Source organism: Sinohyriopsis cumingii, chromosome 12 (genome assembly GCF_028554795.1).
Source record: "Sinohyriopsis cumingii isolate HCF-2022 chromosome 12, ASM2855479v2, whole genome shotgun sequence".
Classification (NCBI taxonomy): domain Eukaryota; kingdom Metazoa; phylum Mollusca; class Bivalvia; order Unionida; family Unionidae; genus Sinohyriopsis; species Sinohyriopsis cumingii.
Window position 1 is genome coordinate 18807319 of NC_142972.1, and position 511081 is coordinate 19318399.

At 35.5% G+C, this 511081-nt stretch overlaps 2 protein-coding genes across 7 annotated transcripts in view; both read right to left on the minus strand.

The window, feature by feature from the left end:
- The window catches only part of LOC149786048 (uncharacterized), a 370709-nt gene extending 347271 nt beyond the window's left edge, over positions 1 to 23438 (minus strand). The window contains exon 1 of the mRNA XM_089978110.1: positions 23325 to 23438. The gene's annotated coding sequence lies outside the window, so the exon portion shown is untranslated. The remainder of the gene's footprint in view (positions 1 to 23324) is intronic.
- A 58014-nt stretch (positions 23439 to 81452) lies between these two features.
- Positions 81453 to 487078, minus strand: LOC149786049 (protein still life, isoform SIF type 1-like). Of its 6 annotated transcripts, none has more exons than XM_089976333.1 (29): positions 487055 to 487078; positions 407834 to 407920; positions 367912 to 368033; positions 329939 to 330120; positions 276470 to 276591; positions 264478 to 264543; positions 253884 to 255201; positions 187684 to 187820; positions 180231 to 180334; positions 174495 to 174664; positions 172997 to 173094; positions 172171 to 172314; positions 171174 to 171356; positions 167689 to 167909; positions 154723 to 154867; positions 153154 to 153315; positions 151118 to 151298; positions 150152 to 150412; positions 130923 to 131014; positions 130249 to 130407; positions 127899 to 128099; positions 114029 to 114137; positions 110669 to 110848; positions 109948 to 110072; positions 102455 to 102631; positions 96195 to 96391; positions 95138 to 95432; positions 92312 to 92373; positions 81453 to 83685 (listed from the first exon to the last, which is right to left on the minus strand). In XM_089976333.1, the coding sequence occupies exons 3-28, from the start codon at positions 368001 to 368003 to the stop codon at positions 92338 to 92340; spliced, it is 5157 nt and encodes a 1718-aa protein (XP_089832459.1). In that variant the 5' UTR covers positions 368004 to 368033; positions 407834 to 407920; positions 487055 to 487078; the 3' UTR covers positions 81453 to 83685; positions 92312 to 92337. The 6 variants fall into 6 exon arrangements, with proteins under 6 accessions (XP_089832459.1, XP_089832458.1, XP_089832460.1 ...); XM_089976332.1 differs by lacking the exon at positions 487055 to 487078 and adding an exon at positions 484235 to 484403; XM_089976334.1 differs by lacking the exons at positions 407834 to 407920; positions 487055 to 487078 and adding an exon at positions 484235 to 484403.
- Positions 487079 to 511081: the final 24003 nt, after the last annotated feature.

The following is a 511081-nucleotide window of genomic DNA, read 5'->3' on the forward strand; positions in this document are numbered from 1 at the left end:
GTTTGAAAACCGATCCCCAGTTTAAACACATCGTGGAAAGTTACAAGCTGGTGCACCCACTGAACCCGAGGGACAGTTTGTACTGAGGACGGACGAATGCCACCTGTTTGCTGTACCAAGCCGAGGAGGAGAAAGAGGAAGAAATCGAATACTTGAACACGTGTTTGCTGTATCCTTACATGTGCAAATATTGTCACTTTCCGCAGGCCACCCTCAGTTGCTGACGGAACACATGACCTGGACAACATTCGACAAAACGAAGGATTATTCAAGTGCAAAGTCTTGCCTCCTACCGACTTGTACCATCCCGTTATATCTCACCATTGCCAAGGAAAACTGATATTTCCCTTGTGCCGTACTTGTACCTAAATGTGCACCCAAACCGACCTTGTCAGCACACCCAGGAAGAACGCGCCTTGACGGGAACGTGGGTCAGCGTGGAAAGGTTCAAAGCTCTGGACCTAGGATACCAACTGTTAGAAGTGTACGAAATTTACCACTTTCCCAAGACAAAACAGTACCACAAGGGCGCCGCTACGCAGAAAGGCATTTTCGCAGACTATGTGGATGCCTTTCTGAAACTGAAACAAGAAACCAGCGGCTATCCTTCCTGGTGCTACACTCCCGAAGACCAAACGAAATTCAAAGAGAAATACTGGGAGCAGGAAGGCATCACTTTAAGCCTAGTGGAGAAAAACGAATGAAGGCGATCTTTTGCCAAAGTAATGTTAAATTGCTTGTGGGACAAAATGGCACAACGACCGTGTTTACCCAAGACGGAGTATTTGACAGAATCTTCCCGTTACTTCCAGATGATTCACGACAAAACCATATTCATGAAACACATGGACGTTGTTCGTGAGGCTTTGATCTTGGTCAATTACAAGGTGGAACAGGACTTTGTAGGAGCCGACGAATTTTGGAAATGTCATCATTGCGGCTTACGTGACAGCCCATACACGCTTAAAATTGTAGGAAGTTTTAGAACTGTTAGGAGATCGCGTCCTGTATATTGAAACGGATAGTTGCATTTACATCGATCGTCTGGGTTAATGTTACCCTAAAATCGAAGGAGACCGTTTAGGAGCTTGGACGGAAGAGCACCCCGACGACAAGATTCTAAGTTTTGCTAGTAGCGATCCCAAAAACTAATTCGTGCTTTGTACGGCTTCAGTCGCAAATACGTGCTCGTGTCTTAGAATCCAGTCTCAAAAAATTCTAACGATGACAGCACGTCAATTACTGCAAGGCATCATTAATAGTCCACATCAAACCAAACGCTTTTTTTGACAAAAGCAAAATAGCTCTGACCCACCCACCCCCTCGACACTCAAACAAAAAAGCATTTTGAAACCTGGAGGTAGTGGTTTTCTAGGAGGTGTCATCATTCGATTTTGGAGTTTTACAAGGCTTTTGGATCTCCTGTAGAACTAACCGAGGGACTCAATTTGATCTTTGTGTATTCTGATGTGGTGGAGTGCAATGTAATGGGACACATCTCCGTACCGCTACTACGTGTCCTTCCTTTCAAAGTGGATTCTACCACGACCGATCGCCAGGAAGGTGAAAACACCTATCAAGTTCACCGCAAATTTTGACATTGTCATTATTTACCCGTCAGTAAGTCGTATTTTGACATTGTCAACATTGCTATAAAAGGAGATCTGGGATAAAATATTCCATTCTCCAAAGGGAAAGTCACGGTGAATCTCCATTTTCGAAACCATTCTCTAATGAGTTGTAAGTCATTTATAAGTCATTTGTCCAGTGTACCGATGCGTCGCTCGAAAGCGAGGACATGGCTTAGGAGATATTCTGAAATTGGTCTTTCATTTGGTGGCCCCGGTTTTGAAACAGATGGTGACGTGAGGATTGCACGGTTTGAAAGATGCCGCACTGACGTAAAGCAAAGAATTTCTTCAAAATGAAATCATTGACAAACAAAACCCCAAAGAAGCTTTCTTGAGAGCAGGCAAAAATGTATTGTTCAAACGGGTAAAGATATTTTGGGCCGACGAGAAACTCATATAAATGCCCTGGACGCTACCGAATCAGGCACTCCACATCAAGGACAAGGCAGAAAGAGACGACGAAGAACTGCTGGAGACTTAGATGTTTTTGATTATTAAAAACCACACAAAGAAAAAAATGATGCACCGAGAATCTTGCGCCTGTTCCAAGTCGGAACTGGATCTGTTTGCCTTGCCACCTACCATGAAGACGATGCAAGAATCCCAATGGGTCGAATATAATCCCGTCTCCTCTGTCAAGGACTCAGGATCAGCTCCCATCGAGTTTGAAATCGGAGTTACTTGTACTTGAAAGTGAAAGTGACTGACACAGAGACGGATGTCCCGATACGAAGGACAAAGATAAAATAGCCCCCGTCAACAATTTCATGCATACCTTGTTCAGTGGAGTCGATTTGTACTTGAATAACAAACTGGTCAGAAGCAGCATAGACACTTACCCTTACTAAGAGTACCTGGAAAATCTCTTGACGTACAGAAAAGAAGGCAAGAACACCCATCTGTATGGTTGCGTGGTATGGAAACATGACACGGCAGGCAAATTTCAACGATACCGATTTGATTACAGATAAAGAACCAAACCACAATATGGGATTCGAAATCGACGAAACAAAGTCTAAGAACCCAACCAAACATTTAGAACTAATGGGTCGTTTGCATTTAGACATGTGTTTGGAAGAGAAGTATTTGCTGAACGGAGTGGATGTCTGCCTGAGACTGAATCGTAAAAGTACCGCTTTCCATTTGATAGCTGAGTCTGCCTATTACAATACAGTCATTCAAGAAATCAGACTCTACGTACGAAGTGTGGAAGTGTTACCTACAGTGGGAAACGACATCAGTCACATTTTGAGCAGAAGGACCGCCAAGTATCCGAAACAACGAGTGGAAGTGAAAACTTTTACCATTTTCGCTGAACATCAATCGATGGTCGAAGATCATTTGTTCAAAGGACAGTTACCCAACCGTTTGATCATTGGTATCGTCAAAAATACAGCATTGAATGGAGCCTACGAGGAAACTCCTTTTCAGTTCGAGCACCGCAACACGTCCAAGATCGAAAACTGCGTGTGTCAGGCATTTCGAACCTGACTTTAGTGACGAGAAGAAGAATTACTTGAGATCTTACTTGTCCCTACACGAAGCCACGGGACAATTAGGAACCAACACCAGTCACGGCATTACGTACGAGTATTATGCAGAAAGTTACACTTTGTGGGTCTTTGATTTCACTCCAAACCAATGAAGCGACGAGGGACATTTCCATCCTATAAAATCCGGCCAAATTCGTGTGAAACCTCAGTTTGCAAAGCCAATATCCCTAAACAACACGGTGAACGTCATCTTGTATGCCCAAGTCTTGTATGCCGAATTCGACACAACCATAGAAATCAAGAGTTTGAGAGAAGTCATTCTAGACTATTAGAAGCTATGGAAGACTCATCCTTCTTTGAATAGTGGAGAATCTTTGGAAATGGAATTGAGGATAACGTGGAGACAGAGCCCAAAGATAAAGATGAAGAGATCATAGTCATGAAGTCTAGATGGCCAGTACAAGAACAACATTTAGTCTCCTGTTTTGCAAATTATCCGGCAGAACAAAATACGGAATGGATCAAGAAAGATTGCTATGGGTGTGAAAACGATCATCCCAGTCAAATGCAACACGATAAATGTATGAAGTTGATTGAAGAAGAAAAATTGTACGAGTATCTGGACGACGCTTTGTGTCTCAGCTCGGAAAAAGCCGTGTTGCATCAGTGGTATAAAGACTTGCGTGATCATTCCTCCCCTTCATTGATGTCTCTAGAAATCCATCACATCAAATCTCTCTTGGCCCAGAGTACAGAGACGAAGCGAAGAAACGGTTAGTTGTCAGAGATTTTCAGGCAGAAAGTCAGGATTGAATTGATTACTTATCATTACCTACGAATCAACACGATTTAAAAAAAAAACCCACAAAAAATGGATACATGGGAACTTTGTTACCTTTTGAACCACAGTTCGTACATTGCTTCTTGGAATCCAGTGGTTTGTGCTAAAGATGAACTGCCTCATCGCAAACATCAAGACCAACAATCTTACGTCATCAACACATACGACAGTCATCTCCCAGGAATTCACTGGGTAGCCGTTTGCTTTCCTCTAAAGGGGGTTGTGTGGAGTATTTCGATTCGTATGGATTACTACCTTTGGAAGACGACATCATCGACTTTATGAGAAGAAATGCCCAGACGACACGATTCAATAATGTGAAATTACAAGGCACATATTCCATGGTGTGTAAACAATAGTGTGTGTTTTCTTCATCAACATCAGTCTTGGATATTCTTTAGAACATTTAGTGACTTATTTTGATCGTCACTCTTCTAAAAACAATGACAAAGTAGATCGATGGTTTTTTATGACCATTATGGCTATCTTTTTGTCTTTAGTAAGTAAAAGTATTGTACATCAATGGCCCAATGACTTCCATCAGCGGAAATCTCACTTCACTTCAAAACATTGTCAGCCTTGTCCAAAATAGTTTATTGTTTTAATAATTGTTAGGTTTTTGTTAATTGTCGGTTTTTAGTTGTCTGAATAAAAATGTTTCGAAAAAAAACTGTGTCGTTTGTTTTCAATTTTTATCATTATACATGCTCTTTGACTTCTCTCTATCCCTCACCCTAAAATCAACTCTATTATTATTCCGACGTAACAAAAATCGTAGGAATGTTTTCTATTGCGTCCGCGCTTGAACCATATAAAGCGAAACAGTCTCCAGTCTGACCATCCATTGTTGACTCATCCTCCTATGAAGATGTAGTCAAGACTAGCCAAGCTGAACTAAGCTTACGTGAATTTGCAAAGCCTGAATCCGAAGCCTGAATAGATAGATAATGTCAGAATGTTGAAAGTGACCTAATACCTGATAGAAGAGCTCTTCAGAGAGGAAATCAAGAAGGAGAAAGAAGAATGGACTGATAAGTACAGACTTCAGAAGCAAAGAGAGCAGAGATAGCAGAAGCAGTAGTAATAGCAGGAACCAGACAGGGGATTTATTGACTGTCGTGAATAAACGAAAGAGTTCTCCTTCTCTTTCCGAAGAAGCAGTCCATATCCTGTGGGAAAGCCTGCTGCCAGACGGGGACGCAATCTTAGACGATAAAAGATTGCTTTAATCCCCGTCCACAAAAACAGCCCTTTTCAGGGCTACCCCAATACTCTAGAAAAGCCATACTAGTTCAATTGCCAAATGTAGGTTAATAAGTTAAAAAATAGAAGTGTGTATATAAGCACTTCATTTCTTTGTTTTATGTAAAAAAAAAATAGAATTGTATCTATAAGCACGTCGTTTGTATAGCTTGTCAAATAGTCTGTATGTGTTTATAATTAGTGATTGTAAGTACAAATATAAGCGTGTGTTTCTTTTAAGTCCGCGTGCGTTCCATGTTTTGGAGGTAATGATATGGGCAATGTAAAGTGAGTACGTGCTGGGTCCAATCCCACTCACCTCGGCCATACATCCAGATCGCTAGGAACTAAATAGTACCTCGATCTGACGGCCTAATTAATAAGTGTTCCATGAACACATAAAAGCCTGGGGGATATGGCTCTCATTCCTTCCCCCAGGAGTAATTAAATAGCACGCTGTGCGTGCATTAAACAGTGATACATGCTCCATTGGAGCGAAAATCACTTTAATCCAAGTAAGTAAATGGGCAATGTAAGTGTGTCAGGGTTTGTTTTCTTTGCGTCCGCGCTTCACACATAAAACCGAAAGCGTTCGTTAGTCTAGCTAGTCACGTTGAAACCAGCCAGAATAGCTCAACAGTGATGGAAAGCAGTACTGCACCACGAGGCGCGGCACCAAGATGGCTGCCAGCCATTGCAGTCCTACCGGCACCAGACCTAAGAGCCATTAAGGCACTTGGGAAAAAACAAGCTACTAATTGGAGTCTACGAGCTGGAGCCAAAAGAACAACGCTTCTATTAACCTGGGACACTAACACTGAGGGTGAGGACCTAAACGTCGAGGAATTAGGAGACTACGGTATCGCCAAAAAGAATAGCAATAAGAATCGTATCAGGAGAAGAAAACCTGCTAAAGACAATGTGGCTATCCACTACCATACACCGGCTAGGGAATTTGGTAATATACATAGACACCGACACCGGACACAGGATCCCCACATGCTTAGTACAACAACATCTACACAGACAATTACTCGGCAGAACACACAGAAGGAAGCAGAAACTCCGACATACTATACCACTTTGGAAGCTTCTGCAGAAACTGAGACGCATATACAGCTGGACTCGGAAGAAGAGCAAACCTCAGAAATAGAAGCGGAAAACAAGGAAGATAAGGAGGTAGTTGATGAAAACCATAATATTGTGGAACGCTTTGAATCGCTAGGAATGACGGAAACCTTAACCAGCCATAAAAAGCTAAACATTTTATCAGCTCAGTGCAATATATGGCCTGTAGGTCATTAAGGACAAAAAGGAAACCTAGCACGCAACAATGGATCGTCGTACAAAATATCCTATCTCGGCACTATAGTACAGCCTGTAAAGAACATCCTATTACAACCCTCATCGAGTATGCCAATGACTTATCTGAAATGTTCGGGTTTGAGGCACTACCCAAGGAATCATACAAGGAAACACACACGGCGGCAGAGATATAGGACAAGGAAAAACGCCGGAATACTTCCAGGCTGCCGACCTAAAAGCCCTTCTTAGGGCTCCAAAATTGCCTCTTATTAATGGAACTATTTTGGCTTGGTATCCAATTTGATCCACCGTTTCACCGTTTCAAAATTAAAACATTTTTAAACCTAATAGTGATCCAACTTTTTTTATGTCGCCTAGACACATTAGTAATTAGAAATTTGTAGGGTACTTATAATGCACACGATGTACTAGAATTATTAGGTTAGCCAGGACGTAGGAAAATTTCAAGACTCGTTTGTTTGAACAAATTGCGCAGGTGGCTCACACATTATTATTATTTTTATTGTCCATTTAAACAACTGGACTAAATTTGGTTGAGTATGGGATAGCGTTTCAGGGCTCAGAGCGTTGGCATCTGCTGCTTTGTACCTTTCCTTTCTTGCCTCACCCGGACCTCCTATACCATGACGGAGATGTGGAACCATTTCCTTCTGTCAAACCCAGGTGTCCTGATGTGACGTCATAGTAGTGACCACTCGCAACGGGTGTTACATACCGCTTTGGTTGACACCTGGACCAGTCGATAGCAGACTGAAATTCATCTAACTTTAACATCAGTATGTATTTGTTCCATTCCCACTCATGAAAGCTCTTCATTCAGGTCGCTAGGGACATGAAGGCTGAATTAAATAGTGCTGTATAAGCACATAAATGCCATGGGGATGTGGTACCAATTTCTTCCCCCAGGATTAACTAAATAGCCTGCCGTGCAGGCATAAACAAGTGGTACATATACAGATGTACGCACACCGCTATAATTCAATGAATCGAAATTCAGTCAGTCAGTCAGTCAGTCTGGCTATCGATCGTTGACTCGTCAACTAAAAGAAGATGAGCAGGATTTCAAATTTCGTAAAGCTCCAAATGCACCTGGAGTGTACCCGGCGCCTGTTGGATGACTGGCCACGGATGTCATATAGGAAAGTGCAAAAATAGACGAGGAAGAGGATAAAGGAAGAAGAGGAGGAAAAGAAAAGACCTATCTTACCTAACCTCATCCTGAGACAGACCAGCGAATTCAAGCCTATGGTAAGGACACTGTACCAGCGACAAGCACCACAGCCACTACCACCACCAGCAAGACCCGTGGTTCCCCAGATACTAAATTATGACACGGAATTTGAGAGGCAAAGACAAGAGTGGGACGACACAACATCCACGGGTGCTGAATAGACGAATGAGACAAGAACAAGTCTTCGCTATCCCTCAAACGGAAGAATGGGATAGTGAAGCCAATGTAACCCACTCTAGGCTTCCAACCACAACAATAAACTGGGACAACGATTGGAGTCGGCGTTGTGTCTGCGGTGCCCGGCTTGGGAAATGTAACCATTAGCCAGGTTATTTGGAGTTAAAAATAAACACCCCTTCTCAGGGCTAATCAAATCTCTAGAAGAGAGACTATTCAAGTTGCCAATTTGTGTGAGTGTAGAGTAGTGTGATTAGAAACATTCCTTTACTGATGTGATAGTGTGTGTGTGTGTTTGCATGCGTTTGCGCACGTTGTGTGGATAGTAGATATCGCGTTGCATGCGTGCGCGTACGTTTATGTGGACAGCATATATGGGTCTGTTTTTTCTCCTTCCCGTGTGTGGATAGGAGATTTAAGGTTTGTTTTTTATTCTTCCCGTGTGTGGATAGTAGAGTGTGTGTTTGTATGGATTTGCGTACGTTTGTGTGGATAGTATATTTGGTGTTTGTATGCGTGCACGCACGTTGTGTGGATAGTAGATTGTGGTGTTTTTTATTTCTCCTTCCCGTGTGTGGATAGTAGATTTTGGATTTGTTTTTTACTCTTCCCGTGTGTGGATAGTAGAGTGTGTGGTTGTGTTCGTTCGCGTACTTTCGTGTGGATAGTATATATTGTGTTTTTTACCATCCCTTCTGTGTGGATAGTAGATAATATGTGAAGTTATTGTAAGGGATGTTTTCCTTCACATATATAAAGTCAAGTCTCGTCATTCACGCAATTTAAAATAGCAAAAATGGGAGGGTGGCAAATATTCATGTGCACGCCGCTCGCGGACACCTGGCGACTTACCTCGTCGGGTCTTCACAGACAAAAAAGCGGGACTTCGTGTGGTGGACGGCGTTATTAGCGCAGTATTAACGCTGCGTCTGGAAAATTATCATGCCTGGGAAAAGATGGCAGACTTCGTTTGAAGAGGCCACCTTGTGATACCAACAAGCGATCGACGTGCCTGCCGTTTACCAGTGTAGACCATATCCGGACAAGCTACGACAATCCTCAACTCGAGATGTATTGCCGAATTACTTTGAAGCTGGGGGCCCCGAGTGGCCGAGTGGTCTAAAGCGCTCTCCGTTATCACTGCCATCTCACCTCTGTCTGAGTGGGTTCGAGTCTCGGATTCGGCTAATATGGGTATGTGAGAAAGCTTGCCAGTAGCTTCTCGTGGGTCGGTGGTTCTTTCCGGGGTTTTCCCGGGTTGTTCCTCCACCATTAATACTGGCCGCCATGTATAGCCTATCGTGTGCTGAAAAATGGCGTTAAACCCTACAACAACAACAACTTTCAAGTTGCCTGGTCGAATAATCTTGGTTCTCATTTTGGCTAAAGAACCTATTTGATAATATCCATTTTAACAACAAACCTAATTTGATTTGTTTCGTCACCACCATCAAACTTTTATTCTCTTTTCTTTACTTATGCGTGATAGAAGCTATGTACAAGTCATTTCGACTTTACTGATTGGTATTAAATTGGTATATAGAATGTAGACTTTGTACGCTAAATTCCAACTTTAGAATGAATCATTTTTCAATTTTTTTAGACTTGTTGGATTTGATCTAATTGCACAGGTGGCTAACACATTATTGGTATTTTTACTGTCCATTAGAAAAACTGGACTAGATTTGAAATAAGTAGGGGCTGGCGTTTTGGGGAGTGCACAACATCTTTGGCTGGCTTTCCGAGTCCCTTGCCTCCTGACCTCTCTCGGACATAGTACCATGATGGAATGTGGAACCATTTCCACCCGTCATAAAACCAGGTGTCCTAATGTGACGTCATCGCTGCCGACCAATCGTAGCGGACGTTACATACTGCTTGGGTTGACACCTGGTGCGTTCAATCGCAACTGAATTTCAATCCTTTTTTTCATGAGTGAATGTTGGGTTCATTCCCACTCATGACGGCCTTACATTCAGGTCGTTAGGGTCTAATTAGTCCCACGATCTGATGGCCAAAAAACACAAAAATGCCTGGGGGATGAGGCTCTAATTCCTATCCCCAGGAGTAATTAAACATCCAGCGTCGTACGTGCCCAAGAAAACGACGAAAATTCAACAAACCAACCATTCGCGCCATTCATCATTCAATAAACAAAAATTGTAACTAACCACATCGCCAGAATGAAGACGTTTCAAGAAGCAGTAGACGATCTGGGTATGGTGGAGGAGATGCTCGTCAAACTAAATGATGATAACTATTCTTAAAGCCTACGTAGAATGAAAATGGAAATCAACAATTTGAGAAAGACGAAGGAAAGACTAAGGGAGCTGACGAAACAAGAAAAGGAGGAGAAGGAGGATGAAGAGGACAAAAGGAGGATGAGAAATTGGGAAAAAATATAAAAAGAATAGGAGAATGAGAAGAGGAAAAAAGAGGAGGAGAAGGAGAAAGATGAGAATAAAAAGAAGAATATAGGACAGAAAATAAGAAGTTGGTGGAGTAAAAGAAGAAATATTAGAAGAAGAAGACCAAAGGCCCTTTTTAGGGACACTCATATGCCTCGAAAAGACTTGCTTTCTTGCCTAACAAATTCTTTAGTCGATTTTATAGTTTAGGTATGATAGATTCATGTCCATCAATCTATGTATGTTATATGTGCCATATGTCTATGTCCCGGCAGTCCCGTTCCGCCAGGCGTTCTAATCTTTTTTAACCGCTGGTCCGATTTAGGTCAGCCCCTTGCAACATTGTTGCCAGAGGCAAGTAAAATGACTTCACCTCACCTGGTCCATTCTTATTGTCCCTATTCAACAACCCCACTTTCTCTTGACGCTACAGAGTCCCAGTATTCCCCATGTTCAATTCCCCCTTTGAAGCTAAACGTTCCGGGGAGGGTGGCTGAAAAGTCTTGAGGCTAAACGTTCCCACGACCTTTTCGACTGTAATTTCCATTGAGGCTAAGGTATCCCACTATACTACTAATGAAAGATGTGCATTGCTCAGAACAATTTAAGTATAGAGGGAATAGTTATACAATTTAGGTAATTACAAAAATTTAGATACTTGCAAAATTATCTTTTATGGATAGGTTTAAACCTGGATATTGCATAAAATTTGAAATAAGCTTTCGAAACTGTTCTGCCGTCCGCAGCCAAATTTATCTGCCTTTTAAATGATGCAAAACATGACCTAGCTGCGTTGAAAGCAAATGCACACAGTAGAGTAATTGATTTATATTCAACAGTCGCGACAGAAGGTAAATTAACATATTTGCTCATGTTTAGATCCCCAAATACTGACCATAAATTTAAGAAAGAGATTTTTAAATGCAATGTAGTGTATTGAATAACGATTTACTTTTTTTAAAATGAAAACACATTTTGCTTTACCATCTAGACTATGAAGAAATTCATACTGGCTTGTGCATGACGGTTAAACTGGAATGCGATTTTTATTGATATTCTCGGGATAAATTTTGTGCTCATGTCTAAACTCTTGATAGTGCCCTAAAATTTTCTTTTACACGTTCACAAATTGTATGCAGTCTATTGAAAAAGTATTTGTCTTTTAATACCAAATATGAGTTGATTCTGAAGAACACGAAAAAAAATCAACAGTTGGTATGTATTTGACAGTTGAGATAAAAAGTGGGTCAGGTTATTTCATAGATTCAATTGAATGCTTTTTTAGACCATGCATACGGACCTTTTTTTAACGTTTGTGCAGTCTACAGAAAATCTATTTACATTTTGAATTATGCAAAGTATGACTTGATTTAATGGCAGGCGACACTAATGTTTCAAATACAACAATTGACATATATTTGACAGTAGCAACGTAAAAACAGTTAACGTTATTTCAAAGATAGTTATAGGTTACTGCATTTGTATGGGAAAATATGAATGAGTTGTTCGGATGGAATACTGCACGACCTGGGGAGTGAAGTATATCCTTCAGACAAAACGAGTTCATATTTTCGCATACAAATGCAGTACCTTGTTTATTATATGCTCATTTTTCTTATTCTACCTAAGGCTTAATTATATAACAAAATACACTACAAGAAACAAGGTAACTGAATGTATGCCGTATTCTAAACTAAATACATAAGTGCAGATTCATCATTTCACAACAGCAACGTTATTAATGCGCACATAACTCCACCCAGATGAATATGAACTTAGTCGCGCGCTAGACATAACTTTTGAAAGAAAATGGCGTTTTGGTGTACTTAAAATTGAAATTTAGATTCATATTGTGAATGAATGAGCATTGCAACAACTTTTCCATTTGATCTGGAATGAATAGATTTGGGTATTTTTGTCGATTCTACAAAACTTTGTGATAATGGACTGGATTCATCTTTGCAAATTCTACATGAAATACATCGGACAGAAGTAGCGAGGGAGAAGCGTGTTGACATCTGCAAATGGGTTTCTGTTCTGTCATTGAATATTTGAAATCATAATGAGGGAAAATATGAAGTCTTTCAACTGCAAGTATCAAAACTATGCTATGGAATTTAATGTTTAATTCATTTTGAGTGCAGTAAGGAGGATGTAATTGCACTTGGAATATAGTCGAAATTACAGTACAATGACATGGCTCATAACGAAGAAAGCAAATTCATGACGTAAACTGTAAGTATATTTTTTGCCATTCTTATTACCAGCTAACGAAGACGGTTTATGCCTTGTCACTTTTATGCTGTTTGTAGGTACCCAGCAATTGTATGAAATCTGGCATCTCCTGCCTAAATCCGAAACATTGCATTAAGAAAGTTAACGCGGAATATAGCAAAGCAGCTGGTATGTGGCAGTCCACGAAACATCTGCTTTAGTTCATTCAGAAACAAATGTAATCAACCAAGACGTAAACCGCCTACTGTGTGAGTGTACACGATTTGTTTACAAAAAGTGCTGGCCTTTTTTTGTTTGTTTACAATTAAAAGTAGTTCCTGTATGAGTGCAATATGAAGTTGCGCACGAGTTCAGTATCGTAAAATACTGAACGATTCTGACATTGAAAAGTTAACGGAGAAAAAAATGAGCTTATAATAATAGGTTATACTGACGTTTTGACCCTGGATATGACCCCAAAAATTATAGTTAACTTTATAAAAGATTGTGCAGTCTATATCAATCATGTCTCGATTTGATGGAATATGAAGAAAAGCAACAAATAAAAAATAAAAATATAATAGAGAAAAAGGAGATGTTACCCTTGGAGACATTACCCCCGCGGCTCCATTTGACTGCCCATGTCTTCCCCGCCCCTTGGACATGTTACTCGCACAGTGATTCTTTTCCGACAAATTGTCGAAGAAACTATGCCTTTTTTAAATAATTATCACATTGGTTAGTTTTACGTAGTAGGCCATCTGTATTCCCAGAACAGTTTTCTTGTTCTGTCAGACTTGATAAATTACTGTGCTATTTTTTCACTCACTTTATGTTGTACTTCATTTTAAGTTGTGTGTGACTCAGCCCACTACGATGATTTTTGTTTTGTTGTTGTTTGTTTCAACGGCATTTGTAAACATATTATTGGCTATATCATACTATGGAAGTGGGTGATAAGTATCTTTCACAAGGACATACCGAAACAGCCAACCCGGGATGTCCTGGGCGACTATCGATCCCGCGATCCTTGGATTACGAATCCAACACTCGACCAAAAGAGCTACCGCGACTATGTCACTACGATGATATCTTTGAGCATGTTTATGGATATAATGTGATGCTTCTACAGTATCCTCAACACAAGGATGTTCACTGTATCAATCCGCAGAAGAGATGTGTGAGCAAAAATATAAAATTATTGCTATAAAACAGTCATTACGTTTACCAAAATGCACATTTGAAAGCGTTGTATTTATGATCTGAATTTGTCAAAAGTTGCTCTCCTAAAATTTATTGCAATATTTAGGATCTTCTTTTTATCTATGTAGTCATGCAGCAGTCATGCAGCCGTTAATCGCATTGACACGGAATAGATAAAAAAAAAATCCATATAAATCGATGGTTTTTACCTGAAAAATATACATGTATAATGAAAATAAAGTCTACGTTTTCCTTAAAGTAATCTAAGAAAATGTGTCACAGACGAAGTGAGAACATTTTGTATTGTCGATCGTGGCTTCACCATTCGTGACAATGCGATATTTCCCACTTCAGTCGTGAAATATTTTCTTGTATCTACTGAAAATGACGTCGATATCCTCTATATATTTTCAAACATGTAAATATTCAGAATAATAATGTAAAAATATAAATGTAATATACGAAAGAAGGCTGGGCATCTGTCAGTATAGAGTCACTTTCAGTAATTTTCTTCACGTTGAATATGCGCGGTTACAATGTTTAACAAGTGATTCACAAAATATATCCTGGCTCAGTGAGGGATGGAACACACACACACACACACACACACACACCACCACCACCACCACCAATCCACCCACACACCCAATAAATATGCACATTTAGGTACAGCAAAGCAAATCTATGCAGAATAATGAAGTGGTATAAAGTAAAGGAAAAGTGCATAATAACAGAAGAAATAAGTACATGGATAGAAATCGACCCATTACAAACATATCTAAACATTTGTTCTACGCGCGCGCGCGTTTGTGTGCGTTTGTTCTTTTTTTTTGTCCTTTGAAAAATACCTTGCGTTGGGTCGCTATGGAAGGAAACTTTGTTTTATTTTCCCCGGCACTGAGTATCTACATGACGTTGACATAAAAATCGCTGTTATACATACATGTATAATAAAATCCTGATTGTACGGTGCAATTAATGATATATTTTAAAGAGTGCTAATGCCTGGATAGTGTCAAAATGTCGTACCTGTATAATGCGATATCAAATTACAATAGGAGTATCAAATATCAACAAGGAATGTTTGACGACAAAAACAGGCTTTAAAAGCAAAATTTGTACTGTCCGAAACGGATATGATCAGTGTTACCTACACTCACCAACACCTGAAAGCTTTTAAACATTTCTCATTTTTATCAAACAAAAGACTGAAATTGAGATGATATGATAATAAATTATAGTAATATACTCTATATCGCTAATCCGAATTAATCTTTCGATAGGGACTTACGCCTAAGTAACATCTGAAGATGAAGAGAGATAAACAATAATTGAAATTATAATATACCTTTGCACAAAAGAACATCTGGAACTAGTCACATGTTGTTTTCATCAAGACAGGATTGATAATTGTAATGACAATTTGTGAAGTGGCAAATTTTATGTCTATCTAACAAGAATATATTAGTTGAGACCAGAGAACCATTAATTAGATTTATGGAGACAAACGCGTATCATATCGCCATACCACCATGTACGGTAATGTCCTTTAGAGGGAGAATTTCGTTCCTAGTTAATCATTTGTCTATACAGCAGCCAGGCGGACTATTAAGGACAAGGAAAACTTCATTTTCATGGTAAAGTTGTCACAATTGAGAGAACGCAGAAACTCTGTTATTCAAACTACCAGGTCAAGCTGACCCTGACTTTGGCGCCTCTGAAAAAAGGCGGCAGAGATATTTGATTCTGATTGGTTACATTAAATAAGGGGCGTGTTTCCACACAAAATTTTCTAGCTTTTAAAATAGTCACATCGAAATTCTAATCAGTCTAAGCTTTTCTACGTGAAAAACCAAAGTAGGACTCCGAGGATTTGCAAGAAATTCTCGTAAAAAGGAACTGTCCAAAAGGGGACTATTGTCGAAAGGAACCGACGAACTAATTTGCCGATTAGAGGGAGGAACGTTGAAAGCAAAGGTAGTGTGACAATTCCATGTAATTTGTTGATGCCATATATAATGCTTTGCTGAAGTTATTTACTTGTATCTGCATGAATCTTTTTTCTACATTCGTGTAATAATTTGCTTTATGAAGTATAAATGTGTTGAGTTTATACAAAGGAAGTCGTACATTAGTCTTCTTTAGATAAGTTTGACGAATTGTTTGAATTTTTCGTCTTGTTTGCATAAGAATTATGTTCTAAGAATTTAATACATTACATTAGTTAATATGATTACGAGAATCCATGTGAATTCGCCGAATTTAGAAGATTTCACGTATGATTAAGAATAAGTGTGTATTGACTGAAATGATCTAGTAATTGATTGATGTGATGTATCCTATTTATTCGCTGTGTAAATTGAGGCTGGCTTAGAACCCCAGGCCTTGCGTATGTGTTAATGTGTAAGGTCAAGGCATAACGAATTAGCCATTTGACTAACTAGGGTCATTATAGGACATGTGGAGTCGATTGATAGCCTTAGCATCTGCTTAGCACTGATAGTGAAATCTGATAACGAGGGAGAATAATGAAGAATTAACTGTTTCATAAATAACGGGAAATTTAGGTTGTCTCTATTTATATTTATTTAAAAGGGAGAAAATAGCTCCTGAGACGTATGAGACGTATTATCCTGAGACGCAATATGCTGGGACTTATGATGTGATGTTATTCTGAGACGTATACTGAGAAGTATAGAGAGAAGTGCAGTGAGACGTATAATCCTGTGACGCAATCCTGTGACGTATTAATTTCTGAAACGTATTGTGAGAGTATCCTGAGACGGATGGTGGAAAGTATCATCCTGAGACGGATGGTGGAAAGTATCATCCTGAGACGGATGGTGGAAAGTATCATCCTGAGACGGATGGTGGAAAGTATCATCCTGAGACGGATGGTGGAAAGTATCATCCTGAGACGGATGGTGGAAAGTATCATCCTGAGACGGATGGTGGAAAGTATCATCCTGAGACGGATGGTGGAAAGTATCATCCTGAGACGGATGGTGGAAAGTATCATCCTGAGACGGATGGTGGAAAGTATCATCCTGAGACGGATGGTGGAAAGTATCATCCTGAGACGGATGGTGGAAAGTATCATCCTGAGACGGATGGTGGAAAGTATCATCCTGAGACGGATGGTGGAAAGTATCATCCTGAGACGGATGGTGGAAAGTATCATCCTGAGACGGATGGTGGAAAGTATCATCCTGAGACGGATGGTGGAAAGTATCATCCTCAGACGGATGGTGGAAAGTATCATCCTGAGAACCAAGGGTCTGAACAGCTACCGAAGAAGCAAAACAGACTGGGGACGAGCAGGTTATGAAATCGTACAAGACGTTGACTTCGATTGTTCACTCGATCCTATGATGAACTAAATCTATCAGTAAACAGATCGGCTATTGTATTTAAATCTATTTGCGTTTTCTTTGTATTTTGGTGAAAATTAAATTTCTAAAAGCAGAGTACATTCCTGATGTAATGAATTTTCACAGTGTTTGTATGTGATTGATTAAATTGTTTGTTTACATGTACGGGGGGTCGTGTTAGTTTGTTCTATATACCTGCTCAGATCTCTATCTATTTCACCTATAAGTTTCACCACTTATATTTATATTTACTCGAACCGGGCAATAACATCGAGGGCGGTCAACCCCTAGATAACGAAAACCAAATTTTGGAGGGACAATTCTCCCCCCGTTTACACAATTATATGGCCAATCATGACCTTTATGTCTTGATTAGATATATAGTAATGTCAAAGTTCTGAGTGACTGATATGGAGAAACTGGAGTTTGCCCAGATTTATATCTTTTTTAATAAGTTAATTTTTTTAACAGGGGGTTCAATTTAGTCCTTGTTGTATATTTTATGGGACATTTATCGAATCTTTACGAAAATCTGAATATAGGTTAGCCTTGTGACCATTTTCTTTGCAATGATCACCCCACCCCCCACGGGGCCACGAGTGGCCCAGTGGTCTAAAGCGCTCACCGTTACGGATCACTGCCATATCACCTCTGTCTTCGTGGTTTTTAGTCTCGGATTCGGCCAATGTGGGTCTGTGAGAAAGATTGCCAGTAGCTGCTCGTGGGTCGGTGGTTCTTTCCGGGGATTTCCCGGGTTCTTCCTCTATCATTTATACTGGCTGCCATGTATAGCCTATCTTGTGCTGAAAATGGCTTTAAACCCTACAACAACAACAACAACCAAATAAGACTTCATCCCACTCCTATTGTGTCAGATATAAATTTGTTTTAAAACAACTTTGATGATTTTGAGTGCTGCTTCACTGTACTAATGGAGTTAAACATAAGTGTAATGTACCCTAATATCAACGACATGTTATGATATCTACGTATTGGTGTTAATGAAAAGATCAGCTCTCAGACCTCGAGTCACTCAGAGCGTTGATTCATTGTACCAAGGGATTTGCACATGAGGGCTTATAAAAAGTTTCTGTTTATACCCTGACAAGTTATGGTATCTACATGTGGTAGATGCAAAGATCAGCTTTCAAACTTTGAATCACTCAATGTGTTGGTTCATTGTACCAAGAGACTTAAGCATAAGCGTATGAGAAGTCCATGCTTGTACCGCAATGTTGATGATCTGCTATAATATCAATATGTTGATACAAAGATTAACTTTCAAACCTTGAATCACCAAGGGTCTTACACATAGGGACTTACGCCTAAGTTTTAAAGAAGTCCTTGTTTATACCCTAATATTAATGACATGATATAGCATCTGCATAATGTTGGTACAAAGATCAACTCTCAGACATTAGATCAATCCACGTGTTGATATATTTTACCCAGGGGCTTCTACATTAAAGCGTATGAATCCTTGATTTTACTCTATCAACAATGATACAATATAATATTTAAACCATGCTTACACAAAGATCAACTCTCAAATCATGAAATAATCCACGTGTTGATTCATTGTACCCAGGGGCTTTTACATAAAAGCAAATAAGAATCCATTGGTTGTACACTAATATTAAGGACATGTTATAATATCTACATGACACTGACACAATGATCAACTCTCAACCTAGGATCTCTCATAATGTTGATTCATTGCACATCGGGTATTATACATTCAGGTATACGAAGTCCATGCTTGTACCCTAATATCAAGTACATTTTATGTTATAATATCTACGTAACGTTGACCCAAAGATCAACACTCAACCTTGGATCATCGAGAGTCTTTATAGTACCCCATTTTTATGATACGATATAATTCAACATAATGTTGACACAAAGATCAACTCTCAAACCTTGGATCACTCCGTATGTATTCACTGTACCCAGGGACGTATACAAAAGTGTATCAAAAGTTCCTGTTTGCACCCTAATATTCAATTTATTTATTGAATGAAGCGTGTGCAAAGGTGCTCACTTGTTAATATGGTAAATGTTATTCTGGTGTAATTACAAGAGAAACATGAAACATCAACGTATAATGTTTGGCGACATAAATAAATCAAGAGAAGAACATACCATCTAAAATGAATATGGACAAGTGTTCACCCACACTCACTGCCATCCCCGATATTCTGAACATTACTTCTCTTTATCAAGTAACCGTCTGAGGTGGAGAAGATTACCCCCCCCCCCAAAAAAAAGACCCCCAAACTATCGTATTAGTAAAGCTAACTAATGTTTCCTTTCATCCGTTTTAAAGAATATGTTGCTACATGATTCTTACCTATAAGTACATCCCACAATGCCTATGTATGTATGGCACATCACTACCATCCTGGCTATATGGTGCTAAGTAAAAGTACGGGAGTAAAAATTGCTACATTGTTTAGAAATATAAACCCTTCATTATAAAATCAAACATGCAGTCCTTCAAGATAAATTTCACAAAGTTTAGATGATCTAACAACTCTTAAAATGATATTAAAAGAAAGAATATAGTAAAAAGATAAAGTGCTTAGAAAAGGTAAAAACGTTGAATATAACCCGCATTCTTTAAGAAAATCCATGGATTTCTATGGTAGCACATCTTAATGTTTTTTTAAAAAAATAAATCATCAAGAGAGATTTGTGGCAAAATAAAATAGGGGTCATACACGTTTTGCTGTGTGCAAATGTTTACGTTGGAAAAAGGAAGAGTTTGAGCTCGCGTCGAAGCTCTGGGATTCAAACACTTCAGCGAAAGTTTGCACACAGATAATCGCGAGTAACTGTTACTCTTACTTTATCATTTGCTACATACATAAGTTATATACCAAACATTAACAAAATTGCAAAGGAATTTGTTAACAGAAACAGAAATGCATTTACAGGCCACCTGCAGTTTCAATGTTTAAGTACAATTGATGTAAGCAAGTCGCATTCGTCAAGCCGGCTAAAATCGGCCTTATGCTTATCGTACGAATTGAACTACCTAGCTCAACCGCTCTCATCTTATACACCCACCATCCATAATCCATCCACCGCATGTTTTGGTACACACTCCGCTTCAAAGCTTAAACTGAAGTAGCAGACTTAAATTCGAGGTGGAAAATTGACTAGATTGAACACGGATGTACAATGAGTATATAATAATATAATCCAGACTAGGATAGCTGTTTTTTTTTGTAAAGCATACCTAGAGCTTTTTCAATATTTTATCCAATTTGTATTCAATTTTTATGTTATGTGTGCAACTTGTTCTAAATTAACTTTAATAGTTTTAATTAGATTTTAAATTTAAATAAATTATTTTCTAAATATTGTTTTCCGTTATGAAATCGACACGAGACACCAGCTTATTAACGGATATTCCGTACAAGTCTTACCATATTTTTATTCACACGGGTGTGAGCAAATTATGTCAGGCATTTATTCGGCTTTCATATGTGAGTATTAAAGATATTGGAGGAAAGCGAAACCGTAGGCACGTACTACTGTCCTTATTTTTTTTACGTTTCCTTGAAATGTGTGTTATTAAAGACAAAGATTAATTGAGAGCTGCAGTTTATCAGTGCACTAAGAATGTCTAGAATCAGTCACCTGTTGTTTTCATTAAGATAGGATATATAATTATAATTGATAATTCTATTGCCAATCATGACCGTTGTGTGTATATTGGACATATTGTAATGTGAAGGTTATGAACAAAAGACTAGTTTTAGGTCAGAATCAGCTCTTGTTAAACCACATTTATTTTATACGATGTCCAATTTTAGTTTTTGGCATACATAAATTGGAGCATTTCTTATTGGTGTGCCAAAATACGCATATAGATTAATACTTTGTGGTCATTATCTTTGACCCTCCCCCCACTTTGCATTCCAGGCGGACAAAATTTAAAGTTAAAAACACTCTGAGGTTATCTTATTTACATAATACTAAAGAACAATTTGCAAACTTCTAGATTGTTTTATGTACTATTTCAAATTCAATTGGCATAAAAGAAGTATTATATCTTAAGAACAAGCGAAACTGTTGTAAAACGTTAAACAATCAAAACTGATGTCAGAAAGAGTGAAAAAAAAGGAAGAAAAAGGTAGAAGGAAAGATTGAAATAAAGGCAGAGTTAAGAAAGATAGAAAGACAAAATGGATAAATAAACGAGTGTATGAATGAAGGGCTGGTACGTTTGCTCCAGTAGCATATATCCATACAAACTGATTAATTATATTTAAAAATAAGCGAATTAGCTAATAAATAATCATGCTTGTGGAAGTAAAGATAAACAGTGAGTGTTGCAAAAGATGACATGCCAACAGGAACCCAGATATTACGGAGCGGAGGGCTGGCGTTTCGTGAATTATCATTGGCAACCGAGACCTGAACTGAATGGTTGCTTATTGTCCATTGAGGGTCAATAATAGCTGACATCTTTGAATTTCTTCCGTTTATTTTTATCACACCAATAACATGATGATACTGTCGTGTTGCATTACGCCGTTGCCTGTTTTTTTTTTTTTCTTCATCTTTCTGGAGAGATAATCTTATTCGATGCAATGAAGGACTCTTTCTTTCCCAATGTGCTCATCTCAGTTTCAAACTCAGGATAACTGATATACTATTTCATACAGATTTATGGATACTGAAATTTGTCAATATTTACTTGAAATGTAGCTATTTCAGAGAGCAAAGAAATCAATTACTACCCAAGCACTTCTATACGAGAAATGTACCAAAGTTTAAAGAATTATTGTGTTCTGAGATACTTGGTATTTTAAGAAATCTGTCTAAAATGATTGATATTAATTTATCAAATTTTCGTTAGTTTCAAACCAACTTTATTCGATGTGTTATTGCTCTACCGTTTTTCTTTGTGTTTTTTTTTTTAATTTATTCATTTTTTTAAAAAATGATGGAGGAAGAGAAAAATAATGTAGATTCACCATTGTAAGGTATTTGCTAGAGATTAGTTTAGTGGTTTACAGCCTGTCTTCCCAAATATACCTATATCCATGTAATAAATTTTCAACGTGATCTTATTCCATTGATGTAATGACTGTAATAATGTAATAATGTAATAATGTAATAATGCTGATAATCTGAGTTGTATTACATTTACTGTGAGAACAAAAAATCGCCCATGTCTGATGTACACGCATGAAAAATGAGATAGTATTGTCCTCATATGTTGCGTATTTTAACCTGAGTGTAATAAAGAATTTGTCTTGTCTTGTAAAATTAAGGGCCTTTAATAGTATGATTAGAGCGCTGTGTAAGTACCGTATATACGCGCTTCTAAGTCGAGTCAAACAGCAAACAACAAAGATGCTGACCTGCCGTAATAATGTCCTGCGGGTCGGGGTCATCTTGATTGTTTTACAGATTACACTTTACAAACTGCACAGACCCAGATCTGCCGGCGCATTATCTCGGTCGAATGAGTAATAGATTTTACAATAATACCTAGATGTAAATTATCTTATTATAACTTATTGCAAGTGCTCGCATAATGTTAGAAAGACCCGTCCTTGGTCGGAACGGCTAGAGAAATTGGCCAAGGCGACATTTAACCACTAACCATACAACACTGGTCATTAGGATGTAATCGAGGACCGCGGGGACAACTTGAGTCTGTTACCGCTGCGCTCTATAGTATTAGCTACTGTTCTGTATATTTAAACAATCTAAACATAACTTTATGCAGGTAATTTTTAAAAATAATTTATTTATTTTTTACTGCTGTGATAATGGATGTCAGCATCAGAATATTACGGAATCCCCCCCCCCCCCATTAAAAAAAGATGATGAAATTAAAGTTGAAAAGTTTTAAGTCTGTGAAAACGGGACATAAAAATCGCAGTCACACATAATGCACTTTCTTTCTAACCTCTGCTGTCCTGGGTTAATTCCTGCCAGCAGACACTTGCAATGGTTATTTGCTTTTTGGTTGTCGAAATTGTAATTAAAATTGGCATACATGAACCTATTGCACAATTACTATCCAGTAAAAAAAAACAATTTCTATTGCAAGAAAATACATCACACAGCTAGTTTCAGCAATGTTCCCGATTTCTCTATGCACGCAGTGTTCTCTACTTGACAAACTACTGCAAGCGTATGTAAAATAGATCACACAACCTACCTTCAGTAATGTTCCCGATTACTGTATCCACGCAGGAGAAAGGAGTTCCTTCCTGGGCAAACTATTCAGACTGCTAAAATATCTGGATGCGCACACAACTATCATTCTCTCAACTAACTTCGTAAACATACGCAGATATATTTAACACGAACAACTGATTACGTCTATCAATACACTAGCCTACCTCTTCTGTGTGTGTTTATCACTACTACAATAACTTGGTTAGGTTTTGTTAAACGTTACGCCGATACGATCTCACAAGTCATAAAATGGTTAATTGAATCTATATTAAGTACGGTTCACGCTTTTCTCACCTGGGCAAATATTTTGGAAAGAAGGCATCATATGTCATTAAGCATATATAATACACTGAGGACTACGCGGCAGATAGGTCTTTCATCATTTTACAATAATAATAATAATAATAATAATAATAATAATAATAATAATAATTATTATTATTATTATTATTATTTTAAGCTTCAGTAGCAGCAGCAATAGCAGTAGTAATAGTAGTAGTAGTAATAGATGAAAAAAAGGATTTTGAGCTCAAATACAAGTTTCGTTGCAAGACAAATCTGTACGACTTTGTTAAAACGGCTTTGATGGCACGCTAATATGAAATGCTAATAATTTTTTTTTTAGTGTAAACGGAAAATGCATTTACATTCTACCAGACCTTAAATGTTATGACCTAGAAAAGCCGATGACTGTTAAATACGCATTTGGGACGCTATTAACATCACCTAATTTGGGACGCTATTAACATCACCTAGACTTTAGAAGAAAAATAGTATGAGCACTATGCCAAAATAGCTATGGTGCCATCATATATTTGGAATGCTTGGTGGCGAGGTGCTGTTTTTACAATCAGGCTTTAAATATTGATAGAATGCCACGTCGACACCAATGTCTTCTCTTTTCGCAATGATATATTTTTGCATCCACTCTTTCGTTTATGACAGTCATTACTGAACTGAGATCTGCTATATTATCTACGACACGAAGTTCTTTGAATAAGCCATCAATGCATTAAGTGGTTCAGCGCATACAAGCCTTGATCTGACTGACAACTTTCACAAATGTGATATAAAGGTATCTTCATTTCTGTTTTTGAATGTTTGGTTCCAGTTTTGTGTTTCTATTCCAACGCCAGAAATAATCAGCGTAAACGGGTTTAGCATACTTCCAACAGAAACAGTGCCAGTGGCTGCGAACGTGAATGGAGGCGTTGTCAGAAAGAACAAGATGCGACTATGTTGTCTGCAGGAGCGTTTGAAGCAGTTGCCGCACTTGTGAGAGTACTCATATAATGCAGTAAGTTTTTCGCCGTCTTTTTATGGCAAGTCATCACTTATATGGTTAAAATCGATGATATCGCGCATCATATACAATGAGATTAGCTGGTTTATTTTTATATCATATTGCTATCGCTTTAAGAATATTAAAGTGCAGTGTAGGCACATTTCTTGCAGCAAATCCTGCTTCGGCTGTTTGTTGTGTTGTATTGTTCGAAGATTGTAGACATTTCGTTTGTTGTTTCTGATTTAGCCATCTCCTGCTGTGACAAATGCTGCTAGCATTTTTATTATTGAGTCTTTACGATCATCAATAACTGTATTGCAGCAAACACATTTTTATCACATATATGTATTGTCTGGTAGCGTGATAGTAAGCATCAACTTCTTTGTAAGCAACTCTTCTTAGTCCCCTATAGCTGTCATGCATTAGATCAAAGATTTCTCGCACTTTGTCTTATATGGTCTATATGCGACGTCATGTCAAACAGGCAGTTTTCAATTTGCTTTTATATATCATTATCTTTGACTGGCCCCTTAGTATTTTATCAAGCAGTTCTCCAAACATGGACAAGGCCATATTGTCTTCAAGCGCCGTCTTTCCAAGGTGCTCAAAAGATACAGCAAGAAACATCTCATCCTGCTGCATCATCTCAACGGGTAGCATCATTTCAACCTGCTGCAAAGCCAACTACATCTTCTTCTACTAAGAAGACTACCCGAAAAGAAAAACAAGGAAAAAAAGCAAAGAAAAATCAAAGGAATAAAATAAGGCAAAAAGTCTGCCGAGCCTGTTGCTCGTCTAAAGCTACCAGCAGGCAGTAAACATGCCGGCGCTGAAATACATAATGAGATCACAGAAATATTAGTTCATCTGTTACATTATGCTTAATAAGCCATAGTATAGGGTCTTATACAAAGACCTGATATAGACAATATGTCAAACACTTCTCTTTGATTTCAAGTCCGCACTTGGGATCAGCAGCCTTTTTACTGTCTGACATAATATGCCCACAGAATTGTCACATTACACTCGCTATGAGATCGGTTGAAATACGAAACTCGTGTTTGGCAAGACGTTGGAAAATAGCGGAAAGTGGATGAACTTCGAAATAGTCAACAAGCAAGAGAGGCAAGGCAAAGTAGTGACTGATCCCGTCTATCTGGCAAAGAAGATATTTGATGATAACCTATTGCGGTTTTGCTATTCTGAACTTTCAAATCTGCTGATTTTCATTATGGCTACATCAAATCGACGTATACTGACACGTCCAAGCTGCTTTAAATCGACACGGGTTCCTTTTGCTACCAGACTGATGATGTCTACGAAGGCACGTATGCTAAACATTGCTTTTACTTTTTTACTTGGTGATGCCAAATACTATTTTTCTAGCAGGAAGAAGATTATTTTCAAGTTAAACGATGAAACGTCCATTATTTCAATATCAGAGTTCTTTGGTCTTTAGTCAAAGATGTATAGTTTCAAACTTGCTGGTAACAGCATAAAAAACGTTTGAAGAACATCAATAAAAGAGCCATAAAAATTATATCATGCATGTGACTATCTACGAGCACCTGCTGGAGAAAAAACGTTATGTGACAAGGAAATGGTCCGGTCAAATAATCATGTGCGGCATATCGTAACACTCAAAAAGATGGACTTTCTGTGTACGATGACAAACAATGTGTTTTTGATGATATTGTCAATACCTTAGCCAATAACCACTTCATAAGCAAACAAAACGCAACTCGGATCTTTTTACAGAGTTGAATCTGATCTAAGCAGCAAACCAAAAGGACAGGTGATTAAAATGTTTCACGCCGACCATTGTAGCAATAACATAGAGTCATTATTTTTATACGTACATTTTTCTAGGATTGTAAATCAATGGTAAAAAAATTTTTTGCTGCCCTGTTGCCATGTTTGTTGTTAAAACATGACGAACTTTTCAACATTACTAATATCAACACCATTACCACTCTTGCAATTTTAATTCTGAGTAATCACTTCAAGGTAAGATTCTATTATCGATTTTGTCGCCATTAAGATGGTCTATAAGGATCCTATCTGGAAGGATATCATTCAAGCTACAGAATACAAAATGATGAGCGCTTACAGTCATTCTAGCGGCATTGGTGTCTGAAATTGTCTTTCAGCAAAAGCACCTATTGTGCGGCTGCTCTTTAAAGGGATTTTCCGTCTTAAAACTTACCTAATGTTAACGTCTTCATTCGCATGATATAAAGTTTAAACTGGATGCGTTCTACAAGTCATCATTATATAGTATGCCATTGCTCTAACTGTATGCCACTGGCTGTGATCTGAACACAAACAGCAGTGAGTAGACAACATTTTTTGTAAAGTGAAATATACAAACATGGATCTAACAACATTTTGGTGTAAACTGGAATATAGACAGCAACAATTATCAATCCACGACTTTTCCTCTAAACAGTAGTAGATGGAAGTTTGGTCTTTGTGGGCACATTTCTAGCACTGTATTTCATATCTATATTATTTTTTAAAATCCTGATACATACATTCATTTAATGTCTGTAATTTATGTTCATGGCTGTAAATTATACAGAATTACTCTACTTTGATTTTGCTTACATGAACTGAATCTGTACAGAGCGAAAATTACTTAGGATCTATATTTAGTAGGATCTATACATAGATGTTCACGTATGTGTTGACAATTACTAATAACAATCTTAATAATAAGACAATGGCTTTTTTGGATTAATGTCTCATTGTCTGACATGATTGCCTCGTCACTAGAAGAATTCAGTAACTTCCCACTGGCTGGGCTGGGTCAAACGAATAGGACAATTCGAGGCAAAATGAGTTGTAAGACCAGTCACTTCGGGTACATTGTGAAATTTACTCGCACTAGAAGGTGTATATAAGGAAAGAATCGAGTATTCATATTTGTTACAGTACAAACAGGAACAGAAACAGTACAAAGGAGCGACTGAGCACTTGACTGTTATTACAAGTCAGTTACAGTGATAGATCTCAGAATAGTGGTGGGAGTGGTTCAAAAATGATAGAAAGAACTATTTTTCCCTCGCAAAAGGAGCCCTCACAATGTATATGTCTTGCATTTTCCGTGGAAACAAATTATATACTCATCAGAATCAGTACTTATATGATGTCCCATATATATATATATATATATATATATATATATATATATATATATATATATATATATATATATATATATATATATATATATATATATATATATATATATATATATATATATATATATATATATATATGTATGTATGTATGTATGTATGTATGTATGTATATGTATATATATATATATATATATATATATATATATATATATATTACTCATCAGAATCAGTACTTATATGATGTCCCATATGTATATATATATATATATATATATATATATATATATATATATATATATATATATATATATATATATATATATATATACACACACACACGATGGTTTAAAGATCTATCAAACAAACGAAGCAAAGTTTTGGTAAATGCCGGAAAAAGCGAATATGTTTTTTTGAATTGCCTCAAAATGTACGTCGACCTTTTCTGATCCGGTTGTCAGGATACCTTGGTCTACCGTCTTTGTGGTATGTACATTTTGTATTAGCTGCCCTGATAGAATTGCCAAATTTGAAGTTTTATTCGGTTGTTTTATACACGTCTAGTAGTCAAACCGTCTATCACTAGTCTAATATTCTTCGAGCAACTCATAAATGTTTTGATCATTCCTTAACGCAACTGAGTTCTATCCTTCAATGTTATCGTGTTAAGTTAGCGTATTTTATCTCATGTGTTTATTGTTAGAGAGAAACATCACTCAACAACACATAAGGAAACGAACATATATCTTTCAGGTGTGAGAAATCCATTTAAAGGAAATACTGCAAGGCTGAGGTTCTTGAATAGTGGCATGCTGCAAGTGAAAAACACAATGTCTATAGAACCATTCTTTCTGGAGGAAAAGGATTTTTAACATGGTTTCCATGGCTGATTTGGTTGATGTTAAATCGGCTGTATGTTCAGATAGGATCATATGCATTAACGTAAGAGCAATTGTAGGAAATATCCACGTCCTTATCACCAACTGTTATGGAAATCTATCAGTTTCAGGATTTTCACGATGGTCGCCATATGTATTCATCTTTGGTTTGACTCCCCAGTGGTTTGTATTCGCGACCTCCCGCATCCAAGGCGGATGCTCAAACCACTTAGGCCATCAGAGCGGTCTCAGTCTTTAAGTAAAAACCCCATGTCGAAGCAACCATTCATGTAGTAGAAAAGGACAAACAACTTTCTTCGATGGTCCTATGACAGTAATGTTGAATGTCACGAATTTAATATATGACCATATTCATACCATAACAAGTCTTTTATAGAAACATCCATAACAATATTATCATCTATTCAGGAGGAGTAGCGACAAAGATTTTGATGATGTCCGTCTCGGTGACAATGTTGAAATTAATGACATAAAATTGGCATCAAAGTGAAAAACGAAGCCAAGTTTGAGGAACAACGAATTCATTAAGGTCAATTAGATGTCTGGATGAAACTACATGCTAAGTTTAATGCATGACTTTTCTCCAAACAGTTTAGGGGTAGTGACCATAACAAGCGACTGATCACGGAAATATATGTTGGGCGATTGAGAACGGATAGCGTACACAGAACCAGAACATAATCGAAACCGGTGTGCGATCAGTACAGCTGAAATACTTGAATGAAGGCAGGAAAACGGATAAAATTTAGCAGAAAGCAGTTTATCATAAAGACCGTTAAGACTGCTACAAAAGATGCCGATCGGCATTAAAAATAGCCTTGGTTACAAAACGTGTGAACATTTTTCAAGGATATCTGTATAAGCAAGGAAATGAATTTTATCAAACTGAACTTAAAGTATCATGATAACTATACCTTTCAAAATGTACAATAAGTGTATATTAAGCATATCAAGATTGTACAATTGGTGTCGATTGTAGACGATTGTATAATTGGCGTCGATTTTCCTAAATTTATGACCGTCACTACAAAATAGTAAACTTTTTGAAACAACATCTCAAACATCATGCAAAATATTGTCTAAATGTGACAGAAATCATTTTTGCTCATGAAGACGTTTTAAGCTGACACAAATGATTTGAATCTGCTATCAGTTATCTCTGTTGTTACAAAATTAGGAAAACCTTAATAACTTCTTCAAAACAAACGCTTAACAAAATTTAACCAAATTTGACACAAGGTGTCCTAGTTTCAACGCTTTTTAGATTGATACAATTAATACTGTTCAGATAAAATATGTCTGCCGTTACAGGTGTTAGCATTTATCTGTACTCCCAATCCCCCTCCCAACAAAAAGCAGCAATAACAACAATCCATCCCACCCCCACAAAAAATGAACAAACGCTTAACAGAATTTGACGAATTTAGACACAAATCGTACTGGCAGAGGGGTCTTTTGTTATTGAACACAATGTGATTCAAAAGCTTTAGCAATCTGAAGCAATTGCTTTCATAACATTGGCAATCAACAGCATAAGTACATTTCAAACTAAAGCATCCCCCTAACCCATATTTTTTGTCAAACTACTCTTACATTTGGCTATTAAACATATATTATTTGAATGTTGTCCTTAACTTTGTCCAAAACTAAAGTCATGTTGTGCCTGAACAGTAACATATATTATGAAAAACGACATTATATATATATATATATATATATATATATATATATATATATATATATATATATATATATATATATATATATATATATATATATATATATATATATATATAGTTAATATTTCTCTGAGTGTGGATTACAGTTTCAGATTAATGTCAGTGCAGGTAAACATGTGTATGTGGGCGTGTGTCTAGGACATCAGATCTGCACTTTTAAATTATTAAACTTGTCGACAACTTTGGATGTTTTTATAAAGTAGACTGACATACATCCGGGATCGAGTCTTAGCTTTTAATATAATGTTCTTTATTACTTTAAGAATTACTCATTCTTGCCTTAACATCTGGAACTAAATCAGTCTTATTGTTGTGTTCAGTTGGGGTGGATTTATTTATTCAAATTCGTAATAACTCGAATTACAAAGTTCTCGATAATATTCTTGGACACAAACATTATTTGGTAATTATAGCGAATTCAGACGAGGACATTCTCGATTATATTACTGAGATACGTCTAAAGACTGTTAGCATATCATCACACTCACATTAGCAATTATAATACTACAGTGACGTCAACTCATTCAATACCGGAACTTATTCGGAATACCACTGGAATTCAATTGGAACATCATACATTTGGAATAGTGATAGAACGTTTGGACTATGATATATTTAATTCACAATACGTTCTTTTCAAATTTTCAGTTTTTATTCTTGACAAGTATATTATTTATTGAATTTTACAAAACTTGTTGGCTTTCGCACTCTTCTGTTATTTTAATTGACCACACACCCCACAAAACAGGTTTTCTGTCAGTATCAATACTTTTGATTTTGTACAGATTTTGCATCATTATAACTTGCTGAATATGGCAATAATTGGTTGCCTTATAAAGAAGAAAACTGTCGGATAATCCATTAGGCAATAGTTTGACAGTAAATTTATTTGAAAGGGTATATTTGTCATGTTTTAAAATAGCGGTATTTGAAGAAAAAAAATACTTGCAATACGAGCTTCGAATCAGTAGGGTTCGAAACTGGTCTTTTCCCTGAATGTTTTGGTTCATTTTTTCATCGTTGATCCAAACCATTCTACAGTATACAAAAAACCTAAAATGCACAAATGATAGCATGTCAATGGAGTGACATCATTAAATACATATATAATAATTATGTCTTCAGAACGTGTATAATCGTCCCATTTCTTGCAAAGTATTTAATAACTATTAATTTTAGATGTCAAACCTCCATGGGCAGAAAGAAGTCCCATGTATCCTAGTGTCGCTGTAAGTCACCCTTCCCCAATTCCAAGTGCGTATATATAATCTATTTCCGGCTTTTCGCGAACAAATGAAAACAACAAAAACCAAACTAAAACTAAACAAAGAAACAAACAACAAACAACCAATTTATCAATACACACCAATTACCAAAAACATTCCAATTAAGAATCCACTAACCTTTATGAACAACTATATTATTTTTTATTCATAATGTAAAGGAGAAAACTAACTTGATTCATTTCCAAATTTGAGGCTGTCAAACACTTTTAATAGTATTGAACTTTATGCAGTATTCAAGATTTATGGGGATGCATGTCGCTTAGAAATATTGCAATTTGCATAAAAAGAATATGTATTTATAGAATTAAAAAAGAGGTTGTTCTTTTTTTTTTTTTGAATCATTGAATTATCGTTGGGTTCTGGGATTTGTGTGTTCTCCATCAGTTTAATTGTCTTTTGTGTCATTGAGACAACTCGACGCGTCAGGAATTTCAAGTGTTTTTTTCTTTCTTTCTTTCTTTCTTCTAGTCGCAATTATTACATTAGGCAGATTTCATTTCGTTCATTGAGGCGACATGGCCAATAAAATACGAAAAATAACAATATAGTATTATCGTGGAGAAGGACCACTCATGTAATTGGACTTTGTATGAAATTAATGAATCGTTGTTTGACTTAGCCTTCGATTAGTTTCCACTCAATATTTTTTGAAGAATTTCATGACTCGAAATAAAATTTGGAATTAAGCTTTACATCCAAAATAATTAAGTAAAATTTAATGTTAACTGTTTTCCGCTGAAACTTAACAGAATTATTGCCCCTGCTTGAGCTAGACCTTAACCTTTCAATTTGGTCCCGGTTTATAACTTTCGAAGCATTTGGTGGGTTGAAATCAAATTTAGTAAACGCGTTTACACGAGGAAGACTTAGGTAAATTTGGATTTTTTTATTCAAATTTTACGGACATACAGATGTGTTTCATATAGAACTCTGACCTTCGATTACCACTCATTAACATTTTATGGACTAAATAGATTCAAAATCAGTTAAGCATATATAGGTCTAGTAGCTGTTGGACTTTTAATGTTTTGACCAAATTTTATGGAGGTATCACCACTGGTTGATTTTTAATAGATTTGACCCAATTTTATGGCTTTACCACCACTGTTTAATTTGTAATCTTTTCTTACCAAATTGTATGGTGTTATCACCACTGTTTGACTTGGACATTGTGTCATTTCATTGCATCATAATGGCGGTAGCAAATATACCGTTTATTAAAATTCCTTTATTTACAATTTTATTTTAAACTCCTGCAACAATAACTGCAGAAAAGGGGCGTGGTGAGGTGTTGATGCTGACGGATATTACAAGGGTCAAACAGCCTCTGGTTTGAGATGAAATTAATGTAAATAAATGTTGAATATGCTGGCAGGGAATATATATATATATATATATATATATATATATATATATATATATATATATATATATATATATATATATATATATATATAAAAGCTTCCTTCTCACACCTATATTGATGTTATTAAGATCCTAATATATACGATTAATACATCGTCAGTAGGTCTATCATGAAGTGAATATTATTTATAGATCTGTATAACTGCCAGTGTTTCCTTGATTTTTCTCTTCTCGGAATTTAAACGGAGAAACAGAAGTCGTTATATCATCTATAAGACCTTCTATTACAATCTATCAGTAATGTTAAATCTGTAACTGTTCTTGCAAATTTGCCAAGTGGATTGCATCTGCACCTGTTGAAAAGCTTTTAGAATTAGCCACTAATTTAACCACCTTGATTGTAATTCATTTACATTTTTGAACTCATCAAGTTTATATCTTTAGATAATCCTAATTTCGTGTGTGGCTTGCCTTAATTGCGAACTTTTGTACAGATAAAAAGGCGATAAATGCAAAAGTTGGTATGTTGCGTGTGGCCTGCCTTAACGAAAAACTTTTGTACAGACAAAACTGCAATAAATGAAAAAGTTGGTAGGTTGCATGGGCCTGCCTTAACGACCAACTTTTGTACAGACAAAACTGCAATAAATGAAAAAGTTGGTAGGTTGCATATGGCCTGCCTTAACGACCAACTTTTGTACAGACAAAACTGCAGTAAATGCATAAGTTGGTAGGTTGCTACTATTAAATCGATCATATTGTTTCTTAGTTTCTGGCTTGTTTATTAGAGTAGTAAATATATGCCAGTAATAATGAAGTGGAATAATTTGACATCAGTCGCATGGAAAAGGAGATGACAACTCTAACATAAAAAGGCAAACATGTATGTCGCACAAGGATAATACACCTAGCCATAGGCGTAAGGATGTGACAACACTAAAATAAAAATTCTAAATCGCAATGAAAGATGAGGCTAATATTTTTTTAAAAAACCAAAATCGATATTCACTTGCGCATTGCTGACATTTGTTAACAGCAAATAACACAGCGAAAGAACAGCAGCGAACACTAAAGTAAAATTGGCTACCTATCTTAAATAATGGCACAAAACAACTTTGCATTGCATTTTAGAAAAGTGATAATGATATTTCACTAGAAAACGAAAACGTCAGCTTCAAGAGATAATTAATATTTGTTTACAATACAATAAATTCAAAGTTAGTTAATTTGGATACGAACATTCAAGAGCATAAGCATATCAGTTTATTGATTTGAAACTTCATGAAGTATATAACCCAATGTTTAAAATAGATGCATATTTATAGATTAAATTCATTGAATTTAACAACGAGAAAAGTTGCAGCAAGCCTGATACCAAGGTGGTTAAACGGTGCCGTATGAAGAAAAACTAAATCACGTGCTTATGTTGGAAAAGAGTCAAAATGGCGTTGAAAAATTTCAAGGTACATTTTGAAGATCTTGTTAATTTTACAAGGTCTGACAACAATGGTTCAGTTAAGAAAGGCTGGAATTTATGGGAAACAAAATTCGATTTAAAAATAGCACATGACAACTCAGTGTGAAACAAGCAGAGTCAACCATAGAAATTACAACATTTTACATAAATCTCACATCATTTATATGTTTTAAAAGGATTGAAGAAACATTGCAGATTCCTGAAAAATACACCTACTTGCTTGCTGATAATACCTAAAAGACAATTATTTGGCATAAAATGAATTCTGGATGTTTTTATGTGCCGATCTGAATTACCATAAAAAAAGTTACTAAGAACACTAAAGATTGTGAGCATTTAAAAGATAAGGAATTTCTGGAATATTATAGACGTCACACACGCACAGAGACAGACAATAAAACAATAGCAACAACAATGCCAGAAAGAAAAAAAAAAAACTGCAGCAAAAAACAAAAGAACAACAGAAAAACTCCAACTCTCAGCGCGTTAGAGCATGAAATAGTTAAAATATGCATGACGTGCGAATTTGTGTTGATCATAAAACCAGAGGGAAAAATGTAGAGTTGTTCGGTTTTACCGGTATGCCAGTTTACCGCGGTATTCTTTTTCTGGTGGTACATACCACGGAACTTTATCACTGTCCCGGTATGTCGGTAGTTTGCGTTAGCAAAGAATGCAAGAGATTCCCGATGAATCATGTTGCGACTTTAATAATATTAACAGTGTGTTCTGATTATTCTTGACAAAATTGGTTTTAAAAAAATCTTTTTTTAACAAAACGGTAGTATTTGTCGCAAATTAATGGCGACAAATGTAATCTATGTATGACCATTTAATCACATCTTTGACACCTTTCACGTATGCACGCGCGATGTTCAAACGAATTGTTGCTCTTGCGTCTTTTGCAAAATATTAACGGTTTAACAGATTAGGAAATATCCAGATTAAACCTAAGCATAATTAAATATATAACCAAATTATAAACGGAACATCCAAGTCAGGGCCTGTTAAAAATAAAACAAAAAAGATAAATTATATTTCATGAGAACATGATTACGGTAGAGCTGAAAAGATGCAACGGATTAATAAATGAAATTTTACTACGCGTTTGGTGGCGAAAACGTAGTTATATTCCAAATGTCATGGTTAGGGAAATGTTTAATATCGATGGATAATAAGGCAATTTACAGAAATCCAAATACGCATTTAAACTTGTATTGATTTGTATGGATCTGCTAATAGGATCAGATACTTTTACGTTCAGATGATACATGGCAATTCAGAAACGACGAAATAATATACTGAGGACTGTTACTATTGGTGACAGGAGCTGTTATAGTTTTATTTGTTTCTTCGCTTCGACCTCCAAAGAAAAATGTAAATCGAGAATATGCCAATGTCAAAAAACAAGTAAAAGAACATGTTCAACTAGAACAGAAACAACTTGGCCAGCACACCTAACCAATTCTACTCCTTTATATCTTGTACAAAGAAGCGATAAGCAATATTTTTGAGCTATAATCATCTTCCTCCTGAAGGATCACTACTCCACAATTTCCTAGTGCACTCTGTCTTATATCCAGACCAACAGTTGATATTGTCCTCCAAACAGCTGTGGCTACTGCAGTTATTCTTGTATTCTTTTCTGTAACCTGTTATTTTCAATACTCACCAAATGGCATCTTTTCTCCAACGCGTGAATTGATTTTTGTCATTATTTTTTTCTTTAATTGTATCTCCAACTGCATTAGATATTCTATTTTTGCTTTTGCGTTTTCAGCCACCTTCAGTTCTCCTTGCAATTCGGCTGTTTTGTTCGGGTTTATTTAACTACTATAATCACGTTGCTTAAACTCTTTGCATATAAACGTCTATGAAATGTTCTCTCTGTCTTACCTGTTGATCAAACGGCTGTTTTTGGTTAATTGTTTGTATTTCTTATTCTTCAGATACTACCTTTGTTATAATATGGTTGGATGGTTGGACCTTGGAATAGATACATCTGAAATATTGTGATATCCGACAAACAAATTTTTCGCAATGAAAGGGATAACGTACCCTTTTCTGTGAATTAGACTGGTAAATTTTACCTCATACTTAGAGAGACACCGTAATTAGGGTCATCCTTCGAAAGAGCGATTGTAATGCAATCATCTAACCAAGCTTCTGGGGAACCAGAAAATAGATAGGGAACGTAAAATATAAATAAAAATGTTTCTTTAGGGTCTTTATGGCATCCACGCTGGAAAATCATTTTAAAAAGAAGTACACGTTTCGTAAAATTAGTTCTAAATCTGTAATTTAACAGAATTTTATAACAGTAAATACTGTATTAATATATTTACTATCACGAAAACCCCATATCTAAGACTTCTCGTGCAAACAATATACACTGATAAGTGATAAAAAAATAGAATCAAATGTGTAGGTATTTCTCATCCCTTTAAAAAGAAAATGTTGTCTCATGTACTGTCTCTCACTGTAATATTAATTCGAACTCTAAAAGGAGAACAAATTCCTACAGCCAAGGGTTTGTAACCGTGCCGTAGGAAGCGAGAAACGTGTACCTTAGGCGTAATCTTGGTTAAAACGTCTTAAAAATAAAAACGTTACTCCAAAGCTTCACTAATCTTTATCCTTTAACTTTAATCTCCTCTTGTTGTTTGTTTTTATATTTTATTTGTTATTGCATTTTAACTCAACTTGCATTTGTTTTTTTGTAGTTGGTATTAAACTAAACTCATCATTTATTTAAATGACACTTATTGCTGCGTTTATCCAAACATCAACAGTATCCAGCTGATTAATGACATGTTACGACTTCATCAAAATCTTTCACTTTATTGTAGATGAACTTCTGTTTGAAACGCTTTACCACAAGTTCGATCAATGTTACACCGAACTCATTGCAAAGTCAAATGAACCACTACACTAGATTCCAGCAACACCTAATAAAGAAGTTGTTACACCTATACAGCCTGAAACCATCGATATACTAAGTTCTAAACAGGTTCCACCTCTGTATGCCACTTTGCATTACTTCCTAACACCTCCTCAATGTTAGATATCCTTAACTAAATCATGTCTCGTTGCTTTTTTCAACCTACAGCTAACACTATTGTCGGATAAAGTCGTTTCTTCACTATATAATGGCAATGAAGAACAGAAAAGTCGTGCACTTGATGTCTGTTGTTTCACTTATATATAGAAAAGGTGATCATATACTGTGTTGTAGCAACCGGTTTTATTGACATGTTGTTTTTGTTACATATATCTGATTAATTTAATTGTCTGTTGTAAGTTTTAAATGTTTTAATTTTAATTTCATTACACGTCAATGTAATGTATTCTGTTTACTAGGAATTTTATATTTTCCGGAAAATTCAGTTTGACCTGACTCTTTTCATAAATACCTAATAATAGAAACACTATTTCTATTTATGACTTAGTTCCCGACCTTGATTCAGAAATCACTGAGACAAGTAAACAACTTTTTATTTTTTTTTTATTCTTGGAGTAAAATGATTGGTTTTTATCGAGGTCATACTAGGAGTACATGAGTATATATATCAGGTTTTACACCGATGTCTATAGAGATATTTCTCAGTTGGGTTATTTTCTTTCTACTGGAAAGTGTCTGTTGTGGTAGTTTGGAGTTCTGTGTTAATTTTTATTCAAATTTTTTAGATTCTAAAAAATTAGTTCTTTCTTCTGGAAATATTTGAGTGCTCATACAAAATTCTTGGACAAAGACATTTATTTAAATTTTATTCTGAAATTCAAACACCGGAATATTATTGACTGTAGACGATACAACACCATACTGACTACAGTGTACGTCATCGCCTTCCATTTGGAAATCTTCGTCGGGACTTGAACTTGAATTCATTAGAACATTTCATTATTATGACTTCTAAAATTTAATTCGTGGATTATTCTTGGATTATTCTTGGATTTGATTCTTAAAACAGTTAATTCTTATTTTTTTAATTTTTCCAGCATTTTTTCCAGGGAAATAAATTATTAATTTTTTCAAGCTTGTTGTTTTTACTCTTTCTTTTGTTATTGTTTATTCCAGCCTAAACAAGTAACATAAGATTTTAGATTGCACTGCTATGCTTTTCAGTTTTTTTAAAACTTGGCCTGGTGTATAAAATAAATGCGATCATGCATAACGTGTTTCTGGAGAAATCGGTACAGTCATTTGGTCCATGAATTCTCTTTTATTGCGTTTAAAGTTGGCAAGGAAAAGTTAAAACTAGATTAATTATCTTTACAGTTTCTCCAGTTTTAGTCTTTGTCAGTGGAACAGTCAAATACCTTAATATATTTTTAAAAGCATATCGTGTGCTGCCATAAGAGCCGAAATATTATTGCATGATGCATTGTGTTGGGAATTTTATTTCTTTTTTGTTTGTTTGTTTCAGTCAACAACTGTCTGCCAAAGAAGTTTAGCCAAAGAAGTCAAAGCATTTAGCAATGTAAGTTTGGCTTTATATACGTCTTGTAAAATCAATGGGCCATATGATAATTAGCTGTCAGTTATGTGAAATATGTATTGCTACTTCCCCAGTATGCACGCTTGAATGCGTTTCTAGTATCATCTTTAACACCTACAATAAAAACAGTTTGTAGGAAACAGAGCAAATTTAAGGTCTTCACGGCAAAAAAGAGTTCACTATAGATCTATTTCACTCGACATTTTATCCTAGGTAAAATTATGTCAATAATGTTCTGAAGAAAATAAAGCATTTTGGAATTTGGGTTGGTAGATTGTACCTCTGACATTCATTGTGTTAGGCATAATGCAGAAATACTTTTGATTTTCTCAAGTCGTTGATCTGTTAATTTTTCGTTGTGATGATTTGTTTGATGGTTCTATGTTAATGTTGAAGAGTGAATAAAGTCGAATTCAATTTTTTTGTAAAGCTGAATGCTAAAGACTATTACGAATTACTTTACCTTTTGACCAAATGAGCAAGATATCCATGACAGCTATGTCACAACCCATCAAATAAGATTTATTTTGGAGTTTGTGAACTTCAATATTTTCTTACCTGTTGTGATTTTCAGACTCTATTTGCTTCTTTACTCACGCGTTCATATTTGGCTTTACAAGTTGTTGTGAACGCTTTCCAAATTGTCTACCAGTTTCACCTGTACCTGGATATGTAGATTCTTTTGAAGTAACCTTACGAGGTTCTTTGCGTTCCTCAGATTGTTCTTTCATATTGTCTTTTTTATCTTCCGATTATTTTACAGCGAAATTTGGCAAGTTGACTAAACATGATTATGTCTCTAGCATACATTGTTTCTGATACGTTTTCAGTATGTTTAAAACATTTGTTGGAAGTCTTCCTGAAGAATTCGTGTGAACTAAAACACCATACTTCAAAGTAGTGAAATTTAACTTTAATTTTAACTGAGTAAATATAAACAATTGGCACAGAGAAATGTTCGGAACGCCAGGAAGTTTAATATGTTTCGCACAATAAAGCAAGCAACTGTAAGTTGTCAATTGAATATGCTATCAAAAGGAAAACTGGAAACAGAACATGTATATGAATAGTAGAATCAAACAGATCAATCATATTGATGAAATTAGATTAATTCGCGTGGCTTGAAAAAGTCATTTTAAACCATGAACTTATTTCTACCAAAGGTGCGAGTGAACATGACTTAGGCATTGCTGGTGACGTTCGATGTGCCTCTTTAAACTGTCTAACCCTGAGAAACTTAGAAAATACTTCCATTGGTCGCATACTTTGTCAATGACGTTCTTTATTATGAACTTGATTGCTAGAGAAGCCGGTTCCTATTAACTTAGAGCTGTCAAAACCTTGCACATTCGAGGTACAAATGCATCGTAAACAAAAACCAGTAAATATTTATTATCCATCTGTTCAGTATTTTCTATTTCCTCCATAGTTTTTGTTTAGTTTTGTTAAAAAAATAACATGAAAAATTAGTAAACTAGCACTCAGTGTATATGGAGATAATCCCACAGTAAATAAAAAATGTAATTATTTTTAAAATCATGTAATCAAACTTCAGTTTATTCAGCAAACTGTGTAACTCTTTAATTCAAAGAAACGGTATTCATCTTTGGTATCACTGTGTAAATAATAACATATGACACTGATCTTGGGAGCTCTAGTATTTTGCAAAGATTTAACTGATTTTCTTGATTTCATTATCATCTATTACTTCCAGCTCTTTCCAGTTACGCCTTTTGTCGTCATTTCCTTATGTGTTCAACAGCTACGTTCAGTTTCTGTCGGTACTCTTCCATTTCTGTACAATGCACTTTTTATCTCATATGAGTGAGTGAGTGAGTTAGTGAGTGAGTGTGTGTATGTGTGTGTGTGTGTGTGTGTGAGAGAGAGAGAGAGAGAGAGAGAGAGAGAGAGAGAGAGAGACTCTTTACCAGTAATTAAGGTGTTGCTCCAGGTCCAGTTCTAACACTAACCTCTTAATGCTGGGCGCCTAGCGAGGCAGCTGTTAGTACAGTTTTTATACGTATTTTGGTAGGACTCGATCGTGCTTCGAACCCGCGTACATACACTCTTAATTATATCTTAAACATCCTAGGTGAAGGCTGGACAGCGACCGCTTAGAGCTCATGTTTTGGCGACCTTAGAATTAGCCAACGGAAATGCATCCTTCAAAAATCTGAAAGTGAATCAGATCGTTCGACACATATTGATGCTCTTCAGCCATAGTGCTCAGTCTCCTAAACGCGACTTCATCTTAACGGCTGATACAATTAGCCATTATGATAATCACATAGGTCATCTGGACACGACCTTTAATCGGTCGCTGTCAGATCTTCTGATTTTAATCAGTTTGATTTCATGTTTGTTGAGCAAGTGTGAAAGAATCCCTTGTTGTAAAAAACAATTCCAGGAAATACAAATTTGTTAACAATCTCTAGCGCTAAGTCTTTTCAGAAGAATCAAGAATCATCTAATATTCTTCCTCCCTTGCGGAAAATTATAATATTTGTTTTATTTGTATTAACCTTCAGACTCCACTTATTACAATATGTACTCAGAGCACTCAGACCTTTTTCCAGATCTTGTTTAGATTCAGTAAATAATACTAGATCATCTGCGTATAAAATTAAAAACAACTGTTAGTAGTGAAGGGGGACACTTTACGGACAATGGGAATTAGCATTAAAAACACCCTTGGGACACTTTACGGACAATGGAAATTTAACATGGAGAAAAATCGTGGGACACTTTACGGACAAGGGGAATTAACATGGGAATAAATCGTGGGACACTTTACGGACAAGGGAATTGAACATGGGAATAAATTGTGGGATACTATACGGACAAGGGGAATTTAACATGGGATTTTTTTTTTTTTAAAAAAGTTTTTTTAAAATTTAAATTTAAATTTAAATTTAAAAAAGGGGTAGGCAATTCAAAAGACTATCTCTTTTCGAGAAATATGGCTGGCCCTGAAAAGGGCCTTTGGGTTTTATGTTAATGTATTCATTAACATAAATGGCACCGCATTGGTCTTCTTCTTGTCCTTAGGCTGCGTCTTACTGTTGGTCCGTACATCAGCACTCTTTTCAGGCATCCTTGTCTTTCGACGTAGATCCTACGTATCCACAGGCTGGTGTTGGTCCTGTGGACAACGGTCCACTTCGATCGGACATACATGAGCAAGTCTGTCCGAAACATCATGGAAGACACAAGGGTGGATGACTCAACTGTAGTCCACATCTTGAAGCGACGAGAACAGGTGAATCAATGCATTGAACGGCACTTATTTATAGGCGGAGGAAGGATTGAAACGGATTGAGTTCATTTACCAATCCTAACACGCGTTACAGAATTCAGTCAGCTCGCATCCAATCCGAAGAGAGCAGTCTGTGACGTCACGTAGTCAATATAGATTCGCTAGCGCTTGTGTGCAGTCAATCTATGCGACAGTGATTCAACATGACGGAAACTCAGAAAACGATCCAGTGGGGTGCACCAGCAGGGGAGACTGCCCAAGGGAACCCGGACTTACTTTCAGAAGAGGTGAATTGGGATTTTGTGGATTTTCTCTCCTCGCAAGAATTTGTTCCGGAACCTTCGTTACCTTCTTCATTACCGCAAGTGGAGAATTTTAGACAGAGACAGAAAGAAGAATTGGAGAAATTTATACAACGACAAAAGGAAGCGGAACAGGCTTTTCTCCTACAGCAACAGCAACAAGAAGAAGAGGTAAGAAAAAAACAACAGCAAGAAGAAGTAGCAGCAAAGAAACAAGAGGGTGAAAATCAAACGGTCACGGTACTGTTGGACATTTTAGCGGAGTTAAGAAGTCTGAAACAAATGTATCAGACTTCTTTATCACGACCGAAGAGAATACGACCTTCCCGAGCCAAACATGTCAACCCTGTGACTAAGCCTACCGTACCACCCTTAGTGATTTCAACCCAATCATCATCATCATCAACATTACGCAGTCCAGAAGTAGGCCTTGGCCGTGGCAAAGGCTTAAGGCAGTTAAAATTGATTGCTTAAACTCACCCCTACACCATGAAGAAAAAAGGCCCTTTTCAGGGCCACCCACATTTCTCGAAAAGAAATACAATTTCAATTTGCCAATAACTCAAAAAAACTCACCCATTTTACCCTTATAGTACGTGTCTGTGTATGAGTGCGTGAGTGTAGCTTCTTATTTTAAAATCACAACTCAAAGACACTTACCTTATATCATTCATTTATTCTTTTCTCCATTTTTTTACAATCCAATTCACAATTTATAACACAACACTTTAATAATAAGTTCATTAATTTCTTCTTTTCTCCTTGTTTAGTCTCTCTGTTTTTTGAATTTCTTCACCGTCACACTCTTTTCCTCTTCTTCCTCCTCGCTTTCTTCCCTTCTTCTTTTTTTCTCCTGTTTCTTTTTCTTCACCTGTCTTCTTTCTTCCTCAGAAGAATCCCTCTCTTCCTCTGAAGAATCCCTCTCTTCTTCTGAAGAATTCCTCTTTTCTTCTGACTCCTCTTGTTTCTTTTTGGGGCAATCTGGAGACCAATGTCCTTTTTCTTGACAATAATAACAGGTATCTTCACTTTTGTCTCTTTTAGTCCCTGTTTTTTTTCTTTTTTGACGGTCTGGACACTCTGAAGACCAATGCCCTTTCTTCTGACAGATATAGCAAGTATCTTGACTTTTATCTCTAAAGGAAGGAGAGTAGTCCGTAGGCTGGTCTGAAGAGAATTTTCTAATGACCCCTCGCAAAGCTCTGACGAAACGTTCCATCTGGTCAGTCTCTTCCATCGTTGTGCTCGGCTTGAGAGTGAAATGAATAGTGAAAGGACAAGACACACACCCTTTTATATACGCTGGTCTGCCAGGACTATAAAGTAGTTTATGGTGTTTGAACTTGAGTCATTTGACTTTTTGCTTTCAAGATGAAACGATCCCATTCATTCGAGAAGAAAGAAGAAGAAAGTAAGAGGCAGAAACGTGATCTATCGCCTCGTACCAGGGCTGAAATCTTGGCACAAATTCATGCCAGTGATTTTGAAGAGGACATGAGTGAACCAGAATCCAAACCCTCTAAACCAAGTTCACCACCCTTTGTCAACCCTGAAAAGTACTATTCCATTCGAGAGACGGAAAAGCGCTCCTCTAGAAAATTTAGAACCACGGCTTACAAATACACGGTGAAGTTTAAAGATTTCAAGGCTGAAGTACCGTTAGAGAAAGCAGAAGTGTTCATCACTGAGGTGTGGGATTCTTTGCTCACTGCACTCAAGCGACAATGTCAACCCAAAGAAGACGATCGTTTGAGACTTTCCATACAACACGACGGTTTGAAATCCCCTGTTTGGATCGAGTTTAGCACCCCTGCAGAATTAACTGCTTCCAAAGTCATGGACAAGATTCAACACGTACAACAATCTAATGATCAGTTTGACATCACCGATGGTAAAGCCACACTGGACATGACCCACGTCTCTCCTCCTCAAGGGACAGGACGCAAAAAGATGTTATTGGTGGACGACCTTCGCAACACCAAAAAGAGTCTCGTCCGAATTAACAACTCTCATGACCAGATGTGTTTAGCCCGTGCCATCGTGGTGGGACGAACCTATGCCGACAAGAACGACACGGTAGAATGGAAAAGAACCTGGGACACTATTCAACGTTCCCATCGAGCCAAACAAGGAAACGAAGCAGAACTCCTGTTGCAACAAGCTGGCCTGTCCAAAGACACACCCTGTGGCATTCCTGAGATGCAAAAATTGCAAGATGCCCTAGCTCCACGCTACACCTTGAAAGTGCACCCTCAAGAAGTGCGCGGGCCTCTGTTGTTTCGAGGTCAAGATTTTAAGGACGGAAAATACATTCACCTTTATCATCACGATGAACATTTCGATACCATTACCAGTATCACCGGATTCCTGAAATACGGTTATTACTGTGAGAAATGTGACCATGGTTATAACAATCGAGAGCAACACAAGCATTGTGGATCGAAATGCACAGGATGTTTGGCCTCTTCACCCTGTCTGAGCGAAGAACCAGTGCCTTGTTCCACTTGTCTGCGCACGTTTGTCAGCCCTACCTGTTACCAACAACATCTGAAAACGCAAGGTTCACAGAAGAAATGCGCTTGTCAACTGCTGAGATTGTGCTCTACGTGTGAACAAGTCATACGTACCAATAATACCAAGGCACACGTATGTCGAGGAAAGAAAAAATGTCACATTTGTCACCACATCGTGGACTTGGAACACCAATGTTACGTGCAAAAATACCAACCCCCACCAGAGAAAGAGGACGGTCACAAGAAGAAAGGCAATTTCATCTTTTTCGATTTCGAATGCATGCAAGAAACTGGCATTCACATTCCTAATTTCTGCGTGGCTCATCGAGCGTGCGAGAAGTGCATTCAAGAACCTATCTTCAGTCATTGCCCTCACTGCAGCAAGATACCCGGAGGGCGTGAAAAAATCTTTCGGGGACCGAACACGTTAGCCGATTTTGCCCAATGGGCCTTAGACCCCGTCGACAAGACGTGGAGCCAAGAGGACATCGAACGTTACGGAGATTGTCATCGTCATGCCACGGTGATGGCTCACAATTTCTCCGGATACGATGGACAGTTTCTTCTCAGATATTATACGGAACAAGGCACCGAACGTCCTAAAGTGACTTTGAACGGAGCCAAAATCATTTTCATGCAAGTGGGACAAGTGCAGTTTAAAGATTCGATGAGTTACTTGGCCATGCCTTTGAGTCGAATGCCTAAAACGTTTGGAATGACAGAAATGGCTAAAGGGTACTTTCCACACTTTTTCAATACGGAAGCCAATCAACACGCCGTTCTACCCCATTTGCCCGAGGCTCACTATTACGACCCCGACAACATGCGTACCGAACAACGAGAAGCTTTCTACGCTTGGTACCAGGCTCACGCCTCGGACCCTTTCGACTTTCAGGAAGAAATGCTAAAGTATTGTCGTTCCGACGTGGACATTTTACGGCGTTGCTGTGGAAAATTTCGAGAACTGTTCATGGAACACGGAGGGGTCGATCCTTTGAAAGAAGCTTGCACCATTGCCAAAGCGTGTTCCTTAGTGTATCGACAACGATTCATGCCTGAAAAGACCGTGGCTGTCATCAGTCCTCAAACGACCCACTTTGTCAAACGTCAATACTCGGTCAAAGCCCTACGTTGGTTACATTACTTGTGCGACAAGGAAGACAAGTGGATTCAGCATGCCCGCAACGGAGGGGGCGAAAAGACCATCGGAACGTATTCGGTCGATGGCTGGGACTTAGAAAACCCCAAGATCGTGTACGAGTTTAACGGTTGCTTATTTCACGGATGTCCCGTCTGTTACCCTGACCGTGGCACTAAAAATCAGTTTTTGCAACGAACCATGGAAGACTTGTACCAGGACACTTGTCAGCGGCGCCTAAAGTTGGAACAGCAAGGATACCAAGTGGTGGAAATGTGGGAACACGAGTACGATCACCGTATAAAAACCGATCCCGAGTTTAAACGCCTCGTGGAAAGTTACCAGTTCGTGGACCCGCTGAACCCGAGGGATAGTTTGTACGGAGGAAGGACCAATGCCACCTGTTTGCTGTACCAAGCCGACGAAGAGAAAGGAGAAGAAATCAAATACTTGGACGTGTGTTCGCTGTATCCCTACGTGTGCAAATATTGTCGTTTTCCCGTAGGGCACCCACAATTGCTGACGGAACACATCGACCTGAAAAACATTCGACAATACGAAGGCTTGATCAAGTGCAAAGTTTTGCCTCCCACGAACCTCTACCATCCCGTCTTACCTCACCATTGTCAAGGCAAATTGATGTTTCCCTTGTGCCGTACTTGTGCCGAAACGTGCAACCAAGACCAACCTTGTCAGCACAGCCAGGAAGAACGGGCCTTGACGGGAACCTGGGTCAGCGTAGAATTGTTCAAAGCTCTGGACATGGGATACCAACTGTTAGAAGTGTACGAAATTTGCCACTTTCCCAAGACACAACAATACCACAAGGGTGACCCTACTCAGAAAGGCATTTTCGCCGACTACGTGGATGCCTTTTTGAAACTGAAGCAAGAAGCCAGCGGCTATCCTTCCTGGTGTCACACTCCCGAAGACCAAATACAATTCAAAGAGAAATACTACGAACAAGAAGGCATCTCTTTAGACCACATCGAGAAAAACGAAGGCAGGAGATCGTTTGCCAAAGTGATGTTAAATTGCTTGTGGGGTAAAATGGCACAACGACCGTGTTTACCCAAGACGGAATATTTGACAGAACCTTCCCGCTACTTCCAGATGATTCACGACAAAACCAAATACATGAAACACGTGGACGTCGTTCGAGAGAATTTGATCTTGGTCAATTACGAAGAAGATCTGGACTTTGTACAAGACGACCCTTTTGGAAATGTCATCATTGCGGCTTACGTGACAGCCCATGCTCGCTTAAAATTGTACGAAGCTTTAGAACTGTTAGAAGAACGCGTCCTGTACTTTGACACGGACAGTTGCATTTACATCCATCACCCGATTCAACATCACCCTAACATCGAAGGAGACCGTTTAGGAGCCTGGACAGACGAGCATCCCGACGACAAGATTCTAAGTTTCGTCAGTGGCGGTCCCAAAAATTACGGCTACGAATACCGGGACAAACAAGGAGAAGTGCACACGACGTGCAAAGTGAAAGGACTGACTCTGAATTATCGTACCAGTCGAGTGGTCAACTTTGGGGTATTGAAAGAAGCCTTGCAATCGGGAGAGGATGGAAACTTTAAAGTGACCACCTATCAACCGAACAAGATTGCACGTTTACCTACTCACCACATCGTCAGTCGACCCTTGGAAAAAGTCTATCAAATTGTATACCAGAAGCGAGTGCGACTTCCCAATCATTTCACCTTACCGTATGGACACGTTGGTATAAAACATTGGTTGTAAGAGGATAGTTACGAGAAAGATGACTTCGCCACAGCAAGAATCGAGTGAGAAACCCGATGAGAACTCCAAGTTCAAACCCTACCATTTTCCAGTCTTCTTACCTGACTATTGTGATTGTGCCCGTCGATTGGACACGTTTCAGAAATGGCCTACGGATAGGGAACGATTACCTTCTTCGCATGTTTTAGCTAGAACAGGATTTGTCTACTTGGGACCTGAGTCAGGATTGGGATACGAGGTACAGTGTTTCGCTTGCGGACTGAAGTTACGAATGGATCTATGTATCTATAAAGATTCAGCTATTCTGGAACATACTCGATGGTCTCCGCACTGCCCTTACCTTTCTATGGCCTTTCCACCCATTACACTACGGTACAATGTTGACGGTACCTTAGAGACGGTACCTTCCGAAACAAGACATAAAAAACGTAAAAAAGGAAAGATGTACAAGCTGGAGACTGCATTGCGACTAGTATAAAAAGGGGGCTATGGTCAAGATCGATAGTTCATTGTGACTACCAAGACCGAGCGAACAAGATGAATACTTTGAAAAAGACATCGTTCCAGTTTGGGGATTGTAAAAAAGTTGTATCTTCCTCTAGTGTGACTAATATTGGATGGATAAGACCCATGCATTGCGACGGAAAATGTCCGGAAGGAAACTGCGATTGTCCATGTGGTTACCATTGTAATTGCGTAACGGAGTTTGCAGACGAGTGCGATTGTGAGCCTTGCGATGGGACCGATGCTGTACCTTGTGACCTGAGCGATGCCGTAAAGCATCATGGGAACTTCAGTACCCCTACCCCTGTCATGGAAAGTGATGCTGTGCGTGTCAAACCTGTGGGATGCGAAAGCGATGCTGCTCGTCCTCTTGGACATTTTACTGGGTTTCGTTTTAAAGGGGAATGTCGACCTTCACGTTTACCTCCCTACGGATGTCATCCAGCCCTGAGCAAACTCCTACCCATTTCACTCAACCCTCATCGAAACGAACCTGTGAAAGACGAATATTCGTTTCCTGTGCGTTTGTCGGAATACTGCGACTTTGAAAATCGTCTTCAATCGTTCAAAGGAAAATGGCCAAAGTATCTGGGAGGACCGACCCCCGAAGAATTAGCCAGAGCCGGATTTTTCTACTTGGGCGAAGGAGATAAAGTCAAGTGCTTCAGTTGCGGTGTGTCACTTCACCACTGGGAACCGCAAGATTCGGCCTTCGTTGAACATGCTCGATGGTCACCGAATTGTCATTACTTACCCTTAGTGGGACCGAGACATTGAAGTAACTTTTTTACCATAATCATCTGTTCATGGATACTTTACAAGAGAACATTCGTGCTTTGCCTGTGGAGTTGAGAGAACGCATTTACCGAGAGCTGGTCAAAATACAAGTGAAACGTAAAGAACAATTGCATCCGATACGTCACCGGTGTTTGAACCACTGGTACCTGAAGGCTATACAAGGACTGATTCAATTGAAAGTGTTCCATTGGACAGACATTGATCAACGATCCTCTAGTTTTAAAAAGGATTGGTTTGGTATGGACGATTGTAGTTACTACATTGTAAACGTACTGCATCGAATTCCAGAGGAAGAGTTAACGAATTACCAACATCTTGAACACAATGTCAACTTGGTGAAAGAGGAAACTTCTGAACGAATTGTCATGTGTAGATTAGTGACTCAACGATTTAAATTCGACACTGAAGTGAAACCATGTTTGTGCAAAGAGTACATTTCTTGTGTCAGACCAAAGAGGAATTAGTATGACCTATTCATGGATACTTTGCTAGAGAACATTCGTGCTTTGCCTGTGGAGTTGAGAGAACGCATTTACCGAGAGCTGGTGAAAATACAAGTGAAACGTAAAGAACAATTGCATCCGTTACGTCACCAGATCTTTAACCACTGGTACCTGAATGGTATAAGAGAACTGATTCGTCAGAAATTGTTTCAGTGGTCAGACCTTGTTCAACACTTTGAGTTAGTGAATGATCGAAACGTTCATTATTTTGGTTACTTCGAGATTCACCTACAGCAATACATTGAGGAAGACAAGTTAAAGGATTATCAACATATTTTACGTGGAATCTACTTAGAGGAAGAGGAAACTTCTAAACGAACTCTGAAGTTTCGGTTACAGTATGCAAGATTTAGATTCCCTACTGGAGAACGAAGATCTCTGGCTAGAAAGTACGTGTATTGTTTCCGAAACAAAGAGACTATAAAAACAGGCTGCCATGCCACGACTTATGTCACATGTCATCCAACAGATTCCGTGGAAGGAACTCAATGACCATATTCAAACCGTGGATCATTACCATCAATTATTACAAGAACTGTATCCATTCAATTTTGGACGACAAGTGGTGTGTGTCTTAGTGACTTGTTTTCTGGGATTTCGTTTACCAGCCGATTCTTTGTGGACTCTTTACGATCAGTACTTACCACCTCCATGGCCTTAAATGGTCACGAAAAACTCCTTTTGTTCAAAGCCTTGCGTTTTCATCTGGATACTTCTCGACCTCAACAGGAAAAAAAGATTCGTCAACTTTTAGCGACCCAAGACGTGTATGACGATGTGTGTGTAGCTTGTGACTTACACCCTCATTGGACAGATGTTCGTGATTGGAAAAAGGGGGGTTTTGAGGCTTGGACCCAAGAAGTGGTCCAGTATGCACAAGAGTTGTTCAAGGAAAAAAGTTACTTTTCAACCCGTGTTAGTGACGGTGCCAGAAGAACCCGTCACCGAGAACAACCACTCGCTTCAGGACAGGACTGTCATGGACATGCCTGAAAGGTCATTCCGGGAGGACACTTGTGTGACAATACCTCATGTAGAAACTGTAAGAACATTACACACTGTCCCTAGGACATCTTGGTTAACCAAAACATGTTGTACAGACACTTGTTTATATTTCACTTTGATCGCTTTGCTGTGTTTTATATTCCTGTACATCACTATTTGGGTTGTATGTATTTTTGTCTTTCGTGTTCATATTTGAAACATTCAATAAACGTGTTCTGAAAAAAGTATATAAACTCTTGTCTTGTTTGTTTTTTCGTGTCACAAGTGACATTTCTCATACCATGGCTACCTCTGCTGTCTCTGCTCCCTCTTCCTCTACTGTCAAAGTCATCGACGAACACTTAGATCGTGCCAGTTGGGAGGCTTTGTATCTTCGCCATCCCTTTAACATGCTCATTGCTGTACCTAGCGGTTCAGGCAAAACCGAATTCGTCAAACGTTTGATCGAACATAAACATCATTTGATCGATCGGCCACCTCAACGGATCGTGTGGTGTTACAAAGAGTGGCAATCGGCGTACAGCCTCTTGCGTGAAAGTCAAGGCGATTCCATCGTGTTTGTGGAAGGCATTCCTAAAGAAGACGACGGCATCGTCTCTGACTCCCGTCTAACCCATTTGGTCATTTTCGACGACATGTTAGGAGAAGACGAAGAAGAAATTAAATTGTGGTTCACGCGCAAAGGGCATCACCGTAATGCCAGTGTCGTTTACATCACCCAAAATTTGTTTCAACAAAGTAAAGCCCATCGCACCATCAGTCTCAATGCGCATTACGTGGTCTTGTTTAAAAGCCCTCGAGATAAATCGCAAGTGCAAGTCTTAGCCAAACAGTTAGGAACGCCTTGGCTGACTCAGGCGTACGACGATGCCACTCAAACGCCACACGCCTATTTACTCGTCGATTTGAAACCTACGACCCCCGAGGATTTGCGATTTCGTACCCACTTGTTTCACCACTGGTGCCAAGACGGAGGACCTGTCCTGTACACGTCTCCGTCCTCGACTTCATTTCACTCCTCCCATGAAAAAAATCTATAAAAACCTCGGACCCTTTTTCGTCTGTCTCACACAGTGTGAACATGACGTCCCTTCAGTCACATCTTCCCGTCAAATTGATTCGTGCCTTGTATGGCATCAGCCGAGAAAAAGATCCACAAACACGAGCCCGTGTCTTAGAAGCTAGTCTCAAAGAAGTCTTACGATGGTTCACGGTGACGGCACGTCAATTACTCCAAGGAATCATTCAGATTCCTCATCAAACCCAACGCTTTTTCGATCGAAACAAAGTCGCTTTGGTCCAACTGGCCGATCCCCGCATCGACACTCAAACCAAAAAACAAATCATTTTGAAACCTGGAGGGAGCGGTACTCTAGGAGGGGTCATCATTCGCTCACTCTTAAGATGGGATCCTAATGCCCCCAAAGTTATCCCCAAGACAAAAGTCCAACGAAGCCCCAAGAAGAAAAAGAAAAAGACCAAGTCCCCAAGAAGAATAACTTCTCCAGTGGCAGGACCCTCCTCTTACCAGACACCACCACCATCACCCCGGAAAAAGAAAAGAAGCCCCAAGAAAAAGAAACAGAGAAAAAGTCCTCAAAAAAAGAAAAGTCCACAGAAGAAAACTAGTCGCAAGAGAGGCACTTCAGCCAGGACGCAACCTTACACTCGCAAGCCACGACCTGCCACAACGTCTCCGGCAGCCTCACGTTTGTCCACTTCTCCGTTGATGTCACCAGGAACTGAAGAGTACTTGGAGACGTTGATCACACCAAGAACTTCTCCGTTGATGACCCCCAAAAGAGCTTCCCCAGTGGCAGGACCTTCCAATTTAGCAGCAGTGGCTGCTGCTCACAAAGTACCTTCTCCCAAAATCAAAGTTCAAGAAAGATCGGGCATGTTACAAAGTTTACTGGATTTGTCCAAGGAAGAACTGGCTCGATTTAGTCCGTTACGTACCCCTGCACGACGTGTCATGCCTGTCCTCAAACTGATAAAACGTAAAGACAATCAGTGGCGACGCGTTCCAGTATAAAAAAGGCCTGTGACCGAGTAGGGTATCAGTGTTTTTAGGTGCTCCTAAAGACTCAAAGATGTCACCCTCCAGAAAACCCCAAGGAAAGAAAAGGAAAGGACTACCACCACGTTTAGCCAAACATGGGGACCTGTTATCTGTCCTGTCCAAAGCTTCTCCACCCCTACGAAAAAAACTCATTCAAACGGCCTCCAAAGAGGTCATCGATACCGTGTGCGAATGTTGTTTGAACGTTTTGAAAGGCACTATCCCTTTGTCCAAACACCAGAAACAATGCTTAGGCAAACATCGTCACGTTCTTCGGAAAATGGTTCAAAAGAAAATTCCCATTCGTCAAAAAAAGAAGATGTTGGTCCAACGTGGAGGCATTTTACCTCTCTTGTTAGGCCCCATACTGAAAGGAGTCTTGGGAACCATGTTGGGAGGACTGATGGGAGCAAGATAAAAAGGCCTTCGGAAGTCCCAAGATCTCAGAATTCACCCCTGACAACCCCATGGAAGGACGAAAACTAGCTTTAGTGCCTTACAAACGATGGATGGAATACCATCGGTGGCAAGAACAACGCACCCCGCATTTACCTCCCAATCCCAATTTGAGCGAGATGTCCCAGTTACAACACGAATTGCAGTCCTTGATGGATCGCCAAGATTTGTCCGAAACAGAAAAATCGCAAAAGTACGGTCAACTCTTGCAACGACTGCAACTCTTTCACCAGAAAGCTTTAGACGAAACAGCTCTACCCACTTTGAAAGATTTTAAGACCTTGATGAAAAGTCCAGCACCATCACCAGTACCAGTACCAGTACCAGTACCAGTGGTCAAGACAGAAAAAGGAAAAGAAGAAGAAGAAGAAGGATTTCAAACTCCACCCGAAAAAGTACGCAAGTTAACAACACCACCTACCTCCAGAATTGGATGGATTAAAAAGATGATGGCCACCCCTTCTTCCTCACAAGAGAAAAAGAAAGTGAAGACAGAAGTGAAAACAGAAGTGAAACAAGAACCGATATCCCCCGCTCAGACATCCTCCTCCTCTTCGACACCTATTGCAGGCTGCACACGCAAAGCCTTGCAATCCAAGAAAATACCCCAAGAGAAAAAGAGTAGCCTCTTCCAAGAGTGGGTGCCTTATTAAGACACCAATCCACACAAAAAAATGGAAAAAGTCTTAGCTAGCATTTACTACGATCCCTCCCATCCTGCAGGTTACGCAGGAGTTCAAAAATTGTATCGTGCTGCCAAAACCCGACTGAAAAGTCTCCGTTTACCTCAAGTGCAACGATGGTTACAAGAACAAGCTACCTACACTTTACACAAACCCATTCGACGCAAGTTTGCCAGAAGTCGCACCCGAGTGGAAGGTATCGATCATCAATGGCAAGCCGATTTAGCCGATGTCTCTCATTTGGCCAGCTACAATCGTGGTTACAAATATTTGTTTTGTGTCATCGACGTCTTTTCCAAATTTGCCTGGGTCGTGCCTTTGACTTCCAAATCGAGCAGCGAGTTAGTGCGAGCCCTGCAACGGGTGTTGAAACAAAGCGGTCGTCACCCTCTTCGATGGCAAACGGACAAAGGCACCGAATTTCTGAACCAAGCTTTCCAAAAAGAATTAAAGAAACGTGACATTCATTTTTTTACCACCGAGAATCCCGAAACCAAAGCCAGCATCGTGGAGCGTTTTCAACGCACTTTGAAAGAACGCATGTGGAAATATTTTACGCATCACCACACTCTGAAGTACATCGACATCTTACCGCACCTGGTGCAAGCGTACAACCAATCTTACCATCGAAGCATCGGACGTGCCCCGCAAGACGTGACTCCCGACAACGAAGTGCTGGTGTTTGAGCGCCTGTTTGGTACGTCCCCGACGAGGGCTGTCCCCAAGAAAAGTGGAGAGTTGGCCGTAGGAGATTGGGTGCGCATTGGCAAAACCAAACGCACTTTCGACAAAGGTTACTTACCTAACTGGACGACCGAACTGTTTCGCGTCACTGGACGAGTGCATGGCCGTCATCCTGCCGTCTATAAATTGGAAGACATGAACGGAGAAGTACTCAAAGGAACGTTTTATTTGCCCGAGTTACAACGTGTCACCAAAAAAGAAGACGACGTGTACGACATCGAAAGCATTCTCGAACGCAGAACCCGTAAAGTGGGCAAACGACGTGTCAAAGAAGTCAAAGTACGTTGGAAAGGATATCCACCCAGTTTCGATTCTTGGATCGACGCTTCGCAAGTCATCGACTATAAAAAGAAGAAGTGACCATCATGCCCTTTCACACATCAGACGCAGCTACGTCGACCAGTCCTTCTTCCCCTAGTTCTTCTGTGCAAGATTTACAAAAACAACCCTTGTGGGTGTGGTGTGGAGAACGTGTACCTAAAACGCAAATCGTCTTTTTCTGCCAAATCTTCGTGGTGTATTGTGTCATCGGGGCAGCCATCGCCAATTTGAGTTTGCAACAAGGAGACAAACAATTGTGGACCATTTTATTGAGCAGCTGCATCGGTTACCTACTTCCCAATCCCTCCCTGAAATTCTCCTCGAACGGGAACGTTGTGTCCAGTGCCAGTGCCAGTCACCAGTCCAACCACAATCAGAACCCCATTTTGGGCGGAGACACGCCTCTGACATCCACTAATATTCCCTCGGACAGCCACAGAACTCTGGAATTATGAGTCACCAAAACCAATTTTACTTAACCTTACCCAGTGACAGTTCCATGGAGGTGTTTCCCAACAACACGTTGTGCTGTTACACAGCCAAATTACCTCAAGCCATCCCCTTAGATCACGAAGCCCATTGGGAAGTGGCTTTAGTAGAAATGATTCACCCGACCCAAGTCCTCAATGTCATTGCCCAGCAAAATACTTTTACGGTGGAAGTTCATGACGAGCCATTGCAAGAGTACTTGGATAAGAATGTCAAATATGACAATAAAACCTATGATGAGAAACTTAAAACGTGGACCTACAACTTTGTGATTCCCCCAGGCTATTATTTCAGTGGTCATCATTTGGTCAGCGCCATAGCCTCCAAGTTTAATGGTGTGTTTGGGGAAGTTTTTAAGAAGGACAATTTCAGGAACAAAAGTGTCACCCTGGAGTACCACAAAGTAGCTCGTCGCTTCTTGATGAAATTTGAGCGAAGTAAAATCGTGTCCATTATATTTTGTTCCGAATTGTATGACATGTTGGGCGGGGACACGGAGCTGAGGAAGAACTTAGAACGAAAAACATCACCCGAATTACCAGTCATTTTCGACAACGTGACTTTTGGCCAGTATTTTCGTACCCCGGTAGAACTGAACCAAGGACTGAATTTGATGTTCGTGTACTCCGATGTGGTGGAATACAACGTGGTGGGACACACCTCCGTACCGTTACTGCGTGTCATTCCTTTCAAAGTGGATTCTGCCACAAACGCTGACGAGGAAGGTGGAAACACTTATCACGTCCACCGCGAATTTGTCCATCCTCACTATTTGCCGGTCACTAAGTCGTATTTGGACACGGTCAACATTACTATAAAAGGAGATTTGGGACAAAATATTCCATTCACTAACAAAGGAAAAGTCACGGTGAAACTCCATTTTCGAAAACGGTTCTCTCACGACTCGTAAGTAAGTCATGTATCCAGTGTACCAAGGGGTGGCTCGACAGCGAGGACACGGTTTAGGAGACATGTTAAAATCGGCCTTTCGTTCGGTGGCCCCAGTGTTGAAACCGATGGTGACACGAGGATTGCACGCCTTGAAAGATGCGGCACTGACACAAGGCAAAGAATTTCTCCAAAATGTCATCATCGACAAACAGAACCCTAAAGAAGCCTTCATGAGGGCAGGCAAAAATGTCTTGCTGCAAACGGGCAAAGACATTTTAGGCCGACGAGACACACCTATAAATGCCCTGCAGGCTACCGAGTCAAGCATTCAGCAAGGACAAGGCAGAAAGAGACGACGAAGAAGAAAACACCCTTTCACCAGACTTCAAGCGAGAAAGGCCAAGAAAAGAAGAACCGTTCGAGACTTAGACGTTTTCGATTATTGAAACACAGCAACAACAAAAAATGATGCACCGAGAGTCTTGCGCTTGTTCCAAGACGGAACTGGATCTGTTTGCCATGCCCCCCACCATGATGACCATGCAAGAATCCCAATGGGTGGAATTTCATCCCGTCTCCTCATTGACAGCCTCAGCTCCCATCGAGTTTGAAATCAAAGGACAGCCCGAAGATTACATCGATCTGAATAGCAGTTACTTGTACCTGAAAGTCCAAGTTCTAGATAAGGAGGATGGTGCAGTAGAAGACACTGAGAATATAGCTCCCGTCAACAATTTCATGCATTCCTTGTTCAGCTCAGTGGACTTGTACTTGAATAACAAACTAGTCAGCAGTAGCATGGATACTTACCCTTACCGTGCCTACCTGGAAAATCTCTTTACGTACGGAATAGATGCCAAGGATACTCATCTCAATGCTTGTGTGCTGTGGGAACCTGACGAAGCGAACGAGTTCAACACATTAAAAAAAGACAATGACGGCTTTGAGGAAAGACAAAAGAAAATCCTAGGTGGAAAGAGTTTAGAACTGATGGATCGTTTGCATTTGGACATGTGGTTGCAAGAGAAATATTTGCTGAACGGTGTCAATGTGCGCCTGAGACTGAATCGCAGCAGTGCCGCTTTCCATTTGTTGGCTGATTGTGATGCTACTAAAGGTGGCAATCCTAAAAGCACAATCCTACAAGCCAGACTCTACGTACGGCGCGTGGAAGTGTTACCCAAAGTGGCAAACGACATCAGTCAGACGTTGAGCAGAACGACAGCCAAGTATCCCATCCGACGTGTGGAAGTGAAAACGTTCACCATTTCTGCTGGACTACAATCCATAACCGAAGATCATCTGTTCCAAGGACAGTTACCCAAACGTTTGATCCTTGGTATGGTCTCGAATGCAGCCTTCAACGGAGCCTTCAATCAAAATCCTTTTAACTTTCAACACTTCGACGTAAAGAAAATCGAAGTCAGTCGTGATGGCAAGACCTTGTGTACCCGACCTTTCGAACCTGACTTTGCCAAGAACAATTACTTGAGATCGTACTTGTCCCTGTACGAAGCCACCGGACAGTTAGGAACCAACACCACTCACGGCATTACGTACAACGATTATGACGGAGGCTATGCTTTGTGGGCTTTCGATTTCACTCCAGACCAAGGCAGCGACGAGGGACATTTCCACCCTATAAAATCTGGCCAGATTCGTGTGGAACTTCAGTTTGCAAATCCTCTGACAGAGACAGTGAACGTCATCCTGTATGCAGAATTCGATAATACCATAGAAATCAACAGTTTGAGAGAAGTCATTCTAGATTATTAGAAAGCCATGGAAGACTGTTATCCCTCTTTACAAAGTGGAGAAACTTTGGAGACGGAATGTGAGGAGATCGTGGAAGAAGGATCCCAAGACAAAGACGAAGAAGTTGTCATGATGAAGTCAAGATGGCCAGAACAAGAAGCCCATTTAGTCTCCTGTTTTGCCAAACACTTGGTCGACAAAATGACGGAATTGATCAAGAAAAATTGCTATGGATGTCAAAACGATCATCCCAGTCAAATTCAACACGATAAATACCTGATGTTGAGTCAAGAAGAAAAATTGGACGAGTATCTGGACGAAGCTTGGAGTCTCATCTCGAACAAAGACGTGTTGCACCAGTGGTATAAAGACTTGCGTGAACATTCTTGTCCAGCATTAACCACTCAAGAGATCCATCGTATCGAAGCTCTCCTGAATCAGAGTGAGGAAACAGAACGAATAACCGTTTATTCCTCAGACATTTTCAAGCAAAAAGTCAGGATCGAATTGACGACGTATTATTACCTGTGAAGAAGAAAACAAACACAAAACAATGGATACCTGGGAACTTTATTACCTTTTGAACCACAGTTCGTATACGGCTTCTTGGAATCCCGTCGTCTGTGCTAAAGATGAACTCCCTCATCGCAAACCTAAAGACCATCAAGCTTACGTGATCAACACGGACGAAAGTCATCTCCCAGGAACCCACTGGGTAGCCGTCTACTTTCCTCAAGAAGGCTGTGTGGAATATTTCGATTCGTACGGATTGCCCCCTTTGGAAGACGATATCATCGACTTTATGAGAAGAAATGCTCAAACCACCCGATTCAATAACGTGAAATTACAAGGCACAGATTCCTTGGTGTGTGGACAATATTGCGTGTATTTTCTGCATCATCGCAGCCTGGGCTATTCCTTAGAACATTTAGTGACTCATTTCGATCCTCGTTCTTCTGCTAGAAACGATGTGAAAGTAGATCGATGGTTTTGTGACCATTATGCTTATCTTTTGTCTCAAGCTAGGAAACGTAGTGTCCATCAATGGCCTAATGATTTCCAACAGTGGAAATCACAATTTCATTCACAACGTTGTCAGCCTTGTTTAAAGTAGATTGTATTTGAAGAAAAAAATGTTTGTAATTTGAAAAAAATTGTTTGATGTTATAATGTTGGATTATTGTTAGAGTTGTTGTTAGTTAGTGTTAAGTGATTTTTGAATAAAAAATGTTGTGTTTTGAAAAAAATGCCTTTGTGGTTTGTTTAGCTAGAAGAATGTTGGATTGATGCTCTTTCATTTCTTACTATCCCTCTCATGAACGTTGCGGCTCGAAAACCGTGTGGGGATGTTTTCCTTCACGTCCGCGCTTTCACTTTAAGAACCGGGTTGTTCCCAGTCTAGCCATCCATTGTCGACTCATCCTCCTAAGAAGATGTGCTCCAAACTAGCTAAGCTCAACGAAGCCTACGTGAATCTGCATAGGGTCAGACACAGTCTGATACCGAAGCCAGAAGAAATAGAGAATGTGAGAATGTTAAAAATCACTGAAGACCTGATAGAAGAGCTCTTCAGAGAAGAAATGAACAGGGAAAAAGAAGAATGGACAGAGAAGTACAGACTTCAGAGACAGCAGCAACAACAACAGCAGCAGCAACAGCCTGAAGCTGACAGAGGCTTTGTGGATTGTCGTATCGACACCAAAGAATTCTTCTTCTCTTTCCGAAGAAGCAGACCTATCGCCAGAAAGTCTATCCTCAGAGGACATCGCATTCTTAGAAACTAAAAAAGAATGCCATAGCAAAACAAAAAACAGCCCTTTTCAGGGCTACCCAATACTCTAGAAAAGAAATAACGATCGATTTGCCAATGTATGTAGGTAGAGTAGTGTGAAAATAAAAACTAACTCTAGCTTTTAAAAATGTGAGCGTATGAGTTTGTGTGATTGTGTTTGTAAGTGATAAAGTAGGTTGGTGTGGATAGTAGATTAAAATGATGTTTGTTTTTGGGGTTGTTTGAGGTGTATATTAGGGGTTAGATTGGATTGCTTTGCGTATGTGGATAGTCAATTGAAGTGATGGGTAGCATAAAAAAGTGAGCGAGTGTTTCTTTTAGGTCCGCGCGTTGTTGTTTTAGGTCATGATCTAGGTAAGATGAATTTTATGTTTTTAGGGGGATGTTTTCCATCACGTCCGCGCTTTCACTATAAATTGAAACTCGTTCGGCAGTCGAGCTACCCTTGTTGATTGATCAACACCAAAAATGAACACGAGACTTGAGAAACTGTTGGAGCTTCATGTGCATCTGGAATATGCCAGGCGCATATTAAATGAACTGGCCGCGGAAGCCATTGTCGAGGAGGGAAGGATAAGAGAGGAGGAAAGAAGAAACAAAGAAGAAGAAGAAAGAAGATATAAAGAGGAAAGAAGAAACAAAGAAGAGGAGGAGGAAAAGGAGAGAAGAAATTTCAAAATCCCAGAGAGTGAAAATTGGGATTCTGAAGCAACATATCCTGCCTCTGCTCTCTCCCCTCAAAAGGTAAAAAGTAACTGGGGGATAAGATGTGTATGTGGCGCCAGGCCTGGAAGGTGCCACCATTAACCAGGTGCCCATGAAGTTCCAAACAAAACAGCCCTTTTCAGGGCTACCCAATACTCTAGAAAAGAAATAACTATTAATTTGCCAATGTATGTAGGTAGAGTAGTGTGAAAATAAACACTAACTCTTTATTAATAGTGGAAGTGTATGTGTTTGTGTGTTTGTAAGAGCTCAGGTATGTTGGTGTGAATAGTAGATTATGGGTTTCTTAGCAAATGTGGAGAGTATAGTTAGGGTTATATTATATGAAATGAGAAAAGTGGGATGTTTTCCTTCACGTACGCGCGATGTTCGGTCATCATCTAGGTAAGATCCATTTTATGTCTCGTTCCTGACGTCACAGCGAACAAACGTATATTTGAGCTCTGATATTGTTGAAAATTTTATTGAAATTACTTCGCAAATGGATACAGTTTTGTTATCGAATATTACACCATTTTGCTGAGAATGAATTATGTAAGGTTTCTGTGACTATTGTTTCAATATCGTTTAAATATATTCAGAATTACATAGATTGACAAACTAACGTTGTTTATTTTAGTGACGTCATTCCCATAACGTCAAGTTTGAAAACTATCTCTGAATTTGCTTGACTTGTTTACTGTTTAAAACCGGCTTGGTGTATAATTTTAAAATTTCTACTGAGTGCGGCCACCACCAACACCAATTAATATAGAAAAAAGGAACAGGACAACTTGTGCAAAGAAATAATGCTAAGAAGAGGAAACGATTAGCAACCCGGCAAGCCGTGAACAAAGGAAGTGCACAGATCTAAGGAACTCTCACAAAGGAACGATAGGAACACGCAGTAAGATAGTAATATATCAGACAAAGGAAATCCAGCCAAGCAGCCCGCCACGCAGCCATTTTGGATCATACCACCTCGTATAAAAGCTAAGTACTTTAGTACAAGGTAGGAAAATTACTAAGCCTGCGGGCAATTAAAACTCTATGCTGTTTACATCTCACTATAATATATTTTACCTTACTTGTACTAAATTCCGTATCTACTCAATTTGCCGCCTATTCTCTTAAACAGTCTCTAAGAAACATACTAGAACCGACTGGATTGAACCCACACATGATACAAGCACCAAATATCATTGTGTGATTTTCAATCATAGAGAATAAATTCGACAAATTACACAACTAACCACTACCTTTTTCTTATAATAACAACTCTAGCTGTTAGCACTGTTCCCGAAAACAGGCACTAGGAAACACACTGATACCACGCCTGGTCAGAATCTCACAAATTACAAGCACAAGCTAACCACTGTGAGATTTTCCGATTCACGGAACGTAACAGAATCTCATCTCTCATTGTTTCTTCATAACCACAACCACTATTAACAACAATAAGTAACCTAAACCTTATTCAAAACCAAAGTAGGAATGTCTCAATCAATCACAAACAAACTTAACTTTAACACTAGAAAACAAATTCTGAGAAACAATAGGCTTGAAAAGGAAATGAAATCACATAAACCTCCCACCCCTATGACACCAAACCCGCAAATAATCACGGGGAAATTGGATCTCAGTGAAAACTCCAAGCACCTTGAACTTTGCGAGAAGAATCTCAACTTCTCATCCACTCCTGAAAGGAAAGATTTAACAACACCGCATCTAACCACCCCTGAGAGAAATGAACTAATTCAAATATCAGCAGCCGACTTAAGTATCAACTCAACTGTAAGTTTCAAAAACTTACTAGATCCATCGGCAAACAAGGACCTGGATGATACAATACCTATAGAAACACCAATATCGCCACTCCAAAAACAAGACCAGCCACCCACCCCCAAATACATGGTCATTGCACAATCCCCGGAAAAAAAACATATAGCCATGATAATAAGAAACCCACCGAAAATAGGGCCCAACTCATGTAACAAAGGAAAAACTACACCCAAAATGGGGCCCATGGTAACGATAACTCCACCCATTCATATCAGTAACAACAAACCGAAATATCATAACAGTCAGACCCCTGGACCATCAAAACCCTTAACTGAAGAACAATTACTCAGCAGCCGAAACAAAACACAAGCTAACCCAACCACTAAATCAAAACCTAACAGTCAGACCCCTGGACCATCAAAACCCTTAACTGAAGAACAATTACTCAGCAGCCGAAACAAAACACAAGCTAACCCAACCACTAAATCAAAACCTAACGTGTGGGATGGCAAGGGTAAAGGGAAGGGACCCATGTTTACCAAGAACAAACCTGCCCCCCAAAATAATTCAAACTCACACCCCCACAAAGAACCAAAGAAACAGGCCAAATTTTCATACCACCCCATAGAACACACACTTTATATCAGTAGCAACTCCAATAAACTGATAAACTTAACTGTTAACAGTCTCACACAGGCCCTCCTTAGGGTTCATCAAGGACAATTCAAAATATTTAGGCCAAACACAAGATACATAATAGTACACTGCAGCACTCGCAGTCAAATGGCCAAATTCCTAGAAATTGAAATTATTAACAACATTAGGGTTAACGTCGAAAGACACAAACAAATAGGGACAAAGAACATAATAACCAAAACACACAATAGCAACCAGACCCTCATGGCAATAAACAATAACACACGAACAAATGACTTAGCCACATACTCCCGCACGAACACCCCCACATTTAAAGCAGTTCTAAAACTCACAGGACAAAATAAAGGGATAAACAATGAAACCCTCACTGCCAAACTCAAAGACAGTGGTACCCCCATAAATAGGGCGTATAAACTCAAAAATCATTTAGGACAGGAAACCAATACAGCGATACTAGAATCAAATTCTCCACTCTCAACCATGATAAGACTAGATCACTCTGGGGCACGCCACCGCCTTGAGACATACATAAACAAACCCAGGTTCTGCAGCAACTGCCAACACTGGGGACATTTCTCTAACAGATGTAGATATACCCAACTATGCTACAAATGTGGGGGAAACCACAAAGATGTATGTTGTAGAACCACACCCAAATGTACCAACTGCAGGGGCCCGCACCTACCTAAATCCCACGAATGCCCCAACACTATCAAGGAATATCAAACCATAGATATCATGAACAACAAGCAAATCCCGTATCATGCGGCGAAAAAACTAACCCCCAGTAATAAAAATTACCACATCATGACCCCAAACAAACCAGCAACTGAAGCAACCACAGCCCAAACACCCAACCTACCAAGGTCAAACAAGGTCAAACAAGATCAAACAAGATTAAATAAACAAGATACATTCTTAATCAAATCCCACAAAGACTCACAACTCCACCCCGAAGAATCAGATAACACTAACACCAAAAACAAATCACTGTCAAACCCGACAATAGAAAAGTTACTCACAGAGATCAAAGCCGAACTTATCAACAACCACCACTACATCGTGGATAAAATAACACAGATAATAAGCATAATAAGCAAAATCGAATCAAATTTGAAGTTAACATAATAACCCTCAACACAAAACAATCAATAAATGACCACCCCAATAATGGATTATACAACAAACCGGAACATTATAATATGGCAATGGAATGCTAGAGGCTTAATAAGTAATATCAGTGAACTCAAAGCCAAATTACAAAGCTTAGAACACAAACCAGATATTATATGCATTCAAGAAACAAAAATAACAAGTAGAACCAAACAAATACCCAAACTCCCAGGATATGCCCCAGGTCACTTCAAAAATCGAACCACGGGACAAGGAGGTGGGGGTTTAGCCATCTATATAGCAGATAACATCCCGAATGTAACAACAATAACCATAACACCAACCCCAGGTAGCAACGAAGCATTCGAAATTCAGTCCCTCATAATTCATACAGGCAAGGGTCAAATACAAATATTCAATATTTATGACCCAGGGGGAACATCAGGCACAGCTAACTTAATTACTTACAAACAAATAAATGATCACAAACGAGTAAATCAGATCGTCATCTGTGGAGATTTCAATGCCCATAACGAGCTATGGGGGGGCGGTGTGACGGACAAAAGAGGCAAATTGATTGAAGAATGGACCGCAGAATCTAACTTAGCCATTTTAAATGACGGTACAAAAACACGCCTTAACCCAGAAAACGGTCTCATGTCCGCCATCGACCTCACCATTTGCTCGCCATCAATAACCCAGGTGGCGGACTGGAGAGTGGATCAAACTGATCCCTTGGGCAGTGATCACTTTCCAGTAATAGTCACCCTGCAGATGACGGTCCAATACAACTCGCTAAAAAGAACCCCTAGATGGATATATTCAAAAGCAGATTGGACCTCATTTAATGAAACACTAAGCAAAATAGACACCAAAAACATAGAAAATGATAATATTAATAAATATTACGAAGACCTGATTGATACCATACTAAAGGCAGCCACCACTAACATACCCAAAACCAGTGGTAACCCACATAAACAAGGAGTCCCATGGTGGAATGATGAATGCAAACAAGCCATCACTGATAAGAAAAAAGCCCTCAATAAATTCAAACGCACTAAAAACTCTATTGATTTCACTATATATAAACAAAAGGAGAAAAACCTTAAAAACATAATTAAACAGGCAAAGGAATCAACTTGGCATAATTACTGCACGAATATCAATATCACAACTAGTACCAAACAAGTCTGGGATAAGATTAGATCAATTAGAGGAAAGACAACTAACACCACTCCAAAAATAGCTGGAGCCATTACTAATAAAGAAAAGGCTGACCGACTAGCTCAGCATTTCTCAGATATGAGTAGCAACACCAACCACACCCCAGCATTTCAATTACATAGGGACAAAGTAGAAAGAACCCATAGTAATCTCTTTAAAGACCTCGGTCCCAAAGTCTCGAACCTAAATAAAGACATTACAACTTACGAATGGGACCTAGCATTGAAAACCAAAAACGAAACTAGCCCAGGGGAAGATCAAATAGGATACACAATATACAAAAATATCCCAAATAACATTAAACAAACAATTATTAAATTACTAAACCAAATATGGACCTCAGGCAAACTACCCGATAAATGGAAACACGCAATAGTAATTCCAATACCCAAGCAAGGAAAAGACCCTAACGATATTAGCTCCTACAGACCCATTTCCCTAACAAACAACATTTGTAAGATCATGGAAACCATAGTCACCAACCGACTCAAACACCACCTAGAGAGCAATAATTTAATCTCCGATAATCAATGCGGATTTAGAAACAAAAGATCCACCACGGATCAACTAATACGATTAGAAACCGCAATTAAATTGGCGTTCAACTCCAAACGCAAAGCTGATAGGAATTTAATTGCAGTATTTATTGACCTCGAAAAGGCATTCGACCTTGTATGGACCAAAGGCTTATTAGCCAAACTCAACCACTACGCCATCACAGGTCGAATGTTTAAATTCATTGAAAACTTCCTCGCTGACCGTAAAATATCAACCAGAGTCGGCGACACCTACTCTGAACCACACACACTTGAAAACGGTACACCACAAGGGAGCGTACTCAGCCCAACCCTTTTCAACATCATGATTAATGACTTGGACACCAACTTAACATCAAAACTAATTGAACTCTCACAATTTGCTGATGATAGTGGATTATGGAGAGCAGGAAACCCTTCCAACCACAAAGTAATCAGCGATATTCAAACAAGTTTAAACAAAATAGGGAATTGGGCTGATAAATGGGGTTTCAAAATATCCCATGAAAAAACCATAGCAGTATTATTCACCACCAAACGTAAATTACAAAATCAGTTTCCCAAACTCACCATCCAAAATCAAGAAATTAAATTCGTAAATGTAGCACGATTTTTAGGAATGCATTATGACTCCAAGCTAAACTGGGGACACCACATAAACGAACTAGTCAAAAGGTGTAATAAAGACCTTAACCTCCTTACAACCCTTAAAGGAACCACCTGGGGATCCAATCAAGAAACCTTACTAGCTTTATATAAATCGTTAATTAGATCTAAACTAGATTACGGATGCCAAATTTACAACTCGGCACCGCAAAATAACCTCAAAAAACTAGATAGCATACAAAGAAAGGCCTTAATTATTTGCACTGGAGCACTACCATCCACATCACTAGTGGAACTTCAAATCTTAACTGGAGAACTGCCGCTCCACCTTAGAAGACAAGAACTCACCCTCAGATATGCAGCCAGGCTAACAACACACCCCGACACACACCCCACCCGGCTAGCTATAAATAAATGCAACATACCTTTTAGAACTAAATTATCACAAAACATACCAGCAGGGAAATTAGTCCATCAATTAGTTGAACAACTTCCTATAGACAAACTCCAAGCAGAAATTGCAAATCACTATGACAAAGAACCATGGATAAATATCAACCCCACAGTTAACACCCTCATTACGAAATATGGCAATAAAAACGAACAGGAACTCAAACTAAACACAATCTGTACAGAAGAAATCAACTCAAAATATTGCAACTACATTAAGATTTACACTGATGGATCAAAAATTACAGAACCACCCAGAACAGCAGCAGCTTACGTAATCCCCGAACTTAACATAAAGTAGGAAGAAGACTACCTAACCTCTGCTCTATATATACAGCTGAATTCTGGGCCATACTTGAAGCACTCAAATGGATCAAAGAGAACAAAATACCCCAAGCGGTAATAATAAGTGACTCGCTAAGCGTCATAAACTCAATACTTAATAACAACACCAAATCAAGAGAAAACTATCTTAGGCAAACCAATTTATTGTTAAAAATACTGAACAATAATAACTTACAAGTAGAATTTATGTGGATACCATCCCATATTAACATACCAGGTAACGATATGGCAGATATAACAGCTAAACAAAAACTAAACGAAACCACTCACATCAACCTAGATTATAGCATATGCGAACTCAATAGCATATCTAAAACCCTCATTGATAATAAATGGCAGGAATTATGGAACACAAGCACTCAAGGCAGGAAACTAAAAACCATCATTAAAGAAGTATGTAGAAATAGGAAACCACCCAAAACAAAAGGCAGTGAACAAAAATTCATAAATAGAATACTCACGGGCAAAACCAAGCTGGCTAACAGCTTCGGACAGTACATAGGACCACAACCACATAACCCTAACTGCTACCACTGCAGGGTCCCAGAAGACATAGAGCATATTTTTAACAACTGCCATACACTTGAAAAAGAAAGGGCTAAGTTTAAAGTTAAACAGCATAAAATTGGATCCCCTACAACATACCCAGAATTCTTGATGAACACAAACCCCAATATTAATCTAACATTCAAAAATATCATAAGTTTTATACACGAATCCAATCTACTCAAAAAAATCTAAGAAAGTAAATCAAAGACCAGTTAAAAATATAACAAATCACTGTTTGGGAATTATGACGGCCGGCTCGGTCTCGTGGGTTCACAGACTGACACAGCCGTTCATAGCCCGAATAATAAAAACCAGTTAAGGACGAATATTACAAAATCACTGTTTGGAAATTATGACGGCCTGCTAGGTCTCGTAGGTTCACAAACTGACACAGCCGTTCATACCCCGAATAATAAAAACCAATTAAGGCCACAAAAAATTAAAATAGGAAAATAGGAATTAATTAAAACAGGACTCCATAATAACATACAAACAACCATAAAAACAAGTTTTCATTCCAAACCAATAAGATAGGGAATCAAAATAAATAAGGAATTGATGAATAAAAAAAAAAAAAAGAAAAAAAAAAAAAAAAAAAAAAAAAAATACTCCTAACCGTCTCCTTGTCTCTTAAACAACATCTGGCTGAACTTTTAAATCAAGCTTCCACAGCTATTTCTACTAACATACTCAGCCAAATCCAGGCAATGTTGGCAGACGACACTGAAGAATTTGAAACTTCCACGCTGGCAGCGGCCCTGGAAGTATCATCATCCAGCGGCGATGAAGCTGATGAACCTGCACCACCTAAACAGAGTGGAAAAAAGGAAGGCTCTGTCTACCGGAATATCGGACTGGGAAAGGCAATTGATGATATCAAAAAAGCGGGCCACTTCGTCAATGCCACAAGACCGGGTGTCCTAATGTGACCTCATCGCTGCCGACCAATCGTGGCGGGAGTCACATACTGCTTGGTTTGACACCTGGGGCATTTCAATCCAACTAAGAAACACGAGTGTGTGGTGTGACTATTCCCACTCATGTCTATTAGCCTTTCAGTCAGGTTGTTAAGGACTAGCTAGTCCTACACCTGAGTGGCTAAATTAAAAAGTACTCTTTGAGTACATAAAAGCCTGGGGGATGAGGCTCCTTTTCCTTCCCCCATGAGTAATTAAAAATCACGCAGTGCGTGAATAAAAAAGTGGTACATGTTCAAAAGAACGAAAACCACTATAATCCAACTAACTAACTAACTAACCATTTTATGTTTTAGGGGATGTTTTCCTTCACGTTCGCGCTTTTCGTATAAGAACCCACAGTATTCGTCGTTCAAACCATTCTGCAAAGAATACAAAGAAGATGGCGTCAAACCAAATGGACAAATTACAAACCTTGCAAGACGTTTTAGACAACTTAGGAATAATGGAACAGATGCTATTAAGACTGGTTGAAGACCATTATTCCTATAGTCCCCATCGTGTAAAGATGGAAATTAACAATTTAAGGAAAGCAAAGGACAAGATTAGTGGTGTAATGAAAGAGATCAAGGAGGAGAAGGAGGATGAAGAGGAAAAGATAAGAACAAGAACATGGAACGAAAAAATTGAAAAAGAAGAGGAAAATGAGAAGAGGAAGAAAGAAGAAGAAGAGGAGGAAGAGAAGAAAGAAGAGAAGGAGAAAAAAAAGAAGAGAAAGAGTGTTGGAGATAAAATAAGAAGTTGGTGGAGGAAAAGAAGAAATTAGAAGCAGAAGAAGAAGAAGAAAACCCAAAGGCCCTTTTCAGGGCCAGCCATATTTCTCGAAAAGAGATAGTCTTTTGAATTGCCTACCCCTTTTTTAAATTTAAATTTAAATTTAAATTTTAAAAAAACTTTTTAAAAAAAAAAAAAATCCCATGTTAAATTCCCCTTGTCCGTATAGTATCCCACAATTTATTCCCATGTTCAATTCCCTTGTCCGTAAAGTGTCCCACGATTTATTCCCATGTTAATTCCCCTTGTCCGTAAAGTGTCCCACGATTTTTCTCCATGTTAAATTTCCATTGTCCGTAAAGTGTCCCAAGGGTGTTTTTAATGCTAATTCCCATTGTCCGTAAAGTGTCCCCCTTCACTACTACTGTTGCATAGCCAAGTCATCGTATGGAACATCACTGTTAATACACTATTCTTCAATGTCATTAATAAACATGTCAAATTAGAGGGGCGACAAGCATTCTTCTCGACTCACGCCTGTTACACATTCAAATTCAAACATATTGAATTTCACTTTACTTTTGACATTTTCATGCATTGAATATACGTTATTTTATATTTTACCTTTTATTCCTAATTTAAGTAATTTATTCCATAAAATATCCCTTATAACAGAATCAAATGCTTTAGCAAAATCAAGAAAAGCACGAAACAATTTTGTACCCAAGTTAGCATAATGATATATCAATGTAATGTGAAAATTTTATCAATTGCGGACATATTTTTCCTAAATCCATCCTGGGCGTCAATAAATACCTGGTGATCCTCGGCTCAGCTAACAAGTCTGTTATTCAAGATCCTAGTAAACAATACACCCATGACGCTCAAAAGTGTGATGCCTCTGTAATTTTCTACTTATTTACAGAGCCTTTTTTATAAATAGGTATATCTATACCCTCAGACCACATGTCTGGAAAGCAACCAGTATTGAGAATAAGATTCAAATATAAAGTAAATATGGATGGAGAACATCCTTGCAGTATATCAAAAACTCATTAAATAGGTCATCCAGTGCTGTTCCCATTCTTTAAATCTTTATTGCTCTCTGCAAATTGTTTATCGAAACAGGAATATTTAATAAATCCAGTCAAATGTGTGAGTGTGTGTATTTTGGTTTTTAACGAAGCTTTAACAATTTTAGTCATATCGCTGCGATGTCTGCAGTGTGGCAGTTTGTAGTGATGTCTAGAACTGGATCATAATGCCACAGACATGTAGCATGATGTCCCACCCAGTCACATTATCGTGACACCAGGCCGACCAATCCTAACAATAACATCTTATGCTGAACGCCAAGCGAGGTAGATGTTAGTACCATTTTTATGTATCTAGCATGATTGGTCCAGGATTCGAACCCGTGACCTCTCGCATCCGAGGAGGACGCACTAACCATTTAGGCCACCGAAGCGGTCCAACAAAATTTGTAAGTCACTCAATAAACCATCATTATCGAAATCTATTTTTTATCATCTGCAATAAAAGGTGGGTCATCAGTCATACAGCACGTTTGTGAAAAGCTGCAAATTCAATTATTGAGGATTATTGCAGGTATTTGTTATAGTAACACCGTCCTTCAAAAGTTTCCAGTACTCCCTTGCATTCCGCTTACGCGCTTCTTGCAGTTTATTCTTCGGCCATTTATTGATTTCCCCGACATTTTTGTAAGAAGTATGTTATAGGAAGATGTCATCTTGACCAAACATGTTCTATTTTCATCAGACTCATTTATTCTGTTGTTGATGCTGCTGCTGTTGTAGGGTTTAACGCCATTTTTCAGCACACGATAGGCTATGCATGGCGGCCAGTATTAATGGTGGAGGAAGAACCATTGACCCACGAGAAGCTACTAGCAAGCTTTCTCACATACCCACATTGGCCGAATCCTAGACTCGAACCCACGCAGACAGAGGTGAGATGGCAGTGATCCGTAACGGAGAGCGCTTTAGACCACTCGGCCACTCGGGGCCCCCATTTATTCTGTGGTTGTTGTTGTTGTTGTAGGGCCCCCATTTATTCTGTAAAACCTTCATTTATAAAATTCTCTTTTACATTCACCATCAAACCAAGATGGACTCAAAATTCGAATTTTTACAATAACGAATATGTTTAGGCATTTTTTTTTTTTAGTTTTCGACGTAGACAATTTGCTACTGAATTAATTACCGCTGAGAATTCCGTAAACGATTAATTAATTATTTTATGATTTACTTTAATATTATACTTTTTTTCTTCAGTATTTCATCGAAATTTTCTTCGACTGGTGGGGTCTTAATTTATCAATATATTCATTAATTACACCAGGCTTCCAACCAGAATTCGAATTAAAAGTACTGGTGCACATTTTCGGATTCACATTGTTTAAAGAAGAATTAATAATTTTCAAACTAAAATTTATAGCACAATTATCAGTATAAGAATTCGGTGGGTAAAAAAAAATATAAAAGTTAAATTAACTGCACTTCTACCTTTCATGTTTACAAAAGTACATTCACCAATAGTTAAATTCTTGCATACTCGCCTGTTGGCTATTATAAGGGATGTTTTCTTAGAGAGCTATAAAAGTGCATCACCCCGTGCATTTACTTAACAATAGTCACGTGACGCTAGATGCATGCAATGATCGGACATCTTCGTCCGGTAACGGTATACTTGTAATACAACGATTGTCTGCTACACCGTCAGACAATGTGTTAGTCCTAGCATTCAAATCCCCCGATAATAAATGCCAGCAATAGCTTCACGTTCAACTATCAATATGCGTTATGTGATCATTCAGTCTTTCAAAGACTAATATCAATCGTGTGTGTGTGTGTGTGTGTGTGTGTGATTTGGATTTTTAACGTAGCTTTAACAATTTTTCGGTCATATCGCTACGATGTCTGCAGTATGGCAGTTTAAAGTTATGTCTAGCACTGAGGCATCATGCAACATGTCTGCGGCATGATGTCCCACCCAGTCACATTATCCTGACACCGGGCCGACCAGTCCTACCATTAACCTCTTAGTGAGCGCCAACCGAGGCAGCTGTTGTTGTTGTTGTTGTTGTTGTTTAACGCCATTTTTCAGCATACGATAGGCTATACATGGCGGCCAGTATTAATGGTGGAGGAAGAACCTGGGAAATCCCCAGAAAGAACCACCGACCCTCGAGAAGCTACTGGCAAGCTTTCTCACATACCCACATTGGCCGAATCCGCGAAGCAGCTGTTAGTACCATTTTTGTAAGTCTTTGGTATGACTCGGCCGGGGATCAAACCCACGACCTCCCGAATATCAAACATGTCGTGACGACTTGAGCATTCGTGCACAGCGTAGCTTAAATAAATATAAATATTTTTATCAAGTTCTACAAAAATTATAACTTTACACAAAATAAATCGTCAACAAAATAAATCATCAGAATCTGAATGAATTAAGTTTATACCTGTTGCAATTAAATTTCTTACAAAATATAGCAGTCCTCCAGAATCCCTCTTTGCAAACCTTTTCTTTGAACTCGAATTTCAGCAACGACGCACTTTCGTCTCGTCTGTCAACGGATTAAAGACATGACGAATGATATGATGACGATTTCTGAGAAAATAAATCATATTCCTATCAATTTCATGCAGGTGTATCATGATGAACGGTCGTTCAAGTTTGCTGGACCGGTTAGTAAGCGGCTACCCCATGCCGACACCAAATGGTGTCGGCTAATTTCAACTTTTCGATAGGGAATGGACTCTGACCCTACACCCAAACATAAATGTCCAAATATCGAAAATAGGGTGACAAGGGTCAGAGGAAACTAGGTCTAGGTTGTTTGGCGCATTCCGACTAGGTAACATATGTGACGACATTCGCGTATTTTGAAACATGCGCTTTTGATTTTCCAAAACGTGGGCTAAATGTTTGGGTTCTTATTATAAAATCGTTCCTTTTCATTATTCGGTACATGTTATGTATATTTAATTTGCATTGTTTATTATTTTCTTTTATATTTTCAATATATTCTGTGGATAATTATATTTTGGACTTGACCTTGCCCAAAATGAAACTCATTTTATACCTGATCTGAATCATTGATTTTGTTTTGTAGTAAACGTGTTTATCGCATTCTGAATCTAGAACTTTGAAAATTACCCATGAAACGCCGGGTCTACCTGTTGTGCACTACATTTTATATCATAGTTTGAGTAATAAATTTGTAACTATAGTAAAGATTTTATTTTGTAAATAATAGGGTCCTTCTGGAATATTATTTTCTATTATTTATTTTTTATTTTTAGAAAATGCTAATTGTGACCCGAGATCAGGTATAAGACTATATAATCCCGTTTTTCTAGAAATTATCCATTAGTTTTGTAAGATCTTACCATAATCATTTGTATTATTGTTGTGTCCAGTAATACATTTTGGATGGAATTTATTTATTCAGGTTACTTAATTCAAGTGGTTTATCTCTGGAAATACAAATTGACCAAAATAATATTCTTGGAGATAGAGACAAAAATTTACATTGATATTTCAAGTGAGGACACAAACTTGGAATTGTATTATTGTGATCCAAAAAAAAAAGATTGTTAGCAAATCACCACTACACGAGCCACCACAAGCACATGGACGCTTCCTGTGTTGGATTTAATTTGGATTTCCACTAAATTAATTCAGAACATTAATCGTAGGGAATTGTGCCTGTAATTCTACGATTATTTGGGATTTAACTCGCAATACCTTAAGTTCCATTTTTAAAAATACATTTTCATTTAGTATTAGAGAGAAATACATTAATTGTTGAATTTTACAAAGCGTGCTGCTTCTCACTCTTTTCTATTACGTATTTTAAAAGCCGAGTTGTAATAACATGCTGGTCGTTTTCGTCCATAATCCATCCTCTCGGAGTCGCCGAGTTATTATTGCACACTTTGGGCTCCTCGTTGGCGTTCACCGCTCTGGTAACATTCGTGAGATGACTCCGTATCAAATATAAATGCTATGCACACAACTCTGATTTCGATACAACACTAGTAATGCTATCAAAGTGGCTGTCTGCTATTTGTGTCAAGAATGAATTTGGCAGTCAGTAACTGATACAGACTGACACCATAGATCAATACGGCAGTTCGTAAGTAACTTGTACATAGACGAGTACGACAGTTTGTGGTTAACTTGTACATAGACGAATGGGGCAGTTTGATACCCTCCTGCTGCTGACACACAGACAATACAAGGGTAATTGACAACCTTGCCAAAATCAAGGGAAGCAAAGCTACAGGGTTTACAGTCCCAGAGTTAATACTGTCCTATACGTGCACAAGTCCGCGCTTGGAATATCAACCGGGATTGTTGAACAGTTCAAGTTAGCAACGCAGAAAGCTTACGTTGATCAATAGATAGAGATCTGGTCTTGATTTCTCGTTGCTCCAAATATGGCTTAATATCATGAACGTCGAGTCCTGCGCCAGATATACACAATCGTACAATCACTAGTCACTTGAAATTTGACCATCGTTTTATTCTTGCGTATTTTTATTGTATATTATACACACTTTAAGTAAATAAACACACAGACCTTTGCTTTGGTATCCTTTCGAGGAAAGTAGAACCTGTTAAAATTTTGCCTCCCCCCCTCCACACCAACACTTCACTTGTAAACACACACAAACGTTTGCTTTGGTGTCCCTTCGATGAAAGTCTGGGACCTTACGAAATTGTGCTCCAACAACAACAACAACAACAACAAAATCAATTTAAGAAAACGTCTTAATCCGGTGGAATCTCTTGAAACTCGTTGTTCCACACAATGGTTATAGTCCAGTTGATCAAACGTAAAGAAAGGCATGGCTTCCGTTAATGGCAGACTACATCGTCCGCTGTTCACCAAAGATTTATGTCTACTGGAAACTTAGGACAGGCTTCCCGCACCAGCAAGACAGACTCGTGAGCTTTTGCGTGGCGCACGTGCTTACACTAAGGCAGTGAAAACAAACAAAAAAAGTTGTAAAAAGAAGAAAAGAACAGGGGTCCCTGTTTCTAGTGACACTGATATAGCTACTAGATGAATGGCGCAGAGACAGGTTGACACTCCAAATAAAAATGAATCTGGGCGACAACTGGAAGCATATTAAGGCACGAAGCGATCGTTCCGACACACATTAATATCCACTGAACAAAAGTAGTGATGAATGAGGCCACACAATCTCGTAACTACATAAATACATAGAATAGAACAACAAAAGAATGTAGACACATACATTTTGTTTCAAAGGATATTCAGAACCATATCCAGTGTTGTGTAGATATTGCAGACGATAGTAGAAAGAGAAGAGAGATGACATTCTGTACATAATCCCGTCTTGTACAGACATTGCATGCGATAGGAGAAAGAGCGGAGGGAAGTCACTCGGTATCATAATCCAATGCTGTACAGGCCTTACAGGCTGTGGGAGAAAGAGCAGAGAGATGGGGTCAGACCAAGATAAAATGTTTCCGGTTCTGTGTTGAGCCAAGTTTTTTACATCTAAATTTAGAAATGTTTGGATGTGAAATATTCATAACAGGGACTGAATTTCTACCATCAAATGATTGGGAAGGAGTCATTCTTTATTTCAAGATGCCTTTTATTGTGGTTGTGAAAGCAACGTGGTGGAAGCACAAATGTATAGTAAGTATGAAATATGGTCAGGAGTTATGTTTTCATTGACTGAGATATTTAAGCATGACCCAGTAGGCTTTGATCAACTGTCATTGAAAACATTATTGGGTGACACCTGACAAATTTGAGTGTGTGTGTTTATGTACTATAATTACACCGTCACCCCTAGAAATCCTAGTGTCATTGGAAACGTTGGTCTAAGTTCAGCTTGGAAAAATGCATCTAGGTCATATATAGTAAAATAATTGGTGGTCTGATCCCAGATGACACTCAGTACATAATCCGGTGCTGTACAAAACATTGCAGGCAGTAGCAAAATGAGCGGAGATACGACGTTCTGTACATAACAGTTGGTGGGATCATATCATATATTACTCACCCATTACACAAACACATACACACATATATATATTAGCTGTTAGTACAATTTGTATAAGTCTTTGGTTTGACTCGGCCCTTGATCGAACCCTCGACCTCTCGCATCCGAGATGGACGCTCTAATCACTAGGCCACTGGAGCGGTTTCAATCATTGGAGTCGATAAAATGCCACATATACAGAAATATGGAAAAAGAAGAACATTTAAAAAAAAATCACTAATACTAATAAGGGACACTTTAAGAGGAACTTAGTATTGTGAATTAAATCTCAAATAATCCCCAAAAACTGTTTTCTCTCTCTCTCTCTCTCTCTCTCTCTCTCTCTCTCTCTCTCTCTCTCTCTATATATATATATATATATATATATATATATATATATATATATATATATATATATATATACACACACCTTATATATATATATATATATATATATATATATATATACACACACACACATATACATATATATATAGGTATGTGTGTATACATGTGTATATATATAGATATGTATATATATATATATATATATATATATATATATATATATATATATATATATATATATATATATGTGTGTGTGTGTGTGTGTGTGTATATGTATATATATATATATATATATATATATATATATATATATATATAAGCTGTGTGTATATGTATATATATATGAATGTATATATGTATGTATGTATATATGTATGTATGTATATATATATATATATATATATATATATATATATATATATAGAGAGAGAGAGAGAGAGAGAGAGAGAGAGAGAGAGAGAAATTTTGGGGGGATTATTTGAGATTTAATTCACAATACTAAGTTCCTCTTAAAGTTTCCCTTATTAGTATTAGTGATTTTTAAAAGATGTTCTTCTTTTTTCATATTTCCGTATATGTGGCATTTTATCGACTCCAATGACTTAAACCGCTCCAGTGGCCTAGTGGTTAGAGCGTCCACCTCGGATGCGAGAGGTCGAGGGTTCGGTCAAGGGCCGAGTCAAACCAAAGACTTGTACAAATTGTACTAATAGCTGCCTCGCTAGGCGCTCAGCTTTAAGAGCTTAGTGTTAGGACTGGTCAGCCTGGTATCATGCTATTTGTCTACAGTATGAATGCCCCAGTGCTAGACATCACTCGAAACTGCCACACTGCATATATCATAGCTATATGACCGAAAAATCGTTAAAGCTACGTTAAAAATATGTCACCCACCCCAGTGATTGTAGTATGATTTAAAATAACTCAATAGTAGGGTTGCGTAAATAAATTGTCATTTTTCTTTATTTTCATTAGTGTTCTCATAGTTCTTATGTGAGAGGCATGGTGCTTGTAAATTATTCACTTTTAATTTAATTTTGTCTTATTGATACACTCTAGGTTGATACGTCTTTGCGATATGCTAAGTTGGAAATATCTGTACTGCTTATTGGACAGCGTATCCTCTTCTTGTAGTGAAAGGATAGCTGCCTTTCATTTTTGAACATTGTATTAATACTTTGAAGTAATACCTATATTTGTTTGATGCCCCTTGCCTGCATATAAAACCAGTGGCGTCAGTGGGGGGGGGGGTGGTGGTGTGCGGACTGCACCTGGCGACACCATCAGAGAGGGTGACACCAAAATGAATGTCAATAAAAATTTTGAATTTTTGTGTAGGAAGGAAGTCCATGGGAGTGACACAATGAGTTACCGCACATGACTATATATTTTTGAATTTTTGTGCAGGAAGGTGGTCCATGGGGGTGACATTATGAGTTACCGCACATGACTGTGTATAAAATGTTTGAATTTTTATGCATGAAGGAGGTCCATGGGTGGTGGTGACACCAACCCTAGTGATGCCACTGCATAAAACCGAAAACACGTGATTGTACTTGACGAATTTAACTGGGTATATTTCAGCTTGCAGGGTCGAAATACATATATACGAATTCGGCCACGTGCATTTCACAATTTTATATATCTTCGTTTTGTTATGCATCAAAACTCAAATGGCTGTCCTTGTTGAAAGAACTTCCAATAACATGGAGTATCCAGTCTTGTAACAATAACCACATGATCTCTGTGAGTATCAGCACGTGAAGTACATGCACGCCATGACCGGCCAGCTACACGTTATAGCCGATCAGGTCATGTTCGTGCACTGTTAAATCCAGCAAGTAACGCCTGTGTGTTACGTGCTTCCATGTACTTGTTGGTCCGTTAATTAAAAAAGGAACATTTTAGCAACGCATTTAAAAATTGTTGAGAAAAATTATACAGCATTATTTTCAAGAATAAATGAAAAGACGAGTTGGGTTATACTTGCCTAAAAATTCAAAAATTTTAGAAAATTTTTGGGACAGTCATGGGAAAGCAAACGGATATGTGCCTTTTCCGGTAGATACTGTAGTTAAAAGTTAGTAGTCTTCTCTCTTTGCTATACAGATAGGTAAAACACATTGAAGGAAGGTAAGGGTAGGGTTGTTCATACTGATTTACTGCCACAACATTATGACTTGGCGGTCTATTCCTTGTCACGAAAACTTTGTTTACTGTAATTTTGTTCAGGAATGAAATGTGACAATTTGATCATTACCGTACACAGTAGAATACCCCTGCAATTCAGAAACTTCACTTTAGCGTCAGTTAGTTTCCTGAATGTTTCTTTTGAAGATTATGCATGACAAGGGATGGTTTCCATTTTAAAAGCAGTACCGTCAGTACTCGTTTATAAGTCATCTCCAACTGCGGACGGCACAGACCCATATCTGAAGACGCATAATCTGTGCAGTTTGTTAAGAGTAAACAGTAGAACAAACAAGATATACCCCGATCTGCAGGCACGTTATACTAAGGTAGACCAAGGCTGTTTGTTGTTGGCCGTTTGAATCGACTTGCAAGCGAGTATACACGCTACCAAAGTAATTTGTTGCATTCATTGTTAATATTAACTGTGTGCTTGTGGTTGAAATGATGATTCGACGTTTGTCCCACCTTACCGCGTCCGCGGAAACATTTTTTAAAAGTGAACGAAGGCTATCTTCAGAGGCGTAAGTATTTGTGCTCTATCGGGATCTGAACAATCACAAAGACCTTATTAAACGTACTGAAATAAATTCTAACGAGGAATTTCCTACAGTACAAGTTTAAAACATATTATAGGTTAAGTTTATAATAAAGACCCTGGGTATATGCAAGTTGTATTTACGTTTCATTTAAAGTTTTGTTAGGTTTAAGTTATTATTGGTTGATTATGCGGAGCCTGTGTTTTGAAGATATTTCTCATCCCGAGTAATTAGCTAATTTCTAGGAGGATACGTCATGATGTACAGCATTCACATTACTGTGACAGCATGTATTAGTTTCGTAAAATGGACCCTCCCTAATTTCATTACAGGTGGAATTCTCCGTACGTTGTAAGGAAAGCCTGTTAGTAATTTGAGATAGGAACAGTTATTTGTATTAGTGTTTTGGGTCGTGTTGTGTATTGCATGACCCGAAGTAATAATATTCGGCTCAGAAACGCTTACTTTGGAATCTTACAAATGTGAAACAAGAAGAATCACGCAAGTGTGACATTGTAAGTTTCTTGATGTGTGGTCATTGGTTGATAAGAGAAAATTATTTGTAGTGTTGGTGCGTTTAATAACCGTTCAGTTAACAAAGTCTGTTGCCCAGAGGTGCTAGGAAATAGGAGAAAAATGGACTGTAAAGTCAGACTCATGCATAAATTATTATATATGAGAGAGAGAGAGAGAGAGAGAGAGAGAGAGAGAGAGCAATCGGCAATAAACCTACATATTACTGTTGAAAACTTGCACGTCTAAAAGAAAATAAACACAGACCAAAAAGGGTTACCTCAATAACTAAAGTATGACAATGAGAGAAATCTCAAACATTTCACTCATAAATGTATATCTTAATTACAATTATATGTAATTAATATTGTATGAAAAAATTAATACCGTCACATTACAATATTAACAATTGACAATATGGGCCTACCATACACACGTGACACGTGACGGCGAGAATAAGGGAGATAATATTTTGTGTCCATATGTTAATTGTTATCTCAAAAGGAACGTGTTGCAAAGTATATAATTAATCGGATATGTTGGATTTTACCGTCGACTTATTATACAGTTATAGAAATGTTATTCGCTTGCTTGTCTTAGATTCAAAATGTTGTTGGTGTTGTTGTTATAGGATTTAACGCCATTTTTCAGCACAAGATAGGCTATACATGGCGGCCAGTATAAATGGTGGAGTAAGAACCCCGGAAAGCACCACCGACCCACGAGCTACCGGCAAGCTTTCTCACATACCCACATAGGCGATGCAAAATGTAATGAAATTAATGAAAACTGCGTGTATTTGAAAAACCGAATGTTCTCACATCGTGCTAGGTGAACAATGTTCGTTTAACACAATAAAAAAGAAGCTTTCGATATTGTTGCACTTTTTGAGTATCCATAAGGTACGAGTGATATGACAATCTGTTAAAGTACGAGTGATGTGTGATATTCGCGAACGTTTAAGCTTCAGACGGTAGACTTGTCATGAAATCAAATGGATAAAATGCCTGTTTGCAAAAGCAATGAATTACAAACGTCAGAAATATTAGGATTCTTTGAATGTATGGGCCAAAGGTCATATTGCGGCCTTCTGTAAGTCTGCATCGATTTAAGTGACGCTGAAGAAATATCCAATGGAAACACGATTGATGAAATATTTCATTTATTTCTTTTTTCCAGTTACATTTAATGATAACAAAAAGAAAACAAGAATATTTACCGATAATTACAGAACACATTAACACAATGTACATGTATGATATGTCGTATTATGCGAGATGAAAATGTATTAATACAGTCCTGAAAGAACAGTCAGCTATATTCCTTGACTTCCCATCGTAGTACTAATATCTACCCCGCCCACGCTTCTTCGATTTTAATGTGTACAGTCTGAAAATCGCGGAAGAGTTCAAACAATACTTCATTTACTGGAAGAAATGCGTTAATTTTCTTATCCATTTATCTGTTGCATTTTTTCGAGCCTCTTCAGTTGTGTGGAACAAGTGATGACTTTTATATGCTTGACACATCATCTTGGATCAAGAGTACCAGCTCTCCTCTGTGATAGTGAAAACGCATGGTCCACCTGCATTAGAAATGGTCAAGCTGCGTTCCATTGTATGCAGCATCAACAAATATATGGCGTCAGATAGTATTGTACACCTGATTGTTCTTTGGTAGATGTGTCGTGGAATAATATGGAGAAAATGCCTGTTTACAAAATCAAAGAAGATGAAGTTGCCACAATAAAGATAATTTGGACAACATATACATTCCACGAACGATAGAAACACAATTCTTTTGTGACTGAAAAAAATAGAATGTTGCACTGTGAAAGACTTAATTGTTCAGTGAATTATTTACTTCGTGTCATCACGTGTAGACAAAGTAACGTGTATTTCTTGTTCTCGTGTGCAAAGTACTATATACTTCATGTTCTCACATGGAGATAAATAAATTCTCGGCATCTTGTTCTCACAAAGCCATCTTTACTTCTTGTACTCAAATGTACACAAAAGAATCCGACTCCAGATGAAAAAATGTTAACCATTGATCAGTTCACACCATCATTTACATACAACATTCAGTTGGCAGTAAGGAACATGTACAGAAAGCAAACGGTAAAAGGTGTTCTTCTTGCAGCTTTGTAGCACAAAATGTCTTCACTCTGTGAAACTTTTAATGTTATAGCACGGAAATATCAAAGATTTGTAAACTTTAAATTCGAAAATTGTATAAAGCTAAAACAATCCAACATTGTAAAGAATAACTGAATAGGCAGACCTTAAGACTGTTCTTTAAAAAAATGTGATGAAGAAACAGGAATAAAGAAAACAAACATCAGGAGCACTCTGCTTCACTGGAATGACACAGCCTTCGTCAAGCCAATGTCTGCAAACATCTGGGGACGATGCTTTTAGCAGTAGCGTATGCACCATTTTACGAAAACTGTGCAAAAACCAATTCCAACACAGAAAAAAAAGCAGCTTTCAAATAAAAGCTTCCTGAAGTAGTTGGCAACGTCTTGGCAAGAACATCCTTTCTGAGATAACTATGTTATTGTACTATTTCGTCAACAGCACTTAATCATTGCTGTTCAAGAAATGGAAGCTGCTGAGTAATGCATAACTGTCTTGAAGGGACATGTCAAATACTTCAAGGGTAACCTCCATCGATATTCCAGACAATATCGACGAGTTGACATAAAATAATATGGAAGGTTCAGTTTAGAGTGTCTGATTATGGCATTGCAATACATAATTACAGTGTACCAAGGCAAGTAAAGGTCTTGTCCAATGATGCGGTGGTGGGAATACTGCCTTCGTCGTGTTCTCAAATTCAGCATCTCAACTACGAAGCCACCATTACTACATGAAATCTTGTTCAGAATGCATGAATCCTCTATAATCATTTCCCCATTGTGTTAGAATGTGTAACTGTATCTTGCACCTGTGCATACGTCAACAATAGCGCACGCTGCAATATGAAAATTACTTTTACTGAAGCGATTTTTTTTCACAGTATGTGCGGGATAGCTAATGTAGACACAGGAGTCTCCATGTGAATACAGGAGATATTTTGCTGAACTTCTTCCGAGTCGTATAGAATTTCTATTCAACACTAATCAGGTGACCGCGTATGATAACGCAAAATCCACTGCATAATATATTCGTGTAATGTATTCCTCACATTATATGGGTTATTGATACTAAGTCAGAGAAATATCGTCATAATAAAGTAATCTTTCAGTTTTCTTTGCAAGAGATGAGTGCATGACTTTGACTAGTGATTCCCTGTCAAGGTCCACATAAGGTTTAAATGGAATACTTCTGTATGGTGAGACAGTTGCCCAGGAATCAACTGATGATGGTTGGTCATCTGTAAAAGAGAGTCTCCAAATTAAAATACGCATAAAAGCTTACATCGATTGACAATAAGAAATTACGTGGTAGAAGCGTTAACTGTATCAGTTTGATACATATCCTATTGGTTCTTTGTATCATCTTACGGGTTTGCATACATTATTGTACATTTAACACCTGGAGATATGTTTTCCTTTACGTACTTGGATGGCCATGAATGCACACTGTCGGTTCAAAGGCCAGACTAAACTTTATTCGTATAGAACCTAGAACATGGATCAGATTGCAAAGATTTCTCGAAATATCTGAGGCTTTCTGCAAAAGTCTCATGTGACGGAAACGTACCACTACACCAAGTTGTGTAAGGAGTGAATACTGAAAGTCTTGGTCAGCTGTCAGATATGTAGCCACTGTGCAGTCATTTAAAATAGCCCCGTCACAACATCTTGTTTAAGTTTAGCTCCTGATAAGAATTTTGGCCCAAGTTGTTGTAAACAACGCCCACTCCAAAACAGAATTGAAACTTATTACTATGCGTTGCAAGAGGAAACGAAAAGCAAGCAAGTGGTCATGTGGAGAGAACGGAATCGATTGGCTGTAAACCCAGTTTACAATCCAGCTTATGTGCAAAGGTTGCCACAGTTCTCGTTTGATCAGAAAAGTAAATTAGAGCAATTTCGAAGAAGAAGAAGAAAAAAAAAAGCATGAAATACCATTACTATACCTCATTCTTATTTTGAAAGACAATTCAAAACCTCTCTGCAAATCATATCCCAAACATAGGGCCAACTTTGATGGTTTGGAATTACGACACCATTCTGCATTTAATAAAATAGTACATACCAGCGTATACAACGGTGTACAGACTGGCAGGGAAAATGAGTTACAATCTATTGTTTATGTACAGGGCCGTAGAGAGATCGATCACGGGCCCTGAGGTAAGAAAAATCCGGGCCTCTCCTAGTTCTTGTTCAAACAAAATGTTTTCTTTTATAAAATTAAAACGTGTTGTTCGGCCCGGGCCCTCTTACTGGCTCCTGCCCCGGGGATATATCCCCGGTTGCCCCCCACCCCCCGTCGGCCCTGTTTATGTACTCCAAAAATAAAAATAAAAAATATTTTTTTAATTATATAATCCAAAGATATTTTGATTCCCATAACTCCTGGATAATTTCAAATCATTATCTCAAGATTTTCCATGCTGTAGTCAGTATACATCAATTTTAACTGACCAATAAATTGAACAAAATTAAAATCAAATGTTAAAACAATTTATTTGGGATTGAACCACATCGAATACACTGAAATAATCGAAATCATAGACTTTTAGTATGGGATTACTAATAAATGCTTTACTTGCATGAGAAAACAAATTGTTACCAAACATGAAAAAGATGACGGGTATATATAACATGCAAATATTCATGTAATACTGGTGGATACATTTGCCAGTTAGCACAAGAACAAACTAAAAATGATCCATTCAGCAATAAAATATCGTGCATATACAAAATTAGCGTTGTAAACAAGCGTCCCTCGAAGGGATTGACGCCTCAACTAACCTAAAAGAATCTTGCGGAATTAACAAGTCAGTTCACTTCTTCCCTTCTTTAATATTTAACAACTCCTAACTATTGAATCATCTCGGTATCCTTGAGAAACTCCAACAAATATTTTGTAATAAAATACTTTCTTGTATGCTCGAGTTAACAGGGTGACAAGTATAATATACATGTATGCATCATTTAATTCGACTTCAATCTGACACCATGCATAGGATAGTACAGAACTCTCTTCAGATTCTGTCAAGATATTCACACATGACAGGTTTTATTGAATCTATATTTTTATAGAAAAGAAAAAAAACGACAAAAGTGGCCGGCCACTTGCACTGAATGATTTTCAGTTTTATTGGATTCATTTTAGCATTAAGTTGACATTTGGGACAAAAATAAATAAATTCACTTTTCAGAGTAGAGGGTTTTCGGTTTACTGAGTTAAACAATAACTAATTCAGAGCCAGAACCATGATTCCCTTTCATGATTTAGTTTACTGAAGTTTCAGCCTTGAGAGGTTAAAAGTATGTACAGGCCCTCCGTGATTTACGTAAACACACACGCACGCACGCACGCACACACATACAGAGACATACATACACACACACACACACACACACACACACACACACACACACTGGTAATAGCACAGATAGAAATCGGTTTTCCAATGTTTTTATGCAAATTTCGCTATTTCGGGGGTGGGGGTGGGAGAAACAACCTACAAGAACAAAACACATAATGCAAAAGCCTAGAGAAAACAAGACAAGCAAGATTTTATCAAATATTTACAACTGCTCCAAAGTCTGTGAAACTTATAACTGCACTATCAACAATTTTATATATCCAATTTTTAAAATTGGGGATATAACTGTAATGCAGTGTTACACCTTAATTCACACAACAAGTAATTTGTTCATAAATGCAGTTTGGATCAAGATCTTCCTAATGGAATACTCTAGCATGAATATGAGTAAAAATATTTTCAGCAGATCAAATTCTGAGAGATTCAAAACCTGATGAATGTACAAATGAACAGCACACAGACAAGTTAATCTCATAAATAATGGACAAGTCTTTGAATGCAGTTTTAATCCCAAATTTGTATTGAGATTCCGATGAAACAGAACAGAACATGAATGCAAACAGATCACATAATTGGGGAAATCTTTATGCAATGAGTGGTTCACCTTTCTGCAGAGTCAGAAAAACTAAACTAAAATTCTGATTCTAGACTCAGTGGAAGGTATGGCTATACACATCATTCCCTCGTTATAATGCTGTCCATACAGTAAGTTTGAGTATACTGCCATATGATGACGTACATTATGCATCTAATTTTATTGTTTAAATCTTTTTCATGATCCGGCTCATCCATCATCTTGCTGATATAAGACTATTTAATAAGTCTGATATAAACCAAGGCTGAAATATTGTTGCTATAGTGTTGAGAATCTCTGCCAATCAGATGCAAAATCACATCATAAACATTCATAGGGTTTGGTCATATTAATAAAGCTGGTGCAATGTCATGATATTGGCCTATTCAACAATTCAGATAAAAACTGTAGGAAATAATGTCTTCAAGGTGGTAAGAAGTTCAGCCAATCATAGGCAAGATCACTTCATTAACATGTGCAGATCTCATAAAAAATATTGTATAATATTTTGATGATAAAAGCTCATTTACCAAAATGTGAAGAAAAAAAATAAACTGTTCTGAAAAAGTCGCTACAATGATGCCACAACTAGCCAATCAGATACAAGCTCAACCCATTACTGTATTTATCAAGATATGAGCTCAACCCATTGCTGTATTTACCAAGTTTGATTAAACAAATCTGATCAGAAATTCAGTCTTTACAAAAAGCTCTGACAATCAGATGCAGGATTACATACATACCATGGATGGTTCTCACTCTGTTGAACTACTCCAATATCTTCATGATGTAAGCCAAAATTAAAAGTTTGATCTCAGTCAGATCGGACATTGAGTCTCCAAAGTGGTAACAAGCTCAGCCAATCAGATGCAAACTCACATCATTAATACGAACGGATCTTGATCATTACTGAGCCAGAGTGAGAATGTGATGATAAAAGTCCACATTCCAAGTTTGATCAAAACCTGGTAACAAGCCATTGTTGATAGATGGCTGACACATGATGCACTATGGCCACAGGGTTATACCATTATATAGCTAGAATCTATAGCAAGGTGAGCATTAGTCTTCTCTGTTGATTGAAATTAAAAGTTATTTTTTGTTTAAGAAAGAATACTGTTAAGCCATATCATTATCTATATTTGGTATGTGATAGATTGGTGCATTATGTTCATTTATTGTAGGAAAACAATTTTGGTGTCACTTTTCATAAGGAATATTTTTTTAACTAATATATCAGTTTATAACTTCTGGCATTCGTGCATCTACATTTTGTTTTCTCTTCAGGAAATTAGCTGCCTAGCAGATTATAATACTTCATATGCCATATATACTCACATACAACTCGAGTCCAACTGCACCAACACAGATCCTGATCTGTTTTCACACAATATGCTTGCAGATAAGGGTTTGTTGTTTATTCTACTGACTACAGCTAACAAACTTCACAGACCCAGATCTGCCAGCACATTATATGATGACAGATCTGGGTCTGTGTAGTTTGAAGATGGAGCTGACTTACAGGCAAGTATATATGGTACTTCTGTCCTTAATACATATTGGTAAATTTGCAAAAGTGAGAGAGACAGAGACGAGAGAGCAATGAAAATGATCGATACAACAGCTAAATGGCTCAAATATTAAGCACATCACTTGACAAATTGTATTGATTTGTAAACATCAGACAATATAATGTTACATCTAAAAACAGTTTGAGAAAATAAGTTATACAATATGCATATAAAAATGAAGTTTTTACTTATTTCAACTTTCAGGTGTACATTAAGACAATATGCAATACAAAACATCGAAACTACCAAACTTGCATGCAATGCAAATAGAGTGAATACATATTCAATGCTTAAAAACTTTGTTAAAAAGTCCTCACTATATGTCTACTTCTAAACAAAATATTTAAATAAGTTTGAAAATTTTTATACTATAAACAGGTAACAGGAGATTAATGGGTGCAAACAGAAACAAAAATAGCACTGAATGCAAATAGGTTAAGAATTGATTAGCTAAAGGGTTTACAATAAATAATTATTAAATAATATAATTTTGTGTCAAATTTATCAAAGTGAATGTGTTTTGTTGATCTATTAGAACTATCCATGCTTTCAAAATCCTTTTGTTCTACTATTGTGAAATTAGAGGATAGGAATTCCTCCCTTGTAAGGCAGAGATCAAGATCTGGCCACTGAATTTCAAGACATTTGACAGGCAAGCAAAAAGAAAACACAAAACTTGAATGAAATCAATAATTACATAGTTCATCTCAATATGAAACTTTTAGTAGTCTCCAACAGCCATTGTATATTATTTCTTCTGAAATAATTCTGACTAAAGTGAAACGAAGCTGTAAATAACAACTGTGAACAGGCAATGCAAAACAGACAAAGATCATGCAAAGACTTACTTTGCATTACAACAAGGTGAACTAAAAGTACGGCATGGAGGTCATGGAGGGCAGCCAAATGTATGGAAATATAGGAACATCAAAGTAATCATAAGGTCTACTTCTGCCAAATCATGCTAATGACAAAAATATTTAAAGTGATGAATTGTGAATAGCAGACAACAGATCTGGAACACTAAAATTCCTGTTAAATTGATGTTGTTGTTATTGTAGGGTTTAATGCCATTTTTCACCACACGTTAGGCTATACATGGCGGCCAGTATTAATGGTGGAGGAAGAACCCGGAAAATCCCCAGAAAGAACCACTGACCCTCGAGAAGCTACTAGCAAGCTTTCTCACATACCCACATTGGCCGATTCCAAGACTCGAACCCACGCAGACAGAGGTGAGAGATGACAGTGATCCGTAACGGAGAGCGCTTTAGACCACTCGGCCACGCGGGGCCCCCTTGTTAAATTGAATGAATAACCCTGTAAAAATGAGCAAGTGTGTGTTAATCACACACATTTGTTTTGCCTTGAACATAAAATATATAGGATTCTTTACTTTTAATACAGCTCAAGGATCTGGTGCTTATTGTGTGACCTTCACAATCAAGCAATTAGACACTTTCTTTAATTATCAAGTTATCAAAAGCATCCTTGTCATGGCCGTACAATACCCAACAAGCAGTTTTTGGTATGTCTCTTCCGCTACCTGAGTTTTAATACATAATATGTGGTTCCATTGCCATAATGCATGGTTTCTTTTGCTCTGCCAGAAACAACTTAAGTTGGGTCTTTATTCGTTAGAAGTTATGTACTTGTTGAAGCATACTACAAGTGGTATTCATAGAGACTGTTCTCATAAAGTCGACCCCATCCTGTAAAATTTTAAAATCCCTTTTATGAAAATGCCATAGGGCTGTGCTGTGTGAAAATCTTTAAAAAAATGACTGCTAGACTAATGCTGTATATACTCCCTTATAAGCCAAACTGCAAATAACATAGACCCTGATCTGTGTTAGCATAATGCACCTCATTACCATGGTATATGTTGTTTATTCTATCGATTACTCTGCACAGACCCAGATCTGCCAGTGCATTATACAATGACAGATCTGGGTCTGTACAGTTTGCAGTTTGATTCAACTTATAAGTGAGCATATATGGTACATCTACCAAGTTTCATATGGCACTCGAGTGGTATTCGAATTATGCTCCAGAAATGAAGGTGTGACTCGGGGATGGAGTCTATTTCTATATCATCTAAAAAATTTATGAGGTAGTGATATCAAAGTTCTCAACAAAAAAATCTGATAGTGATTTAAAAGACAGCCATACAAGGGAGGCAACTTGTGTACAATTTTGTATCTTGTACTTTTCCCCCTTGTAAACTGGTTAAATCTTTGTCTGAAATATCATTTAACTTTTCTATAACAGTAAATAAATGTAATAGAACTCTGTGACACATAATTGACCAGATATTCCACAAAATTCAATTTCTAATTATTCTGCTAACAAAATGATACATCATTGCAAAATAAACTACAAAAGTAATGGAAAAATATGTTTATGATTGTTACTAAATTTATCTTTAGTACCTGTAAAACATCAGAACTGTATTTTTTTTATTTTATTAAAGTGTAATATAATTTATTCTGCATCAAAGTTTAAGCATATAACATCTGAAATTAAAAATAACAATAACTATAATACCAGGGAAAGGGATTAAATTTAAGACAATAAATTATTTATCAGGAAAATGCTGAGGAAAACATTTCAAAAAGAAAAATGTGTCAAAAAGCTAAAAAGAAATTCTTGAAATACCTTTAACAGATAGGTATGTAAACAACAAATACAAAATAAAATATCCCCTCTTTGACTAAGCACTAGTTTTTGTACAATTTGGGTACAGAAAGAGACTTTTTAAAAATATAAATCAATTTGAGTTATTCATTCAAACCTCATATTGCTGTCTGTTAGCAAGGTTTGTATGACCCTGAAATGTCATTGATTTAAGGCATAGCCTTGAAAAGTACCGACCCTGAAAAGTCTTTGAATCGAGGGGATAGCCTTGATAAGTAATGACCTTGAAAAATCTTTGAATTGAGGGGATAGTCTTGAAAAGTCACTGAATTGAGGGGATAGCCTTGATAAGTAATGACTTTGAAAAATCTTTGAATTGAGGGGATAGCCTTGAAAAGTCAATGAATGGAGGGGATAGCCTTGATAAGTAATGACCTTGAAAAATCTTTGAATTGAGGGGATAGTCTTGAATAGTCACTGAATTGAGGGGATAGCCTTGAAAATTAATGACCTTGAAAAATCTTTGAATTGAGGGGATAGTCCTGAATAGCCACTGAATTGAGGGGATAGTCTTGAAAAGTCACTGAACTGAGGGGATAGCCTTGAAAAGTAATGATCTCAAAAAATCTCTAAATTGAGGGGATAACCCTGAAAAGTAACAACCTTGAAAAGTCATTAAATTTCAATAAAGTTGGTTATATCACTGAATTCACCTGAGGGAATACAAATGTTTAAACTTAATAAAATTTGTCAATTCATTATCTTCTCAAATTAAAATGTTTTCCAAATATAATGAATATAAAGTCAGATAAAATGGGGTAGGTCAAATGACATTTAACATTGGTTGTTCCCAGATGGAACAGTCTCCCTCTGTAGTAGTGGTACATTAATCACACCTGGAAATGGTCTAATTCAATAAGAAATGTGACCCAACTAGGAATATGCCGTGTTTAGAAATCTAAACAGAAGCACAACCCTCTTTCTGTAATAAAAAATATTCCTTGAAAATACTGTAAAGTCCTGAAAACTCCTTGAAAAAACATCTCCAGGGATGTACTAAGCATCGCAGGCATTATGAAATTAAAAGAAAGCCAATAGAATGACAATAGAAGATCGAGTCAATAATGATTTTTATTTTAAAGTCTATTCTTCAACAAAAACTTAGTGTTACTCTATTATAATTAGCCAGTTTTTGAAAATTATGGACTAACATTTACATTTGTTTATCTTTTTATTCAGATTAAAAAGAGTTTATTTTCCTGTTGCATAATTGTTGCATATTTTATGATATTCATTCTGTTAAGCATGACTTTGTTTCTGCCCCTAAAAGGTGATAATTATAAAGTTGTCAAAAGAACTTTATTTTTTGAATCATGCAAATAACTAATTAAATCAAGTGTTATGGATAATGTTGCACATACAAATGAGACCAAAGACTTTACAAAAAAAAAAGACGAAATTGACTCGTTTAAAAAAAAAAATAAAGTCGGCAGGTCATACAGTTTTCTCATGCCCAGCTTAGAAAGCTGCATTACAGTAGAGAAATGAACTTACATGCATTCGTGCCATCACCATAAAGACATGAAATGATATCAGTTCTTCATTAGCTGTGACAAAATGCAGTGTCACTGAAGCAATGCCAAGATCAAAATAAAATGCAGGAAAAATTTTAAGCTTGGGAATGAAGCTGTCGCAAGTCCCAATAACAAGAAATTACCTCATAACTGATATACAATTGTATCACTATACAACTTCCTCACCATTACGTCTTTTCTCATCCTGAAAGAATGAGAAATTTTGTCAGACAAGTCCTCAAGTGAGAAATTTTCAATTAAAAAAATCCATGTCCTACCTAACCTTTATTTAATAACTAGAAATGTGTCTATACATTGCGGATGCTAAAACTCACATTAATCCTATGAGTGTAAGCATCCATGATGTATTAAAGGGCAAATGTCAAGGTTAAATAGGGTCAATAACTCCAGAAAATATTTTTCTAGGAAACAGGAAACATCAAACTTGACCTAGATCTTCTTAATGTAAATCCTTATAATACATTTAGTTTCAATACCTGAAGTCCTTCAAAAGTGATGAAGTGGATATTGTAGGAAATTCAAAATCAAACAGGCCTCATACTACATAATTGTTCTCCATAAAGTGGTGAAGTGGATATTGTAGGAAATTCGAAATCAAACAGGCCTCATACTACATAATTGTTCACCATAAAGTGGTGAAGTGGATATTGTAGGAAATTCGAAATCAAACAGGCCTCATACTACATAATTGTTCTCCATAAAGTGGTGAAGTGGATATTGAAGGAAATTCGAAATCAAACAGGCCCCATACTACATAACTGTTCACCATAAAATGGTGAAGTGGATATTGTAGGAAATTCGAAATCAAACAGGCCCCATACTACATAACTGTTCACCATAAAGTGGTGAAGTGGATATTGTAGGAAATTCGAAATCAAACAGGCCCCATACTACATAACTGTTCACCATAAAGTGGTGAAGTGGATATTGTAGGAAATTCTAAATCAAACAGGCCCCATACTACATAACTGTTCTCCATAAAATGGTGAAAATCAAACATGACATTGATCTTATCAATGTAAAGGCTCAAACAAATCTAATTTCAATCCATCAAAAGCAACTCGGTGAAAACGAAATTGAAGGACGAAGTGCCAAGTCAAACAGGGGCCATAACTCACCCAAAAATGTGACAGCAAATGGTGAAATTCAAACCTAGCCAGGATCTTTGCAATTTATAGCCTCACATTAAATTCAATTTGAAATCTCTTAAGTCCTTCAATAGTTACTGAATAGAAACAAAACTGAACGGCAAAGCTCCAATTCAAAAAGGTGAAATTACTCCGTATATTCTAACTTGACTTTGGCCTGACTTCAATCCATTACATTCGTCAAACGTTACTGAGCAAAAATTTACATTTTAAAGTCAAAAAGGGACCACAACTTCATAAAATTTCACAGGTATATGGTGAAATTAAAACTGACCCAAATTTTCTTCAAACCAAATTTTATTTCTTTGTCAAGTCCTTAAAATGTTACTTAGCAGAAACAAAATTGAAAGGGCAAGGTTAAAATACTGGCCCCAACTCTGTAAAAGTTTGATGAAAAACAGCAAAAATCAAACCTGTTTTCCTAATATTTAGACTTCTATGAAATTTGGTTTCAATCCATGAAGTCCTTCAAAGGTTATTTAGTGGAAACTAAAATTTCTGATGTGATGGAGTCAAGATGTAATGTGACAGATGGACATGGGTGACTCTATATTCTCACTCCATGGCAATAGTGAGGGCCTAACAAAAGGATTACTTTTTTTCAGTGGATGTTAGTGAATTAAAAATTGTGAAATTAAATGCTATTAATGTACATATTAAATATATTGTACATGAAGAAATTCTTTACTGAGCATTAAGTAGACATTATAAAAGCAGCATGTATACATTTTTAAAAACCACACATCCCTGTCTATAATATATACGAGTATATGAATGAATAAGAAGATTTGAGCTTGTAAAATACATATGCCCCCACCCCTCCCCTGATCAACAAAAGTCCCCAAATAGCCAAAACTTTAGAAAATTTGAAAAATTACTATAAAGGCATCAAAATCTATTCAGGTCAGCAGTCATGTTTTTTAAATGCCAAATTTTGTTTGTCTATCTTGTAAGGTTTTTGCTGAATTGTGCTTACTTGATTTTAGTGAAAATCAAATAAGTTCCAAAAATGTGTAGAACAATGACAAATTGTTGAAATAACCTATGAATATTATATTTATCTGCATATGGTTACATGTAAGCCTAGTAAATTTCATTTGTCTAATTTAAGTGGATTTTACCTAATTATGCTAACAAGGTTTTTCTTAAAATGGTCTAAGTCAAAATGCTTTAAAATGTGTAAAAACAAAATTTAATTTGCTGCAACAGTATGAAAATTCGATCAGGTGATATAGTATGCAAAAGTTCATGGCTCCTTTTCCAATGGATTATTTATAATACTGTGTTAAAATGGCTTTAGAATAGATGTACGGAGTTATACATGTATGGACAGAAAGCAACAAAGCAATATGCCCTATTCAGCCATCACAGAAAAATGCTATTATTTTTGACAATATCAACATCTGGATAACAAAAACCCAGCATATGTCAGCATTCTGTATCCTTAAGCTGTAATTCAAAACTATCTTGATTAAAGACAATTGTTTTTGATTCTTTCTGTGATTTTGTATTAGACACCAAAACCAATTGTGCATTGCCGTTTTCTCCTCCATGCAGGAGTATTTTCCCCTGATTTGCCTCATTTCTTGGTTTCCAAATAGGAGAGCTCTCTGACAACCGTATAGCTCTGGTATGATGATTTACAGGATTGGCACTTGCAAATGTCAATTTTGCAGAAGACCCACTTTGACTAGAGCCACTCAAATTTGAATTGGATGAACTAGGACTTGCACTACTTAGACAAATTTGTGGTTCAGAAGCCGCAATGAATGCATCTGACTCTAACTCATCCTGACTTACATCATTCAAATCTCCCACGGTTCTACTTCTAGTCCTTATCGCAGATTCACATTCCAACACTCTGAATTTCTCCTCAAATTCCATAGAATGCCTTTCAGTATCTTGGTTTTTATGACTTTTCCGTTTGTTACTTATAGTCCTTGCATTTTGTGACAAGGCTTCTAGACGCTTGCCTCCATAGGGAATGTATTTTGACCTTGTATTATGAGTGGCTCCTGGAATCGTCATCTTCCGCACACAATCTCGAATGATCTGTCGGATGATGCGCATGAAATCTGTTTTGGCCTCTGAGGTACTGAAAATATACGGCAAAGTCAAACCAGCTAACAAGAAACATACAAAATCAATGTTATTTCAAGAGGATGTGTTAATACAAGTTTGATTTTATCATCATCATCATCATTATTATTATTATTATTATTATTATTATTATTATTATTATTTCTGAGGACATGTTATGTCTGGTAATATTAAATTGAAGATAGCCTAATATTGGTGACATTTGAACAGTTGTTTTTTTAAATGTGATTCAGCACAAAACTTGAATATAAATATTAACTCCTTATAATGTTCCTAAATTTTTTAAAAATCAATTAAACTTCAATTACGCATTAAACTTTAAGAGAAGAGTATATACCATCTGTCCTCACTTTTAAATTGGGTTCAACTGCAAACTGTATAGACTCCAATCTGCTGTCACATGATACAAATCTGGATATATGGAGTTTGTTAGTAATAAGCAGAATAACCAACATCATTCCTGATCTACTGGCACATTAACCAACAGCAGATCTGGGTCTATGTTGCCTGCAGTTGGATCTGATCTGTAAGTATGTATGGTATCAACCCCTTCTGACATCATTTTGTCCCATGAATTCACTTATCATAGTTCTGTTTTTATGTTTTTCTTTTCAGGTACTCCAAATGCATGGTAATGAAAATGCTTGGCCCTGCAGTTAGCATACCCTCACCCCCCAAAAACAACAAGTTTTGAACTAATCCTTGTCAGAGTGTTAATGCTTGTCTTTTGAATGTAAATGGACCAGAACACACCAACCTGTTGCAGAACTGGTAGACTCTCTCTGGTTTGGCATCTGCCTCACTCTTGAGGTGAACAAGTTCCCACCAGTAATGTCCATCAATATCACTAACCTTCCCGGTGCGCACCTGCACTTCCTGTACAGGAATTAGTGTACGGAAGCGCTCAACAGTGTCATTACAATCATAAAATATCCCCTTTGAGGAGCCAGCTCCCTGAAAAAGATTATTTAAATGTGAAACATTCAGAAAATGACGATTCATTTTTGTCAAAGTATAATAGGGGAGACAATCAATGGTTTTGTGCAAGAAGAATAGTAAGAAATGGGAGTTGTCTCCCTTGAGATTTCTTTCTTTGGGCGCCTGCAGCAGTATAGGAAACCCAAATGGGCCGCTGACATCTGGATAATAGCTTAATGCAAATCTGGGTCAGCAGTACACTTTCTGCTGAAATTTCTCCACTGTTGTTCACTGCATAAGTTTGAAAACAATTGTTTCATGGTTTCTCTACTGTTTGTATTTTTATCCATATTTTATTGCACATCAGCATCTTTTGTCCAATATTCAAAGTTCAATAAACCAGGATATTTTGTCTTAAAGATGGACAAATTCTGGTCAGCATATGGTTTTAAATTAATTTGTCTAAATTTTTTCTACTTTTAGTAATTGAAACTTTAATTTGACTTCAGAATGGCATCATTTTGATACATCTGAGAAGTACTCAAAGTAGGATACATTATGTCATATTTTTTGAAATATTGTTTGCAGCCATATTTGTTTCCAAATTGGCATCGTTTGTAAAAAGCATTTGCAATTCATTCCAGAATGCTTGCTGCAACATTTGATTAAATTCTGCAAAGTGTTTTTTGAGAACATGTCATTTTAAGGATTTTCCAGTTTTAGTAATGGTGGCTATATTTATTGTCATATTCACATCATTTTTGCATAAGTCAAAATACTTTCAACTTCTACTGTGCAGTTTCTAAGTAGTCATTTTAAGTTGTTTCTAGCTTTAGTTAATGGTGGCCATGTTTGATAGTAGAATGGCATCATTTACTGACTCAAAAGCCATTTGACCCAGGATGCTTTCAGCAAGCTTGGTTGAATTCCATTAAGCCATTTTTCAGAAGCTGTTTTTGAAATATCTATTCAATTTTTTGTAATGGAGGTTATATTCAATGTTGGACTTCTGAAATTCATTTAAGACAGAATGCATTAATTACGGCTAAATCAAATTCTTTTGAGAGGTTTTTGTAAAGAAGTAATTTAAAGTTTTTTTATATTTTTAGTAATGGTGGCCATATTTGGGAACAGAGCATAATTAATTGTATTGATTTGACAAGCTTTTAAGACAGGAAGCTTTTTGTCGAATTTGATTAAATTCAGTTCAATAGGTTTTGAGTAGAAATTGTTTAAAAGGTTATATTATTTTTAGTAAAGGTGGCAATATTTAATGGCTGATAGGCATCATATGTAAAAACTTGGCAAGCCTTCACGCTAAGATGCTTTGTGCCAAGTTTTGGTTGAAATTGGTCTAGGGTTTTTTAAGAAGTTGAAAAAAGTGATTGTTGATGGACACTGGACCAATGACTGGTGACAGATGAAAGGCAATACCATAAGTTCTCTTGGCTTCATTGTCAGGTGATCTAACAACATTAAAATTTTCACATTTTTCTGCATGAAAATACTTGATGTACTTTTGTGTCAATTAGAACTGTTTCATAAATATGGATGAGGAAGGTAGTGGTCTCACTCTTAAATGTGTCTACCTCTTAATAAGGGTCAACCGTGACATAGAAACAAATATTTCCATTTTGTGTCCAAAGAGAGGTCACCTTTTTGGTACAGAAGGATTGGCTTCACATCTACGGCTGTTGTACAGTTTCATCAAATTTTACTAGAGTAAATAAATATCAAACAGAACAGACTTGTGTTTCTTATGCCCCCAACACACACCCAAATGTCAAAGTTCCAATAAGTTAAAAAATTCTGAAAAGTTTGGAAACTGCTAAGATGGCAATAAAATGTAATTAGGTCATTTATATATACTCATTTATATATACTTACAAGCATGCCCAACGAAACTGATTTATCTACCTCTTGTTGTTGTTCCTTTATTGTGTTAACAAGGTAATGTCAGAAGCTCGTTTAAAAGTAACAAAATTGATACACACCTGCAGTGGTATGAAGCTCTTCATAATAATAATAATAATAATAATAAAATAATAATAATAATGGCCTTATTTAAAGAGGGTAACACAATTAGCTAAGAACTAATCTACCTTGAGGCCCTCATACAAAGGAATTTATTTATTTTAGCTGCATCTCTGATGCCACTGGATATATTGGGTTTGGAAGAAGGAAATTGAGTGGGCATTTCTAATCTCAACTGGAATACTATTTCAGAGCAGAGTTCAGAGTACCGGTTTTGGTTTGGGAATTTTATACTGTTTGGTAGACATGGATCGCAGGTAGCCTATACTGGAATAGTGATTGTAAATATTCAGGAGCACTATTATGGGATATCCTGTACATTAATTTGGCTTTTCTCAAACAGATTCGGTCTTTAATAGGTAATATTTGTAACCTACCAGCTAAATTTTCATTGCTTTCTTTCTGGATTGATATTAGTCCAAATGCTCTTTTTTGAAAATGTTCCAGCTTGCTATGTTTTTATCATTTGAATTACCCCATACTGTATTACAGTAGTCTAAATAGGGTTGTATGTAACTGTTATAAAATAGTTTTGTGTGCCTTTCAGGGAGAAAATGTCTTATCCAACTGAGAAGCCATAAACTTGAATTGACTTTTTTTACTGATATGTTTGATATGTTCAGTCCATGATAGGTTATCTACCAGAACACCAAGTAGTCTATCATGACCATTTGCAAATTTTATATCCTTCCATTTCAGACATAGTTCATCACTATCAAGATTTGTCCTTCTTTGCCATGTTGAGATAAGTAATATTTTAGTTTTACCAGTATTTACCACCATGCCATTGCATGTGCACCAGTTTTCCAGTTTGTTTAGGGCATTCTGTAATGAAATTTCGAGTTCATTCTTTGTGTTTTGGATGTCTGACAACACTGTGTCATCTGCATAGAGATCTGTAGATGATATTGAGTCTCTTAGTAAAAGCGGTAGGTCATTATTAAATAAAATAAATAGTAATGGACTTAGAATTGAGCCATGTGGTACTCCATATCGAACTGTTCCAGGTTAAGACAGAACATCATTTATATAAACATGTTGTGTTCTCTCACTTAAGTATGAAGTAAACCATCTAACTGTTCTTTCATCACATTGGTAGATTTTCAGTTTCTTCAAAAGGATTTCATGATCCGCAATGTCAAAAGCTTTCCTGAAATCTACAAATACAGATCCTATTTTTCTACCTTGGTCAAGTGCTTGAAGCCTGTTATCAGTTAGGAAGATCAAGGCAGTCTCACAGGAATGTTTCTGTCTAAAGCCTGATTGATTAGGGTATAACAGCAAGTGTTTGGTTAAATATGACATGAATGAGTCATGGACATGTTTTTCAATCAATTTTGACAAGTTTGGTAGTATTGAGATTGGTCGGTAGTTATCAGCGTCATCCTTAGAACCAGATTTGTGAATAGGAGTTACTTTTGCAGTTTTTCATAATTTGGAGACAGATGAGGTTGCAATAATTAAATTTAATTATGAATGTTATGCTGTCTACAATAGCAGAGGCAGAAGATTATGAGTCTTGGACCAATCTGATCAAGTCCTGTAGCTTTCTTGGTATCAAGTTTACTGAGACATTTTTTGACAAAGTTTTTTATACTGGTGGGATAGAGAAACATAACTCCCTAGAGATTTTGCTGCTGCAGAACTTTTTCAGTTCATTAAAGTTGTTTTCCATCACTGGTTCTTTTAAGTTTGTGGTAATGTTGGTGAAAAAATCATTGAAAACATTTGCAATGTCAGTGTCATCAGTGACTATGGTGTCATTTACCAGAAGTGAGTGAATTCTATGTGTCTGATTTTTTTGTGTTCCTCCGGTGAGTTCATTGAAGACTTTCCAAATGGAGTTTGTGTTGCTCTTTTTGTTTTCAAGCAATGATTCATAATAAGTTTCTTTAGCTTTTTTAATCATACTTGTTAATTTATTTCTCCATACTTTATATTGTGCATGGTTTCCCATAGCCTTGAATTGGTCTTATATTTTCATAGCATCTAGGATTTCAGTAGTAAGCCAGTTAGGTTGAATTTCAATCTTTACTCGATGTACTTTCAGTGGTGTATGCTTAGAGACTACATCCATGAATAAGTCAGTCCACACCCTTAGAGCTTCATCTATGTCATCCAAATTTTGGATCATATTCCATGGAACTTTATATAGGTCATTGAGAAATTGTTCTTCAATACAATTTTTTAACTATCTGTAAGTGATCATTTTGTGTGTATTTTTCTTATTTTTCTTGCATTTAACCTTTCTTGTCAAAAAAGTAGGATAGTGGTCACTAAGACCAACATTCAGTACATTAACACAAGCCACATTGTCTGGCAGGTTGGTATAAATGTGATCAATAAGAGTGCTTGATTTTTCTGTTACCCTTGTGGGCTCATTTACCAGCTGGTCTAGGCCTAATGATTCAATAAATTCCATCCAGTTGTTCATTATTTGAGTATTGAGAAGGTCCTTATTTATATCTCCAAGTATATATGTTTCTTTCTCCTGTGCAAGAACATTTTCCAATTGTTTTAAAAAGTTATCATTCCAAATTGCTTTGGAGGAAGGTGGTCTATAAATGAAACCAACTAGGAATGATTCTCCATTATTTTGAAAAATTTCCACCCAGATACTCTCAATTTCATGTGACTCCAAGTCAAGTTGTCTTTCTGCATTTACATCTTCCCTAATGTATACAACAAGACCTCCCCCTGCTGTCTCTCTGTCCCTGCGTAATGGTTTGTTGTAGCCTTAACAGTGAAATATGTAAAACATTTATATTATCTTCCTTGGAAGACAACATTATCTTAATCTGGTCAGTTTTTTCCCACTATACCTTGTACATTTAAGTGACCTATGTTAAAACCTTTTGTATTTAGTTTCATATCGATTATATGTATGTCATCATGCAATGGGGTACTCACTGAGATTGTTTCCATACTACTTTTATCATTCTGACAGCCTATTTCTATATTTAAATGTTCATACATATATTAGCGTCTTCAAAGTCAAATACAGACCCTGAAAATCCATTAATTTTTGCATTTACATCTTAATAAATTCCTATATGTAGGAATACAAATTAGCCTTCAAATATCACTGGCCTACCAAATATCACTAACTCTACCAAATAACACTGGCCTACCAAATATCAATGTCCCAACAAAATATCACTGGCCTACTTAAGTGGTATATGTCTATTCATTTGCCAAAAAAAGTCAAAGTCCGTGTTAAAAAAAACTTCTAAAATGAAATAGAAGTTTTTGTGATGACCAGAAAATTAAATCTGATTAGCTACAAATACCATATATAATTACTTATATAAAAAAGTCAAACTACAAACAACAACAATCCTGATCTGCCATTGCATAATGCATTTGCAGATTCTGGTCAATATTGTTTGTTTTACTGATTACTTCTAACAAACTGCACAGACCAAGGTCTGCAGGTGCATTATGGGACAGCAGATCTGGGACTGTGCAGTTTGTAGTTGGACTCACCTTATAAATGAGTTTGTATGGTAGACAAAAATAAGTGTACCAAATTTTATTTGTCTATGTTGAGCAGTCTTGCTAAGAAGATTCTTGGAACTGACAGATGGTTGGCTGGTCAAACAGGCAAGACCAATTCAAGATGCCGTCACTGCAAGCAGGGCATAACATTTCTAACTTAAAATTTCCTTTGATATTCAGATGACTAAAAGATGGGCAAAAGCTACAAGCTACTTTATAGGGGCCCCGAGTGGCCGAGTGGTCTAAATCGCTCTCCGTTACGGATCACTGCCATCTCACCTCTGTCTGCGCTGGTTCAAGTCTCGGATTCAGCCAATGTGGGTATGTGAGAAAGCTTGCCAGTAGCTTCTCGTGGGTCGGTGGTTCTTTCCGGGGTTTTGCCGGGTTCTTCCTCCACCATTAATACTGGCCGCCATGTATAGCCTATCGTGTGCTGAAAAATGGCGTTAAACCCCACAACAACAACAACAAACAAGCTACTTTATAATACAGTACTTACACTCCTATGCAATGTTTCAACCCTGATGATGGGTATATCTTTGTAGTATCATATTTAGTAACACTCACCACTCTAGATTTTCTTCGTTTTAACCTTTCCCTACAGAGGAAAACCACTCCACTCTTGAAGACGAACACCATACTCTCCAGATCTGTGCCTTTTTTCACCTTCCCCAAGCTGTCGCTGACATTACACCATTCAACTGTGCCATACATCTGTAGTTCACCGACACTCAGGTCTACAGGCTGTAAATAATGCACCAAAAAAATACTGACTTAAATTCCAAAGAATTATATGTCTTGCTTGTTCCACTATGGCATAATCCCAAAACATTTAAAATATTTTGAGCATTAAAGAAGGTCACTGCGACCTACTATAGCCCACTGAATAGTACCCTCCAAGAAAAATGCAACTATACAGTTTAATGACTGTAGATACAAAAAAATGTCAAAGAAACCAAGCTAAATGCAAAAACTAATATTGGTACCTATACCAATGATGACAATGTCATAAAAGTCATTCCATTGTCTCACCTATACTACACAGGTAAGAAAAATAAAGACACTGTGCACACTATAATAAACAAAAATGTGTAACATACTGTACAATGTTACACTGAGCATACCAATTTTTTTAAGGAAAAAAAATTGTACCAATTTGAAGGGAAAAAAATCATACCAATTTGAAAGAAAAATGTGTACCAATTTGAAAGAAAAATGGTTTTTGCAGAAAATATTGGTTATTGATTTGCATTTTAAAGAAACATGAATGGTTGACAGGAATTGGGAGTTCTGAAAATTAACTGTACATGTATATCCTTCCTACATATCCAGCCATCAATAGGACATGAATGAGTCCCTCAAAGGGACTATTTCTTTATTGACAGAGCTCATATCTTCTGCATTTGTATTGTTTTAGCTATGGAGTGCTGAAACCATCTCTGATATTCATGAGATACATCAATTTACCAAATATATTTTCAATTTTTTTTGTATCAACATGTATGGCCGATAAATGCAGAACACAATTCTTTGCCATGGCTTTTGACCTTGAACCTGATATGATTGGTGGACCAATGAACTCATCACAGAAAATGTCATGATAGATGCATAAGCTAAGCTACTTTTTGTTGAAGAAAGAAATCCCAAGTTTTAGAACTGGGATCCTTCAAGGCATTCTTCAGGTATTATCACAAACTGATTTGATTAAATTCCATACATACTTGTTTGTACTATAATATTAAAAAACCGTTATAGCAAAAAGTTTGCATTGAGACTTTGACCTTAAAATCAAGGTCATAGGGCTGACTATCAGCTTGTTTACTGGAATGCAACTGAATACAATGCCTTTAATATGAACAAGTCAATGTGTACAGAAGGTAAATGAAGTACTAAATTCAAGCAATGACCTTCGATTTTATCCCAGGGTCAACTCGGCCTGGTCTTCAAATTTCTTCACAAATGTGTGGATATAATAGTAGACAGATCTGCAATAGTTTCATTCAGAACCAATTACATATTGCACATGTTTTATTGAAAACCCTATTTTAATGTCACCGTTCATTTAAAAGGAGTAGTGATTGCAAGAGTTTCTTACAACGTTACTGTTGTGCCTTGTTGGAAGTCATCATCATCATCATCATCAGTCTCATGACCTAGTGTGGTCGTTGAGGCACTGTGCTGCTGAACATCTGACCAGTTCCCTCCACTTGTCTCAATTATGTGCCAATGCCTGTGTCTCCGCAAAACTTTTCATGGTCCATTCTGTGATGTTGTCAGTCCACTTTTTTCTCTGTCTACCTCTCCTTCTGCCACCCTGGACGCTGCCCTGCAGGACTGTTGTGGATAGACTGTTGGCTCTAGTGACATGGCCATACCATTTGAGCTTTCTCTTTTTGACAGTGGTGAGGAGGTCTTCATATTGGCCTACTTTGTGCCTAATGGTGTTACGCACTTCTTCATTTGTGATGTGGTCCATGTAAGAGATGCCAAGGATGGTTCTGCAGCATCTCATTTCAAGTGACTGGATTCTTTGTTGTAATTCTGCTGTCAGGGTCCATGCCTCACATGAGTACAAAAAGACTGAGATGACTAGAGCTCGCAATAGTCTGATTTTAGTTTTCAGACAGATATTCTTGTCTCTCCAGATGGGTCTTAGCTTTGACAAAGCTGCCATTGTTTGTGCTGCTCTTGACAAAAGTTCTGCTCTTGATCCCTCTTCAGTGATTATGGAACCAAGATATTTTAACTGGCTCACTGTTTCCAGTTCATGTCCTCTGACTTTAACCTTGGCTGAGAATTGTTTGCCACTATTTGTCATCAGTTTTGTCTTCTCAGCGCTTATCTCCATGTCAAATCTGGAAGATGTTTCATCCAGGTTCTTCACTAAGGTGGCTAGCTCGTCTTCACTGCCTGCCAGCCCATCAATATCGTCTGCAAAGCGGAGGTTGGTGATGTTACGCCCTCCAACGCTGACTGTCCCACAATGGTTTTCCAGGGCTTTGCTCATGATGCACTCTAAGTAGATGTTGAAAAGCGTGGGTGACAGGAGACAGCCTTGACACACTCCCACTGTTGTCTGGAACCAGTCCCCAACAGCACCTTGGGCAATTACTGCACTGGTAGCCTTGGCGTACAGCTGCTTGATGGTGTTGGTTAGCTTTTGACCCATGTTATACTTCTTCATTGTGGCCCACAATGCTTCATGCCACACTCTGTCAAAGGCCTTTTTGAAATCTATGAACACATGATAGATGTCTTGTTGGTGTTGCGAGTACTTTTCGCACAGAACCCTGAGATTGAATATTTGTTCTGTTGTGCTTCTTCCACTCCGGAACCTGGCCTGTTCTTCAGCGATTATTTCTTCTGCTTGTGGTTTCAGTCTGTTCAAGATGATCTTCAGCATTACCTTATTAGCATGGCTGATCAAACTGATAGTTCTGTAATTTTGGCACAGCTGGAGATTGCCTTTTTTGGGAAGTGTTATAATCAGTGACTGGGTCCAATGTGTTGGCCATTCACCTGTCTGCCAGATCTTATTGCAGATTTTTGTTAGTAGCTCTTTCACTGATTCTCCCCCATTCTTGATAAGTTCAGCTGGGATGTTGTCTACTCCAGCTGCCTTCCCATTCTTCAGTGCTGTTATTGCTGACTCCACCTCTTCTTTGAGAATGGGGAAGTCATCATCATTTGAGGAGTTTGGAACTTCAAGCACCTCTGGGTCTCCTGTGGACTGATGGTTGTAGAGTTCTTTGCAATACTCAGTCCATCTTTCTGCAATGTCACTCGCTTCTGTGAGGCATTTTCCATTTTTGTCTTGAATGGTACTGACTCTTGGTTGTTTCTGTCTGGTGAGGTCTTTCACAATTTGGAATGCCTTTTTGCTGTTATTCTTTATCAGACTGTTCTCCATTTCTGTGCACTTTTATCCAATCCAATTTTCTTTTGCTTTGCTCAAGTTTTTTCTGATATTCTTGTTTATTTCTCGGTACTTCAATGCCCCTGTTGTGTGTCTGGTGTTTTTTAGTTCTCTTCGGGCATCACACAACTTGAGAATCTCTTCTGTAACCCAGGGTTTTTTCTTTGGGCGATGGAGGCCAATGATGTCCTTGGCAGTTGCTGTCATGACTGTGTTGAAGGTGTCTGTCATCTCATTGACATCACCATCCATCACAAGGAGTGGAGCAAATTTTCCTCCAATTGTGGCTTGGAATGACTTGCAGATGTTAGGGTCCTTCAGTTGTTCAAGGTTGAATTTGAGCCTGATGTTCTTTGGCTTGTTAATTTTCTTCAGCCTCACTCGGAAGTTCATAATCACGAGGTCATGATCACTCCCAACATCAGCACCTGGGAATGTCCTTGTTTTTGCTCTATTGATGCCAGATCGATAACGGTTTTGAACCAGTATGTAGTCGATCTGGTTGTGATGGATTCCATTTGGTGAGTGCCATGTCCAGCATTGTGAAGCTTTATGTTGTCCCAGGGTGTTGGCTAGTACCAAGTTGTTGTTGCTTGCGAACTCGAGCAGCCGTCTCCCTCTTTCATTGGTAAGCTCATTGCAAGAAGGTCCACAATTTACCTTTTGCCCAAGACACACTGATAATGCTGGACAAATCTGAGCTTACAATATTGGATCGGTCGTCGCCCGGGTCAACAAGGACCGCGCCTGCCATTGTCCATCAGGACGGAGGTGACAAGTGTGCTACTGGTACTATGCATACAATAAGAGCGAGAGACAACATTGCCATTGCCACCTGGAACATTAGAACTCTGGCGCAAACAGGAAGACTCCAAGAGTTGACACATGAGCTGGAACACTACACATGGCACATTCTGGGACTCTGTGAAGTTAGATGGAAATCCCTAGGACACCAAACCGAAGATGGACATATATTATACTATAGTGGAGAGTGTGACAAGTCCATAAATGGAGTAGGCTTCCTTGTAAACAAAGCCATCAAGGGATCTGTGCTGGAATGCTGCCCCATATCTAGCAGAATCATTTCCATTCGTCTGAAAGCATCTCCCTTTAACATCACAATTATCCAAGTCTATGCTCCAACTACCGATCATGATGATGAAGAAATAGAGGAGTTTTACAACAAACTACAGGGTATTCTAAACACGGTCAGTAAGAAAGATATCCTCATTGTCCAAGGAGACTGGAATGCCAAAGTTGGCAAAGATGCTCTAAAAGACTGGGAGGTAAACTGTGGACCTTCTTGCAATGAGCTTACCAATGAAAGAGGTGTTGGAAGTCATCTGAGCACATTTTCATTCAGATCCAAATACATGTAGTGTTTTTAAGAAAACACAAATATGATCATAGATTCAGATCCAAATACATGTAGTGTACTTATAAAAACACCAATATGATCATATATTCAGATCCAAATACATGTAGTGTTTTTATGAAAACACAATTACAATCATATATTCAGATCCAAATACATTTAGTGTATTTATAAAAACACAAATATGATCATATATTCAGATCCAAATACATGTAGTGTTTTAATGAAAACACCAATATGATCATATATTCAGATCCAAATACATGTAGTGTTTTCATGAAAACACCAATATGATCATATATTCAGATCCAAATACATGTAGTGTTTTTACGAAAACACAATTATGATCATATATTCAGATCCAAATACATGTAGTGTATTTATAAAAACACAAATATGATCATATATTCAGATCCAAATACAAGTAGTGTTTTAATGAAAACACCAATATGATCATATATTCAGATCCAAATACATGTAGTGTTTTCATGAAAACACCAATATGATCATATATTCAGATCCAAATACATGTAGTGTTTTCATGAAAACACCAATATGATCATATATTCAAATCCAAATACATGTAGTGTTTTCATGAAAACACCAATATGATCATATATTCAGAAGCAGCCAATTAAAGGGTTTCAAGATAGCCATCAAGACAATCATTGCAGAGGTTGGATCTGAACCAGTTTGATTAGGACAGCTACATACTGAAAGAAAAAGTTCCTTTTAAAATTAAAAACATGCTGTACAATCAGTTCTGGCAAAGTAACTGTAATGAGATTTTCACAATGGCCATTGTGGGGGGTAGGGTTATAGTGGCATCATTTTGATTTCAGACTTGCTAATGTTCCATGATGTGTCTTAATGAAAAGCAGACATCATTATCATGATCCCTTCAAAAGAAGCAACTATAACAATGGTTCTAGGCTGCCTACATGCAAGCAATGTTGGAAGTCTGATCTTCAATGCAGCACACTTTAATTTAGGATCAACTACACATCATAACCATTTGTGCAGGAGAAGCAGTTATAACAAATATTTCATGATGGGTTTCATGGCAGCTATGTTGAATGTCAGATTGGCACCATTATCATTTAAAACTATCTACATATAATAAAAAAACATTGAGTGAAAACCCCATGTTAATATGATGACCCATTCAAGAGAAGTGATGATCAGAAGATTATCAAGATGGCCACCATATGGATCAAGTCAAGAGATCTGATCTTCACCATTTTCATTTTGGACTTGGTACACATCATTAAAAGACTTTCAGTGAAAATCCTATCTTGATATTACTATATGCTCAGGAGAAATAGTGATAAAAAGTTTTTAAAGATGACCATAAGACCAGCCATGCTGGATATCAGATCTGTGCTATGACATACTTTTGGATCAAAAGAAGTCTTTCAGTGAAAATCTCATGCTAATATGACCAGCTGTTATTATAAGATTTGCATGGTGGCTGCTGTGTTTGCCATGTTAGATGTCAGAAGGACAAAGCTTTGATTTAAAACCAACAAAACATGATAAGCAGCCTTCTGGTGAAAAGCCCGCACTGATAGACAATATATTTAAAAGGAGCAGTAGTAATATTTTCAAAATGGCTACCACTGTATGCCGAGTTTTTTTACATTTATCTAAGTAGTTTAGGAGGAGAAGCAATAACAAACAAATGCTGATGGGTGACAGACAGATGGATGATGGGCCATCATTGTTAAGGTCTTGTGGTCTTCAATCATTAGGGATAACACTTGAACATTGACACACCTTGCAACATACAATAGTATATCATATAAATACTGGTTAAGTTCAGATAAATCCAACTGCTTCTATATAAAACATCTGACACCGAGTTTCCTCTGTAGAATACAGGCTATTGTGACTAGACGGACCTGATGTTGCCTTTTCATAACAGTAAGGTTGTGAGTTTGACCAAACTTACAGAAATGTCTCAGTGATCTATCTCAGTCTTCTAAGTATTCTAATGCTGATTCCTGAGAGAGCTAATTGATTGGATTGATTGACTGATTGATGGATTGACATATAACAGCACATCAACACATAGAAGATTATATTGTGATAAGATAACTGTGGTCCCAAGTTTGACATGCTGACCACTCAGCTAGTGAAGCTCCTTCTAAACAACAGAATAAGCACATAGGACACAACAGAATGGGCACAAAAATGACACAATGGAATGGGCACAAAAATGACACAATGGAATGGGCACAAAAATGACACAACAGAATGGGCACCTGAAGCTCCTTCTAAATGATACAATGGAATGGGCACAAAAAGGACACAATGGAATAGGCACAAAAAGGACACAATGGAATGGGCACAAAAAGGACACAACAGAATGGGCACAAAAGTGACACAGTGGAATGGGCACAAAAGTGACACAATGGAATGGGCACAAAAGGGACACAATAGAATGGGCACAAAAAGGACACAATAGAATGGGCACAAAAGTGACACAATGGAATGGGCACAAAAAGGACACAATAGAATGGGCACAAAAGTGACACAATGGAATGGGCACAAAAAAGACAATGGAATGGGCACAAAAGTGATACAATGGAATGGGCACAAAAGTGACACAATGGAATGTGCACAAAAAGGACACAATAGAATGGGCACTAAAGTGACACAATAGAATGGACACAAAAAAGACACAAATGGACACAAGGGAATGGGCAAAAATGAATTAAATTTATATTACTCTACCATTTGTGGAAGTTATAGCTAAGGAAGTCTTACCTGTTTTTGTTGGTACAGTTCTCTGAACATTTTGGACAATTCATCGAATATACTTCCATATTCTTCAAAGATTTTCTGCATCTCATTGATATGTTCTGCCACAGCTTCCATTTGCTTCAGGGCCTCTGCAAACAAGATGAAAGAGTTACTAATGACTGAAATTGGCTTTTTTTAAAAAGATCAGATGATCATGACTCATCATAAATCTCCTCAATTGTATATAAACTGCAGTCAAGACCTAAGGAAAATCAGTCCCTTAGGTCACTTGGCCACTGTTCAGGAAGGAGCAGTTTTCTGGGTTAGGCTTAACAAGATGTTGAAACTACCTACGATAGTCTAGGTAGTGGGTTCTTCTTTTAATGAATTCAGATAACAATGAATTTTCATTTAGTACAAAGTAATTTACACTCAGTATTGTTCTGTAAATATTTATAAAGAACCCCTTCAAACCTGTTTATTAATGCTAGTGGCTTTATTACAAACATGTCTTACTGTACAGGGATTTAAATTTATACCACAAAAATGCAAAGTGCATTCATCCAGGCATACAAAAATTATATAATTATCAGGTGAGCTGATCCGCTAAATTTAGCTAGGTATTTAGTCACTCACCTGATAAATGATGATGCTCATCTGATTCTGGGTCAGTGAGGTTGCAAAGCTAGGTATTTAGTCACTCACCTGATAAATGATAATGCTAGCTAAGTATTTAGTCACTCACCTGATAAATGATGATGCTCATCTGATTCTGGGTCAGTGAGGTTGCAAAGTTGCTGTAGAAGGAGTGGGTACTTGAGTATTCTTTGGATGGGCTTGATGAGGTATGACTGTAACGTGGAGGAATGCTGCTGCTTTGGATTTCTAGCATTGAGGAATTCTTTAAAGCGATCACTGATTATGTCTGAAAAAGAAAGAGGACAGGCACTTTTATGAAATATACAAGTATATTTGTGGTACCAACAAGTGTGGACAGAATATAAAAAAACACCAGCTCTGTTTGAATGTGAAAAGAATGACACAAATATCATGAATTTGAAGGGTAAACTTAAGTAAAACATGGACATTGTTCCATTAAATTTTGTCAGTATATGGTGAAAATCAAACTTAAGGTTTTACTGTAAAGCCTCTTACCAAATTTAAGAACAAAATATGTGACAGTTATAATTTGATATGATTGACAGACATTGGCAATATTGTCTGTTGTAACAGATATTGTGCAAAGATAAAAAAACAAACAAATAAAAGCTTTTGAGATGTGTTCATGGAACACAGATACCCCATCACATGGCCTAATTATGGTAAAAAAAAAGGTACATATTATTTCTTATCAAGGACAGAAAGGTACCACTATATGCATTAACACTGTCATGGTGAGACATTCAATTGCTAACACTGTCAAGGTGAGACATTCAAATTGCTAACACTGATTAGGTGAGGCATACAAAATTCTAATACTGTCAGGATAAGACATACAAACTGCTAACACTGTCAGGGTGAGGCATAATTGCTAACACTGATGGGGTGTGGCAAACAAAATTCTAACACTGTCAAGGTGAGGCATACAAATTATTAACACAGTCAGAGTGAGGCATACAGTTTGTAAAATGCTAAGAAAGAAAAGTAAATAGGGTTAGAGTTTGAAACTTTAAAAATGTGCACATTAATTAACATGAATTAAATTAAAAAGGTTATGTATATGTGGATGTTTAAAACAGTGCTTGTGTCCATTTTAATCAGAAAATAATTCAAAGCTGTGTCCCTTTTTAATTTGTCTAATTAGTGACCAAGTTGATTCTCTTGTCTTCCTAAAAAGTTATAAAGATGACTAACAATATTATATCTTCTAATACTAGTACAGAATGCAACAAAATAACATTGTCCAATACTAGTATTGAATGCAACAAAATAAACATTGTCCAATACTAGTACTGAATACAACAAAATAATCATTGTCCAATACTAGTATTGAATACAACAAAATAGACATTGTCAAATACTAGTACAGAATGCAACAAAATAAACATTGTCCAATACTAGTATTGAATACAACAAAAACAACATTGTCCAATACTAGTATTGAATACAACAAAAACAACATTGTCCAATACTAGTATTGAATACAACAAAATAGACATTGTCCAATACTAGTATCGAATGCAACAAAATAAACATTGTCCAATACTAGTATCGAATACAACAAAATAAACATTGTCCAATACTAGTATTGAATGCAACAAAATAAACATTGTCCAAAACTAGTAATGAATACAACAAAATAGACATTGTCCAAAACTAGTAATGAATACAACAAAATAGGTATTGTCCAATACTAGTATTGAATACAACAAAATAGACATTGTCCAATACTAGTATTGAATACAACAAAATAGACATTGTCCATTACTAGTATTGAATGCAACAAAATAAACATTGTCCAATACTAGTATTGGGTAAAACATGATAGACACTATCCAATAGTAGTATTGGATATCCTCCCCCCAAGACATTGTACAATACTAGTTTTGGGTAAAACATGATGGACATTATCCAGTACTAGTATTGGGTTAAAAAATGGACATTGTCCATTACTAGTATTGGGTAAAACAATATGGACATTGTCCATTACTAATATAGGGTAAAACAACATGTACATTATCCATTACTAGTATTGGGTAAAACATGAAGGACATTGTCCATTACTAGTATTGGGTAAAACAAGACGGGCATTGTCCATTACTAGTTGTGTAGCTTAATGTATTGTAATACATATTGTATCAGAATATATTATAATTTCATATCATAATGTATTGTAATACATATATCAGAATGCATTGTAAAAAATATCATAATGTATTGTAATATATATATCATAATGTATTGTAATACATATCATATCAGAATGTATTGTAATGCATATCATATCAGAATGTATTGTAGTACATATATCAGAATGTACTGTAATACAAATCATATCAGAATGTATTGTATATATATATATATATATATATATATATATATATATATATATATATATATATATATATATATATATATCAGAATGTATTGTAATGCATATCATATCAGAATGTATTGTACTACATACATCAGAATGTATTGTAATACATATCATATCAGAATGTATTGCAATACATATATTATATCAGAATGTATTCTAATATATATCGTATCAGAATGTATTGTAATACATACATTAGAATGTATTGTAATACATATCATATCAGAATGTATTGTAATACATACATTAGAATGTATTGTAATACATATATCAGAATGTATTGTAATGCATATCATATCAGAATGTATTGTAATACATACATTAGAATGTATTGTAATACATATCATATCAGAATGTATTGCAATACATATATCAGAATGTACTGTAATACATATCAGAATGTATTCTAATACATATCATATCAAAATGCATTGTAGCACATCATATCAGAATATACTGTAATATATATCAGAATGTACTGTAATACATATCAGAACATATTGTAATTACATATCATATCAGAATGTATTGTAATACATACATTAGAATGTATTGTAATACATATCATATCAGAATGTATTGTAATGCATATCATATCAGAATGTATTGTAATACATACATTAGAATGTATTGTAATACATACAATAGAATGTATTGTAATACATATCATATCAGAATGTATTGCAATACATATATCAGAATGTATTGTAATACATATCAGAATGTATTCTAATACATATCATATCAAAATGCATTGTAGCACATCACATCAGAATATATTGTAATATATATCAGAATGTATTGTAATACATATCAGAACATATTGTAATTACATATCATATCAGAAAATATTGTAATACACATCATATCAATGTATTGTAACATATTTCATTTCAGAATATATTGTAATACATATCATATCAGAATGTATTTGTACTACATATCGAATCAGAAGTGAGAAGTTGAAAAACAACCCTGCTAAGTTCTGTGCTTGAAATTTTGGGGTACTTTTGGATATTCATTATCACATACTTTATTACTTAAAACTATTTATAGCCTTCTTACCTGGATTGAGTATTTTCTGGGAACGAGAGTGACTAGCACAGAAGGAACTGTACACCTTGAAGTGATTAGCATAGTACAGGAAGGAACCACCAAGTGAGAACAGCACTCTCTGGAAAAATGTACAAGAGTGAACACTTAATCAAGTCCAAAATTTTACATATGAATAAAATGTTGGTCAATCACCCTCACTCCCCTACCCCAAATGCCACCAGTATAAAAAAAACAAAGCATTATATAATTCCAAAATATTATTAAGTCAAAGTTTCTTTTATACAATAAATTAATGAAGATATTCTCAAACACACAAGATACTGTACTATACTTGAATCTGTAAATGCTCTTATCTTATAGACACCATACACCAAAGAATAAAATATTAACTCCATTCTTACCATCAAGAACCAGTTAGAAATTATAAATAATGGATTGCTGCCTATTTGTGGTTGATACTGAAAAGGGTCACATGAAATAATGAATTTGACTTGTGAACCATACCTGATGCAGCCTTCTGGTATTTGAAGACTTTTGAAAGCTTAACTACAAAAGTTTAATGATGTAGTCAATGACCCCTGGCAGACAAATGATTAATTATCTGGTGGGGTTAGCACTGCACCAAGGAAATTCCTGTCAAAGGGTTATGTAATCTGTGATTTACAAGGCTCTACTGAGCAAAGGACAAATAACATAACCTGAAGACAGTGATTTTCTTATCTCTGTACCAACCCCAAAAATTTCTTATTTTTCCTGACCCATTTCATTTCCATTTTATTTTATGAATTAGTTGTTTAAATTCTTTTCATAGTGTTCTTAACTGTTTGTGAAAATTACATTAACCTGATGACTTAAAATTGTCATTATCCACTACTCAAGATGATACTGAGGCAAGCAGTCTGAGAAATCTGAACCAACACAAAGAAAAAGATAGCAGTCTCTCAACATTCTTCTGTCACATGAGTGAGATACCAGTATCTTGCAGATATTTTGCAGGTGAGACAAATATGACTCTTCCTGATGTGTTGGTATTATTATACAAAGTCTAATGCCAGTCTTCAATGCTCACTTATCAGTCATTCTGATACAAATATGCATGCCAATCAATTAGAACTGTCACAATTAACTAAAATACTTGGGGTTGGTCTCAAAAGCCTAATGACCAAGTATTCTATTATGATTGTCAACAATTAATTACAAACTAAGACATTTTTTATTCACTGAAGTATTTGGTTTATACATATTTTATTGGAAATTTTTTATTTGACATGTTTATTAATGATAAACCATTTGAAACCTGTACACTCACTGGTTGTCAAACACCACCATCAGACAAACTATCTGAAACCTGTACACTCACTGGTTGTCAAACACCACCATCAGACAAACTATTTGAAACCTGTACACTCACTGGTTGTCAAACACCACCATCAGACAAACTATCTGAAACCTGATTGTACTTAACTAGTTGTCAGTCACTAACGTTAAGCATAACTAGTTAAAACATGATTGTACTTTAACTAGTTGTCAGTCATTAACATCAGGCATAACTTTTTAAAACATGATTGTACTTTAACTAGTCAATCATTAACATTAGACATAACATTTTGGAACATGATTGTACTTTATTTAATTGTCAGTCACTAACATCAGCATAACTAGTTCAACCATGATTGTACTCTAACTAGTTGTCAGTCACTTACATCGGGCATAACTAGTTGAAACATGATTGTACTTTATTTAGTTTCAGTCACTAACATCAGCATAACTAGTTGAAACATGACTGTACTCTAACTAGTTGTCAGTCACTTACATCAGGCATAATTAGTTGAAACATGATTGTACTTTATTTAGTTTCAATCACTAACATCAGCATAACTAGTTGAAACATGACTGTACTCATAACTATTTGTCAGTTACTAACATCAGGCATAACTAGGTGAAACAAGATTGTACTCTAACTACTTGTCAGTCACTAACATCAGGCATAACTAATTGAAACAATATTGTACTCTAACTACTTGTTAGTCACTAACATCTGACATAACTAGTTGAAACATGATTGTACTCTAACTAGTTGTCAATCAATAACATCAGGCATAACTAGTTGAAACATGTCTCATTAGTTGTCAATCACCACCTTCACATATCTAGAGTTGTTCTCAGATAACTTAGTGACAATAATAATTCCATGAATTCAGAGACACAGAGAAACATTTAAAGTGTGTGAAAATGACATTTACTATGAAAACAGATGCTTCATCAGTTCTGATCATCAATCTATAAATTTAAACTGGTTCTCAAAACTAATATCAATTCTAAATATGCAGAACTGACTGCTGTAATAATGCACACTGACACTCAGATGATGCTAACACCTTTCATAACATTTAAACATCAATGTATAATTTAGAAAAGAACAAAACCAAGAGGCCCAATGGGCTTGAAATTGCTCATTTGGCTACCAGTTATCTAAAAAGCCAAGTGCACTGAGGTTGGCCCAGAAATCTGAGTATGATGCTTTTTGACATTTAAAGGTACAATAAAGTCTAGAATTTTCAGTATGAAGAAAAGAGGACATTTTATCATAAACAGTGGTAATGGGGACACTTTAACATAAACAATGGTGATGGGGACACTGACATAAACAATGGTGATGGGGTCACTAACATAAACAATGGTGATGGGGACACTTTAACATACACATTGGTGATGGGGACACTAACATAAACAATGGTGATGGGGACACTTTAACATAAACAATAGTGATGGGGACACTTTAACATAAACAATGGTAATGGGGACACTAACAAACAATGGTGATGGGGACACTTTAACATAAACAATGGTGATGGGGTCACTAACATAAACAATGGTGATGGGGACACTTTAACATAAACAATAGTGATGGGGACACTTTAACATAAACAATGGTAATGGGGACACTAACAAACAATGGTGATGGGGACACTTTAACATAAACAATGGTGATGGGGACAATTTAACATAAACAATGGTGATGGGGACATTTAAACAAAAACAATGGTAATGGGGACACCTTAACATAAACAATGGTGATGGGAACATTTTAATATAAACAATGGTGATAGGGACACTAACATAAACTATGGTGATGGGGGCACTTTAACATAAACAGTGGTGATGGGGACACTTTAACATAAACAATGGTGATGGGGACACTAACATAAACAATGATGATGGGGACACTTTAACATACACATTGGTGATGGGGACACTAACATAAACAATGGTGATGGGGACACTTTAACATAAACAACGGTGATGGGGACACTTTAACATAAACAATGGTGATGGGGTCACTAACATAAACAATGGTGATGGGGACACTTTAACATAAACAATAGTGATGGGGACACTTTAACATAAACAATGGTAATGGGGACACTAACAAACAATGGTGATGGGGACAATTTAACATAAACAGTGGTGATGGGGACATTTAAACAAAAACAATGGAAATGGGGACACTTTAACATAAACAATGGTGATGGGAACATTTTAACATAAACAATGGTGATAGGGAAACTAACATAAACTATGGTGATGGGGACACTTTAACATAAACAGTGGTGATGGGGACACTTTAACATAAACAATGGTGATGGGGACACTAACATAAACAATGGTGATGGGGACACTTTAACATATACATTGGTGATGGGGACACTAACATAAACAATGGTGATGGGGACACTTTAACATAAACAACGGTGATGGGGACACTAACATAAACAATGGTGATGGGGTCACTAACATAAACAATGGTGATGGGGACACTTTGATATAAACAATGGTGATGGGGACACTTTAACATAAACAATGGTGATGGGGACACTAACATAAACAATGGTGATGGGGACACTTTAACATAAACAATGGTGATGGGGACATTTTAACATAAACAATGGTAATGGGTACACTAACAAACAATGGTGATGGGGACACTTTAACATAAACAATGGTGATGGGGTCACTAACATAAACAATGGTGATGGGGACACTTTAACATAAACAATAGTGATGGGGAAACTTTAACATAAACAATGGTAATGGGGACACTAACAAACAATGGTGATGGGGACAATTTAACAAACAATGGTGATGGGGACATTTAAACAAAAACAATGGTGATAGGGACACTAACATAAACTATGGTGATGGGAACACTTTAACATAAACAATAGTGATGGGAACACTTTAACATAAACAATGGTGATGGGGACACTTTAACATAAACAATGGTGATGGGGACACTTTAACATAAACAATGGTGATGGGGACACTTTAACATAAACAATGGTGATGGGGACACTTTAATATAAACAATGGTGATGGGGACACTTTAACATAAACAATGGTGATGGGGACATTTTAACATAAACAATGGTAATGGGGACACTTTAACATAAACAATGGTGATGGGGACACTTTAACATAAACAATGGTGATAGGGACACTAACATAAACTATGGTGATGGGAACACTTTAACATAAACAATAGTGATGGGAACACTTTAACATAAACAATGGTGATGGGGACACTTTAACATAAACAATGGTGATGGGGTCACTAACATAAACAATGGTGATGGGGACACTTTAACATAAACAATAGTAATGGGGAAACTTTAACATAAACAATGGTAATGGGGACACTAACAAACAATGGTGATGGGGACAATTTAACAAAAACAATGGTAATGGGGACACTAACATAAACAATGGTGATGGGAACACTTTAACATAAACAATGGTGATGGGGACACTTTAACATAAATAATGGTGATGGGAACATTTTAACATAAACAATGGTGATAGGGACACTAACATAAACTATGGTGATGGGAACACTTTAACATAAACAATGGTGATGGGGACACTAACATAAACAATGGTGATGGGGACACTTTAACATACACATTGGTGATGGGGACACTAACATAAACAATGGTGATGGGGACACTTTAACATAAACAACGGTGATGGGGACACTTTAACATAAACAATGGTGATGGGGTCACTAACATAAACAATGGTGATGGGGACACTTTAACATAAACAATAGTGATGGGGACACTTTAACATAAACAATGGTAATGGGGACACTAACAAACAATGGTGATGGGGACAATTTAACATAAACAGTGGTGATGGGGACATTTAAACAAAAACAATGGAAATGGGGACACTTTAACATAAACAATGGTGATGGGAACATTTTAACATAAACAATGGTGATAGGGAAACTAACATAAACTATGGTGATGGGGACACTTTAACATAAACAGTGGTGATGGGGACACTTTAACATAAACAATGGTGATGGGGACACTAACATAAACAATGGTGATGGGGACACTTTAACATATACACTGGTGATGGGGACACTAACATAAACAATGGTGATGGGGACACTTTAACATAAACAACGGTGATGGGGACACTAACATAAACAATGGTGATGGGGTCACTAACATAAACAATGGTGATGGGGACACTTTGATATAAACAATGGTGATGGGGACACTTTAACATAAACAATGGTGATGGGGACACTAACATAAACAATGGTGATGGGGACACTTTAATATAAACAATGGTGATGGGGACACTTTAACATAAACAATGGTGATGGGGACATTTTAACATAAACAATGGTAATGGGTACACTAACAAACAATGGTGATGGGGACACTTTAACATAAACAATGGTGATGGGGTCACTAACATAAACAATGGTGATGGGGACACTTTAACATAAACAATAGTGATGGGGAAACTTTAACATAAACAATGGTAATGGGGACACTAACAAACAATGGTGATGGGGACAATTTAACAAACAATGGTGATGGGGACATTTAAACAAAAACAATGGTAATGGGGACACTAAGATAAACAATGGTGATGGGAACACTTTAACATAAGCAATGGTGATGGGGACACTTTAACATAAACAATGGTGATGGGAACATTTTAACATAAACAATGGTGATAGGGACACTAACATAAACTATGGTGATGGGAACACTTTAACATAAACAATAGTGATGGGAACACTTTAACATAAACAATGGTGATGGGGACACTTTAACATAAACAATGGTGATGGGGACACTTTAACATAAACAATGGTGATGGGGACACTTTAACATAAACAATGGTGATGGGGACACTTTAATATAAACAATGGTGATGGGGACACTTTAACATAAACAATGGTGATGGGGACATTTTAACATAAACAATGGTAATGGGGACACTTTAACATAAACAATGGTGATGGGGACACTTTAACATAAACAATGGTGATAGGGACACTAACATAAACTATGGTGATGGGAACACTTTAACATAAACAATAGTGATGGGAACACTTTAACATAAACAATGGTGATGGGGACACTTTAACATAAACAATGGTGATGGGGTCACTAACATAAACAATGGTGATGGGGACACTTTAACATAAACAACAGTAATGGGGAAACTTTAACATAAACAATGGTAATGGGGACACTAACAAACAATGGTGATGGGGACAATTTAACAAAAACAATGGTAATGGGGACACTAACATAAACAATGGTGATGGGAACACTTTAACATAAACAATGGTGATGGGGACACTTTAACATAAATAATGGTGATGGGAACATTTTAACATAAACAATGGTGATAGGGACACTAACATAAACTATGGTGATGGGAACACTTTAACATAAACAATGGTGATGGGAACACTTTAACATAAACAATGGTGATGGGGACACTTTAACATAAACAATGGTGATGGGGACACTTTAACATAAACAATGGTGATGGGGACACTAACATAAACAATGGTGATGGGGACACTTTAGCATAAACAACAGTGATGTGGACACTAACATAAACAACGGTGATGGGGACTCTAACATAAACAACGGTGATGGGGACATTTTAACATAAACAATGGTGGTGGAGACACTTTAATAAAAACAATGGTGAAAATATGAGCAAAATCTACTTGATAGTAAATTTATGAGCAATTAAATATTTTGCATCAGCAATGCAAACATAGTCTTTGTTTTCAATGATATATATTTAATTCAGCATCAGATAAACTTAATGATAAACAAGAATTTTAAATTTAGTTACAAATATTAATTTGTGGTTTCTGGACAGCTGAAAGAGAAATATCCGAAATTCTTAATATATTCTTTGCATGCACAACATTTCAAATGTGTCCTATAATAATGTACACTCTACAGTAATCCCTTATTATAACAATCCACAGTAGCCAAAGTATAATGCTTCATAATGAGACTGTCTTATAATGATGTACACTCTACAGTAATCCCTCATTATAACACTCCATGGTAGCCAGAGTATAATGCTTTATAATGAGACTGTCCTGTAATAATGTACACTCTACATTAATCCCTCATTATAACAATCCATGACAGCCAGAGTATAATGCTTTATAATGAGACTGTCATATACTGATGTACACTCTACAGTAATCCCTTATTATAACACTCCATGCATGGTAGCCTGAGATATAATCCTTTATAATTACACTCTAAAGTAATCGCTCATTAAAAGACTCTATGGCAGCCATAGTATAATGCTTTATAATGAGACTCTCCTATAATGAAGTAAACAACACAGTAAGTTTCATTATAACACTGTGCATGGAAGCCAGAGTATACTGCCTATATCGTGACACTCCTATATTTAACTACATTATATAGAACTCCCTCATTATAACAATGCATATGGGAGACAAAGATTATAGTCTTGAAGTGATACAACCTACATGATACATTAGTCCCTCAAAGTCTGTGGTAACTATACAGTATACTCAGTTGTAGCAATACCTTATAACTTATAATGAAGTACACAACACAGTACTCCCTCATTATAATGCTGTCCATGGGAGCCATAGATTATACTACTTATAGTGACACATGATGTCACTACAACATAATAAAAATTGATTAATGGTCATATCCACCTTATGACAAGAAAGGTGTTATAATGAAGGGTCTTACAGTAAGAGCACTGGAATCATATGCAATCAACATAAACAAAGCTATTGTTATTAATAACAACCTCTAACAATATAGCTTGGTTAAACTACTATGATATATGAAAGATACAAAAGTTAGCTTGAGAAATTAATCTGTACATATTAATGTTTAAAGGCAGATCAGCACAGTGCTTGCTTTATTGTGCCAATTAAAACTCAAGTTTTATACATAAACTGCATTGCCTCAGAAAGTCCAAGATTTTCTATGGTGATACATTATCATAAAATTTCTTAACTGAACTGACATAAAACATCTTCTGCCATGTGTGTCCTGTATGCAGTCTTCACAATACCGCATCATCTCTGTAATAAAGCTCTATCTGAACTATAGCATGCTCCATTTATGACTTTGATATTTCAAAATTTGCTTGAAGAGTTTCATTCCCATTTTGCCAAGTACAAAGAACATGCTGATTTATAGAATACTCAAAGTCAGAATTTAACTCTTCCATTCAGAAATGTATGGGAGATATTACTGGGTAACAATAACATCCATCTTCTTTGACAGATATTTATGCTGTATAACTTTATTCTTTCATTGAAAAGAAGTTCCCTTTTGTGCTGTTTTTGATTTGTGACACATCTATTTTATATACATGTATAATGAAAAGATTAATATACCATAAATATGTGCATGGACGGTGAGTCCAACTGCAAATTGTACAAACCCAGATCTGCTATTGTATAATGCACTAGCAGATCAAGGTCTATGTCAGTTGTTATTAGGATTAGTAGATGAATAGGTATTGATCTGCCAACACATGATGTTACAAAATATCAGGGTCTATATTGTTTGCACTTGGACTTAACTTATAAATGAGGATCCTATTTAAAATTACATCCATACAAATTTAGTTTTCCAGAATTTCGTTAACATATGTCATAAAGAAAAACTAGTAACAATTCCACAACATCTAAATTGGCTGGCATCTCTTTAATGGAGAAAGTTATTGTGCATAAATGAAAGCAGGAAGGGCTGACAATCAGGGGACATAACTCCATAAAACAATGAGACTGAACCATGAAAATCAAACCAATCAAAAGTCTCATCTTTATAAAAGAGCACATCAAATTTAACTGAATATAAAATACTGACTAAAGCAGTTAATGTGTGGAAATGAAAGTGGGTGGATCCAACAATAAGGGGATATAACTCTACTAAACATTCAAACTGAACATTGACAAATTCAACCAAGATCTCCTCAAGGTCAAGCTGCATGCCAAATTTGGTTGAAATTTAAAATTAATGGAGTTTTTATGCAGAAATGAAGGTGTGTGGGTTTGACAATCAGGGGCTATAATTCCTGCAAACAATGAGCATGATGAAAATTGAACTTGGCCAAGGATTTACTAAGATAAAACAGTATACCAAATTTGGATGATGTACAATAATAATTATGGGAGTTAAGGGAAGTATATGTATATGTAGGATAGATACACAGATGGATGGAAGGACTTAAATATAAAAAGATGGACAGGAGACAATAAAGTTTATATCAGACACTAATATGTAATATCTTTACAAGACTGGAGGTGAAGAACAATGTAACAAGTGACAATTTATCCATTAAAAACAATAATTGAAAATGAAGCAAAAATTGTAAAGGCAATTGGCAGTTTTCTAACAGAAGAACATTATTTTATAGCACTTAACAATGCATGCAAAACTCATTTAAACTTTATCCCAAGAAGTAAACCAGGCAATTAAATATAATTAATACACCAAGCTTGGGGACAAGTAAAAACATTCAAGTTACTGTTCAACATTCAAGAACAATGGTAGCACATGCAGCCCTTGTGGTACGTTTAAGTCACTGTCTAACATTAAAGAGCACATGAAATTGTAAGCATAACTGGTACATTTAAGTCATTGTCTAACATTAAAGAGCACATGAAACGCTAAGCATAACTGGTACATTTAAGTCATTGTCTAACATTAAAGAGTACATGAAACACTAAGCATAACTGGTACATTTAAGTCATTGTCTAACATTAAAGAGCACATGAAATGCCAAGCATAACTGGTACATTTAAGTCATTGTCTAACATTAAAGAGGACATGAAATGCTAAGCATAACTGGTACATTTAAGTCATTGTCTAACATTAAAGAGGACATGAAATGCTAAGCATAACTGGTACACTTAAGTCATTTCTAACATTACGGAGTTGAGTTAGCACCTGAAACCCTATGCATGTTTGCAACATCGATTGTATGCACAACTTTGTTAACTGAACTCAGCAAATATCATAAAAGAAAACTTGTCACTCTTCCTAAAGTAAATAAAAGAAAGATTAATTGACAATGACAGTTATAGTGAAATCTATCTAGAGGACACCTCCATATAAAAGGAAAAAATTAAGAAACATTTCTTGCTTTTTGACCTTCTTAATCTCTTTATTATCAAGATGTGTTCAGAAAGAACACAATTTCATGGTCCCTTGAGTGTATTTTAGACAGTAAAACTGGACGGTGTAAGGCCCTAATGTTTTGGATGTTTTATAGGGTTGATCAGTATATAAAGGTTTTGGTCATTTTATAGGGTTGATCAGTGTATATAGGTTCTGGTCATTTTATAGGGTTGATCAGTATATATAATGTTTGATTAGTACTACAAATATTTTATTAGTTCCCAAAAATTTGGTGATATGCAGGGTCTATTCATGGACATTTAATTTAGGAATTCATGTTAATTTATAAAATTAAATCCCATTAAAAAAAATGAACAGAATGTGCCAAAATTATGCACAATTTTGTCAAGCCTGACAAATATGTCTAAATAAAATCACTCATGTATTTACAAAATTTCAAATGGAGGTGGGTATTTCTTCCCAACTTTTCAGTTCTAGAACAGACCCTGCATGACTCTAGAGAGGAGGCAGGGTTACAGATTTGCTATTTAGGAATTTTCCACTGCAGATTTCAGGTGTGTATTGCTATGGATGTTGTGATACAATATGTATCATGATACACATATCCCAATATGATATGTGTCCCAATACAAGCCCTGAGCCTTATTTTCAACATCAAGCAATAATCCCCACTTTAGATATTGATACTTCTGACACATACCGCCGTACCATTACATCCCTACTGTAAATATAAAAATTCCTGACACATAATGCCGTATCATTACATCCCTACTGTAAATATAAAAATTCTTGACACATACTGCCGTATCATTACATCCCTACTGTAAATATAAAAATTCTTGATACATACTGCTGTTTCATTACATCCTTACAGTAAATATCACTATTACTTATACTGTACATAATGCTGTACCATTACATCCCTACAGTAAATATAGAAATTCCTGATACATAATGATGTATCATTACATCCCTACAGTAAATTCCTGATACATGGTGTATCATTACATCCTTACAGTAAATATAAAAATTTCTGGTACAAAATGGCTTATCATTTACAGCCCAACTGCAGATAGGTTTCATTATACTAATTCTTTGTCTTGTCTTGTCAGACTTTTCCAGTAAAGAAAATTGCATAAAAAAATTGAATAATCACAACAGTACAATAGGATAAAGAAGCATTTAGTATGAATGACACACAGACAGACAGACAACTGTTACAACTGTTGATACATGCAACATACCAAGACATCATCCTCCTGGAGGCCATGCAATTGAATAAAAGTTTCAAAATACAAAAGTAATGGCTAAGTGAATTAGTTAATTAGATAATCAATTGAAATTGACTAGAAATGTGTTCATATAATGAAGATGCACTTCAGGTAAAACTGAACAGAGCTTGATTCAGAAGGATATGAAAGGGTAGAGCTGTAAGTCAAGCAAGGGCCATAACTCTATAATTTCATAGAAAAATACTTTATCTTAATAATCTTAGAACCAAAAGATACCAATCAGGAATTAAATTTGTAATAGTTGGATGTAATGGACATATGGACATGATAATGACACTATACGACCCTCCATAGATATATAGGGCTATAGAAAAGATGAAACTGGAACTCCATGTTTTACTGATTTAAAGCCTAATAACAAAGTCAGTTTTAATTCATTAACCCTTTACCTCATATTAATGCGTTTTGATGCCAATATCATGTTTTAATGCCTTAAATGCATTCTCATTCACAAGTATGTTTGGGTGCATGTGCACCATCTTCATGGAGGTGTGGTTTTATACCTACAGTAAACACCAGCCTTTTTGAGCTGGTATTTGTCGTGCCACCATCATGGAAACACTGTATTAGAATCTACAGGCACTGAGGTAAATAAATATTATGTTGCATCATGTGGCTGCTATTTGAGATATAGTGGTAATCTGCTATTTAAAGTAACTGGGTTGGATTCTCCACTCTCCAGAATGGAGGCCCACGGAATTGGTGCAACACTTTCTTGAGTCTGAATGATTAGAATTATGGCTATGCCAGCTTCAATATGTCAGACACAGGCTCTGATATTGATCCAGACAACACTGACTGATGATTTATCAAATTCAGCAAACTTTGTCATACAGATATAGACCACGAACTGGCAGATTTAGAGGCTGAGAAAGGTCAGCTATGGTTGGTCACCCAGCTTCACCGAGTTTATGATGAATTAATTCTCTCAAGAATTTAAACCATATAAAAAATTCTTCCATAAAATATAATTATAGAACTATAAAGCATGGATTTTACTCTTAAATCTATATATAGATTTTTCCAAAAATGGTAAAATTGTCAAAATTTATGCTGAACTTGACATACTGTACTGCTATTGATTTTACAGGCAATCATATTCACAGTCATTTGGATAACAGATATTCTATTAATAGCACACTGCAATGTGTGGCTTAAGCACATGTATAAAGGCAGCCTACAGTAACAGACGCTATGAGGTAAAGGGTTGAACACCTCAAATGTTCTTGTAGGACAAAGAAATTCATGACAGATGTATGGACGTGATGGGTTGGGATGAGATTTTTAGACAAAAGCAATGCTTTATGCTCTGTCCATACACATGACAAAAGGATAGAGATAGAATGAGAGAGAAAAAGTTTATTATAATATTAACAACATTTTTGGCATGTTGAATGACTAAAATATCACATTAATCACTGAATACAATACACTATTACATTCATGCCTTCAATCATTTTGGTGTTAATGTGTGGGTGCAGACAGTCCCATTAATCAAAACAGAGAAGAGTTGTACATTGTTGATAACTTTAATAGTTCATTACATTATTTAAATATACCACTCATTTTAATATTTTTAAAAAATAACTGGTAAAAACCTTTTTTCATAACTTAAATTTTTGGTGGCAAATTTAAAATAATACCTTATTGTTTTTAATACAGGATAGGTTCTATATTTCTATACATTTAGGTGGGTTGCAAACACCTTCAAGTTACTACATGGTGTGAAACTGGTACAAGCAAAGTACGGTCCATCTGATTTGTCAAAAGCAAGTTATGTTTAAAGTGAACAAAATCAAATTGGGCAATATAATTATTCCTACAATTCAATACCATCATATCCATGTGTTAAATGTATAAATTACTGAATTCATCACATTATTATAACAATTTCCTGGCTTGATTGGTAAAGTGTCCCCAATTCTTGTTGCCATTAGATGAATATGCGGGGCTTGATGGGGCAAGTGTTCCTAATTCTTATTGCCATTTGTAGGAGAATTTACCTAGCCAGATGGAGCAAGTATGTACTTGTGTTTGCATAGCATAAGCACCAATTCTGCATGCTTTTGATTCACTGAATATCAGTAAACATTATCTCACCCTGTAGTTTTTTGCCTCAGAGTTATTTGCCATCAAGAAGGAGTTGTCAAGCTGGATGGCTTCCTCCAGGCTCAAGAGAAACTGCCGTTGGAATTGCACAATTTCTTGAATGTTGCCAAAGACCTGGTCCATCTCATCTGAGGTTAGGAAGGTCTCCTCCTTTAATGGTTCCAGGTACCTCTCTATCAAGCAGTTCAGGTCCTGATGGGAAATAATCGTGAAAGTATTTTTTTTAATTCTAATTACAAAAAATGTAAAATATTGTTAAAAAATTGTGAACCATTCCAAATCCAAATGAAAATGTACAAAATTTACAAAGTGGAATGGGCATGGAAATGTACAAATCTTGAGCTTCCATGTAAAACAGACAAATCATGCAATGTAAAGAAAAACGTTATTCATAATTTTGTTATTATAAAATAACATTTTCTGTCATAACTACAAGGTGTGGACATGTCATTTCTAATAAAAATGTTCGCAAAAGGTGTAATATGTAGAGTGCTACACATAAACTCAGGTGTAAACATTTAGAAAATTATCTGAACTTTTCTATTTCGTGAGCTTCTTTTTATAGTTATATCGGCCTATTGGTCTAATTTTCTATTTGATACAACAAAAACAATAAACATATTTTTTATTTTTCTACATTTCATTGTATGTTGATTCTAAATTGTTTTGCCATCACTGTCAGACTCATAACCCAAGGGTTACGGATTGACATCCATCAGGGCCTGCCTAGGTCAGCTGCCTTAGTGTTCTTGGGAGAGGCAGTTATCTCCACTTTTCATGATGTAACCAATACTATGTTAAAAATTAGCATTAAAACCAACAACAACAATGAAAATACTACCCCACCCACCAATCATCATTATTTCTAGTCTTTAAGTTACAAAATATTACAAATTTAAGCAGGGCCCCGTGTGGCTGAGTGGTCTAAAGCTTTTAACTTTACTGATTACTGCCCTCTCACCATCCATCCATGTGAGTTTGAGTCTCAGGCTTGGCCAGTGTGGTTATGCAAGAAAGCTGCCCATGGGTTAGTGGTTCTTATTGGGGTTTTCCTTTTTTCTTCCTCCACTAGTTTTAGTGGCTGCCATGTATAGCCTATCTTGTGCTGAGAAATGGTGTTAAACCCCAAAACAATAACAGTAAAATCAAATTCAAGCAAATGCAATTTGCTTGGCATCACAAACATCCATAAATTGTTTTTATTCCAATCCATCCCAGTACTCATCTCAGAAAGTAGCTCAAGGGTCATAATGCAAATCTGTCACATCAATGTAGTCATTCACACATTCACACAGTATTGCAAGGGTCATACTGCAAGGTCTGTCACATATCTGTACTTGCCCTTAGAGATTATGCATGGATCATGATGCAAAATCTGTCACATTCATGTACTGTTCTCAGATAGGGTCACACAAGGGTCATGATGCAAACCTGTCATGCCAATGTACTCACTCACTCAGAGTAATACAAGGATGTCCCTGTACAGAACATTACAATGCACTAATGTAAAGGTCAAAATGCAAAATCTGTCATATCACTGTATTCACCATCAGACAGAAATGCATGGGTGATGTTGCAAAGTATGCCACATATATGATGAGTCAAAGTGTTATGACTGCATATATGAAGTTTATTCAGGAAATATTTAAAACTGTCATTGTAATGCTAATTTTGCACATCTGACCACTAACCCTTCCCATGGACTCTAAGGGCAGGAACAAAGTATGATGTCCTTTCACAGATGGTTACCACAGGTGCAAAATAACTTGTTTCATGAAATTCACTTGGTGGCTTATGAGTTTCATTTGAGTATGGTGGTAAATATTTAGTCAGAAATAATTTTTCTTTGAGAAAAATACCTTTCATGACAATCACATCAAAAGAAGTCAGACTTTCTATACTGAAGAGGGCAATCATGTCAATCATTGTCACAGCATGATAATAATGATATGTACTGAAGAAGGCAATCATGTCAATCACCGTCACAGCACGATAATGTTATGTAATGAAAAGGGCAATTGTGTCAATCACTGTCACATCATGATAATAATGTGATGTACTGAAGAGGGAAGTCATGCCAATCACTGTAAAAGCATGATAATGTTATGTACTGACAAAGGCAATCATGTCAATCAGTGTCACAGCATGATAATAATGTTATGTACTGAAGAGGGAAGTCATGTCAATCACTGCCACAGCATAATAATGTTATCACAGCATGAAAATAATGTGGTTTACTGAAGAAAGCAGTACAATTCATGATAATAATACAACCGTGTCAATTATGATACAGTACAAAGCATGATAATAATGTGATGTAGATTTAGTATAGTGTACAAACCTTGACATAAGCCCTCTCTGTTTCTATCAACTCCATGATAACTTTCTTCAGTTTTTCTGTCTCTGATAGGTGCTTGCTAACTGCTACATTACCCTCATTTGTGGCTGGACCAGAGTTCTGGTCAGGTTCACGGCATATTGCCGTCACTTGATCTGCACCCTACAGGAAAAAGAGTATTACATGGTTACTTATTTTTGTGTCTGGCTTGTGAAGGCGTAGCGAGACTATATTAAATCTTCCACGAAATGTTTACTAATATGAAGATCATACCTCTTTTAAATTAGATTTTACGACCATGAATTTAAAGATAAGAAGAAGAATAAGATCAATGTTCATAACTATAAATGTCTGACAGGATTCTCTTGCAGTTTGTCAAAATAGCATTACCACCTGGTGTCTACAGGTCATTATGTTATGATTCTGTCATCTATAGGTCATTATGTTATGATTCAAGTGTCAAATTAAGATTCTATGTTAAAGAAACAGTGGGTGTACAAATATAACTTGGCACACAGGTGAGACAACATGTACAGTACAATATGACCTGATTCACATGTGAGACACGGAACACAGGTGAGACCGCATGTACTGTAGATCCCCCATTTTCAAGTTTATAAATGCTACCACAAAATTATTATTATTCATCTTTAGATGGTATGTTTGATGTCACTCACCTTTAGAAGTGCATCAATCTGATTTGAAGACAAATTGGGTAGGGGATCCAGACTCTGTGGGGAAGTTGAAGTGCTTTCCTCTGAAATGACTCCTGAAAAATAAAACCCAAAACAGAGCGTGTTGGTTTTAAACTTGATACAACTTGCACTTTTGTGTCCGATAACTTTATGGTCATGTTACAACCTTAAGATCACAGTGCTAGAGATGCATTTGAATTATTCTAACAGAAAGGGCAAAATGCTAAGGAATTATCCAGCATCAAATAATTTTTCCCAAATACACCCGAACTTTGAAAACCAATGCTTCAATCAAATGAATGCCTGGTATCGGTCAAGATACATGCTTAGTCCCTGCATAAAGACTCCAATACATTCATCACCTTTAAAAACTCAGAGATATATCACTTTCATCATATGAATCACTCCAAGTCAAGGGTTTGACTTAACATCTTCAAACAGCACAATAGGTCATTGTCTCAGAGACATTGTTTTCCTTACACAAAATTTTTCTTTTTAATCTAAAAAACTGAGACTAAAGGAAAAGTTTAAGTAAAAGTTTAGTCCCCAGGCACTTCACATTTTGAAGTTTTACTGTGAGTCATAAATTATACAAATGTAACCATGTAGAAATGACTGAAAATGGACAGTTCTGTGTTTAGTTTAACTGAAAAAGGTTTGTTATAAATTATTGTGGTTTCATAAATTTTTTGTGCAGTATCAATTTCTGTACATTTTGTTGTAACAAGAAGCCAAGAAATTATAAATCCACTATACAGTAATTACAGCACAGTACTGAAGCTAATAGACAAAGCCAACATAGTGTCAATCAAGTCTCTTAGTACACACAAGAGTCTGCCAGGTAAATAATCCTGAAATCATTGAATTAAACAAGTCCAGCTTTTTCAAAGCCACAGGTACTTAGGTCAGAGCTTTCACACTTTTTTTTTCACAAGCTGCAATTATCCATTCAGCATGAACCGGACTAGTCGACCATGGTTTATCGTCCACTAAAACACTACACTAATGTTAACCAGTGATATCTTCTATTTCCCTCATTATCTCCATGACAAGTTTAGCATACCAGTAGTGGAAGTGTGATTTTAATTCTTCTTTGTAGTCTTTATTTATGGGTGCTTTAAGAAAAGATGTAGTGACTTCATCGTACTACATCTGCGCATCCTCCAGAGGTACAAGTCAAAATCAATATAGTATTGTGAAAGCATTGAAAGATGAGTTGACAGAATAAACAACATAACATAATTACAATTTGATTTTCCATCTTATTATGTTGAAATTTTTAGTTATCTTGAGATAAAGGAAAAACAAAATATCTACATCTGATAATTGAACAGTCGGCCCCTAACACTCGGTACTTAGTCCAAAATCAGTGTACACGTATTCCTGTATGAGGTTCATAATATATGGAAGTTAAATTTAAACAATATAATGACATTCTTTTCAACTTACCAGTTTGACTGGTAATTTAGAAAGGGTTGTATTAAGATTTATCAGTTTCGTTTGTAAACTATCTGGCAATTCTAACTCTTTTTGGCTGGGTTCATTGGCTAAAGGGTTGAAGCCAGAATTTGAGGAGATTCATTTAGCAGCAGAGGGGGCGAACAGACCAAAAGCTTTTTGCACAATAAGCCCTCCCCACGGAAACTATTCGATAGAAGCGTTATTTCGACGAAATAACACTTTTATTCAGAAAACGAGACAAAAAAAAATGTCCCCGATCCCTCGAAGAGTTTTCGCGGGGAAATTAAATCGTGGACAAATAAATAATGGCAAATATTGGAGAAGCATTCACAACTAGATTGGCACGACAACGACTAGCCGCGATTAAAAAATTTATTCCTGTCCGTGATTCCGTCAGAGAAAAATTAAAAGCAAGACAAGAAGCGCAAGTTGAGTTTGCAACATCCGCGGAGGAATTATTTAAGCCTATTACAGCAGCTACTGGTGAAGTTAAAACTGCAATTGTAGGAAAACCTGATCCTGCTGACCCTACCAAATCAAAACGAGGGTTACTTCAAGCAATAGAAGAACTTAAACAGCAACAGGCAGATGAAGGTGCTGTAGTTGATCCAGGTGCCGCCGGAGTAGTGACAGTTGCCAAGGAAACATTTATTAATAAATTTACCGAAGATGGTATTACTGATATAAAAAATATTCCACTTACTAGCGTGGATGAGCTTAGGGAGTTTTCTACTTGGATTGTTTTAAATTATCCTAACCGGCAAAATTTTCTAAAACCAGGAGCTGCCTCAGGTATAACCCTGGCTGAGTGGGGGGATTATGTTTACAAAATAAACCGAAACCTTCCTCGAATATCTAACAAAGATGATACTTATAATTTTATAAAAACTGGCATAATTGGGATTAATAAGGAACTAAGAGACAAACAAATGAAGACAAAGGAAATGGAAAGGCAGGCAAAAATACAGGAAATGGAAATGAAAAAGCAGGAAAGGGAGGAAGAAAAGAAGAAAAAAATACAGGAAAAGGAAATGAAAAAACAGTTGAAACTACAGGAGAAGAAACCACCAGCTCTAAAAATAGACCCTGCAATGACACCGCCTGATCCAGTGCCTGAAATTTTATCGCGTGAACAAATGGGGGATCCCGATGATGATGATTTTACCACTTCTGTTTCGTCGCCCACCCCCCCCGATATATCAGAAGAGGAGGAAAAACTGAAAAAGCAAATAAAAGGATTAAAAAATGAATTAAGAGATTTAAGGGAGGAAAGAGAAAAATTACAAAAAGGAATACCGAAAAAGAGTACCCACTCTAAGATAGAAAAGATAGAAAAAAGGGAAAGATCTGTATTTGATGAAATTGTTAAAATATCAGCAAAACTAAAGAAAACAGGAAAAGGTTACACTGGTCGCGGATATAACAACCACATCTGTCCTGACAATATCGTCAATGATGTGTCCCGGTTAGAAGTTCTCATCGGAGGAAGACGTGCCGGAAACAACTCTCCGGAAATTATAAATGAAGCCGCAAATATCTGTCAGAGACTATTTCAGCGTGGCATTATGGATATCGGCGTTTACCGGGGACTCATTGATGAACTCGCAGACGGTTACCACAGCGACTAGTAAATTTAGTTAGAGAAACAATAATTAAATAAAATGATACTACACGATTCTTTTCGCAGACCAAGAAGTGTCAGAGTAGTAAACTCACGATTACCAGTATACGAGGTTGTTTACGGAGATGGAGTCGGTGATGTTGTTAGGGATTTAGTCACAAGAATCGCTCCGAAAGCTGGACCGTTAGTAAAACAATTCGCGATGAAAGCCGCTGATGTTGTCAAGGATAAAGCCATTGGCACTGTTGGTAGTCTTGCCGGAAAAGCATTTCAATCAATTAAGGATCGACTAGCACAGCTGATACAAAAAAAAACCCCAATTAAGAGGCCCGCGCCAGTAAAACTACCATCCACTGAAGTTATGCCGGCAAATGTTAGTAGCGTAGTAAATAAGGCCGTAAATCAGAAATTAGCTGAGATCGCAACAGCGGGAATTACCTCCAAAGCGTTGCAAGATAGTGTAACTGCTAATTTGATAGCTGGTAGTGGTTTCCGGTGACGATAACATTTTAATTAGATCATCACGAATAATAATAATGTTTGTGCGAAAATCCAATGATGCATTTGATATGTCTAAACCAATACTTAAAGATGATTCTGTACGTGATTTTCAATATTATTCTTATGAAGCACGTAATCCTAACCAACGGGGAAGAATTGAACTACAGGTCCAGGATACAAGCAGATACTTCTTGCCCGCTGAGGCCTTCATCGAAGTTGAAGGTAGGTTTTTAAAGAATGATAACACTAACTACGGAATCGGCGACCGAGTTGGATTTGTTAACAACGGGATTATGGCGTTATTTAAATCCGCTATTTATATGATAGATGGAAAAGAAATTGAAACAATTCATGATAACGTCGACGTTGCCACAACAATTCTCGGGTTGGCGAGATACTCGGATGATTACACCAGATCAGCCGGACCATCAATGATGTTTGCAAAGGATGTAACCGACAGCCCCGAGAACAGGAATGTTATCACGGGTGATGTAAGAGCTGCAGGAGGAGCAGCAGATGCACCCGCAGTGTTATCAATGAACGAAAATTTTAATTTGGGTTTTGCAACACGTAGATCGATGTTAAGTGGAGATGAAGAGTTCTCAGGTGTGATTCCATTGTCTCACATCTTTGGATTCTGCAGAGATGTTCAAAAGGTTATATTCGGTGCCAAACACACAGTTATACTTGTGCGAAAACCTGATGATAATGACGCTATCTGGCGAGATGCTGCTGTTGCCGCTGGTCAGGTAATACTAACTAAACTGTGGTTGTGGATGCCAGTGTTGTCTCCGTCAATCACCGAAGAACAACGACTGTTGTCTTTTATGGACACGGGTGGTAAATCACTGCTATCCTGGAAAACAACAACCACAGACGTTATTCAGGGTGATCACGGCGGGTTGTTTACATGGCATATATCATCGCAACAAGGAGTATCAGCACCACGACATATTTTCATTGCATTTCAATACCGTGCTAGAATAAGTGACCAGACAAGAACTCCAATGGTATTTGATACACTTGGAGTTTCTGAAGTTTCGTTGAGAATAAATGGGCATCAGGAGCCATCTGAGGATATATTAATAGATTTCGAACATCATCGTGTCGCACGCGCGTATCATCGTCTGATGTCATTTATGGGGCGCGACCTTAATGTAGACACTGGCCTGCAAATATCACAGCGAGACTTTATGAGTTTATATCCGATTTATTACTTTTCGCTGGAACATCTTGATCTGGTTAAACAATCTGTTGTCGACCTGCATTTCCGAGCTCGTGTAGGTGCTCCTGCTGGTGGTTATAGAGCGATTGCTGTCATACTCTCCGATAAAGCAATGCTGCTTGAAGGTGTTGGCGGACGAATGAGAGTTATTGACGCTCCAGTAGAAAATATGTAACAATTAGATTAGTTTCTGAAATATAATGTCATACAGTCATGTTAATGTCACCTTGACTTCCGGTCAAACGAAGAAATTGCAATCGAAGAACGCAAGCACATGCGGGACATCAATAACACTAAAACGAGATCAACTTGTTGGTGGTCCAAACAAGCTGTCGTTGACTAATACTCAGATTAAACATTTTAATAAGGCACTAACAGCAAAAACCGGTGTCCGACTTAATTTCTCTGCTGCAGCTATCAAGGACATGACCAAAACCGGTGGAATATTTCCTCTTCTCGCAGCAATACCAGCGTTGATTGCCGCGGCAGCACCAGCAGTAGCAAAAGCTGCAGCGTTAGGTGCAGTTGGAACCGCAGCTGGAATGGCACTAAAGAAAGCAACCGGACACGGGTATAAGAAAAAAAAGGGGAGATCCACTCGCGGATCAGGGCTAAGACTACCAGGAACTCCACCATCATGGTATCCAAAAAAATTCTAACGCCGTTGACGCTTCCAGCTTCTAATTTTGATTTACTCGATGCTGTTAAAAAATTGCGTATAAAACATTTCAGAGGAGTATTTATGCGAGATCAATTACCGACGCGGCCGAATAATCCAGAAACTGGCATTATCAATCTCGACAACAAAGATGGTCCGGGAACTCACTGGGTTGCTTACGCGATCGATCCACGTGGAATTATCTATTTCGATTCGTACGGTTTAGCACCGCCAACTGAGTTTCTCAGGTATGTCCGCGGAGTGCCTCGCACTCTCAACAGCAGATTTTCTAATGTTCCAGTGTGGCAGTCGACGCTACCAACACAAACATTAGTTGATCCGCCCATTTGTGGAAACGAGGTTTTAAATGTTCTTGATGCAATCTCAAGAAATCCAGCAACGTCTCCGCATCGAGTAGTGTATGAATATACCGCATCGAGAAATGCTAGGCATTTTCATGCTAGCATTTGAAAAACAGCAATAAGAATAATGGTGGATATTTACGGAAGACCTTTCACACGAGGAGGTAAACCAAGCACAGATGTTGATCTCTCAAAATATGCGACCCGAGATGAAGTCGATAATCTTTTGAATATAGCTGGAGTTGACCCAGATGAAGTTGCTATTTTCCAAGACAAGCAAGGAAAACTAAGAACGAGCAACATTAAGTGGAATGATATAATTCGCAGAGTTCTTGGAGCTACCAAGGATAACTTCGTTGCATTTAGTGATGGCGGCCGGATCAAGGACTCGAATATATCAATCGCAAGCATCAAAGACAGTATTGATAAAGGTGTTGATAAATGTGTGAAAAAAGCCGGTGACACGATGACAGGCGAACTCAGCATGAATGGAAACAAAATAACCGTACTCAGAGATCCAGCCTCGAACGACGATGCAGCAAACAAACAATACGTCGACGCGCAGTACAAACTCGTTGTTGACCTAGTCAGCGACAAAGTAACAAAATCCGGCGACGTAATGACCGGCGGACTTGACATGAGCGGCAACAAAATAACCGCGTTAGCAAATCCCGAATCCGACCAGGATGCGTCAAACAAACAATACGTGGACATCGTCAACGGTAAACTAAATACGCTGCGTGCAGAGTATGATGTTCACGTGGGCGCGTTTACAAGACTTCGAAGAAACTTCTCAAAAACTGATGAGGCCGTGGATAAGTTCTTTGGGGATCCTCCAGTCGTCGACACGAAACTTTCTGAAATCATACCAAATCTTACTAATAACGCCAACGATATCAATAAGATTAATACCCGGTTAGGTGTAGTCAGAACGGAAAAAAGTTTTTCAGATCAAGTTCAGATAATAGAAAATAACATTAACACGATCAAACAAACACAGCAGAATATAGTATCGGGTATTCCTGAGATCGTTAACAAAACCAGTTTGTTTAAAGTTCCCACTGGAGTTACTCCCGGGCATATCACCAACATCGTATTCACGGTATCATCGGGATTCGCAACATGGTCACGACAAAATAACAACACTATCAAATATACAGCAACAGCCACCGGTGTTTACAGGTTGTCTGTGTTTTCAGCCGCTAAATTTGAAATCTTCACAACATATCCTTGGAGACATTCCACCGATAAGTATTCCGGGGTTTGCACTGTAATACTAAACAGCGGAACCGAGGAAACATTTATGCTTGAAGCCGCCGACGATACTTTAACAGCAACATCTTACTGGTTTTGTTTGGAATTCGTCGCTGCAACGCCTCAATTGGTTACCGCGTAATTGAAAATCGCCAGCGATTTTAAATAATAATGTCAACGTTGAAATCCGAAGGATTTCCAGATGCTCAACAATATCGATATAATCAAGTCCGTGAGTGGCAATCTGAGTTAAAAACTGTCATCGAAGTAACCAGTCAAAAAGTAAAAAAATACCGCAGACGCATAACAGTGTTAGACGTTATGGTTTATTCAGTATCCGCCGTTGTTGCATCCGCGGGAGTAATACTATCAGCGGTCACTCCAGTGACTGCAGTAGTCGCTGCCACGATCTCTGTTTCCGCTGCTACAGCAACAGCAGGAGTTTTCGGCATCATAGCAAAAAAAATATCCTCGTGTGCTAACACAAAATTACACGATTACACGACAAAATTAAATACAGCCACGACCGCATACCAGAAATTATCATCGCTGATATCATCATCGTTAGACGTGCAATCCAGCGACGCTACGTCGATATCAGATTCTGAATTCAAACTAATGTCAGATGTGTACAATGACTATTTGAAAACTAAACAAATAAATAATGTCACTGATGGCAACGCCACAGGAACTGCTTCAGCAAATAGTTACAAACACAACCCCGGTAAAAACAACAATGATTTCAGTGTCGTCGACGAAACCAGAATTCAGTATTAATTTTCGAACTCCTATTACCGTAAATGAAATCGCGTTGGCGAAGCTCAGTGTGTATCACAGCTGGCCCAATATTAGGTCGGAATCATTTTCTGGTCAACAGCCGAATAATTCGTTTGTGTTCTCGTGGAAAAGCAAAGTCGACTCTGACGAATTCGACTGGGATACAATTGCGCTACCCACTGGAAGTTATCAGATCGAAGAAATCAACAATGAGATACAACGCCAAATAAAACGAATCACCGGCAAGGAAGCCAAAATATCTGTGACCGCGCACGAACCAACGCTGTCTGCGGTCATTGAAATCTCAACACCGGGATACGCCGTGGATATTTATAGCAGCTCTCTTCGAACAGTATTAGGATGGCCACAAGAACGACCCGAGGTCGGACCGGGTCCACCGCCACCATCGAAGTCGGATTTCGAGACCACGAAGGAAGAACTACACGACCTCGTGCGCGGCGAGTATTTATTATTTTCAGATCAATTACGATCAGGCCAAGCCCGGTTTTCAACATCAGATCAAGTTCCCTTGGATATAATAGGGGCAGCTTTTTTTGAGGGGTATGGAGGCCGGGATTACCGGCCAGAAGATATAGAAGCTCATTTTTTTAATCCGATCAAACAAGCACATAAACAACAGCTAGACCTGTTGCGGGGACATTTCCAAGATTATATCTCTGATATAACAAAACCTGGAACTGGAAACGCTAGCGTTTCTGCAAGCAGTTCTCGGAATGCTTTGCATTCTCGCACGAACATTATCACCACCATAGAAAAACTAAACAAACTCGTATCTACGATGGAATTTATGAATCAAAAAGTAATTCAACATCTACTGGATCTCAAGGGCGATTATGGAAACCGAAAAAGATCGAATTTTGCAACCCTATTTGGTATTCCCGTGAAGGATATTTCAGATTTTAAACTTCCTGGATATAACGTACACACACTGAGAAAATCAGTCTCTGATCTTATCGCGGAATCTTTCGAAGATATTCTTACCGCGTACACGAAAATAAAACCACAACCTGTTATTTTAAGACACGATAACAGTACAGCATCCGATGGCAGACACATCTCACCCGGGATCGTAAATATCACAGATGTTATTGCGGTCAATCTTGTATGTGACGTCATCGACGGTAGCTACAGCGCATCAGATAATACTACGGCGACGCAGGGGTTTATCCTGTATACGTTCACACCAAAAGACCCCCCTGGTTTTCTGATTGTGCAAGAACCAATCAATGTGGTCTATCTGCGGTGTAATAATCCGTGGTTGTCAACGATAAATTTTAAACTCACCGACCAACGGGGGGGGGGTTGTTGGACCTGCGTGGCGAGACTGTCTCCGTGAACTTACTGGTGAAGTCCTGAAACTCTTCGAGTTTCCACGCATAGCGTTTCACAATTAAAAAAAAACAGTTGTGTATAATGGAACACGAATACATCCACGCACGAGTTCATATTCATGATAAGCAAATTCTTCACACGGCAATAAAAACCGCATTTGGAAACTCAAAGAGTCAGCCCCCAGAACAGTATTTCCCCGTTAAAATAATTGTTGACGTGTATGGCAACGAAGACTTCTTGTTAACGTCGTCACAATTGACGCAGTTACAGCAAAATCATATGATCACAGCTTGGTGTCAACGAGAACAGATTATGAACTATTCTCATTGTTGTATTGATGTTGAAACGCTTAAGCAAATCCTGAAAATCTGAAAACGCCCTTGAGAAGTCCTTTGGACTTCCAGAGAAATGCTTTGAGTTTCTGGCGATGCTAGCATCGCTCGGGCAAAAAAAATAATACACTTTTTTTTTACCGTGGAAATGTGCTTTACACTCCAAGCGGGGGGGGGCTAGCGTTTCTCAGGTTCTACTTTCACTTTGTGCTGTGAGTCACACGCGGCGGTTTATACTTCCTTGTCGGCCTCGTAGTCACAAATACTAGTATTTTCGTCAGAAATGCAAGGCATTTCCACGTCGACGTGGTTCACCACGCTTAGATTCTTTATATAACCTTTTAACCGTCTCACCCTGGTGCTAATTAATTTTCGAGTCTCATACTCGCTTGACAATACAAGACGAATCTTCTCAACTGCACGGCACAGTGGAATAAATTCAGATACCTGATTTTCAGTTATCCCGGCAAGTGATCTGTAAATGCGATCTTGCAAACCCTTAATGAACCTATAACACGCGGGGAGATTGTTCTTCCCCGATTGTGATAGCTCATTCAAGGATTCAAAATCTGACATAATTGTTTCAGTGTCTAGTAAAATATTAAAACCTCGCTGTTGTAATTCTTTAATTTCAACAAGTATGGTATTTATATTTTCGTGATTCATATTATTATATATTTTTATATTTTTAAATGCATGAGCGTGGAAACTCGAAGAGTTTCTCTGGAAGTCCAAGGGACTTCTCATGCTAGCATCACCAAAAACAAAAATAAACAGATAGATGATGAGCGGTTATCACTTACTGGGTACTCTTCACCGGCCTACGGTTCTTTCATGAGTCCTTTGTTAGGATTTTTTTTTCTTGGTCTTATATTAGACCTTCGTGTTGTGATTTTTCCCTTAGGCACCTCATGTTACCGTTTATTTTTGGCCAACACTCTTTCTGAATGTTTCTATTGGTGGGCACCCAGGTGACGTAGAGCTTTATGCATCCATCTATCTGTTTATTTTTGGGGGTCACTCACCCCATGAGGAACTTCTAGATCGTCAAATAACGGTCTAGAAGCTCGGGAGGGACGATACAACACAGAACAACCTTTACCTCTGATTCGAGTATGACAGCAAGTAAAGGCACAATGAACATGTAATCTTATCCTAACTTATCCTAAGACCTTATCCTATGACGACACAAACATGCAGGTGGGTCATTTTCTACGGTCAGCAGCAGAGCAAAACCATCCATTGAATCGACCATTGGATGGTGCACAAAAGACACCCGCCATTGGCGGATTAAATTTATGGTTTTGCTTGCGCGTGCTGACTTTCGATCGACCCAAAGGTCTTAGGGAGCGATTTCGTATATAACCCAACTGTTACTTGCGAGTTGGAAATTCGCTCTAGCAGTGGGCGGGACTTGTTTAAAATATTTTAATTGTATGTTTTCTCGAGCGCGGTCATATAACAAGCACAGAAGAGCAAAACAGTCGGATATATTCAGTAAAACGAGGATATTGTTTGTAAAAAAATATATATTCTACGGTAAATAAATGATTACATGTTATGAACTCGATAAAATATTTTATCAAGGTGGCTTTCTCAGGGGAGCAAATCCTCTGACGACGACAACTCTGCAAAGCGTTACACACTCGTGGAGGAGTTATCGTCGTTTGTGTCAGCGATAAGAGTTATATAACAGAATGAAATCTTCTGTTTGAGCTTCTTTGAAAATGCTGTTTTGTGGATCCCATCTGCGACATGCTGTACAACAGGTGAACAAATACCGAAATACCTACCGGCGGCGTTTATTGACTGGAATACAATTTCTTCACCTGCGTTTATAGATTTAATAGCTCTTCTTGCAACTGTTTTACAACGCCCTGTGTTACCCAGTAGGCAGTTCTTGCTCTGAGTGACCACGCGAAGATTGTTTATAGAGTTATCAAGTATGTTACCGTTAATGTGATCAATGACAAAACCCTTAGGGATCACTCCGTTAAAAACCTCATAGACGAAACGATGACATAAATACCTCTTTGAGCACGTGGCAGTAAATCTTAAATAACCAGCATTATCAACTGTACCAACTGGTCGTCTTCGCGTGCAGTGTCGCACCGTGCCATCTCGGTTTGCCTCATAATTTGGAATAGTTGGATGTGCAACAAATTCTTGTTCGGGAACAAATTCTTGTTCGGGAACAAATTCTTGTTCGGGGACGAATTCTTGATTCATTATACTATAAGCAAATCATTTGTCTAATTCATAATTTGTCTGAAAACTTATTTATGTAATCACGCTCCGAGAACGTGTTCGAGTCTGGATTTTTTTTATCATAATACCGTTTTAGTTCTCGATAGCGTTTCCCCCCACACGCTGAACATAATTGCGTTTTTCCTCGTACTCCAATGCCGCATCTGATACACGGTATCGGTCCTAGACTCCCACCGCGGACCTGTTGAGCATGTTGTCCACAGTATTCGTGTCTGCATGGTTTGCTACACGGCGCTGATGAATTTAGTTTAATCCACTTGCATTGGTGCATATAATATATTTGTCTATTTAAATACTTGTCTTAATTATAATAATGAGTTTTGAAAGACTATCCAGAATAAAACCTGGAAATCTCCAATTTCCCCGAGGTCGATTCGATCTTGACCGGTTAACTTTTGATCGACGACGACGAGAACTCACACTCGTAATTGGTGTTATCAAGAACGCCAAAGAAGAGTTTCGTCGTGATGGTGCCGCACATGTGTGGTCTTCGTATAAAATCATTTCTGAAAATGCCATCATTGATGGTACCATCAACGATACAATCGCGTCGAACATAATTGGGTATCTCGATGATAAAAAATATTTCATTCAGATAAAATTTATCGTTGGCGTCGACGACACGGAAACAGGTGAAACAACGTGGATTATCAGAGACAAACTAGACCCTATTCTTGATGCCCGGCGGGGGAAAACCGTCGTCGTAACCAAAGACTCAAACCCGGGAGTACTTGTTGGGATTGATATACCATATTATGCCAGAGCGTATCCTGTGACCGCAGTCATTTATGGAATTTATCCGATGAAGAAACCACGCGTTGATAAACTCAAACCGATGAAGATGTCAGAGTCATTGATAAAATCCCCAGGGTTGAATTGTGTAGCCGAGCGAGTAATGGAACATTTTAAAAATGCCGCGCGAGGAAACGGCCTAACACCGCTAAGACAGACTAAAATAGCAGCGTGGGCGGCAAAAGTAGTGGATGAAGGAGCGTCAGTAAATGATGTTGCCGAGCTCGAACGATTACTAAAATTTCCTATAACGGTTTCATCGTTGACCGGTGAGGTATTGTACAAGAGTAAATATGATTCCCGTGGAGCACCAATAACTATTATCGATCATAACAGTCACGCCTGGACTGACTCGGTTAGGATATTTCCTCGAGATCGTGTTGTAAAGTATTATCCGGAATTGGAAAATGCTAGTGGTTCCACGAGCGGAAATGCCAGCATTTCTATGTTTGATTTTATTTATCAGATAAGTAAAACCGATCCAGTGTCGGTGTGGTTATTCCGAAGTGACCTCGAGGGAGAGTTTGATCAGTTTGTGAAACCCAACGGGGAGGTATACAGAACGGCGGCATTACATCACGAAATGAAAAAACTCGCAGAAAAATATCATGCGACGAACACTGATACGTTACTGACGCAGTGTTTTACTGTCCCGGGTGTTGTCACGCATATAGCCCGAGAACGAAATTCATGGAGACCAACCCCGAAGAGCTTTCTCGAGGATATTCAACAGAGCTGTATCGAATACGGGCACGGTGGTTTGTGGAATACCCAGTATGATCACCGCGATATGATATCCGTGGATATGACGGCGTGTTATCCAGGAAGTTTTCTTGGGCGGGGAGAATGTAGTGAGTATTTTAAACGGTTTGGTCATATTACAAGCTCGATGACAAGAGTTGCCATAAACGGACCATTGCCTGATTTTGACCTGACCGGGGTTGCTTGTGTGTCGTCGTTTAAACTCGCTACGGGTTTACATCCTGTGTGTTATGCTTGGTTTGGTAAACATTTCGTTGAGAAGCGATGGGCACCAATAGTGTTATTGCGATACATGCTTGACAGTCGAATACTGCTGTCGCTGACGGTCAGTGAAGCGATTATATGCTACTGTCGTCAAACCGAAGTTTGGTTGCCAACTCCGCAAGTCACCGTAGAAATTGAAAATTTCCGAGAATATCCAGAATCGTTTATCGACACTATCATCGAAAGAGCTCCCCGAACTGATGAAAGCACAGCAAAAGATCTAGGACGAAGAATAATAGGAAAATTTACTCAAGGTGGAGCGTATGATCATAAACTACATCATAGTCGATTAATCATGGACGAGGCCGAATTGGATCTTATTGTCGCTAATGCCGCCACGAATAATACGTTTTGTACCCGCGAAGATGTGTTTCTGTCAAACGGGGAAAAATTAGGAACTGTTTTTAGTTATATCGACGGAGAATCATCTCAGTACACACATTTGAGATCTTCGATGCTAGCTTATGTATCAATAAACCTATTGTCGATGATTAATAGGTTTCCCGTTGACGCAGTGAGAGTTGCAACGGATTCATTCTATATCGATAAAAAACACTTAGCGGCGTTGAATAAGGTTATACCGAATGATCCATCGTGGGGTTCATGGAGAATAAAAAATGAAATGTTGCATGGATATTGTGAATCGGCTGATGTTGAAATCGAGGATGAATATCGCGGCGCAGAAATATCTGGGAAATTTTCAATTTCTACGACAACTTCGCTGCCGCCGGTGCACGATCCTGTTGTGAGACATAGAACAGTTTATCTCAACGGGGCTGGTGGTTCCGGTAAGACAACTCGCGCGATAGAATTATTTAGAAACTCTGACATGATTGTGCTAACACCCACACATAGACTTGCCAGGGAGATGCGACAACGGGATGTTAACGCGTGCACGTATCACAGTTTTTTCAAATACAGCGGCGGCACATGGACTCCTACGCGAATGGGAACGAAATATATCCCTGGAATAATCATCTGGGATGAGATAGACACTGTGCCGTTGGATACATTAAAACAGTTTCTGGATTGGTTGCTAAAGAAAAATACCGCAGTTGTTATGTGCGGCGATCATGGTCAACCACCGCCATTTACAGGTGAATCTCCACACACGTGGCTGAAAACTTTTGTAGATTATTATGAGGAAATAACTAACGATGTTAGAGCACTCGATGAAACGCTGAAAGAGTTTAAGGCGTTGATCAGGCTACAAACCAATAAAGTCCAGTGTGAGATAATGCGTGAAATAATTCCAGAGACTTCGCTGAGCGACTTTTGGGAAACGTGGAAACCAGGTGATTTAATTGTGGCAAGTAGAAAGATAGTCAGGGACACACTTCAGCAGCGGTTATTTCAGTTACATCAGAAGAAATTTCCCATGTTGCCAGTGCCGTTGTGTTATAGACCAGCTGATACGCGATTGCAGAATACCGACGTTGATATACCTGGGAGATCGGAAAAACAGAATTTAGTATTAAATGATATTGTGTTAGTTGACATCGATGCTGTTGAACAGGCACTGAAAATGAGCAAATCCCCGTGGACGCTAGGATACGCTATGACCATCCACAGTTCGCAGGGACTAACTATTTCAGATACAACAGTTTGGATTGTTGATGATCGCATCGAGTGGTCAAATTTAGTTTATTTAGCCGTGTCAAGAGTAAGAAGGATAGGTCAGTTACGAAGAATTGTATTAGATGATGTTATCAACGACAGCATCAACAGATCAATCGCTGATGATACAATAAGAAAGAAATTAGCCGGTTACAAACAGAGCGACAAAAAAAATGGCAACGAGTTTGATCTCGACGAAACATTTATTATACAATTACAACAACAGCAGAATAATCACTGCGCGAGTTGTAATTGTTTATTGCTGTGGCAGTATTCGAAAAATAATCCAAGGCAATTTACCGTAGATAGAATAGATAGTAATCGCGGTCATACGCGTGAAAATGTGATGTTGACCTGTCTTGAGTGTAATCGACGCAGAGGTGCTGCTGCAGTTATTTAAGTGATCGAGGTGGTAATTGTGTATCCGTGGGGATCACCTGAAGTTGCTCGCATGTGAACCCACGCTGAGGAGCAGTTGAATCTAATCTGTAGATTGCGTTTCTCCCAGTTGATCTGGTTATGCTAGATATCTTGTGCGTGGTAACACTCCATGTGGGATCGGTTGCTCTTTTTTTTCCTCCTTCGAGTTCGCCGGGTTCGTATAAATACCTAACGGTGATATTACCCAGCAACGGGGACGCTAGCGTCGTTGGCTGCGTTGAAACACGTTCACTGACGCGGGGTATATATTTTTTTGTGATTGCATTTACAGGTCTCATGTTTGTTGTTCTGGTAATTTCATTATTCAGTGCGGCTATCACGTTTGGCAGTCTTGCAACCCATTCACGAGATCTCGTATCGTAAATGAATTCCCTCGCGTACTGGTATCCGAATAATCTCTCAGCGAGTGTTCTATTAAATCGCTCAACAATTGCCTGATCCCGATGAATTTCAGTATGTCCTCGTCGTATGGTAACGTTATGCTGCTTTGTCAGTGATGACACCGCGCCCTGAAATTCCTTGCCAGGATCAACTTGTAATAATCGTGGCCAGTTTAGAGGTCCTCGTTGATAAATTCGCGAAAACGCAGAGGCGACTTCGGACGCTGTTTTAGTCGCTAACGGTTCTGCTTCTTTGTATCTACTGGCAACATCAACTACTGTTAGCGCGTATTTGTATATTTTTCTGCGGACAGTATCATGAGGCAGGAATAGTATGTCAGCCTGATGAACTTCATTGGGGGTACTAACATCAAAATGTGCAAAGTTGATTTGTCGAGGTGGTGGTAAGTAGATTTGCCATATTGCTTGTTTTGACAGCCATTTTTTGGCAACCTCGCGTGTTACTGATGCCGCGTTGGCGAGTTTATTAATTGCTGCATTACCTCTCCAGTATCCGGCCGGGGAATAATAAATCGCTTCCATTGTTATTAATTATCCAGCGCCTAATGCTAATTTAGATTTCATCGCTGATCTTATTAACCAATTAGCGAGTGACTCCTTAAATGATTTATTTTTTATGGCGCTTAGTGCATGAATTAATTTCACATCCGCGATATGCCTGTCTTGCAGATCTTTACTTCGATAAGCAACATCATGCATGTGACACGCTGCGTCGATAGCGTTTATCGGATACTCTCCCGGTTTTGGTTTAGACTGTTCATCAAGTCTGATATCTAGTCGTGTCCCTGGACCGCAGTAATTGTATCCTGGGAGATGTTTTTCTCCGGGATATTTAGCCCAAGGGGTACCTGGAAGTCGTCCGAGGGTTGCTGCGATGTCACCTCCGCTGACTTTGTCAGGCTTTTTTTTTGAAATCTAAATTTTTTTGTGCCACATCGCGCACACTTACCAGAAAGTGCTTGTCTGTTATTTTTTGTTGTAATGGTTGTTAGATCATTCGTAGGGGTTTGTGCCTTACACTTCACACAATATAGATCCATAATTATTATTCCTTATATACAAATGGAGATCACTGATTTTTCTGCGACAAAAAAGAAAGAGCCAGTTAAGCATAATTCAGTGCTACCAAACTCTATCCGCGCGATTATAATTGGGCCATCCGGTTCAGGTAAAACACAGCTGTTGCTGAACATGATAATGAAGTGGATGAAATGGGACAAACTATACTTGATAGCTCCGTCTGTGGATGATCAACGTTGTTATGATGTTATAAAAGATTTTAATGAGAGTGCAAAAGCGCTGAGTGAAGACGGCGACGAAGTAGTTGAATTTATAACTGATATTGAAGAAGCTCCGTCCGTGGAAGACCTTAACGGGGAAATAAATAACCTAGTAGTGTATGATGATGTGATGCTGGACAAGCAAAAAAATCCTGCAAGAATATTTTCACGAGGTCGTCATAAAAACACTGATGTGATTTATGTTACTCAGCGTTATACACAAATTCCAAAAGTAATCAGGGATAACTGTAATCTTCTTGCGGTGTTTAATGGAGTTGATGTTCACACGCTGAGAAATATTCATCAAACCTGGTGTAGCGGCGATATGGATATTAATAAGTTTAAGAATTTCTTTAGTCGCGCTCAAAGAACCCCGCATGGATTTGTGACAATAAATTTACACGACCCGCGGACACGATACCGCGTCGGCCTTGATACACTATTTGCGACATAAAAATGTTTTCTTGGAAATCTTCGTCTTCGTAGAGCAGCAGAGGGGGCGCAAACTACACCTGATTTTTCGATGATACCTCACCGTGGAAATTATGTCGGATACGAGTCGGATTTATTGAAGTAACTCGCGTTATATCAGCGGAAATACAAAGCATTTCTGGAAATGCGAAGCATTTCTCAAGGACATTTTTTTTTGTCTCGTTTTCTGAATAAAAGTGTTATTTCGTCGAAATAACGCTTCTATCGAATAGTTTCCGTGGGGAGGGCTTATTGTGCAAAAAGCTTTTGGTCTGTTCGCCCCCTCTGCTGCTCATTTTCATGCCTAAAATAAAGCTGCCATTGGACAATAAATCTGATTTGGCCACATGATTTCATTGCCAATTTCTGAATAATCATTGGCAAATTTATTTAATCCTTATTTTCACAATCGTCTGCTGAAGATGACAACATCGTGCAAATCATCCACTGACATGACATCTATGTGCATAGATAAGATCTTACCTTTTCCAAGCATTTTTTTACTCTTCATCAGAGATATACTTAATATTAGAAACTGAACACCCTCCATCTGTACTTTCATTATGGACAGGCTCCTATTGCATAAGATTGATGCACCATAGTGTATGTTGTAATGGATACATGCATCTCTTCTAGAAAGACTGACCAAACTGTATCACTGGCGGAGACCCGTATGCAAGCTTTGGACATCATAGCTATCTTTTGTTAAAGTGCCCATTGTGAACTTCAGTGAATAATTCTGGTCCATGCATGAGACCAACACAAACAAAGGAGTATTACGATTGTTTTTCAATTTATTTGTATCTGAACACATTAAATACTGCCACTGAGTGTTAACTGCATTAAATAAAAGTAAGGGTCAATTGGACACGTGTTTGGTTCAAAAACAAGGCAGAATCTATGTTGAATTTTACCTCTCTTCAGCCACTGTGTTAATGCAATGATTGCCTTACAGTACTGACAGTGCAGTAGTTTAAAGAAGAGACATGCCATAATAACTACCTGGATTAATGTTATTAGATGCACTGGCTCTCTTTGATGTTGAGCACTGAGACAAAAATACAGTGGAAGTGATTGATTTTGACAGGTGTTGAATTGTATTATTTTAACCACTCAAGCAATTGCCATTTGTTGTAGGCACATTTTTTTTTCTTTTGTATTCTTTCTTTGGGGTGTTTTTAGAGGTTAATACCCACAACTAAACACCTACAAATATACAAACTCTGACAAGCAGATTCACAAATTTAATTAGCCATGAAAATGTCTTCTTTTTTATTTTGTTTTTTTGTAATAAACAAAAGTACAAAAATGAACACCCACAAAAATGAATGATACCACAATATTCAAATGATGAATTAGCATAAAACTTACCTGAGGGTGATGGCACAACTAGGGTTCCCAGGTCCTTGTCACTAATCCTGGGCTGACTAGGAGGGGGTGGGCAGGTCATCTTCTCAATTAGTTTGTTGGTGTCATGCACTGTGATTGCTGTAGATGGGGGACTAGAACGAAGGGACCTTACTGTTACACACAGGGACTGGGACTCCAGAAGTAGAGTCTCAACATACACCATGTCAAGTTCTGACACCACCTTTCCATTTAGGACTAGAATCTCATCTCCAATTATCAGGCCTGGAAAGAGGGAAGAAAAACAAATACATTGTTAATTTCAGTGACAACACTATCTGGGTCATCTACATGGAGAATGTTACTGTCAGTCAAAGCATATGATACAGGAAGGCTGCATAATATCAATACAGACTAAATACTGGTCCATCTGCCACCTGCATATAGCAACCACCTGCATACAGCAACCACCTGTACATAGCAAGAAATTACCCATATCGTGATTATTGTGGGTTAATGTCTACATTATCTTCCATCTTAGTAGTCACAAAAGACATCAACTCATCTGGTTTAGAGATCTGAACAACTGCACCTGATTTATATTTTTCTACTGATCTTCTTCAGATCCACTTCCATGACTCACCTGTATATAGAGACCACCTGTCAATAAAGACAACATTTGTTTTGTTCCCTTAGTGGTCACTACACACAGGGTTGACTGTACACAAGATTAATTTTATATGAGTGATGTGGCACATGACGTCTGCATGTTTGAATTAATTAGATATTATGTTTTCCCTTAATAAACTGTTGCATATACAATCCAAACTTCACTGACAGTCATTCCCAAAGTTTAAAAAAAGAAGACAAGAAATTTAAATTTAGAACTGTTCTTACATAGGTCACATATCTGTTGACTTCAAGGTCATCATGTTTCCACCCAAGTATTTGCCATAGTTGCAATAACATTAAAAGATAAAAGAAATTTACCTCTACTCTGAGCCAGACTTCCAGGTATAACCTCTCTTATGTAAATCCTGAGGTCATCATCTCTCTCACAATCTTCGGCCAGCTCGGCCTCTATTTTGATGCCATAAGTGACATGCGTCTCTGATTTAGTCAGCTGTATTTGAAATATGCATTTCTGACATATGTCAACTACTTCACACTTCTGAAAGAAAATGGGAAAGAGATTGATTTACAAAGCTAACATGACAAGACCAGGTGTGGATTACCAGATATGCAGTACAGAACCTGGAATGAATGAGCTGGCTTAAAAAAAAGAAAAAATGTCAAGTACAATGTAATCTCCACCTGAACCAAAACACCAGGTTAAGGTACTTGAAAAATTTCCAAATGAATATTTTACTTCTAATTATGATAAAATTCTCATGGATATTTGTTTCTTATTTTCTTCCTTAAATTGTTTTTTTTTGTTCTAGTACAGTCTACTTGCAAACAATAAAGGATATACATTAAACCTCTCAACAGAAATAGTGTTGCCTACCTTACCTCATAATCCTTTTCATATCAAGGTCTCCTACCATATATACCTGCTTATGATTACTGTATACATTCACATACAATTTAGATCCAACCTCAAAAATTGCACAGACCCAGATCTGCCATCACATAATGCACTGGCAGACCTGGGTCTGTGTAGTTTGTTAGGAGTAATGAGTAGAACAAACAATTAAGACCCTGACCTGCTGGTGCATTATGTGATAGCAGATAAGCATTGATGTTGTCTACAGTTGGTCTCAGGTTATAAGCAAGTACATACGGAAAAGCAGTTGTAGCGTTCTGTACTGGACGTACTACCTGCCCCTGATTGGCAAGTGCAAACTGCAGACCCAGATCTTTTGCTTCATAATGCTCTGGTAGATTAGGGTCTATGTTGTTTTGCAGTTGGACCTGATATATAAACAAGTATATATGGATATCTGTTTATGACACTGTGGATATCATGATGGGCTTTAGTCTTGCAAAAAATGTCCAGACATAAATTTGTACAAGTAAAACAGTATGGGTGTTGTGTAAGATACAGTGTACAAGTAAAACAATATGAGTGTTGTGTAATATACAGTGTACAAGTAAAACAATATGAGTGTTGTGTAATATACAGTGTACAAGTAAAACAATATGGGTGTTGTGTAATATACAGTGTACAAGTAAAACAATATGAGTGTTGTGTAATATACAGTGTACAAGTAAAACAATATGAGTGTTGTGTAATATACAGTGTACAAGTAAAACAATATGGGTGTTGTGTAGTATAGTGTACAAGTAAAACAGTATGGGTGTTGTGTAATATACAGTGTACAAGTAAAACAGTATGGGTGTTGTGTAATATACAGTGTACAAGTAAAACAATATGAGTGTTGTGTAATATACAGTGTACAAGTAAAACAATATGAGTGTTGTGTAATATACAATGTACAAGTAAACAGTAAGACTGCTGTGCAATATACAGTGTACAAGTAAAACAGTATGGGTGTTGTGTACAGTGTACAAGTAAAACAGTATGTGTGTTGTGTAATATACAGTGTACAAATAAACAGTATGACTGTTGTGCAATATACAGTGTACAAGTAAAGCAGTATGGGTGTTGTGTAATATACAGTGTACAAGTAAACAGTATGACATTTGTGCAATATACAGTGTGCAAGTAAAAGAGTATGTGTGTTGTGTAATATACAGTGTACAAGTAAAACAGTATGGGTGTTGTGTAATATACAGTGTACAAGTAAAACAGTATGGGTGTTGTATAATATACAGTGCACAAATCTAAGTTCATTTCTTTAATTCATTAAAAAGATAGAACAAAGTGAAAAACATTAATAACTTCATGTGAAGAATTCAGTTGTTGATTGTGATCTGACTTTATCACGTGCTATAAATTCTGATATAAAATATATGATGGAATCCAAACTTGAACTCAAAGTATTGAAATATAAAGACAAAGGTTTTTAAAAGTTACATATTGGATTATAAATAATTTAATGCTTTGAAATGCATTGTTTTACCATTTTCCTGACATTTTCATTTCTGTCTGGGTAAACAAAATCTGTAACTCCTGGTAGTTTGACTCTGACATAGTGATCTCTGGGATTTAACTGTCGCCGATTGCATACATACTCCAAGATATCTTGTATGGTTGTAATCTTGTTGATTCTAACTGTAACAGTCTGAAATAATACAATGTGACATATATCTACATGACTACTGGGGAACCCAGCTATAACTCACACAGTTACAACATCAATTTTAAACAACATAGTTGTGTCATGACTCCAATGATATTGTCTTTTATGTCCCTTATTGTATGATACTATTCAAAACATCCGACAAGCTGAGGAATAAATAACAATAATTACAATAAGTGTCAAGGTCTATAGCTTACAGGTCATAATGTTCTTACACAGTAATAATTAAATTTCATTAGGCATGGGTCTGTCCTAGTCCTGATTGCTATACAAAAAATTGACAGGTAGCCTTGATTGTTATATAAACTGGCAATCATGAAATTATTACAACAAATTTCACTAGCACCTTATTTATCCCATCCCAAAACCCCAAAATGCATTCATTAAATTTTTAGTCTTTCGTGCTAGTCTACCATGATTTCTTACATCACATGATCATCACATTATTAATCATTCTTGCTATAATGCTGTCAATTATATACTGCAGTTAGTAATTATGGACAATAACTACCACATTATAGCAGGGTTCCCCTGAACCATGTGACAGAGCAGATAGTGGCACGTGTAACTTGGATTTAACTACTGATACTAACAGTGGTGCAAAATAGATTACTCACAGTGAACTGTTTAAGATGTGGTGCATACTTAAGGATACCAATGTATATTATCTGTACTGTCATTTGTAATGTGTGTGTGTGTGTGTGTGATTTAGAATTTTAACGTAGCTTTAAAAATTTTTCAGTCATATCGCTACAATGTCTGCAGTGTGACAGTTTATAGTGATGTCTAGCACTGGGTCATCATGCTGCAGACATGTAGTATGATGTCCCACCTAGTCACATTATCCTGACACCAGGCTGACCAGTCCTAACACTAACCTCTTAATACTGAGCGCCAAGCAAGGCAGCTGTTAGTACCATTTTTTGTAAGTCTTTTGGTATGACTTGGCCAGGGTTCGAACCCACAACCTCCCACATCCGAGGCAAACGCTCTAACCACTAGGCCACTGGTGCGGTCTCTGTCATTTGTAATGGGAGGGGCAGCTGTTCAACAGAAACAAATCTGAACACAAATGGCCAAGGTTAAAAGTAAAAACAGTAATTCAAATAATTACATAATAACTATGCTGGGATTATAAATTATGAAGTACTGGTACATTGGGAAAAGAATATAACAATAGTAGGTACTTTAATTACTTGTAGATCAAATACTGTTAAATCTGAGGACTTTCAGAGTGGCAAACTTTTCTGGTTTATAGACTTTCTTTTTATAAGTACAGCATGAATCAATGTATTTATATTGAAAACACAACACTTGACTTTCTTTTATTTTGATAACATTAAAAGTGTTAATTTTAAAAACTGTATTTTCTTTGTTTGTAGTACAAACCTGGTTGTTAGGTATGTTGACCTTGGAGAGGATTTCCTGTGATCCAATGGATCCTGTGGGAGATTTATCAGAGGCACCATCTATGTTGTCCTGTGTTATCATCTCTCCCACCACTTCGTCTATCTCTGCAGCCTTGTACACTGATCTGGAAGAGTCAAAATACAAATAAATTACCTTATTAACTTAAATAACTGAATTGAAAAGTAGAGAACGATTTTGAAAACTTCCAAAGTATCCAGATATACAAAGCTATCAATAGTGAATAAAATTGTGAAACTGGGACTTGCATGAGAAAAATGACACTACTTCCTAAAGTTGATGACAATGGCCAAATAAATTTGCATGTGACTTTTGGTGAACCCAAAGTATCAAGTGCAGTGACAAATCAATATTGCAAACAGTGATACTGCACTGCAATGTATGGGGCCCCGAGTGGCCGAGTGGTCTAAAGAGCTTTCCATCATGGATCACTGCCATCTCACCTCTGTCTGCATAGGTTCAAGCCTCGGGCTTGGCCAATGTGGTATGTGAGAAAGCTTGCCAGTAGCTTCTCATGGGTCGGTGATTCTTTCTGAGGTTTTCCCAGGTTTTTCCTCCACCATTAATACTGGCCGCCATATATAGCCTATCTTGTGCTGAAAAATGGCATTAAACCCTACAACAACAACAACTGCAATATACACATTGTTAAGCCTTTTGGTGATCATAAAATATATAGTCTATTGACAATATTGTAAAATGGGATATTGCAATCTATACAAGCATTCTCGTGAACCTAGAGAAGCAAGTGTATTGTCAATTCAAACAGTGCAATCTAAACACTAAATACTGCAAACAGAGATAGCACAATCTACACACTCAAGTATCAAGTGTAGTGTCAATTCAAGATAGTAAACAGATAGTGCGATCTGCACACTGAATACTGCAAACAGAGATAGTGCAATTTACACTCAAGTATCAAGCGTAGTGTCAATTCAAGACAGTAAATGGATAGTGCGATCTGCACACTGAATACTGCAAACAGGGATGATGCAATCTACACACTCAAATATCAGGTGTAGTGACAATTCGATACTGTAAACCGAGAAAAGTGCAATCTACACTCAAGTATCAGATGTAGCGACAATTCAATACTGTAAAACAGAGATAGTGAAATGTACACACTCAAGTATCAAGTGTAGTGACAATTCAATACTGTAAGCTGAGAAAAGTGCAATCTACACTCAAGAATCAAGTGTAGTGACAATTCGATACTGTAAACCGAGATAATGCAATCTACACTCAAGTATCAGGTGTAGTGACAATTCAATACTGTAAACTGAGATTGTGCAATATACACACTCAAGTATCAAATGTATTGACAATCTGATACTGTAAACCGAGATAGTGCAATATACATACTCAAGCATTAACCTCTGAATGCAGAGCATCAAGCAAGGCAGCTGTTAGTACCATTTTTAAGTCTTTGTTATGACTTAGCCAGGGTTTGAACCCATGACCTCCTGCATCCAAGGCAGATGCTCTAACCACTAGGCCATCAGAGCAGTCCATGTGCCAGACTGATGCCATAGAGACACTGGTGGACCAAATGTTTCTGCCATCTGTCTAGTTTATATCAAGTTTTTTCTGGCTGTGTCAATGACATAAATCATATCCACTCAGGTCAGATTTGTTCCTTACAAATCCTCCTACATACATTATCAGCTAATTTGTTATTATTCATGCATACAAGACTAACCAAATCCATCATGTGCACTGGTGTTGGATGGGGAAATGCTACCCAATGGTCCATATCTTTGAGGGAAGGAACAAAGCCCATTAAACCCAATGTTATGATTTTCCCATCCCATACAGATACACATGGTTATAACAAGAGTGCACATTATTAACCTGCCCTGTGTTTAACAGTTCTGTCTCAATGACCTGGACTAGGTCAAGCTTTGTGACTCTGAACTTCATGTGTATAAAGCATTATTTTCTTAATGAATGTAACATGACCAAGACCTCTGACCTTAACATACCGAAATCAAAAAAGGTTTTAGCCCTTGCAAACCATTCAGCAAGTTGGTGACTGTAAATAGTGGACAACTCAACCTATTGTTTGGAAAACATGCTTCTTCTTCCAGTCAAAATGACCTTGACTTTTGATCTTTTAAACCCCTCTCCAAAAAAAGAGGGTTTATTCTTATCCAACTGACAAGCCATCCACAATGTTTGGTAACTTTAATTGTGGGCAATTTGAGTTACTGTGTGGAAATGAAATTAGTAACAGAGAGATGGACAGACAGATAAACATCAAAACAAAATATGTTCTGCCTTTTGACTGTGTATATAAATTGAGTTTTAAAAATGTGCCAGTACAGTTAAATGAATACAAGGACAAGGACAAAATATCCACTTCCATTTTTGGATCATTAGAAAAAGATCACAGGGTTCTGTTTACACTAAGAAATCCAGTATAGATTCTGAAATTTAATGAAAACATACATAAATACATGATTTAAATTCTGAAATTCAGTTTATAGAACAACAGAAATATGTGATGATGTCATAAAACAAGTCATAGTAGAAATTCACCAATCAAAACACTCTGATGCTGTCATGTGAGGATGGATAGCAGTCAAAGAGACAGGATTGTATGGTGTTTTACAGAACACCAACATGAGTAGGTTATTTAGTTCTGAGTAAATTGAAATAAAATGCCTTGCCCAAGGACACACATTGGAAGTTGACACAGGCTTATCCTTGGTGTGATTCAAACTGGAACCCATTAGGTCCAGCAAGCTTCCATTCATCACCTCTTAATGACTGTGGGCCTGTTCTACATCCTCAAACTCTGAAAAATCCCTTGCTATAATGATAGGCAATATGAAAAAGGACCTTCTTGAATATTTTGCTTAGCTAGATAAATCTGTATTACCCAAGGGGTATACAAGTTCACAGGCTACCTATGTATATTATCCAATGGGTATATAAGTTCACGGGCTACCTATGTGTATTTCCCAAGGGGTATACAAGTTCACAGGCTACCTATGTGCATTTCCCAAGAGGTACACATGCTACCTATGTGTAATTCCCAATGGGTATACAAGTTAACAGGCTACAGATGTGTATTACCGAAGAGGTATACAAGTTAACAGACTACCAATGTGTATTACCCAATGGGTATATAAGTTCACAGGCTTCCTACATGTATTACCCAAGGGGTACAAAAGTTCACAAGCTACCTATATATATTACCCAAGGGGTACACAGGCTACCTATGTGTATTACCCAACTAGTATATAAGTTCACAGGCAACATATGTGTATTACCCAACTGGTATATAAGTTCTCAGGCTACCCATGTGCATTACCCAAGGGGTACACAGGCTACCTATGTGTATTAGCCAATTGGTATATAAATTCACAGGCTACCTATGTGTATTACCCAATTGGTATACAAATTCACAGGCTACCTATGTGTATTACCCAATTGGTATATAAATTCACAGGCTACCTATTTGTATTACCCAATTGGTATATAAATTCACAGCTACCCATGTGCATTACCCAAAGGGTACACAAGTTCACAGCCTACCTATGTGTATTACCCATGGAGTACTCAGGCTACCTATGTGTATTACCCAAGAGGTGCATGAGTTCACAGGCTACCTATGTGTATTACCCATGGAGTACACAAGTTCACAGGTTACCTATGTGTATTACCCAAGGGCTATTGCCACATCATTTGAGACCACTGAAATATGTCTATTGATAAAGCCTCCAACATTTACAAGCACTCTTGAGGTAGACATTAGGGACAGATCATTTAATGGGGGGTGGGGGATATTTTGAAGAAAAAAAATCAAGTCTAGCCCTTAAATAGCTTGAAAACAATATTCTATCCCTAAGCTGAAGAAAAATATCTTAACTAATTATATAAATAATATTAAATAAAACAAATTATCTTGTACTAAAAGAAAACAAATATCCTAGTTCCAAAAACATCATGTCCCACACCCACACACCTCCAAAAATTAAATGGTTGTTTCCTTAGTGAAGATGACAAGTTTTATGATTAGCATTTTTTTGGATATAATACAAATACCTCATATTGATCAAGAAGGTGGCTTTTAAAAAAAATATTACTAATGTAGTTTCTGATCAATGCACGAAGCAAGGTTAAAAAATGTAAACCAAGATAATGAATGTACATGAAAGTGCATTATCAATACACAAAGAACGAATTTTGGTTGAGAGCTTTTAGTATATGCCAACAATGATATTAAATCATACAATCCAAGACAAACACTATATTGACAACTTTCACTCACAATCCATTTAAAAAAAAACAAATATTTACCCACTAGGTACTTTCAAAACATTGAGGGTATATTAAAGAAAAAAGTTGCATTCACTTAAATTAAATTTAATTAAATACATTCCTTACTAACAAGAATAAAATAATTTTGCTGATGATCTTATCTCTTCTTTGTCTTGTCCCTGATTATTCATAACTTCTTATACTTATGGGAATTTTTCATCTTCTTGCAAATAAAGTCCCCCCTCCTCACCACTCCTACCACCTCGAGAGTTCTGCAAAACCTTCTGGCTCAGCTGCATCCCTGAATGATTAATATATCTCCTCCTTGTAAAATTTTAGCACAAAACTGAATAGCTATGCTGTAGATCTGCTGCTGATAGAAGTGATACACAAGTCAAGCATTTCCTGGATCTGTTGCTTACCTAAATCTATCAGCGCTCCTCAACAAGAGACAAAAATCTCAAGCATTTAATAATTTTCAGCATTTAATACAGTTATATGTAACAATATTTCCATTACTTACTGACGATTTATTTAAATGTGGATGTGCTTGATATCAGAAATATCTTTACACATATCCTTTTCTAATTAATATTTAATTTCCATATATGGCCAAATGTTCACAAATTTGCATTTATTCCAAGAGAAGACCAGTGGTAGTGAGATTTGTATTTATAATTCTCAGCATTTTTTTTAAATGTCCACCATTTCCAAGTAAGACATCCCCAACTTTTTAGTTAAGATTTATAACAGGTAAGGTATGCTTAATTACAGTTTCCTCAGGTGCATATGGAGTTTTCTGTTTCTTGAAACTGCTCTTTGTTAATTGGTTATTCCTGTCTGTTTACTGACAACGATCCGTGCTTAAAATTAATGAGCATGGGAGTATGAAATTTGCATGTACTTTATGACAGAAATATTCAAAGTCTTCATTATTTACAAAGTTAAATATTTTGTTTACATACATAGTTAACCTGAACATTCATCTTTATTTCCAGATTGCTTTTGTTCTAATCCATTGTGAATATTTCTCAAATTTGTCTTTTTTTTAAAGTTGGTTCCCCAAGCCATCGTCTGAGTTTCCATAGACATTTTATATCTTACAGCTAATATTAATGGCTGTGAACTTCAATCCACATCATGGTTTATATGGTTCATGACATTTCATACAAAAGTTTTCTTTACTATTTAGATTTTATTGAATAAAAACCTAAATATTACTTTAAGAAAGTATTTAAAATTTGTATTACAGAACATGGATAATACAAAGCAATTTTCCGCAGCCTATGAAATTCAAGTGATCCAGGTTTTGCTGCATCACCAAAATAATAGCTGGAAATTTACCCATGTGAACTTATCTGTTGCTGATGACTGAAAACATGTCTGAATGCAGACATTATTGAAAACATGTCTAAATGCAGACCTTATTGACAGCTTTCTGTAAATGATAAATGTGAAATCAACAACAACTATTGAGTGGATGGATATATGATACACCTCAAAATACAACTGAACTGACTCAAAATCAATTTTTGAACCTACATCGGATCAAGTCTACACCATAAATCTGGATGAAAAAGCTGTTTCCATGCCTACTTCAAATATCTCATTGAACACCAGGTGGGAAGTTAATATACTTACTCTTGCAGAACTGAATAACTTTTACCAAGGCATTGTGTAGGGGGGAATAAAATCCAAAAGAAAACTGATGAACACCTATAATGTACAAATGGCAATGACAAACTGTAAGTTATAGTGATAGGAACAATGCTGGTACATTTTGCAATGATAGGTCTTCCATGAAACTATCTATACTTCCTAGTATGGTAATTGTTGCTGCTGGTGGTTACTATGGCTGATGCACGTATATTTATGAAGCAAAATTTGTTGGGGGGAGGGGGGAATTACATATTAGAGTAATCAGAACAAGACATACTATTCCTGTGTGCCTAATTATTAACGATTCTTTTGGGCTTGCAGTAAGTTCTTGACTGAATTGCCATCTGTTATAAAATTGGAAATGATATAAATTATAGCTATTAGAGATTAATGCATTGCTAAAGGTCAGGGACAATGACAAAAATTAGGGCTATTAAAGATGAATGCATCACTAAGGGCTAGACTTAATGACAAAAATTTGAGCTATTAGATATGAATGCATCACTAAGAGTCAGGCTCACTGCCATTTGCTTTTGGCAAGACCTTAAACTGGGAAACTTAAGCTAGAAACACAACATTAGAGAAGATGGCCATTCAGGGGACATTACTCTTATAAATAAAGACATAAAATACAGGGAATTAAACTAATTTAAGATAAAATCAATATAAAGTTGCATGCCAACACTGGATGAAATCCATCAATCCTTGGTAAAGAAAAGCAGAAAAAAAATCATAGGCAGGCAATTGGACCATCAAGGGCAATAACTTGTGTGAATATTATGGAATGCTAACAATAAAACTCATTTATGGTTTTCTCAGTGTAAAGCTACAATCTAAATTTGGTTGAAATCTAATAATCTGTAGGATCCAAATTTAGCAGGACTTGCAATCAGGGGGTCATAACTCTTTTAAATGAAAATGTTGATTGCTGGAAATGGAACTCCTCATGTTTCATCAACATGTAATCATTTGAATAATTTGGATGAAATTCAGTACTTGGTACAAAAACTGTGCCACCAAGACCAAAGTAAGGATAGACCATCAAGGGGCATAACTCCTTAAATATCACCAAGGGGCACTACTCTTGTATATGAACATGTGGAATGCTAGAAATTAAATTCATTCTAGGTGTTACCAGTCTAGGCTCTTATAAAAAGTAAAAGAAAAGAGTGAAGACAACAAGCTTTATAAAATTTTACAAATAATTTATTTCCCTAGAATATCAATGAAAATGAGAGAGAAAAAAAGAACTTACAGTTTTATTAATCAAATCCAAAAATAATCCAAGAATTAAAAAATAAAAGTTCTTGTAATAAAAAGTCTTTACTGAAACTGAGTTCAAATCCCGATGAAATCCAAAATGAAAGACAATGACGTCTGTTGTAACATATGAAGTGCTGTTGTGTCAACAGTTTCTTGTTAAATCATAGAAAATATTATTCCAGTTTTGAATTCAGTATAATTTCCAATAAATGTTTTTATCCAAGAATTTTGTAAGAGCACCTATGTATTTCCTGGGAAAAGAATCACTTGAAATTCAATAAAATAAAATTTAAAATCAAACTGGTCACAACATATGTTTGGAGCCCGACTGACAATTCTTTATCATTATATGAGTTATAAAACTAACTAAAATGCAAAATAGATGTCTGTATGGGGGTCAAGAGTTCATCTTTTGAGAAGGAATGGAAGTTTGTTTCATGATAATTATCACATTGTCCAGGTATGGCCTTGACTTAACTTAATAAATCTTACTCTGAGAAAGAATTTTTTTAAAAAGTTATTTACCAAAAATATCACTGGTTCTGAATCAAGGTCAGAAGCTAGATACAGTGTTTCTATTATTAGGTGTTTATCAATAAATGTCAGGTCAAACAGAACTGAACTCAATTTCTGAACAATGTCAAATCCAGTAAATAAAGTTACATTACAATAGCATGTAATGGAATATAATATTTTTTAAAAACTAACAAACAAACAATTAAATGAAATCAAATATACATAACACTAGGTTTCATCGATAAAAAATGTTTGCCAAATTAAGCAGAAATGCACAAATCCTTAGTGAAGTTATGTCAAAGTCATGAGGATAAGCAATTATTGGGCATAACTCATGAAAAAGAAATTATGCAATGAATTATATCAAATTCATTCAAGGTCTCATCAGAATTAAGCTTCATGACAAATTTGTTGGAACAGAACAATCATTGATAAAAAATATGCTGCTCAAACCAAGTCACAAGGACTGTCAGTCAGGGGGCATAACTCCTGAAAATCAAGCTGTGGAAAACTGGAAACAAATTCACTAGATGTATTGTCAGTAAAAAGCTTCATCCCCTATATGCTTTAAATCAAACAATTGTTGGCAAGGTTACACTGCTGAAACAAAAGTCAGAAGGACATGGAATTAGGGGCCATAGCTCATTCCAAATGATGAAATAAAGGTTGAAAATCCATCTTTTTCAAAGTCGCAGTGTAAAGTTATCTTGCAAAAACTCAACTGTCGACAAACAGACATCTGGACATGAATACTATAGAGCTCTATTGACTTCGTCAAGCACTAATTAAAACTAGCTAGTAAAAAGATTAGCAGGATGAATAAACATAGCAGTGGCAAAGCGGCATAACAAAACTAGCTTTAGATTCAGATCATTTTACCTTGTTCAAGAGAAATAATTAGAAATCCCAACTAGTAGACCCATCAGGTTGCCACTTCATCTATATAAACTGTTGATGCAACTCAAAAAATGAATCTAAGTTTATCTGGGTCATACTACGTAATGTCAGTACAAACTTTGGAGAAGAAAGGACAGTAGGCTTTGAGGTAGTGGAAAAGAAAAGAGACTCTAATTCAAAAGACAAAAACTGCTAAATGAAAATCAATACCTCAACTGCTGTCCTATCCAGATTGCTGCTACAACTGCATGTAATGAAAAGCGCTGATGCTAATTTTACTGCTGTGACTCTATAATAAACTATCGCCACTATTGTCACTATAAGTCAGAAACTTTCACAAAAGGGGTTGTCATTTTGCTTATAATGGCTAACTATCCCTTGTTAAACAAAATTATTTACCGTGCTGAATGGCATGGAAGAGCTTTGAACCACCCCATGCATTATCACTAATATTAATGTGAGACACACAAGTATTATAATTACATGATTCTCTAGGAAATGTATTATTTACATCAATGAAGATAATTACATCTGCATGCATGGTAAACCATTAGAGGTATTACTTTTTACCCGCGGGGAGTGTGCATTGAGGTGTAATGTTCTATTTTCATAAAGTAATTATTGAATAGAATGACTGCACATTCTTAGTCGGGATCAATATTCATTACCATTGTAATGAAATTCTCCCAGGGTACGATACAAAAGAGCTATTCCACTGCAATCCAATAAACAAGGTCTTATTTCTACAGCACTTTGACCCAATGACACGAAACATTTTAATGTGCAGAATTTCACATCTGCATCACAATTTTAGCAGAACCTGAAATGTGTAACAATTTTTTAAATGTTGAATGGTTGATCTGTAAACTGAGCAAGAATGCAATAATGTCTTAGGTTTGGTAAGAAGACTGTGACCCTTGCAGTTTTATTAGTAAAATTTTGTTTTGCATTATTAACATCCGAGAAAAGTAACTGTATCAGTCTGAGATAATAAGTGTAACTGATATTTTTGAAAAATATAAAGTAACACATTAACTACACAGTATGTTGACTGGGAATGGTGTAATTATCTCAAATGTGTATGTAAAATCAGTGGATCTCAAGAGATGCAAAACATCCAGTATGACCCACTGATTTCATATACTTGTAAGTGATAATACACTTTTCCTGATCAACATATTATACTAATTTACCCTTCATTTTGGAGAGTTTTGTTGATAAATGATATTGTTAGTGATGTTGTAATATATCAGTTTAGTACAATCTTGTAATTCATCAGTTTTGTACAATGAAGTTTGTCACCATTAGAAACTGAATACAATGTAAAATTGATTTGCTATCCATTTGACAAATGGTGGCTAGTTCAGTAAGCTTTTAAATGTTGCTAATGTGACTATTGTACTTTTGTTACTGTGTGGATTTTGAAACTATGCATAAATTATTTGAATATTACTCTTGTTTTGATTCTATAACCGGAGTTAACTTCTTGAAAGTACTGGGATGAGATGGGGGGTGAATTCATCTGATGTCATAAAATAGTTCCATGTTCCTGACTGGGGATACAGAATTAGAAAGCTTAAGTAGGTGTCAGAGATGTCCATTTTAGATTCGTGGAAAATGCTAAGATAGAGCTATATATCATTTATAAGTACAGAAAAACCTTTCAATAGAGGTCACCCATGGGAAAAGTAAAAGCTGTTCTTTGTATACATGTGGCCTCTTTACACAGGTTTTACCTTTCAAAATCGTTTTTTGAACAAATACCGTCCACCAAATATCATTATTATCATCACTATTATTAATTATTATTATTATTATTATTATTATTATCATCATCATCATCATTAGTATTATTATCATCATCATCATTAATATGATTATTATTACATTATCAAGATTGTTTCATGTGCACTATTCAACAAATCATAAAATATGCATACATGTCGCTCTCCCCAAATTTACATTCCACACAAGATTACAGTATCTTGCTTCCTTAAATCGATCCTATAGAGTAAATCATCATGGACTTAAAAATAATCACTGATCTCTCTGTTTTGTGCACCACAACAAAACATTAATTGTGTTATTTATTGACAGCTTAAAGACACTTGTAAAATTCAAAACTCTTTGGTTGACTAACTTGTACAAATTAAGCTTGGAAACAGCATTTCCTGCTTAAAAACAATAGGTGGATTAGGCAGTTGCTCAACTAGCCAAGGTCATAAGACAGTCACCTTACTTGTTGTGTGAGACCTGTGAAGAAGAGGAAATGAAAAGAAGCTGTCTAAGGCTATTGTTTGTGACCGATAAACTGAAATTTCACCGACCTTATAGACAAGTATTAAATACTGAATGATCCTTGACCTTAATGAAAAGAGATTAATTTGTATCTCTTCTCAAATACGAACTCATAGCTTTATATCACAGTGAAATAGATGATGATATCAAACTATATCTGTCATAATGGTATAAAAGGTGATGTCTGTCTCTGCTGTGATAACAGAACTACCTTACCCACCATCCAGCAATGAATTATTTTGACCCTCATACCTGATGATAAAACTGCCTCAATTTCAAAACAGACATACTGACTCCTCTTTGTTAAATTGACAACATGACAGGAGAACAGTGAGTACAAGTGAGATAAGACATGTCTACACACTGATACATGTGATATTCCTTGATCTAAACAATGCCTTGAAGCAAATGTTTACTCTAAATATTAAGAACTATCACTGTAGGTAACTATGTCAACTGCTTAAGACATTGAGAAACCACTGTTTGGTTAGGAAATACCTGGCCACTGATTGCAGACAGCATGTGACCATTACACAAGACATTTATGTGGAAAATTTGCGGGGGGGGGGGGGGGGGGGAAATGGCTGTTATGACCAGGTGACTGCTAGGCAAAGTTGACAAGTCAGTTTTAACTGTATATGATAAAATACTGTATTTACCCAACAGCAAATGTCGTAATTACTCTCATCTTCTGGCCTTTTATCTGTCTGATAATCTAAGTCTATGATGTTTGTTTATAAAATCAAACACATAATACAGTGTAGACCCCATCTGATGGCACATTATTTAAGAACAGATCTGTATCTATGTGACCATTATACATAGATAAATACAGTATGACGGTCCCCCAATATGAAGTACTGCAGTATAGCATAAGCCCTGGTATTACACTATTCAAGATGTGATTATACTGGTTGAATTAAATTTTGCAATGTAATGTACCCCAGTATAAGACGACTTCACCTGTAACATCATACATTTTTATGGCTTCTTTGAACAGTGTTATACTGTATTGAGGAAGTGAATGTACTGTAATCCCTCACTATAAATCAATTTGGTATAACACACACACATCACACACCCGCACAAACAATGAGGCTGAATTGACAAAATATGATAGTGTTATAGTGCTAGATTTCTATATATGTATAAGTAGATGAATCGATAAAAGCTGACCATGTTATAGTGAGGGATTGCTATATAAAAGTAGATGAACTGACAGAAGCTGATAGCTTTATAGTGAGGGATTGCTATATATGTATAAGTAGCACAATATGGACAAAGGGTGATAGCTTTATAGTGAGGGCTTGCTATATATGTATAAGTAGACATGTATAAGTAGATGAACTGACAAAAGCTGATAGTGTTACAATGAGGGATTGTTATTCATGTATAGGTAGATGAACTGACAAAAGCTGATAGTGTTACAATGAGGGATTGTTATACATGTATAAGTAGATATGTATAAGTAGATGAACTGACAAAAGCTGATAGTGTTACAATGAGGGATTGTTATACATGTTTAAGTAGATATGTATAAGTAGATGAACTTACAAAAGCTGATAGTGTTACAATGAGGGATTGTTATACATGCATAAGTAACACAATATGGACAAAAGCTGATACTGGCACAAACTTTAAAATTCCAGTGCCTTATGTGTTATTTGCTGTCAGACAACGTTTTATCCATCTGACAGATTATTTAACATTAGCATGATGCCATGTATTTTGTTACCCATGAGATGCATCATTAACATGCAATTTAATGCAGTCCTTCATCAAATGTAATGAAACAATACAGTATCATGCAAGAGATCCATAATGTGGCCTTATATGTTAATTTAACACAAGGTATTTTTATAAGTTTTGCTTACATGTTAATGAAACAGTAGGCAAGAAATATAAGTAATCATCAAGACTGACATAGGTAGAGAAATGAAATCCACATGATAAAACTGCTTCTGGCATTGTTCTGATGTAGATTTCCCTATCTACATCACCAGTTAACAGCCTCTGGAATTTACTTACTCTGTATGAGTCCCAGAGCCTGGTCCTTTTGATCTGGTGTAACGGAAGTTTCCATCCCCACTAGGTGATAGCAGACTCCCTTTCTGATTTCCTTTCCCATACAAATTTGGCATCACCAGTGGTTTGCGGGCACATACCAGTGCATGAAAAGATGACACTGTGAAAATTCCAAGACGACTTAAAATGGACTTGGATTGTTTGGATACGCTGGATAGCAGAACCTGAAATTAGTGAACATTTTGAATGCTGAATGGCTGATCTGAAGATTAAGCAAGAATACTATTAAGTTTTAGGTTTGCTTCAATATGAAATTTGTAGTGCAGAAGACTGTGACCCTTTAAATTTTACTAGTAAAAAGACAACTTGCAGTTCTATTTGTGAAAAGACTGTGACCCTTTCAGTTTTATTGGTAAAAAGACTGAGACCTTGCAGTTTTATTGGTGAAAAGACTGTGACCCTTTCAGTTTTATTGGTAAAAAGACTGTGACCCTTTCAGTTTTATTGGTGAAATGACTGTGACCCTTGCAGTTTTATTCGTGAAAAGACTGTGACCCTTGCAGTTTTATTTGTGAAATGACTGTGATTCTTGAAAATTTACTGGTGAAAAGACTGTGACACATGCAGTTTTATTGGTGAAATGACTGTGACCATTGCAGTTTTATTGGTGAAATGACTGTGACCCTTGCAATTTTATTGGTGAAATGACTGTGACCCTTGCAGTTTTACTGGTGAAATGGCTGACCCATGCAGTTTTATTGGTAAAATTACTGGGACTTTGTAGTTTTATTGGTTAAATGAACTTTGCAGTTTTATTGGTAAAAAGACTGTTACCATTCTAGTGTTACTGGTAAAAGGACTGTGACTCTTGCAGATTTATTTCGTGAAAAAAAACGGCTGTCACCCTTGCAGTTTTATTGCAAAAATGACTGTGACTCTTGCAGTTTTATTGGTGAAAAGACTGTGACCCTTGAAGTTTTACTGGTAGAAAGACTGTGACCCTTGAAGTTTTATTGGTGAAAAGACTGTGACCTTTGAAGTTTTACTGGTAAAAAGACTGTGACCCTTGAGGTTTTATTGGTAAAAAGACTGTGACCCTTTCAGTTTTAATGGTAAAAAGACTGCAACCCATGAAGTTTTATTGGTGAAAAGACTGTGACCTTTGAAGTTTTATTGGTGAAAAAACTGTGACCCTTGAAGTTTTATTGGTAAAAATGACTGTGACCCTTTCAGTTTTATTGGTATAATTACTGTGACCTTGTAGTTTTATTGGTGAAATGACTGTGTCCCTTGCAGTTTTATTGGTAGAAAGACTGACTCTTGCAGTTTTATTGATAAAAAGACTGTGACACTTGCAGTTTTACTGGCAAAAGACTGTGACCATTGAAGTTTTATTGGTGAAATGACTGTGACCCTTTCAGTTTTACAGGTAAAAAGACTGTAACCCATTAAGTTTTATTGGTGAAAAGACTGTGAACCTTTCAGTTTTACTGGTAAAAAGACTGTGATCCATGAAGTTTTACTGGTAAAAAAACGGATCCTAAAATCTTTAAAGAAGGAAAATATAGCACACAGAGATCTACTTTAACAATAAGCTTCATAACCATTTAGGAATAGATGAAAAGGAAAATATTGATTAGAGTGACCTTTTTTCTAGCATGATGGCAATGCGTTATTAAATATGCATGGATTTTCTAGTTTAATTACTTACAGTGAACAGTCCAAAAAGGAATCTATTGTCACTCATTAAAAGAGCACAAGAAATATGTCAAGATACATTAACTGATAATGCCTTACTTAAAGGATGATATATAAAAGTCAATATTTAAAAAGAAAATATTAAAAAGGTATTGTCTGTAAGTTTCTTTAGCTGTTTATGTTCTTAAGTATGGAACTACTTACATATTAAAAATAACAACTCAGGTGGCCTAGAGGTTATAGCGTCTGCCTCGGATGTGGGAGGTCGTTGGTTCAATCCCCAACTGAGTCATACCAATGACTTACAAAAATGGTACTCACAGCTGCCTAACTTGGTGCTCAGCATTAAGAGGTTAGTGTTAGGACTGTTAGTCCTGGTGTCAGGATAATGTGACTGGGTGGGACGTCATGCTACATGTCTGCAGCATGATGCCGCAGTGCTAGACATCACTATAAACTGCCACACTGCAGACATCGTAGCAATATGACTAAACATTTGTTAAAGCTATGTTGAACATCCAAATTACACACACACACATTAAAAAAATAATTATCATTTCCTTAGGTATCTGGTTTTCTTATAGACCTGGTACTTTTGTTTGGCACCTGCTCTCTTGGATACATGGTACCTTTCTTAGATGCCCAGTTTTCTTGGATACATGGTCTTTTTCTTGTGTGTCTGGTGTTTTTAGATACCTGGACCTTTTCTTAGGTGCCTGGTTTTCTTAGATATGTTTTTCTTAGGTACCTGGTACTTTTCTTGGTATATATTTTCTTAGACACCTGGTTTTCTTAGGTGCCTGATCCATACCTTAGATGACTGATCCTAGATAATTTTCCTTTTCTTAAGTTCATGATATTCTTGGATACCTGGTCCTTTTCTTAAGTGCCTGATTTTCTTAGACACCTGGTTTTCTTAGGTGCCTGGTTTTCTTAGACACCTAATTTTCTTAGGTGCCTGGTTTGCTTAGGTGCCTGGTTTTCTTAGACACCTGGTTTTCTTAGGTGCCTGATCCATACCTTAGATGACTGGTCCTAGATACATGTTCCTTTTCTTAAGTTCATGATATTCTTGGATACCTGGTCCTTTTCTTAAGTGCCTGATTTTCTTAGATATCTTTTTCTTAGGTACTGCTTTTTTTTTTAAAGATAATTGTTGTTCTTAGGTACCTGCTACTTCTCTTCGATTTCTGGTTTTCCTCGATATATGGCTTTCTTAGATTTCTGGTTTTCCTCGATATATGGCTTTCTTAGATTCCTGGTTTTCCTCGATATATGGCTTTCTTAGATGCCTGGTTTTCCTCGATAGATGGCTTTCTTAGATGCCTGGTTTTCCTCAATATATGGCTTATCTAGATTCCTGGTTTTCCTCGATATATGGCTTTCTTAGATGCCTGGTACATTTCTTAGGTACATGGTTTTCCTTACCAAATATCAGAGAACAAAAAGAAACAAAACAAAAAATAGTCAATAGAGAAACATATATACTCACTGATAAGTCAAGTCTAACTACAAAGAACACTGACTCTGAACTGGAGTTGCATAATTTGCCTGCAGATTATGGTCTATTTATTTTGTTCTGATGATTTCTCCAAGCAAACTTAAGAAATCCGGATCTGCCAGCACATTATATGACTGCAAATCTGGGTTTCTGCAATTTGCAATTTGACTCAACTTATAAGTGAGTACAGACGGTAGGTACCGACTTATTGCACAGAAGGTGCCAAAATGACCACTGACTCAGAAATTCAAAGGTGTATTTCCATTACAACAGTCTCTTGATCTTTTACCTTTGGGTTTGGAAGCTCTGATCCCTGAAGGGAGGAGGAGTAGCATCGAAATCTGTACTGTTCTATAAATAGCTTCTCCAGATTCTCCTCCCATTGGTGGATCTGTTTAATAATGGCATGCCGACTTCGTGGGTCTGTCACAACCTTAAGCTGCAGTTCTGCCATCTTCCTCATCTTAATATCCTGTAAACAATGGAGATAAAAACCATTTTATGTAACAGGTTTTTTTGCATCAATCGATTTTGTAAGACACATCTATAATTACCTCAAATCAAATGAAGCTTTATTTATGGCATTCAATGGCCTGGATCTTTTAATACAAATCCTACAGTTTCACTGAAATTAGAAATCTGGTGTTTCATTTTGACTAAAAAAAACTGCATCGAATATATGTAACTCAGACACTGGATACTACATGTAAGCTACCATTATACAGTGTGTGTGTGTGTGTGTGTGTGTGTGTGTGTGTGTGTGTGTGTGTGTGTGTTGCTTGTAACATTGCTGTTAAAATCAAAATTATCTTTGAAGTTTTACAAATTTTAAGATGTATAGGCTAAATACATCAGTACGCATGGAATTTAATTGTTGCTTGAAAGACATTAACATAACAACTGCCATTCCTGGCACATTTGATCTAAATTGACTTTTGCAATTTGAGAAGCTCAGAGTTATTATGCAGTTTGCCTCTAATTAAAATGCTAGGTTGAAACAGGGTCATACTAAAATGTGCACATTACTACACTGAACAAAATTGTCACTGGTGCAATTTGCCTTTAATTGAAGTGCTAGGTCAAAACAGGGTCATACTAAAATGTGCACTGTATTACAATGAACAAAATGTGTCATTGGTGCAGTTTGCCTTTAACTAAAATGCTGGGTCAGAAGAGGGTCATACTAAAGTGTGCACTCTACTACACTGGACAAAATGTGTCATTGGTGCAATTTACTCATACTCCAACATTTATTGAATTCTGAAAGAAATTTTATTTGTACTCACAATATCAATGTTGGTTTCCAGTTTCTGCAGTTCAGTCTTGAGAAGTTTTAGAGTATTATCTTTACCGTGCTGTCGGGCAAATGAAGCAGCACAGGCTGAATGTATTGCACAAACCCACGAGTCCAGTTCTGTCTGTGAAGGGGTCTGGAATATAAAACTATTCAATGTAGAATATACTGTATATAACAATATGACTTGCAGTAAAATTACTAATGACCTCCTCTCATGAAACCCAAATCAACAAAGGTCATTCCATGAAGAAAAGATGCTTTTTCATGCATGAAAATAGTTAGGGCTGACCATTTAATTTCCTAATATAATGAAAACAATTGCTCTGATCTAAACCAAACTTATTTATAGCCATTATATAAACTCAACAAAATGAAATGAGGCTAAAATAAAAATAAAATAAAGAAAAATCCTGTCCAAATTATATGGTTGGTCTATTATGTTTGTAAAATGTTGTCCCCTAACAAGGATGTTGAGGCCAAACTTCATTACAAATGGGGTGGTTTCCTAAGAAAGGTTCAGTGCATGAAGTAAAATACCACCACTTGGAACAACATCGCAATGTCGCCTCAGCTAGACTTTCTGGTACTCAAAGAATTTTGATGACCCTCCCCCCCAAATATAGCTGTCCATGACAGCCTGACATGTGGAAGCCATGCTGTCATAGTGGCATCAAAGGTTTATGCGTATATTTTGTTGATGATTAATTATTCCACTGTCAATTTTCCTATTCAATCAGAAAGCATGTTACAAAATTCAACCAATTAGATGGCATGTTATATTCATTAAAGTACTAATATAATCCAGCATTTATTACCTGCAGAAGGTAGGCATCTCCGAAAGCCGTGCTGAGTGAGAATATGTTTTCTCTCTTGGGATGTTCCGGTACTGCCTGTGCAATGCCTCCCTCAATCACTGTAAGGAGTAAAATGTTGGCATTGAAATCTACATGCTGACAGTGAACTTCAGGCTTGGATTTGTTTAGAAACTCTTAAATGTATCTGTGGATAAATTCTTTATGTGGTGGTCATTTTTTATTTAATGGACAAATACTTTAAAGGCGTTTATGTTCTGTCGCTGTGATGCTGTGCATGGAAACCAGAGTATACTGCCTTATAGTGAGATTGCCTTATAATGAAGTACATGATACAGTACTCCCTCATTATGTTGTCTATTTCAACCATAGAATACACTACCTTACAGTGAGATTGCCTCATAATGCTGTCCATAACAGCCATGGAGTGCAACACATTACTGTGTGACTGTCTTATAATGAAGTACATAATACAGCACTCATTATAAAGCTGCCCATGGAAGCCATTGAATATATCACTTTATAATGACACCACCTTATAATGAGGTACATTATACATATAACTTTACTTTGGACTTTGTGGTCTGAAATAAAGAATCCTTATTCTTATTCTTATACTACCACTTAATGAAGTGGGGTCCATGATCACATGTACATTATAACAGGAATTGTGTTATAATGAAGGGTTTTACAAGAGGGTGTGCTTTATTGTGCATATGAATATTTGCATTTTTCAAAGAAAATAAATTGTTATCTCCATAAAACTTGTCAATGTTTGGTATAATCTGCCTGAGGGTACAGAGCATACAAGACACCTCAATGTGTTAATTTTATCTGCATTCTTGTGGAAATATCTGTACTCAATTATCAGTCAGGCAGAAAATATGGTTTTAACTTTGGGAAATCTCTTTCCTCTGAGGACAGAATAAAAATGAGCAGGGAAGAGTTGATAATGGGTTCAAAATTTTCAGAATGATAAGAAATACATTAGTTCTTCCAGAGATCTATAAGTCCCTCACAAGAGATACATTAATCCCTCACAAGAGATACATTAGTCCCTTACAAGAGATATATCAGTTCCTCACAAGAGACACATTAGTCCCTCAAGAGATATATCAGTTCTTCATAAAAAATGTATTAGTCCCTCACAAGATATACATTAGTCCCTTAAAAGAGATATGTTAGTCTCCAACAAGAATAAGAAAAAAGTACCTCACAAGAAATACATTGGTACTTCACAAGAAATACATTAGTCCCTTTTAGTAAACTAGCACTGCATAGTCTGGTGTCTAATAAGGCACAGGGATTGCAACAGATTCCATTATATTTTGCTGACTTGATTTTTTAACCGGCTCTCAAAATAAATTCAGTTCTTGGCTGAATATGACCCAACAACATATGCTTTACATCAAATATACCCTATCTTATTGTACATTTCCTGAAAGCACTTCCATGTATTATTAAGAAACATAATTGCAAAATAAATTTCTGCAGAAAATACCTAAAATATGTTTGGGTACTCTGTCCTCACAGTGCTCACTCTCCACATTACAGTCAAAAAAGAGAAGGACCGTCCCCTTTAGACAGACCCAGTATTTTTTCCAGCTTCTCCGTGGGGCCAGCTCCAACTTCCTCTTCTTCTGGATCAGCCAATTCTTCACCACCATCCATCTAAACAGAATGAAAGGGAAGAAGTCTGAGGAATGCTGTGTTTGTCCATTAAAGCCACATTAAAGATCCAGTAATGCAAGAGCCTTAAGAATATGAAAACCAGGTCACAGTGACCTTTTATTGGTAGCAGTGAAAATTAGAGTTGAAAGAATCATGCTTCATGAATATATATATATATATATATATATATATATATATATATATATATATATATATATATATATATATATATATATATATAAGAAATGGAGTCAAATGTAAAAGAACTGAGGATCAATAAACAAATTCCAGGAGCTGATGTCTTTCTCTTTTCACTGGAAGTAGAGGATGGGGATATGTAATGATGGCAATACAGTAAAGGAATTTATTGGTATATTTTGTAAGGCTGGACAGTGGCTGATGAAGTAGAGGATGGGGATGTTTAATGCTGGCAATACAGTAAAGGAATTTATTGGTATATTTTGTAAGGCTGGACAGTGGCTAATGAAGTAGAGGATAGGGATGTGTAATGATGGCAATACAGTAAAGAAATTTATTTGTGTATTTTGTAAGGCTGGACAGTGGCTGATGAAGTAGAACACTGACAAAAACTGAACCATATTGTAAAGTTTCATCAATAGAATGCTGCATACAAAACCTGATTGAAATTAGTATGTTTAGGAGAGTTTTTGAGCTGAAACAAATATAAGTGGATCTGACATTCAGCTGCCAAATTTAACTAAATGGCAATCAAAATGCTAATGATCCAATTCTGCTCAAGTTGTATCAATACAGAAATGCATGAAAATATTTTAATGAAGTAAAATAATAAAAACAGGATTAAAGTATGGAAACAAAAGTGAATGGGTTCATAAATCTGGAGCCACAACTCCACTAAATGATAGAGCAATTTATTTTGGCAAAAATGGCAATCATATTCATCCATGATCTCAATAATACCAAGGTGCCTACTATTTGTATTCTGTGATCCAATAAGTATGTGAGTTACTCTGCAGAAATTAAAGTGAGTGGTTTGAAGACATGGGCCATAACTCTGCCAGATGATGACGTAATGCCCATAATTAAACTTAAATGGGATTTTATTAAGATTGGAGTAAATACCAAAAAAAATCTGATTTAAATCAAATGGTATTTAAGAGAGTGACTGTGCAAAAAATTATAAGTGAATGGGTCCAACAATGAGGGGCTATAACTTCATTAAACAATGAAGGTATATAACTCTGTTACATAATGAAAAAAAATGGTGATAATCAAATTCAGCAAAGGTCCTAATAATATCGAGTTGTCTACCAAATTTGACTGAAGTCCAATGACAATAAAAGGGAGATAATTTGTGGAAATGAAAAGGAATGGGTCGGACAATCAGGGTCAATTATTTCCACTAAATGATTATGCAGAATATAGACAATCAAACTCATCTGAGGCCTTATATATATTGAGCTGCCTAAAAAAATATCTGAAATCCAATAATAATGTGACAGCCTTCTATATCCCCCTGCCATGCCAAATTGTCTGTTTGGAGACAACGGGGCTTGTTGAACAAAAAGTATACAAAGAAGTGATTCACATTATGCACGTGTGCGTGTTTAATTTGGGTTGATACATTATACGATGGCAGATCTGGGTTTGTGCCGTTTGCAACTGAACTTGACTTATAAGTGAGTACATACAGTAACCAAATTTATGTACTGGTCTAATATATCTACCACATCTACACCACTAGTCCAATATATCTACCACATCTACACCACTAGTCCAATATATCTACCACATCTACACCACTAGTTCAATATATCTACCACATCTACACCATGTCTATTATATCTACCACATCTACACCACTAGTCCAATATATCTACCACATCTACACCACTAGTTCAATATATCTACCACATCTACACCATGTCTATTATATCTACCACATCTACACCACTAGTTCAATATATCTACCACATCAACACCATGTCTATTATATCTACCACATCTACACCACTAGTCCAATATATCTACCACATCTACACCACTAGTCCAATATATCTACCACATCTACACCACTAGTCCAATATATCTACCACATCTACACCACTAGTCCAATATATCTACCACATCTACACCACTAGTTCAATATATCTACCACATCTACACCACTAGTCCAATATATCTACCACATCTACACCATGTCTATTATATCTACCACATCTACACCACTAGTCCAATATATCTACCACATCTACACCACTAGTTCAATATATCTACCACATCAACACCATGTCTATTATATCTACCACATCTACACCACTAGTCCAATATATCTACCACATCTACACCACTAGTCCAATATATCTACCACATCTACACCACTAGTCCAATATATCTACCACATCTACACCACTAGTCCAATATATCTACCACATCTACACCACTAGTCCAATATATCTACCACATCTACACCACTAGTCCAATATATCTACCACATCTACACCACTAGTCCAATATATCTACCACATCTACACCATGTCTATTATATCTACCACATCTACACCACTAGTCCAATATATCTACATCTACACCACTAGTTCAATATATCTACCACATCTACACCACTAGTCCAATATATCTACCACATCTACACCACTAGTTCAATATATCTACCACATCTACACCATGTCTATTATATCTACCACATCTACACCACTAGTTCAATATATCTACCACATCTACACCATGTCTATTATATCTACCACATCTACACCACTAGTCCAATATATCTACCACATCTACACCACTAGTTCAATATATCTACCACATCTACACCACTAGTCCAATATATCTACCACATCTACACCACTAGTTCAATATATCTACCACATCTACACCATGTCTATTACATCTACCACATCTACACCACTAGTCCAATATATCTACCACATCTACACCACTAGTTCAATATATCTACCACATCTACACCATGTCTATTATATCTACCACATCTACACCACTAGTCCAATATATCTACCACATCTACACCACTAGTCCAATATATCTACCACATCTACACCACTAGTTCAATATATCTACATCTACACCACTAGTCCAATATATCTACCACATCTACACCACTAGTTCAATATATCTACCACATCTACACCATGTCTATTATATCTACCACATCTACACCACTAGTCCAATATATCTACCACATCTACACCACTAGTCCAATATATCTACCACATCTACACCACTAGTCCAATATATCTACCACATCTACACCACTAGTCTAATATATCTACCACATCTACACCACTAGTTCAATATATCTACCACATCTACACCATGTCTATTATATCTACCACATCTACACCACTAGTCCAATATATCTACCACATCTACACCAGTCCAATATATCTACCACATCTACACCACTAGTCCAATATATCTACAACATCTACACCACTAGTCCAATATATCTACCACATCTATACCACTAGTCCAATATATCTACCACATCTACACCACTAGTCCAATATATCTACCACATCTACACCACTAGTCCAATATATCTACCACATCTACACCACTAGTCCAATATATCTACCACATCTACACCACTAGTCCAATATATCTACCACATCTACACCACTAGTTCAATATATCTACCACATCTACACCACTAGTCCAATATATCTACCACATCTACACCACTAGTTCAATATATCTACCACATCTACACCACTAGTCCAATATATCTACCACATCTACACCACTAGTCCAATATATCTACCACATCTACACCACTAGTTCAATATATCTACCACATCTACACCACTAGTCCAATATATCTACCACATCTACACCACTAGTCTAATGTATCTACCACATCTACACCACTAGTCCAATATATCTACCACATCTACACCACTAGTCCAATATATCTACCACATCTACACCACTAGTCCAATATATCTACCACATCTACACCACTAGTTCAATATATCTACCACATCTACACCACTAGTCCAATATATCTACCACATCTACACCACTAGTTCAATATATCTACCACATCTACACCATGTCTATTATATCTACCACATCTACACCACTAGTCCAATATATCTACCACATCTACACCACTAGTCCAATATATCTACCACATCTACACCACTAGTCCAATATATCTACCACATCTACACCACTAGTCCAATATATCTACCACATCTACACCACTAGTCCAATATATCTACCACATCTACACCACTAGTCCAATATATCTACCACATCTACACCACTAGTCCAATATATCTACCACATCTACACCACTAATCCAATATATCTACCACATCTACACCACTAGTTCAATATATCTACCACATCTACACCACTAGTCCAATATATCTACAACATCTACACCACTAGTCCAATATATCTACCGCATCTACACCACTAGTCCAATATATCTACCACATCTACACCACTAGTTCAATATATCTACCACATCAACACCATGTCTATTATATCTACCACATCTACACCACTAGTTCAATATATCTACCACATCTACACCACTAGTCCAATATATCTACCACATCTACCTCACTACTCTAATATATCTACCACAAATACACCATTAGTCCAATATATCTATGGTGTTACATCAACGCCACTAGTCTAATATATATACCACACTGACACCACTAGTCTAAAATATCACATCTACACCACTAGTCCAATATATCTATGGTATCACATCTAGACCACTAGTCTAATATATCTACCACATTTACACCAATAGTCTAATGCATCTACCACATCTACACCACTAGTTTATTATATCTACCATATCTACACCATTAGTCCAATATATCTATTGTATCACAGTGACACCACTAGTCTAATATGTCTACCATATCCATACCACTAGTCTAATATATCTACCACATCTACACTACTAGTAAAATAGATCTACTACATCTATACCACTTAGTCAAAATACACAATGCACTGAATTTTCTTTCTTCTCTGAAAATATATCTAGCTAAAAATACATGTTAAGCACTTCAAGTTTTTACCTGTGTTTTGGCAAATTGGCCTTAAAGAAAAGGCTAGGTAATATTGTTCATTGTGATGCTGCACAGTTTGCAACCACTCATGCAATATATCTTTCACTCTAAAATATTTTTAATACAAAGCAACATTAACTTTAGGAATATGAAGAATTTACAAGTTTCACCTAACCCATGCATTTAGGTCTTGTACACAGAGGTGCGTAAATCAACTAATGTAAAAACCGCATGAATATCCATTCTATACACATGCATAAAGAATATGCCATATACATTTGCTTGCAAGTTACATTCAACTCCAAACAACACAGACCTAGATCTGCCATCACATAATGTGCTGGCCGATCAGGGTCTAGGTTGTTTGTTCCATCAGTTAATCCAAACAAACTGCACAGCCTCAAATCTGCCATTGTCATATAACCTGTGAGTATATACAGTTCCTGGTCAGTTAAGGCAGGTAACTTGCTGCCAAGCTTGGAAATTGATTTGGTAACTTTGCTTACCCAGCTTTTCTGATTGCACCCTGCTGTTTTGCATATGAGAATTGTGACTCGGCCTCAGTCACTGTATGAATACTGTCATCACTCCCTGCTTCATCATCAGACAGCTGTGAAGAAATTCAATCATTTAAATTCCATGTTATTATCTGTTTATTTATGTTATCTTGAGGAAAATGGAAATTAGAACCTATCAAAATCCATGCCGTTTACCTGTGTGAAAACATGAAGATACTTTATTTTCATGGATGCTTCACATGTTATAAATACATATTTATTCAGAGGGGATAATCTTTGTGGTTTGTGAAGATGCTACAGCCATGAATTTCAAGGCCCAATGATCTCTGTGGTTTGTGAAGTTGCAACAGTCATGAATTTCAAGGCCCAATGATCTTTGTGGTGTGTGAAGTTGCAACAGCCATGAATTTCAAGGCCCAATGATCTTTGTGGCTTGTGAAGTAGCTCCAGCCATGAATTTCAAGGCCCAATGATGTGTGGTTTGTGAAAATGCTACAGCCATGCATTTCAAGGCCCAAAGATCTTTGTGGTATGTGAAGTTGCTACAGCCATGAATTTCAAGGCCCAATGATCTTTGTGGTATGTGAAGTTGCTACAGCTATGAATTTCAAGGCCCAATCTTCGTGGTTTGTGAAGTTTCAATAGCCATGAATTGCAAGGCCCAATGATCTGTGTGGTTTGTGAAGTAGCTACAGCCATGAATTTCAAGACCCAATGATGTGTGTGGTTTGTGAAGTTGCTAGAGCCATGAATTTCAAGACCCAGTGATGTGTGGTTTGTGAAGTTGCTAGAGCCATGAATTTCAAGACCCAATGATCTGTGTGGTTTGTGAAGTTACTACAGACATGAATTTCAAGGCCCAATGATCTGTGTGGTTTGTGAAGTTACTACAGCCATGAATTTCAAGGCCCAATGATCTGTGTGGTTTGTGAAGTTGCTACAGCCATGAATTTCAAGGCCCAATGATCTTTGTGGTTTGTGAAGTTGCTTCAGTCATGAATTTGAAAGACAAATGATCATTTGTGTGGTTTGTGAAGTAACTTGAGTATCAACGCCCATTGAACAATGATCCCCTTAACCAATGCACCATCTATAAATAGGGCTGATGAAAGCGTCATTTTTGGCAAAATCATGAAAATAGATGAAAACAAAAAGAAATGACTTCCTGATATTTTTAACAATAATAATAATAATAATAATAATAAGAAGAAGAAGAAGAAGAAAGCCTTTCATCTTACTAGTAATAGTGCAATTCATACTAACTACTGCATTATAGTTTCTACCATATATACTTGTTATAAGTCAAGTCAAACTGCAATAACAAAGTTCCTGATCTGCTGTAGCATATTGTGCCTGCATAGCAGGGTCAATGTTGTTTGTTCTTCTGATTACTCCTAACAAACTGCACAGACCCACCCGGCTGTACTTTTTTGATAGTATACTCTGGAAAAGGATGGAATACCATGCAAAAACATGGAAAACCCTGGAAAACTGTGGAAAAATTAAATATTTTGCAGAATTTAGCATGGAAACCCTGGACATTGTGCATGTAAAATGCTGGACATGCCTGGAAAAAATGGACAGTTTGGACTTGAAATTTTGTCAGCATGAAAAACCTTGGAAAAGAATTCACAATTTGGACATAGAATATTTTCAGTATGGAAAACCCTCGAAAAGTGTGGATAGTTTGGACTTAGAACTTTTTAAAATATATTTCTGCATAGAAAACCTGAATAGAACTTAGTCAATTTTCAAGATTGGCATTTAGTATTATATTTCATTTCTTCTGTTCAATTAATTTGAGTTAGCCATGCAGAAAAATCTCAATAATTCTCATGAGCTTATCATAAACTGCACATCTGAACCTTGTTGAGAATGTATGCAATTAGGGTAGATTTTGCAAGCTCATGTGTGCAATCTGTTAAATCTTGTGAGCCAAGGAATAACTAACCAAATTTTCACATGTGCAGATTTTGGATTTCAATTTGACACATGATAAATTTGTTCTAAGTTGGATTATCTCACATGTGTTTTCAACAAGAGCAATTTGGATTTAAATATTCTGTTTAAATGTTGGATATCTGGCATGACTTCCAGAATAATGTCAAATTGACATTTAACTGGAATAAAATATTACTCTGGACTTAGAAAATTGGTGCAAGGTGGATTTTGGACGATTAGATGTTTACTTTGAAAAATAAAGTTTGTTTTGCTTCCTATTAAAATATGGTCTACAAAAATCATACCCTAGTGAAAATGTGATGGAATTTCAGTGAAATCGCAGTGAAATTTCAGTGACATTCACTCAAATGTCCTTTTCTCACCAAAATTAAGGTATTTCACCATATTTCAGTGAAATTTCACAGATTTGGCCAAAATTTCTGAAAATATCAGAGATTTTGTGATTGAAATTTCACTGAGATTTGCCAAAATTTCTGAAAATATAGTGAGATTTTGTGATTGTAATATCAATGACATTTCAATAAAAAATATCAATAAGAAATATTACTTTACTGATAAAAAAAAACCCAAACCTTTTTTCTATTTTAATAAAACTTATTTTTTGTTTCTTGTACAATTTGAATAATTTTCAGCAATGTTTATATTTCCTGTTTCTGATAGCTGTAATTTTATCGTTCCTTTTGGGACCAATAATTTCTTTCCACATAGTCCAAATAATCTAGTGTTTTCCATGCTAGGGTTTTCCATGGTTTTTCATTGTGATAAAAAAACAACACAAACGCCAAAAATTCTGTGCAACTAGTTTCGCATTCAATGTATGCTTCTTCAGGCACAAAATGTTTTGAAGTCTCACTAAACATAGTTGAGAGATTAGCAGAAGAACAACAAAAAATATCACAAAACATCGGAAAACTGATGGAAAATGTTAGGGATGAACTGAGGAAGAAAATAGATGGGCAAAGACTTCTCAGTTTCGACCAAGAAATATATCAAAAAACAGAATCAACGAAAAATGATATACTTCTGGGGCAAAATGAAAAACTGAATAATTTACGAAAGAGTAAAGAAGAGAAAAATAAACAAGTAAAAAAAAATGGACAACAGCATACAATCCATCAACAACCAAAAAAACAGCAGCAGAAAAACAACAAATTATCACAACAGAAGAATAAACAGCAGCATAAAAGCAACAAATTAACACAAGAACAGAGTAATAAACAGCAAGAAAAGAAGTATTCTAAACCCGTAGAAACTACTGCAAGGAAGAGTAATACTCCTATAGCACCTCCCAAAACTTCAGTAACCAAAAGAGTCAACATAAGTAGGAATTTTGAAAATTCAAATAAGAACCAACAGGATGAACAACAGCAAAAAAACTTGACTCCCCAGGGCACAACAAAGAAGACATACACAGAAGCCATAAAACGGGGGAATCAGAAATAGTGACCATGAGAAAGACACTGACAAACCTGGTAAAGATTTTACAAGGTCTAATAGAGACGACATCACAAGACAAAATAATAGGAGGTTCCACAGATTCAAAAGTAGAAGAGAGTGGAAAAAAGAAACAAAGCAAAGAAAACAAATTAAGAGAGGTAAAGAAACAGTCTTAAACCTCTCACGTAGAATATTAACTGATAATGACTATATATTGTTAGGCAAAGGGCTAAAATTTTGTCCTAAACCAAAATGTCACAATAAAATTAAATTAGCTGAAGAAATTTGTAATTTCTCTAGATGCTTAAAATTAAAAGAAATTTTTTATGATAAAGCATACAAGAATTCAGACAGTAAATCGTTTTCTTTTCATTCTAAAAAAATGGGTTATTTTAACACAACTAAATCATCTTTTACACCAGCTAGTGGACGTGATTCATATTTAGATTTTTATATTGACGCGATCACAAAAGAGATATTAACTGATAATCATAAAAAGCAATATCATAGTAACATTTCTAAGGACAAAATTAAGTCTTTATATAATCTATTGAATGACGACAGTATAGTTATTAAAAAGGCTGATAAATCAAACACTATTATTATTATGAATCAAGATGATTATGTTAAAGAAGTTGAACGTCAATTAAATGATGAAAAATACTACAAACATATTGACAAAAACCCGTCAATAGAAATTAAATCAAATATTTCAACATGCATTAATGAGATCGCTAAAAATAATAATTCTGTAATTGAGGAATTTGATACTTTCCCTCTTAACATACATACACCTCAATTCTACATATTACCCAAAACTCATAAAAATCCTGACCATAATTTACCTTTAAATTATCCAGGACGACCAATTATATCAGGTTATAATTCATATACTGAAAACCTATCCAAATTTATTGATAGTGTTTTACAACCTTTAATGAAATCACTTCCTTCATACATTAAAGATACCACTGATTTCATTAAAAAGTTGAAGTCTATTCCACAGCTATCTGATAACTCAATCCTTGTATCATTAGACGTAAGATCACTATATACCAACATTCCGCATGCAGATGGTATTGAAGGATGTAAATATTTTATTGATAACAATCTTAATAATAGCATACTATCTAGTGAAGATATATGTAAAATAATAAAACTTATCTTGGAAAACAATTATTTTCAATTCAATAATATGGATTACATACAAATAATGGGTACAGCAATGGGTAGTCCCATGGCTCCTTTATACGCTTCCATTTTCATGGGTAAATTAGAAAAAGATTTTCTTCAAAACGAAAAGTTTAATCCATCTGTTTGGTTTAGATTTTTAGATGACATATTTATGATCTGGAACCATTCAACTGAAGAACTGAAAAAATTTATTGATCACCTGAATTATTTTCATACGACAATTAAATTTACTTATACTGCATCAAGTACGCATGTTTCATTTTTAGATGTAAGTGTAATAAAAAATATTGATAACACTATCTCTACAAATATTCATATCAAAGAAACTAATATCCACCAATATGTATAATATTCTTCATGTCATCCCATGTCATGTAAAAACGGTATACCATATAGCCAGGCCAAAAGATACCGACGCATTATTTCAGATGATTGTCAATTACAAAATTCTTTGAAAAAATTATGAACTTATTTCCAAAATAGAAATTATCCTATATACATAATTGATTCTGCACTGAACAAAGCCTTTAATCTTACTCAACATGAGGCTTTAAACACAGCAGAATGTAAAATAGAGAGAGATGTAATTCCTTTCACAATACAATATAATCCTTCATTACCTAATATAGGTCGTATAATTAATAAATATTATAGTCTCCTAAATTTATCCAATAAAACTAGCGTCAAATCACTTTTCAAAATTAAACCAGTTCTCGCTTATAGAAAACCCAAGAATTTGCAAGATTTTTTAATCAGAACTAAACAGACAGAAAATAAAAAAATACACTTTTCGTCATCTAAATGTAACAGACACCAGTGTTCTCAATGTGCAAACATAAGAGAAAGTACTTCTTTCAGTAGTGCTAATACAAAAGAGCTATTTTCTCTACGTGATAACACTAACTGCATATCAACTGATGTGATTTATTTAATAACCTGTAAAAAATGTAGCATGCAATATGTTGGACAAACACTACAACAAGTTTCTAAGAGAATGAATAATCATCGCTTTCATATAAAAAATTATAGAGAACCTCAGTTTTCCTCTAATGTTTCAACACACTTTAACACCAATAATCACTCTCTACTTGATTTTTCTTTCATGCCAATAGATATTGTGCATGGTGACATGAATAGACTCATAAAAGAAACTTATTGGATTCATAAGTTAGATACTCTGTATCCTAATGGACTTAATGCTAATGCACTATATAAAATTGTATAATTTACATTGATATATTGTATATCCTTTATAACAACATAATTATATGTATGACTGTTTGTCTCTAGTTTATTTTATTATTTTACTAATTCATGGTTTTTCATGGAATACGATGGAAAATCTACAGCTGGGAAGATCTTCTGGTGCATTATGTGATGGCAGATTTGGGTCTGTGCAGTGTGTAGGTGGGCTCGTCTTATAAGTGAGTATATATCAATTTTATATATATATATATATATAAAAAACTAACCAGTTATGGCTGTTTTATTGGTCAGAAAAAAGCAAACAACAGGGGAAGGTGTGAATACCCGACAAGTCACTGCATGCCACATATAGATTTTAATACAAACTGCCTTATACAATTGTGTTTGGGAAATGACAAATTCTCCAAAATGCATCTATAACAAAAGATGATCTGGGGTGGGGTTGGGTGGGGCTGGGGTTGGCGGGGTCATATTCTCAAACATTTGAATGAATATTCTGATTCATAATATCTACAGAAAATCTACAGGATTTCAGTGCAAAGATTATCCAGCAGAATGGATCATAGCCAACCTGAAAGTGACATCCTGTTGGCAAACCAAGACAGAAGAATGCATGGGAAGTAATTGGAAAGTGCAGGGGAAGTAACTGGAAGGTTAACAGTTAATAGCAGGTTAGAACATTGATCCAGATCATGAAAGTCGCAGAAAAAATCCAAACATGCTACGTATTATGAAATATTTTTTGAGATACTAGACAATGGGCATTTTCTTTGAAAAATAAAATAAAATAAAATGAATTTGACTAAAGAAAACAGAGATAGTACAGTAATACAAGTCTGTTGTGACACTTCTGTTATTGTATAAAGATGAGGAAGTTTTATTGTCATATTTAAATAAATAATTAAAATATCTATACTTATTCTTCCCTTAAATTAAAAATTCCTACAAAACAAAGAGGCAAAGAGGCCATTAGATCCAATAAAAAGTATCTAAATTAAATATAATTTTTTAAAAGTTCAACACAACTGTTCAATGACTGCAGCATGCAATGTACCCCCCACCACCAATATGAAAGAGAAAAACACCTCACCACTGTTTAGAAAGTTGGTATCAGCTTTATTTTGCCTGTTATTAATGTTAAGACTGCATTCCTAATTCCTGAATCAAAGCAATGACAATGCATGGTCCAATCAATTACCAATGGTTATGGAATCTCGTTTAGTAAAATCATAGGTTTATATCTGAAAAACGTACATGTAATGTCCCCCGAAGTGCACCTAAAAGGTCATAACACAAACTTGTACATCCAATCTACTGTTTATTCAAATATTGTTGGGTATTTTTTCAAGTTAATGTATGAGCCTGTTTAAAAACGTTCATTGTTTTCTGTTTTATTCCTAACTTTCAGTTATGCTACCAAATATATACAAGAAATTCATAAATGGTAAGTAAAAGATCACTTGAAAAGTTTTATGGGATCATAAGGTCATGGTCATGGGGACATCATTTAAAGCTATCAATATAATAGATCACTAAGTTAAAAAAATATATGATTACTACTGCAATTGGGTTACTGCATTAAATACAAGTTTGAATAATGGCTGGAAATTCTGCATGCATTAAGCTTGACCTATGAACTGACCCCAGTAGACAGGAACTGCTTGATCTCCAGGCCATCAACTAGCTGATTGATGCTGTCACTAAGCTGACTGCTGCTGCTACCATGACTACTGCCTCCTGAGGATCCGCCCCTCAGATCTGCATGTTTCACATCAAGACCTGCAAAGATGAAAAAGGACCATGCAAATTAATATACAATCAAAGTATACGTACCAGTTACCTCAGGGATTTTCAAACACTACTTGAGAGAAACATGACAAGTGAAAAAAAGAACCTGTCCTCTCATTCTGGATGTATCAAATGTTGCATCATGACAAGCAGTGGTGCATGAGTACTTGTCCCTGATGATGAGCACAACTGTCTTGTAAAAATTCACAAAACTCAACATCTTTCGATAAATGTTATTCTAGTTAAATGTTGTTCCTTTCCGAAACCATTTCATTCCAGGAAAAATCTGTCAACAGAACTAATGCTTCATGTGTTCATCAATATTAACAGCAGTAAAGTAAGGATTTGGGTAACAGTGATAATGTATATATATGTAACAAAATGTGGCAATAAGGTTTTCTATCTGAAGTAATGGTGAGCATATTTGATCGCTCCAGTGGCCAAGTGGTTAGAGTGTTCACCTTGGATGCAGGAGATAGCGGGTTCGAACCCCAGCCAAGTCATACCAAAGACTTATAAAAATGGTACTAACAGCTGCCTCGCTAGGTGCTCAGCATTGAGGTTAGTGTTAGGACTGGTAGGCCTGGTGTCAGGATAATGTGACTGGGTGGGACATCATGCTACATGTCTGTGGCATGATGACCCAATGCAAGATATCACTATAAACTGTCAACTGTAGACATTTTAGCAATATGACTGAAAAATTGTTAAAGCTACATTAAAAATCCAAATCACACACACACACACACACACAAACATGCAAGTGACCATATCTGAAAGCTGACAAGCATCATTTGCAAAAATTGGAAAGGTGATTATGCCAGGATGCTCTCTGTCAAATTTGGTCAAATTCTGTTCAGAGGTTCTTCTAAAGAGTAATTTTACCATTATCTATTTTTAGTAATATTGTTCATATCTGATGGCAGATCAATATCTTATTGACAAATATGAATGTTTTCTATTTTTAGTAAATGTGGCCACATTTGATGGCAGATCAATGTCATGTGGACAAATCTGAATGTTTTCTATTTTTAGTAACAGTGACCATATTTGATGGCAGATAAATATCATATGGACAACTTTGAATGGCTTTCATGCCAAGATGGTCCATATCCAGTCTGGTCACAATCAGTTCAACAGTATTTATGAAGAAGTACTGAAAAGTTTCTGTACTTTTGGCGGCCATATTTGATAATGGATTGGTACCAATTTTATAAACATGAAAGACCTTCATCACAGAATGGTCTCTGCCAATTTTATTGATTTGCTTGGTATGGGTTTAATGCCATTTTTCAGCACATGATAGGCTATACATGGCAGCCAGTACATTTGTTGGAGAAGAATCACTACCCCACAGGATTCAGCTAGTGGCATTAGCTTTCTTACATACCCATGCTGGCCACACCTGGGACTCGAACCAATGTGGACAGAGGTGAGATGTCAATGGTCTGTAAAGACGAGTGCCTTAGACCAATCTGCCACCTAGATCCACTGTTGGTAAAAACTTGGATCAAGTGGGTTATAAAAGTTGAATATATCAATTGTTAACAGATTATAAATGATGGACTAAGCATGAAACACATACTGAATGCTGCTAGCGTCAAGGTCTAAAGTGGGTGGTATTATAGAAAGGTAGACAGATATAGCTCTACAATGATACCAAATAATCTGGAAGTTCTAGTTGCACTACAATATACAGAGAGAAAAACCAAATTTTTTTTAATCCGATTTTTTACCAATTTTTTCCACCCAAAATTCGCCCTTGGTCGAAATTCGATTTTGTGTTTGGACTTTAGACCTTTTGGTTCAGATTTAAGGCATGAGACCAGTATGAACTACAGACAGATGAACTTTTGCAAAAGGTAGGATCAGATGGGCATTTGGAACAAAGAGTGGTCTTAATACGAAAATAATGGGTCCCTTAAGCAAAAAATAAAAAAAAGAACTCCAACTAGGCATTAGGTTATTGAAAAATCACCTAGAAGTTGATATATTAAGATGTATTCAGAAATAGCTTTCAAAATGTGTTTCCTACTCGAATTTCAGGCAAAAATGACAAAAACCTCAAGGGTTAATGTGTTAAGCTACATTATTCCTATATCACCTTATATCTGCCTAAATAATATGCTACAGACACTTTATTTCATCAAAGAAGTGATATATTCAAGTAAAGAAAGGAATTCATAACTGAGACAAATGCCTATAATTGGGCTACTTTAACTGTGTACAACCTCATACCAGAAAGGAACAGAACAGAATCAATTTTTTTAGAAATAAAAATAAAATATGAATGCAAAATTGGTTAAAGTTTATAACAGCTACCAATGTACATGCATGAATGATAATGTTACAAAGTTACCCACACATCTCTTTGCAATAAATGCCAAAGCACCTGGAGTCAAGTGCCTTGCCCATGGGTATGTGATGGTACCTAACTCAGGCTAATCAGATAATGGGATCGGAGCCCACACCTTATTGGTTGTGAACCTGTCATGCCAACAAGTAAGCCACGGTGGCTCCTGAACTACATTACTGCGATGTTTAAATGGTCTCTTGATACGTTATGCTAATTAATACCCATTGAAAAAATCTGATACTTATGATGAAGGTGGAGTTCATTTACTCACGTTGTTAGATCTTTATTGAGACCTAGATTTTACTCTAGAGCCAATAAAACTTGAGGTAAAAACTAACCACTGACAGCAGTTTGGGCACCTTTATTTACATGGTGGGAGGAAACAAGTCCTTCTGAGTTGAAGTAGTGTCAAGGGGAAAGTGCACCTCAAAAAGGAAGCAAATATCTACCTGCAATTTCATGAGCAATGTATAACCCACTGTAAACAGACCAAAACCCACCATTACAAAATGAAAGAGCAGATCTGGGTCCTCAAAATAACACTTTTTATGTCCAAGCTTTGAAAGAATTGGTGGGGATTATGTGATCCAATAGGACATGTAACTCCTCCTTGACCATTTAAGACAGAGACGTCAAACATGGGGACATGATGTGGGTGGGGGTGGGGGTCTGTAGATATGCAACATATGTTCAGAATTCCAGTTTGTCCCATGAGGATGAAACTTTTGAGAGGACAATTTTGCATATATGCATTTGTATACAACATATAGAATGCCATCAGAAGTAGTGGAATGTGATTCAATTCATGCAGTGTTTACTATAGAAACTTCCAACTTTGGGATATTTCTGGAGGTGGTCTGTAGATATACACATCAGTTATGGAACTTTATTTCATCCTCTGCCAGGGGACAAGACTGAGAGTTTGGAGTTGGAGCACATAGGGGGTGGGGTGGGTGGTGGGTGGGTAGTATTAACTGAGAAAAGCATGTGGGTAATGTTGCTCTGTTAAAGACTTATGATAAATAATCCAGTACTTTCTTTTTGCCCAATAGCAGGGTTTCAATTAGGACATGAAACTGAAGGATCACTGGCTCCTGAGCTGATGTTTCTGATGTTTCTGAGAGTCAAAATATGAATAATGAGTCAAACTTTCAAATCCCAGTGTCACGAGAATGACATGGGGAAGAAAACACTTAAAATTCATTTACATTTATTGTTACATATAGAAAGCATCAATCTTCTTTATTACACAAATAACATAAATTAGAAAATCTGAATATCACATATTACACTGAAATGCAGTATTTATAATCCAATATATAAAATTATTTAGCATTACAAAGAAAAGTTTTGCTTGACACAGCATAATCAGTCACTACTGACAAGGCAGAATGCAAAGATTGCTTATCAATTTTATTCCATACAATCACATTCATTTTTAGTCTGACTCAATATTATGCTAATGTTTCTGTGAAAAATAAGTCAAAATATTCCTCTATGCCATGGTATTGATATCTCATACTTAATTTAAAAAGTCAAATCTGAGCAATAGAACTAAACTATGTAACAGGAATGTTAGAACTGATCAAATAAAACATAATTCACTTATACCAGAAGTGTAAACAGAGAATCATTTCAAATCATTAATTACTAACAAAATTTGAGGATAATATAACATTATCAAAATAAACAAGTGGTATTCACACCAAAAGGTTCTCTTTGATTTCTATCTGCCATTTTTAATTTCAAGTCATCCTGGCTGATTTACCTTTTAATTTCAAGTCATCATGGAGGATTTACCTTTTAATTTCAAGTCATCTTGGCTGATTTACCTTTTAATTTCAAGTCACCGTGGCTGATTTGCAGTGTTTATAAAGGTGTCAAATTCCAATTATCTCCATTAGTGTCTGTCAAACAATTTGTTTATTGTCAGAATACAAAACAAAAAGGTTGACACTGATGTCAACTGTCTGACAATTTCATGCTACTAATGCAAGCAACTTCTCATCAGTGATTGCTAATTGATTATGCAGGTCATGCAGGTGTCAAAGTGTGCCCATTCAAACAACATGAATGTTAATGTTTAATGCATGGTACTGATTATAGAGTTCTGATGCTCAAGACAAAATTTCTGACAGCTGCAACAGGCACGCCTTGATGCATTCTTGTCTTGCTGCCTACTTGGGCAAAATCCTGCAAATTACTCTCTCAAATGGCTGCCATGCTTGTGCCAGAATCCATGGAAACCTTTTAACATCCCAATCATTAACAGAATACAGTTTGTCTTATTATGGATATGACAACTTATACCATCCATTATACTGGAATATTTTACAACTAAAAGTTTGCACTCATTTCCAAATTGGAAACAAAAATTGCCAGTACAAGCTCATCTTACGTGCACTATACATATTTGCAAGGGGTCATGAGAACAAGATCAAGACTGTATATCCTGATCTGTTGGTGCATTACTCGCTTAAAAGACTAGTCCAAATGCGAGTTGCACAGATCTGCTGGCACATAATGCAATGGTTTATCTGGGTCTTTGCAGTTTTTTAGAAGTAATTAGAAGAACAAACAAAATATACCCTGATCTGCAGGTGCATTATGCTATGGCAGATCAGACTCTTTGTTGTTTGCAGTTCAACTTGACATACAAGTGTGTATATACAGTATTATCCTGGGACAGATCAAGGTCTATGCTGTCACTACTGACTGCTAGCAGACATGAGTAGAACAAGACCATGTTGACTGTAATAGTGCAAAATTTTGTAGATATTTTTGCAGTACATTCTGTCATTGTGGCATGTAACCATTAAGATTGACGTATGGGCTGGGCTCACAATAAATTGCTGCCTGTGTAGAATGGAATATGCTCTGTCTGGGGCATGTTTGGATTTTAATTAGGACCCACTAGGATAACCATCCAACAGATATGTCAGTATATGGTCAAGTCGTGGAAATGACAAAGTTGACACAAGCCTGAAACAAATTTTGGGAAATATCAGGCCATTCCAAATAAGTTTCATAAAATGATATTTTTCAGAATAGTTATTAATAAAGACAGACTTGAGAGAATTATTCTGACTTTGATGGGAGTGTTACAATTTTAGCCATTGGAGAAGTTAATCCTGACTGGCTAAATTAAATGAGGGTGTGTGTTTCCCAGATGAAATTCAATATTTAAGTAATTTCCCTTGTGAAATTCTGCAGTCCATGTTTTCCTGCCAAAAGGGAAGTCTGAGGGACTCTGAGGAAATTAACAAGTAATTTTATTTGTTAAGTAAATCATCCAAGGGATGTGGGACTGGAAGAATTTGAGAGACATGGAACAAGAGAGAGATTTGGTTGCATAGAAAGAATCTAGAAAAGGCACAAAGGTTTTGTCTCTATTGCATACAATATGCTCATTGATAAAATTATGTAATTAGTTGTTGAATTTATTTGTTTTAGATTCATACATCATTCTTCCTTCAGGTCAGAAGTTATTCATGCATTCATTGTCTTAAATGTTATATGATTCATGTATTGCTAGAATGTCATAAAATATTTAACTGAAATGAATGTATTCAGATTTAGTGATTTGTATGTAACAGAAATCATATACTGTAGGAATTTCATGCATTATTCTGATAAGAATTGTGAGAATTAATTTGTCTGTCTTAAACGATATGTAGCATGTATGCTTAAAATTGATTTTACTATACATATGTCAATAAATCACTAATTAGCAAGTAATTTAGTTAAAACAACAGCTGAAGTAAATTAATTCACTTGTGCAATTAAGTTGTGAATTCATTCAACTGAGAATCAATGGTGTAAGTATTAGGAACACCTGGCAACCAAGATAATCCAGTCAGTGATTTACAGACAACAGGCACACTGAACTATTTTACCAAGAGGTTTAGTTATGTCATGGTTCCAGTTAGGAACGAAGTTAGTGGTTAGAAAAATGACATTAATTTCATTCTAATACAATTGTGAATCAGTATCTGCTTGCCAACTGACAATATTAGCTTAGTTCTGCTGAATTGCAACATGATATCTGATGTAAAAAGAATGGGAATATTATTTGAACCCAGGAGATGAAAAACCAGACAAATATGCAAGGTTGCGTATTATATTTATGTGAAGAGGAAAAAAATAGTTCTATACTTGTGCTACACATTGGGAAGTAGTGCAGACTATAGTCAAGTTACAGTTGATGACTCAAAGAGAGAGAGAGAGAGAGAAATATGCCATTGCTGACCTGTCACCATCAGTGATTTGGAAAGGACTGGAAGCAACCAGGTTATGCTGACATGCTAGCAATTTGAGTTTGATCATTCACTTGATTATATGATGAAATCTGTTTATCAGAATAACAGAATGGCTAATTGCATTTTGCATAAATTTTGAAATTCTATTTCTTAGCGAAAGTGCATCATTCAAATCTCATATTCAATTGTTATATTTTACATACAGGGGTTTGTGTTATTCTATTCTATATCCTTGCTATGATGTATGTTACTCCAGCCATTAATTTCATATTTTATTTATTTGTTTCCTCAATCTGGGCAATGACACTGTGGTTGATCATCTCCTGGATAATGATAACCAAAGTACATAACAGGTTGGAGATCATATCACACCCTCATACTGACACTGATCTGTCCATGCATTATGCTAGGACAGATCTAGGTCATTGCAGGTCACTACTACCTGCCATCATACACAAGTAGAACCAAGAGACCATGTTAACCCTGATATGTTCATGTAAAAAGGTCTAGAATCTCAACATGCATTATACTAAGACATATCTAGGACTTTGTAGGTCACTATTGACTCATATCAAACAAGCATAGAAAAAAGAAACCATGCTGACCCTAATCTGTCCATGCATTATGTGAGGACAGATCTAGGACCATGCAGTCACTACTGACTGCTATCATACACAAGTAGAAAAAAGAGACCATGCTGAACCTGATCTGTCAGAACATTACATGAAGTCTAGGTCTACGCACATGACAGTTGGAGGCTTGCCATACACAAGTAGAAAAAATAGATTTTGTTAACCCTAATCTATCTGAGTATCATGTGAGAACAGACCTAGGTCTATACTTGGGTAACAAATGAATGCTTGGGTACACATTGGTAAATAAAGTAGACAAGAATGATGCTCTTAATCAGTGAGATCTAGTATATGTGACCCATTAACTACCAAACAATGCATCAACCTGGGGCTATGCTCATGGCATAAACAAATAATAGAGACGGCATTCTTCTTTCTTTGACATTGAAATGGACTAAAAATATCCCCCCATAGTCATTATACCTGAAGATAAAAATACCTTAGAATTGCAACTAACTTTGTGCACAATGTTCCTTGTGGTGATTATATCTTAAGCAGAAGTCATTATTTTGAGGAAAAAAAACATTTTGAAGGGGGGGGGGGGACACATTTACCATAGATACCCACTTCTATGTATTGTTCAACTAGGTAAAACATTGCTTTCAATCTATCAATTGCCACTGATTTCATCCCATGATTGATAGTAACTTCATTTTATGCATATAAGTTATTTTATCAGTCCAAGCCCAATGAGCTGACAAAAAAATGTAAGTAAAAAAGACAAAAGGAATAAATTGCATCCAAAAGAACCCAACCTTTACAGTCATTGTTATCCTTTTTTTAAAAAGAATTAGCTTCATTTGTTACATTACTTCTCTTGAGTTCTGAGCTTTCTTGAAATATTTTAAATCATCATTCTATTACAACCTGAGAAGACTGAATATTCACACCCCTTGTTTAATAGTGGGACTAGTCAGGGGTGTCAGAGCTGGGGCGGCAAGATAACAAATTCTATGCTTAAAATCCATTATTTATCTGGTATGAATATACAGGAAATATGCATAAATATGACATTTGTTGTCACCTTGGTGATCATGGTCACTATCTGAAAACAGTCATCGCATGCAGGACATATTAAACAATGCATGACCAATTACTGGATAATTGGAAGTAATTAAATCTCTCTCAGAATCTATAGGATTCTTTTTTTGTGATGGACAGGGTCCCTGCACTCTGCTATTAGTGTTAGTTGTCTAAACTGCATATGATTTATTGTGACATCATTTTGCAGTTGTGTAGGGCAGCCTAAAGGTTTCTTTTTCCCATTTCTCCCAGGAACCTTAAATTAATACTAACCCAAAACTACTGAGCAAGAATCTGGCCATCTGTACATTTGCTGTTCTCTTGCTGTTATGTTGGGCCGAATGGTCTAAAGCACTTGTCTCTACAATAACTGCCATTTTGCCTCTGTCTGCATGGGTGTGGGTCTCAGGCTTAGCCAAAGTAGGTATGTGAGAAAGCTGTCAGTAGCTTCCCTTGTGTTAGTAGTTCTTCCTGAGGTTTTCCCAGGTTCTCCCTCCACCAGTTATACTGACTGCCATGTATAGTTTATCTTGCACTTAGCAATGGTGTTAACACATTAAACCCTAGCGACGACTTAACGGGGAAGGAGGTAGTAGCCTACTGCCAAGCTCTGTAGCGTCATGGTCATGCATGATACACTAAAGTGGGTGGTATTATAGAAAGGTAGACAGATATAGCTCTAAAATGATATGAAATAATCTGGAATATCTAGGTGCACTACAAAATACAGATAAAAAACCTCATTTTTTGGACCCGACTTTTTTCTACCCAAAATTTGCTCGTGGTCGGAATCCAATTTTGTGTCCGGATTTTAGACGTTTTGGTCTCAGATCTAAGGCAAACCAGTATGAACTGCAAATAGACAGATGAGCCTTTGCAAAAAGTAGCACAAGATGGGCATTTGGAATAAAGAGTGGTCTCGATGCAAAAATAATGGCTCCATTTAGCAAAAAAAAATAAACAAAATATTTTTAAAAATCCAACTTTTACCCTTCCACTTGAGTCAAATAACCAACGAAAAACGATGTTTCTAACACAACTAGGCAGTATGTTATTGAAAGATCACCAGGGATTTTGGTGTTTTCGGATCTATTCAGAAATAGCTTTCAAAATGTGTTTCCTACTCGATTTTCAGGCGAAAATGACAAAAACCTCCAGGGGTTAATGTGTTAAATCCCAAAACAACAACAACAACAATAATGCTATTTCAAATCTTATTCAAAGATAAATAGGCTAAGCCTGAGAGTACATAAGGATGTGACTGGTGAAGGACTTACCTAATTACTGAAATTGTTTTTGACTGCAAAGCTATTGGCATTGTTCATACTAAAACAATTCTTCTTTGTGACTGCAAAAACTGTTGGCATTGCTAGAAAAAATCATTCTCCTAATATTTGGAGACATCTTAAAATAATGCAGAGAAACAACAATATATTTTAAACAAAATTTAGATCACCTGCTAGTTCTGCATTGTACCACCTTTACTTGCTTATAAGTTGAGTCCACCTGCAAACTGCACAAACCCAGATCTGCCTACACAATTAAGCAGTGGCTTATCTGGGTCTGCGCAGTTGTTAGAAGTAATTAGTTGAACCAACAACACATACCCTGGTCTGCAGGCGCATTATGTTATGGCAGATCAGGATCTTTTTGTTTGTAGTTTGACTCGACTTATAAGTGAGTACAGACAGTAGGACATTGACCTTGATATTTATGATAGGGATGGATTACTGTGACTTACTGATTTAATAAGCAAGTGTCATGATCCATTTTCTGGGTCAGACACCCTGGAATTAGAGGCCACATTTTCAAGAATGTAGTTAGCAACCCTTACTGACACTGCTGAATAAATAAAGTCTGATTGCCTCAGTGGTATTATACTTACTGTACAGTCATACTATACTTACTGTATAGTCATGCTATATTTAGTGTACAGTCATATTATATTTACTATACAGTCATATTCACTTACTGTACGGTCATACTGTACTTATGTACAGTCATACTATATTTACTATATAGTCATACTATACTTACTGTATAGTCATGCTATATTTAGTGTACAGTCATATTATATTTATTATACAGTCATATTCACTTACTGTACAGTCATACTATACTTACTGTACAGTCATACTATATTTACTGTACAGTCATACTATATTTACTGTATTCATACTATACTTACTGTACAGTCATGTTATATTTAGTGTACAGTCATATATTTACTATACTGTCATATTCACTTACTGTACAGTCATACTATACTTACTGTACAGTCATACTTTCATCATGTACAGTCATACTATACTGACTGTACAGTCATACTATACTGACTGTACAGTCATACTTTCTTCCTGTACAGTCATACTATACTGACTGTAATACCTCTTCCCTTCCTGAAGTGTACCTGAACACCACAGGAGTCTGACATTTTATCAACAAAACAGAACAAACTATGTGACAACAAAAATAACCTTATCTGCACTATAAATATATGTATGTTTATAGTGAATATAAGGTTATTTTGTGGTGTCACAACTCATGTCATATTGTACTGATATAATGTCAGACTCCTGTGCCTAGCACAATCACCTGATGTCTTTTTCTAAACTCTGCTGGCACCATTTTACTTGGTTGAAGAACAATGGTAGCCAAAGAATGCCAAGCTCAGCTTGTATTTTCTCTAATGAACTAAATATATTCAAGAACATCTGGAACAGTATTGTTCAAGAAAAGTAACTGCATGTTTACTAACATGTTATAATTACTTTCTGTGCTTAATGTTTTTCAAAAATTACTCATAGGTTTCTATGTAATTGATAGGTTGTTTGAAAGAATTGATAGGTTCCTCCTGAAATAATAAACAAAAATTACTGATAGGTTTCTCCAGAAATAATTACAAAATTATTGAATGGTTTCTCTTGAAATAATTCAAATATCATTTACAGGTTTCTCTTCAAATAATTTAAGACAGTTATGTACAATATTTAAGTATTTAAGCTGAATGAGTTTAATTCTATTTCAAACTTGTATACTAAGTGCAAAAGACAGTCATTCACTGTACTAAACAAGTCAGTCATTGTAAGGGACACAATCAACAATGATTACATAACCAAAATTCAACCTATAGGCAGTCCTCTTTGTGTGTGTGTGTGAGTGTGTGTGTGAATTGGATTTTAAACACAACTTTAACAATTTTTCAGTCACATCGCTACAATGTCTGCAGTGTGGCAGTTTATAGTAATGCCTAGCACTGGGCCATTGGTCCATGTCGCAGACACATAGCATGATGTCCCACCCAGTCACATTATACTGACACCAGGCCAACCAGTCCTAACATTAACCTCTTAATGCTGAGTGCCAAGCGAAGCAGCTGTTAGGACCATTTCTGTAAGTCTTTGTTATGACTCGGCCAGGGATCAAATCCATGACCTTCCATATCCGAGGTGGACGCTCTAACAACTAGGCCAACGGAGCGGTATAGGCAGCCCTGAATCTGTCTGAAGTTACTATATATACCCAGTTATAAGTTGAGTCCAAATGCAAACTGCATAGATCCAGATCTGCCATAGCATTGAGCACTGGTTGATCTGGGTTTAAGCAGTTTGTTATCTACATGTATAATCAGTAGAACAAACAACACTGACCTTGATCAGTCAATGCATTATGTGATGGTAGGTCACGGTCTATGTTGTTCCCAATAGGGAATGACTTAAAAACAAGTATGTACAAAAATGAGCATAATACTGTAATAGACTCAGGATTAACTAGTTCTGCACCATAATGGGGTTGGGGTGGATTTTACTACTGTATGTGAATTCTCCATATGTTATTAGAGATGTTTCTTTTAAGATATTAGTGTTGCAAGTTTAGCTCATTGGACCTTGGGCGGTACAGGAGCATGTAGTTGTGGCAAATTAGTTGCTTTGTGGTTACATGAATTTTTTTACGTATAACTGCTCCCTATTTTCGATAATGTGCCACTTCAACGGCATGTTCTCAGACTTCCTGCGGTCCATGGAGTCATATTATACTGAATTACTAGTTAGGTAATCCCATATTTATTATGTATATCGGAAATCTCTGTCAATACGTTTTAGCTATTACCATGTTGATCATTATATTACACTTGGCTTGTCAAGGTTTGACATTTTACATTCAGCACCGTTTCTTGCACAAGTTAAATACTTGTGTTACCTCATTTAATACCAGATGTGTTTCTCCATCACGTGGTTGCTTGATGTGAACGTCACGACACGTGTAGTAAATATGAAATTTCAGGTTGTTCGTGTTTCGCGGTAAACGAACTTTTCAACGATCGAGTCAAGTTCTTATGGACGCCATTTTTGTTCGTTTGTGACCCATGACCTCGATGGTTAGATATTACAGGTATGTGATTCACATACATTTACACTCAGATGAAGTCACAGTGAACTTACTTCCGAAAGTAATATCTTAAATATACCGACTTTATATAAAAACTGTTAGATTTATTGAGTAATGTAATTTGTGTTGTGCATAGTAGCAACCTTCCTTGCAACCGCAATTCTTTTAGTATCATTATACCCTGTCATAGGTTTGCCACAGGTTATCCATTCGAGAACTGTTGTTTTGCTACTGAAAACTATATCGAAATATTAGGATACAGAGTTTTTGTCTCAGAGTTTTGTACAGAATAAGATGGGAGAATATTTTATATGCTGGAATATATTGAACCTTATACATATGCGGTTGACATCGCAAGATTTGCGATAGACTGAGGTTTGCCAGTTTGCCACATCTGATTCGTTGGCGGATTCGGTCTGCCAATTCTGATTGGTTTAGTACTGTCACGTGGTATAAAACCGAAGGTTTTGAACGTCCGTGTTTTTAACAATATGCAGACGCGAGCACTATGGAAAATTACGTAGAAATGTTGAGTAAGTAAATTAATCTTCAGAAGTATCGTGCAGTTATCTCCCACCACATTGGTAACCTGGGTTAAACGAATACAAAGCAAATCTTCAACTCTCGTCAGCTGGGGTCACTCTATGATTTCCAATCATTATTTAATTTATTTAACATTGAAACAGAACAGACTATTATGTGCTGAGACATTTTATTGAAAAGATCCAGGAACAAGACATCGGGAATTAATGTCAGTATCAAATTGTTACAATGCAAGAGTGCAAGCAGCGAGTGTTTCAGGAGTATATTTGTCTTATTCCAATGATGTACTGGTAACAGTTTTCCAGTTTCTTAGCTATGTTACTTTCATTAAACATTTTTGGTTGACTTTACTGTTGAGTGGAACTTCTTCAATTAACCCTCCCTAGCAGACAGGAATTAGAGGTCGTTTACAATACAAATGATAGCAAGCTGAATAAAGCAAATAACTTAAGTACATATCAAAACCCTGCAAACTGCAAGGAAAGAGAACCAAATAAACCATCCAACATGAAATATTGTTTTGTTTATATACATCACTGCTAAAAAGAACAATACAAATATCTGTATTCGGATTGATAAGGCTTGCTTGCCGTGTTCCATTGTTGAAGTACTTCAAATAAGGACAATAGAAATAGGAAGGATAGGCCATTCGTTCAGCATGCAATTTTAGTTGTTGTAATTTTAATTGTCTTTGAACTTATTATTATAGTTAGGCTGGCAATTATGTAGTCAGTTATAATAAAAGCCATTCAACAAAAAATAAATCTTTGACTTGTTATGCAGTGGGACTAATTCAACTGTTTCATTTTACATGGCTCTGCAGGTCCTGCTGGTTTGAGAATTGTGTGGTACTAAGCATTAAATACAAAAATGTTTTTGCTGTTGATAGCACATGATACACGGTGGCCAGATCATCTGATGGAGGAAGAACCCTGGCAAACCTCAGAAAGAACCATCAACCCACTGGAAGCTACTGACAAGCTTTTTTGCATAGTCCATACTGGTCAAACCCAAGATTTGAGCAGAGTGGAGATGACAGTCATTGGTAAATGTGAGTGCCTTAGACCACTCACCCTGCTGGGGTCCTCCAAACATTATGTTTACAGAACTTACTGGAAATGTGGGCCTGTCCAAAAAACTGGTTCTCCAAATATGTCCTACCTTATATAAAGAATAAACCATGTATACATCCAGCAAACAGTCCACAAGTGTATACCACAGACATGATCATTGAGGTTTCTAAGGTGTGGACTGACATATGGACATAGAGGCCAATCATATTGTTATGTGGAGCTACAGTCATGGTTCGCTTAACAATTGTCAACATGTCTTGATAACAATTGTCAACACATCTTGATAACAATTGTCAACACGTCTTGATAACAACTGTCAACACGTCTTGATAACAATTAACATTTTAAGCTCATTTTCTAACATGATTAGACCAATTCCAGCTGGTTTCAAAATCATGCTTTTCTTTTATTGTCAGCCAAGCTAAAATATGGGAAACCTAAACAATATTTCTTGATTCACCCCTCAGATTATAGCCATCCGCCAGTTTGCTGTCTTTAATTTTGTCTTGGGGGTCAAAATTTTTTAGTGTCACAATGCAATAAAACATTCTGTACTGGACACTAGCAAGGGCTAAAACTGTGACAAGCGAATGTAATCATTACATTATGATGTCATCAACTGATGTCATATTTACCATATATGCTTAGTTATAGGTTGAGTCCAACTGCAAACTGCACAGACCCACATCTGCCATCACATAATACTTTGGCAGATCTGGATCTTTGAAGTTTGTTAGGAGTAGTCAGTTGAACAAATAACACAGACCCTGGTCTGCATGCACATTATCATATGGCAGATCAGGATCTCACTTGTTTGCACTTTGACTCAACTTATAAGCAAGGTGCCAAGCATATACGGTAACCCTGATGTATTAAAGCATGGTGAAGTCTGAGATGTTGAACATAACAGGACATGATTGGGACTGCCGTCCTGTATTGAGTAATGAAAAGAACAATTCTTACACAGTTTTAGTACTTGTAAAAACAATCTTGTGAAAGAAAATAAGTCAACAAAACACATACTTGACCTTCCCTTCCCTTACAGAAAAAACATATTCTGACCTGTAAGCAATATATGCTCGACTTATAGGGATTTTTATGTCACTTGTATGTTACTTATACATTGCAATTTAAATAGAGTAAGTGTCCTATATTTATAAGTGATAAAATCATTTGTAGGTGGTATAAGCATTTATCAGTTGAGTTTAAGTGAACTGTAAGTTCATGAACATTATCATTTTCTGACTAAATGGCGTATTGTAAAATATAGTCTCAAACCCAAGGTTTACTGCATAAATATAGTCTCAAATGACTGTAAAACAGTCTCAGATTCAAGGTTTACTGCAAAATACAATCCAACTAGATTTATCAACTTCAAAGAGTCAAAACAAGAAAAAAGAAAAGAATTTCAAGTTTTATTTAAAATATTTTAAGATTTTAAAAAACTCACTTGAATAAAACTTAAAAGTTTTATGGATCTTCAGTATCAAACCTAAATTAAAGTGATGTATGTTTGTGGTTGTGCATGTGTATGTGTGTGAAGTTTGTAAAATGGTGACACAAATAAGCATACATACTCACACATTGCAGATATAGCCTGAAACAAGGACTTTTTCAGCATCCAAAATAAATTGCTTTCAATAATTCCTCTTAAAACAATATTATTTGGCACTTAAAATATTCAATGTGTCCATGTACATTCTAATGAAATCAAAGAAAATAATTTATTGTGGGATGTAAACAAATTACTTTACATGGAAAAGACATTCAAAGACAAATATCCAGAGCATAAAATATTTGCAAGGGTGAGTGCCATATAATTTTCACTTGGCCAAGCTTTCGCTTGTATTTCTGGAAACTAAACCATGATGGTCTGCATCGTTGGAATTGTTATGCTGACTCGTTCTCTGTGGGGATTTTTCTTTTGCTGTTTGTGTTTTCATGCATCACACAGTATACACAAATATCCTAGGATAACTGAATTCAGGGGGCAGCATTCACTTACTATTCAATACAAGATTCTGAATGAAAACTTCATGGCCCCATTCAGTCGAAACCTGCTTTCAAATTTAGTTTAGGGACCTGCTTGATCATTACCGATTCTGCTCAAGATTATGTTTGAAAGAAGAACTGAATTTAACATCCTTGCTGCTTGAATTTTTTTTTACCATATATACATGTACAGTTCTCGCATAATGGCCAAATTATTTTGAAAAAAATAAAAGCCTGGAGAAAAGGAGGTTGACTTATCTGAGGGACATGGTCTAAACTTGAAAATTTGAAAGTTTTGTTAACTACTGGTATATATTTTTAACGTAGATTTCCAAGGACAAGATCACATGCGTAACTTGAACCCAGAGGACCTCCTGCACTGAAAGCCCATCTGATTATGACCATCCATTCAGATGGAGTTGCTATAACAAGATTTTCGATGTAACTGGACGTATGGGTCAGCTTATGAGTGCGTCATGCACTTTTAATGTTTTACCTATTCAGTTTGGAGGGGGTTCATCTAATATTTTAATGGGCATATATGTGAGTAGATAAGGTAAAGCCAAAAATCTGACATTCGAGCAAGCTGTTTAAAATGTCGCAGTTGTTGGAATCGTCACACAAATTGCCATTTGAAATTGAAACGTATGAGTTTTCTAATAGTCAGAAGTAACAAGTAGCCATTTACATGTATACGTTCTATGAAATTGATAACTTGCTTTTATATGACTCCATTTCCTGTCAAGTGGAAGGTGGTGCAGCAGTTTTTTATTGATCTGAGTTTAGCAGATGGCTTTTATTTCAAGTGTAACAAGTGAATGACATACCTTTCACTGGGTGTGAAGTATGCCTTATTTATGAGTGAAATGTCTAATTTGCATATAAAATTGCTGGTCCTGAGGAAATGGGATCAATTATTGCCCTTCTTTAAGGGACACACAGAGAAAACTGACCCTAGATGACCAGGGTTGCAGGTATTGAACCTGGGAACTTTAAATTTAATTGCCTTCAGAGGTGATAACTGAACTTCACCTGGCATTTATAATGTCCAGATAGGTAAAGTAGTTTTAATTATGTCATTAGTATAATTTCTAGCATTACCAGTTGTAGATTACCTCCTTCATCTTTGTAAGTAGGCCAGAAATGCTTATTACCTGTACCTATTCAAGCAAACTGCCTATAACATTCTTAAATACTTAAATGAAGCCATCACCTTGGCACAGTTACCTGCATGATCTAGAACGAAACTGTGATCATCAACAGTTAGGTGATGATTTGCTTTTTGGGGATTAAATTACCAGCTTTTGTGTTTTCGTCCATGTACCCGACATCCAACTGCTGACAATGAATATATTCCCACATCTGGTGTCACACAAGTCATCTGATTGAGTTTTATGGTATTTATAACCACAGTCAAACACAGTTCTTTGATGGCAGATCTGGTTCTACCCTTACGTCCAAAGTCCTTTCATATGGGTAAATTGAGGACACTGAGAATATTTTGCTCTTATTTTTGAATTAGCAGTTGTACAATGTGTTGATACAAATTCAAAAATTTACATACATTCACAATGACATAATTCACACAAGCCAGTGAATTAGACAAAAGACCTAGTTTGGCACATTTTACAGGGCTGAAAATTCTGGCAGCATTTTTTTAAAAGTTTTTTTAAAATATAAAATAAATAACCATTTCAATGAATAAAATTATGTAGCAAAAACAAAACTACTATGCAGTGTTGAAAGTAATATTTCTTTAAGGCCTGGTAAATTTTTCCAGGTAATACCTATTTATATCTGAGTATCCTAACATTGGCACGGACAGGTAATAGGTATTACCATGTTTAATAATAAGTCGTATCACAGTAAGTGATAGGACCTTCAAGTAACAAATATACTTTATCTGTCATATCATAGCAGTCATTCCAATATTACGGTATGTAAATGATTGAGTCAGAGCTAGTATACAAGATTATTTGTTGTTACCTGTAACTCTTACTGTTGTTGTTGTTGTTGTACAGCACTTCCTGTTTTAAGGCTCTGCATTATAACACAGTTCCTATTATAAGGCCCTTCATTATAACACAGTTCCTGTTATAAGGACCTTCATTATAACATAGTTCCTGCTAAGGTCATGGATCCCATTTCATTGAGAGAGAGAGACAGACAGACAGACAGAGAGAGAGACAGAGAGAGAGAGAGAGAGAGAGAGAGAATGTGTATGTGTGATGATAGCAATATTATATATCCATCATGTCCTACGTTATAAGGCAGTCTTACTATAATGAATAATATATGACTTTCATGGACAGTATTATAATGAGTGAATACTGTATCATGCTTCATTATAAGGTGGTCTCAGTATAAGGCATAATACTCTATACTGTCATAGACAGTATTATAATGAGGACCACTGGGATATAATAGATCATCACATTAATAGATCTATATTCAGGTCTTGTTGATGTTAGTGTATAACATAAGAACAAAGTTAATACTATGTCTTCACTCAAAATGTGGCTCTCATAGACACCATAATGAGGAGTACCATGTCATGTTCTTCATTATATGGAAGTATATGAATCACAGACACCATAATGAGGATTACCGTGTCATGTACTTCATTTAATATTGAAGTATAGTAATCATAGACACCATAATGAGGAGTACCATGTCATGATTTTCATCATATGGAAGTATAGGAATCATAGACACCATAATGAGGAGTACTGTGTCATATGCTTCATTATGTGGAAGTATAGGAATCATAGACACCATAATGAGGAGTACTGTGTCATGAGCTTCATTATATGGAAATATAGGAATCATAGACGCCATAATGAGGAGTACTGTGTCATGTGCTTCATTATATGGAAGTATAGGAATCATAGACACCATAATGAGGAGTGCCATTGTCATGTGCTTCATTATATGGAAGTATAGGAATCATAGACACCATAATGAGGAGTACCATGTCATGATTTTCATCATATGGAAGTATAGGAATCATAGACACCATAATGAGGAGTACTGTGTCATATGTTTCATTATATGGAAGCATAGGAATCATAGACACCATAATGAGGAGTACTGTGTCATGTGCTTCATTATATGGAAGTATAGGAATCATAGACACCATAATGAGGAGTACTGTGTCATGTGCTTCATTATATGGAAGTATAGGAATCATAGACACCATAATGAGGAGTGCCATTGTCATGTGCTTCATTATATGGAAGTATAGGAATCATAGACACCATAATGAGGAGTACTATGTCATGATTTTCATCATATGGAAGTATAGGAATCATAGACACCATAATGAGGAGTACTGTGTCATATGTTTCATTATATGGAAGCATAGGAATCATAGACACCATAATGAGGAGTACTATGTCATGTGCTTCATTATATGGAAGTATAGGAATCATAGACACCATAATGAGGAGTACTGTGTCATGAGCTTCATTATATGGAAGTATAGGAATCATAGACACCATAATGAGGAGTGCTGTGTCATGTGCTTCATTATATGGAAGTATAAGAATCATAGACACCATAATGAGGAGTGCTGTGTCATGTGCTTCATTATATGGAAGTATAGGAATCATAGACACCATAATGAGGAGTACAGCATCATGTGCTTCATTATATGGAAGTATAGGAATCAGGCTGAAATTAGTTTTACATAAAGTTATACTCGTACACCAAAACACAAGCTGGATCCAACTGCAGATAACATGGAAAATTCTACAACAGCCATTTCACCTTGTGCTGACAAATCAGGATCTATGGTATTAGCTCTACTGATTACCCTAACAAACTGCACTGGGCTACAACTGCTAGATGAATAAGTGATGGTAGATCTGGGTCTATTCAGTTTGCAGTTGACTTGAGCTAGGTAAGTATATATGGTACTTCAAGCAAAATTAATCTTTCACTGTTTTTAGCACAATCAGCATAATGCTATTTAGGTAGAAAGTGAAGAAAAATAAGGTACTGCTTTAAAAAAAAAATAGGAAGCAAGCAGCTATCTACATATAAACAGGTCATGGTCCTAGTTTTTAGACAGCATAAAAACATGCATCTATTAATAGAAATTTTAGTCCAAAACTTACTGACACCCCCACCCCCACAATAGCTTGCACTTTGTTTGACTCGTGTTCAATTACAAATTCTGATATTTGAATGGTCAGTGGTCACACATTAGCTAATCTGATATTTGAATGGTCAGTGGTCACACATTAGCTAATCTGATATCAGGGTTAAGAATCTAGTCTGATTCAGAACATAAGAATGTTTTCATCACCTCCAGACAAATATTCAATATTCAGTAATGCATCACTTCCAATGATAAAAGTTAAAAGCCAATGTTAATACCTGTTGCAGACTGGCTCAGGGTCTCTGCTTTGGGTTATGTAGGCCAATTTCCCTCATTGACATCAAGTTAATGTCAGGAAGATATATCCATCAGGAAATGAAAGAGGCCCCTTATGACCTAACTGTAATTCATGCTTTTTAATTATTTCCCACATATTTTATCAAATTAACATAATCCTGCTTACAGAAAATACAGGCACCATGTAAAGAAAACATATACAGTGAAACCAACAGAAAGTTAATTTATAATAATAAATTTCTAGTTCTAATATACATACACTGTACCAGTAATTTACTTTTAATTTTAAAAAAATGTATAAAGTTTTATATTCTCTATCTCATGTAAGAAATGTCATAAGTTATACGGAAAATTCTACAACAGACTCGTGTTACGTGGTTCCTTATGAACTGTCAGACAGGTTTAAAATAATGCAAAATTTCGAAAACTCAAATCACTACAAAACATCATTTGAGTAATATGAGCATCTGAGTGACTGATGTTTGAGTTACTCAAGTTTTACTGTATCTGCAGACTGACATTCCCACTGATACTTGATCATCTCCTATACATAAGTTACAATGGCACATACCAAAGATAACCTACTTTTGCTAGCTACTATTAAATGTACCATATTGTGCATAATTCAGATACCTATAACAATGACCCTAATCTGCTTGCAACTCTGGGTCTGTGATGTTTGTTCTAGTGATGCATCCTAACATGCTATAGACCCATAATGCAGATCTTGCAAAGTGTGTGATGGCACATGAGAGTCCTTACTGTTTACAGCTGGATTTGACTTATATGCAGATATATACAGCAATACGACTACTGACATAATTTCAAGACACTCCTCACATATTTAAATTAAGTTGTCATCTCACCTTTGAGCAAAAAATATTCTATCTTTATGTATGCTCTTGAAACAGTTGAAAGTCTTTTCAAGAAAAACTTTTAAGAGACTTTTCAAGTGTGAAAATACTGCTATCAAATACTTTATACACTTCAGTCTATCTGGGCTTAGATTCTACAGCCAAATACAATGAATATCTTCTACACAATTGCAAAAAGACTATCACAACCAGCAAATATGACTTGCCTGTCTTATGACTCTTTGCCTTAACTAATGACCTTGACCTATATAGAATATGGACTTGATTATTCTTTAATCAAGGGATGGACACAGGTCAAACTTAATGACAGTATCTGTAGGGGTTTAAAAAGGGATAGCTTGGATAAGAACACAAGTCTGTGACTTATATCATCCTGTGTTATGATCTTGACCTTGAGATTGGGGGCGTGTCTGTGAACATGGAAGACACTATCAAGTCAAGATACATAACAGGCTAAATAAAGTTTCATTAAATTACCATCAAGGGTTCAAAAGTTATTTCATATATGGATAGAGGTCACTGATTTATATATATTTCCATTGCCCTTAACTTGACATTGAGAGATGTGGTGTGGCTTTGTTATGCAATACAGTTTAGTCATAATGTGTAACTGGTTCAAGTTTAATGAAAATATCTCAAAAGGATCAAAAGTTATTTTCTGGATGAGGATACAAGTCAGAGTTACATTTTCTTTAACCTTGAGAATTATCTCCCCTTGAGGCAAGTGGGTATGGCTACTTGGGCAAAGTTTCATTAAAATAACTTAAGTGGTTCAAACATTCAGCTCAGGACAAGAATACAAGTTCGATTCTCTTCCTGAAATGTTTATCTTAAGTGGGTGGGTGGGTCATGGCTATGGTATGTGACACATCATTCAGTTACGATATATATATTTGGGCAAATTTTCTTGAAAATCCCTGGAACCATTGCAAAATTATGGTGCACACAAACGAAAGTTAACTGACAGATGGACAAAGAAATAACATGTAATTCTGATGATAAGATGGCTGTATAAAAGTACATATGAAATAATGTGCTAATTTTTATATTTTTTGAACAGAAAAAGGCAAGGAAATTTTGATAGATATGCTCACACACCCACATTTGATTCCATTAAAGTGTCTGTTAGACACATACTGCTAAATATGTGCAAAAGACCACACAATTTATATGGCATATATTTCATGCTTAATACACCCCAAACCTGTTATTAATGACATAACTGTCTTCACAGACCAGATGGGGGTTGGGAGGAAGGATTGTATTGTGTGTATTGTGCAGATATGTACCAATGAACTTTCATTTATTGATAGAGTGTTGCCTTCAAAGACTTCAAAATTACACACAATTTCAATTAATTTAAAGTATGAAAGACCGGAACAACTTGTAGAATATTTGGAATATATTAAAGTAAATGGAGTCCATAGATTTCAGAGTAGATCTGAAACACATATAATGAATTTAGAACTAAAATTTAGGGATAAACATGACATGCACATGAGAACCAATCTCATCACTTCTGCTGATCTTCATTGTTGCTTTCAATGGTCATTATTCTTAAAGAGGATTAACTTCACAGATTCAGGTCATCATCATTCACCTAGAAATGAACAATACCCAATACTTGACTTAACATACTGCAGGTATTGCAGACATAAAATTTAACAATTTTGTTTTTAAAAAAACAGAAAAAACCCACAGCAGATTTGAAAATCTGGCCACAGCAAATGTTTAGGGATTACAACATTTAAATTGGTAAAATTTGACAGAATTCAATTTCATAATCTCAGTTTGTGCCTGCTAAATTTGCTCTGTCTTCTCTACTGTTACAAATTCCTGCTACATGTGTATGATGGACATCTGACAGCCCAGTAATAATGCCCTTCATTCATTGTCAAAGGGAAGCATGTCTGAATGGAGCATGAATGAAGTCCCTCAAATGCCCTTCATTCATTGTCAAAGGAAAGCATGTCTGAATGGAACATGAATGAAGTCCCTCATATGCCCTTCATTCATTGTCAAAGGGGAGCATGTCTCAATGGAACATGAATGAAGTCATTCATATGCCCTTCATTCATTGTCAAAGGGGAGCATGTCTCAATGGAACATGAATGAAGTCCCTCAAATGCCCTTCATTCATTGTCAAAGGGGAGCATGTCTGAATGGAACATGAATGAAGTCCCTCAATCTGACAGGCTTTGCATGGCATAGTTTTTAAAAACTTTTTTGTAAAAAATTCATTTAACACCTGGGAAGAGTCAACCATTGATTACCAAACAAGCATTACCTTAAGTTTAGAGTCATTAACAGAAATTGACATTCCATTCATTATCTGGTGGCAGCAAACATCCAAAGAATTATACACAACATTTGCCTGATACCAAGAAGTCAATGGTAACTTATGTTTTTTTTACAAATGAGAAAGAAAAATTATGTCATGATGACACATAAAAAAGATAGGTGCTTGCAGAAAAGGGGAAAAGCTATTAATTTGATATTAATACTGCATAGCCATCTTTTGAAACACTGCACTTTACTGTTAAAATTTGATGTTGGTTGGTTGGTTGGTTTCAAGGTCACTTTGAAAAAATATTAGCTACATCATGCAGAGCAAATAGGAGTTAAGCATCTTTTCCAAGGACACACCAGCTGGGTTGGCCTTGGTGAGAATTAAACTCATGACCACTGGACTATGAGTCTGACACTTGAGCAACCGAGCTTCTGCTGTGTGAGGCTGCATGAAGTGTTCATGAACTTAGCTGAGGAACTTTCCTGAATATTTGTCAATGAACTCAAATGAGGAACTGATCATGAACATTTCAAGAATGTTCATGAACATTCATGAACAGTTCATGATTGTTCATAAAGTCATGAATGTTTTCATGGGAGCATGATGACCATACAAATGTGAAGCCTGAGTACATTACGTGCTCATGACCCCACAAATGCAAAGCCTGAGTGTATTATAATGTTCATGACCCTACAAATGTGAAGCCTACTACATTATATGCTCATGATCCTACAATGTGAAGCCTGAGTACATTAAGTGCACTGATGACCATACAAATGTGAAACTCATGTACGTTATATGCTCTTGAAATCTTGCAGAAAAATAGAACATTTGGAGCATAATATGAATATAAGATTGATCAGACAGATACATCCAAGAATTGGGAAGACTGAGCAGATTATGTGATGGCAAATTTGGGTCTGTGCAGTTTGTTGTTGGGTTTGACTTTTAATATACAGTATTATATGACCATACTGTATACATGTGTATTAAGGCTTATGAAATGAATTTGTTACAATCAATATCAATTAACAAGGAAAAGCCATGTAAAGAGGCTAAATGTCAATCTATAAGTAAAATGTACTTTTCTGATCTAGATGTAAAAAATTCAGCTGTTGATCTATAAGTAAAATTCAGCTGTCGGCCTGATAGTAAAATATAGCTATCAATCTATATGTAAAATTCAGCTGTCAGTCTTTAAGTAAATTCAGTTGTCAGTCTGTTAGTAAATTTAGCTATCAATCTATAAGTAAAATTCAGCTGTGAATATATAAGTTGATATATATTTTCAATTCAGCTGTCAATTTGGAAGTAAAACTCAGCTGTCAGTCTATAAATATAATTCAGATATCAATCTGTAAGTAATTTAGCAGTCAATCTATACATATAATTCAGCTGTCAATCTGTAAATAACTTTAGCTATCAGTCTGTAAGTAAATTTCAGCTGTCAATCAATACATAAAATTTAGCTTTTGATCTATACCTTAAATTGAGCTGTCAATTTTCAAGTAAAATTCAGCTGTCATCAGCTGTAAATTTATTGGGTAAAATTCAGCTGTCAGTCTGTAAGTAAATGTCAGCTGTCCTTCTATAAGTAAAATTCAGGGACAGAAGAATCAGCCAGATACACCCTCGAGTTTTGCAAGAGGCAATTAATGGCAGCAACGTTCCAACTGAGATTGTCTTGGATTTTTAAGAGAGTGTGGTTTAGGCAGAAAATTTGTGGACCATGCATTGTAAGGATCATACCACTTTGCCTTCATCGTTAATTCTGTTTGTCTTCTGGTGAATTTCTGTAGCATTTTTATCTGTATCTTTTATTACATTGTGTGATTAACTTTTTGTTGCAGAGAGTTGTCTTTTCCACAGATTTTGCAAAGTTTATACCTTTATCATTATTACTATCCGCATTATACTTGGCACTGTATAGCCATGTATGTGTTGATGTCCCATTAAATTCTACACATACTTACACACATTAATACAATATACAAAATTCACATATAAGGTCAAAATTACTATTACAACATGTCTTTGAAACTTCTAACATTATGTATGTTAGATTTAAGATGAGGTAATTAACATTATCATTTTTAAAAAAAATAAGCTGTTAAATTTATTTTCAAGTAGTAATGTACATGAATCTTTCTCAGCACAGCCTGACATGACTAAATTGTCCAAATTCAAATACTCAGATGTGTAAAAACTGTGGTGAGAAAATAAAACAATTTTACAGATGTAATAAAATCAGATTTATTGCAAGCAAAGCTTATTGATTTTTTCTTTGGCCCATGTCATCATATGTTGATCCGATTTGGAATATCACAATAAGGTCACAGATGTAATACAAAATCATTACAGTTCTGCATTTTGTGCTCAATATGGGGTGTTCTTAATTACAGGACATGTGCATATTTTAAAGCAACTTTAATAATGGTAATGCACCCATGCCTGTTTTTGAATACTTTGAGTAGCTGTATTAATTTTCTCCCAACAAAACCTTGTTCTATTAGCTTTGTACCAAGAGCTAAACATTCATCAAGAGAATAAGGGTTGTGAACAAAATTGTTATTAAAAAAGACATGTATGATGAACTACAAAATGTAGTCCGTATTATATACATGAAAAGTCAAAACTAAAGATCATAATGTGAATAAAAATGTGTAGCAAAAACAATACAACTAAGCAGTTGTTGAAGTAAGCAGTTGTTGAAAAATATATTTCTTTAATATATTGGTAATTATGTTAGGTAGTATGGAATACAATTTCTTTAATACCTGGTGAATTTTATCAGGCAATATGGAAAATTAGATTTCTTTAATACTTGATGAAATTTATCAGGTAATACAGAAATTAGATTTCTTTAACACGGAGTGATTTTATCAGGTAATACGGAAATAAGATTTCTTTAACACTGGGGTGATTTTATCAGGTAATACGAAAGTAAGATTTCTTTAACACTGGAGTAATTTTATCAGGTAATATGGTTATAAGATTTCTTTGACACTGGGATAATTTTATCAAGTAATACCTATTTATATTTGATATGTAATTAGGCATCAAATCTTAGTTCTGTTCTACTGAGATAGATTTACAAGTCATAGACAGATGGCTGGATGGATAGATGGTAAGACAGATGGATGGATGGATGCAGCTGAATCTATCTCAATAACACTGCACAATGTTTAGTACATACATGTATACCAGTGTAAAGAAATTGACATTTAAGGAAAGAAATTCTAAAAATTCAAAACTGCACATGACTATAACCAAGGTTATGCTGTTAGTGGAGTTTAAATTCAGCTCCTGAATGATTAATTTAGAATTTTTCTCTTTTTCTTAAATCCACTTTTGACCAGCAGATGCAATTTAGAAAGGTAGTTTAATAATATCTAAACGGTATTGTCTTTATTTACAAAATGTTAGAGCTGTTTTAGTTGTTCAGATCCCTCCAATGTAATGGAACATCAAATCAGTTATATTCCCCTGTGAAAGAATTTAAAAAGCTACAGACAGACAGACAGTTAGACAGACAGGTAACCACAGAAAGTCTATATTGAATCCTTCACATGGTGGGCTTGATTTTCACAAGACCTAAGTTTACTGGCAAAAGAAATTTTGCAGGAAATTATATCAATTTTCTTTTATATTACAAGGATTGGTCCAAAATGTGAATGTAATAAGTGTATGTTTGTGTGTGTGGTTTGCATTTTTAAGGTAGCTTTGACATTTTTTCAGTCATATTGCTATGATGTACTGTGACAGTTGATAGTGATGTCTAGCACTGGGCATTATGCTGCAGACACGTAGCATGATGTCCCACCCAGTAACATTACCATGACACCAGGCTGACCAGTCCTAGCACTAACCTCTTAACCCCTGGAGATTTTTGTCATTTTTGGCTGAAATGCAAGTAGGAAACACATCATTTTGAGGTCTACTTCTCAATACATCCAACTAAATCGGCTTGCAAGAGATTTTAGGTTAGCCTGTGGCCTAGTTGTGTTAGAAACGTTGTTTTTCACTGGCTATTTTATTTTGCTTGTGCATGTGTAGAAGGGTAAATAGTTGTTCTTTTTTTTTTTTTTTTTTTTTGCTTATTGGACACATCATTTTCAGGTCCTGGACCATTTTTACTCCAATCCCCATCACATCCCACTTTTTGCAAAGGTTCTCCTGTTTATGTGCAGTTCAGACCAGTCTCTAATAGATCTGTGGCTGAAAAGTCTAAAATCCTGACACAAAGCTGGATTCCAACCACAAGCAAATTATGAGTGTAAAAAAAATCGGGTCCAAAAAAAAAATTATTTCCCTCTGTATTTTGTAGTGCTACTAGAAAGTCCAGATTGTTTGGTACCAATGTACAGCTACATCTATTTTTCTGTAATACCACCCACTTTAGTGACTTAAATTACCTTGACACTACAGAGCTCGAAAGTAGGGTACTACCTCCTAACACTTAAATGGGGCACCAGGGGTTAATGAGTTAATGCTGAGCTCTAAGCAAGGCAGCTGTTAGTGTTAGTACCATTTTTATAAGTCTTTGATGTGACTGACAGCTGGGGTTCAAACCTGCAAACTCCTGCATCTGAGATGATGCTCTAACCACTAGGTCACTGAAGTAGTCAAAATAATAAGAAATGTGGTTACCGATCTGCTCTAAAAATGCTTAATACTCTGAACAAAAATAGTATTTGATGACCATTATCTTCACTTAAAAGTAAAGTCCAACTGCGAACTGTATGGATACAGATCTGCTATCACATGATGTGCCAACTGACCTGGGTTTATGCAATTTGTTAAGAGTCGTCAGTAAAACAAACACATACCCTGACCTGACAATGCATGATGCAATGCAGATCATATTCTATGTTGTTAGCAATTGAACTCTACTTTTAAGCGAGTTTATGCGGTAATCTAGCTAAGAGCTTATTGTAAATGTCTTACAGGCATAACAGTGTAAATTCAGTGTTAACATGTACAAAGACATTGTACCATAATTTACAAGACAAGATAAAAAGCCTCAATAGGAAAATCAATCTTTAGACAAAGTTTAAATGGCCACAGTGTTTAATACATTCTTGTTACCATGTTTCTGTCTCTAAAAATTGTACTGTGTCAAAAATTAGCAATGATTTATCTGAGTGGTCCAGGAAAGATTACACTTGATACTATGATAGTTTTTTATCCTGCACTTCCCCTTCCTCATGAGCCCAAGCCAATGGCCCCCTATCCCCATGATATCCCAAGCAAATGGCCCTATCCCCATGATATCCCAAGACAATGGCCCATATCCCCATGATAGCCCAAGACAATAGCCCATATCCCCATGAGAGCCCAAGTAAATTGCCCTATCCCCATGATATCCCAAGACAACGGCCCATATCCCCATGATAGCCCAATACAATGGCCCATATCCCCATGATAGCCCAAGTCATTGCCCCTATCTCCATGATAGCCCATGTCCATTCCCTGAAGTACCATTCAAATATTATTTCCAAAAGAAAATTCATAGGTCAAAATAATTATGATCTCAGTCTAATTTAATTTAATACAGTATGGGAAAACAATGGCTGCCTAAAACATACTTTTCAAAATGTTGTAGACAGTCCTGTGAAATTCATGTTAAGATGAAACCCCTTTAACAAAGCTGAACAATGTGGCAGGTGTCCCAGGACTTATTAGACCCCAAAAGGACACCAATTTACACCACATAATATAGATCCTGATTCATATTTCAGTTCAAGCACAAGACTCCCAGATACTGTAATTCTTGACTATTCTAGAGGTCTTAGAAGAATGTGGTTGAAATTTTCATACCATTGATTTAATTCATCAACATTTGGTAAAATTAGTATGAAAGATAGGGTACCCAATTTGTGTATGACATAGTCAGGAAATATAGTCTTTAATGTAAACATATAAAATACTGGTAGTAGATGGTAAAATAAAATATGATTAATTCTATTGGCAAGGTTTAAAAAGAGAAAAAAAAGGAAAAGGTAAACATACCTCCAGATGATATCGCTCTCCGAAGGAATCCCAAAAAGTCCATTTCAACATTCAAGGCATGCTAACATGCCTAGATTATGGCTAAATCGTTGTGTAATAAATCCATTATGACAACATTGACTTCCCTGTTGTAATCCATAAAATTTCCATACATTACACTATGGATAAAAATATTTAGTATCCTACACATGTAAATCCAATATGTCCAAAATGATGACACAGACGTGACTATTTTAATCCAGAGGGAAGGAAATCATTCTTGAATATGGACACTGAAGCTATTCTCCTATCCTAACGTGTTGAAATCCACCCTATCAACTGGTAATGACAGAAGAACTGTACAGTACCCAATCAATGCTCCACTGCTCCCAGTAAATGACTTGAAGCTATTTTTTGCCATGGCTGTCCTGATTGGCGATAAAAGCATAAACTGGAAGGAATATCTTTAAGATCAAAACTTCTGGACAATACAGTAGCACCTGTTAAATGACACTAATTAGACAAAGGCTGTCTGGATTAACAACAATGGGCTGTGCTTTATGTTGCATGCACAGGAATGTAAAGCATGTACCTGCATCACTGTTATATTTATTTTCATGATGCAATTTTAAAAAGTGGAATAGCTTCTTTCAAAGATCCATATATTTTAATCCGACAGTAACTAGTTTCAAGGAAAATTTGTCACAACAATAAGGGTTGTTTTACAATGCTTCTCCGAAACAGTTTCACTTTATTGTTCATAAATTGGAAAATTAGTACAAAATTCCAATTTTTGACACGCACAATATACCACATCCATGTTCCAAGGTGAATTTGATGAACCACACAAGCTTTTGTTCAAAGTAAAAATAGTAATGCATGTCTACACTGGAAACTATTATCCTAACCAAGGCATACTTTTCATTCAAGCTGCTGCAGACACTACCAGTCCCATAAGAAAATATCCAGTTTTGAAGCTGCTCTATCAAGTACCATTAACAAAAGCTGACCTGGTCAGTCAAGATTAAATCTGTCGGCATCATTTATACTTTCTCAGGAGAAATTTGTAATGACTGACAGGTTGTAGTCACCCATTCTTAGGCTTGAAAATCAATCCTGTATTGGTTATTTCCCCACAGAAACTGCTTGCTAATTGATAGTGCACAACTTCCCCATATTACAGCATATCTCCAGTCATTATATATTCCCACCAAAGCAATCTTTTCAATCAATTATCCCTGCAAAGGACAGAAAATGAGGACAACATTGGACACAAAGGCCTTGGGGCCTTTTGAGGTATATAAATGTGCACATTCTTTTTTAACAATGCCTGTATTTGTGGAGTTTGACAAAGTCAATAATACACTAGTTACTAAAGATTAGTATCCCTGTTACTAGCAGGCAAGCATAGTGCTGCTGTAGTAGTGTAGTAATCATTATATGAGTACTAGTAAATGGTGAAATTAAAATAAAACATAAATTAGAAAGACTAATCTATGCAGACTCTAATGATCATTCAGTCCCTTTAGTTACAGATGTTTCCTTGTGCTTACAATACCTCCTATATTTATATCACAAAAGTTATTATCCACTGATATGTGCTTTCAATTTTTAATCAATCTCAAATAAAAGCAAACCATTCAACAGTCCTTTGTCTCTCAGACAAAAGAATCAGCATGGGCCTTTTCTCTCTGATAAAAGATCCAATTTAGCAACTGTCTTAACTTACCAGACTGTCCTTATACTTCTGTGTATCAAATTAAAGGCCATGCTATTCAGAAAAGAACAGTGCTGATAAGATAAAGTGGAAGCATTGACTGTATTAATAGCCTGTCTGTTTATTTTCTTGGTCTTGTAACCTCCAGATGTTACACAAAATCACAGTATGCTTAAACTGTAATTCAGGCATAAAACTACAAAGAGGACCAGTCAATCTCTCTTCAATAGGCACAAATTAGATAAAGCAGATAAGATATACCATGTGTACTCACTTATAAGTCGAGACAAACTGCGAACAACAAAGATCATCATCTGCTGTAGTATTATGCACCTGCAGATCAGGGTCTATGTTGTTTGGTCTAATGATTACACCTAAGAAACTGCATAGACCCATATCTGCAGGCATATTATGTGACAACAGATCTGGGTCTGTGCATTTTACAGTTTGGCTCATTTTATAAGCAAATATGTAAGGTACCATAGAGTCTCCTTTACAGGTCCTACATCACTAAAAAAAAGCTTTTCCCTCTAATGTATGTATTAGTTACATTTTCCCCTTTTCTCTTCCCCCACACACAAACACCTATTCTGCCCTAAAGCATGGAAGTTTCACAGAAATAAAGTCTTGTAGTTGATTTGGTAAGTTCAAGCATCAGTGTTATCAGTTATCTTCCATTTTTTTTAATTAACTAAACAGTTCACACACACACACACTTGGTCAGTTTTCTTGACTCCATGCACTGTGCTTTGTCAGGTTTAAACTTTAAATTGCAGCAGAACCTGTGTCTCCTGGCCAATGAGAATAGTGGAAAATTCCAACCCTGCAGATGAACCTGTTTCTCCTGGCCAATGAGAACAATGGACAATTCTGACAATGCAGTGGAACTCCTGTCTCTCCTGGACAACATTATGGAGAATTTCAACCATGCAGTTGAACTTACTTCTCCATTAATTTAATTACAAAACAGTATATAAATTAATATTTTGTCTACATTTATGTGTTTAAAATTGTTATTTGTTATTTATTTGTCATTTGCAATCAATAAGGGATCTTTAGACCTCAAAAAGCACTAGCAGCCTCACCAGGTGCTCAGCATTAATAGTTAGTGTTAGTACTGGTCAGCCTGGTGTCAGGATAATGTGGCTGGGTGGAACATGATGCCCCAGTGCTAGACATCACTATAAACTGCTACACTGCAGGCAATGTAGTTATAGGAATGAACATTTGTTAAAGCTACATTGAAAATCCAAATCTCTCTCTGACACACACACACACACACTTACTGAGAATAATGGAGAATCCTGATCATGCAGTGGAAACTGTCTCTCTATTCTCATCCACCCCTGCAGACTGGAAAACAATTTAGTCCCTCCTGGCCAATGAGAACACGGGGGAATTCTGAGGGTTATTTTTACAGATTCATTTGAAACCCCTTCCATTTTCCACTAAAATGTAGTGGAAAACAGAAATGAGACCAATATTGTGAGCAAAATTAATAACTCTTTTTTGAAAACCAATCTCCATGAAACTCACTGATTCTTCCTGGCATTTTCTAAGTTACTGTCAATGGCACTTGTACTAACTTCAACTTTTTGCTAAAAACAGACCTTGACATCACTGTGCCCAGCTACTGCCATATTGTTTTCGGACAAAAGCACCAAGAGATGCTTAGAAACCTGTTATAATTCATGACATATAGACAAAAATAAAGTTGTTTTTATTTGCTCTTCCCTCACTATGTAATGTTTTGATATATTCTGCTGTAATATATGAGTGTATATAGTAATAATTGTGTACATTTTATTTCTTTGTCATCTTTTTGTATTGTTTTCAAATCTACATGGAGTGAAACTGTTGAATGTCCACATTAAAGGAATATATATATGTATATGTATACATACATACATACATACATACATACATACATACATACATACATACATACATATGTATGTGTGTTTGTATTCCAAATGAATGTGTTGAAACCATCATTTATATCTACTTTGTTTCATTTTCAGTTTGTTTTTGTGTGTAAAATATGTATCATTTTATGGGTGGCTGTTGTATGATTAGGGACAGCAGTTTTTGTATTGCTGTTTCCATCAATACATGCATACAATTATACTTCCCAACAAAATGTAATTATATATATCTTTAATTAATTAAATGTATTATCCATGTAGTATAAATATAATCAACCAGTACTGCTCTTTTCAACACCATAACTCTAACGAATATAATGTATTCTTTTGTCTTCTAAACTGTCATTCAGAATTATGACTTGTTTGTAAAACAGACATTGAAATAAACATAAATTTTCTCTCCTTTAATCTTAACTTTTTACCGATTAACACATCAGAATCAGAAAAGGTTAATAAAATCACTAATGCATAATACGAAAAAAAAAAAACAAACAACAAAAAAACATTGATACATTGTATTTGAACTTAGGGAATATATTTGCAACATTTCTACATTCTACATACATAATATCACACCAACAAAGCAGAGCATAATTTTATGTGCTACACGTAATATAAGAAATAGTCACTTTCCTACATACATCCCTTTCTATTTATATGTTAAATCATGAATCACAAATAAGAATACTTCATCGACATTATTTAAAGGGGGGGGGAATTTTCATCTTAAAATATTCAGGGTATATAAATCGGTGATGAAATACAAGGAATTTATGTATTATACTGTTCTAGAAGATTCATAAAATTTGATTATATGATTTATACAGTCTGCAGGCTTAAGCACCAATGTAATGAAATATTGGATTGCACATCTGTATTCAGATGAACAAATTTAATGCCTAGTACATGGTTTTCAGTTGTAACAATAATAAGAATAATAACATGGAAAAGAAGACTGAACACCATTACGCTAGTTTGCCTTGTCCAAATGTCTATTTTTAGAAACTGATACCACTGCTTGTGACATTTCACAGAGGTAAAAAGGACAAGTGCCATAGCAGCTGTAAAATTTTCACCCTTCTATGTTTTTAACATTTTTGGCCATTATTTTTAGTTAACTGGTCAATCAGGATCAATCACATGCTTTCATAAATGTCCAGATTAGACAATGTGTGTTATTCTTTTTTGTCTCAATGAAAAGCAAAAATACTTTTAATTGTTTCATCGTCCATTTTGCTACTGCAATAATCTTGAATAGTCAACTAAGTGCTAAACATTTTCTAACGCATTTGTTTCCTAATATGGGTAAAAGTAGATTTTGTGAACAAAATAGGCCTTCCAGCATTGTACAAGCCAATATTGCATTGTCTTCTGTCAAAATTAGCTTGTTGCCAGGATAAATACTTCCATTTGGTGGCAAAAATCTTGTTAATTCTTACTCCAGTTTAGCTAAGCACTTGTTTGGTGTCAGAGGTAGGTTTATGTATTGTATATACTTGCTTACAAGTCAAGTCAAACTACAAACAACAAAGATCCTGATCAGCCATAGCATAATGAGTCTGCAGAACTGGGTCTGTGTCATTTGTTCTACTGATTATTCCTAATAAACTGCACAGACCCAGATCTGCCAGAGCATTATGTGATAGCAGATATGGGTCTGTGTCAGTTGTTCTACTGATTATTCCTAATAAACTGCACAGACCCAGATCTGCCATAGCATTAGGTGACAGCAGATCTGGGTCTGTGCATTTTGCAGTTGGTCTCGTCTTTCAAGTGAGTATAGAATGTATGTACAATGATTTTACTTCACTGCAGCTCAAGGCTGGCTATATAGTGTTGATCAAAAGTTCTAAAAATGTAAAAATATAGAATTGCAAAAAATATCCTTTCTGAGAGATAAAATGTTCCAACTGAATGTACTGGTAAAAACTACTCCTACCAGATAAAAGGAAACGAAGCTAAACATCACAAAAGTCATGGTGTGGCGATTATTCAAAATAGTAATAAAAATCAGCAGGAAAAATCCAACAACAATGCATTTGCTTATGATTTTCCATAATCAAATATAAATGATTACTGTTTTCCTTTCAACTACTCAAATTTCTGGAATGGAAGTTTTGCAGAACAATATGTGAATACTGTAACTTTCCAAATAAGTATAGCCTTTAAGTTTAATACCGTCTTCCACTGCTTACTACAAACCAAGCAACAACAATGCCTATGAAAAACGTGCCAATAAACAAGATAATTTACCATTCTCCTTTACAGGATATAAGCAACCTAACCATAATACCAAGTATGCAAGATAAACGCTCATGTGAATGGTACACTAAACGCTTATGTGAATTGTACACTAAATGCTTATGTGAATTGTACACTAAATGCTTGTGTGAATGGTACACTAAATGCTTATGTGAATGGTGCACTAAATGCTTATGTGAATGGTACACTAAATGCTTATGTGAATTGTACACTAAATGATTGTGTGAATTGTACACTAAATGCTTATGTGAATGGTACACTAAATGCTTAAGTGAATTGTACACTAAATGCTTATGTGAATGGTGCACTAAATGTTTACGTGAATTGTACACTAAATGCTTATGTGAATGGTACACTAAATGATTATGTGAATTATACACTAAATGCTTCTTTCCTATTCCTCAGTGCAGGGAATTTGCAATTACTAAACTTAATGTACAGAAACCATTATTTTCTTGTTTAGACATAGCTTGCTATAAAATTTATGTTACTCTGCAAAACCCAAGTCACAGTAACCTTGATCATTGAGCTGTTCAACCCGAAATCAACTGACAGTGTCCATAACTGATGTGCAGGCCCTCTGCAAACTTTACTAAAGGCCTAGAACTAAAAGTTATAATGGAAAACCATTTTTTTCCCCCAGTCCCTGGGATTTTGGCTTTGAACCCAAAATCAAGAGGCTCCTTTGTTACTTTCTTTCAATGACATTGACCTCTGAATTCCAATTTTATAGGCTTCTTCCTAATCCAAGTTCAAGCCATCCAGTGTTTGTTCCAGATCTTGATGTAAAATTAATGTCATAGTGCAGAAATCATTTTTCTTCTTTCAGTCACAGTGATCCAGACCTTTAACAATTTCAACCCAAAACAAATAGACTCCATTCTTACCAAATGTGCAAAAGGTCACCCACAAACTATGTGTATGGTTCAACTTTCTTGATTACTGAAATTTCTGTGGAGAAACCATTCTTCATCTTTCAGCCATAAATGACCTTGTACTTTGATTTTTATAACATCAAATTAAAGCTTCCTCTTTAAACCAAGTGCAAGCTGTCCACAAAATCTGGCCTAAAATACCAGCACTATTTAAAAGTTATAAAAATAAACCATAAACTAGGTCAAAGGAGCCCATCAAAGGGATTAATGCTCTATTGGCTTGAAAGAATTTACAGTAATTCATGATAGACCATTTCTTGTATAAAGTCTGCAAAGTATCTAATGTTAAGGAATTCATATGCCATCTCTACAACATCATTCATTGTATAACTATTTAATTATGTTTTATGACAATGTGTTATTGAAAGTCACTCAAAGTGGCCTGCTGTGACAACCTTGGTATTATTATCATTGCTGTTCTAATTCTTAACATTGGTTTAGTTTATCTTTCTTCTTGCAAGCACAGGTTCAAGGATTTGATTCTATCTATCATCAACTTGCTGTTTCACTTTTAAATTCAATTATCTGTCTTCATGATCTTAATGTCCTGCCACCCCTCTCCCTCTGCTATACACAAATACCTTATATAATGGCTTATAAGTCAAGTCAAACTGCAAATAAACAAAGATGCTGATCAACTGTAGCATAATGTACCTGCAGATCATGGTCTATCTTGTTTGTTCCACTGAATATACCTAACAAACTGCACAAACCCAGATCTGCTGGCATATTAAGCATTGGCAGATCTGGGTCTGTGCAGATTGCAGGTGGACCTGACTTATAAGCAAGTATAAAAGTATCTACCAATAAAGACCATTTCTTCTTTTAGATTGCCGAGTACTAAAATCCTTATCTGATATTCTTGAGAAACTCCCACATACCAAATTTGGTAACAAAATGTTTATTATGTTGGAATTAAAATGTCCACAAGATGCCAGTTAGTCCAGGAAAAATTTCTTTACCATGGTCTTTCATCTTGAACCAGATATCATGGAAAGAAGATTCCCTAACTTGTGTCAGTCAAGGCCAAGATAAAACCACATGCCTTAGTTGGGTTAATTCTTAAGCAACATCTTTGAAAAAATGAACTTACTGAAGTGAAGTCATTCAAGGTTATTGTTCAGATATATCCACAAACTGAGTTGAATTATAAAAATCCATTTATACCTGTTTATGTTATCAAGCTTACAAGCCCACTACAGATGAAACCCACTACAGCTGAAACCAACTACACTATTGTACCATGCTGGCAGATGGATAAACACCATTTTCCTATGGCTAAATATTGCTTTTATGAAAATCCAGTGTCAATAAGACCTTTTTAGGAGAAGTAGCCATATAACGATTTTCAGGATGGCCATCAAGTTAGCCATTTTTAGCTAGATTTGAATATATGAGAATAACTATCTACTGCAGGAAAGAAAAGTTTTTTATTAAAAAAATGTTGGCATGACAATTCATTTGTGAGAAGTAGGTGTTACAAGATTTGTCAAATTTGGGAGGAGACATTTATTTTATTTTATTTAGAACCATCTACATATAGTGAAAAGTGTTTTGTTAAAAACATGTCAATATGACCATTGCTTCAAGAGGAGTTAAAAGCAGAGAGATCCTAAAATTGCTGTATTTGCAAGACACTTTTGTCAGAAGACCTGTAAACTGTCAAATAAGCATTTTTTGTCAACTTCAGATGTCACACACTGGAAATAAGGTGTAATTATTGCATTTGTTTGGTGATTACGTTTTCCCAGTTATTTTCAAAATACTCTATAGCCGCAAAGCACACAAGAAATGAGATGTGAAAGCTTATTTCTAGACTAATCAAAGTCCAATAATTGAATGATAGCCCTAGGGCCTGTACAATAGATATTACATCAGTTCCTCATACCATGTTTTTAGAACTATATTTCTCAGCACATCTGACCTTTAGAACAAAATATGTGTAGCCTAGGCTGAAATTAAAACATGATATAACTAGCAGGAACAATTGACCTTTATCCTCCTCCTTCAAGACTAATGTTTGTGGACCTGATCAAATAAAACTTCACCATGAAATTTTACTGAAATGCCTGTCTGAATTAGTTTTTTGGTAAAAACAATAAGTAGACAGGAATGAAATCCTGGTGTTGATTGAAATTTGGTTGTATAATTGAAAGAAAATTTTTTTTTTAAATAAACAGTTTGGGAAGAACAGTAAAAACTAAAAGGTTAATACTTACATAAACAAGTAGCATACCTGGAATCGAAAATGATGCATTTTTTGGTACATTTAATAATTAGGTATAAGTTTTTTTTGGGGGGGGTCACAAATTTCATACCATTAAATGTTTTTTTTATAACAATAAATTTCACAAATAAGTGGTGGCCGCCATGGTGATGCCAAGGAAAAATTGTCCAGCAAGAGCCATTAGAACTTAGGGACCATGGTGTAGTGTAAGGATGCAAATTTCTGTGGATCTATAACAAGCACATTAATTTGGGCCAGAGAACAATTAATTAGATTTATGGGGACAGGTGCTTGTTAAATTGCTATACTGCAATGATTTCTAAGGAGAGGAAGTGATTCTTAATTAAGCCTTCATTTACTTAACCATTATACAACTAGAAAAGGGTTTTTCCAGATCTGTTGTTTGGAAATCTAGAAGTCAGGCTGACCACAATATTGGTGCCTTGTTTTAAAGGGCAGTAGATATATTTAATCCTGCTTGGTTACGCTAAATAAGGGCCTGGTTTGCACATGAAATTTCTTGGGGTTAAATTGCCCTCATCAAAGAAAAAAATCTAGTTAGTCTTAATTTTTCCTGCAAAAGTGAAATTATAAGGGACTCCGAGATTGAATTTGGAAGATATTCTTTCGTAAAACATTGTTCAAAGGGACTGGATGTCTGGAAAGTCAATGGACACATTATTCTGGTAGTAGAAGCAAACAGAGCTTGAAAGCACAAGAGGAAACAACTCCATGGACTTATCCAGTGAAGTATTTACTGACATATCCAGGTACTTACTTATCCAAGTATCTACGTATCTATGTACTTATGTATCCACCAACCCACACAAAGTTTGTGGGCTGAAAAGAGGCGAGACAGTAGGGAGGATGGAAAACGGAAAATGCCAAAGGACTTAGAGGGACCACCACAGTGAAGTTGGAGTGGACTGGAATAAGCAGGTTATAAAGTTGTATAAGGCAATGACTTCGATTGTTCACTTGATTATATGATGAACTAATTTTATCATTTAAAACAGATCAGCTATTTATATAAAGTTGTGTTTGAAATTCAGTGAAAGATTTATTTAAAAAAGAAGTGTATCTTCCTAATGTAATGTATTATCACAGTTGTTTATGTAGTTGATTAAATATTTGTTTTTCTGTATGTAGGGACTCGGGTCATTCTGTTCTACATATTTGCTCAGATCTCTTTATTCCATCTATAAGTTTCACACCTTATTTTAATATTTACTCAATCCGGGCAACAAAACCAAGGGCAATCACCCTAGATAATGATAGCCAGATAAATCAAACACCTTGTAAGGAGGTACAACCTCACAACACCAGTAGTGATAATACATTTTTTGAAGATGGCCACCATCAATCAGCACTATTGCTGCTATTTAGGATAAACATGATGAGATGTCTTTTACTGAAATCGTCTTGTCAGTCTACTACTGTCCATTCAGGAGGATAAGAATGTCAAGATGACTAGCATGGAGACATATTGGATGACTTATTGACATTGTTTCATTTAGGATTAAAAAAAGTCTTTATGTGAAAACTCTAAATGTACATATGACCATCCATCTATGAGGAGAAGCAATATACAGTTTGTCAAAATGTCTGCTATGGTGGCTACATTTGATGTCTTCCAAGGGGAACTATTTTCATTTGTAACCAAATAGACCTTTGGGTTGAATGTAATGAAAACATTATGTGGCAATCCTCTAAGTGGTTGAGGAAGAGTAAGGATAGTACCATATATACTCTTTTATATGTCAAGCCCAACTGCAAACTGCACAGGCACAGATCTGCTGGCATATAACATGCCGTTTGTTAGAAGTTATCAGTAGAACCAACAAGATGTACCATGATCTGTAGGTGTATTATGCTATGGCAGATCATGATCTTTGTTGTTTGCAGTTTGCCTTGACTTATAAGTGAGTATATACGGTAAACCTGTGCTAAAGAATGGTGGATGAAACGTCATCGCATAAGCTCTTATAGTTTATGATCAAAGAAAAATGGAAAAATCCTTCAAGTAAAGGATCAAGGACTCCTAAAGTTTTTTAGCAACCGAAGTTGTGACCCATGTGAATGAATCATCAACAGAAAGCATAAATAAATACAAATATGTATGCTTCTGATTACAGGTAGCAAATTTTCCTGTTCAAATTTTAAAATCCTTCTGAAATCACTTCTTATATTATCCCTGTATTTTTAATCCGAAGGAACACCAAGACTGTAAAATAATAAAACTATTGTTTGTAGCAAAAATGCCAATTAAACACTATGTATAAATACTAATTACAGAACAGTACTAAAGCTGACAATTCACTAAGTTTTGGACATAATAATAATAATAATAATAATAATAACAGCAAGAATAATAATAATAATAACAACAACAATAATAATAATAAGAATACTAATAAAGGTTTTATATATATGGAGTGACACAATTAGTTTTGTGGAACTAATCTACACTGTGATTCTCCTTTACATGTATTTACATATTAACATAAATACTCATGGACTCATTCAACACCTCTCTCCTGCTCTCCATACACTGAATACAAATCATGTCAATAAAGTCTCCTGGTACACCCCAAACAAATTTAATTTAAACATTGAATTTCATAATTGCACATTTACACAAGTCTAGCTTTCTCAAAGCTACAGATTATCAAGACTCCCCAGTCAGCCATTTTACAGTGAACCACTTTCCTCCACTAAGTATTCAAGGTTGCCACATCCTGCTAATTGCATTGGTCAGTAACAGAACAATGTTATTATCCACACAAAATGATTGTCAGAACATAATATCTATGATGCAACTTTATGGACACAGGTTTAAGAAAAACATCATATACATGTGTGTTTCAATGACATTGGCTTGGTATTGATGGTTGTGTCTGCTCCGTTTGATACTGAACACTCGGACAAAAAGTCAGTACATGGGATTGGTCTTGTTTTAACTTTTCAGGTGACCCCTGTTTGTAATGAGCATATTATATTTTTTTAATGTATTCTTTATTTTAAGAATCTAAACAGATTAATCTATGAAATTAATTACCTATAAATAAGCAAACTATGGCAGTGAAAATTCACAAGTTTTGGTATATGAACAAGTCCTTTCTTCTTTTTAAAAAACCATGAAAACTGATACCCATGAAAATAAATGAAACCCCAGTACTTTAAATTTATTATGGACAATTAATGTAGTGGCATAATTATAAAATGTCTGTAAATTTTATGTAATTAATTAGAATGCAGCTCTGAGCTATATCACTTGCAGTGATATCACCAACATACAAGTTTCTCTATTAAATAAAATTAACAAGCTGGTAACCAAAAACAATTACCTTTAAAGCCAATTCAAGTTCAGAATTACAAAACCATACAGTTGAGCTATTTTTCACAGAATATCTGCATCTAGAAAAGTATACCTTTTGTCTGAATGGGAATGAAAGACTATATACAGTACAAACATGGTAGTGAGACCAATTTCAACTGTCACCAGGAATTCATTATATTCAGCTGTCTACTGAATACTGAGTCTGGAATTGATGCTGTTGGATCAATAATGCAATTTATTTTATCATGTCATATCAGGTTAAATTTTGTAATGGTAACCATAGAAACAAGGCTTCCTGTATTGAAAAAAGTTTCATAGTGTTAACCTTTAATTATTTTTTTTAACTTTGCACCTCTATACTGTAATTATACTTGCATTTAAGTCGAGTCCAACTGCAAACATTGTAGATCCTGATCTGCCATAACATAATGCACCTGCAGATCAAGGTCCATTTTGTTCTTTCTACTGATTATTCCTAACAAACTGCATAGACCCAGATCTCTGCCAGCACATTATACAAAATTCAGATCTGGGTCTGTGTAGTCTGCGGTTTACATAACAAAAACTTAAGCACAGATCTAACTGTTACTGTTTTCTGGTATAATTCTATTGACTTAGGTCCACTGTTTGAATTTGAACTTTGCACTTTACATGTCACTCAATAACTGTTGAAGAATTTTATGAACTGGAACCAAATTTGACATGAGGCTTTACATTAAGGAGACTTAGGTCAGGTTTGGTTTTCACTCTTTTTCAGCAAAATTTTGCAGAGTTATTGCCCCTATTTAACCTAAAAACTGCCATTTAGTTGCATCATATGAGTAGTGTGTGTTGTTTAGATACATTTCTACTTTTTAACTGACTGGTACCCATTAGAGCAAACATATGGTAAACTTGGTTTCAGTTGCAGCTGCTTGTTTGGGAAAGACAGATATCTTTATCAAGCATGTCATCCACAAAAGAAACAGTGTCTTTATATCTGCAGAAAAATTAACAAACAAATTAGCTCTCCAGTAAGGACCACAGATGCCAGATCACTCTAATTCAGATATGGTTGAAATCCTGCATGGAAACAAGATTGGATTGGACTGGTTTGTTAGTCAGCTCAGGTAGGTTACTTTTTGCAGAGTCCATTGGAGTAATGTGCCATGTCCAAGGAGGTATCATAGTACACTACTCAGGCTGATTTGATGGTAGGATTTTCAAACACAGGTCAGGAGTGCATCAAGCTAACCACTGAACCACTATCACTCCTACCTGCAGCTTAACACATACTGTCACGAAGGTGTGGCACTTTGAATGTACACATTCAGGTGCCATACTAGCAATCAAAGGGACACAATTCATTAAAAATGAATTTATGGGGAAAACCCCCCAAACAAAACAAAAGTCTCCTATATTTTTGTGAATGTTAAGAGAAGATTTGTGAGTAATTTACTGCATTTTGTAGGCTTTCTGGTTATAATGAAGTCTTACTAGCACAAATGTATAATTATAGTTTGCCCATAAAATTCAGAGCAACAACCACCATATGCCACTCTGAACTCAAAAGAAAACAGCTAAAAAAATCAATTACTTTTTATTACCCCCACCCCATCTTTTACAAATTACACACCTGAGTGACAAAGAGTTAAAACGTTAAAGCTGATACTCATCATCCAAATGCTTTGATAAGAAAATGTTACACTTTTTGCACAAATCATGCCCAAGTATTGGTACTAGACATATATGAGTACAATTTTAACCCAAATGTATACTGTATGGACCCAGATATTCCATCAGATACTGTGCTGGCAGATCTGGGTCTATGCAGTAATCAATTGAACAATTGTTGGCAGTAATCAACTGAATATAAGAACACAGACCTTGATCTGTCAGCACATTATATAATAGCAGATCAGGGTCTGTGTTTTTTGCAGCTGCATGGACATGACTTGTATGTGAGTATATACAGTACCACCTTCCCTGATGTATGCTTTATTGACCATTTTCTCCTGCTTATATTTGTACTACATTTATTAATATAGCTGAACACCTGAACAAGACAGTCAAAACATCAGTAGAAATCTGCCAGATGATAATGATTTTAAGGCGGCAATGTTTACACATGTAAATGGTTTAGTTTAGTTTACTGCCTGTAAATTCGACAAATTCAATAACCATGCAAATGGACATGAACTTGGTTGCTGGTGACACAGGAACTACATCAAATTAAGCTATACATTTCCAGATCACTTCAGTGATAGAACATTTCTTTGAATTCTACAAAGAAAAAAATACAAGTTGTCTATGTGGTACATCTGGTTGCATTATTGATTTTTTTTCCCCAGCAAATGTAGCTGTATATAACAATACCTGACCATTTGGTGGCCTAAGTAGTTAGAGCTTCTGCCTTGGATGCGAGAGGTTGTAGGTTTGAACTCTGGCTGGGGTATTCCAAAGGCTTATCAAAATTGGTACTTACAGCTGCCTCGCTAGGCACTCAATATTAAGAGGTTAGTGTTAGGACTGGTCAGCCTGATCTCAGGATAATGTGACTAAAAATGGTCAGCACACTGAAATACAGTACATGGACTTTAAACAGTTTGATGAGAAAATGTTTTTAAATGATTTAGTTTGCAACCCTTCCAATCAGTCTGCAATATAGCTGATGTCAACACTGCCTTGGACAGCTGGTATCAGATGTTCAATGCAGCCTTAGACAAGCATGCCCCAATTAAAACAAAAAGGTTTAAACAGCAAATTACACCCAAGTGAATTTCCCCTGAGATCAATGAGGCTGGACACCTAAGAGATAATTTCCACAAGAAAAAAAGACATGAGGAGCTATAGAAAGTGGAAAAATAAAACTAAGCACCTGTTAGATAAGGCAACAGAGAACTACTATAAACAGGCTATTGATGAAAGTAAGAGTACCAAAACATTGTGGAAGCATCTAAAGAGCTGAACCCACCCAAGAACAGTTGTTTTCCCCCTAGACTTACGCAAAATGATGATACAGCAACATCTGTACAAGACACTGTGGAAATGTTCAACAATTTCTTCATAAGCATAACCAGTATCAGTATTCAGAACCAGACAAACAACCCAATTGAACTTGATGCTTTTCTATCATTTTTATCAGAGCTAAAATTCCTGATAATAATTATTTTTTAATAGGTAATGTTAGTGAAGCTGATATTTTGATATGCTAATTAAGGTGAATATTAATAAATCCTCTTGATTAGATGGTATTGGTCCATGAATTTTTAAAATTGCTGCACCAATAATAATAAAGTCATTAATGCATATCATAAACTTAAGTAAATGTATAATGAGTGGTAATTTTCTAGAAACACTGAAATGTGCAAAGGTCACACCTATCTTTAAGAAAGGAGAAAAGGAGGATCCAGGAAATTACAGACCAATATCAATACTACCTGTATTGTCAAAATTATTTTAAAAGCATATAGCCATTCAGGTCTATAAATTTTTTTAAACATACTTTTTATTTCATAAAGCGCAATCAGGAATTAGAAAGTACCACTTGTGCCAAACAGAACATACCAAATTAATTGATCTCTGGCTGAAGGAAATGGATAATGGACATATGACTGGGATTGTTTTCCTTGACTTCAAGAAAGCCTTTGATCTTGTTGATCATGAAATTCTGCTGCAAAAGTTGAACTGTTACAGGTTTGACAATCCTTCTTTGAACTGGTTTAGATCATATCTAAACTAAAGGTCTCAACAAGTAAGCATTGGCAATATTAGCTCTCAAACTCACACTATTCATTCAGGGGGTCCCTCAAGGCTCAGTTTTAGGCCCTCTCCTCTTCCTTATCTAAATCAATGATCTACCATTAAATACTGAATCCACAAATATAGATTTGTGTGCAGATGATCCAGCCTTGTATACATCTAGTTCTGATGCTGAAGTTATCCAGACAAGATTAAACTCTGACCTTATTAGAGTCCAAAACTGGGCACAACAAAATAGGATGGTAATTAATGAAGGTAAAACAAAATGTATGATTTTGGGGACATCACAAAAGCTACACAAGTCAGGGAACCCAGAACTATCTCTTGCAATAAATAATTATCCATTAGAAAATGTTAAACATGAAAAACTTGTAGGTGTGACTATAGATAATAATTTATTATGGAATGACCATATTGATAAGCTTAGTAAAACACTGTCATCCAAATTTGCCCTACTCAGCAGAATCAAGAAATATTTACCTATGGAAACTTGCAATCTATACTACAAGTCATATATTCTTCCAACAATGGATTATTGTTCAAATGTATGGGGGAACTGTGCTAAATCTGAGCTTGACAGGATTTATAAACTTAAGAAATGAGCAGCACACATAACTTTAGATGCATCTATTGATCATCGCTAAAAAGCATTGTTTACAGAACTCAAATGGTTCACAACATATGACAGGATAGATTTTCACAAGGCAGTTCTTTTATATAAATGTCTACATGGAACATGGAACTGCACCAGAGTATCTTCAGGACTTAATCAGGCCTTTTTCAACACAATACCAGTTGAGATCAATATCACATGGAAACCTAGCACCAAAACCAAGAACAGAGCACTTTAAAAAGAGCTTCCAATACTCTGGTACAGTTCTGTAGAACAAGCTTCCACTACATGTAATATCTGCTGAAAATATTAGAGTATTTAAGAAGAGATATCATGAGCATGTATGTGTTTCTAATAGATAATGTAATTTAGTATTTTAATACTAAACATATTGAAATACACATTAATTATTGATATCTTCATATAATGTGCATTGTTATACTCTCCTGAAGAGGGCCTCAAGAGAGAATAGTCCTTGACTCACTGAAAATGAGTCACCCTCTATAAATAAAGCATTATCATTATTATTATTATTATTATTATTATTATTATTACTGGGTGGGACATGATGCTACATGTCTGTGTTATGATGCCCCAGTGCTAGACATCACTATAAACTGCCACAATCCAGACATCGTAGCGATATGACTGAATTTTTGTAAAGCTACGTTAAAAATCCCAAATCACATCATATCACATAATGAGACTACAAATGTTTTACCTAAATTGTCATAGTTAACAAAGACATAATTGGCAGAATTGAATCCTGTTGAATGAAGATCGCAAAAGATGTACAACAAATGAAACAAGTGTATGCTGATCGAAGAAATTGTGCACATTGCCAATGTGTTACATTTGAACAGCTCTCAGGTGTAAGCCTAACCAGCAGATTGGGGAGAAAGAGTGCATTTTGAATCCTTTCGATTAAATGGCAAAGTTTTGGTTATAAATTTATACTGTGTAAATATTTAAGTTGCTGCCTTATTCATGATATTGTTATATATACTGTATATACTTACTTAAGACAAGTCCAACTGCAAACCGCACAAGAAGATCCGGGTCTGTGCAGTTTGTTAGGAGTAATATAATTGAACAAGCAGCACAGACCCTGATCTGCATGTGCATTATGCTGTGACAGACCAGGTTTTTGTTGTTTGCAGTTTTACTCAACTTATGAGCAAGTACATATCATAAATTACAGTAAAATGTTAATTACCATAAACTTGTCACTGGTAATGAATATTAAATACTATGCGGCTGTTCTCCATCTAATATGGCCACCCCTTCTGCAGCAAGAACCTTGCCATATAAGAGAATGTCCTTTCTAGAGGGTTTATTACTAAGGATAATCAAAGTTGTCAATGGTGATCAGATTTTTCAGAGTCATTTGATTAAAACATCATATTGGTGAGTGAAAATTGACAAACATTTGTCAATTTTTGACATAAAGTCACTGATGTCTGCTATCTGTGAAATACACATCTAAGAGGCTGATTGATACAGAAAATGAATTTCTTGACAAAGGGAAATACACAGATGGATAATTCCATAATAAATCAACCTTTAATGTATCCTATAAAGTAGCTGGAAAAGGGTAATTTCCAAGAATGTGAAAGAAAATACTTATTAATGATGGAAAATGACCAAAACTTAACAAGGCCTGTATTTGGAGTGGAAAATTCACGAGTGAGGCATTTCAGTGGTATGCTACAATTTGTCCTTGCTTATAAGTCATGAAAAACTGCAAAAAACAAAGCTCCTGATCTGCCATGGCTTAATGTGCCTACAGATCAGGGTCTGAGTCATCTGTTCTACTGATGACTCCAAACTAACTGCACAGACCTAGATTTGCCACTGCATTATGCGATGGCAAATCTGGGCCTGTGCAGTTTGCAGCTAGACTTAACTTATAAGCAAGTATTGATGATAGATTATCATACATGTAAGTAGTTTTCAGGGCAAATTTTTGGTAATTTCTTGGGAAATACTACTACTAGCCTGGGCATGCCATAGAATGTTTGTTGCCATGACCACCTGGGTATGTAATATAAGTGACATGGATCATTTATGTGATTAATGTCTGAGGTTTTAAAATTTAACTTTAATAGTTTAGTTATGATTTTTATGATATGGCTTCCACAGATACTATGAAACCTGCCTAGAATCCCAGATTGATAAAACTTTCCACAAATCTGGAAAGTCTTTGGGATAAACCTATTTGACACTACATCCTCTCTTGATCAATATTACAAACCAAAAGGAAATCCAAAGTCAATTACTCACACTCCTGTTGACAGAAATGCAATTTTCTGGAAGTCAGGATATTTTCCAACAAATCCTATGGCCTCATAAAAGCAGGGTCATGGATTAGACAGATGAGTCCAGTGCCAGAGAACTAATTGACTAATAAGCTGATCTTTCTGCTTCACTTGCGAAGAAAGACCTTTGTCTCTTGGTATTCTTTGCAGGCTGACCACATATTTAGATTTCTTTAGGGACTGCTGACTTTCCATTGCATTGTGGTTTTTGTGAAATATCTACCACTTCCACAGATTTTTCGGGAAACAATGGGATCAGAATATACAAACCCATATCTTTTTCTTACAGCTTGTTTAAATTGAAAACCCTTAAAAAAATTTGATCATCAGTTGATGGCATGAACCTGGAAAGATCTGGGTATTCAAAAAATACAGAACATTCTTGTTGGTACTTCATTTAAGTGATGTTATTTTATAATCATCCATACTTGCTTATAAGTCAGGTTCAACTGAAAACATAAACCCTGAGCTGTTGCTTCATAATGTACCAACATATCAGGGTCCTTTGTTATATGTTCTCCTGATTACTCCTAAGAAACTGCACAGACTTAGATATGCTGGCATATAATGCGATGTCCACTCTGTGTCTATCTAATTTTCAGTTCGATCCACCTTACAAGTAAGTACATACAAGAAAATTAATTATCACAAGAGTAAAGTGATGGCCAGCGAGGACAGACAATAGAGAGAAATGGTTTTAATGCACCAGATAGTGAACTTAAATACTTGGCATACAGTTGAAGTAGATAATGACATATTCAAAGGTCTGTAAGCAAATATATGTAACTCTAAAAATGATCTCACATTTTTTATAATTACTGTGTAATTTGCTTTTAGCCAAAAATGTATTTTTTTTCACCTTCCACCATTAGTATTCAATTCAATTACTTTCTGTTTTCAGTTACTATATGGCAAACAAATTAATAATACCGGGCAACCGAAAAATTGTAAGATACTTGGAGTGTTGGAAATTCCTATAGGAATTGACTGATTTATGGAATCAATCAGACTTCCAAAATCCATATCATTACATTTTATCCAAAATGTATGTCATGCATACAATGTGCAGTTATGGACATGACAACAAAGATATGATAGGATTTCACTTCTAAGAAAATTAAATTATCACAAAGGATTAATATCCAGCCATTTCATTTTAAAAAAAGAATCATTACAAGAAGTACACTACCAAAACCAATTTGCATCACAAGAAGCATTGTGTGAAGTATACTACCATAAACAAAATTTGCTTCAAAAGATGCACTCTACCAATTTGCCTTGAAAGAAACATTCTAAGAAATACACTACCAAACCAGAATTTGTACCAAAACAAGCACTCAGAGAAATTTACTATCAAAACCACTTTGAATCAAAAGAATCATTCTAAGAAATACACTAACAAAACCTGAATTTGCATCAAAAGAATCATTCTAAGAAATACACTACCAAAACCAGAATTTGTACCAAAACAAGCACTCAGAGAAATTTACTATCAAAACTACTTTGCATCAAAGAATCATTCTAAGAAATACACTAACAAAACCTGAATTTGCATCAAAAGAATCATTCTAAGAAGTACACTATCAAAACCAAAATTTGCATCCAAAGGAGCATAATACGAAACACAGCCAAAACTAATTTGCATCAAATGAAGAATTCTAAGTAAACCATAAAAATCTAAATTTGCATCAATAGAAGCATTCGAAGAAGTAGACTACCAAAATCAAATTTGCATAGGAAAAACTATTCCAAGAAATATATTACCAAAACAAAAATTTGTATCAAAAGAAGAACTCTAACAAGTACATTGCCAAAATCAAAATCTGCATCAAAAAAGTTCTAAGTGCACCACCTAAATCAAAAGTTGCATTGAAAGAAGAATTTTGGTACACCACCAAATTAAAAATTTGCATCAAAAAAATACTAAGGACACTACCAAAATCAAAACAAATTGCATCAAAGAAGAATTTTAAGTTAACCACCAAATCAAAATTTGCATCAAAAGAAACACTTTAAGATGTACATTACCAAAATCAAGATTTGCTTGAGATGTCTTCCTGCTATAGAATCATAGTATTCTTCTTGAGATCACACAGTTAATTAATCAAGAAGATAATAAGACTATAATACAGAAAATATTGGACAGTCATACCTATAATATTGGACAGTCATACCTATAATATTGGACAGTTACACCTTTAATATTGGACAGTCATACCTATAATATTGGACAGTCATTCCTATAATATTGAACAGTCATACCTATAATATTGGACAGACATTCCTATAATATTGAACAGTCATACCTATAATATTGGACAGTCATACCTTTAATATTGGAAATGCATGCCTATACTATTGGACAATCATACATATATTATTGGACAGTCATTCCTATAATACTGGACAGTCATACCTATAATATTGGACAATCATTCCTATAATATTGGACAGTCATACCTATAACATTGGACAGTCATACCTATAATATTGGACAGTCATTCCTATAATATTGGACAGTCATATATATAATATTGGACACATCAAACCAACAGGCATCTCTGATATCAATAAAATGTATAGTAGAGTGGTCCTGCTCTTGAATAGCCCCTCCCCTGTATCATATATTCATATCCAGAATCCCACTGCACAGATATGTTTGTGTTAAAAAGTACCCAACAATGCCAGCAACCCTTCTAACCAGCCAGTAACATATCAGTGTAAACACTGTCAAATTTATGACTTGCAAGTGGCCACCTATTGTGGTTTACATACAGAAATCTCATAAATTATGTGTTGATTTCAAAATTGAGCACAATGCCATTTTTTGTTCCAACATGCCAGTAAATTAACTTTAATCAGCATAAAAAGGTAAGTAATCCAATTATCTTGATTGCTGTGTGTTTTCTGTAGATTTTTTGACACTTAAATAATTACTCAGGTATTATTACCGATAAATTTCAAAATGAGACAAGCTAACTGCTGAATAACACAGATACTATTCCACTTAAATGTGACACCTAGTCATCAGAATATAAAAATGGTATGACAGCCATTGTGTTACATTAGCTGTTATGGTTTCTCTCTCACATATTATGAAATTTACCTGAAAGCAAGGCTTGATAAATTCCCTTGCCCAGCTCAGTATAAGCTCAGATTTTACTCAGGCTAGCTGATGTTGTGCAAGGTATTTGCCCACAGGCAAGACAAATTTTTCAGATCGAGATCAAGATCATTTTCAGTTTGTAATACAGTATGTTAGTTTTATGCTGTATGTTTTATACTGTATGTTAGTTTTATACTGTATGTTAGTTTAATACTGTATGTTAGTTATATACTTTGTTAGTTTTATACTTATGTTAGTTTTATACTTTATATTAGTTTTATACTGTATGTTAGTTATATACTTTATGTTAGTTTTATACTGCATGTTAGCTTTATACTTTGTGTTAATTTTATACTGTATGTTAGTTATATACTTTATGTTAGTTTTATACTGCATGTTAGCATTATACTTTATGTTAATTTTGTACTGTATGTTAGTTTTATACTGTATGTTAGTTTTAAACTGTATTTTAGTTTTATACTTTATGTTAGTTTTATACTGTATGTTATCCTGCATGTTAGTTTTATACTGTATGTTTGTTTTATACTTTATGTTAGTTTTATACTGTATGTTAGTTTTATACTTTATGTTCTGCAAGTTTTATACATGGCAATCTTGCAACAGTACATATATCAGCACCTTTATTTTGCATTTATATGTGCTGCTTTCCTCAAATACATAACTGAACACCAGTCAAAGCTCGATTCTTGTCAATCAAACTTTGTCTGTTCTCAACCAAAGCTAAAACTAAGCATCAGTAGTATAACTTACTGTATGTGCTAGATGCTAGAGTTTGTTTAAGCATGGATTTACTGGTTGAAGGCAAGAATCAACCACAGAGAATTCATTGGCTACAAGGTGCATTGCACATAAGGGATTCAATCACCCCAGGTCCGAAAAGGACGGAAATTATGATACAAGTAAATGTATTGGGAATTTGCATAATTACTGAAAATTACTTGTCCTTGGGTTGAGTATCATGATGATCAGTCATTTTATGTGTTGTGCAGCATGTAGGACATGGAAAGGGTCAGTCAATTATAAGAAATGCCTTATTCAAAGGCATATCCAATTTTATAACTGACCAATTAATGGCTGTCAAACAGGCTGCCAGACCATGTAACTTGCACCAGAAAGGTTACTGCTAGAAAATAAAATATACCCCTCTCCCTATCAATCACCCTGACCCTGATTGCCTGAGCACTGACCAAGCTGCAGTACAATCAGTTATTCACCATGTCAGAGGGACCAAAACTAGTGGTCCGGAGACCATTGCTCACTATCATTTTCTTCTGAGGAAACATGGCACTTAACACATACACTTTGAGAGCCAGGACAAAGGTTGATCAATCTGCCAAGTAGTTCAGATTAGGCCCCACAAATGTCAAAATATCTAAAATAGGGTGGGAAAGATCAGAGGAAACTCTAAGGACTACTGCCAGGTAAAGTGTTACTTTTGGGGCTAATTATGCAGCTGTTGGACTGGTCCATGGTTTGTGTTGACCTGGGTAATTTAGGGTTCTACTAGTCCTGGTTAAATTTTCAAGCCCTGATATCTTTTCAATAACTTTAATTACTGGCATATTGTTTTAAGGCACAACCAAAAGTAACAAGAAGATGAAGGTGCAACCCAAAATAACAAGAAGATGAAAGTTCTTTATTTGTAAAATAAATAGGTAATTTTCTTAAATGTCCTATACTTTATTATATTAGTTTTTTTATATACTCTAGTTGTGCTATTTTTTAGTCATATTTTTTTATTTGACCCACCCCACCCACCAGGGATCCAAGTGGTGAGGCCCAAAACTTATTCATCTCTTGCGGTTGGTTCCGTCCATTCATCTTGGAGGGGACAGAGTTACAGATGGATGGACAGACTGGCAGAGAGTATCACAACATCCCTCTTGAAGCTTAGGGATAATAAAGTGAAGTGGACCCTTAGTGACAGCTCCACAGAGGACACCTGCTCAAGCAGGAAACATTTTATTAACTCCCTTTATTTATGGTTACTTAGATATTTCACCTCTTTATTAACCATACCAGTGTCCAGAAATGGATTTTACTGTGCACCTTCCTCTGTGTGTGTGTGTATATATATATATATATATATATATATATATATATATATATATATATATATATATATATATATATATACATACAGTTGTGTGCTTACAAATATATATATTTGTAAGCACACAACTGTCTCAACCAACACCCAAGATGCCTTGTGGAGGGGAAACAACAGCTGCTACAATCTGCCTAGAACATCCTTATTTTTTTAGATTAATCACAACGTGTGCCCATCATCTCATTAACTCTTAATTGTAGTGATCTCATTAACACTTAATTGTACATTAAATTGGTAAAAAGCACCCCAAACTTGAGAATTCTTTTATCAGGTGCAGTATCATACTCATGGAAAAAAAATGAACCTCCCAACCGGAGAGCTTGATAAAAAATGAGAGGAGCTAACTAGTGTAGTATATACATACATGCATTTGATGGGGCTGCTGCCAATATGTACAGTTATTTTAACCAGCTTTATACCCCTGAAATATACCTGAATGACATGCCTTAAATGCACAGTGTGTGTGTGTGTGTGTGTGTGTGTGTGTGTGTGTGTGTGTGTGTGTGTGTGTGTGTGTGTGTGTGTGTGTGTGTGTGTGTGTGTGTGTGTGTGTGTGTGTGTGAGAGATCTGGATTTTTAACATAGCTTTAATAAAAATTCAGTCATATCGCTACGATGTCTGCAGTGTGACAGTTTATAGTGATGTCTAGCACTGGGGCATCATGCTGCAGACATTTAGCATGATGTCCCACCGAGTCACATTAACCTGACACCAGGCTGACCAGTCCTAACACTAACCTCTTGATGCTGAGCACCAAGTGAGGCAGCTGTTAGTACCATTTTTATAAGTCTTTTGTATGACTCGGCTGGGGATTGAACCCATGACTTACCGCATCCGAGGTAGACGTTCTAACCACTAGGCCACCGGAGCAGTAAATGCACAGTAATATAAACTCTGTGTATGTGTGTTTATATTAGGGCACTGATACATGACACCTAAGCATTAGCTGTCTTCAATTATGGCATTGTTTTGATTCCTGCCAGATATATATATATATATATATAAAGAAATCCTGAAATTCTGTTGGATCCTACATGATATTTTCCCTCCCAGATTTAATGTGACAGCCATATATTTGTGAAATTCAATATAAAAAACATTCAAAGGAGATATAACAAGTTAAGACAAGAAAGAAAATGCTGATATACCTCATTACCAAATTTGCTGCTGCCTTAGTACTAGTATTATCATTCCACGATTAAATGATTCCTTATTAAACTATTTATTTATCAAATAAAGTTTTCATTCAGAAAATATACAATTGAAATTTCACACAACAACATTATTTTGTGCCACTCTACTCTTTTTAAAAATTACTTGTTTAAACTGACACCAAGCTGATGAACTATCATGTGCATTTCCGGTAAAGTTGGTTAGTTATTTTTTTTCATTGTTCAGGTCTTCAAGCAAGTTTTGGAGGATAATAATGTAAGTTAGTTATTGTAAGTATCTTTTTTTCTAAAGCTGGGCCTAAGTTTTTTGTTTTAAAGTTATCATGTGTTGACACTCTGAGACACAAACCATGATGTAATGTGTGTAGTACAGATCCTGGGGCAATGATTAAATTATTGCTTTTTGTTTTACAAGTCCAAGGATTAAGTTCTGACACCCATCGGACCCGAGGGACTCAGAGATTACAAACCATAGATTTCTGAAGAGGATAAGGAAAGAAGCTTTTTGCTTGCTTTATCAGCATATCTATGCTTGGCAAGAGCTTATCCTCTTGCATGGAGTGCATGATAAGTGTGGTGTGTATTCTAATGAGATTTCTTCTGACTACACCTACCCACACCCTGCTTTGACATTGCTGAAAAGAAGATTTTAATACCAAAAAAATCAATGCAAAAACTTAAACACAAAATATTGTGTGGACTTAGTCAATGCTAATGTAATATTTTTAGCAGGAAGTCACATGACGTGGGTATTTCACAATGTTTAAATGCAAACGGAAGCAATCCTAAGCTCAGGACAGAAAAATACAAGGTATGTCAACTAGGATTAAACCAAAGCTAGGGACTACTAAATCAGCAGCAAATCAAAATGGTACATATGATTGTTAATAAGAAATGGAAGAAAATCAAGGAAGTTATCCAAAATTAATATCAAAAAGAACCTAATGATAACTGAGCATGTAATGTGAAGGTTAATAAGTGGTGTGTGACCTCTTCTAGCATATAAAAAAAAAAATAGCACAATTCACCATATAGGTAATGTGAATTACAATGATTTGTAAAAAAACAATTAAATTAAGGCAAGTCCCTAGACTGCAATTTATGTAAGGCTTGGGAAAATTTTAAAAAAATACCCTACCCTTAGGTACAAAAATGCACAACCAAATTAATGAATCACTAAATGATTGTGTAGGGTAAGAAAGGAAGACCATAATGTCAAGCTGTATGCAATGTGTACAGAACAAATGTTAATAACTCTCAAGAGAGCTTAAATTAACGGAGAAAAAACTCAGTCAGGGCTCTAATATAAACATTGACAAAGAAAATGCACACAAGACATATTGTAAATTTGCTTGTTATCCCACAAAATGATAGCAAATCTTCTTCAACATAAACAACATTGACATTACAGTCATGCAACCAAAAGCAGTAAACGTGGGCCATGGTCTGTGGAGTGTCTCAGGGGTGATCCAGTGTTCTGAAATTATCAAGTTCACACTAATGGGAGGACAAATTCTCATCATAGAGTCCAGGCATTTTCCACCAAGAAAGGTACCAGCTATGCAATAGCAACAGTTATTGTATTACTGATATTAAAATGTAATGAGAAAACATATCAAGTTGGGGTCACCTCTATTGACTTTTCTACAAAGAAACAATGTAGTTGCCTTATTTAATTGTTTGACAAAGATACAATCTGTAAACCAGACAGAGTGACTAATATATTTTACATCATTAAGGTGTATATTTAGCAGTATAATAGAAAAACAAATTAAATATACACCCTGTAGTAAAAGTCATAAAGGTAATGTATTTATAGGCTACTGCATTTGTATGGGAAAATAAGAACTAGGAGTTTTCCAGATGGAAATACTGCTTGACCTTGGGAGTGCAGTATATCCATCAGACAAAACGAGTTAATATTTTCCCATACAAATTCAGTAACCTTTTTATTATATGCTCATTTTCTTATTCTACCTAAGGCTTAATTATATAAACAAAAATACCTCATAAGAAACAAAGTAACAGAATGTATGCCATATTCCAAACTAAATACAGAAGCGCAGATTCATCATTATACAACAACATTATTAATGCGCACATAACTCTGCCCAGATAAATTTGAACTAGACATAACTTTCAAAAGCAAATGGCATTTTGGTCTACTTACAATTTAAATATGGAGTCATATTGTGAATGAATGTGCAGTGCAACAACTTTTCTATTTGATCTGGAATGAATACATTTTGGTATTTTTATTGATTCTATGAAAATTCATGATTATAGACTGGATTTATCTGTGCCAATTCTACATGAAGTACATTGGATTTCAGCAGCAAGGGAGCAGCATGTTCACATCTGCAAGTGTGTTTCTGTTCTGTCATGAAAGTTTGAAATCGTAACATGGGAAAAATATGAAGTCTTTCAATTGCAATTATCAAAAAGATGCTATGGAATACAATGTTTATTGTATTTTGAGTGCAGTAAGGAGGAGATGTAATTGCACTTGGAATATAGTTGAAATTACAGTACAATTTCAAAATGTGTAATCAAGCTTGAGAACACATGACATGACTCATGTAATTTGGATTTGCAGAACTAAGAAAGTACATTTTGAGGAAATTCAGGATGTAAAACTGTAAGTATATTTTTTGACATTCTTATTACCAGCTAAAGAAGATAGTATATGCCTTGTCACTTGCACGTTATTTGAAAGGACCCAGCAATTTTAAAAAATCTGTCATCTATCGCCGGCCTAAATCCAAAACATTGTAACAAAAAAGTTAATGCAGAATGTGGAAAAGCAGCTGGTATGTGACATTCCACGAAACATCTGCTTTAGTTCATTCAGAAACAAATTTAATCAACCAAAACATAAAGCACCTACTATGTGAGTGTACATGGTTTGTTTACAAAGTAGTTCATAATACACTACTGAGCACACATGAGTGCAATATGAAGTAAACATGAGTGCAACATCATAAAATATTGCATGATTCTGACAATGTAAAGTTATTGGAGATGAAAATGAGCATATAATAAGCACATTTACTCAAATTAAATATAAATTGTTGTTTCAAAATATGATACTAATTTTGATTACCATAACTAAAGTCTTAAACATCCTGATTATTGAATGATCTGCACCTTAACTGTTATCAAGAAACATTCAGTCTGGATTGTACTGAATCACACATTTAGGTTGATGTTGTCTAAAAATTTCCACATACTTTAATGTTGATTTTGCCATAGGTACTTCTCAGTGTGCATAAATAATGACCTTCCAAATGAATATGGATGTATAAGGATCCAAATAAAGTGAATAACTACCATTTCAAGGTACAACAATTAAATTCTAAAAACAACACCCACAACTGAAGTAATTAGTGCTGAGCTCCTACACGACCTGTATGACTTTTGCTATAATTTTGTCATATAAATTTGACATCTGAGGTACCTGAATGGTCATTTCCCATACATGTCATCATTAAGCAGTATACATCATCATTAATTACCTTATGTCGTCTGACTCACTAGGTATATTCATGTGCTTCATGAACAAAAATTATGAATGAAACAGAGTAAAGAACAAGAAGAGCTTATTTAATTGAGTATTTTAATAGTAATTTAAGGAAATATGTTAATTGGTACCAGTAATAAATAGAATATATAATAAACATGTTAATGGATGTGTATTGTATAATACCTCATGTAGACTCTGTTTGGGCATTTGGCAGCTTGCACGGTTCTTGTTCACATGTACCTCACTATAAAGTACCTCATTATAGTGTTGTCCCAAATATCTCATTATAATGTACCTCATTACAATCTGTCCCAAATACCTCACTATAACATACCTCATTATAATGCTGTTCCAAACATCTCACTTTAATATGCCTCATTACAATAATGTACCAAATATTTCATTATAATAAACCTTGTTATAATGCTGTCCCAAAACCTCACTATAACATAACTCATTATAATACTGTCCAAAACATCTCATTATAATGTACCTCATTATATGTCTATAGCATCTCACTATAATATACCTCACTATAACACTATCCAAAACATCTCACCATAACACACCTCATTATAATGCTGTTCCAAACATCTCACTTTAATATGCCTCATTACAATAATGTCCCAAATATTTTATTGTAATAAACCTTGTTATAATGCTGTCCCAAACACCTCACTATAACATAACTCATTATAATACTGTCCAAAACATCTCATTATAATGTACCTCATTATATGTCTATAGCATCTCACTATAATATACCTCACTATAACACTATCCAAAACATCTCACTATAACACACCTCATTATAATGCTGTTCCAAACATCTCACTTTAATATGCCTCATTACAATAATGTCCCAAATATTTTATTATAATAAACCTTGTTATAATGCTGTCCCAAACACCTCACTATAACATAACTCATTATAATACTGTCCAAAACATCTCATTATAATGTACCTCATTATATGTCTATAGCACCTCACTATAATATACCTCACTATAACACTATCCAAAACATCTCACTATAACACACCTCATTATAATGCTGTACCAAACATCTCACTATAACAATCTCATTACAATGTTGTCCCAAACATTTAATTATAATAAACCTTGTTATAATGCTATCCCAAACACCTCATTATAACATACTTCATTATAATGTTGTTCAAATATAACATGGCTATGTTCATGGATACTATGTATGAGACACAAAAAGTTTTGATATCTCTCTATAAGGTAACCTCACTTATAAGCATTCTTTTATGTCTCCCATTAACATCATTTTAGTGAGGAATTACTGCATACAAAACACTTTCAGTTAACATGCCTCATTATAAGGTGACCTTGCTTATAATACAGTACACATTAATAGTAAGAATTACTGTATAGATGAGATAACTTTCATTTAACCTACCTGAGGATAAAGTGACCTCAGTCATAATGCACCACACTTGTATGTCTCTTATTAACAGGAATGATGTGTATATTCTTCTTTTTCTGACATTGCTTAATTTGATTGGAGCAATGAATGTAAAACTTACAGTGCTTGACACAAGACTGGCAGTTATTTCCATGAACTAAATGCCACATGATAGATGTCCCAATGCCTAAAGAAGAATATTTTGAGCTATCTCTTTTTGACAAAAGTCTGCAAATATTCAGAATGTATACACATTTACAAGTGTTTAGTTTCCTATTACACTATGATAGACTTGCATATATCAAATATTCATGTCAAACAAACATACAAACAGACTGCTTTTATCAAATCTTTATGTTAAGTAAAGGAAATAAAATGGAGTGGGGCATGAGTTTCAAAGGCAATCAACAACCTTCCTCAATGCTTCATTGAATTTCAATTCTTATATTACATATGAAAAGTGAACTGACGATAAACAATCAAGCTTAACAATCGTTACAAAATGTGATATGAATATTGTTTTACAATGATAAGGCAGCCAATATTTGTCATTTTTTTTCTTTTTCTTTTATTGTCTCTTTTTTGGCAATGCTTGAAATGCACAAAATGACAAACAATAAACAGGTTTTATTTGATAGCACTGTTCTTTGTGCAAAATTTAACAAATGATTTATATTATATGTTCTAAACACAAAACAAGCTTTAGAATTAAATAGAAAAGCTCATGTACTGCAAAATCTTAAAACATTTTCTATTAACTTACAGTTTACACAATTTCATACAAATGTGATTTTATGACTCACAAATTTGAGTAAATTCACAATAAACTTTGTATGATCCATTTTACTTCCCAACCCATGTCTCGATATAAATATTATTTGTCTTTGAATTTAATATTTTTGTTTATTTCATGACATGCCATTTATGGCAAATGTGAGATGCTTGTATCTGCCAAATAAATATTAAAAACAACATGATCGTTAGATGTGATGGTGTTCTGATATCTGCTGATTAAAATATTCGGAATCTTTTGCAGTGCACCTCAACCTGCTTTTATGATATAAAGCAGAAACAAAGGAAACCTTAATATATAGAGTTGTGACCTTGAACTTGAAGAAAACTCTCAAACATCCAATGTAACACATCTTCTACTTACAACATCCTAGTATATCAAGCTTTATCCAATTACCATAAAAAGATTTTAGTTACGAAGCAACATGGCAAATTTTACTGGAATAAATATTGACTTGAAAGCTTAACTTTGAAGACCCCCAATGTGGTTTAAAGAGCCCCAGTGTGGTGACACCTTTTAGTGAAGGTATATACAGTGGCGTCTCTAGGGGGGTGCAGGGGTTGTGGACCGCACCTGGGTGACACTATCAGAGAGGGTGTCACCAAAATGACTGTCTGTGAAATTTTTGTATTTTTGTGCAGGAAGTAGGTCCATGGGGGTGACACCATGAGTTACCGCACTGGGTGACACCAACCCTAGTGATGCCACTGGGTATATGGAATCAGGTCACAATTAGTACTTCCAGTTCAGTACCCATGAATGTAATTCTAGTCTATTTTTAGAACATTTGTTCCTCTCTTATTTTGGTGGTGATAGAAGAGTTTTATTTATGCATGTTTGGTAGGGATTTAAAGGTAATTGTTTATTCTTGAGAATATGACCTCAGGGTGTGGTTGTCCGTGTGTATTTTGGCGACAGTGCACAGTGAGTAATAAGGCCTTGGTGATGATCTGGAAGTGAAATCTGTGTTCTGCTTACATGCTGCTGTGTTGACAGTCCAGCATCTCAAAAAAGAGCAGGTCAACCTTTGACAAGAACTTCACCGTGAAGTCATCTTTGATAGTATTTTAGATTAACATATGATTTGTATTGATTGTCACACAGTGGAAAGGTCAATACTGAAAAACAAATGTAGAGAACATATAGTAAAATTAATTGTGTTCTATGGCCATATAGTTCTACTATGTTTCATCTCTTCATCATAATTGGTTCTGAAATTACAGGGGTGAAAGGAAAGCAAAATAGCACAATTCAATATAAAACACAATTACATTGGTCTTAAAGATAAGACCCAAATGTGTTACACGACTATTGCACTACCCTTAAAGATAAGCCCAACAATGTGTTACACACCCAATACATCAACCTTAAAGTTAATTACACTTGCCTTACAGATAAGACCAACAATGTGATACACAACAATTACACAAGTTTTAAAGATAAGCCCAACAATGTGCTACACAACTATTGCAAATACTTAAAGATAAGCCCAACAATGTGCTACACACCCAATACAACAACCTTAAAGTTAAGACCCAAATGTGCTACACAACCATTACACTTGCCTTACAGATAAGACCAATAAATGTGCTACACAATCATTACACTTGCCTTACAGATAAGACCAATAATGTGATACACAACAATTACGCTAGATAAGACCAATAATGTGCTATACAACAATTACACTGGCCTTACAGATAAGACCAACAATGTGCTACACAACCATTACACTGGCCTTACAGATAAGACCAATAATGTGATACACAACAATTACACTAGATAAGACCAATAATGTGCTATACAACAATTACACTGGCCTTACAGATAAGACCAACAATGTGCTACACAACCATTACACTGGCCTTACAGATAAGACCAATAATGTGATACACATCAATTACGCTAGATAAGACCAATAATGTGCTATACAACAATTACACTGGCCTTACAGATAAGACCAATAAATGTGCTACACAACCATTACACTTGCCTTACAGATAAGACACAAATGTTTTACACAACAATTACACTTGCCTTACAGATAACACCAACAATGTGCTACACAACCATTACACTTGCCTTACAGATAAGACCAACAATGTGCTACACAACCATTACACTTGCCTTACAGATAAGACCAACAATGTGCTACACAGCCATTACACTGGCCTTACAGATAAGACCAATAATGTGATACACAACAATTACACTAGATAAGACCAATAATGTGCTATACAACAGTTACACTGGCCTTACAGATAAGACCAATAAATGTGCTACACAACCATTACACTTGCCTTACGGATAAGACACAAATGTTTTACACAACAATTACACTGGCCTTACATATAAGACCAATAATGTGCTACACAACCATTACACTTGCCTTACAGATAAGACCAATAAAGTGCTACACAACAATTACACGTGCCTTACAGATAAGACCAGTAATGTGCTACACAACAATTACACTGGCCTTACATATAAGACCAACAATTATATATAAGACCAACAATGTGCTAAGCACCCATTGCAATGACTTTAAAGATATGACCCAAATGTGCGACACAACCATTACACTTGCCTTACAGATAAGACACAACTGTTTTACACAACAATTATACTTGCCTTACAGATAAGACCAGAAATGTGCTACACAACCATTACAATGACTTTACAGATAAGACCCAGATGTGGTATACAACACAGCTGCTATTGATGACATGCATGTATACCAAGATGCATCCCTTAATCTCCCAACAGCTTTAATGTTAAAGAACAGATAGGAAAGTTTAATTAAAAGAAAATATTAAGCCATGACCTATACCCTGAAGACATTATCCTGCATGCTGTACATGTCGCACCTTATTGACAATGCACATGCAAATAGGTTTAATCCCTAAATCTCAAAGGCTTCAAGGTCATAGGGCAGAAGAGAAAGTCTGGTGAAAAATGTAAAGTACAGTGTCTTGACCTTGACGATAGGACTGCCAATGTGGTATATAACACAGTACTAGTAATAATGTACATGTATAACAAGTTTCATCTTGTAATCATGAAATGGCTTCAAAGTTATAAGTTAAAGAAAACATGTGATGAAAATATTTTAAAAAAATGAACTGTGGTCTTGACCTTGAAAACCTCCAATGTGGTATCCGATTACACCTTCTAGAATGGATAGTTTGATGAAAAACACAAATACTGAGTTGTGACCTTGATTTTGAATATAGCAACCCCATACTAGTACAAGACACCTTCTAGTAATGATGCAGAAGTACACCATGTTTCATCCCTTACTCTCAAACGGCTTTGAAGTTCAAGAGTTCAAGAGAAAATGTAAAAAAAACAAAAACTGGTTTGAACTTGATGACCTCCATTTTGTTATGTGATAAGCCTCTGATGATGATGTAACAAGCAGTCCAAGTTGCATCTCTTAATGTCAAATGGCTTTCAAGTTATACAGCAGAAGGGAAAGTGTGACATCCAGAAATTAAATATAAATAATGAATACTATAAGCCGTTCTATTTTGAAGTTTTTACAGCATTTTAATTCTGACTTGGAAATTAAGTTGCAAAAGATCCCCACCCCTTCCCATATTTGTAATGAATGCTATGATCCAAGCACATATGAATTGGCTTTCAAAGGCTAGACACTGACAATTAATTTAAATGATGCAAAAATAAGAATTGACTTCCAAAGGCTAGACACTGACAATTAATTTAAATGAACAATGAATATGAACTGACTTCCAAAGGCTAGACACTGACAATTCATTTAAATGAACAAAACATATGAATTGACTTCCAAGGGCTAGACATTGATAATTCATTTAAATAAACAAAAGATATGAATTGACTTCCAAAGGCTAGACATTGCCAATTCATGTAAATGAACAAAAAGTATGTTCACAAAGTATAGTTACAATATAGATCTTATAGTAAGGGATGAACATAATTTTTGTAGTCAACTAGTCATCACAAAAATTACATGGATAATCATTGGTTTCTACTAACTAATGACTGATTGATAATCAATCAATCTGTCCACATGATATCTAGCTAAAATTGGGGCTTGTTTTTCACAAAAAGGCCAAAATCTAGAACAGTAAAACTAAATCTCAACCAAAATGAAATATGGAAATCATATCTGATTCAAAGGCCATGTAACCTGAAGTGACCAAATTATGAAACCAATCAGAACAACACAAAACCCCATAAATAATTCATGGATTTAGCAGTATTCATTGATTGTAAAACAGTGTTTTAACCTTTATGTTACAAACGAAATTGACTTTATTTGTCACTTGTTCAAATCCTAGTGAAAACACTGACTTGTACACTACGCTTAATATTACTGTTGTCATATACCTAGCCGACCTACCTACCTACCTATTTGCCTACCTATCTACTAACATATCTACCCATGTAAGCTTGACAAACATGCTAGTCATGGGCATGCTTTTTCATATTCATGGCAGTTGGTTTTTCTACTTCTTTTTGGAAAAGAAGGATCTATGAAAAAAATTGTGCATGACAAAAATTTGGTGCTGTGCATTCACTGTGCATTCGATCCAAAACTTTGTATAAAGATAATTTGCAGGCTAATAACAGAGAAAGAGATGGAGACAGAGAAAGAAAGGCAGAGGCTATTACACTTCAAGAGTATCATTCTGAAAATGAGACAGGCCTAAATTTAGCATTAATTAATATATGCCCACAACATTGGGAATTTGTTAGGTATACCAACATGTCTATCTAAATACCTATTAAATTCTAGGGGAAGTAAATCTTGCAGGTAAATATGCCAAACCTTCCATGTGTGATCCACCCCAGCATTAGTGAAATCTTTAATATAAAAATCCTTAAGACCAGAAAGACTGCAAAACAAGCAATAGTGTTGACTTAGTAAACTGCATGGTGACAGTCATAAATTACGACAACAATCAGGCCATCTTTTGACATAAGGTGATTTGTGACTTGTAAACAGGACTTACATGAAGCCTGGACAGTTGATGAGGATGGTACACTTTCTGCTGAGCACAGAGATGTGGCCCCATCTCCAACCATTCCCCCTATACCACTGTCAGGGTTAGAGTCTTGTCCATAGCTGTCTCTAGCACAGTAGTTGCCTGGTAAATCGCACTTTGGGAATAATTTAGGATCCATACCTGGTATTTCAATTGACTCTTGTTGTCCACCTTTTGTGACAACTTTTTCATTCTGCATGACCTGATTTGGATTTTTTCTGCCACTAGAAACTGTACAATCACAATCTGAGTAATTTGTCCTTGAGTCTCTCCGATTATCTGTTGTTTGACCTTGAAAATATGGCTCATCAATGAAGCCAAGGTCACGATCTTGGGGACTAGAGTTGCTAGAACCTCTGGAATCATCCTCAGCAGATATAGGTAATGATTGTAACATTTTTCTAATAGAATCACTATCAAACTCAATATTGCACACTGGGGTTAATGGGGTTGAAGGGGTCAAAGGTTCTGGAGGTGAAGGCCATTCTGGAGACTCAGATGATGATGATTGGAGTGTGAGTTCAGGAACTTGAATTCTCTGGGGCTGTGGTGATAAAATCCAGACACGATCTTTCCTTACAACAATGTTATTGGATTCTTCAAGATCTTCTGTACTCCAAACATCCTTTGTTGATTCTTTCACTAAACCTTCTTTGCTCTTTGGTAAAGTTGCAAGGGTAACACTTTTTCTTCCACTTACAACAATATCTACATTTCCAATGAAAGCTGTCTCTAATCTTACATTTTCAGATTTACTAGATGGTGCTGGTCTTGTTTCTAATTCAGCATCTTCTCCAAAGGAAGTAAAAGGGTCTTCAGCCCCAGGTACTGTTGTATTCCTAACTAAATTGGCTTTGTTTTGAGGGGGAACTGATGCTGTTCTTCCATTGTTAGGAATTGGTCTCACAGCAGAGGCTGATGTGCTTGATGAATTGTGGGGATTTTCATGGACTAGAACCAACTGTCTGGTGGATGACCTGCCAAGAGAACTGTGTGCACTCCTTCGCCTCACTAGAGTCCTACCATCACCAGAAACATTGTCATACACTGACATGTCTGATGGGTGCTTAAGTATTCCACGTGGAGAAAAGACTTGATCTTCTTGGAAAGCTTCATGCTGTGTTCTAGGAATTGTGGCAGATTTCTCAGTTCTAGCAAGAAGCTCACGGTCACTCGATGGGGCAATACACTCACATGGTTGTGGCTGTGTCATTTCATGAGGACTTGAAACCACTCTACGATTATTTACTGGTGAATTTGGGGATGAAATTGCTCTACCCTTGCCCTGAAAAAATTACAGAGAAAAATTGGTAAATTTCCAGCTTATTTTGTTTTCAATTTGTCCTGTTAGAGTTTAACATTTCACTTTATAACTGTTCTATTGATCCGAATTGGTAAGATAATTGACACTAGCAGTATGATTGACACCATCAGTATATTCTATACTGGCAATTAATGGGAGTTAAATGTAAAAATCAATATAGATTATATTAAGATGTTATTTTAAATACTTTAGACTTATGACAAATGTTAGGGCTGATGTTGTTTGCAAATTCCTCCAGCACAATACAGGCTATATGGTGCCACCATATGGTCACAACTACATATTACTATATAAAGTATGAGTGAAGGAGATATTAATATTAATATTATTCTGTATCATATCTTAGAATAGCAGATGATGGTACTGTATAGCATTTGGCTGTAACCAGGGCAGATGTATTACAACATTTCAGTTCATGCTGAAAGCTTGTTTTCAAAGAAACATTTCAGAGTAAGATATTTTATTCTGATTTTCAATTTGTACATAAATTTGTTCAGCTTACTAAATATGCTTTGTGTTAAAAGACAAGGTTGAACATCAAGGAGGGTCCAGCCAAGAAGTTGGGGGTGGGGATGGGGTAGGGATGGGTTAGCTTGGCTAACTTGTTACCATGTGTAGTAACCAGTTCCTATGTTAAAAAATTCAACAGTTATCAAGATAATAGGTATGGCCCAAAATAATAAGTCCAGCTCTAATTTTACCAGAACATTTCCAATTTCCTACTTCTAAGTTGATAACAAAAAATTTTGTACTGAAAAGTTGATTGACATAAAAATTAGGACATAGGCTCTTTAATTTTCTTGAAAGTATTCTAAGTTTTACCTGAGGAATTTCACAACTCTTTATTGAAGAATAACAAAAGTTTCCAACTTTACAAATTTAGCTCTACATAGTAATTTTTAATCCCTTGCACAATGATTCTTCCTCTGAAAAAATAGAAATTTTATGAAAAGGAGGACAGGTTTAGTAAAATGAAATGCTGTTTCATCCTATTTATCAATTTTTCTGAAAAAGTTGAGAGATTTGTGTTTGTAATTGTCACTTACAGGTAACCTCAAACTACAGCCCAGTCCATACTGATTTTTGATGGACTGGAGTAATGGCCAAACCTGCCAACATGGTCAGATTGTGTAAATAATTGATTTTTCTTTAGAATGTGAATCAAATGATGTTTAACTAGTGCTATCAGCAGTGGGTACATAAAAAAGTGCCTCCCACCACCAACTCCATCAGTAATTACAATTTACCTAGCAGAACTTTAAACATAAGAACTCATTATTGGTAGTCAAAGTTAGGAGAAAGGCCACAACTTCTCTAAATGATGACATGGAATACTGGAAATCCAACATATTCAAGGTCTCATTGTTATAAAAGGTGCATGGTAAATTTGGTCAAAGTACAACATTCCTAAAGTTATGGGCGATGTACATGCAGGAACCATAACTCTTCCAAAATATAATTTGGAATGCTGGGCATGAAACTCATTAAAAGACTATTAAGTCAAGTACAATTTTTTTTTTTTAAATTCCTACAATCATTGGTAATGTAATACTATAGAAAGTAAAGTCTGGAGGACTGACAATCAGGGGCCATAACTCCTGGTTACTGTCTTCTAGGCCTCCAGCTATATTCTTTCAAAATTATAGTTATTTTAAAAGGCATTGGTCTAAAAATACAGCACAAAATTTATTTTTTATATGAAATAATTATAAAATTATGGGAGAATGACAAGCCAATTATATATCCAATTTATGACCACAATTGTAAGTAATTGAACATACAAATAGAAAATATTAATAACATAATGCTTGAAAATAATAATTTCAACATATATATAATTGATTAGATACTTCTTTTCACTTTAATATACATTTTGTTTCTTTAAGTATTCATTCTTGGCTGCGTCACTGTATTAATGGTCTTTTTAAATTTTAATCCTTGGTGCAAGAAAATACACACATTTTAGGGTTTTTTTTAGTTTTTTTTTTGGTAGTGTCCCATTTTTTCTGGTTGTGTGTGGTGCCTATGGGGTGCGTAAAAAGATCCCCAGAAAATAAACACAAAAGATCACGATAGCTGATTTTAGACTGATTGAATCAAGTGCACCCCAAGCTAGCTTATTAAATAGAGAAGCATACGATGATCAAGTTCACTGCTGACTGCAATGTTCTATTGACTTTGATTAGAGTTTACATCAAGGAGAGACAAATCTTCTGCGAAATCCTTTTTGTGTTAAATTTCAAAGCAGTATAAATGAAGGAAAAAATGTAGACTTGAATGTCTAAAATAAATTATTGTAGGAGATAGTTACTCAATCATGAGGAATTTATGGTACACCCTTTACAGAGCCTGCTGATAATAAAATGTGCTTGAATATTGTTAAATAAACATAAAACAGGTATGGAAAATATTATGAAACAGGTATGAAAAATATAATGCTTTTGAATTTTCTTGAATAAACATGAAACAGGTATGGAAAATATAATGCTTTTGAATTTTCTTGATTAAACATGAAACAGGTATAGAAATTATAACATGAAACAGGTATGGAAAATATAATGCTTTTGAATTTTCTTGATTAAACATGAAACACGTATAGAAATTATAACATGAAACAGGTATGGAAAATATAATGTGTTTGAATTTTCTTGAATAAACCAGAATCCAGATGTTGATCAGAAGGAATGTATCTTCAGTCATATTTCGTTCCATGCATAAAATACAAAACATAAATATTTCACAGGACTCCTGATTTTTTCTAATGACCTCTACATAACTTCTCCATGACTATTTTTTTAATTTTCATAACTAAGTACTTTTATGTTTATGACAAACTGGCCATAAAGTTAAATCTGATAGGAAGATAGCAATGAAATCAGCTTTTTTTTTGAAAAATGGCCTCCTCTTCCCTTTACAGCCAACTGATCCACCCTCTTTAACACAAATTTTGGCTATTTCCCTGTCTTTCCATAAATTTTTGGCAATTTTCCATGACTTTTCCATTCTTTCCCTCACAAAATTTGATTTAAGGATCTTTCCAAGATTTTCCTTCACTGTGGAAACACTGATTTCAGTAGTCATAGTCTCATTAAATATCCCCGTTTGTTTGTACCCCGTTACTGATTTCAATAACAAAAACATTTAATGTGATAAAAAGTGCAGAGAACTAAGTCAATTGAATCACTGATTTATAATTTCTAACCTGACTGTAACAGGAATGGCACTAATACTGACATAATGCTGGCATCCCCTTCATCTTTCATGCTTAATGCACTTTCCATACTAACACAGTGCCATATTGTGTACACTATGGGTTAGTTTATTTCCATCTGACAACATAATGCTGTAGTTCATCCTATTCAGTAACTGCTGGATAATTCCGTAAATTACCAGAATGTTGAGAATTTGGAATTACATCCCTTTGCACACATGCACATAAAAATTAAACTGCTTGTTAAATCCATGTGAAAGGCAAATTTGTTGTCATTCTATTCAACATTGTAAATATCGGAAGCAGATGACATATGTATGCATTGTGCACATACCCCTTTGCTGAAAATGGACTTGTCCAGGAACTGGAAATGGATCTCAAGCATGTCTGTCTATTATATTGAAAACTTTCGTTAAGCATGAAACACGCAGATGATGATGGTGTTAGGGCCACTCTACTGACAGTCAGGTTATAAATTATAAATCAGTGAATGAATTGACTAAGTTCCTTGCACTTTTTATCACATTCAAGTTTTCCATTATTGAAATCTATAGGGGGGTACAAACAAATGGAGATGTATAGTCAGACTATAGTATGATAAAGTTAGGAGCAGTGTTGATGTGGTAGTGTGATTCATTCTTTAAAAGGCAATTTTGAAAGCATGCTGTGTGACGATGAGAAGGATGAACCCTCTGTAAAAAGAGCAAAACCTGACAAAACTGAATTTTAGAACTTCTGGTTAACCGAGTTTGACTTTGTGAAGCGCAGCAGCAACGTGAGAATTTTTATACTTTGCACATACTGCAAACACCATACTGACATTAGTCATTCTGGAATGTATGACATCCACTGGCATAGCAGAAAAAGAATGATTTAATGCTGAGAAAAAATTCACAAAGATCATCACTGAAGAACAGTTAAAGTACCATCCAGTCTCAAATGAGTGCAAAGATGTACAATAATGAAGCTTGTATCACCTTCAGCCCTCCATATAACTATGGAGAGCAGCAAAGTCAGCCATGACAAGTTAACATTGTATTCTGCAGTCGTATGAATTTTAAAGACAGAAACTTTGTGTATTTTATTTCCATGTCTGTCTGGTTGTGATTATGTGAGTGTGTGCATGTGTGTGGTGATGATACATGACAATGCCAAGTCTAGCTGCTATTGGTTAACTGCATTAAATGCTGCAGATATTTCATTTCATTTTATTCAAATTTGAACTTGCAGTTATTTTCTTTTGGTTTATATCAGTAAGTAACTTATTCTCAACTGTGCTACCGGTAATTTGCTTATATCACATGACCCTCCCCCCTTTGTAACAACCACAAATCACACTTATCAAGTCTGGAAAGAACATAAAGCTATCTGGAATGTTTGCAGGAATGGTAATAAAGTCATGGAATTATGGAAACTGAATTCACACAATTTCTCATTACAGAATGATGGAAACTGAACTAACACAAGGTCTCATCACAGAATGATGGAAACTGAACATCCACAAGTCTCATCGCAGAATGATGGAAACTGAACTCACAAAAGGTTTTATCATGAAATTATGGAAAATGAACTCACTGAAGGTCTCATCATGGCATGGTCAAAACTGAACTCGCTCAAAGTCTCATCATAGAATGAGGAAACTAAATTCACGCAAGGTCTCATCATGGAACGATGGAAATTGAATGTACACAAGGTCTCATCATAGAATGACGGGAATTGAACGTACTCAAGGTCTCATCATGGAAATGTTGAAACTGAACTCACTCACTGTCTCATCATGGAATGATGGAAGCTGAATTCACGCAAGGTCTCATCACAGAATGAGGAAACTGAATTCACACAAAGTCTCATCATGGAATGATGGAAACTGAGTTCACCCAAGGTCTCATCATGGAATGATGGAAATTGAATGTACACAAGGTCACATCATGGAATGATGGAACTCTCACATGGTCTCATCATAGAATGAAGAAACTGAATTCACACAAGGTCTCATCATGGAATGATGGAAACTGAATTCACACAAGGTCTCATCACAGAATGAGGAAACTGAACTCACACAGGGTCTCATCACAGAATGAAGAAACTGAACTCACACAAAGTCTCATCATGGAATGATGGAAACTGAATTCACACAAGGTCACATCATAGAATGATGGAAATTGAATGTACACAAGGTCTCATCATGGAATGATGGAACTCTCCCATGGTCTCATCAAAACAAAACTGCATAACAAATCTGGTTGAAATCCAACAAATCTTGGCAAAGTCATTGAGTGCAAAGTAAAGTCAGGAATTAAGATCAACAAATAAGGGTGAGGATGGAAGGGGGGAATAAGTCATGTAAATGATGCAGTGGATTGCTGGAAATAAAACTATTTTGACATCTCATTAATATGCAGCAGCATATCTCAGTTGAACTCCCACAATCCTTTGTAATGTTGTGTTTGGAACACCAAAGTCAGGAAGACAGACAATCATGGGACATAACTCCTGCAAATTATGTTGTGTAATTTGTTTGAAATAAAAATTATTAAGGGACTTTAATATAAAGACACATGCCAAATTTGGCTGAAATACAACAATCATTGACAAAGATAAGCTGCAGAAATGAAAGTTAGTTGAACAGGCAATCAAAGGCCACAACTATTGATGATGCTGACAGCTGGATATTAACTTTTTTGGGATCTAATAAATATAAAGATGCAAAAAAGTCCAACAAGTTATGTTGCACAAGCCAAATTGTTGATGGATGGAACACCTGGATGATGAAATATGATTTCTATCAGACTCTTCCAGATACACCTACCTTGCAAGTTCTTCCTTTTTCATCCAAATATGGTCATTAGAATTTAATACACAACCATCCACTCTAATTAGGACAAATTTTAGAAACTCTGGTCAATTTTACTGGTCTGATCATCTCTTGCTAGTATGTTGACTGGAGTTTATCCAACAATGAATGCAAGTATTAGATTTACACCATGTAGTAAACAAAACACTTTTTCAATGTGTGTTGATGGTATATAAAGGAAATCAATGATATTAAGTATTCAAATATAACATTACAACTTGAAAGGAAAGAGCAGTGTCATAGCTGACATTCCTGTGTGAAGTGCTTGCAATGAACCTGGACTGATTTTCCTCTTTTTCAGGATGTAAACTCACTAGATATGCAACAAAAGTTACATTTTTTCCAACACATACTGTCATGTAGTGCATGTATAAAAACATAAATTCTTTCTTTATGTCGAATGTTCTTGACATTTTTGGGTAGGTCACTACTGCTAAAATATGTAAAAACAAGATATGGAAAATGGTACATTATATGCCCACCATGAGGAACCGTATACACTTGTTTGTAAGTTGAGTCTGACTGCCAACAACACACTGATCTGCCATCCCATAATGCATTAGCATATCAAGGTCTCTGTTGTTAGTTCTATTGATTAATCCTAGCAAACTGTGTAGATTAAGATCACCTAATACATTATCTGGGTCTGAGCAGTTTGCATTTGGACTCAACATATATGTCAGCATATATGGTACTCAGAATTATAATGCTTTTTTATTATTATCTAAAATCATATTTTAATGATCAGACACTAAGGATTCGAAAGATGCAGTACCCATTTAACTTGTGTATTATGCTATTGTTGCTAAGCAATGTTGTCTAACAATAGGAAACAACAGCCATCTTGAGATGACAACCCCAATATATAGATATCTTCCTTCTCTCAAATTCAAGCTATCCTCCTGAGTTTTTAGTCAAGGCATGTGGCACAGAACTTAAGTAGTTTAAAAAATAATTGTTTTTCTTTTTTCTTTCTTCAGTCCATATGAACTTGACCTTTCACATTTTGACCGCAAAATGAATGGGTGTCTTCCTTATTATAAGTGCAGGCAATCTACAAAGTCTGATCAAAGAAGGTGATAAATAACTCAATATATCACACAGAAACCATTTGTCTTCTTAGAGTCACTGTGACCTTGATCATTGAACTTTTGACCCCAAATCAATAGGTGTTTTTCTCATCTCCAGTGCAAGTAATTTATAAAGCTTGCTCAAGGCATCTGCTATAAAAGTCAAGTGACAATTTTCCTTCTTTTCATCTCTGTGACCTTGGAGCATTTGAGCCTGAAAGTAATATATCTTTTCCTTCTTCCAAATGCATTGTACTTATAAGATTTGATAATCTCATTTGATGGAGAACTTGAATAATTTTGTTGAAAAGAAAAGAATTGGGGAACAGACAGACATACATATGGAGGGACATCATCATAACATGATACATTCCATGCCTTATGACAGGAGTACAAAAAGAAAAACATTTCTCCAACAAACAATAGTGAAACTAGCACCACTACTAATATCCTGTATCAAATTCAATCATGGGGATCAATTGCCCTTGGGTCTAATTTATGGTTCCTGTCTTAGTTTCAGGGGACCTTGTTTATTATGACATCATTAACATGTTACTTTTTTACATCACTGCACTTACGAGAACATTCAAGTCCTTTTAATTACCACATTCATGTCATCATTTCTCATTACTACTAAATTATTTTCACATGTTCTTATTCATCATATGAATTTATACAGATACTAATCAATGTAACAAAAGGGCCTACACATAGCTCTATCAAAGTAACACAAATGTCTACACATAACTATAACAAAGTAATTCAAGTGCCTACACATAATTCTATCAAAGTAACACAAATGTCTACACATAACTATATCAAAGTAATTCAAGTGCCTACACATAATTCTATCAAAGTAACACAAGTATCTACACGTAACCTTATCAAAGTAATTCAAGTGCCTACACATAATTCTATCAAAGTAACACAATCATCTATACACAATTCTATCAAAGTAACACAAGTGCCTACATGTAACTCAATTAAAGTAACACAAGTGCCTACATATAACTCAATCAAAGTAACACAAGTGTCTACACATAACTCTATCAAAGCAACAAAAGTGCCTACAGACATAACTCTATCAAAGTAATGCAAGTGTCTACACACTTAACACTAACAAAGTAACAAGAGTGACTACACACATAACTGTATCAAAGTAACACAAGTGCCAACACATAACTCTGTCAAGGGCATTTTCTTTTAAACTAATGCACAGTTACAAACAATACATGTTTCACTTTTCTCATTGTTAAGTCAATATTTTTTCTTTTGTTATCATCAGCACTGTTATTCTTCCATTTCCTGTTCATTTATTATGCTTAATTAGATGAGCTATTACTCCCATTACTGGTATCAGATGTTTATGTGGCTGATGTTTATGTGGGTTGATATTTATTTGGCTGATGTTTATGATGCTGATGTGTATGTGGTGATGGTTATGTGGCTGATGTTTTTGTGGTGATGTTTATGTGGATTGATGTTTATGTGGCTGATGATCATGTGGCTAATGTTTAAGTGGCTGTTGTTTTATGTGGTGATGTTTATGTGGGTTGATGTTTATGTGGCTGATGTTAATGTGGCTGATGATTATGTGACTGATGTTTATGTGGCTGATTTTTATGTGGCTGATTTTTAAGTGGATTGATGTTTATGTGGCTGATATTTATGTGGGTTGATGATTATGTGATGATGTTTATGTGGGCTGATGTTTATGAGGCTGATGTCCATGTGGCTGATGTTTATGTGGCTGATGTTTATGTGGGTTGATGTTTATGTGGCTGATATTTATGTGGGTTGATGATTATGTGGTGATGTTTATGTGGGCTGATGTTTAGGAGGCTGATGTCCATGTGGCTGATGTTTATGTGGCTGATGTTTATGTGGGTTGATGTTTATGAGGCTGATGTGTATGCAGTGATGGTTATGTGCAATCTTTTCAATTCTACTGTGCCAGAAGATGCAAGGCCACAACCTGAAGAAAACACTACACTGAACCACTGTCTAGTATTTCTTCAAAACAAAAACATTCCGAAAGAATTAAATCTAAAATTATTGACAAGCCATTCAATTTGTATACTTCAGTAAGGTTTGTGACATACCTTTGGTGGGCTCAGTCGGAGGGAGTTGGCAGATGAAGATTTTCTTGCAAATTTCTGTGTGGGATACTGAAAGAAAAAGTTCGTTGAGAATTAATATAACAAAACCTTTCTTAAAATGAATCAAAAAACATTTTTCTTATAAAAGAAATTCCAGATTTCTCATGTTTTTTTTCTGAAGTCATACAATGATGGTTTGGTAATGATCAAACAAAGCAAACGCAAAATCTGACAGTGACAAACTTTTACCAATCACAGTTTGATTGGTTGCACACAAACTACCCATACTGATCATACCAGTTTGTGATAAATCCAAGTCAAGATCCAGTCTGTGCCATCTACCAGTTTGTGATACAACTGCTACAGTGGCCTAAGTGGTTAGAGTATCTGCTCATATGCAGGAGGTTGCAGGTTCGAAACACAACCAAGTCATATCAAGGACTTATAAAAATGGTACTAGCTGCTGCTTTTCTTGGTGCTCAGCATTAAGAGATTTGAGTTTAAGGACTGGTCAGCATAGTGTCACGATAATCTGACAGGGTGGGACATGATGCTACTTGTCCATGGCATGATGCCCTAGTGCTAGACATCACTATAAACTGCCACGCTGCGTACATCGTAGCAATATGACTTAAATTGTTAAAGCTACATAAAAAAATAAAACCAACACAAAACACAAACACATGATAAATCCAAGTCAAGACCAGGTCTATGCTGCCTTCCAGTTTGTGAAAAATTTAAGTCAAGATTCAGTCTATGCTGTATTTGTAAGGACTCTCTCAAGACTCTATCTATTAAGCAGATAAGAAATGCAGCTGGTACATTTGATTAATTTACAGAAATAACACTTCCAATAAAAAACAATATTTTTAAAAATGTCATAAAATAATATGTGCTACCTCAAAAAAGTACAAGTTACTGCTACAGAACTTGCAAAAGCCACTGAGCATGAATTACTGTCTCCAGGCTGTACATATGTCTGCTTTTAACATGTTCAACATTTGGTGATAAGCCCTTTAGCTGCCTGCATTGCATTTTATAAATGGAATGTATATCAAAGGTCTGGAGTCACAAATCTCTGTGGCAGTTTTCTGTCATGCAAGAAATTAATTTCTTTTCAAGTGGGATCTAAGTAAAACTACATCAGTGTTATTTATTTGAATTATTTTGAAGACACAAGCCAGCTGGTGTTCTCATATTTTAGCATGCAGGGTTGATAAATTCAGAAAGCAATTCCAGCTTAACAGATTTAAAAAAACATATAAAGGGCAACCCTTGTTTGTATGTTTTCATTCATATTTTCCAGGTCATAACTGGCAAATGATTAACTAATCACTTGACTATTAATTGCTAATTAATCACTGGACCATTAATTAATTACATAACCATTAATTAATCACTTTACCATTTTTTAATCACTTGACCATTAATTAATCACATGGCCATTAATTAATTACATAAGCTTTAATTAAACACTTGACCATTAATTAATCACTTGACCATTAATTAATCACATGACTATTAATTAATTACATAACCTTTAATTTAACACTTGACCATTAATTAATTACTTGACAATGGAAAAGCCCAAAACTGCTGAGGAATAAACTCTTGATGTGTTATGAAAAGTGAAAATACATGAAAAAGAATGAATGCAAGGATTTGGTATAAATTTACTTTATTTGGCAAGAATCAATTGATCAGAAATCAGAAAATGATCACCATGGCATTATCTGATCTATGTAAAATCTTCTATTAAAATATTTTGGCAATATCCATTGTACAATTATTGCTACAATTTATTTTTGTATGATAGAAAGAAAAGATGAAGAAATAATGTGTAGAGTGGCATCAGTGTACTGACTGTAATTATTTCTTTTTTAACATGAAAATTAACACACTCTTGTATATGCTGTTTGTATCATTTCAAGTAAAATGGATTCAAATTTTGTTAAGCTGAAGTTTCTCTTATATTAAAAGTTCTACTGCATGTACATGTATCATGGCAAGAAATAAAGGACTAAATCTGGAAAGACTACATCAAAATCCTGACATAAACACAGTGTTAAAAGCTTATCAACTGAAGATTTATTTTAAATGTTTGCAAAGGTTTTACCTTGGGTCTCAATAAATCCTTGCTATAAGATCCCAACAGATAACTGTATGCCGGAAAAATGATAATGTGCTTAGTAATAAAACAGGTCCAAGCTGTTTAATCTGGTGTCTATCAATCATTTCCTAAGGTGTTGCTAGTATCTACCATCTATCATAATTAATATACTGATTAGACACTAATTTGTATTTGTACCATATTTATCTATACCAGTGGTTCTCAACCTTTTTTGTCCGGTGACCTATTTGTTAGAGCATCCGCCATGGATGCAAGAGGTCATGGGTTCAAACCTGGCCATATCATACCAAAGACTATAAAAAATGTTACTAACAGCTGCCCTGCTAGGCACTCAATCATGGTGTTAATACCAGTAAAGACCAATTCATTCAATGCATCAAATGACGCTATCCTCATAATAATAAACACACAAAAGGATATCTCTTTTGATGTCATCAAAATGCTGCTAATGAAAATGCTAGAACAGATGCAGATGCCCTCTCTATATTGTTTAAAATGAAAAGTCCATGGGGAAATATGCAAATGAAAAGTGCCATGGGGCATCATGCAAAGGCAAACTTCCATGGGGCAACATGCAAAGGCAAACTTCCATGGGGCATCATGCAAAGGCAAACTTCCATGGGGCATCATGCAAAGGCAAACTTCCATGGGGCAACATGCAAAGGCAAATTTCCATGGGGCAACATGCAAATGAAAAGTTCCATATGGCAATATGCAAAATCAAAGTTCCATGGAGCAACATCCAAAGGCAAAGTCTCATTGGACAACATGCAAAAGAAAAGTTCAAAGTCAAATGGCAGCCATAAAAAAGATGTACATCAACCTTCGCCTTGGTCTTTTAAAATTGAGCTTTCTACTAAGATTGATATCAATGCATAAAGCCTTTAAAAAATTACTGTAAAGAAATCAAATTCATGACATAAATTCAAATGGGCCAAAACTCATATTTTGATTGAAAAATGTGAAAATTATGAACTTTACTTAGGCCTTGTTAACATAACACCCAATACCAGTATAATTTCTATTCAAGAAGTTCTTCAAAACGAGAGGCTTATGTGGGCCTAAGATTGCTCATCTGACTGACATCTGCCTGTTAATGCTAAATGCAAGAGCAGTTGGCCAAGACTTGTTGATCATCAAGATAATTACTGTAGAATGATTTTTAGATGCTATTGATTGGATATGTCATAAAACATTTGTTTTGTATATATATATATATAGTAGTAGGACCACCAGAAAAGCGCACAGAAATAGTTAATTTTATCAACGACCAAAATGTTGACATATTTTTCTTGACAGAAACATGGCTAAAAACATCAGGTGATGAGCCCAAGTGTGCGGATCTAACACCCACTGGTTACTCCATCAAGTAATTCTTGCAGAGGTGGAATTGCTGTCATCACAAAGAACTCCATAATAAAACATCTTAACTACACCACAACATTCAATTTTGACCACACATCGTTTGAACTAGCCCAAACCACACTCGCACTGGAGCAAAGGTCAGTCCATTTTTTCTGCCTATACCGCCCTCCTCCTAGTAGAAAAAACAAGCTGGCTGACTCTCTCTTTTTGGAGCAGTTTCCAAATCTCCTGGACTATGGAAATTCGATAGGTGGCAACCTGATTATTCTTGGAAATTTCAACTTTCACTCTGACTGTCCCGGAAACTCAAATACATCAAAACTCATAGATTCCATTAATGTTTTCAACCTCAAACAGTCAGTTAACCAATCCACCCATAAGCATGGTCACATTTTAGACTGGATTCTTCATAGACCTGATGATAACATTCTACAGTCCTCCCTGGTATCCCATGACCTTGCATCAGATTACCTCTGCATTATATGCCATCTGGACGTATCAGTCCCTAACCGTCCACCTTTATCTGCTACTAAGAGAAACCTCCGTATGATAAATAGAACCAAACTAATGCATGACATCCAAGCTAACCTAACAACTTGCTTACCTCCTACCGAAGAACAACTCGATAACTGTCTGTGTTCATTATTTAACAAACATGCCCCAGCTATCAAGTGCAGAGTATCAATTCAAGTATCAATTCAAAAGCGTTCTCCATGGTATAGCAGTGTTAAGGACCAGCTTCACACTGCTAAAAGAGACCGCCGTAAAGCTAAGAGGCTCTGGCTTTCCACCAGACTCACTATTCATAAACAAATCTATGAAGTCGCTAAGAAGAATGTCACAAATATAGTCCATGCAGTGAAATCAGCCCACTACACTACTAAGATCATGGAAAGTTCCAGCTGCAAAGAGCTCTTTGAGATTACTAACAAGCTAATGACACCGGAGATACAAGAGGAATGTATGAGGGTATCAAAAAGGCGACAGGTCCCCCCAGCTACAAGACCGCCCCCCTCAAGTCCAAGACGGGCGAAGTCATCACAGACCAGGGGAAACAACTGCAGCGATGGGTTGAGCACTATCTCGAGCTATATGCAACCCAAAACAATGTCACTGGAACTGCCCTGGACGCCATTCCAGACCTGCCTGTCATGGAGGAGCTAGACACACAGCCCACCCTGGAAGAGCTCGGAAAAGCCATCGATTGCCTTGCCTGTGGGAAGGCTCCTGGAAGCGACGGCATTCCACCTGAAGTCCTCAAAACCAGCACTGCTCCAGCCCCTACACACACTCCTCTGCCTTTGCTGGGAACAGGGATACATCCCACAGGACATGCATGACGCCAACATCGTCACTTTGTACAAAAACAAAGGAGACCGTAGCTTCTGCAACAACTATCGGGGCATCTCCCTCCTCAGCATCGTCGGAAAGGCCTTCGCCCATGTTGCCTTGGCACGCTTGCAGATCCTAGCCTCCCGCGTCTACCCAGAATCCCAGTGTGGATTTCGAGCCGGCAGGTCAACTGTAGACATGATCTTCTCACTACGTCAGCTGCAGGAGAAGTGTCGCGAGCAGCGGATGCCCCTCTACATTGCCTTCATAGACCTGACGAAGGCGTTTGACATGGTTAGTCAGAGTGGACTCTTCAGACTCCTGCAGAAGATCGGCTGCCCCCCACGTCTGCTTGCTGTCATTATGTTGTTCCACGAGAACATGCACAGCACAGTGTGCTTCAATGGCGCAACATCTGAAGCATTCCCAGTCATTAGCGGAGTCAAACAAGGCTGTGTCCTTGCACCGACGCTCTTTGCCATCTTCTTCTCCATGCTTCTCCAGTACGCATTCAAGGACTGCAGCGAGGGAGTGTACATCCATACCAGGGCTGACGGCAAGCTGTTCAACATCGCCCGTCTCCGTGCTAAGACTAAAGTCACAGAGGTACTCATCCGTGATTTGCTCTTTGCTGACGATGCAGCCTTGACATCACACACGGAAGATGGACTTCAGCAGCTGGTATGCTGCCTCTCCCATGCATGTAAGGAATTTGGACTGACCATCAGTTTGAAGAAAACAAATGTCATGGCACAGGACACAGACTCCCCTCCCTCTGTCTCCATCGATGGGTACAATTTGGAAGATGTTGAGAACTTCACATACCTCGGGTCTAACATCTCCAGCTCACTCTCCATTGATTCTGAGGTGGGCGGCAGGATTGCCAAGGCAGCAGCAGTGATGGCCAGACTTAACCAGAGGGTCTGGAACAACCCCAACCTCACAGAGAAGACCAAACTGCGTGTCTACCAAGCGTGCATGCTCAGCTCACTTCTCTACAGCAGCGAAACATGGACCACCTATGCAAGACACGAGAGGAAACTCAACAGCTTCCACCTGAGATGTCTGCGGCGCATTCTGCACATCCAGTGGCAGGACAAAGTACCCAACACAGAGGTTCTAGAATGCACCAACATGAACAGCATGTTCTGCATACTCAGCGAGAGGCGCCTTCGCTGGCTCGGCCATGTCAAGAGAATGGACCCAGGTCGCATTTCCAAGGACCTGTTATATGGGGAGTTAGCAGAAGGTGCACGACCAACTGGACGACCACATCTGCGCTACAAAGATGTTTGCAAGAAGGATATGAAGACAGCAAACATCAATGTCAACGACTGGGAGAGCTGTGCAAACAACCGTTCCAGCTGGCGTCTAGCTGTCAGGCAGGGAGTTCAAAACGCAGAGGAAAAGAGAAGAATAAAGCAAGCTGAAAAGACAGCTAAAAAGAAGGATAAGCAAAAGCGTACTTTGGAGCTATGCCATCATCTCTCGTAGATGGACGGATGCCAAGGAATGTCAAGGAACAAATCAACACCACTTCCAACTACCTTCTCTCCAGTCGACCTTCCAGACATGTTTGCAAATTTCTTCCGTGACAAAGTACAAACCATTAGAGATAAGCTTGACACCACATTTTCAATTGACTCATCATCACCATACAGTTGGGATACAGAATTTGAGCGGCAACCATTAGCAGCATTTGAACCTGTCTCTATGGATTTCGTACGTACAATCATGATGAAGAGTGCACCAAAGTCATGTGAACTTGATCCAATTCCAACATCACTGCTGCTTGAGTGCTTAGAACCAGTACTGCCTTCAGTAACTGATGTTATTAATACCTCTCTCTCATCTGGGGAATTCCCATCATTTTTCAAAACTGCCATTGTAAAGCCTCTGCTGAAGAAACCAGCACTAGACCATAATGATTTAAAGAACTACTGCCCAGTTTCTAATCTCCCATTCATTTAAAAAATCTTAGAAAAGGTTGTTCTATCCCAGCTTGTATCTCATCTAAATTCAAACAGTCTTTTTAGCAATGTACAATCTGCATATCACCCTTGCCACAGTATTGAAACCACTCTTCTAAAAGTAGTTAATGACATTCTCTCTGCATTGGATAGCGCAAAGATTACAGTCCTCACCCTCCTTGATTTGTCTGCAGCATTTGACACAATAGACCATGATATATTACTTCACCATCTCCAGCATGTATTTGCCATTCATGATACAGCCATACTGTATTTCAAGTCCTACTTGGTCAACAGGACACAAATTGTATATGCAAATGGAATACTCTCCAGCCCAGTTGATCTATGTTGTGGTGTTCCACAGGGACCTGTTCTTGGACCTGTTCTCTTCATTCTGTACACTCATTCACTCTCAAGTGTCATAGATCATCATCCAGTGTCTCACCAATTGTACGCTGATGACACCCAAATATACAAATCTAGCCACTCAACTGAAGTTGATGCTACCATCCAAAGTGTAGAGAGGTGCATTTCTGATGTGAAATCATGGATGACTTGTAACAAGCTGCAGATGAATGATGATAAAACTGAGGCCATTCTGATAACAACACAAAGACTTTCTCATTCACATCCTTTACTTCAAACAATAAATATCAGCAACACCAACATTAAATTCACACAATCAGCATGAAACCTAGGTGTTACTCTGGACAGTACTCTCACATTGCACCAACATGTCATGAACATATGCAAATCTGCATATCTTGAGCTGAGACGCATCAGCTCAATTCGCAAATATCTTTCAGTTGATGCCACTAAAACACTTGTGTGTTCATTAGTACTTTCAAGACTCACTGACTACTGTAACTCGATTCTGTCTGGTTCATCTCAATATCTACTCCAGAAACTTCAAAAAGTTTAAAACACAGCTGCTCGGATCATACTTAGAGTACCACGATTAGAGCACACCTCCCTGCTGCTCTGTACCCTACACTGGCTATACATTCGATCCATAATCAAACACAAAATTAATTCTCTGTGCTACATTTCACTGTCAGACTCTAGTCCAACATACCTATCTGACCTCACCCATGTGTAGACACCAGCAAGATACTTAACGCTCCTCTTCTGACAATCGTATACTCATTATTACCACTATAAAAACAAAGTCATATGGACAGCGTTCTTTTGCATACCAGGGCCCAGCAATGTGGAATGAATTGCCCATGAACTTAGACACAAAGACACAGTGATTACATTCACAAGAGGGCTCTCAAAACTCACTTATTTCGACTTCAAGAACAAACTTAAAGACCTAATAATGTTTCCTACTTGAAGTATTCTCAGCATGTTTTTTATTTTTTAATGTTTTTCTAATTTCATGTTGTTTGTTTTTGCAATAATATTATTAAGTTTTTTTATCTTATAGGTGTTGTCTAATGTTGTAAAGTGCTTAGAGCTTCTAAAGATTAGGTGTTATACAAAGTCCTCATTATTATATATATATATATATATATATATATATATATATATATATATATATATATATATATATATATATATATATATATATATATATATATATATATATATTTGATGACACAATAGTATAAATTGTCCAGTTTTGGTAGACCTTTATGCCTGAATGCTTTCTGTGAAAGTTAATTACATTTGGTCAAATCCTGTCAAGTGAATTTTAGAGAAGCTGTTTAAGCACTTTTCTATTTTTAGAATGGAATCCACGTTTGACTGCAAATCAGCATTATTTTTACAAACTTTAAATCAATTCATACAATAATTCTTTCTGTCAAATTTGGTCAAATTCCATTTCACTGGTTTCTGTGATGAAGTTGTTTCAATGACAGCAGATCAATATCATATGTGTAAATTTGAAAGCCCTTCTAGCCAGGATGTTTTCCGTGAAATTTGGTTAAATTCTTTTAACAGTATTTTCAAAATAAGTCATTTAAAAGTTTCTATATTTAATAACAGTTTATCATATTTTATGGCAGACAAGCATAATTGGTACATATTTGTAAACCTTCAATTTAGCCGAAATTTATCTATTGGATTTGGAGAAGCTGAAAATAGCAAATGCTGACAAACAATGCATGATTCATGATGGTTGCAGGACCATACCAGACGCTCATTTGGTTTTAAGGCCAGGTGAGTTAACACTTAAAAGCATGATGGATTGGCTGACAGATACAGGTAAAACTATATGACAGATGCATTAAACTCCCAACCCACCTATGCTCAAGATCAGGAATGCAAAGAAGAAATTTCCTAAGGATATGATTAGCTAGCATTATCCTTGTGGTAACAGATCTGTCAAGTCAAGACTCAAGGGGCTTAAATATGTTTTGTAAGTGGGTAGATAGTGACAGTGGGCCAGATATTTTCCCCCACAACCAGGACAGTCTGAAACTATAATATGAAATATATGGACTGAATCATTTCAAAAATGAGACAGTGGGTCAGCATTAGAGTAGGTATGGTATGTGGAGAAGTAAGAAGGGAAATAAGACCTTGTTACTGTAATTTATTCAGCAGAGGTCACCAATGCAATAATTACCTGTCAGCACAGTGGAGAATATGTAACAATAAGTGGTTCCCAATTAGGTCACTAACAGACAATCTTCAGCCCATTATACCTGAATGATGGGCATCTTAGCAGTTTCTCTTACATGTGGCCAACAAGATTTGCCATTTTCAATATGGCACCTGGAGGCAAAATCAACTAAAAAATTACAAGTATAGGTACTGACACAAAGCTCAGTTTGAGCTCTTTTAATTTATGTATGTTTTATAATAGCTTCCTGAGATTCAAGGAATTTATTTCAACTTCTAAACACCAAATAAAAAGCAACAGCCAGTCTGTCAGCATACCACATATATGACTGCCAACAATAAGACACTGAACCTATCCATATAATCTATAGTTCTTTTACAAGAGTCTGCCAGTCAACATCTTGGGGCAGTAACAAAGTTGTAATTATCAGTGAAAATGTATTTTAGATTGGGCTTTTAATTATGATATATAATGTGTTTTAGATAGAGCCTTTAATTATGATATATAATGTATTTTAGATAGAGCCTTTAATTATGATATATAATGTATTTTAGATAGAGCCTTTAATACACTAGTAATTATCAGTTAATCCAGTAGTAATTATAAAAGATTATATATTTCAGAGAGGGCCTTAAATACAGTAGTAATTGTCAGTGAGAATGTATTTTATTTTAGATAGGGAATTTTTAATGCAGATATATTATCAGGAACAATGTATTTTAGAATTTTGTAGATGTCATTGTAACACAGAACTGAGTAAACATTGCAGATGTGTGACACAAAACCATTTTAATTTGATGCATGTGATTTGGTACAAAATTAAGTCCATGGCAGGGATGAGGATATGGCACATTAATCAGTCCAGATTAGGCATGCTTGATTCTTAATCAGGTCCATTCAATAAGTGTGTCAGGTTGATGGGCGAGGCTTTGGTTGTTGATCAAGAATGCCAAGACCGAAATGTTATGTAAACTGCATTTGTACTTGCTGAAATATCGGTCATAAGTTGAAACTGAAGAGATCAGTTTATTAAAGAAGCAGGAAGAATGTGAAATTTTCCGAACTACGGAGGGGAGTTTATAAATTAAGGAGGTTAAATACACCTAAAACCCAACTGGATAAGTAACAGCTTGAGGTGTGTTTCCATGCTTATCTTATGTCTAAGTCATGACTAAAAGAATAATAGTGAGTATTCTCTCAAAAAAGGTCAAAGGGATGTGTTTTGAATGTTGTGAGAGATGATTCTGTAAAAGGGGAAAAGAGAGCAAGCTACCACATCAGAACTTCCACATCAGAATGACAGAACACGAGAATGTTGGATAGAAAGATTCCACAGTGAATAGGAAGGATCATGGTGGATTAGTGAATCCATGCCTCAACGAAGAATGAAGACCAGAAAGAACAGAGTGTTGCTTTATAAGTCCTCAAACCAACACACTATGTTGATTGTGGAGGGTAGCCATCAACCAGATTGGGTTATGCAGAGATGATGGACAATTAAGTTCAAAATGCTCACATGATTTTGTGATGAAATTTGTCTTATCTGTGTAAACGGAAGAGCTAATTGACTATTTTTATACCTTTTGGTAATTATTTTCCAGCAGAAGTATAACTGTCTTGTGCTCAGATCTCCATTTATTCCATCCATTAATTTCATATTTTTATTATTCACTCAATCCGCTCAAAGTCAGTCATCCTATAGACATTGATAACCCCCATCCCACTACCCCATAACAATTAATGACCATGTAGTTTAGCTGGGGCTTTTAGTAAAATAGTAATTATTAATGACAATGTATTTTAGATATGACCACAATATATTTTTTAATGCAACTCTACCAAACATGGTTCATCTCTATTTTGTAGCTTGACACTGGAGAAGTGATCTTGTTGATAAAAGATGCCCAATCGAAAAAGAATTCAGTGGTGGCTTAGTGCCTCACATGCCAGACTAATGAACAAAATGTTGCAGGTTTGAATCCTATTCCTGGATTCACCAGAGGAAAGGACTTTACTCCAGTTGACTCAGCATAAAAAACCTCCACATATTGTTCTGCCATAAACATCAAACTAAATCAGACTATTTCTTTATTTAATATCTTAAATTTCTGCATGTAATACAGAACATTTATTGAATGATATGTCCAGTTGTTGGGATCAAAGACTCACAATCTCAGTGTAAGAAAATGAGAAGAAGAAAAAACCCAACAAAAAAAACTGTTGAAGATGTACAGAAAGAAAGGCAAAATTCTGGATGTAACAATATACTAATTTACATCAAAATGATTACTTCATATATGTACTTTTTCAAGATTTAAAATTTAATTATGTTCAATAAATTTCAGTGGTCCTTTGGTTTTGACTTGTGATCATTGCACATCTACATCTGTACCAAACATATTAGACTGCCAATGGTAAGCTTTTAATTATGATTGTAAATAATCAGTGAAGATAAATGAACAAAAAATATCATTGCACATCTACATCTGTACCAAACATATTAGACTGCCAATGGTAAGCTTTTAATTATGATTGTAAATAATCAGTGAAGATAAATGAACAAAAAATATAGTATCTGCTGTTTCTACCAAAATATTAAGACATCTTGTGACAAAATTTACTTACTGAACAACAATCTCTAAATCTTTTGGCATCAGTAGGTGTACTAAAATTGAGCCCCCATTCATTCCTGGATCCCTGGTCCCTCCAATGAACAAAACACTCAGTGGCTGGGCAGAGGATGGTGCCTGAAAATTGAAGGACATACTCATTTTCAAAAAGTAAACTCATTTTTCCAAATTTGTATAAACATTATCGTTTTTACTTTGATATTTCTAAACATTCCCCTAACTTAATAAGTACTCTGCTCACTTACAATGGCATGCCCGGATAAATTGTGGACACATTTAAAATGCTGTGACAGGTGTGGATCCAATTTTTTCATATAGAAAATGTGCACAATGAAGAACAATAACTCTTTCAGCCCCAATCCCGCCTGTAGGTATGATGAGGCTGTACCCTACTTCTGAGCTCTGTAGCGTCAAGGTCATTTAAGATATACCAAAGTGGTGGTATTACAAAAAAGCAGACAGATGTAGCTCCACAATGATACCATATAATCTAGACTTTCTACTTGCATTACAAAATGCAGAGAGAAAAACATTTTTTTGAGACCCAATTTTTTTACCCAAAAAAAAGATGCCCATTGTCGGAATTAGATTCTGTGTCCAGATTATAGACTTTTTGGCCTCTGATCTAATTCAGACCACTCTGAACTGCACACAGCAAGGTGAACCTTTGCAAAAACTAGGATAAGATGGAGATTGGGAGTAAGAAGTGGCCAGGACATGAAAATGATGGGTCCAATGTGCAAAAAAAAAAAAGATCCAACTTTTACCCTTCTGCACATGTGCGAGCCAAATAGCCAACAAAAAAATGTTTCTAGCACAACTAGGCACCAGTCTAAGCAAAAAACTCTTGGAAACATATGTATTTGGATGAATTCAGAATTAACCCCCAAAATGAGTTTTCCTACCTTGATTTCAGGGAAAAATGACAAAAATGTCCAAGGCTGAATGAGTTAATTAATAAAATCATGATAAAAATTGGGAAAATCAAACCAAGATACATCAGTGTTTTATAGTTGAAAACAATGATTAGTACCATGCAATTTTAATTAACATCATGAAAATCACAACATTTCATACAAATGAATATATTTTGTACATTTTTTCTTTAAAAAATTCTCAATACATGAACACTGTAAATAACAACATATGACAAAATTTCCATCAATAAAAATGTCAGTAATACCTACTGGCAATAAAGAAATAAATACAGTACCAGTCAAATAAATGTAATCAATTGAAATATGTGTTTTAGTGTATAATTTTAATTTGGTTTCAGTGTAATCATCATAAATGCAATAATGTATTCAAACATGAAAAATGTAAACTGATGATTATAGTGATGTCACAAGCTTTTCTGTGAGAACCTTAATTACAGACTGTGTTTTGATCCCTGACATGTGGAATTGCTGATTGCATTGTTACAATCAATTAAAATTTGAGTGGAATATTATTATCATGTTTATTATCATCTTTGATATCAAATTGGCTTGTGGGGCTAGAATACTGTAAAAAGAAAGTTAAATGGCATACAAATCCTACCTGTGTAAAAACTAGTGGTCATGGTCATGTGTTAAATTAACTATTTCATTTTTTTATTCCTTTTTATAATTGCACATTAGGATTATTTGTCCAATACTAAAATGCTGCTCTGCCATGATGCTCTGTGTCAAATTCTGTTCAGTATTTGTTTTAAATAAAGTTATGCAAAATGTTTTCTATTTTTAGCAATTGCAGCCATATTTGACATGGAAAGGCTTCATTTGTGTAAATCTTAAAGGTGTTCAAACAAGAATGCTTTCTTTCTGTCGAATTCTGTTAACACATTAACCCCTGGAGCTTTTTGTTATTTTTGCCTGAAAATTGGGTAGGAAACACATTTTGAATGCTATTTCTGAATAGACTCAAAAACACCAAATCCCCAGTGATCTTTCAATAACATACTGCCTAGTTGTGTTAGAAACATCATTTTTCATTGGCTATTTGACTCAGGCAAGAGCAGAAGAGTAAAAGTTGGAGTTCTTTTTTTTTTTTTTGCTAAACAGAGCCATTATTTTTGTATGGAGACCACTCTTTATTCCAAATGCCCATCTTACCCTACTTTTTTGAAAAGGCTCATCTGTCTGTTTGCAGTTCATACCAGTTTGCTTTAGATCTGAGACCAAAAAGTCTAAAATCTGGACACAAAATCAAATTCCAACCACAGGCAAATTTTAGGTAGAAAAAAGTCGGGTCCAAAAAATGAGTTTTTTTTATCTGTATTTTGTAGTGCAACTAGATATTCCAGATTATTTGGTATCATTGTAGAGCTACATCTGTCTACCTTTGTATAATACCACCCACTTTAGTGTATCATGCATGACCATGACACTACAGAGCTCGGCAGTAGGCTACTACCTCCTGCCCGTTAAGTCATCACTAGGGGTTAATGCGTTAAGTGATTTTTAAAGAAATTATTGAATATTTCTCAATTTTTAGTAATAGCAGCCAAACTGTTCTGCAGAATGGCATCATTCCTATAAGCATGAATGGTCTCAATGCCAGGATGCTTTCTCCTAAATGTTTTCATTCTTTTGGAGAAGAAATTGTTTAAAGCTTTTCTATTTTTAGTAACAGTGGTCATATTTAATAGTCAATCAGATTCATTTATATAATCTTTAAAGATCTCCATGTGACAATGTTTTCTGTCACTGTCATATAATATTTTTCAACAGTTACAGAGAAATCGAAAAGTGTTTTTATTTTAGTAATGGCAGCCACTAAGTGATGATAGACTGATATAACTTGTATCAGTTCAAAGGCCTTCAAGCCAGAATGCTTTTTATCAAATTTCAAAAGGTTTTGAGAGGTCATTCAATGGCTTGTCTATTTTTAGTAACAGCAACCATATTTAAAGGCAGGTCAATAATTTTGTTAACATGTGAAAGGTCTTCATATCTTGCTGATTTCTACCAAATTTTATTTGGCTGCCTGGAAGAAGTCATTCAAGGTTTTTCTATTTTTAGTAATGGTGGCCATACTGGATGGTGGGTCTGCAATCATTTGGGAAAATGTGAACAGCCTTTATGCCAGGATGCTCTGTGTCAAATCTGGTTGAAATTATGAGGTTTTGAGAAACTGGCTGTTGATGGATAAAGGATGAGTTGTTCTATTTTTGGCAACCACACCTATATTATATGGTGGATTGGAATCATTTGTACAAACTTGACAGATCCTCATGCCTGAATGCTTTCTGTCAAATCTATTGAACTCTGCCCAGCAGTTCTGGAGATAACATCAATTTCGAGGACTTTCTATTTTGAGTAACAGCAGCCATATTTGATATTATATCAGCATCATTTGCACTTCATTGAAAAGCTTTTATTGTGCCAAGATGTTCTGTGCCAAGTTTGGTTGAAATCAGTCAGCCATTTTTGAGATTTTATGATGGGCAATTGATCATAACATCAGAAGTTCATGTGGCTTACTGCCACTAGAAATGATTATAAAAAATTTCAAAATGCAATAATAGTCCTGTAAAATAAAACATGTCAATTAAATGTGTACAAGACCTTGGGAAATATTTTGTGATTGATGACCTACCATCAAGAGGCTATGCGGGTATTTGTTTTGGTTGCAAAAACCCAATGTTATTCTCAAAAACTGTGTTGTACTTAAAATGTCACTCACCAATATGCCATTTTCTTCATGTATTATGTATTCAGTAAATGTTTATATGACTTTCAACATGTGCATATTTGATTAATCTTTAAATAAAGCCATTATTTTCTGGAAAATATGTGATCCCCCCCCATATTTTTCTATGCAATGACCCTCACTTGGGTATAGATATTCAGCTATGTGTAATGCAAGAGAATGGTCACCAACCTATAGTTTTCTGTTGGAATTTGGAATGCCTGGATCTTTTGAGCCATGCACACCAACCCTATTGATTTCTGTGTGAATTTGGAATGCCTGGATCTTTTTAGCCATGTACACCAACCTATAGATTTCTGTGTGAATTTGGAATGCCTGGACCTTTTTAGCCATGTACACCAACCTATAGATTTCTGTGTGAATTTGGAATGCCTGGACCTTTTTAGCCATGTACACCAACCTATAGATTTCTGTGTGAATTTGGAATGCCTGGACCTTTTTAGCCATGTACACCAACCTATAGATTTCTGTGTGAATTTGGAATGCCTGGACCTTTTTAGCCATGTACACCAACCCTATAGATTTCTGTGTGAATTTGGAATGCCTGGACCTTTTTAGCCATGTACACCAACCTATTGATTTCTGTGTGAATTTGGAATGCCTGGACCTTTTTAGCCATGTACACCAACCTATAGATTTCTGTGTGAATTTGGAATGCCTGGACCTTTTTAGCCATGTACACCAACCTATTGATTTCTGTATGAATTTGGAATGCCTGGACCTTTTTATCCATGTACACCAACCTATTGATTTCTGTGTGAATTTGGAATGCCTGGACCTTTTTAGCCATGTACACCAACCTATAGATTTCTTTGTGAATTTGGAATGCCTGGATCTTTTTAGCCATGCACACCAACCTATAGATTTCTGTGTGAATTTGGAATGCCTGGACCTTTTAAGCCATGCACACCAACCTATAGATTTCTGTGTGAATTTGGAATGCCTGGACCTTTTTAGCCATGTACACCAACCTATTGATTTCTGTGTGAATTTGGAATGCCTGGACCTTTTTAGCCATGTACACCAACCTATAGATTTCTGTGTGCATTTGGAATGCTTGGACCTATAGCTATGCAGGATTGCATCTAGGATTTGATAAATGTGGGTACTTTCTGAAGAAAGAAAAAAAAAGGGGGAGGGGGGCAACATACGGGGGGGGGGGGGAACCTTCCAGTATGGTGTAAAAAAAACTCAGTGTATTCAAAAAGAGCAATAGGAAGTATAATAAGTGCATTAAATGCATATCATGTCTTCTATATATTATAGTATAACACTTAAAACTGAAATCAAAGCCTTATGTTTTCTAATAACAATATTCTATCTACACACTAACCATTAAAGAATCAAACCATAAACTGTAAATAGTGTCACTCCTCTGGCCAATCTTAAAAAACAGTGTCACATGCTCAATTCTGATTGGTTATAAATTCACACTAAGAAAGATCTGAAGAGCACATATTTTCCTTTCACGGATGACAAAAAATAATTTTTAAGGAAAAGTCCAAAGCTCAAAATGAATTAGGGAAAGTATATATACAGTTTCTATAGCAGCAGTTAACTTTTTACTGGAATATATATACATCTGCATCCATACAGACTATAATTGTGACAGCATTTTTCTGCAAATATGATCACTATTTCCTAAATAGCCTCCAGTCCATCCTCATCCTCAACTCTACCAATGCCTTGTCGGAGGTCCTTCAATTGAAGTCATCATGAGTCTGTTGAGAACCCTTTTTTCTAGACAGCTTCTTCCTGCAGTTTTGGTTTGATTTTGATTGCTGAATCATCTCTCTCAGTCAGCAGTTTGGTATGGCATAACCATGGCCACTGATGCTAATTGAAGAAGATTTGGAAATGTCTCTGCATGATGTTGATGTACAACCTGCCAGAGTCCACACATTTTGTCTCTAGGGTACATTTCTCTTTTAATGATAGTCTTAGCAAAAGACCACTCTGTCAAAACGTTTTGGGTCACACTAAAAGGGACTGATACCTTCTTTTGATTTCTTCTCCTGACCAAAATGATCACAGAGACTTTTTATCTTGTCATTACCATACATTTCTTGTTCTTCAGAAGATAGGAGTGTGAGGTTACGTAGACTAAGAACCTCAAATGCTGTTGCCACCTGTGTGCTGCTCTTAGGAAATCTTGCAGCCATTTCCATTTGCAAATGTGTAACAAACTTGTGGCAAAGATAAGACACATCATCTGAAACCTTTTCAATGTGCTCCTGTGTAACTTCGCGTTCAACACCACTGTAAGTGATTTTAGTTTGTCTCCATCCTTAGATGATTTCAGTTTTTCAGACATACAGGTCTGGTGATAAGATTTTCCTGTGTCTATTTTCTGTAACGTAGAATTCAAAATATCAAGTACCGGTGACACAGCTACTATATCCAAGTCAGATTTCTGTAAAAGCATATTTAGCTGTGCTAAATGAGGTATGATATCCATAACAATATTCAGGCATGCCACAAATCTGTAGTCTATGAGTTTATTCAACAAGTCTTGACACTCTTTTGTCTTGTTATTCTTTTTGAAATAATTCACAAGTGCCCCCAGCTGTGAAAAATTGCATATACAGTAAAGCCTGCCTTGAGAGACCACTGCTATGAAAGACCACCTGCCTTGACAGACCAGGTTCTATATGTACAGATTTATTGATTATATAGTGTTATGACCTATTATGAGAGACCACCTGTCATGAGAGACCATCATGCTTTGGCAGAAAGAGTGGTCCTTCAAGACAGGTTCCACTGTAGTGCATCATAAAATGCCAGCCATGTAACTGCATACACCTCTCTGACTTTCAGTTGAGGACTGTCCAGAACATTCTGGATTTCCTTCAATTCAGATGTTCTGTTGGCAGATTTAAAAAAAAAAAAGTACAGATCTTTAACTGTGCCTTCAAAGGTTTCCTTGAAGTACTGAATGTTTTTCAATGCATGAGAGGTACACAAATTCAGTCTATGAGACATACAATGAATGCTGATCAAGTGAGGGCTTTTTTCCTTGAACCATGTTGCTACACCACTTTTGGGACCTGTCATCACTGATACCCCATTATTACTAAAACCAACAAATTTTTCAAGAGAAATCTCCTTCTTTACCAAGAACTGGACAACTTCTTTGAAAAGAACTTCTGCAGTGTGTGATTGGCCTTCCACTGACACATTACCAAGAAAATGAGTTGTTGAAACAAAACATGGTTGGTTCAATGATTCTGGCATAAAAATGACCAGCTTCTTGGTATTTGAAATGTCTGTACTATCATCAATTAAGATGCTAATGAATGGACTACATTGTACTTTGTGCATTAACTCAGATTCTATCACTGTTGCTATGCAATCCTGGAAAAAAATAAAGCTCAATGATAAATCAAAGTATAAAAGTATTTTATTATTATTATTATTATTATTATTATTATTATTATTATTATTAATATTATGATTATTATTATTTTATTATTATTAAAGTATTTGAGAAATGTAAAATAAATATATTTAAAAAACCCAAAGTAAAATGACCAAAATCAGATGCAAATTCTGCAAGAACCTTAACCTAAGACCATGGAGTGTCTAAGGATGTTGAATTGTGATAATTTGGTCCTCATTTTAAGAAATCCCATCAAGGTGTTTAAATGCTAAAATAATATGGCACTAAGGTCTCTCTCTCTCTCTGTTAATTAAATCATTCAATTATAGTAATAAAGGAAGTAATTATACCTGTCTGTATACGACAATTTTAAAAACAAAAACATTGGTATTATATACATCACTGATGAGTCTCTACATATGCACAGTTGTGATATAAGCAGATCAGGGTCAATATCATCTGCTGCAATGACCATTAGAGCAAATAATGATAATAACTTGTTTGCTAAAGCATTATATAAGTTTCAAGCGGTGGGATTTGTCTGACTACAATATGGTATTATGATCTCGACAGTGACTGTATCATCATTTCAAACAAATGAAACCTGTTATAGTGATACTGAAATATGACCTGTCTAGACAGGAAAGAATTTCATGACAAAAGAAACAGGTACCAATAATTGACAGGGAGTTATGATGAAGAGGTACTGAGTACAGTTTCATTGGCTGATTAAGATGCTTGGTGATATTTGTAGTAACACAGGGATTCCTCAAGATATGCACTGATAGGAACCTAACTGATCATGTTTTGGTCGCTTGTTAGTATATACCATTTTCCATCTAAATTTGAATGGAAAAACTGTAAATAAAATAAAAGAACTTACCTGAAATTCCTCTACAGAAGCCCTTGACAAATATGTTGCGTTTCCTCCTACTCATGTTGCCAAAACCAACACCCAGAAAGTCAACAAAATCTAACAGTAAGCCATATTTTAGAGAAGCAATATTCTCCTTTGCCAAGTAATAGGCAACTAACATAGCATGAATAATTTATGCAGATTTCTTGCTAATAGCTGCGATGCATTTAGTTTTAAGATTTTCACTTTTCACTTTGTTTCAAATCCTGAATGGCCTGTTTGTGATCTGGTAATTCAACATGTCTGTCAAGCATTGATGTCCTGAAATTAGCATTTCCATTTGTGAAATCATTTTTTTTGCTAGTTTTTACACACCATCTGCATAGCATCTAATTTTTTTATTCATTTACAGTCATGATCGATTTTGTTTCCAGTCTGAATTGAAAGAATACTTTGTTTTCTTGGCATTAGATGGACCGTTAGTTTCATCACAGCCATCTTTAAGCACATCATCACTAGCATCATCCAATACGGGATTTGCCTGAGGAAGTATTTGTTCACTGTCATTGTGCCTATTGACAGAAACTTCTGCATCCTGACTGTTATTGGAGGTGTTACTGCTAAATTAATGAAAAAGTGTCCAAGTTTTAACTGATTTTGCTATTAAACATGTTGTACTGCCAAGCCAGCCTCTGTATCAAACATGCTCTTCTGACTTGTCTTTTTAACCAATCAGAATTGAGCACATGACACACAGAAATACGTGACGTATTTACAACTATACAAGTACAACATATTCAATGAGAGTGACAACCAGGAACTTTACAGCAAAAAAAATTAATAAAATAATGCATTCTTCACAAAAAAATTTGCACAATTCTTATTTTTTGCACGATTTTGCCTGCACAGGATTAAACATTTTGCAGGAAATCTTAAATGTGGGGGATTTGCATGATTGCAAGTCCTAGATGCAGCTCTATGTACACCAACCTATAGACTTCTATGTGATTTTGGATTGCTTGGATCCTAAGCTATGTATAAACATCAAATTTTAAAACAGTGAAATACTCCAACATTTGAGAAGTGATTGTTCTTAATAAACAAGTTTCGTTGTACTCTTGAGGGCATACAAGTTTACCACATTGGTTTCTGATATGGTGGTAACCAATGAAATGGAGAAAACCATGACCTAATGGATAGTACCTATATAAATGTACAGTTTAACAATACAATAGCTGGCTATAGTGCTGGTCAAAAGTTAAGTAGCAAAAATGGCACCTTGCCAGAATTCACAGATGATATTCACTCCTCAAACAAAAAGTAAATATGAACCATAATACAAACAATTTGGCAAAAATTTAAGCATGCGATCAAAAAAAAGAAAACCATGGTAAAAAATTCAAAATATAAAGTTCACAGCTTTACAGCATAATTAAAACCACACTCAAAAGATCTAACACCTTCTCAGTTGGAACATGAATAGTGGATGCATCCCTTGGCAAATAGGTAGCTTACAAAAGGTCAAAGACCTTCTCAGTTGGAACATTGATGATGGATGCATCCCATGCCAAATTGGTAGCTTACAAAAGGTCCAAGACCTTCTCAGTTGGAACATCAATAGTGGATGCATCCCATGACAAATAGGTAGCTTACAAAAGGTCAAAGACCTTCTCAGTTGGAACATTGATGATGGATGCATCCCATGCCAAATTGGTAGCTTACAAAAGGTCCAAGACCTTCTCAGTTGGAACATTGATGATGGATGCATCCCATGCCAAATTGGTAGCTTACAAAAGGTCAAAGACCTTCTCAGTTGGAACATCAATAGTGGATGCATCCCATGCCAAATTGGTAGCTTACAAAAGGTCCAAGACCTTGTCAGTTGGAACATCAATAGTGGATGCATCCCATGACAAATAGGTAGCTTACAAAAGGTCAAAGACCTTCTCGGTTGGAACATTGATGATGGATGCATCCCATGCTAAATTGGTAGCTTACAAAAGGTCAAAGACCTTCTCTGTTGGAACATCAATAGTGGATGCATCCCATGCCAAATTGGTAGCTTACAAAAGGTCAAAGACCTTCTTGGTTGGAACATTGATGATGGATGCATCCCATGCCAAATTGGTAGCTTACAAAAGGTCCAAGACCTTGTCAGTTGGAACATTGATGATGGATGCATCCCATGCCAAATTGGTAGCTTACAAAAGGTCAAAGACCTTCTCAGTTGGAACATCAATAGTGGATGCATCCCATGACAAATAGGTAGCTTACAAAAGGTCAAAGACCTTCTCGGTTGGAACATTGATGATGGATGCATCCCATGCCAAATTGGTAGCTTACAAAAGGTCCAAGACCTTCTCAGTTGGAACATCAATAGTGGATGCATCCCATGCCAAATTGGTAGCTTACAAAAGGTCCAAGACCTTCTCAGTTGGAACATCAATAGTGGATGCATCCCATGCCAGATTGGTAGCTTACACAAGGTCCAAGACCTTGTCAGTTGGAACATTGATGATGGATGCATCCCATGCCAAATTGGTAGCTTACAAAAGGTCCAAGACCTTGTCAGTTGGAACATCAATAGTGGATGCATCCCATGCCAAATTGGTAGCTTACAAAAGGTCCAAGACCTTGTCAGTTGGAACATCAATAGTGGATGCATCCCATGCCAAATTGGTAGCTTACAAAAGGTCCAAGACCTTCTCAGTTGGAACATTGATGATGGATGCATCCCATGCCAGATTGGTAGCTTACAAAAGGTCCAAGACCTTCTCAGTTGGAACATCAATAGTGGATGCATCCCATGCCAAATTGGTAGCTTACAAAAGGTCCAAGACCTTATCAGTTGGAACATTGATGATGGATGCATCCCATGCCAGATTGGTAGCTTACAAAAGGTCCAAGACCTTGTCAGTTGGAACATTGATGATGGATGCATCCCATGCCAGATTGGTAGCTTACACAAGGTCCAAGACCTTGTCAGTTGGAACATTGATGATGGATGCATCCCATGCCAAATTGGTAGCTTACAAAAGGTCCAAGACCTTCTCAGTTGGAACATCAATAGTGGATGCATCCCATGCCAAATTGGTAGCTTACAAAAGGTCCAAGACCTTGTCAGTTGGAACATCAATAGTGGATGCATCCCATGCCAGATTGGTAGCTTACACAAGGTCCAAGACCTTGTCAGTTGGAACATTGATGATGGATGCATCCCATGCCAAATTGGTAGCTTACAAAAGGTCCAAGACCTTGTCAGTTGGAACATCAATAGTGGATGCATCCCATGCCAAATTGGTAGCTTACAAAAGGTCCAAGACCTTGTCAGTTGGAACATCAATAGTGGATGCATCCCATGCCAAATTGGTAGCTTACAAAAGGTCCAAGACCTTGTCAGTTGGAACATCAATAGTGGATGCATCCCATGCCAAATTGGTAGCTTACAAAAGGTCCAAGACCTTCTCGGTTGGAACATTGATGATGGATGCATCCCATGCCAGATTGGTAGCTTACAAAAGGTCCAAGACCTTGTCAGTTGGAACATTGATGATGGATGCATCCCATGCCAAATTGGTAGCTTACACAAGGTCCAAGACCTTGTCAGTTGGAACATTGATGATGGATGCATCCCATGCCAAATTGGTAGCTTACAAAAGGTCCAAGACCTTGTCAGTTGGAACATTGATGATGGATGCATCCCATGCCAGATTGGCAACTTACACAAGGTCCAAGACCTTCTGAGTTGGAATAACAAATGTATGTACGTATGTATATGTATGTATGTATGTATGTATGTATGTATGTATGTATGTATGTATGTATGTATGTATGTATGTATGTATGTATGTATGCATGTATGTATGTATGTAAAAGTTTAATGGCACATCAACACAGTACTGGCTCTAAGGTGTTGAATGAAGGTTCTAAAATCAATGCTGAACATTTGATCAATGTATTATTTTTGATCATACATGTTCTCTGGTTAGCTTCATGCAACATAAAACTGACCATTATGCAAAGTAAAGATATACTTTACATACTTGCCTATAAACTGCAACCAACTGCAAGCAACATATACCCTGATGTGTCAGTGCATTATACATTTGAAGATTAGGGTCAGTGATGTTGTTCAGCTCATTAGTCATAACAAACTACAATGACACATATCTGGCAGTGAATTATACAGTCTGCATTTTAATCTCACTTGAAGCAAGCATATATGGGTCTCTTAAAAAAATGTTGATGCTGCATGGAAGATAGACAGAAAAAGTTTCACTGTATATGACAGCTACTTCTGTAATAGTGCAATTTTTTAAAAATAATTTCGCAATGTATTCTGTTGTGGTCAGCATGACACATAAGCATGAAGTTTGACGTATGTCCTAGACTTGCAATAAATTGGTGACTGTGAGGGATGGGATCTGCTGAGTTGCTTGGGACATGAATTAAACAGAGAAAAAAAATGCAGTAAATTTTGGGCCACTTGAAACAGGTGTCTGACTTATATTTACCAGAATAGTTAATAAAGGTGGACTAGAGAGGATTATTCTGACTTTGATGGGAGTGTAAAATGTTCTTGCTGTTAGAGAAAGTAATCCTAAGTGGCTAACCTAAATAAGGGTGTGTGTGTTCCCAGACAGGATTTAAAGTTTTAAGAAATCCCCATTACAAAATTAGACTGTCTAAGTTTCTGAGGCAAGTCAGAATTCAGCTACAGAAATAATAGGTATTTCTTGATAAATTGTCCAAGGGATCTCTGTCAGAAAGTTATGGACACAAAAGTAAGATGGTTCTCAGTTGCATACAGTATTTTCACTGATATAAGTTTGTAATTATTTCTAGAATTTATTTGTTCAAAATTCAAACACCAAAATTCCTGTGAGTTCAGAAGCTAAGGGTTTGCATGCCTTTGTCACAAATGTTATATGACTCATGTATAGTATGAATCTGTTCAAATTTAGCAGTTTGTATGTAACAGAAATCATGTATTGTAGAAAATATATGCATTACTCTGATAGGAATTGTGAGAATAAATTTATCTGTCTTAAATGATATGCATCATGTAAGCTATGAATTTATTTTACTATATTGTTGTCAATGGATCAAAGTCTATTAATTTGTTTGTGAATTCTTTTCAACCAAGAATGAATGGTATTAACATGAGGAATGTGTGCTGACTGAAAGTTTAGTCAGTAATTTATAACCACAGATGATTGTAATGGTTATCAAAGAGGTCTAATTATGTCATGCTGAAGTAGGAAGTGTGTAGCGACTCAAAAAGACAAATTTTCTGATAATAGGGTGAGTGTGTATCAAGTGGCAAAGGAAAAAAACCTTACATGTATTTAGGTGTGGCATTATATTTTTATTTGAAGGAAAAAATAGCTCCATACATGTACTGCATAATGGAAAAGATCACAGTCTACAAACTAGATGGTTAATGACCTGAAGAGGCTAGAGGAAGAGACAGAGAGAAGGAAAGAAATACAGCAATGCTGAACTATCACCAACAGTGATTTGGAAAAGGCCGGAAGCAACCAGGTGATATTGACATGCCAGCAATCTGAGCTTGATCAGTCACTCGATTAAATGATGTAATTTGTTCTTTCAGTATAACAGAATGACTTTGTGAATTAAACATATATTTTGTAACTCTTTTTGTGAGAGAAAATGAATCCTTCAAATGTTATGTTCAATTGCATTTTGTTTATGTAACTGATTAAATGTTATATTTTACATACAGGGACTCATATTGTTCTGTTCTATATCTCTACTCATAACTCTGTTATTCCATCCATTACCTTCGTATTTCATTTTATTGCTTACTTGATCTGGCCAATAACACCATGGTTGATCATCTCCTAGATAACACTAAACAAAGCACCACGTGGAATAGGGGATCACATATCTCCCCACCTATGACAGTGCACACTTGCAAATTTTTAATTGCTTTAAATTTCCATGAATTTCAACTGATCTGAACTTTTGTATGAAGCTAGTGGAGATGAAAAGTGGGATATGCAAATACACTATGGATCAGCAAATGAAAGACATTTGTAACGAGAAAGTAATTTTAGAAAATACTGTACATAATAGAAATTTGGCATGACAAAATTTGTGTGAAACTTGTAAAACAAGCATATTTATGAAAGAAATCTTCATTAATTGATTACGGAATATATACTGCATTCATCTAATTATAAGTCTATGCTTGATAATAAGCTTCCCACCCCTATTTGTTTACAAATCTTTGGCAAATATTTAGTGAGGATATCTTTGTCTGATAAAGGGCCCAGTATAGTACAAATTATTTAGCTGACCCTGTGCCTCTGGCCATATCATGAAAGTATGTGCTATATCAATTTGCAGTTTAATAACTTCAGGAATTCAGTTTCATCACTACTTAAATTCACAAAATATGTATATTTTACAGCCAGCACCTGAATGATGAACCAGTCTAACTTGGTGTAGTATAATTGTTATTGGGATTCATAAGCCATGGTACAAATTACTTCGCCATATATTGGCCCAGTCATTTATAGCTATAAATATTTCTATCATTTGATGTCATATGCATGTAATTTTACTTAAATTAAGTCATATCACTCAGATTCCTACCAAAGCTAAACAGTTTTATGTTCTGTAATGTCTAATCATTCTATCACATGGAACAGTTTGCTCATTAACCCTGAGATTTTATTCTTTTTGGGGTGTGTCAGTAATATCTGGTCAGCTCACACAGTCAGCTGTCAGATAAAAGTCATCGAGGGCTATAAATAACATTGGCAATATATTTACCATGGTAGAATTATATTATGCATGACTGTATGTAAAATAATGGACCCCTTTATCTTCAACCTTCATATCTTGAACAAGTTTATGAGATTAATCAATCAACCAATTTATCCATCCATCAAGTAATCTAAATACTGGGTATTTTCACTGCATGATTTTAATTAAGTGTGCAATGTCAAACAAATCTGAAATTAAATCAGACACCTTTATCATGCATTTTGATTATTATTTGATCTGTAACCTATTTTATTTGCACAATAACTAATTATCTCCCTTGTGGTCCTACAGTATACATTTCTCATTCTATATTGCTGCGTTCTTGCATGATTTTGGAATAATTATCAAACAAATCATCATTTCTAAAGCAAGTTCAAGTACTGACTATACTTGTTGATAGGTCTGGTCCAAATGCAAGTTACAGCTACCCAGATCTACCATATAAAGCACTGGCAGCTCTGCATAGATGCGTTTGTTATACATGGATGGCCATACAATATTAATAACAAGAAGAGGTCTAGAAAAGTATTTGATAATTTTTTGACCAATTTGTCATCAGTAGCTGTCAGAAAATGTTACGTTGCATTTGAAGTTGAATTTGGCCCCCATCTTGTGCATATGAAGATGAGTACCAAGTATAACCAATTTATAGCTTATTAAGGATAATAACAAATTTCAAGTGAGAATGAAATATATGATAACTGTAACTGTTGACTTACATTAAATTCCAGCTATCCCCAGTGTATACTCCTCAGTGTCACTCACTTTGCAAAATAATCTGATATTTTCTATAATCTGGTATAAACTGCTTTAGAAGTTATGTCACAAGTAGAGTACTACTAAGTACTATTAGTGCCACTCATGTACCAGTCCATGTACGCAATCATTAACCTGCTATGTTGATCATAAGTTACACCAAGCAGGTCAACATTAACATAGCAAAGAACTTTCTTGGTTGCTGTTGTGTATGACCTGCCAAAGTTTGTATAATATGAACTTGCTGCAGTGATTGTTAACATTTGATGAAATCTATAAATTTCCATATGGTTGGATAACCATTACCAACATTAGCTCAGAAGCTGTGGTACCAGCCTTCAACAGAGTCATTTGTCCTGGGTAATTCTTCTTTTCCGTAATTAAACACATTCAAGAGATCGATGGAGAATGATGGCTGATGGTGACCATATCTTTTGAGGTGGTCCAAGATATGTGTCCTAAAAATAGTCAGTGTTATATGCTTCTTTTTTACTGGGGAATGACCATGTCATGGGGTTTCTTTTCCAAGGGGTAGTAAGAGAGGGGGTACCAGTAATTAACCATAGGGTGATTGACTGGTGTGTGTGTGTAATTGATTGGGGTGGGGGTAAATAAACAGGAGGTAACTGTCCTAATTATTGTCCTACATTAGCCCAGCATAATAAATTTCTAAAAATCTAAATAGGACTTACAGTAGCAATTATATATATATATATATATATATATATATATATATATATATATATATATATATATATATATATATATATATATATATATAGCAGAAGATTCCTTTGCAGACAATTTAACATCTTGAGAATTCAAAATTTAATTCAAACAAATGGAGTGGAAAATGTGAACATTTACTTTCCCAGGTACTCTCACTGTACTTCAAAGAAACAAAACTATTTTCTGCTCTCTTGCTTAATTTGACAGTATAATCAAAAGAAAAATGAATCAATCAATGTGTTGAATTACCTGAAAATGTTTTATTCCAAGTTAACAATGCAGAATGTTGAGTGTTTTTTGCTATGAGGGCATTATTTACATTCTAGATGGGAGCAAGTCAAGAAATCTTATGAGGACAATTACAAATGTGACCAGGTGACACAAATGTCTTCCAGTATGGTATAATAACCATATTGCACACTGTTTACACACTCAGAGTTGTTAAAAAAATGATAAATCGAACAGGGTTTCACGCGAGAAGGAAAATATATCAACTGAGAAATTTTCAGTAAAGAATAATAACAATCACACTCTATGATTTTTTAAACTTGAACTTTTAAATAATAATGATTTTATTCAATGTAAACAGTATAACAAACATGGATCCTTGATTCATCACAGATTAATAAGTTTTATGTATCTATAAGAAAGACAGCTACATGTATTTATTATGTTATCTGAGACTTGTTGACCACTCTGGTGGCCTAAGTGGTTAGAGCATCTGCCTCAGATGTGAGAGGTCGCAGGTTCAAACCCCGGCTGAGTCATACCAAAGACTTATAAAAATGGTACTAGCAGCTGTCTCGCTTGGAGTTCAGCATTAGGAGGTTGGAGCTGGGACTGGTCAGCCTGGTGTTAGGATAATGTGATTAGATGGGATATGATGCTACATGTCTGCGGCATGATGCCCCAGTGCTAGACATAACTAAACTGCCACACTGCAGACATCTTAGTGATATGACTGAAAAATTGTTAAAGCTATGTTAAAAATCCAAATCACAGACACACACACACACACCTGAGACTTGTGAAAGATCTTTAATTATGATGTTACACTTAATTCCACAGAAAAAAAGACATAAAGTCAAAATAAAATTCACATGTAGCAGATTAAACAAGAGTCCCTCAAAGGGACTGATGCTCTACTGGGCAAAATGAATTTCCAATAATTTTAGATATGACCATTTCCTTTTTTTTGAACTGCTGACTCTTTAAATGATCTCTTCTTATATTTTGCAGATTTAACAAGATTGCCAAATTATCTGCATGGCAAACATGTTGGATGTCTTAGAGAAACATTTTTAGTTAGTATCACAAACGTCTGATGGAAACCCCATGCCAATATAACTTTCCATTCATCAGGAGTGATGAAAGCAAGATTTTCAAGATGGCTGCTGTGGTGGTCATATTGGATGTTGGATCAATAATATTTCATTTAGTGGCAACAAAACATATTATAAGATGCGTTTAAGTGAAAACCCCATGACCATCCATACTGGAGTAGTGATAGCAAGATTGTAAAGTTGGCTGTTGTGGTGGCCATATTGGATTTCTGAAATGTACCATTTTCATTTAGGGCCAACCACACCTTGGGATGAATGCATTTGTAACATTTCATGGCAATCCTCCAAGTAATTTAACAAGAGTTGCGATAAGACATATCTGCCAAAGAATTTGCAGTGTCAAGTCATGGACAACAGGCCATCACACAAACCAGGCAAATGCAACTTCCTCCAGGACATGGGCTATATAAGCAATTTTTAAAACTACACCTTTTGATTTAAATAAGTAGATAAAAACCAGGTCACTGGCAGGATAAAAATCAGGTCACTGGCCAGATTTGGTGGGCTGTAGTTTGCAATCAAATATTACTTTATTTAGCAAGCAGAGATACAAATTGCTTTCACCTACATAGTTTTAAAAAAAGAGATGAAGTTATTTTTCATCTTATAACAAAAGCAATTAGAAGGTTTGGAAAAGTTTTAGACTCTCTAACAAAGGATATCACTCCAAGCAAATAAAAGGTGCATAGAATGCTGTTGTTTACACTGCAAAGTTTCACTATACTGCCTGGCAAACACAAAAAAGAGATGCTTCATCTGCATAGTCATCATAAATTTCCATTAGAAAATGAATCTTAATATAGAACAAAGAATGGTTATCTATCCCTTTTAAATCTTTTTTTTTTACAATTTTCCAGAGCTAATTTATTATTAAGACGCTGTTAGAAGCTAATTTGAAAATCTTAACCCAAGTCACTGAAATGTGAAGTGGAAGTCAGGAATCTAATCTTTCATTGTAAATATGTGTTATGACTACAAGAAGAGTAACAACTAATGCAGCTAAAGTTTTTCTTTTCAAAAGTTAGTCCAATTAGTACACAAAATTAATCTTTCTTGGGGAAAAATGTAATGTAATATGCCAACTTGTGTGGAATGAAAATCAGGATGCCAAAGGAAAAATGTAATGTAATATGCCAACTTGTGTGGAATGAAAATCAGGATGCCAAAGGAAAAATGTAATGTAATATGCCAACTTGTGTGGAATGAAAATCAGGATGCCAAAGGAAAAATGTAATGTAATATGCCAACTTGTGTGGAATGAAAATCAGGATGCCAAAGGAAAATAAAATCAGGATTTGGAGAAAAAAGCAGGATCAGTGTTTTTGCCATATATTTACAGAAACTTTACAAAGGAATAGACATCTCCTCTGTCTTTCATGATGTGCTGTTAATGACAGACAGAATGAAGAAGTGAAGAACATCATCTTTCATTTCTTTTCATCTGTATTGATTGTTAACAAGACCATCTTCAGACTCCCAACTGTCAAACACTGTGGGGATAAGTGAAATACTGTTTTACTCTGGATAACACAAACCAGATGTTTCAAGCATGGATTCAGATCTGCTGTCCCATAATTCACCCACAGGCTGGGTCTACACGGTCTGTTTTATTAGCATTGTCATGTAAACAACACAGACCATGATTTACTAAAGCATAATGCAGACCGTATATTATATACTGTACATATATTATATACTGTACATATATTATATACTGTACATATATTTTGCACTATAGTGCCATTACTTATGTTACAGATGCACACAATCCTCTAGTTTGATGATTCTAGCATGAACAGTCTTGGAGAGAAAACGGAATAAAATTTAACGAAAGTGAATTTACCCACTCCAAATTGTTCCCAAAATCTAGAGATAAAGAATGGTTTAGATGTATTTTATTTTCCATGTAAGTTCCTCAGGATCCCATGAACTGTAATTGGTCACATGATGAGTCAGTGAATGGTCCAGGGTCTATGAGCCAGTACTTTGTCTTTTTCTTGAGTTTTAAATTTTCATGATACCAGTAATGGACATAGAACGCAGTATAAGAGACAAAGTATACACAAGAAAGAATGAACAAGTGGACAACAACAACAAAAACAAACTGCAAGAGGAAAATTATGAAATATGTCAATTTAATGCCCAAACAAATGAAGATAAAAAAATGAGGAAAATAAATGAACATTATGAGAGTTTTAGAATATAAGATCAAACAAAAAGCTTAATAATGTTTATTTCAAAACGTGACACTTTGTTTTGCACATTTTTAACTACATTGAAATGAAAAAGTGGAATACAGTTATTAGGTGTATAATACAAAAATGACAGATGTTACTTTTAAATAAGGGCATATATATAGCATTACAGACATTGCAATAAATAAAACAATTATCTTCTAAGCCAATGAATATTCAGTCAACATAGTCAGCTTCAATATACAAATAGCTGACATTAGCAACTGTTCTCCAGCGATAAAATAAATATTCATTTTATTTTAGCTGCCATATCTTGTGTTTATTTTATCCATGTGTCATTTTTTGTACAAATATGAGCCTAGCATCTCAGTTAAAATAAAATCTCTGCTAAATCTCCAATAACGCAACAAATAGCTCTCTCAGTTAAAGATGATTTTAGGAAAATAAAAATAAAATGATTGAGAAATCACATATTTTTTACATGTAATTAAATCTTTACTTTATTAAACAATAAGTTATGATTTTGTAAAGTTTGATTATTCTTTGCTTACTATGCATTTGATTATTGTTTTGCCCCTTTGATTCAAAACTTGCAATCTCTCAATTTATCATTATTTTATGAACTCTGCAAATTAATACAGACCATGTTAAAGATACCTGCGTAATACAATCAAGTTCCTTTTAAAGAAAGAAAAATCAACTTACTTAGTATGCATTATGACAGCCAGCACACAATTTCATTTTTATCATCAGTCATATTGTATTCAAGGCACATGCGTATATATATCCTTAGTCCAGGGTCAAATAAAGTATAGTAACACTCAAATATATATCAGTAGTCCAAGGTGAAAACATTCTAGTTATAGTGAATGGCAATACATGTACTAAGTCATGTATTACAAATATTCACCATGTACAGTTCTGGCTCATTTCTTGGAAAGGAAGTGACATTACCTTCATGATGTGATGTTAATGACAGACAAAATGAAGAAGCCAAGAACATCATCTTTCATTTCTTTTCATCTGTATGGTTGTTAACAAGATCATCTTCTATTGGCTGACTCCCAACTGTCAAACACTGTGGGGATATGTGAAATACTGTTTTACTCTGGACAATATATGCCAGATGTTTCAAGCATGGACCCAGGTCTGCAAACACATATCTGACCCACAGATCTGGGTCTATGCTGTTTGTTTTATTAGCATTTTCATGCCAACTGCATGGACTCTGATATAATGTCACATAATGTACCCACAGATCTGGGTCTCAGCTATTTGTTTTATCAGCATTTTCATGCCAACTGCATGGACTCTGATATGATGTCACATAATGTACCCACAGATCTGGATTTATATTGTTTGTTCCAGTATTTTCATGAAAGTAGCATGGACCATGAAATAACATAATACAACCCCCGGGGTAAGGGTCTATGCTAGGTGTGGTAAATACAGTACATATGACAGCAAGAAAAACAAAGACATAAATACATGGATTATACAAACCTGAAGATTTGTGTATTTGGATTTCATAAGGACAGAAAAAGAGCTTGAGAAAAGTGCTGGGGTTGGGTGGGGTGGGGTGGGGAAACATGGTCTTTAGGATAACATAGATAATTCTGCTCCTGAATATTAGTTTAAAACTTAATCTAGTTTTCTACAACCATGCATATATTGTTCAAATGTTTTTTAAAAAGGCAAAATCAACAAATATAAGTAAATCAAGATAAGGGACCTTGCATGCAGACTCATCTTTCCTTCTCATGTCAATTTTGATTTCACATGAAAAACCTGCCAAAGTTTTGATAAACATATGACAGACAAATTAAAATCCAATAATGATGTTGTTGTGGGTTTAACATGTTCTCTGCAATGATAGGTTATACATGGCAGCCAGTTAAACAACTGGGTAGAAGAACCCAGGGAAAACCACAGTAATAATCTTCAACCCACGAGAAGCTACTGGCAAGCTTTGTCAAATAACCAGTCAGAGACTTGAACCAATGTGGACAGAGCTAAGATGGCAGAGATGGGTAAAGACAAGCCCTGTAGACCATTGGGTAACCTGGAGCCCCCCTCCACCAATAATGATGTAGCAGAAAAAGAGATTTATAATTTAACTGAATTCCATAGCAAAGGTCAAATATGATCTTTCATCCAACACCAATTCTTATCAGTTTAGTACCGTATACTTGCTACCAATCTGAGCCCAGCTTAAGGACACACGGTACTAATTATACGGAAGAACTGTGAACCAGTCTCGAAATGGGTGAAGAAATGATAGAGTATTTACAGGTTTGGTGGTCCATAATTGGTTAATAATGAAAATTAAAATTTTAGGAAAAATATCTTTTGAGAGCTTGTCCTATATGTAATGTAAAAAAAATATTGACAAATTTCTACTGATGCAATTTTAGCATTTTTACAGGCTTGACTCAGGAGTACTCAATACTGAAAGTAGCACCTGATTCATTTGGTGCAGAATCAATAACACGTGTTTCATGCACATGTATGTAAACAAATTGCCGCGGGTCATATGGTGTTCTCCACACATAAGCTTGCACCAAGGTTAGATGTGCACGAAAAATTATAGGTGTCATTATCAGCACCCATAAATTTTAAGTTATTGAATTTTGAATATGACAGTGTTTCCATATGTTTACCATTGGAGTGGAATTAGTACCGTGAGTCCTATATGCGACCTATACCATAATAGGAGTTTGTTGTTTCCATGGTTACCACGTGCATCCAGGGTATCAATTTGGTGGTTTTTACATATGACAGTGATAATGGAGTCTTTTTATCATGGTTTGCATGTGATTTTGGAGAAAAATTCTATACAAAAGACAGATGGGGATGGTTTTATACACTGGAGAGTGGAAGTATATAGCTCAGGCCATAGGGAAAAGAGCACAGTATGGCCTGATGGCAGAATTTCATATGATGGTACCCATAGATTGGCCTGTATGGTTAAATACCATTTAACACATGCAATAATTCCCCAAAATGGGGTGGGGTGGGGTAGATTTTATATGTAAGCCACTTATGTCACAATCACTTATGTATCAGTACTGATCATTTAACTTTAGAGACACACTCAGCAGATCAAAGCAGAGAACATTGTAAAAATAAGGACTGTGCACAAAACTGCACATGCTGCATTGCCTCAACCTGTAAATTGAATTATTATATGTCGAGTCACATTGAATATCAATTATACCGGTCTTATTTCTTATCCTAGAATTAAACTCCTTGACACCTATTCTATGTTCAGCATGTTTCTCATATTGGTACATTACATTTTTGGGCAAACAGTGTTGGAACTTTTCTGCATTCCTTTTGTTGAGGGAGCAGGGAGGGACATTTTCACTTAAAATAATAGTTTTCAACCCTTCATTCCCAATATAAATCTGCAAAAGTCCTATCTGTATTACATTCTTTACACAGGCAGTTTTTCTTCCCCAACCTCCCTTCATACAGTTGAAACATTCTTGATGTATAACTGCATGGTGAACATACTGCTCTCTCCCACCAAACCAGATCTCTTTTTTCTTCATGTACCAAGTCCCATGATAGAAAACCTTTATACTCAGGGTGTTGCAACTTGTGGTCTCAGAACACATTATTCCAAATCTCAGCATTTGATTACTGCGTGCACTAAGTGATATGGGTTTTCTTCACCATATATGTTGTTGTGAATAAATGAAAACAAGCTTCATGTCAGAAATATGGTTTCATATTTGAAACAGAAGCTATTTATTAAACCTACATTGCTCTGTTCTTACCATCAAGTAATAGTAAGGAATCATTTAGCTGTAAATTAGAGCTTGCTATTTGGTTTGCCAATTCAAGGTGTATTACCTCCCCTTCGACTGTAATTGAGTGATTGCAATGTTTGCTTTGTTTCTCTTTTGTTCAATAATGTATGCATTTTTTCAGCTTTATATTAAAAAGTAAGTAATTTAACACTGCTTATAGTGGAAAGTAGCCACAGTAATGATTTTGAGACTTTTTCTTAACTTTTTATGAGCTTTGGGTAAATGTAGGTATATGTTTATGTATTAGACAACTTCAATATGCAATTCAATTCTATTACTTAAATTTAACAAGTAGTGTATTCAGTGACATTTTTCATCAGTGTCTGCATATTGCATAGAGACATGAACTTGTCTTGGCATAGCAAAGTTTTTCACACATTTCTCCACCTCCAGCATACTTAATAGCTTGAGTCATAACAGTTTGTGCATACACTTTCTGTCTCCAACATCAATGTCAGCATTATAGGAACTTTGGATAGCTTTTTCAAATTTGTCTCTTGCTGTCCTTATGTAACATACCTCATGCTGATGTGTTATTTGGGTTGATACACATTCCCCCCACCCCCGTTGTGGGGAACATTACCAGGCTTGAAGAAATTACTCTGTCTATTCTTTGCTTATTCACCCTTCCCCATAGTTTTATACTAAAAAGTAGCACTATGTTATTTAATTATTCAGTATAATAAAGCTTATGGAACTCTTCCTTGGCTTTTATACCTTTTTATTAACATTTGGGGGTCATGAATCACATGTGATGATAGTTTAAATAAGTTTGGAATGTCAGCATCTCTTGATGCTTCATGGGTGTGTGTATATGTTTTAGTCACAAAAGGGCAATGGCCTCTTATCATTTTGACCTGTCATGTGGCACACTTATTTGTTTTGTTTGATTGATGTGAATAGGGATGCACTGTATCTTATTTCTGTGAGAGTCAGCAAGAAAAGAAATGCAATTTTGAAATTTAAAACATTTAAAACTTGTCTTATAGCCAGTGAGAGATGAAAATACAATGCATCATGTAATTTGATACCCTGTGATGTCATATTTGCTGATGTCAGCATGCTTGTGTTTCTTTTGTGTAGCATGCATGCCATAGAAAGATAACATGAAGATACAAAGGCAGAAAACAATTATTTTAATAACAAGAATAAGCCATTAATAAGTACAATACAACACAGCAACATGTGATGCGGATGCAATTTAACTATAGATATTGGTATCACATAAAATGCTATTGCACTATTATCCATGCACAAGCATGGCCAATTCTTTCTTACAATTATGCTCTAATATCAAGGAGTAAAATACAACTTTTTCAAAAAAAATTAAATCTGGTTATAGGACACACGGTACTAATTATACAGAAGAACTGTGAACCAGTCTCGAAATGGGTGAAGAAATGATAGAGTATTTACAGGTTTGGTGGTCCATAATTGGTTAATAATGAAAATTAAAATTTTAGGAAAAATATCTTTTGAGAGCTTGTCCTATATGTAATGTAAAAAAAATATTGACAAATTTCTACTGATGCAATTTTAGCATTTTTACAGGCTTGACTCAGGAGTACTCAATACTGAAAGTAGCACCTGATTCATTTGGTGCAGAATCAATAACACGTGTTTCATGCACATGTATGTAAACAAATTGCCGCGGGTCATATGGTGTTCTCCACACATAAGCTTGCACCAAGGTTAGATGTGCACGAAAAATTATAGGTGTCATTATCAGCACCCATAAATTTTAAGTTATTGAATTTTGAATATGACAGTGTTTCCATATGTTTACCATTGGAGTGGAATTAGTACCGTGAGTCCTATAAGCCACAGACCCAGGTCTGCTGATGTTTTAATGTGCCAGCAGACCAGGGTTTATGTTGGTTTATTCTACTAATTACTCATAACAAACTGCATAGTTCCAGATCTGCTAATACAATGTGTGATGTTAGATCTGGGTCTATGCAATTCACAGTTGGACTTGTAAGCTAGTATATGGTAATTTAGTATCAATGGCATTGCCCTTACCACATAATGGTGAAACACTGAACCTCTATATGAACTTATTATTATTGAATTTCAAAGCTTGAAATCAAAATAGAATTGAACAACAACATATTCTTGTACAAATTTCTAATGCATACCCTGAACATTAATTAATTTCTGTTTTATTATGTAGCTGTTTTTAAAAATGAATTTAAGCCCTTTTAAAAAAACAAAATAATCTGTATCAACAGAATTGGAGATAAAAAATAAAGATGCCATTATCTCAAATCTTACACAATAGTTTTAGGCACATAGTAACAGTATACTAATTTTGTTGTATTTGGCATACAAATCAATGGAATGCATTTATAACTAATGGGCACACAACTCTTGTATATAAGGTATAAATGTTAATAAACCCTCACTATAGACCTTTCTATTTTTGTTTCCATGGGCATGGCCATATTTGTATCATGTGACTGTCCGCCATTAAAGTACTGATTCACCTCTGTGGTTTGCCTGAGAGATGCTTATTTCCTACATGTTAATTCTGAATACCAGTGATTATCTCAAACTGTCATGTCAACATTAAAGCTTATGTGTGTTGATAAGTGATGTTTTGTAGTAAAATGGATAAAAGTAATTCCAAATTACAAACGAATAGTATTATCTGATAGTTAATAAAATATAATTCCTGGGCAATGCAGTTTAAGTCTTCTTCCCAGTTACTCCCATTTTAGTGGACCAGATTGAGTCCAGTCCTTAAATTTCAGACATGATCAATTGCTTTAAAAAACAATCAAATCACTGAATGATCATAAGAGCTGCTTTTGGATAAAAAATAAAATTATGAAACGTTATATCTGCAAATGCGAAATGCCAAATAGTTTTGACACAAGCTCCAGATATTACTTCATCAGTTAGTTATCGTCTTTCAGATAAAGTGCACATAACACCTTAAACATGATAATGATGCAGTTTTAGCTGACCTGACAAGAGAACACTTCAAAGTATTTTAAAATGCCCCTCCCCCCTTGAATTACTGCCTTACTAATGAGTGGGATAGAGGAGATAGTGACTTAGATACCCGATCGTAGGACTGAAGGTCAAAGGACAAAAAATCACAATTCTGATTTTTACAGTTATGAAACAGGTGTAAGATAAAAAGAGATTAAACTGTCACAATTATTTTTATTGGAGTTATGAAAAAGAGAAGGTCAACAAGTCCCTATATGACTTGTGTAATTTTTGAAGTCTTCTTACTGCACAAATTAGGACCATGATTTATTGGTCCTATTAAACCTAATACCTCTCTATCTGCTAAATTCTTGTCCAAAACCATCCCTTCCTTCGTACAATATAATTTGATAAAGAGAGACAAGATATTTGCTTCTATCATGCATATCCAGTAATGTTGTTTACTCAATCATTAAAGAAACAAACCATACCATACCGCCAATTGAAGCATTCATATCAACATTACCCATTCCTGTAAAACACACCTTCTCATAGAAGCAAACCCAAAACTATCAATTGCTAAATTATCATCAAAACCACTGCATTGTATCATACTTGATTATTTAATTATTATTTCAGTGTGCAATATTTGTATCAATTAGAATACTGAGTGCAAATCAGTATGACAGTGTAATTATGATCACTGAGGAAAAAGTGAATAGAAGAAGAAGAAGAATGAAGCAAATAAAAGTGAATCTTTTATAGTGCAGATATTACATGTAGATAAATCTAGTAAACACATGTAATAAAACTATGTTATATTTTATTGATTTATCCATCACAGTTTATGTTATTTATTTTGAGATATCTATTAATAGTACCACACCATAAATATTTAAAATATTTTATTCCTTTTAGATGCACACAGCAAAATGTGAAACTCTTTATGACACTAAGTTATTACAATTACAAAATCTCCACAGAGGTGGTCTCTCAAAAGAGTAATACATAAAACTGATCAATGTGTGCATTACAAATCTGCTTTTAAATTACACTTGGATCGTATTGGTTGTGTTAGTTACATGAAATGAATTATTAAGAAATTTGAAATAAGTGTACGGTTAACAGATCAGTTATCATAACTAGTCAAAAGTACAAAGTTTGCATGCTCGGTAACCAGGCTTCATCAGCACCTTAATGGACGACTATTGCTGACACCTATTGGATAGAAGGAGATAACTATGTAAACACTGTCTACAGGAAAGGTCTATACTAACCAACAATGTGTACGTGTCCTCTTCATTTTTTAATTCACCTTTTCCAAATGACTCCAACTATTTCCAAATTTGAAAATTTGTCAACCTGGTTCTTCTATACTTGTGTATGTTCACCTAAAAATATTCCATTTACATTTTCATCTTAAGGAACATGCATGTACACTTTAATGATAAACTGCAAACTTGCATTATGTATCCTCAAAAATTTATCTCCTATTCCAGATTCAACCTATTGTTTTTGCAAAGCATTGAAAAGCATTCTACTCTGCTGCCAGGATAACCAAATATACCAAAACAAATAATGCAAATGGAATTAAAGCCTTACCTTTGTCTAATGTAAATACCACCTATATTCACCAAAGGGTTCAATTATTCCACCTAAATAAAAGAGTCCCATTCTAAATTGAAGACGAGTGTTTCTGTCCAACAGGGCCCATGTATAAATGCAGCCAATTATAGCTTCTCTTAAATATACGAGGCTGAATATGTAATTGTATGAATTGGAGAGAACAAGACAATATTCTGGGGTTTTGATAGATTCTCAGGATAACAATCTGTATTTTTCTTTATCCATAGGTAAACCAAAATACCTGATAAAGGAGCATTGTCCATACTGCATTATAAAGTTTACAAAGTTGTAAGCCCTATGAATGAAAGGAAGTAAATAGTTGTTGAACTGTTTTCATTCTAAAATTCTACACATGTAATTCAATATCAACTACTTGCTTTGATTTGTTGTAATCTTTCAAAAGCTTATTTCCTGGCACCATTTACAATGAATGATCTAAAGATAGCAGAGTGTAGTATACTAACCAGTTAGCCATCATGACTTCTGTCATAAATGGACAGGGGTCTGGGTGATGCAGAGGTAAATAACTTGCTTTGTGCAGAGGGAACCTAGGTTCTATTCCTCATACTTCAGACATATGCACATAATTATACTGTAGTGCAATCTCAAACAGGCTAATATCATATTCCAGCAAAATAGAACTTAATCACCTATGTAACATGGGATAAAAAATTCTGTTTTACAAGTTATTTAGTTTAGCAAGAATACTGCTTAAATATGTGTAACTGCATTGGTTGTGAAAAACATCAACACAGTATCAAAATAAAAATAAAAATTGCACCAACCTTATGATTATACTAGCTTATATCTTGGATTCATCCAAGCTTTAATTCAGATGTATTCCTCTACTAAATTAAATGTTTTGATTATTTTGTTGACAAAAAAGACTTATTTGGCTGCACAAACAATGACAACATATTGGGGCTGGGTAGATGAATTATAAAATGCTATTTATTATTTGTGTCCATTGTTTGAACAATCCACCAAATCAAAATCATATATGTAGATACTACCTAAAGCGTGCAAGTGCTGTTGATTCATAGACATACATGTGAACCTTCCACATTGGATGATTTTTCTCCCGAGAATTGGGGTCTCTCCCATCCTACCCATTACCCATTGCAAGTTCCTGTGTATGCAAAATTATTATTTAAAAATTATATGCTGTCCATTTTTTCACATTTTGGTTCCAGAGTGGTATATTTATGGTAATACTGCCTGTGACTTTGTGAAGGTGAACTAGCTGGCTTAAACAGGGCAAGACAATGTAGTTGCTAATTTCACCCTTTGATCATGACAGCAAGGTCAGCTGGCTTTATTGTTTGAAGTTTGTCAAGGTGGATTATACTTTGTGTGAGCAGAAGTAATTATGAAAGGATTAAAGACATAAACTGGTTATGCTTGGTTTACAAAAGACCTTGATCAGCATTTAAAAAAATAAACATTCCTTTGATTCTCTGTGCAAAGTATTTGTTTGCTTTTGTGCTTAAAGTTATTGTGATAGATTAGAGTCTATACTATGATTGATCAAAATTAATTTGGTCAGGATTAGCTATTAATGCCAAAACACAAAAACTGAAGAAACTGAAATATCATTTGGAATTCAATGATAGATGAAACAGAAATTTCAATAAAAATATTATGGGACATAAATATGTATTCTCCTTATCCTAAAAAATTGATGTTAAAGTCTATTACAGTGGCAATTTTGTACAAAAAGTTGCATGTCTGAGACCATTTCTCTAAACTAAATGATAGTTACTCTTTCTTGATTTGAGAAACTTTGATTCAGTATTCCTAGCTTGGTTTAATATCTCAGTTTGACATCTCTCCTCCTCCTCCAAGAACACTCCACATTTTGCCAAAAAAAATTAATATGAAATCCCTGGGAAAGAAAGAAGAAAGTCTTTACAATTAAATTAACCAACTTTACAACTGCCCACCCACATATATAAAACTATGTCTCATAGTGTTTCCACATGTTTACCATATCATACATCAATGTGTAATTCAATGCAGCTTTGCACAAATTCTTATCTACTGATCCCATTGCTGATGAAAAAGTTTTGGAGACTGGCTTTGGGTTGTACTAGAATGCACTAAAACATCTGAGTCCAAGGAATGAACATAATAACATAATATTCCCAAGAGAAGCCAGTTTTAACTTGGAAACCTTTTAACAATAATGTTCTATTCTTGACATATACTCATTTATAAGTCGAGTCAAACTGCAAACAACAAAGATCCTCATCTGCTGTAGCATTATGTACTTACAAATGCAAATCAAAGTCTGTGTTGTTTATTCTACTGATACTTCTATCAAACTGCACAGACTCAGAGCTGATGGCACATTATGTGATGCCAGATCTGGGTCTGTTCAGTTTGCAGTTGGACTCAATAATAAGTGAGTATATCTGCTACATGAAATACCACTGTACTACTGCCCTCCCACCTTCATTTTGATTCAGAAGACACAGAGGCCTTTAAGGCTGGGTTGTGCAAATTATGGCCTGCAATAAGGTGTGGCTTTAAAATTCACTTTTCTGGACTGTGCCCTGGAGGAAGTTGCCTGCCCATAGAGTAATGCTCAAATTTCACCCAGTTGTCTTCTTAGGAATCAACCATTTATTTTAAGGGGGTGCAGCTCTGGGATCTTTGAGAATAAAATGTCATGCACTAAATTGGTTGTAAAGTATACTCTTACTCTTATTTGTAGGGAGAAAAGGTGCTTATACTAGCCTATACATGAATTGGAAACAAACAGTATCATCACTATTTTGTAATTTATGTTATCATACCCATATCATAACTGTTATCGAAGCAGTACATCTAAGAACAATTAATGCAATACATGTAAGATCACTTAATGCACCACAGTTGACATAGTAATATCATGCAAGGGCAATGTGAAATGACAACAAAATTTCCAAATCTACAAGCATTTGAAAGTCATTTTACAACACACTTATGCAGTTTGGTCAAATAAATTTATCATCATGCAATCAATAGAATCTTACATCTGAGCTCATTTCAAAGAAATTTATGAAACTCATCAAAACCTTCACATGTATGTATGTATATATCTCAACTGAATAAGGTGCATAAGATAAGGATGACACAAATTTATTTATCAGTTTTAAAGAAATATAAGCAGGACAGGAAATAGCCAGCATTTTGTTTTATTTTGTTTAATATGCCCCAAGCTTCATGAAGATATCTACTCACCAGCCACTTGTTAAATTAATATTATGGGTCACATAGTTAACAAGTTCACTCCCTGTTGGAGGTGCTCAGAATAAAGACACATTGTGATATTGTCTTTTTCTTTCTCTGCTGGGGATCTTATTAACTCTGCCCCAAGTATTACTGACCCATCTTTACTTTGTGAGAAAATTTTTCTCCATGTTGACAACACTTTGAGATGGAGTAAACTCTGATTTCTCTAGGTTGTGTCAAAGACCCAGCCTGGTCACTATGGACCAACAGCAATTCAGATCTAGTCCAAGGAATCATATTCAGCCATTGTGGGTCAACAAATTGTCAAAATATTCAAGGATTGGGATACCTAGTAACCTTAAATTAGCTGCAACCACTCTCATGACCCTGGTATATGCTATGGGTGCATAGGTTAAGCCAAACAACAGGGCTCAAAATTGGAAGACCTCCCCATTCAAGCAAAACTGGAGGTACTTCCTGGATGGAAGAAAGATAGGGATGTGAATGGAGGCATCTTGAAGCTTAGTGGACACTGCCTAGTTGCCATGTCATTCCTGACTGAGGATGTGGTCTCTGTCTTGAATTGTTCCTCCATCAGAAACCTGTTTATGGAGAAAGGTTGATAACTAGACAAACATTTGCTCCTTCTTTTGGTATCAAGAAAATCAAAGTGCAGTAGGCCATATATTGGTCATTTAACACTCTCTCTACTATAACTTCTAAAAAAGGGAGTGGATCCCTTCCTTTAATCGTGCCAGATTCAATGGGTGGAAGAACATAGGGGACATAGTATAGGAGGATGATCATGAAACTGAATCTGGTAATCACCTTTATGATAGAAAGGACCCAACCATTGGCTATTGCATCAGACCAAGCTTCTGAAATGAGGTTTAGCCAAAAGGATTCAACAGAAGAAGGATGCTGTACAGGAGTGGGAGTGAGTCTCTAGGGCTGTCCACCCTTGTCCTTAGGAAAGGGGGACAGGCCTATGAAATTAATCCCCTGGCCTTTTGTGACATGCCTTTTAGTGCCTGACTGCTGAGGGGGAACTCAGAAATTGGCTTCTTGTTTTGTGATGTGTTTTTTTTAAGAATGTAACCAATGGATCTTGTGGCCGATCAAAATGATTTGGCTTCTTGGTCTCTCAAATCCTGAGAAGCCATGGTGGGGTTGAGGCCTCTGAAGAGGATATCTACCTCCAGGGAAGCAGAAGGTTCTAACTGTGCTCTAGTAAGATGTTGTACGTGTCCAGGGAAACATCGATGTGGAGATGGAGAAGCTCTGTTGATAAAGCCATGGACTATATGCAAGAAGTTTTGTCACATCTTCCAACAAATGATGAAGGACAATTTGCAACATAGTAAGTTGTATGTGAGACTAAAATTATTAGTGACCTGGCCTTTTGTTCTCAGGATTCTAACATTTTCATTAGGAGACAAGCCAAGGTCCACACTGAGATACTCACCTGACTCGTTTGAGCATCCAAAGTCTCCAAAGTGGGCAGTTTATTGGGCCAGAATGGGGCATGAACCTTACAGATAGATACAGCATCCAAAGTCTCCAAAGTGGGCAGTTTATTGGGCCAGAATGGGGCATGACCTTACAGCTAGATACAGCATCCAAAGTCTCCAAAGGGGCCAGTTTATTGGGCCAGACTGGGGCATGAACCTTACAACTAGATACAGCATCCAAAGACTCCAAAGTGGGCAGTTTTTTGGGCCAGAATGGGGCATGAACCTTACAGCTAGATACAGCTACCAAGGCTTTACACTGTATGTGTGTGCATGTGTGGTGTGGGAGGATAGACATATCATCGATCAAGTCTTGGCCCATGTAAAATCTTTGGGAAAACTCCTAAATTATAACTGAATGAGGAAGCAATAAGAGATCTGGTTGAGAGATTGCCCTAGAGAGTTTTTCCAAACTACAAACAGTTTTTTTGTCACCATAGCCCATCAGACCTGGAATAAAGGTCACTGGGAAAATTATGGCAAACCTCACTTTCTGTTTTGTCCAAAGATGAGCTCTCACCCCGCTATGCGGTCTTGACAAAGAAGTAAGAGGAGAGCATGGAACTCAAAGGGAGAGATTGACATTTTGGCCTGCAAATAAAAAAATATAGAAAGAATGTATTTGGCCCACTCTCTCTCCCAAGGAAGGCAGGGCTATGTGAACCAATGTTTGTTGTAGTGACAACTTTGAGGAGGGGGGAAGGATCTGATCCCATTAATTCCTCACACGAGGCTAATGGACTGTTCTTAGTAAAAGACTCCGCAGGTGGATGAGAGTTACTCTATACCCTCCTAGGGCATTTGAGGTAAGAAGGTCCATACTCCTCTCTCCTTTCTGACCCAACTTCATAATCAATGTAGGTCCAGGGCATGCAGCATTGAACACTCTACCATGTGGCCAAGGTCCTGAAGTCCATGGCTGCATTCAGTGAAAAGGCCATAAATTTCCTTGCAGTGGAAGACCGAACATCCCATACAGATTTAGACAGATTGTAGTAGGAAAGGGGGATGTTGATCTAATCCTAACTTGGCACCTGTATACCGATTTCCAATCCACTGCAGGTGAAATAGCAGTCTTTGAACATGAGCAGGGAGGGGTGTCTTGACCCAATCATGTGTATCAATGACCAGTAACCAGTACTGCCATGAATAGTCCCTTGTCAGATCTGTGGGAAGACCCTTCCCCCAGCTCTCCTTTTATTAGGTGACTTGACCCCCTATTGCCAACAACAAGCCTGGAGGAATGAAAGGGTGCTTTTCACTCTTAACAGTGAGAGAGAGGCACTATGACTCACTTTCATCCCACACCGAGCTGTGGGCAAATAGAGGGTGCTACTCTTCCCTCATGTGAGTAGGCCATGACTGACTCTCTGCTCTTATGTATGGAAGACAGCAGTGCTCCGCAATGGTAATCCTTGTCTGAGACCGGAAGGACTTGAAGAAGAAAAAAAAAACAAAATTCTGAGGAAGAAAATTCTTCTAAGTCAGGTAGTGTTGACAAAATTAATAATCAAAATTTATAAAATGTTATCACAATACCCTGAAGCAAGAATATACAGCACACATGACTGCTTTCCATGGGTTTTGCAATACCGTGATGCTAGAATACACAACATATATGATTGTGATTGCTTTCATTGGGTTTTGCAATACACTGATGCTAGAATACACAACATATATGATTGTGATTGCTTTCAGTGGGTTTTGCAATACGCTGATGCTAGAATACACAACATATATGATTGCTTTCAGTGGGCTGGTACAGGGATGTTGCTACATGTACGGGATATAGATAGATTCAAACACAGAACTACATTCTGATGGTAAATTAATGACTCTTTCAGTATCATTGCAGCTACTTTCCTTTCTATCCAGGAATTACCTCCCTAAAGCTGGTGTTCTGCTAAACAATGCATAATGAAAACAAGAAATGTTTATTCATCTTCTTGTATAAACGTTTCTCCCCCCCCACAAATAAAAATACATTTTCAAACTTTTAAATCAAATACATAATTTTATATCAATTAATTGAACAGAATTTTCATTGAAATCATTTTATTCTTAGAAAAATATTTACTTTTCAACTAAAGACCATTGCAGAGATTGATGATAACATCATATAAATGTGTTATGCATATCATGTGATACACAAAAGTCAGACATCACTATATACTGCTATATTGCAGAGATCAAAGCAATATGACTAAAAAATTGTTAAAGCCACATTAATTATCCAAATCATACTCATACATGTATCAATGCTGATTTGTTTGTCCTACATCATGTCTGCAAGCTATGCAAAGCAGTACTCTTTTGAGCACTTACCAATATCAAATGATCTCTGCTACAGTAAAATTTACCATTTATGGGGAGACAATCCTTCTTTTGAATGAGAGTTAACTTGTATAATATACCAATAGATTATGTTGGGGAGAGTTTTTAAATGTGCAGCATTATTTCAAAACACTTATTGTTTGTTTTAATTGCCATCATGTCCAGCAAAAACACAAGAGACTATTGTGGGATGTGCATTTGCAGGATTGAGCTGATTTCTAAAAAATTATGCCAAAAAATTAACCAATTATGCAAAAAATGGCACATAAAACCAGCAAGCCCTATTTCTGTTTACTTCAATAAATACAACCAGCAAAAATGAATGTCATCTTATTACTTGAGGAAGTCACCACACTCTATTTGTTTCAAATGATGGGGTTTGTGTTTTATGGCTCAGCAACACAGATAAGTTATATAGTGCTGAGGCAATTAGGAGTAAAGTGCCTTGCCCAAGGATACAGAACAGTAGCCAATGGGGAGATCCAACTGGAGGTTTTCATCCTGCACCCTTTCAGTCACAAGTCATGCATGTGTAACAACTATGCCCCTGTGGCTCCTACAAAATATTCAGTCCAAAAACAGATCCTGGAACTTTCTTGGATTAAGATAAAATTCGAAATACATGGACAAATTAGAACATAAAAAATTACATTTAGGTGCTTTTTTATTTTTAATAAAATTTTGTTAGTCCAATAGATTTAGAAAGAAAATGTGGCTAAAAAAGTGTGAGAATAAAGATATTATGTCCATTGATGTTAATAAAACTGCAGCTGCTGTTTACAATTATGACGCCAGCAATTTTGATAAGGACTAAACAACACAGTAAGAATACAGAGGGCTCCAATCATTTTGGAAAGACAGCCAGTACATTTGATAATCTGATTGTGGACACCAGACATCTCATGCTTTAAATCAAACTTAACAGTCAAACATGACTAATCACATAGATACAGTGTTGATAGACCTATTCACCTACATTATGCATTCAACATACTTTATATTTATATATATATATATATATATATATATATATATATATATATATATATATATATATATATATATATATATATATATATATATATATATATATAATTTGCTTACAAGTCAAGAACAACTACAAACAACATAGATCATGATCTGCCATCACATAGTACAATTGCAGATCAGAGTTAAGGTTACTTGCTCTATTGATTACATCTAACAAACTGGCATAGACCCAGATTGGATTCAGGTCTGAGCAGTTTGTATTGGGACTCTGACTTAAAGTCAGTATATAAAGTGTCCCACTGTGCTGACCATTAATAAGATTGCCTGTGCCAACATTCTCAGTAACATTTTAAATTATAATAGGAACTCCCAGGTTACATTCCTTCCCATTGAAATTGGTAAGGTGGCAGGGTACAGTTTTGTAAGTTGGTCCCTGCAAATTTCTTAACTTAAAGCTATGGTGTGACTTTTTCAGCTATTATTGTTTACTAAATTAAGAGATGGATATATTTGTGAACTAGGTGTTTCGGGCTCGTGTTGTTCTTGAAATTAATGTCAGGCATGTACACCTTCCATAGTTACCCTGCAGTATGTTGATAGTGAAATACCAATAGTCAGCTAGGAAGAAGAGCTAGCCTCCCATAGCAGTAAACACATGGGTTTGGGGCAAGTAAAATATCTCAAAAACGGCTTGGATGACAACTATTTTCAATTACATCAGCCTGTTTTGTACACACTAATTTGTGCAGAATTGTCATCTAGGAAAAAGCTTGTGTTTGCACTGTGAGCATCACATGGTGTCAAAAATGGCCTTCAGATATGAAAATTGCAGGTATAAATTTGGGATTGGATTACATAAACTTCTTTTGCTATAAACTGCCATTGACTTCTCTGGGCAAGTGGATAATAGTCTTTTGCTTTGTTTTAATATACTATGGACCTTTTTGACCTCACTTGTGTATTTGATTTTTTTGATTCTTATACTAGGTTGCTGATTGTGACATTAAATTTGTAGATAAAACTGGCCTCTGCCCCCTAAGGTCTCACTGGATAGTTTCATATTTTGACACTTCCCTAATTTTTAAGGTAGAAGGCATGAACCTAATTATTATAAGTTTAGCATTTATAAATTAACACAGAAGTTAAATCTGTAATGTGGTTTAGATTTACTTTGAGTTAGGCTTGAAAATGGGTTGGCTTGTTTGGTGACTGCCTGTCACAGTTTGACTAGCATTGAAGATCAAATGCGTAACTTGGGCTGCAAATAAACAGCCAACTTGGCACACATATTTCTGTATGTCTTCTACAGAGGAAAATATCTGAAAATTGAGATGGTTGAGGGGTGATGAAAAGTATGCTAATTTGTTATAGTACTAGTGAACTTTATTCATTCATAAGACACATACTGATTCTTTTAGCTGCCTTGTTACAGGAAAATATTAAAAATAGCTTTTTGCTGTCAAAAATGAATGTAAAAAAGCGGGGGTTGGAGGAAGTGTATGTTAAATATAAAACCCACCAGTTGTATAAGGAATTAACCTGATTGCTGTAGTCAAAATCTCACATGCATGCTTTCTACAAAAATCCTTAGTTTCTTTTTATTTGAGTCTTCAGTGTAAAATTATTCTCATTTTTCTGCAATAGGTCATTGATGGATGAAAATTCACCAGATAAACTGTCCAGTGAGACCTAACCTCTTGAGTCAGCCATTGTCAGCTAAAAGCATAATTGGCAACAACTAATAACATAGTATCCTCCTTTATTAATTAACCTGATTTGTCCCTGGACAATTCTGAGCTGTCAAGTTTGAATAAGAAGAAAATTATACTTTTGGAATGTCAAGTTTAACACTAATACATTAAGTCATTATTTTGTGGTGGCAATCACACTGACCAATGATGCTGTAAATAAATGGGGAATTTTTCTTGGATCCATAGGCTATCTATGTAGGTAAATTGAAAGAAAATCCCAGATCTGAGAACCGAAAATTAATTTTATGCATATTTGTAAACTACTTGATTCCAACTCTGCCTAACGGGGATATTGATTCCCCTTTAGTTTTCTATTTTGTTGAACGTATTAATCACCAGAATAATAATAATAATAATAATAATAATAATAATAATAATAATAATAACAACAACAACAATAATAACAGTAATAATAATAACAGTAATAATAATAATAATAATAATAATAATAATAATAATAATTGTCACATTTGCTCAACGCCAGTTTGTAAGTCGTGTATAAACTAACGTATTAGTACAAGCCATGGTTGCTGTCTAAACAAGCTGCAGGCTAGAGTTAATCTCTTATACAAGGTTACCGTGACCAGAGAGATGACCCAGCATCTTGAATTGGCATAGGCATTAGATCAAGTGACTTCCCACCTAGGTGTTACAGCTTTGTCCAAGATCAGAGGAACCGCGAGGGACCCTGGCTTGTTCTAAATCCATCTCCACGTGGACAGACAGTGAGAAGGACACTGTCCCCTAAGTTGATTGGATCGAATCAAGGAGACATTCTATTGGAATTGAGACAGAGGGTGTGGTAACAATTTTGATCCAAATTATAACTTCTAACAAGTAAGTGAAAATCTAGTTCTCCTGGGAAGATTGCTGAGCAAATAGGATTACTCCAAGAAAGCTTCTCATAATTTGGCAGTAAAACTTAGAGAGGAGATTCTAAGGAAAGACAAAGCTTCATAAAGGTCAGTAAGCTATTTGCTCAATTTTGCAGAATATTACGGCCTTGTAATTTTAATTATGTGTAGTATGAATACCTAATTAATAGGATCATTTAGTACGTAGAATTACCTTTGTAGTGCATAATTTACAGGTGTATTTGAGAAATGAGCTTGAGTATCATGTAGAGAATTATGTAGATTGTTAGCTTGTGGTCAGAATTAATTTTGTAATTTACTATTACCTGTAGATTACTTCAGAGTAAACTAGTGCATTTATTCATGTGATATGTTTCACTTTACACATGCTTTAATTGTGAATTTGGAAAATGGTTTTAGTGTGTAAGATTAGTTGATATGGATGCATGGATATTTGAATATTTGTTTACTTTTTATGAGCTGTAATGTAAAGAAATGCATCTGCTTGTTATGATATTGTTTAGTACAATGGGATTAGGAATATGTACTGATGTGATGCAATTTATTGATATATATATATATATATGAGAAATAATTTATAACATGGTTTTATTATGATGTTGGTTTACCATACAAGAATGTATGAGTATTTCGATGTGAATGAATGCGTGATTGAAGAAATTTGATAGCCCTTATCTGATGGTAGGCTGGGTGTAGTGTGAGACGAGAGGGCTTAGGAAAATATTGTACTGTCCTTGTGTTTTCACAGGAAACTTTTTGGGGGGACAGAACTTCTGGTTCAGTGAGTCCTGAGTCCCTAAGAGGGGATACAGAAGTAAGACTAGCAGAGCAGTTGGAGTCGACAAGTCTAGGTCAGTATTTAGTCGAGGAGGAGGAGGAAAAGGAGTCAAGGACAAGAAAGTGGAAAAGGAGGAGATGGCATTTGGAGAAAGTCAGGAGGAAGAGGAGAAGGAATTGGAGGATTAGGAGGGAAGAATATACAGATGAGTAGAATACAAGGATAGGTGGAAAGCTATCTCACACTACAAATCTAATGATGCAACAGGCTATCACAGGGTCAAGCAGAATGAGAGTACTTGGGAAATTTTAATCATTTGACTATTGAATTGTCATTAAATTGTGGTCGAATTTCTATTTTTTTGTATATTTAATCATTTAACCATCGGCATTGCTGACTGGGGACTTCTATAATAATTTAAATACAGGTAAACCACACTTGGTTCCAAAGCCTTGCCGGATTAACAGTTTTGCCGGACCAACCAAGGTCATGCATCGCCAATATCGTTTCATCTGCATTATACACCTGCTCAGGACTGAGGTGCTCATCAACTACAAGTTCTGAAATATGTCCACATACTTGGCAGCTCCTTCATGGTCTGCAGACCGTTTTTCTCCACACACTTTATGCATGGAAATTATATAACGCTTCTTGAACCTTTGAAGCCATCCTTCACTATAGTCACACTCATGTTCTACTTTAAGTTCTTTTTGAAAAAACTGAGCCTGGTCCATTACCATCCTGCCGGACAAGTCCACTCCATCCCTCCAACGTTGTCAAAACCATTCTATCATCACTCAGTCATGCTCAGTACTCTTATCATCTTTCAGTTTTTTTACTGTTCATTTGCTTCTTGGAATCACTGTCTGAATATAATTTTAGGATTTTTCCCTCTGCTTCTTTATATCATAAACAGTTGATGAACCAATAAGGGACATCCATTTAGTACATACTCAAAAATCTGGCAAAGCTTGACCCCTCACCCCTCCCTGTACACATGCATACTTTTTTACACACACCCCACCTGTGTATGTTTGCTTCATGCACCCCCACCCCCCAAATTCTAAAGAACGGCCTATATTAAATCTGCTCAGAAATGATCAAGGATTAATAATATTTTGTGTTTAATAAAACACATAGTCCACCAACGTTGAATGTCTGGCTGCATCAAAGGAATAAGCTGCAGAACTTTAAATAGTTTGTCTAGTGTCCAATAAAATTCAAATGCCGACTTAACTCAGTCGAACAGGTTACGTATTAGACAAATTATTATCAAGGTTTCACCACCCCATTTCCTATGTGTACGTACATTATCAGTAGACTACCCTCATATGCAAGCATACCTCCCCATCCCCCTCATTGAGTACATACTAAATGGACGGCCCTATGCCATATGTGTCACACAGCTTTTCTAAGGAAATACCACGGTCCAGTTTTTTCAACAGTTCTACTTTATCTTGTATCAATATTGACTGGTGTTTATGCTTGACACCACCACTGACACTTGCATCTTTCTTAAAAGCCATAGCAAGGGTTAAATGTAAGTAAAATAGGCTAAGAATCATACAAAATATAATTATCACCACCAACAACTGCAGTGTAAACAATCCAAGTGAGTGTACACCCAGTAAACTAATTTGGTGTTTGAATTTCAAGTGCCCTCTTGTAATTTTGTCAGGACTGAAAGAGGTGCTGGACCATCTGTTTCCAGAAAATTAGTGGTTTACCTGTAGTATATTGGGAGCACCCCATCCCCACCATAACACACCTACCACAGTGTCGGCATAACAAACTGCAACATGCCACAATAATAATAATAATAATAATAATAATAATAATTAGTAGTAGTAGTAGTAGCATCTTTATTTCAAGAGTACAACCAATCTTTATTGGGCCCTCTGCTGTATACATTTACCAAGGATTATCATTCATATAAAAGCAAAATATACCCATGTATATTGTCACCAATGATGGAGATATAATGATTGCACATGGAAAACACTCAAATTATGCATAGACGTTTTAATAATTGTCATCTTTTTTAAAAAAGCATCATCTTTAAACAAAATTTGATTGTATACAAAAGCAGTATCAGAATCTCAGTACAATGAATTCAGCATCAAAACTGGTTGTACAATTATTTTTAATTTTTTTTAAATTAAGCTTTGTTAATATGATTGATTTTTCAAAGGCATGCAATTTAAGAGCTGCAAATATTTTATAAGCTGTAAATTCTTCATAAACAAAAATAACAAAAAGAAAGTTGTCTAATGTTGTTTTTTAGAAAAAATTCTTATCCTTTTAAAACATTAAAACAATAAACCAACCAAAAACTGTTTTGTTAATAACTCTGTCCAGTAAATTCTAGTACACCCTACAGCTGGTTTTTTAACCGAAAAAATTCAACAAGATAAATCTAGGGAATTGGATACAAATTGGATGGCAAAAAAAACTGATGAAGACAGGTCCATACTCCCACAAGAAATTATCAGACTTGCTCATCTGAGCAGTCCATTTATCAACTTGTCAGCAGAACTACCATGTTGACAAGTTTTCCAATCAACAGAATCATTTTGTCTGTCCTGAACACTGAAACCTAGTGGTGCCATCTGCTAACTTAATTAGACCAAGGCTAGGATCTATAACCAGTCTAGGCAAGTGCTATATATTGTACATACTTTGAGGGTCATGAACTCTTTAAAAGCAATTAGGTTACCAGATGAGGTGGGTTTTTTTAAAGTTAAAAACACATCCCCCAACCCAGTTAATGTAATTTTACAACACTGTTCATTGACAGAAAAAAAAAAATGCAAGTCCAATTAAATAAAATTGTGACCATAAACTGATCTGCAAGCCACTGAAGGAAATGCTCATGATTAGCTAGTTCATCATTGATAATTTCATTCATTTGGTAATGTCTCAGAGTAATAAAGAAGACACACATCCATCAACTAGGTTATCATATTCTATTCTTAAAGGAAAATGTGCCAATGCTAAGTTACCGAAACAATATTTTAGAGTCTCCAGGAGGTTTACAGGACACATGGTAATAATTGTATGGAAAATTGAGAGCCAGTCTGGAAATAGGTGAAGATAAAATAGAGTATAGTATGGATTTTGCTGCCCATGAATGGATGATAATGATGATACATTTTTGTAAAAAGAACCTTTTGAGAGTTTATTCTAGATGTAACTGAAAAAATAGAGACATTGTTTTATTGGTGAAATTTCAGCTTTTTAACATTCTTGAGTTTGTAGCACTAACTGGAATTAGCACCTGACACTTTAGTGCCTAATTGAAAGCATGTTTAAAAAACATGTAGGTTTAGAAAATGTCGTGGCTCATGTCATTTTCTCAACACAGACACTGTCATCCAGGATGCATCTATATTGATAAATATAGGTTTGATCATGAGCACTTAAAAATTTCAAATTACTGAATTTTTAATATCATTGTGTTTGCATAGGTTTGGGAACTGAATTAGAACTGTGAGTCCTACAGTTTTGCTCACAGACTGGTTCTGTAATTCTCATCCATATGATAACAAAATTTCAAAACATGGTTCTAGTGTAACAATGTGTATAGAACCAATCTAAGGTACTTTGTTGCAAAAATGGCAATTGATTTACCATTGTAAAACCTCATAGAGACTATCAAACACCAAATTTATCTTACTTCAGTAACAGAAAATCATAACTTGATGGATGTATGTATTCATTATTACTTTCATATTACAACAACAACAACAACAATAATAATAATAATAATAATAATAATAATAATAATTATTATTATTATTATTATTATTATTATTATTATTATTATAATAAATTAATTAAATTAATTTATGTATTTATTTATTGAGGCAAAAAAATTCATTAAAAAGAAACTTGACAAAAACAAGGGAAGAAAATAAACATAAATACACAATTACACCCAACCCCCACTCCCAATGGCAGACCAGGGTCTATGTTGTTTATATTTGGACCTGATTTATGAGTGAATATTGATGGTTAATTCATATTGTTATGACACATTAGACTGGCAAGTAGGAGGGAAGTTCTCCATTAATACATTTTGTACATCATTATTGCTCACTGACTGTCCACACAATTGTCAATTCAGTTTTGACAAAAATGTCATCAGGTCTATCAACAGGAGCATCAATTTTGATTTGGGCAGCTCTTCTTTTTAAGCTAAGTAATATGGTCAATATGGTGCCTGACATAGCATAATAATATGGTAAATATGGTGCTTGGCATATTATAGAAACATAGTTAATATGATGGTTGGCATAGTATATTATCATGGTCAATATGGTGCATAGCATAGTACAATAATATGGTCAATATGGTGCTTGGCATGGAACAGTAATATGGTAAATATGGTGCTTGGCATAGTATAGAAATATAGTCAATATGGTGCCTGTCATTGTATAGTAATATGGTCAATATGGTGCTTGGCATAGTATTGTAATATGGTCAATATTGTGCTTGGCATAGTATTGTAATATGGTCAATATTGTGCTTGGCATAGTATTGTAATATGGCCAATATTGTGTTTGGCATAGCATAATAATATGGTCAATATGGTGGTTGGCATTGTATATAAATATTGACAATATGGTGCTTGGCATAATATAGTAATATGATAAATATGGTGTTTGGCATGTTATAGAGATATAGTCATTATGGCACTTGGCATAGTATAGTAATATGGTCAATATGGTGCTTGGCATAGTATTGTAATATGGTCAATATTGTGCTTGGCATAGTATTGTAATATGGCCAATATGGTGTTTGCATAGCATAATAATATGGTGCTTGGCATAGTATAGAAATATAGTCATTATGGCACAAGGCATAGTATAGTAATATGGTCAATATGGTGCTTGGCATAGTAGAGCAATATGGTCAATATGGTGCTTGGAAAAGTATAGAAATATAGTCAATATGTTGCTTGGCATGGTATTGTAATATGGTCAATATTGTGTTTGGCATAGCATAATAATATGGTCAATATGGTGGTTGGCATTGTATATAAATATTGACAATATGGTGCTTGGCATAATATAGTAATATGATAAATATGGTGTTTGGCATGTTATAGAGATATAGTCATTATGGCACTTGGCATAGTATAGTAATATGGTCAATATGGTGCTTGGCATAGTATTGTAATATGGTCAATATTGTGCTTGGCATTGTATTGTAATATGGTCAATATGGTGTTTGCATAGCATAATAATATGGTGATTGGCATAGTATAGAAATATAGTCAATATGGCACTTGGTATAAACAGTAATATGGTAAATATGGTGCTTGGCATAGGATAGAAATATTCATTATGGCACTTGGCATAGTATAGTAATATGGTCAATATGGTGCTTGGCATATCTTAGTAATATGGTCAGCATGGTGCTTGGAATAGTTTCCCTATATCAATGAACAGTAGTCCATAACTATTAAAATGTATGCATGAAAATGTAGCATGTTGGTAGCAAGAGGTAAATACTTCCTAAGGCTACTTAGTAAAGCTATATTTTGATTAAAAATGGCATCCACCTGTCTACAGTATCTACCTGCCTATTCCATATAAAGTAGTTGTCAGTCACAACTGAATATTTTGCTTGGTATTTTTAAATAAGTGTACTACTACTACACACATCTATTATGTCTATGTTACGAACCTGTCAGCATATATTTTGTTCTAACTTCATTTGTTATTATTCTGTTCTATTTTGCCCATGATTCCATGTTTGCAAGACTGGAATTGTTTTTTTCTTCATTTTAATTCAACAAATTATTCATTTGATACTGATCGTGTTCTACTTCAACAATGCATTTGTCTATACTGATTGTGTTCTACTTCAACAATGCATTTGTCTATACTGATTGTGTTCTGCTTCAACAATGCATTTGTCTATACTGATCATGTTCTACTTCAACAATGCATTTGTCTATACTGATCATGTTCTACTTCAACAATGCATTTGTCTATACTGATCATGTTCTACTTCAACAATGCATTTGTCTGATACTGATCATGTTCTACTTCAACAATGCATTTGTCTGATACTGATTGTGTTCTACTTCAACAATGCATTTGTCTGATACTGATCATGTTCTACTTCAACAATGCATTTGTCTATACTGATCATGTTCTACTTCAACAATGCATTTGTCTGATACTGATCATGTTCTACTTCAACAATGCATTTGTCTGATACTGATCATGTTCTACTTCAACAATGCATTTGTCTATACTGATCATGTTCCACTTCAACAATGCATTTGTCTATACTGATCATGTTCTACTTCAACAATGCATTTGTCTATACTGATCATGTTCTACTTCAACAATGCATTTGTCTGATACTGATCATGTTCTACTTCAACAATGCATTTGTCTGATACTGATTGTGTTCTACTTCAACAATGCATTTGTCTGATACTGATCATGTTCTACTTCAACAATGCATTTGTCTATACTGATTGTGTTCTGCTTCAACAATGCATTTGTCTATACTGATCATGTTCTACTTCAACAATGCATTTGTCTATACTGATCATGTTCTACTTCAACAATGCATTTGTCTATACTGATCATGTTCTACTTCAACAATGCATTTGTCTGATACTGATCATGTTCTACTTCAACAATGCATTTGTCTGATACTGATTGTGTTCTACTTCAACAATGCATTTGTCTGATACTGATCATGTTCTACTTCAACAATGCATTTGTCTATACTGATTGTGTTCTGCTTCAACAATGCATTTGTCTATACTGATCATGTTCTTCTTCAACAATGCATTTGTCTATACTGATCATGTTCTACTTCAACAATGCATTTGTCTATACTGATCATGTTCTACTTCAACAATGCATTTGTCTGATACTGATCATGTTCTACTTCAACAATGCATTTGTCTGATACTGATTGTGTTCTACTTCAACAATGCATTTGTCTGATACTGATCATGTTCTACTTCAACAATGCATTTGTCTATACTGATTGTGTTCTGCTTCAACAATGCATTTGTCTATACTGATTGTGTTCTGCTTCAACAATGCATTTGTCTATACTGATTGTGTTCTACTTCAACAATGCATTTGTCTGATACTGATCATGTTCTACTTCAACAATGCATTTGTCTATACTGATCATGTTCTACTTCAACAATGCATTTGTCTGATACTGATTGTGTTCTGCTTCAACAATGCATTTGTCTATACTGATTGTGTTCTGCTTCAACAATGCATTTGTCTGATACTGATTGTGTTCTGCTTCAACAATGCATTTGTCTATACTGATTGTGTTCTGCTTCAACAATGCATTTGTCTATACTGATTGTGTTCTACTTCAACAATGCATTTGTCTATACTGATTGTGTTCTGCTTCAACAATGCATTTGTCTATACTGATTGTGTTCTACTTCAACAATGCATTTGTCTGATACTGATCATGTTCTACTTCAACAATGCATTTGTCTGATACTGATTGTGTTCTACTTCAACAATGCATTTGTCTATACTGATCGTGTTCTACTTCAACAATGCATTTGTCTGATACTGATTGTGTTCTACTTCAACAATGCATTTGTCTGATACTGATCATCTTCTACTTTAACAATGCATTTGTCTGATACTGATTGTGTTCTACTTCAACAATGCATTTGTCTATACTGATTGTGTTCTACTTCAACAATGCATTTGTCTGATACTGATCATGTTCTACTTCAACAATGCATTTGTCTGATACTGATTGTGTTCTACTTCAACAATGCATTTGTCTGATACTGATCATGTTCTACTTCAACAATGCATTTGTCTATACTGATTGTGTTCTGCTTCAACAATGCATTTGTCTATACTGATTGTGTTCTGCTTCAACAATGCATTTGTCTATACTGATTGTGTTCTGCTTCAACAATGCATTTGTCTATACTGATTGTGTTCTACTTCAACAATGCATTTGTCTGATACTGATCATGTTCTACTTCAACAATGCATTTGTCTATACTGATCATGTTCTACTTCAACAATGCATTTGTCTGATACTGATTGTGTTCTGCTTCAACAATGCATTTGTCTATACTGATTGTGTTCTGCTTCAACAATGCATTTGTCTATACTGATTGTGTTCTGCTTCAACAATGCATTTGTCTATACTGATTGTGTTCTACTTCAACAATGCATTTGTCTGATACTGATTGTGTTCTGCTTCAACAATGCATTTGTCTATACTGATTGTGTTCTGCTTCAACAATGCATTTGTCTATACTGATTGTGTTCTACTTCAACAATGCATTTGTCTATACTGATTGTGTTCTACTTCAACAATGCATTTGTCTATACTGATTGTGTTCTGCTTCAACAATGCATTTGTCTATACTGATTGTGTTCTACTTCAACAATGCATTTGTCTGATACTGATCATGTTCTACTTCAACAATGCATTTGTCTGATACTGATTGTGTTCTACTTCAACAATGCATTTGTCTATACTGATCGTGTTCTACTTCAACAATGCATTTGTCTGATACTGATTGTGTTCTACTTCAACAATGCATTTGTCTGATACTGATCATCTTCTACTTTAACAATGCATTTGTCTGATACTGATTGTGTTCTACTTCAACAATGCATTTGTCTATACTGATTGTGTTCTACTTCAACAATGCATTTGTCTGATACTGATCATGTTCTACTTCAACAATGCATTTGTCTGATACTGATTGTGTTCTACTTCAACAATGCATTTGTCTATACTGATCGTGTTCTACTTCAACAATGCATTTGTCTGATACTGATCATGTTCTACTTCAACAATGCATTTGTCTGATACTGATCATGTTCTACTTCAACAATGCATTTGTCTGATACTGATCATCTTCTACTTTAACAATGCATTTGTCTGATACTGATCATGTTCTACTTCAATAATGCATTTGTCTGGTACTGATCGCATTCTACTTCAACAATGCATTTGTATGATACATACATTGTTGCGTCTTCTGCAAACATACCTACATTTGAATATTCCACAATGTAAGGGAGGTCACTAACAAAAAAACAAAACAAAAAAACCCCCAGAAGTAGCCCTAAAACAAATCTTTGAAGTACACCAAAATTTGACAATCTGTACTTCAGACTGAATGCTAAAAACAGATACTTGAATTGGACTGGTCAAATTGGACAAAAACCAATTTATTATAGTATCATCAAATCTGTCCGATTTTAATTTAGCTAACATCATGTCAACAAGATCGTGATCCAGCTTAAAATCTAAAAATATCATGCCAGTTTGATTGTTCTATCAATCTCCTTTAGCCATGCATCAATCATTATTGTAAAAGCTGTTTGACATGAGTTTCCTTTCAAAAAGCTGACTGCTCTTATGAAAAGGAAAAAATGTGAAGAAGTAACGATGTATCTTTGTTCTGGTGTTTTTCAAAGACTATCAGTGGTGTTGGAAGGATTTAAATATACCCATATTTCCCAGGTCAAATTTTTATCAACTTGTATAGATAGGCCTGACATTGGTATTTTATTACTGATAAGGAAAAATATCTGTGTTAATCCTTATATCAATAAGGTAGGTAAGTGATCTTGCAATGATAAGTACATATAACCATTTTAATCATTCTTGGCCATACATCAGAACCTGACGATTTTGTGAGATTTATTTACTGTGTGTATCATAAACATCACTGTCATTAACATTTTGGACAGTAAAACAAATAGAAAAAGAACTATCTTGTTTACTGAGTCAAGAATGTTGTCTGTATGCATATTTTTATGGTGTACTGTCTCCCCTCTTTTTCTGCCACACTTGTAAAGTAATTGTTAAGATCTGTACTACCTATTCTGATTCAGGCTGTCTTATTTTCACTATGTAGATAACACTGAGCTGAATTAAGTTTTAACTTTTGTAAAAAAAAGGTCCAATTTGTGAAGTGTTTAGGTTTTCCTTTATAGCTGATTGGTAGTACTAATTTTAGTATTATTTATTTTGCCTTTTTTTTATTTAAAAAAAACTGACCATGTCTAGAAGTTGCAAAATCTATCTCTATTGTGTCTCACTTCATTACTTTCAGGGGTTAACCATTTTAGCTTAACCTGGCTTTTGGTTCTTTTAATTTTGGTTGTAACATATTTATCTGGAACTTGTGTAAATATTTCACACAATGAATCCACAGCAACATTAACATCACCTAAATTTTGAGCTTCATGAAATGGGATTGAGATAAGTCATATAAAAACTCATTCTGATTAAACTTTGACAGTGACAACCAAAATATCTTGCTTACATGCTAAGAAAGCCTCCCTGAATAAAATTGTTGTGGGAAATGTTGGTACTAGATAATATCAGGTTGACCATCCATACCTGCTTATAATTTGAGCCCAAATGCAAACTACACAGATTCAGATTTGCTGTCACATAATGCACCACAAACAACACTGACTCTGATCTGCAGGCACATAATGCTATGGCAGATCAGGATCCTTGTTGTTTGCAGTTTGACAGGACTTATAAATGAGTTAACATGGTACTATAATTTGGAAGAAAAACTTAATGCTTGCTTATATGCAGGATATTTTAGAAATCATCTGTAATGACAAATAATTTCATTGTTTCATCTACAGCATCAAGAGCAGATGTATTACCATATGTATCTGCTTATAAGTTGGGTTTGGCTGAAAACAACATAGCTCCCAATCTGCTATCACATATTGCACCACTAGATCAGGGTCTATGTTGTTTACTCTACTGATTACTCCTAACAAACTGCATGGACACAGATATGCTGGCACATTATGTGATGGTGCATCTGAGTCTATGCAAACTGATCTAACTAAAAGTGAGTATATATGGTAGGTACAGCACATGAAACAGTCGTACAATAGACACACATAAGACTGCTTAATTCTGAGGTTAATGGACAAATGCAGTTATATAGAGGTTTAAAAGATAACCAATACAAGAGAAGGAAATCAGAAATTTTGTCCTTTAGGAACAGGTGACTTTATAAGGTGTCTGCTACATGAGGTTTTGTTGTAATTAGGTAGAGGTATCAAGATATCCTGCTTACATATTAAGTAGACCTCAATCCTCCATTTACCCACAATGCACAAACCCCATATGCATGCTAACTGTTAGTCCTCCCCCCCCACCATAATTTTATACTTTTTAAAAATGTATGCTTTATCACTGCAGATCAGGTAAAGTCTAAGGCTCCCCCAATACAATTTTAGTTTAGAAAAATTTAAAATTGTTTTACAATGACATGAAACATTACTTAAGTATTTACAATATGAAGCATGCATACCAACTTTCATTTCATTACTACGGATATTTTATGAAATTGTGTTGTTTTTTTCTTCTTTAAAACACAAAATTAGCAAATGAGTTTTAAACAAATTGGAAACATTGTTAAATTAGCCTTACAATCAAACCAGGTTGTTTACATATTCTTAAAAATAAGCTGACTAAAGTTCAATTGTCCATCATTCTTACATCCTTTTTATCAAAAGTTGTCTTTGTCCAACAAGTTCAAAAATGTGTATAAAAAAGAAAACTAAGGACAAAGTTCTCAGAACCTACTTGGAACCTTCTCAAGGGATCTAAATACATTATTTAATTTGGTCTGGCTTGATGCCATGGTTTTAGAAATATCTTGATTATAATTGAAGAGAAAACAAGTTTGCAGAAACGGATTAAAAATCTAATCAGGTTACAAATGTATATATACAAATTAAGCCATTGAAAGATTTTCAGACCACCTCAAGAGTTTTGGTTAATTATGAAAACAATTTTGTTCCTGAAAGGAAAGCCCAAAGGGTTTCAAAATAAGAAAACAAATGGAAAATTTGCTGAAATGGCCTGAAAGTCCAACCCGTTCTTATATTGCTAAAATGGTCAGAAGGTCTAATCAGTTTTTCTGTACACCAGTACAAATATGCCAACCATCTATACTCCCTTATAAGTCAAGTCCAACTGCAAACTGCACAGACCCAGATCTGCCATCACATTATGTGCTGGCAAATTTGAGTCTGTGCAGTCTGTAGAAGTAATCAGTAGAACAAACAACATAGACCCTGATCTGCAGGTGCATTAGTACCAAATTTCATATTTGCCTACCTCAAGTGATTTTTGATTAATCATCTTTACATGGTTTGTGTAAACAAAGTTTAAATACTGTTAATCTACATATTAATGTACCAAATAATGCATGCCTACTAAATCTAAAAATCTAACTTGTCCACCTCAAGTTATCTTTGCTTAATCACGCTTACAAGGAGAACTTGCAAAGTTTTGTCCCAAAAGCCCAAGTCCAAAAAGTTTAAAATTGTTTTAAAAAATAATTACAAATTAAAATCAAAGCCATCACAGTCTAATCATGTCTTGTATAAATATACCATTTTTGTGTAGCTTGACTTGTTTTATGGTGTTGAGTTTACAATGTAAGGGTGCCAGACATCAACAAAATCTGGGGTGGGGTGGGGTGGGGTGTAGATATAATTCCTTATTACACCAGTAAGGTCTATTACATTATTGAATTGTCAGTGTGTAATATGGCCAGACAGACATCAACACAATCAATGGGAATTGGGAATGAGTGGGGTGGGGTGGGGTGTAGATATAATTCTTATTAGACCAGTAAGGTCTATTACATTATTGGATTGTCAGTGTGTAATATAGCCAGAGAGACATCAACACAATCAATGGGAATTGGGAATGGGTGGGGTGGAGTGGGGGTGGGGTGGGGGTGGGGTGGGGTTGGGGTGGGGTGGGGTGTAGATATAATTTCTGACTGGACCAGTAACTAAGGTCTATTGTAGGGCTGGATTGTCATTGATGGATGTAGATATAATTTCCAACTGAACCAGTAACTAAGGGGTATCGTAAGCGTGGATTGTCAATGTGGGATGGAGATAAAATTTCTGAATGAACCAGTAACTAAGGTCTAGCTTAGGGCTGGACTGTCAATATGCGATGTAGATATAATTTCTGACTGAACCAATAACCATGATCTATTGTAGGGCTGGATTCTCGATATGGGATGTAAATATAATTTCTGACTGAAGCAGTAAACCAGTAACAAAGGTCTATCATAGGGCTGGATTGTCAATATTGGATGTAGATATAATTTCTGACTGAGCCAGAAGTTAAGGTCAATCACAAGGATGGATTGTCTATGTGCAGATATTGACTCTTTCTGAATCTGTTTAATATAATTACAACTGAGACAACAATATTGCTGCAATAAAATAAATGCATTACTAAGACCGACATCTCTTGGAATTACAAAACCGAGAAACTTTCCATAAAGATATATAGCAGGCAAAGACAGCAGAAAAAAATGCATGTATCATACAGTCAACATTTAATAAAATAAATTATGAACTGCACTGACCCATTTTGAAACATGCATGAAACATTCAAAACTTGTCTTGATAGCTTTGCTTATATTAACTGAATGCACCACAAACAAACATGATCTGTGCTTATGATCAATACGCAGGCATCTTTCTACTATGTGCTTCAAAGTTAAACTTCTTTGCATAATTTGAACACATTAAAAGTTTTCCAAATGTGTTTTTGTTGATTTGTTGGCATAAAATACACAAATATGCTGCTTATCTAGCATATAAATTTAAGCTGAGTTTTAAGTCTCTAAACCGTCTTCATTAAAAAATAAGTATGCTCCACTATATATTAGTATATCACAACTGATCCAGACTCCAATCTATACTAACAATGCCTCTCCTACCCACCACCAGCCACACTGAGGATTTTCAAATATTTAGCAAGACGCTAGTGTACTACTTTCACAGTAGTATCCATGTACTTTACAACTTATAACAAATCTTACCTGGTTGTATAACTTTGACATCAAAAATCTTTTCCACGTGTCTGTTATAGGCTGTAATCTGGAAGACAGTTTTTGGATTGTCTTCAATGCATGTGATGTTGATTGGGACCACATCTTCGGACAGCCGGGCCCACTGCATGTATTCTCCATCACCATGCACTTGGAAAATCTCAGCCCATAATCTGCAATAAAATAACTAAATCTTAGTTGGCTACTTTATATAGCATACTGACCCCATATTTGTAAGATATTTCAACTCTTGTAATGTTCTGATGGATAACTCCATGCTTATTTTGATGCCAGCCTATTCAATATTATTAAGAATGGCATACAATTTTAGTTTGGATTGTCTGTGAATGAACAGCTTCTCTTTGAGCTGAGTTTGAGGGGTTCTTTAATTTAATGTTTGGTTGACCTATTTTTTAAGTTTATGTGTAATGACCAATTTATTTTGGAATAGATAATTCTGTAAATGTCTCAAATAGCCATTAAATCAGAATTAAAAATCTTGTTGTGTCTGAATTTTTGGCAAAATAAAATCATCAATTTCAGGGCAGCATTGAATAGTTGAAATACATACCAGTTGCTACAATACTGATACTGTTTGCTCAAGAGAATTTGGTCCTATCATGCATGTAGGTACAGTACATCCTAAAAGAGTTAAGTCTTTTGCTGGGAACTCTCCACTTTGGAGGTACTTTGAGTATATGTTTGCAGTGAATAAAGAAAATGCAAGAATAATATCTATGATTGATTTAACTTGACAAGTTAATTTGTAACAAAACTTTGGAAATGCATAGTTTCCATCATTAAAAAAATATCAAGAAGTCCTAAGCATGCATAGTTTCCCCCATAAGTTATTTTGGTTATTGAGAAATAATGTGTGCTCAGAGCAATGAAAAATTTTCATTATTGAGTTTTGACCAGAAAGTGGGGTGTGAACTTTTTATGGTACATGTAGGTATTGTATTGAATAAGGTAGGTTATTACTGGAAACAAAAGATGGAACCAGCAAGTAAACCATCTGTTGTCCATAGCATGTGAACCAAGCTGTTATCTGGGGTGAAAGAACCAGGCTATTATCTAGGGCTAGTGAACCAGACTTTTATCCAAGGCTACTGAACCATGCTGTTATCCAGGGCTAGTTAACCAGGCTGTTGTCCAATGTCTAGCACTAGCAAATAAGGTATAACAGTACCAATTGAACAGACCCAAGTGGGCGGAGCTTCAGGTGTAGGGAACATTGTATTCAGAAATAAACAACAAAACTAGCTGTGATTGGTGCATTATGTAAGAGTTATACTTTCATGAGGCTTAAAAAAGTTGCATTTCTTGGCAACATGAGATTATGTTAATTCATATCTAGATCATATTTTGTATTTTTTAAGATTTTTTAAAAATGTGGTACACATGGCTGAAAATGTGTATGTTGTGACTAGATAACTTTACCCCTGTCTAGTTCCAGTAGAGTTTCTTAAATGCAATGGAGTACCTGGTTTTGTCCTTGTCAAATTGACAGTCTAACATTGTTCTCTATGACAATGTGTGACATGCCTGCTGAGGTAGGATAGTAGGTATATTTATTTCACAAAACATTAGCATTGAGGTATATGGAAAAACAATTGGTACCATGATACCATAAAGCTGTTATTCATGGTTACTGATCCATTCTGTTATCCTGGACTTATAAACCAGGCTGTATCCGGGGCTAACAAACCATGCTGTTTTCCAAGGCTTGTAAACAAAGCTGTTGTCCACTGCTAGTGAACCAGGTTACTGAAATTGGCTGTCTACAGGTGTATATATATACAGTGCAAAATAGGCTATACACGTTGGCCAGTATAACTGGTGGAGGAAAAACAGAGTATGAACCATCTACCCATGGAAATCTACTGGCAAGCCTTCACACATACCAACATTGGCTGAGCTTGAGACTTGAACCCACACAGACAATGGTGATATCACTGTGATTGGTACAGATGAATGCTTTAGACTGCTTTGAAACCTGGGGCCCATTATTAGCTTAAGCATATAAGCACGGCACACACAACTCATTCAGCATGTTCAATATATCATGTATACCAGTAATTTCTTATTAATGTTTCCCATATACTGTACTTAAAAAATTCCCCAACATTTCAAATGGTGAATAATTTTTCTTTGCCTAATGTTTCAGTTCAGTGTAAACTCGTCATCAATATATTGTTTTCATCCTATTGAGATAATGTTAGATACATTCTATAAATTATTCGAACAGATCAGGGGGGTACGGTGCATTTTTCTTGGAGCATGCCCCATACCACCTGCACACTGATACAATATGTAACCCATTCAAGAAGTTTGGAAGTCATCAGGCACACTCAGTTTTGCAGGAATTTGTGACATAATGGTATAATGTAGATTTGTATAAGCTTCTATTGAAAGGGAAATTGTGTTTGTGTCTTAAAGCAATTAAATGCATTCTGATTGGAGAATAACAACAAAATCAGGCCAGTTAAATAACTAATATAAATGCATGTCATGTGAAAAAGGAGTGTCTAAATAAGGGTTCCTTTCAGAATCTCTTTGCATGGTTTCAGATGTACCATAAGCCCTTGAATCTATTACTGTAATCAAGACATGTACACAGTAATACCACAGTATTAGATGTCCTTAAGGAAAATTTCTGATCTTTCTGAGAAATGCACTCTCTGACTGAGATAACAGGTTGAATCAAGTGCAACTTTCAGTCATGATTTTTATTTCCAGCATGCCACACATGAAAGTGCCAAGCACACATATTCTCTGATCAAATATAAATATAGTAGACTGCAATTTACATTACAGGATAAAAACAGGCATGAATAAAGACAACCACCATGACCCAGAGTGGGGTAAAAAGAACCATTTGTACCCTTTCCAATCTTTCTGAAGCATTTTTGTACATGTAATGCAATAAACAGGATGCAATTCAGGCTTGTTTCCTCCTATATTATGGACATTAGAAACTAAAGAGAAAACACAATGGATTAGATCAATGTTTTTCTTCCATCTTGAAAATAAAATGACTGCCACAAAAGAGTAGATGAATATAGCATAGTAAAAATAAAATCCATGAGAAAACAGTACAAAGTGAAACCAGTATGAACATGACTCAGATGGCAATCTTGTTTTTTTAAATGTATCATGAACAAAGGTCTATGAGGGCCTGTTGCTTATCTGACTTGCATAGCTTAACTGCAGGCTATTTAGTAATATCATGTCAATTTTATGAATAGTCTGATAAAACACTTTTCAAAGATAAAGACATTATTAATAAACAAAATTTCTTGCTTATAACTTTACTCATACCTGATCTTAATGTAGTAATCGTTTTACCAAGTTTTATTAAAACTGTTTATGTACTGTATATACTTGTTTACAAGTCCATTTAAACTGCAAGCAACAAAGATCCTGATCTGCTATAGCATAATCTGCTATAGCATAATGCACCTGCAGATCAGGGTCTATCTTGTTTATTCTACTAATTACTCCTAACAAATTGCACAGACACAGATCTGTCAGCACATGATGTGATGGTAAATCTGGGTCTGTGCAGTTTGCAGTTGGACTCTTCTTATAAGTGAGTACATATGGTAGTCTCCAGAGCAGAAGCGTAGCTATGATATTTTGCGCCCTGGGACAAACTATAAAATTGGCGCCCCAGCCCCCTTCCCGTTTAATCACATTTTTGAATATTACCCTTGTTTACTTATTATAATGTAACGTTGTAAGCTTCATTTTGGCGCCCCTGTACTTTGGCGCCCAGGGACATATGTACCCCCCTGCCCCCCCCAGCTACGCCTCTGCTCCAGAGCTAGAGAGCTAACAAGAATGTAAGATCATTACATTAATAAACACTGATTTCACTGTGGTAACTGAAGCTCTGCCCATTGCATCCAAGACAATAATGATGTGGGTGTGTTTACCAAGTTGGAGTAAGATCCAACTGAAATCCAGTCCTCATAGTGGTAGCAAGCTCAGCCAATCTGATACAAGATTACCTCATTAATATGCATAGATCTTGCACATAATCAAACTCATCCAATGATTTAATAATGTAAGACTAAGCTCTGCCAATCATACCAATCAAAACTAGATTTCGATTATAATCATATTCAACTGAATCTTGATGATATAAGCCTTTGTAATGAGTTTCATCAAAATATTATAAAAAATACAGTCTCAAGTGTGGAACAAACTTGACTAGTCAGATGGAAAATCACCTGATAAATTTCCATAAGTGCCACACAAAACAAAACCCACCCAAAATGTTAATGGTATTAGCTCATTTACCAAGTTATATTAAAATCATGTCAAAAATGCTGTTAAAATTCTGACAAGAAATACTTTGTGGTCACTGAAGCAATCACAAGCTCAGCTTGAAGATGACTTCTTTACTATTGATCTCATTAATATTTTTATTTTTCCAAGATCTTGATGAGTTCAGCCTACATACTGAGTTTGATCAAAATCAGATGAGAAATACATTCTTTAGTGTGGTAATAAGCTCAGCCAATCAGATACAAGATCACTTCAGTAATAGGCCTGGCTCTAGCATAGCATCAAAAAAGCAGGACAGCTTGATCACAGAAGTGTATATTCCAAGCCTGATCAAAATTGGATCAGAAATATTGCTTTCAGAGTGGTAAACAAGTTCAGCCAGTCAGATACAATATCACCTCATTAATACACATGGATCTCTCAATATCAAACTTGTCCAAGATCTTGATAATATAAGCCCATATACCAAGTTTAATCAACACTGGACCTGGCCTCCAGAATGGTAACATACAATTGCTGATAAACAGGTCAAAGTGCTAGGTCATGCCATATGGTCATGACTTGCTAATCCAAAATTGACTTATTAAATCTTGATGTTATAGGTAAACTAAACATAGTCCTACAATGTAAGACATTATAATATGGGGGTGGGAAGAATGTCTTACTGTCCCAAATATTTTAAATTTCTGAAGGTTTGTTCCAACCACATCACATTTTGGACACTGCTGCACAGCTTAAGCTGCGTTAATCATAATATACCATTATGCCATTTTCTTGACAGAGTTTTCTTTAAAAAATGAGTGTACCTAATTGATGCATGTGTATCTAATGAGTGTATCTAATTTCCATATGTGTATCTAACAAGAATATCTAGTTGCTACATGTGTATCTAATAAGTGTATATAATTGCCATACATGTATCTAATGAGTGTAGCTCATGGCCATATGTGTATTGAATGGCTGTATGTGTATCTAATGAGTGTATCTAATGGTTGTATGTGTATCTAATGAGTATATCTAATGGCTATAAGTGTATCTAGTGAGTGTATCTAATGGCTGTATGTGCATCTAATGAGTGTATCTTATGACTGTATGTGTATCTAATGAGTGTTTCTAATGGCTTTATGTGTATCTAATTATATCTAATGCCCATATGTATTACATGGAATTGCCATATGTATGAATTAAGTGTATCTAGTTGCCATATGTGTATCTAATGAGTGTATCTAATAGCCATATGTGTATCTAATGGTCATATGTGTATCTAATGAGTGTATTTATTGGCAGTATGTGTATCTAATAGCTATATGTGTATCTAATGGTCATATGTGTGTCTTATGAGTGTATTTATTGTCAGTATGTGTATCTAATAGCTATATGTGTATCTAATGGTCATATGTGTGTCTTATGAGTGTATTTATTGGCAGTATGTGTATCTAATAGCTATATGTGTATCTAATGGTCATATGTGTGTCTTATGAGTGTATTTATTGGCAGTATGTGTATCTAATAGCTATATGTGTATCTAATGGTCATATGTGTATCTAATGAGTGTATCTAATAGCCATATGTGTATCTAATGGTCATATGTGTATCTAATGAGTGTATTTATTGGCAGTATGTGTATCTAATAGCTATATGTGTATCTAATGGTCATATGTGTGTCTTATGAGTGTATTTATTGGCAGTATGTGTATCTAATAGCTATATGTGTATCTAATGGTCATATGTGTGTCTTATGAGTGTATTTATTGGCAGTATGTGTATCTAATAGCTAAATGTGTATCTAATGGTCATATGTGTGTCTTATGAGTGTATTTATTGGCAGTATGTGTATCTAATAGCTATATGTGTATCTAATGGTCATATGTGTATCTAATGAGTGTATTTATTGGCAGTATGTGTATCTAATAGCTATATGTGTATCTAATGGTCATATGTGTGTCTTATGAGTGTATTTATTGGCAGTATGTGTATCTAACAGCTATATGTGTATCTAATGGTCATATGTGTATCTAATGAGTGTATTTATTGGCAGTATGTGTATCTAATAGCTATATGTGTATCTAATGGTCATATGTGTGTCTTATGAGTGTATTTATTGGCAGTATGTGTATCTAATAGCTATATGTGTATCTAATGGTCATATGTGTATCTAATGAGTGTATTTATTGGCAGTATGTGTATCTAATAGCTATATGTGTATCTAATGGTCATATGTGTATCTTATGAGTGTATTTATCGGTTGTATGTGCATCGAATGATCATAGGACCGCTCTAAGTGGCCTAGTGGTTAGAGCATCTACCTTGGATGCAGGAGCTTGTGGGTTTGAACCCAGGCCAAGTCATACCAAAGACTTATAAATTTATTAATGTTAGACTATCTTGTGACTTTCTTAGCTATTACTGTTTAATAATTAAAGCTATGTATACTTTTGTGGATTAGATGATTCAGGCTTGTATTGTTCTTGAAATTGCTGTGAGGCATGTACACCTTCCCTAATTACCTCGCAGAAATATCAATAATCAATTAGGAAGCACAGTTAGCCACTCCAAGCTGTAGACTCGATGAGTTCATGTTAAGTATAATATCTCAGAAGTAGCTAGATTGCAACTATTTTGAATGGCATCAAGCTGTTTAGTACAAAATAGTATTTTAAATTTATGACATAGGTATGGGGCTTGCATTTGCACAGTATCACTTTGCACCAAAATGACCTTTGGACATGAAAAATGCATGTGTGAATTTGGGTTGGAGTGCATAGTCAGCTCAAATGAATGGTAACATTTTATTCTAATTTAATATAGCTGTTAAAATATATGGACCTTTCTGGCATCACAATTCTACTGTGCTTATTATGAAGCTGAGATAAGGCAGGTTGATGCAGTATCAAGTTTAGGCATAAAAACTGCCCTGTGCCACTTAATTAGATCTGCAGTCAAAGGGTGGTAATCAATGATGAAACTGATACTCTCTCCATATGAGTTATCTTTCTTTTTAACTCAATTATTGCTTGTATTGGCAAATTGGCATCATCTTGGTCTTTTATGAATGTATGAAAGCATGGTCATTTGTGCTTTTTAGCATCTGAAGCCACACTGAAAGTGTCATAAGATTCTTTAGGATTCAAGATAACTGAAGAAGGTCATGTATCCTTTCTTTCCTTTTCTTGGGCAACTACAGTTTGGTACTGTCATAGCTCCATAGTGGATGGCTAGGTATATTCTGTTCCAGGTGAAGGCACTAGTATCACTGTTGCTTTTTGTCATGATAGTGGCAAGTCACCACTTTCTGAAATTTTATTTTAAGTGTTTAGTATTTTATTGAGAGCTGTATCAGAAAGTGTTTCAGAAGTTGACAGTGAATACCATCCGGTCCCATTGAAATGTCATGGATTAGTACTGGATATATTCTAGTCCTGCTGAAATGTCATGGATTAATACTGGATATCAAATTGTTCTGTTCAAATGTCTGGTCCTGCTGAAATGTCATGGATTAATACTGGATAGCAAATGGTCCTTCTGTAATGTCATGGATTAAAACTGGATATCATCTGATCCTGCTGAAATGTCATGGATTAATACTGGACGGCATCTGGTCCTGCTGAAATGTCATGGATTAATACTGGATAGCAAATGGTCCTTCTGTAATGGATTAAAACTGGATATCATCTGATCCTGCTGAAATGTCATGGATTAATACTGGACATCATCTGGTCCTGCTAAAATGTCATGGATTAATACTGGACATCATCTGGTCCTGCTGAAATGTCATGGATTAATACTGGATAGCAAATGATCCTTCTGTAATGTCATAGATTAAAACTGGATATCATCTGATCCTGCTGAAATGTCATGGATTAATACTGGACATCATCTGGTCCTGCTGAAATGTCATGGGTCAAGAGAGTCTTGTAACTCTGAGAGTGAAAGGCTTATTGTATTCTTCAGCATTACATATTTTGAATTTCCAGGAGACGCTTTTTCAGGTTTTTGACAGTCGAAGTTTTCAGAACAGCCCACAAGGGAAGAGATTTTGGAGAATTTTTTGGCTAAAGTGGTTTACATTTCATGTAGGGTATTGAGCAAATGTTATCAGATTTTTTGTGTGCTATTTTTTCAGCAATTTTCTGACCATATTCCATACTAATTTAACAGTGGAATGAGAATTCATCTTACAGCAAGGACACCAAGGTAGTTGATCTGGTAGAGTATCAGACTCCTAATCCAAGGGTTGTAGGTTTGGTACCCACCCATGCTGGCCTGGATGACTGGCTGTTTAATTGACATTGAAACCTCCAAGGACTGGCTATTTAAATGGCACTGAAAACTCCAAGGTCTGGCTATTAAATTGACATTGAAACATCCAAGGACTGGCTATTGAAATGGCATTGAAAACTCCAAGGTCTGGCTATTAAATTGACATTGAAACATCCAAGAACTGGCTATTGAAATGGCATTGAAAACTCCAAGGACTGGCTGTTGAATTGATATTGAAATCTCCAAACACTGGCTGTTGAATTGACATTGAAAACTCCAAGGACTAGCTGTTGAATTGACATTGATACCTCCAAGAACTGGCTGTTGAAATGGCATTTAAACATCCAAGGACTAGCTGATGAAATGGCATTAAAATCTCCAATATATATATTCTGAAGGACTTCACATGTACCCCTCTAACCTGACCTCGAAGAGTTTGCCATGGCTAATATTGATTCACATTGATTTTGAAGATTTTCCTTCATGAAAACTCTTCACAGGTTGAAAGAAATAATTTATCCACTGTAGACTGGCCAATTATTTATTTTATTCCAACAGCATCCACATCCTTGCCATCTTTATGAAACAGCCAAAATGATCTGTCCTGACAATGTCTGGATTAGGTAAATGTTCCTAATACAAGGCACACAACAACCAATCTGTTGCCAAGAGGAGCTTTAAAAAGGCAACCAAGCTATTGCCAAGAGGAGCTTTAAAAAGGCAACCAAGCTATTTCCTCAAAGATTGCCAATCAGTCTACTCTTGAACAAACCCCCAGCATCATCCACAAAAGCATACAATATTTTCATTATTAGTAGGAATTCATTTTATTTTCAATTCATAGCCAAACACAAGAAATATGGAGGATTCATATTTGGTGCTTCTCTTCTGTTATTTGCAACTGGATACAATAATAGCTAACGTACATTAAAAGTAAAAATAAATAAAAAAGTAATAATAAATTGGAAATATACATTCCCACTAACTTATCCCTAACAATATTAAGAACAAAAGTTGTAGGGTTACCACATGCATTTTGTAATACAATTATAAATGTGCTGCTCAAAAGCTTGTCATTTATCATTATTTTTTCCTTCAAATTCCAAAAACAGTTTCAGTGCTGTTTTTTGAATAGTTGATGGCATATTTGGCCTGTAACAACCTGCTTTTGACAGCACAGGGATATGAAACTGTCACTGAGCAATGTGGACACCTATGATGGCATAAAACACTTAGTAACCAGTAATGTAGCCAATGTCATGCATGTCACCTACATTCATGGAAAATACAACTACCGTATATACTTGCTTGTAAGTTGAGTCTAACTACAAACTCGAAGCATGCAGTTTGTGAATAATCAGAAGAACAAACTTCATAGACCCTGATCTGCAGGCACATTATCCTATGGCAGATCAGGATCTTTGTTGTTTGCAGTTTGGTTTGACTTAAATGTGGTATGTGTTATGTGTATTGACATGCAAATCTATACGGACAGCAGGGTGTCATTGGACTGTATTGAAATGTATGCATCAAACATCCTTATGTACAAGTCCAATCCAACTGTAAACTACATGAACCCAGATCTGTCATTGCATTATACCCCAGCAGATCTGGATCTATACAGCTTGCTAGGAGTAATTAATAGAACAAACAATATAGACTCTGATTTGCCAGTGCACTATGTGTTGGCAGATCAGGATCTATGTTGTTTGCTGTTGACTTGACTTATGCAAGAGTATATATGGTAGATATTAAAACCCCAGTAGCCAGTGCAATGTAAGTACAAAATTCACAGTGATGTGCTATGACAGGCATCCATCCACAGGGATATCAAGCTGTCTTTAAACCATGTAGCAATGCATGTAGACATAAAACCCCTAATAGCCAGTAAAAGTAGCCAATTCAAGTTCCATGTATATTAACAAGAGTACCACTATAAGCCAGTTCAAGCTGCCATCCAGAAAAAAAAAAAACGTTAATATTTTCTCTTGCAAGATAAATGATAAATGTAAAAGATGCCAAACATCTGTGAAAGGTACTACAAAGAATTTTGTGCTGTTTTTAGTTTTAACAGCACTCTGTACACATGACTGTTGAGGAAATGGGAGGTACCCCAATGCCATTCCCAAGGACACAGCTAGGATAGTCAATCCAGGCTGCCCTGGGCAGGTATTGAAACAGCAACACTTGGATAAGTATATCAATGCTGAACCATCCAAGCTACTATGGCTTCCCTAAACAAAAAGGTTAAAAGGGTCAAGTCCTTAAAATATAGGATTATTTACAGATTCAATAGCCTGGATATACATACCCTCCCATTACACTGTGTTATATAAAATGATACATTTATATGTTTAATATAATTTTATTACATATGCTTTACTTTATTAATAAACCTAATTACATAGGATTCATTCTCAGTGGCAATCATTTTTAATTGCTTTGCACTGGTCAGTCTATTCCATTCACATGGAAGATACGTTGGTCAGTCTATTATATTCACACGGAAGATACATTAGTCTATTCTATTCACATGGAAAATATGTTGGTCAGTCTATTCTATTCACACGGAAGATATGTTTTAATACATAAACCAAAAATAAAGTCCTGATCATGGAAAATAATTACTTTTAATTGGAAGGGTTTATCTTCCAAAATGATTGTAGAAATTATTCTTTTACCTTTATATCTGTAGAACCCTTTTAAGATCTTTGCTTTTTATCATAAAGAACTACATTCTTGTATTGTTTTTAATGGTTTATCTTACTAGAGTGTTTTTAAATAAAAAGATCTGTATAGCCTGGATTGTACTGATATGCCATTAAAGGCAACAAACCTATATTAACCAGTAAACACCTTCATAATGCATAATATTAATATATTACCTGCATATAGTTTAATGGTACATTAAAACAATACCGGCTATAATCTGTCAATTAAAAGTTAAGTTAAAAATTGAGATATATAGCTCCCCCCTCAAATACAATATGGTAGAAGGCATACAAAAAAAGGCAAAGATGTTAAAATTTGGTAGAAGGCATACAAAAAAAGGTAGAGGTAAAAACTACAAATTCCTTAATATATATGCAACAAACTAAAATTGAGTAATTATTGAAGAACTTTGATTATATACTGGTTTTATAGACATACTGAGTCACTGTGAAGTAAATATATATTACAGTTTTTTTTCTGTCAAGGATGTTCTTTACACTTTTCAAAAAGTTTGTTTTACAAACATACTATTATCTACACATGGATCAACCATTTTTTATCATGCAACCAAAATTTGGCAAATATAATCTTAACTTGAAAAATGGCCTACTTGTTTGTAGGAATAAATAAAAGTTTTCCCCTTCTAAATCACTATTGCAAAGGAGACTAACCCCTTGATTCAACAAATAAACAAACATGCAATAAAAAAAAACACTGGTAACAAAAGTAAATGATAGATACAAAAAATTACTTAAACAATTTACTTACAACTTTGCAAATAGAAAAACTCGTCCTGGGATATGGGGCATTATTCCATAACAAATGCTTGGAAATGAAGCCAGAAAGTTGAAATGATGCCAAAAAGTCAATCAGCTTGGGTGGAACAGATAAAGTGTGTGTATCCAGAATGCATGACTTGCTGGAGTGTTCTTTCATTTGTAATGTTGAGGGGACCACTTACATCAAAAGCTAGAGAAGAAATTAACTCCCTTTGAAAACATGGGTCACTTGACCAGGTACAGGGACATAAAATATCTTTCTCAGTGCATTGGCCTTGGGATTACATAGCCAGCATATTGTACCATACACACTCACTTAAATAACCTATCATTAATATGACTGTACCATATACACTCCCTTAAGCATCCTGACATTAATATGATTCTACCATGTATACTCACTTAGGTGAGCTAAGACTAATGTGATTGTATTAATTAAATACCTAGTCCATGCAATTATCCTATAAAAAAGAAAGTTGATGTCTGCACTCGTGCAGTTAAAGCTGTAATTAAGCGTGAATCCTATTATATAATTTTATCATTTTTTTTATATCAAAGAGCAAGATCTACCTGCAGTTCAAGTTGGTATTAAAATATATAAAAATAATAAGTTAACAAACCTGCCACTACACCTTTTACTTAAAAAACCCAGACAAGACAGTTAATGAAGGAAATCTTTGCGATATACAAGTCACAATTCTAATTCACTAGCATACATTGGTACTGAAAAGATCTGCATTTGTTTACCTTCATGATAATTTGTCAACCAAAAACAATGGCCAATATTTGATAATACCAGATCAAGGAAAGATCTTGGTCTACAGTCAATGGTCCAATAATGGAGCTGTAACTAAGGATGGGCTGGTGATGCTGGATGCCTTTATCTAATGAAATTCATGTCTATTACATAGGCTTGTCTTACCCTGGTATAATTCGATCTAATTTGGAATCATTTTAATTTTGGACACTTGATTTCAAATACGAGGTAACATATTCAAAATTAACTTGAAGGGATTAAAGAAATTTGTTTGCCAAAACAGATTTTGATTAAAAGTATCTATGATTATATGGATATAGATTTATCTCTGCACAATGTATCCATTTGAGAACCAATTCATTATGGTAAATATGATAATCCAAAAATTGAAACTGTTGATAATATTCAACCTATTTTGCCTTAATTTATAATGATACATATGGTAACAAAAATTAAAACTGTTGATGATTATCACCTATTTTGCCTAAATTTATTATGAGATATATGGTAAGTAAAATTAAAACTATTTGGATAATCATTCTATCTTGCCCTAATTTATTACAATATATATGGTAACTAAAAATTAAAACTGCTGATGATAATGCCCTACTTGCCCTAAAGGGTGTTTAAGCAACATCCAAAACATTCCATCACATTCAACAGCAAAAACCACCTGCTTAAGTGTGAAATTGACAAATTACATGATCTGTCAGGATGCCTGCAGTAACTGTCCACATTAATATGGATGTAAATCATCACAGTACATTAGTCATTGGAAAACACAGGACAGAATTATTCAGTCAGTGATTGGTATTACAGGTTAGCTAATTGATGCTGCAACAGTGATTAAACATGTGTAACCTTTGTGATCATCTAGCATACTTGTACATATATCTCTGACACAGCTATGGATAGTCAGTCTTGTCACCAGTCAAAGGGCAAATTCTCAGACCAACAGTGCCACCTACATGAAGATGAATCAGATGGAGTTTTCAATCATTGCTGGATAACCATTTAAAAATCTTCTTTTTTTTATACCTTTCCCACCAGAAAGTCACTTTATTGCCAAAATTTACACACAGCTTGATCATACTCACTTTGGCTACAATTAATGTCTGCACCATTATCTATCTCTCTGTGTATTTACCTCCATCTCTCTATCAACCCTGTTTGTTTGTTGTAGTGCTTTATGGCACCTCAGCACAATAGTGGCTATATTGTGCAAGCTAAAGATAGATGTTCTAAAGATGAAAAAAATGGAATGCACCAAATCCCAGGTAAAAAAATTAAAACTTGAAGTAAAGCAAGATAAAATATAAAATGTAAAAAAATGTTACAAACCATTAAAATGTATGCAAATCAAAGATAATGGTAACATGTAAAATCATTAAAACATTAAAACATGATCAAAACGCTATCAAAACATAATTAAAACGTGTTGCATAAATTGCATTCCTTTGGAAAGTCCAAGATTTTCTCTGAAGGTACATCCTTGTACAGTTTCTTCAAGCAGTTAACATCAAAATAATTCTGCCTTGAGGTGAACCATCCATCCATTCATCATCCATTCATCTATCTTCCAGTCTGCTTGACTGTCTATTTTATTACCTAACTACATTAAGAATATTTAAATTCAAAAGAGGAAAAAGAGATCTGTACTTCAACATCAACATGTTTTGGTCTAATTATCACCAGCTGGATATCTCAAGGCAAGATGCAACTTTGAGAAATTTAATTTTCCTAGAAAATAAATTTATAATTCTCACCAGGTAATTAAATGTAGGTGTGTGTCAGAACCCAGGTTTGTCTTGACTTGGTTTAAGTAAAGGGCTGAAGGATGTAAAGGACATAATGATATAAAGGACATAACGATGTAAAGAGCATAACAATGTAAAGGGCATAACGATGTAAAGGACATAACGATGTAAAGGGCATAACAATGTAAAGGGCATAATGATGTAAAGGACATAATGATGTAAAGGGCATAACGATGTAAAGAACATAATGATGTAAAGGACAAAATGATGTAAAGGACAAAATGATGTAAAGGACATAATGATGTAAAGAACATAATGATGTAAAGGACATAACGATGTAAAGGACATAACAATGTAAAGAACATAACAATGTAAAGGACATAACAATGTAAAGGGCATAACGATGTAAAGGACATAATGATGTAAAGAACATAATGATGTAAAGGACATAACGATGTAAAGGACATAACAATGTAAAGAACATAACAATGTAATGGACATAACAATATAAAGAACATAACAATGTAAAGAACATAATGATGTAAAGGCATAATAATATAAAAAGCATAATGATGTATAGAACATAACAATGTGAAGGACATAATGTAAAGGACATAACAATGAAAAGAACATAACAATGTAAAGAACATAACAAGGTAAAGAACATAACAATGTAAAGAACATAACAATGTAAAGGACATAATGTAAAGAACATAACAATGTAAAGGACATAATGTAAAGAACATAATGTAAAGAACATAACAATGTGAAGGGTGAAACAATGTAAAGGACATAATGACATAAAGGACATAATGATGTAAAAGACATAATAATGTAACGGACATAATGTAAAGAACATAATGTAAAGGACATAACAATGTGAAGGGCATAACAATGTAAAGGACACGATGATGTAAAGAACATAACAATGTAAAGGGCATAATGACATAAAGGACATAATGATGTAAAGGACATGATGTAAAAGACATAACAATGTAACGGACATAATGATGTAAAGGACAAATGATGTAAAAGACATAACAATGTAACGGACATAATGATGTAAAGGACAAATGATGTAAAGGACATAATGATGTAAAGAACATAATGATGTAAAGGACGTAATGATGAAAAAGACATAACAATGTAAAGGACATAATGATGTAAAGACCATAATGATGTAAAAGACATAACAATGTAAAGGACATAATGATGTAAAGGACATAATGATGTAAAGAACATAACAATGTAAAGGACAAAATTATGTAAAGGACAAAATGATGTAAAAGACAAAACAATGTAAAGGACATAACAATGTAAAGGACACGATGATGTAAAGAACATAACAATGTAAAGGGCATAATGACATAAAGGACATAATAATGTAAAGGACATGATGTAAAAGACATAACAATGTAAAGGACATAATGATGTAAAGGACATAATGATGAAAAAACATAACAATGTAAATGACATAATGGTGTAATGGACATAATGATGTAAAGGATGTAATGATGAAAAAGACATAACAATGTAAAGAACATAATGATGTAAAGGATGTAATGATGAAAAAGACATAACAATGTAAAAGACATAACAATGTAAAGGACATAACAATGTAAAGAACATAACAATGTAAAGAACATAATGATGTAAAGAACATAACAAGACAACAATGTAAAGAACATAACAATGTAATGGACATAACAATGTAAAGAACATAACAAGACATAACAACGTAAAGAGCATAACAATGTAATGGACATAACAATGTAAAAGACATAATGATGTAAAGAACATAATGATGTAAAGGACAAAATGATGAAAAGGACAAAATGATGTAAAGAGCATAACAATGTAAAGGACATAACAATGTAATGGACATAACAATGTAAAGAACATAACAATGTAAAGAACATAATGATGTAAAGGCATAATAATATAAAGAGCATAATGATGTATAGAACATAACAATGTGAAGGACATAATGTAAAGGACATAACAATGAAAAGAACATAACAATGTAAAGAACATAACAATGTAAAGGACATAATGTAAAGAACATAACAATGTAAAGGACATAACAATGTAAAGAACATAATGTAAAGGACATAACAATGTGAAGGGCATAACAATGTAAAGGACATAATGTAAAGAACATAACAATGTAAAGGACATAACAATGTAAAGGACATAATGTAAAGAACATAACAATGTAAAGGACATAACAATGTAAAGGACATAATGTAAAGAACATTACAATGTAAAGGACATAATGTAAAGAACATAACAATGTAAAGAACATAACAATGTAAAGGACATAATGTAAAGAACATAACAATGTGAAGGGCATAACAATGTAAAGGACATAATGACATAAAGGACATAATGATGTAAAGGACATATTGATGTAAAAGACATAACAATGTAAAAGACATAACAATGTAAAGGACATAATGATGTAAAGGACATAATGATGTAAAAGACATAACAATGTAACGGACATAATGTAAAGAACATAATGTAAAGGACATAACAATGTGAAGGGCGTAACAATGTAAAGGACACGATGATGTAAAGAACATAACAATGTAAAGGGCATAATGACAAAAAGGACATAATGATGTAAAAGACATAACAATGTAAAGGACATAATGATGTAAAGGACATAATGATGTAAAAGACTCAACAATGTAAAGGACATAATGATGTAAAAGACATAACAATGTAACAGACATAATGTAAAGAACATAATGTAAAGGACATAATGTGAAGGGCGTAACAATGTAAAGGACACGATGATGTAAAGAACATAACAATGTAAAGGGTATAATGACATAAAGGACATAATGATGCAAAAGACATAACAATGTAAAGAACATAATGTAAAGGACATAACAATGTGAAGGGCATAACAATGTAAAGGACATAATTACATAAAGGACATAATGATGTAAAGGACATATTGATGTAAAAGACATAACAATGTAAAAGACATAACAATGTAAAGGACATAATGATGTAAAGGACATAATGATGTAAAAGACATAACAATGTAACGGACATAATGTAAAGAACATAATGTAAAGGACATAACAATGTGAAGGGCGTAACAATGTAAAGGACACGATGATGTAAAGAACATAACAATGTAAAGGGCATAATGACATAAAGGACATAATGATGTAAAAGACATAACAATGTAAAGGACATAATGATGTAAAGGACATAATGACGTAAAGGACATAATGATGTAAAAGACATAACAATGTAAAGGACAATGATGTAAAAGACATAACAATGTAATGGACATAATGTAAAGAACATAATGTAAAGGACACAACAATGTGAAGGGCGTAACAATGTAAAAGACATGATGATGTAAAGAACATAACAATGTAAAGGGCATAATGACATAAAAGACATAACAATGTAATGGACATAATGATGTAAAGGACATAATGATGTAAAAGACATAACAATGTAAAGGACATAATGATGTAAAGGACATAATGATGTAAAAGACATAATGATGTAAAGGACATAATGATGTAAAGGACATAATGATGTAAACGTCATAACAATGTAAAGGACATAAAGATGTAAAGGGCATAATGATGTAGCAAACAGCTGATGCTTGATACTTTATCATATCATTTCAGAGGAAAACTATTTGTGTAAACATAGCTATCTTCTTAAGTAAATTTTATATTATGTGATATATTAGATCAGTGGTTCTCAACCCCCATGTTGCAAGGACGTTCTGGAAGGTCACCAGGATATTTTTTTGAGGATGACAAAACTTATCAAAATTTGGAATTGGGTCATGAAGCTGAGAAAAAATAATTTTTTAGGGTACTATGACACGTTGTGGGGAGAATTTGCTGATGCTTTATGAATACACATATTTTCTTATAGTTAATTCATAGTTAAGAGAACCTGAGATAATGTCAGCACATATTATGTATGATTATGACTATAGACCCAATTCTGGACACACAGAAACTGCCTGTCTGTTGTTTAACTATTATGCAATGACCCAGTTTTGGTTAAATTCAAAGGGAATTCTTCCACCATGATATCCAGGTAAAGATTCCTCTGTTTGTTTTGCAATCAGTCTATGATGTCATGATCAGCTTGGAAGCAATCTTGGGCTTTTGGGGGCTGGAAACCTTAGACTAATAGGCAAGTGATAAATTACCCCAGGGTAGTTTTCAAAGAGACCAGACCATATCCAACTGAAATTGAGAGATTAAATCCTTGGGCAGAGTCTCAATAAGCAATTTGTTCAGACTACATTCATTTTCCCATCCATACATGTGTGAACATTGCCAGATGTGGATCACAGAGAGGTTGGGAGGCATTAGACTGTACTCTGAGTAGACTAACTTGTGAACTTGTTAAAAGGAGGAAAGTAATTATAGTGAAATTCTAAATTTGGATTGCGAACAAAGGCTTCTTGAGGAAGCTTTCCAGGTGGGTGTGAGAGGCCACACCCAAGGATCAGAGAGAGGCAAGACATATTGAGAGCATGTGGGAGGTCAATTGTGATGTCAGCAGTTTGTGTAGAGGTGCAGTACTGGAAGGAAACATGGAAGAGAGTACTGGTCATGTCGGAAGGACAGAACTGGATGTGCCAGGAGAGCATGTAGTCAAGGGTAACAGAAGTACCAGAAGAGAAACAAGAGGCAGACAGATAAGTAACGCAGACCACACTGAGGGGAAACCCTCTCATTTATGACCTTAAATTCATATGATGAAATAGTAATTGGCAACTGTGAACAGATCACTGACTGCATTTGTTCGAAGGAAATTGTGACTGAGAAATTTTTTGATGAAATTGTTGAATACATTTGATATTTTATTAAATTGTTATACCTTTCACCTTATTTATACACTTACACTACCAGCATTACTGACTGGGGTCTTGGAGCTATTTAAATTTTAATTGTCCACCATCTCAAGTATTAGAAATTATATCATAGGAGACACATGACAATGCCCCACCCAGTCACATTATCCTGATACCAGGCTGATTAGTCCTAACACTAACCTCTTAATGCTGTGCACCTAGCGAGGCAGCTGTTAGTACCATTTTTATAAATCTTTAGTATGTCTCAGTTGGTGTTCAAACCTGTTACCTCCCACATCCATGGCAGATGCTCTAACAACTAGGCCACTGGAGCAGTCAACAGAAAAAAGTAATATTTAATTTGACCGATCAGAATGGGATGGTTACGGTGTGTGTAAAGCTCAAAGCTATGTCAATTTCTTAATCTACTGAATCAAGATATTTTTGTGACTGATCCACAATATCTATTAGTTATTATTAATTTAGCACATCAGCAATGAAACATAATAATGGTGTGACCATCTTGATGAGTCACAACATGGTTTACAAAGAATGGATTAAAATTATTTTTAAAATATATTTCAAAGATGTGAGGAATGGTTGTTTAATTCATACAAATTTGATAAATTTATCATTTCTTGTTGTGAGTTTTCTCTGGAAAAATAATTAATTTCAAATTAAAACTTCTGACTGTAAGTGATACCAAACTATTACAATGCCTACTGACAGTCATTAAGAAGACATGCATGTGATTTTGTTTTTCAAATAATGGATGCTATATTAAATTGAATTACCTTTCTGTGTCTAATGAAAAACTGTTACTGATGTTATTTTAGGGTAAAAAACAATAACCAACCTCAAATGACCCAAAACTTAGGGTACAATACAAAATAACCAACCTCAAATGACCCAGAACTAAGGGTACAATACAAAATAATCAACTTCAATGACCTAAAACTAAGATCGCATTAAATAAGTGTTCAGAGAAAAAAAAGTGTGTCCAAAGACTTAGGGCATAGATGGCAACAGAAATACATGTATTTCATACTTTCTTCATTTTTTAAATTAATAATTTCTCTAAATTACTGTTTCAAAGACAATTATGCACATCAGATAAATTAATAGAAAGGCAAATACTAGGAGTGAAACAATTAACTGATATATCGATGAATCAATATTTTTTCATATCAATACTCATATTGATACATGAGGTGAAGAATCTATACCAATAATTACCCCATACAAGTTACTTTAATCTTCAGCAGTTGTGATTATTAGCCATTTACCTTTTCATTCTCTAAAGTTAGAATTTGCTTGAAATAGCTGGAGTTTTAACATGGACTCATTTCTGTTGATGAAATAGAAAAACGATTGATAACACCTTCAAGAAACTAATAAGCACAAGATGGCTAACTCATGCGGTTTTAAATAGGCCACCAGGTCCCAACCCTGCCATTTCGATGCTGATTTTATTTTAGCCCGTCTGCATGCTCAGCCGCTGATGACTCATATCAGTGTCAAGATTTGTTCCCGTCTGATTTACTGATCATTTAATAACCACATTATGCAAAGTTTCTCTGTTGCTTTGCATCGTGTCTGCTTTCATCAAATTTGAGGGCAACACTTCCAGTGTGTCATGCAAATAAATATTTCACATTTAATTCTGATTCATGGTTATTGGTGTTTAAGGTCCAGAGAAAAACAATAACCATCAATCAGTACCAACTGGCATATTCAGTGCATGACAAGCTGGAAGTACTGGCATGCAAATTAGGTCCTTTTAGATAAAAAGCAAAAGAGACACTACTAACAAAAGTGGCTATGAATGATCTCTAAAGTACTTAAATTACACATGGGTAACAAGTTTGTAAATTGTCTCCATTTACACTGATACTGTATATATAACCAGTGACTGAATGCACTGACAGGATTTTTAAAAAAACACAAAGAAATAGCACAGAATCATCAAGGGGCCAGATTCCAAACCACATTTGGTTACAGTCACTTTGTCAATTTGCAGATTGAGAGTGGATGTTGTCAGTAATTTCCTTTTTCATTGGCAGAAATGTTCGGTGCCAGTGGCCATAGCAGTAGTTTTGCATCTGCAGGAAGTACAATGTGTCAGATTTGGTTGTTAGTCCTCTCCACTCGCACAGTCAGACTTGTTCTAGATAAGCTGTCCTTTGCATGAGGAAATTGCACTATTTCTTCTATTTTGAAGATAGCACCATTACTGACTTCCAAATTTAAGTGAAGAAATGAAATTGGTAATAAGATATTTTGAAAACATTCATGCAGTGCAGAACAATGAGCATGGTGTCACCAAGATGAGTCCTGCACCTGATCAAATGGCACAGATTGCAATGGCCTAAAAGCCTGAATAAAAATCACTGATACCTAACAGGTTGTATGTTTTGAAGTACTTTTTTTTTAGCTTCTCAAGGTTTAGAATGGCATATGAACAGATGATAAGTCTATGTCTTTCTGTAATCTGCTTACTAGAAATACAACCAATATGTCAACACATAAAAAATGGCACCACCCCATAGCTGACAGGCCTTCAAAAGATGAAAAAAAAAACCCATCAAATTTGATATGTGTATCAAAAATATATTGTATGACAGGCTGTGTATTGTGAATTGTATCAATATGCAGCAGAGCTGTATTATTTCACCCCTGGCAAATACTATGTTTATGCTTGCTGCAAAATGGTGGATGACAATTAAAAAGAGGGTGAATTTTGTAAGATGTTTGTGGAACACACATAATTGAGTGAACATCGCACATGTCATGGTGACACATAGCCATTATACATCGATGTATGTGATTGGCATGGAATTAAATCCATGGCAGTGGTAAAGATATTATGGTGCACTCATGTGTCTGAGTGGGAGGGGGCATGATTTATTCTTAATGAGGTCCATTTGATAATTGTGCCAGGTGAAATAGTTCCAGTTATAGAAAAATACCAATGGTTGAAACATTGCAAAAACAGCATTTGATATATCTGTCATAAGTTGAAACTTTGCAGAGATTGGTTTATTAAGGGAAGTGTGAAATATGTACAATTTTTCAATCCTTGATGGGCCCGTGTTAATTTCCATAGTTAAATAAACATAAAATCTGACTGGATAAGTAACATGTTGGGATTTGCTTCTCAGGCAAAGTTCAGGATTTTGTAATTATCATACTCTGTAAAATTATTCACTGTTTTGTATGAGGTGAAGGTCCTGGGTCCAGGAACAGGGCATACTCTCTGATAATATTGTCCAAAGGACATGTAATTGGATGTCTTGAGAGACAATTCTGTAAACAGGTAAAGAGACAAATCTGTAAAAGGGGAAATGAGAGCAAAGTACCATATCTTAGTTTCATAAATTTTTCTTTGATATGAGTCTGAGGTTAATTATTTTAATTTATGTACCCTAATTTCATACAAGTTTTCTTTGATACGAGTCAGAAGATAACTGTTTGAATTTATATATCTTTGGTTTCATACAATTTTCCTTTAATATGACATTGCCACATTTATGTATGCGTGTGTGTGTGTGTAATTTGGATTTCTAACATAATTTTAACAATTTTGTTTTATAGTGATGTCTAGCACTGGGGCATCATGCCACAGACATGTAGCATGATGTCCCATCTAGTCACATTATCCTGACACCAGGCCAACCAGTCCTACCACTAACCTTTTAATGCTGAGTGCCTAGTGAGGCAGCTGTTAGTACCATTTTTATAAGTCTTTGGTATGACTTGGCCAGGGTTTGAACCCGTGACCTCCTGCAATAAAGGCAGACACTCTAACCACTAAACCATTGAAGCAGTATTCATTTTCATTATATTAAATGTAATACCTGTAATGCATCAATCGACAATAGCAAACTAAGGCAAACAACTGAGAAGTTACTGTTAATATGGTTACAATGCTGCTAATGCACAATGCTTGTCACTGTCAAAAAAAATTATACCTGTTCAAAATAAGCGAAAATGACACAAAACAGGAAATTTAAATTTATTTTTTATTTTTAAAAACAAACTATATTAATTTATAACATTTCCATCAAATAATTCATATTGATTGTCCTTAACAGATGTAAAGTCTTAACATTTTAAAAAAATTAAAAATAACATTATGAGCTATAAAGACTGCAGAGCAATTAGTAGCAAAAATGTACAGTACATGGACAAATTGATTTAATTTTGTGTCCCAGCTTTCATAGTTCATAAAACAAAATACTTTTGAAAGTAATTTAGGGTGTTCCAAGACTTGTGTACTGTCATTTTGGGGTTATGATGGTGACTCATCTCCACACACCCCAAGAGTTCATGGTCCTTTTTGTAACCATAAGGAAAAAGACATGTCAACTAAACTGTTATGATCATTTCTACCTATAAAGCTGGATACCTGAGATAACATGAGGATCCAAAAGTTCACATCTGTTAAAAATCACACAATTTACACAAATACCACACTAGTGTAGTGATACCTGAGGAGAACTGTTTATTGACTTTAAAGCATTGAGTATGGTCTTGTTGTTGTTGTTGTTGTAGGGTTTAACGCCATTTTTCAGCACACGATAGGCTATACATGGCGGCCAGTATTAATGGTGGAGGAAGAACCCGGGAAAACCCCAGAAAAAACCACCGACCCTCGAGAAGCTACTGGCAAGCTTTCTCACATACCCACATTGGCCGAATCCGAGACTCGAACCTACTCAGAGGTGAGATGGCAGTGATCCGTAACGGAGAACGCTTTAGACCACTCGGCCACTCAGGGCCCCTTGAGTATGGTCTAAAATGCAACTTAATGAAAGAGTTCTAATCAGTCAAGACTCAAATGTATCCACAGACTGCAAAGTGGTGCAAATGTATCCACAGACTGCAAAGTAGCCACCTGCTGCAGCAATGAAGACATGCACCAAAACTTTGTTCAAGAGACTGTACAGTGTGTGCATGATATAAATGAGGGCATGGTTTGGTTTGGTGTTGTACAGCACAGCAACACAAGTAGGCTATTTAGTGCTGTGGAAATTGGTGCAAAATGCCTTGCCCAAAGAACACCACAGTAGAATTTGGATCCACACCCTTTTGGTCAAGAGTTTGGCAAATTAAACACTGAGCCAAAATGACTCATGCTTTCGCAGTCGGGGGGGGGGGGGTAGAAGGCAGAAAATGGAATAAAAGCCAAAATTTCTGCATGGGGATGAATGATTTATTGAGTGCAGCATGACAGGCATTAATTTTTTTAAATGAAGTATATATATATATATATATATATATATATATATATATATATATATATATATATATATATATATATATATATATATACGTCAAAATGACATGGATTCTTGATATGTCTACATCTGTTTTCTCAAAATGACATGGATTCTTGATATGTCTACAGCTGTTTTCTCACAATGCTATGGAATTTTGATATGTCTAAATCTGTTTTCTCAATATGCCATGGATTCTTGATATGTCTAAAGCTGTTTTCTCAAAATGACATGGATTCTTGATATGTCTAAATCTGTTTTTTCAATATGCCATGGATTCTTGATATGTCTGAAGCTGTTTTCTCAATATGACATGGATTCTTGATATGTCTAAAGCTGTTTTCTCAAAATGACATGGTTTCTTGATATGTCTAAAGCTGTTTTCTCAAAATGACATGGATTCTTGATATGTCTAAATCTGTTTTCTCAATATGCCATGGATTCTTGATATGTCTAAAGCTGTTTTCTCAAAATGACATGGTTTCTTGATATGTCTAAAGCTGTTTTCTCAAAATGCCATGGATTCTTGATATGTCTAAATCTGTTTTCTCAATATGTCATGGATTCTTGATATGTCTAAAGCTGTTTTCTCAATATGCCATGGATTCTTGATATGTCTAAAGCTGTTTTCTCAAAATGACATGGTTTCTTGATATGTCTAAAGCTGTTTTCTCAAAATGCCATGGATTCTTGATATGTCTAAATCTGTTTTCTCAATATGTCATGGATTCTTGATATGTCTAAAGCTGTTTTCTCAATATGCCATGGATTCTTGATATGTCTAAAGCTGTTTTCTCAAAATGCCATGGATTCTTGATATGTCTAAATCTGTTTTCTCAATATGTCATGGATTCTTGATATGTCTAAATCTGTTTTCTCAATATGTCATGGATTCTTGATATGTCTAAAGCTGTTTTCTCAATATGCCATGGATTCTTGATATGTCTAAAGCTGTTTTCTCAAAATGCCATGGATTCTTGATATGTCTAAATCTGTTTTCTCAATATGTCATGGATTCTTGATATGTCTAAATCTGTTTTCTCAATATGTCATGGATTCTTGATATGTCTAAAGCTGTTTTCTCAATATGCCATGGATTCTTGATATGTCTAAAGCTGTTTTCTCAAAATGCCATGGATTCTTGATATGTCTAAAGCTGTTTTCTCAAAATGCCATGGATTCTTGATATGTCTAAAGCTGTTTTCTCAATATGCCATGGATTCTTGATATGTCTAAATCTGTTTTCTCAATATGTCATGGATTCTTGATATGTCTAAAGCTGTTTTCTCAAAATGCCATGGATTCTTGATATGTCTAAATCTGTTTTCTCAATATGTCATGGATTCTTGATATGTCTAAAGCTGTTTTCTCAATATGCCATGGATTCTTGATATGTCTAAAGCTGTTTTCTCAAAATGCCATGGATTCTTGATATGTCTAAAGCTGTTTTCTCAATATGTCATGGATTCTTGATATGTCTAAAGCTGTTTTCTCAATATGCCATGGATTCTTGATATGTCTAAAGCTGTTTTCTCAATATGCCATGGATTCTTGATATGTCTAAAGCTGTTTTCTCAATATGTCATGGATTCTTGATATGTCTAAATCTGTTTTCTCAATATGTCATGGATTCTTGATATGTCTAAAGCTGTTTTCTCAATATGCCATGGATTCTTGATATGTCTAAAGCTGTTTTCTCAAAATGCCATGGATTCTTGATATGTCTAAAGCTGTTTTCTCAAAATGACATGGATTCTTGATATGTCTAAAGCTGTTTTCTCAATATGCCATGGATTCTTGATATGTCTAAATCTGTTTTCTCAATATGTCATGGATTCTTGATATGTCTAAAGCTGTTTTCTCAAAATGCCATGGATTCTTGATATGTCTAAATCTGTTTTCTCAAAATGTCATGGATTCTTGATATGTCTAAAGCTGTTTTCTCAATATGCCATGGATTCTTGATATGTCTAAAGCTGTTTTCTCAAAATGCCATGGATTCTTGATATGTCTAAATCTGTTTTCTCAATATGTCATGGATTCTTGATATGTCTAAAGCTGTTTTCTCAATATGCCATGGATTCTTGATATGTCTAAAGCTGTTTTCTCAATATGCCATGGATTCTTGATATGTCTAAAGCTGTTTTCTCAATATGCCATGGATTCTTGATATGTCTAAAGCTGTTTTCTCAATATGCCATGGATTCTTGATATGTCTAAAGCTGTTTTCTCAATATGCCATGGATTCTTGATATGTCTAAAGCTGTTTTCTCAATATGCCATGGATTCTTGATATGTCTAAAGCTGTTTTCTCAATATGCCATTGTGATTCTATCACTACTCATATTTTATTGGATTGTTCACTGACAACTAACATGACCTTTGACCTCTCAAAACAGTAAGTGTTTAATCCTCTCCACTCCCAACTACCAGTACCTCAAAAAATGATAACATCTGATTGGTTGAGTTGCCAAATTGTCTGCCTTATTCTATGTTTTGGAGGGAAGTTCTTCATCTCTGACAATTTTGATAAGAGTGTTGTCTTTGCCATTTTTATATATTAAAGCTGATCCTAAAAGAGATAGAAATTACCTTTGGAGCAAAAGCAAAATCAGATTTTTAACATTTATGCTGCATTGATTTTATTTGTTACATTTAATGATACAAAATCAATCGTTTCAAGACTTCTTTCATTTTTGTTAAATTCTGATTATTTTATTGCAAAGATTCTACATGAAACAGTCTCAATCGCCAAGATTTAGTCAGATGTGTCAAAATAGTGTCTGCTTTCATATAAATAGTTGCAAGTTAAAATCAATGCAAGTTTTTAGTGCTGTAATTAGCTGTTGTTTGTTGTTTCCGTTTGGAGACAGAGCTTCCTGTAATGCTGTGAATAATGACTTTACCATTATTCAGTCTACTTTGATTCCACAAATCGAGTAAAGATATTTTTACCAATCAGTATTATCATTATTGTCTATACTTGCTTATAAGAAGTGTCCAACTACAAACTGCACAGACTTAAATCTGCCATCACATAATCTGCCAGCAGATCTAGGTCTGTGTAGTTTGTTAGTAATCTGAAGAATAAACAAAACAGACCCTGATTTGCAGGTGCATTATGCTATGGCAGATCAGGATCTTTGTTGTTTGCAGAGTCTACTAATAAGCAACTATATTGCTGATTATTCATGGAAATAAGTGATAAGTACTTTGACCATAAATGATCTCTTGTTTTCAATTCAATTCACCAAATAATATGAATGTATATGAGTTCTATAAATCTTGTTACAGTGAATACAACAGTACTTACAAAGATAGTACCTGATTTAAAGAAATACACTTATGACCAACAATTGTCAATTTGTCACATTCCACATGTAGTTGTCTCCCTTACATTATCTCTCCCTCCATTTCATATATCACCAGAGTATGATTTACATATTGTTACAATGCATTGATATATCTTACGGTTTATACTTTGACTGTAAAAACTTTACATTTAATTTGTAATACAGGTGTCATTAGTATTCGTCTTTGCACCCATTAGAGACTGGATGGCACTGTTTTTAACATTTCCCTGAAGATCATACTGAATTTTTCTCAGCAGAGAATATAATATTTCTGCATTAGCACTACTTTGAAGGAGTGGCAAAACATGCAGGTTTGAAAAATTATCTGCAGCTATAAATGGCAGGTTGTGCTCTGCAACAACCTTGCTGAAAAATAGTTCTTGTGATTGGTCTGTCAATGATTGTTCAAACATGTTAGTTACATTTGGGACAAGCGCTCCAGTGGCCTTGTGGTTAGAGCATCCACCTCGGATGCAGGAGGTCGTGGGTTCGATCCTTGGTCAAGTCATACCAAAGATTTATAAAAATGGTACAAGCAGCTGCCTCGCTTGGTGCTCAGCATTAAGAGGTTAGTGCTAGGACTGGTCAGCCTCACTGTTTCAGGATAATGTGACTGGGTGGGACATCATGCTGCATGTCTGTGACATGATGCCCCAGTGCTAGGCATCACTATAAACCACCACACTGCAGATATCATAGCGATATGACTGATTTTTTTTTAAAGCTATGTTAAAAATCCAAATCACCCACCCACCTGCCCACATTTGGGACAACTCTGTTTTCATGCATTGGGCCAGTGCTGAGTGGTGTTGCTATGTTGTTAGATGTCGCACATTCCAGAATAACATGTCGGAACGGTGTTCACTGCCCTGCTTCACAAAATCAAACTCTGTCAACCAGGAATTCAGAAATTTAGTTTTGTTGGGCTTTGCTTGCTTCACCAATGGCCCATCCTTCCCTCATAGGTGCATTTGGACATTTTGCATAAAAATATGAATGACACTGTACTATTCTGACTACTGAAATAGCCAAGTTTTTGCAGTTTACATACAAAGTAAAATCTGACTTCAAAGAAACTCGGTTGCTGATCAGGAACTTGCCAAATATTTATTAATAAAGATGGCTTAAACATTCTCATTGAAGACAATGATCTGTAATTAATTTTGTTTGTCAACAAGCACCTCTTTGATTTACCTAACTTCATATGAATTGGTGTACTTTATATCGGCCTAATGGGCTCTCCCATAACATTGCTTAAAGGACCTGCATTTAGCTTAGAATTGTCAGCCAATTAGGTAATCCATGAAATGGAGGTTGTTTATTTCTAACCATCTTATATTTTAATTGCCTTTGTGAAGATGAACTCTATGAATTGCTTTGAGGATAGTTTACATGAGCTCTAATCAGGGCAGTATATATATGGTGGCCTCTACTGACAGGTTTGACTGTCTATTTGATGGACATTAGCAACAAAACAAAGTAAAGGGGTCAATTGTTTGGAATGATTTTGTTAGACACTAAACATACATACTTGTCTACCGAGCTGGCTGGCATAGGGATAATATCCAAAAAATGTATGGTAAAATCAGATGGCAGAAGAGGTTACATAGTCATGATTGTGGAAAGTGTATTTAATGTTGTCAACAATATACAAATATACAGCTTGACATTTTGAGCACAGTCACAAATTGATCATATGATCATGTGATCATGTAAAACTGAATATAGTCTGTTATAAACATTACACTGAGCTGCATCATTATACAAGAGGCTGCTTTTAAAATGTTGATGTGTGATTTGATTTATATTTAATGGAAATAAAATCTTATTTGTAAGCAATGATTTTCAGTTTGCAGTATAGTGTAAAACAAAATTAATTATCATAATCATTCTTTGTGGGACACAAATGTCAGCAGTAAAGATAGATTTTCATTAAGATTGTGTTTGTCAGTGGTACAGGTATATTTTCATTACAAGTGTTGTTTATCATTGGTACAGGTATATTTTCATTACAAGTGTTGTTTGTCAGTGATACAGGTAGATTTTCATTAAGAGTGTTGTTTGTTGGTGGTACAGGTATATTTTCAGTACACGTGTTGCTTGTCAGTGGTACAGGTATATTTTCATTACAAGTGTTGTTTATCATTGGTACAGGTATATTTTCATTACAAGTGTTGCTTGTCAGAGTGTTGCTTGTCAGTGGTACAGGTATATTTTCATTACAAGTGTTGTTTGTCATTGGTACAGGTATATTTTCATTACAAGTGTTGTTTGTCATTGGTACAGGTATATTTTCATTACAAGTGTTGTTTTTATGATTGGTACAAGTATATTTTCATTACAAGTGTTGTTTGTCGGTGATACAGGTACATTTTCATTAAGAGTGTTGTTTGTTGGTGGTACAGGTAGATTTTAATTACAAGTGTTGTTTGTTGGTGGTACAGGTAGATTTTAATTACAAGTGTTGTTTGTCAGTGGTATGGGTGGATTTTCTTTAAAAGTGTTGTTTTTTAGTGGTGCAGGTAGTTTGTTTTATTAAGAGTGTTGTTTGTCAGTGGTACAGGTAGACTGTTACCTTTGTAACAGGACTGGAATTTGTTCAAATATTTACTGGTTCAAATGCATAAAATTCTTCCAAACATTTTCCTTAGAATTTGCAAAATAGATTTCCAGAAGGGTGAACAACAAATATTCCATAAAAATAAGGGATTGACAACAAGCATAGAAACTTATTTACTTCTACCCACCTTATCTACCACCATAAAGTCTTTTAAAATTCAAAGAAATTTAGTATCTTTTGAGATGGCCATTATTGATACTTCAGAGTTATGTTTTTAAAAAGACTATATATATGTTTTGATTAGTTCTGGTAAGTATTTGTTCTGCCTACAAATAAACTTGGCCCTCTCATTTAAATAGACTGTTCTGGTGGCCTAAGTGGTTAGAGCATCTGCCACTGATGCTAGAGGTGATGGGTTGGAACCCCAGCTGAGTCATACCAAAGACTTATAAAAATGGTACTATCAGCTGACTTGTTTGGCACTCAGCATTAAGAGGTTAATGTTATGACTGGTTGGCCTAGTGTCAGGATAATGTGACTCTGGTGGGAGACCATGCTACATGTCTGCAGAATGATGCCCTAGCGCTTAGAGATCACTATAAACTTCCACAATGCAGTCATTGTAGCAATATGACTGCAGAATTGTTAAAGCCACAATAAAAATCAAAATCCCTGACTCAAGTTTAACACTTATGAGATGTTCACAAGACCTCCTTCACACTGGGTCCAATCCCATGGCACATGAATCCTGATATTTCACTGAAATCACAACAAACCATTATACAGCACACATCATTTTGTGCAGTACTATGCTTAGTTATAATGGTAAATATTCATCAAGTGAAACTGACACCAGCCTGCTGGTCTGATGCCAGCTAATTTCATGCCAGACTGACACAAAAAATTAGGAGTTGGTCTGTCTGGCCATTTGGATTTTAGGGTTTAGGGTATATGTAGAAAATTTAATCTATACATTGTAAATATTATCATATTAAGAAATAACAGAAGTCATGTGAAAAAGAAATCCAATCTGCTGGGAAGGGAAATAACTTGCATAAAAATAGTCTGTATACAATAGATGCTTGCATGTTATAAACTCATTTGCATCTATGTGATACCTGATGAGGCATACTACATCACCACCTTGATGTCTCACACCTGGAAAACTCACACACCTGTTTACAACATGGAGTCAGGTGTGGATTCCATTTTTTAAACTAGAAAATACAAACAACTTTGGCTCCTAACTGTTCAACTTGAAGAAAATTGCAATAAAAATTGGTAAATGAAACTTTGATTCATTCTACCTGGAAATTTGAATCAACACCATGAAATTCTGAGCATTTAATATGAAGTTATATATTTTATTAATTTCTTTCAAAATAACAATCTCAGTACACTGTAAATAACAATATTAAAAAAATTTCACTAATGCCTACTAGTGGCAACACTTTAATAAATAAATACTAATTAAATAAGTTTTGTCAAGTGAAATTTGTATTTATGTTCTATGTTTTGATTAGGTTTCAGTGTAGTCATCATAAATGCAATATGCCCTCTTGTATTCAATGTGAAAAATGTCAGTCTATTGTCACAACCATGTCCATGAGTGTTTCTGTGAGAACCTCATTAAGTGCTGACCTTGTTTTGATTTCCAACTTGTGGAAATATTTATTTTATTGTTAGAATCAATTAAAAGTAGACCCAATTTGTATTATCACCTTGATTACAGCTTTTGTATCAACTCAAATAAAGGAGAACTTAAAAGGCATGCAAATCCAACATGCATAAAAACTAGAGGTTATGGTTGTGTTTCAGGTCAACTCATTTCAATTGATCAATCCAACACTGTTATAAAGATTACAATGCAAGTAATATAATTCAACTACCTTAAATAAGCCTATTCATTCACAAATGTGACCAAAGATTTAGAGGCAACCGAGCAAAATAAGTACCTGATGAATAAAAAGCTTTGTTTCGCAGATACAGTTCATTATGGAGAAGTGAGTTCCTGAGTTTGTAGTGAACTTAAAATTCCTTATCTGGCTCTCAGAGATTTTCTCAAAGACGAAAAGAAGTATTCACTACTATTTGCAACGAAATCATGTCATCAATATATTACTAAGCGAACAATAATATTTTAAAACAAGAATTTGGATGTTGACATTTGTTTCCTGAATTGAATGTCCCTAGATTTTAAAAAAAGGAATCTTGTTTTGTTATGACTTAACAACAACCAATGCAATGACAATGCAACATGTTTTTGAGTACAAGTATTGGTTATTGAAACCTCTTTGAGAATATTGTCATTGATCTTTCTGGGTATCTTGAAAATTGAGGTAATTTATACAAAAAAACAAACAACTTCATTAGAAAAAGATCTTCATTGACAATTATTCCCAATATGATTATAAAAAGAATATTCCACTATTAAACAGCACTGCCCCCACCCCCCACAATTTTCTTGATGTCCAGCAGGGATAGCAACCATTTCTTGATTTTGTGTATGTTCCTTGGTAACTTGCACCCTCAGTTATAGTGCAGTATATGTTTTTGGACCCTACTGTGCACAACTTATCAAGGAGGATAATTCTGACTTCCAAAACATGGAGAGGTGTTTGGATGCATTGAAGCTACCTTGACTAAAAAACCAAAACCAGACAAAAAAGAGAGCTATTCCAAAGAAATACAACATTGTAAACAAACAAAAGCAATATTTTAAAAAAGTAATTAGTATACAGGATGCATGCTAAAACCATGACAATGCTGTTAAAACATCAGCTACATTTAGCTGATTTGGATGCATTTTAAGCACTCCATTGCTGGAACTCATTTTCTGCAGACATAGTTTCATTGATAGCTGTACTGTCCATACCATAGCTTTGTCTTTCTGCAGACAGAGTTTCATTGATAGCTGTACTGTCCATACCATAACTTCATCTTTCTACAGACATAGTTTCATTGATAGCTGTACTGTCCATACCATAACTTCATCTTTCTACAGACAGAGTTTCATTGATAGCTGTACTGTCCATACCATAACTTCATCTTTCTACAGACATAGTTTCATTGATAGCTGTACTGTCCATACCATAACTTCATCTTTCTACAGACAGAGTTTCATTGATAGCTGTACTGTCCATACCATAACTTCATCTTTCTGCAGATGGAGTTTCATTGACAGCTGTACTGTCCATACCATAGCTTCATCTTTCTGAAGACGTAGTTTCATTGATAGTTGTACTGTCCATACCATAGCTTTATCTTTCTTCAGACATAGTTTCATTGATAGTTGTACTGTCCATACCATAACTTCATCTTTCTACAAACAGAGTTTCATTGATAGTTGTACTGTCCATACCATAGCTTTGTCTTTCTGCAGACATAGTTTCATTGATATTTGTACTGTCCATACCATAACTTCATCTTTCTACAAACAGAGTTTCATTGATAGCTGTACTGTCCATACCATAGCTTTGTCTTTCTGCAGACAGAGTTTCATTGATAGCTGTACTGTCCATACCATAGCTTTGTCTTTCTGCAGACATAGTTTCATTGATATTTGTACTGTCCATACCATAACTTCATCTTTCTACAAACATAGTTTCATTGATAGCTGTACTGTCCATACCATAGCTTTGTCTTTCTTCAGACAGAGTTTCATTGATAGCTGTACTGTCCATCATAGCTTTGTCTTTCTGCAGACAGAGTTTCATTGATAGCTGTACTGTCCATACCATAGCTTTGTCTTTCTGCAGACAGAGTTTCATTGATATTTGTACTGTCCATACCATAACTTCATCTTTCTGCAGAGTTTCATTGATAGTTGTACTGTCCATACCATAACTTCATCCTTCTGCAGACAGAGTTTCATTGATAGCTGTACTGTCCATACCATAGCTTTGTCTTTCTTCAGACAGAGTTTCATTGATAGTTGTACTGTCCATACCATAACTTCATCCTTCTGCAGACAGAGTTTCATTGATAGCTGTACTGTCCATACCATAGCTTTGTCTTTCTTCAGACAGAGTTTCATTGATAGCTGTACTGTCCATACCATAGCTTTGTCTTTCTGCAGACAGAGTTTCATTGATAGCTGTACTGTCCGTACCATAGCTTTGTCTTTCTGCAGATAGAGTTTCATTGATAGCTGTACTGTCCGTACCATAGCTTTGTCTTTCTGCAGACACAGTTTCATTGATAGCTGTACTGTCCTTACCATAGCTTCATCTTTGATGGCTGCATCTAGATCTAATGCAGCTTCCACACAAGAGTATGCTTTTTTATTTTAAACTCAAAAATTGTCTCATGTGGTCGAGGGGAGGGTGAGAGAGATGGGGGCAGTGCATGTGACCCAAATAAAGTGACACTGTAAAATTGAGAATAAGTGACCTACTATTGCAGTGACTCAACATTCAAATCGGAATAAAAGAAAATAAAATATTTGTTCAATCTGAATCATATGATACACTTCCGAAGAATATAAATTCTGTCTGACACACACATACACACACACACACACACACACTTTAAAATTCTTTTGACACTGAAGTACATTATTAACTCGAAGTTGATCTTTGCTGCTATAAATAGTTCATTAGAGTGTTTGATGTTGATCTTTGCAGTCATTTGAGACTGGATGGTACTTTTATTAAAAGATATTGTTGAATTCTTCTCAGCCATTAAAATGCTCTTACTACTTCTGGATAATGTTGTGAGGGAGTGTCGTGCTTTATTATCACTCAACTTCTTAATTATATGGCTTACCAGGAACTAAAAAATGAAAGGCAGATCATAGTTACTATACAACAGAACAGCAGAAAAAACTTCAGCTCTAGAGACATGGTCTGACAATGATCGTGAAAACTCTGCATTTGTACTTTGTCATGATGCTGAGTCAAGTTACTATGAATGTGATATAGTCCGTAATGACCTATATCAATAATGTGTTTGAAGTACATGCAAAGTATACACACACACACACTTGCTGCTGTGCTTCACGAAGTCAAACTCTGTCAAGCAGGAGTTCTGAAATTTAATTTTCCTGGGCTCTGCTCACTTCACCTATGGTTCATACTTCCCTACATTACCACTGCATGTCAACATTTTGTCTTTAAATACAAAATCACACTTCCAAAGTAATCTTAACTGTATCGTTCTAACTACTGCAATAATATCATGTTTTCCATTTTATGTCTTCAGTAACATCTGACTTCAAGGGAATGTTGCTGCCAATTACAAACTACTGCTGATTATGAACTCGCCAATAATCTTTAATAAAGATGGATTATATATCCCCATTTAAGGCAAAAGTGTAATTTTTATTTCCTCAACATGCATCTCTGATTTACATCACTTCAAATGAATTGTAATTTTCCACTTCATGCAATTTACTTATGCAAATTAATCTAATTGGCTCTCCCACAGCAATGCATAAAGGTCTAACAAACACAAATCACCCATAATATTGTCAGTCATTTAAGTAATGGTGTTATGCATATTAAATTTGCATTGTTTGATGGCTTTTTTCATGATTATATGTTATCATTATCTGTAGTTTGAACCTGACCTTTGTCCAAAATCAAGTTAACACATTAACCCCTGGTGACGAGTTTACGTGGCAGGAGGTAGTAGCCTACTGCTGAGCTCTGTAGTGGCATGATCATGTAGTAGAGAAAGGTAGACAGATGTAGCTCTACAATGATACCAAATAATCTGGAATTTCTAGTTACACTACAAAATACAGAGGGAAAACCTCATTTTTTGGACCCGATTTTTTTCTACCAAAAATTCACCCGTGGTCAGAATCTGATTTTGTGACTGGATTTTAGACTTTTTGGTCTCAGTTCTAAGGCAGACCAGTATGAACTGCAAACAGACAGATGAACCTTTGCAAAAAATAGGATAAGATGGGCATTTTGGAATAAAGAGTGGTCATGATACGAAAATAATAGGTTCGTTAAGCAAAAAAAAAAAAGAACTCCAACTTTTACCCTTCTGCTCATGTGCGAGCCAAATAGCCAAGAAAAACAATGTTTCTAACTCAACTAGTCATTAGGTTATTGGAAAATCACCTGGAAGTTGATGTCTAAGGATGAATTCAGAAATAGCTTTCAAAATGTGTTTCTACTCGAATTTCAGATGAAAACAACAAAATCTTCCAAGGTTTAATGTGTTAACAGTGTACCTGACCAGTGACATATAGTTTGTAAACAACATAATACATAGACAATATTTCTCTATGAGTATAAATTAAATATTCAGATCACTAATAATTATAAAAATGCTTACTTTAGCTTGAGTTAAAGATAGTTTTGATTCTGACCCTGGAAACATTCAGAGAGGAAATTTCCCATTAAGTTGTCAGTGTATTCAAGAAAATGGTAATTGCAACCTAGGTCAAGCAGAAGGGTATATGAACTTGTTTACATTAGGATTATTCATTCTTGCCTAAACATCCCAAGAAGAACTGGTCTTATTCTTATGTTCAGTTTTTAATTTGGGTGTATTTATTTATTTAAATTATTATTCACTGAAATTACAAAATGCTGAATAATATTCTTGGAGTAAAACATTAATCTGGAATTACAGTAAATTCAGACAAAGGCATTTTGGATTATATAATTGTGATACATCAAAATACTGTTAATATATCACCACATTCCAGGACAGTGGTACATTAGCACATTCAAGACTACAGGCACATCAACACATTCAACATTGGAATTTATCTGGAATACCACTTCAATTCAATTGACACTTTTTACATTCTGACTTGCGATAGAACATTTAGGACTATTTGGGATTTAATTCACAATATTGTGAGTTCTTCTTAAATTTTCACTTTGTACTCCAGAGAAATAAATTATTTGTTGAGTTTTACAAAACTTTTGGTTTTCATGCTTTTATTTTACATAAAGACCACATAGTCATAACAAATGGGTGGAGTGGTGGTTGTTTATTTCTCACCACCTTCATCTTTTAATCATCTCTATGCCATTTAATTATATATATTGTCCAATGATGACAGTTTTCCATGAGCACTGTACATGCTATTATGTGCATCACTATGGTTACTGTTAAAACAGGCAATAATCTTTAGACATAATATCACAATGTCAAGAAATGTCTCTCCCTCTTTCTTTTTTCAAAAAAATAAGATTGATCAGAAATCATTAATGTCAGAATTTGGGAGTAAATTGTTGTTTTTCATGCTACACACTATGATGTGGCAAGTATGTAGAAAGGCATGTGCAGCAAGAAAATTCATTTTTTTAAAAATACTGAGAGACAATAGAACTTGTTATTTCTTGTTAACTGACTGAAATAATTATGAGATTTAAATGAATGCAGGATGGTTACCTGAGAAGATGTGAGTCCTTTCTGATATGCCATGGGTAGTTGTCAGGTGGGTAGGATTTCTTCAGGAGGGGGGCACACAACTTGTTGCCCATTTTTATTCATTCCTCAAAGCAATCAAACATCTGAAAGAAAAAGATTTAAGATTAAACTGTCCTTGTAATTACCTAATGCAAAATGAAGATGTCAGCACTAGTCGCCTGTATTTGTCTGGACCTAAGATCATCAATACAGAGTGAAGGAAAAGACAAACCAAGTGGTTGATGTAGGTCACAGTTACTTTTTTTTAAATATGGTCATGCTGTACTTCTCAGGTTGTATGCTCATATCATGTTTAATGAGTGTATATGGTTTCAAAAATGTAACCTAAACATCTAAGTGGTACATAATCACTGAAAGTTATAACATGGTGGCCTACTTATGAAATCATGGTGCTGTACTTATCAAGATACATTTACAAACCTTGTATCATGTGTGTACAACCAAAAGTGTCCATGAAATTCATCTAAACAGGAAAATTTTATATAATTAGGTCATGATCATCTGCTTTTGATATGTTGCTGTAACATTCTTGAAGATGCTACAGAGACACATTGTCATGACTAAATGGGAAAAAAATGACTCAGAAGATGACCTAATTCTAAAGGTTTACTTGATTATTTGAGCATTAAAAGTAGGTCACAGTAGCCAACTTTTGAGATGGTGTTGTAGTATCTTTCAGTATCTATGCTCTGAAAAAGTTTAATAACTGTATAAGCAAACAGAATTTAAGAAATTGACCTAAACATAGAAGAAGTACATTTGTAAACAACAATGCTAACAGCAACAACACCAAAAGCACAGTAAGTATTAGCACTTGAAAACTATACAGGATATTAGCCAGATAGCAGATGACCTCTACATGAAATTGATTACATACATTCTGTGTCTTCCAACTATGCATATATTTTGACAAAACAAAATAAACTTGATCTATGTCTCCCAGGGATTGAACACGAAAAATACCCCTCCTTGCACATTGTTTCCATGGTAACATTTTTGTGACAGAATTAAAAAACCAAGTTCTTATAATCAAACCAGCAATAAGAGCAAAACATTATAAAGAATGACCTCTGGTTCTCACAGACCTGTCTGGTCAAAGGTACTGTAATACTCATGCGATTTTTCTCTATGCATTGCAATAGTGGTGGAGAGAACATGGAGAGGACTAAGAAAATGTTTGCCAAACATCTCTCCGCATCTGACCAAGCTGCTACAACTTCATGCAAAAAAAGGCTCTGTAAACCATATTTTTGCATGAAGTTGCATCTGCCAGTCACCATGGAACTGGGAATGTGCTGATAAAATTAGCTTTAACAATTTTTCAGTCATATCGCTACAATGTCTGCAGTGTGATAGTTTATTCTTATGTCACTTGTTTAGGCTTGAATAAACAGTAACACAAGAAAGAATGAAAACAACAAGCTTTGAAAAATACAATAAATACAATAGTTTATTTCCCTGGAAAAATTCTGTAAAAATGGAAAAAATATGAACTTATGGTTTTATAGAATCAAATCCAAAAACAATCCAAAAATAATCTGAGAATGAAATTTTAGTAGTCCTAATAGCAAAATGTTCTTCTGATTTCACGTTCGAATCCCGACGAAGAATCCAAGATGGAAGATGATAATATATGCTTCAATCTGTACTGTTGAAGTCCACAGTTCCTTGTAGAAATAAAAATTATCATTCTGGTTTCTGATAGCTGAATAAATTTTTATAAAAAGACTGTTCTTGTTCCACAATATTACATGAGCACATGTATTTTCCAGAAAATAACAGAATGAATCCTTTTGAATCCATGTAGTTTCAAATAACTCCAAACCAAGTAATCTGAATTAACTCCAAACAGCACAACATACAACAGTTTAACAGCCCAACTTCTACTGAGATTAATTTTCCAAAACAATGGTTATATAGGCTTTCTAAAACGTAAACAAGGGTCATGTGATCATCTTCTGGAAGTTTATAGAAGCAAATACTTGTTACAGATCACATTTACCCAGTGTGACCCTGATGAAAACCAATCATTTTTACTCTAAGAAATAAAAAAAATAAAAAATTGTTTATATCTTAATGACAAAGTTCCATCATGACCTTGGAAACAACCAATCATTTTAAAATAAAATAGAACATGTTTATGAAGGTTGCTACAAATTCTGAAACAAGGTCAGGATTTAGAACAACACCTGGTGTTTATAAACTAACAGTCAAGGTCAAACTATTTTCTAAAGAAAAGTATCATCTCAAGTGAATAAATTTACATTACAGTATCATGTAATGAAAAATATTTTTTTTTAAACTGACAAAGAATTAAATTGAAATAAATATATATTAAATCAGATATAATTAAATAAAATATGCATAACAATTTAGTGATGTCTAGCACTGGGGCATCATGCCACAGACATGTAGCATGATGTCCCACCCAGTCACATTATCCTGAAACCAGGCCTACCAGTCCAAACAATAACCTGAGAGAAAGAGAGAGAGAAAGAGAGAAGGTGCACAGTGGGTTTCTAAGCTATCAACGTGGCTGCCATCATTAATTAATGGGCATGTTTTATTTCTATTTTTGCAAAGAACATTTTAGTTAACAATAACACAAGGCCAATTATGCTCCAACTTTACTAACACTTACAGCATGCATAAAATATGTAAATTTCATTTATTTTGTGTGTATATTTGTTTATAATCATATCTTATCAGAATCATAGGCAACTTCTGTATAATAATAAAATTAAGAATATTGACAAAAGATGTAAACTGTGATATATACATCACTCCCACATTTTTAGTGGTCTTGGATAGCTCACAAAACTGGTTACAACAAGGCTGCAATTATCAACCTCATGAAATTTGGAACTGTTAATAAGAAATAATGTATTTTAAATTTTTTTATTAGAAATTGTTTTCAAAATATGCTGCAAATTACATTAAACAATGAAATATTGATAAATGAAAATGTTGGCAATACTCCTGGTGAAAAGCTTTGAGATTTAAATGTCAGTTAATAATTCTTATCAAGTGAATTTCATCACTTTCAGTTTTATATTTTAATTCAGTTTCACTATAATCATCATAAATGTGGTATGACCTCTTCTATTCAAATATAACAGTGTTAATCAACCATGCAATTGTTTGCATAGTTACAATCAATTAAAAGCAGACCTTATTTGTATTATCACATTAATTATGTCCTTTGTTTCAAAGGAAGCAGAAAAAAAGTAAACCTCATGAAAATCCTACCTGCAAAAGAACAAGTATTAACAGTCATTTGTCAAATCGACACACTTCAATTGACCAGTTGAAAACTGTTTTAAATATTATTACACATGCAACATCATTTAAGTATGTAACATTCCAAAGCGGTTTATCCGAATCAATCATAAAAGCCACTAACAACACCAAGGGAACCAAATGAAAGGCATATTCGATACAAGAAAATCTTAGATTTCATCATAGGGAATGAGATCATAAATTTGAAGCAAACATAAAATTCCCAAGATGGCACTCTGAGGCTTGCAGAAATTTCATTATTACTTGCAGTCAAATCACAGCATAAATATATCACTGATATAACAATAAAACTGAAGACAATGTAAGTATAGATGCTATTGTTTCTCTAAACAAATGTTGATCATTTTTGCCCAGAACAATTTTGTTCTCTCTGAATCAATGACAATGCTAGAATGTATCCACATTCAGATGCAAAAAAGCAGTGATGTAATAATGTAATGTTTTCACATGTGAAGAATCTGCTGTGTTTAATGATCTTTCAAAGGTTAGTTATTTGGAAAGTAAAGATAATCTAAAAGGATCAGTTACTCATACCCTCGCTTATGCTGAGAGCTCTGTATTGGAAACTATTATTTACAAGTTATCAAGGGAGAGATACATTAGAATAAAGTCTAAGAACATCTTGACATACAAAATCTCTTGGAATGCAAGTTTGCTAGTCATAGGAAAAAGCTGAATGCAGAGGGATAGAAGTCGACTGGAGTATGATTAATTGATGCGGTAAATACGGTAATTGTATATCATGCATATTGGTAATTCTTGTACCATTTATACTCCCTTATAAGACGAGTCCAACTGAAAACTGCACAGACCCAGATCTGACATCACATACTGCACCAGCAGATCTAGGTCTGTGCAATTTGTCAGGAGCAATCAAAAGAACAAGCAACATTGACCCTGATCTGCAGGTGCATTCTGTTATGGCAGATCATGATCTTTGTTGCTTGCAGTTTGACTTGACTTACAACCAAATATAGATGGTATTCCTTGTGTGTGTCGGAGGGGGAGATGGGGCAGATTGTGAGTGGCTGCTGAAAATTGGACACTAAGTTACAGCTAAAACTGAATGTTAAAGAAAACTGGACACTAAGTTATAGCTAAAACTGGACACTAAGTTGCAGCTAAAACTGAATGTTAAAGAAAACTGGACACTAATTTACAGCTAAAAATGAATGCTAAAGAAAACTGGACACTAAGTTACAGCTAAAACTGAGGAATGGAGAGGCATGTGTGTAGAATTACTCAAGACAGACAATTACATGGTTGTGCTTAATTTTTACTAAAACTATGGACAAAAGGTACAAATCTGTGATATTGTACTGGATGTTTTTGTGTACATCTGCTGAATTGTAATGCACACATGATTCAATGTACATTTGGTTTAATTTGGTGTTTTACAACACAGTAACAAATGAATTCAAGGTAGGGTCAGACAGGTTGTCTAGCTCTTTTTCCCCTCCCCCCAAGTAAATCTCTTGATATCCCAGTGGTCAGCCTGATAGTTTTGCCTTCTAGGTTATTAGTGCTGTGGCAATAGAAGAGTCTGCTACCATGGCGTGTCCCTGATCAAGACACTTTACATATTTTCTTGCCTTAGAAACAATGAACAAATTAAAATTTCAGATTAATTATGACCCACAGTAGAGTAGATTACATTGCTACACATTTTTCCAATAAACAAGTAAAGTAAATAAATTAGATATTGACATAATATGAGAAAGAGAGACAGACATAGAGACAGAGAGTGAGAAAGACTGGGTTTCATTTTGGACACCGATTTTTGTCCAATAGGACATTCTAAAGTAAATGGTTTTGTGTTACATAAATGACACTCAGTTCCCATGCTGGCATTTTGAAATTGTTATCTTTTGAAGTTAATTCTTGTCAATATTTGCTAACAGTGTTGCCAATGGCTACTGCATTGATTTTTGTGAAGATCCACTGAAATTAATTCCCTGTTACACTAACCATGCCATAGGTCCTAATACAAAAGAACCTAGCTGTTTAAAAGTTGTGTATTAAACAACCTCAACAATGTGCTGAAATTTATGGTAATGTATCTATATATTGCTCACATTGCTTCAGGACAAATTACATAGTTCAATGAGTGTGAATTCAGTGTTTTTTCTTGACTTTTTAAAAATTCTTAATTAGCAGTGGTTGTCATTTGGAATTTAATTGTCTGTATCTCATCAGAATACTCTTCCCTAATGTAACAATGAGATAAATCTGTGACATTCAAGAAAAAGTGCATGACGCATCTCTCATCAGGTCAGTTTACAGTAGCATTGAAATAAATCTGTGACATTCAAGAAAATGTGCATGATGCATCTCTCATCAGGTCAGTGTAGCAATAAGATAAATCTGTGACATTCAAGAAAAAGTGTATGATGCATCTTGCATCAGGTCAGTGTAGCATTGAGATAAATCAGTGACATTCTAGAAAAAGTGCATGATGCATCTCTCATCAAGTCAGTGTAACAATGAGATAAATCAGAGACATTCAAAAAAAAGTGCATGATGCATCTCTTATCAAGTCAGTGTAGCAATGAGATAAATCTGTGACATTCAAGAAAAAGTGCATGATGCATCTCTCATCAGGTCAGTGTAGCAATAAGATAAATCTGTGACATTCAAGAAAAAGTGCATGATGCATATCTCATCAGGTCAGTGTAGCACTGAGATAAATCTGTGACATTCAAGAAAAGTGCATGATGCATCTCTCATCAGGTCAGTATAACAATGAGATAAATCTGAGACATTCAAGAAAAAGTGCATCTCTCATCAGGTCAGTGTAACAATGAGATAAATCAGAGACATTCAAAAAAAGTGCATGATGCATCTCTCATCAAGTCAGTGTAGCAATGAGATAAATCTGTGACATTCAAGAAAAAGTGCATGATGCATCTCTCATCAGGTCAGTGTAGCAATGAGATAAATCAGAGACATTCAAGAAAAAGTGCATCTCTCATCAGGTCAGTGTAACAATGAGATAAATCAGAGACATTCAAGAAAAAGTGCATGATGCATCTCTCATCAGGTCAGTGTAGCAATGAGATAAATCTGACATTCAAGAAAAAGTGCATGATGCATCTCTCATCAGGTCAGTGTAGCAATGAGATAAATCAGAGACATTCAAGAAAAAGTGCATCTCTCATCAGGTCAGTGTAACATTCAAATGTAGAAAATTGAGTATGAACAGTGTCTAATCAGGTCAGTGTAGCAATGAGATAAATCTGTGACATTCAAGAAAAAGTGCATGATGCATCTCTCATCAAGTCAGTGTAACAATGAGATAAATCAGAGACATTCAAGAAAAAGTGCATCTCTCATCAGGTCAGTGTAACATTCAAATGTAGAAAATTGAGTATGAACAGTGTCTACTTTCCAATGATCATGAAGTAAACTTCTTCGGCTACAGTGCTTAAACTGAATTGAAATCGCACATTTAACACAAATATAAGTCTTGCATAGAAACAAACCTAAATAGAAATGTATTGAATATACAAGACCCTTGTAAAATGAATACTACATTGCTACACTGATACCTTAATAAGGTATTCAGATGTCAATCAATAATGTCTATCATTACCCCCTCTGAGGTGGAGGTGCGCAACATGTGCCTGCTGTGTTATGCTGATGAGCTGGTTACAGTTCTTAGCGCTCCACCACAAGGCTTCAATGTGGAGTGAGCATGGAGAGATTAACTGGTCCACTGTCATGGGTGGAGAAATGAAAAATCATGTGTGCTGTACTATAAATAATAATCCATATTTTGATCCCATGAAATGAAAAATCGTGTGCTGTACTATAATAATCCATATTTTGGTCCCACAGTTTCCGTCACTGCTACTTCTCTTCTCCCATAGATATAAGTAAGTCAGATAATCTACGAGCTGCTACAATTTGGCCTGACTGACCTCTGAGACAATATCTAGATCACACAATCCAATGAACAATGGATTCATCACAGAAGCTCTGTGGGCTAAGAAGCACACCAATACAGTCAATGGCAATTTACCATAAATAAGCATTACCTCATGCCAAAAAAATATCAAAATATTGGCAGAGAACAAAGTGTCTGGCCATTACTACATTTAACTATACCATCTGAATAAATGTCAACTGCCTGCCTGCACTCGGATATTATAATTGAGCCAGGCTTTGGTTGTTTGCATATCAACATTAGCTATTGTTGTGACTTCCCATAGTCATGTGAATTAACACTTTAAGGCAAAAATCCTGTCGCCCCTAACTTGGCACCAAGGGCAACAGGTTTTTTGCCACAGAAATCAAAAGTGGTTCATCAAATTTGCCATCTGCTTCAGGGAAGTGGAGTTATAATCAATGTCAAAATGGCATGACAGTCATTGGAGCATGTATCTACCTTCAAACTGTATCGAGCAGACCCAGAATGTCTATCATATCAATGATCAAAGATCAGGGTTAATAATCTTTTAACTGAAATCACAAGCAGTTCAATGAAAAGTGTGTACAATGACCAACTGGGTATTTGCAATGGTAGATCTTGATCCACACTGTTCACAGTCTGGTCACCTGGTAGACTTTATATAGTGGTCATTCACTCTATACAGCTCTTCAATATATTGCTGATCTTCCTATAACATGGAACTGATACAAATTATATAGTGATCCCTCACTGTAACACAATTAATATACCATGGCCTCTCTTATAACATGGATCTGATACACATTAGATATGTGATACCTCACTATAACACCCTTAATTTAACACTGCCTCTCTTATAAAATGGAATCGATACACATTTTATAGTGATCTTCACTATAATACCCTTTATTATATCACTGCCTCTGTTATAACAGATCTTATACACATTACATATGTGATCCCTTACTATAACACCCCTTAATATACCATGGTGTCTCTTGTAACATGGATCTTGTACACATTATATAGTGATCCCTTACTACAAAGTCACTCAATATACTGCTGATCCATTGATAACACTAGAATGACCAATCCCATAAGCTGGTCAAATTTAGTTTTATTATTGCTACTTAATTTATTTTGGGTCTTGGCTGATAAAACCATAAATAACATTATTTTACATCATTAAATACTGTTTTTAATTTTCCATTTACTACCAGGGCACAGCCTTGTTGGAACATTCTCCATTAAAAAGACCACTTTACATATAACACATCACCTGTATGGTTCACATGAACAGCAGTATAATGAGGGTTCTTTGTAGGTGATCGAGTATGATTGGTACTTACATTGCTTGCATGATTGGTACTTACATTGCTTGTATGATTGGTACTTTCATTGCTTGCATGCAGAGTAATGTAAATCTGTGTTGTCAGCAAATATGACCCATTTGTATGCAAGGGCTTGGTTAAGTAACTAAAGAAAAACTAAATTTCTGACTAGGAATCATTCCAGTGTTGCTATGGAAACAGAAATAAATACAACAAGGCAAGCACTATCTTGAGTTGCTGTGCTTGTGTTACAACTATTAAATCTTCATATTCCAACTGATGAAAACAGGAACAGAACTGTCAAGATCTTGTCAGATGAAACAGAAATAGATGCAATTTAGTAATGATATAAACAAAAACAAATGAGTGAGCATCTATTCTCAGATAACAAGAAATACTTTATCTTGGTTAGCAATGATTATGTAAACATTATTTAAAATTTGCAATCGGGGTGGAGAAAATGGTGAAAGGTTTGTTGAAAATTAAGTGGGGAGGACAGTGCAAGACACAGTGACATCACAACTGCCCAAACAATTTCCGCAATGGGGGGGGGGCAAGTAAAATGTGGGGGCCAAAATTACCATCAAATATACACAATCTTGGGGGAGGGTAGGGGCCAGAATTTCTTGCTTTTTCACTGGGAAGAAGTTGAAATTTAATCCAAAATAAGAAGATTTACAACACTGAACTTAAAAGAAGGCTTTTTATCAAACAGTTAATCACTAAGAACATTTGGATAGTTATAATATTTCCAACTAGTGAAAAGCAGGCTATTTTTGATGTCCACTAGTATATTTCATATGAATACATGCAGAATATCACTAGGAAGAACTTCTATTTCCTTCAGCAAGCAATTTACTGGCATGCCAAAATTGTAATTTTCAAAATGGTATGTTGCTAGCATCAATTTAGAGCCCTGTATAACCCTGGTGAACCTAACTTTATTTAAATGCATTAAAATTTATTTCAATGCATCATTTATAAAACTGTTAGACTTATTGGGTTAGATCTTTCAAATGAGCTGCCATTTGAAAAATAACTCATTAGCACTGACACAAAATATATTGGTACATAACTTCAAATTCATTTTGAAAAGGGGAAAGTTTAGCAGTAACTTGCAATTTTTATAAACTGGTTCCACTGAATATTATAAAAAAGAAACTTATAAAAATCTTTCGCTGAGCCAACAATGGACCATCAGATGGACACAATTTGGGACCCTACTGTGGTCAAAATTTGGGACCCTACTGTGGTCAAAATTTGCCACAAATATGGAGTCACTGTTTTATTTTCAGTTTTGAAGGAACTTATTTCAGATACATGTAGCTCTGGAAAGTACTTTTCATGTTGCAAAATTAATTTTAAAATGTCTTTTTGCTCAGTTATTTAAAAGAAATAAATATTAGGACAAAGGTTATTTAATTTTTGTCAGTCCTACTGTGTTCTATCCTGGTCATATAAATGGGCCATTTTTCACATTTAGATGGGATAGAATTATATTACAATACATGCAATATGTCAGTTTCAACAAACCACTTGCCAAGGGACATGGCTGGTATGTCAGTTTCAACAAACCACTTGCCATGAGGGACATGGCTGGTATGTCGGTTTCTACAAGCCACTTGCCAAGGGACATGGCTGGTATGTCAGTTTCAACAAACCACTTGCCAAGGGACATGGCTCAGCTGGTATGTCACTTTCTAAACATCACTTGTTCAAGGGACAGGGCTGTATGTCAGTTTCTAAACATCACTTGTTCAAGGGACAGGGCTGGTATGTCAGTTTCTAAAAGCCACTTGGACAAAATTTGTTATCTTTGCTACTTTTCACTGACGGATTCTAGTCCAACATACCTATCCAACCTCACCCATGTGTACACACTAGCAAGATACTTACGCTCCTCCTCTGACAATCATATACTCATTATTCCCACTATAAAAACGAAGTCATATGGACAATGTTCTTTTGCATACCAGGGCTGAACAACGTGGAATGAATTGCCCACTAAACTTAGACACAAAGACACAGTGATCCCATTCAAGAATGCTCTTAAACCTCACTTATTTCGACTGCAAGAACAAACTTAAAGACCTAATAATGTTTCCTATCTTAAATATTTCAGCATGTTTTTTTATGTTTTCTAATTTCATGGTGTTTGTTTTTTGTAATCATATCATTATATATGTTTTTATATTATAGATGTTGTCTAATGTTGTAAAGCGCTTAGAGCTTCTAAAGATTAGGCGCTATACAAAGTCGTCATTATTGTTATTATTATTATCATTATTATAAGTACCTTTACAAAATACTCTGGAAGAGTCAAGTGAAGCATTAAAAACCGAGGGATACTAGTATTCACATATATCAGAATTTATAGTCAATATATGGATTTAGGTCAGTAAAAAAGGAACAAATCTGATTGCTATCAAACTCCTCAGACAGTATGTTGGGATAAAACTCAGACCAAATGTTGTCAATATTGAATAGAACTTTCAATGCATTTTAGTGTTTGACAGTCTAAATCTATAGGCAGTCTTGACCGGATGTATAGATTTTGTCTTTTATGGACAGTTCCCATGATATATAGGTTTAATGTGAAACAGTTATCAATGATATATAGGTTTAATGTGAAACATTTATCAGTGATATATAGGTTTAATGTGAAACAGTTATCCATGATATAGAGGTTTAATGTGAAACAGTTATCTATGATATAGAGGTTTAATGTGAAACAATTATCCATGATATAGAGGTTTAATGTGAAACAGTTATCCATGATATAGAGGTTTAATGTGAAACAGTTATCCATGATATAGAGGTTTAATGTGAAACAGTTATCCATGATATAGAGGTTTAATGTGAAACAGTTTTCCATGATATAGAGGTTTAATGTGAAACAGTTATCCATGATATAGAGGTTTAATGTGAAACAGTTATCCATGATATAGAGGTTTAATGTGAAAAAGTTATCCATGATATTGAGGTTTAATGTGAAACAGTTTTCCATGATATGGAGGTTTAATGTGAAAGTTATCCTTGATATTGAGGCTTAATGTGAAACAAATGAAGAAAAGGATTTCTTTATTGTTGTCCTTTATGAATATTTTATGCGGGTCATCTTCTAAAGTAGGTTTTTCTGTACTGGCAAATCTAGGTTTCTCTACAATTCTCATAAAATAACCAAACCTTATAGTATTTAACAATTCCAGAATTGCATATACACTTCAACTACAAATTGACAAATTTGCTCCACAGTAGTCTGATTTAATTCCAGCCAATTAGCAAAAACTACAAATGAGAAGTTTCAGATAGTGGCCACACCACATGCTCCATCTAAATCAGAGAAGGGAATGTTGTTTTGACTACATTATGACTGGTAGTTTAAGGTTCATAGGATGGTAATTAGAGAGGTAATTAGATGGAATAGAAGGCTGAGAGAGATATTATTAGACCATGGGTTGGTCCTGAGCTTTTATTAGCTACAAAATGCTAGGACTGATATAGATGCCAAGAAATACAAAGTATAGAAGTTTACTCTTTTCTTTCTAGCTGAAAGAAGACTGCAAGAATTCTCATTTTGTTCTTAGTTTGCTGGCCAGTGGAACTTAAAAAATGCTTTAAAGACGAATCAAAACTGTTAAAATCTATTATTCAGAGATGTTATGTTTTAAAACTGCATAAATTGTTATGTGATGTTTTCATTTGCTATTTACTGTGTCAGCTTGAGTTGAAATGAATACCGAATTTTCCTATTAAAAAATAGTCATTGAATGTATTGAGAAAGATTCAAATATTCTTAAAAATCCAAAATCCATCCATTTTTCTTTCTGTTGGTATTTATTCCATACCAACCCCACCAGACTTTATGCTTTACCGATAACACTGTGACAGGTCAGTCATCTAAATCCAATTAAGAGAGTTCATTGGGGATTAATTTATTGGATTATCTGGATTAGGACTAATAACTAAAGAAATGTAGGTTTTATTTTCAACATTTATCTTCAAATGTAGTGTAATCAAACATGCTGTTTTGTGCCATGGACAGACTAAAAGTACAGAAAGGCAGCAACTTTTCATTCAGTTAAATATGTGACTACCTGAATAATATATATCTGGAAGGTGATTTGTTCATGATCATACTTGCACATTTAGTCTGATTAAATTTGGACATGCCAAATGATACACAAAAGCCTTATGACTTTGATAGGACTCCTGCTCTGTGCTATGTTCAAGAGTACAAAAGTCAGTGGTTCCCAACCCCCAGGTTGTGACCCAAATCAGGGTTGCAAGGACATTCTGGAGGGTTGCCAGGACATTGTTTGAGGGTGGCAAAGCTTATTAAAATGTAGAAATGGGATCATGAGACTCAGAAAAAATGTTTTTAGGGTTGTGGCCAAGAATTGTTCGGATCCACTGACCAAAGTGAAAATGAATATCAATGGTGTTGTTGTAAGCAATTAGATTAATTAGAATTGTTACATTATGATTACCTTGGAAGTGAGCGATTTAATTTTAGGTGGTTGAGCACACTTTAGACTAATTTAATGCTACATATTTTAAATTTCATCCAGTCTGCTTTTTTTATGCCCTGCTGCCAAACTTACAAGATCAAAAATTGAATATTTGAATACAGATTTTAATTAGACTATTCTGATTTTGAAATACATTATTTCATTTCAGCTCTGGTATGTACTATTGTTAGCACTGACTTCATGTTAATTTTATGTAAGAATTGCATAAGAAGAGTAGCATGAATTGCACATTTTACACCCACCCCATGTTTGATAGTCCTCTGAAAAGGTATGTAGGGCATGTTTGACTGGAGATTGATGGCTGATAAGTTTCAATGTCCCAGACATTTGTCATGATATTGGTCTTGATTTAGACTTGCTGTGCAGACACCAGATAAACTCACCATAATATCTGACCTTTATTACATACCATAACCTTCAGGTTTTAGTAATAGAGCAAGCAATCCAAAAACACTTTTTAAAACCTTGTATCAGTAAATGACTACAGTTTTATAATTAGCAAAGCAGAATACAGAAGAAAAAAAAGAAAAAGAAAAAAAAGACCTTCATTTTGATAGACAAACTGTTTTTTTCCATAGATTGAATAAATTCGTTGCTCACAATTGAACAGTGACTCCCTAAAGTGGCCAAATATGGCCCGGTGAACAAAAAGAGGCCAAAGCAGGCCTGATATTACTCACATGGGTAACTGACATGTGAGCTGGGTAACGGAAATTCACATCTATATTGAAAATGTGGAATGGAAATAAAAGTTTTGCACACTTGCTACTACATTATTTATTAATGTTGTGGTCGCTTACTTCAATTTTAGAATTATGCACAGAAGATTACAATATGGTAGATTCTTGAGCTTCATATTTGTTATGATGTTTTTTTTAAAATATGCCTGCATTTTCCTATGGACTAAAATAAAATAGATGAAACAAAGTAACTAATATGAGTTTTCATTCATTAATGTGCATGAAAAGTGTGATTACTTTGATAAATGGCTATAAGCCATTTTTGGTTTGTTTAACAGGGCTTTGATTTTTTTTCTTTGTCTTTGATTTTGGACAAAGAATGAGATATTTTTGTGGTTTTGACCAAAGAAAATTTATATATATTTTTTGATGTAAAAAAATATAATGAAATATGATTTACACTTTCTTTGTATGAAATTTATACACTGAGCTTTAGCTCCTGGGTCTCTACCTTCTGCCGTGGGCTTTAGACCTTTAGATTGATGGTGTGCCCACAACATTCCTGCAATATTTTTTATCAACTGGTGCACCTGTTTTTAAAGTAAGGGGAACTCCTGGTAAAGAATGTAATTGTCCCTCCCACTCATTAGTTTTCAGTCGAGTCTCAGGTTCAGCCAATATAGGTATGTGAGAAAGCTTGCCAGTAGCTTCTCGTGGGTTGGTGGTTCTTTCCTGGGTTTTCCAAGGTTCTTCCTCCACCATTTATACTGGCGATCATGTATAGCCTGTCCTTGTGCTGAAAAATGGCCTTATTAACCCTACAACAACAACAACATCAACATTAGGTTTCAAAGTCGATCATGATTTCAATAAAATCAAACAGCACTAATCTAACAATTTCATTTACTTTTAACAATTTATTTGTTCAGCCAAAAGATCCTAATTTTTGTACTAATAAATCACTTCATGGTTTTCCCTCATCTTGGTTACTGAGATGTTTGTCTGTTTGATATTACAAAAATGTATCAAAACAAATATCTCTGTGACCAAGATTACTCAACTGATCTCTTCAGCACATGGCACATGATCCTGCCAACTGTTTACCATTATCAATAGCTAACCCTGACTGATGAAAATTCCCATTATGAAGTTGTAAAAAGGCTGTGATCATAAAATCATTCTAAGACTGATGGATGGCTAAATGACCAAATATCAATCAAGTACATATTTACCACATAATGAGCTAAATATGTAGCAATTACAGGGTCAAACACTGAAGACAATTAACAATTATGTTCGAAAAATGTTCAAGCAGGAATTAAATTTTATATATGAACTGAGGCATGTACTTGGTATTTCAATCTTTTTTTTATTAACAAAAACAAATACACTCTTTTATGCAACAAAAATAACCAGATGTGAAAATTTTGTACAATTGTAGGTTTGCTCTGCACTGTTACCTACTGATATTCAACTAGCTGTCATGTTAGATGACAGATTTCCTGATTTTCCATGCAAATGTCAAGGAATTCCAAATTTCCATGAAATTTCAAGGAATTCCAATTTTCCTTGCGATGTCAAGGTATTCCAATTTTCCATGACAATGTCAAGAAATTCCAAATTTTCATTCAAATGTTAAGGAATTCCCAAATTTCCATGCAAATATGAAGGAGTTCCAATTTTCCATGAAAATGTCATGGAATTCCAAGACAATTTAATATGCAGCACATATTTCTGAAAGTCAGCTCCTAATTTTTCATGCTGATAGGCCAGTTGGGCTGCTGACATTGACCCCCCCCCCAAAAAAATATTAAGCTCTGGTACTAGCCCCGAGTCTTTATTTAAAAATTGGTTACAGACCCACCTTTAAAATATATGTCTATTTAGTTTGCATTACATGAGGAGTAAACTTGTACAGTCAGTATAGGGTCTAGTGTCTGGCCTTTAATTCCACTGGGATTACTACTTAAAAATCCCCACCCGAGGTAACCATGTTGGCTCTGTGGTGGAAGCATTGGACCCATGACCAGAAGGATGTGGGTTCAATACTTACCACTGATCAGCCCAGATCTATTCCAAAATTTCTCATGATTGTTTTAATTTGCTCTTAGTAGTTAAATTTGGTAGTGTTTCAGGAGAAAAATATTTGTTTTGGTTTTGTTTGGCAATGACGGTAAGGTATCTTCCTGGATGTTATAAGTGTGTATTTGATAATTGCACATATGCCTAGATTGCTTTCTATAATGTATTTTGCCTAAAATTCACAATATTGCAAATTCACTGCAATGTGAGCCTAGCCTAATGAAGCAACACAGCAAATTAATTCACCAGATTGTACATTTTTCATTGATTTCCAAACAGATCCTATCCATAATTTATTTTATTTGTTATATTTATATTTTATATTTTTTTCTGCAGCCTTACTGATTACACTAAGCCTATCTTGGGAAGAAGTCATTTTTTGATTTTTGCATATTTATCATTGAAATAAAGGTGGATTTGTATCATTTGTATAAAATTAACATTTTATTTATGTTGAGATGTTTAATGACAAATTTTATTATATTCTCTTGAGTGAATTTTGATAAGAAGTTATTTAAAGGTTCGCCTGTTTTTAGTAACAGCAGTTATAATTAATGGTAGATTGACATCATTTGTATAAATTTTAAACATCTTAACACCATCAAATTTGGTCAAATTCTGTTCAGGTGTGTTAGAGATATGTATTTTAGGGGTATGGGTTTAAAACTAATTATACTTGTGTGACTTACCCATTGCTATTGCATAGGTGGTACTTTTCTGAGAGGAAAATACCCTGACCATTTGAGGAGAATTTGTCCTCCAATTAGGGTAAACCACAAGATTCTGGAACACTGGATCACCACTGGAACATGCCACACATGCTGCCATGATGCATATTGCCCTTTATTCCTTTGCTTGTTGCATGACTGTAATGTCTGCATTGTTTACGTGATGCAAGATTTAACATTACTTCATGGCTTAACATGCAAATTTACCATATCTCTTGTGTGCATATTCTTTGTAAACATTTGGTTTATAGCCCCTGATTGAGTATTTTCTCTGTTAATTTAAACTCTCCTGAGAGTTATAAGCATTTGTTTTATACACACTTGTGTATGGATTCATATTTTATTTGTCTGTTTTTTAACTCTTCACAGGGAATTTGGTTGTATATTTTTCTAGCTAGGCCAGGTATTTCGTCTAAATTTTCCCTGTCCTTGCACAAATTGCAGTCAACAGACTTGGCTTGGTTCATTTAAGCTTCCTCATGCAGGAACAATATCTAAGCAGGGTGTGGGTTGGTATAAAGTACCAGCTGTGCAACTGCAACAGGCATTGTATTACTGATATTAAAAATGTCATTTAATGATTTTTGTATTTGTAGCAATGGCAGCCATATTTGACTGCAGTTCAGCATCATTTGCTTAAATTTGAAAGACCTTCATGTTTTCTATCAAAATGTTTAAAATGCTCCTAAGTGGGATTTTTTATTTTAAAAAACAATGTTTTTCTATTTCTCTGATCATGGACCATCATCATTTGAAAAGCTTTTAAAGGACTTTATGCCAGCATGCATTATTTTAAATTTGAGTGAATTGTGAACTGACCACACATACAATGGACAATGCATGGAGGATGAAGTTCTACACAATATGCTATCAACTCTGATTTCTATTTATAAAACACATACACTGTATTACCCCCCCCCATTAGCAAGAATTTTGTATGAATTGTAAAATGGCATGAAAATCTAACAAGATCATGTGCATCTGCATGAAGACAAGCATAACAAATTTATTTTTTCTACCTCAAGTGGGTTTTTTCTTCATCACATGACCAAGGTTTTATAATTAAAAGTATGTGTCCAAAATTGTTAAAATGTGTTAAAAAATGTGCTAAATTTAATTTGTCTGCCTGAAGTAGTTTTTGCTGTTCTTTGTCACTTGCAAATAAAAACAGAATTAGGTTTGTGTTTGTGAACACCATTATGATCCCCACTGTATGTGTGAAGGCCACAATATGATCCCTACTGGTAATCTAAAAGTCTGAACAAGATGTTTACTTGAGACTCCCCCCTTTGCCAACAGGGCATGTTTTGAGCAGCTGACAATATACAGATTAGTATGGAGGAATATATAAAGTCACTCAAGCATGAAAAAAATGAAGTCACAGTGACCTACTTCTGGTATGGATACATTCCTTGAGATGCACCCACATGAAAAATACATGAGTGTTGGTCCAAAATATGAATGGTATAACTAATGAATAGCAAAAAACAGAATTCACTCAAGCATGAAAATTATGTCAATGTATCTCAATATGGCAAGATACCTCACCCTATTATGAATCCACATACAATTTTCATGAATGCTGGATAAAACAGGGTCTAAAATATGAGGGTAACAGACAGATAAATGCACTAAAACTAAGTAATGCCAATGAAAAATTGGGTCACACTGACCAAGTTCTGGTTTGCTTATGAGATACATCCACATTTTTAATTTCATGTGTAGGTGAATTAAGACTTGAGGTATTGATAGCATAATGAACAGATAGCTTGAAATAAAGAGTCACTTAAGCATGAAACATGTGTAACATTTACCTAGTTTGAGTATAATTAGTGAGATGGATCCACATACCAATTTATGAATGTAGGTGAAATAGGATCTAAAATATTGAAGGTCTATTGAATGAACTGCTGAAAATGCAAATCACTACAGCATAAAAAATAATTTACAGTGACATAGTTTTGGTATGAATTAGTCACAACTGTTACGATGTTTTTAAATACAAAAGTCAATAAAGCCTGAAAAAATGTTGCCCCATGTGGCTGAGTGGTCCAAGGCACTCACAATTTACAGACCACAAACATCTCACCTCTACTTGCATGGGCTCGACTCCCAGGCTCAGCCACGGTAGGTATGTAAGAAAGCTTGCCAGTAGCTTTCCAGGGGTCAGTGGTTTCTCCAAGGCTTTTTCTGGTTTCCTCATCTACTATATAAACTATATAGCCTATAATGTGATGAAAAATTGTATTAAACCCAAAACATGTAAAAATTAGGTCACAATGACATACTGTATTTGCAATGACTAAGTTACTTTATGTGAGATGCATTGGAATAACAATTTTTGTGAATTTCAGTGAAATGGAGTCCAATATATAGAACAGCAGAAAATACATATATCTTGAGATGATGAAAATTGGGTCACAGCAACTTAGTTATGACGACTGGCTGAATTAAACTGCCTGAGTACATCTTCATACCAATTGTACATGTGTAGGTGAAAGAGGATTCAGAATGCTGAGGGCAAAATAATCAGCAAACAAAAATAGCAAATGAACAATCATGAATTTACAAACCAAAAAAAAAACAAAACCCACAAATGAACAAGCAAAATGTATAACCCTTCTACTTGACTGGTGATGGAATAAAGATTACAATTTGTAAAAATGTGAAAATTAAATGAAAAGGCATCAAAGTCTAGATATATCCATAAAAATATGCATACCAATTTTTCTTTTTCTATCTCATGCAGTTTTAAATTTAACTTATTTATCAAAAAGTTTTAAAACTTCTGTAATGGTAAAAAAAAATCCAGTTGTGTTTTTTTACATATGAATATACACATACTAAGTTGTTTGTCCACCTCAAGTGGTTTTTGCCTAATTGTTCAAAGAAAGGTTTTGTAATTTAAAGAAGAATATCCAAAAAGTTTAAAAGTACAATAAAATCTAGAAATGCTGCAAAGGGGTAAAATCTAATCAGGTCATTTACTCAAGACCATAATAAGGTGTACAAAGTTTAACGACTTTAAATTTGATAGTTTTTGTTCTACCACACTACAATTAATTCAGGATGGACAGATATGCAAATGTACATATAGACATATAGCAACAAGACACTATGTGATCCCAGTGGGGCCACACAACCTTCACAATGGTCTGAAAATGTCATCAGGTCAATGTCTTACACCCAGGTTAAGGCTTGCAAACTGTCATGACTCCTACTTTAATAGTTTTTATGCTATTGGACACAGATCTTGGACATTACTGAGACCTATGGATAGACAGCCTCCTTCTGCAATTGCAGTGGAGCCATAACAATAATTAATTACAAAAGAAATAATCAGCATTCTCCTTGGTTGCAAGCATCAACCTAAAAAAAAAATACTTCTATAAACTGAATCATTACAGTCATCTATTTGTACAGGAATTTCAGATTTTTTTGTTAAATCATTGCAACTATCTAGCCTTGTTGGTTTATTTCCAAAAATAATGACAAGACAGTATAATACAAATTCATGATTACGAAAACAATAAGAATTTTGGCAAAAATCTTCCAGATGCATATGTTAGCCAGAATAATGAACTGATTTCTGTCTAGACTGGTTATCAGTCTATCAATATCAAAAACAAATATAACACTGACTGTGCTGGAACAAATATAGAAAACCATCCCCTTGATCTCCCATTATGGCATGTAATCTGTTCCATTTGTTTCCCTCTGAACATGAAAGTTAGTATATTACAACTGACTGGTGTTTGCTTGCAATGTGTTTCCTATTCAAACTGATGATGTTTTGTTAAGCAGAAATGATGCATGAAAGGTTCCAGTCAACCAAAACCAATGTAACACTTACTATGCAATGATTATTACATTATAGTGCTAATGTAATTATTGAAGGTGGTGTATTATTTTTCTAGGAATTAGAAGTGACATACATCTGTATATAATCTATAAATTCTCTTGATAATTGCACGTATTGAGAGATGGGTACATCTTTATCTACAATTAAATTTAGTGTCTGTAATTCCTGTCAAATAAAGAGCTGTAGTTAGCCACTCATCCCTAAGTGAGGTTATGCTACAGTTCAGGGGGAGGGAACTGAAACAAAGAAGCCTTTATATTGACTGGATTATATGTTTGTAGACTTGGAATAAATCAATGATAGCAAGTTTCCATTAATGGTCAAACAATTAGTTTAATGACCATTTGTTGTAAAATTTGAAGCTCTCTTAGTATGTGTAAAGTGTTTAAAATAGAGTTAAGTAGTTACGGTTTAATTTATAATTAATTAGCTCTTAAGGATAAATTTTACAAGAAATTTCCCATTTAACATAACATTTGTGGAATCCCGTTAAAAGTTGCAAAGGTCCATGTGGACAGTGGATAAATGGCTCTAATTTGGTTTTAGAATTTAGGTTTTATGCATTTTGGTGTGTAGTCTAGGGTTAGATAAAGATCTGCAGTTAACACAATCAGACCATAAGTTTAGCCCAAGAAAAGGTCTTCAGGGAATGCTTTCTCTAAGCCTACTAGAATCCTTCATAAGCTAAGGTCAAACACAGTGCAGGGAGTCAGCATGTAGAACTTTTTGAGAAGTAATAAACTTTAACTAAATGTTAAAAACAAAAACCCTCTCATGTGTCTAATTTACCCAAAACCCTCTCATGTGTCTAATTTACCCAAAACCCTCTCATGTGTCTAATTTACCCAAAACCCTCTCATGTGTCTAATTTACCCAAAACCCTCTCATGTGTCTAATTTACCCAAAACCCTCTCATGTGTCTAATTTACCCAAAACCCTCTCATGTGTCTAATTTACCCAAAACCCTCTCATGTGTCTAATTTACCCAAAACCCTCTCATGTGTCTAATTTACCCAAAACCCTCTCATGTGTCTAATTTACCCAAAACCCTCTCATGTGTCTAATTTACCCAAAACCCTCTCATGTGTCTAATTTGCCCAAGCAAAGTTACATCAGATTAGGTGTTACAAGAACTATATTAACAGCATCCAAAGTAAACAACAATCACTTCACATATTGAGCAGATTTAAACTGTAATATGTTCATCACCTGACAGTGGTGAGGTACAGTGTTCACACTGTATAATACTCTTATTGGAATACATGAAAGTAACTAGTGTTAAAAGTGAGGGAACATTATATTAAGGTTGTATCATGTTTATTATACAACACAAAAACAAAGCATTAATGTTGTGAAATCACATTATAGTTGGAATTCATGAACAGATAGCTGAAATAGAGCAACAATAAACCCAACAGATGTGGCAGTCAGTTTATGTGACAAGCCTATGATGAAAATCAAATCAAAAGAAGTTGTACATAGCTATTCATTGTGACTCATAAACCAAAACTTCACCTGCCTTACAGACACATTTTGAATACTTATGATCTTTGGCTGTAATGAAAATGGATGAAATATTTCTTCACAAAGACTAACTTTTTTCTTCAGAGACAGCTTTAATTCACAGGTAAATAGATGAAAATATTTCACTATTATAGTCACAATGGCATAAAAGGGGACTTTCAATTCTGCTGCATAACACAACTAACTTTCTCACCATCCAACAACTGAAATTTGCTTGACCCTCTGACCTAATGATAAAACCCCCTTCACTTTTGAATTTGACTTTAATACCTTCAAGTTATATTATCAACATGACTGGAATACAGTGAGTACAAGTGAGATAAGAAAAGTTTGCACATTGATTCACATTATATTCCATAATCTAAACAAACGCCTTCCTCTTGAAGCAAACAACTGAGCAGTTACTGCTGAACCACTAAAGGCAGGGAGAAACCATTATTTGGTTAGGAAACAAACTGACCATTAACTGTAGAAGGCAGGTGACTGTTACATACAGTACATTTCTATATGAAATTTACCAGGGAAAATTTTAAATGGCCATTGTGAACAGGTAGCCACTGAATAAAGGTGTCCATAAGTACAAGTTTGGCTGTACATGATGAATGTAATTTGACTGCTAGTAATGAAATGGGATCCATGACTATACTTGCCATATAACAGGAATTGTGTTATAATGAAATGTCTTATTATTATAATAATAATAATAATAATAATAATAATAATAATAATAACAATAATAATAATAATAATACTGAGGACTTTGTATAGCACCTAATCTTTAGAAGCTCTAAACACTTTACAGTATTAGTCAACACCTATAACATAAAAAATACAACATATAATGACAAGATTACAAAAAACAAACACCATGAAATTAGAAAACATAAAAACATTTAAGGTAGGAAACATTATTAGGTCTTTAAGTTTGTTGTTGCAGTCGAAATATGTGAGTTTTAAGAGCACTCTTGAATGTGATCACTGTCTGGTGTCTAAGTTCAGTGGGCAATTCATTCCACATTGCTGGGCCCTGGTATGCAAAAGAATGTTGTCAATATGACTTCGTTTTCATAGTGGGAATAATGAGTATATGATTGTCAAAAGAGGAGCGTAAGTATCTTGCTGGTGTATACACATGGGTGAGGTTGGATAGGTATGTTGGACTGGAGTCCATTAGTGAAACATAGCACATAGAAACAAATTTGTGTTTGATTCTGGATCGAATGGATAGCCAGTGTAGGGTACAGAGTAGCGGGGAGGTGTGCTCTGATCATGGTACTCTAAGGATGATCTGAGCAGCTGTATTTTGAACTTTTTGAAGTTTCTGGAGTAGATATTGAGATGAACCAGACAGAATTGAGTTACAAGAGTCCAGTCTTGAAAGTACTAATGAACACACAAGTGTTTTAGTGGTATCAACTGAAAGATATTTGTGAATGGAGCTGATGCGTCTTAGCTCAAGATATGCAGCCTTGCATATGTTCATGACATGTTTGTGCAACGTGAGAGTACTGTCCAGAGTAACACCTAGGTTTTGTACTGACTGCGTGTTGGTGTTGCTGATATTTATTGTTTGAGGTAAAGGACATGAATGAGAAAGTCTTTGTGTTGTGGTCAGAATGGCTTCAGTTTTATCATCATTCATCTGCAGCTTGTTACATGTCATCGATGATTTCACATCAGAAATGCACCTCTCTACACTTTAGATGGTAGCATCAACTTCAGTTGGGTGGCTAGATTTGTATATTTGGGTGTTGTCAGCATATAATTGGTGAGACACTGGATGATGATCTATAACACTTGAGAGCAACTGAGTGTATAGAATGAAGAGAACAGGTCCAAGAACAGACCACTGTGGAACACCACAACATAGATCAACTGGGCTGGAGTATATTCCATTTGCGGACACAATTTGTGTCCTGTTGACCAAGTAGGACTTGAACCACAGTAAGGCTGTATCATGAATGCCAAATACATGCTGGTGATGGTGAAGTAATATATCATGATCTATTGTATCAAATCAGACAAATCAAGGAGCGTGAGGACTGTTACTCTTTCCACTATCCAAAGTAGAGAGAATGTCATTAACTACCTTTAGAAGAGTAGTTTCAGTACTCTGGCAAGGGTGATATGCAGATTGTACATTGCTAAAAAGACTGTTTGAATTTAGATGAGATACAAGCTGGGATAGAACAACCTTTTCTAAGATTTTTTAAATGAATGGGAGATTAGAAACTGGGCGGTAGTTCTTTAAATCGTTATGGTCTAGTGTTGGTTTCTTCAGCAGAGGCTTTACAATGGCAGTTTTGAAAAATGATGGGAATTCCCAGGATGAGAGAGAGGTATTAATAACATCAGTTAGTGAAGGCAATACTGGATCTAAGCACTCAAGCAGCAGTGATGTTGGAACTGGATCAAGTTCACATGACTTTGGTTCACTCTTCATCACAATTGTACATACTAAATCCATAGAGACAGGTTCAAATGCTGCTAATGGTTGACACTGAAATTCTGTATCCCAGCTGTATGGTGACGATGAGTCAATTGAAATAACTGGAGTTGTTTTATAATGAAGGGCTTTATAACAGGAAAGTCCTTATAAAAGGAAATGTGTAATAAAAATGAAGGACCTTATGCTGTGCAGATTCTATGATGACTTCTCATAAGCAGTCTAATTACAAGCCCCTACTTAACGCACAGGGACCAGGATAAAGAATTTTATGTTAAGCTCATAATACACAGAAAAATACAAAATAACAAACAGGATCAATGCCCAAACTGTGCCTGAATATTCATTTAATGCATTGCTGCAAGCCCAATCACAAACAGTGCTGACCATATGATCTGGATCATGCAAATTAAACCTTTCTCAACTCATGTAACCAAACATTTTTATCAAAAGTTACCCAGCAACCATTAAAACTGCCATGGTTGATTATAGTTTAAGAACCAGACAGCAATTTGTGCAATGAATCCAAGTTTTCTATGGAGACCCATAAAATGCCCTAATGAATGGACACTCCCATTGACTGAAAAGGCTTCAAAGCCAGATTGCTCCATGTAAAATGTACTCTGGATGGCTTATTTTATCAGTTTTAAGAAGAGCTAAAAGTGTTCTTATTTGTTGGTTGCAACAAGCATTAAGCCTAGATAGTTGTCCTAATTTGTACACTAAAAGTCAGTTGAGTTAAAAGTTAAAATTTTGTGAAAGCAATAAAATTGCACAAACTGATGGTTCAACTTTAACCTATTTGTGGAAAAAGATTGCTGGCATATATCTCACTCAGACCCCTAAAATGGATGAATGGGCTAAACGAGGGAATTTTTCTCATATGTATCCACAGAAAGTATATTGATTCTAAAGCAGCCTGTGAGAATTCTGTACCATAGAATATACTTATAAGTCGAGTCCAACTGCAAACTGCACAGACCCTGATATGCCATTGCAGATAGTGCCAGCAGGTCTGGGTCTGTGCAGGTTGTCATGGGTAATCAGTAGAACAAACAACACAGACCCTGACATGTAGGCACATAATGATACGGCAATCAGGATCTTTGTTGTTTGGAGTTCGACTCAACTAATAAGTGAGTATATACAGTACATTTTGCCTGCATATCTGATGCATGCTCTTAACACATTAACCCCTAGCGACGACTTAACGGGGCAGGAGGTAGGAGCCTACTGCTGAGCTCTGTAGCCTCATGGTCATGCACAATACACTAAAGCGGGTGGTATTATAGAAAGGTAGACAGATGTAGCTCTACAATGATACCAAATAATCTGGAGTATCTAGTTGTATTACAAAATACAGATTAAAACACCTCATTTTTTGGACCCGACTTTATTTTACCCAAAATTCGCCCATGGTTGGAATCCGATTTTGTGTCCAGATTTTAGACTTTTTGGTTTCAGATCTAAGGCAGACTGGTATAAACTGCAAACGGACAGATGAGCCTTTGCAAAAAAGTAGGGTAAGATGGTCATTTGGAATAAAGAGTGGTCTCAGTACAAAAATAATGGCTCCGTTTAGCAAAATTTTTTTATTAAAAATCCAACTTTTACCCTTCTGCTCATGCGTGAGTCAAATAGCCAATGAAAAATGATGTTTCTAACACAACTATGCAGTATGTTATTGAAAGATCACTGGGGATTTGGTGTTTTCGGATCTATTCAGAAATAGCTTTCAAAATGTGTTTCCTACTCGATTTTCAGGCGAAAATGACAAAAACCTCCAGGGGTTAATGTGTTAAACAACCTAGCAAAGTAAGCAAAAGTTCTTTCATAGGAAGTAGTCTAAACATTGACCTAGTCTACAAAGTTTCTTAAGTAGCATCATGTGTTTAAAATTTAAATTTTAAATTTAAAGGTTAATTTTAAAACTGATCTGCTACTACCACATTGCTTATCTTTTCTGGGACACCAAGTTCCCATAGTCACACCAAGCATATGTATTAGCTTTCTTTTTTGACATGGGTCAAGACAGTATGTAAGAGTAGTAGGAAATCTTTGCAATAGTAATAGGTAAATATTACATAATTAAAATTAGTTCCTCCCCCCCCACTACATTTTAATAGCAACAGTACATGCCTACTTCTATTGTGTTGCCAAATTTACCAGTTAGGAGGGAGGCTGATTGACCGAAACAAAAGCTGGTAGAAAAAGAAAAAGAAATGTGCTTGTGACCCTTAAAGTAGGAGATTTCACAACCATAAGCTGGTAGAAGGTTTGGCCACATGTGTTGTCACAATTGAACTCCGTGAGTAAATGCCTTTGCTATGTTGTGCAACAAATTCCAGGTAAATGTATAATAATGTTGGCTGCTTTCATAACATCACATAAAGAAGAGTGACTGAAGTAGGCCCAAGATGTGACAATATCCCCAACCTTAGTCATTTTAATTCCCGTGAAAGAAAGGCCCCTCTTGATTATAGACTGGTAAGCTATCTTGATAGTGAGAACAATAGACCTGGAAATGGTGGCTGCCAAAGTATCAATTCTGACCCATTCCTTCACCCTTTAAAGATGACAACTGGGTAATGAAGCCTGGGAACTGGAAGTATAGAAGGCAGCTGATTCTTAGCCAGAAACCCAATTTGGCAAAGAAAAGAAGTCAAATCATTGTTACCAATGAACTGTAAACAACTATGTTCCATTGATATGGCATGAATCTCATTCCTTCTCCTCTTTGACACTAAGGAGAGGAGGAAGACTGTCCTCAAAGGAAGCTTGACTTGATAAGGGGGTTCTGATAATGCCCAAAAATACATGAAAGGTTCGATCTATACATTAGTGAGCAAAATAACAGTCTCTGAAGTAGAAAATACCTAATGGGATCAGAAAGAGGAGGGTCAAACCCAGTGACGGAACCCCTAGAGAACTTTGAAAGCGTTAGAAAGAGCTGCCCTATATTCCTTAACAACAGAAACACAATATTCTCTTTTCTCAAAAAGAGAAGAAAATATCCAATGCATTTAAGGCAGGGATTACTGGGATCAACATGTTTCCTACTGCATCAATTATAGAAAATTCTCCACTTTGCATCACAAACTTTGGAAGTGGATTGCCTTTTAGCCTTGGTGATGCTTTTGGTAAACTGGCCATGGTGGATCGATCACATGAGATAAACCAAGATTAAATGTTGAGAATCTGTGGATTGTCATGTAGGGGAGATCCCCTGTGCTGCAACAGCAGGTCCTCTGTGGTAATCTCCTGGGTTCATCTAGCATCAAGTTATCAAGATGAACTGGATGTGGAGATCCTGATTTGCTGGAGAAGCTGCAGAATTATTTTTAAAGGTGGTAAGACATGTGTACAGATAATCTGACATCATACTTAAGGTCATCAACCATCCTGGCTCTTTGATCTATCTGTCACTGGAAAGACATAAAAGGGCAGCTTGTTCAGTCTTGGACAGAACAAGTCTACTTATGGTGTCCTCAAGAAGTCATTCTGTAAGGACTACTATACTATACACCATCTGAACAGGCTGTCCACCAGGATACTCCTTTTGGCAGACTCTAAGCCACTGGAGGTTCCAGACTTCCATGCAAAGAAAAGCAGCAACTTCTACTTGTATGTTGTTTGAAGCCATCATAACACAACATTGCATTATGAGACTGACACTTCCATGTGTGACTGCTCACATTTCTAGGCTGTGTAAATGAAGGGTTGCTTCTTTCCAATACAAAAGTCTCAAAAGCACTATTCCCTCTGGCAAAAGATAAATGTGCCACCAAGACCTTAGATGTGTCTAAGGTGGTATCCATGAGGATGTAGAGGACCTCCACTGAGAGTGCCACTGACATGAAGAGAATGGAAGAGAAGGAATTGCTGCATCCAGCTCTTCTGGGAACTTGTCTTTGTCTAACAGAAGGGAAAGGGCATCATAGTTCAGGGTCTTTTCTTTCTGGCTTGGAGGAGAGAGGTGGCCCACTTCATCTTTCTTGGATGAGGCCAGAGGCCAGAGCAGACATAGCAGGTCCCCCATAGCTTGAAACCAAGATCAGGACACAATGTCCAAGGGGGAAAGAAGGCTTGCTACAAAATGTTAGGAGTCTCCAAAACCCATAGGAATTAAACTTGAACATAGGAATACAGGTTGATGCCAATCTGATTCACAATCTCCAACACATGAGCAAAGCCTGACTCCCTATCACAGAGGAATTGAATGGTAACATAAGGATGAAAAACAGATTGCATTATGGATTGAGGATGTGGTCTCCAGCTTGAATGTTTCCTCCAGAAGAAACTAGTTTGATGGGCTGAAATCAATTATCAGACAAAATTTTCCACTTGTTTGGTGACCAGGAAGATGTGGGTGTTGAATGCAGGAGATTGATTGACCAAAACCCTCTCAACTTCCCTTTCTTTAAAAATATGTGCACATCTTCTGTTAACTTCATCAGACTGGAATGGTGAAAAACATTGGGGTTTTGACATGTTTTTTTCCCCTAAAACTGTAGTTGATAACCCTAAATCAAAATAAAGAGGACCCATCTGTCGCCTGTGATGCTTGAGTGGGACAAAGGAGGCACTTGTTTTGATCCCTTTCCATGTACCACAGCTGAACAGTGATTGCTGATTGGCATGGGATGGCTGGTGTGATATGAACCAACAAAACATCTTTGGAATAATAACTAAGGTACCACATATATCTGCAAGGTATAATTGAGAATTGCAGGATTCATGCTTATGTCTAAAATGTCATGCATCAAAATCAATTGAATGCATGAAACACGTAGCACATATTATTTTAGGCCGATATTTATTTCTTCATGAAATCAATCCTATATTCTGCCTCCCCCCCCTTCCTAAATGTTCAGTTTTAGAAGAAAATCTGAAGGCAACTGGTTAAGGCGGCCCCGAGTGGCCAAGTGGTCTAAAGCACTAATGGTTACTGCCATCTCACCTCTGTCTGCATCGATTCGGCCAATGTGGATATGTGAGAAAGCTTGCCAGTAGCTTGTTGTGGGTCGGTGGTTCTTACTGGGGGTTTTCCTGGGTTCTTCCTCTGCCATTTATACTGGCTGCCATGTATAGCCTATCTTATGCTGAAAAATGGCATTAAACCCTACAAGAACAACAGCAACTGGTTAAATAACATAGGAGAATCTAAGCTCCTTCAAAGTGGGACTCAGGTATTAGACAAAATTAGAAATCAGAAGAAAAAAATCTCAGTCCTAAACAACACAGATGCATTACAAGTTAATCATGCAATCTCAAGTAACCTAATCAGTCTGAGCACTGTTATATTAGTAGCCTAATCAGTCTGAGCACTGTTATAGTAGTAGCCTAATCAGTCTGAGCACTGTTATATTAGTAGCCTAATCAGTCTGAGCACTGTTCTATTGGAAGCCTAATCAGTCTGAGCACTGTTATATTAGTAGTCTAATCAATATGAGCACTGTTATATTAGTAGCCTAATCAGTCTGTGCACTGTTATATTAGTAGCCTAATTAGTCTGATCACTGTTATATTAGTAACCTAATCAGTCTGAGCACTGTTACATCAGTAGCCTAATCAGTCTGAGCACTGTCACATTGGTAGCCTAATCAGTCTGAGCACTATTATATTGGTAGCCTAATCAATCTGAGCACTGTTACATTAGTAGCCTAATCAGTCTGAACACTGTTACATTAGTAGCCTAATCAGTCTGAGCACTGTTACATTAGCAGCCTAATCAGTCTGTGCACTGTTATATTAGTAGCCTAATCAGTCTGAGCACTGTTATATTAGTAGCCTAATCAGTCTGAGCACTGTTACATTAGTAGCTTAATCAATCTGAGCACTGTTATATTAGTAGCCTAATCAATCTGAGCACTGTTACATTAGTAGCTTAATCAACCTGAGCACTGTTATATTGGTAGCCTAATCAGTCTGAGCACTGTTACATTAGTAGCCTAATCAGTCTGAGCACTGTTTTATTAGTAGCCTAATCAGTCTGAGCACTGTTATATTAGTAGCCTGATCAATCTGAGCACTGTTACATTAGTAGCCTAATCAACCTGAGCACTGTTATATTGGTAGCCTAATAGGTCTGAGCACTGTTATATTAGTAGCCTAATCAGTCTGCACACTGTTATATTAGTAGCCTAATAAGTCTGAGCACTGTTATATTAGTAGCCTAATCAGTCTGCACACTGTTATATTAGTAGCCTAATCAGTCTGAGCACTATTCTATTGGTAGCCTAATCAGTCTGAGCACTGTTATATTAGTAGCCTAATCAATATGAGCACTGTTATATTGGTAGCCTAATCAGTCTGAGCACTGGGATATTAGTAGCCTAATCAGTCTGAGCACTGTTACATCAGTAGCCTAATCAGTCTGAGCACTGTTACATTGGTAGCCTAATCAGTCTGAGCACTGTTACATTAGCAGCCTAATCAGTCTGAGCACTGTTACATTAGCAGCCTAATCAGTCTGAGCACTATTATATTGTAGCCTAATCAGTCTGAGCACTGTTTTATTGGCAGCCTAATCAGTCTGAGCACTATTATATTGTAGCCTAATCAGTCTGAGCACTGTTACATTAGTAGCCTAATCAGTCTGAACACTGTTACATTAGTAGCCTAATCAGTCTGAGCACTGTTACATTAGCAGCCTAATCAGTCTGAGCACTATTATATTCTAGCCTAATCAGTCTGAGCACTGTTTTATTGGCAGCCTAATCAGTCTGAGCACTATTATATTGTAGCCTAATCAGTCTGAGCACTGTTATATTAGTAGCCTAATCAGTCTGAGCACTGTTACATTAGTAGCCTAATCAATCTGAGCACTGTTATATTAGTAGCCTAATCAATCTGAGCACTGTTATATTGGTAGCCTAATCAGTCTGAGCACTGTTACATTAGTAGCCTAATCAGTCTGAGCACTGTTTTATTGGTAGCCTAATCAGTCTGAGCACTGTTATATTAGTAGCCTGATCAATCTGAGCACTGTTACATTAGTAGCCTAATCAACCTGAGCACTGTTATATTGGTAGCCTAATAGGTCTGAGCACTGTTATATTAGTAGCCTAATCAGTCTGCACACTGTTATATTAGTAGCCTAATAAGTCTGAGCACTGTTATATTAGTAGCCTAATCAGTCTGCACACTGTTATATTAGTAGCCTAATCAGTCTGAGTACTGTTATATTAGTAGCCTAATCAGTCTGAGCACTCTTATGTTAGTATCCTAATCAGTCTGAGCACTATTCTATTGGTAGCCTACTCAGTCTGAGCACTGTTATATTAGTAGCCTAATCAGTCTGAGCACTGTAATATTAGTAGCCTAATCAGTCTGAGCACTGTTACATTAGTAGCCTAATCAGTCTGAGCACTATTCTATTGGTAGCCTAATCAGTCTGAGCACTGTTATATTAGTAGCCTAATCAATATGAGCACTGTTATATTGGTAGCCTAATCAGTCTAAGCACTGGGATATTAGTAGCCTAATCAGTCTGAGCACTGTTACATTAGTAGCCTAATCAGTCTGAGTACTATTATATTGGTAACCTAATCAGTCTGAGTACTGTTATATATCTGTGAATTAAAAGTATGCAATGGTTAGACTGAATGTCAGGTGGCCACACCTTTATTCTGAACCAGTCCATATTTTGTTGACATCAAGTATTTGCATTCTTCCAGAACCAGTATCTGACATCTATGGAGAAGTATTGCTGCCAGATGGAGAAAAAAAAATTGGCCATTTCACAAACTTTATATTGTAACAAAAGCATACTTTTTCAAAATAAGGGCAAAATATGTTGTTATTTAAAAAAAATGTTTTCAAACTTTAATAAACATAATTTTCAAAACAAAACAAAAAAAACTTATTTACAAATGTTTTTCATTATTTTGAAAGATATCTTCAAACACAGCACAAATATTTACAAATGTTTTTCATTATTTTGAAAGATATCTTCAAACACAGCACAAATACTTTGCTATTTCCAAAAGATCTGGTATTCTCTAAATATATACTTTTAAAATAACAAACATTTTTTAATATTTCAAACAGATTGTTTTCTAAATAAGCACATGACAAAAACATACAACTAGAAAAAATAAAAAAACTATTGGAAATAATAAAAACATATTAATGGAAATAAAAACATACTACTCGAAATAACAAAAGCATACTAGTGTAAATAAAACAAATACATGTACATGCCATTGGAAATAACAAAAAAATACTTTTGGAAATAAGAAAGATTTTCATTATTTGAACCATCTTTTTTCTTTAATTTCAGAAACACAATTTTGAAATAATTATAAATTGTATTTTTCTTCCCAGCATTAATATGCTGCCAAAACTATCAAATCTGTGTATACTTGTACTTTTATGTTTTCCAAGATAATGCAAGTTACAGTGCAAAAATCTGGATTATTTATACCACTCTGGGGAAATTGAACCTTTGAATCACACATCTCGTTCATAAAGATCTCAAACCTGTGCATTACCATACAGACATTTCTGTCAGTGAAAGTGATATGACATTTTAAACTGAATGTTTCACTGATTTATCTTGATGAACTATTGATGGTAAATGTAATAAAAATGTTTCCCGACTAAAAGATTTATTTACTCACTACTTCTTGTAACACTCTTAGGTGTAACTGATTGGTTCCAGGAATGATAAGTGTGTTTATTTACTTACAAGACTGGGTGATACTAAGATCAAGCATCCAGTCCATCAAAAACTGTTTACACCCTTCCTATCTCCCTTCATATCAGAGATACATTCAGTTCAAGCATAAAGCCAAGCTGTAATTACTATCTGAAACAGTCACACAGTCAAAATATTCTCAAACTGTTTGCAGTTTTCATTTCCACTTCAACCGCCAACCATGTTTTTTTTTATATAACTACAAACATATTTCATATACAGTACTCCCCCACCCCCTATAAAGCCCTTCATTATAATGCAATTCCTGTTATAAATCTTAACATGGAAGCCAACACTGTGACATTTTTTTTCTTATATTACCACAATGACTTGGCACTGTACTTTTAATTTTCAGCTGCCTACGAATCAAAAGATAAAGAGAAGTCTGACCATTATTAAGCATGTATAACCACTGAATTGGAGGTGGGGCTGTGACTTTCTCTCAAGGCCACATAACTTTGTTTCTTTTGCCTTGAGATTTTTTCCCCTCTATAAAGCAGATCAGTAATACTTTTTAAAGAAATCCCATCCCCCCAATGAAATGGTCATTCCCTAATTAATAAGAAGTGGCAAATTTCATATATGATGTATTTCATTATACAGCAATCTCAGTAATATGTTTGACTGGGAATGCTCAGTGGTTCTCATGGTGACTATTATAATGAGCACTTTGTCATGTATTTCATTATACAGCAATCTCAGTAATATGTTTGACTGGGAATGCTCAGTGGTTCTCATGGACACTGTTATAATGAGCACTTTGTCATGTACTTCATTATACAGCAATCACAGTAATAGGTTGGACTGGGAATGCTCAGTGGTTCTCATGGACACTGTTATAATGAGCACTTTGTCATGTACTTCATTATATGGCAATCTCACTATAAGGCAGTACTGGGTACACATGATGGCTCCCAAGGACAACATTATCATCAGCACTGTTATAATATATATGTACCTCATTATATGGCAGTCTCAACATAAGGCACATTATCTGGCTCTCATGAACATCATTACAATGATGGAGTGATGTAGCATGTACTTCATTATAAGACAGCCTCATTATAAAGTAGTATACTCTATGACTCCCATAGACAACATTATAATGAGCATTGTATCATGTATTTCATTATAAGGCAGTCTCACTATATGGCAGTATACTCCATGATTCCCATGAAGGAGATCATTATTATTACTGCACCATGTACTTCTTATAAGGTGGTAACAATATAAGGAGGTTATACTATGGTTACCATGGCTGGCATTATATCGAGAGCTCTATGAACTATACTATGCAGCGGTTTCTCTATAAGGCAGTATACTGCCATACCCCCATGGATAACATTATAATGAGGGAGTACTTTATGATGTACTTCATTATGAGGCCATTTTCCTGTAAGGCAGTTTACTCCCATGGACAGCGTTGTAATTAAAGATGAAATGAGTGTCCAAAACATTCAAAATAATACTTTTTGTGAACATTCAAAATAGAATACTTGTTTGTGAATATTCATGCAGAATACTTGTTAATGATTCATACTCAGATAGAATACTTGTCTATGAATACCCAAGTACATGTAGAAAACTTGTCTGTGAATACTCAAATAGAATACTTATTTGTGGATATTCAAATAGAATGCTTGTCTGTGAATACTCAAATAGAATACTTGTTTGTGAATACTCCAAGAGAATACTTATCTGTGAATACTCAAATAGAATACTTGTTTGTGAATATTCAAATAGAATACTTGTTTGCAAATATTCATACAGAATACTTGTTTATGATTCATACTTGATTATGATACTTGTCTGCGAATATTCAAATAGAAAATTGTTATTAAGAGAGTCTGGCAGTATTATGTAACTGAAACAAACAAACATAATGCAAACTGTGTAATACTGAATTAGTTAGCCGACAACAGAAATACCCTCAAACCTGCTAAATCACCAAAATTTCAAACTCCAGTTCTGATTTATGAATAATCACACTGCTCACAACATCAAAAAAATAATGTAATACATTAAGTTGATGAAGATCAACATTCAGAGCAAGGGACTTAAAGCTAACAATGCCATATATATATCAATGAACAAAGCCCTGAAAAATTTGTGAACTATCTCCTGATATTTGTTCTGTAAAATGCATTTGTAGTCAATCCCAAAAACCATTACCACTCCCCAGTTCATTTTAGCTAGAAGAGTTAACTCTAATACAGTTCTGCATTCATCTTGTATTTAAGTTCTGGAGTCACTGCACAGCTAAGGAAGTTCCAATATCCTTCAAAATCTGACACTCTACCTTTTTTTCCCCTTATAAGTCAAAAAAAAATCTGACATACCTTTTTATAAGTCAGTACCACAAATGTCAGCTTCAAACAAAAATGAAATGCATGGGTTAGTCAACTTCTGAAGACAATCATTTAAATCATAGCTGTTGCTTGCTACTGTTTTCCATTGTTATCAGCATGTATTTCAATTTGTGCAGAGATTATTTCACTTTTTATTTCTTATGTCAATTTGAAAAGGACTTACCATATACACTAACTTGTAAGTCAAGTCAAGCTAACTGCAAACAACAAAGATCCTGATCTGCTGTAGCATAATGCATCTGCAGATCAGAGTCTATGTTGTCTGTTCTACTGATTACACCTAACAAACTGCACAAACCCAGATCTGCCAGTGCATTATGTGATGGCATATCTGGATCTGTGCATTTTGCAGTTGGACTCATTAGTGAGTATATGCAGTAATTATTTTGTTTGGAATCCTTCTCTTTTATCCATGAAACTAAATGGTCAACTCCCAAATAAGGAACTAGTTCCAGGTACCTGACCTTGGTAGAGGTTACACATTTATAATACAGAAGCCACCAGGCTATTTTACACATTGGACTGCAATTTACACCTTACATACAAATTATGTCACTATTAGTGTATGGGTTTCAGTTACAACAATTATTTTACCAAGACTGGATACAAGCCATTTATAGTTGGGCTAAAACTGCAATGTCCAATTTGGGCATTTGAAAGCCAGTAAAAAAGTCAGTCCTGTTGGATGTTGCAGGAATATACTGCACTATGGTATGGAAAATTCTGGAGACCTGCATGCATGCATGCATGCACGCAAATTTAATGAAATTAAACTAGCCATATGTTCATGTCATTCTGATAGCAAACAAATCATTTTGCAGAGAATTTTTTCCCTGCATTTAACTGAACATGCAATTGAGTTTCTGACCATTACATCCAGTCTTCAGCATTAGAGGAATGTTTAAATTTGTACAGAGTTTGTATTAAAAAAAAGGAGATAATAAAACACATTAACTTGATTTTTTGTTTGTTTCATTACTCCCAAAAAGTATGTAAGACCATATAATTTCCTTTCAATTTAGATGACTTAGTTAACAGTGTTTTCAATGCCTCTTGGCTGGGAGTTGGCATGGCAATATACCAATGTAGACAAAGAACAGAGGATGGATTAGATGCCTTTACTAACACTGATGAATATTCAAATTATATTCAAGTATAATCAACAGGTATCACTGGACAACAAATTTTTACAAAAGTCATGTTACTGAAATAAAATTAGTCAATTCTTATCAATTTTTATGTGCTGAACACGAATATGACAGTCAAATTGCAAAATTGGCTCTAGTTTTTTTGTAATCTGCAAGAAATTAATGTTTACATAACGAAATGCATTCCAATAGTAAAAGGTCAACTGTAATAGCCTACCTATAAAAAATCAAGTCATTGACTACATCTTAGATTTCTTCGCCTGTCTCTTGTACAGCTGTTCAGGAGCATCTCTGAGGAGTGTCCAGCAGTAGTCAGCCAGCATTGTAGTGGACCATTTTCCCTGGTATCTTTGTTCCATTGTTGCGATATCTTGATGAAAACGTTCGCCGTGTTCATCACTAACAATACCACAGTTGCTAGGAAAGAAATCCAAATGGGAATGAAGGAAGTGAATCTTTAGAAACATATTGCAGCCAAGTTTCTTATACTTCATCAACATGTCTTCTACTAGTTCCTTATAGTTTTCTGCCCTAACATTTCCGAGGAAGTTTGTAGAAACTAGGCGAAAAGCATTCCATGCTTGTTTCGCGTCACCTTCCAGCAAGTTGTTGAACCGGTCATCTTTGAAAAGCTCTCGAATCTGAGGACCCACAAAAACTCCCTCTTTAATCTTTGCTTCGCTGAGTCGAGGGAATTTTTCATGCAGGTATCGGAATGCTGGCAAAGTCCAGTCAATGGCTTTCACGAAGTTCTTCATCAAACCTAGTTTGATGTGAAGGGGTGGTAGCAAGATTTTCTGAGCCTCAACCAGAGCTGGGTGTTGGATATTCTTCTCTCCAATGGCTACATTCTGCCTGTGAGTCCATTCCTTCCTCATGTAGTGCATTTCCCTTGCTCGGCTATCCCACTCGCATAAGAAACACATGTATTTTGTATATCCTTGCTGCAGTCCCATTAAAAGGGCAACTACCTTCAAATCACCACAGAGGTGCCAGCTGTACTTGTTATACTCAATGGAATTCAGTAGCTGCCTTAAGTTATCGTATGTCTCTTTCATGTGGACAGCATACGCTACTGGAATAGATGGAAGAATGTTTCCATTGTGCAAAAGCACAGCCTTGAGACTCAGTTTTGAAGAGTCCACAAATAGTCTCCATTCTTGTGGGTCATGAGTGATTTTTAAAGCATTCATGAGGCCCTCAATATCGGAACAGAATATCAGATTACTTTCCTTTCTGAAGAAAGGCTCCAATTGCTGGTGGCGCTTTCGATATGCAGTAATTGTGACATCTTCTTCTAGAAGATTCCATTGTTGGAGTCTTGATCCTAGCAATTCTGCCTTGTTCTTTGATAAGTCCAAATCACGAATCAGGTCATTTAGTTCTTCCTGTGTTATTCTGTGTGGGGTTGATGATGCACCACAGTGAAAATCTGGATCACTGCATGCTGATGGACCAGGAGAAGAACAGGTCGACTCACCTTTGTCTTCGTCAGATGAATCAAGAGAATATTCTGCTGGAGGTTCTGGAATAGGAAGTCCCTCACCATGTGGAACTGGTCTCAATGCAGACGGAATGTTTGGGTAGACTATTCTCGACTTCTTTCGCTTCGTTATTCCGCCGGAAAGAGGAGGAACCAAGCAGAAGTAACAGTCATTTAGGTGGTTGCTTGGCTCTCTCCACACCATTGGGACTGCAAACGGCATTGATGACCTTTTGCAATTCAACCACTGTGAAAGCTGTGTTGTACATGTAGCACAGCATATATGCGGAGCCCAAGGCTTGTCTTGGTCACCAACCTTGCATCCGAAGTAAAGATGATATGCCTTCTTCACTTGAGAATTGATACTTTTCTTCTGGTTGGCAAATGTCACTTCCCCACAAATATAGCAAAAATTGTCCGCAGTATTAACACACTTTCGAGGCATTACTGTTCTTTATTGTACGTAAATGGATAAAATAATAAGTTTTATGTAACAGTAGCTTGAACTGTCTCGCACAACGTCTAAAATATTTTAAATGCTGAACCTATCTGATTGGGCTTTATATAGTACACTGCTTACGTCAGCTTCAGCAGCCGCCTGGCATTAGTATAATAGGCCTACACATGTATAGTACACTGCTGACGTCAACTTACTTCAGCAGCCGCATGGCATTAGTATTGCATTGCATCAGAAAATGATGCAATCAACTGTGGATGATGTGAGCATGATGGTATTATGCAATGTTACATCATTATTCCGGATGTTGCTGCAGTCCTACTGGAGAAATTTACACAGTGAAACATAGAAAATGAGGTATATGAATATCTTCAAAACGAGAGCCAATACAAATTTTTCACGGTTATATTCGTGTTCAGCACACCAAAATACTACAGATTAGGGCCTTTTCAAGTCAGTAATGATTTCACTGTTGACCAGTGTATTCAGATATCAGGGAGTACTCTGTATGTATATTTATAAGAATATCAATGCAATTTTGATGTGTAAACAGTAATTTAGAAATGTAAGACTATAAGTCTAATTAATGATCATTAAAAATACCATATACACATGTACTCAGGAATAAGCCCAAAGAATGTCTGTTCAAAATTACATGTATATCACCACAAGTCTAGTTAATGACCATTAAAAATACAATATATTCTCAGGTACAAGTCTACAGAATGTTCATTCAAAATACCATGTACACTAGGGTATGAGTGTAGTGAATGACCATTCAAAATACCATATACACTCAGGTATGAGTGTATTTGAATGATCATTTAAAATATCATATACACTCAGGTATGAGTAAAAAAAAATGACCATTCAAGATACCATATAGACTCTGGTACAAGTCTAAAGAATGACCATTAAAAATATCATATATACTTAGGTATAAGTCAAGACCAACTGCAAACAACGCAGACCCTGATCTACCATCACATAATGCCTTAACAACTAACCAAGAATATACAAATTCACACATTAGAAATTTTTTTAAATGACAGACAAATTTCATGCCTGTGCATAATGCACCAGAAAATCAGGGTCTATGTTGTTTGTTTTACTGAGTACTCCTAATAAACTACATAGACCCAGATCTGCATTGTGCAGTTAGCAGCTGTGGCTAAATGTAGGTATGTAAATACAGTACCCAAGATTGTATAATACTGCTGACACACAATGAATACAATAAAGACATTCCACATTTTTGTACAGAAAGCCAGATATTATGTGAAAACGTACACCTAGATAACCCATGAGTGTGTTTGATGGTGGTACTTACCATTTGAAAATTCCAAAGTTTACTCACTAGTTACTGCTCCAAGCAAGGCAGGACATTTTCAGAATTGACTGTGGAGAACTGTATGGTCTAAAGGAAAATAAGTCTTGATTTAGTCATGGCCTCATCTGCGTCTAATCTAGCTTGTTTCTGAACCACCATTTATTAAAAGAGGAACTAGGCTTCACGCCCATTATCTGCATTATCCATATCAAATCAATTTAATGCCACTTTAGGACCATTAGAGAACCCGCTAATGCCAGATTGCCAATTTATTGATCACTTTCTTAAAGTGGTCATAGTAAAGCCTTCTGCTGGTCACTATCAAGCTTTCTATTGGTCACTGCCAAACCAGGTTCTGCTAAACCTTCTATTGGCTGCATAGATGCCAAGTGAAATTTCTTACAATATTCAAGCAGATGGCAGCTTAGCATAACCCAATTTCCATTATGTTACACCATTTAAAGTATTTTTCTCCCCTAAATTTGTTGTGATCACTAATGCTCTGATTTTGTACACCTTTAGAGAGAATAAGCTGATGTAACAACACACAAAAGGTTGATTCCACGTCCTATTTTCTATCAATCAGAATATTTTTTTTCTCCTTTTCACTATACTACAGCAACCTACTAAAAATGTTTATGTCATGCACAGGATGAAAATCAGTAACAATAAAACTTTTGCAGTTTTTCAACCAATGATGTTCTTAACTGTTCCTAATCCACTGCCATCAATATGGCCATTTATGAGTGGAATACAGGTCATACTTCTGGCATTCAAGGTGGCAATTCATGTTTACATTCTAATTTTAAAGAGCTGTATGACCCCTTGTAGTGCCAGATTGTTGCATCATTGTAAGTATGTCTTGCATTGATTATCAAAAAACAAACTGCCCTTATGTTAGTGTTATGTCACTAACATGGAGCTGGGGTGGCTTGGTGGTTTGACAGCCAATCTCACAACCAAAAGAGTACAACCTGGAATTCTTAGCCATCTAATCAGCCTGCCCCAGCCACCAGTATTGTGTTCACAGGCAAGACACTTCCTTCCAATTGCTAAGGCCTTAAATTATCTACTTGTGTTGAAGCACATGGAAGCCTTCAGTGCTATGTTCAAGTTCTTTTGTAACATGCCCAATATGCTGAAAGTCATCTAGCTATTCAAATGGTGATGTTCAACTTCCCTAAAGAATCTAGTATTTCATTTTGTTGTTGCTTTCTATATCATCTCTTTGTGAATACCCTTTAACAGATTATCTTATTCTCTCCTCTGATATGTAAAAAAAAACCCAAGTACAGCCATTATATTAGAAACAATCTGAAAGAAACCAAAATATCCTGGTTTGAAAACAAATTAAATGTGCCCCACCCCAAATATAAAAGAAATCATCTATCCCACATCATTATAACTTTTTAAAAATATATTGCAATATTATGTTTATCTATTACTTTGTTGAACTGAAAGAACTTATTTTATGTAGCAGGCTCACTGCACTCTATGGGGTGAATTCCCCTTTGCAGTAGTCAAAGACTGGTATCATTTAATGTGATGTCTGATTGAGGCCAGGCAGCTGAATTAATTTGATAGAGAAGCCTTCACACAGAAACAACCAGTCATTTCATAGCTTTATTTATTAATCTTGTCACTATCAATACAAAGGTTTTACACACAAAGCAACCTTAAGAAAACCCTCCCTTCAGGCATTTTCAATGATATAGTCTTATCAGCAACCCTTTGTGAAAAATATAGATAAAGTATCATTACTTTTTTAAAAAGTAGGGAAAAATAGGTACATACTATCAATAAAAATAGTATAAAATTTACGTAAATTATTGAGAAAAAAAATAAAACCTTGACTTGACTTGCCATCAGAAACCTTATGAAACGTTCTCTTCACATACATGTACTTTCTGTGTCTATTTTTTTCCTGATTGCCCAACTTCTTAAACATCCAGTTCACTTTACAGAGACCATATTTGAATTCACTACATCCATCCATTTACTCAGTGTGTATTCAATTTTACAACATAAAAGTGTTTTAAATAAAGGCATGGATAGTACAGACATTTGGGAGAAAATCTACAAAATTATAAAGACTGACAAAAAGGTAGAAAAAATGGGAAAAGTAGTAAAATGGAGGGCACTGGAAAGACTAACAATAGTGAAAGAGAATGAAATATTCTGTATTCAATCTGGTTATGGAAAAGGTTTTAAAGCTAAAGAATGTAGCTCCTCAGAACTGTGAATAATGTGTGAATGGAAGTGTGTGTGTGTGTGTGTGTGTGTGTGATGTGATGTGATCTGGATTTTTAACGTAGCTTTAACAATTTTTCAGTCATATCACTACTATGTCTGCAATGTCGCAGTTTATAGTGATGTCTAGCACTGGGGCATCATGCCACAGACATGTAGCATGATGTCCCACCCAGTCACATTATCCTGACACCAGGCCAACCAGTCCTAACACTAACCTCTTAATGCTGAGTCCTCAGAACTGTCACCATCTCATGCAACAACAAAATAAAAATCCATTTTATTCACTGAACTGATCATTTCAAGCTATGGCATACAGTAACTTGCCCATAATGAACTTTTTGTGAACTCTTACAATTACTCTGGTGTACAATGCACCTTTAAAATTACTCTGTTGTACAATGCACCTTTAAAATTACTCTTGTGCAATGCATTCAAAAATAACAATGTACAATGTTATGCTATTGTATTTGATTTTGGATTAAATCTATTAACATGCCGTTATGGTTTGCACATTCAAGGTCCAAAATATGACGATTCTCTCATAGTAACATAGAAGCCTGACTATAGCTTCCAAATTATTTTTATTCCTGTTACCCTAAGGTTAACAGCAGATCAACCTTTGACATTTATTGTCATGTGAATAAAATATTTTGAACAGATCATATTGATAATTATTGCATCCCTAATAAAATATACATTTTTCAGTTCTTGTGTACCATTTAACTCTAGTAACCATAAATTTATACAATTAACACTGTTACATATATCTATTCTGTGTGCTTAACTTCTGTCCATTGATGTTGATTACACTTTAAGATAATGGTAGTTGGTAAACATGTTTACATAGCTAACTTTTGACCATAACTGTTGGTTATAAATAGGTTGTTTATGAGTTTAGAATGTTCCAGAAACAAATTCGTTCACCATTTGATAGGAATTTTCCATGGGCATTACTCACATGTAGTATTTATTTATAGGGACTTGGTTAAACAAATAATTAATTCCTGTTTTTAGGATTATACTGTGGCTTTAATTTTTCAGAATTTACAGCTGTGTTCAGATATAAGCCGAGAACAATTTCACAGCAGAGGGCTGAGGCTTTGTGTTAGAAAGCATGCCATTTCAGTTGATAAAATAAATACAATATTTTTAAGATATAAAAATGTACTATCTCTCCATGTTTATGGAAACAGTCCTCTATATTGAAATGATCACTCCAAGTTTATGGAAATAGCCCTCTATATCAGAATGATCTCTCCAAGTTTATGAAAAGAGTCCTCTATATTGGAATGATCTCTCCAAGTTTATGAAAAGAGTCCTCTATATTGGAATGATCTCTCCAAGTTTATGAAAACAGTCCTCTATATCGGAATAATCTCTCAAGGTTTATGGAAATAGTCCTCTATATCAGAATGACCTCTCCAAGTTTATGGAAATAGTCCTCTATATCAGAATGACCTCTCAAAGTTTATGAAAACAGTCCTCTATATCAGAATGACCTCTCAAAGTTTATGAAAACAGTCCTCTATATTGGAATGACCTCTCCAAGTTTATGGAAATAGTCCTCTATATCGGAATAATCTCTAAAAGTTTATGGAAATAGTCCTCTATATCAGAGGAAACATTGCCAGTGAAGGAACTGACCAGTGGAACCTTTTGAAGAACTATATGACCACTTACTGACACACATCCATAAGCTAAATCAAAACTGTCACTGTGTGAGATGGCCCCCAGGAGAAATTGTGACATGTGGATACCAATAAGGTCATCATTTGACTGGCAAGTGAATGGGAGAGTAATATTGCTTATAAACTACTGTACATGAGTTTCCTGGATAGAGAGAGACTAAGTCAAGTGATGCAGACATTCATTTGGAAAAAGAGACACTATTCATCTGTCTCCAAAAAGAGTATAAAAGATGGCAAACATCATATGTGCAATTAATTCATGTATGATGGTACTGTAGTGATTACAAACTTCAACAATCACTCTAAACCCAAAATAAATTCCAAATTGATACAAACACTATGATCAGTTCCATCAATACAATCAGTACAGAGGAATTGGATTTCTGTAGTGAGACCAAACGTTCCAAATGGGAATGCAGGCACAGACAGACAGGCAATTCAGTGCTATCAGTGCAGTGGTTTTGGACACAAAACCAGAACTCATGACAGATTCAGGGAATAGGTAAATGGCACTGATCTCAATGCCACAGGTGGTCTATTCAATTAGGGACCTGTCTAGCTATCAAGGTAGTGTCAATTATACACCTAGGCATTCCTAATGTCAAGACAGATTTGATCCCCATGATAGATGTTCTAAAAGTGGAAATCTATTAAGCAATCTGTACTGCACATGAACTTAAAAATATCAAATACTGCACTGAGAGTCTAAATTCTTTATTGAAAAAATCTTGGATTGGGAATTCAGTGTAATGGGAGAAAAGTTATTGTTAACCTCAGTAAATAATAATGTACATGGACATTTATTTTGACTCACAGAATCAATGTTGACCAAAACATCTGGTTGAAAATTTCTTGTATATGAATAGATATGGCAAACTTTTTCAAAGTGATAGGAAAGCAGAGCAGGTGTATCTCTTATGTTACTGCTCCGGTGGCCTAGTGGTTAGAGCATCCACTTCTGATGTGGGAGGTTGCATATTTGAACCCTGTCTGAGTCACACCATAGACTTATAAAAACGGTACTAACAGCTGCCTTGCCATGTGCTCAGTATTAATAGGTTAGTGTTAAGACTATCGGTAGTTGTCCTGTTGTCAGGATAATGTGACTGGGTGGGACATCATGCTACATGTCTGCAGCATGATGCCCCAGAGCTAGACATCACTATAAACTGCAGACATCACAGTGATATGACTGAAAAATTGTTAAAGCTACATTAAAAATCCAAATCATACACATACACTCTTCTTTTATGTTAAAACTAGTCCTGTTGGTAAAGTTAGAAGAAAAGAGAAGACCTTGAAACACATGAAATTGAATTCATTTATTTACAGATTACTCCAGAAAAAGGTAAACCCAATTGCAGTTGGTTTGTGCACATCCCCAACATCAAAAACTGATTGGTGTGAATACATTGAACTCCCAATAGACAAATTTTCAAGTAAAGAAGGGAACGGTAAATTACTACATTCTAGGTGATATAAATAGAGACCTTCTCAGTGATCATATAACAAGGAATCAGAGAGATTTTATTACTTCTTTTGGTATGGAGTGACAAGTAAATGAACCCACTAGAGTAAAAGCTACCTCTAAAACATTTACAGACCATATTTATCCAAATAAAACATGTTCTGGAAGTAATGGATTCTAAGACTGATTTAAGTGACTGTTTCACATTTTTTCTAACACAATAACTTGTCAATAACAAACCAAATAAAAATAATATCTATAAATCTATTATTAATAGATCTTTTTCAAAACTTATACTACTCAATTCCTTAAAGATGAAAACAGATTCCATGGAATACAGTCCAGATTTTTGAAGATAATGGTGATAGTCTAGGTATTTGGATGAATCTGTTTCATGGAAATAGTAAACAAATATGCCCATTGGAAAAACAGAGGTAAAACAAAGACTACCAAATCACACTGAATCATCTCAGAACAAAAAGATGCCAAGCAGCAAAGAGACCATTTAAATGTGCAGAAATCAAGATGAATATATAATTTAGAGGAATCAAGTTAATGAAAGGACAAGTTGGGCCAAAAGTAAAGGATAAAATGAGAAATAATTCTAAAGCTATTTGGAGAGTTTTTACAGAGTTTGGTGCAGGGAACTGAAACAGTACAAATGTATGCCAGAATCATATGAGCATTTATACTGATGAGCCATTGTAATATATCAAATATTTTTAAAATAGTTTCTGTTGAAATTGCTGAAATACTTGAAGAACCTAAAATTTCCACTGAGCATCTGGAACTCAGAAAATTGTGTGATTAAAACAATTCCCTAAAGATGTAAAGTTTGAAATTCCTGAAACGAGTCCCAAGTTTATGATGAAACATATTTAAAAAAAATGGTTGACTGTAAAAACTACAGGACTTGATAAGACTGGACAACAACTACTAAAGACAGCTGCTAATTAGCAGAGTATGCTAACTATATATTTGCAATCACAGCGTTGCCGTCAATTAGCAAATATGGCATGTTTCCAGGTATAACATGTACTTGTGTATTACCCGCTGTTTTTCTACTGTGTGTAAAAAATGTATGTTAGAATTCCTGCAGATATGCATAACCCAAGGTTTTCCTAAAGATTAATTCTGTGCTAGCTTCTTTTCATTATAAATATATATAAAATAGTATGGTATGGTGAATCATCCTTGCTGTTTACCATTGAAACCCTAAACTGTCCAAAGTTCAATCCATGTGCTCCACTTGAAAAAAGGACATAATGCAGAAGAGCTATTTCAACCAAACAGAGTCACTTTAAAATTAGTTTCCTCACCTTGAGATGTCTCAACCATTCCATGATGATGCCACATCCTCTCTTTGTTAGGTGCAGGATCAAACCACGCCTATCCATTATTTCAAAATCAATAACATTATCACCTACCTTAGCAAAATCTTTCACAAAAGAGATGCTGATAGTAATCCAGATTTAAGCTTTGTTAGAAGTAAACATTAGTGTATCCAAAAGTTAAAGAAGGAATTGTTAAGGTTAAAAATAGCTTCAATACATTGGCCCACTGATATGGAACATTGATCCCAGTGAGGCAAGTCAGGCTACTGGCATTGCTTGTCACAATCCATGTCATAAATGGATGAAACCTTAAGACAGTCAAACTGGTCAAAGTAATATAAAATACCTCCTGCTTTTCTCTGCTTGTACATCTTTTTCAATGATGAAATGTTAATACAGCATTATATTTTATATACGTTATTGCTCACTAGTGTTTGTGCAGTTATTCTGGGCTTGAAACATTGATTTTTATGATAATTAAATTCTTTAGTGTCTAGCCAAATTTATCACAGTTGTGCTGTATATACTTGGTTATGTACACTGCATATAACAGAAGACCTCACATGTAGATAGTTCCTGTAACTGAGTTATCTTCTCTAAATAAATACATTATTATTATTATTATTATTATTATTGTTAACAACAACAACAACAGCTACATTAAAAAGAAATAATAATTAACAATAATTATTATTATACTAATTACTATATTATTTTTATTATTATTATTATTTATTATCATCATCACCATCATCATCATCATTATAATTGATGACCACATGGCAGATGGGTCAGCCATGACCTAATGTGTTATCCTTGTTAAAGATAGTTTATTATTATTATTATTATTATTATCATGATTTATTATTATTATTACTAATTTTACTCAGTTTCATTAAGACTTTTTATTACTAGGACTTCTATTTTTTAATTCTTGGATAATTTTTGATTTGATTTGCAGAACTGTATGTTCTTTTTCGCATTTTTACCTTGTGTTTCTAGAGAAATAAATTGTTTGTTAAATTTTACAAAGCTTGTTGTCTTCACTTTTTTCTTGTTATGTTTTCTAGGTGCCTAAACATGTAACATACTTTGTTAAAAGACCAAAAAGCAATTCTGTTTCTACAAATGTAATTTTATGACTTTGGTAATCAAACATTTCACAATCATTTCCACCTAATAACAGACAGAATGAGAGGAGACTCTTCATAACTTAGTGTAATAACAGGTGTAGTTGAATGCATATTTATATACAAATATTAATTGAATAATCATCATCAATGTTACAGACAAAAATAGAAACCACCCAGTCAAACAACACAGGTTGAATGGTAATACACTGCATGAAGCACATTATTATTTCAACCGTATACAGGTATTAAAGAGCCAATTATGTAGAAAGTGTATTTACACTTGTTAGTTAGCAGCCTTTACAACTAGTATTTTATATACTTGGATATACATGGAATGCAACTGCAAACATAATCTCTGAACTGTTGTCACATAATGTGATGGCAGATCAGGGTCTATGTTGTTTGTTTAATGACTACTCCTAACAAACAAAATCCACCCAGAGCTGTTGGCTAATTATGCAATGGCAGATCAGGATCTGTGCAATTTGAAGTCGGACTTATCAGTAAGGATAGATGGTATTTATCCGGGTGATTCAGGCTCTTAAATTGTATATTCAATGAATCTACGTGACTTCAGCCTATTAAATTGTATATTCAATGAATCTGAGTGATTCACTGGTTCTAAAATTGTATATTCAATGTACCTGGGTGATTCAGGTTCTTAAATTATATATTCAAAGTATATGGGTGATTTAGGCTCTAAAATTGTACATTCAATGTGTCAGAGTGATTCAGGCTCTTAAACTGTATTAGCAATGTATCTGGGTGATTTCAGGCTCTTATACTGTATAAGCAATGTATCTGGGTGATTTCAGGCTCTTAAATTGTATATTCAATGTGTCAGAGTGATTCAGGCTCTTAAATTGTACATTCAATGTGTCAGAGTGATTCAGGCTCTTAAACTGTATTAGCAATGTATCTGGGTGATTTCAGGCTCTTAAACTGTATAAGCAATGTATCTGGGTGATTTCAGGCTCTTAAATTGTATATTCAATGTGTCAGAGTGATTCAGGCTCTTAAATTATATATTCAATGTATCTGAGTGGTTCAGGTTCTTAAATTGTATTTTCAATGTATCTGGGTGATTCAGGCTCTAAAATTGTATTTTCAATGTGTCAGAGTGATTCAGGCTCTTAAATTGCATATTCAATGTATTGGGGTGATTTCAGGCTCTTAAATTGTATATTCAATGTGTCAGAGTGATTCAGGCTCTTAAATTGTATATTCAATGAATCTGGGTGATTCAGGCTCTTAAGTTGTATATTCAATGTATCTGAGTGGTTCAGGTCCTTAAATTGTATTTTCAATGAATCTGGGTGATTTCAGGTTCTAATATTGTATATTCAATGTACCTGGGTGATTCAGGTTCTTAAATTGTATATTCAATGTATATGGATGATTCAGGCTCTATAATTGTATTTTCAGTGTGTCAGAGTGATTCAGGCTCTTAAATTGTACATTCAATGTATCTGAGTGATTCAGGCTTTATAAATGCATATTCAATGTGTCTGGGTGATTTCAGGCTCTAAAATTGTATTTTCAATGTATCTGGGTCATTCAGGCTCTTAAATTATATATTCAATGAATCTGAGTGATTCAGGCTCTTAAATTATATATTCAATGAATCTGAGTGATTCATGCTCATAAATTCTATATTCAATGTTTCTGAGCGATTCATGCTCCTACCCTGTATATTCAATTTATTTAGGTGATTTCAGGCTCTTTCATTGAAAATTCAATGTATCTGAGTGATTCTGGCTCTAAAATTGTATATTCAATGTATCTGGGTGATTCAGGTTCATAAATTATATGATGAATGCATCTTTGTGATTCAGGCTCTTAAATTGTATACACAATGTATCTGAGTGATTCAGGCTCTTAAATTGTATATTCAATGTATCAGAGTGATTCAGGCTCTTAAATTGTTTATTGAATGTATCTGGGTGATTCAGGCTCTTACACTGTATATTCAATGTATCTTTGTGAGTCAGGCTCTTACAATGTATATTCAATGTATCTTTGTGATACAGGCTCTTAAATTGTATATTCAATGTATCTGGGTGATTCAGGCTCTTAAATTGTATATTCAATGTATTTGAGTGATTCAACCTCTAAAACTGTATATTCAATGTATCTTAGTGAACAGGCTCTTAAATTGTATATTCAATGTATTTGAGTGATTCAGGCTCTTAAATTGTATATTCAATGTTGTTGTTGTAGTGTTTAATGCCATTTTTCAGCACAAGATAGGCTATACATGGTGGCCAGTATAATTGGTGGAGGAAGAACCCTGGAAAACCCTGGGAAGAACCACTGACCCACGAGAAGCTAGTGGCAGGCTTTCTCATGTACTAACTTTAGCTGAACCTGAGACTCAAAATCATGCTGACAGAGGTGAGATGGCAGTGATCCGTAACGGTGAGCACTTTAGACCACTTGGCCACTCAGGACCCCTATATTCAATGTATCTGGGTGATTCAGGCTCTTAAATTGTATATTCAATGTATCTTAGTAATTCAGGCTCTTAAATTGTATATTCAATGTATCTTTGTGATTCAGGCTCTCAAACTGTATAAGCACTGTATCTGAGTGTTCAGGCTCTTACAATGTATTTTCAATGTATCTGGGTGATTCAGGCTCTTAAATTGTATATTCAGTGTATCTTAGTAATTCAGGCTCTTAAATTGCATATTCAATGTATCTTTGTGATTCTGGCTCTTACACTGTATATTCAATATATCTTTGTGATTCATGCTCTTAATGATTCAGGCTCTTAAACTATATATTCAATGTATCTTTGTGATTCAGGCTCTTAAACTGTATATTCATTGTATCTTTGTGATTCTGGCTCTTACACTGTATATTCAATGTATCTTTGTGATTCAGTCTCTTAATGATTCAGGCTCTTAAACTATATATTCAATGTATCTTTTTGATTCAGGCTCTTAAACTATATATTCAATGTATCTTTGTGATTCTGGCTCTTACACTGTATATTCAATGTATTTGAGTGATTCAGGCTCTTACACTGTATATTCAATGTATCTTTGTGATTCTGGCTCTTATACTGTATATTCAATGTATTTGAGTGATTCAGGCTCTTACACTGTATATTCAATGTATTTGAGTGATTCTGGCTCTTACACTGTATATTCAATGTATTTGAGTGATTCTGGCTCTTACACTGTATATTCAATGTATTTGAGTGATTCAGGCTCTTACATCGTATATTCAATGTATTTGAGTGATTCTGGCTCTTACACTGTATATTCAATGTATTTGAGTGATTCAGGCTCTTACATCATATATTCAATGTATTTGAGTGATTCTGGCTCTTACACTGTATATTCAATGTATTTGAGTGATTCAGGCTCTTACACTGTATATTCAATGTATTTGAGTGATTCAGGTTCTTAAATTGTATATTCAATGTATCTTAGTGATTCAGGCTCTTACACTGTATATTCAATGTATTTGAGTGATTCAGGCTCTTAAATTGTATATTCAATGTATTTGAGTGATTCAGGCTCTTACACTGTATATTCAATGTATTTGAGTGATTCAGGCTCTTACACTGTATATTCAATGTATTTGAGTGATTCTGGCTCTTACACTGTATATTCAATGTATTTGAGTGATTCTGGCTCTTACATCGTATATTCAATGTATTTGAGTGATTCAGGCTCTTACATCATATATTCAATGTATTTGAGTGATTCAGGCTCTTACATCGTATATTCAATGAATATTTATTATTCATTAATCTTGTTGATTGTGTATAGGCTCTCACTGCATACAGGCCCTTACGGTCTGAAAATGGACATCCAATAATCTGAAAACTGAGAGACCTGATTCTTGTGCCTTGCATAGTAAAGTCTACTGGATTTGAGTTCCACACACAGTTTATGGAACCCTGTTATCTTGAGAGTAAATCTGAGCAGAATCTAAAGCACTTGATTTTATTACTGTAAATTTCTGCTCTGACATATTATTCTAATATATCTACATTTTATTGACTAAACAGTTTTGACTCTGGTACCACCTAAGTCACCTGTTATTTCTTTTTGTGGAATTTTATGTAACAAGTAAATTCCTATACATCGCTTATTGGAAACATAACATTCTATCTCATTCTCTGCTATATTTTTGTTACATCAGCAGTCCTGTGGATACTGCCTCCTTGATGGGAACTATAAAAAACAAAGCATCCCTCCCACTGTGCAACAGTCTAATGAACACAGTTTTACAAAGACACAAAACTCTGAGGTGATAATTCTTTCTGTTTAACTATTATGTGTGAGAATGTTTGAGAGAGAAATTGAGATTTTAGCTGGATAGCAAAAGGAGTAATGACTTGCACATTTGGAATGTTAGTGCTATAATTTATTGGAGGGGGGTGTTGAGCTGGCAAGTAAATTATTATCAAGTAATCTATCTTAAGGCCCTCTAAAAGACTGTAACTGAAATAGCACACACAAATCAACATACAGTAACTGGTACTGAGCTTCAAAGTAGAGTTGTCAATATGGACTGCTTGCCAATTTTTATGAATTCAGATTGCATGTAAGGAATGAAAGCAATGATAAAAGGTGAATTTCATAGAATTGTTTGTATCCTAAAGGACCCATGAGATGATGCAGGCCACATGGATTAGCAATATCTGCAAACAACAAACTGTCCCTTTATTAGACTATTAACCTTAATAACTGCTTTTACCTTAAGTGGGTCTTATAATCCATCATTGTATAATTTGTTGCCTATTTTAACATTCCTTTACATGTACATGCAATTTAGAAATTAAAAATTCATTGTCCTTCCTTACATGAACAATCCATGATAACTTCAGCTTAAGGGAAAAAGGTTTTAGCATGGTCAGTATAACAAGTTACTTTGTGTGTGTGTGTATGTGCAGGCCTGGCCCTGGGCAAGGTGAATGAGGCAACTGCCTTGGGCCCCGCGCTTTCAGGACATCAATGCTGCAATGCAATTTGTTTACTTAGGACCCCCATTCATTGCTTTTGCTGCCTTGGACCCTACATGCTGCCTTGGGCCCTACACATCCATGGGCTTAGCCTGTGTATGTGTGTGTGTGTGTGATTGGGATTTTTAACGTAGCTTTAACAATTTTTCAGTCATATCAATATGATGCATGCAGTGTGGCAGTTTATGGTGACGTCTAGCAATGGGGCATCATGCCATAGACATGTAACATCATGTCCCACCCAGTCACATTATCCTGACACCAGGCCAACCAGTTCTAACAATAACCTCTTATTGTTGAGTGCTTATTGAGGCAGCTGTAAGTACCATTTTTATAAGTCTCTGGGATGGTTCTGCTGGGATTCAAACCCATGATCTCCTGCATCAAAGGCTGATGCTCTAACCACTTAGGCCACTGGAGCTGTTGTTTGTTTTGTTGTCCCTTTAATTGACTATTGACCCTAATAATGATTTCTACCTTAAGTGGGTCTTGTATATCCATCATTCTATTGTTGTCCATTTCAACACTTCTTTACATGTACATGTAATTTAGAAATTAAAAATTCATCGATCTTCCTTACATGAACAATCCATGATAACTTCAGCTTAAAGAAAATAAGTTTTAGTATGATCTGTATCACAAGTTATTTTTTCATCCAAAAATGATTTTCCCAGCTCCAAACTCAAAAGGACTAATATCAACAGTATATTATACACCTGCCCCATATTTAATAAATCTCTCTGAAGTCACTAGTAAGGCATGGTTGACTCGGGAGAGATTATTGACCATTAGGTCAAGGTATACTGTATTGAACTAACCCTGTCGTGAAGAAACTACAATTTTCTTATTAGACTTATCATGAACTTGACCTTTAGACTCCAAAAACTATGGGTTCCTAAATCTTTCAAGAAAATTACTCTAGAACCAAAGTTTACTGCACAAAAACCCATTTTTCTTATGGTAGAAAGTCCGCCCAGATCAGTTGGCATCTTCCTTAAGTGTAAGCCCTCTACAAACTTTGCTCAAGATCTGGGGGTCTAAAATAGAAGGTTATTATGCAAAACCATTTTTCTTCTTTCAATCAGTCACAATAACCTTAACCTTTGATCTCTTGACTCAAACATCAATAGGCTTTTTCCTACCTGATAAGTGAGTCATTCACAAACATTGGTGAAGGTACATGGTTGAAATTGAATTTCTGTGCAGAAATTTTTTTATAAATTTTCCAGCCAGTGACCTTGACCTTTGGCCTTTAATCCCAGGATTAACAGGCTTCCTATCCTCAAGGGAAAGCAATCTATGATATAGAACTACCAGATAATTTTGCTATCCAGAATTAATTCTTTCAGTGATCCTGACCTTGCATGGTTTGACCTCAAAATCAATAGGCTTGTTCCTTAGTGTTCCTGTGAGGTTTGACAAGGGTAGATGGTGTAAAACTGAAGTTACTACATGGAATTGAAGAAGATAACAGATGCATGGATGTCATAACATTAAATTGCTCAGCCTGTTGACATCACTGCAGTGTATGCTGACCATCCATTACTGTAGAAGTGCATTGATGGAAAGATTAATTTAATGGAAATAATGGTTTTTATGTGTCTTATATGATCATACAATGCAATCTAGTATAGCAAAAAAGGGTAATTCTGTAAACTTCAAGGTGATCAAAGGCACAGAAAAAATGAAGCAACATATTAAAGTGTCATCATGCATTTTGCAAGCACTATCTACGCCTACTAAAGGTGATCAGGTTATTGCAAATATTTATATACAATGAATGAGAATTTAGACACAGCTTCATGTGACAACTAGAACAAAATACCCTTTCATGATGATGAAACGTATTAAAATCATAAACTTTTCTCTGGTTATAAGTTTTGTTTTACTTTATCTTTGCCTATTAATTCCAAAAATAATACAAACTACCCATTTACCACCTCAGTTTGCTGCATTTTGTCAAGACAGAATTATTGACAAATTTTAAAAAAGGTATGATGTTCTCAGTTTCTATTTTTGACTATGAGTATCATTGTCATTCTTTTTGACTACCAGTATCATTGTCATTCTTTCAGTGACAATGGTCATAATTCAAGATTTTGTCTTTTAAGCCATGTAGGATAAAGGCAGGTTATATGTAATAGTTACCAGTCATGTAGCATGTAGGCAGGTTATGTGTGATAATTAGCCATTACTATATGTAGTGTGCATGTAGTGAGGCTGTGTGTGGTAGTTACCCATCATGTAAATGTAGGAGGGCTATGTGTGGTAGTTACCCATCATGTAAATGTAGGTGGGCTGTGTGTGGTAGTTACCCATCATGTAAATGTAGGTGGGCTGTGTGTGGTATTTACCTCATGAAGCATGTAGGGAGGCTAAGCATGATAGTTGCCCATTATGTAGTGTGTTGGCAGGCTATGCATAGTAGGTATCCATCAAGTAGCATTTAGGCAGGCTAAGTGTGGTAGTTAGCCGCCATGCAGCATCTAGACAAGCTTATGCATGGTAGTTACCCATCATGCAGCATCATGTAGCATGAAGACAGGCTATGCGTGGCAGTTACCAGTCATGTAGCAAGCACACAGCCTATGTATGCATGGTAGTCACCCATCATTTAGCATGTAGGTGGGCTGTGTGTGGTAGTTACCCATCATGTAAATGTAGGTGGGCTATGTGTGGTAGTTACCCATCATGTAAATGTAGGTGGGCTGTGTGTGGTAGTTACCCATCATGTAAATGTAGGTTGGCTGTGTGTGGTAGTTACCCATCATGTAACATGTAGGAGGGCTCTGTGTGGTAGTTACCCATCATTTAGCATGTAGGTGGGCTGTGTGTGGTAGTTACCCATCAATTGTAACATGTAGGAGGGCTGTGTGTGGTAGTTACCCATCATGTAACATGTAGGAGGGCTCTGTGTGGTAGTTACCCATCATTTAACATGTAGGTGGGCTGTGTGTGGTAGTTACCCATCAATTGTAACATGTAGGAGGGCTGTGTGTGGTAGTTACCCATCATGTAACATGTAGGAGGGCTCTGTGTGGTAGTTACCCATCATTTAGCATGTAGGTGGGATGTGTGTGGTAGTTACCCATCAATTGTAACATGTAGGAGGGCTGTGTGTGGTAGTTACCCATCATGTAACATATAGGAGGTCTGTGTGTGGTAGTTACCCATCAATTGTAACATGTAGGAGGGCTGTGTGTGGTAGTTACCCATCATGTAAATGTAGGAGGGCTGTGTGTGGTAGTTACCCATCATGTAACATGTAGGAGGGCTGTGTGTGGTAGTTACCCATCATGTAACATGTAGGAGGGCTGTGTGTGGTAGTTACCCATCATGTAACATGTAGGAGGGCTGTGTGTGGTAGTTACCCATCATGTAGCAAGTAAACAAGCTATTTGTGGTACTTACTGGTAGCATAAGTTCAAGCAAAAACTTTTGTATCTGACCCTTTCAACAATACATGGAATATTTAACTTTTAGAACAAAAGCTCTGCAATAGAGAGACTTCCTTTCTTGACGATGACTATATAGGTACTAAGTAAAATGGTGCTGTAACATAGTGTACTAAATGGTGCTATAACATAGTGTACAAAATAAAATGATGCTATTACACAGGGTACTAAATAAAATGGTACTATAACACTGGTACTAATAAAATGGTGTTATAATACAAGGTACTAAATAAAATGGTGCTGTAACATATGGTCCAAAATAAAATGGTGCTACAAAACGAGGTACTAAACAAAACAGTGCTATTATACAAGGTACTAAACAAAATGGTGCTATAATCTAGGGTACTAAATAAAATGGTGCTATAACATAGGGTACAAAATCAAATGGTGCTATAATGGTACTAAACAAAATGGTGCTATAACACAAGGTATTAAACAAAATGGTGCTATAATCTAGGGTACTATAATAAATGGTACTATAACACAGGGTACTAAATAAAATGGTGCTAAAACACAAGGTACTATATAAAATGGTGCTATAACACAGGGTACTAAATAAAATGGTGCTATAACATAGGGTACTAGATAAAATAGTACTATAACACAAGGTACTATATAAAATGGTGCTATAATGCAGAAACACAGGGTATTAAATAAAATGGTGCTATAACATCCCATCAAATATCTGGACTTCTTACTGTACAGTATGTCCTGATACTAATGCCATTATCTGTGGATAATTTATGTCCTTTGACATCACTGTATGGACTCACTTATAAGTCAGGTCCAAAAGCAAACTGAAAAATATCAATCCAAATTTGCTGTCGCATAATATGCCAGAAGATCTAGGTCTATGCAGTTTCTTAGGAATAATCTGCATAACATAGACCCTGATCTGCCAGCTCATAATGCAAAGGCAGACTAGGGTCTATGTTGTTTGCAGTTAGACACCACTTGAAAGTGAGTATATACGGTACGTATTTCTTTGACACCTTGCCTCATCAAATGAAAGGATTTGCTCCCCATTATATCTGTCATAATTCTTAAGTTAATGTCAAACTACGAAGAAATCAGGAACAACAACTTTTTGTGTTAATAATAAATAAAAAATATGATGCGCACAAAAGATAGCATGGGTCCCCGAGTGGCCGAGTGGTCTAAAGCGCTCTCCGTTACGGATCACTGCCATCTCACCTCTGTCTGCGTGGGTTCGAGTCTCAGATTCAGCTAATGTGGGTATGTGAGAAAGCTTGCCAGTAGCTTCTTGTGGGTCGGTGGTTCTTTTCGGGGTTTTCCCAGGTTCTTCCTCCACCACTAATACTGGCTGCCATGTATAGTCTATCGTGTGCTGAAAAATGGCGTTAAACCCTACAACAACAACAAACTGGATCTTTTAAATTACTCAGGTGCAACATAATCGATGAACTAGATAATGTTGAAGGCTTAACATCATAAAGAACAGTAATGTGCAAATTATTTCCATGGCTAAAACGTTTTTGTCTTGTTTTTGTATTTTTCCATTATTCCGAAATCTTAAAGTACAAATGCTCTGGCAAATAGGACAGACAGGTCTGCCTTGTTACTCCACACTTTATATCAACCTTATTGCTTTGATACTCTGACACTTTATATCAACCTTATTGCCTCGATACTCCACACTTTATATCAACCTTATTGCCTTGATACTCTGACACTTTATATCAACCTTATTGCCTTGATACTGACACTTTATATCAACCTTATTGCCTTGATACTCTGACACTTTATATCAACCTTATTGCCTTGATACTCCGACACTTTATATCAACCTTATTGCCTTGATACTCCACACTGTATATCAACCTTATTGCCTTGATACTCTGATACTTTATATCAACCTTATTGCCTTGATACTCTGACACTTAATATCAACCTTATTGCCTTGATACTCTGACACTTTATATCAACCTTATTGCCTTGATACTCCACACTTTATATCAACCTTATTGCCTTGATACTCCACACTTATATCAACCTTATTGCCTTGATATTCTGACACCTTATATCAACCTTATTGCTTTGATACTCTGACACTTTATATCAACCTTATTGCCTTGATACTCCACACTTTATATCAACCTTATTGCCTTGATACTCCACACTTTATATCAACCTTATTGCCTTGATACTCCAACACTTTATATCAACCTTATTGCCTTGTTACTCCACACTTTATATCAACCTTATTGCCTTGATACTCTGACACTTTATATCAACCTTATTGCCTTGTTACTCCACACTTTATATCAACCTTATTGCTTTGATACTCTGACACTTTATATCAACCTTATTGCCTTGATACTCCACACTTTATATCAACCTTATTGCCTTGATATTCTGACACCTTATATCAACCTTATTGCCTTGATACTCTGACACTTTATATCAACCTTATTGCCTTGATACTCTGACACTTTATATCAACCTTATTGCCTTGATACTCTGACACTTTATATCAACCTTATTGCCTTGATATTCTGACACTTTATATCAACCTTATTGCCTTGATACTCTGACACTTTATATCAACCTTATTGCCTCGATACTCAACACTTTATATCAACCTTATTGCCTTGATACTCTGATACTTTATATCAACCTCTTTCTGGAGTCAAAATGTCAAATGTCAAGACCACTGTGAATATAAAAAGAAAAATGGTTACCTGCAATTACAAACCATCTACAAAGTTTGGTATTTTTGGGATTTTGGAGAACTCAAGTTATTGTGTGGAAATGAAATCGGGAACAGGCAGACAAGTAAACATATATCACAACATAATGCACTCTGCCTTATGGCAGGCATGGAAAAAGATATAACTATATCACTATATTCCCTTTCTCTATACTCTGACCTGCAAGTGTCTGCCTCTACTGACACATTAATTTTATACCACATCTGCCTGCATGCCAAATGGTGCAAAGTTTCAATAACATTACAGGGCAACTTTTCAATTACCAAGCTGTCTCAACATGAAGAAAAACAGATCTGCATGACTGCAGGTAACAGAGCATAGGGTAAAAATGACCACAAAATAATGAAGACTGATTTCAAGATTCATATTTGATTATGAAAATACAGATATTTGTCCCAAAAAATTTAAAATGTCATGCACAAACTCTTCTTCCCTGCTTATCTATACAATGGTAAATGTCAACAGTGAAATCCCTGATAATGGAGGTTATATGTCAGCAAAATGAAATATAGTTGTTGATGATAATACAAGCAATAAGATTTAAATCTCACATTCTTGACTATTTCAAAATATACAGAGCCAATTGAAACAGTCTAAAGCACATGTAATTTTGGCTTAACACAAAACTCTAGTAAATTTTTGGTAATTAGGGGTCAGTTTATAATAAAATTATATCTTAAATTTACTACAAATCTACATATTACTCAGTAAAGAATTAAAATTTTGGGCAGAAACAATTTTTTTTTTCATCAGCCAGTGAACTTTCACCTTCAACCCCTGAATCAATAAGCTTCTTCCTTATTCAAAGTGCAAGCCATCCTTTAAATGTTAAGTTAAGGTCTGCGATTCAGATATAAAGTTATTGAGCAAAAATCATTTTTATTTTTTTCACTGACATTAACCAGGACCACTGACCTTAAAATCAATAGACTTCTGTCCTAGGATAAGTGCAAGTTATCTGCAAAGTGTGGTCTATATCTGTGATGGAGAACAAATGTCACTGAGCGGAAACCATTTTTCTTCCTCTGTCAGAATGACCCTGACCTTTGAACTCAGAAATCAACAGGCTTCATCCTAACCCCAAGTGCAAGTTATCTGCAAAGTATGGTCTACATCTGTGATGGAGAACAAATGTCACTGAGCAGAAACCATATTTCTTCCTCAGTCAGAATAACCTTGACCTTTGAACTCAGAAATCAACAGGCTTCATCCTTACCCCAAATGCAAGCCATCCCTATGGTCTGGTAATTGTAAATGGTGGATGTCATACAAAAATGAAATATGCAACATACAGATAACTACTGATGGATGGACAACATCAAAACATAATTACTCCACCTTATGGTGTGCATATACAAAATTTTAAATTGTTGTGATGGCCTGAAAATCTAAACATTTCAGAGCTCCAAATGTAATAGCCTTGGTGCTAATGCACTAAAATGGCTCAAGACAGGTGGATGGACCTGAGGACAGGCAGACCTATTGATGGACAGCAGCAAAGCAATATGCATCCTTCGGATCCTGCAGTGAGAGCATACAGTTTGTAAAATAACCCAATTACAGTTGTTATTGCAGAGTTTAATGCCATTTTTCAGCATACAATAGGCTATACATGACGGCCAGTATTAATGATGGAGGAAGAACTCGGGAACACCCCGGGAAAGAACCACCAACCCACGAGTAGCTACTGGCAAGCTTTCTCACATACCCACATTGGCCGAATCAGAGACTCTAACCCACACAGACAGAGGTGAGATGGCAGTGATCCGTAATGGAGAGTGCTTTAGACCACTCGGCCACTTGGGGCCCCACCCGATTATAGTGATTCATTGTTTTGGAACTACATGTATTTGGTATCAACACCGCTGGCAGTTTCACGTAGCTTTCAAATGTAGAAATCTCAATATCATTGCTTGACAAATTGTTTTCATTTTAGAGCAAGTATTTATACTTGCCAGTATTTCAATTCACAGACCCAGATTTTTTGTTGCATTATGCTACTGCAGATCTGGGTCTATATAGTTTGTTATGAAAATTAATTGAACAAAGAATATATATACTCAGATCTGCCATTGCATTATGCAACAAGATATGCTGTTTCCAGTTGAACTTTACTTATAAGTGAGTATAGGTGGTAATTCATTGTTGTAACAGATCTTAATGTAACTTTACATTAGTACTTCTTTTATAAAAGATGAAGACATGATCACATGAAAACATTGTGCAAATAGTATAAAAATAGCTATGTTTTCTTTTCCTGAAAGATAATTACTGATAATTATGGTAAGAGATGCTATTCTTAGCATCAGCACAGAGAATAAGAAACATTAAAGGATGACTTATCAGCCCCCCCACCTCCACCTACCACACCTGTTTATGTAAATATTCTAATTGAAATTACCCTATAGTGCAGCACACTCAATTTATATTCTACTTCTGCAACACTTGGTTTCCATAGGAACATAAAAATGCTTAAAAAGTAAAAGATCAAAAGGCACTTGTAACAGTCCATGCAACCTTAGTCTGGCTTAAATATAACAATTTGAGATTTATGCTACAGAAACTAAAATCTTTCTGGTCAGATAGATATATTGGTCTAATCAACCCCCATCCCCATTATAAACAGGCAGGGTGGGGTGGGGTGGGTAATATAAACAAAGAAGTCCTGCCCCAAATTTATAATCAGATATCTTCAACAGTTTTGGTCTCCTGCTCTGGAAATGAAAGTGTGAATGATAGACTGATGAACAGACAAATGTTTTAAACTGATGAATTCTGAATCCCAAGAGACATCATCATCACTTGTCCAATAACTGTTCACGCTTTTGCAAACACATATTCAATCATCAGAGTGTTTCCCCAGACACTAAAGTGTCAAAAATGGATAGATGGACAAATAAACAGATGAAAATGTTAGAACTGTTGAGACTGAACAATTGTGAAAAGCAGATGGTCCGTGACTGGACCACTTTAGTCAGATATGTGCACCTTGTTTCACACAGATATCTTTGAAGATTCTGGAATTTGCCCTGGAAATGAAAAGTGTGTTTAGTGTATGGATGGAGAGAAAAATAGTGAAAAACATAACAAAATATTGAAACCACAGAATTTTGAATAGCCCAAGGCACATTCATGGACCACTAGTCTAATGTGTGAAACAATTAAGTTTCAAATATCTTAATTGACTTGGTTGTTATGCTCCAGATTTGAATATGGTTATTCACAGACAGAGAGACTGCCAAATTAAGGACAAAAATGGACATAGTAATATCTATAGCCCCCCACCCCACACTGCATACTAGGATGGGGGAGGGTGATAAAAACAACCTGAAATATCTCCTACTTTATCTAGGATGCAGGTAGTTCTAAATCTTTGTACACCATGCTCCAGCTAGTATTGTGCTCAAATAAATAAATACAACTTTCCAAAAAGGGGAAGTAATACATTTTGCTTCATATCATACCGTTTGTTGTAAACGATGTTAATCATTCTTCAGTGACAAGAAATAAATGCAAAAACTCATACACACACTTAGAGCTAAGGTGTCATGAACCATTTTGTTTTCAATATTATTACGAACAGAAAGTTTAAAATGAAAAATTTGGATTTTAACTATGTACACCAGGAATTTGCTATCTGCACTTGGTTTTGAAGCTTTTCTTTAAAGATATTATCTGTAACAAATGAACAGATGTAGAAATTATAATAATTATCTCACTTACAGTAAGGTCGAACTGACTGCAAACAACATAGTCCCTGATCTGCTATTGCATAATGCACTGGTAGATTATGATGTTTTATTTAAATACTGATTATCCCTAATAAACTCAAAGACCCAGAAATACCTGTGCATTATTTGACAGCAGATCTGGGTCTATGTAGTTTGCAGTAGTTAATAAGGTGCTTCTTTTGCCCAAAAATTGTTGAATTTTGTTATGGCAACGTAGAATATGCTCTTGTGGGCTATATTTTTGATAAGGACTCGTCTGCTGAGTGCTTCTAATTACTTCCACTTAGGAGATTCCTTTCCATTACCTAACATCCTGGCAAGCTCACTGAAGCTACAGGTGTTTGCAAATTAGAGAAGACATGATTAAGGCAGACTGCTGAATGGGTGGAGTCATGAAGAAGGTACAATCTCATGGCTGATGAATGCCACTCTGCCAGTCTTCAAGATGTACAGATAAGCCTGGCTTAGTTAGGAAAAAACAACATTAAATGTGTTTATAGAACACAAACATCCAACCACAATTTCTGAGAACTGATGCAAAAACTTGACAAAAGACAGACAAGAGTAACATTTGGTACCTCTCCCTTATTTATGATGATGCACAGTGAAATAATTCTTCCAAGCACATTAGATTTGCAACACTAGTGAACAAAAGAGTTAACAATATATTACAATTAAAAAAATGAAAGGCAGTGAAATCAAGTACAGCCAGTTTTTTAATTCATTTTGTTGCTGGTTTGGGACTCTTGTGCGCTTAACAAGTAGGTGTTTGATATTGCAGTTACCTATCCAGGTCTGCACATTCATTAACCCATGAATTTACCCTTTCTTGCACACTCATTTAAAATGGAAGGTCTACATGTTCTTGTAATTTATATACTTTTCAATTTTTTAAGAGAAAATGTTATGATCATCAGAAGTTTATCACCATTTCCATGATTTTTAATGCATACAAATCAAATCCCTGTTTCAGTTCTGCCTCCATGCTAGTGCCCATTTTATATTAGTATGCACAGGCATCACAAATTTTCCATTACCATTATGATCTCGGACTCCGCTATGATAATGGTTTTATCTTTGATGGCCACCAAGTAAAGTTTATTAATTGTATTCAGATCACTATATGCTGCAGCAAGTATTTCTGAATAAACATGTCATTGTTGATGCAATCATAATTAATCATTTTTCTTGTGCTGCCTGTGGCATCCATTACTATTAATAGCACTCAGATGGCAAAATGATTGGCAAGCCTATGATGGTCACCATGGTAACAATTCCTACCCAATCTAGGCCAATGATGGTTGCCACAGTGAGTAATAAATCACTTCCTTGAAATAAACATATAAGTAATATGCAAGTATGGCAGTTTTCATGGTAATGTTATCTCACAGCTGTTGTTTTACTTGGATTATGTTTTTGCATCAGTAACTTTAATTGTACATCGTAGTTTTTCTATGTCAATGTGGAGATTAACTGGTCAAGAGGCAGACGGAGATTAACTGGTCAAGAGGCAGACCTCATCCAGATGGATCACAACTGGGCACAAGAAGCACATATTCTTCCAGTAGATTATTTTTCTTTACTGGTACATATGCAATGAAAATATCTACCTGGGTAATATATATGTTTCTGGTGATTATTCATTCTGGGAGCTTGCCACCATGTTCACTTAAAACAACACTGATTTTGCCAATGCACCGTACAGTCAATGATCATTTTCATTCAAGAACTGTTGTATAGACAAGTGTGTTCTTGTTGAATAACAGTCCAGATACTTCTTTTCTTGATTCATTAATTCTGATGGTTCAATGTAATTGACAGCGAATTTAACCAGCATGGATTTGTTGGAGAATATTTCATCAGTGCTCAAGAAACTCACTGGAAGATTTCATGCATGATGGTGAAGTCAGTGACTGAGCATTTCTGCATGCAAATGTAATGATTTCAAGCTGACCTCAAGTTGGTATTGGTACATCAAGGTAGTTGCATCTGTCAATATGATGGTCTTTTGACACTATTTTCATTCAAGTATTTATTGATTAACACTGATGTTGGAATGCTCTCTAACCTCACGCAACACATTCTCTTTCCCAGCTCATCATCATCTGGAACAAATGCTGCAAACATCTCATATGCATCAGTGCTGCATGTTACCACCAGTCTTACATATAAAATGTCTGAAATGATCTTCATGTGTGCTAATACACTGATATACATCTCATTCATAACTTGAGTATGATCACAGGGCCAGCCAAAAAGAGATAGAATTGCCAGATGGATTGTCAAAGGAGAGGCCAAGATTGTACTGGTTGGTAGACAAATTACACTCACTGAAATCAGACCCTCAATATAACATACAAACAGAGTACTTATCAAGTGGTCCATGTACACAATATACTTCAGTCCATGCTGCTATTGGAAGGATAAAGCAGCCATTGAAAAGTTAACAAGTGTGGCAAAATTTACTCACTTGGTCGCTTGAGAGTGGCTGCCCAAACCAGCATTGTGACAGATTTATTTACCTGTCCCAAGAAAAATTTCTTGTGGATGGTTTGATGTGAGGATGTGAGGACTGCCAATGAAGCTCATCATGCTGATCTTTTGTTTCTCACACACATTCTGGTATTTGGCTATGGACACGGTCATGGGCACAGACCCAAAGAGGTCAAGGTCATTGACATCAACAGCTAATAATAATAATAATAATAATAATAATAATAATACTGACTTTATTTAAAGAGGGTAACACAATTAGCTATGAACTAATATACCTTGAGGCCCTCATACAAAGGAATTTATTTATTTTAGCTGCATCTCTGATGCAGATCCAGTGTCAGAGACATGCTCAAGAATATTTATGGTTTGTTAATATGGCTGCAGTTTCTGCAGGTGGATCCAGATAAAGAATTTGTTGGAGCTGTTGCTACATTGTTGGTGAAGTACCATGTACATCATCATCAAGGACAAGGTCAACATACAGTGTCATCAGACTATTGTGGAATGATTCAACTGAGCACTTGCCAAATGATTACTACAAGCAAACAAAGTATATGTACCTTACATCAGTACTGCTTTTGTCCAAATGAATATTCTTGAGAAATGAAGCTTCCACATGATCCACCCTTAAAAACTTACCAATGGGCATCAGTTGCCTCAATGCCAAATCATACAAGTTGTTGGTATCCAGGTATAAGATGTTTTGGGACAGCAGGTTTCTAGGTTGTTCATGTGAGAGTAACAATGACTCACTATGAAAATCCAGCCATGGATACTACTTTTTACAAACAAATGTTGATCAATGTTAGTGATGAATTCCAACTCAACACAGGTTTCTATCTGAGGCCATTCCCACTGATGACAAGCAGTGCACAGGGTCAAGTTTCTACAGCAATGAATCTGAGACCATTCCTAATGATGACAATTAGTGCACGGGGTCAAGCTTCTACACACATATGGCAGTATTGAAGAATGCCTTCAAAACATTCATGAACAAAAACACATATGTGCACAGGAACAGATCATGGTAGTGACCAAGGTTTCAACAACCAAACATGGACCAGATATTGTTCGTGTTTGTGTTTCCAATGATGTAACAGTGACAAACAATGGTATCAATCAGTGGCAGTTGAGTTTCAGAAAACGTGTCCCAGCCACTCATTTATTCACTAAAGTAGATTAATTTTCAAGTGCTAATTATGGCAGTCAAGTTGTTTCAAACCAGACTAAGTCTCAAATAATTATGCATGTCTTGTAGATATAATAAACATTAATTGGTTCAAGATCAAACTTGACTTAAATATTTAAAGTACAACTCAATCCAAGCTCAACCATTTCCTCATTTAATAAGTAAAGATATAAAATATGTGAACATGATTTGAACCTGAAATGTCTTGATCAAATGTATAACTCTGTAACCAATTAGGCTATGGCTTAATTCTTGCACATAAGTCACAAATGAACTTAATGCTGGTGATGTACTCATACCTATTTTGACAATGTAAAAGCAAATCCATTTCTATGTCTCAAATTATTAAAATTCTGTCCCTCTTTGAGAATTATATGCATGCAGGATCAAAAGTTCTTCAGATTAGTCAGTCTGCCAAAACACATGTCAAGCTTGTTCCACAGCTAATCAATGCTACAGTGGAGCTCTTGCAGTGCAACATCAAGGGCACTCTTGAGGAGGGCAGTCTTGCAGACTGGATCAATGTCTGAATGCGTACAGGAAATTTCCATACTGCACTCACATGTGCAAAATAGGATAAAGGCATAGTGTAACACTGACATGGATCTGGATAAGTAACCACAGTCCCAAGCACCACCTTATCAACTATTTTTGTGCCAGAAATTACTAAGGCTGCAGTAAAAACATATGGTTCCTGTGAATTAAAATATTTTAACATTATCAATTTTATTAAAAGTTTTAAGTTTCTAAGCTTTGGCAGCATGAAATTTTGAGAGATTTACCTTTCAGAAAGTGAAACAGTCTATGTAAGTTTGGGGCACTTTAAATGATGACATAGGGAGTCAAGAAGCGAATATTACATGAGACATCAAAACCACATTATTCCATACATGAAGCTCTTTATTCCATAAATGGCTGCATATTTATTCCCTAACTCCTTTGCACAGATATGACATTATTAATAAATAATTGTACAATATATAAAGCTTGATTATGGTGATGCATTTTGAATATAAATTAAATAAATTCCATTCGTTTTGACATAATATAAAAACTTACTCAAAGTAAATTGTACATGCTACTTTCTCTTATTTGGAAGATAAACTGACAGTGCAGGTACAAGAACTAACAATGAAGGTACAAAAAATGCACATCTACGAATAAGATGCTTCAAGTTAAGTGGAAACCCGCTATAACGCGATAATTCGGGTCCAAAATATTGGATCGCGTTAATATTGGGGTCGCGTTAATGCGGGGTTTTGCAGTATTTTACTTTTTTCAGAGAACAACTCATTGGCACATATACGTGTATTCATGTCTAATGTATATGATGAATATAATATCAACACCGTTTATTATCGTGCCATCGTGGCATGCAGTTCATCCATAATGCATGTAATTCCATTGAAAAATTCCACACAGATTTACAATATTCAATAATTTTGTCCCTGATCATTGTGTCTGAATTCAACGTCTGATATATAGCATGAACATAGTATTAACACATTTTACTTGCCGTCTGATATCGTATCGTCAGGGCTTGCAATTAATCCATAATACATGCACCATTTCAAAAATTGCATACATATTTAAACTATTCAATAATTTTGTCACACATCATTATGTGTCTGAATTCAATGGGAAAAATTAACACCAAAATTAGGTTAAGAAAAACGAAGCACGTGTATGGTTCATTACGTTCCAGGGTCTATGAACGGTGCCTGTACAAATTTCATACTGCTAAAATTTATTCATATGCGTTTCCGTATACATTTATCCATTGCAAATTTCCAATAATTAACGCTTGTGCGCGATTTTGTGAATATCGAAAGAAACGTGTGAAAACTACTAACTAATCATTGCGCAAGTGCAGAGAACGACTTGCGTCTGTGAACTTGCTTTTCCATAACGGTAAAATATTTTTTTATGAAAAATAGGAAATTAATAACGAGTTCATAAACAAACACCATACCCATGTAAAACCAGAGAACTACGTGCAGTAGGCCTGCAATGGTCACGAGTCACTTTTATAAAAAAAAGAAGAAAATTTAAGCTGAACGCATGTACAATTTCATACCCTTTCAATTTCCAGCGAATAAAGCGGACATTATTTACTTACTGATCAACTGATTGCGTCTAATAGCATCGCCAAGCCCAGCAAGCATGTTGGCGGCTTTCGTTTTTTGATGTTTATTAAATTGTGAGAATCTTTTATCAACCACCGCATTGTCTGCTGCTTGGTTGTGTAAGCAGTTGAAGAAGAAACACATTTTGGCTATTGTATGAGCAACGATTGTATACATCATTTATTGAAGACAATCACAAAGACGACTTACTGGCTGTACTCATGGATCAGTAATAAGTAACATTTCCGATAATGTTTATTTTGGCATAGCACTTCAAGAACCTGGCGAAATTGTTAAATTTCAGAAGATACGCCACGATCGTATTATATTAAAATTCATACGTTAACTCTTCCTCAAAATGATAAAAAACGTTTTACACACTATTTCCCGTACTTAAAAAAATAATCATTCCCGGTACGAGAAAATGCACGTACATGTATTTAAAATTTCAGGAACAACGCTTCAATCGTATTATATTCGAATTCATACACGATCTCTTCCCCAAAATGATAATTAATTTTTTATACACTGTTTCACGTACTTGGACCAAACAAATATTTTCTTCATGTGCGAATGAATATATCAAATTTGTGAAGCCACGCTACGACCGCGTTATATAAATTCGCGTTATCATGGGGTCGCACTGTAATTTCATTCCATTCCTTGTAATGAGTTGTACTAACCAGGGTAATTCAATTACTGTAATATTTTGAAGACCTAACTTTAAATAGCATTACATCTAATTTAAAAACCATTCAGGATGGATTTATGCTCTGTATGCCTTGTTGCACATGTTGATAGTACCAGTGTTAAAATGTCTGTAAAAAGTCGTTAATTTAGTCTTTCCCTACAAAACTCTCATTTAACAATGGTCCAGTGTTTGCCATCTGACCCAATGGTAAATGTGTCCAAAGTCCATTGGACCTGCCAATTTTCCAAGACATTTTAAATTATCACTCTACAACCTCAAAAAGCTCTTACTTCAGTGAGAGTGAAACTCCATTCCAATCAATGTTACTTGAAGCATACACATTTTCTTATTGCTGTGTACATGACAGTCAGACTGTGTGTGTGTGTGTGTGTGTGTGTGTTTTGGATTTTTAACATAGCTTTAACAATTTTGCAGTCATATTGCTACAATGTCTGCAGTGTGGCAGTTTATAGTGATGTCTAGCACTGGGGCATCATGCAGCATACATGTAGCATGATGTCCCACCCAGTCACATTATCCTGACACCAGGCCTGCCAGTCCTAACACTAACCTCTTAATGCTGAGTGCCTAGTGAGGCAGCTGTTAGTACAATTTTTATAAGTCTTTGGTATGACTTGGTTGGGGTTTGAACCCACGACCTCATGCATCCGAGGTGGACACTCTAACCACTAGGCCACTGGAGTGGTCGACAGTCAGACTGAACATCATCTTTAAAATAATGTACAAGATTATCAGTCTTATCTGGGTTTGAGTAGTAGTTCACAAACATTATCAAAACCACAATACCAATAGTCAAATTTCATAAAACAAACATCATCTTATTCCTTTCAAACAGAAAATTACAGTCTGATTAACAGACAAGTGCATATTATGTGGCTGGTACTAAAAATACAAAGTTGAATTAGCTGTAAATTACAACAATAAAGCGTGGGCATACCAGTACACACCAAAGGATATGACAGGTGATGAAGATGAAGTTCAATTAACTTGACCTTCTCATCCAGCAGCAAATCTAAAAAGATGCAGGAAGCAACCAATTAAGAAAACGGACACACAAATAACAAAGAACGAGCCAAACATGGATGCAAAGTATGATATTTAAAAAACAGTTTTGAAAAACTGGCCATGGGTCAAATATGATGGGGTGACAGAAAACCTTTTGTGTTCAACCTGTTGGCATTTTCATCTTTTAACTTATAGATTATTAAATGCCATTTTACAGTGGTGCACAAAGCCTAAAGGTTGACCCAATTCAAGATCATTCAAAAAGCAAAGAACATTTGTAGCTGTACTTTTGTATGTACCTCATAAGTAGAACCCAACTTGAATCTGTTAATGATTTTTTTGTGTATCGACCTGGGTTCCTTAGAAGGCAACAGGTCTTGGATATGCCACTCATAAACACTCTTTTCAAGCCCTGAACTCCAAGAGAGACTGGTAAAGATTCTAATTATATAGTATGAATATTGAGTAACAGGTCAACTGATTGGCAACTTATATTGATTTTTAGAAAGCTTCATTTTGAGTATTTTGATTGCTTGCATAAACCATGACCAGACCCTCAATATTCTGAGATCATTTGTAGTTTTGTATCAGTGCAAATGGGTGTGATAAGTTTTGATCACGTTAGATCATTCATACTATATGAAATAACTCAGGCGCTGAATTGTTGGTCAACCTGGAGACAAACTCCAAGCTTGATTCGTGTGAACATTTTTATGGACAAATATGTTTAATCAAATGAATGGTCAGCATATTATATTGTTACAATACAAGGGTAGTGTATACATCAATGAGCATAGGCTTTAGAATTATAAAACATACATTTACTTGATGGAACGGATGAGAGAAAGTTACCATTTACCTAAAAATAACAACACCATTTCTCACAAATTCTCCTGCCTTGACTGGTGAAGAAAAATGTGGAAGCCATGCACAATAATATTACAAAGAACTGCCCAAAATAATTCAGCCCTTATTAAAGTAATTAATTTTGATTTACAAGTGATAAATTATAAGGGATTAATAGAACACTTATAAGTTACTTATGTTCTGTGTATGTTAAACGTGTATATCACATATAAATGTATTAAGTAAATAACTAAAATTTTACTCGTAAGTTAAGAATACTTCATTTCTAAGCAAAACACCCAATTTGCATATAAATTCCTAGTTTAGATATAATTCCTAATTTGCATATAAATTCCTAATCATTCACCCATGCCACTTATAAGTGACCCTTTTAGTATACTAAGTAAATGGTTCATTTTACTTAAAGTGATGTATACTTCATTTATGAGTGAAATAGCTAATTTACATATGAAATGGCCAATTAGCACATAAAATCCTAATTTTCACCTAGACGTCATGTGGGATGAATATAAATCACCTACAAGTACATCACAAGAGAAAAAAATAATCTGTGTTCATGGAAGTACTCAATGAAAATATCCACTATATAAGTATCAGAGATATTATCCAAAATTTTCATAACAGGGACTTCCCAAGGACAGTGTGGCTGTAGTCTAACCCATCTGAGATTCAGGTTTATGATAAAATTTGAAGAAAGTGCTGTCTGAAAGTCTTTACAATAGTCACCTTACAGTCTTAACAATAGTATCTAAAAATTTCATCTGAGTTGCAGGAATGCTTGAAACAGCTCTAGTAATATAAACCCCCAAAATGGATGTATCAGTTCCTGCCTCTTTTATAACAGTCTTAATCTATCTTAATATGGTACACTTAGCAAATGCATTTATATGAGATTGTTTACTTATCAAGAAGTTTTTTTCTCAGTTCCCCACAGCGAATAAGTTCTACTGATATAGACTTTTAACATTTCAACTATGCAAAGTCTCCTATCCCAATATGTAGAAAAAGTCAATTGTAACCAATGTTTACCAGGCTTACTTTGCTTCAAAACTTCTATAATTGTAACAGCAACTCTTTCAAGTGAAATGCTGATGTCATCAACATTTAATATATACAATGTTTTGGGATCTCTCGCTGCTAAATACTTTCTTATATCATGTGCAATCCATCCACAATGTATGATCAAAGAACTGAGACTATATTTTCCTATCAAGTCACTGTGACCTTGACATTCAACCTTTTGGCCCAAATATTGAAAGATGTTCTCCTTATACCCAGTGCAAACCATCCATTAGGTTTTGTCAGTGTGTGTGATATACAATAAAGAGTCATTGGTGACAGACATTCCTCTTTCAGAGGGCAGAACAAGGCTGCTGAAATGAGGTCAGGATGTAAAGTTAAACTTACTTGTAATTGTTCATGGGATTCAAGAGTTTTCACTGGAAGGTGAACTCTGATCCCTGAAGAAATGCCCAACTAAGCTGTTTCACCATTCAAGGTGGGGTGTTTAGTGGACCAAGGAGGGGTGAGGATCTTATAGGTAGAAGCAGCTAGCAGGGTTTGCAACATGTAGGTGTGGGAACAGACCATCCCTATGTTTAGCAAAGCCTTGGCCCTAGCTAAGCCTTGGGGAGAGTTCCTTAGCTGTAACAAGCGAGGATGCGAAAGGAGATATGGTTGTGAGTTTGCCCCAGAAAGTTTTCCAAATTGAAGAGAATTGTAGATTCACAAGAACCTGCAGATTTGGTACACAGGTCGCTGGGCAAGAGTTGGTGAACCTCATTTTATCAACAACAAAAAAGTTGTCCTCTCCCATTGCCTCCTTAACCAATAGATGAGAAGGGACAGGGAACCCAAAGAGATGGGGTACACATAAGCCTGTTTGGTGTCAACTAATACCAGGAGAAAAGGGTAAAAAGGTTAAATTAACATGATAAACCATATACATGTATGGAACAAATGTCTAAAATCTCTTGAGAGTTTATATAAACAGTAATAAAAACACAGAGTATAATCCAAATGTTAAAGTAGAATATAGTACACAAAACAATGAATAAATTGCTCATTGACCCATGAAGCAGTGGCTAAACATCTTAATCTAAGTGATGTTGGACTCATTACAACATGGTGACTGAAAAATAAATTAAGAGTGACAGTACATATAAGCAATATATGTGGGGATGACCTTCAGATATCACTGTGTCAGATACCTCAGTAATTTCATCAGGGACAATCCACTATTCTGGAATCTTCTGGTGCACCCTATGGGAGAACACATTTTCATCATTAAATTTAGGTTGTTTTTTTTCCAAGCGGGGAAAAGTACCAGCTATGCAATAGTGGCAGGCATGGTATTGCTGATATTAAAAGATAAATAATGAAATAATGCTTAATGGAAGATATATTTCTAATCCATGCCAAAAATATAACCTACTTTAAACAATATTAAATTGTTACTTGTATCTTACCTCAGTAATTTCATCAATGTGTCACTTACCATGTTAATTTCATCAATAAGTGTCAAATACCTCATTAATTTCATCAAGGTGTCAGATGTCTCAGCAATTTCACCAGTATGTGTCACATACCTCAGCAATTTTATCTTTGACTGATACCTCAGTTATTTCCTCAATATGTGTCAGATACCTCAGTAATTTCATTGATGTGTCAGATACCTCAGTAATTTCATTGATATGCATCAAATACCTCAGTAATTTCATCACTGTGTCAGATACCTCAGTAATTTCATCAGTATGTGTCACACACCACAGTAATTTCATATATGTGTCACATACCTCAGTAATTTCATCTGTATATATTAGATACCTCAATAATTTCCTCAATATTTTTCAGATACCTCAGTAATTTCATCAGTGTGTTAGATACCACAGTCATTTCATTGCTATGCATCAAACACCTCAGTAATTTCATCACTGTGTCAGATATCAGATAACCTCAGTAATTTCATCAGTATGTGTCACACACCACAATAAATTTCATCTGTCACATATCTCAGTAATTTCATCTGTATATATTAGATACCTCAGTAATTTTCTCAATATGTGTCAGATACCTCAGTAATTTCATCAGTGTCAGATACCTCAGTAATTTCATTGATATGCATCAAATACCTCAATAATTTCATCACTGTGTCAGATACCTCAGTAATTTCATCAGTATGTGTCACACACCACAGTAATTTCATATATGTATCACATATCTCAGTAATTTCATCTGTATATATTAGATACCTCAGTAATTTCCTCAATATGTGTCAGTACCTCAATAATTTCATCAACATGTCAGATACCTCAGTAATTTCATTGATATACATCAAATACCTCATTAATTTAATCACTGTCAGATACCTCAGTAATTTCATTGATATGCATCAAATACCTCAATAATTTCATCACTGTCAGATACCTCAGTAATTTCATCAATATATGGATTAGATACCTCAGTAATTTCATCAATATATGGATTAGATACCTCAGTAATTTCATCAATACATGTGTATGTATTAGATTAGTCAGTTATTTCATCAATATGTGGAATAAATACCTCAGTAATTTCATCAATATATGGAATAGGCACCTCAGTAATTTCATGCTGCTACAATTTATTGTGACAGACATCTCCCTTGAAATTGCAAACAATTGGGTCCAATAACATAGACCACACTAAAAGTGCAGGCATGAGTTACAGAGGGACTTCAAACAAATTAAGAAGGGGATGCCATCCGCACTGGACATCAAGAGAATTGGAAAGAGGGGGAGTAACATGATCGCTTAATGGATGTTTTTTTTCATATCTAGCTGTAATGGCATCCTTTAAGAAATCTCTGAGTACCAATTCAAGAATTTGAAGATCGTTATAAACTCTGGAACTTGCTTTTCCATAATGAACCCTATCTGTGAAAAAACCCTTTTTATTTTTAAAATGGTCTTTCAAGACCTCTCAGGTCTCTCATAAGAAGTTTGTGTAAGATTACTATTTTTCATTGTCAAAATGCAGTGGGTTTAAGAAAGGAACATATCCACAATTGCTATACATGCATTTTATTCGTAATTCATACTTCTTGTCAAAATATTGCAATAATTTGATCTCAGACTAATTTTGTACAGCAATAAAAATAAACATCTATCATAAAGCATTTACAAATATATTTGATGATCATGTGTACATGTAGGCTAACATATGAATCAAAAACTTAATCAAGTAGTGTTTATTTATCTTGTGCGTAAGTAAACTCGACACGCCCATATCTTTTTGACTCACTTTAAATGCAGTAAGTCATGTGTATGTGGACAACATACTCCACTGCTACAATGAAGCTATTCAAAACAGTTCTCCTTAGGGCATTAAAGGGATATTGTGTTTTTTTTCTCACCCAAAATGAAATAAAAAATACAAACCTTTGTGACAGCTCCTTTTAAAGAACCCATGCTTAATGATAACAGGAATTTATGGGACTTCAGCATTACTGGAGAGGACACTCGGCATTATTACTCACTTGTCCGATTCTACGTGGTATCAGGTACTCAGCAGGTATAGTTTTCTAATCTTCTTATGTCTTTCAGTTCTATACATCTGCCAATGAAAGTATTACACTTCTGTCTTCCACATCTAACCTGATGTTAACTTTCCTAGGGCCTCAGGGGCATGGTGACCACCATTAGCTTGATAATGAGCTTAATGGGTCTGGCTTTAGAGGATTAAATAAAGGTCAGTGGTATTTTTCTCTATTTTAGCAATGTGGTTACCCATAGCAGTGTTGTTTGCAAACAATCTGCACTTTGGAGACACTCCTAAGTGGTCATGTTTACATTATAGATTAAATAAACATCAGCAGTATTTATTTGGCCAAACAGTTATTCATAGCAGTGTCAAAATGCACTTTTTACAAGAAAATCATGGTCGCTGGTCACATATTTTACAGGTGGTAACTGATAACAGTGTGTTTATATAATAAGATTGATCGTGTATGCCAATCGTGGCTGTAAATGACAGGTGGTCACTCATAGCAGAGGTTACTCACGACGGGTTTTACTGTATTGCCACTGTGGCAATAAAAGTACATGTAGTATCTCCATTGTGGCATTATCAATGTTATTCCACTAATGCATTTAAATACATAATAAAATGAAATATATATTTCAGATGTATTATCCCTACCACAAAAGTCACTCTCCAGATCTGTAACAGTTAATATTTACATGTGATAAATGCATGAGGTCGTGGGTTTGATCCCCAGCCAAGTCAAACCAAAGACTGCAAAAAAGGGTACTAACAGCAGCCTCACTTGGTGCTCAGTATTAAGAGGTTAGTGTTAGGACAGGTCGCCCTGGTGTCAGGATAATGTGACTGGGTGAGACATCGTGCTACATATCTGCAGCATGATGCCCCAGTGCTTAGTAAACTGACACAATGGAGACATTGTAGCGACATGACTGAAAAATTGTTAAAGCTATGTTAAATATCCAAATCTCACACACACACACACGTGTGATAAAAATCTGCAACCATTTTAGTTTCCCTTTAAATTTCAAGAGCATGATATTACATTCTGATGAAATTGATCTTGAAGACATGCAGTTGTTAAACAGCAAAATGCGAGGCATTGGTGTGATGTGCATCATATATGGCCATTAATATCACATTATGTATCATAAGTCAATCAAATCAAGATGCATGTTGTGTCATAACAAAGTGGCTTATATTGCAATATATAACTTTAAAGTGGCTCAAATCACAATACATACAGTATCACACAACTCGAGGCTCATATCACAAACATATCATAATTTGAGTTGTTCATAGCAAAATACATTTAACTTAAATGGCTGATATCACAAAACATATCACTTATTGATAGTGGTTCATATCACCATAAATTTTTTGACATTATTGTTTTCTAGACTCTGAGAAAGTCAGTAATTCAATTTAACAGCCCAGTGATCTAGAAATTATATCACCACCTCCAGTTCCCTCTTACCCATACAGAATTGTAGCAAGTATATGTACTGCAAGAGCAATACATACTCAACTTGCGCTTATCAAATACTGCATCTATGCTAAAATATTGCAGTATATTTCCAGCATGAGATAATAAAGCATCTATACTGACTTCCAACATGGACTGTTATCATACTGAATTATTGTACATGCATGCTGCAGTCATGCTGAAATGACTTTGAAAATATTACAACAATTTTCTTTCCAGCAGGAATTGACATGGTGATGAATTTGCATGCTGCAGTCATGCCAAACTGATTTTGAAAATTTTACAATAATGCACAGTTCCAGTACGTACTATTAACATGCTGAATGTGTATGGTGAAATCTTGCCTAATTTACTTAGATATTACATGGAAAACTGAATGCTGCATTCATGCTGATTTAGCTTAGATATGCTACAGATATAATGTGCAAACTTGAATTATTTCCATCTGAAACAAACACATTTGCACCATGCTGCATTATATGATGTTTTCACTTTAATGTAAAATCTATTATGGTGTCAACAATAATTGTTAATTTTGTTTTTTGTTTTCAGTCCTGTTCATATTTAATACACGCTTCTCTAACCTGAAACAATTATTGTTTTCTGAGAGAGAGAGAGAGAGAGAGAGGGAGAGAGAGAACAAAGAAAAAAGGAATCCAATTTCCATTTTGTCAACATACTATAAAAGAATTATGCTAAATCCACATTTGATTAAAAGAAGAAAAGTAAATAACAAGATGAAATGTGGGTTTTATGCATCTATGATAATTCAGTCAAACAGATAGTAATGCAGTTATGTCCCTTGTTGACTTTTGGGTATAAATTACACAACAACTACTGCTGTAGCCTACTTTTTAAAAAGGCACTATTCTGGAATGGAGTTTGAGTGGTGAAGATTTTGCTCATTAGGTTGAAAAAATTAAATGCCAAGAACACTGATACATGTCTTGATTCTCATCGAACAACTTAGCAGTAACTACTTTGTTATAATTACTTATAAGTGGAGTCAAACTGCAAACAACTTAGACCCTGATCTACCATAGCATAATGCACCTGCAGATCAGGGTCTAAGTTGTTTTTTTAACTGATTACTCCTAACACACTGCACAGACCCAGATCTGCCAGCACGTGATGGCATGTGTAGGTCTATGTAGTTTGGAGTTGGACTCATCTTATAAGCAAGTACAACAGTACCACAAAATAAAGTCATGGAGTTATCATAATAGTAAGTAAAACCAAGGTTGTGTTGGATTTTATTCAGCTGTTTTATGTGACTGCAGTTTGGCAAGCATTCACAGAACCTAACTTGATGTTATTGTTGGAAATTTCTGTCACCAAGATATAAATAGTCAAACGAGATGACCTGATAATCCTGCACCACAGAACCCAACTGATAATCAATTGTATTTACTGATGCACCTGCCAAACTGCAATGTTGATTAAATCTTCTTGTCAATTATTGACAGAAGGATGATGGTATTAAATTACATAAAAACTTCTGAGTGTTTTCCCTATTCTTCTTTTGACTTTTTCCTGGTAGATCGCAAACTTTTGCAAGGTTGTGTCCACATTTACTTCAAGACTGACATTTCCCAATACCTTTGAAGACTGATACAGGGAAAATGTGAAATTCAACATGAAACACATATATGATACATTGATTAAAGTTATCAGTCAAAGACATATTTTGATGTTAGTAAACATTTATAATGTATAATTCACTTGTGCCATAATAAATGATTTCTCCAATAGTAATGCTATAATGACTGGTTTTTCCAATAATGGCTAATTTTCCACATAAAATAGAGCCTCAATATAGGAGGAATGACTTAAAAAAAATAATAAATGTTGTGCTTGAAAAATATGAAATGTTATTTTTACACATTCATCTCGTTTTTTTAGTGAAATTTCTTTTTAAAATTAGTGTGGACCTAGCAATTTTGTGTCCCATAATATATCCAGGATTTTTGTTGATTGGTATTCAGTTAAATAATGAAGTATATGTTCATTGTTTCACAACATATGATTCTGGTACAGTACACTATTTGAGTGGATGGTACCTCAAGACTCGATCATGCAAGAATAGATGCAGGATTGTTTCTAAGAAGAACTGATTTGTAGAAATGGTGGTTATTTGAAGTTCACATAGGGAATATTCTTGAATTTCACTAAATGAGCACTATTTCAGCTGATAAAATGAGTGAGGGGAAATTAACCCCCTGCATCCCCCACCCCAATGCACTACTGAAGAACTAAAGATTTGCCTTCATATTGGAGAAAAAGGCAGTGAAAGAGCATTGAACTACTATCATAAACAAATTTAAAAGAGGTGGATGCAGCATTATTTCTACGAAGGACTGATTTATAGAAATGGTGGTTATTTGAACTTTTAGTACATTATGGCACTGAAGTGGAAAGCCTGAACATTGTTCAAGTTTTTAACATTATGATAGGAACTCTTAATATATTCCCCAACTGTATGAAATGATTTCTAACTTTGATAAATTCCATTTCAAAATATTATTTTACTTGTATTAATTCCTTCCATTCTGCTTCCTTTAATTGATTTATTGATTTTACAAATCCCCAGTGAAACTGCAAATTTAATAGTGAGTGAAACTTGAGCAGGACTGCGTAAAAAAGTTCTTTACATAACTCGTGAACGTAAAACAAGATATGTAAATGCAAGTGTAGCACCTGAAGTGCCTATGTCATTATCTTCAGGTGTTTTATGCGCAGGCACCATCCCTATTCCTAGGGCTGTCAAGAAAATCAAGGGTGGCTATAGGACACCATGGTACTAATTATATGGAAAAATGGGAACCAACTTGAAAATGGGTGAACATAAAATAGAGTATATATGGGTTTGTCTGACCAGGATTGGTTAATAATGTAAGTTATGTTTTAGGGAAAATAATTTTTTGAGAGCTCATCCTAGTTGTAAGAGATTTTCTTTTAAAGACATTGTTTTATTGATGGAATTTCAGTCCTTTAACAGTCTTGAGTTTGAAACACTCATTACTAAAATTAGCACCTGATTCTTTGATACAGAATTGAAAGCACATGTTTCAAACACATGCAGGTCCAGAAAATGCCATGGCTCATATCCTTTCCTCTACAGAGAAGCTGACATCCAGGTTTCATCTATACTGATAAATACAGGTTTGATGATGAGCACTCAAAAATTTTTCGTTATTGAAATTTGAATATCATGGTGTTTGCATAGGTTTACTATGGGAACTAAATTAGTACCATGAGTCCCAGCTTTAAAAGTACTCTGTTAAATATCTCTATGATTGTTACTCTGTCAAATATCTCAAAGAATGGTTCTCTGTTAAACATCTTTAAGACTGGTACTCTGTTAAATTTCTCAAAGACTGGTACACTGTTAAATATCTCTATGACATGCTCTGTTAGTTATCTCTATGACTGGTACTCTTATGTTCATTTATAAAAACGATATCAATACATCAGCTATTTCTTGCAATTGAGGAACATTTAACTTTATGAATTCAAAGAATGTGTATGAAATAAAATGTATAAAATCTTCATGACTGCTTTTAGCATCAATAACAGCAAACATGTTCAGCAACTTTGCTTCCTACTAGGTTTTACCAGTTTCACATTATTGTTACCATTATTACATGTACACCAAAATATTTACAAGCTAGCATCAGACATCCCACTAAATGCTATTAACACTAATTAATATTATATAACTTGATGTAATAATACAAATCTGACATTCCCACTATTACATCAGAATAATTTTCACACAAATTTTATTGAATGTTTTTCTTTTGAAGAAGGTTAGGGTGGAGGAGGAGCAAGCACATCATGGTGATTACCAGGATAACAGTTATGCTGCTGCCAATCTGAATATCCATGCTTTTCTTTTGCAGCACTGATATCCAGCATGGTTACAGCATGATGATGTATAATTGCAATGATGTACCATCACTATGCTGGTGATCTTGTGATACTGCTTTGCAGCAATGATGTTTGGTTACATGGTAACAGCATAATAGCATTTGAATAGGACTCCCATGATGCAACCATGTTGATTATAGATATGCTGTGATGGATCAATTTGCAGTACGAATTCGGCAGCTTTAAATAATCAATAATCTTTCATAATAGTGTACAAGCATAACAGTCATGCTTCCACCATGCTGATTACTTATGTTGCTTCTCTGCTGCATTTTGACTGCAGTATGAATAAGTCATATTTTAAATGGCTGCAGTATGAATAAGTCATATTTTAAATGACTGCAGTATGAATAAGTCATTTTAAACGACTGCAGCATGAATAAGTCATATTTCAAATGAATGCAGCATGAATAAGTCATATTTTAAATGACTGCAGTATGAATAAGTCATTTTAAATGACTGCAGTATGAATAAGTCATATTTTAAATGACTGCAGCATGAATAAGTCATATGTTAAATGACTGCAGTATGAATAAGTCATTTTCAATGACTGCAGTATGAATAAGTCATTTTAAATGACTGCAGTATGAATAAGTCATATGTTAAATGACTGCAGTATGAATAAGTCATATTTTAAATGACTGCAGCATGAATAAGTCATATTTTAAATGACTGCAGCATGAATAAGTCATATTTTAAATGACTGCAGTATGAATAAGTCATATTTTAAATGAATGCAGCATGAATGATCCATAATTTAAATGGCTGAAACATAAGTCTGCAGTCATGTTGACTGCAGAGAAAATAATCAAACATTGTCTAGCAGGACATGATGACATTTTATGCTGCACATATGAAATAGAAATCTACTGCCAATCATATGGGTATATAAAGACTCCCACTTAAAGTACATTATTCCACTTCTATCCCATGGTGCAGCACTCTCAATTCATTGTCATGGTAACATAAATAATACTCAATGCATCTCGATGCAGTTTGCTTGAAATGTACCAAATAGAGCTGAAATATCTTGAGCTGCTTATGAATTATGCTCTGGAAATGAAAATAATTAGGAACAATCAAACAGACATTGATGGACAATGTAATAGACATATCCCTCTAATTACTTACTATACAAATCAAGTCCAACTGCAAACTGCACAGACCCAAATCTACCATCACATAACGTGCCGTCAGATCTGGATCTGTGCACTGTGTTAGGAGTGATAAGTATAACAAACAGCATAGACCCTGATCTACAGGTGCATTATGACATGGCAGATAATGATCATTGTTTTTTGCAGTTTGACTCAACTAATAAGCAAGTATATTGCAGTATCCTATTTTATTAAGGCAACTTAAATGGTTTTAAAGTCTAGTCCAAGAAATAAAAGTTTGGATAATGGATGGATAGATGTATGGATGGGTAGATAAAAATATATTTAAAAAAGTTGAAATTGAAGAACTGTGAATGCCAAATAACACATCAGGGCCTATAGTCTGATTTTGTGTATAATACAGTCATAAATTATATTTAAATATTTTCAAAATCTTACTTTGTCAGTGCACAGTAAAACGTATTTATAAAGGATACCAAAAATGTTTCTGTAAATACGAGTTGTATAGGATTACAATTATTTAAAAAATTGCAACACTTAAATATGTATTGTCCATTCATTATTAGCAAGTTTTCATTAATGGGGAGGTCCATAAAAGAACGTTCAGAACTGCATTTTAAGTGATCAATTCAAGTAACAAATGGCCACATAAAAGCTAAAAGGAGAAGGTTAACAGGTTCTAATAAGTCTAATAGAACATTATCTGTCAACCTTAATGAGGGCACGTTTATGAAGAAAATACAGAATGAATCAAACTGAATAAATTTTAAACCTTGAGCAACTTGTGAGACTGAAGCCAAAGTGGTCATTATTTCAAATGACTGGCTGGAGGAAAAATCCTTAGTCTAGACTGAACTAATACATACAGCAAACAGAAAATATTATTACTTTCTTTGGTAAATCAATAAACAAATGAATCAAATCTGCAGTTCTCAATGAACAGTTACCTATGGACAGCCAAATGTATGACTTAGAGAGCCAAGAGAGGGAATTCAGTCGTAAAGGAAACAAATCAAATGTTTTAATGAAGTCCATTTAAAGCAGACCAAAAGATGGGACTAGACCACAGAAGGTAGCAATGGGAGCATTACAGAAGGTCCTACAGTCTATACAGTTATTGAAAACACAGGACCTTAAAATGAACATCTTCAGTACCAAAAATGAAGTCTAGAGAAGATGTAGGGGCCATAGCTATTACAAATGTTAATGTAGAGCAACCGAGATTAAAGTTATTCATATAAAGCTGCTTTAATTTGGTTGAAATGCATCACAGTTACTAAAATTATGGGCTGGATCAAACAAAAGTTACTGGATGGTTAGGAAATCCGGGGACATAACTCTTGTAAATGATGTCACACGTTTCTGAAATGCTGGAAATAATTTATTCATGGTGTCATCAGTCTGAAGTCGAAAATGGTTGAAAAGAAACAAATGTCTGAAATTATCATAGAAAGACCAAAAGCAGAAGCATTGGACTAGGAAACAATACCAATTTCCATTAGATAATGTTGAATGGTTCATTGAACGGTGGTGTTTATGCCAAAATAAATCATACATGTGATTCCAGTAATGATGTGAAAATAAACTAAGTAGGAAGGGTGGCACTAATTTTTGTTTTTATTATATGTTTCTCCAGTTTGTGTCACTTTATGCCAAAGTGTTCATTTTAAAGTTACTAATTGGGAAGTGAAACACTGAACATGGTCAGTACATGTTTTTGCTTTTAACATTCTTGATAAAAAGTTAAAGGGTCAGGGCCATTCAAATAAGGTAGGCCTGAGATAACAGGAACTGCAAATAGTGTTTTCTTTGGCCTTACAATGAACAGCCATTGTGAAGATGTGAAAAAAATAATTCAGGAGCCATATATAACTTTACCCAAAATGTAAATGATAACTCAAGCTCATAAAAGGTACACTCATTTTATCCACCAAATGGACCTTACCAAACATTTGCAAAGCATCATCAGTAAAACTTTTGGGAAGTCAAACTAACAACATTTTGTTTATTCAAATATGGACATATTGATAATTTTCCTTCCAACATCCTCAATATTGTAAGTCTAATATTTGCATTGTTAAGTGACAAAGGCAAGCCTTTCTTTTTCATAAAAAGAACAATCTGTAAATAAAAGATCTGAAAAGTAGATGAAGTATTTGGCACCAACATAGCAGTTGAAATGACAGATTAAGTGGGAATACATTAATTCATTTCCAGGCCCAAGCCTAATAACATTAACATTTGTCATTACAAATATATATTAGTGCTGGTGTTTAAGCCCATCTGTGTGCTTGAATTTGCACATGCATTGAATTATACTGGTATGTACGAGAGAGAGAGAGAGAGAGAGAGAGAGAGAGAGAGAGAGAGAGCGTGTGTGTGTGATTAGGATTTTTAATGTAGCTTTAACAATCTTTCAGTCATATTGCTACTGTTGAATGTCTGCAGTGTGGCACAATGAGTTTATAGTTATGTCTAGCACTAGGGCATCATGCCACATACATGTAGCATGATGTCCCACCCAGTCACATTATCCTGACACCAAGCCAACCAGTCCTAACACTAACCTCTTAATGCTGAGTGCCTAGTGAGGCAACTGTCAGTACCATTTTTGTAAGTCTTTGGTATGACTTGGCCGTGTTTGAACGAGAGAGAGAGAGAAACTTTGTGAATTGCCAGGTTACAAAGTTAATTAATTAGTAAAATTAAACTTTCTGGTGGAAAGTAATGGCTAATTCAGACATCATATCTAATTTAATTGACTATTTTGATTACAAAGTAGGAGCTATAGGACTTACATCTGTATACACAGACAAAAATTTCTCTGAAAACAACCCTGACTTGGCACAAATCCATCACTGCTAGACTGAAAATCCATTAACATACCTAATTTAAATGGTAATGGCCAGAAACAAACTTTCTGAATCAGCTTTCAGTGCTCAAATTTTACCACTTGTCCATATTGGGTGAAAATGGGCTGGGCCAAGTAAAACTTCAATATGTACTCATCCCTGAGAATAAATCTGAGTGCATTTTCTACCCTTAACGAGTGCTTAAGTTAAACTTTACTTAGCATTTCCATCAATCTAGAAACTGTTGCAAAGGAAACAACTTTGTTTTATTTTTCAGATAGGTACCAGAAATAAGCTCCATGCTAAAATGTGTAAATATGAAACACATATTGTGGTGAAGTTTCACCATTAGCCCTTGATTTCTCAATGGTGTCTGCATTTACAGTGACACATATAAGTAATTTAGGGATCATTTTGATGTGAAAAAGTGTCCCTTGTATCAGTCAAAGCTCCAAGACACTAAGAGATAGAGAATGTAAAAATGTTTTGATCTGGTCAGTCGACAAATGTTACAGTTACCCCTGGAGGTCACTGGTATTTTCAAAACTGAATTGATAGGACTCACAGTACAAATACAGTTCCCTTAGTAAGCTTATGCAAACACCATGATATTAAAAATTTAACAACTTTAAGTTTTGAGTGCTCATGATCAAATCTATCAGTACAGATGCATCCTGGATGACAGTTTCTATGATCAAATCTATATCTATCAGTACAGATGCATCCTGGATGACAGTTTCTATGATCAAACCTATATGTATCGGTATAGATGCATCCTGGATGACAGTTTCTATGCAAAGAAAACCATATCAGCTGCAGAATTTTCTGAATCTATGTGTGTTTGAAACATTGGCTTTCAATTCTGCACTAAACAGTCAGGTGCAAATTTCAGTAATAAGGGTTCCAAAGTTATGTCTGTTAAACGACTGAAATTCCATCAATTAAACAATTTCTTAATTTTTTTCAGTTACAACTAGGATAAGCTCACAAAAGATTCTTTTTACTAAAATGTATCTTTCATTTTCAACAAATTATGGCCAGTCTAAGCCATATATACTCTATTTTATCTTCACCCATTTCCAACCTGGTTCCCATTTTTACATACAATTAGGACCATGAGTCCTGTATTGATACATTGTCATTCCAATGGGAAGTTGCCAGCAAATATTTCTGTAAGAATGTAATTACTTTTCACAAGAAAAATGTTCCCAATTTACATTGGAAATGAATATTTTAAGTGTTCCAGCCAATTCCCAGCAACTTTCACACAATGCACGCTGCTGCAATCTATTTTGATAGCAGAGAAAGTAGAGACAACAGCTGATTGTTCAAATCTAGTTGGGGATAATGATAGAGAAATGTTCCAGTTCTTTTGGCAACTCAGGAATCTTCCTATTATTGGTAACCATGTGCAGCTCTCTAGAATGGAGGCTTGTCCAAAAGGGATCATTTAGTATGAAAATTGGTGGAAGTGAAAATTATTTTTAGAATTCTTTGAAATGCATGAATGAAATTATTCTTATGAAAAGTAATTTAATAGTTATATAAATAACTACTGGTGTCTTTACTTTAATGTGAAAATTATTAATAAAGTTACACAGTCTTGTAACTATGGGTCATCTGAGAGCAAGTATAACAATGTCTGACCAGACAAGAATCATAAAATGTCATCATTCCATAACGTCTCTCATATCTATCTCTTTAATATGTGTGAAATGTTGCTAAAAATGGAAAATTAGGATACCTAGATTAATGACATGTTTCACTGCAGACACAATTTTCACAAAGAAATCAACAACCACATGTGCAACTGCAGTTTCTCAAATTATGTGTATAATGTCTCATTATATGTTTACTGAAGAAGCTATGTATTAGAACAATATTTTCATGGTTTTGACACATTTTAGTTTCAAGGATGTATCAGGCACATATGGTTGTTTAGTAAAACAGGGACGAGTGCATGCAAGTTTTTCTTGAGCCTCTATTCTTGAAGAAATGTCAATGACCTAGGTTGAATCCCATCAACATAATGCTGGATATATTCCCACTCAACTGAATGTGGGATAGTCATCAACTGTTGACAGTCACCTTGAAACAACAACCATTTTAATTTTCATGATTTGTTGCACTGTTTCCCCATCACAAAATTTCAGAAATTTAATTGCAGAATGGAATAGCATAATTGAAAATTGGTCAAAATTGCAAACATTTAATGTGTTACTGCAAAAATGCAAATCTGCACAAAAACACGTGCAAAAAAGTGCATGACTTTCTATATATGCAGTACAGTGCCAACAAGATATGTATATGCCTTTCAAATGGATTTATATTGCAATGTTATACAATCAGAATATTGAAGGGTTGCTCAAGATTTTCAATAAAAGAAAATCAATCATCTCTTTGAAAATATTATCATTTGCTTACTAAGAAAATAATCAATATTTTGTGTTTATTCTCTGCTATTCTTAAATCCAAGGAATTCATCAATACAAACTTTATAATGGGGAAAAATGGCTCCTCTCCCAGCCATTTTTACCCATGATCCTCTCTGTCTACTCTGAGGACTGCCTGCAAAAAGAGCTTGTCATTTCTGATATAAACCTGTTTAACTAATTAATGTGTAGTATAATTTGTTCATAAGGTTGACCCAACATGAATTTCATGAGTGAACCAATCAGATATTTTTCTTCCAAAACAGAATCACATACCAATCAATAAATCACTTTTGCTGATGTACAAAAAGTCTGTATTATTGGCAAGGTAATTTTGTTTATGAACACAGTGTTTTGACTCTATGGTCTTAAACTAAGTAACAGAAAAGAGTGAAATCCAACAAGTTTTGTAAAATTCAACAAATAATTTATCTCCCAAGAATGCAAAGTGAAAATTGGAAAAGAACTAACAGTATTGTGGATGAAATCCCAAATAGTCAAATGTATAAAGTTCCAATTGATTTCCAATAGTATAAAAATAAATTCCAATTGTGAACATTTTAATGTGCCTGTAGTCTCAATCATGATAATGTGACAATGGCCTGGATTGTCTTGATGTACTAAACGTCATTTGATCCATCACAAAAATATAATCCAAAAATGCTCTTGTCTGAAATCACTGTAGTTCCAAATTATTGTTCCAGTCCAAGAATTTAATAGTGTGTGTGTGTGTGCATGTGTGTGTTTCATTTGGAGTTTTAATGTAGTTTTAATATTTTTCAGTCATATCGTAATGATGTCTGCAGTGTGGCAATTCTTAGTGATGCCTGGGACTGGGATATCATCATGCCGCAGACATATAGCAACATGTCCTACCCAGTCACATTATCCTGACACCAGGCCAACCAGTCCTAACACTAACCACCTCATGCTGAGTTCCAAGTGAGGCAGCTGGTAGTATCATTTTATAAGTCCTTGGTATGACTTGGCTGGGGTTCAAACACCCAACCTCCCACATTTGAGGTGGGTGCTCTAACCACTTAAGCCACTGTACCAGGTGAATATTATTGATCAACACTTTGTATTTCTTAGGTTAATAATATAATTTGAATAAATAAATCCACAAAAATGAAAAATTGAACACAAAAATAAGACTGATTCTTCTTCAAGAAGTGAAGGCATGAATGAGTAATCTTTCAAGTAGACAAAATTATAGAAAGAGCTAAGAAACAATAATAGAACCAGGATGTAGGTCAGTCTCCTTTATAAAACAAAGCTGTCAACAAGTATAGGAATTTCTAAGTGCAAATCTGATGTACTAGACCCTGCCCCAAATAAACATGTTTGCTTCCATTGATAATGATCTGAATATTTAAGCTATTCTCATAGTGAAATATCAGATATGTATTATGTTGCTTACAAAATAAATGTTACTGATCAGGAACACCATTACCTTTATTTTGGACAAAGTACAAAATACAGATGTACATAAAGTATAATCATTCAGAAAATCCAAACAATAATGCATATTAAATATACATAATATACACAAAAAATTAGACAATCTTTATAATGGATGGTGATGGTTTTAAAATGAGCAAAGCAGATTTTTGCAAGTGGCTTGCAATAATGAATTAATAGTGCTATTTGGCTAATGCAGTTGTTATGTATATTTAATTCTTTGTTAGTTATTCTTTTAATACTTTTTATTTTATAATTTGCTGTGGGTTATGTAAAATCATATAACTGACTTTGTCCAAAATTTATAAATAACATTGTTTATCTTTTTCTGACTGAAGGATAACTATTTAGATCATTATCTTGGTCCGAGTCAAGGCCATTGTGTTTACCATGCTTTTTAGTAAAAGACCTTCTAATTATAGCTAAGATTTTACCTTGTAAACATTTAGAACCTTCTAGAATTAAATTTTCCAATAGTAATAGCTTTCTGTTTAGCAAATCCTAATTGTGACCTGGGTCAGGTATAGTTGTATAAAATCTTTTTTTATTGGAAAAAAATTAGTCCTATTGTTGTGCCCATTAGGGCTGAAATTTATTTATACAAATTATTTTTTCACTGGAAATACAAATGTTCATCTAAAATATTTATTCTTTAAAACAGACACTTGGGTTTAGAGTGAAATTCAAACAAGGATATATTCTTAGATATTATTATTTTGATTCAACAAAGGACTGTGGACACATCATTACTATTCAGGCCATCAGTGGTACATCAACACATTTTGCATTGGATTTATTTTGGAATACCACTTAAGTTTATTTCAAAAGTTTGTTCTTTAGAATTATTGTTTGAAATTCTAGGATTATTTGTGCATTAATTTGCAATACCATAAGTTACAGGTATTATTTTTACATTTTCACTTTGTATTTTAGGGAAATAAACTGTTTGTTGAATTCTATAAAACTTGCTAGTGTTTGCTCTTTTCTATTACTTTGTTTAAGAGTTGTAATATAATATTCTTTTGTTTTGCTGAACCCTGTAACTATTACATGACCCTAACAAACACTTGATGGTCTCTATCCATTAATATCAATTCAGCATCAAAGACTATAATTCATGATAGTGAGTGTACTGTATGTACTTGCTTATGAGTCCAACTGCAAACTGCACAGACCCAAATCTTCCATTGCATAATTTGCCAGCAGGTCTGGGTCTTTGCAGTTAGAAGTAATCAGTAGAACAAGCAGCATAGACCCTGATCTGCAGGAACATTATGCTATTGCAGATCAAGATCTTTGTTGTTTGAAGTTTGACTCAACTTATAATCAGGTGCATATGGTAATTTCTGGAGTCCAGCAGAAATGGATTGAAGTATGGTCACCACTTTAAAGAATGGTGCTGCTTAAAAGCCACTGCCAAATCAATGACCTAGAAGTTATACCATATGTAGCCGCTTATAAGTTCATGCAACAAAGATCCTGATCTGTCATTGCATAATGTGCCTGAAGTTCAGGGTCTATGTTGGTCTACTGATTACTCCTAACAAACTGGACAGACCCATATGTGCTAGTGCTTATGCAATGGCAGATCTGGATCTGTGCAGTTAACAGTTGTACTTGTCTTATAAATGAGTATATACATTAGATAAACCATGTATCAGCTAAAGAGATAAAACATAGCTCATCATTTATTTCCTCCTTTCCCATTTGTGTAGCATGACAGACAATTAGGACCACTGTATTCAATTTCTTTCCTATAGATTCATTGATTGATTACCATAATGTCTCATTTTTCATATAATTTTATTGTTAATTTTTGGAACAGTCGAACCAATTATAGTTGAAAGCAAATAAATCATTAATAAATTAATTACAAACATTTTGAAAGACATTATCAGCAAATAGCAAGTGTTTGAAATATGATACAGAGTTTTGATGTCAGTTTTTTTAAAATGGCACACTTATTTTCAGTTGCCCATACTACTTAATTTTAAAACACCAGATTTGGGCTAATTTGTTTCCATACGAATGGGTATAGTTTCCCATACATACTGTGTTAAAAGCTACCTTTGGGCATTTCAGAAAAAGATATAATGTTATTATGTAAGACATGATATGAATGGGGATATTTCCCCATAGGTACTGTGTTAAAAACTACCTTTTAGGTATTTTAGAAAAGTGGATATGCAAGACACAATATGAATAAGGATAGTTCCCCATAAGTGCTGTGTAAGTTTTAGGGTTTCAGAAAAGATGTACTGTAAGACAACATGGAATTTTAGTCCTATAATTTTCTCAACATCACTGGAAATATTAAACTGATGTTGTGTTTGTGCCCCAAATGCATGCCAACAAGTACAAATCCATAAAGTTTAACAAATAGGAAAAACTGAAGCAATGGCAGAAAATCTAATCAGCTCATCTACATATGCACACAAACACCATGCCCACCATATTTCATACATCTACATTTGCACAAAAACACCACACCCACCATATTTCATACATCTACATTTGCACAAAAACACCACACCCACCATATTTCATACATCTACATATGCACACAAACACCATGCCCACCATATTTCATATATCTACATTTGCACAAAAACACCATGCCCACCATATTTCATACATCTACATATGCATGCAAACACCATGCCCACCATATTTCATCCATCTACATATGCACACAAACACTATGCCCACCATATTTCATACATCTACATTTGCACAAAAACACCATGCCCACCATATTTCATACATCTACATATGCACACAAACACAATGCCCACCATATTTTACACATCTACATATGCACACAAACACCATGCCCACCATATTTCATACATCTACATATGCACACAAAAACCATGCCCACCATATTTCATAACTCTACATATGCACACAAACACAATTGCCACCATATTTCATACATCTACATTTGCACAAAAACACCATGCCCACCATATTTCATATATCTACATGGAATGATTTTTGCTTGACTGTGCTAAAAAGATTTTCACTTTTAAAAAAAGTACATATTCAAAAAGATCAAAAAGGAATTTAAAAAAAATAAAAAATTGCCATATTGGTCTGAAAATCTAATGAGGTCATCTATGTACGTGTATACAAATAAGCCTACGGAATTTCATGTCTACCTCAAGCAGTTTTTGCTTAACCGTGATAACATGGTTTCAGTCAATATCTGTATGTGTCCAGAAAGTTCACAAAGGTGTGAAACACAATTATAAATTGCTGTAATGGTTTGAAAATCTATTTAAGTCATCTGCATAAAAAATGCTAGCAAAATTTTATTGTTTCCCTTGAGTGGCTATTTGACAATCTTGTGAACAAGCAAATGTGACCAAAATCAAGATGTTCCCACAGCAAAAAGTGGGATCATAACTAAGTTCTCTGCATGAGAAAAGAAAGGAACAAAATATAATTTACTACTTTAAATTCAGAAAGTATGATTTCGAAATTAAGTCAGAATAAAAAGTATGCTCACACAATTAGGATTACCATATATACTCACTTATAAGACCGGTCCAGATACATATATCATAGACCCTAATCTGTTATGACATAGTGTATTATCAGGGTCTGTATTGTGATTGTTCCTTTGATTACTCCTAACAAACTGCACAGACCCAGATCTGCTGTCAAATTATGCGGTGACAGATCTGACTTAATGTAGTTTGTTGTCTGACCCAATTTACCAGTGAGTACAGACAGTATTCGATTTTATTCATGTCTGATCCAATTTACCAGTGAGTACAGACAGTATTCAATTTTATTCATGTCTGACCCAATTTACCAGTGAGTACAGACAGTATTCAATTTTATTCAAATATATGATTCATTACAATTTTTTGTGTCATGGTGTACATTGTAATCTTTTGCTACCGCACATTTTGAATGTGTTGTCAGTTTGCAAATTATTTTCCAACCTGTCCCAAATATGATGGCAAGAAGACAACCAATGGTAGTACAGCATATGGACTCTGTATATATGCAACCAAAACAATGTTTTGAACAAGTACCCTATTGTGGGTGAAATTAATTAATGTCAGTAGCAAGCAGAATCAACTGGCCTTAACATAAATCATCATATAACCTCCTATGTATTCTATATAGAAACAACACTGATATCCACATGCAATTTGAAATGCATATTAGGACAGAGAAACTTATGTGCAACATGTGTTACTGTAAAGAGGCCACTACAATTATTCCAGACTATCTTCCAACACAAATGTAAGCAGCAATCTGATTGGATTAGTTTCTTTCAGCTGCACCCATTCAGGTTGCAGAGCAGAAGATACTGTTTTGGCTAGATATAAATATGTGAAGTGTCCATGGGGAACAAAGAGGGTTGTTGACCTTTGGAAACTGAAATGATGTTAATTTGATCAGATTGCAAGATTTTGTTTCATAATATTAGTATGATACTCCTTACAATATTGGTATGATACTCCTTAAAATAATGGTATAATACTCCTTACAATATTGGTATGATACTCCTTACAATATTGGCATGATACTCCTTACAATATTGGTATGATACTCCTTACAATATTGGCATGATACTCCTTACAATATTGGCATGATACTCCTTACAATATTGGTATGATACTCCTTAAAATAATGGTATAATACTCCTTACAATATTGGTATGATACTCCTTATAATAATGGTATAATACTCCTTACAATATTGGTATGATACTCCTTACAATATTGGTATAATACTCCTTACAATATTGGTATGATACTCCTTACAATATTTGTATGATACTCCTTACAATATTTGTATGATACTCCTTATAATAATGGTATAATACTCCTTACAATATTGGTATGATACTCCTTACAATATTGGTATGATACTCCTTACAATATTGGTATGATACTCCTTACAATATTTGTATGATACTCCTTACAATAATGGTATAATACTCCTTACAATATTGGTATGATACTCCTTACAATATTGGCATGATACTCCTTACAATATTGGTATGATACTCCTTACAATATTGGCATGATACTCCTTACAATATTGGTATGATACTCCTTACAATATTGGCATGATACTCCTTACAATATTGGCATGATACTCCTTACAATATTGGTATGATACTCCTTAAAATAATGGTATAATACTCCTTACAATATTGGTATGATACTCCTTATAATAATGGTATAATACTCCTTACAATATTGGTATGATACTCCTTACAATATTTGTATGATACTCCTTACAATATTTGTATGATACTCCTTATAATAATGGTATAATACTCCTTACAATATTGGTATGATACTCCTTACAATATTGGTATGATACTCCTTACAATATTGGTATGATACTCCTTACAATATTGGTATGATACTCCTTACAATATTTGTATGGTACTCCTTACAATAATGGTATAATACTCCTTACAATATTGGTATGATACTCCTTACAATATTGGTATAATACTCCTTACAATGCATAGTAGTTTCTGGAAAGCAACAGTGTTCAAGAAACTGGACCAAATATAAAGTTTATTGCAGATCAGATTCAGTGGAAAATGAAATATAGGTCTCACTGTCCTAAGTGAAGGGTATCTAGGCTTATATTCCAAGTGATGTGATTCTACATGTTACAGTGTCCAAGAAAGAGAGTTAAATGGAAGACAGAGGATGGAGATACAGTACATTATACATCCACAGGCCTAAACTTCTTTGAAATTAATTAGAAAACTTAAAAAAATAATGCAGATTGTTAATTTTTGTTTATCATAGATTCATCAAACTTCAACTTTGTTCTTATGGTCAACTATATGCTAGATAAATATCTGCAGCCTTTTCTCCTACAGTTAACTCATGTGATCATTTTTTGTCAAATTTGTAAAAAAGCTGGATTGGACCATCATCAGATAACTTTATCTATTACTTTATAAAGTTTTATGGACTTTTAACATATTTATAAAGCTTTATGGAAGTTTAACATATTTATAAAGTTTTATGAAATTTTAATGAATTTATAAAGTGTTACAGAATTTTAACATATTTATAAAATTTTATGGAATTTTAATACATTTATAAAGTTTTACGGAATTTTAACTTATTTATAAAATTTTATGAAATTTTAATTTATTTATAAAGTTTTACGGAATTTTAACATTTATAAAGTTTTATGGAATTTTAACATATTTATTAAGTTTTATGAAATTTTAATGTATTTATAAAGTTTTATGGAATTTTAACATATTTATAAAGTTTTATGGAATTTTAATATATTTATAAAGCTTTACAGAATTTTAACATAATTAAAAAGTTTTATGAAGTTTTAATGTATTTATAAAGTTTTATGGAATTTTAACATATTTATAAAATTTTTTTTGAATTTTAATATATTTATAAAGTTTTACAAATTTTAACATATTTATAAAGTTTTATGAAATTTTAATGTATTTATTCTCATATTCGGTCATTTTATACTTTGTGCTTATGTTTTATTGGAAGAGTTAAGCTACCTAATGTTTTTGTGCAATTCTTCATATTTCATTTTTCAAAGTTTACTTTTAGTTACTAACACATAGTCCCTACTGTGCTAATATACTGCTAAACTTGACTAAATATCCAAGCACAGTGCTTGGTAAGGGAGCTTTTTTCAGAGGGGTGCCAAATCAGAGAAGAAAGGGGACACAAACATCAGACAATGGACCTGAAATGAAACAAATTCTTGTTTTTTTTGCTTCACATGAGAATCTTTTTATTTTGTTAATCACATCAATCTACTGCAAGCTTTCATATCAGCAAATAATTAAATGATGGGGGTAGCACCAAATGTCTGGATTGATTCACATCGGAACTATGGCACAGCCATATAGTACAGCATGCCAATACTTTATACTCTGTAAGTGTACTAGTTACTGAGCAATTACTGGTACCTAAAGTCCAAGACACATTAACCTCCTTTGCTCAAATTCATTACACTCTGTAACATAACAGAAGATTGTTGAGCTTAACAAACTCCTCCTTTCTAATGTAGATAGAAACCATTTCAGGCTTTACAGTATTAAAATATTAAGTATTTTTGTCTCTTAGTCCTGAATTTGGATCTACAGTATACATTTTGATTGAAAATTGAAGTTTAGAATATTATGTATATCTATAGTTTCTGTAAATTTAATTTATGACTGCAAATTGTAGTGATTATCTTTAGTTGAAATTTTGTACGTGCATACAGGTAGGTTCTATTTTAGGATATTAAGTATGTAAAATTGCATAGGATCTATAAGTAGTTGCTTATATATATGTTTACAGTTACTAATAATAAAATTATTAGTAAATATGTTAACAGGTTTTGGTCTGTTTTCCATTTGACAGGTTGGTCAGGTTGGTTCTTATAATAATTTCCCATGGATGGGTTAGATCATGTGAGGTATTTTAAGATGCTGGAAATCTGCAACTTGTTATGAACCAAGTTATGACAATATGCATGTTTTAACCTTTCACCTGTATACATGTTTCTAGGACTGGACAATTTTCTTTTTGTAACATCAAGTCTGCAGATGTATTTGTATAATGTATTTAGATATTATCTGAGAGAAAATATTTGTTTGGATTATTCATTGGAATTACAAAGTGTTATTTGGACTAAAATATTGCTCTGCAGCTATTTTGAATTATTCAAAGGAGTTCTTGATGCCATTTTGACATGACAGGACTGTTGGCAGACCAGTATACTCATGAATCAGAAATTTATATTTAACATTTCATTCTTTTGGACATTAATATAACTTTTTTTCAGCATTATTTTGGATTCAACTCCTATTACTGTAAGTTCTCCTTACATTTTCATTTTATAACTTTAATAATTAAATTATTTGTTATGTCTCAAAAAACTTGTTGGTTTTGCTTCATTCTGTAACTTAGTTTATAACCATAGAGTGGTAACTAGCAAGAGTAAAAACTGACAATATTGTTCTCTTTGATTGTTGAGCTGCATCTTATCTCCATTTCCATTCTGAAATCAGAGCAAAGTCTTAAATAATTATGAAATTTAAGGGGTTAAAGTATATTGGGAGGCCACAAAATTCACTTATTCCAACTATTTTCCATCAAGTTTCAGTGTTTTACCAAAATTTAACTTTGCCAAATCAGGTTCATCATGAAAATGTAGATCAAATTTGAAGGAAATTCCAGGGAGGTAATTATTTCCAGCAGACTGAAATAGCTTTCTACAGCCAGTAACCATGGTCAGTGAAGCAATATACAGCAATGTGATGGCTGTTAATAGGAAACTGTCACCATAAAGTACGATTTCTTGATTAGACTTGTCTTGACTTCCTGCACAAAGTGGGCCAATTAATGGTGACCATTATCTCTAAATGTTATTAAAGAGTCATGTGCCTTATAGACACCCCTTCATTCTGTCATTTCCCTTGCATGCCTGACCTCCCTTAAACAACTCCATAAAACAGCGAACATTTTTCAAACACTGCACACTATATCAACATGAATTTGTCACAAAATGTGTGCCATAACTTATCTCCATTTATCTAATACTCAACAGCCCTGTGTCTCCATGCATCATTCATGTAATAACACAGTGGTCATTGTCCAAATAATGTCCACAGGCAATTAAAAATAAACCATGGCCAACAGGCATTGAACAAATAGAATGGACCAAAGATGATGGAAATAATGATGAAAAATGAGTTGCTTCATATTAAGTCCTGAAAATATGTACATTTGTCCAAATAATTGCAAATTTTCATGCAAGAAATGTGCTTCATTACTGATCCGAATGATGTTAAATGTCAAAATAGGAAAATGCCCCAGTAATGGAGGCAAATGGAAATACAATTGCTAACCTGAAGAATAAAACAAGCCAAATTAAGCTTATATTCTTGAGTGTTGTAAAGTATACAAAGCCCCAAATAACTAGTGCAAAGTGACAATATTATTTGTTTTACATTAAAATCACTTAAAGCTAAGTTGAAAATCTCTCTCTCTCTCTCTCTCACACATACACACACACACACACACACACACACACACCATGATTAATCTTTAGTTAAAAAGGTTATCAGAACTACGCACACTCTGGAGTAATTTTGTATTTGAAGGCATTGAATTATACTACAAGTTAACTCCATGTTTTTTTTAAAGAGAGGCTTGTGCTATTTTGAACCAATTATTTCTTCCCTGTATTGATTATTCCTATTGTAACATATGTTAACATTGTTATTTCTGAAATCCAATTACCTGATATTTAACACACTACATGTACTTTTAAATTTACAATCACCTTGTGATTAACAGACTTATTTTAAATATGTCAGTATTGTCTAACCTGTAACCATGCTGCATGGTTTGAGTAACATATTGTCAAATGACATCTGTGACTGTGACCTTTGGCCTTTCTCCACCAAATAACATGGATGTTTGATCTCTTTTGTCAAAATTACAGACCAAAACCAAAACCAAAAGGTTCATGGAAATGGCCACTTTATGAAACCATCAACAATTTAAACCAAAAGCAACAAGCAATTCATCCTGTGACCTTCACCTTTGACTACTGGATTCAAATTGTCCAAGAATGTACTTCTGAGTCTAAGTGACATGATGTCTCATGCTTTTATAGATACATATTGTAATTGTTTATGACCTTCACAACCATTACCTTTGACCTTAAGAGTATGAAAAGAAATGTTGGTTTCTACTTTTTGGCTAAATAATCATTGGAATATTTATCATTCTATACTTGAAAGTTGACAGAGTACAGCTTGAAGTAGAATATATTATGTTCATTTTCAATTCTGACTGGTCACATAATTAAGAAAACAACATTTCTTTAGACATGAGCTGCAGATAAATAATATGAGAAATAAGAAAAATACCAACAAAGATACTGTGCAAGTCTATATAAAAAATTGAGCATGAAATAAATGTACTGCCCTCAATCAACGTGATTTATCATGCATGGCTTGATATTTCCAGTTTGTGTTGCAAACTGTTTTGTTAAGTCATGGTAGTGGGGAGACAGTGTCATTATCACTGAAGATGTTGGAACCTAGAGTGAACCCTGCATAAGGATCAATGACACAAGGGTTACTGGAGCCTAGAGTGAACCCTGCATAAGGATCAATGAATGACACAAGGGTTACTGGAACCTAGAGTGAACCCTGCATAAGGATCAATGAATGACACAAGGGTTACTGGAACCTAGAGTGAACCCTGCATAAGGATCAATGAATGACACAAGGGTTACTGGAGCCTAGAGTGAACCCTTCATAAGGATCAATGAATGACACAAGGGTTACTGGAGCCTAGAGTGAACCCTGCATAAGGATCAATGAATGACACAAGGGTTACTGGAACCTAGAGTGAACCCTGCATAAGGATCAATGAATGACACAAGGGTTACTGGAGCCTAGAGTGAACCCTTCATAAGGATCAATGAATGACATAAGGGTTACTGGAGCCTAGAGTGAACCCTTCATAAGGATCAATGACACAAGGGTTACTGTAGGAGCCTAGAGTGAACCCTACATAAAGGTCATTGATACAAGGGTGTAACTTTGAATGAACCCTGCATAAGGTCACTGTCACAAGGGTTCATCTTCGAAGGGTGCAGCCTAGAATTAACCCTGCATAAGGGGGTAGGCTGGGGCACTGATACATTAGGGTGTAACCTAGAACGCACCATGCTTAAGACTTTTTGTTGGTATTATTGGTAGGCTTTAACACTCAATAAAATCATCAACCAGTCTTGCTATTGTTGTTAACAGACTTTGCTGTCAGTACACCCCATGTTCTGACATTGCTGATATCATTACGCATTATTATTCCATGAAATTATGGCCATATGCATATTATTAAGACATGTTTCTTCCAGTTTTTATACTGAAAAAGAATTCACAAGAAGTGAATTTCCTCATTTTAATCTCTCAGTAAATCTTAAGTACAACAGTAATACTTAAATACAGTACATTGATTATTATGCTAACAAACATAAAACAAGGGAAGAAAGAATTTTTGAAAATAGAGCTTTGGCTGCATTGCTCCTATGGTAACAATAAATCGGTGATGAAAGGTCTGAATATATGGCTATGCTTACAATAAGGCAAAGAAAAAATATGCTTTTATTTGTTTGTTTGCTTCAATATTAACAATATTTATTTATCCAGAAAACGTTACTACATTAAACTTTGTCTCCAAAGCAATTTTGGGAACACAATATCCACAGGAAGATGGCTGATAAGAATGTCTTAACTCCCAAAATGCTGATAGCGTTAATTCATTTATCAATATTGCTTGATGGAACTTTGTCTGGGGAAAGATCAGCCCTAATTTAGGTTTAGTTCTAGCTTCCTGCACAAATTTATGATCAATAGTGACCGTTACCTAATATTACACTGGAGCCTTTGGAATGATGGCTGTAATTATAATACATTAGGCTGGTTCCAGCAAAAAGCTATCTCTGTTTAGTTTTGTGTCCCACATGGCCACATATCGGTAATTCACTAATAGATGTTCCGACAGTTTCATATGTACTTCAAGGGACAGCCTTGTCATTACTGGACTCATAATTTATGTGACTATTCCAAGGGCACTAAGGGGGACAGTTTGCAATTTGATTTTATTCATTGATTTACATCATAGGGTGTGGCTTTAAAAATTGCTTATCCAGCCTATGACCCAACATTGCACATGCCTGGGATGTACTATTTCTACCCATTTTAAACATGTACCCTATTTCTACCCATTTTAAACATGTACCCTATTTCTACCCATTTTAAACATGTATCCTTTAACCGGTTAACTGCAAAGAATGTCTATCATCACAGAATTCACTAGCCGATCAAGTTAACAGAGTAGATGATGATCTACCAATGAATTAAGCAACAGCAGATCTGAGTCCATTCTATTCACAGTTTGATATATCACACTGTCAGAAACAAATACTGTATTATTATGATTACAAAAATAAACACATTTATCCAACAGTCACTGTTTATTAACAAAGACATTATGGTCGCAGTTGGCACTAATAAGACTAGAACACATTAAAAATGAATTTTCTGAAAGATGTACATTTACTGCTGCTTTTTAAAATGCAAAAATACTGTATTTGATGTAATGCCATCGGCATACAGTTATCTTAGATAAATGAAAATAAAGCTCATCATAAAAACTACACACTGATAATGTCATAAACTGAGTCCTGTCAAATGTATGTATATGCTACAACAGCAAGCTCAAGGGGTGAAATGATTAATTGATGTAATTGATATAACACTGTTTTTCAATATTGATACTCATATCAACATAAGAGGAAAAGAATCAATAGTAAAATATACTTGCCCTTTACTAGTTACTTTAATCTTCAGCAGTACCAAATAATTATTAGTTGTTTGCCATTTTTATTCTTTAAACTGGGAATTCATCTCAGACAGCCAAAGCACTGGTCCATGCATTTATTTACATCAGTAACAATGAAAACCTATTGACAAGACACACTCAAAATTTAACAAATTAGTAAATGCAAGGTTTCTAACCCTTGTTGTTTGAATTTACCCATCCATGTCAATTCCTTACTATTTTATCATGTGAGCATGCCCAGCCACTGATAACATAAATCAACTTAAAGAAGACCTTCTAGATTTTTTCCCCATAAATGATTTGATTATTTTACTGATAACTGTACTAAGATTCTTGTATCCAAAGTTCTGATGTTGCTTCACAACTTGTCTCCTTGTATATAATTATTAAAATGAAGGCTACACTTCCAGTGTGTCAATAATTGAAAATTTTACATTCAGTTCTGACTGGTTGCTATTATTTGTTCAAGTCCAGAGTAAAATAATAACCACCAATCAGAACTTACTGTAGCTTATTCACTGCATCACATACCAGAAGTTCTGGCTTCCAAACTCTATAGAAATTGATACAAAGCAACAATGAAACTTCACACAAAAGTCTCTGTTAACTAATCCATAAAGCACTACATTATTGGTAAATCATACATGAGGAAAATCTTTGGAATTTCTCCTTTAACACTGATATATGTAATCAACAACTAAATGTGCCAATAGGATTAAAAAAATGGCACAGAACTGGCCAGAGTGCAGATTCCATATCAGTTATAGTCACCTTGTTAATCTGAATAAGACGAGTAAGTGTTTTTAATAATTTCCTTTGTCACTCACAGCAACACGTGTAATTGCATCAGTTATTTTGGATTTGCTGGGTGTACAATACGAATACTGGATCTGGTAATGTTAGTCATCTCTGTTCCTACACTTAGATGTACAATGTGAATGCTGATCTGGTAATGTTAGTCATCTCTGCTCCTACACTTATACTTGTTCTAGATAAGATTTTCCTTGCATAAGGAAATTGCACTCTTTCTTGTGTTTTTAAGATTACACCATAAAGCCTTCCAAATGGTAATGCACTGTTTTAAAAGCATTCATGGAGTGCAAAACAATGCATGGTGACCAAGATTAACTCTGTAATGATCAAATGGAGTACTGCTGCTTCAAATGGCCTAAAGGGTTGAAAAAATAACTTAAACAGGTAGTCTGTTGGAAGTAAATTTGGTTGAGGGGTTGGGTTGTAATGGATGAGAATGGCATATGCACAGATTAAAAGCCTGTCTGTTTGTAATTTGCATACTAGACATACAACCAATAATAAACACACAAAAAAACAGCAGCACCCTACTACTGCAAGGCCTTCTAAGATGAAAAGACCATCAAGTTGATATGTGTATCAAAAATGTATCATATCATTGGCTGTGGTTTGTGAATTGCATAGCTATGTGGCAGAGGTATATCATTTCACCCCTTAAAGTAAGCTCCTTTCATCTATATTGAGAGCTCTCAACTCAGGAGGTCATTCTCTCACCTAATATAGTCACCTCAAGCCATACACATTTAAATTGCATAGTGGTAAATTCCAAGAAAACCACAATGAATATGCAGATTTTAGCAGCCATATCTCTCCCTCAAGGTTTATGCTAGGACTGAGAACATGGCTAGAAATGGGTAATGTGTACAAGACAAAGAGTGTTTTTGTACATGTAATTCAGTGCATTATGTGAAATTTCATCTCTCACTGAATATGATCCTGCTGAGGTCATTGTCTGAGGAAATGAGATATAAATAATTTAAATATTATCATGCTCATTTATGATCAAAATCCATACAAGAATTTTTAAGAAAGTACTTTCCACATTTTGCTATTTCTCTATGCACTTTTTTCACTAAGCCACTTTTCCATCACATAAACAATGACCATATGTTGACGTCAACATGAACTTAGAATTCATTGACCAAGTTCTGTTTGGGACATTTTTAGATTAGATCCTGCAACCTATTTTCTAAATATAAGCTACAACAAAGTGGCACCCCTCATATAATCCCTCATCCCTCATTGTGCCTCTGAGGTGGCACATAAGGCTTTGATGAAAGAGTGCCACTGCTGATGGTCTGCAGCCCTATGTGCAATGACATTCCATGTCAGGCTGCATTCCTTCATCTCTTTCTATAGAGCCCTCCTCTAAATCTCTTTTGAGTGACCCCCATTTCATCTCCCATCTGGTGTCCAGCAGAGGACTGTCCTGGGAAGTGCATCCAGTGACATTTAGAAACATGCCCCATTCATCACCATCTTCTTTTCTTCACAATTAGGACAAGAGATAATGGTTCCATCCCTTTATGAAGGTCTTCATTTTTTTATATCGTGTTTGGCCAGAAGATATCAAGAATCTTCCTCAGACACTTATTCTGGAAGATTTCAAACTTTTATGCTATTTTTGATGTTTAAGCTTCCTCCAATCCAAGCCGTACAGCATCACTCTGATGACAATTTACTAAATTATCAGCTTGGTCTTAAATCTGAGTTGTTTGGACTTTTTGATTTGCTTTGCTAATTCTGGTTGCTGCTTATCTCTCTGTGTCTCTGTCATGTTGTGTGAGAAAATTTGCGAATAATTCCTGCCTCATGTTTAAAAATGTCTTCTAATAGAATTTGTAATTGGAAGTACTTTGGGTAATGTTAATATCTGTTTTATAATATTATGACTTTAGACCAATTCTGAAACAAAGAAACTACCTGTTTGTGACTTAGCCATTGAGTTACAGTAAAATTTGTGGTTACTTCCTTTGAAGAATGTTGCCATGGGGTGAGAAACTCTGCTTGTTTTGCAATCAGCAGTGATGTCACTCATTGGCTTAGGATTAGAGGCCAGAAACCTAACATTATAACACATCAGTGATCCACCCCAGACAATTCCTAAAGAGACTACCAGTATCCAATCAGAGCCAGACATTATTCTATTACATTCATTGTGAATAGATCAGTACATATCTGGACATTGGAGAGAGCATATCATAGGGAAGTTGGAGACACTAGACTGTGCTCCAAGTGCCGAAGGTGTGTGCTCGTTAAAAGGACAGGAAGGGAGTTCTAGGAACTTTGGTTGAGAATTGGAACAAAGGCTTATGAGGAAGCTTTCCAGGTTGGAGAGGACACCACCCATAGATTAGAGAGAATGTTGATCTAATGCACATGTATAAGTAAGTATACACAACATAGTAATGCCGCAAAACTAATTATGTGATCCTGTATAAATAAAACCATTATTATTAATATGCATATGCCGATGACGATTTCTGCAAAATTACAAAATTACAACAGCCACTGATCTCGCTTTCTAAAGCTGTTCAATGTTGCACACATCACCTGCATTTTAGAGTGGGTAATTTTTCCATATTGAAGTAATGCAAGTACTGTGGTCACATAATGTGTTGGCAGATCAGGGTCTGTGCTGTTTGCTCAACTGATTACTCCTAAGAAACTGCACAGACCCAGACCTTCCAGCACATTATGCTATGGCAGATCTGGACCTGTGCAGTTTGCACTTCCAGGACTTGACTACAAGAGAGTATATTAGTACATATTCCAATGAGAATCTGTCACAATAATGCACAAATACAATTTGTAGGGTTTAACAGCACTTTTAACACTAATGGTTATATCATGCTGAGAAAATTGGAGTTATGTGCCTTTCCGTGGAACATTAGATAGCTGATATGGACTAGCCTGGGCAAGTATTGATTCTATGACCTTTGGACTGCAAATTTAATGTTCTAGGCTCTCTAGTGCACAAATTACACAAAAAAGAGTATTACATTTTGAGAAACCCTAATTTAATTGGTTCTAAGCCAAGAACTAAAATGAAGTAAAATTGATAAAGTAACAATATAACAACATTAACTTCAATTTAATTGGTCCATGACTATACACATATTATAAGATAAGCAATTCAGTTCAGAGTAGAGTGAAGAGTTAAGAAGGGCTGCTGTACATCCATTGGTTTTGCCTTGATAAATAATATATCTTTGAAGATAATGGAAATATATGTTTAGCCACACACACAAAAACTAGACATGACCATCTTGTTATCTCCATCTAAACAGAAACTTTTGCTTCTATAAAATGCAGCATCCTTTTCTATTTTCAGCATGATGTGTGAAATATCCTTTTCGTCTGGTAACTTTACATATAGAATATTTAATGAAATCTGTCTATGAAGGGCAACATGAACTGATCAAATGGTAGATTTTGGGGAGAGGGGAAAACTAATTTTAATGATGTAATATTTAACTGTTGCCCTTCTCTCCTTCTCTGGGACAGACATTATCCCTGACTACAGAATATGATGAGAAGTCTTCTGCCCATTAGGTGATTTCCAAACTGATATGAAGCCAATTTATATCACTGGCCCTTGTGTATAATCCTCATCCTTTTCCAAAGGATGTAACCGACTAATCAGACATTACTGTGGGCTGGGAGAAGGGAATCTGGCAATACCAACAGGCAAGTATTACATCATTAAAATTAGTTTTAAACCCCACCCCAGCCCACCCCAATCACCCATGCACACAAATTTTAATATCAGTAATATATTACCTGTTCCTATATCAGTAATATATTACCTGTTCCTATATCAGTAATATATTACCTGTTCCTATATCAGTAATATATTACCTGTTCCTATATACCGCTCCGGTGGTCTAGTGGTTAGAGCGTCCGCCTCGGATGCGGGAGGTCGTGGGTTCGATCCCCGGCCGAGTCATACCAAAGACTTACAAAAATGGTACTAACAGCTGCCTTGCTTGGCGCTCAGCATTAAGAGGTTAGTGTTAGGACTGGTCGGCCCGGTGTCAGGATAATGTGACTGGGTGGGACATCATGCTACATGTCTGCGACATGATGCCCCAGTGCTAGACATCACTATAAACTGCCACACTGCAGACAAGCTACGTTAAAAATCAAAATCACATCACATCACATCACATCCTGTTCATATAGCAGTAATATATTACCTGTTCCTATATCAGTAATATATTACCTGTTCCTATATCAGTAATATATTACCTGTTCCTATATCAGTAATATATTACCTGTTCCTATAGCAGTAATATATTACCTGTTCCTATATCAGTAATATATTACCTGTTCCTATAGCAGTAATATATTACCTGTTCCTATATCAGTAATATATTACCGGTTCCTATATCAGTAATATATTACCTGTTCCTATATCAGTAATATATTACCTGTTCCTATATCAGTAATATATTACCTGTTCCTATAGCAGAATTTGCAAGTTCAGAGGGAGGTTGATGACTCCATCAACTGATAAAGGAAAGGCAAAAAATTTATCTGACGGCATCCATTGTCAAGTCTCTGGTCTAGGATTGGGGAAATGTAAAAGGGGAAATTACTGTTTAGCCTTGTTGCAAACAAGTGTACCAAAGGACTCCCCATAGTATGTACAAGGAAACTGCTTTGGACTGACGCAGAGACCATTCCATGAGTATGACCATGTCTATCCTTGACAGACTATCTGCCAAAATGCCTGGAATATGATGAACCCAAATATGGTAATCCCTTCTGAGGTTGCCCAGCAAAGCAGGTTCCTGACCAACATGCAGAAAGAAGATCCATGTTCACCTCCTTGTTATTGGAGGTACATAATCATTGACACAACATCATCAAAGACCCTCCTTCAGAGACTTCTTACATTATCAACACACCCCTATGGGTCTAAGAACACCACCCATATATCCAAATTGTTCATGTGGAATGTGATTCTTTTTGGGACCAGAAGCCCTGTGGAACTAACCATTTCAGCTACATTTGAGTACCCCACCATGAATCTGATGCATCCATGAACAAATTATACTGGATTCAGGGGTGTGCATGGAGTCTCCAGCCAGAAAATGAACATTCAAAGGATCCCTGTGTTACTTCTAGATTGTTAGAAGGAGAAGCTGGAGGGGACACAAGTGCAGTCTTCCTTGGTAAATGACATTCAAGGTTTCCATATAGAAACAGATATAGTCTTGGTTCTCAGTGCCTCCAAATGTCCAAGGGGGTCACAGACTAATCCTTTGCTGGTGAGGAAATTCATGACTCTCTTGAAAGCCCTTGGTATGGAGGCAAGGCCAAATAGTGGAGCAAGAAGTTGGAAAACTTCTCCATACGCTGGTAAAAAGAACAAGAGGTGTTTCCCTTAAAGAGGTAAAATAGGGACATGTGCATGCACACCGTGAAAGTCAAAAGGGACCCCCAGTCACCTTATGGCATTTCTGACCAAGGCTGTGGTCTCCATCTTGAAAGGCTGAACTTGCAAAAACAGGTTTAAGGTGAAAGGTAACTAATTAATTCAAACATTATGCCTTTTTGGTACCAGAAACATTCAGGAAGAGAAGGCCAGTGACTGGTGCTTGAACACCCTCTGTACTGCATCCTTCTGCAGAAGGGAGTGCACCTTTTCCATTAGTCACATAAGATTCAACTAATGGAACCAGATGGGAGTCCTTGTGAGATGAGGAAGTTCTAGTAACCAAATCTGGTATCCTCTATTTATGATACAGAGGACCCACCCATAATCTGTTAGGCTTGACCAAACATAAAAGAGATAGCCAGTCGGGCACATATAGAAATGAAAGGAAGGGACAAGGGACCACCACAAGAGAGGGAGCGAGTCCCTAGGGCTGCTCCCACCTCCTCCTTAAGAAAGGGAAAGGCATGCAAAAGTCCTTCCTGGGTCTTTCTACAGTAGCTGCATGGCTATGAAGGAAATATGCTGATGGTCCCTGGGGGCCTGTTATGATGAACCTGCTTCAGAGAAGTTTCAGCATGCCAAAAGCAGATGCGAGGGACCGGTATACACTGGTCCTCAGATCTTGGGAAGCCACAGAAGGGAATGAGCCCTCCAAAGAAGGTATCTTCCTCCAGAGAAGCAGCCCTCACTGTGCTCCAGTAAGACCTTGAAATGTCTAAAGCAACATCTCATCATAGAAAGTGAAGCTCAATTGATAAAGCGACGGACATGGGTAACAAATGTCCAGATGTTTTAGCCATTGTCTCCAGCAAGCAATGATGCACATATGGAGACAGAATCCTCCTTCAGCTGCAGGATGAAAGGGGGCTACCAAGTTAGAATGCAATGATGTGGTGACCAACTACTTAGACATAAGTTCTAAGGCCTCTAGAGTGTCTTGACTGGAAGACAGGCACAGGTACCCAAGAAATGTTCACTTGTGACACTCCAGCAAATTAGGTGGTAGGATTGAGGGTACAGACAGGTGTGAACCCCACAGCTAGCTGGAGAGACCAGAGGTCTCAATTTAGAATGGGAAACTGACCATCCATTATGCCACTAACAAACTCCTTGCCCTTATTATATCTTTGAAAAAGCTCCCTGACCACAGCTGAGTAGGAGAGCAACATGAGATCTGTGTTGAAGGAAGTCACAAAGAGACTCTCCAAACAGGAGAGAAATTGAGTGTCTTCAAAGCCTAAGGGCTAGAACATAAGCTGGTAATCTTCACTGACTGCCTTGTCAAATTATCAGATATCTTACTTCTGTGCCAGCTGGATTACTATGCATGGGTCAGTGATGCATGGTTGACTTCATATCTTTCTTAAAGTCACTGTATGGGAGGATGAATTCTCATCATACAGTTGAGGTTAATTTACATCCTGAAACGGTAAACTATGTAATAGAAACAGGTGATGTATTACTGATATTAAAGTGTTTCATTTGCTTGTATTTCTTAAACCCCTTGCTGGATTCTGTTCATACTTGAAATAAATCATTATGAAACAAGGACACTTCATTATGAAACATATTTGCTGACCCCTTTGACCTTGGGGTCAAAATCAGTCATCAAACATTTATGTTTAAGTTTACGGTTAATGTTTTTTAATGGCATATATTTCACAAATTCTTGATAGATTATTTTCAGCAAGAAGGATTGAATCATTATGAAGCAATACTATCCATTCTTCAGCACTCAAGTTCAACCTTTTGAACTTGTGTTTGAGATCACATATTCTACACTATGTTCAACCTACAGATTATCACCTTCTTGTTTTTTTCTTCTTTCTTCTAGAAATCCTAAGTTTCATATATAAAACTCTTTATCATTTTTAGCTGCATATTCCAAACATATAGAAGTCTGTTCCAGATATTAACAACAACAAAAATCAAATTATATATACATATGCCAAAACTGTCTATAACAGCCTGTGAAGTAGATCAAATACCTCTAATTTTCACATGCTAGAGAATGTTAAGAGTGTGTATGGCTTCAATGGTGTTGATCATCATCAAAATAAGAGCACCTGCCTGATGATCCAGAATAATCTGTTCCTATGTTCTTCACATATTGGAGCAAGCTGTTTGGCCTACTTCTGACTGCCTTAGGTAATATTTAATTTAGGTTTACAGTGTAGTTATTTATCTCAAATAGACAATGATATTAACTATCTCTCATCAACTTGTCAGATTATATAACACATGATCCGTCTTTGAGATTCAAAAAAGTATTTTGACAATGATAAAGGTTTGCAAATTTAACTAGAAAGCACAATTTAGAAAATCTTATTCATTTGGTAGCACATGATAAAAATAAGAAGCCCAAGTGGATCTTAGATCACTTACTTGTATGTAGTCTCACAGCCAAATGCAAGAGGCCCAAGGGGTCTGAGATCACTTACTTGTATGTAGTCTCAAAGCCAAATGCAAGAGGCCCAATGGGTCTAAGATCACTTACTTGTATGAAGCCTAACATCCAAATGCAAGAGCAATTCACTAAAACATCTGGGTCAGTAGGATGCTTTATGTAAAATTTACTTTAAATGTCAGTATAATGAAAAGCAGTTGTCTCAAGATTTCTCCACTTTTTGTATGTTAATCATATTTGATATCATATCAGCATTGTTTGTCCAATATTGAAAGGTCTTAATGCCAGGATATTTCTGTCAAGTTTAGTCAAATTTTCTAAATTGGTTTCTGACATGATGCTTAAAGATTTTGTATTTTAGTAATGGTGGCAGACTGGCGTCATCTGTAACAAATTAAATGCTTGGTCAAGCTCTGTTTAATGGTTTTTGAGAAGAAGTTGATTAAAATGTTTTTCTACTTTTAGTAAGGGAGCAATTTTTGAGAAACAACAGAAGACTCAAAACACATGACAGATACAAAGCCATACCAATAAGTTCATGGCCAGACAAGCTGAACAATGTGTGTGGACATGTTACATATAAACAATACTTCTCATCAAAGTACAGAGCTTGTGGTCAGTTGCTAGTTTTCAAAACATGGCCACTTGCAAGTTTTTGAAGCATGACCAGCTGCTTCTTTATATGTGCAAATATATTATCAACACCAAAAGAGTCCTCTCAATTCATTACAAATATGTATATCACCTGTCACAACTTTTTTCCATAACTCATGCCTGCATGCTCTTTAATTATTTATATTTATAATGGAGAGGAATATGTTATATGAAAAATTTGTTTCCTATCCATTTGTGCTATATACATACTTGTAATCTTCATTATAATAAAATATTTAAACAAAGCAAAATGTAAATACATGTATTTTGTTTTCTGTCTGAAAGACTAAAAATGAACCAATTCTTGTGAATCATGTTTCTATGCCAGTCTGTATCAACTACCCAATGGGGATATCACAGTCGACTATGCATGCCATATCCTTATCATCAAAAGCTTTGCATTTGTTACAATCCATTTCAATTACAGGATGAACTGTACAATGACCTGGGACTAAACTAGAGTAGTATTTATAAGTTGATTATATATATTATCAAACAAGAAAAACAATGTTAGTAATTTCTTTATGTGTAATAATAATATCTTTAAATGCAATGTTTTGAGTACTGGAACCCAATCAGTAGAACAATTAGGTGACGATACACATAAGAAAAAAATCATTTCTTAAAGTATGTTTATTATGTGAGCACATGGGGAAATAAATTAATAAATATATTACCAAACTTTTAAGTAAAAAACTCTCACAAATTTCCACTAGGATCTCTACTCATTTATTTTCAAAACATCAAGATTATTGTCAACAGTTGAGTAAAATGTTTCATGAGAGTATTTGTTTACATTATCATTATGTTTCAATAATATATGTATTTTGCTTGGTTATTTTCAGTTTTTATTTGTGAAAAGAAACATTTTGCAAGCACTTGTTGGCTCAGAGATCTGGTTACATAATTAGCAAAATTCACCACATAAACCATGTACTGGGAAACAAATCAACATTTAAATGCTGTTATCATTACTTTATGGCTTATTTCAAGAGCAGATTTAACACACCACTGAAATGGTGACCAATCATCAATGTGACACTGAAATGGTGACCAATCATCAATGTGACACTGAAATGGTGACCAATCATCAATGTGACACTGAAATGGTGACCAATCATCAATGTGACACTGGAAAGTGGTCTGAGAATAATACCAAGTATATCTGAACCTTTGAATTTAATTTGAACCAATTATTTTCAACAGTGGGAGAGGGACAGTCAAAACTAGATCTTCATTCAATGTTTAATTTATTGAGGAAAAATCCCACTGTTACATCAACACTAATCTCCCCAACTTAATCTGTAGGCCTTATGAAAACATCCAACAGCAAGATGAGCACCATGATCTCTCCAACTTAATCTGTATGGCTTATGGAAACATCCAACAGCAAGATCAGGAAATGAATCATTTAAATCTAGTTCAATGAAACATTAAATATCAATTTCTTCCACTTATGCAATGAATAAAAGGTATTTCCGACCTGATACCTCAAATATTTCAATGATATACAATATATACTTGCTTATAGGTTGAGTCAAACTGCAAACAACAAAGATTCTGATCTACCATAGCATAATGCAGGTCAGAATGTATGTGGTTTGTTCTACTGATTCTTCAATTCTGCAAGTTTTATATTCCAAAGTACCCACATTTGCAAAATACTGATTGAGTGATAATTGGAAAGTACTAAAAATGGAGTGATTTAAAAACTACACTCTCTGTGATAAAAATAATGAACTCCCTAATTTGGAGCTGGGTTCTTGAATAATATACAACACAACAGGTAATCAAAAGTTAGCAACAAATCATCCATATATCTGGTTTTCAGTCCAAGTCTAATTTGTTTTGTTAAGTTACATTATAAACTTCCAACCCCTTTAAAGATGATATAAAATTGCAAAGTATAAAATGATGCAAATTATGTGGACACAACTTCTAAAACCAGATACAAAATGTTAACAAATGCAACATTCTTTTTTTCTAACGCATTACAACAAATAATTAAAATAATTCTGTGCTATGTATAAGGATGTGTATGGGTTTCTTCCTCAGTACAACAAGGAAACAATGTATCAATAATCCAACAGCTACAAAAGTGCATGCCTTCTTCAATAACCACACACTTGCATCAGTCTGTTTTGTTCTGGCTAGCACTTGGTATAACTAACCAATTCAAACTTCTACCTTACATTTATTTTTCCTTTTTGCATTGTTTGCTTAAATAAACAACTCATAATAGATTTGATCTAAAGAAATGCCAATCCTGACATACACATATCAAATGGATAAATGCCGTTTTTTATTACAACAAATATAGCATAGAGAATACATGACAAGGACAAATATATATATCTATGGTAAGGAACACTTCAAACCTTACATATGGGTGAGGAATCCAGCCATTATATGTAATGCCTGTTTTGAAATACAATGGGGTGGGTGTGTGTGGTGTGTTGAAATATGATCTATGCTTTAGACAGAACTCATGGAAACCTGGCAAACAGAATCTAAACAACCATGTCCAAATCAAACAGAAAAGAAGTACCAGTACTCCAGTCAAAAATATTTAATTTTTTTTTTTAAATCAGAAGACTATCACATATTTTGAAGAAGAAAAAAAATGACCACAAAACAGAATGAAGTGAGGGGGAGAAGAAGGGAGGATGTGGAAACATTTAAACCTTTTACCTTGAAAACAATTGGAGTCGTCTCACAGACCTGCTAGTTTATCACTGCTAGAGGTGTCCACACAAATAAATCAAAACTTCTGAATAAATATGGAAATGCAGCAAAGTCCATAAATAAAGTCCATAAATAAAGACTTTGAAAAATGATTTACATACCACATATACTTGTGTGTATGAGTTGGATCCAACTGCAAACTGCAAAGACCCACATTTGCCACCACATAATGCACCAGTAGATCTTGGTCTATGCTGATTTTTAGGACTAATCAATAAAACAAACAACGTAGATCCTGATATGTGTAACAGCAGATCAGGGTTACGCTGTTTGCAGTTAGACTCGATTTATAGCAAGTACATATGGTATTTCTAATTGATTCTGACATGTACCTGAAGCACTATCATACTAAATTTAGATCTTGTACAGGGGAGGAGTCCCATTTAAATTGGAACTTGATATTTTATAAACTTGTAATCAATATAAAATATGAAATGCATGAACTTTTAGGAAAAGGTCAATCTATATCACAGTAAATTACCATATTTATCCAATTTTATATCCATATTTGTTGACAGGCCTGCCCTCTATTTGCAGAATAAAATTGGCATGATCCGAGCACAGAAATTACAGCCATAATTAAGTCTTTAAACTACATGAAAATCCCAATAAAATAACATTGAAAATTTCATCATCTTTTCTAAGTTCCTTTCTACACTGAAATCATTGCAAAGTGTTAAATCTGACAAACCTTTAATCTCCAAAAGCCCTAGAGAAACACTATTTGCAACATGAAATGTCACATACTATTGACTGCCCAGTCACACTGGTATAAAGTGTAATGAAAGAGTAGATAATACAGCCAAAACTGCCATGCTATTACCCATTTCCATAAAAAAAATAATCCATATAGTGACTCAAATATTATATAAATCATCACTTTTTATGGACTCTATATACTTGCTTATAATCAAGTCAAATTACAAACAACAAAGATCCTATTCTACCATAGCATGATGTGCCTGCAGATCAGAATCTATGCTGTTTGTTCTACTGATTACACAGACCCAGATCTGCTGGTGCATTATCCAACAGCAGATCTGTGTCTCTGCAGTTGGACTCATCTTATAAGTGAGTACATATGGGATTGGTCAAACTATGTGGAATGAAAACTCAACACACAAGCTTGTGAACCTCAAACCCATCAGTGGAGAGTGGCATCTCTCATCCCTCATATGAAACAGTAGTCCTAGAGATGAGGTAGTAGTGTTGAGTATGGGACATTGCCTGCATATGGGATGTTGCCAACATATGTGACACACACCTGACCCCATACATACACTGTATTTCCTAATGGGTAACCTCATTTTCAATCCATACCTTGCAATTTTCCACTACCAGTGGAATATATTATTATTACATGTATCTACTTTAACTACATGAGACAGAATACAATTTTTTATTATGTGACTTTAATTAAGAAACTTTCTTATGATCAAAGACAATCTTGAACTTTGAAAATGAAATAAATGAATTCTGATCCTATAAATAACGATTTTAATTTTTTTATTTTAATTTTATTTATTTTATATACCTTTTAAAGAACTTAATATTTATATCTTTTATCTTTTCTCTTGAATGACTATATCTGTTATTTCAATTGATTTATCCTCATAAAGTTTATTGCAATTCATTATCTTTAGATTTAAAAAAAAATTAACTGGTAATTGTCATTTAATATGGTCAATATTTTGCTGATATGTCATTAAACCCTATATATGTGTGTGTGTGTGTGTGTGTGTGTGTGTGTGTGTGTGTGTGTGTACAAAGCACATGCATGTCCATGAGAAGGGACACAAAATCAAAGGGACATTAGCCTGCAAAGCAATGGAAATAGTGCTTTGGTCCCTTATTGGGGAAAATATGACCAATTATTTCAATATGAAAAATGGCAATTTTGCACAGACTGAGATATTGTACTGAGGTTGAAGTCCATTTTTGTTTTCTGCAAACCCCAAGAAAAATCCCTGATGGTTTCCTAGTGACAGCAAGTGAAGGCAAAAGGTCCTACCATTTTGCAGTGATTCTATATACATACTGTATTTGACTTTTTCATCTTCACTAAATGCTTTCAAAGAAAAATTTTAAACATTTTAAGCATGATTTTGAGCTTTTCTCTGTCTCCTCTGATTTGTATTAAAAAAATGAACCAATAATATCGATTTTTCTAAAAATTTAGATAAAATAAAAAGAATACCCTTGTCAGAAAGAAAATCATTCTAGGCACAAACCACCCTCCTTAAAATTGTTCATTAAATATGCATCTCTCTCTCTCTCTCTCACACACACACACACACACACACACACACACACACACTAAAAATTAGATGGATGAATGAACAGAGAATCTGGCTGGATAGACAGACATACATATAGATACAGTTGTTGTTGTTGCATGGTTTAACACCATTTTTCAGCACAAGATAGGCTATACATGGTGGCCAGTATAACTGGTGGAGGAATAGCCCTGAAAAACCCCGTGAAAAACCATTGACCCATGAGAAGACATATAGATATAGATAATTAGGTAGGCAGACAGACAGATAGATGTTATATTGGTTGTGATCCATACCAAAACATGAAGTGTTCTTGTTTCCTGCTATTGTCACAATTCTTATCCAATTCTCCAGCATTAAAATTTTCACATCCATGATGCAAGTTATTGTAGTCTCAAAATGGAAACTAACAGTCCTCAGTGTTGGTATCAATGAAGTAAAATCTCCTTTAGAGTTACAGCATGTAGTACAAGTTCATGTTTACAAAATTAAACTGGATCTAGCCTTTAAGGTCCACAGAATAAGAAAGATTCAACAAAAATAACCATCCATCACTACAGTCAAAGTTACAGCATGTAGTACAAGTTCATGTTTAAAAATGAAACCTGATGTAGCCTTTAAGGTCCACAGAATAAGAGAGATTCAACAACAATAACCATCCATCACTACAACCAATGAATGACATTTAAATTGAGACTTACCTCATTGTTCATTCATGATAAGATATAAAACTTGCTTATAAAATAATCAGATCTTTGATAATTACTGCAGAATCCCTTCACATGACAACACTTAAGCACTGTTAATCCACTGGGAGAAGCAGGAAAAACAGAATTACTGCTGATTTGTGTTGCTGCTGATGATGCTGTTACTGATACAAGTTCCACACACTGCCTACACATTTTCTTGATTTCATTGTACAGTGGGGTAAGAAGTAAACAACCTAGCACTGCAGAAATGTCAAGTTGCTGGGGGGTATCACTAAGTACAAAACTAATAAAAGTGAGGAAGTAGGCCAATAGATTCCCAGTATTAAAAGGGGTAAGGAAGTAAGAAACAAACACAACCTTGAGACAAATCAAGCATCCTTTTTTTTAAGCTCTGGATAGGAATAACTAGAAGAAGTTGCTTTATTTTGCTTAAAAAGTCAAAGTTCTCTGTATGTCAAAAGGGGGTGGTGGTGATGGTTATCAAAAAAAATCCCACCCAAACCCACCCACCAGCCCTGGGTCAGCCGTATATTAACCTGAAACATTTAAAGCTACTGCATAGTAGATACATGGGCAGCATGTCCTAAGCTAATTTAATGAACAGATATTTTCTAATAACAAAACTAATGGTACTTTTTTCAACTTGGACACAATGAAATTTGTTTATTATTATTATTATGATTATGCACAGATGTAAAGATATATAATATCAGTACTAGACTGACAGTCTCAGAAATGTGACTAACAAAGAATATCTTTTATACAACAAATATCTGAATCAAAATTATATCCGATTTAGTGGTGTCAATTATTGTGTTACCTGGTAATGTTACACTAAAGAAATAAAACTTATTTAAAAAAGGGTCAATCAGGGGTCATTACTCCACCAATTAATGACACTGCAGGGTTTATTCAGAAGTATGCAATTGCAAGACTCACACTTATTCGTAAATATCACACTGAAAAATGAAGAAACTGCTATTATATGCTCAAGCCCATATTTTTTTTCATTATATCCAACCTATACATGGTTCATACAGAATTCTGAATGATAAGTTCAGAGACTTTTCCCAAACTTTCAAAAACGACAAACATACATTTCCAGGACCAATATTCACTAACATTTTGTATACAAGTTATGTTATATGAGAAAACAACGAATGCAAAATACTACAATATTGTTTAATGATGAAATTCAAACTATAATTAATTTCCTAAAATTACTTTATAATGATCTGGAAGATGGGTCAACATTCATTGTTACTTAAGAAATATGTAACTTATGCATCAGATTTAATACAAAATAAATTAAAATGTTTGGGTTTATTTCAATTTTCAAAGACTTTTAAAGACCTCAGGGTAATTTGCTCAATTTTCCCAAACTTTCAAGGCCTTGAAAATGCTACCTCATTTTTCCCAAACTGTCAAAGACATTCAAAGACCGTAAGAACCCTGCTATATTCAGAACATTTCCCCCATTTATTTAAAATGGGACGTGGAGATTTCCCATTAAATTTTAAGTCCTGAAACCAACATTGATAAGAATGCCGAGAATTAATTTTAAAAAGAAGTAGACAGTTCAAAATCAATCAGGCTTCATCAATGAAAAGCTACTTGGAAAATTTAGTGAAATGTAAAGTCAAGGTACAGACAAGAGTAGACAACCGGTAGCCATGACATCCAAATAATGATAGAAATTTGAAAGTAAAACTCATCTAGGGTTTAATTATTATAAAACTGCATACCTTGTTCATCTGAATTTAAAAAAATCACTGGTAGGCTATACTGCAGTAGTCATTGTAGTTTAGAACAGGCAATCAAACCAAGGGCCACAACTCCTAAAAATGGTGATATAATTAAGCTCATGAAAAATGAAACTGTTTAAATCCAATGATCCAAGTGATCTAATACCAATGAAATTGTTGACAGACAAACAAATAGATGACTAAAAATTCCCAAACTTTTATAACTAATACTAGATAACCATAAAATTTCAAAATGACCTGACATCATCAATACATACTGTTTTTGTTTGCAGAATAAGTCAATTTTCTTATTTCCTGATTCTAATAATATATTAGAGAAATGAGAATGTCTGCACAAAGCATTTAGGTATCCATAAAAAACAGTATTATTTCTTAATCATGAAATCTGGATCCTGCCCTATCAAGTTTTGTCTGGAGTTTTGATACCTGATAAGGAAAATAAAATGTGGAAAAAGCATCAATATATTTGTTTTGTATTAATATTAGAGTATCATTTTGCAATATCAATTTACATCATGTAAATCATTTGATATTTCATTCTAATATTTAAATTAAATTACAGCTCTACATGGCTTATTAAAATCCATCACAAATTATTACACTTAATAAAATCTGTAACTACTTTCATGCACGTACACAAATATCCAGTGCACTACTCTGCACCAGCAATGTTGCAAATTTTTGACATTGTATTTTTACAAGGCAGATGAAAATTGAACTAGTTCTTGCTTAGCATTTTCTCCCCAACACTGACATGGCAGCCACATAAAGATCATATATTTGTGAAATGTAACACTAAACATATAAAGTAGAAATAACAGGTTGTGACAAAAAAGAAAACATTGATATACCTAATTAATAAATGTACTGCTGCTTTACAATTAAAAATATCATCCATGGTTAACTTGTTTCCTTTCAACTAATTATTTGCATATATAAAAAATATTTCAAAAATTTATATTCTAGAATTTCACCCAACAACAGTATTTTATTCCTCTCTACAGTTTTTCAAAATTAATTATTAACTGACAACACGTATACTTACTAAAGCATGAAAATCCAACCCTGAAGTTTATCTGATTAGGTCCACAAACAAGTTTTGGAAAATGATAATAAGGTTTGTTGTTGTTGTTTCTTTTTCTTTTCTTTTTTCAGGCCTAGGTCATAATATTTTATTCTCATTAGGTTTAATATGCTAATGTACCAGGACATATTGTATAGTCAAAAACACCTAGTGTGAAGGACAGGCCAATTGTCTGTAGTACAGACCCTAGGGCAATCAATCAATCAATTGCATTTTGTCACCTTATTATATGTCCCGCTCTTCTCATGTTGATGACGTTGGAAATACATGTAATACCATCCACTGCAAGTGTCAGCTTTTATATATACATGTACCAGTTTGAAAGAAATTGTCATCATCACATTTGTCATTTCCAGGAGCAGAAAAATTAGCTGCAAATTTTACAATAAATATCTTCCACTTGCTAATATCACAGATGGGACAATGTCACTATCAAAATTAACATCTAACAAGTTAACATCCTCAACACTGGATCCATGCAGTCATGATGCTTCATGCACCATAACAAGGGGAGTATCATGGTCATCATTATCACTGGTAATGACATTTGTCTGCTCACTAAACCCTGCCTTAACACAATCTGAGGAAACATTATACATGGCACGATAAGTCAGACTGCAGACAATACAATTATTTAACACTGGGCTCATGAGCAATGCCTTTAGATAAAAAAACATTGGTACTTTGACTTCAAATTGAAGATGACTCCTTTGAACAAGGAAGAGATTTACTTGAAACTGTACTCATTTAATAAACATACATACAGAATGTACAGAACAATAGCTAAAGGAATCATTCATAAATTTCTCAGTCAGAAAAGCATAAAACAAAGCATTTAATTTCCTGGATGCGAGAGGTCATGGGTTCAAACCCCACCAAGTCATACCAAAGACTTATAAAAATGGTACTAACAGCTGCCTAATGCTAGGTGCTCAGCATTAAGAGGTTAGTGCTAGAACTGGTTGGCCTGGTGTCAGGATAATATGACTGGGTGGGACATCATGCTACATGCCTGTGGCATGATGCCCCAGTGCTAGACATCACTTTAAACTGCCACACATAGCGATATGACTGGAAAATTGTTTAAGCTACATTAAAGGAATCTAAATCACACAAATCACACATACATAATTCAATTGCACTGCACCACAAGCTACCCATGGTTCTGAATTATGAAATATGAACAAGGCGTGACATGGTACCTTTCTTACGTCTTTGTTATTTAGAAAAAACAAATACAGCTGCTCGGATCATACTTAGAGTACCACGATCAGAGCACACCTCCCCGCTGCTCTCAACCCAACACTGGCTATCCATTCGATCCAGAATCAAACACAGAATTTGTTCTCTGTGCTATGTTTCACTGATAGACTTCAGTTCAACATACCTATCTGACCTCACCCATGTGTACACACCAGCAAGATACTTACTCTCCTCATCTGACAATCATATACTCATTATTCCCACTATGAAAACAAAGTCATATGGACAGCATTCTTTTGCGTGCCAGGGCCCAGCAACGTGGAATGAATTGCCCACTGAACTTAGACACAAAACACAGTGATCACATTCAAGAGTGCTCTCAAAACTCACTTATTTCGACTGCAAGAACAAACTTAAAGACCTAATAATGTTTCCTATCTTAAATATTCTTAGTATGTTTTTTCTGTTTTCTAATTTCATGGTGTTTGTGTTTGCAATCATATCATTATATATGTTTTTTATCTTATAGGTGTTGTCTAATGTTGTAAAGCGCTTGGAGCTTCTAAAGATTATGTGCTATACAAAGTCCTCATTATTATTATTATTATTATTATTATCATGCAGTTGTTACCAAACACCTTTGTTATTTAAACAGCCACCATTGTTTTCCTGATTTTGGCATGTTCAATGATAAAATTGTTATAATTTAACTATCTTTTCTGATGGATGATGGAAATGCAGTAACCAATTAAATGCTGTAACAAAAGAATTTTTATAAAAAAAGCTTTGGTATATATACTAATAGAAATTTGGCTGGGGACATTAAACAAGAATATTTGTTATGATATAGTTTGTATCATAGCCTTCTTCTCATTTCTATCTATGAGAAGGGATTAGTCATAAGTTAGTAATGTCTTTGCCCATGGTTAGAGAGTGAGAGAGAGAAGAAAGAATTCAGGCTCTCTAACAAGGGTGTCACCAATAACCGTGAAGATATGACTACATCTTGGGGAATGAGATACGGGATCGCTGTAAGGAAAAGACAGAGCTGTTCTGACTCGAGCAATGAACTTTTATTGATATATATATATATAATGCTAAATTCTAAAGATACATTTATAAAGCCTTTATATTTAAAATACAAGAAATGCATATAAACTTACACTTTCCCATCATGCTTACCAACTTCATTGTATATATTGAAAACTTTTAGAATGTAATATAGATAGTTAAATCTCGATTAACTTCATGATATCCAACAAGTATAAAATTCAATAGTTGTGAATAATGCAACAATCATTTGGAAGACATGTATCATGCTAAAATATAAATTTAAAATAGGATACTAATTTGGAATAGGTTACTAAACATTACTTAATATTACTTAGAGAATTCACTATTTATACAGTTTTTTCATTCGCTCAGTCTTGGTGAGAACATGCTCCCTTAAACTTTTCCATGGCGATCGTGTGAACCATCTGTGTAACTCATCCATTATTGATATAATAATTTGTCTGTTCAGCAGCTTCCCCCCAAATCTAAATTGATGACGTTCAGATACAAGTGAAATGTAATTTGTGCTGACAATTGTTGATATTTAGTTATGAGCAAAATGTATTTTCTGCTGACAATTGTTGACATTTAGTCACAAGCGAAATGTATTGTATATTTTGTTCTGACAATTGTTGATATTTAGTTATGAGCGAAATGTATTGTATGGGTTTCTGCACCTGCTTGTAAAGTGCGATCTTTATAAAATAGCATACAGTTATATTACACAAATATATACATTTTATCTCCATATATTTTAGAGGAAAATTATTTTCAAAATAAATTGATAAAAAATTACTTTTAATACAGTTTAGAATAAATTTAAATTGTAATACTTTTACTTAAAAGTTCTGTCCTAATATATTCAGTCAGAGAAAACATTATATCCAAGAATGTAATTATATATATATATATATATATATATATATATATATATATATATATATATATATATATATATATATATCTGACAGGGACAAATATTTATAAAAGTCGTCTTGACCTTGAGTCCAAATACCATGTTATGATAAATCTATAAATTGCCTTAATTGATACAATGATTCTTGATAAATGTAACTGCACAGTCAAACAATGATTTTATCAAATGCTGTAGTTCTGAATTTCCTGCATAATGAAATGTTTTAATACACACAATGACAAGAGTCCATTATGCCTCATCTGCTTTTGCAAACATATCTCCACATGTCACTCTTATCCAATAGAAACTTAAATTACCAACAAGTAATCAAATAGATTTTCTGCTCCATGATTTACAGCTGTTCAATAAATGTATTGTTCAAATGATGAAAATTACAACAGCTGTTACAGCAGCTATTTATTGGAATAAAGGAGGACTTGATTGTCCTGTAAACTTAGCTTCTGATCAGATACAATTAAACAAAGAATTAATCATTTCCCAGCATATTGTTAATGTGAGAGAAAATCAATAATTAATGTGGCATGATACCAAACATTCATCTCTAAAACTGAATTGAAATGCTCAAGAGGACAAATTAACAACCTTTTAGGCCATCACAATGCAGAAATAAAATTTGATTTTCAACTGGTTTTTTAATGCATGGGACAAAATTAATAACTTCAGCATACATGTCAATCTCCCAAGCAGGATGCTGATTCTCCCAGTATCAGTAATATTTCTCATCCCAACTGCCAACATTTGGAATCTCTTATCTCATCATTACAAAATAATATATGCGTTCAAAGGTGTGCAATATCCATGCTTGTGCTGATAATATTGTTTTCTTATTTGCACAGTCTGATCTACCTAATGCTTACATGCAATATATAGCACAGGAAGGGAACTTCATTCCAAGCATCTTTGTGATTCCAAAAATGATTGGTGCAAGTCCCTTTTGTCCACAAATCATCAATAAATGCCCAGAAATTAACTAGATCAGGACATTACTTGAATCCTTGCATGAAGGGTTGAATGACTTACCAAAATACACCAAATACTTTCAAAGAATTCAACTGAAATATTTTTAATATAACTTTTTATTGCTCACCTCATCAAAATTCCTTCACAGGTTGAAAATAGTGTATTTGTTAAATATAAAACAGCTGACATGCTGGACATTACTCTTGATCATGCAGTTGCCAAACAAAGCAAGCCTTGAGCTTAATAAAGGTAACAATAAACTAAAAACAACCTTTAAATATCTGGAAGAAATAATTATTGAATCACTTTGATTTATGTCAAATCAGAGGTCATTAGCATTACATGAAGTTAACATGTGATTGCAGGCTATTTTATAGTTTTACAACTGGAGAATGTACAATTGGAGACAAACCAGTCATGTACATTGATTCCTACTTGTGCTATATTGTTTTAAGTGGTATGATATAAAGTGTATGCAAACAATATGTTCTGTATGTAAGTCATTATCTCTGTTTTCCCTTTTCCATTAAATTAAACTGGGTTTAAATTTATTTCCAATAAAGTGGTCCAAAGTGGAATTTCACAAGTTCTTGTAGTTTGAGTTTTATTTAGTGGCATATTTCTCCTTGATCACTTCTTTGTTGCATGTACTTGGTTCATCTTCCTACCTCTTAAAGAGTACAAATAATGGCATCCCAAAATGACAAATTTTGGAATATTAGAGTCAAGATCACTTCAATCATTTTTTGAAGGAAAATATAGATCACCACTTAGATGTTTAGAAGTAACATATTATTTTCATGATACAGTCTGTTGTCAAAGAGGAGCCCTGAGTGGACGAGTGGTCTAGAGCATTCTCCATTACGGATCACTGCCATCTCACCTCTGTCTGTGTGGGTTCGAGTCTCGGATTCGGCTAATGTGGGTATGTGAGAAAGCTTGCCAGTAGCTTCTCGTGGGTCGGTGGTTCTTTCTGGGGGTTTTCTGGGTTCTTCCTCCACCATTAATACTGGCCGCCATGAATAGCCTATCATGTGCTGAAAAATGGCGTTAAACCCTATAACAACAACAACTGTTGTCAAAGATAATGTTTATGTTATTTATATCAGAATGTGCGGGTAAGTTTTGTAGTAAAATTTATCACCAATGGCAGTAAATGTGCATGATGAACAGAACATCATAGTTTCAAAAAGAAAAAGAAATGCAACCAGAATTCTTCATCTGTGAATGAACATGGAAAAATTGTCATTCATGTGTTCTTGGTTGACAAGTAAGGATACACAAAACCAGGTTTGCCTATCTAAACATGGTATTTGCTGTGTATGCTGATACACATATATGTCAACAAAGATAATAAATTTCCAGGTAAATATTCAGGAATACTGATAATTTTCATTCATCAATAAATTATCTGGACTGAGAGAAAAAGTGATTCTTTCTGTGTCCAGACATTTGGGTTAATGACTGTAAAATCACATAAATAATAATCTATTTTTAAAATGTACAAAATATTTGTAAAGAAATAGAAAATAACAATGTTTAGTTTAATCATTTTAAAATCATGTAAATGAAAAACTATTTCAAATATTAATGAAATAAATTAATAAAGAAATATTAAAATAACAATGTTACCCAAATTTGTTCATTTTAATTCTAGCAGTTGTTTCCTTGGTTTCCCTTCATTAAAAAACGACCACAGAAAAACAATAAATTGAATACAGGCATTATTTCATGTTGCATAAAGAAAGATTTCTTGCAAAATAGTAACTATTTAATAATAATAATAATAATAATAATAATAATAATAATAATGATGATAATAATAATAATAATAATAATAATAATAATAATAATAATAATGATGATAATAATAATAATGATAATAATAATAATAATAATAATAAAGTCTTTATTTTGATGTTATGAGGTTGACATGGTTAGTACAAAACTAATCTCCCATGTGGCCATCAATTATCTACATTCCTTTACAGGCAAATATATAAAATACTGCTGGGAACAAATATCATACAAAAATAGTATAATGGATTGGTGTATGCAGGAGCATCATACCAAAATGGTATAATGGATTGGTGTATGTGGGAACGTCATACCAAAATGGTATAATGGGTTGCTGTATGTAGGAGCATCATACCAAAATGGTGTAATGGATTGCTGTATGTAGGAGCAACTAAGTAATTATATTCAGCACACAGAACATTGTATGCACCAACATGCATGACTTACAATACAAACACACACACACAAACACACATGTCATTGTGAACACCCAGAGACGTTTTATATAATATATACATACATAAATATACCACAAAGTTATAAACTTTACTGTCAAATTTCAATTATATGATCTTTTTATCCAAGAAGAGGATCTAAGGAAAAAAGCCTAAATAAAGTACAGAAATTGCAGCTTTAAAAATACCCAAGAAACAACCAAATGATAGATATAAATAAAATAAATCCATAAATTGATCATTAATTCAAAGAGTAGATAGCAACATTCATAAAGGTCAATTTGTCTAATTAATTAAAAATTTTGCTTTCATAATCTTAGTTTAATGTGACCTTGACCTTTGATCCATAGACAACTAGCAATAACAAAATTCCTATCCAACAGCAATATTTTCCTCATAAGCATCAGTACCACTGGATTTTCAAACACCTGTAAATAGCAAGGAAATGACACTTTTATCACATTGCAGGTGACCTTGACCTCTGATAATGTTACACCCACAAAAAGTATGTCAAAGACATGGCTTTCACACTAACTGTGTAACAACATTTCTCAAGTACAGCTCTACCTGTTCTAACTTGGATATCGTGTCAAAACCAGTGACACAGATCCATCATCAAGCTTCTGGCAATAAGACAGGCTGCACTGATGAAGTAATAACCAGAAATGCTTGTTATTTATCACTGATGCAACAGCCAGTACGAGTTAATGATGAACCTTCTGATGAGATAAATTGACAACTTAAAAATCTCAATGCTATACACTACAATCAAGAATCTGTTGGTGCTAGGCATTTTATGTGCACTATAAAGACTTGACGCACATTCACTGGAGTAGGAGATGTAGCTAAATTAAAATTTAACTGCCACCAAAATGTGACCTCCGTGGAAAGAGCCAAGTGACTTTTGTAAACAACCCAATAAGCATTCTTGAGCTAGTGACATCATTAAGAGGTTAGCAACATGTCTCATAGGTGTGACAGTCAAACAACCACCAATACAACTTGTGCTTGGTTTGCAACATTGTTTAAATCAGGTGTCTCAAAATCAAATGACCATCAGGGTCACATGAGGACTAATACACTGGCCCAAGAGCTGCATTACTGATGAAAAAATCTGCATTATTAAGCATTTACAAATTCCTGGTCTTATTGCATTAAATAAATCCATGGTTAAATGATGTGTGTATTTCCATTAACTATGGCTGACTACCTCTGACATATTTTTCTTATAAGGTTTCACTTGCATCTATGTTTAGCCCAGACTTACATGTCCAAATCATGCAAGAATCGCTATAACAACAACAATGAGTGCATTTTCATAATCTTTTCTTTCACAAAAAAAGACATGTAAACCTTTTGCATGATGGTAATAGTCAGATACCAAATAAAGATTCATCTTTATGTGGAATTACTGGATTATATATTTGAACCAACAATAAAAAATGATTAAAAATAATATGCATATTCAGTACATCTGTGCCTAGAAGTCACCCTTATTACAAAAAGTCATCTAACACAGAATGTAGTATTTAACAGCAGCCCAGCAATAAACAAGTATTTTGATAATTAAACTGTAAATAATTGACAAATTGAGATTACATTTGGGAAAAGTATCATTTTTATTGCACAAAGTCATCTCAGTTAGGGCATCATATTTTATAGTCCCAATCATAATTCAGTAATTAACTGTGGAAGTTTGAGCATTTATTGATAACTGTCCATAAATATTGAGTTAAATTTATTGTTGAAATGAATGGAGAAAAGAACAAAATCTGGAGTAGGTACTAGACCACTGGTCTGACACTGCATTATATTCATCTGTTGCTGTAGTATTCTGCCTTCTGCAGTTCATTGGCATCACTCTCTCTCTCTCTCTCTCTCTCTCTCTCTCTCTCTCTCTCTCTGAGCAATGAGGATTCAATGAATTGTATTTTCAGTTGACTTTTAGCTGACAACGGCTTCTGTTATTATATTTTTACTGTTGAGTCAGCATGCACTTACTCATTTAGTCCCCTACTTCTCTATTTGTTCCCTCATTCAGCTGTCTAGTTTGTTGTTTGCATGGTTTAATTTTATATCCTTTTTCAATCATGTTTAATTGAAATTAATAAAATTCATTGCTGGATGTAACTCGTTATCATTTTCCAATGACTCATCACAACCATCACCTAGTTGTGACTTAAACCTAAGATTGTTTTTTGTTGTTGCTGTCACATAATATCCATGTATATATATTAATATACATGTAGCTAATAATATCTTTGTCAGTAATGGGACTTTCATATCGCTGAGTCTGCTTCCAGATGGACATGCTTGCAAACAGAACAATCAACTAAAGGCATTCTTATGAAGAGAACAATGCTTGACTAAGAGAATTTGATCATGCATTATCTTTTAAAATAGCAACTGCATATGAAACTTCCTCATCCAATATACAGTATTGTTTATATAGTTTTGAGGGGAAACTGCATGTATCATGAAAATATGAGACTCAGTACAGAGTAAGACTTATATACTCTCTCTCTCACACACACACACACACACACACACACACACACACACACACACACACACAGACAGACAGACAAGAATTTGCTGATTTGATATATAATATTTTTATTTGAGGTTTAGCTGATAACAAAAGTGGTTACTGATGATATTCTATTCTTCATGATGTTGAGACAGCGAGGATGTACTCCTACAGCTAAATCAACCAAAGTCACACGTTCCCATAAGGCAATCAGAAAAAACAATTTATAAAAGCTTCACACTCAACAACAAGATTTTTTGAGGCAATTCTGGTGATCACTTAAAAATCATTTTGACTTTTATATTTTATCTAATAAAATGTATTGTAAAGGATTTAAAAATGACTGGAAATCAACAAAATCATAATTATTTTTTGTAGCATAATTTTGCAAGATATTCCAGCAATTTCATCAATTCTGTATTTAATCAAATGAATGAAAATGTTATTTGCCATCAAAGTTCACTTTCCTTATGGATTACAATGAATATAATGCAATCAAAGTTCACTTTCCCTATGGATTATAATGAATAGAATTCAATCAAAGATCACTTTCCCTATGGATTACAATGAATTAGAATTCAATCAAAGTTCACTTTCCCTATGGATTATAATGAATAGAATTCAATCAAAGTTCACTTTCCCTATGGATTATAATGAATAGAATTCAATCAAAGTTCACTTTCCCTATGGATTACAATGAATTAGAATTCAATCAAAGTTCACTTTCCCTATGGATTATAATGAATAGAATTCAATCAAAGTTCACTTTCCCTATGGATTATAATGAATAGAATTCAATCAAAGTTCACTTTCCCTATGGATTACAATGAATTAGAATTCAATCAAAGTTCACTTTCCCTATGGATTATAATGAATAGAATTCAATCAAAGTTCACTTTCCCTATAAATTATAATGAATGGAATTCAATCAAAGTTCACTTTCCCTATGGATTATAATGAATAGAAATCAAACAAGTTTACTGCATATCAGCGATTAATCAGTCATTTGCTAATGCATATGCTAGAGTTCTTTGTGAATAATGTAATATTATCCACATTTAAGCTGACAGCAATAAAACAATTTTCAACCAATGTTTTTTTCAGCACTTTGCACCTATTTGCCCCTGCCCCCCACTCCCCAAGACAATATGTCAATATATGATAGGAAGCATAAATGTGACAAATTAGGATAAATTATAATTGTTCAATGCAAGTAGTATAGTCTTCTATATATACCATATGCACATGCTAATCCAACTGCGAACAGCACATACCCATATCTGCTGTTGCATAATGCACTTGTTGATCTGGGTCAATGCAGTTGGTTAAGAGTTATCTCTGGAACAAACAACACAGACCCTGATCTGCTGGTGTAAAATGTGACAGCAGATCATGGTCTATGTTGTTTGCAAATTTATCCAGTTTAACAGTGACTATCTAGAGTACCTCCAAGTTGGTTTCATGACATCACTGACCAGGGGTCAGGGGACAAAATGAGAATAAAGGGTATCTCCTCCCCACAATAACATCTTCTGACCGGCATTAATTCCTCTTTCCCAAATGCATATTCTATTTGTCTCTTTATCAGTGCCGTCTTAAGGCATGGGCACACTGGGCAGTTGCCCAGGGCCTCATGCTTCTAGGGGCATCATGCTGTCCATATTGTTAATGAATATTGGCTGGTAGGGGGCCCCAGTGCACTGCTTTGCCCAGAGCCTACAATGTTGTTAAGACGGCCTTGCTCTTTATTAAATAACACTAACAAAACAATATTAATAATACATTAGTTACCATTTACTTTTAATTTTACTATACAATTTCTGGTGAAAAAGTTATAACATCATAATCATTTTGTAATAATAATAATAATAATAATAATACTAATACTAATACTAATAATAATAATAAGAATAATACTAATAATAAAAATAATAATAATAATGATGATGAGGATGATGATGATGACAATAATAAAAAATGTATAAATAGATAATATGATCATCATCATTGTTCATCTTTTTCTTCTTCTTATTATTATTATAAGATATTATATAATCATCATTATTATTGTTAATATCATCATCATTATTATTATTATTATTATTATTATTATTATTATTATTAATAGTAAACAATAATACATGGATTGTAGTAATTAGGAGGAAATCTCATAAAAAGCAATAGCCTATATTTTTTTGGTGGCATAGAAGAGGTTCATCTAAAAGTTTCCCAGTTTGCTCCAGTTACTAATAACATGTTGAACATCAAACTTAGAACAATTTTCTGCATAAAAATGTACAAACAAACAGCAATTTCAAATAACTAATCAAAGAATCAAGGAAACCACAAAAGTTCTTTTGAACTTCTAATTTCTTCTGATAAGACAATGAATGATTGGATGCAATTACTTTTCACACTTAACTTAGTATACAAGCCTAATCAAATTTAATGTAGTTATTTCTTCAATCAGCAAGTTTGCTTTTAAAATGTTGAAGTCCAAAGATCAGGACCAATTGTTAAAAATGATGAATGATTTGTACACTAGAGCCTATGTTCATTAATACCAAATATACTCACTTAGAAGGCAAGTCCAACTGCAAACTGCACACACCCAGATCTGCTGTTGCATATTGTGCTGGCAAATCTGGGTCTGTTCAGTTTGTTAGAAGTAATATAATAGAACAAAAAACACAGACCCTCAGTTAATCTGCAGGCACATTATGCAACATCAGATCATGGTCTATGTTGTTTGCAGTTTGACTTGACTTATAAGTGAGTATACATGGTATATGTCACTTACCACGGTCTCGGAGGACTTGCCTAATGGACTGGAGGACATGCCAAATGGACTTCCAATAGACTTGCCTAATGGACTGGAGGACATGCCAAATGGACTTCCAACAGACTTGCTTAATGGAATTCCAACAGGGATGCTTACAATGCTTCTCACAATCAATAGGATCACCTCCAAATTGCATTTCCAGTTTCTCTTTATCTGGTACAAATTTAGACCCTAATCAAAGCATTGTGTACAGTCTCTATGTATCAACTTAATTAGTGGTTACATTTTCTCAGGACTGGATATAGGAGGCAAATAATTGTATTACTTAAGTGAAATCAATTTTTCTTTTATGATGTTCATTTTTTTAACTACATTTACAAGTAACAACATCAACTGAGTCTTCATTTTGAGAACTCAACAATCCCTCAAAGAACTATTATATAGTTTATCATAATTATTATACTGTTATTTTGTTTCTAAATATATTTTTTTTAAAAATAAATTAAAGAATGTCTACCTATATATGAATTCATTTATATTTATGTGGGCACATGTCTTTGTTGGTAAATAAAATTACATTTTGTTAACAACATTATATTCAAGTAGAAATGCTACATCGATTCCCCTGCTGGCTCAGAGATTTAGGATAGGACCAATGTGCCCGGCTTCCTACATGTCATAAGAGGTGACTTTTGGAGGAAATCAACTTGCTGTGAGACAAATCTATGATGATATTACACCTTAGAATTATTTTAATTCTGAAGAGAGTATCATCTTTACCAAAAGTGTTGAACTCGTACATCAAGGATTTTACCCTTTTTGCCTCTGTTTTTGTTCTGAATGCTTTCTTGGGAGCTTTCGCAAAACCTTTATCTTACATTTGTTAAGTACATGTATATCTCTACTGTGTGGATCAATCAGATATTTCATTGCAGCAAGCCACCTCATCCAATCAAAATCAAGTTGTTCAAATCTGAATAGTATTCCTACATGATCAAGAGAAGGGGAGCACACAGATGGAATGGGCTCATAAATAAGCAATTTCCCATTGCCAGTCCATGTTTGTACAAATACAGCATTTATCTCAAATACACTTGTGATGGCTTTTCTTTTGTCATACTTTCAATGTTAAACTTACAAAGTATTCTTCTGAGGTAAAATTTCTACACCATTTTCAGCTGATGTACAATGCACCTCTGTTACATACTGTCAGTTAGTTGGAATTACATACTAAGGGAGGCAACTCATGATATCCAATAGATATCATTAGGACAAAGCACTGAAGAACTCAAGGTACTAATTCAGTTCACATAGTTAACCTATGCAAACCCCATGATATGTTCATTTTTTTAACTACATTTACAAGTAACAACATCAACTGAGTCTTCATTTTGAGAACTCAACAATCCCTCAAAGAACTATTATATAGTTTATCATAATTATTATACTGTTATTTTGTTTCTAAATATATTTTTTTTAAAAATAAATTAAAGAATGTCTACCTATATATGAATTCATTTATATTTATGTGGGCACATGTCTTTGTTGGTAAATAAAATTACATTTTGTTAACAACATTATATTCAAGTAGAAATGCTACATCGATTCCCCTGCTGGCTCAGAGATTTAGGATAGGACCAATGTGCCCGGCTTCCTACATGTCATAAGAGGTGACTTTTGGAGGAAATCAACTTGCTGTGAGACAAATCTATGATGATATTACACCTTAGAATTATTAAAATTTTTGAGTGCTCATGATCAAACCTATTTATCAATATAGATGAAACCTGGATGTCAGCTTCTGTGTAGAATAAAGGATATGAGCCGCAGCATTTTCTGGATTAGTACCATGAGTCCTGAAATAGCAGATCAATCCACCAAGGTACAGATAGGGTTAACATATCGGAAGATGCAAACAGATATACATTTAATTTCCGAAGAACAAACTTTGATACTTGAATTAGCTCCTGATATAAAAGCAACAAGTACTGAGTACTGTTGGTTCCAACAATAAATTCTTGCCAATACAGACTGGACTGTCACATCTGATGTGGTTATTAAGCACTTAAGGGGCATCAACTGATGCCCTTCCCATTATCTTAATGTAATCACTCTGTAATGCAGCTCCCATAGTCTAGAGAACAAAAACTTATGGATATTTCTCAACTGCTTGCCAAGTTGCTTAACTCTAAAATGCCACATTTAATATCCCTGAAAGCTCCATTTCCAATGGGAAAGTGGTAATTATTCCTATTGATCAAATTAACTCTGTGGAAATGCTTTTGGAAAACAACGTTGTTGCACAAGTGTAATACTGTAATAGATCATAATAAAAAAATAATGGAAATTAAGAAAGCAGTCACAATTCACTGAACATTATTGGGAAAGCTCATGCATTTAAATTTGTTTAAAACACAATAAGTTATGATACTGAATTTTGCAGTCTAATGTGGTTGGCACATCTACACACTCCATATCTATGAAAATCTGTGAAGAATCTGACATTTTATGTCTCTTCAAGTATAATCACTTTTTGGTTATTGCTTTTTGCAAATTGTACAAAGAACTTACTATCTACCATGAGTACTAACTTATAAGTCGAGTCCAACTGCACAAAACAAAGATCCTGATCTGCCATAGCATAATGTACTTGTAGATGATGTTACATCTTGTTTGATCTATCAATTACTCCTAACAAACTGCACAGACTCAGATCTGACAGCGCATTATGCAATTGTAGATCTGGGTCTGTGCAGTATACAGTTCAATTCGAACTTATAAGTGAGTACATATGGTACAAGTAAGTCATACATGCTCTGTTGAATTAAAAGAATTTGCTAATGAAAGTTATACTATCATATGAGGCAGAAAATTGATATTGTAATGAAAAGATTTCAAAACACTTTGTGCTTTAAGAAAAAATAAAACAGTATTACATTAGCAAGAAGCTGTTTAAAGCCGGCATCCCCCAGTCATCGATAAAGTGTATACATCATGTATCCACATTCTACTGCATGCACTAGCTAACAAGTCAGTTTCAACTACAAACAACATACCCTGATCTATCATTCTATAATGCACTGGCAGATAAAGGTCTTTACTGTTCATTCTATTGGTTATTCATGGGCCCAAATCTGCTGGTATATTATGCGATGACAGGTCTGGGTTTATGGAACATGCAACTGGATCCAACTGACATGCAATTGTGGCCAACTGTACTTAAAAAACTAACCTCATAAAACTTCTAATATTGAAGTCAGTGTAGGGTGTGAGATGTCAGGACTTCGTATGGCTGTTGTGGCAGTCTACTGTTTTGTATTTTGCATAGGGTTAAATGTTTAAAGAAAAATAATTTCATGTTTTCTTACTGGTAATACTGTCTATTTAAAAAGAACTACTACATCATAGGTATTGTTATTATAACTTTTAATTTTCTTTATTTTGGTTTACGATTGATGGGTGCAATTTGGGTTACAGAGTGTACAACTTGGCATTATTTGAAATGTGCATCTTTAAAAAAACTGCTAGCTCCACTTGGTCAGTTTCTCTTCCTTGACTTTGAGGTAAATTATTAAAAAAACATGAGCCAAAAACTTTTTTTTACATTTTATATATTTTGTAATTCATTCTTTGCATGTTCAAAAGCTGATATTGACTAGTCTGGCAAAGTTCATTTTCTTCATTTTAACACCTGGTAAAGGTAGTGTACTTTAAACTAATTAAGGCTGATATTTTGAGCACATGGGAGCAGTCATTTTGGTTAGCTGTGTGACAGTGTCCACATTTATAATATCCAAAGAAATTCCAGCCACAGTACTGGAAAGTACCACAGAGGTATGCTAGCATCTTTTCCATTGTGCATGTTGCAAATATAAACAACTTCACCTTATACCTGTCATTCTCAGAAATTCATAACATTTGTAGAGCACCCTTGTATCATGGAGAGGAATGGGAGCTAAGTGCCTTTCCCATCAGAGCACACCAGTGGTGTAGCAAGCATTTGTGGTGCCCCATCCCACTAAACTTACTTATGGGGCATGTTTACCATCCGAGTAAAAAAAGTCGTTTGATGCAAATTTTGTGGTGGTTACTTGGGCAGTTGTATAATGCCTTGGGCACATCCTCTCTCTCTCTCTCTCTGAGACTCTCTCTCTCTCTCTCTCTCTCTCTCATTACATACTTCAGTCTTCTACACAGTTGATAAGCACTTTGATTTTACAAATGGTGAATACAAAGATTCACCTAAAGATTGATACCATAATATGCCAACAAACAACTGCAGGTGACTGATCCTAAATGAAGTGGACAACCAATGGCAGTCTCAGCAATTTACATTTATGCATACAGGAAAAGGTTATTTTGTTGGACTCAAGATTGCAGAAAATGCATTGATTTCTCAAACACTGCAAAAAGAATGTCAAAAGAATTCATGAAAATCATGCATCATAATTTAAAGCCATACCTTTACCTGTTTGTTTCATTCCCAACCCCCATACTGATTCAATTCCAATCCTCAAATTTTTGAAATGGTTGGGGAAATTTATCCCTTCAATTGTTAGTTTTAGTGCAGACCATCTGCAATCAATACATTGGGGGTCAAGTAAGCTAATAATTTAAATAATGATTACTGCATTTGATGGTTACACGTCAGAAACCTACTGTTATTTTGGACACAATGAAAACCATTTTCCCGGCACAGTCTATAATTCAAAGAATCATTATAAGTAAAATTGTTAGTTATACTGTTCATATTCAACAAAGAATATTGGCAATTAGTGTATTGTACAGGGTCCTGGAAACTCCAATTAGTTTATTTCAAAGGGACCCACTATCTCAAATTAGTGATTTGCATAGGGTCTTGCTAATTCAAATTAGCTTTGTGGGACTTATATCAGACAAAAACAAAATTTGGAATATGACCAATTCTGTGAATGACTCATCAATACATTAGCAACACCCTGACTGACAAGGGCCATAACTCTGTGCAAAATAGAGTAGGTGAGATACAATCTAATAAGTACCTTAACTCTGTCCAACACACTGTAGGCAAGACAAAACCCAAATAGGCACACCATGGTGACTAACCAACATCCCAATTTTCCAGGCAAAGACTCTGCTTGACAATGAAGAAAACAAAGGGCATCCAAACTGCATCAGAACATACTGAACAGTTCTTGTCATCCATATGACACTTACAAGTGACATCCCATGTGAAACTGCACTTGTTAAGGGCCATAACTGTACAATGAAGCTGACAAGATAAAACAAATGAACTGCAAATCTAGGTCTCTGAGACAATGTACACACCAATAGAATCATACTATGTTGAATGGTTCCTGAGTTATGCTAGATCTGTTACAGTGGAAACTGAAAATCATCAAACAATTGCAAGAAGTTCATAAAATTTGCCCCCAATAAAGATGGAACCTTGAAAAGCAAATATATATGTGTAATAGGTAATTGATGCACTTACCAAATGCCATCTAATTCCGCATAATAATTGCACAGCTTTAGTGGTAATATGCTGTGTGGGTGGATGGGTAATAAACATATGACTGGACGAGTAATTACTCTTGGGATCTCACATATCAATTCAAGGCCCTAATTATTTTCCAAGCAGCTATTACATGGCATCAGCATTGATACATCCACTTCATGTTTAACAGTTCCAAAATAAATGATAGACTATTCTATACCATAAGTGCAAGCCATCCCCAAAATGTTTGCCATGTATGTGATGAAGAATTGATACTATTGTTATTCTTTCAGTGATGGTGACCTTGATCTTTTTACCTTTCCTGCTCAAAATCAATATGCTTCTTCCTTACCCCAAATGCAAGACATACACAAAGCATTGTATATGTGTGTAATGCAGAACTCACATTATGGTGCAGAAACATTTATCTTTTTTTCTCTCACAGTGACCTTGACCTTTGGCACTCCTTACCCCAAATGCAAGCCATACACAAAGCATGGTATATGTGTGTAATGCAGAACTCACATTACGGTGCAGAAATATTTATCTTTTTTTTGAAAAAGTGACCTTGACCTTTGGCACTCCTTACCTCAGATGCAAGCCATGCACAAAGCATGGTATATGTGTGTAATGCAGAACTCACATTACCATGCAGAAACACTTTTTTTTCTTCCCACAGTGACCTTGACTTTTGGCACTCCTTACCTCAAATGCGAGCAATGCACAAATTTTGGATGGGGTATGTGATTCAGAACTAACGTTATTCTTTGGAAGCTAATTTTCTTCTTGTAGTCAGTGTGCCTGACCTTTAACCATTTGATCCCAACATCAATAGGGTTCTTCTTTACTGCAAATGTAAACCATTCACCGAGTGTGGTAAATGTAATCAGTGGGGAACTTGATTTATTGTGCAGAAACTAAATTGTTTGCAGGTGGATTAACGGCGTAAAACATTACCATTACACAATATACTCAGCCTTATGGCTGGCATATAAAAAAATCAAGAGACAAGTTATAATGATTGCAAAGGGCATCTGCAATGGCAGCCCTAATTTTATAATGCAGTAACAGCCTGAGCAGCTCTAATAGTCAATATGCATTTAACTAGACAATCGCTGCAAAATATTTTACTGTCACTTTAAAAATGATCAATATTCAATAATGATTACACAGTACAACGAGGTCCCACTGCACTACTGCATTTAACTCTAAATACTACAGTGGTCCGAGCCAAGTTATACTGAAGAATTAAAAAAATGGTACTAACAGCTGCCTCACTTGGCGCTCAGCATTAAGAGGTTAGTGTTAGGACTAGTCAGCCAGGTGTCAGGATAATGTGACTGGGTGGGACATCATGCTACATGTCTGCAGCATGATGCCCCAGTGCTAGACATCACTGTAAACTGCCTCACCGCATACATTGTAGCAATATGACTGAAAAATTGTTAAAGCTATGTTAAAGATTCAAAACACACACACACACACACACACACACACACACACACACACACACTATAGTGATTGCAGAGATCATTCAAGTTTACATGCATTATCTCTTATAGACAGATAAATGGATGGATATATTCATATAAACAAACCGATATACTTTGTTTTTGTTTGGTCTGTGTTTTCAAGAGCACAGTTAGGTTATTTAGTGCCAGTAATGATACAGAGATACTGAAGACTTGTAGAGAATGACACATTCATACATTGACTTACATGTTTCTATTTTCAATGCCAATTGTTAATGTCCATTCTGAATGTCTATTGCTAATGACAATTGTGAATGCTTATTGCTTATGCCCATTGTGAATGCCAATTGCTAATGCCAGTTGTGAATGTCTTTTGCTAATGTTCATTCTGAATGCCTCTTGCTCATGCCCATTGTGAATAGTCTATTGCTAATGTCCATTGTGAGTGTCTACTGCTAATGTCCATTGTGAGTGTCTACTGCTAATGTCCATTGTGAGTGTCTACTGCTAATGTCCATTGTGAGTGTCTACTACTAATGTCCATTTCGAATGTCTATTGTTAATGTCCATTGTGAATGTCTATTGCTAATGATAACTGTGAATGCCTATTGCTTATGCCCACTGTGAATGCCTATTGCTAATGCCAATTGAATATGCCAGTTACTAATGCCCACACTGCTCCAGTGATCTAGTGGTTAGAGCATCCATGTCAGATGCGGGAGGTCATGGGTTCAATCCCTGGCCATGTCATACCAAAGACTTGATACCAAACACTTACAAAAATGGTACTAACAGCTGCCTCATTTGGTCCTCAGCATTAAGAGGTTAGTGTTAGGACTGGTCAGTCTGGTGTCAGGATAATGTGACTGGGTGGGACATCATGCTACATGTCTGCGGCATGATGCCCCAGTGCTAGACATCACTATAAACTGATACATTGCAGACATCATAGTAATATGACTGAATTTTTTTTAAAGCTACATTAAAAATCCAAATCACATCACATCACTAATGCCCATGATTGTCTATTGCTAATGCTGATTGTGAATGCATATTGTTAATGTCCGTTTTGAATGCCTATTGCTAATGTCCATTGTCAATGTCTATTGCTAATGTCCATTGTTAATGTCTGTTGCTAATGTCCATTGTCAGCATTTATTGCTAATGTCCATTGTGAATGCATATTGCTAATGTCCACTGTCAATGTCTATTGCTAATGTCCAGTGTTAATGCACATTGCTATTGGAATGGTACTGCTCAATTCAGCTGACAATTTATCTGATGTCTGAGCAAGAACAGGATAAATCTGGGCATGCCATGTATCAGATTTTATCAGAAATATTTTCTCACAACCAAGACTTGAAAAATCTTCCCTTACGAAATACATGCTTTATGATTATTCACACAAATCTAGTCTGAGTTTCCTCTGATTTTTCCTACCCAATTTTGTATATGTTGACATTTATGTACACCCCAACATAAAGGCCAAAATATCAAAAATAGGGTGGGAAGGGTAATCAAAGGAAACGCCAACCAACATAAATCCTGAAATCAAGATGTCTCCTGTTAACAATGAAAATTTCCAAAAAGACTTACCTTTTAATATAAAGTACCTGTTCCCACTGTAAAAGACCCCACTTTCACCAATTTGATCTATCAAGAAACAGATATCAATATTAGCTACAAGAAGTTCAGACTGAATGTAGAAAACTGGTATACACATCAACGAGTTTGTAAATGTATTGACTGATATTCCAACCAAGTGCTTCCTTTAGTTCACTTCACATAAGGAACTGTGACTGCTGGCTGAGAACCGAATTTTCAAAATCAACTGCAGCAATCACACGATGAGACCAGAGTGATACATCCATTTGCCTGTGTTCACACTCTGATTTCTGGCAACGGTGATACTAAAATGCGACAATTTGTTAATTGATGCATGTAGTAGACTTGTTCGAGGAGTATAATGGGGAAGAAAGGGCTACCCTTGTGAAAAGCTGACTCTAACACAGAGAAAGCAGATGAAAAATCAATAGACTTTGTCAAAGTTGGATACTAAAGTGGGAGAGGGGGGAGAGAGACATTTGCTTTAATGTATAGGAATTTCCTACATAGAGCAGCTAGTATGGTGGTATTGATCTTCCATGACCATTGGGTGCAGCTGTGGAATCTTTGGAGATAACACAGTTAAGAATGCCTGACGTTACTACTAATCGAAGTCAAACCTACACCAATTTTATGTCCTACTGCTACTGGCTAAAACACATTATTTCATTGCACAGTCTTGAAACATTTGATGATGGTAAAAGAAAATGCCTGTGGCTATTAGAAATGACTGGAAAATAAAGTTCCTCCTACAATAATTTCTGCTCCTATGAATTTATTCTTGTACAATGGATCCCTATGGAAATTTCAGTTAGGTTTCAAATATTTTTGTAATGACACCAGTTGGGGTAAAATTCATTAATGTTTTCATGGCCTTTTTACAAAGCGTGTTCTTTTTCTTTTTACAAAGGGCAATTCTTGTACCTATCAAGGCAAAAAATACTGCAAGCAGTTTTCCGTTTTACAACAGCTGTGATATTATCTGACGTAATCTTCTTAATACTCATCTATAGATGTGTGGACATCACTAATGTCAGGCATTTATCTGAGCATTCTTAATACTCATCTATAGATGTGTGGAAATCACTGATGTCAGGCATTTATCTGAGCATTCTTAATACTCATCTATAGATGTGTGGAAATCACTGATGTCAGGCATTTATCTGAGTATTCTTCTGCACCAAATTTTAACATTTTTCATGGCATGGCAGGAATTTTCTGCTTCAATGACTTTTCATGTATTTTTATTTTTTGTTCAAGTTTGCCCGGATGATCCAAGACAAGGGAACTTGCTCAGGCAATTTGATGACTGTTGATTTATAATGCCAATAAAAATTGTAGAAATTCATCAAATGTTGCAGTTCCAAAAGCAGTACACAGAATTTTCTCAGTACTTTAAAAGCCTTATTGACATACATTCTTCTATCACTTTTAGTGCTCTATCAAATAAATATCTGCACTTTTTACAACACAATCTTTGTGATAGATCCAATTTACTTGGTCGAATTTTTGTTAAAGTATTATGATTGTTACAGTACATAACTTTCTTGATTTTAATTCTGGCTCATGATAACCTACTTAAGTATGATTTAATAAGACTGAATACTCAATTTTTGTGTATTTATTCACTAACAGGTCAGACTGCAATGTTTACCAAAATTTCTAACAATCAAAATGATGTTATTTAATTGAAATGAATAGAAACACAACCCCTCCTCCTCTCTACCCATAAGGATTAGTAAACATCAGAATGCTCTTAAAACATGCTGAACATACCTCCCTAAGCTTCTGATCGTTTCATTGGCTGTACATCTTTAATACCTCTTAGAATGACTGGATTTAGTATGTATGATATCACTTTGTTGAACACATCTAATAATTTAAATAATTTAAATAATTTATAACATTCCATGGATCATCATGATATGTTAATATAATTGAACAAATAGATAATGCAACCAGATATACTGAGTGGATGTGGCCAATGGATTCCTTTTTAGGATCTGCAAGGAAACTATATACATGTAGTTGCTTAAAAAACTTGAATGGAATTTTCCTTCATGTATTACTAATCAATGGTTCTGTTAACAAACATATTTTTCAAAGGTAAATTGTAGAAGTTTGTTTTGTTAACAAACATATTTTTCAAAGGTAAATTGTAGAAGTTTGTTCTGTTAACAAACATATTTTTCAAAGGTAAATTGTAGAAGTTTGTTCTGTTAACAAACATATTTTTCAAAGGTAAATTGTAGAAGTTTGTTCTGTTAAGAAACACATTTTTCGAAGGTAAATTGTAGAAGTTTAAGTAAAATTAGTAAATTAACTTTATGTGAAATTTTATGTAATATGTGCTGCAACCACCTCTCATTAACTTTGGCTTTTTCCTTGATATACCACATTCAGTGTTAAAATGTTTTGGGTTTAACATTTCTCTGTGCAAGATAGGCTATACAGGAAGGCCAGTATAGCTGGAGGAGGAAGAAGCTGATAAAATCCCAGTAACAGCTTCTAACCCATGGAAAGCTACTGACAAGCTTTCTCACACACCCAAATTGGCCAAGCCTGGGACTTGAACCCACACAGAAAGAGGTGAGATTGCAGTGATCAATCAAGGCAAGCACTTTGGACCAGTGGGCCACCCAAGGTCCACCAGTCTTAAAGTCACATAAAGTCAAGAAAAGAATTAATAGAAAAATCCTACATGACACAGTCCTGTTAGAACATCCCTCAGAATAAGGTTGCCATGCATATTACACAGGTCATTTTTATGGCTCCCATGTTATAAAGTGACAGCAATGTATTGCCTGTAAATAATGCATAAAATGAAATGTGTACAGTACTGCATATTACACTGCACATAACTTCAGTTGCCTGTTCACATCTCAAAGTTGTTTCAACATTTGGACTACTTTGGTTATTTCCACAAGACAAAACTATGTCACAGATGTATGTCAGCACAGAAATGTAATGCAAAATCATATATTTTGTTAACCAAAAAATTATCCACAATCTATTCAGACCTACTCTGCTATTTCTTTCAGTTGATTGACTGGATTGACCAAGCTGTGACTGAAAAAAAAAGTTATGTACATTCACAACTGCTCTGTCAATCTTTTATTTGTAAATAACTGAAGTGGTGCAAAAGGAACTGAATGGCAGCTACTGGTCCAAATTCAAGGTACGATCCATAGATTTGTTCTCAAAGCTGTAAATGCAGTTTCATTTAATACTGTGATAGACATCATGGAGAGAAAAGTTCAAATGCAATTTTCATTATTTATCTCCAAAAGTCTTCCCTGCTAGATGGCCAAGCCTACAGCAAGGCCATATCTTGGCCACATCTTGATTATTAGTAATTTCCCATGCTCAGAGCATAAATATCTTCAGAGTTCTAATTTTTCAGCAGTATCACACTGCCTTCATCAACAACTAATGTTGATCATGTGACTTATAACGGTCAAGTGATATGAGGAGACTGGTGTAGATGGGTGGTAATTAAAGCCCTTCATCCCTGTTTAGTGCTGGCCTCCTCTGTTGTATTTCAATTGCAGTCCTTCACCTTCCTTTTCCATATATTGTCCTCAGATGTGATCACCTTGGTTTGGTTGCTAATGGTCATAAATTATCCAGAGCAAGGAAGCAAACTTTTCAGTTGTAAGGCAATATCTAATGCTTTCATCAACTTGTAATTTTCAGTTGTAAGGCAATATCTAATGCT

What these genes read in the sequence shown, in the direction of transcription:
- LOC149786049 (XM_089976333.1), bottom strand. Translation starts at nt 368,003, where the DNA reads ATGGGCAACAAGTTGTGTGCCCCCCTCCTGAAGAAATCCTACCCACCT. An exon ending in TCAACATACCTAACAACCAG is followed by an intron (nt 153,316 to 154,722) that starts GTTTGTACTACA and finishes GTATTATTTCAG; the next exon opens with ACTGTTACAGTTAGAATCAA. An exon ending in TGAGCATCATCATTTATCAG is followed by an intron (nt 110,073 to 110,668) that starts GTGAGTGACTAA and finishes TCTTGTTTGCAG; the next exon opens with AGGCCCTGAAGCAAATGGAA.